The following is a 576,716-nucleotide window of genomic DNA, read 5'->3' on the forward strand; positions in this document are numbered from 1 at the left end:
ACAGGCTTGCTAGCTACAGTCAAATCACTGGTTAATTTTAGTAAATCCTTCCCCCTCCCTTATTTTCCTCTTTTCCACATTATCCTGAGTTTGCTATTTAAATTACATATTTCTAAAGATTCAAAATACCTGGCATCCAAAATCATGACCCATGAAATAACAATAAATTTAACTTAACCAAAATTTTTAAGAACTGCTCTTTGAAAGTCACTGTTAGGCAATAACAACAACAACAAAAAAAATTGGGAAAATATATTTGCAAATTAGATATCTGATAAAGGACTTGTACTTAAAATACATAAAGAATTCTCAAAACAATTTTAAAAGTACTAAAAAGGAGCAAAATATTTACACAGATACTTTACCAAAAAAAATACACAGCTGGCACTTCAGCCCATGAAAAGATGTTCAACATCATTAGTCACTAGGAAAGTGCACATAAAAACAAATGAAATGCCACTATACACATTTTATAATGTCTAAAAGACTCAGAAAAAAGCCCGACCATACCACATATTGGCAAAGATGTGGAGAAAATGGAACTCTTACATACTGCTGGTGGGAATGTAGAATGATACAATCACCTTGTAAAACAATAGAGCAGCTTCTGAAAAAGTTAAACATTTACGTGCTGTATGATCCTGCTATTTTGCTCCTAGGTATTTGCCCCAGAAATAAAAACATATGTCCACACTACCACTAGTTCACTGTTCATGTCTGATTAACTTACAGTATCCCCAAACTGGAAACAATCCTAATATCCGTCAACAGGTAAAGGGATATATAGCATGTCTGTACAATGGAATGCCATTTAACAATAAACATATAGTGACAGAAGCAGATTCATATTTTCTTGGGGATAAAGATGCGGAGAAGGACATTAGGGAGGGATTGCAAAGAGGCAAGAGGAATCTTGGGAGTGAAGTTTATGTTCCCTATCTTGATGATAGTGATGGCTTGATGTAGGGATAAGGTTTAAAATGTTAAAACATCAAAATGTGCATTGTAAAGGCATATAATTAACAGTATGCTAATTATACCTCAATAAAACTGTTCAAACTGCCTGGGAGTGGTATCCCGTGGTATGCTCTGTCTATGCATTGTTAGAAATGTTGATGGGCAGCATATTATCACCATCCATGGGCTTATGGGGTTCTGGATTCAGGAGCTTCACGCAGGGATAGCTCCTGTATTCTGAACCTGGAGCTTGGAATAGTTTTTTTGAGGTGAAGGAGGTATCTGTGGGATTTTCTGTTGATGGCCCAGGTCATCTTGGCACACATTCAATCTAGTTCTGTGCTCAGTGTTCATGGGAACAAAGTTTAAAGCCAAGGAGATTCTTGTCCTTAGAGGAATTGGAGTCTACTGGTAAAAGCAAGTCAGCTTCAGCATATAATGATGCAGCTTAAAAATTACATAGTAGGCTTATATCTGAGTTCAGTTATGGGACCTGATTTGGAATTATTGTATCACTATCAAATGGGATGGTAATATTTATTCTGCCCCTTGTGGAGGTGCTATAAGCAACCAATTGCATAATTGTGAGAACTATAACTATTCTGATGCTGGATTTTATTATTAGATGCACATACAAGGTAGAGACCTTGTATGATTAAGGATTGGTGGACTTACCAAGTAGAGTCTCCCTGAGTAAGTAAGGAACATAGGAAGAGAAAGAGGTTCCAGAAGGCGCATTAGCTGAAGAATTGCACAAGCTAACAGCAGAAAATCTGGGCCAAACTTAGCAATGTGGAACACAATAATTTGAGATCAAGTAAGTGGTAGATATTTGTCATTTGACTGTCCAGAAGCCATCCCCTCTCCCTGAGGTACTTACATTTTCTTTAGAGTCTCCCCTATAGTACATAGATATTCTTGGTGAAAAGGAACCCAGTTGCCTGTATCTTGAACTCAATCCCAAGGGCCTGAACTTGTTGACCATTGTGTCTTCCCAACAGCCTTCATTTCTCACAAGACCCACATCTCCCCTTCTCTTTGGAACTTTTCCTTCCTCAGGAACTCATGTGGTTATAGGAAATAATCATTTCCACAGTCTTGGTGATAGCTTTAGACATGTGTGTTGCCTCATGCCAAGCCTATTGTGGTCCTTCCCTGCCCTTCTTTGAACTGGTATTGAAATAAATGAGGTAGAATTTCCCTGGAGGTAAAAACTATGAGGATTAGGCATGTTCCGTGGTGTCGGTGCTCTCATGTGGAGGAAGCTGAATTGCACTAAGAGAACAGAGAGAGGAGAGAGGGAGAGAGAGCCTGACGGCATTCCTGGCCCTGCTCTGGTTATTCAACTCTTCCTTTGCTTTTGGTTTTATTTTTATATTCTTAAAACAAAACAAAAAAACCACTATTCTAGCCAGTTTGAACTGGGTTTATGTCACTTGCAACCAAACTTCCTACCTAATTTAAAAGGAGGAAGAGAATATGAATTTTGAAGATATAATTTAGTTAACTATTTATTGGGCATCCTCTATTTGCCTACTACTTTCACAAATATCTAATGAACTCTTAGAATGGTGGAATTGTTCCTCTCATCTTGCAGATGAGGAAACAAACTGAGAAGGGTTAATAGAGCCAATAACAGGTAATAGAGCTAATAGCAATGTGGTTCAAGACTCAAGTCTGTCAATTCCAAAGGCATCCATCCCCTTCCCACTATTATCCTCCTATAAACCAAACTCTTCCAGGACCAAATCTACTTTACCCTGGTATTTTTCAGCACCTTGAAAATTTCTTGTCGCGTAATGGCTATCTGTCTGTCTATATAAAGATAGATAAAATAATTTTTATATATATATATAAAATCTCTTGAATGAGTAAAATGTTGAGTTTAATTAGAATAGTTCTGAAATCCAAGAACAACGATAGGACCAAGCAAGACTTGGTAGTCTCTGCAAATAAGATATTTTACATTATTGATGTATTACTCAAAATGAGTCTAAAATTAAGTCTCCCTGAGCCTTGTAATATTTTAAATACAGAGAAGAACTTGTTCCCTAAAGAAACCTATGACAGATCCTTTTAAACAATAATCATGTCCCCTTTTTAACGTCTGCATAAATCTAGACTTTCCCATAATGGGTTTATTTTAAAAAAGAGTTGTGGACCAGTGGCTTCTGGGCTGAATTTGGACTTCAGATTTGTTTTGTTTAGTTGGAACTTTGGTCAAAAATTGAAATAATTGCCAACATTTACAAGCAGGAATTTTTACATAAAAATTAGTTTAGGTTTCTTTTTAAAATGGGTAGTATGGTGACAATGGGCTTATGTTAACATGTGGTGACAATCAGTTTAATGAAGAAATGACTGTCCCATTTGTTCAGAACAAAGCCAAGTCCCCACCTGTTCGTTCACGCTAGTTACCTTCCTGTGTGAGTTTGCATTAACAACCTCTGGTTTAAGATGTATTATCTCTCTCTCATGTCAGATAAAGAATGGGAAAAACATATGAAGAGTGGAAGGATTTTACTCTATCATCTTCCCAAAGAACCCCAAAATTCAGGGGTTAGCAAAACTATTTAAAAAGGCATATGTGTCTTTCCTGACCTCTAGGAATCTCTATTCAGCAAGGTCCAGTGAGTTAATTCTCACATGTTTCACTTGATAAGTAGTAAACTTGACTTTCTCACTGGCATATGTATCAACAATGGACTCATCCTCTAAACTCCTTTCCAGTAATATTTCCTAATGTTGTTGAAGTGCAAATCAGAATGAGTGCAAAACTGAGAGTTTGGAACTCTGGCAATTAGCAAGCTCATTTGTTGACTTGGCAAAGGAAAAAATGCTGATATAGAAGAGAAAAGTCCTTTGTCACTTTTACAGTGTCTGGACTGTCCTTTTGCTTCATTGTCTTGTTTTGGTTTCTTGTGATGTAACCCTGATGGAGTTATCAAAAGGGATGAGAATATTTTCACTGAAATCTCTTTTATCCCACTTATGAATTACCTCCTTTAGACTGTGCAACATCTACACATGATATATGGCAAAACATAGATGTTAAGCACACAGGTTCAGAGCCAGAATAATCAAGTTCTTACGCTTACTTGAGCAGGATCTCATTAGGGAATTTATTTAACTCTTCTAATGTCTCAGCCTTCTTAAAAGAAAATTCTGAAGTTAAATGTATAAAGTATAATATCGTACTGCCTAGGTTTGCATCCTGGCTCAATTGCTGTGTGTCCTTGCGTAAGTAATTAACTTCTCTATGTTTCATTCTCTACAACTTTTATACAGGGATAATGACTACAGCAACTACTTCATAGGAACACTGGGAATATTGTTAAAGTAATTTTCAAAAAGTTAATACAATTCTCATGCATATATATGGCAAGGATTGCATAAAAGATTTATTTAAATTATTAATGATGGAACCAGGAGAATCACAAAACTAGTTTAAAGGAAGATAAACAGATACATACTCACTGGAAAAGAGAAAGATGCTACATTGATTGCAACATTTGATAGAAAACTGGTTAATGTCCTACAAGCAAAAGAACAATGATTTGAGGGGTCATCTTTCCTATATGGCAAAAAATATTTGTAACATCAATTTTCTAACAGCTAAAATCCACCTATACAGAGACTGGGACCTGAATAATAGTAAATGGTAAGTCAAAGTTAGGTCTCCTTGAGAATCCTATGACCTTTTGACACTTAGATATTACTATGTAGACTTTAAAAAGTCCTGGTGTGATCTTTTTGCCTTATTTTCAAGTTTTAGATTATTTTGCCTAGAGGGTTTGATTGCACTAAGGCTCATAAAGCCCTTAGAATGGTGCCTACTAAGTGTTCAGTAAATGTTAGGTGTTTTCATCATTACTTGTAAAATGGGAAAAAAAGTAATTTTTTATCCTATTGGTTGTTACGATAATTAAATAAGATTATATAAATTCCTAGCATCATGCCATGTACATAGTAATCTCTCAACAAATATGAGCTGTTACTGATAGCTAGAATGGGAGAAACTATGGCATCATGTTTTATAATATCGAGAATCCATGACAGCAACTTTGCACATGATAGCAAATTCTGTGAATTTTGCCATTAACATTAAAAGAATGTACAACATTCAAGTAGTTTCAAGGCCAATGCTAAATATTCTAATCAAGTGGCTTTAATTTGTTCTAAATGGTATGAGGAATACCTGAAACCCTTCAGGAAAAAACTCTTTTCAAAACAATCTGCCAATCAACCATTCAGGGGTCTACAGAATGAGATGACCAGTCTGGCTTTTGAAGTCATACATCATGGAATACATTTTCACAGGGAGCAAATGTATTATCCACTTTCTTGTAAAGAGTGTTGAGTAAGAGTGTTCATCTCCAAGTCTACAGTGCATTAGATGTGACCATTCATCTCAAAATAGCCCTGTGAATGAGATCCACGAGTTACAACAACAGAAAGGATCACAAAGAATCCTTTCTTCTCTAGAGAATAACTAAGACCTGTAAAGTGTTTGGGGTAAAATGGGAGCACCTGGACTAAAGAATGGGAATATTCACAAATGACAGTACAGACAAAAGTTTGATATCCAGGATCTATAAAGAACTTCTTAAACTCAACACACACAAAACATAATCATGTCAAAAAATGGGCAGAAGATATGAACAGACACTTCTCCAATGAAGACATACAAATGGCTATCAGACACATGAAAAAATGTTCATCATCACTAGCCATCAGGGAAATTCAAATTAAAACCACATTGAGATACCACTTTACACCAGTTAGAATGGCCAAAATTAGCAAGACAGGAAACAATGTGTGTTGGAGAGGATGTGGAGAAAGGGGAACCCTCTTACACTGTTGGTGGGAATGCAAGTTGGTGCAGCCACTTTGGAGAACAGTGTGGAGATTCCTCAAGAAATTAAAAATAGGGGCACCTGGGTGGCTCAGTGGGTTAAAGCCTCTGCCTTCAGATCGAGTCATGATCCCAGGACCCTGGGATCAAGCCCCGCATCGGGCTCTCTGCTCAGCAGGGAGCCTGCTTCCTACTCTCTCTCTGCCTGCTTCTCTGACTACTTGTGATCTCTGTCAAGTGAATAAATAAAATATTTTAAAAAAAATTCAAAATAGAGCTTCCCTATTACCCTGTAATTGCACTACTGGGTATTTACCCCAAAGATACAGATGTAGTAAAAAGAAGGGCCATCTGTACCCCAATGTTTATAGCAGCAATGGCCACGGTCACCAAACTGTGGAAAGAACCAAGATGCCCTTCAACGGACAAATGGAAAAGGAAGATGTGGTCCATATACACTATGGAGTATTATGCCTCCATCAGAAAGGACGAATACCCAACTTTTGTAGCAACATGGACGGGACTAGAAGAGATTATGCTGAGTGAAATAAGTCAAGCAGAGAGAGTCAAGTATCGTATGGTTTCACTTATTTGTGGAGCATAACAAATAACATGGAGGACATGGGTAGATGGAGAGGAGAAGGGAGTTGAGGGAAATTGGAGAGGTGAACCATGAGAGACTATGGACTCTGAAAAACAACCTGAGGGTTTTGAAGGGGCGGGGGGTGGGAGGTTGGGGGAGCCAGGTGGTGGGTATTAAGGAGGGAACGTATTGCATGGAGCACTGGGTGTGTTGCATAAACAATGAATTCTGTTACACTGCTAAGAAATTAAAAAAAAGAATGGGAATAGATACTTTTTTCACTATCTATATTGGTTTCATTAACAATGCCTATCCTTATAGAAAACTAAACTATATTTAGAGCCATTTCCCAGTAATGTAGCCTAGAGGCAAGACAGTTTTGTTTTTGTTTTTTTAAAATTCACACTTAACTATTATGCAACATTTAACTCAATGCAATATTCTACTTCCATCTGGTATCTCATTTAATTTACCCTAAGGACCAAGATCATGCATTGAGTGGACTCTTTCACACACAGCACAATAGGATTGAACATTCTGTCATGGAGGAAAAATTTTCCTCTTCCCTCTTAGGGTTAACCGTGAATTTGGAGGGTCTAATTTGTGACTTAAACTAATAAAAGATAGGTTAACAGGAGGAAAGACACACAGTTTTCATTAATACTTATGTGCACAGGAATTCATAGAAAAGAAGTGAAGCTCAAAGAAGTGGTTAGACTCGGGGGTGTGCATACCATTTTAACAAAGAAAAGAGGGGCGCCTGGGTGGCTCAGTGGGTTAAGCCTCTGCCTTCGGCTCAGGTCATGATCTCGGGGTCCTGGGATCGAGTCCCGCATCGGGCTCTCTGCTTGGCGGGGAGCCTGCTTCCTCCTCTCTCTCTGCCTGCTTCTCTGCCTACCTGTGATCTCTATCAAATAAATAAATAAAATCTTTAAAAAAAAAAAAAAAAAAACAAAGAAAAGAGAATTTGGTTTCTAAACAATGATAAATCATGAGGAGGTGACGAGGAAATAAGTGGGAGAACAGATGGAAGAGAAGGTATTTTCGTAAGGTCTGTTTATGCAAATTCATCTGGATGTCAACTCTCTATCTGGTAATAAGCGCTCTTATTTTCCTGGGAGGTGGGGGAACAGTGTCCTCAGAAGGAAATTTATGTCCTGTGTTCAAGCAGATAAGGGGAGAGTGGAAAACTCTTTTTGCATCTGTTGGTTTTCAGTTGCCTCCAGCTCAAAATACTCCTTATGCCAAAGTGGCATATTTTGGGGTGGCATGTTCTGGATCCCTTCGATACCCATTGTATATGCAAACATTGAATCTTAGAGGCACTCAGAAAACTTCAAAAAGAAAGAAGAAATAGGCCATAGGAGCCTCTTCAAGCATCTTTACATAAGCCGGTTTACAGCTATCAAGGATCATAAAACTGAGAGTCTCACGCTCATGTAGAGAGTTTGGAAGGTAATTAAGTACGCTTGTACCCAATCTACTCTCCCAAAGGGAAATAGAGAAGACAAAATGCTCAAGGTGGAAAAATCCTTCTTGCTGTTCCACCGTAGGATTCTAATTGAGAAAAATTGAAAAACAGTAACTAATTATATCCAAACGATGTGACATTAACAGGAATAAGAAAATCACTCAGACTTTGTTTAAAAAAGAAGCCTCAGTCACATGCTAAAGTCCTTGATCGATCAGCAAATGTATTTGAGGTCTGCTGCTTTCTATTACTCTCTTAGGTATTCTGTAGTTTAGGTTAAGACACCAAAGTACCCAACTGTAGAAACTCAGAATTAGGAACTCTGTTTGAAGGTAGTGTTCGTGTCTATGCTGAGCCTATAATAGCTCCTTAGTTCACATGTGTAGGGGTAGAAAGACTTTTCCTCTACCTTCTTACGTACTGTCCCTAGGGCCTATGAATTAAACTAACAAAAGGTAGATTAAAAGGAGAAGGAGTATACACACATATATATATAAATATTAACAATATATATAAATTGTATATATTGTTAATATTTTTATGTGGGCCAGGGCCTTCCTGGAAAGAAATGAAAGCAGTTAGGACTGGAATAGTTAGACCTGGGGGCTTCTGTACCGTTTTAAAAAAGAGTGATAAATTATGAAGAATGACAAGACAAAGGAAAAGGGTGTTTGGGCTAGAGGTGGTCAACTGTGAAAATGTGATTAGGAAATAAATGGGAGAAACTAACAGAAGATAAGGGTTATTTTAATAAGTTTTGTTTGTAGACTCATTTGGTGTTGACTTCCCATCTCTGGTGGTAAGAATGTTCTTTTCTTCCTGGAACAGAAAGGGTGCCTTTCTTAGGGGAAATTATGGCCTGCTTTGGGGAGAAAGGAGGAGGTCAGAGAGCAACTTCTGCATCTACTGTCTCCCAGCTGCCTCCAGCTCAAAACAAGCTGTATACCAGAGTGGCATATCGTGGGGAAGTATGTTCTGATTCCTTCATAGGTTTGAGGTGCCATCTTTCTCGTCACTTCAGGTGGCTGTCTCCAGCTTATCTCTATTACACTCAAAGCCCAGGGTCAAAGTGGCCATAATGCAGAAGGTGTGCTACAACCAGCGCAGCTCTGGCTACTGACTCACTCTTAGCCTCCTGTCATGTGATTCCCAAGCTCCATCCATGGGCTATTCTGAGCTCCTCCTCCTCCACCCCTGTGTAGATGTGTTGTTTGTTTTGGAACTAAGAGCCAACTCCGGCATTTAGATGGGTCTTCTTAGGTGTAGACTCTTTGTTAACTTGTTCATTCATTCAAATGATTTTTATGAGTTGCTGCTCTCTTGCAGTTACTTTTCTGTGAATATAAATTGTGAATATGGTGGCTAAATATCCCTGGCCTAACAAATATTTTATTCCTATAGAATAAAAAAAAAACAGAAATAATGCAATGGATACAACTGGGTGAGAAAGTATAAAAAGTACAGGATACTTTGGAAAGTCTGACCTAGGTTTGGGGAATCAAGAATGATTTCATGAATAAATCCTATGCTAGCTGAATAGTGGCAGGTACATAGGTGTTGGTCAAATAAAAAGAGAGGAAGAACAAGCTTCCTAAGAAAAGAGCTGGAGCAAAGAAGAGAGGAGCTACATGGAGATTTTGAAGCACGGATCAGGTTAAGGATCAGGAAGAGCAGCTGAGAACGGTAAGTCAGCAGAGAAAAGCTGCGTTGGAGCTCTTAAATGATATAGGGAACTCGTAAATGATTTAAGTGGCATGAGACGCTCCAGAAAGATCACCCTGGTAGCAAATTGAGGAATCAGCTGAAGAGATACATTATGTTGGAGGCAGGGAGAACGGTTAGGCTGTTGCAGTATTCAGGTGAGGGATGGTAGTGGTCTGAACCAGGGTAGCAGCAGTGTATATAGAGAAGTGGTTAGATTCAGGAGTTATTTAGAGGTAGAAATGACAGGACTATTGAAAGATTAGCCCTAAGTGGTATACAAAGGAGGTGCTTTGGCTTTGGGATGTTGGCTTGATACCTGGATGAAAACATGTCATGTTCATGGAGAGAGAGAATGTAGGTAGAAGAGCAGGTGGGGTTTTTTTTGTTTGTTTTTATTGTTTGTTTACTTGAGAACATGGTATATAATTTCTGTTACACATGATGAAATTGAGTTGATAAAGTAGGTGTCAAATACACAGTTGAATATGTGAATGCCAGTCGGAATGGCAGATCCAAGCTGGAGTCAGAGATTTGGGAATCATCAGTGAAGTGGTGGGAAGTGACTACAAGGCAGAGGATAGGGCAGTGAGAGGTTCAGGAGTAAGAAAAGAGGATGTAAGAAACCCAGTGATTTATATTTTGCAAAAGGAAGAAAATTCCACAAAGGAAGAAGAAAGGGAATGCCCAGAGTTACAGATGGAAAACCAGAAAGAAAGTCTCAAGAAGGAAGGAAATATTGGAACACTCATATACTGTTTGTAGGACAGTTTGGTCCCATACACTGTTTGTGGGACAAATTGGTACAGCCGCTGTGGGAAACAGTATGAAGTTTCCTTAAAAAATTAAAAAGGGAAATGCTATATGATCCAGTGATTCCAGTATTGGGTATTTACTCAAAGAAAATGAAAATGAAACTAATCCCAAATGATCTATGCATTGCTATATTTATTGCAGTATTACAGTAACTAGGGTATGGAAGCAACCCAAGTCCATGTGTCCATCAATTGATGAATGGATTAAAAAAATGTACATACGTGTGTACACATACACACACACACATATATAATGTATATACAATATGTAATATATATATAAGAAACTGTAGTATATAAATAGAATATATAGAACACAAAAATATGCATAAAATATATATACAGTGCTACATATAATGTAATATACTACATTATGTATACATTATATTATATTGTTATATAATGTAATATTACACAGCTATAAAGGAAAGATAAGACTGTGCAATTTGAGACCACATGGATAGACTTAGAGAGTATTATGCTAAGTGAAAGAAATCAAGCTGAGAAAGTCAAATATCCTATGATTCCACTTATAAGTGAAATCCAAAAATAAAAATAAACAAAAAGCAGAATCAGACCCATTTTAAAATCAGACCCATTTAAAATTATCAAATGTATAAAATGTCACTGAAGTTATCCAATGAATTTCTTTCATTATAATTGTTACCCAAACTTTAGCAAGTATGTCACTACATTCATTCATTCAATCAAATGAATATCTATTGAGCCCCTATATATGCAAGATATGCTTATAGGGGGGAGACAAGATGGCGGGGAAGTAGGAGGAGGCGCCTTTTCAACCTGCACCCTAAAGTGAGCTGATTACCTACCAAAGAACTCCGATCACCCATGAAATCAGCCTGAGATCAGAATTATACACGTCTGGATCTCTACGGGGCCAGAAGACGCCAGTGGGCAGGTAAAGTGGAGTGGGAACGTCGGACTGATATCGGAAGATAAACAAAAGGGGGAGGGAGCCACCAGAGGCGACCGACTGAAAAATAATACCCCGATACGAGAGTGCCCGGCATCTGGGGACCAGCATTAACTTGGAGTCTTGTTGAAAGCACTCAAAAGAGCAAAGACTCGAGCGGGGAAATTGTGGGAATCGGGGCGGATAGGGATAGGGGCTTAAGTCCCCAGACCCAGGGCAGCATCCCCTGGCGCTGAGCCGGAGAGTGCGGCGGAGAAACCTGGTCTTTGTCCCGGAGCCGCCAGTGCGCCCGAGAACGGGTGGAGTCCGGCTCCCGTGAGGGGCTGGGAGCCACACCAGACGGCAGAACGCGCACCTTACTGGAGATGCGCGCGTGCCTCAACCTCCCCTGAGAGAGGTGCACGCCCAGCCTGGTGTTCTGGGACCCACGCGGCGATAGACCCACGCGGCGATAGAGCCGATAGAGCTGGAGGCGCCGCGCCCCAAACCATCCCCTGGGAGAGGTGCGCGCAAGACCTGAGCTCTTAGCCCCAGCCAGCGGGAAAATCTCAGTGTGCGATTGCTGCTTGGAACCTCTCTGGCGGTCTGGAGCTGCCCAGACAGCCACAGCTGCCTTGGTTTTGCGTACAAGCAGGAGATCCTGCGTCCCCAGGGACCGTGACTCAGAACCTGCTCTGCCAGCGGCCCAGCCGCTGCAGCACCTGCAGGGGAGCAGACTGAGGCTTCTCTCTGAGAGGGAGGTTGGGGTGCAGTTTTCTTTCCTCTAAACCTCCAAAAACCATCAAAAGCTGTCAAGGCGAGAGAAAAGAAGTGAACAAACATAAAAACCTCCAGAGAACAAAAACCTGAAAAAAAACGTTTTTCTCAGAGCCCACCCCCTTGAGGGGGTCGGGAGGACTTAACTCAGGGAACATCATTGACTGAAAACCCACGTGGCAGCCCCCTCCCCCAGAAAACAAATCAGGAAAAAAAAAAAAAAAAGACTACAAGAGAACAACCACCACTACTTCATAGATACAACTTTTATTTTTAATTCTTTCCCACTATTCTGGTTCATTTTTTTTCTTTTTTTATATAGATAATTTTTTAACCTATTTACCATCACAGTGAGATGTCCAGTACATCAAATTCCATGATAAACTTCTAACCTGAATTTTTTGATACATACACATGTGTTTTTCTTTTGCTTTTCTATTTTCTTAATTTTTAAAAAAAATTTTAATTTAGTTTAGTCCAGTTTATTCCTTTTTTATTTTTATTTTCTAATATTCATATAGGGTTAAACTTCAAGGTAACCCCCTTTCTCCAAGCAATGCTACCCCTATAGGTGAACCAATTTTTAATCCCCCTTTTTCTTAGGAAAGTTGAGTCCTTTAACAAAGATATCAAGATACATCCAGGAAGAATCAAAATAACCTTCCTCGCCCACACCAAGAATCTATAACCATGCTCCCATCTTTTTCTTCTGCCAGTGTCTCTGTGTATTTATGTTTGTCCGGATAGTATATAAATCTTATACTTGGGGTTCTTCTTGACGAGGCTCCTCCTTTTTTTTGCTTATATATATATATATATATTTTCTCTCGTCATATACTTTTATCAGTCTTTTTGTTTGTCTGTTTTTGTTTGTATACGTCATAAACCTTACCCTGGGGCCCATTTGGGCTGAACCTTCACTTTTATCTTCCCTTTTTTTCCTGTCTCTCTCTCTCTCCCTCTTTTTTCTTTTTCTTTTCTTTTTTTCTCTCATTTGGGTGGGGAATCCTGAGTGCTCAGAAGCGTTCCAGGGTGCACCTTGACTGCACCACGGTCAATACATCCAGCTACATCTGTCCAGTCATCTCTCACCAAAATGACTAGGAGGAGGAATCCCCAACAGAAGAAAAATACAGAGGATGGGCCTTCTGCAACAGAGCTAATGGCTATCAACATAGACAATATGTCAGAAAGAGAATTCAGGCTAACAATTATCCAGGCAATAGCTAGGTTGGAGAAAGCCATGGATGACCAAACAGAATTGATTAGGGCAGAATTGAAAGCGACCAGAGAGGAGGTTCATAATGTTAGGGCAGAGCTGAAGGCCACCAGGGATGAGGTTCACAACGCTCTCAATGAGTTCCAATCTAATCTAAATTCTCTAAAAGCTAGGGTAACTGAGACAGAAGATAGAATTAGTGATCTGGAGGACAAACAAATAGAGAGAAAGGATCAGGAGGAAGCCTGGAACAAACAGCTTAGAAGCCACGAAAACAGAATCAGGGAAATAAATGATGCCATGAAACGTTCCAACGTCAGAATTATTGGAATCCCTGAAGGGGAGGAGAAAGAAAGAAGTCTAGAAGATATAGTGGAACAAGTTTTTCATGAAAACTTTCCCAATCTTGCGAATGGAACAAGTGTTCATGTACTAGAAGTAGAAAGGTCCCCCCCCAAGATTATAAATTAAAAAAAAACATCCAGGCACCTCATAGTAAAATTGAGGAATCATAATTGTAGATACAATCTCTTGAAAGCCGCTAGGACAAAGAAGCTCCTTACATACAGAGGAAAGCCCATCAGAATAACGTCAGACCTGTCCACAGAGAACTGGCAAGCCAGAAAGGGCTGGCAAGATATATTCAGGGCACTAAATGAGAAGAACATGCAGCCAAGAATACTTTATCCAGCAAGACTGACATTCAAAATGGATGGAGAGATAAAGAGTTTCCAAGACCGGCAAGGCTTGAAAGACTATGCAACCACCAAGCCGACACTGCAGGAAATATTAAGGGGGGTTCTATAAAAGAGGAAAAATCCTAAGAATAGCATTGAACAGAAATATAGAGACAATCGACAGAAAGAAAGACTTCAAAGATAACACAATGTCAATAAAAACGTATCTCTCAATAATCACTCTCAATGTGAATGGCCTAAATGCACCCATAAAACGACACAGGGTTGCAGATTGGATAAAACGACAGGACCCATCCATATGTTGTCTACAAGAGACCCATTTTGAACCTAAAGATACACCCAGACTGAAAGTGAAGGGATGGAGAAGCATCTTTCACGCCAATGGGCCTCAAAAGAAGGCCGGGGTAGCGATTCTCATATCAGATAAATTAGATTTTAAACTAAAGACGGTAGTCAGGGATACAGAAGGACACTACATCATTCTTAAAGGGACTATCCACCAAGATGATCTAACAATTGTAAATATCTATGCCCCCAATATGGGAGCAGCCAATTACATAAGAAAACTATTAATCAAGATAAAGAGTCATATTGATATGAATACATTAATAGTAGGAGATCTTAACACGCCTCTCTCAGAAACAGACAGATCATCGAAGCAGAAAATCAATAAAGAAATAAGAGCATTGAATGATACATTGGACCAGATGGACCTCATAGATATATACAGAACATTCCACCCTAAAACAACAGAATACTCATTCTTCTCAAGTGCACATGGAACCTTCTCCAGAATAGACCACATACTGGGTCACAAATCAGGGCTCAACCGATACCAAAAGACTGAGATTATTCCCTGCATATTCTCAGATCACAATGCTTTGAAACTGGAGCTCAATCACAAGGAAAAGTTCAGAAGGAACTCAAATACCTGGAAGCTAAAGACCACCTTGCTTAAGAATGCTTGGATCAACCAGGAGATCAAAGAAGAACTTAAACAATTTATGGAAACCAATGAGAACGAAGACACTTCACTCCAAAACCTATGGGATACAGCAAAGGCGGTCCTAAGGGGGAAATTCATAGCCATCCAAGCCTCCCTCAAAAAAATTGAAAAATCCAGAATACACCAGCTGTCTCTACACCTTAAAGAACTGGAGAATCAACAACAAATCAAACCAACTCCACACGTAAGAAGGGAAATAATCAAGATTAGAGCAGAGATCAACGAGGTAGAAACCAGAGATACAGTAGAACGTATCAACGAAACTAGAAGCTGGTTTTTTGAAAGAATCAATAAGATCGATAAACCATTGGCCACACTAATCCAAAAGAAAAGAGAGAAAGCCCAAATTAATAAAATTAAGAATGAAAAGGGAGAGATCACAACTAACACCAAGGAAGTAGAAACAATCATCAGAAGCTATTATCAACAGTTATATGCCAATAAGCTAAGCAACCTAGATGAAATGGATGCATTCCTGGAAAACTATAAACTCCCAAAATTGAACCAGGAAGAAATTGACAACCTGAATAGACCGATATCTAGTAACGAGATTGAAGCAGTGATCAAAAACCTCCCAAAAAACAAGAGCCCAGGACCTGACGGATTCCCTGGGGAATTCTATCAAACTTTCAAAGAAGAAATAATACCTATTCTCCTGAAGCTGTTTCAAAAAATTGAAGCAGAAGGAAAACTTCCAGACTCTTTTTATGAAGCCAGCATTACCCTGATCCCCAAACCAGGCAAAGACCCTACCAAAAAGGAGAATTTCAGACCGATATCACTGATGAATATGGATGCTAAGATTCTCAACAAGATCCTAGCAAACAGGATCCAACAGCACATTAAAAAGATTATCCACCATGACCAGGTAGGATTCATCCCTGGGTTACAAGGATGGTTCAACATTCGCAAATCAATCAATGTGATAGAACAAATCAATAAGAGAAGAGAGAAGAACCACATGATCCTCTCCATTGATGCAGAAAAAGCTTTTGACAAAATCCAGCATCCGTTCCTGATTAAAACGCTTCAAAGTATAGGGATAGAGGGAACATTCCTGAACTTCATCAAATCTATCTATGAAAAACCCACAGCAAATATCATCCTCAATGGGAAAAAGCTTGCAGCCTTCCCATTGAGATCAGGAACACGACAAGGATGCCCACTCTCACCACTCTTGTTCAACATAGTATTAGAAGTCCTAGCAACAGCAATCAGACAACAAAGAGAAATAAAAGGTATCCAGATTGGCAAGGAAGAAGTCAAACTCTCTCTCTTCGCAGATGACATGATTCTTTATATGGAAAACCCGAAAGACTCCACCTCCAAACTACTAGAACTCATACAGCAATTCAGTAATGTAGCAGGATACAAAGTCAATGTCCAGAAATCAGTGGCTTTCTTATACACTAACAATGAAAATACAGAAAGGCAAATTAGAGAACCGATTCCATTTACTATAGCACCAAAAACCATAAGATACCTCGGAATAAACCTAACCAAAGAGGTTAAAGATCTGTACTCGAGGAACTACAGAACACTCCTAAAAGAAATTGAAGAAGACACAAAAAGATGGAAGACCATTCCATGCTCTTGGATGGGAAGAATAAACATCGTTAAAATGTCTATACTGCCCAGAGCAATCTATACTTTTAATGCCATTCCAATCAAAATTCCACCAGTATTTTTCAAAGAGCTGGAGCAAATAATACTAAAATTTGTATGGAATCAGAAGAGACCCCGAATTGCTAAGGAAATGTTGAAAAACAAAAATAAAACTGGTGGCATCACGTTACCTGATTTCAAGCTTTACTACAAAGCTGTGATCACCAAGACAGCATGGTACTGGCATAAAAACAGACACATGGACCAGTGGAACAGAGTAGAGAGCCCAGATATGGACCCTCAACTCTATGGTCAAATAATCTTTGACAAAACAGGAAAAAATATCCAGTGGAAAAAAGACAGTCTCTTCAATAAATGGTGCTGGGAAAACTGGACAGCTATATGTAGAAGAATGAAACTTGACCATTCTCTTACACCGTACACAAAGATAAACTCGAAATGGATAAAAGACCTCAACGTGAGACAGGAATCCATCAGAATCCTCGAGGAGAACATAGGGAGTAACCTCTTTGATATCAGCCACAGCAACTTCTTTCAAGATATGTCTCCAAAGGCAAAGGAAACAAAGGCAAAGATGAACTTCTGGGACTTCATCAAGATAAAAAGCTTCTGCACAGCAAAAGAAACAGTCATCAAAACAAAGAGGCAACCCACGGAATGGGAGAAGATATTTGCAAATGACAGTACAGATAAAAGGTTGATATCCATGATCTATAAAGAACTCCTCAAACTCAACACACACAAAACAGATAATCATATTAAAAAATGGGCAGAAGATATGAACAGACACTTCTCCAAGGAAGACATACAAATGGCTACCAGACACATGAAAAAATGTTCATCATCACTAGCCATCAGGGAGATTCAAATCAAAACCACATTGAGATACCACCTTACACCAGTTAGAATGGCCAAAATTAGCAAGACAGGAAACAACGTGTGTTGGAGAGGATGTGGAGAAAGGGGAACCCTCTTACACTGTTGGTGGGAATGCAAACTGGTGCAGCCACTTTGGAGAACAGTGTGGAGATTCCTCAGGAAATTAAAAATAGATCTTCCCTATGACCCTGCAATTGCACTGCTGGGTATTTACCCCAAAGATACAGATGTAGTGAAAAGAAGGGCCATCTGTACCCCAATGTTTATAGCAGCAATGGCCACGGTCGCCAAACTGTGGAAAGAACCAAGATGCCCTTCAACGGATGAATGGATAAGGAAGATGTGGTCCATATACACTATGGAGTATTATGCCTCCATCAGAAAGGACGAATACCCAACTTTTGTAGCAACATGGACAGGACTGGAAGAGATTATGCTGAGTGAAATAAGTCAAACAGAGAAAGTCAAGTATCATATGGTTTCACTTATTGGTGGAGCATAACAAATAATATAGAGGACAAGGGTAGATGGAGAGGAGAAGGGAGTTGAGGGAAATTGGAAGGGGAGGTGAACCATGAGAGACTATGGACTCTGAAAAACAACCTGAGGGTTTTGAAGGGGCAGGGTGGGAGGGTGGGGGAACCAGGTGGTGGGTATTAGGGAGGGCACAGATTGCATGGAGCACTGGGTGTGGTGAAAAAACAATGAATACTGTTACGCTGAAAATAAATAAAAAATTAAAAAAGAAAAAAAAATATGCTTATAGGTCCTGAAGCTATAGCAAATATTAAAACAAAGACTGTAAATAAGACAACAAAATGTTCAAGAGGACTGAGATGAAAAAAGTTCTATCTTTTTATAATTTGGAAATAAAATTGAGTGTTCCCACTCATAAACATGGTAAATCTCCATTTATTTAGGTCTCTAACTTGTGTCAGCAATGTTTTGTATTTTTTAATCTTGCACATCTTTTGTAAAAGTCTCTAAGCATATTTTTCTAATATTTATATTTTTTGTTTCAATTTTCAATAATTGGGGGATCGTATATAGAAATGAGGTTGATTTTTACATACTGATTTCTGTCCTGCAACATTGCTAAATTTACTTATTAATTCCAATAATATTTTGATAAATTTCATAGGTCTTTTTACATTGATGATCATGTTGTCTCTGAATAAGAAAGAGCTTTACTCTTCTTTTCCAATCTGAATATCCTCCATTTGTTTTTCTTACCTTCCTACACTACTTGGAACCTCCAGTACAATATCGAATAGTTGATGATAGCAGACATCATTGTCTTGGGGAATAACATTCATTCTTTCATCATTAGGTGTAGATTTTTGTATGTGCCTTTTATTGATTTGAGAAAGCATTCTCTTCCTTGTTTGCTGCTTGTTTTTATTAAAAAGTGGGTAGTGGATTTTTTCAGTGCTTTTTTCTGCATTTATTGAAAAAATCATACAGGTTTTCTTTTAGTCCATTAATATGATGAACAGTCCTTTAATATGATGAACAGGAAAACAACTTTGTATTCCTTGGAAACCCCAACTGATTATGAGGCATTATCCTTTTTGCTTTTGTAGGATTTGATTTGCTGAAATTTCATTTAGAAATTTTGCATTTATGTTTGCAAAGGATATTGATCTTTAGTTTTCTCATATCGTCTTTTTCAGGCTTTAATCAATATATTGATGGTCCTGTAGAATGAATTGGGAAATATTCCCTCTTCATTTTTCTGAAAGAGCTTGTGTGTCATTAGTATTATTTCTTCCTTATATGTTTAATACAACTCATATGTGAAACCATTTGTACCTAGAGCTTTCCTCCCAACAGCTTTATCGAGGTATAATTGACAAATAAAAATTATATATATTTAAGGTGTATAACTTGATGATCTGATATACATATTGAAATAATCAATTATTTGTGATTGTCCCCGATCAAACTGATTTCATATCCATCACCTCACATAGTTGTTTTTTTTCCCTTGTGGTAAGAACACTTGAGATTTTCTAGGATTGTAAATCTTAAGTGTTCAATACAGTATTGTTAACTATAGTTACATTGTATACATTAGATCTCCAGAATTTACTCAACTTGTATAAATGAAACTTTGTACCCTTTGATCAACCTCTTCCCATTTCTACCTCCTCTCAGCTCTTGGAAACCACCATTCTACACTCTGCTTCTATGAGTTCAATTATTTTAGATTCCATATATAAGAAATATAATGCATTATTTATTCTGTTTCTGGCTTATTTCACTTAGCATAATGTCCTCTAGGTTTATCATGTTGTCACAAATGGCATGAATTTTTTTTGAAAAATTTTAAATTTATATTCAATTAATTAATATATACTATGTTTTTGTTATGAAGGTAGAGATCAGTAATACATCAGTCTTACATAATACCCAGTGCTCATTATATCACATGCCCACCTTAATGTCCATCACAAGCAACCCCATCCCCCCAACCCTCTCTGTCCCTTCCAGCAATTGTCAGTTTGTTTCCTGTGATTCAGAATCTCTTGTAGTGGGGCGACTGGGTGGCTCAGTGGGTTAAGCCTCTGCCTTCGGCTGCCTTCGGGGTCCTGGGATCGAGCCCTGCATTGGGCTCTCTGCTCAGCAGGGAGCCTGCTTCCCCCTCTGTCTCTCTGCCTACTTGTGATCTCTCTCTCTGTCAAATTAAAAAAAAAAAAAAGAATCTCTTGTGGTTTGTCTCCCTCTCTGATTTCATCTTATTTTATTTTTTCCTTTCTCCCCTATGATCCTCTGTCTTGTTTCTTAAATTCCATATATCAGAGAGATCATATGATAATTGCCCTTCTCTGATTGACTTATTTCCCTTAGCATAATACCCTCTAGTTCCATCCATGTTGTTGCAAAGGGCGACATTTAATTTTTTTGATGGCTGAGTAGTATTCCATTGTATATATACCACATCTTCTTTACCCACTGGCATGTCAATGGATATCTTGGCTCTATCCATAGTTAGGCTGTTGTGGACACTGCTGCTATAAACATTAGGGTGCAATGTTTTTATTCCCTTTGGATCACTACATTTGTATCGTTGGGGTAAATCCCTAGTAGAACAATTGCTGGATCATAGGGTAGCTCCATTTTCAACTTTTTGAGGAAACTCCATACTATGTTTCAGAGTGTCTGTACCAGCTTGCATTTCCACCAGCAGTGTAGGAGTGTTCCTCTTTCTCCACATCTCCAACATCTGTCATTTCCTGACTTTTTAATTTTCATCATTCTGACTGGTGTGAGGTGGTATTTCATTGTGGTTTTGATTTGTATTGTCCTGATGCTGAGTAAGGTTGAGCATTTCTTCGTTTGTCTGTTGGCCATTTATACGTCTTCTCTGAAGAAATGTCTGTTCATGCCTTCTGCCCATTTCTTGATTGGGTTATTTGTTCTTTGGGTTTTGAGTTTGGTAAGTTCTTTGTAGATTTTAGATACTAGCCTTTTATCTGATAAGACATTTGCAAATATCTTCTCCCATTCTCTCCATTGTCTTTTGGTTTTATGACTGTTTCCTTTGCTGTGGAAAAGCTTTTTATCTTGATGAAGTCATTTGCCTTTGTTTCCCTTACCTGTGGAGATATGTGTAGCAAGAAGTTGCTGTGGTCGAGGTCACAGAGGTTCCTGCCTCTGTTCTCTTCTGGGATTTTGATGGATTCCTGTCTCACATTTAGGTCTTTCACCCATTTTGAGTCTGTTTTTGTGTATGTATAAGGAAATGGTCCAGTTTCATAATCATCTGCATGTGGCTGTCCAATTTTCCCAGCACCATTTTTTGAAGAGACTGTCTTTTTTCCATTGGATATTCTTTCCTGCTTTGTCAAAGATTAGTTGACCATAGAGTTGAGGGTCCATTTCTGGGTTCTCTATTCTGTTCCATTGATCTGTGGGTCTGTTTGGCACAACAGTATCATACTGTCTTGATGATTACAGCTTTGCAATGGAGCTTGAAGTCCAAAATTGTGATGTCCCCAGCTTTGGTTTTCTTTTTCAACATTCCTTTTGCTATATGGGGTCTTTTCTTGTTCCCTACAGATTGTAGGATTATTTGTCTCAGTTCTATGAAAAAAGCTGATGGTATTTTGAATACATAGATTGCTCTAGGTAGCTTGGACATTTTAACAATATTTGTTCTTCCAATCCATGAGCATGGAATTTTCCATTTCTTTGTGTCTTCCTCAGTTTCTTTCATGAGTGTTATAATTTTCTGAGTATAAATCCTTTGCCTCTTTGGCTGGGTTCTTCCTACATATCTTATGGTTTTGGGTGGCAGTTGTAAATGGGATTGGCTCCTTAAGTTCTCTTTCTTCTGTCTTGTTGTTAGTTTATAGAAATGCAACTGACTTCTGTGTACTGATTTTATACCCTGCCATGTTGCCGAATTCCTTTGTGAGTTCTAGCAATTTGGGGGTGGTGTCTTTTGGGTTTTCCACGTAGAGTATCATGTAATCTGGGAAAAATGAAACTTTGAATTCCTCTTTGCCAGTTTGGAACAAATGGCATGATTTTTTTTTAGTGGCTAAATATTGCATGTGGTGTGTGTGCATATTAGATGGTAGGAAGGTAGATAGGTAGATAATAGATAGATAGATAGATGACTACTTTTTCTTTATCCATTTATCCACTGATTGTAATTTAGGTTGTTTCCGTATCTTGGTTATTATGAATAATGCTGAAGTCAACATGGGAGTGCAGATATCACTTCAAGATTCTGATTTCTTTTCCTTTGAACACATACTCAGAAGTGGTGAGGTTAATGGATCATAAGATAGTTCTATTTTTAATTTTTTGAGAAATTTCTATCATGATAGTGGCTATACCAATTTATAATCCTACAAATAGTGTATAAGTGTTACCTCTTCTTTATATCTACACCTGTAGGTGTTATGTAATAGACATTCTACCAGGCATGAAGTGATACCTTGTCGTGGTTCTGGTTTGCATTTCCCTGATGACTGGTGAAGTTTAAAACCTTTTTATATTACTGTTGGCCATTTGTATGTCTACTTTTGAGAGGTTTACTCATGTACTTTGCCCATTTTTAATTGGATCATTTGGTTTCAGCTATTCAGTTTTATGAGTTCCTTACATACTTTGGATATTAACCCCTTATCAGCTGCATAGTTTATGAATATTTTCTACCATTTTTTGGGGTGTCTTTTCACTCTGTTATGTTTACTTTGCTGTACAGAAACTTCTTAGTTTAATGAAGCCCCAGTCCCATTTACTTATGCTTGCTTTTGTTGCTTGTTCTTTTGGTGTTATATATTTAAAAAAAAACAAAAAACACAATAATTTCTTATCCCAATATCAAGAAGTTTTCCCCTTATGTTTTCTCCTAGTAGTTTTATGCTTTAAGGTCTTACATAAATCTTTGCATCAGTTTAAGTTATTTTTGCACATGGTGTACAATGAGTGTCCAGTTTCATTCTGTGTGTGGATATTCAATTTTCTTAGTACCATTAAATGAAGAAACTATCCCTTCGCCATTATGTGTTTTGGCACTCTTGTCAAAGATCAGTTGACTATAGTTGCATGAATTTATTTCTGGGCTCTTTACTTTGTTCCATTGGTCTACATTTCAATTTTTATGCTAGTACCATACTACTCTGATTACTTTAACTTCACGCTATATTATAAAATCAGAAGTGTTATGCCTCCAGTTCTGTTCTTCTTGCTCACTATAGCTTTGTCTATCTGTGAAGAAAACTGTGGGTGTTTTTATAGGGATTGCATTGAATCTATAGATCACTTTGGGTAGTACAGACATCTATACAATATTATTCCATCATCCATAAACACAGGGTGCCTTTCTATTTATCATTTACCACTGTCATTTTTAATTTGCCTCATTAATGTTTTATAATTTTTAAGTTACATGTCTTTAATTTTTTGGTTAAGTTTATCCCAATGGATTTTGTTCTTTTTGTTCCTATTGTGAATGGATTTATTTTCTTAATTTCTTTTTGGGAGAATTCATTGTTTGTGTATAGAAATTTGATTGATTTTTGTCTGTGGATTTTTTATCTTGCAACTTTACTGAATTCATTGTTCAGTTCTAACAGTTCTTATTGTTAATTGTTGTTGAGTACAGTTTTCTATGCATACAAACATTTCACTTCCACTTTTCAAATCTGGGTAAGTTTCATTTCTTTTTCTTTTATAATTGCTCTGGTTAGGACTTTTAGTACTACACTGAAAAGAAGTAGGAAATTAGAGGAGGAGATGAACCATGACAGACTGTGGACTCTGAAAACAAACTGAAGGTTTTGGAGGAGAGGAGAGTGGGGAGATGGGTGAGCCTGGTGGTGGGTATTAAGGAGGGCATGTATTGCATGGAGCACTGGGTGTGGTGCATGAAATTAAAAACAAACAAAAAAAGAAGTAGTGAGAGTGAGTGTCCTTGCTTTGTACTCAGTCTTCAAAGGAAAGCATTCAGTCATTATGATGTTAGATGTGGGCTTATCAGGTATGGCTTTATTGTGCTGAGATGAATTCCTTCTATACATTCAGTCATTATGATGTCAGATGTGGGCTTATCAGGTATGACTTTGTTGTGTTGAGATAAATTCCTTCTATACATATTTTATTTGTTGAGAGTTTTAATCATGAAGGGATGTTAACTGTGTCAATGGTACAGAGATGGTCACGTGGCATTTTTTTCCCTTTCATTTTGTTAAAGTGGTTTATCACATTGATTTGCAGGTGTTCTGACCATTCTGACATCCTAGTGATGAATCCCTCTTAGTCATGGTGTATGATCCTTTCAGTGTATTGTTAAATTCCATTTTCTGCTATTTTATTGAGGACTTTTACATCTGTGTTCTTTGGGGATATTGGTCTGTTTCTTTTTTTGTAATGTCTTTGTCTGGTTTTAATATTAGGGTGTTGCTGGCCTCATAACATGAATTTAGAGGTGCTTTCTCTTTTTCTAGTTTTTGGAAAATTTTTTAAAAATCGGTATTAGTCCTTCTTTGAATGTTTGGTAGAATTCACCTGTGAAGCCATGTGGTCCTGGGCTTTTCCTTATGACGTTTTTGATTACTGATTCAATCTTTTTGTTTTATATTGATCTGCTAAGTCTTTCTATTTTTTCTTGATTTAGTTTTGGTAGGTTCTGAGTTTCTAAGAATTTATCTGTTTCTTCTAGGTTATCCAATTTGTTGGTGTATAATTGTTCATAATAGTCCTTTATGATTCTTTTTACTTTTGAGACATCCATTGTAATGTCTCCTCTCTCATTTCTGATATACTTATTTGAATCTTCTTTTTTTTTTGTCAAAGAGTTTGTCAATTTAATTTTTTTCAAAAATTTAACTCTTCTGTTTTTCCTCAATTTAACCAATTTCTACTCTATTCTTTATTTTTTTTCTTTTTAATTTTTGGGCTTACTTTTTCTTGTTTCTTAAAGCATATGAGTAGGTTGAGACCCTCTTTTTAATTTATGCACTTTTCACTATAAATTTCCTCCTTAGTACTGCTTTTGCTGCATCCTATAAGTTTTATTGTGTTATGTTTTCATTTTCTTTTGAGATAATTTAAAATTCCCTTTTGATTTCCTCTCTGACCCAATGTTGTTGAAGAATGTGTTGTTTAATTTTCTTTTTTAAATTTTTATTTATTTTTTAAATTTCCATTTATTTAGGAATTTTCCAATTTTCTTATTGTTTTTGATTTCTGTTCTCTTTTCATTGTGGTTGGGAAAGATACTTGGAATGACTTTAATCTTTTTAAAAGTGTACTGAGACTTGTTTTATGACCAGCATGTGATCTATCCTGGAAAATATTCCATGTATGCCTGGGAAGAGTGTGTATTCTTCTGTTGTCAGATGGAAATTCTGTATGTCTGTTAGATCCATTTAGTCTATAGTGTTGTTCAGGTCAGTTGTTTCTTTATAGGATTTTTTCTCTGGCTATTTTATCCATTATTGTAAGTGGGATATTGAAGTCCTCTATTATTGTATTGCTATCTGTGTCTCCCTAAAGATCTGTCAATATCTGCTTTATATATTTGGTTGCTTTATATAGTTATGTTGCTTTCTCTGATGTTATGTGCTTATATATTTAAAATTGTTATATCTTCCTGTTGAATTGATTCTCTTACCATAGACAAAGACCTTCTTTGTCTCTGGAGACAGTTTTAGATTTAAAGTCTATTTTGCCTAATATAATAGCCATTCCTGCTTTCTTTTGGTTACCACTTGCTTGAAATGTCTTTTTTTAATCCCTTTATTTTCAGTCTGTGTGTGTCTCTAATCTAAATTGTGTGTCATGTAGGGGACATGTTGCTGGATCTTGTTTTTTGTTATCCATTTGGCCACTCTGTGCCTTTCAGTTGGTAAGTTTAATGCATTTATATTTAGAGTAATCACTGATAAGTGAGGACTTACTATTGTCATTTTATGATTTTTTGTTTTGCATGTGTTTTATCCCTCTCTTCCTCTCTTGCTGTCTTTTGCTGTTATCTGATTAAGTTTTACATTGATTTGATTCCTTTTGTAATTTTTCATATTTAGTTTATCTTTTTTTCCTTTGTGGTTAATCCAGGTCTTACATAAAATATATTGTAGTTATAAAATATTTTAAATTAATAACAACTTCAATCACAATAAAAATTCTATAATTTTTATTCCCTCTATGTTTTGTGTCCTTATAGTCAGAGTTTTTATTGTTGTTGTTGTAAAGGTACACAACATATTTATTTGTTATGTTTATATATTATATCATTGTAACAATAATTATCACTTCTATCATATGACATAATTATCATTTCCTTTTAGTGATTAGGATAATTAATATCTAGTCTCTTAGGAAGTTTGATTATAATAGAATTTTGTTTATATTCATCATATTGTACATTAGATCTCTAGGACTTGTTTACTACTCACTGTAAGTTTGTACCTTTTATTTACTTTTTTATTTTGTTATGTTATGCTAGTCACCATAAAGCATATCATTAATTTTTGATGTAGTGTTCCGTGATTCATTGTTTGCGTATAACATCCAGTCCTCCATGCAATCCATGTCCTCCTTAATACCCATCAGCAGGACAACCCATCTCCTTACCCCTTCCTCCCTCCTTTTTTATAGTGATTATCCATTAACAAAGTTTTATCTCTTAATCTTCATATTAGAGTTAAAAATAATTTTCTTATTATTGAAGTATAACTGAAAAACAACCTTATCTTACCTTTAGGTATACAACATATTGATTCAACAATTCTATACATTAGTGCATACCATGATAAGTGTAGTTACCATCTATCTCTGTACAATGTCATTATAATATTATTGAATACATTTCTTATGCTGTACTTTTCATCTCTATGACTCATTTATTTTGTAATTAGAAGTTTGTGCCCCTTAGTCTTCTATTTCACTCACACCCACCCACCCACTTCCCCTCTAGCAAGATTTTTGTTTTGTTTTTACAGATTCCATATCTTTGAGGAATTTGAGAGGCAGGGAGGAGGGTCACGGGGGGGGGGCGGTGGCGGTGTAGCGAGAGGAAAAAATGAAACAAATTGGGATCCAGAGGGAGAAAAACCATAAGAAACTCTTAATCTCAGGAAACAAACTGAGGGTTGCTGGAGGGTGGGGAGGAGGAAAAGGGTGGCTGGGTTATGGACATTGGGGAGGGTATGTGCTATGGTGAGTGCTGTGAAATGTGTAAGCCTGATGATTGACAAAATTTAAAAAAGAAAAAATGTGTAAGCCTGAGGCAAATATTACATTAGATGTTAATAAAAAAATAAAAAATAGATTCCATATCTAAGTGAAATCCTAAGATATTTGTCTTTGACTTATTTCACTTGGCATAATACCCTCTAGGTCCATCCATGTTGCTGTAAAAGGCAAAATTTCATTTTTTATTTTTATGGCTGAGCAATGTTACATTATATGTGTACACACACACACACACACACACACACACACTATATCTTCTTAATCCATTCATTTATAGATGGACACTTGGGTTGCTTCCATATCTTGGCTACTGTGAATGGTGCTGCCTTAAACAGCTGTGAAAATCTTTTTTTTTTTTTAAGATTTTGTTTATTTATTTGACAGAGAGGGAGAGCACAAGTAGGCAGAGCAGCAGGCAGAGGAGAGGGAGAAGCAGGCTCTACACTTAGCAGGGAGCCTAACGCGGGGCTTGATCCCGGGACCCTGGGACCATGACCTGAACCAAAGGCAACCGCTTAACTGACTGAGCCACTCAGGTGCCCCGAAAATAGCTTTTTGAATTCACATTTTCATTTTCTTTGGGTAAATATCCAATATTGGAATTACTGGATAATATTATATTTCTTTTTTTTTATTTTAACTTTTTAAATTTCTTTTCAGTGTGATAATATTAATTTCTATTTGTAATTGTTTGAGGCAACCTTCCATACTGTTTTCCACAGTGTTGCACCAATTCGAATTCTTACCCACAGTGCACAAGGGTATTTTTCCTCCACATCCTTACCAACACTTGATATTCATTGTCTTTTTGATACTAGCCATTCTGACAGGTGTGAGGAGATAACTCCTTGTTTTCATTTGCATTTCCCTGATGATTAGTGATGTTGGGCATCTTTTTATGTGTCCATCTGCCATGTGTATGTCTTCTTTGTAAAAATGAAGTTCCGTTGTCCATTTTTCCTGTATTGAGTTCCTCTGTCCATTTTTTAATTGGATTGTTTGTGGTTCTTTGGTGTTGTAAAAATTCTTTATATATTTTGTATTTTAAACCCTTACCAGATATATAATTTACAAATATCTTCTCCCATTCACTATGTAGCCTTTTTAAAAATTATTTTTATTAACATACAATGTATTATTTGCCCCAGGGGTACAAGCCTGTGAATCGTCAGGCTTACACACTTTACAGCACTCACCGTATCACATACCCTCCCCAATGTCCATAACCCAACCACCCTCTCCATACCCTCCCTCTCCTCAGCAACCCTCAGTTTGTTTTGTGAGATTAAGAGTCTCTTATGGTTTGTCTCCCTCCCTATCCCATCTTGTTTCATTTGATGATGGTTTTCATCGCTGTGAAAAAAGCTTTTTATTTTGATGTAGTCCTAATAGTTTGTTTTTGCTTCTCTTTCCCTTTCCTGTGGAGACATATCCATATATATATTTCTAAGGCTTTTATCCAAGAGACTACTGCTTATGTTTTCTTTTAGGAGTTTTATGGTTTCAGGCTGCACTTTCAGGTCTTTAATATATCTCATAGTTAGTTTTTGTGTCTGATATAAGAAAATGGTCCAGTTTCATTCATTTGCATTTAGCTGTCCACTTTTTCCAGCACCATTTATTGAAGATACTGTCTTTTCCTCATTGTATATTCTTCTTCCTTTGTCATAGGTTGATTGATCATTTAGTTGTGGCTTTATTAATTGATCACATAGGTGTGGGTTTATTTCTGGTCTTTCTATCCTATTCTGTTGATCTATATGTCTTCTTTTGAGCCAGTACAATAATACTGTCTTGATTACTATAGCTTTGTGATACATTTTGAAATTTAGGATTGTGATACCTCCAGTTTTGTTCCTCTTTCTCAATGGTGCTTTGGCTATTTGTGGTTCCATACAAATTTGAGGATTATTCTAGTTTTGTGGAGAATACTTTTGTTATTTTGATAGGTATTGCATTGAATCTGTGGATTGCTTTGCATAGTATGGACATGTTAACAATATTAATTCTTCCAAACCATGAGCAGGGTATATCTTTTCATTTGTTTTTGTAGTGTTTATTTCATATTTTAGTTTTCAGAATATAGATCTTTCAATTCCTTGGCTTACTTTATTCCTAGGTGTTTTTGCTGCAGTTGTAAATAGAATTGTTTTTTAATTTATCTTACTTCATTATAAGTGTATAGGAGTGCAACAGACTTCTTTTTATTTTGTATCCTGTAACGATACTAAATTCACTTATTATTTCTAATAGTCTTTATTTTTTTTTTTGGAAGAGTATTTAGGGCTTTCTATATAGAGTACCCTATCATCTGCAAATAGGACAATTTTAATTCTTCCTTACCAATTTAGATGACTTTTGTTTCTTGTCTGGTAACTATTGCTAGAACTTCCAGTACTATGCTGAGTAAAAGTGGTGAGAGTGGACATTCTTGTCTTGTTCCTGATCTTAGTGGAAAACCTTTCAGCTTTTCTCCATTGAGTATGATGTTAGTTGTGGGTTTTTCATATATGGCCTTTATTATGTTAAGTAATATTCCCTCTAAACCCCCTCTGCTGAAAGTTTTTGTTATGAGTAGTTGTTGAATTATGTCAAATGGTTTTTCTCTATTGAGATGATCATGAGGTTTTTATCCTTCCTCTTTTTAATGTAATGTATCACACTGATTGATTTGTGAATATTGAAACATCCTTTATTATGTTAGTCTCCATACAGTACTTCATAAGTTTTTGATTTAGCACTCCATGATTCATTATTTGCATGTAACACCCAGTGCTCATTGCAATACAACAGATTCTTGAAGATTAAATTAAAAGAAAGAAAGAAACATCCTTATATCCCTGGGATGAATCTCATTTGATCATGGTGAATGATTGTTATAATGTGTCATTGAATTCAGTTTGCTAATATTTTGTTGAGCATTTTTGCATTTATGTTTATCAGATATTGGCTATAGTTTTATAGATAAATATTTCTGATTTGGGTATCATGGTGATGTTGGCCTTATAGAACAAATTTGGAAGTTTTTTGTTTATTTATTTGAAATAGTTTGAGAGGAGTAGGTTCTAAGTCTTTAAATGTGTGGTAAAATTCACCTGTGAAGCCATTTGATCTTAAACTTTTGTTTCTTGGAGGTTTTTTGATTACTGATTCAATTTCATTACTAATTGGTCTGTTTAAATTTTCTATTTCTTCCTGATTCAGTTTTGGAAGACTGTATATTTCTGGAATTTTATCTATTTCTTCTAGGTTGTCCAATTTATTGGCATATAATTTTCATAATATTCTCTTATATTATACTCTCTATATTTCTGTGGTGTCAGTTGTTATTTCTCCTCCATTTCTGATTTCATGGAATCTTTTTTTTCTTACTGAGTCTAGCTAAAGGTTTATCAATTTTGTTTATTTTTTTTAAAGAACAGCTATTGGGTTTTGTTGACTCTTTTTGTCTCTATTTCATTTATTTTCACTCTAGTCTTTATTATTTCCTTTCTTCAAAATTTGGACTTTTTTTTTTCTAGTTCTTTTAGAAGTAAGGTTAGGTTGTTTGTATGAGATTCTCATTACTTCTTGAGGTAGGACTGTATCATACTAACTTTCCTCTTAGAACTGCTTTTGCTGGATCCCAAAGATTTTGACTCTCTGCATTTTTTTATTTCCTCTTTATTTGTTGACATAGCTTGTTTAATAACATGTATTGTAATCTTCATGTCTTTGTGAGTTGTTTTGTTGTTGTTGCTTTTACTAGGTTTCTTTTTTATTTGTAATTGATTTCCAGTTTCGAACTGTTGTGGTAGGAAAAGATGCTTAATATAATTTCAATTTTCTTAAATTTATTGAGACTTGCTTTGTGGCCTAACATGTGATCTGTCCTGGAGAATGTTCCATATGCTCTTAAAAAGAAGATGTATTCTGTTTTTGGATGGGATATTCTGTCTGTATGTTAAGTCTGTTGGATCTAATGAGTCATTCAAAGCCACTGTTTCCTTGTTGAAGTATATCTGATATATGTTCTATCCATTGATGTAAACATGGTATTAAAGTCTCCTACTATTATTGTATTACCTTCAACTTCTCTCTTTATGCATGCTAATATTTACTTTATCTTTTAGGTACTCCTAGTTGGGTGCTTAGATATTTACAGTTGTTGTAACCGTTTGTTGTATTGATCCTTTGATTATTATGTAGGACCCTTCTTTGTCTTGTACAGTCTTACCGTCTTTAAAATCTATGTTGTCTGATATAACTATTACTCTTTCAGGTTTTTTTTTTTTGCTTGCATTTTTATGGTATATTTTCCTTTTCCTTCCCCTCACTTTTACACTGTGTATGTTTTTAGGTCTAAAGTGAATCTGTTGTACACAACATATAGATGGGTCTTTTTTTAAGTCCATTCAGTCACCTTATGTCTTTTGATTGGAGCATGTAGACCATTTACATTTAAAGTAAAAATTGGTAAGTATGTACTTACTACCATTTCATTAATTGTTTTCTGGTTGTTTTTATAGTTCTCTGTTCCTTTCTCCTTCATTTGGTCTCTTCCCTTGTGCTTTGATGGCTTTCTTAAGTGTTATGTTTGGATTCCTTTCTCTTTATTTTATTTTTGGGTATTTATCATAGATTTTTGATACATGGTTCATATATAGTATCTTCTTTGTGTAGCAATCTACATAATATTGATTATCATTTAAGTTTGAACATATTCTGAAAGCACTAAATTTCTACTTCCCTTTTCATGTTTTATGTATATGATGTTGCATTTTACATCTTTTAATTTTGTATACCTTGACCAATTTTTCTAGATATAATTTATTTTTTGTAGATATAATTTATTACATCTAATTTTTTTTTACTAAGTATCAAACACTGTGAATCCTACCTATTGAATTTTTGAGGGCTGGATATTTTTGCACTCTTTTAAATACTCTTGAGCTTACTTCTGGAACAGAGTTCAGTTATTTGGAAACACTAGTTCTTTTCTGTTTCCTTTTAAGATTTTTCAGGCAGGTGTGAAGCAGTTATCAGTTTACAGCTACTTATTCCCCACCACTGAAGCAAAAACCCAGTTTAATCTATACATTGCCCCTTGAGTCTTGGGGTTTTCCATTTGAGGTGTTGAGAATAGATGCTGTTCTTGACCCTGTGTGAGTGCTGGACATTGTTATCTTCAGTCCATTTAGATTGCTTTCCCCCCCAGTCTTAGTTTTCTTATACTCATACTTTGATCAATACTCAGATGAACACTGAGAATCTGCAGGTATCTAAAGTGCACCCTCCCTCTCTCTCTCTCTCTCTCTCTCTCTCTCTCTGTGTAGCTTTTTTCTCTCTAGTACTCTATCCTGAGAATTTTACCATTTTAATTTTGCCACACTCTCACCTTCCTCCTCCCATCTCTAATAGTCCACTGAGCTCTGCCCTATACAAACCTAGCAACTTTCACACAGCTGTAAGCTGGGGTAACCCCAAGACTTACCTTGTTTCTTTCCTGTGACTCAGAGATCACTTTCCTTTGTTTTCTTATATCCAGTGTCTTACAAACCATTGTTTTATATATTTTGCCCATTTTTTGGCTGTTTTCAATGGGAGAATATAGACAGTCTCTATTATTCCATATTAGCCAGAAGTAGATGTCCCAGTGATTCTCTCAGGAAGTATTGGATTGGGCTTGATAAATGACTCTGAGAAGCAATCAGGCTTGAGAGCCACTGCTCTAGGCTAAAGAATAACCTCAGGAAAAATGACATCTTTACTCTCTGTAGTCAAACAAGCAATACAATGTAGAGAAGTCTTGTTTCCTTTCTCTGTAATCCAAAATTAAGGGATATTTCCTTCCTGATACTATGGTCCTTTATCTAGGCTATGGAATAGCCAATCTTATTTTCTCCTTCAAGGTTAGGATTCCAGGAAGTACTTTCTGTAACTGTCTGCTCTGTATCTAATTCTATATTTCCCCCTCTCCCTTTCACACACAGTTACTGGTGTAAACCTCACCAATAACCTTTGAGGAGGACAGGTTGATTCTATTATATGTTCTATTTTGCAGACTGAAAAGTTGAAGCCCAAGGGCCAGTGAAAGGCATAGAGCCTCCCCCACCACAGGTAGATCTAACAAGGAAATCTTTGGGTTCTCTGGGGAAATCCATAGATTTTAACAGAGAAGGAAAGACAACCCTTGGGGGAGGACCCAAAACTGCCAACCTGCAGCCTGAGACCTGGAGACTGAAGTCTTTTGTAATTTTGCCCAGGCAAGTGCTACTGCACTTGCACTTGTCCTCAGGACTTTAATTTGGGATGAAAGCACAACAGCTTGTCTAACTATCTTGACACTTTAGTTATCACTTTCCCACCTAGAATTCCAGCTAAAGACTTTTTTTTTTTTAAGCTTCACTGAACTTGTGAGGAAAAGGGCTAAATAAAAATAACTTTGAAATCCCCTCATTGCCTCATGGCTCCAGATTCAGGAGAATCCACTAGAGAAAACTTCACTCACTCAGGTTCAAAGGCAAGTAGAAAGGGTACATTATCACACTTTATAAACAAGGAAATGAAGACTCTGGTGAATTTCATGAGTGTGGACCTGTGCAGAGATAGCTTAGTGTTAAGGAGAACTGAGTGCATGCTCAGGACCTTGAAGACACAAAAGTTTCATCTCTGGTTTCAAAATAGATGACAAAACGAGGTAAAACAAATACATCCTTACTGGGAACTTCAGGACCATAGTGTAACTGCTAAAGTGGTTGTCAAACTTTTCCCCCTAAAGAAAGGTACTCACTGACTGAACAAAGTACTTGCAGTTCAGTCACACTTAGGCGGACAGAACTCAGCAATACTTAGAATAATAGCCAACCACAGAATCACTGGATGACTGTTGTTTTCAAACCATCAGAAGTTTGATAGCTAAAATGAATCTGATTGTTTTGTATGTAACTATGTAAATAAGTAATATATATGTAATTATGTGAATGTGTGTATATATGTGTGTGTGTGTGTGTGTGTGTGTGTAATAAAAAATGTCTACAAGTAGAAAAAAAGTACCAAGGGCAGAAAATTTGAATCAAGCTATACAAAAACACTCCTCACAGGAATGTTTTTATTTTTTTATTTTTTTTTAAAGATTTTATTTATTTATTTGACAGAGATCACAAGTAGGTGGAGAGGCAGGCAGAAAGAGAGGAAGGGAAGCAGGCTCCCCACTGAGCAGAAAGCCTAATGCAGGGCTCAATCCCAGGACCCTGGGATCATGACCTGAGTCGAAGGCAGAGGCTCTAACCCGCTGAGCCACCCAGGCGTCCCTCACAGGAATGTTTTTAGAAGATGGTTTTGCCTCCTGTATGACTATACAACTACTGCCTGGGCCTAACTGCCACCTCACGTTGCCTCTAATCATGTAATTTAAAAAATGCAGAACCAGAATTATCAAGGTTCTTAGTACTAAATTGGCTGACAAATAATACATTAAATAAATAGAAGAAGTGAAACTCCTTCCAACATACTCTTCTCTCCATGATCTGGCCTCCACCTGTCTCCTTGTCTTCTAACCTATCAACCTCCTTGTTGTTCACCATCCTCTAGTTTCCCTGACCCTCCTGTTCTTTCTGCAGCATGACCACACAACCTTGGCTTAAGGTTGATTTTTAAAGGATTTTATTTACTTATTTTAGAGGGGTAGGGCAGAGGGAAAGAATCTCAAGCAGACTCCCTGCTGAGCACAAAGGCCCTGACTCTGGGCTCTACCTCATGACCTTGGAATGATGACCTGAGCTGAAATCAAGAGTTGGATGCTCAGCCCACTGAGCCATCCAGGCATCCCTCTTGCCTTAGGTCTTCACACAAGCTATTCCCTTTGTCTAACCAACCCTTCTCCAGATCTCAGCATAGTGGACTCTCTTATTGACCTTTCCTGACTTTCTGATCTAAAATGACTAATTAGTCCTCCTATCATATCATCCTCCTTATTGTCACCTTAGTATTATCATTACCTGGTATTTGTGTATTTCTCTCTATCTTCTCCACTAAAATGCAACTTCTTTTAATGACCAGCATGTACATAGACCATGCACACTCCCACCATTGTAGGCACCCTACATATAATGTGTTTAGTTCTAACAATGACCCTGAAAGTTTGGTTTACTGTTATTACCTTCATTTTACAGGTGATGGAACTGAATCAAAGTCTGCAATGAAATTGAGGCAGTGGGAGAGGTAAAATAAGTTGTTAGTAAGTGGAAGAGCAGAGCTTCAAACCCAGGCAGTCTGTTTCCAGAGTCCTGTGGTCCCTCCTACAGGGTGTTGAGGACTATGTTAGCCAGGGTCTTCCAAAGAGCAAGGCACCAAGACGGGATTACACATGCAAGAGGTTTATTGAGGGGAAACACCAGTAAAGGAGTATGGGAGAGGAACCAGATAAAGCTGGAAGGGAATTTAGACTATGATGCAGTTCTGACTCTTGTGAAGGAGAGATGGAAAGAAGGAAGACCATAGCTTGCAGTGCAATTTTAAGAAGGTTTCACAAAGTCCAGTAAGAGTCATCCATCAGAGGAGACTCATGTCTTCCAGGACCTGGTTTTCTTTAGTGCCTCTGCCAATTGCAGTCATTAACTGGGAACAGCTCATGGGAAGTATAGCCTCGGCAGGAATATAGTGATGGATTTCAGAGCACAGCAGCTGGTGCTGGAAGTTAATGACATTCTCTCAGTAGGAACTCCGAGATGTGCATTTTCATGGTGGCCACAGGGATATTGTTTTGTTCACTACCATATCTCTGACACCTAGACCAATGTCTAGCATATGGCAGCTACTCAATAAATATTTGTTAAATAAACAAATTGTTCCTTAGAACATATAAGTTACTTAATGGTTGTTTGTTGAATATGAACAAATAAAAGAATTAAGTGAACACAAAACAAATAGAAGAAAGTTTCCTAACTGTTGTACAATTAATTTGCCCACCACCATTATTGCTCTCAGAAAAAGCAAGCATGGGAGAAATTGAAGTGGGATCCCAAGAGACAAAGTTTATCTACTTCACCCTTTCTTCTTGGTAATTCTGTGTTTAAGCAATGATTTACAAAGACAAGTGTATTCCTCCAGGGAAAAGAATGATCCTTGGCTGTTGTTTGGGCAGATGTACTTATAGACATTTCAGACCTGCACTTTTCAGGCACTTAATCCACATGAAATAATGATAGTTCCCTCTCTTGAACCCATTCCAAGTTCACTAGATACATAGCACTGTGTTATGTATCACAGAACTTCACATGGGTTCTCAGGCTCATTATGTCCTTCCCCCCCCCCCCCGCCTTTTTCTTTTCTTTCCCTCTTTCTCTCATTCTTTTCCTCCCTTCTTTCTTTCCTTCACTTAAAACAGCTAAAATTAATTTTCTCACAGTTCTGAAGTCTAGACATCTGGAAACAAGGTGCATCTGCGGGGTCACGTTCCTTCTGAAGACTGTAGAGGTGATTCCTTCCTTGCTGTTTCCCAGCTTTTAGGGTCTCTGAGAAATCCTTGGTGTTCCTTGGCTTGTGTACTACATCACTCCCACCTCTTCCTCTATCATCATATTTTGCTCCCTGTGGGTCTTCCCCCTATCTATCCAAATTTCCCTCTTCTTTATTTTTATTTTTAATTGTGGTAAAATATACAAAATATAAAATTTATTATTTTAACCATTTTTCATCATAATCATACAATTCAGTGGCATTAAGTGCATTCACATTGTTGCCCAGCCATCACCACACTGATCTCTAGAACTCTTTCCATCTTGCATCGCTGAAACTCTGTACCCATTAAACACTAACTCCCCATCCCCTCCTTCCTCAGTCCCTAGCAGCCTTCATTCTACTTTCTATCTGTATGAATTTGACCACCATAGGTATCTCATATAAGTGGAATCATACAGACCTTTTGTGGCTGGCTTATTTCACTTGTTATGATGTCTCTAAAGCATATCCATATTACAGCATGTGTCAGAATCTCCTTCCTTTTTAAGGCCAAATAATACTCTGTTGTATGTTGTATTAATTTTCTAGGACTGCCATAACCCAGTAGTAGTGACTGGGGGGCTTAAACACAGAAATTTATTTTTTCACTGTTCTGGAAGCTAGAAACTCAAGATCAGGGTGTCAGCAAGTTTGGATACTTCTTGAGGCCCATCTCCTTGACTAGAAGATGGTCGCCTTCTCATCGTGTCCTCACATAGTCATCCCTCAGTCTGTGTTGTCATTGTGCTAATCTGTTTTCATAAGAACATCAGTTATATGGGATTGTGTCTACCCATATGACCTCATTTTGCCTTAATCACCTCTTTAAAGGGCCTATTTCCATATAGTCACATTCCGAGGTCTGGGGTTTTAGGATATCAACACATGAATTTTGTGGGGTGGGGGGGACACAATTTAGCCCGTAATACCCATAGTAGTTATCAAAATCAGGAAATTAATATTGATACAATTCTATTAGGTATTCTACAGAGTTTGTTCACATTTAGTTGTCTTGTCTCTTCAGTCTTTTTTAGTCTGGAAGAGTTCCTCAAGTTTTCTTTCATGATCTTAACATTTTGAAGAGGACTTCAGTTATTTTAGACAATGTCCCTTAATTTGTAGGATGTTTCCCTGTGATTAAATTCAGGTTATGAATATTTTTTAAGAATGTCACAGAAGTGATGTTGTGTCCTTCTCAGTGCATCATATCAAGAGGCATGCCGTGTTAATTTGTCCCATTGCTGGTGTTGTTATCTTTGACTATTTGGTAAAAGTGCTATCTGCCGGGCTCCTCCACTGTATTTTTTCCTTTGTAGTAAATAAGTATCTTATGGGGAGATATTTTGATATTTGAAAAGATATTTTGTATCCTTTTTTTCTCATCATATTTTTGTCTACTAATTTAAGCTTCCACTGATGATTCTCGCCTAATAACTATTACCTTGGTGTTTGTTAAATGGCAATTTTCTATTTACAGTATTCTTTCTACATTTAGTAATTATACCCTAATTCAAGGAAGAAATTTGTTCAATTATTTATTTATATCTGTGGGGACTCATGGATTTTATTTTCTTCTATGAATATAAGCCAACATTATAATTATTTATTTTTATGCTCAAATTGTTCTGGATTTTGTCATTGAAAGCTCATTTCATTGGCTCCAGTGTCTTTTTGTTAGGAACAATTTTCTTCTTTCATTCTTTGAGCATTACCTAATCCCTGACCTCACAAGAGGTTTCAAACTCATCTTGTACTTCTACCCAAGCTTTGAAATGTTCCCTTTCTTTGAGGAGCCCTGGTTCCTTTTTTTGAGGGTGGTATTTTATTTTATTTTTTAAATTTAACTGTATTTAAATTCAATTAACATATAGTGTATTATTAATTTCAGAGGTAGAGTTCAGTGATTCTTCAGTTGTATGTAACACCCAGTGCTCATTATATCATGTGCTCTCCTTAATGCCCATCACCCAGTGATCATCCCCCATCGCTTATTTTTCCCTGCCTTCTCCTATGATCCTCTGTTTTGTTTCTTAAATTCCACATATAAGTAAAATCATATGATAATTGTTTTTATCTGATTGGCTTATTTTGCTTGGCATAATATCCTCTAGTTCCATCTACATCATTGCAAATGGTAAGATCTTATTTTAAGATTTCTTTTTTGATAGCTGAGTTATTTTATATACATATATAGATAGATAGATTGATTGATATATTTATATATATTGAGATATTGAGATATATATATCACATCTTTATCCACTTGTATAAGGTTTTTCTTTTTTTCCTTTTTTTTTTTTTCCCATTCGTCTTAGAGTATGTGGTCAAAATTTTCCAAAGTTAATTTGAATAGTTATTCACCACCACTACCTCTTCACTGTGGTTATGTTACTGATGATACAGTTTGATTAATCCTTTTCTGTTTACATCATATTTGGGGTTATCTTCCCCACCATTCATTTTAATCATATTTCTGTTCTTTGAGTATGTGAGGTATTAACCTCATTGTAGTCAAAACCATATATAGACAACTAATGAATCCTTGAACACTACATCAAAAACTAATGATGTAGTGTATGTTGGCAAATTGAATTTAAGTAAAAAAATAAAAATTAAAAACCACATTATATATACTACGTACTGATGTATATGATATATACACATATGTATATGAGTGTGTGTGTGTGTGTGTATACATATATATATATTTTTTTTAAATTCAGGAAGTGTCACTTTCCTAATCCCTTCTACCACATTTCCATTTTTACCCTGTTTCCACCAATATCTGTGGATAACAAATCTTAGTAGTTTCTGGTTTATCCTTTGTTTTCTTTTTTCAAAGATGAACACATTTGTGTATATCTTCTTATTTTCCCTCCTTATACTCAAAGTAGCATAATAGACACTTTTATGAAAATTGCTTCTATTCTCCTAATATTATACCCTAAAATTACTCTTTATTTGTTCATAGATAACTTCTTCATTCTTTTTACAGCTACACAGTATTGCATTCTGTGGATGTACCATAGTCTACTCAACCACTTTGCTATATTTAAATTGTTCCCAATACTGTGCAATTATAAACAATTCTGCGATGAATGATCGATATATGTACTTTTACATTACTGAGTGTGTATTTTGGGGACTGACTCCTCAGACAACTTCTAAGAATTGTTTTGACTCTTTTTCTGGGTCAATAAGTAAGTGCCTATATATTTTAATTACATAATCTTAAATTCTCCTCTTAAAGAATTGTACTAGTTTCTATTCCCACCAGCAAAGGATGAGAGTACCTGTTTCTACATAACATCACTAACAAAAATATGAGGGTGTTTTGATGTTGCTGTTTATGTTTGTTTGTTTTTTAGTTTTCACCTTTCTAATAGATAAGAGGTATCTCAGTGTAATTTAATTTGCATTAACTTAATTTTTATAAACTCTAATTGAGTGAGATTGAATGTCTTTTCACATGTTTGAGGACCCTCTCAAATGTATTTTTGTGAATTATCTGATTTTACCTTGCCTATATTATTTTCAGATTTTAGCATCTCTTCTTAGTTTTTATGAATTTTATGAATATTAGGGATACTGACTTTTGTCTGTGATATGTCTTGCAGAAATTTTCTCCTGGTTTACCAGTTTCTATAACTTAGGTTATGGTGGTTCTTGCCATACAGTTTTTGGGTTTTGTACTCAAAAAGATAGATATCAGATTATCAGAAAGATTATCAGAAAGATAGATGATTTCAAAACTATGTCCTATGAGATGGTTGAGTTTCCAGTAAAGAGCCTGAGGTAGAGTATAATCACTAATTTTCACATATTTGAATGGCTGTTGTGTGTAGACTTATTCTATGTTTCTCTAAGGTAAAGAATTAGGTTAAATGACTTGAATTTAAAGGAAACAGCTTTTGCCACAATTCAACAAAGGGCTTCCTAGTGATGCATGGGCCTTGGTTTCATAAGTGGCTTATTCTCTATCACTAGAAAGTTAAACTAAATGTTCTTGTCATAGTTTATGTTATTCCAAAGTCAAATATTAGCATTTGGTACAAAGTTAGATACCAAGTTAAGCTGGAATAGTGAATCCAAAATGGATTTTCAAAGCCGAGGGTGCATTAAAGGAAATTTAACATGGGGTGATTGAGCCAAACTAAGATTGGAAAACCAAGGAAGTCAAGATTTACACAAAGCTAATGAGAATGGGTAAACAAGAGAGGAACTGGGCCAGATTTGAAAATGTGGATTAGTATCCTTGATTATTTTTATAAGTTCTTGCTGCATATTCAAGTTAAATTGAGTCAACATAAACCATACCAATAGATTCTTTGATTAATTTGTATGTTCTATAAATATTTATTGAGTTTTGGCCCTGACACTGTATATTTGCTCCAAACATAGCAGAACAAAAAAGACATTTTCCTAATTTTACAAGGCACACAGTCTTGGCAATTGTTACTTGCCAGCTGTGATTCTGCTTACTGGAACTTTGTTCCAAGCCAAATTACTTTACCTAGTACATAAGAATATCAAGAAATGTCATCTCTCTGAAATTCAGGCAACTTATTTGGCCAAGCTGAACTGAACAAATTATATTGCCCATACCTTTCATTCCAGATACTTAGAACATTTTATGCAGTGTAATCATCATGACTGTCCTAGGAGAAGTGTTTTTAGTACCCCCATGATAATTTCAGAGGGACAAAGATAAGTGATAAGGTAGACATGGTGAGTCAGCAAAGGTCCAAAGTAGGACTAAGGACCTAACACTCTCAGAATCTCCACTCAATGACTAGACTACATAGCATGAAAATTTGGCATCGTCATGCTTGTTTGCCCTAACATACAGAGACATCCATAAAATTCACGGAAGAGTGAAAAATTTCTTGAGATGTCAGGCTAACGTTTACCATAAATATCTGCCTTTCTCTCAAACCTTAAATTTAAGCTAATAGACTTCTGGAATGTGGAATGATTTAATATCATAGACCCTTTCAACCTCAGAGCGAGAAGTTTCCTCACCGTCCATGTACCTAACCTCCCACACCACAATGATCTAGAGAGGTTAGAAGGTCTTCCCAAGACTGCAGCTGGTTAATGTTCTTTTGGGGCCTTCTACACTGTGGTACCTGTGCACCTTATCTTCATCTCAACTATTTCCACTGATCTCTATACCCTAGCTGGTCTGAACTTGCTTTAATTTCTCATAGGTATAAGGCTCTTTTGCCTCCTAAGCCTTTGCACCTGCTTTTCCCATTGTTTGGATTAATTCTCCATTATCTTTCGCTGAAGAACTCACTGAATTTTCTTTATGAGCTTATCCCTCAGACAGAGTAAAAGCCTTTTATGTTCCCATAGCACCCTTTATATCATCCTTGGAGATGTTTATCACACTTGCAGTTACATGTTTAATGCTTATCTCCCCCATCTTCCCCAATAAATTAGTAAATTATTTTTGTCTTATTTCACACTATTATCTCCAGACACTAGTTCAACATTTTTGGATGTGGTGGTTGCTCAATACATATATATTAGATTAAATGGAAACCAGGACTCAAATTTAGTTTTTCTGTTTCTAGTGTGACACTATTTCACTCTCTAGTTTTGCCTCATGACTGAACATTATTTTCCTGTGAAGGTGTTAGGGGACATTGACAAAGATCAAGTATTTTCTCTGAGAATCATCTGATTACTTGTGGTATTTTAAAAGTACCTGATGAAAGAAGGATCTCTGAAAGATTAGAGTGACTCAAAGTTAGATGGATGGAGCCTTATATGTGATAACAATGTCAGCAGGACAATTTTTCAATTTATAAGATAAAAATACACATTTGGTTTGGTCAAAATCTATATCATGACAAATGTCATCCTGGATTATCTAGCCAGCAGGATCAGCTCATCAACTTTGGCATTTAATGGTGTGATAGTTTGCCCTTACAGCCAGGGGTTCTAGTGAATTCAAGAATACTTAGGGAAATTCAAACAAAGCTTAATTTATTTATGGGCATAACAAGTCAAATATTCTTGCCTATCACTAATAAATGGCTAAGTTGGACAATGAAATTTTAAGTAGCATATTTATTAATATATTTTTCTGTTGGGTTCTCAATTATATAGAAGTCATAAATGATGTAAATTAATAAAAATATATCTTAGAGATTATTTTGTTCATGCAGGCATTTTAAAGTACAGTGGAGCAATGTCCTGAATAATTAAGTAACTTTGCATATGGTCACATAGATAATTGTCGAATCATGCTGTCTTTCACCTCAAAATACTACCAGTGCGATGTGTTTGTGTGTGTAGGAATGTGAAGAAGGGCAAAATCTTAAAAAGGGAGTGTAACATTTAGATACATATAGACACATACTCATACATGAAAAATAGACAACATCTGTGGCTCCAGAATAACATGGGCCATTTGACCTTGTCAGAATCATCAGAGAAAAAGCTAATGTCATAAATGATGCTTTGTTACCCATTAGATTCTTTTGGAGAAGTGTTCAAATAAAAAAATTGGGAAAGATAACATGTTCAGGTTGGAAATTATGGTGGATTGTCTTTTCCTCAGGAAAAGAAAATCCACTTCACTTCCTTCTGAAAGTTTTCACAAAATGCTCTGATCAACTTGATTCTGCTAGGTTGGAGGTGTGGAGAATTTTTATGACTCCCACAGGGAATCTTTCAGTCATACTGGCAGTCATTGGCCCTAATCATAATTTAGATAATATTCAATATTTCCAAAAGCATTTTTATAGGCATCCCAGGACTACATTGATTAAGACTTTGTTTCAACAAGCCCTGAGGTTTACTGTTGATTTACAAACTCTCCCTTCATAGAGAGCATAATTCAAGAGTGCTAATAAGATTTCTGAGGGGAGGGGCGCCTGGGTGGCTCAGTCTTTAAGCGTCTGCCTTCTGCCCAGGTCATGATCCCAGGGTCCTGGGATTGAGCCCTCACAGGGCTCCGTGTTCAGTGGGAAGCCTGTTTCTCCTTCTCCCACTCCCTCTGCTTGTGTAGCCCAATGGGAAAGCTGCTTCTCTAACACTCCCTCTGCTTGTATTTCCTCTCTTGCTGTGTCTCTCTCTGTCAAATTAATAAATAAAATCTTTTAAAAAAAAAGATTTCTGAGGGGATATCAGTCTAGGAGTCAGGATAATCTGTTGATTATCCACAAACAGATAAATGATACAAACATTTTTCAGTGTTGAGGAAGATGGCAGTTACTAAAGCAGCAGAGTTTCCTCTTGTCCCCAAATTTCTGCTATAGACACAAGCAGAACTGTTTTACCCATTGGCCACTTAATTGTTTAACTCCAGGCATTTTTTTCCTAATTGGCACTTAAACCTACAAAATTTGCCCTAATCCTTAGAAGCACCATGCACCTGTTGAAGAGCATCTTGGCTCTTTCCACAGTTTGGCTATTGGATAAAGATGTGGTCCATATATACAATGGAATATTACTCAGCCATTAGAAATGATGAATACCCAACTTTTACATCAACATGGATGGAACTGGAAGAGATCATGCTGAGTGAAATAAGTCAAGCAGAGAAAGTCAATTATCATATTGTTTCACTTACTTGTGGAACATAAGGAATAGCATGGAGAACATTAGGAGAAGGAAGGGGAAAATGAAGGCTGGGAATCAAAGGGGGAGTTGAACTATGAGACAGGGTGGACTCCGAGAAACAGACTGAGGGTTTTAGAGGGGAGGGGTATGCAGGTGGTTTGGCCCAGTAATGTGTATTAAGAAGGGCATGTAATGCATGGAGCACTGGGTGTTACACATAAACAATGAATTTTGGAACACTACATCAAAAACTAATGATGTACTCTATGGTGACTAACATAATTTTTTTTTCTTTTACAAAAACACCATTTGCCCCACTATTTGGGCCTCTTGAGCTTTCAACCCACTTAGGGAATGGACTTCTAAGTTCACTACAGAAGGGCTATACTAACACTGTTGGATAGAATCTTCTTTGAGGAAGGAAATGTTTTTTATCTGTACCATTCATGATGATAGCCACTAGATCCATATCTATTGAACACTTGAAATACAGTGTGACTGAGAAACTGAATTTTTTAAAATTTAAATTTGGTGACCATATTATCAGACATCATAGGGACTATGCATGACCTCCTCTATCCACATCTGACTGGCCAGAGTCAATTCTTACTGTTCCAACCTAATTGCAAACTATATTGGGAAATATAGTCTTCCAAGGGCTCAAGAAGAGGAAAACAGAATTGGTAAACATCTAGCAAGCCTGTGCCATAGACCATCCAAAAAGTTCTTTTTCACTCTTGTTTCACATATAACACATACTCATCACTCAAGTCTCCACTCAGTCCCTGCATCTTAAAGTTCAGGAACCCCGATGTTATGCAGTATTTTCCATCAAGTCCAAATATAGCTTTTCTTAGCTTGGCAATTGATGAAATAAAAAGAAATTTATGTGCTGCTCCTTGTCTGCCTCCCCTCACCCCCACCAATATACACTGATGGAATAGGGCTGGGATAACCATGATGGATACCCCTTCAGAAATGAGAAGAGTGGAGACACTGTACAGACACCTGTCTGAAGCAATTTTGGAATCCTGTTTAGACAAGTGTTTTAAATGCACCCATCCTTGAGGCGGAGTGGTTCCTTGATTTTACCCTGCTGCTGGAAACTGTTCTCTTGTTCATTGTTCTCTGTAGCTCCTGGTTCCTCTTGGAGCTCCCCTCCCCCAGCCATGTGTAATTTTTCTAAACACATATGAGGTGCTCTTTGGGGGAATTGTGAAGTTTTTGAAGCCTTCCTTGCTCATGGAAATTTTAAGGATTGTTTTAAGTTTTGAACAGTCAAAGCCTTTTTTTAGTCCAGATTCATGGTTTCTTAGGCAATATAATCCCCTCAAAAATGTAGTGGGTTTCTAATCTATTTTCAGTCTATTTCATATGCCAGTAACCACACCCACTTTCTTCTAACACTTTAGAGTCAGAAGCATTCCGATTTTACAATCCTGCAAAGCCCTGAATTTCTGGATTCTCTATTCATTTCTGCTTACAAGCAAGCTGATTCTTTCCTGAATTCATCTGTTTCTTGTAATACCTTATCAAATGCAACCAATACTTAGCAACACATGCTAGTAGCATCCCACTTTCTGCATTCTTCCCCTAAAGCTCTGAAGTCCTTAGACAAGTGATCTGACATCCAGGTAACAGCATTGTATTTCCAACTCTTGGGTGTCATCAAATGTATGGAACTGTTTAATATGTATCTTGATCTTTTTTTAGCCTCCAACATTGGTTTGCTTGCCACTCAGTCCTGCTTTTCAGGCACTGGCACAAATTCTAGACTTTTGCTTTCAGCAGCATCCCAATTCAAGATACCAATTTCTGTGCTAGAGGAATTTATGCTAGCTGTTCTAATAACCATTCTCAAGGCTCAGGAATTTAGCACCACATAGATTTATTTCTTGCTAAAAACCTATCCAATGTAGGTTAGAGGCTCTGTTCTGTTTGGCAGTGACCTCAAGGTTCACTTTTTTGGTAACCTGTGAAACTCATTTAACATGTGGCTTCCAAGAGCACCGTTAAAAGGGAAGAGAGAGAAGGGGTAATTGTGCAGAGAATTTTATGGCCAAGGCTGGAAGTGATGTGTGTCACTACTACCCCACATCCCATCAGCCAGAATGTGGTGACCTCAATAGGATTTCAAAGGAGGCTGGGAAATGTAGCATTTCTCTGTGCACAAGAAATTGGATTGATGAGCATCTAACCTACCTCTGCCACACTAAGGATATTCCAGGTTCCTTATCATCGTTAGCTCATTCACTCTTCACAGCAGTCCTATGTGAAAGGTATCATTATCCCCTTTTTATAGGTAGAGACTGGAAAGATCTTATATTCTTTATCACACCACATTGTGTTTCCTCAAATTGAGTCCTCATCATGAAGTATCATCAGGCAAGGTGAGCTGACTGGCTGCAATTTCACCTCAGTCCAGGTTTTGGTCATCAATTTTGAGCACCAGAAAGTGATTTTGGTTTACTGAGAGTGAGTTTGTTGCTCAAGGTAACTTTACATTAACTAAATTCACAGGAATCGCTGCATCCGTTACTTTGATGATTTACTAACTTATGATAAATAAATATAACTGTCACATATGCTAGAATTTCATGTGAGTGTAATATACTGTTTTTTGGGGTTTTTTAATTAAATTTTTTATTTATTTTCAGCGTAACAGTATTCATTGTTTTTTCACCACACCCAGTGCTCCATGCAATCTGTGCCCTCCCCAATACCCACCACCTGGTTCCCCCACCCTCCCACCCCCCGCCCCTTTAAAACCCTCAGGTTGTTTTTCAGAGTCCATAGTCTCTCATGGTTCACCTCCCCTTCCAATTTCCCTCAACTCCCTTCTCTCCATCTACCCTTGTCCTCTATATTGTTTGTTATGCTCCACAAATAAGTGAAACCATATGATACTTGTCTCTCTCTGTTTGACTTATTTCACTCAGCATAATCTCTTCCAGTCCTGTCCATGTTGCTACAAAAGTTGGGTATTCATCCTTTCTGATGGAGGCATAATACTCCATAGTGTATATGGACCACATCTTCCTTATCCATTCATCCATCGAAGGGCATCTTGGTTCTTTCCACAGTTTGGCGACCGTGGCCATTGCTGCTATAAACATTGGGGTACAGATGGCCCTCCTTTTCACTACATCTGTATCTTTGGGGTAAATACCCAGCAGTGCAATTGCAGGGTCATAGGGAAGCTCTATTTTTTTTTTTTTTTTAAATTTATTTATTTGTCAGAGAGAGAGACCGAGAGAGAGAGAGTGAGCACTGGCAGACAGAGGCAGAGGGAGAAGCAGGCTCCCCGCCGAGCAAGGAGCCCGATGTGGGACTCGATCCCAGGACGCTGGGATCATGACCTGAGCCGAAGGCAGCTGCTTAACCAACTGAGCCACCCAGGCGTCCCGGGAAGCTCTATTTTTAATTTCTTGAGGAATCTCCACACTGTTCTCCAAAGTGGCTGCACCAGTTTGCATTCCCACCAACAGTGTAAGAGGGTTCCCCTTTCTCCACATCCTCTCCAACACACGTTGTTTCCTGTCTTGCTAATTTTGGCCGTTCTAACTGGTATAAGGTGGTATCTCAATGTGGTTTTGATTTGAATCTCCCTGATGGCTAGTGATGATGAACATTTTTTCATGTGTCTGGTAGCCATTTGTATGTCTTCATTGGAGAAGTGTCTGTTCATATCTTCTGCCCATTTTTTAATATGATCATCTGTTTTGTGTGTGTTGAGTTTGAGGAGTTCTTTATAGATCCTGGATATCAACCTTTTGTCTGTACTGTCATTTGCAAATATCTTCTCCCATTCTGTGGGTTGCCTCTTTGTTTTGTTGACTGTTTCTTTTGTTGTGCAGAAGCTTTTGATCTTGATGAAGTCCCAAAAGTTCATCTTTGCCTTTGTTTCCTTTGCCTTTGGAGACATATCTTGAAAGAAGTTGCTGTGGCTGATATCAAAGAGGTTACTGCCTATGTTCTCCTCGAGGATTCTGATGGATTCCACGTTACCTGATTTCAAGCTTTACTACAAAGCTGTGATCACCAAGACAGCATGGTACTGGCATAAAAACAGACACATGGACCAATGGAACAGAGTAGAGAGCCCAGATATGGACCCTCAATTCTATGGTCAAATAATCTTCGACAAAACAGGAAAAAATATCCAGTGGAAAAAAGACAGTCTCTTCAATAAATGGTGCTGGGAAAACTGGACAGTTATATGTAGAAGAATGAAACTTGACCATTCTCTTACACCGTACACAAAGATAAACTCGAAATGGATAATATACTGTTTTTTAAAAGTGTGGTGATTCTCAGGGATGGGTGATGGGATATCAGGGATCATCTGAAGAGCATTTCAGCTGTAAATGACTATTGCCTTCTCCATCATGGTATTCCCACATGTTGTGGAAAGTACACGAGGTGATTCTCAGACAATCTCTCTATCCCCCACGTTCTTTATCCTCTTGGTCCACAACTACCACAAAGCAGACTCTCTGGAAAGCTAAATGCTCTGGGAACAGGAAAATATATTTATTTAGATGAGGTTCTGCTCCCCAGAAGATAGGGCTTGAAATCCTTAAGTGCACTATAGAAAGGACCTTACCGATAAGGGCTCAGAAGTTCTGCCAACATTGGCTTCTTGCTGTGTACTTTCTGCTGTATACTTTTACGGAGTTTAAATCATCCCTCTGAATTATCTTTTTATAAGTTTCCTTTGCTGATCAACCCCATCCTGACTGTTGTATACTTTCTTGAGTTGTACTCATATATCCATTTGGTTTACAGTCAAACATTGCTGTCTTTTAAGAGATTTTGCATCTCTCCTGTAACATATTATATGTCCTGAGTCAGAATTCTATAAGGCAAATTTACCACCTTCCCAAATTCTGGATGGTGTCTTATTTTTGCCTTTAAGTATCCTCTGTAAATTATAAAAGATAAAGTATGGCATGAAAGAAGTAAACAACTTCACTCTGTTTTGAGGTTTCCCTTATTTCTTCTCCCTTAATGCTGTTTTAATCAATTATCAGACCTAGGAAAACCCAAGAGAAGTGGATTCTTTTAAGGGAAGAATGACAGGTTTGTGGCATTAGCACAGTTATTTGCCTCTCGTGTGTCCATGGCAGGTGTCAATCATGGATCATGGCTGAGCTAGACATCTGAACTTTACAACTGGAATGAAACATTCCTATCCCTTTTTAAGTTTGTTGTAGTTGGTAAAGACATACATTCTCAATATATTTAGGAATATCAGAGTCGTAATTTTCCTTGATTGGAATTACTTGATTAGAGCATAAAGAAACTGAGTTAAAGAGTAAGGAAGAAATCTCTGAATTCCAGGGGATGTTGAGATTGCTCTGTGGGGGAGACCACTGTCCTAGGTGGACGGTAAGATTACATGATCCTGAAGCTCTCTTCCAGCCCTGACATTCGTTCAGCTTCATGGCTGTTCTTAGGCTCTTCAGCCACTTTTTCTTGGAATAACTGTCTGTCTGCAGTTATAGCTGCCCCGGGTTTTCTTTTTGCCATGGATTCTCCCCACCTTCCGCTGAAATTCCCTTCCCAAGGAGAACTGGCTTTCACTTGAAATCTGTGTGTATCATCTTAATAAATGTCCCAGGTGGAGCAGCACCCTGGATTTTAGGACCTTTTTGTTGTTGGGTTTTGGTGGGTTTGTTGTTGTTGTTGTTATTCCCTTCGTGCTTTTGTAGGACTTGCTATGTTTCTGAGTTGCGTGTCTAAAAAGAATAATGGGCCATGGGACAAGGAGGGGATCACTTGAGGCCATCTACTGGTCTGGCCAGGAATGGCTAGTGGTAAGGCCTCAAGGGAACCCGAATGAGCTTTGTTAAAGAATTCCCTCTCATTGCCCTCAGCTTAGTCAATCCTAGGAACTCAGGGGTATATGGAAGCTGGTTGGCATTGGCTCATGCAAGCTGGTTGTTTGCTTCTTTATTCGTTTTTGAATGTAGTTGACACACAATGTTATGTTAGTTGCAGGTGTGCAAGGTAGTGATTCACCCTCTCTAGATGTTATGCTATGTTCACAAGTGTAGCTACCATCTGTCACCATACATATACCACCACTGACTATAATCCTTATGCTGTACCTCTTATTCCCATGACTTATTCCATTCCATAACTGGAAACCTGTATCTCCCACTGCCCTTCACCAATTTTGCCCCTTCCCCACCCCCTTTCCTTCTAGTAACCATGAGCCTGTTCTCTTTATTTATAGGTCCAATTCTACCTTTTGTTTATCCATTTGTTTTTTTTTTTTCTTTAGATTTCAAGTATGAGTAAAATCATATGATATTTGTCTTTCTCAGTCTGACTTATTTCATTTACCCTCTAGGTCCATCCATGTTGTTACAAATGGAAAACCAATTGTTCATATCTCTTCCCACATTCAGTAACTTCATATTAGTAGTTTGAAATTGGATGTAGTGGGAGTATCTATAACATGGAAATTTGCAAATACTATAAATTAGGAGTTTTTTTTTTCTTGAAGAGCTAGTCACCAAACATTTAGCAGCAAATCATCGTCATGACATTGTGTTAGCTCAATGAGGTCAAAGGATACTGAGGATAAAGATCTAGTCACCTGTATATTTCTGTACACAGAAAACTGAAAAGAGCTTTTCAATTAAAGTCTATTGTTGTATGAAACTAATGAATCATTGAATACTGCATCAAAAACTACTTGGCTACTTGAACATAATAATAAAAAAATAAATAACAAAAATTCAAATTGAAAATTTTAAAAAATAAAGTCTATTGCATTATACATGTATAATAATAATTATGGATTAAGCAAAGTCTAGATATAATATATATCATCTTTCTATATTCTTGTGACATGTTTTTAAAAAATTTTTAATGATTAAGATTTTATGAATTTTAACATCAATTATGAAACTTACTTATTTTTCACAGACATTCAAATAAAATGTCACTAAGTTTAGTGGATGTGTAGGCTTCTTAAGTTTCTGAAATGATGTTAATCTTTTCTTTAAATAAAATTTAGCATAAGGGAGACTCCACACCAAAGTTCATCATAGTTGATTGTTAGCAGAAATTGGCACTCCAGTTTTCATTAGAGAATCGGAAACTATATCTGTAAATATTAAATAAGGGAAAATTGCAAAAATTATTTTTTAAGACCTCAGACAAATGTGGAAACAATAGGACTAGACAAACTTGTAAGAAATTCTGAAAGCAATAGGACTAGACAAACAAGATAAAAGAAGACCTCTTCCTGTGTGAGCTGATAATGCATCATTTTATTTCCAGAGGGTATTTTACAAATCAGGAAAAGGGGTATTTTACAAATCAGCTTGGGCCCAGGCAGAGGCTGGACACTGGGGAAAACTGAAATTAGTCTTTGGTTTTCAGCAGGTTAACTCTGTATGCTTTGATTGGCTTTGTATTTATCCTGTTTAGAGTTGGATTCTCAAATCTTCTCTCTCTAGTTATTATTTCTTCCCCAATCTCTCCCTCCCCTCCTTCTGAGACTTATAAACAAGCTATACCTTTATTTTTATTTTCTTTAAAGACTTATTTATTTGAGGGGGGCAGGGGCAGAGGGAGAGAGAGAACATCCCAAGCGCAGAGCTGACATGGGGCTTGATCTCAGGACCCTGAGATCATGACCTGAGCCGAAACCAAGAGCCGGACACTCAACCAACTGAACCACCCAGGCAGCCTGACATACGTTTATTTTTAGACTGTATTCCACACATACATTACTCTTTTCTCTGTTTTTTAACTTTTTTTTCAACTTCAATTTTTTGAGTATTTTCTTCTGAAACATCTTTACTTCACCAATTCTGTCTTCTCTTCTGTCCAGTCTGCTATTGATATTGTCCTATGAGTTTTCAATTTCAATGAAGCTGAGGAGAAAAGTAGAAGAAAATCTTTCATGGTTTGGTGGTAAAATACGTATAAAATTTACTATGTTAACCAGTTTTTCAGTGTACACCCAGTGGGATTAAGTACATTCTCACTGCTGTACAAACATCAACACTACCAACCCAGAACTCTTTTTACCCTGCAAAACTGAAACTTTATAATAACACCCAATTACCTCTTCCTCCAGCCTCTGCAACCAGCATATATTCTACTGTCTCCTATTATGATGACTCTAAGTACCTTATGTAAATGGAATCATGCAGTATTTATTTTTTTTTGTGACTGGCTTATTTCACTTACGATAATGTACTCAAGATTCATTCATGTGATAGCATATGTCAAAATTTCTTTCCTTTTTAAGTCTGGATAGCATTCTGTTGTATATACATATATGCCACATTTTGCTTATCCATTCATCCATCAGCGGACATTTGGGTTGCTTCCACTTTTTAACTGTTGTGATTCCTGCTGTGAAGATACTGTGCAAATATCTCCTCCTTTTAATTCCTTTGAGTATATACCTAAAATTAGAATTGCTGGATTATATGATAATTCTATTTTTCCTTTTTTGAGGATCCACTACAATATTTTACACAGGGACTGTACCACTTTCCGTTCCAATGAACAGTACACTTAGGGTTCCAAATTTTCAGCATCTTTGCCATCTTTTACTTATTTTCTGATTTTTTCTCCCACTTTTTAAAATTTCAAGTTTTTCTTTAAATTCCAGTTAGTTAACATATAGTGTAATATTAGTTTCAGGAGTAGAATTTGCTGATTCATCACTTACATATAACACCCAGTGCTCCTCAAAGCAACTGCCCTCCTTCATACCCATCACCCATTTAACCAATCCCCCGACCCCACCCACATCCCCTCCAGCAACTGTGTTTGTTCTCTATAGTTAAGAGTCTGTTTTAGGGTTTGCCTCTCTTTTTTACCCCTGCCATGTTCATCTGCTTCATTTCTTAAATCCTACATATGAGTGAAATCATAGGATATTTGCCTTTCTCTGACTTATTTTGCTTAATATAATATACTCTAGCTCCATCCATGTCATTGCAAATAGCAAGATTTCATTCTTTTTATGACTGATATTCCATTGTGTGTATATGTATGTGTGTGTGTGTATATATATACACACCTAAATATATATGCATACATATATATACACACACACACACTTAGATATATATACAATCCTAAATAAATATATATACAATCCTATATATATAGATATATAGATATATCTATATATATATATACACCACAACTTCTTTATCCATTCATCAGTCAGTGGACACTTGGGCTGTTCCATAATTTGACTATTGTTGATAACGCTGCTATAAACATAGGGATGTGTATGTCCTTTCAAATGGGTAAATACCTAATAGTACAATTGCTGGATCATAAGGTATTTCTATTTTTAACTTTTTGAGGAATATCCATACTGTTTTTCAGAGTGGCCTCCCCACTTTCCATTGCCACCAACAGTGCAAGAGAGTTCCCCTTCCTCCACATCTTCGCTAATATCTGTTATTTCCTGCATTGTTAATTTTAGTCATTCTGATGGGTGTGTCATTGTAGTTTTGATTTGTATTTCCCTGATAAGGGATGTTGAGCATCTTTTCATTCATCTGTTAGCCATCTGGATGATCTCTTTGGAAAAATGTCTGTTCATGTCTTCTGCCCATTTTTAATTGGATTGTTTCATTTTTGGGTGTTGTTTGATAAGTTCTTCATGATTTTGGATACTAACCCTTTACCAGATATATCATTTGCAAATATCTTCTCCCATTCTAAAGGTTGTTGCTTAGTTTTGTTGCTTGTTCTCTTTGCTGTGCAGAAGACTTTAATCTTGATGAAATCCTGATAGTTCATTTTTGCTTTTGTTTCCCTTGTCTCCAGAGACCTGTCTAGTAAGAAGTTACAGTCATCAATTTCACCGTTTTTTTTCCTTTTTAAGATTTTATTTATATAGTTGAGACAGTGAGCGAGAGAGAAAATGAATAGGGGCAGAGGGAGAGGGAGAACCATACTCCTTTGCTGAACAGGGAGCCCATTATGGGGCTTGATCCCAGGACCCTGGCAGACACTTAACTGACCGAGCCACCGAGGCACCCCTCACCTTTATTTATTTATTTTTTATTTTTTAGGATTTTTTATTTATTTGACAGAGATCACAAGTAGGCAGAGAGGCAGGTAGCAGGGGGGTGGGCGGGGAAGCAGGCTCCCCGCTAAGCAGAGATCCTGATGCGGGGCTCGATCCCAGGACCCTGGGACCACGACCCAAGCCAAAGGCAGAGGCTTTAAGCCACTGAGCCACCCAGGCATCCCCCTCACCTTTATTTTTAAGAGATACTTTCCCTGAGTACAGTGTTTTAGGTTGAAAAAAAATTTTTTTAATTTGGTACTTCACAAATATTATTCAGGTATCTTTTTCCTTGCATTGCTTCTAATAAAAAACCAGCTTTTATCCTTTTGTCATTGTTGTTCTTCTGTGTATTGCTTTTTTATTTGCTGCTGTAACAAATTATAAACTTAGTGACTTAGAACAGTGCAAATTTAGGGACGCCTGGGTGGCTCAGTGGGTTAAGCCTCTGCCTTCGGCTCAGGTCATGATCTCAGGGTCCTGGGATCGAGCCCCACATCGGGCTCTCTGCTGAGCAGGGAGCCTGCTTCCCCCCGCCCCTCTCTGCCTGCCTCTCTGCCCACTTGTGGTCCCTCTCTCTGTCAAATAAATAAATAAAAATCTTAAAAAAAAAAAAAGAAGAACAGTACAAATTTATTATCTCATAGTTGTGGAATTATAGTTCTGGAAAAATATTCAAGTCTGAAATGGGTCTCACTGGGCTAAAATCAAGAATTGACAAGGCTGCATTTCTTTCTGAAGGGAGATAATACATTTTCTTGCCTTTTCCAGCTTCTAGAGACCTTTAGCATTCCTTGGTTTATGACCTCCCTCCCTCACTTTTAAAATCAACAACCAAGTCCTTTTCACACTGTCATATCTCTAGTTCTCTCTTCTTTCTCCCTCTTCCTCTTTTGAGGACCTTTTTGATTACATTGTGATTACATTTAGTTAATCCAGTATAATTCTCCTATTTTAAGGTTGCCTGATCAGTAAACTGTATTCCATCTTTTACATTAATTCATTTTGCCATGTGACCTAATGTTTCTATTGGTTCTGAGGATTGCAACATGGACATCATTGGGAGGCCACTGTTCAACATTGCACATGTCTTTCTTCTCTGGATGCTTTAAGATTTTCTTATAGCACTGATTTGGAACAATTTGATTTTGATACACATTTTTTTAAAAATTTGTATTTCTTTTTTAAATTTCTTTTCAGTGTTCCAGAATTCATTGTTTATGCACCACACCCAGTGCTCCATGCAATACGTTTCCTCCATAATACCCACCACCAGGCTCACCCAACCTCCCACCCCCCGTCCCTCCAAAACCCTCAGATTGTTTCTCAGAATCCACAGTCTCTCATGGTTTGTCTCCCCCTCCAATTTCCCCCAACTCCCTTCTCCTCTCCAGCTCCCCATGTCCTCCGTGTTATTCCTTATGCTCCACAAATAAGCAAAACCATATGATGATTGACTCTCTCTGCTTGACTTATTTCACTCAGCATAATCTCTTCCAGTCCTGTCCATGTTGATACAAAAGTTTGGGTATTCATCCTTTCTGATGGAGGCATAATACTCCATGGTATATATGGACCACATCTTCCTTATCCATTTGTCCGTTGAAGGGCATCTTGGTTCTTTCCAAGAACCGTTTGGCGACTGTGGCCATTGCTGCTGTGAACATTGGGGTACAGATGGCCCTTCTTTTCACTACATCTGTACCTTTGGGGTAAACACCCAGTAGTGCAATTGCAGGGTCATAGAGAAACTCTGTTTTTAATTTCTTGAGGGATCTCCACACTGTTTTCCAAAGTGGCAGCACCAACTTGCATTCCCACAAACAGTGTAAGAGGGTTCCCCTTTCTCCACATCCTCTTCAACAGATGTTGTTTACTGTCTTATTAATTTTGGCCATTCTAACTGGTGTAAGGTGGTATCTCAATGTGGTTTGGATTTGAATCTCCCTGATGGCTGGTGATGATGAACATTTTTTCATGTGTCTCTTAGCCATTTGTATATCTTCTTTGGACAAGTGTCTGTTCATGTCTTCTGCCCATTTTTTGACATAATTATCTGTTTTGTGTGTGTTGACTTTGAGGAGTTCTTTATAGATCCTGGATATCAGCCCCTTGTCTGTATTGTCATTTGCGAATATCTTTTCCCATTCTGTGGGTTGCCTCTTTGTTTTGTTGACTGTTTCCTTTGCTGTGCAGAAGATTCCTATTTTGATGAAGTCCCAAAAGTTCATTTTTGCTTTTGTTTCCTTTGCCTTTGGAGATGTGTCTTGAAAGAATTTGTTGTGGCCGATTTTGATGTTTCTTTTGTGATTCATCTAGTTTTTTAGATCTATGAGTTTATAGTTTTTAATCAATTTTGGAAAGTTTCAACCATTATTTTTCAAATTCTTTTCTGTAAGATTTTCAAAGATTCAAAGTACATGATTATTGGACTGCCTGAGGTTGTCCCACAGATCATTGATGTTCTATTTACGTTTTTAAATTCTCTTTTCTGTGTGTGTTTTCTATTATGTCTTGAAACTTACCTTTTCTTCTCTTTAATCTGCTATTAATCTTTTCAGTTTATTTTTCATCTCACACTTTGTGATTTTCTCCTCTAGAAGTGCAATTTTAGTCATTTTTATATCTAGTCTCTTCTTAAGGTTTGGAACATATGGAACGCAGTTATAATAATTGCTTTAATGTTCTTGTCTGCTAATTTTAATATCTGTGACAGTTCTAAGTCAGTCTCAATTAATTAATTTCCTCACAATGGGTTGTATTTTTCTGCCTCTTTGAATGCTGGTAATTTTTGGTTGGATGTCAAACTTGAATTTTACTCTATGGGGTTCTGGATATTTTTGTATTCAGACATACTTGAGCTTTGTTCTGGATGGTGGTTCCATTATCTGAGAACAGTTGGATCCTTTCAGTTTTGTTGTTAAGATATATAAGACAGGACTGAAATACTTATCAATCTTTGGCTAATTATTCTCCAATACTGAGATAAAAGCCTGTGTGTACTCTACTCAATGCCTCCCTAAGCTCCTGGGTATTCAGTCTGTTGGAGCGAAAACATAGTATCCCAAGTCCTGTCTAATCACCAGGAATCGTTACCTCTGCAAATTGTTAATTCTGATTATTTCAAATAGTTCTTCCCCAGACTTGGACAGTTTCCTCATATGCATGTGTTGATTAGTATTCAGCTTAATACTCAAGGGTAGTCTTTGCATATCTCCAGAGTTCTCTTTCTGTGTAGCTCTTTGCCTTCTGGTATTCTATTCTACCAACTTGAGCCCTGTAGTCTTCTACAAATTCTCCACACTTCTCCTCAGCTCTGAAAGCTCACTGGGCTCCACATAATCCTCCTCATATCAATCCTGCACTATGGCCTGGAAACTTTCTCAAAGCAGTAAACTGAGGCAGTTATAGTGCTTCATCTCTCATAGGTATTACTGTGTTTCCTACCTCTCCAGGATCACTGTTAGCTGGTAGAGGGGTCAATAATGTATCCTCCAGAATGAGAAGCAACTTTAATACAAAAATAAACAAAACACAAGCCACTGCATATTATTTATACAGATTTTCATTTAGAGTAACTTATTGACAGGGTAGATGGGCGGACAGGGACCACCCAGGGCACTATGTAGGTATTCTCTGTCCCTATTTAGACCTTAGTCCCCAGCTCTCATGGGGTGAGGGGCCCCATGGTAGTTTTATGGTAGTAAGGCCACAAAGTAGTTATCTAAAATGGTGCCATCCGTGTGCCAGAGGATTGCTACTTATCTAAAGTGGCACCATCTGTGCACCAGAGGGGAGAACAAGATGGAGGGCCAAAGGTGGGGTTAGTGTTGTCAGCGCTCCTACAGTCACTCTCCTCTATTGCCTGATATTCAGTGTCTTCAAACCATTGATTTATATATTTGGAATTTTTTTATTGTTTCAGATGGAGGTTAAATATGGTCTTTAATATTCCATTTTTGAGAGTAAAATTGTTTTACATTGGAGGGAGGGGGAGAGAAATGTATTCATCATCAATTCATCCACTAAATAAATATTTACTGAGAATCTACTATGTGCCAGACAGTAGTTGGCTCTTTCACTCTCTTGGGTTTGTATAAGTGTGTCTCTCTTGAGCATTTTACACCTTGTTACTCTTTGGTGTGTCTTAGAATCATATATTTAATGTCAATCTTTCATCTGATCTGTGAGCTTATTTCATAAGTCCTTGCCTAATTTAAAATCTATGTATCCCTCATAGCAGTTAACACAGTTTCTAGAGTCTAGAAAAGTCTGAATAAAAGCTGTCCATTTGGAACAAACTTTTAAATGCACACATGCATTTGTGTTTTTGAATATGTAGACATGTACCCTGTGTGTTCCTTACCACCTTGCAGCTTTCACAAAGAAAACAATTTTGCAGAGACAATATAGTTCTTTTTTATTAACATATAATGTATTATTTGCTTCAGGGGTACAGGCCTGTGAATCATCAGTCTTACAACAGTATAGTTCTTTCTAAAACTCATCTTTTCACAGCAGTAACAGTTGCTCCTCTGCAAGTTTGATCAAAGCAAGGGAAGAGCTTCCCAGGAAGCCCTGATTACTGAATTTAGAAGGAAAAGTGTTTTTGTTTCTTTCAAGTATGAATACTTATAAGGGGAATATGTAGGGAGTGATGATGCTAGTAATTTACATCTACTGGACATAATTCTTCCTGTGAATGCACTACAGCTTCAGGCTGAGAAACAGAAATGTTGGTCCAAAAATATACCAATAGTATCTGTTTCTTCCACTAGCTTTCAGATTAAATGATAACAAATGAGAGCTTTTAAAGGAGAGTTTTTAGCTTTATTTAGGCATTAGTGGTATATTTATCTTGTTATTTTATAAATTTTACCAGGGCAGGGAATTAATTTTTGGGTTCAGTCTTATAAACTCTTATGTGAACATTCAGGGCTGTATCCATGGATCTTTGTTCTCCTAATCTTTCAGGCTTACAGGGAAGGCTGATTAGTCTTCAGGATGAAAGGACTTTGGATAACACCAAAATAGGTTTATCACTTGTAACTAACCCTACATCTATGGAGTTACAGGCTTGCTCCAAAACTTCCCTCAAGGCTTGAAACCCCTTTTGCTTACTAGTTCAACCTAATTAATTTTAGAATCTGCACTATTTATCTAGAAGCCAATAAAAAGAAAAGCAAATAAAAGCCAATGAAATGCCTCCATCAGAAAGGACGAATACCCAACTTTTGTAGCAACATGGACAGGACTGGAAGAGATTATGCTGAATGAAATAAGTCAAGCAGAGAGAGTCAATTATCATATGGTTTCACTTATTTGTGGAGCATAACAAATAACATGGAGGACAAGGGGAGATGGAAAGGAGAAGGGAATTGAGGGAAATTGGAAGGGAAGGTGAACCATGAGAGACTATGGACTCTGAAAAACAACCTGAGGGTTTTGAAGGGGCCGGGGGGGGGGGGGCGGTGGGAGGTCGGAGGAACCAGGTGGTGGGTATTAAGGAGGGCACGGATTGCATGGAGCACTGGGTGTGGTGAAAAAACAATACTGTTACGCTGAAAAGAAATAAAATTTTTTTTTTAAAAAGCCAATGAAATGTCAACATTTTCACTTTATACTTTCAAAACAATACTAAAGATGATCAAAGTCAGATTTGAGTTAAAAGAAGAGGGACCTAAACTCACACTGAGCAAACTCACTCTTTCACCTCCTCTTTGCCTATCCTTTCTCTATTTACATTGTATATGAACTTTTCCTTTACATGAATGAGTCAAGATGAAATCTTTAGCTTATATATAATTAACTGATTAAATAAAAGTTCTCTGACTGGACTTCTGCTTAAAGTCATGATGAAATAAACACTAGGGAAGACCTCCCATCATAAACTAGAAAATTAGACAAAATATATATGTCTTAGCACATTTGGGTTGTTGTAACAAATTGCCATAGACTGGGTGGATAATAAGCAATAGGAATTTATTTCTCACTGTTCTGGAGACCAGAAAGTCCAAGACCAAGGCATCTGAAGATTTGGTCTCTGTTTGAGAGTCCACTTCCTAGTTCATTGATGGCCAGGTTCTCACTGTGTTCTAAATAGGAGAAGGAGCCGAGGAGCTTTTTTATGAGAGCATTAATTCTATTAATGAGGGTCAACTCTTATATCTAATCACCTCCCAAAGGCTCCACCTCCAAATACTATCACACTATGCATTTGATTTCAACATATGAATTGAGGGGTGGGACACACTCTATAGCAATTGAAACAATTATTTTCAGACATTGTACAACAGGCAACACAGGTTTGTGACCCTTATTTGTTAATGGAGAGAAACAAGGTGAACCCTCTAATGACCTTGTGTTTCTGCCGGGAGGCAGTTTCTGAACAGTGGTTATAGTGGAGGTGGAGTTAACCCAAGCAGAGCCCAGTGACCTTAATGAATTCAGGAGATAGAAATTTCTATCTAGAAATAATCTAATTTCAGATAGAGATTTCTAACCTAGAAAATTAAAACTCAAGGAAGTTAAGGCTGTTGGGTGCTGCAGTTTATAATTTCAGAAAAATGTGATGTGAGCTGGAAAAAACCTCCAGAAACCTGAAAAATTATCCTCGTGAGTCTTTGCTTAGTATTAGGCTGCACATTCATAGAGAAAAATTTACAATGCCATGCAAAGAATACCCAGAGAATTGTAATTAGAATAATCTCTAGAAGGTCGCATAGGTTAGTGTGGTGTTTAAGCTGTGAAGAGGTATTCAAACTATGACCACCAGTCAGAGTGGAGAGCCATTGGTGATCACACCAGGACACTCAGTGGAGATGCCATAGCTCAGCACTAGAGCTGTATTATTATAAGGTGAAGACTACTCTAGACCTGCTCTACAAAGTTCAAACACATCTCAAAAGGACCAAACATCTGCAATTATTTAACAACACTCTTTAAAGAAAGATAATGCAAACCAGACACTCAACAACCTAATATTCATAAAGTCCAATAGTCAATAAAAATTACGAGGCTTTCCAAGAAACAAAAAAATGTGACTCATAATTAGTGTAAAAATCAGTCAATAAGAACAGATGCAGAAATGACAGAAATGATAGAATTAGAAACAAGGATGTTAAAATAGTTACTGTAGCTATGTTCAAATATTTAAATGATAAACATAATGAGAAAATCAATGGTGATATAAAAATAACCAAATGGAATTTCAGATATGAAAAATTAAAATACTTAAAATCTCACCGGATAGGATTAACAACAGGTTAGACACAGCAGAAGAAAAGATCAATAAACCCAAAGATATAGCAAGATAATCTATTCATCAAATGAAGCACAGAGAAGGAAAAATACTAAAAAGTATAAGAACAGAGCCTCAATGACTTAGAGATATTAATAACTAGTCTAACATATGTATAAATGGAAGAGGAGTAAGAATGGAAGAAGGGTAGAAAAATGCCTAAATAGTAAATTTGATGAAAAGTAAGAACTCACAGATTAAAAAAAAATCAATGAACTCCACACACTCACTCATACACACAGGTATGTACACAGACCACACCAAGGCATATCATAAGCAAAGTTTATGAAAACTGATATCAAGTGAGGCTTAACAAGAGCCAAAGGGGGAAAAAAGACACATTATGTAGGGAGATAGAGAAGGATTTCTAGTCTTCTTGCTGAAAACTATGCAATCCAAAAGAAAATAAGATAACAGTTTCAAGGTTATGGAAGAAAAATAAAAACAATTAACCTGTAATTCTATACCAGTGAAAGCATCTTTTAAAAATGAAGGTAAAATTCAAAAATTTTTTGGATAAACCAAACCTGGGAGAACTTATCAGTAGCAGGCATGCACTACGGGAATTGCTGTAGGAAGCAGAAGGAAAATAATGGAAGCACAGATTGATGTAAAAGAACAAAGAGCCCATAAAGAAACATGGGATAAATATGAAATACTTTCTTCTCACTTTCAAAATTCTTAAAAACATAGTTGACTTCTTTAAAATTACATTTTGTGGAGCTTATAACATGTGTGGAAGTGAAATATGTGATAAAAAACAGCATGGGAATGGGAGAGGAAAATAGGTTCATACTACTGAATAGATTTTACACTACATATGACATATCAGAATAAAATTAGAAGATGGATTGTGAAAGGTTGAAGATGTATTTTGTCAGTGTTAGAACAACCACTAAAAGCTTTTTAAAAACTGTAGCTAATATACCAAGAAATGGAAATTAAATAAAGTACTTAATCCCAAAAGCCAGAGAATCGGTAAAAAGGGACAAAGAATAGATGAGACAAATAGGAAGATAGATTTCCAACCCTATAAGTAGCTACACTGAGTATGAATGGTCCTAATACCTCAACTAAAATGTGGAGACTGTCAAATTTGATTTTAAATTTAAGAGAAAACAAAAACAAGACTCAACTATAGGCTTTTTGTAAGATACTTTAAGTTTTTTCTTTACTTCCAGTTAATTAACACAGTGCTCTATTAGTTTTAGGTGTACAACACAGTGATTAACAATTCCATACATCACCTAGTGTTTATCATGAGTGCACTCTTGAATCCCCATCACCTATTTCACCCATCCTCACCCCATCCTTCCACCCACCTACCCTCTGATAAACAACAGTTTGTCTATTATTAAGAGCCTGTTTCTTGATTTGTGTCTCCCTTTTTCCCCCTTTACTTATTTGCTTTGTTTCTTAAATTCCACATAAGTGAAATCATATGGGTTTTGTCTTACTCTGACTTATTTTGCTTAGAATTGTGCTATCTAGCACCATCCAGGTCATTGCAAACAGCATGATTTCTTTCTTTTTTATGGCTAAGTAATATTCGTGTGTGTGTGTGTGTGTGTGTGTACACACACATATGTACCACTTCTTTACCATTCATCAAGCAATGGACACTTGAGCTGTTTCCATATCTTGACTACTATTATAATGCTGCTATAAATACAGGGGTGCATGTATCCCTTTGAATTAGTGTTTTTGTATTCTTTGGGTAAATACCAATAGTGTGATTGCTAGATCATAGGGTAGTTCTATTTTTAATTTTTTGAGGAAACTCCATACTCTTTCCTACAGTGGCTGGACTGTTTTGGATTCCCACCAATAGTGCAAGAGGATTCCTTTTTCTTCACATCCTTGCCAACACCTGTTGTTTCTTGTGTTGTTGATTCTACCCATTTCCTGACAAGTGTGAAGAGCTATCTCACTGTAGTTTTGATGTGTATTTCCTTGATGATGAGATGTTAAGCATCCTCTCATGTGTCTTTTGGTCAACTGTATGTCTTCTTTTTTTTTTTTTTATCTTTTAAAATAATTTTTATTATGTTAGTCACCATACAGTACATCATTAGTTTTTGCTGTAGTGTGTTACATGAATTCATTGTTTGTGTTCTGTATGTCTTCTTTAGAAAAATGTCTGTCCGTGTCTTCTGTCCATTTTTTATTAGATTATTTGGGGATTTTTTTTTTTTTTTTGGTATTGGGTTGTGTAAATTCTTTGTATATTTTATCAGATATGTCATTTGAAAATATCTTCTCCCATTCTGTAGGTTACTTTTTAGTTTTGTTAACTGTTTCCTTCGCTGTGCAGAACTTTTTATTTTGATGTAGTTCCAGTAGTTTATTTTTTCTTTTATTTCCTTTGCCTCAGGAAACGTCCAGAAAAACATTGCTATGGTCAATGTCAGAGAAGTTACTGCCTGTGCTTTCTCTTAGGATTTTTATGGTTTCATATCTCACATATAGATCTTTAATCCATTTGGAATTTATTTTGTGTATGGTTTAAGAAAGTGGCCCAGCTTCATTCTTTTGCATGTTGCTGTCCAGTTTTCCCAGGACCATTTGTTGAAGACATTTTCCCACTGCATATTTTGCCTTCTTTGTTGAAGATTAGTTAGCCATATAATTGTGATTTTATTTCTGGGTTTTCTATTTGTTCCATTGATCTATGTGTCTGTTTTTATGCCAGCACCATACTGTTTTGATTACTACAGCTTTGTAATATGCCTTGAAGTCTGAAATTGTGATGCTTCCAGCTTTGCTTTTCTTTTTCAAAATTGCTTTAGTTAGGTGGGGTCTTTTGTGTTTCCATATGAAATTGGGGATTTTTCATTCTAGTTCTATGAAAAATGCTGTTAGTATTTTGGTAGGGATTGTACTGAATGTGTAGACTGCTTTGAGTAGATAGACATTTTAATAATACTCTTCCAGTCCATAAGCATGGAATGTATTTTCATTTCTTTGTGTCATCTTCAATTTCTTTCATCAACATTTTATAGTTTTCAGAGTACAGGTCTTTCACCTCTTTGATTAGGTTTATTCCTAGGTAGGCTTGTATTGCTATAAATTTCCCTCTTAGAACTTCTTCTACTACATTGCAAAAGTTTTGGACCACTGTGTTTTCGTTTATTTGTTTCCATGTACTTTTTTCTTTTTTTCCCCTGGTTGACCCATTCATTGTTTAGTAGGGTATTACTTAATCTCCATGTATGTGTCTTTCCAGATTTTTTCCTGCTGTTGACTTCTAGCTTCATAGCATTGTGGTCAGAAAAAAATAGATGATTAGACTTTGATCTTCTTGGTTTTTTGAGGCTTGTTTTGTGGTCTAATATGTGACCTATTCTGGAGAATGTTTCATGTGTACCTGGAAAGAATGTGCATTCTGATGTTTTAGGATGGAATGTTCTGAATATATCTGTTAAATCCATCAGTGTTAATCAAAGCCACTGTTTTCTTATTTATTTTCTGTTGAGATGAAATATCTAATGATGTAAGTGGGGTATTAAAAGTCCCCTCTATCATTACTATCTATTAGTTCCTTTATATTCATTACTAACTATTTTACATATTTGGGTGTTTCTATGTTAGGTATATAAATATTTACAGTTGTTATAGGTTCTTGTTGGATTGTTCCTTTATTATTATATAGTGTACTTTTTTGTCTCTTGTTATGGTCTTTGCTTTAATGTTTATTTTGTCCAATATATGTATTGTTACTTTGGTTTTTTCTTTCTTTCTTTCTTTCTTTCTTTTTTTTTTTTTTTTTTTGACATCTGTTTGCATGATAGATGTTTCTTCATCCCCTTACTTTCAATCTACAAGTGCCTTAGGTCAAAAATGAGTCTCATAGGCAGCATATAGATGGGTCTTATTTTTTTAATCCATTCTGTCACCCTATATCTTTTGAGTGGAGCATTTAGTCCATTTATGTTTGAAGGAATTATTGATAGATATGTATTTATTGACATTTTGTTCCTTGTTTTGTGGTTATTTCTGAAGATTTTTCTCTGATCCTTTCTTGCCTTTCACTCTTTCATGTTTTATTGATTTTCTTTAGTGATATTCAGATTTCTTTCTCTTTACTCTTTGCATATTTATTAGTGGTTTATGACTTGTGGTTACCATTAGATTTGTATACAACCTCTTCTACCTATGGCAATCTATATTAAATTGATGGTTGTTTAAGTTTGAACACATTCTTTACTCCTTTCTTCTCCACATTTTAGGTATATGATGTCCTATTTTACATTCTTTTATTTTGTGAGTTCTTTGATTTTTTTTACAGAAATATTCATTTTTATTGCATTTGTATTTCCTATCCACATGATGTCCCTTTTGGCTTTTTCTTTCCATTCAAAGAGTCCCCTTTAATATTTCTTACAGGGCTGATTTAGTGGTTATTAACTCCTTTAGTTTTTGTTTGTCTGAGAAACTCTTTATCTATACTTTTGTTCTGAATGATAACCTTGCTGGGAAAAGTATTCTTGGCTACAGATTTTTCCCATTCAGCACTTTGAACATATCATGTGCCTCCCTTCTGGCTTGGAAAGTTTCTGTTGAAAAATCTGATAGCCTTATGGGGTTTCTCTTGTATATTACTGTCCTCTCTTGTCTTGCTGCTTTTAAGGTTTTTTCTTTATCATTATATTTGGCCAATTTAATTACAATATGTTTTGGTGTGGATCTGCTTTTGTTGATTTTGTTGGAGGTTCTCTGTGCCTCCTGGATCTTGATATCTGTTTCCTTTCCCAATTAGGGAAGTTTTCAGCTATTCTTCAAATAAATCTTCTGCCTCTCACCTGCACCCCCTGCCGCTGCCTTCTCCTCCTCCTCTTCCTCTTAGGACTTCTAGAATGTGAATGTTACTATATTATCACTGAATTCCTTAAGTCTATTCTTATTTTGCATAATTTCTTTGTCTCTCTTTTGTTCGACTCCATTGTTTTCCATTACTCTGTCTTCTAGGTCATTAATTCATTCCTCAAGTGTTTTCCTAATGTCATTTATTGCATTATTCATCTCTGATTGGTTCTTTTGTATTGCTGTGTTAAAGATCTCATAGATGTCTTCCACACTTTCCTCAAGTCCAGTGAGTATTTTTATGATTGTTACCTTAAATACTCCATGAGGCATATTACTTATACCTGTTTTGCTTCAATCTCCAGCTGTGGCCTTGTCCTGTTCTTTCATTTGGGACAAATTTCTTTGTCTTCTCATTTTGTCTAAGTCTCTGTGACTGTTTCCTGTGTTAGGAAAGTCAGCTCCTTTTTTGAAGTTAATGGCCTTATGGAGAGAAGGTTGTAGCACCCTGCCGTGCAGTGTATGCTGTTCCCCAAGGCCTGGCACTTCTGGGCGTATCCCCACTGTGTGCTGTATGTGCTCTGCTGTTTGTCCTGGCCCTTTATCCTTTGGGCCAGTTATCTGAACAGGCTCTCCTTACCCATTGTGGCCATTGTTTGGTACCTGGCCTGAATGTGATATGTTTTAACTAGATGTGTTCTGGTGTGCTTGTGAAATGAGACTTGTCACCACTGCTGCTGGAGCCTGCAAAATTCCCAGGTCAGAAGATGTGGTGTGGGTAGGGTGTGGGCTGGCCTTCTGGGAAGTGAGACCTGCTGGGGTGGGACTGAGGCAAGTATGACTGGAAAGGGTAGTTCCACTGGAGCATGGGGTGGGGGGTGGGTCTTTGTGTGAGCAAATTAGGTAGCAAGTGTTGGTGCTATGTTTATTCCCGTGGATGGCCCTTAGCTTATGCCAAGGGACAAAGGATGTAAATGGCACCTGCCAGTTCCTTTTTTTCCTGGAGGTATCTCTGCTGCCTCTCTGGATCATGCTCCAAGATGAGCAATAACCTGCCCATTGTGTGCCCCAGAGACCCTTTAGCTTGCTGTTTCCATGCTGTATGTCCATGGGCTGTTTGCCCTGCCTTCTTTCCAAGAGCAGTCCCAATGCTTACGGACTCTTCCTGAGCCAGGCCTGCTGACCTTTAAAACCTCAGACTTTAAGCACTGCTGGTTGTAATGGTTCACAAAATTCAGGCCCTCTCACTTTCCAAACCCATTGCTGTGATGATTCATTTTCCCTGTGTACTTCCCTCTGTTTTAGTGTGTCTCTCACCCTTCCTCATGACCAAGGCTCCCTTCCCCACCACAGTGGCCATGATCCTTTTCTTTCTCTAACCACATCTCTGCACTTCCTACCATCTTGGATGTGTCCTCTTCTCCACCTTGAGTTGTGGAGCTTGTTCTAGTCTTCAGGTCAATTTATGGGGTATTTGGGATGATTTGATAGTTATCTAGTTGTATTTCTGGGATGACATGGGCCTAGGGTTCTCCTATTCCACCACCATCTTCCCCTCTCCACTACAAGATACTTTAAAGTATAAAGACATGCATGTTTTAAAGAAGAGATAATATGAATCCTGTACAAACTTCAGGAAATAGTGGAGGAGGGAATAAGTCCCAATTCATTTTATAAAGCTAGTGTTAATCTTATTCCACAAATATTACCAAAAAAAGGAAGACTATGGAATATTCCTTATGAAAATAAATGTAAAATTTCCTGATAAAATATTAGCAAATTGAACTCACTAGATTATAAAATCAACCCAGCAATGTATAAAAGGATTCAATACAATCCCAATCATAATCTTAGCAGGCCACTGTTGAGGAAATTGACAGGCTAATTCCAAATATTATATGGAAATACAAAGGACTTAGAATAGCCATAATGATTTTGAAAAAGTTGGAAAACTAAAACTACCTGATTTCAAGATTTATTAAAAAGCTACCATAATCAAGACAAGCTGACAGTTGTGTAAATATAGACATACAAAATAATGGAATATTATGAAGATTTCAGAAATAGACCCACATGTATATGGTCAATTGATTTTTGTTACAAAGATCCAATATAATTTAATGGGGAAAGAATAATTTTTCTTTTTAATGGTTGCCAGAACAACTGGATAACCACATGGAGGAAAAATGAACCTCAAATGTTAACTCAGTACCATAAACAACATCAAAAATATAAAATGTCCTACAAAAAAGCATAAGAGATAATCCTGAAAAGCTAGCAAGTTTTTTGCCCATAGCCACCTTATGGTAGACAGATTAATGGTCCTCCCAAAATGTCTACATCCTAATCCTTGGAATCTGTTTAAGAAATCATACAGTGTTATATAATGATTTATAGTAAGAAATATGTGTTTAGTCCTCACACCTCTTTCTGGCACAGAATTTTTAAAACATTTGGAGTTTCATAAGTGATGAGAATGATCAAGGTGTCTTTTATGTTGATGAGGTGAGAGTTTAGAACTCTCCTGAGTAACCTAAGGATGAGGCCTAGTTGCTAGGGGAACCAACCATGAATATAGTGTTTTAACTTTTAATCCTACTCCTTGATTTCTGGGGAGAAGTTGGGGAGAGGAACTGGAGGTTGAGTCAATCACCTATGACCAATGATTTAATCATTTTTGCCTATCTAATGAAGCCTCCATAAAAACCCCAGAATAGGGTTTGGAGAGCTTTTGGGCTGGTGAACACATGGAGAGTCAGAGAGAGTGACAATGTTAGAAGAGAGCATGGAGGCTCTGCATCCTTCCCCATACTTTGTTGTATGCATCTCTCCCATCTGACTCTTCCTGAATTAAATCATTTTATAATAAACTGGCAATCTAGTATGTAAAATGTTTCTCTGACTTCTATGAGCCACTCTAGCAAATTAATCAAATTCAAGGAGGGGGTCATTGGAGCCTCCCATCTATAGCCTGTTAGAAATACAGGTAATAAACTGGGACTTGTGGTTGGTGTCTGAGGTGGGTGGGGGGCTGTCTTGGCGGACTGAGCCCTGAAGCTGTAGAATTTGATGCTATCACTGTGTGGGTAATGTCAGGATTGAGTTGAATTATAGGACATCCAGCTAGTATCCATGAATTGCCCATCAGTATATGGGAAAAACTCTCCCTCACACAATGTAATTGGTGACCAGAGTTAGATATGGCAAAGGGAAATGAAGGGAGAAAGTTGAATTAAGTTTTGTAATTGGTTAACCTTAAGATAGATTACCCAGATTATCTGAGTCAAAGTAATCACAAGCGTTCTTAACAGTAGAAGAAGGCAGAAGAGAGAATCCATACTGCTATGGCAGTATGAAAAGGAGTAGGTTGCTGTTGTTGGTTTTAGCATAATACCATCTGGGTCTACCCATGTTGTCTGAAATGGCAAGATTGTATTCTTTTTTAAATGACTGAGTAATATTCCATTGTGCCTGTATGCATGTGTGTGTGTATACACACCACATTTTCTTTATCCATTTATCTATCGATGGACATTTAGATTGCTTCAATATCTTGGCTATTGTAAATAATGTTATAGTAAACATAGGGGTGCCTGTATCTTTTCAAATTAGTGTTTTCATTTTCATTTTCTTTGGGTAAATACCCAGACTAGATTTACTGGGTTGTATGGTATTTCCATTTTTAATTTTTCAAGAAACTGCCATACTTTTTTCATAGTGGTGGCACCAATTTATATTTGCACCAACAATACATGAGGGTTCACTTTTCTTCACATTCTCACCAGTGCCTGCTATTTCTTGTCTTTTTGATACTAGTCATTCTGACTGGTGTGAGGTGATAGCTCATTGTGGTTTTGATTTGCATTTCTCTGATAATTAATGATGTTGAGCATCTATTCACGTATCTCTTGGGCATCTGAATTTCTTCTTCAAAAAGATGCCTATTCATTTACTCTGCTCATTTTAAAATAAAATTATTTGAATTTTATTTCATTTTGTTTGAGTTATATATATTCCTTATATGTATTTGGTTATTTTTTAAAATTTAATTTAAAATTGTTCCAGTGTTCCAAAATTCATTGTTTATTAACCCCTTATTGGATATATAATTTGCAAATATCTTACCTGATTTAGTACATAGTCATTTCATTTTGTTGATGGTTTCCTTCCCTGCCCAAAGCTTTGTAGCTTGATGTACTCCTAATAGTTTATTTTTACTTTTGTTTCTCTTGCCTAAAGAGACACATCCAGAAAATAGCACTAAGGCTTATATCAAAGAGATTACTGCCTATGTTTTATTTTAGAAGTTTTATGGTTTTAGGTCTTCCTTTAAGGTCTTTAATCTATTTTCAGTTCATTTTTGTATATGGTATAAGGAAGCAGTCCAGTTTCATTCTTTTGCAGGTAGCTGTCCAGTTTTCCTAACAACATTTGTTGAAGAGACTATCTTTTTCCCATTGTATATTCTTGCCTCTTTTGTTGTAGATTGATCACATAAGTATGGGTTTATTTCTGGCCTCTATTCTGTTCCATTTATTTATGTGTCATATTTTGTGCCAGTACCATACTCTTTTGATTACTGTAGTGTGTGGTTTATCTTACAATCCGGAATTATGATACCTCTAGCTTTGTTCTTCTTTTCTCAAGATTGCTTTGAATTTTTGAGGTTTTATGGTTTGAATATTTGAGGTTTTATGGTTCCATACTAATTTTAGGATTATTTATTTTACTAATGTAAAAAAAATACTATTGGTATATTGATGGGTATCCCATTGAATCTGTGTATTGCTTTGTGTAATGTGGACATTTTAACAATGTTAATTCTTCCAAACCGTGAACATGGTATAATCCTATTGTAAATAGGATTGTTTTCTTAATTTCTCTTTCTGATAGTTCATTATTAGTGTATAGAAATGCAACAGATCGTTATATTGATTTTGTATCCTGCAATTTTACTTGAATTCTTTTATTTTAATGTGGTTTTGTTGTTGTTGTTGGAGTATTTAGGTTTTTCTACATAGAGGATTATGTCACCTGTGAAGAGTGACAGTTTTACTTCTTGGTTGCCATTTTTTTAAATTTAATTTTATTTTTTCATTGTTCCAAGATTCATTGTTTATGCACCACAGCCAGATATTTTTATCTCTCTCTCTCTCCCCCCCTTGTCTGATTGCTGTAGCTAGGACTTCCAGTATTATGTTGAATAAAAATGATGAGAGTGAATATCCTGTTCTTATTCCTGATTTTAGAGGAAAAACTTTCCATTTTCCACCATTGAGTATGATCTTTTCCATAGGTTTGTGCCATATATGGCCTTTATTATCTTGAGTTATATCCTGTCCAAATCCACAGAGTTTATCATAAATGAAAGTTCAATTTTGTAAAATGCTCTTTCTGCATCTATTGAGATGATCACATGGTTTTTGTTCTTCATTTTGTTAATGTGGCACATTCCCTTGATTGATTTGCTGATATTGAACCATCCCTGGAATAAATCTTCTTGCTTATGGTGAATGATTATTTATAGTATTGTTGAATTTGGTTTGCTAATATTTTGTTGAGAACTTTTGCATCTACTTCAGAGGTTTTGGTTGTAGTTTCTTTTTGTTTTGTTTTATTTTTGTAGTGTCTTTTTTTGGTTTTGGTTTCAGCGCTGTGTATAATGAATTAGAAAGTTTTCCCTTCTCTATTTTTTTGGAATAATTTGAGAATAGGTATTAACTTTTCTTTAAATGTTTGGTAGAATTCATCTGTGAAGCCATCTGGTCCTGGACTTTTGTTTGTTGGGAGGTTGTGTTTTTGTTTTGTTTTGCTTTGTTTTTTTGTTTTTACTGATTCAACTGAATTATTAATAATTGATCTGATTGAGTTTTCTATTTCCTCTAAATTCAGTTTTAGAAGATTGTATGTTTCTAGGAATTTATCCATTTCTTTTAGTTGTTTTAGGTGTTCAATTTGTCGGCATATAATTTATTGCAATAGTCTTCTATAATTCTTTGTATTTCTGTGGTGGTGGTGTAACTTCTCCCACTTCATTTCTAACTTTATTTATTTAAGTTTCCTCTTTTTTTTACGCCATGAGTCTGGCTAAAAGTTTATCAATTTTCTTTATTTTTTCAAAGAACCAGCTCTTTTCTACTTTTAAAATCTCTATTTCATTTATTTCTGCTCTCATTTTTATTTCCTTTTACTAATTTTGGGCTTTGTTTTGTCTTCCTTCTCTAGTAAATTTAGATATAAGTAAAGATTGTTTATTTGAGATTTTTCTTATTTCTTGAGGGAGTCCTGTATCATTATAAACTTCCCTTTTTGTCTTCTCTGTATCGTTCCAATTTTAGTATATGTGCTGCCGAAGCGAGCACTAAACTTCCCTTTTTGAACGGTTTTGCTGCATCCCAAAGATTTTGAACGTTTTTTTTTTTTTTTCCCATTTTCATTTGCCTTTGGGTATTTTTAATTTTCTCTTTCATAGCATGTAGTTCAGCCTCCATGTGTTTGTGTATTCTTGTTTTGTTTGTTTGTTTGTTTGTTTTCCCTTATAATTGACTTCCAGTGTCATACAATTGGGGTCAGAAAAGATGATTGATATGATTTCAATCTTCTTAAATTTGTTGAGACTTGTTTTGTGTCCCAACATGTGATCTTATCCTAGAGAGTATTCCATGTGCACTTGAAAAGGATATGTATCTTGGTGTGTATGGATGGAATGTTTTGTATATATTTGTTAAGTCCATCGGTTCTAATGTGTCATTCAAAGCCTTTGGTTCCTTATTTATTTTCTGTCTGGATAATCTATCCATTGATATAAGTGTGGTGTTAATGTCCCCTATTATTATTGTATTACTATCAGTTTGTCCCTTTATGCCCATTAATATTTGCTTTACCTATTTAGGTGTTCCTATAGTGGGTGCATATATATTTACAGTTTTATATCTTCTGTTGAACTGATTCCTTTATCATGCTCTTCTTTGTCTTTATTACAGTCTTTGTTTTAAAGTCTATTTTGTCTGATATAACTATTAGTACCCCAGTTTTTTTTTCACTTCCATCTGCATTTTTTCCATTCTTTACTTTCAGTCTGTGTCTTTAGGTCTGAAGTGAGTCTCCTGTAGGTGGCTATAAATGGGCTTTGTTTCACCCTATGTCACCCTATGTCTTTTAATTAGAGCATATAGACCATTTACCTGTAATTATTGATATGTGTGTGCTTATTGCTAGTTTGTTAGTTGGCTGGGTTTTTTTTATAGTTTTTTTTTATAGTTCTTCTGTTTCTCCTCCTCTTACTCTCTTATCTTGTAATTACTCTCTTATCTTGTAATTAATGACTTTAGTCTTATTCTTGGATTCCTTTCTCTTTATTTTTTTGTGTGCATCTATTATAGGTTTTCAGTTACCATAGGTTAATTTATAATATCCTAACTATATAGCATTCTATGTTGTTAATAGTTGTTTAAATTCAAACACATTCTGAAAGCACTACATTTTTACTCCTTCCTCTCCACATTTTCTATATGTAATGTCATGTTTTACATATTGCATATAGCATGTTTTTTTTTACCAGTGAAGTTTATTCCTTTCATAATTTTCTTCTATTTTTAAAGAAGTATTTATTCATTTATTTATTTGTCAGAGAGCATGCACAAGCAAGGGGAGTGGCAGGCAGAGAGTAAAGCAGGCTCCACCCTGAGCAAGGATCCCTGGGGTTGTGACTTGGGCCAAAGGCAGATACTTAACTCACTGAGCCATCACATTTGCTTCTAGTAAATATCTTTTCTTTCCCATGTAAAGAAGTTCCTTCAACATTTCTTGTAAGGTCAGATTAATGGTTAAGAACTTTTTTAGATTTTTTTTTTCCAGGAAACTTTAATCTCTCCAATTCTAAATGAGAAACTTGCTGAGTAGAGTTTTCTTGGTTATAGGTTCTTCCCTTCAGCACTTTGAATATATCATGCCCCTTTCTTCTAACCTGCAAAGTTTCTTCTGAAAAATCAGCTCATGATCTCATGGGATTTCCCCTATATATAACTAGTTGCTTTTCCCTTGCTGCTTTTAAGATTTTATCTTCAATTTTTGATGTTTTAATTATTATGTGTCTTGGTACAGACCACCATTGGTTCACCTGGCTTGCAACTCTCTATGCTCCCTGATACCTGCATATCTGTTTCCTTTCCCAGGGTAAGGAAGTTTTCAGCTATTATTTCTTCACATAAATTTTCTGCCCCATTCTCTCCTCTCCTCTTCTTGTGGGACCTCTGTAATGTGAGTGTTAGTATGCTTGATGTTGTTCCAGAGGTTTCTTAATCTGTCCTCATATTTTTACTATCCTTTTTTTCTTTTTGCTGTTCACCTTGGGTGCTTTCTCATACCAAGTTTTCCAGATTACTTATTCATTCTTCTGCATCCTTTAGTCTATTGCTGATTCTCTTTAGTGTATTTTTAATTTCACTTACTCTATCCTTTAACTCTGATTTGTTCTTTTTTATATTTTCTATCTCTCTGTTGAAGTTTCACTAAGTTCATCTACTCTTCTCTCATGTTTGCTTAGCATCGTAAAGACCATTTAAACTCTTTGTCCAGTAGATTGCTTAGCTCCATTTCACTTGGTTCTTTTTCTGAATTTCTGTCTTGTTCTTTGTTTTGGAGCATATTCCTTTATCTCTCCATTCTTTATAACCTCTGTTCTTGTTTCTATGAATTAGGCAAAACGACTACCTCTCCCAGTCTTGATGGAGTGTCCTTGTGTAGGACTGTCTTCTATATAGACTGAATGTTTCTGGTACCTTTGGCTGGCTTGGTGGAGCTGGAGCACTGTGGGTTAGGGGTTTCTTGGTGTGTGCCGTGCAGGAAAGTCTTGGTGGGATGGCTGGAACTGTGGCAAGTGTAAGAAGGTAGATGAACTGTTATGGGTGGATAGCTGTAGTGGTGTGGTCTAGGAACTTATGGCTTTCTTGGCAGCAGGACTATGAGAACACCAAGACTCTGCTATCATCTGATCTATCCATGTTGGGGGGTGGGGAGTAATTAAACAGTGGTGCTTGCCAGCATCTCCCAACCCTAGTGAGAGTTCTAGCAGTTCTCCCACTATTTGGCAGATGCTTTAGGGTTAGTAAATGGATTTCCTTTACGTACAGTCTAGTTGCCCTTTAAACCACTGAGTTTTGTGTTTGTTTTTCTTTGCTGTACCCAGGATCAGGCAAATCTGAGCATGGGCTCTTTAGTGGTATCCTCCATACTGCATTTCATAGCATCAGGAGTGGAGTCCCCATTGTTACTGTGTCTCCTTCTCTCCCACCATTGTCTGTATGGTCTCTCAATCTTCTGTTGTGCAGAAGCTGTTCAATCAGTGCTCAATTCATATTTAGGAGGAATTGCTGTATATGTTGGCATAAATGCAGTGTGTCCATGGGAGTAGATTAGGTCAGGGTCTTCCTATGCTACCATCTTTGACCCTTTCTTTTTCCCCTATGTGTTCATTAGATATGACTAGACCATCTAATTCTTCTTCCAAATAAAAAACCCAATAACCAATAATATCACAGAGACTTTAATTCTAACCATAGAATCTCAATACATACTGAACTGCTAGCAGATTAGTTGTCCAAATACAGATTCTCACAATCCATAAAACCATAAAAAGTTTACCCTCATAGAAGGTTGGTATATATAAGATTGACTTATATATATAATAACTAGGTTAGCAAGCACTCATGTAGAACCAGTTTCTGTTCTAAACACTGTGTACATTAATCTATTATAAGAACCATAGGAAGTAGGAACAATTATTGTCTTCATTTTGCAGATGAAATTGACTTTCCCAAAATCAGTTAATTGTGTATCCAGATTTTGAACTCAACTAGTTTGGCCCCAAAGTCCTTCTTCTTAGCCTCTATGCAGAACTATGAAATATGTGGTATATTAATGTCACACAACAGGGTCATTTATTCTCTAAGAAGTGCATTGTTCTGTTTTTGTCTTGTTTTCATCATTCCTTTATATTGAGCTCATATAATATCCAGTACTTCACTGGAATGCCAAGTGTCACTGTGTATAGTAGATGTCTTATAAATGAGAGACAATAATTAGGAAGTAAATTGATTAGAATAATGTTTAAAATTTTATTATGCTTTTGGGGTAATGAAAATGTCCTCAAACTGATTGTAGTGATAGTTGTACAACTCTGTTAATATAATAAAAACCATTTAATTGTAGCTATTAGTGGATACATTGTATGAAATGTAAGTTATATTTCACTAAAGCTTTTAAATACAAGACAAAACATGGAACGCTGTAATTCATGAGTAAATAACAATGTTTGTTGAAAAAATTATGCTATGCTTTTGCTTGAATTATATGTAATCCAGCCTGGAGGAAATAAGGTTCAGGAAATTGATCATACCAAAGTTTTGAATAGAATATCTCTACATCTTCACATGAATTCAATTTATTATCACCAATGCTAAAACAATTCCCAGTCCATACCTGGCAGGTGGGAGGCATGAATGCTTTCTCCCTCTGTTCCTTGATGGGTCTATTTTCACAAACTCTTTTAAGTCTTGCAAGTCTTCACATCTCCAAGTGAGCTGTGTCCCCTCCCTTCACCTTTTTCATGTAGTTCTAATGATGGATGTTGGTGTGACAGAAAATTGTGGGACTGAGGAACTGGGTTCTGCATGACATGCTTTAAGAAGACAGTAGTGTTCTAGTTCAAACCTGGAGGAGAACAAAGAGTTTGGAAAAGGGACACCCAAATATTAGAGATGTTTAGTCTAAATAAGTCTTGATTGTTAGCTTCATATATTTAAAGAACTGCATTTTGGAAGATAAACTAGATATAGGTAGCTCCAGAGGATAGTTGTATTGTAATAGATGAAAGTTATGCACAGAGGGAATGAAACTGTACAAAACAGGACCCATCCAAATTGCCACCTTTTTAGTCAGAACCACCTTAAAATATTACTTTCAAAAGCTTACACTTTCATATTTGAAGACTGGTTCTACATGGTATGGGAAACCAGAGATGAGGCACACTCACACAAATATCCTGGGTCCAGTTTCACAAGGTACAAATTTGGGAGCCTGAATTAAGATATTTTTGGGTGTGTGTCTAATCCCAGGTATCTTTATAATTAACATCCTTTATATTGGCTGACACAGTGTGAGGTCTCAGATCTTCGTGTGTAAGAGCAGACTAGTTCAAAGCAGCTAATGCTTCTAAGAAACTCCTCAAGAAGGAAAATAAAACATTACACCTTTTTTCTTTGAAGCTGACATCAGCTACTCACAGAGAAGAAATGCTAAACCCTGTAAATAATAGCTATATCTAGTGAGTCTTGGTTTTCCTTGTTGTCAAATATTTTCCCAGATGATGTATTCTAGAAGGACAGTGTAAACAGACTTTTGCAAGAAAAAAAGAACTACGTAGCCCCCAGATGCCGTAAATGAAAATAACTTTGGACTAGGAAGAGAGTGTGTTTTTGAGGTTTTTATTTTAGATCAGGCTGTAAATGGCATATTAAATATGTAGCTTCACACAGCACAGATTCATCAATAAAATGAGGCACTGGAATTAAATCCCTATTTCTCAAACATGGCTTCTTAGACCACTTGTAATCTGAATCATCCAGAGTGCATATAAAATTGTAAAACACGGAACTCCACCTCATACCTACTGATTTAGTATTTCTGGAGGTAAAACTCAGGCATCTGTATTTTCAATGAATAGCCCAGTGTGTTCTGATGCACTTGAATCAGATGGTTACTAATATCCCTTTAATCTTGAGCATTTTCTCATGCAATAATTTTTATTCACTGTGAAGAACTTGGAGTATCTGTCAAGTAAAGATTTGGTCTTGGATCTTAATCTTTATAAAGATGTCTATGGTGACCCATGGTTGGTTTGCTTGGGACCCAGGTGATTTCCAGGATGTAGGCCATTTGGGCAAATTGAAACAAGTTGGTCACTCCATGAGGACTCAGCTATAGTGTTTATTTACTACACTTTATTTATTTATTTATTTATTTATAGTGTTTATTTATAAACACTATAAATAAATAAATTTATTTATTTATAGTGTTTATAAATACCAGGAACCCCTCTGTGCCAGCCACAACTACACAGCTCGCTGATATTATAATTTCCTGGCACTCTGTTAGCAAGGGGTCGAGGAACTTTTGTGCCCTGCTGGTGGGAAAAATCAGTTTGGAAACCACTTTGCCTACTCTGCAGTGCATATGCAGGGCTTCCAGTGAAGATGGGGGTGGGGTGGGGAGGGTTCTTCATTCTCCGAGGAGTTGGCAGGAAGAATTCTATCAGCCATCTGTACAGCTTATAAGATGAGCAAACGTGAGTCATCTCTGCTTCATCAGTGCAAACCACCCATGGGGAGTTCGACCTCCGCCTATTTCTAGAGAGGCATTTAACGAAGACTGACCTAATTCAAGCAAAAATAGGGCTCGATTAGTGTGTGACTAACCTGCTGATTTTTCTAATTACAAAAGAACCTTTCTGCCATGTTTGGTGATTAAATTGCGATGCTTGGTAATGATAAAGTTACACTTTGGTTGTGTTAATACTTCTTCTTCTTCTTCTCTCTCTTTCTCCCTCTCCTATCCATCTCTCCTTTCTAAGAAATTTCTGGGGCTGGTGACCAGTCATGGTGCCTGAAAACCTTCTCTTCATCCCTCTATCTGGCATACCCCCTGCCATTTGGAACTCTGATTACCGCCCAAGGTTAAAGCCACCACTCTCAGTTCAGATCTGAGCAGCAGCTGCTTGTGTCTCATGGAGTCCAGCTCAGGATGCAGAGGTTCTACCACTTTCTGCCTCAGTGGGGGAGTCAAGTGGCCCACCCAGTGCCTGGGACCCTTGTTAGTTCATTCACCTCTCTTTAGTACATATCTGGGAAGGGTTTACTAATTCCACCCAAGAAGCACTTTGGCTGCTACAAGGTGACTTATTTTGAATTGAATCTAAGAAATAAGGAATTATTTAAAACTACACCAAGACTGTTCCCAGTACAATCTATTTATGAAGACCCTCTCTTCCATTTTTATTAAAAATCTGACAGTTACAACAAAGGAAAAGGGCTACACTTATAAAATAAAAGTGAGAAAGAAAAGACAGATTCTCAATACCTGGAAAATAAGAAAGAAAGGCAAGCTGATTGGTCTAGAGCAGAAATATAACAGGGAAATAGAGTCCCTGACAATGGGACTTAGTACTCTTAAGTGAGGACTTCAAATGAAAACAAAGTGGGGACCTCAGCAATGAGTTCACTTCTCCAGAGGCAGACATTTGAGATGTATTTCAGTTTTTGCTTAAGATGTACTCCTGAAAGTTGTTTATGAATCAGTTTCTTATAAACTCAGTCATATTTTTAAACACATAAAGGGACCAATGCTGGGCTTTAATGAGGCAAAGAATAGTTTGATGACCTAAAATAAGTTTAATTTATCTCAACCGCTTGTTCTGATTCTGACAGAAGATTTTCTTATTAGAAAATGAGATGCTTGTATGATTTCTTTTGGTCCTTATCTTGCCCTATGAAAAATACTCTAAAAAAGCCGAATACACGGAGTGACACAGCTGTATGTGCTACTAAGAGAAACACGGACATTATCCTACTGAGAGTCCACTGTGTCTCTTTGAGCAGCAGACAACTGGACAGGGATGACCAGAAGGCTCCACAGTGCTGGTAAAGACCTCTGCCTTCCATGAGGAGGTACAGATATGTGGAGCTGCTGTTGCTCAAATGAATGAAGGATAACGCTCTGGGGCTGAAAAATGTGCCCACCCCCAACAATGTCATCCTAACCCCTGGAACTTGTGAATGTCATCTTACAAGGTAAAAGAGACTTTGGAGATGTGATTAAGTGCTCTTGAGATGGAGAAATTATCCTGGATTATCTGAGTGAACTGATGTAATCACAGTATTTCTTGTGTGAGGAACCCCTCAGAGAAGAAGGCCATGTGAGTCTGGAAGCAGAGGTTGGAGTGAGATATTTTGAAGATGGAAGAAGGGGCCGTAAGCCAAGGGATACAAATGACCACTAGAAGCTGAAAAAGGCAGAGGAAGGAAATCCCCCTCAGAGACTCCAGAAGAAACCGCCCTGATAACACCTTGACCTTAGCTCACTGAAATTGACCCTAGACTTCTGACCTCCAGAACTGTAAGAGGACAAATTTGTATTAAGCCACTAGTTTTTTCTTGTTGTTTTGTTTTGTTTTATAATTTGTTGCAGTAACAAAAAGAAACTCGATGTACCATCTCAATTAACTGGTTCCCTCATTCACTGGAAACCATCAATTTATACATCAGGGTGACATACCAATCATCAAATTCTATCCATTCCTCCCCTAAATGGACTTCATGGTTGTGTCCACTTCTTTCTATCTCTGCTATCACTATCCTATCCTGGGCCCCTCTTGCCAGCTCTACTGTGATGGTTTTTGGGGTTTTTTTCCTCCTTTAAATCCCATTCTCCTCATTTCAGCTGAAGTGTTTTTGTTTTATTTTTACAAATCAGACCATGTCATTCCCACAGTTCCTTTACGCTGGTGGCTGCTCACTGCCCTCAGAATAAAGCCTGGGGGACAAGCAGAGTCACAGGTCAGAGGGCTCCAACCTGCTGCGCTGCACAGAGACAGCTGGGGGTGTGGGCCCTCCTGGGTCCTGCAGCACTGAACTCAGGGATTTCTTCAGGCTGGGGAGGGGCTGAGGTTGAACATGATAAATGAGACTTGTTCTCCAGCCCAAGGGTTCTGCTCTGCACAAGTCCCATCACCATGGTGTGACTTCAAGATTGATGAGGCAAGCCAGCAGAGATGTACCCTGGCACTTCTCCAGATTAACCTACACTAAGAACAGCTTTGGTGTCATGTTTGTGAGTGGAACCTGGAGGAGACAGTGAAGCCTCCAGAGGGTCTGATGTAACCCTCCCTCACTCACATTATCATTTTCAACTGTGTACCCACATTGCTGTGGGGGTGGGGTGGGGAGGAAGCTTGTATTGCAGGATGTCTCAGAGAATATTATTTCTCTGTGGTGTATTACTGACTATGCTGACTTTCCTCTTTATCCTTTAAGCAAACCCAGTTTGGCTTACAGAGGTGATATCTATATTTAGTTTTCTCATGATTTGATACTTGTCATTGCCATTTGCCAACACAGTAGATGCACGAAGGTTAAACTCTGGACATGGTTTTTGAGCTCCCTCATTATGCTCCAGGCTTATCCCTTAACATGTCCTCTCAAAGTTCCACCCTAGAAGTGTAGCAAGCTTTTTTCTCTCATACATCTGCCTGATACTCTCTTCTTCCTTGTGGCCTAGTTGACCCCAGTCATTCTTTAGGCCTCAGCTTAAATACCAGTTCTCTCAGGAAGCCATTTGTGATTCTCTAAGTCACTCCTAGGGGCTGCCATAGTACTCTGAAATTTCCTCACCCCTAACAAGACTATCACTATGGTGCAATGGTTTCTTTGTTAATGGAATTGCCATTAGGTTGTGGACAACTCAAGGCTACTGCTTCACCTAGCTTGTTCATTATTAAAACCCTAGTGCTTGGCACCATAGTACATGATTAACAAATACATTTGCTGAATGAGTGAATGGATATCATAATAATAGCAATAGGTTCACTGAATGTCTGCTACATGATAGGTACCATACCAGGTAGTCAGTGTGTGTGTGTGTGTGTGTGTGTGTGTGTGTGTGTATGAGAGAGAGAGAGAGAGAGAGAGAGAGCGCGATCTCTAATCCTAAATACAACTACACACAGTTGGTCTTGTTATCCTAATTCTACATTTAAAAAAACCAAGGGTTAGAAGCTAAGTACCATGATCAAGTCTGAGGTCACATTATTCAGTGCACAGCTAGAATTTGGACCCAGGTCTGCCTAATAATTCTATGTCAGCATATTCACCCGGCTGTATTTGAGACAACCTTTTCCCCCTCTCACCCCCTCTCCCAGCCATCCACACTATATTTCCATCCAAGTCAAGCCCTCTGATCTGGAGGCAGAGGAAAGCAGTGTTTCTAACATGCCTGTGGACTGGGCATTGATTCCACTCTGCATTTTCAGGCCTGATAGTTTGATCTGTTGAAGCTCTTCCTTTTAATTTCTTTGGTACAGGTAGCTTTGCTTGTCCATGGTCTTTCCCTAGTATCTCCTGAGACTGTTACGCAAGGGAGAGGATGCACAGTGTCCATTAATTCTAGACACAAGAGCAAAGAGCCTCCTTGGGTATTTCTCTTCTTATTTTCTTCTCTTGTTTTTTAGAACGTGGTGGTTTAAGGGTTTCTGGGGCCACCTCAAGAGCCTTCTGTGGCTGGCCAGACTCACAGGAGACCTCTTTGAACTCTGGGAAGCACACATTAGAGTTTTTCCCGAATCCTAAATCCCTCACATATGAAATGGACTAGGACAGAATTGATCCTGAGGCCCTTTCCTGCTCTAACATTCTGGGTTCTATGGTTCCTGTCATTTGAGTGTCAGCAGATGGAGACTATAGTTATTATTTTTATGAGCACATGTGGTCTTGCATGCAGAAAAACCGGGCTCCCTGCTCAGTAGAGAGCCTGCTTCTCCCTTCCTCTCCACTGCTCCTCCTGCTTGTGCTCTCTCTGTCAAATAAATAAAATTAAAAAAAAAATTTAAGTAACCTCTATGCCTAACGTGAGGTTTGAACTCAGATCCCGAGATCAAGAGTTCTGTGCTCCACCAACTGACCCAGCTAGGAGCCTTTACTTTTTCCTTTTTTAAAAAAAATTTTTTTAAGATTTTATTTATTTATTTGACAGAGAGAGATCACAAGTAGGCAGAGAGACAGGCAGAGAGAGATGGAGGAAGCAGGCTCCCCGCCAAGCAGAGAGCCCGATGCAGGGCTCGATCCCAGGACCCTTAGATCATGACCTGAGCTGAACACAGAGGCTTAACTCACTGAGCCACTCGGGTGCCCCTACTTTTTCCTTTTAATAGAGTCATAATCAGCCATTGACACTGAATATACAATTCCCTTACATGTGCTGTTAATTTGTGAGTTGCTTGATAGTTCAAATTATCTTGAATATTGGTGTGTTTATATGTGTACAGTATTTTAATGTCATTAACTTTATTGCTACTTTTGCAATTAGTACCTCCCACTAATGTTTCCCCCATTTTGCTTTTAAATGAATATGGAAATTAGAAGTGAAGAATAAGCAAATTAGGGCTTAATTCTGAGACGAGTGGAGGCATTATTTAAAAATAGGTATATAATAATGATTTGCTTGCTTTTTAAAGTTTAATTTATTCCCTTTCTTAGAAATCTATCTGAGGATCAAATTGTCCCATGTTTCACTGGCAGAAGGGGAAGACACTCACCTGCCACACTCTTCTTGTTGGATTGTATCTCTGTAGGGTTCAGTTCCTCCAGTTTGAGGAATTTACTTTCAAGTGACAACAACGGTACCCAACTTTTATCAAATACCTCTCATGTGGCAGACACTGGCTGTTCTCTTTATGTGCAAAAACTCATTCACTCTGTACAGTAACCCCACGATGTCATTGCTCCAATTCTCCCATTGCAAAGATAAAGAAAGTGATTTTTAAGGCCAAGTGGTTTGCTCAAGGATATACAGTTCAAGAGTGGTGGTTCACAGATTTGAATTTAGTTGGATCTGACTCCAGAACTTGCATTTATAGCCTCAATTCTCTTCCTGTTCCTTGTTGCGTCTTACATTTATGTTGTTCTAGAGCTGACTGCACCTGTGACTAGTCCCAATGTTTTGTGTTCAAGTGCCTAAGGAACTGAAATCTTACTCTCTGGTTTGACAGTTTTCCAGCTTATTAGCAAAAGAACGTGGTCTACTAGGAAAGAAAAGTTTCGTAATATCCCAGAGGCCAAATTTAGGTCAAGGGACATGTTGTGTTAGGGTAACCAGTAGATCCTCAGAAGTATAACACAGAAACTCTGGAGAGAAGTTCAGAGTAGTGTCTATTTTTTTTTTTTTTTGTATGTGTTTCCTAGTACCATTAGCCTGGGAAATACTATGGAACTAAGGTCCCGATTAGAAAGAAACCAAAAAACTCCTCAACCAATGTAATAAACCTCTTACAAACCTATCTTTCCCCAAACCAACTAATCATCCTATAGAAGTATGCAATTGGGTACAAATTATTCTTCAAATTCTGTCTTTCCAACTTCAGTGGTGATGGAAACCATGGAGTTTAAATTATGAGTGGAAAATAAACTCTGAGAGTTGGACAAGATATTAGAGATTTCCAATCCATCTCTGAAGGGCTCTACTGGCCACCCACCATATTTTTGGATGGTTTTAATCCTAAAGAACCCTTACTTTAAAAATCATGTAGGGCTTGAGAAGCCTTTTGATAGAACTGCAGAAATAGAGGATCCATTCTAGAAGCTGGTTTCCATTAAACTAACAGAAGACTAATTCAGATTAAAACAATAGACCCAGCCCTAGGATTATAAGATGGTGTTTCCCCAGGGAGACTCATAAGGAACCACTGGATCTGAAGGCTGCTGCTTCCCTTTTATTAAGGAAGCTATTATGATTAAATGAGGAGAAATACAGGCGGGGGAAGGAATAGATGGTATCTCCTCAAAGTCTTAGGTTGCCTTCTCTTCCCTGCTCTTTCAGAGAAGAGGCTGGTTATAGTCCTAGTCATGAAGCCCTGTGTTCCACATAGATTCCCAGTCTACTTTTAAACTTCTTACCTAAAGATATAATTTCTCTGGTCAGAAAATAACTTGCTCTGGGGTGCCTGAGTGGTTCAATCATTAAGCATCTACCTTCATCTTAGGTCATGATCTCAGGGTCTGGGGATCAAGCCCCATGTTGGGCTCCCTACTCAGTGAGGAGTCTGCTTCTCCCTCTCCCTCTGCCCCTCCCTCCACTCATTCTGTCTCTCTCACTCTCAGATAAATAAAACCTTTAAAAAATAAATAAAAAAGAAAAGGAAATAACTTGTTCAGGGAAGCTGCTTGTCTGGAGCCTATTTTTGTTGCTGTTGTTGTCTCCTCCAAGATAATACTTTTTAAGAAAAGAAAATCTTTTGGGGACAGGGTGTCCTTGAAACTTTGAAAAACTTGGTAGTTCCTCCTGACTAGCTGGGCTGAGCAGATGTCATCCAACTGCAGGACCCGCTGCCCTCCTACCCAGAGAGTTCTGGCGAGGCTTCCCTCCCGAGACCTCCCTTTTTAGGGACCAAAGAAACAGAGTGAGTGAGGGGAATCAGGCCAATTAATTCTTTACAACAAGGTTTTATTTATTCTTTTCTTTGACCACCCCCCCAAAAAAACATTAAAGTTGTTCATCTTTCTTTTATTTTTAATAATTTTCCTTTTGGATCCAAACGAGCATTTATATTACAGGATATCCACCTGGTCAACATGCAGTGCTGAGCTCTGGCTTTAGGAAAGATGCACCGATACTCTGGGCAGGCCAGCACTGGCTGCCATTTAAACACCATTCCTGAAGGGGTGTCAGGTCGGCACCCCACAGTGGACGCTGCCTATGAGGAAGTGTCTCAAGCGTCTTGACTCACTTGTGTTTTGTAATGCAGGTGGCATTTTTAACAGACTAAGGCAGAGCACCCAATTTCCCTCTTGATCCCATCTTACACGCTCCTCCTCTAAGAGTAAAATCAAGGTGGGAATGGCCTGACCTTAGGTCCCAAAGGACAGAGGGCATGGCCTGGACACCCGTTGGTCTACACTTTTGCAATGATATCCTTTGAGACTAGTACCGGTGCACCCTTCATAGTTTGAAATCTCTTCCTGATAAAGCTCATCGTCTGTCCCACTCACCACCCCTCTCCCCTCCCGTGGCACTTGTACTACCAGGAAGACCAGTGAAATCTCTCCGCTATTGGCACTACTATATTGAAGATTTGCTAGAGTCACAGAGATTGTCTTCAGGCTGCTTTAAAGCATGAACCTCCTTTCTCTCCATCTCCCAGGTCTGGAAAATTTGTTCAGGGCTCTATTAATCCTCTGAAGCCTTCAAATCCACTGCCTTTGGTGAGCTTAGCAAGAAGAACTGTTCTGAATCCAGTATCGTGCTAACAAGTATATCCATGATCTAGTGTAAGAGACTATCTCAAGTCATAGAGCTTTGTTTCCTAGGACTAGCTGATGTTTTCCACCTCAACCTTGTCTTTGTTCTATAGCTTGTCTTCTTAGTCTCTGCCCACATTGTCCCAGCTACAAAAATGGCAAGTTGATTTGGTGCATCAGATTTTTCTCCTCCATTTGTTTTTCTGGACGAGTTCCAAATTTTAGACTCAATTTGAGTGGAATTGGACTGTTCTCTGATATCACCAAGAGGGGGGTTCCTCTGTAATTGCAGCACTTAGGGTGGCTTTGTATAAATTTTGGCTTGTTCACAAAACACCAGGATAGAAAAACACTGATTGAAGTTTGGCCTGCAGGCTAAGTATATATCCCCATTGGTAGCCGTTAAAATTGAATGCCTATGTTTTTACTAAATCTGCTGGGATCTGCTTAATGTGATATAATTCCATATCAAATGTAGCTAAGACCAGAACTACTGTATACTTTAATTGGCAGTTAGATTACATTGTTTAGCCCTCATTTCATATTACCCTTATTTTTTTAAAATTGGTTTAATGGCACTTTGAAATTTTGGAGTGTGTTTTTCCTGCACATCCCTTATATGGATTTCTAAAAGACTTCCTTTGGGCAGTAGGTTCCTGTGTGGTACAGGCCATCGCTATAGGAAATCAGACTACTGTAAAGAAAATTGAGTCACCAGATAAGGTCAAATTTGGATTTGGCAGCTGTGATTTAGAACCCTTTCAATTTCGGGGCCCCCCTCTGAGTGAACTGAGGAGGAAGTGGTAGTACCTGGTACAGATTCTACAGATCTGGTTCCAGAATGGAGAGAGCAATCCCTTCTTTCTGACAAACTGGTAGAGCAAAGAGAGACAGAAAAGACTCCTGTTTCAGTGCTGGGGTGGGAAAGAGGTCTTCGTGAGGATCCCAAGCATTAGAGAATGGTTATTTGATCTAAGACTGGCTTAAGTGTCCACAAAAAGAAGATGCCAGAAGCTTTGATCATGAAAACTCAACTTCTTTCCTGCATTTAAGGAAAAAAAAAAAAAGTCTTGATCTTTTTTTAATTAGCAAAAAAGAAGCGGAAGGGAAAATGGGAACAATAGCAGGTGAAATTAAAGCATATCTGGGATTCAGGTTCCATTAGACATGAAGTTTCTCCCCAAAAATGGAAGGTGTATAGCAATGCCAAGAATTTCATAGGTCCTTAGTGGGATTATAAGGAGAGGAGATCTTTCTAAGTTGATTTGTGGAGTCTAAGTACGTTAAATGATGTGATACTAATTGATTTACAAACACTTGACACACCCATGAATTAGCCAAGCATTAGTATTTCAGTTTTCCTAATAAGGGAAATAAAGCACGCAGATGTAATACCTTGCCGAAGGCACAAGTACAGCAGGCTAGGACAGAATTATTTTTGACTCCCAATGATTTTCAATTACCAGATCACCACGCTCTTAAAAATTATATCTTCTTGAGACATAAGCTTTGTATTTATTGGTTAAAGATACCCAGAAAAAGATCTATACCCATTCTATTATTTCCTTGGCTTTTGCTGAGGTTTTCAGGCTGTTTTATGTTAATCTAAGTTATATTTTAAGTCCTTAGAAACAAGAGACAGAGGCTGACTTAGAAGAAGAAAGACAAAACCAAAAAACAAAACAAAACAAAAAAATCAAACCAAAAACTACCAGAGAGAGAAGATGGAACTGTTACCATATCACATCAGATTTTTGGCTCAAATAGATTAGTTTTGATGAAAATTAATTAGAAGGTGATTCAGTAACACTGCAGAGCACACATTTATCCTTCATTGCTATTTTAGAGTGGGTCTATTACAAAAACATCCAAACAAAAAGATCACAAATAAAAATAAACATTGATTCTCCTTACCATTTTTTAAAAATCAGAACTTCTCAACTCTTTCATACCCCCAGAAATAAGAATTTGAACCCCAATCCTGTATTTACATAGTGGCATGGCTTATTATAAAATATTTTTGCATTTAGAAGGTTGAGTTGCTAGGGCCACTCCCACACCCATTTAAAAAATTTTTAATTATTTAACTATTTATTTATTTATTTATTTATTTTAGCACGATGGAAGAGATTGGAAGGAAAATTATGACCAAAATAGAAGGACAATTTGGAAATAGCCCAGCCGTCCACTTGCTTCTGCTGTGAGTCTCATTCAAATTTCTCAACCAACTGACGAGTTTTGTTAAGGGAAGCTTTCCAGGCCCTTTGCACCGGTAGGGACAATCTATGAATCTGTTATCTTTGGCTTGGCGTGATTTCTCTGGGATGCCTAACCTCAGAGGGTCAAAGCAGAAAGGATTTAAGGGAAGAAAAATACAGCTATCAGAATCCAAAGACAGCGTTTTTTATTCCTAGTCTTTTGTCACCTTCCTATCCCAATCCCATCCCAGTGATACGTCTGTGTTCTTCTGACTGACCGAATGACAGCCTGTGATGATTGACAGATCACCCCAGCATGTCTGCAGCTGAGCCCGGGGCTGCAACCAGCAAAGCCAGCAGCTGGACCTCTGTTAGAGTAAAAGGCTACAGTCCACAGGGTGGTTCACCAAAGAAAAAACAAAAGTCAGAAAGAGCTGCGGATACAGGCAGTGCTCATTAAAGTGGCCTCTCTTCTGATCACATCATGCCAAGGCTAGGTGTCCTATGTCCTGAGTTAATTCTGTGTGGCTTTTGTTAAAATAAGAGTCTCCATGTGGAGAGCTCTTTATCCAAACCTAGACCTGGTTCCTCAGGGTGTCCCTGTCTGGAGTTAAACCATCATGCTCTGACTGGCCACGTGCAAGGGGCCCACTTCTCTCTTTTTTTCTTGCCTCACCTGCACCTCTTGGACAGGGGTCAGTGTCTGGGAATCCAGGAAGGAAGAATGGACAGGAAGGGAGAACCTGGTGAGGAAGAGGCTAACCAAGGGCATGGAAAGGCCTCTCCTCACCAGGACTCTTTATGCACACTGACTGGCACCAGGCCTTTGAGGGGCACAAAACATAGCAAACACGCAAATGATAAAAATAGGGTGAAAATTCCTTAACCTGCAAGTCTCATAAAATCCCAGCAAAGTAGATGACCATTGGCTTCCTGCCTATTACACATACGCCTTTTCGTATTACAACCTCATCATGTTTATTATAGCTAGGCTGAGAAATTAAAGAACCTCGGCTTACTCCTGGCTCAACCCACTGAACAATACTCTGTCCAAAAACGAGACGCCCAGATCAGGCTTCGGAAATAGGATGTAATGGAAAACTGAGAACTTTCTTTTAAAAAACCACAATTATTAAATTCTGTTCCATTATGCCAGGAGAGACCTAATTCCCCTGAAGTGGGCTTTCACTGAGTATGCAGACATTTCCTACGCCCCCCTCACTGAGATAGTACTTCACCTGATGCTGTTTCAGATCACTTTGTGGATATTACCTGGTGAGTTCCCAGCTATTTTTAAGAGAATGATGTGTTCCCCACCAGCAGAGACAGGCAGATCAGCAAATAAGCTTAGACTGGGTGGATTTAAAACATTTCAGGAGGTAAGTCAATGATACCATGCAGCAAAACAAAGGCTGGGATGAGAGAACAGAAGGCAGGAGACACTGAGGCTCATCACAAAGGCCAGAGGAGAGATGGGTGTGTGTATGGAAAGAAGACATTGGCTGAATGGTGGAATATGGGGCTTTTTGTGGTCCCAGAGTCAAGAGAGTGTCTAATCCAGAACATCTGGATTTCAGCTTCAGAGAAGTGTTATCAGTGATCTCAGTACCCCACAGGGATGTCAAGTGGGGAGAAGGGAAGCCCAGAGTAGAAATATTCTTCAGCTAGAAGAGTGGACAGACCCATTTTGGGCAGTCATGTTCATGGCTTATGTCAACCGTGGTGGGGCAGGGGGAGGATGCTCAAAGGTACCATCTCTTCATGGTGTAGATAATTCTATCCTGACCCTGGCTCACAGAGTATCTTGGCCTAGAGCTCGACCCCTGTGTCTGAAAGCCTGCTGGCACTCTGCCCTCATGGGGACTGAGAGAGGGAGATACCAAAAGTCTGGAAGTGAAGAGAGGAATATCTAAACAGTATCTGCTCTGCCAGGCGAAATGCCCCCTCCTAGTTAGAACATCTCTCTACCTTGGTTTCTCTTCCTCCTCCTCTTTTTCCCCCATCCCTCCCTCTTTGGAGGGGATGCCAAAGACTTAACTTTAGCAAAGGAAGCCGGCTGTAGAGCTAACCATTCTTCTGAGTGGACCTGTGGTATTCAAGTTTGATCATACTGTATATCTCTAACAGTTTCCATTTTGCTTGGCATTTCTCGAGATGCTGCCAGACTTTCTAATCCAAAGAGAAGCACGGGTTTTCAGATCTCAGGGGGCCTCTTTTCAAGGGAGAGGGAAGAGGCAGAATCTGACACATAGGAAAAGATGTCCTGGTCAGCTATTAGAGGGAAAGGGAAAGATCAGCTTTATTAAGAGGTGGAAGGAAACAGAAGATTATGATACTGAGTTCCGTGATGTAACAGAAAACTGTCTTTTATTTTTTGGTCTTACTAGAATGGTAAATGCAGGCTAAGGGAAAAGAAACCCAGTTTCTTGGTCAGGGGAAATTCAGTGAGAGTTCCTAAGTTCACTGGTTCTAGAAACACCCCAGCAGTTTGTCGGGGGGACTGTCTCTGCAGGGCTGCACACCATGGCATCTGAGACCCCCGGGCTCTTGTGTACAGGAGTTTAAGGAGCTCAGGGGTCCAGGAAGGGTTCCTGGCACAGTGAATTTAGTGTTCATAATGTGGTTTATGGGCAAATCCCATTTCTGGCCCTTGCTCTGCCAGGCTAAATGCCCCCTCCTGTTGAGACAGCGTGAAGAGATCCCTTCCGTTCCTGTTCTCATACCACAGGGCAATAGGCTAGCTGACTCAGAGCGGCTGTCCTGGGGTAGGCCTGTCCCTAGGGAAAGCTGCATTTCTGAGTGGGGAGGAAAACAATTTTGTGCACAGAAAACAGCCCGCTGCCGCACTTTGGCATGAAATGACACTGGTCAGAGGAAACCTTTAAAACAATATGAGGCCCAGCGTCTAAGTCTTATGTAAAGGGCACGCCGGTCCCGCCCATAGTCGCGGGCACATGGTGAGCGGGAGAGGGCAGTGAATGGACAGGTCTGAGGGGAGGAGGCTGCTGTTCTGCCTGTCACCTCCTGCCCTGAGACCAGTTTGCTGTGGGGGCTGCCTGTGGGGCCCGAACCTCCATCCATATCTAGAAGAGAAGGCCGGGCCATGAGCAATGATTCTGCAGCCCCACAGTTAGATTTGGCTTTTCAGGGTTGATGCAACTCTGCCTTAGTTCTATTTTTGACCAAAACAAACCCAAAACTTCAGAAGTAAAAAGAGGCTCCTTCTAAGAAAAATAACAGCCACTCCCTTCTCGTTGCCCAGAGAAGTCTGTCGTGGTGGGAGGAGGACAGAGAGAGGGTTTCGTCATGGTGATCTCAGGCCCGGGGTGGGGCCTGCTCGGGGCCGTGAAGGGAAAGGCGCGCCGGGAACCTTCCTCCAGAGGCTCCTTCCCGCCCCTGGGAGGAGACCCAGGGACGAAGGTGAGGGGTTGGTACCTTTCCACCAGATAGAGGGAGTGGTGTGCCTCCCCGAATGGACAGTCTATACAAGACGAGGACTGATGAGCCAAGAAAGGCTCTTTCTCCCTGCTTCAGAGTTTGGGGGGTGAAGAATGACACAGTGGCCTGAGGCTGTCTTCTGCCCAGCTCTTACTCTGGGAAGAGGAAAAGCCTAGTCACGGGCCTCCGGAAATATTCAGCGCCACGGGGACCCCGGGCTCAGGACATTGGGTGATGAGGCCCCATCAGAGTCTATGTTGCTGGGAGGAGCAGCCCAGGTCTCAGCTGAGGTATATTTACTAATCACCTTCAAAGGCTCAGGACGAACTGACCTTCGCTTAAACTAGCTGCGGAGGGGTCCCGCCTGCCAGGAGGTCCTCGGTACTCAGACGGACTTTCCTGTGGAAGTTTCACATTTCGACCTGCCTGTCTTTCCTCTTTCTAGAAGTCTCTACTAGGTGACGTACGGCCCACCTTGGGTGCATGTGTGCTGCCTTTCCGGGGGTGCAAGGAAGGCTGGACCTCTGGCTCAGGGCCTTGCCGCCCGGCAGAAAGGCCCGCTGCCTCCTGGACCAGCGTCTAGGTTGACATTCGGCCCTAGGTGCTGATACAGCTGGAGGACTGTTCCGCATCCTTCTATACTGGTTGGAAAACAGGCTCTGCCTTGCTTAAGTGCCGCCACTGCACTTCCCCCACCCTCGGGGATCCCTCGTGAGCAGCACCGGCAGGGCTGAGGCCTGGCAGAGCGCGGGGCTCCAGCGGAAAGCCTGGACTTCCACTCACACTGGTAGGTGCTCTGGCCCCAGGCGTTGTTAAATGCTTTTAAAATATCCCCTTCCTGGAGCCCCGGGCGCCTCAGTGAAGCCCGAGGGACCTCCCTGGCCTGTCCTAACACCGTACCTACCGAGTAGCCTGCAGACCTCAGAGACAGCGCCGTCCCTCCCAGCAGCCCTCATCCCTCCATCTCTGTGAGTCTCTCCCCCGGGGTCCGGGCTGCTGGACTATGGCTTTGCTCACCCAGACCAGCCCTTGCTGCTGCTGCCACGGCACCCTGACCCCTTCTTCCACTTCAGCTTTTCCCTCCCAGCCTCCGACCCTTGGCGTCCACTGCTCCGGAGCTTAGCCTGCGCGGCTCTGGTGGAAGCGAGCCCAAGCGGGGAGTGCGTGAGATGCTAGTGTGGTTGCCCCCCACGGCAGTGGTGCTGGCCAAGCAGGAGGAGCTGCTGAGGGAGGGGATCCCGCTCCTGGGGTCTCCGTGACTCCCCAGCGAAGAGCCAGAAGTTTTCCAGGCTTTTCAGGGCAATGGGTGTAGGCACGGGCCGGCTCCATCCCTCCAAGGCTGACAGCAAAGTGGGAAGGGGCAAGGGGGAGCAAAGCCATCCTCTTGTCCCTCCTGCCACGGGAAGACCCCCCCCCCCCCCACCCCCAGCACATTCTCGAATTTCCTTTCCCCAGCAGTGAGGCAGAACTTCGGGCAGGGCCCATCTTGCACAGGGAAGTAAAGCAATTTGGCGGGTCCCATGGGTTTTCCTTCTGTCCCTTCCGTTCTTCTTGGCGGATGATGCGTGGTGTCCTTCTGTCTTCCTCCTCCCTCTTCCTCCCCCCCGGGCAGCACTGGCTTCCCAACTCGGTCTTGGTTTTCTCCGGGTGAGAGAAGAGCATGCATCGGAGGGGGGAGCAGCCTCTAGCACTTGTCGTCTTCTTCCGTGTCACTCAGGAGGTCGCTGACAGCCCCACACATGACGCCCGGCCCGGGCCCCCCACGCCGCCGCCGCCGATAGTGCCCGTTGGGCATCTGCCAGCTGTGCCGCAGCGGCGGTGCGGAGCCGATGGTGTTGGAGCGGCCCAGGCTGGTGGCCACAGCGGCTTCGAAGGTGAGCGTCTCCTCCTCGCCGCAGTCCGAGGCGTGGGAGTCTTCGTGCAGGGCCAGGTAGGGCTCGGAGATGTAGCGCTGTGGGGAGGGGTGCTGGCCCTGCGGGGTGTGCCGGCAGCTGGAAGACTCCACCAGGCTGGCCTCCGTGCTCTCCAGCGCCTGCGAGGCCAGCGGGGAGCCGCCCTCGCTCCCGTCCGCGGGCGGAGAGATGCTCCCGGTGTGGCGCAGAAGGGAGCTGTAGGAGAGGAGGGGCCGAGGCTTGGGGGGGACCGGTGGGAGCTGCCGGCGACTTCGTCTTGGGGTGCTGGTGTCAGAGATGGAGGGGATGGAACTTTCACTCAGGGAACCTGTGCCCTGCAGGGCAGAACAGATATGGCAGGTTAGACGGTGCCCGGCCTGATCCCTACCTGGGGTCCTCTTAAGGGCCCTAAGCCTCCTGCCTGAGCACCCTTGGAGCCTGGGAGAGGGAGGACTGAGCTGCGAGGTCCCCTCCACTTAGGAAGGAGAGATGGAAGGAGGCGGAGAAGCCTCCACTGTGGAGACCCAGGGCATGTGAATGGCAGCAGCAGGCTTGCCAGGTCTGGGCTGGGGCCAGAAACCCTGCATATCTAACATGCTCCCAGGCGCAGCGGGACCACGGAGCAAACACTTAGGGGAGCAAGGATCGGGAAGCTGTATGTACGTAACAAGTGGCACAGTGAAAGAAAGCCTTGCCACTTCGGAGAAAGACAGCTACATGAAAGGTGAATGGATGCGAAGGGGCTGCTGTCTGGGAAATCTTTCCTGGGAGGTGGATCTGAGGGAATGGCAGCTACCTTCCCTCGTCTCCACTTTGCCTTCATGTCTTAAGTGGCTGGTAGAGGTTAACACAGCTTCTCCAACCATGTGCTCAGTCGCTGCTTCAGGCCTTACTTGACCTGCTTACCTGGACCCAAGGGTCCCTGAGCCCAGCGCCGGTCACCGAACTTTTTGGAAGGTGTTTCTCAAGGTATGTGTGACCTAGGAACCACCCACTCAGAAGCTCCTGGGGAAGGAGGGGTTCTTTCAACGGCAGATTTCTGCTTTTCCCCTTCTAGCTGGCCTCCCTACTGAAGAAGAGCCCTCTAGGTCGGGAATATGCAGTTAAAACAAGCTTTTGTGACTGTTCACTAAAATTTGCAAGCCACTGCTCTAGAAGAAACTTCTCAACTGCTTCTAAAGTCTACTGTGGTAGACCCTCCTCCTCCCTTCTGCTCACTGCTTGGAGAGGGGGTCTCCCAGCTGGACGCCCAAGCCTTGATGAGAGTTCGGGCTGGGGAGGGAGGAGGAAAGCAGGTCGAGACAATGTTTTCACATAGCTCTGGTAGTGATTTCTTAGGCAGGGGCTGGAAAGAGAAGGGGGGGCTTCTTCTTGGGATGGCCAGAAGCTGGGTAAATGATGTTGAACTGATCCAAATGATAAATCCTGCGCTGAGAAATGAATCACCACTGAAACTGGGGCCAAGGGTCACGCAACTGGTCAAAGAAACTTTTCTGGCTAAAAGTGATCCTTCCCTCCTAAATCTGGCTGAGACGTTGGTGAACTGGTGACTTTGTACCTCTGGTTTCTGAGGACTGAGATGGAATGACCTCTAGATACTATTGTCTTTCTTGGGGGAACTACCTGGTTTCCTGTGAATTTATTTCCTTTGTGAGTACACAAGTAGGAAGCAGCTACTTTCCACGAACAATGGGTACAGTTTCCTGTGAAACCAAGGTCTGTGTGGGTGCCGGATGCCCACATTTTGTACTTAATGTTAACAGACCACCCCTCCCTGTCCTTCTACAGGGCCTCCACTTCCTGTCCATACTCACCGGTCTGTTGGGGGTCTGTGACCTGCCCTCACTGGGAGACCTGGACTGCTGGCGCTCCGGGGATTCCCAGTCGGCCTGGGTCCCTCGTTCCTCTGAGTTGCAGCGGGAGACATCGGGAGAGAGAAGATGCTTTCGCTCTTTCGACCGTCCCCGCTCTCTGCCCCCTGAGCGGTGGGTGTCAGACTTGTGGCCTGGGAGAGATGACAAAAACACCTGATCACAACTCTACCCATACTGGCCTCTGAACATGAAGAGATGTCACGTGGCCTGGGTCAGACTGGGCCCCTGAGGAATCCTAGCTTCTCCAGGCATGTCAACAGGTGATTCCCTTTTGTGAAGAGGAAAGTGCGCAAGTTGCCATTGGAAATGTATATATGCCAAAGGATGCGCTTGGTTCTCTTCTGCTTCTGTTTACGCTAGACACAATCAAGATAGAATCTTTGCCAACAAGATGGCCCATTCTCTATGTCCTAAACATGTGTGCGTAACTTTTGGGGAGGGGTAAGGAAGATGGCATCAGTAAAGGGATGGAGGTCAAAGGGTTCAGTCCCATTGAGGATGTCTGGTCCCATGTCTGCCATTTATTGCATATATATGTATCCCTGTGATATAGGCATGTCACTGCTTTTTGATCTGTTTCCTCACCTAGTAAAATAGAAACCATTAGAAAATCATAAGAATGCTTCAAATCCTATCAGGATGACCCTTTTCCTTAAAAAAAAAACAAAACTCATAAACCTAAAAAAAATTCCAGGTAGCACTATTGGGGTTGAAGCAGAGTTGGCAGTAAGAGCCCAGCCCTTGCCAGGAATGTGTTAGAGACCCCCTAAGGCGGGGCACCTGGGGGGCTAAGTTGGTTAAGCAGCTGCCTTCGGCTCACGTCATGATCCTGGGAGGGCTGCCTTCTCCCTCAGCCCGCCACTCTGCCTACTTGTGCTCTCTCTCTGTCAAATAAGATCTTAAAAAAAAAAGAAAAAAGAAACAAGAAACTCCCTAAGGAACCCCAGTACTTTTGCAGGTCCTTCGAAAAATCTGTTTTTTAAATCATTGAAGTATAATTAAAATACAAGGTTATATTAGTTTCAGATGTACCACAGAATTGATTCAACAGTTCTATACATTTTAATGATGTCTATAGTCCTACTCTGAAAGAAAGAAATTTCAGCCTTTATGAGGAATATAGAAGACTCTGTTCCAGGATAAGTCAGATAGGGAATGCTTTCCGGTGACAAGGGTTCTTTTCTTTTCTTTTCTTTTTTTTTTTTTTTTTTTTTAAGATTTTATTTATTTATTTGACAGACAGAGATCACAAGTAGGCAGAGAGGCAGGCAGAGTGGGAGGAGGAAGCAGGCTCCCTGCTGAGCAGAGAGCCCAATATGGGGCTTGATCCCAGGACCCTGAGATCATGACCTGAGCCGAAAGCAGAGGCCTTAATCCCCTGAGCCACCCAGGCGCCCCGAGTGTTCCTTCTTCCCTTGCTCTCCTCAACCTGTGTTCTTACCTGAATGCTGCCCAGTGATTTTCAGTTCGTGTTAGAATTGCTCATCAGTGCAAGAACCAGAAAAGAGGTGAACAGAGAAGACCCCCTCACCTGAGTCAGAATTCAGGCGATGAGCTGACAGCCTCAGCGAGGAGTGGTAACTCCGACGACGTGACTTGTAGGTGTTTTCACTGCTTCTCTCCATGGAGAATTCCTCCAGCCATGAGGAATTTGAACGCTTATCCCGAATCGTAGAAAATGAACGTCTCATGGAGCTGGAATCTGTCACCACCTGGAAACAGGAGCCCCGGGAGGAACATAAAATCTGGGTTAATTACGGAAAATGTCTAAAAGTAAGGAATAAGTGAGATAGAGATTGTTGAAGATTGCAAACTGTAACCTTCCTTGAATCCCTCTTGCTCAGACCTTAGCCGGTGGCAAGTGTCCTATGCTATGTTAACTGGACTTATCCAGGGCCTTTTTTTCATGCTCTGGAAAGCAAGCAGCTAAGTGTACAGTGAAAGCTTCCCCCTAGAGTCCTCTACCATAGTGACCCAGCCAGGACCTGCAGTGAAACTTGAGCCACTTTGAAATATGTGAGGGAATTGATCACGAAGTCTGCACCATGAAAGAAGCATAACTTTGCCTTTAATCTGTTGCTCTCAACAGGGAAGACTGTGCCATGTAGCCCAGGAGCTCAAGAGAGCATGCAGCTGGGAGGCATCTAAGAATGCATTGCTGTCTATCATCCATCCCCTCTGCCCCCCAGCCCCACCTTAAACGTTGGCATCTTGATTTGCCACAGATGTTAAAACAGATCCACAAAAACTTCTTGTCTCTGTCGAAACTTGATGTAAGACAGACAGACAGAAAAAAGAAGCCAGGAAAACAGACAAAGAAATGAGGCGTGGCCTGCACTGGTTAGGACAGACGGTCCTGACACAGAGCTGTGTGTAAGTAATTGCATATGTGCTGGGGAAGCCAAGAAAGGTGGAAAGGGGAGGCGGAAACCACAGGGAAAATCCTGGAAAATATTTCTTGCATGGCTGGTTGAGTCTTGAGAATGTTGAGCCCATCCGGAAGGGATCACACCGTTTTGCTGGCTAGACTTTTAGGGTTTGGACTTCACTGAAAACACATCGCAGCGAGACGGGCTCTAAACAGAAGGCCCATGAGCCAGATTTTGCTTATACGGAAAGGATGGGGACTAGCTGAGGGCTCACCTGAAAATATCAGATGATTTTTCATAACCCACCAATTCAATACAGTCCAGGATGCCACTACACATGGTAGGTGGTGATAGCTTTTTACCTGGGGATCCACAGTCAGGCGTGGCATAGAGGATGCCCTCCCAGATCCCGTATGCTCCTGGGTGTCCGAAGGAAGGTAGATGCCATGGTTAGAGGACTGCACGCTTTTTAATTCACTAACCTCTGGCTCCTGGAAATAAACACACAGCCAAGCTTGTGGGACTTGGTTCCATCTCATTGCTTCTCACCTCCAGCGGATGATTCTGCCTCCTCCATAACAAGAATGGCTTTTGGAAGAGAGACTTGCCCCTTTAAGGTCTCAGTTGGATGGGTATATATGTGTGCATTTTTGTGTGCACATATGGTATACCAGATATCCCAAACAGAAAGCTCTACTGGGGACCGAGAGGTAAAGATCACCTTTTCTAGACAAGTATCCTCGTATCTTACCACTAAGCAGTGCTTCAGATTTTATAGCTTTTAAAACATTATCAGCCATAATACTTCTTAGATATGTGACGTTTACTCTCTGAAAGTTGGCAGTGTTTCTTAGGCTTATTCTTTTAGTTGGAAGAAGCAAAGAAATCACTATTCTAAGAAAAAGTCACCAATTTCTGGTGTCAAATATGTCATCTCAAACCTTTAAGACACATGATTTAATTAGCTGAGAACTTTCTTTCTGATTGAAACCATTCCAAAAATGTGATAGATGGCCATTTGTCAGGGATGCTCTTGACTAGCACAGTCTAGTAAAAATAGTATGCAAAGTGCCTCTGTGATTTTAGATTTTCTAGTGTCTACATTTTAAAAAGTTGAAAAAATCATCAAATTTAATATATTTTATTTAGCCCAATATATCCAGATATTCTCACATCAACATGTAATCAATCTAAAACTTGGGATATTTCATGTTCTTTTTGGCACCACCACGTCTTTGACAGGGCCTGTATTTTCCAAGTGCTCAATGGTCACATGTGGGTAGTGGCTGTTATTCTGGGCTATGCCACTCTAGAAGGTTGGATTGGAACTTTCTAAGGGGTCAGCTCTTTTAGGTGGTATTCCTGGTTAAAGAACGTTAGTTTGGCAAACATATGTGATCCGTACAGATAGCTACTGTCCCTGCCTAAAGGGTAGAGTTGCCTTAGAAATGTTTACATGGGCCACCAAAGAGACCTAGAAATATCCTGGACATCTGGAGATTTTACCAGAAAAAAAAATCTATTTTATATTTAGAGAATGACACCCTCAAAACCTAGTTGTTTAAATAGGGCACTGCTGAAGGAAAGGGTACCTGAGACCCTGTTCAGCCTCCAAGACCATTTGGCCAGGTGGTTTCTGGTGTGAAGGGGAGGATGCCCTCCTTGGACATGATACGTGCACTTGAGGAAATTATAGTGTCTGCTGTACACGCTTTATAAAGCACACAGGTCCGACTTCAAACAGACGTGGCAACAACACTGCAGTGTGTGGGGTGTGAGAGGTGGGATAAGACACACGCACGGATCACGGCCACGCCTCGGGATGTGAAGCAGAGGGGCCCCAAGGGATGGGCAGGAGTACACAGTGGTGAGCGTGTGGCACGGGCTGACACCTGAATTACAGACACCAGTACTGACAATGAGATGAACACAGATCCAAAAAGTCCTGGCACTACGGCTCAGCCCTGGGGAACCCCCAGAAATAATGATGTAATAAAGCCTCCCTGCGAAAGAAAGGACACATTATTGAGATTTTTCCCAGCCAGACGCATCATCAGGCAGACAAGCTGTAAAATGCTGAGAGGCACTTTTAAGAATCAAACGATCTGTACCAATTAGTCCATGGTGCTAAGTCCCTCCTAAAGGAAGGTAGGAAATTAGTCCAAGGATTCCTGCCCACCTTACCAAGAATGCCCAAGGTACTCACACACTGGGAGGGTTTGGTCTAGCCATCTCCCAAACATCTCCACAGAATTCCCTGTCTCAGTAGTGACAGGAGACTGAATCACCCATTTGATCTACCCGAGGGTTTTGCCCCCCTCTAAGGGTACCTATACCATCAGATATGCACTGCATAAACAGGACAGTCCCACACTCCACCCACATCATCCATCCAGGATGGATCTGGGGTGCACGGTAGCAGTGGAGGGGGTCAGGAGAGAAGTAGAGAGAGAAAAAAAAAAACAGATGAATTATAATCCAATGACACGGAGCTCGGGATAAGCTGTCTATATGAACTTTCACAAATGTTGAGTTTTTTCTTTTTCTTTCCAGGCTTTAACTGTAAGCTCAGGAGTGACCTTGATCTCAGGACTCCTGAACTAAGGATAACGGTAAAGTCTATTATCATTGGGAATCAAAACACAAAGCTATTTTAGCTTCATATTAGCAAAAGCTAAAGGTCAATGTGCCCCACCCCCCCAAGCTTAAACTTGATTCAGTAGGTTTCTCAGGAATCTTACCATTTATGCTAATGAAAAACTCTAGGCTCAGGGGAGGGATTTTAAGAACCTCTTAATATGTACTTGATTTACAGAAGTGTGACCGAAAGGGACACATAGAAAAGAGATAAGAGGTTCTTCCGTAACTCTTGGCTGGCAGCCCATCACAGTCACATACGCTCCCCTGAGTTACCCAGGAGGTGGGCATCCCCAGAGGGCCACCATAGGGCACTCCTGTCTTCCCAGAAGTACACATGGGTACACTAACCTGCCCATTGGATACCACTCATTCTGATGGCTCATCCTAAGGCTCCATACCAAAGGCAAGATTTTGTGACTCTTGCTTCTACATTTGCTGCTTATAGGCATAAATTAAGAAGTTTTGGCCTGAAGTGATCTAAGTTCCTGCAGCAGGTAAGGGGGCTTCTGGGACTGTTAAAAGCTGCAGAGAACATGAGAAACTTAGCCACGAAAGGACAGACAGCAGGTAACTGACTGGCAGGATGATCGGAAAGGGTTTTCTTTATAAACCATAGCTATGAAATAAGATTTGGAAATGAGAGTGGGAGGGATCAGGAAACTAAGGAACTAATTTTGAGGTCATGTAACTCATTCATTCACCAGAGACTGCTGTTCCTGGAACTGTCCATCATCGGCCGGGTCCATACAAGCCAACTGGAATATTTCCTGGGGGGAGAGCGGACTCATCGAAGGGTATCCACTACGGCCACTCCTGAAAAGCAACGGCAAAGTAAGAGGCAACGTGTACACGAGAGAAAGGAAAAGTCTGTCATAGCAACCACTACTCACTCCCACCCCAGACAGGACTTCCTTTCCGGCAAGGGCAGCACCCGTCAGTATTGGCTGGGTGTGAGGCTGGTGACTGACGGGGGCTGGACCTTAGAATAAAAACGTTTAAAAAAAAAGAAAAAGGCATTGGAAAGGAGAAGCACTGTTTTCAACCTGCATTTGGAACCATTCATCATTCTGCTGGTGACTAGCCTATCTGTGACAAACGACATTATTTGTCACACTCAGCCATATGGAAGACCAATGCTTGATGACAAACCTGTTTCTGCTCAGTTTCTCGCTTCGGCAGAAAAAAAATATACTGTAGTTTAAACAGTGAACAGTTTGTTTAAATATTAAGCAGTCATGGTCTTTTAAAAAATTTCCTTGTCTCAGTAGAAATATGGTTTTGTTGTGCCAACATCTTTGGCCAAACTAAACAATTCAATGCCATGAACATCTATTGAAGGACAACTCTGTGCCAGACACTATGTCTGTGGGTTTATGAACTGGGTGGGATGATCTCAGAGGTGGTGGGGGGAAGCTGGTCACTTCTGGTTTGATTGTTATGGAGGAAGATCCTTAAATGGTGATGAGGTAAGAGGCCTCTGAATGAAAGCTATGGTGAGCTATCCCAGTTTAAACCACTGTTGGGTACCTGCAGATGTTCTTAGCCAATGGGATCCATGGGGCTGGTTAGGAGAAAAAGAGGTAGCCACCCTCTCTTGAGACGATGCCTGTCGCTGCCCTTCATGGCTATTAGCACAGTAAGAGGTGCCCTCGGACCTACTCAGGAATGCAGAGTAAGCTTCCTGAGGGTGGGAAAAGGGACAGTGGCAGTGGACAGGGCCAGAGCTCTCAATGATGGTGGAGTTGGAAGGGAGGGTTGGGGCACCATCTCGTGCTCCAAGGACAGATAGTTCGTAGCCAAGCGTCCTGTACTCATGAGTGCATCTGCTAGAAAATCTGAGGCATGAACAGATTTACTTACAAATCATCCATAGGCACAATCTTACCTTGATTGGGATCACAGGGAGAGATCTGAAGAGCAGAGAGTCACCCCACCTGTCCCCTTGCTGCCAGGAGGATGTTTGCTGAATTTTCGCAACTGCTACAGAGCGACCTGATATTTAAATGACCTGCTTTCATGTCAGTTCTCTTCCTCAGTGTGCCTTCTCCTGAGGACCACTGGGAGCAAGGTGGACACTGCTCTCTCAGTAACCAAAGAATCCCCAGTAGGGACTGAGGACCCTTGGGATGGCCAAACAACCTCCGAGAGTTGAATAACTTGAGTGACTTCCTCCTTGAAAAACCGTGTCTGGATTCTCAATGTCAGGATCAAGTCTGGAACTCGGCCTCTCCTGATCTAGTCCTTGCTCTGCCTGCTTTCTCATGCCCTTTACCTCCTGCACCTGAATTTCAGACACACTGGACTCTCTTAGTTCAGTGAATGGGCCCGCCTGGCTTCTCTCTGCCTCAAGATGTCAATACAAGCTGTTCCCAGAAGGCAGAATGCTTCTCTCCAACTCCCCTGCCCTCTGCAAACTTTTTTCACGTTATTTTGAATTCATCCTTCAAAATTCACTTTGTTCAAGAAATGCTGGTATCTCCCCCACCCTCCCCCCGAGACACCCCACCCCCCACCAGAACAGAGGTGGACTCAGATTAGGCCACACGCTTTTCTTCCTAGGACAAATCACCGAAAATCACTTTTCTTCTTTCCAATAACTCCATTTCGGGACTGGCTTTCCACCAGGCGTAAGCTCAGCGAAGGCAGAAGGTCCTGAGGACCCGGCCGGCTGCTCCACCGCTGCCTCCTCTTGGGAAATGTGCCAACATCCACCCAAAGACAGACTTATGCTGGGGGGCGCCTGGGTGGCTCAGTGGGTTAAGCCTCTGCCTTCGGCTCAGGTCATGATCTCAGGGTCCTGGGATCGAGCCCCGCATCGGGCTCTCTGCTCAGCGGGGAGCCTGCTTCCCCTCTCTCTGCCTGCCTCTCTGCCTACTTATGATCTCTCTCTCTCTCTCTCTCTCTCTCTGTTTAATAAATAAATAAATAAATAAAATCTTAAAAAAAAAAGAAAGAAAGACTTATGCTGGAAACTTGTGGGTCATCTTTTCTCCCTTCACTCCCTGAGGCAAATCAATTACCACATCCCATCCAGTCTCCCTACTGATAATATTTCAAGTCTGAGCATCTCTCCCCATCTCCATCCTGTTAGTCCAAGCCACAGTCATTAATAATTCATATAATTGCAGTCTCATACTAAAAGCAATTCTGTCATTCAAACTGCCCCCTTCTGATCCACATCCACATTGGTTTCAAGAACCACTGAAAAGCCCAAGTCTGATCATGTCACACTGATGAGTAAAACTCCATGATCCTCAGATAAACCCTCACTCCTGTATCCTGTTATGCTTCCCATGCTGGCCCCGATGGAGCTTATGGCCCCAGCTCTCTGTGCTCCAACCCTCCTGATGGCTTTCAGTTTCCTGAGGCTTCTTCCCCCTTTCCCTCTCCTGAAGACTACGCCTTTGAGTGTCACTTAAATGTTATTTGCACAGGGAGGCCTCCCTACACCCCAGAACTGCTGTGTTGCTTTGCTTTCGTGGTATCACATGAGGCTACCCTTTCTGCATCATAACCTTCCCCCTTTGTGTAATTTCTTTCTCAAGATTTGTCTCCATAGGGGCCTTGATCATGTTGACAGCTAACTCCACAGGGCCTGAGACAGCTCTTCTGTCATAAGGGAATGTAATAAATATTGGTCAAATCAAGGAGTAAATGAATCAGCACGGGGAGGAGTTGGACTAATGCTTTGATGGGAGTTAAATATGTCAAATTGTTGGGGTGGGAGAGATCCAGGTGGAGAGGTGTCCTCTCTTTCTAAACCAAGGCCCTTGGAAAACACTGTACTTCCCCTGAGAAGTTTCCACTGCTCCAGTGATAGCCCCTTCCTGCACAGACCCCAGATACACATCTCCTGGTTTTCTACAGACAGGAGAATCCATACCTTTGCTACTTTATCACATCAGATAATCTGTAAAAGTGAACAATAGCCTTGGTCATTATGTTGGTCCTTTGCTTCTCTTGCAAATGTGCTGGATTGTGACCTCTGAAATGAATGCTTTTCAAAAACAGGTGTCCAGCATCACAGGCTGAAAGGAATTCATGGTGTGAGAAACTCCAAATGGCATTCTGACAGAGGTCTCGTCCCCAAGCCCTGATTTCGTTCCCCTGATAACTACTGAGGTTGAGAATTTAGTGATTATTGGTTCCATGGGGACGAGGATTGGGTTAAACCCAACCACAAAAACTCACTCACCTGGGGTAGAGAGATTTCTGCCCTTTGGGTACTTGGGCAAGCTTGCCGATGTACAGAAGGTTTAGGTTACAATGAGGTACGGCTATTATAGGAATCATGTATGACCAATGACCAAGGAGGGGACTAAGGTTTGCAACTCAGAAGAGTTGGAAAATTCCTTAACTGAGGTTTTTTTGTTTTGTTTTGTTTTGTTTTGCCTGCTCTAAGGTTCCTTTTCTTCATTACAGATAAGAGCGCAGTGGGAATATTCTGGAGTTAGGAAGAACAAACTTAACTTCCAGTTCAGCTTCCCACTAGCCGCATAGATGTGGGGAACTTACTTACTCCCCGATTTCTTATCTGTAGAGTGAATGCACTAACGCATGCCTTTCTTCTTTTGTCCATTCACATTGCTCTCCCTCGAGCTGGCCCCGGGACGGAACATGCTATTACCCCTGCTCAATAGCCATTTTAAAATAAAAAATATGGTTTTCTCATGCTCAGAAAAAGGATCACCCAGCTCAGATTATTATTTCCTGGGCATTTCTGGGCCTGCACAATGGTGCTGGTGACCAGAAGCAGGAAGGACATCTGGGGAGCCCTTGGTTATACTCACAGGCCTGAAACAGGGTCTTGCTGGAGATAGGGCAGGGCTTTGGCATTAGCAATGATCTCCTGAGGCAGAGATGAGGGCTCCATGCGCTGGAACATGGGTGCATTTTTCTGTGTTAAAAGCAGGAAGGAGGAAAAAGGACTCATGTGATGATGGGGTCTACCAGAAGGGGCCTGGGGATCCCATTTACTTGGGTAAGACAGGATCATGCCTGATCCTCTGATCCCCTGGGTTTCTAATCCCCAGCACTAGAAAGTTCCTGGACCCCACACCCCAGCCTCTGCCTCCGAGCACTTGCAGGGCACTGTGCCCCAGGGAAGCGCAGGCTTGGCCCTAGAGGGCCCCTCTAGTAACTCCTCCTGGTCCCCCCACCGCGCCCGCTGTCAGTGCCCCTCACCTGCTCCTCCAGCTGCTGCCTCTGCTTCTTCACCTTACTCTGCTTGTAGTAGTCCATGATCATCATCGCTGCATAGATTTTGCCCACAGTCAGGTCCGAGGCTAGAACCACCAAGGTGGCATGGAAGGGAATGGGGAGGAGACAGGTGGCAGAGAGTGAGGACCACTCGCAAGCTTCCCCGCTCTCTGCAGCAGGTTTGCTCCCTCTGCCACCCATCTATACTCAACATTCATGGAGAGCGCCACGTGTGCCCGACCCTGGGGATACAGAGTGACAAGGTCCCAGATCTGCCCTCGGGGAACTTCCACTGCCGCCGAGGATAAGGATATTGATGAGAAAGAGTAAGATAAGAGTAAGTGTCACCTCCACTGGTCTAGGTTCCCATCTCTAAGTCACAGCACCCTCATTGCCAACTATGTGAAGGTTTGCTGAACCCTATCATGTACCAGGAGAGAGCTCTGTGCCCAAGAAGTTTCAGCCACAACTACAGTGACCTGTCCTGAAAAAATATTTTCAGTGCATGCAAAGGGATTAAGAAGTGGGGGATCTGGGATTCCTAAGGATAAAAGAGCACCCTTTCCTTATCTCTTTGGTCACTTCCTGTTCCCCCAAAAGACATGACTCTGGCACTCTGAGCCCACAGAGACAATGCAACCCAGGAGGAGACCCCGCACCTTTGGGCATGGGCACAAGCAGATCTAGCATCTTCTGGGACAGGTGGGGCCAGATGGCCAGGGTCTCCTTTTGCAGCTCCGAGTCTAGCTGCTGTCTGTCTGCACCGCCTAGAAGATAAATTTTAATAAATAGGACAGACACGCAAATACCAAGGACTGAGGGAGTAGGTCGGGGTTGGAGCTGAATCAGCATGGCCCCTCACGTTGTCACTGGAAGTCCTGGCACTGAGTGACTATGGATCTTGTAATACCAGGTCTTTCTGCTGAAGAAGCAGAACACAATTTGGCTCTCCTTTTTAGTGACTCAGGGATATCCTGCCACGGAGATCGGAGGCCCCGAGACCAAGAGCAGCTTCCTCATTCATTTGAAACACCTCCCAAGTACTTAATATATCAAAGGAAAAAATGAAAAGAGCCGTAAAGAGACTCCCCTGCCTCATGAGATGTACATCAATTCCTCCAGCAACTCTGACTCCCTGATCTGAGTGACCTGAGTTTTGGATCAGGCGAGAGCGGGAAGGCTGGAGGGCCGTCTGGAAGTAGTGAGCCTGTTCTCGCTCCTCAGTCACTGCATCAGACATGGAGAGGAGCAAAATGCTGCCCCCTACAACCCAGCCTCGAACCTTCCGGGGCATTAGAGATACCAATAAGGAAGAAAGGACAGAATCAAAACTCTTATGTTCAATAAGCAAAGACTTCTAAAATGCCTACCATGTGCCAGACCTGGAAGACTGCAGGCTGGTAAAGCAGAAAGGAGCCTTAGAGATGATCAAACCATTCATTTTTCCAGGAAGAGATGACAAACATTATAGTCACCGAGTCAGAGGTGAAACCAGGACCCTATAGAGCTGATTTCCACATCACGGCGTTGTCAGGTGGATCCGAGTTCGAACATCTCCATCTTGTGCACCCCCTCAGGTGAGTCGTTCCAGAATCCCGTTTTCCCTCCCCAGCTCACCTTTGGCGATCTTGATGTCCAGAGCTGTCCGGATCAGAGCCATCAGTGTGGAGGTGAAGTGGACCGTCATGTCCTCAGCCACTGGCATATTCATCAGGACCAATCTCTGTGCGAAAGAGAGGACACAAAACAGCAGGAAGAAAAAAAAAATACCAAAAGAAACCTTGGTGAGAAGTGAAGAAAAGTCAGGGGTCAAATGCAGAGACAAAAAAGAAGGGCAAGGATTCCCCTATCCCTGATCCCACCTCCTCTCCCTGCTTCTCACTTCAGGCTCATCCGCTACTATGTAGTAAGTTAGTTTTTTCCCTACGAGTATCACCCAATTCCCAAAAGCCATTCTTCAGGACTCCTGTACGGTCCTAAGAATGTCTTTAATAGGGACGGAAAGTGACTTCTAAGAGAAGTGGCTCGGAGAAAAGAGTCAGCTCTAGGAGGTGACTCCATTCCCTGATTCGAGGCTGCCGTTTCCCTTTGTCCCACAGACACCCCCAAAACTCACACGGAAAGATAGCGATGGGGGAGATTTCGCTCTGCTTATCTGACTTGAAAGATGCATCCTGATGCCCCCTTTTTGAGTCTTTAAAAGGTGAAATTTGCCAGCACATGATTAAACATGCATAAGTCCAACTTATCCAAAGGATGAGGTGGACCAGGATAGAGGAGGAGGAGAGTGCAAACAGGGTCTAGGGGAAGAAGGCTGGGGAGCGCAGAGGAGAGAGAATGAGAGAAGGGTGACCAAGGCAGGAGCGGAGTGGGCAGGCCTTGTTCCCCTCACCCGAAGGAAGGGATCAAATTGAAATGGCCAAATCCACTTTCCAGAGAGTATCTTGCTTTTGGAATCCTTTGACTTTTCCTCCAGGCCCCACACCCGCTCTCCCACCAAGCTTCATCCCAGAAATTCAAAGAACTCAATACCACATCCCACCACCTGGTCCTTTTGGATGTGGCCATCATGAGCAAAAAGGATGCCAGCCTGTGAGCTGTGCATGAAGAGCCATGTCCTGGACCCTAAAGGGCCCTGTTCCAAGGAGATGCTCTCTGGAGCCGTACAACTTGGAGGTAGAAGCAGCAGAAGGTCCTCTGGCAGAACCACCAGCCTAGCAGGGAGGGACGTGTCTCTTCCCAAGGCAGGATCTTTAATGCTCCATTGGAACATCTCGCCTAATGTGATTCCACAGACACGGTGTCTTAGAGTGTAGTCAGTTTCTTGTTTGTATCTGAGTGCCATCTCTCTCCCACTTCCTTAAGCTTCTAGACAAGTGGCAACACTGCTGGGGTACATTCCTAGATGAAGGAGCTCCAGAGTGCTGGGTCAGTCTAAAGTCCATACAGTAACTATTACTAACAGGTGGAGAAGAAAATCAGGCCCCAAAGCTCTGAGTACCCTGACAGCAGGTGACTTCCCATATACAATGCTGCTCTGAGCAAGCTATGGGGAATCCTCCCGTGAACCCAGGGCCAGGCCCCATCATCAGTCATGCCAAGAATGCAAGTCTAATGTTGAGGGCACCTTGTGCCCATTGTCACCTTTTCCCTTGTACTGACAAGAGAGCCCAGCAGCTGGGCTGATAGGGGAAGGGGGCTGGATCCTTCCGCGTGAATCACGGAGGTATGTTCTCCCCTTTTTCTGATACCTAGAAGGAACCATGCCACGGTTCCTTCCTACGTCAAAGAAGTAGAAATTTGTTAAGAGGGTTCCCCTCTCCTAAAAAACTCTTGAACCACGTTTAGACAAATGTCTGTATTTATTTTCTTAGCTTATCTAATTGAAGATTTTGTTTTATAGGCTCTGATAGGAGTTTTGCTAGAGGCTTCCTTCTTGCCCATATATGCTATCTTGCCGGCCACCACTCAGCCTCCTCTGAGGGAACACGCTACTTAACACTTCCTTTCCGGTAATCTGCTCACGAGAAGCCACACGCTTGGAGAAACGCAGACTCACCCATAACACGCCCCAAGGTGCAGAGTCTTGCCAACCGTGCTTTGCAGTGCTCTAGGACTCTGTGCCTCCAGGAACCTTCCTTGCCCTTCCATCTCATTGTTTCTTTTCCCCTCGGTTCCCTCCTCCACCTCCCCAGCCCGGCTTCCTCCCCATGTTTTGGCCTCCCCACAGCTGGGCCCCATTTCCTGTTGGTCTCTAGCCCAGAACAAAGGAAGGGGTGGTCTACCTTATATGCCACTTTGGAGGGACATCTCTTGCCGAGGCCTAGCGGTGGTGACATGAGAGTCAGCATTTCATACATCTCAGTGTAATGGATGCGGCCACTGCTCATGGAGGGGTGGGAAGTGGGGGGTGGGGGTCGGCAGGGAGGGTGACAGGGAAAGGAACAGGAAGTGGGGAGAAGGATGCAGACGGGGAGGAGAGGAGAACAGGCATTCCCAGAGAGCCAAAACAAAACAAACAAAATAATACAGAAAACAGGAGAAGAGAAACAAAACAAAATGGACAAACAGAAAAAGAACAGGAAACCTGTTAATCAAGGCAAATCATACGTGTGACTCTGTCCTGGTGCGGATTTATATCACGCCCCACACAGACCCGGGAACGTTGGTGGCAACCTTTTGCTCCCTCTGGCTCCGTTTTTCTCCTCCTGGATGACCAGGACCCTACTTGGCTGTTCACGCTACCCATCCCCCATTCAACACAAGCCTGTGTGCAATTCCCAGGGCTGTGTGCAAGCGGTATAAAACGGATAGACGGTGCTCCAGCCACGGGTTCGGACTCCTGGTCCCAGTGGCGATGGGGCCCCCAACCTGGAAGCCAGGCCCTTCTCCTCCCCTCGACCCACAGGTGGAACATCGTGTATCCCTCTCTGCGGTGTGTGTGCAGCGGGAGGTGGCAACTTGCACTGGAAGTGGTGGGCTGCCTTTTCGCATCGGCCCCGTTGCTTCCACCTGGCTTTGCGGGGGAGAGCGCTCCCTACTCCCAGCATGCCCCAGGCCGATGGCATGCTGGGGACAGGAGAAACCAAACCAGGAGGAGAAAGAGCATCTTGCATGCCATGCCGCCCTCCCGGCTCTCCCCACATGCGGCTGCAGGTTTCACTGGGGTGCAGTTTAAAGAGTCTCAGCGGAGGCAGCTGTTTGGCCTGCCGGGGACAGGAGTCAGTGTGTCACCACCCCCAAGCCAGCTCCTTCCTGTTGCCCTCGCTGGCCTCGTCCTGGACCTACGTCTTCTGCCAGCTGTGGGACCGGGCTATGCCCAGAGAGCACCCACTTCCTGCCGGCAGCACCGGGAGAGGCTTCCTTCTCTAGTGGCCTTGGCCTTGGACGGCGGCCTGGCAGAGCCACTCCTGTTCGAGTTCCCGGGGGCAGGCAGACTTGCAGAGGGGGTCCCATGTGCCCCTGAACAACGTCCTTGGTCTCACAAGCAAGCAGTGATGTGGCAGTTAGGACAGGCCCCTTGGTCCCCTCAGCAATCCGTGGAGGACGCTAAGGCAAGGCATCTGCTCGGGAGCCCTCCAACGCCTACAGACACCTTCCCAGATCCCCTGAGCTGCCGCGTTCTTCCACGCGCCACCGAGGCTCCCCTCTCTTACCACTCCTCTTCAGCTCTCATTCCTTATGGTTTCTCACTCCTCCTTTCTACCCTCGAGCTCGAGCTCTTACAACCCTTTCTGGCCAAACTATCCAGGAGCTGGAGGGCACGCGGAGGGAGGGATGCCTAGGACCACGCCCGGCTACTTTCCACAGGGGAGGAGGACGCTACTTTTACCAAGAGGAGGCTCTCTGTTCTCCAGCGAAGGGAAACCAGTGAAGATGTCCGCATTCTCTGGAGGACAGAGAGGTCCCTCTGCTGACATCTCCAGATTAAGGTGGAGTGGGGAGAGAGACAGAGTGTGAGAGTCTGTGTGTGTGGTCGTGTGTGCATACACACGTGACTGAGTGTGTGCGTGCGCTGAACAGTGAGAGAGGTCAAATCAGCCTTCTGTATGAAGTCCCTCTACCTCCCCCCCACCCCCACAATGTGCCCTTCTTCCTTGTGTAACAGCTGCTGGTTCTGGGAGGGTTTGGACCTCTTTAAACTCAAAGGAAAGCAACATGAAGGTTCCCTCATGTGGCGCAGTGGGGGTGGAGCAGACGGAGAGAAGGGTTCGAGGTGCACCCCACCGCCGGTCACGGCTGGGGACTGGGAGGCAAACCTTGCAAGCCACCCTGTAGGGGCAGTTCTCTCCCAGGCCCAGAGGCGGCGAGATCACCCGCACTAATTTGTACATATCCTTATACGGGATCCTGCCGCTGCAAAGGAAGCACAGGCGGGTTAATAGAGGACATTCAGCACCGGGCGGGAAAGACATGACAGTTTAGCCATGACATTGATGGCTGGAAGAGGAAGAACAGCTGTTTTTTTCTTTCCTGGGACCCGGCATAAGCCAGACCAGGACAGACTGAGAACAGTAAGCATCAGAGAACCATCTTCTTGCTGAACTGCACTGCCCCTGATTTTCTAAGGAAATCAGAGCCCATCCAGTGCCCAAAGGGTCTGCCGAATGGCCAAGAGCCCCTCCGAGACACCTATCTGGCCCATGCTTAGCCAGATGCAGGAAACGGACGGTGGCTCGAGCCAGGCCTTGAAGAACACAGCTTGATGGTTCACAAAGGCCTCTGACAGCTGTCAAGAGCAGATGCCAGGCTGCCGGGAAGTGGACTCCCCAACTGTGTGCTTTTCACAGACATTGATTACAGTCGGTTACTCAGACCTGCTTGTCAGGGGCAGTGGGAAGTCGGCATCTCTCTGCAGACGGAGAGAGACAAATTCTCCATTAGGCTAATTAGCAGGGAGCACAGTTAGCACAAGGGAATTTGCAAAGGGCTTCGCTTCGCGTGGTGGCAGATTATCCCCTAGTTCAGCCGGGGCAAGCTCTGCTCTCCTCAGTGGGCGCCTGCCTGGATCTGTGCTCAGAGAGCAGCCTGGGAGGGGGCCGTGGACATCCTCCCTCCAGCTCTGCTCCTGCTAGCCAGCCCACAAGCAGGCAGCCTGGCTGGATCCAGCCAGAATTCCAGGAACAGTACGACCTGTCTTACCACCCTTCCATCAGGGGTCTGCTAGGGAGTCCTGGCTTTGTGTGGGAAGGACAGAATCAAGAGTGGATTCATTTTCAGTGGCTAAATCATCCGCTCTGTCAGAGATAAGACAAGGAAGCTACCTCCTGGGATGGAACATGGTTTCTACCTGAAACTACAAACCCCCATGTCTACTTCTGAGCATCCCGTCCTTGCCAGCAGCCATGGGAGGCTCTGTCCCAGCTTTACTCTTTCTAGTCTTTTCTTGATGTTGCTGTACATTCCTCCTCTTGTTCTTAATAGCAGCTCATCGGTACTTCAAGTCTCTTGATCCCTGGGACGAAGTTCAGTTAACCATTTGCTTTGTTTCTTGAGACCAGGACGTAGGTGGGTTCATCCTGCCTATAAGCTGGTTTTCTCTGTGTCCTGTCTCAGTTGGCCAAGACACTGGCTCACGTTAGCTCTGTTAGTTCTCCCCCCGCCCACCCACAAACTCAAGGAGATGGCCAGTGAACCAACCAGCCTGTTATGCTGTGAATTTCAAAGCAGAAGGGGTTCTCCCTTCTAGTTTTGCTCTCTCGTAGCTCTTAGATCTAAGTCTCATGATTTTTTTTTTTAGTTCTCTTGGAATTCTTTCTTCCCAGCAGCTGGAATGAGTGGGGAGGAGCATGTTTAATTCACAAGGCTTTTGGGTCCCAAGATAACACGAAATCACAGGAAACAGGGATTTTTGAGAGCCAAGGACACCTGAGTGAGGCTAGGTGAGAAATGAACTCTTCGACTAGCTGTTCTCCTCTCTCAGGAAAGAAGATGTTCCTTCTCAGGCTCCCCATATCATGGCCATCCACGCTTTTCAAACCAATGTTCCGTAATTTCTGGTTGCTTTCCCATATGGTTATCATCAGTTGTTACAAACATGATCTAACATAATCCACACGGCCACTCTTCGAGGTAGGCAGGGCATCATCATCACCATTTTACAGATGAGGAGGCTTAGTGTAGTTACGTGACTTGTCCAAGGCCACCGGGCCGGTTCCATGCAGGCCCTGCCTACATTGCCTCTAACATACCACCCGTGGCTTTCCGAGCAGCCTATCTACCAGAAAGTAGACCCAGCAAGTAAACGCCATTGCTCAGCCATTGTAATAAGAATGGATTTGGAGAACTCTGTGCCCTAAGTCACTAATAGTTACTGAGGGGAAGAGAAATTCTGATTCACTCTTCCAACACTTGACCCCAGTTCAAGAGCCTCACAAGAGGGTAGATTTTAGGAAGAGTCTCAGATTATGAAGGGGCTCCAGGTGGAAGCAACGTGGGCCATTCCTGTGAAGGATGGCCTTTCCTGTAGTATTTTTAGAAGTGGACCAGAATGCGTAGATTGGTGAGATAAGATCCTAAAGCTAAAATGACACAGGACGGAAAAGTTCCTGTGGAGCAAGTGCTACCAGAGCAGTCACCTGTCCTCAACTTGAGGGGTCACAATGCTGCCTTTGTGCAATAAAGTAGGGATCAACAATTTTTTTTTCTATAAAGGGTCAAGTAATATTTTTGATTTTGAGGGTCACACTGTCTTTTTCACAACTACGCAACTCAGCCTCATAGTGTGAAAGCTGCCACAGACAATACATGAATGCATGGGTGTGGCTATGTTCTAACAAAGTTTTATCTAAAAAATATAGGCAGTGGACCATGTTTATCCCTGAGGCTGTAGCTTGCCAAACTCTACTCAAAAGCTCAGACGGCACATCGCATGAGAAATACTAGACAGTGAAAGAAATCTGGGGAGGTTATTCACGCAAATTCCTGCCATGTAATTCAATTCTATGCAACAAAAATCCTCAAGTGTTTAAGGGATCCGTTGGAAGAATGACTTGCTCGGTTCTTAACATAATTTCAGCGTCATCTCAAACAGTATCTTTTTAGAGGGATGAGAGAGACGAAATGCTATTGTCACTGACCGCAATGGCCAGATGTTCAAGTGGCCCAGAAAACCATCATCAACAACCACCACCCTCTTTGCTCCGGGGACTCGAAAGAGTCCACTAACCATTGGCAGGGGAAAAAAAAGAATAAGGTTACGGGAAGCCCCTCTGGTGGCTGAAACCAACGATTCTGAGGTACAGATTGTGGGATGAGACTGGCAAAGAAAAGAAAAGCCTGTCACAGAAGGAATGGGAGGGGGAAGGAAGATAAAGAAGCTATGTCTTGATGACTGGCCTAATATCAGAGCCAATCTGAGGGCCTGGGCTGTCCTACAGGCCATGACCGAGAGGATTCTCCTCTCCTTCTGTAACAGGCAGGCATCCGACTCCAACCCCTTCCTTGGGAATTCCAGAGGCCCTGGATACGGGCCCCACCGGGATGGCCGAGAGGCCTACGCACCATGCAGCTCTGTCATATTCTGCCCAGACGCGGACAAACTCGTCCAAGTGGTGAGGCCCTAAGATGGAGGAGTCCCGAGTCAGGTACTCAAAGTTGTCCATGATGACGGCCACGAACAGGTTGAGCATCTGGAAGGCAAGAGGGAGAAGAGGAGTTAGGGGAAACCTAACGCATGAAAACAGGCTTCAAGGCAAATCAAGAATTCAGAAGTCTGCGAGGCCGGAGCTCCTAACGAAAGCACTGCTGACCTCGCTGTTTCCATTCTAATTTCCACACACTTCCTTGTGTGAGCCTCAGCACGTCACTCTTCAGGACCACTTTCTATTTGCAAAGAACTCCACAAAAAGTCACTTTATTATCAGTTCGGTTAATCGAACTGATTTGCAGCAGAGGGGGCCACAACAGCGACAACATTCTCAAAGTCAAGGCCTGACACCAACCCTCCCTTCTAGCCTCCCCCGGCCCTGTCCCTTGCTCCACAAAAGGAGCCGTCAAGAGAACCAGTGAGGTGTCCCAGAGCTCACTGCAGGGCTTCCTGTGTGATGGCCTGTGGCTGTTCATGCCCTCAGTCCCTGTCCTCTCGCTTATTTGTTCAACCACATTTCTTGTGCACCCACCGCGTTGTAGAGATCCAGATGCTAAGGATGGGAAATAAGAAAGCTGTTGTCCAGAGATACATTCCTGTGCCTCGCACATTGCTTAAAACACAGCAAGCCTTCCCTAGGTATTGGTACTTGAATATTCTTAAAGACTTACGTAGTATTTAGCAGAGACTGTGATGTATCAGGAATATACAAATGCTATAAATCTTTTTAGGAGCCATGAAAGAAGCGTATGCAGGTTACACTGGGATCAGAAAGGAGTATGGATGTGAATTTCATATAATCTCCAGTTCCTGAAATATCATCCATCTTTTGACTTTTTCCATAACCATGTAAGAATGTAAAACCCAGGGTGCCTGGGTGGCTCAGTGCGTTAAAGCCTCTGCCTTCGACTCAGGTCATGATCTCAGGGTCCTGGGATCGAGCCCTGAGTCAGCCTCTCTGCTCTCTCTCTGCCTGCCTCTCTGCCTACTTGTGATCTCTCTGTCAAGTAAATTAATAAAATATTTTTAAAAAAAAGAAAGAAAGAATGTAAAACCCACTGGTATAGCTCAGTGGCCATACAAAAAGTGGTGGCAAACTGGATTTGGTCCTTGAGCTATAGTTTGCCCATTTCTGGTCTAAATTATGAGGAAGCCACAGAATTCACCAAAAGCGTTTATAGTAGGGGAGAGACCAAGGTCTGTTTCATCCAGAAAGAACCCTTGGCAGCAGTGCAGAGGGTGCCCAGGAGATCTGTGGGGAGAGTTCTGCGGTGCTCCTGGACCAACCCAGTGGGGACAGTTGAAAATCAAAGGACATGGAGGACATGGAATTGACAGAACTTGAGCACAGTGAACACACTCTGCCGTTGCTTCTTGGCTGCCTAGCGCTTGTTTACTGTATGTCTGGTCTCTTGCGGACCACACCCTCTGCCTATTCCCAGTCAACATGCTTCAGTGGGGCACCACCTGTGACCCGTGCCTCAGCCATTGAATCCCATTCCCCTGGGCCACAGTGATTGGTGATCCAATCCCGGCCAACAAAATGGTATTGGACCTTCCGGGCAACAGACTTGTTTTTCCCTGTCAGTCTTGAATGTGTGAGGACTGGGGTCTAGAACTGCTGCTACCACCATCTTGGAGCCACAGGTTGGGGTGTTTGAGGAAAGAGCTCTCGCGGAGGAGCCTGGAGGAAGAGAGCCATACGCAGAGAAAGAAACCTGCTTATGCCTCTCCTGCCCCCAGTGTCTTTCATTTATATGTGCCTGTAAAATCCCTTTCTGCTTAGGCCAGGGGAAGCTGGGCCTTCCGTCACTCACGAGTGAGAGAGTCCTGCCTGAGACACAACTGGCTGATGAGGTGAGAGAGGAGGCGCCGTTGTTTCCCAGGTGGATGGAGGTGCCAGAGAAGCGGGCGGCCTGTGAGGTAAGGAGAAAGTCAGGTGCCTGGGTGGCTCAGTCGGTTGAGCATCTGCCTTCGGCTCAGGTCACGATCCCAGAGGCCCAGGATCAAGTCCTGCATCAGGCTCCCTGCTCAGCAGGGAGTCTGCTTCTCCCTCTGCCCCTCACCCCACTCTCATGCTTTCTCTCGTTCTCTCTCTCACTCTCAAATAAATAAAAATCTCTTAAAAAAAAAAAAAAGATAAGGACAAAGTCTGTAGACAGGATGTGGCTGGAGTCCTCTCCATGAGTCTTTATGGAGAGATGGCCACCTGTACCCTAACAACCCCTCTCATTCCTGCCCACCTGCCTCCGTCCCGCTGCCTGGGATATACGTGGGTGCCTGGAGGTCTGGCTCCTGGAGGTGGGGTACAGGGCCCTCAACAGCCCGTGGAGCCACCCTAACACGCCTGCACTGCCTTCCCGCAGACCTCACCGGTGTGTGAGGGAAATAAACGTCTCCTGATTAAGCTGCTGTCTGGGGAGTTCTGTTCCGGGCCGCTGAACCTAAGCCCAGCATGGGTCGGGCCTTTCTCTCTGTCACTGACATGGGAGCCACAGTGAACATGTTCCATCACTGCCTGGGTTATGAAGGGGTTTCTACATAGCCACACATGTGTTTTACACTCCTTTCATAGTACTTATTACTAACGCGAACAAAATCATTGTTTTATATTCATATAGTCTTTCAGAGTGGGGTGTGCACACTCAAACCTATTATTTGTTTTAACGCTGCTCTAACCTCGTGAGGCAGACTTAATTACCATCAGCCCTTCGAGGACCCAAGTGCTTCCTAGACACGTCGTGTACTCTCAGCTCCAGGCACACAGCCTGGCACATCACGGTGAACCAGTAAATCTTTCTGGAGCGGCTGGTTTGAGCGAAGAAGCTGCATGACTTGCCCAAGGTCACAAAGTCAATCTCCCGTCCGGCTGAGATTCGAAAGCAGATCAGCTCAGGCTGAATATAGCCTCTTTAAAAATAACACGAATGTGAATTATGCAGCACCCTCCATCTCCAAATTCTCAAAGTACCTTTATAGTCTCTAATGAATTTTCCAGTTATATCTTCAGTTTCTTTTTAAATATTTATCATTAAACACTTACATCATGGAGGACAAAACCGAAGTGTCCACATGCCCTTCTCGATGGTCCTCTGTGTCACCCGACAACAGCCCCATCAACAAACACCGACACGCTTGTGGGTCTTCCTCCCTTTGCCTCAGGTTGACAGAGAGACTGAAACCCACTCACAGCTTCACCCCCATACCTCTAAGATGCTGTTCTGTGTTCTTTTCTTCTTTTCATTGAAAAACCTTTCACACCCACAAGAAGGGAGTGTATTAAAAACACATGTACCCACTCACCATGCAAATAATACCCTTATTATCAAGCTGTTTTCCCTCCCATTTACAGAAGCTACAGCAGGGAAAGTGTCTGACCATGCTAGGACAGCAGCAAAGCCAAGACCACACAGCGCAGGCTACCTGAGCCTCCAGCAGGCTCACTGCCTTGCTAGGTGAACCTGCCCACCACTCTTAGAAGCCACACCAGAGAGCTTCTCCACCACACCAGCCAGCAGGATACACGGCAAATCCCTCGCAGTCACTTCAGAGAGGCAGAAATGCCTGGACGTGACCTAATTCATCTGCTGACACATGGCTGTGAGGTTAACCACTTCTCAGGGGCACCGCTTTAGTTTCAGATTTTTTTTTTTAGATTTTTATTTATTTATTTGACACAGAGAGAGAGCACAAGTAGGCAGAGGGGCAGTCAGAGGCAGAAGCAGGCCGCCCGCCGAGCAGGGAGCCCGACTCCCTGAATCCCAGGACCTGGGACCATGACCTGAGCTGAAGGCAGACGCTCAACTAACTGAGCCACCCAGGCGCCCCTAGTTTTGGATTCTGTTCAGCCAGTGACATGACCAGTGAAGCCAAGCTGAGAGATGTCAGGGAGGCTAGAAACACCAGACTGACCCTTTAATGGATCTGGCAGGACCTCATCTAGGGTTACGCAGCATAGAGACTTTGGGAGTCCGGGTGCTGATTCACGGTTTCTCCCAAAGAACAGATTAAGAAGGCACCTAGGGCTTCTCACCATTTTATAAGTGGGCGTGTCCCACATATGTCACTCAATATTTACTAGTGCCCAAAGCGATCCTTTCACGTCTGTCAAGCTGGCCAACTGTCATCAAACATAATGACATAAGTCAAGAGACCGCATCTGTGACACTGTATTTAGTCACCACTCTACTCCTATTAATCCTATCACTTCCTATTTCCAAGGTACCTTTTCGCGACAGTTTGAAAGGCTCCAAAAGAGAGCTAAGATATTCTTAGCTCTACTTGTAAGATAAAATACCTGAGGTACAGAGAAGAGAGATGTACTCTGGGTCACAACAGAGCCAACATGAAACTCAATACTCGATTCCCTAAACTCCACCCCACTCATCATTCTTTCTCACAGCAATCCTTCCCTAGAAGCAACAAAATCTGCTTGGTGGCAGCCATGGGAAGTCACTCACTGGGGAGTCCACTAGGCGTCCTGGCCTTCAAGAGTTCCTTGGGGGATGGGATGAGGTGGGAGAGGGGAGGCGAAGGGACGGCCCGCCACATCTCGAGCCAAGAGTGCAGGGTTTACTCACCAAGAAGGAGCAGAAGAAGATGAAGGAGACAAAGTAAACATAGGCCAGATCTGTGCCACAGCGCTCATTCTCATTCTGCCCCGAAGGAGCAGTGGTGTCTGGCTCGCAGCCTTTCTCCCCAAGGCACGACAGCATTATCTCCTGCCAGGCCTCGCCTGTGGCACTCCTGAGCCCCAAAGACATTTTGGTTAGTAGTAGCTGGTCTGCGTGTCTCATCTTCTCTTTGGTCCTCCTTCCCGCCTCACCCCTCCCTTCCTCTTCCCTGTAGGGTTCCTCCGTCTAGTACTCTCCATCTGGAGATGGAACATGCCAAGGAGGTCTCTCTTGGGCTCTGGCACCCCACCCACTGCTTCTCTGTTTTTTTCAGAAGTGTCTGATGACAGTGGTTGAGACACTGGTGGGACTAAGACCCCACACAAACCTGGTCATCCAGGGTTTCAACCCTTAAATGGAATTCGATCTGGAGGAAACTGTCCTCACCTTCCCCACTCAGAGTCCTGGCACACATGTTCTAAGCCTGCAGTCTACAAATTATCTACTGAGTCAGAGACGCTGCGGAGACTTCCTGCTGTCATCGGAGCCGGTTTTCAGAGCCAGTGCCCCTCCCACCTCCGCCTCTACTGTATGTCTTCATAGGAGCAGAACAAGCAGAATAAAGAGACAAATAGGAGGAAAAGGCAGACTAACTGTCTCCCTCGACAAGAGAGTTCCTGCTACAATAGTTCCGCATCCAGATACCTGAAGAGTAACATGAGGGACCCGAAGAAACTCCGGAAGTTGTTGTGTCGGTTGATGTGACTCTCCTCATCTAATTTTATGTTTCCGAACACCTTGAAAAGAAAAAACCACAACAAACAAAGAGCATTACCGGCTGTGTCATGTGTCATGCACATCAATATTAGCCGCACCTGCCTCTACTAGGGTTGGCAAACCCATATGTGTGGCCCTTCTCAATGGCCTAATCCTGACACAGGCAGGATTAGACCCAGACAGGCTGGTGGACCCCATGTTCCCGGCCTGCTGTAAAGAAGTAATTATGTTCTCCACTGTAGCAAAGGGGATCCAGGGCCATAGAAGGCAAGATCTTTTTGAAGTCACTCTGCCTGTAGGTAGTTCCTCCCACACCTAAAGGTCTCTTAATTTCCATGGTACCTGTCACCAGGGTACTCAAGCAGTCTGTCAAAGACGTACCCCATCACAGAAGTGCACGGAAGGAACCACCCCTCCCTTCCTGTCTCTGGTAGTAATGATGGGAGCGTGCGTCTTTGCAGAAGATGTGATTTACGTCTTGGACAGATATTGCGCTAGAATTTGTAAGCTGTGTGGGTCAGAGAGAGGCATCTCAATCTTCCTTGGATATGTTCCTATCCAGAATGTCAAACTGAGAAGGTCAGTACATCTATAATCTAGTCCACAAGAACGAAGGCACACGAGGTCAAGTCCTGACCAAGAGGATGAAGGAAGTCAGGACAACCGGATACTAAGAAAAGGAGAAATAAGATGCATTTGGGTAGATCTGGCTACGGAATGAGTTTATAAATCTGCTGTCGGTTGTTGAGCTCGGAATGTGGTCACTATGCAAATTCATGGGAAAAAAAAAAAAGAGGGAAAACTCAGAGATATTTGTCCATAGACAGTGAATGGTGTTGAACTCTTAGAGCCTAAATATCTTCGGATGAGAAGGGCACCCCTCCACCTGCACTACCCAGCCCTAACCACGTTTCAGGTGTCAGGATCTAGTCTCACAAGTCAATGTTGGCATAACCGAAGGCTTACAGGTCACTTTCCCAGCCTTTTGAGACTGTTTCCAGCCTATACATAACATGCTTCAGTTTATCCAATAGATGCTAAATGGAACACATTCTCCCCCCATTCCCTGAACAGTTTTGAGAATGTGCAATTGAGGAACAATCTCTGCCCCCAGCTATTTTGCTCAAATAACTCCCACTGACACCTGCTTTGGGAATTTGTTCTCAACACTGTTTTTCAAAACCCAAATACTACTTGTCTCTCAGGGAGAATGGAAGTGGCAAGCGAGGCAGCACCGGGGAAAAAGGGAAAGGAGGAAGATAAGAAGGTGGAGGCCCCACAAACAGAAATAGTAGGACTGAAAAAGTCCCCCTTAAATTTAGTTCCAGGCACTCCAGGAGAAAACTGTCCTACATCCTTGCCTATGTTCACATCCTGTCTCTCCTTTTCACCCTCTTGGGCTAACATCCACGATTTACCCCTCATTGATCACATCCACACAACTTACTGTGTGTGTGTGTGTGTGTGTGTGTGTGTGTGTGTGTGTGTGTGTGTTTCCTACCTATGACAATCCTGAAGCCATCATTAACTGTTCTCATTATGATTTTCTCAAACACTTGATCCAGTCATCAACTAGTTGGAGGCCATGCTGGGATTTTGCATGAGGCATGTGTCTCACAGTCAAAGAAACTGAAGCTATTTTAAATCTACTCTAGTTTTCAAGCCAAAAATATATAAATGTATATTTATTGTGAAGGAAGTTTTTATTTTATTTTTTTTTAGCTTTCACTTAGCTCTTGTCCCAAACCAAATTTCTTACACCAAAAGGCTTGAAAGAGAAAGAAGGGACACCGAGTCCCACCGGAAAACTTAATGGAAGTATAAGCTTAAATCTACTTTCACTTGGAATCACAGAACTTAGGCACATAAAAGGACCTGTGAAGATGTCCATCCAACTCCTGACCAAGTCTGCACAGCTGGTCAGTGCAGGAGCTGAGGCTGAAAGCCTCACCTTCTAATGATCTGTGGCCCCAGGACTCATTTCCATACCCAGCAAGTTACTCCTTCCTTCTATCTTCAGATCCCTCTGCAAAGCTCTCTCTTCTTCTAAGATGCATGTGAAAGTTCAGAATAATGGTTCTTCTTCTCATAGATTCATCCTGTTCCTATTTATCTTTCCAATATGGGTCTCCTGCCTTTGTGTTTCTGTTTGGATGGATCCCTCTGCTTTGTTATGACTATACCAGATACAACTTCTCTAGTCACAAGCTAGGTGTCAGCAGTGTGCTTGGTGTGGGGTCTCTATCATGGACCAGGAGGAAGAAGGCCATCTAAAGGCAAATCACAGTGGGAAAGCCATTTGTGTCCCTGTGTAATGGAAACAGGGCTCTTATTTTTTTGAAAAGAAGTCTAGGGACAGTAAAATATTAGACACTGCAGTTATTGTGAAGACCACAATTTCATGAGTGAACAACTCCCACATCCCACTAAAGGGTCAAAGAAATACTTGTATTTGCTTGTTGGTGGGAGGAGAGAACATGTAGTACAGTAAGAATATGGGCTGTGTGGCAGACAGAGCTAAATTTAAATCTCAGCTCTCCCACTTACTGAGGCCTCGAACATGTTATAAGTTACTTAACGATGCTAAGCATCAATGGAGTCAATGAAACCCACCCATAAGCATTTTCACATCGCTCCTGAATACATTAGTCATATACTGTGTGTGTGCCTGCAGACAGGGCAGAAGGATGGGGATAAGAGCACACATTTAGGACGGTGTCTGGCATAGTCAGGCATCCAAATGATGGTAAACAGTCTTATCATCATTATCCGCAATATCAAGAACAGTTTAGTACTGAAGATGGTGTTATTCTAGTTTATTATGATTGATGATGAAAAGGAGGTAAGAGCTATTTTAAGTACGGGCAAAAATTGATTAAGTTTCTGTTTGGCTGTTCAAGAACATTTAAATTCTAGAATCAATTGTTTGACAGTTAGAAGGGCCTTAACAGACATCATCAAGCCGATGAGCAATTTCAGCAGGGGACTCCCTTGCCCTGATGCTGTCATAACATCTTTTCTGAATTATCCTCATTGCAGGAGAACTCACTACTTCTCAACCAAGACTCATACTTTTTGACATTTGACATTCTGCTTCTTTTAGAGGACAAAAATCTCTCCAGGAATGGGGTTAGAAGATGGATAACATTAAGAAGTGCCCACAAGAAAGAGGAGCAAAAAGAAGAGACATTTCAGAGATGTTCTAGAAAAAGGCTGCGGACACGGCGAGCCTGGGAGATGTGTGCAGTGGCCCCAGATGGCAGGTACTGTTGAGAAGACAGCTGGCAGTCCAAAGGCGGCCAGACTGGCTGACTGCAGGAGACTGCCACTTGGCTGAATTTCCATGCCGGGGTTTAGTCTCCACATCTCCAAGTCAGAAAATTCTCCTCCCCTAAACAGGCAGGAAATCCAGTGTGTCTAACTGGATTGATTCCTGGGATGAGCTGCTGGCTGTTTATAGGAGTCCATTGGCCACAAATGACAGTCACTTTAGAAAGAAATTATGGCCTCTTCTGCTCGGTGGGCCTCTAGCGACCTGAATAAATGTCTAGGGTGGGAACTTGATCCACTTCTCAACTCTGAAACTGGAAAGGATGTGGTAACCCAAGAGAACTGTCCAGGAAGCTGCCTGGCCCTTTGATAGGAATCTGCAGGCACATGGCCCTTGGGCATCCCTAGGATTAGGCCGGCTACTAGGAGCTCTGGGAGTGTTCCCAGTCATAAGTCTTAGGGCATAAGTTTCAGCCATTTAAGACTTAAGACACATTTTGTATTGCTGTATACAAGAGAACAACCATCTGACTTTCTTTTAGGTCTAGCTCAAAAATGGGAGATCCTGAGACAAGGAACATGGTGAGCCTCGCCTTCAAACTATTATGCTCAGGCTGATAAGCCAGTGACAATCTGGGCAATACCTGTCCCCCGCCAGGCCCCTGATACATGAGCTCACCTGCATCCCAATGATGGCATAGATGAAGAAAAGCATGGCAATCAAAAGGCAGACGTAGGGGAGGGCCTGGAAGGAAAGCAGAGACAGGACCATAAATTCAGAGGCAGACAGCTCCCAGGCTCCACAATCTATAGTCACCAGCACTACTAGAATTCTTGCCCTGAGGCTGATTTAAATGAGGTTGTGGGGGCTGGGACTCTCTATTCCCCCGGGGGCTGTGCTCTTGCAGAATGCCCTACTTTTGCAGAGGGTCCTGTCCTCTGACAGGTAAGCTGTTGTCTAAAGAGACGTCTGTCATTTACCTTCCGTCAAGGATACTCACTCAACCAGAAGTGCGGCCCAGATCTCCCAGGAGAGCTGGGGAAACCTCCTGGGCTTAGGATGCACCCCACTTTGCATTGCAGAATATTAATAATGTGGGTAATTGTGATGTAAACTACACAGTAAGTACCTAGCTTTGGCTCCCAAATCCCTGTATTACCCTTTCCCATCCTTCACTCAATGCCAAGCCCATGATGGAGAATCTGGGAGCAAAGTGAATAGGCTGAGAATCTCAGTTGTTCATCGTGTCCTAGAAAGCACCTTCGTCTTCTGATGAGACCTCTCTTTCCAGTGTTTAAGCCTCCTGACACTTCATTATGTGTCATGCGAAACTCCAAAAAGCCTTTCAAAGGTCAGCCACTGCAACACCCTGCCGTGAAGCCACGTAGCACAAAATCCCATAGGGTGCAAGCTGACTGCCACTCTGGGATGATAACATTTCAGTAAGGTGGACAATGGGGCAAGCGAAGGAGATGTAAGGTAGGGAACTGCCCTCTGGCTGGGGGAGGATGTAAGGCAATTTGGTTTTAGGGTTAGGGTGCGTTCTATAATTCTGGAGTGAGCTCAGTGCGGACATGGAATTCCGCCTCTTTCCTTGACCACCCACTCAGCTCCCTGGAAGACGGTGCAACTATGAGCCTCCACTTTATCTACTGTGTGCAGCACGAATCCCACGAGATCAATTGAAGGCTTTCAGACTGCAAGGGCAGGGCTTATCAACAGAGCCAGCTAAATGAAGAGCCTTGGGAGACTTTTATAACTTGAAAAAAGGATAAAATTAAAATGCAGCTGAGAGTTGCTAGGAGAATCCCCTCCCCAGTAAAGTGCTGACTCCCAAGGTCTATGAAGAGAAAAGTCTGCATTTCAAGGGGCCATGTGAAGACTCCGTCTGCTGGTAGAAGAGAGAAGTGAGATAGGTTTCTTACAGCTCGAGGTGCTGCTACCTTCTCCACCTTCTGCTTACTTTCTGCCCTTATTCCATGTCTCCATTCCCTAGCTCATCTCTCTCTAAGCCCAGTTTTTGGAAAAAGATCAAAGGTACATTCTGATCATCTCTCTTATCATGCTATAAATTCTAACTCAGGAAAGGAAAAATGGGGAAGAATGAAGTAGGGGTCCGTGGTGGAGAACTGGGGGCTATGCTCATGGCTGGTGGGGGGGCGGGGGTGCCCTTTATACTCTGTGGCACCCTGCTATGTATTTACAGAGGCAGCCTTTGTAAAGCCGACTGTAAGAAAACAATTTCTCTACTGAGTCCTGGGACTGTTCCAAAAGGGAAACACCTCTCCATCACAGTGTCACCTGGAGGCAGATGCACCCTGTCTCCACTGTTCTATATTCACTGCAATAAGCCAACCACTTTGCCATCAACTTTTGACGTGCTTTTCTTTGCCCTCAACAGTATGCAGTTTTACAGAGAACTGGTGAGCATGATAATGTGACAGGCTGACATGTATTTCTTGAGAGACTAACTGTAACTTGTTTGGAAGGTCTCAAGCAAAAAGGTTTTAGAAGTACCTTGTGTATCAGACTCTAAATCCAAATTCACCCAAGACTCGGTAAATTCTTACTAAGCTTTTAGATTTCTCCTCTGTCATGTAACTGTGGCAAACTTCTTTTCATCGAGGTGAGGCCTCTGTAGGAGTTAGGACACCAAACAATGACTATGGATACAACCTTGACAATAAAAACGTTGTTGGCAGGAGCCTGAACATCCTTACAACACCTAGTCTCACCTATTAAACCCGCAGGACCTCAATGGAGAATAAGTCAGTAATGACGTGTGCGTTGAACACTTTTCCAAATGATGAGAAACCACTGAATTCACTGGCTGACCCTCTCAGGTTCAATTAAAATACATAAATAATTAAAATAGAGGTGGCAATGGGTAAATTCATGATTTCTCAGCTTTGAATCAATGTCATCAAATTTATTTTTAAAACACATTCACTGAAAAGCTTTTTTTTTAATAAGAGGAAAAATAGTGGGCATTTGAATAGCACTTAGACCCCAAAACTCCAAAAACAAACCATGATATCTGCTAAAGCCTGAAGACACTGAAATGTGTTTGGAAAACTTCTTTTGCAGGAAGTCTCTGCCATTAAAGTCGATTTCAGGTAGTTTTAAACTTCTATTTCTTACCAATACACCTCTGTATGGCCCCATGAGACCATTCAAAGAAGCATATCACATTAGCCTGGCCCAAATATCCTATTAGACTGTAGGACACAGAGGTGACCATGAACACGCTGCACATTTGGTGGGTGAGGAAACACACTGACAAAGACAGGGATGGGACTGTATGACTCAGCCTGCAATCAAACACAGCCCAAGGAGTCCTTTCAAAAACTGTTCATGTGAAATCAAGCCACTGGCAAGTACGTGAAAATTCAGAAGCTGGCTCCTGACAAGATGGGACTGCTTGGGGCTTTTTGGACTATCTGGAGAGGTAGCCCACCTCCTCGGACAAGCCCCAGCCTCCGTGAAGAGAAGACAAGGGAGTTACAAAGTGGAGGTGTTTTTCTAGAATGAGATTCTATCCAGTTGGGCAGGAGCTGCCCGGCTGAGCTGCACTGGGAGAACCGCTGCCTTCATTGAATGTGTCTGACAAACACTCATTCCTGGAGGTCAAGGGACCTGGGTGATGACAGTGTGGGGCCAGGCGGTTCCATCCAAAAGACAGAGAGGAAGAGCTGCTGCGCTTACCTTAAAGGACTGCACAAAGGTCCAGAGTAAAATGCGGATGGTGTAGCCCTGCCGGAGAAGCTTGATGAGGCGGGCGGCTCGGAAGAGCTTCAGAAAGCTCATGTTGAAGCCACTGGTGTTCACCAGCTGGTGGACCAAAAGGAACCTCATAAGTAGTGACATTATGATCATTTAGAAAACACTAAGCACTAGTATTTACATATTTATCCCTCATTCTGATATAAAATATGACATGGATTCTGTCTTTTGTTTTCAATCCCATTTCCAAATGATGAGCCAGCGAGAACCCTCTCCCGAGCCTTCCCAGGCCTGGCTAGGGTGTGGCTCGTACCCCCCAGAAGAGTATCCTGTGTGTATCAGACGAAAGCAGCCTTTCTAGTCGCCCAAGGGTCTCTAGTGCTCCCGACTGCACTTGGATGCCAGCGAGGCAAATGAGTAATCCCTCTAGCACGTATGATGCCCATGCACACATCTGATGAGAGTTACAAGGAGCTCTCCAAGTGGTCTTTAGAATAAACAATTTTAGGGAAACAATTCAGATAAAACAACTTTGAGCGCAATGATACTATGCCTCTTTTGTCATTCAAGGTTGTGCACACTAGCCCTCTTCTGGTACTATTGCACTGACCCCACTGGGTAGCTGATGTTGAGTCAAGCAGATGAAACAAAACCTCCCATGAGACCCAGTGCCACTCCAGGGTTTGCAGCTCGGGAATGAGGAAATGAACTCCCAGCTCTTAGAGGGCTACGCATTTGGTTTGATGAGTTACAAATGGACTGTATGCAAGTATGGGCACACACCCACTGTAACTGGGTGCCTTAGTCGGTTGAACGTCTGCCTTTGGCTCAGGTCACGATCTCAGGGTCCTGGGATCAAGCCCTGTGTCAGGCTCCCTGCTCTGAGGGGAGTCTGCTTCTCCCTCTGCCTCTGCCCTTCTCCCTGCTTGTGCTCACTCTTTCAAACAAACAAATCTTTTTAAAACAATGGACGGCATACACAGAGGATTCTTTTATGCTACTTCAGGGCCAAGCTTAAAGACAAGGATGTACGAGCCACTCACCTTGCTGTCTGTCAGAATGATTTCTGTGATACTGCCAATCACAGTGATGAAGTCAAAGATATTCCAGGTGTCTCGGAAATAGTTCTGGCGTGTGAATTCAGTCATGGGAGCACCAGAAAAAAGAGGAAAAGAAGAAAAAAATGGAGAAAAGACATCTTTCATTACATCAGTTGTCACTTGGAATTAAAACTTACCAATTCACATACAAGGTCATTCTAATTTTGGTTTTAGTTTCTTATTTCTAACTGGAAATGCTATTTCTTTACTGATTTGGGAATTTCTCATTTGGGAAGCAGACTTCTCACTACTTGAAGACCTTGTTTTTGAAGCTATCACTAAAAAAGCTACATAAAAAACTATGTAAGAAAGAGATTTAGGGCCAAGCACATTATAAAGTCCCAAAAAGGAAAGATCGTCATCCCCACTTATAAGGCAATAAAGTTATTCACAATATTACTCTAAGGTTTTCTACAACTTTTAAATTGTCTATATTATATCATGTGACCCTATAAACATACACTTCTGACTTTCAACTATCAATAAGATTCACAGAGACGTCTTAAGTCATTAAAGGCCAAAAGATGTGCCAAAAATCTTCTCCTAACTCCACAGGGCGACAGGACGAATAGACTTCATCCTTCCCTTCTTTCTCGGCTCTGTTACACCTTTTGAGTAATAAAATGAGTGGGTCGAAGGAGTTGGAGGAGAAATAAAGGACCTGGAAAATCCACCAACCATGTAACACTCTGCTTAACAGAGAGAGTAAGTAGGCTCTGCGCCCATCTCCAGCGCTCAGGTGAACACAGACCTTGGACTATATTCCTTAAAAGAAACAGTATACTTGGGTTTCCAAAGTCATCGGCTTGTCCTTGGGCAGTACCTCCCATAAAAGACCCTCAGAGCACTGCTGAAGCCAATCCCCAGCAACCGCCACAATGAGCATTAGTGACTTTTACGTATGTACCAGATGAGGGCTAGGCCCTTGGAGTTCTTCCAGTTTGTTTCTCCCAGGGACCCTATGGGTAGGTCATGATCAATATCCTCAACACGCTACGTCCATAAAATACCCGGTGGCAGGGCTGGCAAGAAGAGTGGGCAGAGACATGCAAACAGTGAGAGCAAAAGGGTGTGGTGAGAGCAAAGCTTTCTTTCTTTCTTTCCTTCTTTCTTTTTGAGAGCGTGGGTGTGGAGGGCTGGTGCGGGCAGAGGAAGAGGGAGGGAGAGAATCTCAAGCAGACTGCCTGCTGGGCATGGAGCCCCACAGAGGGCTCAATCCCACGACCCCAAGATCATGACCTGAGCCAAAATCAAGAGTCAGACGCTTCACCAACTGAGCCACCCAGGCGCCCCACAAAGTTATCTTTAATGAGCACCTACTCAGGACTACAGGCTTAGATGCCTTGGGTACAACAAAGTACCTAAGGCCATAAGACAGCTATTGTGATCCTCATTTTGAATGACAAAACTAAGGCTTAGAGAGGCTTGTATGATTCCAAAACCAGGGACACCTGCTAGGCGTATAGAGAAACAGGGCACACAGCCTCACAAACTCACTTTTCCAAGAAGAATACCTACTTCCTCAGGAGTAGAACCAAGTTGAGTCTCTGAGTTCCTCAGTTCTCAGGGCTCTCCTAGTCCCAACCTGGGCCAAGCTTCTTAATTCTCGGATGGGCCCCCATACAGTAGAGAGAACACGAATCTAGGTCTCAGAGGAGAGGGGCTCTGGATTCCAGTGGAAGGGGGGTTATGCCAAAATATGGCTTAGAACAGCACCGTGTATGTAGACCAGTAGATCGGTGTGGACAGACGGTGGGTTTCAAGTCAGATTAGACCAGGATCTAAACGCTGGCTCTGCCTTTTAGTAAGCTTGGGTCAACTATTGAATCTTCTTGAGTCCTAGCCCATCTGGAAAAGAAACTGATAACGCCTATCTAAGTAGAGCTGTTATGAAGCTAAAATGAGTAATATATAAAGACTTCTGTACTTAATATGGCAACCCATGTTCATTCTCTCCCTCTTTATCCTTCTTCCTTTTTTATCCCCATCCCACTTTCCATTTCCACTGCCTTTTACTGTGTCGTCTTTAAAAAGCCGCACAATTTTTCTGAACGTCAAGTTCCTCATTCAAATTAACAACGTCAACAATGTTAATGATGGCATCTGCCATGTGCATTTCAGAATATTTGACAAGATCTAACAAAATAGTATATGTTGGGATATTCTGAAAACCTGGAGTACTATAGCAACGTAAAGACTAACTTGGGAGTAGTGGTGTCTTTTATCATGTGAAAATGCCTCTAGATCTTGAATGAAAATATGAAGGTAGGGTGGGAAGGAGGCAGGCTTTGGGGCCAAGTCTGGTTAAGCTTGTAAGTATGTATTCAACGTTCACCATAATTAGTGCACAGTTGGGGACTTAAGTCAAAAGACAATGTCAACAGCATATGTAAGTAATCAAGATGCATAGAAAACCTTTCCCTGTTGCGGCACCAGCCTGTCCCTCACTCTGCTCAGAGCGAGGCTGGGTTGTAAATGCATCTTTGTTGGTGGTAGTTTCTTTTTACTCTTTTATTTCCCCAAGTCTCAAAATACTCAAAGGGGAGTCAAGCGAGCAACAATACAGCCACCTGCAATGGGTTCCCTTCAACTCCCCTCCCCAAACCATCAAGTTAATGACTTTTCAAAGAACCATTAGGAGACCAAAAGCAACCACCACAGTCAACACTCAGCAATTATCAAGCCCAGCCCAGAGGCCCCGCTAAAGCTGCTATCAGACAAACCCTTATTTGGATAATAAACAAAGTTTCTCTTCTTGCAGGGAAAGCCAGCCACATACACACACACACACACACACATATTTGAAATGGTAGCTCACACACTGAATAAGTGTGAAACAGCTGTCAAGTGGATTTGTCCGCATCCCACTGATCTCACTGTAAACGCTTAAACGAGGAGGGGGGTGGCAGAGAGAACTCTTGTGTTTATAGGACACCGAAGTGAAGGGCTAGGTTTGCTTAACGCTGCTGAGAGGAGAGGCATGAATGTGCAAGCAATTGTAATTAATAGTTGAAGAGAAGGAAAATACTCATACAAGAAAAACTCGGTCCAACCCTCTGCAAACCTAATTCCAGCATACCTACCTACCTGCCCATTTACCTTTCTCTCCCTCTCCCTCTCTCTTTCTCTCTTTGTCTCCCTCCCTCTCACACACACACACACTTTAATGGTCATGAACCTTTGTAAGCTTAAGTAAAAAACATTTATTTTTGTTAGCAGAAACTGTGCTTCATATAACTAATGGGAGAAAGATGATTAGGTAAAATCTAGTATCTGCTCTGTTTGAGGGTGACAGGGACAGACATGTTCCCATCTGAATCCTAAAATCTTATACCTTTTACCAGTCAATACACATTCAAGGCTTATTAGTCCAATCTTTGTTTTGCTCTTTATCTACAAATAAATTGCAGTTCTCATAAGAATTCTGTCACTCCTCGACCACTGACAGAACCTGCCAAGACCAGAGCCAACGGCTGCATGAGTACGGAGCTGGGGATCTGGTCTCCTTTCCCCTTTCTCCTAATACCCTCACGCATCCTCTTGTCTCTCGGGCAGTTTACTGAGCAGTTGAAACAGGCCCACCATTAGGTCAGGTGTGTGAACTGTTTCTGGAAGAGTCGGAACCACCCCCCTTCCCACAAAGGCCGGGAGTGCCTCCAGAAGGAAGGGAAGACAAGTGCGATGCTGGGGCACAGGCCACGCCATACCAAGAAGCCAAATGCGATGACTTTTAGGACACACTCCAGGGAGAACACCATGGTGAAGGCAATATTCAGGTACTTCAGGGCCAGCTCGTAGGTACAGGGAGCAGAGTAGTACTGCCAAGAAGAGAAAAAAGGAGAAAAAGAATCAAACCCTTAAGGTGTGGGGGGGTATGTCATGTCACCGAGGCTGGCCATCTCTCAACCCTGCCCTTGCGGGCCACTCTGGCGTGCGGTGCAGGAGGCGTGGCGCACGTGCTGGAGAGGAGGGCCATGTAGCCCATAGAGCAGAACAAGTCAACATGGAGAAAACCACAGACCATACCCTACAATGGCTACTTATTAGCAAACATAGCCAGTCGTCCTAGAGATGAAGGTGGGTGGGACAGAAACATTTTCAGGAACCAATCACCATTGATTATTAAATAAGATCACACCTCTTCCAACACTTGGAATGCTCCCTTAGAACCCCCGATCATGTGGCTCTCCAGACATTCCCACTCTGGACTGAATCTGACGGCCATCAGCACCTGGGGCCCTGGGTGCTACTGGGCCACTACTCTAGGGATCGCTCCTTCATGGGGGGTGCTGAACGGGACAAGATCAGAAAGAGATTCCAAAGTGGAGAAGAATGGAAGGAGGCAAGCGTCTTCCCCGTGTCTCAAGCCCTGGGAGGGACTGTGCCCCAAGGCCCCGTCTGCTGAGTACCTCCCCGCCACCACCCACTCACCTTCATCATCAGCACGACGGTGTTCAAGGCGATCATGGCCATGATAGTGTACTCGAAGGATGGGGACACCACGAAGTGCCAGACGCGGTACTGGAATGTATGCCTGTTCTGCGGCATGTAGCGGGTGAGAGGTTTGGCGCTGATGGCGAAGTCGATGCATGCCCTCTGAAGGAAAGTCACAGCTATTAGCCCAAGCTCAAGTTCCCTCAACCTCGCCCAGCCGTGGGCTCTCTGTTAGGTGCTAGAAGAACGGGACAGTGCAGGGAAACCAGGTTCGGGCTGGACAAACGAAGGGGGAGAAGGGCAGCAGGGGTTAGGGGGATGAAAGTGCAGGTGTGTGGTCCCTTTAAATGAGCACACAGACCTGGGCTCTCACGTGGGATGTGGATTTCATGGTGATCAGTCATGTCCTTCACACAGCCTGTGGCCTACACGAGCAGGCAGGAAGCCTTACCCAACGCCCTCAGTTGGAAGTAAAACTATCTCCCCATGCATTCCTATAGCGCTTTATTTGCTCTTGTCTCATAGTCTCAGTTTCTGTTCCATTCCATTACAAAAATAATGAACCCTGCAATGTGCCAGCGCTATGTTTGTTCCTAGAAAAGCTGTACTAAGGAAGCCATATCCCTTATCCTTATAGCAAATAGAAGCCACAGAGGGACATAGACTCATAAGCAAATGTCTTAATGTTGGAATTCTGGCACACATATTTTACTGCCACTTCTAGACTATTCACTGCACAAAGGCAGGGACTATACCTTAATCCTACCAGCTCTCTGTGCTTCATGCTTAGGTCTTAAAAGAGCAGATGTTCAAAAAATATTTATTTAGTGACTGAATAATTAATTTTTACCTTTCCATTTTTTAATAAAGTTTTATTAAATGAAGTTTTAATAAAGTTACGAAAGTCTTCCTTCCTACCACTGTGATTCCAAGCATCCTTTCTGGAAGCCCGGTAGTGCCATGCTCTAGGTCACATGTTTTTACCTCGTTCTTCTCCAGGCTGCACTCCTCCATCATCTTGTCCCCTTGCTCCTGGAAGGTGATGATGATGAGAGCCACAAAGATGTTGACAAAGAAGAAAGGGAAGACCACGAAGTAGACCACGTAAAAGATGGACATCTCCATGCGGTTGCTGCGGCTTGGTCCTCGGTCTTCCTCGGTCACGTCAACAGAATGCTGTAGGACTCTGTAGGGACAGAGTGATGGGATATGGATGGTGGATGGCAATCTTGGCAGTGGTTTGTTAGGAGATGTGCCCTCTATTATAGTCTCTTATGTAGCTTCCCTGGCTTTGAGGATCTACCATAATTTTTAGGGTCCATAACCAAGCTGGTAAAGATCATTGAGCCCCAATCCATTGTTAAGAAACCAAGTTACATTATATCTTAGGTCGTCATATTCAATATCAAGAGACTCCTGGATGTCTATTTGGCATTTTACTAACTACAGCATGCTGCCACCAGAAACTAAGGTCTTAATAATTGACAGGTCTAAATCAGCCATCAGTAGCCTTCTGGGGCACCTGGGTGGCCAGTCCATTAAGCATGAGACTCCTCATTTCAATTCAGGTCATAATCTCAGGGTTGTGAGTCACTAGGCTCTGTGCTGGGCATGGAGCCTGGTTGAGAGTCTCTATCTCCCTCTCCCTTTGCCCTTCCCCTACCCCACTCACACCCTCTTTCTCTAAAAAAAAAAAAAAAAAAAAAGAAAGAAAGAAAGAAAGGAAGGAAGGAAGGAAGGAGAAGAAAAAAGAAACTACATTGTTATCTTCTTCATAAGAGGTATGATCACAGAAAGTGTCTCTGAGTTCTTCCAGCTCATTCTTTTTTTTTAGTAGGCTCCATACCTATCATGGAACCCAATGTGGGACTTGAACTCATGACCCTGAAATCAAGAACTGAGTTGAAATTAAGAGTCAGATGCTTAACAAACTGAACCACCCAGGCACCCCTCTTCCAGCTCATTCTTAACCGTTAGTCCTCAGGTGGAGGGCCAATATGGAGGACAAACGTGTCTGAAAGTGTCTCCAGAGACTGAAACAATAAAAGTTTCAAATATTTCTTTGTATTCTCCTTCTTGATTTTTGCCTTAAGGCTTTTCATTCCTCTTCTCTTCCACTGTCTCACCCACTCATAACCACTTACTTTCTGGTAGAATAACAAAGGGTTAGCCTTGTTCATCTTGAATAAGCTTCTCCAGGTAACCACGTATCCCATCCCAGCTCACACACAAGTATGCCAACTCAAACCCATCACTCACTGAGGCCATCCTTCTCCTGTGGAGACGGTGAAGAGGGTCAGCAGGGCCCAGATAATGTTGTCATAGTGGAATTCATGGCGTTTCCATTCCCGGCCTTTCACCTCCATCTTGTTTTTTTCATGATCTACATAGTTGCCTCTAAAACCAGAGCACAGATGAAATGGGGCCTCTTCACTCTAGCTCGTGGGAGAGTAAGGAAATTCTACAAACTTCAATAATGTAGCTGAGTAATAATCAGGGTACAAATGCAAGAGAGCAGAGTCTTATCAAAGGCAGTCTATGATTGCGGAATCAAAGTTGTATTTGGTGCCTAGTAGAAATGGAAGATTAAATCCTAATCTTTTTACTAGGCACAGTGTGTAACCTCGAGCAATTTAAACTTTCTGAGCCTCAACTTCCACAGCTAGAATATGAAAATGACACCTATCTCAAAAGGTCATTGTAAAGATTTAAAATGAAAAACTGGGTATAAAATGCCAAGTGCCATGATTGACACAAAAGAGGTGCTCAGTAAAAGTATAACAATTTCCTGTCTTGCCTTTTTCCTAAAAGAAGGAAAGAGAGACAGGTAAGAAAGAAAGAGAAGACCTACTGGGTGCCCGAGAGGGCATTGCCCGCTCCGCAGAAGGTGAGAAGAACATTCTGTTTCCACTTACATGCACTCCTTCTCTGTGTCTTTGGAACTGTCTGTGCAATAAAAGAATTTTCCCTTGAAGAGCTGAACTGCAATGACAGCAAAGATGAACATGAAGAGCTTGTAGACAATGAGGATGTTGAAGACGTTCTTTAAAGAGGTCACCACACAGTCGAAGACAGCCTGCAAAGAGAAGTCCAGAGGCCTGTGAGTCCCCAGAACGGCTTGCGCATTTGCCTAGAGCTGAGTCAGAGCCACATCACCACCAGTCAGCCCCTCTGAGAAAGTGCCCCCAGAGACATCCCCTTACTAAGAAGTGACACTCATGGGATTCAGAGCTGGCTTCCAAGCTGGTCATGACTGCAAGGACCTACCACCTGGAAGGGCACACGGGCTCCGAATCTGAAAGCGAACCCAAAGTGGCAGAAACCAAATGGCAGCAGGCAAAGAGGGAGTCCTTTGTGGGCTCCCAACAGGTGTACTCCAGTTAGCAGGAGGCACAGAAATGTATTGCAGAAAGGGATCAAATGGCTCGTCCCTAACCTGACATCTATTCGGTGATATTCTTAGACTCGGTTTATATACTGAATATGTGTTGTTTTCTCTTTACCTTTCTAAATGGATCAGAGAGTGCAGTAAATTACCACTTATTATTTAATGATATATTGAATAAATTCCTACATTTGCTCCAAATATGTTCAACACTTCACGTAAATGTTCTTAGCATAAAGCTGGCTGTATTGGGGATGAAGATTCAACAGGTGATGTGGATGGGGATGGAGAGCTGTCTTTTCATAAGGCAGGGGGGACCGTTACAGGCCATGGGCGTCCCTGTGCAGAATCCCAAAAGGTTACACAGGAATTCAACACATTTCAAGCCATTTTTAGGTTACTTTCTAGGTTTTTAGGTTTAGCTCACTGGAGTCTCGCCCCATAGCGGCACTGCATTTGTGCCCTTGCCACATCCGTGCACTTGCTTCTTCACAGCACTGGGTGGATGTCGCTGGTTTAATTAGTTCAACACTGCAGGGAATGTGAGCGGCACGCAGCCTTATGGAATCATCAGAGCCACCTACACTTCCCTCAGGTTATGGAGCTGCAGAGAGACTGAGAAGCCAGCACTTCCTAATTAAAGGGAATTAACCAAGGGCGGGGTTGCACACTCCATCCTGTGAGCTAATCGCACCATGCTGTCTGCAGTTTCCTTATGACCCCAACAAAGCTCAAAAGACAGGAGACCCCAGGAGCATGGGCTGCAGCTAACAATAGTGCTTAGGGCCTCAGACCCCAGCAGAAAGGAGTATTTATGGGCATGGACAAGACCTGGCACTATGATGGGTCTATTACCAGGAAGAGAGTTGTAAGGAACTGTGTGTGTGTGAGTGTGTGTGTGTGTATCCTAGAGACCAGGCTCAGCCCAGTGCTGTGGCTCACTCGGCTGGCCATCTGTGAACCAGGAGTCCTGGTCCCTCCCTCATGGTGGCGAGCTCTCACTCAGGGATGCAGGAGGAAGAACTTTCCCCGCATGAACCCAGCAATTATGTGTGTGTGTTGGGGGCAGGGGAAGAAGTGTTCAGCATGTTAGCAAACTGGACTTGAACGGTAAAGCACACCTTGAGGGCAGGAAGGAGCCCCAAGAGGATGGAACAGGGAGGGCATGGGCTGGAAAAGAGAACCAAGGTAATGCAGCTAGGAAAGTGCAGGTCCTGGCGACAGGAAGAGCTCAGTTCATGTTAACTCGAGTCCCCATTCTCTGCCTCTGCCAAAAATGACTATTCTTGAGCAAGTTAACTGACCATCTGTGCCTTAAAAATATGAAGGGTCGGGCAAAGAAAATCCTTTCCTTCTCTAGAATTATGAGGGAAGAAAGCATCCCAGTTTACTCGGCATGATCGGATGTGCCCCCCCCAAAACATACGGGACCCCCTCACCACTTCTATTTTGGTGTTCTGAGTGCACCTTAATGACACGGGGTTCTTTCTGGATGACATGCCACAGGCAGAGAATATATAAAATACCGCCTGGGGCTGGACTCAAGAGCCCCAAACCCCCTTCTGGATTTCTTGGCCCGCTGGTTATTTTTCTTTGAAACGAAGACCTTCAACTCAGGCATTTGAAAGAACCCCAGTCTCTGTGTGAGCGAAAGGAATATTCCCAGAAATGATCCTCCAAGAGCAGGCTGACCATGGCTAAGGACAAGACGGGAGAAGGGGCCTCGGGAAACATTACCTTGAGCTTGGGCAAGCGCTTGATGGTCTTCAATGGCCTCAGAACTCGGAGGACCCTCAGAGATTTGATGGTCTTGATGTCTCGCCCCTTATTTGTTCTGCAGTGGGGAGGCCCCCAGGGTCAGAGGACAGGGGGAGAAATGAAAGTGGCATTTGCATGACTGCATTAACAACAGGGTGAAAGGGGAGACACTTGGGCAAGAGAGCAGAAATTGGGTCAGAATGGACTCCCTTCAGGACGACCCCACAAAACATGCTCCGGGAAAATTTTTAATTCACTCCCCAGTGTGCACACACCCCTACGCATGCACACCCATGCGTCCTCACACAGAGGAATGCACCCAGACTCCACGCACCCAGAGGCATCCACGCACGGATGGTAATGCGCACCTCTTCTCCCCAACGGCCAGAGTCACGGCAGCTCATTACCACACGAGCAGAATGCAAATGGGAGTTCAGCCAACTAGAGAACGTGACTGGCAGTCCCACCCTGGATCCCCAGGTGCCTGCTCTGGTGTTCTTCAGTAACAGGCTCACAAGTGATCTTTGTTGAAGGGACTAGGAACCCCTGGTCGAAAGCATGTCTCATCAGAGGACTTGACCTAGCCCTTTCCTTGGTGCAGGTTTGTCACCCCTGCAGAGTTCATTAGTTCGGGGGAGAGCAGGGTGAGGAAGGGCACTGGGGACATGACACTCCTGCTGTGTTAGTTGCCGCTTCCAGAGAAAGCATGTCACCTGGGCTTCTGGCCAGGACCTTGGCTCCCACCCCAATTATCTGTGGACGGCTTGCTCTTTCTGCAGTCCCTCCCCATCGGAGGCCCTCTCCACCCAGCACAGGCTGCAGAGAGCCAGAGAGTTGGAGAAGGCCCAGACTGCAGGCCCTGCCCACCTTGATCCTTGCCCTTTAGCTCATGAGCGTCCCTAGTCAGCTGCTTGGAAATGTTTGCTTCTAATAGACAAAATACGTTTCTCTTTTTCTCGTCAGGAATGAGATACATCCATCAACCTGCATTGCTCTCCCCACCCAGCTCATCCCCTAAGATTGTTGCATTCGATTCAAACAATTGCAATTTGTAAAAGACACACACAGATGGTAGGAAATGAGACTCAGACGAGGGACCCCAGGCTCTGGTTCCTTACTCATCTCAGTTCAGAGTACCGTTACACCAGCAGCCTGAGCAAAGGGGATCCAGAACATCATATGGGAAGTCCAAGGGCTTCTGCCTGCTTTTTACCTCATTCTTCCTGCCAGACCCACCACCCAGCCTCTGACAGAGAGATAAAAGATCATCTATGCTTCTACAGAAGGCAAGGTAGGGAGACATTTAATAGCATTCAAGGAATGCTGGCTTGGTCCAGAATGGGAATTTAAAGACCCTCTTAATGGCTGCAGGCCATGGCCTATAAGCCAATTTCCTTCAGTTGGAGCTCTGAATACAGATAATCCCAGAGTACTGCATTGGAAGGTTTTTTCATCCAAGGATTTTGTATATTCTATAAACTCTTTTACTACATTACATTCACGTATCTACCTATCTAAAAAAAAGACAACTTCCAAGCCAAATACATACCCAAACCAGTGCCAATGATCCTTTCCCAAGAAGGCTTGGCGACTCCTAATTTTTGTTCTCTAGGATATCAGTGAGAACTTACCACTCACATAAACTCAGTCCTTTCTCAAGGAGCAGCCTCCTTCCCTCCTACCTGCACTTGCACCCTCTTCCAACCCACTTCCCGTACTCTTTACTTCAAAGAAAAGTGAGAATGATATTTACCCCAGGGCGTTCCTATGGAGGATCCAGGCGGAAAGCAGTTAAAAAAAGGGTGAGGGGTGGAGAGAAGGAAACAGTCAGAAAACTTCAGGGAGGCCAGGAAATCTTACAGCAACAGGGAATTGGACAAGCACAGGCCCAGGAGATCCCGCTTACAGCCTTGGCACTTGGTAGAGTCCACACGCTCTGTGAAAGGAGGGCCCAGCGCACCATTTGCTCCATGCCCACCTCTCCAACCTGCAAAGGCAAAGGCCCTTTGCAGGCACCAGTGAAACTGCCTCTCACCGGATGGCATTCCCCATATTGTGCTTGATTTCATGGAGCCCAGTCTAGTGACATTTCCTAAATAGAGCCTTTGACTTCCATTTCCATTTGTCTTCCAACAAACTCTATTTCCAGTGAATTTATAAGAAACCAGGATAGAGGAACTAGGTCTGCTCTGGGCCAGAAATTCTGTTGCAAAAGGCATCTCACCTCACAGTGGTGTATCTATGCTTCTGAAGGATTTCGTTTACAGTGGGGCGCAGGACCACTCTGATAGGGAGAATAGGATCTCTCTTAAAAGCACAAATGGGAGAAACACCCTAAAACCACCTCAGGATCTGGGGCAAGGGATTGTGTATCGAGGTCCTGATGTCACACAAAGGGATGCCCTTTGATAAGTGAAACGACCAACCGTCTATTGTGAACTATTTACTGTGCAGCTTGGAGAAAAATCATCCCAGCTCTATTTGGAGGCCTGCCAATAATAAAAAGGGTGAGAACATAAATGTGAAATATTTGAGATTAAAAATAATGAGAGCTAACTTTCTGTAGATTTACTCTAGGCTAAGCACTTTTAGTGCAACTCTTTCTGTGGCCCTTCTAATAATCTTAGGACCCAGAGCTCTGACTATCCCCAATTCACAGATGTGATTCAGAGAGGTTAAGGAGTACCCAGCACTAGCACGGTGAGCTGGGCCTTGAAGCCAGATTGTAAGGCGGTCGGAGCTCTTGCTCTGAACCACTAAGCCTCTGCCCCAGAAGGTTTTGGTTCCAGGCTCCATCAAACCATATTGTAGAGCTGGAAAAGATCCCTGAAACCCCCTTTACTACATCCCCACGAAAATGTGCCTTGTATGAGGTCACTCAGGGAGCGAGCCACAGTGCCACTGGTAACTTCCTGCAGCCATGTAGAAATGTCTAGAATTCAGGCTGGGCTTCTCCGTTGCCGGTTGCTGGAAAGGGTACTTTTTCTCCTTAATCTTTGTAATGTATCACAAACCTACGGTACACCACTATATGTCACAAGCAAAAACTTCTCATGATTATTTTACTCAGTATATGATCTCATATTCAAAAATACATTCATTTTCACAGTACTTGCCAAATTAATGGTGATATGGGATTAAATCCAAGGCTTTATAAATCTTAAATCCCTCATGTGACACCCTCTGAGAGTTTAGAAGGCAAAGATAGTGTCCTTCCCTGAGTTATAACAGTGTCTTCTCATACATGAGACTGGGCACACGGTGGGTCAGCCAAACACTTCTTTATCCACTCATATCACAGCACTGATAGAGTCCTTAATGTAGGCCAGGCACTTTCTAGGTATGGGTATACCACTGAATAAAACAAATGAGGTCCCTAACTTCTTGAAACTTACCAAGTCTAGTAGGGAGAACAGACCTCAAGTAAACAAGCCAACAAACAAAAGTATAATTGCAAGTTATGTGCCATGGGAAAATCAATCAACTGACTGAAAATTTCACCAAAACAACTACACAGGTCACCTTCCTTTCCCCAGGCTACATTCATCTTGAGGAAAAGCTTAGAGAGAATCTTCCATACCCCTAAAATGAGAGAACAGAGTAGGATCAAAGGAAGGGCAGGTGATTTAGGGTGACACACTCCTGGCTTTAACCCATTGCTTAGCCCAGGACCTCAACTCTGAGACATTTATGTCCAGTAGCCTCTGAATGGGTTCTCAGAGGTTCATACTCACAGATGCCCATTTTATGAAAGAAAGCCCCAAATTTCTTGCTCTTCCCACATACCTGGATAAAGGACAAAATTTGTTCTCTGTAATTAATTTTTGCCCCAGGATCCTACTAAAATATTCTGCTATGGAACAAAGAGCATTTCTGACCCATTGTTTGTCTGATTTGTGTGTCCCATGTTTTGGAAAATGGGGATCCTTAATAGTACACTCTGATCTCAACAGCTGATTGTAGCTGCCAATGTAAGCAGAGGTGGGGGGACATGTGTCCCATGCTGACTCCCACAAAGTTGAGCCAGGGATAGTAATAAGACTGAGGCCCAAAGCAAAATACCGATTAGTCATTGCTCTGCACATTTTTCAAACAGGCCCCTCATAGCAGAGAAGCCGCTGAAAAGCTATGATTTTGAGTGGTTGCAGAAAAGCACGCTTGCTTTTTGGTTTTTTTAACATATGTTCAGCACGGATTTGAAAACTGTCTTTTGAAATGAAAGGAACAATAGATAACAAAACCATGGAGCCCAGAAAAGTCTTAACAACTTAGTCCCAATATTAATTTTAATATTAATTAAAATACATCCTAATTTACACATATGCTAGGCCAAATTACCTTTCCCAAATCCTGGCACAGGAGAGTTATTTAAGTCATTATCGTAGTCAACAAGATGGCAAGGGAAATGTTTTATCAAACCAAGAGGACAAGCTCGTCAAGCATTTTAACGGAGGCCTATTATTTTTGAAATAATTCATATGCTTTTTACAAATCATTTAAATATAATCATTTGATAACGTTTTGTTAGTCTTTGCTACTGTATGTATAATCAGAATTTTTTTTACACTGCCTAGCTAGTTCATGAAATTTCTCAGGTTTAAAAACGGACTCTAATGTTAAAACTTGAGGATAATTTCACAGGCTAGGACATACTGGTCCCCCTTTAATTGGGACTCAACTGGGCCACCCATTTTCCCATTTATTTCCTACTCATTTCTTATTTGATAAGGTCCTGGCTGCTCTCCAGGAAGAAAAGAAAAAAAAAAAAAAAAGGCCACGTTTCTCTTACATCTCATCAGTAAAAGATGAGAATTTTCCAGCTCAGTTGTCAAGTTGCCCTCCAGATCTTAGGTATAATCACTCATCATGCACTGTAATCTCACTCCTCAGTTTCTAGGCCTCCCCTTTCTTAGAAGATGTGCTTGCACATTGATTTCTGCAAGGAACCAGCTCTCTCCATGGTGGGCAGAGCAGGGACATCAGGTTCTGAAGAGCTCCTCCTCCTCTAAGTGGAATGGCCTTCTGTCCTCCCCCATGAGCCCCGGAGAGAACAGCGCAGGGACCTGAAGGAATCTCTTGCATCAGAAGCACGGACAGGCTTGCTGGAGTGTAAGGTAGGGACAGGAGGTCACACTGTGAGGAGCCCTGAGCCTTGCCAAAATGTCTGGACTATTACTTGGGAGGCCGTAATAACTTCAATACACACTTGCTAAAGGGTTGGCACTATACAAGACACTGAATATATTTTACCTTACTTAATTCTCATAAGACCAAAACATAGCTATTTTTAATTTCCACTTATAGACGAGGAAATAGAAGTTCAGAGAGTTAAGACAGCTAATAATTCATTATGCTGGGATGCAGACCTAAGTTAGGCTCTGAAATCCACCTCCTTATTTATGTTACAGTGCCTTTTCAGATGAGAATCGCAGGAGGGTTTTTAACCAAAGGAGGAACAGCAAAAGAAACCAGTTCCTGAACTCAAATAATGAGCTATCTTTCCTCTTAGCCTTAATCAGCCTGGGGCCTGTGAGTGTACGTGGAAAGGAAAAGGTACAGATGGAACAGACAGGCAAGGTCGGGGATGCCCTTCCCGACCTGGTCCATAGGTCTTGTCTATCTCCAAGCAGAGACAGATGGCTCGGAAGGCTGAGGAGAGATCTGTACCAAGCCACCAAGTTGAGTTTACAGGGGTTAATGGCTTGGAACTGACTACAACACAAGAGGGAGAAGGGAGTTAGATATAATAAAGAAAGCCCCTAAACTTGAAGTAAAAAATACCAGTTATTTTAGAACAAAAACTGGTTTTGCTACTAGTCAAATGAGTCAAAATAGTTAAAGTCTCAAGCAATCCACCTCTCCACTACAAAACAGGATGGCTGAGAGATGAATGAAATAAACAGTGCTAAAACACTTTACAAGTTCTAAAGACAAGTGGAAATGAGAAGTTGCATGGGGAGTGGTTATCCCCAGAGGAAATCTAGGACCTGTTGGTAAGGCTAGTTCATCTATTTGTGTATTTTTCTTCCTCATCCCCTACCTCAGCATCATTTGGGGTCTTCCATGAGCCCTAAATCCTTTGCAACTCTACCAACTTCCTTTGCTCCGTGACCAGGCCACTAACTCTATAATAAGTGGCCAGTGCATAATCCTTTCCTTCCTGCAAATGCACCTTAGTGAGCTCCTGATACACAGTCATCATTACCTTTGAAAACTTTCTCCTTTACAAAACACAGCACCACACTCTAACCGGAAGGTCCAAGCACTGAGAAGCATCAGGGGACAGCAAGTCACCTTACTGTCTCCTAGCAGTTTTGTTATTCAGGCTGGGGAAGAGTGACCTGATCTGTCTTGCTTCCTACACTTCACCTTCCAAACATACCCAAGACCACTCATCTGCTGAACCTTCCCAGAGGGCCCCGGCACTGGCTAAAGTCCAGCCAATACGCTCCCCCAGCAGGCGACTAATTCATAATGCTAGGTTGTGGCTCTGTGAGTGTGGATTAGGCAGATGGCTTGCAGGTCACGTGATCTGAGCGGATCCTTCCCTAGTCCCACCACGAAATCTGCTCTGAGTTACTCCAAAACTTACTGTTAAATCTGGAGGACACCATGAAGGATTTCTACAAATCCTGCAGCTCTGAGCTGTTCCTGTGTCTGGGAAGGCTCTGGTGCGGGGTGCACCTTGCATCTGAGGCTGGTGAGCTAAATTGCGGGCTGCCGTGTGAACGGACCGTGTTCCCTGACTGGATCATTTCATTTGTTAATGTGGCCGGAGGCTGACATCCCATTTATAATCAACCATCTCCCAAATTCGTGCTCGTTAATAAAGAGAAATGCTTGGCCATCCACACCCATTGCCTCCCTAGGATAAAGATCTCCAAATGCACATTCCCTAGCATCAGTGATGTAAATCACGGACAATGTATTTTCTAGCGTTCGTCAAAAAAATCATGCGTGCTGGGGCTTAATGCCAAGAGTGGGTAGACTGAGAACTTACCTCTTTCTTTCAGGCACCCCCTCTACATGGCTCCCACTCTGTCCCTCCTAATTCATCCCAAAACCCATTCTCAAGGCACCGTGGGTACAATACAGCAGTAGACATCCCAAGAGCCTCTTGGCCATTAATCACCTTTAGGGTCCCTGCCTGGGCACAAAGTCAGGGAAAGTCACTCTTGAGGTGACCCTTAAAGCAGGAGTCTCGAGGAACAACATCCTTCTATCTGCTCACTGCTGGAAATTTCCAATTCCAGCTCAGCCAGCAACCTAAATCCACAGTTAATTGGCTACCTGACGGCGAAATTTAATTTTAATCCTTCATTCTCTTCCACAGAACAGTGGCACTGGACGACCTGTCTTGCTCAGTGGCAAGTGGGTCTTCTTTGCGTGAAGCAGGACTTTGTCCACATTTTTTGCCCCCCTCCAAGATTAATGGGTAGTCACAGCTTCCTTTGGGAGACGCCCCTTTCAGTCCTAGAAGAATAGGGGCTGTCAAGAAAGAAATCCCACAGCAAAGTGTGAGATGTGAGGGGGGCGGCTTCAGACACAGGCAGGCGGTGAAGAACAGGGAGGGGTCAGGTATAGGGAGAAATGTCTGTTCTATTGTTCTGTGCTCTGCTGAGGCTAAGCACCTACGAGCATTTCAGCTCTGGATAGCCACTCCTTTCTCAGAGCACACACTCACACCTTTACAAATACAAAACACACCAGGGACCATATTCTGCGGCTCCTTAGGGCTCTTCCAAATCTAAAATTATCTCTGTGTATTTCGCTGAATGAATTCAGAACCAGCTTGGCCACTGCAGCTGGTTCTGAATGCATTCACATGACCTTATCCATCTTAAAGACCGGGGCAGAGTGTCAAGTGTCAGAAAAGCAACATACTTCAATGAAAAGAATGTAATAAAAGCTAATGTGGGAATTCTGGTTCCTTCTGGCATCAAGAGGCAGATTGACTCATGTTTTTCCTTTCTAGCTAAGCACTGAATAATTAAAGGCCAAGTGCGGCTGTGATCCAGATCCCCCGCGTGCCAGGGAGCCCTGACCTTACCTCATGCCCCGCTAAGATGGCAGGCAGTGAGGGAGAGCTTGGGTCTCAGCTGCCAGAGAGCCTGCGTGACTCTCACTGATGCACCAGCCCCAGTGGGGGGAGGAGGTAGGAGCAGAACTGCTCATTATTTTTCTTTGAGATTGTTTGTGTGGTCAAGTCATTATAAGCTGTGAGTTTACTAGTTAGAACCCAATCCAGGATAGCTGGATACCTGGTGACTTGACTTGAGCTAGTCAAGTTATAACATGCTGTGGAACAATGAGAACGAGGAGGATGAGGGGCTTGGTTGGGTTGGAGCGAAGGATCTCACACACACATACGTCCCTGTGCTCTCCTGCCTTTCCTCCTGAGATGCTGGCCCTGCCCAGCTGCCTGTCCAAATCCCTTCACAAGCCATTTCAGATGCGAAACCCGAGGGCCAGATAGCATCACCCCCTCACTGCGCATGATCCCATAAGGTTCAGGAACTCAACTTGACGTAGGGGCTGCCTAATTTCCCCATGAGGCAGCTGCCTCCAGGAGGATGCCCCAAAGTGAGGGAACGTGCCTGAGGTGCAGATACCCAGAAATGCCAAGGCTGGATCCATCTTTGTTGTCCCCCCCAGGAGGCTGGGAGGCAGACATGATGGCAACAGGGTGTGAGGAAACTAGGACAAGCAGTTGCTGGCCTTTCGGTGTAAAATAATGATCAAACAGAAGAATCCCTCTTTTTCAGATAGAAAAAGATAAAAGAGAAAGGTTTCACAGATCCAGTCACTCATCAGACTTTTCTTGAAACCTCAAGGAGGAAAAGGCATGGTCAGGACATTTATAGTTGGCGAACACTCTGTGTCTCCATATGGCCCAGAAAGTGGGGTGTTGTGAGGGCAGCGGAATGAGGGAGAAACAAAGCCAACCTCTGCCAAAACTCTGCCCGTCTCCCTACACAGGTATCTGGCTGAGGCAAGGAGACCCGAGTGTTCTTATAAATGCTTTATAATGTAAAAATGGGCCGGGAGGAACAGGAAAGGTGTGATTGGAGTATCTTTCAGTTTTTTCTCATCTCCCGGTACGCCCACACTTAGAAAAGAAATCCCCGTCCCCTCCTCCTCAAAAGTCAATAATAAAAATTCCCAGAATTTGTCAGGTTTACATTATAAAGAATCCCTTCCCTTGAGGTACACAGCTATAGAGAAGAGAGAGCTCTCTTCAGCCACTACGTCAACGACATATATGCTTATAGAAAACATACATGACGATAGGTGCAGCCCTCTGCCAGAAGGGCTCAGGGGACCACACAGTTTTCTTTGAGAATTCAGCTACAGGACCTTGCCTCCCCTTGGTTAGGGGCATTGCTCTTGGGACTTGGGTTGGGTTCTGGGAAGATCCTGGCTGGTCGCAGTGACAGGGATGCCAAGTCACCTCTGACTTCTGAGGCATCGCATGAAGGTGTTACCACAGCCATCATGGTCAGATCTGCTCAGACTGAGTAAAAGCCCGAGCAGAAGCCTCCACAGTAGCCTCTCCTCAGGAAGAGGAGAGTGAGACGGGGAGGGGTAAGGCCATCTGAATGGTGGACATCCCCAGGGGCAAATACATGGGTTCTGATGATGAAATCTGTAACTGCAGGGAGGGAGGTCCTTAAGAAGCCTACAGAAAACCCCATATTTGGCTTCCTATTGGCTTGAGCCTCCTACCATGGCCCGGCTGTGCAACACAGGCTTCCTTCTGCTGTGCGCCCCAGGCCAGGCCCTAACTCTGCTGGCAGTGGGGACCCGGGCCAACCCTACCAAAGCGATGGGAGAGCTGAATTCTCTGGTGCCCTTAACGAGGAAGGGGAGAGAGAAGAGTTAGGAAGCGTGGTGCGTGAGCAAGAGAAAGCGTTGCCTGGACCTCCGCAACGTGACAAAGGCCAGAGGAGATGGGTGTGAGCCTGTTCCATGAGCAGGAGAAAGGGGAGAGGGGATGTGCATGGCCAGCTTGGAAGGATGGTAGCACAAGAGAGTGGATGGAGAAGGGGGAGCAAGTACCATTTACACTTCCAGGGACATTAAGGAAAAGTTCAGGAAGTGACATCACTAAAAGCAAGTGATGGATCATAACTCTCAATCCATCACGTAAGTGTGGACCCCAGAGCCAGGGGATTCTTGGGGTTCCCTGCACTGTACCTGGTCTGAGGACCCACAGAGAGGCTTCGGTTCCGGGGCTGTTAAGGCCTCCCCTGCCACCAGCACCAAAGCCACCATCGCCATGTTTTCAAAGGGCACAAAAAAAAGAAGATAGATGACAACCCTCCAGCCCGTTGTTGTCACTCTGGACCTGAGGAGAGACAACTGGACTGTGGACGTGGGGCAGGCATGCAGAGGCTTCCGCTAAAACACAGCTCCTCCCCACGGGCACCTGGTTACCGGGGTGTGTGTCTGGGTGTGTGTGCCTGTGGGTCTGTGCACGCCCACACGTCTGCATGCGTGTGTATGCGCACGTGGGTGTGTAAAACAACGCAGACGTGGAAACCAGCCTGGGTTCATCTTCAGCCATCTGCACACATTATACATCAACACACACTTGGCTCCAGCATCTGGACTTCAGGATGCGATGAAAGAATGGAAGGATGAGGAAGGGAATTAATATCTAACAAATCATCGAACATTGTATCGAGACGGATGATGTACTATATGTTGGCAATTGAATTTAAGTTTAAAAAAGACATTTGTTGATTGTTCACATTGTGCCACGCCCTATGTGCTAGGCACTCCACAGGCATTGTTTTGACCCCATTGCAGAGGTGAAAAACTGAGATTAGGAAGCCTACTATCCTGCTATGTTGCTCTAGGACATCATGCAGGTACATAGGGGGGCTGGGATTCAAAAGCAGGGCCTGCCTGAGTCCAGAGCCCACCCCTTCCTCCCATCCTTCCCTGTAACCCCAATGAGCTCTGTTCTTCCTAAAGATGGGGAGGATCCTTTCCCATTACTTCTCTCTCCTCATCTTTTGTTTCTTCAAAGAGAGACAAACTACTTTACTGAGATCAAAATAAGAAAGAACAATATGGCGAATAATATATGTAAATGGGTTGATAAAATGAGAAGGAAACTGACCTTTTGAAAACTCAAGGGTGATATTTATCCTAACAAAGTAAGTAGGCCTCCTGAGGAAAAAGCCAGACTTTAATGATTTTTTTCTAAGAAGGAGGAAGAGGAGCTGGGAGTCCCCTTGGTAGAGCAAAGTTGCCTTGGTTTGTATCTTGAGATAAGAATTTATACAAGGTCCAGATGTTGGGGAAAATATCATGCTTTTGTGAAATTTCTTTGGAACTAGCTCAGTCATGTCTAATAAGAGGCTTTCTTTTTGTGAGAGGCACAGGTGATTCCATATGACTCTAAAGGTAGGTGGGGTTAATACACTGGTCTACAAGGGGGACAAGGTACGCTGAAATTGTCCTGCTAGCCCAGCTCAGCGCCACGAGCCACATTCAACCTGACTCCCCTTTGGAGGGTCCTCCATGGCTGGGACAGCAATGCAAATAGCCCACTTCTAGGTTCTGGAAGATCTTAAGTCCTTAGGACAGCTGGGGACATTTCATCTCTCCTACAGAGAGCTCCCCACCCTCAGACACTTAGAGAATGTTCCTTCTTCACTGTCACCCCACCTCCTCCTCTGCCAGGATGGGCAGAAGCAGATATGGTGTTTGTGGGGAGGGGAGGGATGGATGAGCCCTTTCTAACCACCTGGACCTGGGAAGGTCCAACCTCTGCAGGCGCTCTGCCCCTTCCCTTTTGCAGTTGCTATCACTGCCAGCAACTCCCAGATGCTTTCCTTCTGCCTCATCACAGTTTAGCCAGACTTGCTTAAAGACTCGGCTCTCTCTTATAGTTGGAGAGGCTGGAGGGAAGTCTACTGTGCCACCTGGAAAAGGGGGAGGCTCTCTGGCAGTGCGGCAAGGTGCAGACAGGGCCCGAAAGCTGTCACTCATCTCCTGGGCATCCTATACACCAGCTTAAGGAAAAGGCCCTGATCATGTGTATTTCTTAGCTAAACCCTGAAGGGTCCACAGAGCCCCTTCCTTGGCTGGATGCCACAGGAAATGTCAGCATGTGGTTGAAAACCTGCTACAGCTGATCAGTGTCTGGGGGAAAAAAAAATTCCCCAAATGTAATGAGCACGGCTTAGTCACCTGGATGTTTTCCTCAGTGCGTTACCAAGGAAGTTGTGAAAGTCTTAGGTTCTGGAGCTAAACACGTGATCACGGTTCTTATATCTATAAAATATCTCTGGGGCACCCCTGCTCATGAGCAGACTGTAATCCCTGACTCTGTTCTACCCTCTGCATTCTTCTCCCAAGTGGATTCTTTGTTTGACATACCCAAGAAAGGAAAGGGTACGTGAGCTGTCCTGGGTCCCTCCGTGAGCCCATGGAGGAACTGCCCACGCGGGTGAGCTCCCGCCCATGCTTACTCATCTCCGAGAAAGGAACTCCAGGGCCTCTGGCTTCTTCCTTGGGACTCCCCCGGCTCCTCCTTCACCAGTGCTGCCATTTGGGGCAGTGAGCTGAAGCTATGAGGCTCGCTGGGGTACCACAGAGGGCAAGAGGGAAGCAGACTTCCAGGGTCGCTTTCTTTGGCACCACTCTGGGGGAACTGCCTCTCACGCTGGCCTCGGAGAAGGCCTCAAATCAGTCCAAGTCTCAGGAAGAAGGGACGGAAGGACATTGAACAAGAAGAAAGAGTTACACTTACGCCAAAGCAAAGGCCACCAACGCGCCAACCACCACCACGAAGTCCAGGATGTTCCACAGGTCGCGGAAGTAGGACCCGTCCTGCAGGATCAAGCCTTGGTCTATCATCTGCAGGAGGATATGAACAGCCGCGGATGAGCCCACAGGAGCCGGCAACGCACCTGGAGCTCAGGGCTCCCCAGGACAATGCCTCTACTGCCACTGTCTCCACAACCAACCCTACACAAGGACCTGGAGAGCCAAAGGACAGGTCTCACAGGCTCTCTCCACCTCACTGTGAGGCCCAAGGCCCCGTGTCATAGCCACCAGGGTTCAACTAGACTCCTCAGCCTCACGTTTCTCCTTCCTGTAGTGTCTCAGAGCACCAGGGGTCCCCCCATATGCACAGATGGGGAAAACCCCAGACAGCAGAGACCATGAACAAGACAGTGGGGTGTCAGGCTGATGGGGCACAGACTGGTAAGCAGCAAGTGCAGCAAGGACTACATGGAGTCCAGGAGGACTCATCCCTACTTGACCCTCTGCCTTGGCTTGAACCAGGGGGCACGCTCGGGAGGCAAGGACAGTCCCCATACCTGCCTGCATTCCTGACTGCCTGAAAGCGGACAGGCTCCTCCCTGGGGCATACCCACAGGTCTGCCCCAGTCTAAACAGATCCTCCACAGTCATGCTGTGCCATGAAATCTGGCCGTGATAGACTTCCTCAGACTTCTGAAGCCAGAAGAGGGGTCACCAGAGGCCCTACTGAGGTCTGTCATTGGCTGGTAGGTGGCAGCACTGGGGAGCAGCACTATACTAAAGGAGCAGACCCATGACCCATCCAAACCCTGGAGCCCAGCTTTTCTCTGGAGGCTTTTACCTTTATGACCATTTCAAAGGTGAACACGCCAGTGAAAACATAGTCAAAATACCTCAGGACCTGTAAGACACATACAAGGAAAGGGAAGAGGCCCAGGTGTGGCCACCAGGCCACACGCACGCCTGTTTGCCCACATACATGCAGTCCTTCACCCCCACCGCAGCTCACTTCTCCCTCAGAACAGAAACTTGGGCTTGTCACTGTTAGCTGGACACAGGGAGGAGAGGAGCCACGCATTCTCCTAGAGCTGCAGGCCCCGGTGGTCAGTCCGTGGCTCTTCCTTCCCCTTGGCCAGAACTTAACTTCTTGGGTCCCAAATGCCCCACAGATCTCTCCCTCAGGCCCTGGAATCCTTGTCAGTTGCAATCCTCCCCACCCACCTCCTTCATACCTCCTGACATACACACTTGGGACCTCCAGGAGATGTCTCAGCTCCCCAGGGTAGAGTTTCAGCTTCCCAAATTCATGGGTAGCCCTCACGACCCGGCATCAGAGAGCCTCCCTGACCCACCTCCAACACAAGCCCCTGGGTGGCTGCAAAGACTGGCTGGCTCTGGAGGTAAGGCCTGGCGAAGAAGCCTTAGGGCACGCGGGGGGCTGGGAAGAAGGAGCTGATCTAGAAAGGGTCCGTCCTTTGCCCTGAGCAACAGGAATGGGCCATTTCTTAAGCCTTCCTCATCGCCCCAGGAACCCTCCCTAGTTCACCTTCAACACTGGGCTGGGGAGGGGCTGGGACGGGGTGGGTCCCAGGGCCGATGGCTCGGCTCCCATGCACCCACTTTGTTGCGCTCGGAGTTGGTCAGGACGGGGTCCTCGGCTGCCAGGGCGATGCTGCTGGCCGCGATCACCAGGAGAATGCACATCTCAAAGTAGCGCAGACTCACGATGTAGTGGCAGGCCCTGCGGATCCTGGGGGGTGGCAGAGCCAAAGGAGCTGCCTCAGCTTCCCGCCCCCGTCCCCTTACTCCCCACCCGCGGGCACATCGGCCTCTGCCAGACAGCCAGGCCCTGGCCAGAGGAAGCCATAGGGAGAGCAATTTAATTTCGCAGGCACCACCCGTGATTTAAAGCTCCAGTGGGAGAAGGTAATCAGATTGGTTAGAGGCTGCAGTAGCGCAAGCCAAGATACATTATCCGTAGGCACGTCTGAGCCACCGGAGCAGCCTGCATCAGACAATACGCACTGCGCATGCCCACATGGTACCCTCCACCACTTCTCAGTGTCTACTCCCCCTGCCCCCATATAAAAACTGGGACATAGCAAGGAAATTGGAAGAACCAAGAAACGTAATGACACACCTGGAGTCTAAGGTACCTAATGAGAGTAGCAACAGGTTTTATGAGCCCCGGTATGCTGATTAAAGTGATTATGTTCTGCAGACTGTATTCTGGACTTGTGACTTGACATACATTAGCTCCAGTTCCTTCCTTGCCAGAGCCTTGCCAGAATACTGCCCATGTGGTCACTGAAAACCTTTCTGTCTTCCTAGCCTCAGAAGCTGGTCTCTGTGTACATCTTGCTCATTTCTGGGGCCAAAGACAGCTCAGTCTAACTTTCCAGAATCTTCTCTGCCACCTCCATCTTATGCCCCTTACCTCTGCTTTGAGGAACCACGCCCATTTCAAAATCCACATCTGGGGTTCTGGGACCAATACTCTTAAACCCCAGCGGGCCATCTATTTATTCTAGGCTCCGTATTCTCAGCTCTGTCTACCCCTGGAATATTTGGTGAAACATCTGAAGTAGACTGCCTTCCTCCCACCCCACCCCCACACAACCTACCGACCAAATAAAAGGACTAAGAGGCATAGGGTCGTTTTCTCCTGACATCTCTCATGCTTCCCTGTCTTATTTTGTGGACTTAGCACAGAGCTCAGAGGCTTTTCAATCCCATGACCCAGCTCCACCAGGGAGCGTCCTATATGTTCCGGATGTCCAGCCACAGTCCACTAAGAAGGATCAGAAGGAGAAGTGGACCCTTATCTCTCCTTCTCCTCGTCACCCCGCCCTGGCTCTAACCCTGGCACCAAAGGGGGAGTGACAGGAGGGGGCCTTACGGGTTGGTGGTGCTAAAGATGAACATGGAGCTGTGAGGCACCATGGCTTTGCCTGTCTCACGCTTCTCCTTCTTCTGCTGCTTCTTCTCCACCTCCTCTTCCTCCTCTTTGATCTCTGCCTCCTTCAAGGGACTGGCTTCTCCATCAGTCTTGTTGCTAACTGCAAAAAGGACATGGTGAAATCATCAGAAACCTTGCCACCCGTGAGAATGGTGTCCCCTGGGGACAGGATAGAAAGGAGGGGAAGGGGTTAGAGGAATGTGTCTAGCCAGGTACGTTGCAAACACCAGAGGTGTTCACTATTACACAGAGTTAAGCCCTTACTCTCATTCTTGTCTGGCCCTCGCCCTAATTTTACATGGTATGCCCTTTTTTGGCTGTATAAATAATAATCACGTTTTCCAGGGTCACAAAAGGCTTGTTTCTGTTGTAAAGTTTACAAAGTTGACATATCTAAGATCTAGATTCTTTGCCTATGTTCATTTACTGTATTTTCACATCACTACACCCTGAGCGGCGTGTAGTCTGCCCATTATACAGACAGGAAAATTGAAGTTCAGGGAACTCAAGTACCTATCCTAGGTTCATACAGCTAGCTCCCGATTCAAAATCCTGTAGCCTTTCAGTGCTCTCACACTGCAATGGAAGATTTTAAGAAACCGTTACTCTGTTTGCGGCTGACTTTCTGTCTGTGCTGGTTTCAGCCACGATTAATGTTGAAATGGCAATGTAATATTCATGCCTCTATGGGACCATGGCTGCACTCCAGGATGGGGAGGATAAAGGAGCTGGAGGCTGAGGGGAGCTCTTAGACCACCACCCTCACTTTCCACATGCAAATCACAGTGCAGGGTGAGTGGCACAGAGGAGGAAACTCTCTGAGCTGGGCAAGGGATGCCGTCAGCCTCTCCCACTGTTCGCTCTCAGAGAATGCCTCTACCCTGGAGCTCTGTGCAAGCAGCAAACCTTTGAGGTTCCGGTCCCTTCTGGGTCCTTCCAAGAAGTAACTCATCCAAAAGGTCTCTGATAATATGCTCTTACCTATGACCAAGGCCATTGACCAGCCCCAGAAAAAGAACTTCTTAACGTTTCTCATCAGAGAGGGTCCAAAGCACTAATACTAGAGCATAAAATGAAACAGACAGCAAAAGTGGTTGTCTGAAATCCCAAGACAGGACCAAGCCAACCCCAGGGAGCACTGTACATGGGAGATTTCCTTTTCTAAAGTACTACTGGCATTCTGAGTGTGCGAAGGTGACAGAATGGAGATAGAGCAGTGGGAGGAAGAAAAACGGGGAGAGCAGAAGACTGTTCTTTGAACAGAAAAAGAAGGAAACGGCAGAAACACAGCCAGGGTGGTTGCAATTCAGTGGCCCTGGAGCAACAGGTGGGATTAAGGCAGGAATGGGTGTGTGGAGAGGGTCAGGGAGGGGATGGGGTGGGGTGGGGAAGGAGGGAAGGGGGTGGGGTTAGTACAGGATAGGGGTGGGCTCAGGGCAGGGATGGGGTTAGGGCCGACTTGGAGTAGGGATTAAGTTTAGGGCTGAGAGAAGGATGGGGTTAAGGGAGGAAAAGGGATGGGGTTGAAACAAGGACAGGAGTGAGGTTGGGGTGGGGTTAGGGAGGGGATGGGGGTGAGGGTAGGTCCAGTGATTTTTGTCTCCCCTTTCGAGGTCTGGAGATTAACGTCCATTTCCTGAGGTATCTGGGATAAAAACTGAGTAAAATCTCCGTGGAGAAAAGAGTAGATAAGAGTAACAGATTCCTCAAATGTTAGCGCTGAGAAAGACCTCAGAGATCACCCAATTCAATGCTTTCACTTTAGGGCTGACAACCTGAATCCTTGGGAGAAGCAGAGGTTTGTGGAAGCCACACTGAGCAGCTCTGGGCCATCTCCTGCTCCTTCAGACGCTCCCTAAGCTGTCCAAGTGACAGGGCACCTTGGAGGTCCTAGAGACCACCACCAAATATTCACACTATAAGTCAAACAGCTGAACATAGATCTGGGTACAAAACCACATGTGATCTCACTGAAGGCTCTATGGTGGCCACCGGGGCCAAGGCTGAAGGAAATTTTATGGGCAGAGCTTAAGATGGAGAAAATTCCAACTTGTTTTTCCTGCAAACCAAGCTAAAACCACTGCTATCATTTACTTGCTGAAGAATGACTTCATCCTGCTGGTGCGATTTTTCCCATGACCTCACTGGGTGACTCCAGAGACACAGTGGTCCCCAGCCCCGGGGTGGGATGGGCAGTGAGGTTCAAAGGGGACAGGGACTGCGTTCTCACTGTGAATCACAGTTGAGTCCACCAAGGGGCCCACGTCTGGGATGGCGACGGTGACGCTGGTGCTGTCGGTGTTGGCCTTGTCTGTGTTGGCTGTGGTGCAGGAGAGGTCAGGCTCACTCTGGCTGATGGCCCGGCCTATGTCCAGCTGCACGTTGCCCAGCAGGGCTTGCTCGCTGCTGCCCTCCGCCTCCTGTTCCGTCAGCACCATGTCCTTCCCCATTTCCAGCTCCGGCTGGGGCCGGACCAGAGGCGTGTTGGCCTCATCAAGGGCTCCTGCCAGGCCGATGCCTCTGGGCACCATGAGACTGTTGGTCCTGGAGGGACAGAGGAGGAGACTGCTGGTGCTCAGATAGGAAGAAGCTGTTCTCAGGTGATGGGTGAGCCAGGCAAGAAGGGAAGGTGAGGGAAGCCCGAGGAGCCTTGCTGGAGAGCATGGCATCTGCTGCCTCCCACCCCGACCCACCCAGGCAGGGGGCAGCTAAGACCCCCAGGCAGTGTTCAGGCCTTCTTCTGGTCCACCCACCTGTGACCCGCTCCCAACAGGAGATGCCCTAGAAGAACAGACGCTGGTTTTCAAGGGGACAGGGTCCATCACCTATCATAGCCATGCACACCTTAGGAAGGGGGTGTTAGCATCCTCTCCATTTTGTAAAAGGGAAAACCGAGGGTCAGATAGGATTGTCCTGGAGGATCCTCTGCACCAGCAGGGCTAGATGCCTCCGGGGCACTCCTGTGACCACCCTACCTCCTTAAGTCTTGGCTTCTCTCCTCTTCCTGGATGGTGGGCTCCTTGCCCGAGTGGCTGCCCCTGGACTCGCGGTCCTTCTCCCCGTCGGTGGGCACCCCTTCATCCAGACTCCGCTCCTGGCTGGCCGACCGGCTCCGAGAGGAGGAGGAGAGCTCCTTGCCTTCTGTCCTGACACGACGGTGCCGGCTGCGCCGCTGGCTCTGCCTGTGCCTGGCGCGGTCCTCGAAGGTCACCACGGTCTCCCCTCCCCCAGCCTCCTGCTGGGTCGGGTCACAGTGGCCATGACAGGGCCGGGCCAGCCACGGTGGCTCCCGTTTGCCCAGGGACAGGGGGCTCCTCTGGTTGTCCAGGGCACTCGACAGGTCCCCTCCTTCCCCCTTGAGGGACCCCCCGCGGCTGATGCGCTCCTCCTCACACTTCTCCAGGCCCAGGCCCAGACCCTCAATAGGTCTGGGTCTCCGGTAGAGGCTGGGGTGGGCGTTGAGTGGGTTGAGGGGGCTCAGCGGGTTAAGGGGGTTGAGGGGGTTCATTGGTGGGGCCTCCTCTTTATTGAGGGCCTCCTGGCTGGACATCTGCATGTGCCTTCGCAGCTGGCTGGTGCGCTGCTCCCACACCGACATGTGGTGCCGGCGCCTCCGCTCCCTCCTGCCAAAGGTAAAAGGGCGAGGACCCGGGTCAGAGCCGGACAGCCGGAGGCCAGGCAGGGAGCCACTGGGGTGCAGACCCGCCCTCAGCGGCCACGGCAAAGGGGCGGGACACATGGGGGGGCAGCAAACGGGAGAGCCCCGCACCTGCAGACAGGAAGCACAGAGAGAGGCAAGGAGCAGAGTGGGCCACGCCCGAGGAGGCGGTTGGAGCAGCACCTCCTAGCGTGCGGGGCTTCCCACTGTCCTCCCTGCTCCGCAGCCGCGGGGGTGGGTGGGCGCGAGCCCTGGATGGAGCCCCCGCGGCTCCTTAGTGGTACTAAGGCTCACCCGGTCTGCACTCCCCTGCTCTCCTTTGCCCTCAGGACATCCAACTACACCCACCCTGTGCTCCGCACTGGCCCTTAATGCCGGGTCAGAGACCTTTGTTCCCCCTGCTGTCCCTGTCCTCTGCCCCTCAGATGACAGCCGGGAGTGGGGGGGACACAGGCTGAGAAGCACAGCGGTGGGATCCTCTGAGAGGACAGCTGACGGCGGTGACTAGCGGACCCGGGCTGGCATCCCCCTCAGAGAACAGGCGTGCCGTGGCTCTCTTCCACGGCGGCTAATGGAAACCACGGGACCGCGTGTGCCGAGAGCGCCGGCGGCTGCCTCTCAAGCCCCCTGCCGCACGCCTCCGCTCAGGGCCTGGGCGAGCCCGCACGCGGCCGCGGGCCCGCGCACGGTGGCGCGCACGGGGCTGAGCTCCTGCGGGGGGAGGCTCGTCACTACTTCCGCTCACACGTGCCCACGCGCGCGCCCACACGGAGGAAGCACGCCGCCGCGTGCCCGCTCGCAGGCCGCACGGAGAAGGGCACGACACACGGGGTCACGTACCGTAGACACACACTGAACTGAGCACAAGTGGAGAGGTGCGGAGGACAGTGTCCACGGAACACACGCACACACCACGGCACACGCTGACATGCACACCCGGCGCCACTGTGTCCGCGGTGGGGGCGGAGACACGGCGTCCCCACACACACACAGAACCGCTCACAGACACGCAGACCGGTACACACATACAGGTGGCTGCTGCGTGGCTCCCACATCGACATGTGGTGTCTTCGCCTTCTGTCTCTTCTGGGAAAGAAAAACGAACAGGTTCAGTTCACCCCCACCTCTCAGAACCACAAGCCCCACAGCCACCAGCCAGTTTTCAGGGAGAGGCACGGGGTCCTCTAGGTGCCCACACGTTCTCCACATGCCTGCTGCCCTCGGGGGGCTCCCAACTTCAACTTGCCCTGGGAGTGACCTTTGCTGCCTCACTGTGTGCAGACACGCGGATCTGGTGTGGGAAGCGCACATGCAGACACACAGGGTGTCTCATCTCATGGGGGACATGGCTTTTAGGTGCTCTGTCTTCATGCCCCACAGGCCCCCACACTTGCCCCGAACTGCCCTTACGAGTTCTATTCTGGAAATCCTACAAACTTGCATGAGAGTGGTATTTCCCTCAGTCACGTCTAGGATTCACACATGGGTGTGACTCCCCAGCTCATCAGTCCAGTCATTCATGCAGGAACAGGTGCCTCGCCATGCAGGCCATCAGAGCCATGGAGCAGCCCATAGCCACAGGCAGGGTCCCCGCACTGTGGGCTGCTGGCCGTGTACTTTAGGATACGTGCGACACCCCTGCAACTGTGCAACACGGTGACCCTGGGCAGAGGTCTTCCAGACTCCGTCTGGTCAGCCAGGGAAAGCAGTGTCAGCCTTCTCAGCCATGCGCAGGGGGGAAAAATCTTTCTTTAGACACACACATGCTGTGTCCTTCCCTTTCCAAGGTCCAGAGAAGGTCAGACCAGCAGGGTGTGGGCATCACCCACAAAGGCAAACGCGACTCCTAGAAATGAAGCTTTCAGGGTCATGTCCATGCTCCGGTTGAGGACGACACACTTGGGACACCTGTGTAGCGAGCCTGCCCCCAATGTGGGCTGACAGACCCAGTCTGGCCCATTGGGCCCTGCCTCAACCTGGGAGATGCTTGGCAACTGCTGCTTCCTCCCTGACCAACAGAGAACGTGCCAGGCCGAGCAGCACTGCTCAACTGCCATGTCCTACAGCCGCACAGAAGCCTGAGACACGGGTGGACTGAGGGAGGAGAGGCAGCTCGTGGGAGCCTCACTTGGCATCTGGAAGAGGCACAGTGTGTACGAGCATCCACGGGGTGGGTGCAGACATCCCTATGGAGAGGCCTGCAAGCGCCCCAACTGTGTGCAGCCCTCAGCAGAGGCAGCTGCCGTGTGAGGAGGCCCACGTGGGGTGCTGGTGCCAAGCCTGGGTAGCACATAGAACCAGAAGGACCCACTCTAGCCAGGCAGCATGCACACCCACTAGGGAAAGCAGATGCTACCATCTATTTGCAAATTCTCCAATACTCAAGTATCAGCTCTCCAGAAGCACATGTGTCAAGAATTTAAGTACATGGAAGAATTCTCTTTCTCATGAATACACACATGTGCATGTGCACGCGCACGCACGCACACACACACACACAGGCCAGGCAAAGAGAGACCCAACTTTTAATTCCCATACAGACCAGATACACACTTCAAACTCCACTTCTCCACTCACACATACACATATCCCAATCCACAGCCCATCATTAATACACCTTCACTCCTAAAATCACACAGAGAAGCACCGACATCGCTCCAACTCATGCATATGTGACCTCACATACACCTGACATTAACCTCGTGGATCAGGAAGGGCAGCGGCATCCTTCCCATTTCAAAGATGGGGCGACAGAGTTTCTAGGATCGTAAGTGGCTCTCTGTCCAAGGACACTGAGCATGGGAGTGACAGAACAAGCCCTCAGACCTCCTGACTTGTCACAATGCTCTTATCAGGTTTCTCTATGGACACCCACCTCCTCAGTTGTCCGGTAGTCCAGAAATCAGGGGTCCTGCCTGCCCTCCGGAGCAGCACCCACCCACCCTGACATCGCTCCCGCCAGGAGCACCCACCCTGCGACCAAAGCTAGATCTCTGCTCATCTTGGATGGTTGTAGCACCTTCTTCCACCTCACCGTGCCCAGACACGCACACAGCTCACTGCCTACAGCCCTATGTCTACCAGCATTTCATTCATTCTTTCATTCCACAAATAGTGAGTTTCTACTCTGGGCCAAGCATCTTCCCAACTCACGTCTCCAAACCCACTCTTCCCCTGCTTCTTCATCTCAGTAAATAGAACCACCCACTCCTAAGTGACAGCCAGCCCTCCCCATCGGCATGTTTGCATACCTGTGTGTGTATATTTTTAACCCAAACTCATGAGTGCAGGGAAGGTGGGGAAGGAACGACTCAAGGCCCAGAGATTATTCCAGAGGGGAAGGAGTGGCTCTGCCTTTCTCCATTAATCATTAACAAAGTTTGAGGGCCGATTTTTTTTTTTTCTCGGTCACAGAGAAGGGGCTTGGAGGCCAGGCCTTCAGTTTTGAAAGGTGAGGGCAAGATGACGACCATCCAGGGAAAGGAGGGCCCCACATATAACTCTGGGATGGTTCTAAAGGGCGAGGCAGAGGACATTCAGAGCCCTTCCCATGAGCACTTGACGAAGAAAGGCTTCTCCCCAACCAGATGCAAGTAGTAGATGACAGGGTCTAGTATCCGGGTAGAGTTGCACCTCCCGGGGGCCTCAAAGCCTCCCCATCCATTCCCAGGGCCACCCACCCAGACCTCACAGAGGCTCAGAAGCCACAAACGGGATTCTCAGCTCCTCCTCCAACACCTTCCTCCGGCTCTGCACCAGGCCCACGCCTTGCTAGTTCTGCCAACAACTTCAGGTCCAGGCTAAATCCTTTAAGTCTACGCTCGTTGCTCCACTATCATTGGCCATTCTCTCCCTAATCCACTCCAGCTGGATTCTGTTCCCACTGGGCCACTGAAACTGAAGGTTGCTAACAACATTCATTTTACCAAACCCACTGGCCCCTTTTCTGTCCTCAGCGTATGTGATCTTTCGATGGTATTTAGCTGCGCTGTCCACTTGTGCCTTCCTGAAGAGTTCTCTTCTCTAGGTCCCCAGGATAGGGCACGTTCCTGTCCTTTCTTTCTACTCCTAATTGCTCCTGGTCTCCTCTGCCGGTTTCTCCTCTGCCAGACCTCAAGGCACAGGAGAGCTCTGGGCCTCTGTCCTGAACAACTCTGCCTCCAGGACAACTCCCAGCCTGCTCGCCCGTGCTGAGAGCTTAACACTGTCCAAATACAAATGGCCTTCCCAACTCCTCATTTCCAACGCGGACTTCTCTTTCGAGCTTCACACTCATGTAACCAATGGCCTATTCAGCATCTTCACTTAGATGTTCTCTAAGCATCTCAGATTGATTGTGGCCAAAATGAACCTTGGATTTCCACTGTTCTCCAGATTCTGAGTAAGTACCAGCACCATCTACCTAGTTGCTTAGGCATCAAACCTTAAAACATTAGAGAAATATTTCTTTTTTCTTCTTATCCCCACCCCCATCACATTGAGCCCATCACCTCTTCCTATCAGTCCTCCCTCCAAAGCACAGACTGAATGGGATTACGTCTCCTCTCCTCCACTGCTATGGTTTCAACTACCACTACTGTCACCTGCTTTACTCTTATAGCCAACCCTCTGTCTCCCTGCCTCCACCCTGGGCCCTTCTTCATAGAGCGGAGCAACCTTTTAAAGCATATATCATGCTATATGATGCACCTGGGTGGTTCAGTCGATTAAGTGTCTGCCTTGGGCTCAAGTCACAATCTCAGGGTCCTAGAATCAGGCCCCACATCCAGTTCCCTGCTGAGCAGGAAGTCTGCTTCTCCCTCTCCTTCTGCCCCTCCCCCTGCTCATGCTCTCTCTCAAATAAATAAATAAAATACGTTTTGAAAAAAGCGTAGGTCAGGGGCGCCTGGGTGGCTCAGTGGGTTAAAGCCTCTGCCTTCAGCCCGGGTCATGATCCTGGAGTCCTGGGATCGAGCCCCGAGTCGGGCTCTCTGCTCCGCAGGGAGCCTGCTTCCTCCTCTCTCTCTCTGCCTGCCTCTCTGCCTACTTGTGATCTGTGTCTGTCAAATAAATAAATAAAATCTTTAAAAAATAATAAATTAAAAATAAAAAAGCATAGGTCATATAGTATCCATCCTTCTGCCTTAGACCCTCCGTGGCTGCAAACAGGCCCTTTACCTGGGCCTGCAGGATCTTCCGGGCCCGGTCTACTATTCCTCCTTGCTTCCTGCCCACCAGCCACCCTGCACCCTCACTGGAGAAAGCTCTTCCTTTCTGATTTCACATGACCGCCTTCTTCACATACAGATCTCTGCTTGAATTTCACCTCTTCAAAGAATCCCTCCCAGGCTGCCTGCACGTACTCCACCCAATTCTTTTTCCTCTGAATTACCCTGTTCTATGTGCCTTAGAACAGTGATCACCACCTAAAATCATTTACACGTGTCTATTATCTCTCTCTCTCACTAAAGTAAAACTCCATGAGAAGACGTTATCTTGTTCACTGCTGTATCCTAAGGACATTTCCCAGCACGGAGGAAGCATCCTCTGATAATATACCATTTTGAGTTGATGAATTAGCTATTAGCACAGGAGCCCAGGGGTCAGTGAAGTGGGGACAGCCAACTCACTCGATAGAAGGCATGTTGGGTGCAGACATCGGGCTGACCTCCTTGGCCTTCTGCAATGCATGTTTCTGGTTGAAAGCCTCCTCTTCTTCTTGCTCATCCTAGACACAAAGCAGAGATGGTTTTGCCTGGGATCCCCATGAAGGAGATAGCTCCCCTGGTCTGCCCACAAGTTCGGGAGACCAGGTGAGATGAGGAAGGCAGGAAAGGGCCTTAAACAAGGCAGGAGGAAGGTGGGTTGGCTCAGAGACCTCAGGTGGACAGGTGCCAGGCACCTTGGGAGACAGAAGCCTCCACAGCCTGGCATGGCCCGTAGTTCTGGTCTCCAGCCTGCCCCATAGACTTCCCCACAGTTTCTCAGGAAAGCCGTGGGATTCTACCCTCGGCTCTAGCCCCTAGTGGAGCGCATGGCGGTAGAGGTCAGAAAATGGAGCTGACACATCTCAGGTGTTCCGCAGTGATGCAAGGGATGGAACAGGGCCCTTTCAGCCAGACCCGTCCAGAGGACATTGTTAAGGCTGTGCCTCTACTCGTGCCCTTTCTCCTGTCCAGCTAAGTGGCCTCACCCCAGGTGATCAGGCAAGGACCTCATCTCCTCACCTCCATTCCTGGTGTAAGTGTCCCCTCTTTGTAATGACACTGGGGAAAGCCAGTTCAGGTGAAATGACTAGAGCGACTAAGAACACACATCTTCTCAGCCTGCTCTAGTCTCCCACATAGAGTATTCTACTGGATCCTAACAATGATCCTGTGAGGTATGCAAAGCAGCTATGGCGTTTCCGTGCTCTAGATGAAATGCTCAATGGCACAAGAAAACCATGAGATCTGCAGAGAACGCTTACCTTGGTCAGCTCTTGGGCATTGGCCAGATTGTCCACAGCAATGGCCAAGAACACGTTCAGCAGTGTGTCTGGGGTGATGGGTTAAGGATGGGCACGTAAGAAAACCAAAAGGCTTCAGCAAGACTGAGAGGGTTTTCTCAAGGTCTTTGCTGTCTGAGATCCAGCAGGAAAAGAAGCTACCCCATGGCATCAGTTAGGCAGAGGTTATGTGGCCTGTCTGAAGGAGAGTATCTCTTCTTCCTTCCACAGATCTTCTCTTTGCCTAGGACGCAGAGATAGCTGAATCCAACCACTCAGGGGCCAAGTTGGAGTAAGGGGGCCTTTAGACACGTATGGCCTCCACTCATAGCAATATTGAATCATGGCACAATGTGACGGTAGGGAGCTCAATGCTGGAGCTTACCTCTCCTTTCTGGGAGGCTAGAATTGAAGCCCACCCAGACCAAGATCCTACTCTGTTCTTAAAGGTGAAAAGAAGTAAGATTCCACAGACCCATCACTGACCGGCTCTCAATAATGGAATGCTAACTTCTCTCATTCTTCTTATCTTAGAAGGCTTCCATATTTCATTCAACAAAAATGTCATGGAGCACACAGGATCATTATGGAACCCATTTCCATTCCAAGCTCTAGCCACTTAAGTCCCAATTTTGCAACTGTCTATGAGGTCCCGGTATTGTGGAATATAGAGCTGGTTTTAGCATCAAAGTCCAGGTCTGACTACCCTCAGAGGAACAGGGAAATCAAGGTGCCATTGTCACAAACTGGGCTTCCTTTTCTGTGACCCACTGCATAACCTTCCTCCTATGGGTGCCTCATGTTTGGTTCACAGTCTGCTCTGGCCCCTAGAAATTTTCGGGACAGAAAAGTTGGAGTAGCTTGTCTCCATGAGAATATGGGAAAAGTAGAAGTACAGCTACATCACACGGCTCTCCCTTCTTACTCCACTAATGCCATTTCAAGGGAAGTCCCATCTCCCGCAAACATCTAGTGATTGTGTACAAGTCTGCAGTACATAAGGTGCATTCAAATAAATGATCTCACTTACTATTCACAATTAATAAAGGAATCGATGCTGTTATCCTCCTTACAGAGTTGAAAACTAAAAGCTCAGGCAGATTAAGGGACTTTCCCAAGGCCACAAAGCTGGTAAACAGAAATGCTGAGATTAAAACCTAAATCTTCCTAGTCTAGATCCTATGACCAGGTATGGGTTTGGGAATTAAATGAACTTGATTTCCAATCTCCCCTTACAATTTGATAATTGTTTGACTTTGGAACTTACTTCTCTAAGTCATGGGTCAGATGAACTAGCTCCTAGAAAACATTTAGTACAGGCTCTCGTGAATATCACAAATATAATAAATGTTAGCTATGCTAAATAGCATCAGCATTAATCATAATACTGATATTTCTGAGATTTTACTATGTGCAGGTCCTGTTCTATATTAACATGTAATTAATTTATTAGTATTACAATGTGGCCACTATTTCAGCCTAATAGTTATCTCTGTCACCTCTTATTTTCCCCAGCTGATAGTATCTGCAACTACTCAGTATAAGAGCCTCACATGTTATTATTAGTATATGCTGAAGATTTGGATAATACTTTATCTCCTTTGTCTACATTTGTCTTCTTTACCCAACTAGTATATAATCTCCTTAAGATCAGAATCCTTGGGGTGGCTGGGTGGCTCAGTGGGTTAAGCCTCTGCCTTCAGCTCAGATCATGATCTCAGGGTCCTGGGATTGAGCCCCCACATCGGGTTCTCTGCTCAGTAGGGAGCCTGCTTCCCCCCTCTCTGCCTGCTGCTCTGCCTACTTGTGATCTCTCTCTGTCAAATAAATAAATAAAATCTAAAAAAAAAAAAAAGAGAGATCAGAATCCTTGTTTCTCTTAGTATACCAAGTAATATCCTTAATCCCTCCCCACACAAAAAAAATCCCTGAAACCCACCCCCCCCCCAAAAAATCCCCACCCACCTCTACCACCACCACCACAACCAACCTCCTCAATGCTGGTCCAGGCAGGCAAGCAGCATGAAGAGGACTATCTTAAAAAGGATACAGTTTCCAAATAAGGTGAGCACAATGAAATAGATAGCTGACCACATGCCTGAGCTGACCCCACCCTGGGAGCGGATCCCATTGTACATCACCTCATTCCAGTCCTCCCCTGTTAGGATCTATGTAAAGCAAACAACAGGCAAGTCAGAGATTTGGGTTGATTGAGAAAATGGGGCCAATGTAAAAAGGAAAATTCTGGCCCCTTGCTTGGCCATTCTGCCAGGGAGAAAAATAAAGTCACTTCCATGAATAATTGCAAACTTTCTTCTGATAAGGAAGATAATTTTAGATGTTGAAAATGGAAAGAGAGGATCACAAGGAAAGATTCTATTCTGAGTCTGACTACAGAGTCCCTCCACTTCCAGCTTTGCCAGACCTATGGGAACTACACAGATCAGGTTGTCTGGTCACTACCAGTCCATCCAAGGGGAGCTAAGATTAAGTTCTTGGGACAGAAGCATTATTAGAAAGAGCCTCATGGGCTCCAGTTCCAGAAACCTGGGTTCTGGTTTAGCCTCAGAGTCTAGGTAAACAGTGTTTTCTTTAGCTTTCCTCATTGCTGATTTTTTAGTTTTTCTCCATGATTTAAAAACATATTTTTTTGTGGGGTGGGGGGTGAGGTGGGTTGAAAGAATAATTCGTTAAATGGACATATGGATCAGAAGATGCTTCCAATTTCAGAAAACCATAAATATGATATGAGAGTTTTACTTCTTCCTTACCAATCTGGATGATTTTTATTTCTTTTTCTTGTCTGATTGCTGTGGCTAGGACTTCCAGCACTAAGCAGAATAACAGTGGTGCAAGTATACATCCTTGTCTTGTTCCTAGTCTTAGAGAAAAAGCCTTCAGCTTTTCACCACTGAGTATGATTTGGCTGTGGGTTTGTCACCTATGGCCTTTATTATGTTGAGGTAGGTTCCTTCCATACCCACTTCACTGAGAATTTTATCATGAATGAATGTTAAATTTTATTAATTTTTTTCTGCATCTATTCAAATAATCTATGATTTTTATCCTTTATTTTGGTAATGTGGTAGATCACACTGATTAATTTGTGCATGCTGAACCATCCTTGCATTCCTGGAATAAAGTCCACTTGATGGTGGTCATAAATATTGTAAGTTACTGAATGTCTTTGCCTTAATATCTCTTGTAAACCCACAAGTATAGGAAAAAGGCCAATAACATAACCATGATAGAGCTTTTCCATTATTGGTAAGAATGTAGCTACACAAATTCTAGGAATTATTGTGATGATAATTACTCAACAAGAGTCCCAGTTGCCTGGGACGAGCCTGGGGTGTTAAAGTAGGAGTCTCCTAACGTACCATTTTGTGGTGTGAGCTCCAAAAGATCCTACATAATATTTTTAACTGCCAGTTGGCCTCATACCTGGAATACGGTCATGATGGCGGCAGGGAAGGTGTCAAAGTTTGCCGAAGGAGTCCCGTCATTAAAGTTAAACCTGAAAAGGAAGTTCAGAGAGAAGAATAAAATGAAAATCTCACATACCAAGTTTTCTCTTCCCTCTTCATCACTTCTTTTACCCTTTCTCCATATTCTCTTCTTTCCTAATTTCTCCCCATTCCATGTAATTTATGAAGATGGTATTATTAGTGACTACTACTGGTGGACTGTGCACTTTGAAGGGTACAGATTATGAGACGAGGTTTGGACTGATCTTGAGTTATAAGGCCCCACGCTGTACATTTCATTTTAGGGACAGCTCCAAAGAGAGGGTTCTCCAGATCCAGAACCCTGTACAGTGTGAAAAGATTAGAAGCAGAGACATAGGTTTTACACACACACACACACACACACACACACACACACACACAGTGGTTGATATGGGCCAAAGCAAACAGAATGGTGGCATGGTAACAAAATTAGAAGCCCTGGTGCTCAGAGGCTGAAGACTGGGTTTTGAGGCTCCTTTGAATGGAAAGTTCGTTGGTGCTTACCTGCCTCCGAACAGCTGCATTCCTAGGAGAGCAAAGACAACGATGAAGAGGAAGAGGAGGAAGAGCAAACTGATGATAGACTTCATAGAACTCATCAAGGAGACCACCAGATTTCGCAGAGATGCCCAATACCTACAAAACCCAAACATTACAGCAGTGAACACTGAATTTAAAATTATCCCCAAGTCCAGCTGCCTGGTAGTCTATGAAACAGGCTGTATTTGTAAACTTGTGTGCAGGAGAGATGTCAGCAACAATGAGGCTCCCCTTGGGAGTGTGGCATGGGATCTGGCATCATAGGTATTTTTCTGGTCTGATTTTTGGAGGAAGCGGTGCTGAAGAACGGAGTAGGGGACGTGGTAGGTAAGGGGAACACGTGACAAAGGAGAAAAGGGGATGGAAGGAACTATACTAAGGAAGAGAGAAGCGTCCACTCTCACAGGTGGTTGGGAGGAGTCCAGATTCTGATCACTTACTTGGTTATTTTAAATATTCTTAGAAGCCGGAGAGCTCGCAAGACACTGATTCCAAAAGATGTACCAGGTCTGAAGATTGCCCAGACCACTTCAAAGATACTCCCCACTGTGACCTAAAGAGCCAAACCCAGCCACAGTGAGGAGGAGGAGAAGAAGAGAGGAGCCTTCTGGCATTCAGCAGTCAACACCTGTCACTGGGCTATGGTGAAATTAAAACTCTCCCCTCCCCACCCAGCACAACTCCAACAAAACCACCTATTTGTGAAGGCTGCCAAGGGAAAATGAGACTCTACTGCCTCCCTCCGCACTGCTCTCCATTCCCCTTCCTGACGTCACTCCTTCATGCTGGAGACTGGTTCACTGACTGCTGCTCTGTCCTTGGTGGAAACTACCAGAGCCAGTCACTGCTTCTGCACAAACCTGAGAGCCACAACTCTTCTTACATAATAACACCTTGAACAAACACACAAAAGAGTGGTACTCGAAGCAACAAAACAAATTTAAGTTAATACAGGTCGCATTTCAATGTAAAAACCTCAGAGGAGGTCCACATTCTCTCACTGTCCTAGAATTTATTGCTACCAAGAATGGTTCAGTCACCCATATGTGAAGTATCTTTCAGTCACTCAGGTCCCACACACCTCAATGTGACAGTACTAGTTGGTGGCATATAGATTCTGATTGCTGTAGGAAGGAGCAATGTCAGATTAACAATTGGGTCTTTATATGGTCACTGAATGTCTACTATGTTCTACACAATGCACTAGGAGAAGTGACAAAAATTAATCCTTGCTGCAATGCTGAAAAGTACGTATATAGGGAAAGGTCTTTCACTAGCTGTTGTGCCTGAAAATTGCCCATACCCAGAAGCATATGTTTCAAGTGAAAAATGCAGATTGGCAAGTGCTCAGAATCGTTAGCACCTAACTAAAGAACTGGCAGGAATAGAAATGGGTTTGGCAGAAAGAGAAGTGGTTCAGGAACCCAAAGTTTTGCAACCTTGTTCTGCTGCTAACTGGCTATGTGAACTTGCACACAATGTTCTCTCTTCACTCATCCGCAAATGGGATCTGTAACAAAGGCTAGGAGTCCTGAGCGGAGTGGGAGGACGGGTATGTCAGAGCATCTTGAAGATGGTTAGATGGGCACACATTTACGTATCAACATCATTTAGGAAGTGAACACTGGATGAAATGGTCTGTGTGGGAACCTGTTAAGGGAAGAGTGAGTGAGTGTGTATGAATGTGTGTGTGTGTGTGTGTGTGTGTGTGTGAATGCGCATGTTTGCATGAGGGTATATCTAGATAATTTTCCCAATTTTAAACTGAACTAAAAAACAAAACAAATACATAAGCTTCTCTTTTTTACTGAGCCACCTTCTGGAATCAGTTCCTTTGTTCTCTCTCAGGCTTCCCCCAAGTCAGTAAGTGGTTAAAAGCTTGCTATGGGCAGCTCTGTCGAATTCATTCAGCTCTACACTTAAGTGTACACAATAGTGTGCATGTTACACTTCAACAAAAACATCAGAAATATAAGAGCTTTAAACCAGCAAACAAACAAATCCTGGTATGGGAAGGATTCCCTCATTCCTGCCCTCCCTTTAGCTAACTTACTTAGTTCCCTTTTTAAATTCTGATTTCAGTGCTTCATGCTGAGCAGTGGAGTGAGCTGCTTATCTCAAACTGTGGCATACCAATGTGAAGCAGAAGGACAGGCGGGCTCGGGACCACTTACCCCAAAATCAAAGCAGTTGAATGAAGAGTGAAAATAAAGTCGAGGCCCCATGCCATACATCTTCAGGGACATCTCTAAGAGGAACAGTCCCAGAAACAAAAACTCTGCATAGTCTGAAAGCATCAAGAGCAGAAGCATTTGTTTTGTAGATGCCATGGGCTCCCGCGCCCTCCAGCCCAACCTCCTGAACCTTACACAAGAGCCCTCAACACCAGCAGGACCCAAAGGCAAAGACATTCAGTGACCATGTCAGGTCAACAGCAGGAAAAACCTGATGATATCTGGATACACTCTGACCTGGGGGGCCCAGGCACACTCCACATATCAGCTTTGCTCTCTCTCAATGGATGGACTTGTCACTGGCCTTTAAATGGTATATGGCTCTCAGGAGAGAAAGAAAGGGCTTTACCACGGCACTGAGGAAAGAGCCGGATTCGCCCTACACAGACCCACCTGTGACAGCATCCTGGATCCCCACTTACACCAGCGGTATCCCTACCCAGAACCAACCTAGAAGCTCCCATCTTGGCCTACTAGAAGTAACCACTGGCCTAAGAACTTTCTCCCCAGGACTTAGGTGACCAAAACTCTCTACACCATTTAGCCTCCTTACGACATTAAGTGAAGGCCTTAGAGTACCCAAGGCTAACCCCACTTTGTGGTCTTATCAGGAAAGTTTCATCCAATTTGATCATGAACGGCAAGGGGACCAGTGCTGTGATATCCCCACCCCTTGAGGCCACCAACTCTGCCCTCCCCGCCAAGAGTACTGCCGGGCCCAGCAGGACGCCCGTCCGCTCATGTTCACACCCGAATCCAGCTGCATCACGCTGGCCAACACTCACTGGCCACTTACAGAGAAGATGCGTGAGCCACTGGGGCTGGTTGTGATGGACGATGGCCACACAGGCGGTGTTGAGAGCCACAAGGCTCAGCACGATCCAGTAGAACACCTGGGATTTAACCATGTGGCGGATAGAGATGCGCAGAAGCCTTTCTTTGTGCCGGAAATAGGAGGCCCCATCCACCTTTGTACTTTTGATGCTGGCTCGGGCAAGAGGTGTGCCTAAGGGGAGAGAAGGAAGGGAGAATGAGGCTGCAGGACAGATCACTCTCCATGGCAAGGAGGCAGTTAAAGGGGGAGGTGGACAGCTTCAGTCCTGGGGGGCTAGGTGACCCCTCCATCACAGGCCCAGGGAATCCCCATGGGGTGAGCTACGTAGCTTCTGTAGCAGAGATCCCTGCTTTTCCTCACTGGCCACTCTCAGTTCTAGGAAGCTGAAAGTTTCCCCGGGCACAACACCAGACATGGACCCAGTGTCCTGAATCCTAATAGGGTGCCATTTATGTTTTTAACAGATTCGGTTCCTCTCTGGCCTTTCCTTTTAAATATGCTTCAGGCACTGGAATCATTTTGCTGCATTTGTGATGATTTCTCCCCCTGGCAGTCGAGAGCAGCAATGGGTTCTGCACACCTCGTCTGCTTTTAAGGATGAAGTGAAGGAGGAGGGAGAAATCTGCCACCCCTTTTCCTGGGGAGGTTAAATCTGCCATTAACCAGCCTATCTAAGAGAACCTGGGACTGAAAAGGAACCATTTAAGAGCTTCCAGTAGGAATTTGTTGAACTATCACATGGGAGTGGGTGGGTGCCACTGTGGTCAGGCAAATGATCGCAGGTGCTCAAATGGGGGTCACTAGAAGCAACAGGTCCTTGGGATCCTCTGAACAATAACCCAAAGTGGGTTCTCATGATCACCTCCAGGACGGATAGTTATAGATGCAAATGGGAGACATCTGCCGCGCTTGAAGGATCTGGGTGGGACTCTTAGCCTTAACCCTCATGGTCCATTTTTCTCTACATTAGATTTCCAAGTCCTTCCTTAATTACATCCCTGAATTCTGGCTTCTTTTGATTCTATTCCTCTTTGTGGTGCTTCTCAAAAGACAGGATCTTTCTTCTTACGGGAGCTCAGACAAGTCAAAGAAGACCTAAGTGGTTCCACTCACCCACAGAGGAGATATCAACGCAGTGCTCATCGCTGGAGTCTCGAGTCATAGCCTCCGTCCGGCTCCTTTTGATGGTTGCCCTTCGAAGCACTACACCAGGGAAGGGGGAGGCCGGTGAAAGACCATGAGCACAACCAGATCATTCAGGTCAAAGCTCAGGGCTGTGTGTCAGGGGCTCTTGTGACACAGGCAGCTGCCTTGCAGCCCCTGGGCCGTGGTTACAGAAGTTGCCAGTGTCTGTAGAAACACGGCTCCCGTGCTCAGCAGCACCTCGAAACACACGGGCTCCAGAACCCCCGCTAGACCTTATCTACATGCGGTAGGTAAACAGGCGCTCCCTATCTATTTGTTCTGGCTCTTCAAAAACACCACCACTTCCCGCTCGTGAAAGTGGTCCCAAGAGGATGCCCAAAAATTTTCACAGAAGATCCCTTTACATGCCACTGGGTGTGTGATGGTCTTTTCATTGTACGGTATCAATCACATGCCCTAGAACAAAGCAACTCTAAGATTTCATTTCCATCACTTTAAAAAGCATTTAAATCCATGACTCAACTCCCTTCATTTTAAAGCATGAGAGATTTTATGACAGGGAGACTTTCATTTCAAATCCCAGGGCACTCCTCTTTTAGTTTTTTTTTTTTTTTCCTCCTCTTTTATCAAGAGATGGCCATGGTCTAAGAGGGTACAAATGTGGGCATGTGCCAGAACACGTCCTTACCTTCTAAGGCTGACGTCCCGGCATTTTTATTTTCTTCGGCAAGCATGACTTCCTCTATATGGAAATAAACGGCTTAGTGAATTATCTGTAAATGTCAAATTATTTTGCAAAATGAAAAATCCCCCGGGGTGGCTGTGGCTCCAGGGTAGCAGAGAGAGAGAGAGCAAAGAGTTCACAGCTCTGTGTAGGCACCAGCATCAGAAAGACAGCCAGGGTCACAGAGGGAGCTCCTGAGTGCACATCAGAACAGAAAGGAAGTTCTGTAATGAGGGGGCGCTTGGAGGCTGATTGGTAAAACTCAGCTCTGTGTCTGATAACACTTGTTGTGAGCAAGACCTCTTTTTTTTTTTTTTTTAACTAAATTGGTAGGAGTGAAATCTCCTAAATTGGCAGGAATGAAAAATTTCCATTTCTGTTTTTCCTTCTACCCAGGTTCTGTAACCTTCTTCCAGCAATAAGAGCTTCCTTGGTGTTTCGTGTCTGGAGCACATACAAGGCTTACCAAGGCATAGCATCTACCACCCCGTTCAGGAGGGAGACCATGTTTTGAGCCTGTCTGCTTCTTGGAGGAGGAGCAGAGGAAGATGCCAATGGCCCAGAGAAGCAGGACTTGTGGGCTTGCTTCCTCTTACCCCAATCCCACAGTCTGCCTTGCTTGAATGGAAGAGGCTTAGGCCCATCATACATTTGTCCCTCTGATAGAATGAACAAATATTTTTTGTCCACCTTCTTGGCACAGAGTTCCAAAACCCTTGGAATTTACTGTCGTCTGTATGCAAACAAGATGACTCATTGTTGGGGAGGACTGTGTTACCTGGGGATCTGGATGGGTCACCAGAAAAACCAACCACATATTTGGCTATAACCTTCAGCCCCATTCCCCTTCCTAACTCCTAGAACGGGTGACAGGTTTGTGAATGTTTAATTGCCAATGGCCAATGATTTAATCAAGCAGGTCTATGTAATGGAGCCTTCCAAAAAACAAAAAACCTACATAATGGGGCTCAGGAAGCTTCCGAGTTAGTGAACACGTTGAGGTGCTGGGAGAATGATATGCCTGAAGGGGGCATGGAGGCTCCTTGCCCCCCTCCACCTCTGGTATCTCTTCCATTGGGTTGTTCCTGAGTTGAATCCTTTGTAATAAATTGGTGATAGTAAGAATAATTTTCCCGAGTTCTGGAAGTCATTCGAGGAATGACCAAACCTGGAGCCCTCTAAATTTGTAGTCAGGAAGGCAAAAATGCAGGCCACCTGGGCACTCCGTGTATGGGTGCTGTATGAGGCGAAGGAAGGCTCGTGGGATTAAGTCCCTAACCTGCGGGATCTGTGCTAATTTCTGGTGGCATTTGGTATCAGAACTGAATTGAATTGTTGGGGACACCCATTTGGAGAACCGAAATGCTGGCCAGTGTTGGAATGAGGAGTCTGGTTGTTGGTATTTGGAAAAGAACCGAACAGTCCCTTTCATTCTCCTCATGACCTCCCCAGGAACAGTCCTGCGTTCCGGGACGTGCCCTCACTAGCGGGATATTCTTTTCCAGGAAGACTTGTTTAGAATAAACCTCACTAGCATCCCTCCAAACTTACAAACTAGCCCTTCTGTCCCATGTCTGGCAGGATTCTGAGTCCCCTTTGGGAGTGATGCAGATGAATTTTGATCCCCGCCCCCACCTCAGCCACAGGAGGGGCTGTCGGAGGCCTTGAGCAATCACTCCTTGAGATCCCAGCTGCCGGGCAGAAGCTTGCAGCAGGCCCTATTAAACAATGGTTTAATTGAAGCAATTGTTAACAAGTAAGAGGACAAGCAGAAGAGGGTAAAGTCATTACCATCATTCCACCTGCATATAAAACAGAGAGGATGTAATGTACTTCCCAGGGAGGGGAACATTTGGGGGCTGGGAGGGGACCACACATTATACCAGGTCATAAATGTTTAGCTTTCTTTTTTAAGTACAGCCTCTAGCAAAACTCTAAGTGAACAGGTTAAGTGTTATTGGTGGGATGCTCCTTTATGCAGACATAGAGGGTTTTAAAGTCATGCACAACCCACGCTTTTCATTCGGGAGGGCATCATTTAAAAATCAGGCACTCGTTAAAATCACCCTTGTGGCAACGTGAATGACCTCATCCAGGGGGTCACGTCTGCTGTGTACAGTGCTTGGGTGCTGGGGTGGGCAGATCTGAGGACCCCCAAGGCAGACAGAGGATGTGTGGGGCTGCTGAGTATCTGAGAAGCGCTTTGAGGGCTTTGGGTGTGGAGCTGCCCCCCCTCCCCCACTGCCTTTTGCCAAGTTCTCTTTCGAACTTGAGAGTGTCTTTCCAGGGAAATGTAACCCATATGTCTCTGATTCACTCACACCCCATTTGCAAAGGGAAGGGCCAGGAAGCACCATTTGACGTCGCAGTGCGTCTTTTTTCTTAGAAGGAGAGAGCTGGCTTTGCCAACTGGAAGAAAGCGGAGCCTCGGAATTCTGCAAGTATGGAAAGAGCAGAGCCACAGAGAACAGCGTCCCGTGCTGCCTGACCACGAGTGGGGTCACGGACGGGACGGGGAAAGGTCCATGCCAGATTCCGCTGCGAGCCTGCTCACTGGGGCCGTCTGTCAGATGGTTCTACCATCCAGGAAGCCAAGGACAGTGGGGAACTTCAAGCTGCCTGCCAGACCTGGAGGCAGATCTGCTCTGTAAGGCTGAATTACCATTCTGGAAGGAAGGCGGAGAGGTTCACCCCTCCTCCCCTCCACGAGAGCGTCGGAGAAGAAAGGGCAAATTTGGAAGTGCCGTCAGTGGGCACGGAGCAGGCCTCCAGAGGCAGCCAAGAAATGCAGATGGTCCTAACTGGGAGGAGGTTTTTAATCTGGCTTTGAAATGGCACTTTTCACCACATACACACACTTTCACCCCGGAGAGGTGATCAAAGGTTGACTCCAAAACTGAGAGAGAGCTTTTGTGTGTCGGTGGTTAAAACAGGAGGGCCACGGTGTCATTCGAGAGCTGCTGTATGTAGCAGAGTAAGGCTCAGGCAGCTAAGCATCAAATCATATTCCAAATTTCTCCTGCGAGACCTCACATTTGTGCTACGCTTTCTACGGGGAATAGAGAAAAAAAATGCTGTCAAGTGTACTTTTTTATTAAAATAAATTACTCTTTGCTCAGGATGAAAATAAAGATATAACAGCAATGTGATGCAGTCTTTAATAAGGAAAGAAAATGCATCCATTCTGCTGACAGATACAGGGTGATCGATACCTCTCATAAGCGGCGGAGCCGCAATCAAACTTGAATCTGGTGGCTCTGTGGGTTAATAAAATGGTGATCGGTTTGGACCTATCCTCAAGGCTGGGCAAGAACGGTTCCTGATGCTGAGTGAGGAACTGGGGATAGCTTGGGGGATAGGAACAAGCAGCTGTCGCCATCCGCTATTTACTCGCTTACTGCAGGGGCCTCTCGGTCAACACCCCTGCTTCTGACCTTGCCCTCCCACTGTCTACTCTCAATGCAGCAACCCTCCAGATCATCAGTCGAACCATGTCCCCCTTCTCTGCCCAAAACTACCCAGTGGTTCTTGCCTCACTTACAGGAAAACCCCAAACCCTTACAGTGGCCCATAAAGTCTGCCTCCTCTTCCCATCACTGCCCCGCCCTGTCTTCCTGCTAGTCTTCCCTTACTCATTCCTTCTTCTGCTCCTATAATATTCCTAGGCCACCTCCACACTACAGCCTTCACACTGAAATACCCCCTCAGACATTCCCATGACTTATGCCCCAGCTCCTTCAAGTCCTTCCCCAAAATGGGTCTCCCTGACCTCCCTATTTAAAATCACAACCTACCGCACACCCCATAACCCTACCGTGATCTGTTTTCCAGTGTACCTGTCACCTTCTTACAAGTTACTTATTTATCATTTTATCTCTGCCTTCCCCAGCTAGAGGGGAATGAGTTCTGCAAGAAAAGGCTTCCTGCCGTATCCCAAGTTCCTAAGACAGGCGCTGGCACAAAGTACGCGCCCACTAAATATTCGTGGAATGAATGGATTGTTGTTGTTGCTGGTGTTATTATTATTGCTGTTGTTGTTGTTAGCAGTAGTGTAAAATGTTAGCTACCCAACCTCACCTCTAGGACTGGGCTCTGTTCCCTCTCACTCACCTCACCTTGCTAAAATTCGGGCCGCACAAAGGTGTCTGGTAGAACTGGGACGGTTAGACCCCAGAGGAAGCAAGAGGGACCAGCAGGGAACCCACACAGCTGGTGAGGCAGCCAGCGCCTCTCGGTGCTCTAGCCAGGGTGGCCCGTGTGAACAGAAGCAGGGGGGGCAGGGGCAGGGGGCTGTTTGCAGGGAGGTCTGCGCAGCCCGCCACGCCTCACCTGCTTTGTCTATCCAGGCGCGGTACCCATTCAGCTCGCGCTCAATCTGCTGCTGCCGCCGCAGTTTCATGAACGCTCTCCGGTTCTCCACTCTCTCTCTCTCTTTGGCAAATTCCCTGTGGACGAGAAGGGGGAGAGGCAGGAGTAGTGAAGGTGGGCAGCGCCGGGACAAAGAGGAAGGGTGAAGCATGGAGAAGCACGAGGGAGCCAGAGCAGGTGCTCCTCTACCCCTCGTGTCTCCCCTCCTTTGTTCCAGACTGCAACTGTGATCTTAAAATGCTGCACAGAAACCTCGCTCCTTTGGCCTCATGCAGGAAGCTTTTCCAGATCGCTTTCATCCCAGTCAGCCCTAACACCCTCGGCGTGCTCTATCTGGAAAGGTACTTTCTTAGTCATGGGACACACCAGGGTTCAAAATGCTATGTTCTGTTTCCCCAGCTACAACTCAAACCCTCAGCACCCCCCCGGGGGGGGCCCAACTTGCCTTTGTGCTTTTCATAACAACCGTGATTAATCTTTATTGACCAATTATGTGCCAGCCCTGTATGACGTTTTTCAGACCCATGGACTCATTTAATCCATTACAAGCACCCTAGGAAGTAATAAGCACTATTAAAATTCCTATTTAACAGATGGGGAAACACCAAGGATCAGAGGAGGGAAGTAACTTTCTGGGATCTGGAGTCAAACCACAGCGCTGTGCTTCCTCTGGCAGCCCGTGGCCCTGAGACCAAGAGCACCCGTGCCTCGAAGGGCTGACGGTGTGTGAAGATGGCTGGTGGAGGTTTAACAGGAAAGGGAATGACACAGAAAGGGCCCCTGGCTAGAAAAGAAAGTGGGAAGGTGGGAGCTATGGGAAGGGACATAAGGGGACAGAGGGCAAGCCAAGGGCAAAGATCAGGGAGAAGACACAGTCCACTGACAGGTGCAGGGGACCAGAGTCTGTGGCACAAGACGGCCACAATCCTAAAGTCCCATGGGGAGAAAGAAGGGAGAAGAGACGCGAGGGCTCCGTGGCAGAGAGGAAGAGGAACACATTCAATACGGGCATCAATAAAGGCACACGGGCTGAGACACCTGTCCAGCAACCCGCTCTACCAAGGCCCTTCTCATCACCACACAGCCCTCCAGGCCACAGCGCCGCTCACCCGAGTAACGCCGGGGCCAGTAGTGCTCCGGCTGCCCAGGGAGCTGCTGAACTTCCTCGGGGTGTCCCCATAATTAAAGAGGCGAAGCCTGAAGAGGAAGAAGCCCAGCACCCACTGTGGGTCCCGTCAGCGACTCCCTTGTCATGTATTTCTTTGATAGGATTTCAAATCCACTTGCTTATGACTTAAGTGAAGTTGTCTTAATCCACTTGTATATGACAAAGTGGAAGGAAAAAGATGTATTTAGAAGTTGTTATTTATTTTTTTTTAAGATTTTATTTATTTATTTGACAGACAGAGATCACAAGTAGGCAGAGGAGGCAGGCTGAGAGAGGGGGGAGCAGGCTCCCTGCCGAGCAGAGAACCCGATGCAGGGCTCGATCCCAGAACCCTGGAATCATGACCTGAGCCAAAGGCAGAGGCTTTAACCCACTGAGCCACCCAGGCACCCCTAGAAGTTGTTTTTTAAAAAATATTTTATTTATTTATTTGAGAGAGAAAGAGTGAGCAAGAGAGAGAGCGAGCGAGTGAGCAGGAGCACACAAGGGGTAGGGGCAGAGGGAGAGAGAGAAGACGACTCCCCTGCTGAGCTGGGAGGTGGACTCAGGGCTCGACCTCGGGACCCTGGGATCATGACCAGAGCCAAAGGCAGATGCTCAACCAACAGAGCCACCCAGGCGCCCCCAGAAGTAAACTGGTTTTGATAGAAGAATGAGGTCAGGATGTCACCGTCTCATCTGTTCTGGCCCCTCAGAACTCAGCTGCTGAGGGGCCCCACTGGGGGCTTAACAATGAGCGTATGGAGGGACAGCAATGGCAAGGGAATATTCAACTGTGACCAGAGTCTGTGAGGACAATCTAAGAGCATCTGGTCTGAGCAAGCCTACACTATACCGATCTAAGATAGTTCCTTAAAGACCTTGGGGCAATCGGCTCCAGCCTTAGTAAAGCAGACTTTGTTTTTTTTTCCAGTTTATTTTTTTTAATTCCAGTAAGTTAACATACAGCATTATATTAGTTTTAGGTGCACAATATAGTGATTCAACAATTCCATGCCTTACTCAGTGCTCATGAAGATAACTGTGCCCTTAATCTCCATCACCTATTTCACCCATCCCCCCACCTCCTTCCCCTCTGGTAATCATCTGTTCTCCATAATTAAGAGTCTATTTTGTAGTTTTTGGGGTCTCTTTTTTCCTTTGTTTATTTATTTTGTTTCTTAAATTCCCAAAGGAGTATTTGTCTTTCTCTAGTTCACTTAGCATTATACTCTCTAGATCATGTTGTTGCAAATGGCAAGATTTTATTCTTTTTATGACTGAATAATATTTCATTGTGTGTATATACCACATCTTCCTTATCTACTCATCTACCGATGGACGTTTGTACTGTTTCTGTAATTTGACTATTGCAAATAATGCTGAAATAGGGGTGAACATATCTTTTCAAATTAGTGTTTTTGTATTCTTTGGGTAAATACCCCGTAGTGGAATTACTGGTCATTCTATTTTTTAATTTTTTGAGGAACCTCCCAACTGTTTTCCACAGTGACTATACCAGTTGGCATTTCCACCAATAGTATGTGAGGGTTCCTTTTTTTCCACATCCTCCCCAACACTTGTTTCTTGTGTTTTTGATTTCCGCCATTTTGACAGGTGTGAGGTGGTATCTCACTGTGGTTTCCCTGATGGTGAGTGACACTGAGTATCCTTTCATGTGTCTAGATGTGTCGGCCATCTGGATGTCTTCTTCAGAAAAATATCTCTTCATGTCTTCTGCCCACTTTAAATTGGATTATTTACTTTTTGGATATAGAGTTGTAGAAGTTCTTTATATATTTTGGATACTAACCCTTTATCAGATACGTTGTTTGCAAATATTTTCTATTCTGTAGGCTTTTAGTTTTATTGTTTCTTTTGCTATGCAGACACTTTTTATTTTGATGTGATCCCAATATTTTTGCTGTTGTTTCCCTTGCCTCAGAAAATAGATCTAGAAATATGTTATGGCTGATGTCAGAGAAATTACTGCCCGTGCTTTTTTCTAGGATTTTTATAGTTCCAGGTCTGAGCATTTAGGTCTTTCATCCATCTTGAGTTTATTTTTGTGTACAGTGTAAGAAAGTGGTCCAGTTTCATTCCTTTGCAGGTAGCTGTCCAGTTTTCCCAATGTCATTTTTGAAGAGACTGTTTTTCCCATTGCTTATTCTTGGCCTCCTTTGTTGAAGATGGACAATATAATCATGGGTTATTTCTGGGCTTTCTATTGATTTTACTGATCTTTTGTAACAATACCACACTGTTTTGATTACAGCTTTATAGTATATCTTGAAATCTAGGATTGTGATACCTCCAGTTTTGTTCTTCCTTCTCAAGACTGCTTTGGCTATTTGGGGTCTTTTGTATTTCCATTCAAATTTTAGAATTGTTTGTCCTAGTTCTGTGAAAAACTGTTGGTATTTTATAAGGATCTCATTAAATCTGTAGATTATTTTATATATTTTAACAGTATTTATTCCCAATCCACAAGACAATGGAATGTCTTTCCATTTCTTTCTGTTGTCTTCAATTTCTTTCATCCATGTTCTATAGTTTTCAGAGGCCAGGTTAAGTTGGTTAAGTGTATTCCTAGGTATATTGTTATTTTTGGTGCAATTGTAAATGGAATTGTTTTCTTATTTTCTCTTTCTGATACTTCATTATTCATGTACAGAAATGCAATGGATTTATGTATATTGATTTTATATCCTGTAACTTTACTGAATTAATTTGTCAGTTCTAGTAGTTTTTTGATGGAGTCTTTAGGGTTTTCTAGATACAGTATCCTGTCATCTGCAAATAGTGGATGTTTTACTTCTTCCTTACTAATTTGGATGACTTTTATTTCTTTTTCTTGTCTGATTGCTGTGGCTGGGACTTCCAGTATATGCTGAATAAAAATGGTGATCGTGGACATCCATAAAGGTGACATTTACAGGCAGTGGGGAAAGTCAAACAGCATCCCCATAAAAAAACATCTTTCCCAACAACACTAGCTCCCCTGTTACCTAACAATATGTTCTAGCGACACGGGATTTTTACTTTTGCACTGGTAGCTGGATATCAGCTCTCAGTTGGCTAAGCTGCCTCTTCCCAGTACCAACTTATATAAAGGTATACCTCAACTAAATTTGTCTTTTATTCCTTTCATCTTCCCTTACCTGGAACATTAGTATGATTAATCTGTCATTGATTTGGAGTATGTTATTTCTTTACTGGTTTATTAAGAGAAATTATCCTGTGTACTACTGGCTTGTAAAATTCCTGCAGTAAACCCATGTTAATGTTAAATATGTTATTTAATATTATTTAACTAATGTTATTTAATTAATGTTATTTAACATTAACTTATGTTAATGTTAAATAAATTGCTGGCAAAAAAGAACTCAGCTGCTGAGCATAATTTGCCTCCCAAAATAAGAAAGCCCTCATATCCAGGGAAGAAGAAACAACCAGGGGTTGAGGGACATGCCACATCCACTGGGCAGGGGAAGAGGAGGAACCTCATTCAGCCTCTCCTGCCAAGATATATGGATTCCTTGGCACGGCATGGACACCTTATCATGGTCAGGCAGAGGGCTTGAGAATAAAGCACATTAAGGGAGAAATTCTGGGCTCAGATTCAGGTTCAGTAGGTTCTACCAACAGTGTTGTGGGGGAATAGAGAGGGGAAACAGTCAAAATGAAGAGTACAGGGCCAGTGAGAGTCAGAATAACAGAAGTCCTGAGGCACCCCCTTTCCTTTCCTTCTCTGGATTGTAACAATTAAAAAGAAACAAGGGGCTGGCTTGGTTCATGGCATTACCATCTATCAAAGTTTTCCCCTTTAGTTCTTTGTCCTCTTTCTATCCCTCTCGCCCAATTATTGCCAAGTTCTGTTGGTTCTATCCCCAAAACAGCATTGGACCTACCTTCCATCTTTGTCCTCACTGCCTTGTCCAGGGCCTCATCCTTTTCTGCCTGGATTACTGCAAAAGCACTCTCATGGTCTCTCAACCACTGTCTCTCTTCCTTTCACTTTATCCATCTCACACACATTTTCTAAAACACACACTAGATCTGATCACTTCCAAACCTAAAATAATAACCACAGTGAGTAACATTTGTTGAACACCTTCTAGTTTCCAAGCACCTTCACACATTTTGCTCATATTTTTTATAATCACTCTAAGAAAAAGGTAGAACAGGTATTTTCATCCTCAATTTAGAACTTAAACAACTTGTTCAAATTTCAGTAAGAAACAGAGCCAGGATTGAACCCAGGCCTGTCTGCTCTAAGAGCCCAGGCTCTTCGTGCCCTCATGTCTGTCTAGCCCAATGGCATATTTATATGCTACTTACTTTATTGTTTCATATATATATGTGTGTGTGTGTGTATATATATATATGCATTGACTTTTCAACTACACTCTGGGGATCCAGAACGTTTTAAAAAGAAGGTAATATTTTAAGGAAGACCTTGAAGAAAGGAGAATTTAAGTAGGTTGTGAGCAGAAGAACACAATAATCCTTAGCATCTAGGGTGGGCATCATTACCAACAGCACCATTTTCTAGCTCAGAACACTGAACCTAAGGGGAGTTAAGTGGCCCTTTGAGAGAGCAAGTGTCCAAGGACACAGAGCCACTAAGAGCAACCAAGACCTTCCTATCTTCTACATTCCATTTTCTTTCTATGCTTCCTCTGCTCCCCCACAGCCTCCTCCATCTTCTGCTAAATGAAATACAAACACCTAACATGACCTTCACAGTCTTTCACAGCCTGATACTAACCTTTCCTCTAAGCCTCGCCTCCCATCATTCGCACCCACCCACCTGCCTGCCAGCCAGCGCGGCGGACTCCCGCGGCAGCACCCTTCTCCCTGTTCCGGAGAATGCAGCACAGCTCTCAAGGGGTGGTGCACCGTTCCTCTGCCGAGAATCCCTTCTTAGCTGCCAGAGTCTGTCCGAATCCTTCTCCAAGGCCAGGTTGAAATGTCACTTCATCTGTTCAGCTTTCCCTTCCTCTCCGTCCTCCTTCCACAATCTCCAGCCTCCATCCTTTCTTTTCTCTGTGCCTTTATAGCTCATCTCCCAGCCAGGCTTTACTGTGGTGAGCTGTACATGTGACTATGTGAGCCTCTTGTGAAAATATTCCATGTCTTACTCAACTCCGCATCCTCCCAGACTAGATAGACTAGGCCTGGCACATGGTAATGTGCCCAATATAGATTTCTTTTTAATTAAAAATATCCAGGCTGACTTGGAGAGTATTCTGATAGCTCTACCCTGGTTCCCAAAGGCTTAAATGAAGGAACGCTCCAACTCCGTACTGGCCCAAAGGGAGGCAGGTGAACTAGCCGGAGAGCAGCAGCGGTCGGGTAATTCCTGGACAGCGCCACCACTGTTTCCCTTGGTTTGGCTCCACTAAAATCTCTGCAGAATCAGTCCATGACGTATGAAGTGTGTCACTTTCTACCTGGCCCCCAGAATTACCATGTTGCTTGATTTCCAGTGGCAGAGAGAGGCCAACAAACCCCAGTCTAGCCTCCCTGCGTATTTGCAAGTTTTCTGGCTCTGGGTCTCCCCAGCTGGCTTCCCTACTCTCCTCTACTGCCACTACAGGCCCCCGTGAACTCTCATGCTTCCACCGGGCCTCTTAGCAGGCAGAGCTCATGGACCCAGAGCCTAACAAAACCCCCCTGGCCTTTTAAAGAAGCCTCTTAGCTAAAAGAAGTAAAGCAAAGAATATGCACCAGTGGGGATAATTCCTGAGCGGCCCCTGTGTCAGTGGAGGAAGAAGCGCTGGGAAGGGGGAAGGTTCTGTATTACGTCTATCAAGGAGACTTTTCTGTTTTGTTTTTCCATTGGGGGCCTAGGGCACAAAGTCTGGTACCAGTGTCTTTCATACCTGTCACCCCTCCCTGGTCGACATAATTGTGCCCATGGCTTATCTCCCTGACTAGTCAGTCTATGGGCTCCATGAGACCCAGCAGAGCCTACATTGTACCACATTCCTACAAGGCCCTGTGAAGTTGGATCCAAGGCCTGTTATTACGGTAGATTTCACAGGCTATGGAAATAACATATGAAGAACACCTAATATTCAAATAATATATTTGTGACTTGTTAAATTTTTAAATATTTTTTTAACATTTATTTGTTTGAGACAGACAGAGACAAAACACAAGCAGGAGAGGCAGAGGAAGAAGCAGACTCCCCATTGAGCAGGGAGCCCGATGAAGGACTTGACCCCAGGACCTTGGGATCATGACCTGAGCCAAAGGCAGACGTGCCTAACCATCTGAGACACCCAGGCACCTTGGTGACATTTCTAATCTATGAATCGCTTTCATAACGTCATAAATGATTTCATTTATATTTGTAAAAACCCTGGGAGAGTCAGGAAGGCTCTTGCCCAAGATCAACTCATCGGCAGAAGACAGAGCCAGAATTCAAGGTAATATATTCCAAAGTAAGGTTAAGTGCCATTTCCACAGCTGCCTTACATGCTATCTAGATGTCAACATTTAAAATCAGAAGATACTTAGTTTCAGCTCAAGGTCAAGGAAAATAAGGACCTAAAAACAGAGTTTTGTGCTTTTTCTAAAAGGACAATCTTTTTAATTGAGAGAAGAGCACAAAAATCCATTGTTCTGTGCTGGGTTAATAAAGACCCAATATAAAATTCATGGCATTGGTCAAGCTAGTAATATATTGCTTGATTTTGTATCTGTAGTATAGCCACCAATGATTTATATGCATATTACATTCTAGAGAGAACAGGGACAGACAGGATTCAATTCCAATACCTACCAAAAGTAAGTGTCTATTCTAAACTTAGATCTAATATGTCCACCATTCTTGGGAGTATATACATGCCTGGTCCCGAGGAAAGGGAAACTATGTGCTGCCACTGATCCCCTCTTCCCTGAAGACCTGAGTACTCTCTCCTTTTCACAGAGGATCTGGAATTATTCAGATGATGATGTTTGGCAAAGATAAAGCATATGACTGCTACATTACTTGGTCATTCAGATGACCACTGCCAAACTTTCTACTGAAAGGTATCTCAAAGAGAGGCCCTCCAAATATCTCAATTTATCCAATTCCCTTGAATCAAGCAAGGAAGCTTAAAAGAAGGAACTCTGGCTTATAGTGGAAAGCATTCATAACCCCTCAGCTGTTTTTGCATCGGCCTGTGGCTTAAGGTATGAGAATGGCTAAACAAACCCTTTTCATTTGCTCCGTTCAGTGGAAAAATACCCACAGACAGAACAGAACTCAAGATGGGATGCATCTAGACTCCAGAATCCCAAACAGAGGGAACAAAAATAAATCCCAGGTGAGGTAGCAAAAATACTACCAGGTCTGTTCTCAGAGCTAGGTATCCTGATAACCTCTGTGCTAACAAAGTGGCAGGGACTTCTCTGTCTCAACTTCCCTGTCAATCATTCCCTCTGCTCATAGCTGACCACAGGAATATATCGGGTTATTCTAGGAGTCCAGACTGGGTTCCTGTAAAAGACTGTAGGATGATAAAAATCCAAATTGTGTTTCACTGCAGATACTTCTTACCCAGTTCTGTGATCCACAGTTTTTAGCTGTACCTACCCTCCCAGGTTTTTTGTTTGTTTGTTTGTTTGTTTGTTTTGGTCCAGGAGGATAATTTGCAGTTCCCTCCCATGACAGAGCCCTCACATAGATGGAAGGAAAGTGACTTGAAGCTAAGCATGGATGACCCTCTATTCTAGTTGTCACTTAGGCGTGCAAGGTTTGGGTTTCTAAATTTCAGTTATGGGAACTAAGAAGAAAGCTGATGTCCATGTTCTGCTTGGTTAAGAACCATTTTCTTCTTTCAGCCTAGGTGGTGAATTTACATTTGTGATTGTTTTTGTTTTGCAGCAGTTCACATGAGAGGCATAATTTGTTAAAAAAAAAAATCAACTATTCCTACACAGCCAATTACAAATTATCCACTATTAGATGAAGTGGAAGAATTATATAGATAATCTCACACAAGGTGGTGTAACACCCAAAACAGTGTCATGTGTGACAATGGGAGGTGGGAGGTGTTCGGGGAGAAGGCAAAGTTCTCTTTCAAGGCATACTTAGGTAAATATTAAAATGGGTTTATAGTTCATGAATTTATAGACCTATAAAGGGGTCACTGCCGGATAATCCACAAAGGGCTAATCTGTGTATCACTACATTAAGGTGACCAGTTTTGGTCCATGGGTTGATGTGAGGGTGCTTGGTCATTCACATTGCTGGAACTTACCATGAGGTGACTAAGTCACCAGGACTAACCTGGGAGAGTCAATGAAGCCTTGCTCCCGCCAGAAATTCCTGCCCATGTTACATCACCTCAGAGTCACCAGGCACCTAGCCAGGTAGCTCTACATTAATCTAGACAGTGAGGACGGCATTCTGGTAGGTCTGCTGTGATACTCTGTGGAGGACTCTGGCTCCTGTGTGACCCTCTGGCTCCAGACCTCTCCTCCTGCTTCAGTACACACCCGGAGCTTTGTTTACCGATGCAGAGGCCTCTGCAGCTGTCATGGCAACCAAAGAGAAGACAAAGCCAGCCAGGATGGGCTGGCCTGTGTGACTCAAAGATCTGTTTACCCACACTCTTGTGCACGCTTGTACGCTTCGTCACACACACACTGGCACACATACACACATGCTCACACGGGCACGTAGAAGCATATGCAGCCAGACTTTGCCAAGCACACAAATGGCCACATGGTCATGTTCCTATTCCTCTCTGGAGCCCATGTTTCCAAAATGCTTCACTGCTCCCAGAGGATCTTGGCCAGTCTTCCGATAAGATGTTTGCTCCGGGAAAGGGGAATTTGGGTTAGACATCCAGAAAAAAACCTCTTCAACCCTAAATATTCTGAAATCAAGAGAAATTGGGGGAAGTCAGATAGGCAGTTTTGTGTTGGCTGCGATGTCCTCTCGGTCTCATTGGAACATGGGCTGGGGGATGGAGGGTAAAACAGCTTTTTGGTTGTTCTTATGAGTCCGGGGAAGCTTTTCTCCCGTTTTTCAGAGGAGCAAACACAGCCCAGAGAAGGTAAACACCTTCCTGAAGGTCACACAGTTCAGCTGTGTTATAGTTATTTATGTCTTATCCCTTGACTTGTTCCAGAAAGGATTTAAGGAGCCTTAGGTTGCTAATAAATAAAGGCCAGAACAGCACCCAATTCTCTAAATGCCATCCAGTGTTGACTCTAATAAGCACGATGGATGGGAGACCCGGAGGGTGAGGAATGTTTAACTTGGGCACTGTATCTCAACGTGTCACTCACACTTCCCCCGAGATCAGGGGCTTTGGGAGGGCTCCTCCAATGAGAAGTCGTCCTTTCCTAAGGCAGTTAAGGTAAATAATGACCTTACACGGAGCGCCGTATCCTACCCTTTTTCCTCCACCCCATACCCACAGCAATGCAAGGAAGGCCATGGGTCTCACATATCAGAGTATCAGGTAGGGGGCACTAACAAATCAGCTCCCCCAGCCTCCTCTTCGACATGCAGGGAAACCAAGGCACAGACAGCTCAGATGGCTTGCTGGTCCAAGGCCGGTAGCATGTGATGGCTGCCCAGAGTAGAACCTGGATCTCCGGATTCCAGAGCCAGCGCATTTTAAATCTGCATGACATTTTAGTCATGAGAAGTCAAAGAAGCACGTTCTTATAGGATCTTGGGGGAATGCATGGTTCTTTTTATTTTTTTCTTGTTCTTCTTGACATTGAGATTTCATTAATTTGAGTAGATGCAGGGGAAGGCCTGGCAATTAACACAAAGGGGATAATGAAGGAGCTGGAATATGTTTCTGTTGAGTTTTTGGCCTTTTAACCTTGAAGTTGGTGTAATCCAGACTGTTAGAGCATAATAATGAAAAGCTCTGAAACAAAAATTGAAACCAAAACCAAACTGGATTTGAATCCTGTCTACATCCGGGTATGACCCGGGGCAAGTGAACATCTGAGTCTATTTCCTCCTTTGTGAAAAACTAATAAACACCATACCTGTCTCAAAGCGTTGTGAGGATTAAAGTAAATATCAGATGGAAAATGCCAAGTATAGTATTTAGGAGAGTAGGTGTTCTAAGTGCCCATTTTAAGTATCACTGACACCCCTGAGAATGTATCATAATACAATTAATCTATTACCAAGGCCTTTATCCATCCATCTATCCATCTCTACATATTCTGCCTCCAAAATATAGTTAATTGAGTGCCTGCTGTGTGGTTGGCATTATTTTAGAATATGGGAATACAACAGCAACCATAAAAGAGAAATCCTGGTTTTCATGTAACTTACATTCTAGTGGAGGAGACAGACAAGAAAACAAGATGGAAAAGAGCAACATAAATATGTTACATACGTGTAAGGGCTAAGGCAAAACTAAGGCATAGAAGAAGAGCAGTAAGTATGGGGAGGAGGTCTGGGATTTGGGGTACAGTGGCCAGGGAAGGCCAGGCATAAGAAATGACTTGAGAGGTGTGAGGGAGGGAGCCATCCAGGTATCTGAGGGAGAGCATTCCAGGAAAGGCAACAGCCAGGGAAAGCTCTGGGGCAGGAACTTTCCAGAGGAGCCTTCCAAGAATAGAAAGGGGTCAATATGGCTTTGGAGTGGACTGAATAAGCAGAAAACAAATGAGATGAGGTCACAGTGGGTCACAGGGTGTGTGGAAGTGGAGAGCTAGACCATGTAGGGTTTCAGGGGCCCCTAACAATTTGACTTTTACTTGGTGTGATCTGGAAGCCATCGGAGGGATTGGAGCAGAGGAGTCAATGACCTAAGTTTTCACAGAAGGTCTCCGGTCACCCTGTTGACAACAGGCAGGTGAGGGCTAAGGGCTGGAACAGGGAGACCCTACAGTTTATACACAGATTATGGCTGTCTTGGCCAGAGTGGTAGGTGTGCAGATCCTGAGAAATACCAGGGCTCTGGATACGATGTGAAGGTGGGGCTAAGAAGACAAGATAACATTTGTGGAGTATAAGAGAGATCTGGGTTAACGATGACGCCCCCACCAGAAGTTTCTTAGCTTGAGCAACAAGAAGGATGGAGTTAAATGAGCGGAGATGGAAAAGACATTGTGAGGAGTAGCGGTTTGGGGGGAGGGTGGAGTGGGGATCTCAAGTTTAGCTACGTACATAAGTCAGCTGGATATCCAGACACATTCGCATTAAAAATCATTCGGCCCAACAGCACTAATTCTGTTCTCCATGTGGTATATGCCAGCTGCTTCAAGGAGTATCCTAGACAGTCTCTCTGCCACTCCTCCTTCTTCTCCCCTGCTGTCATATGCTAGGAAGATGGTGACTGATTTTTCAGCAAAACATAATCCAGAAATTATTGTTGCTATCGTTGCAAATAAGATCCAAAATAAAACCAAAGCCCACAAATATTCCTGAATGATGCATTATTCTATTCCAACTGCTTCACAGCTCCTCCCATCAGCAGGGATGATCCAGGGATAGCGTGTACTATGGACAGAGAAAAGTGACACGTTCTCACGTGCTTGTCCTTAACAAGCTTTTAAGATGGGAACTAGGAAACCGTAGTTCTCTTCCTCTTCGACAGATCGGAAAATCAAAGGTCTAAAGGATCAATGTGACATATGGACAGACTCAGAGTTACAAAGTGGAATTCAGATCTCCCAACTCTGTACAACTAACTGCCTCCCGGTCTGCACCAGCCCATTGTTGCACAGACACTACCAACGCATGAACTCTGGGGCCCACACGAAGCCTTCGGTGTCTCCCTGCCCATCATGGGCTGTGTTTCAGTCACAATAATTCAGTGGGTTCAAAGCCCTGTGGTGAGGAAGAATGAGCCACGGGAAGGAAGGGATTTCATATTCCTTCTTGCTCATTTCCATTTCCCCCTCCGCTGGCCCCCCACAGCACTCCACAGCAGGAAAGAGGTTTCTTGACAGAACAAGGGGCTGTGTTCTTTTAAGAGACACTTTTTGTGATCCTCTGAGAAGCTGGAGCAATCGATGCTGCCCTCCCCACCCCAAAAGGGTCTGGAGGTTCTGAGGAACAGATGAGGCTGCGTTCAAGGGAGTGACTGAGAGTTTATTACCAAGTTGAGTCATTATACACTTAATACTGTGTGGGCTTTTTTTTTTCTTTGTAAAAGAAAAAAAAATTGCTTTGAATTTCCCAAAATCCATTGTTCAACAGCCCCAGATAATTTAAACACTAAAGATTCCTCTCAGGGAGGTAAAATCTTTCTCGTTCAGCATCAGAAGATTCTTCCCATTAAAACAAGCCCTTTCTTCTGCTTTGGAATGGACAAGTGGAACCAAAGAGAAGGCCCAGGGTTGACAGAACAGGAGTGGTGGATAGTGAGAAGCAGAGCAGAAATCTGAAGGAAAAAAATGGGCTGGAGACGTCAGAAAGGATGAATACCCAACCTTGCATCAACATGGATGGGACTGGATGAGATGATGCTGAGTGAAATAAGTCAAACAGAGAAAGACAATTATATGGTTTCACATATTTGTGGATTATAAGGAATAGCATGGAGGCCATTAGGAGAAGGAAGGGAAAAATGGAGGAGGGAGGAATCAGAGGGGGAGACAAACCGTAAGAGATTATGGACTCCGGGAATCAAACTGAGGGTTTTAGAGGGGAGGAGGTGGGGGATGGGTGAGCCTGGTGATGGGTATTAAGGAGGGCATGGATTGCATGGAGCACTGGGTGTCATATGCAAACAATGAATCAGGGAACACTACATCAAAAACTAATGATGTACTTAGTGATGACTAACATAACATAAAAAAAATTTTTTTAATAAACCGTATTATAAAATGGAAAAAAAAAAAAAGCCTGGAGAGAACAAGACGGGGAGTCCTGAGGGAGGTGAACAGGGTTTGCAGACTTAATGTTGGCTAACACACCAAGTGTGAGCTTACCATGCAGAAAGGCTGACCAGGTTTTCTACTCACTATCCTGGTAAACGTCTCCATGATGGGCTAGGCAGGAGTTTTCTCTCACATGTATTCATTCATATCTTCAGGGTACATTAAAGAGCCCCTCAAACTCAGCTCCATTTTTCAGACAGAAAAACTGAGGCTCAGTGCAGGTAAACTTGCTCAGACTGCTCATAAATCTGTATTAGAAACAGCCATACCTCCAACATTTCTGTTCCTTATAAATTGCCCACTTACTTGTTGGTGGCCCGATTACGTGGTCAACACTGTGAGGGCAGGGGCTGTGTCAGTTCACTCTCATTCAGTATCACACTCATAGTCCCAGCACCGACTGGCTGCTCAGGAAACATTTGCTAAGAGAATGAACAGCATCCCACCCCCACAGGCAACCACTGGGCAAAGGGCAGTTTGGGATTTGGGAATAAGAGGAGAGAGTGGGTCTAGTGGCACAGGCCCTGGGCCTCAGTCCATAAGATGCATTGCCCCACAATGTGCAGAGTCAATGGTGGGGGGCAGGGGAAGAGGGTGGCGGCACAGGGCGGTGCACGAGGATCTGTGATTCCGTGATTCCCACTTATTCTTCCAGGAGAGGCTTCTCAATCTCCTTTGCTTCTCCTCCAAACATGAGCATGTCCCAGGACCCAGACCTGGGTCTCCTTGAGCGTTCTCCCTCTAGGTGATCTCAGAGCCCCATGGAGTCAACACCGTTCTATGCTGAAGACCGCTTTTGTATCTCTAGCCCCCACTCACCAGTGAACTCCAAAGCCATCGGTGCAACCATCTACTTGGTATCAACAATGTGGACGTGAGTGAATCTGGCCTCTCAAACTTCAGATGGCCAAAGCAGAACTTTTAATTTCTCCCCCAAACCGCTCCTCCTCTAGTCTCTCCCATCTCAGTAAACAAATAATACCACTCAGTCATTTTCTGTTCTTTTTATCTGTTCTCTTTTCCTCACCGCAAGCCCAATCCAATCTATAAGCAATTCCTAGCCATTCTGTCTACGAACTCCTCTCAAACTCATTGCTACCACCGGAGCCCAGGCTACTCCGGTCTCTTGCCTGGATGCTTCCTACCCTCAGTAGCCCACAGTAATCTCACTAAGTGACTTATTTCCACCCTTCTCCTGATTGCCCCCATTTCCCTCATGGAAGGAAAACTTGTGGGGGGTGGCTTTTGAAATACAAAAAATCCTGTTAACCCCTGCTTATGACTCTCCCCCTGGCATCTCAGGACTAAAATCCAAACTCTTTCCTATAGTCTACAAGACCCTACATGGGTCGGATCTTTGTCTCTCTCAGGGGTCTTTCCAGATCACAGAACCAAAATTAACAAGCCCACTAGTTGTCATGTTCTACTGAATCAGGCTGTTTTACTTCTTTAATAACCTTTGTCAGGAAAAGATGATTTTTTTTCCACCTGTTTATTTTTTTTGTCTTTCCAAAAGAATATAATAATCTTCTTCTACAATGTTCAACAATGTGTCCTTAGTACCCAGATACTTAGAAGGAACTCAACAAATACTTGTTGAATGAAAGAATAAAGGTAACAGAGCATTCAAAATTATGTATTTTTTTCTCTGGAGGTAAGTTACCTTCATGACTCATGACCACCACAGATCCCATCTACTCGCTGTAGGATCAATCCCTCTACCTCCAAGAATCCGTTCTCAACCAAGCCACTCTGGAAACAAGCTATCCACCCTTTCTTGACGCTTTACAGGTGAACTTTCAAAACTGTGCCAAAGCTGCAAAGTGTCCTCACTTCAAGGAATTCTTTAGTACATTCGGTTTAAATTTTTTCTGCCACTGACAGCTCATCCCGCTGCAGATTCCCTTCCGTTAATGGCTATTATCTTTTACTTAGAGGTCTTTTTTAAATTGAAGATACTTAATAAATCACCAACTTCTTTAGCTTATCTTGCAGTTAACCTAAGTTCTTTGACAAAATGCAATTCATTATTACCCCATTGAAAATTTCAAAGCCTATTAGGGACAAAAGCAGGTGATGTACAAGCAAAGACGTTCTCCTTTGGAAAGGCTAGCATGCGGTAGACATTACTGCTTAAGACTACTAGAGGCTATGCACTTTCCAATGAGGACTCTGTAATTACAAATACACAATTAAAGTAACAAGATGTCCTAAAAGATAATTAAACACGTAATATAGTAAAAACAAAACAAAAAAAAAACAAAAAACAAAACAACAACAACAAACAAAACCAGTGTATTGGACTTGGTATACCTAGCTTTGAATCACAGACCACAGCCAAGTCATTTAAACTCTCGGAGGCAGGATTTCCTCATACACGGCATTGATAAAAATACAGTGGGCTCACAAGAGTACCTAGCATGGTCTATCTTAAATATATGTGGGTTGAATCTGAAGCCAAAGTAGCTGGTACTCTGAAAATCCAAAACTCTGTCGTGGATAACTGTTGTCATTTTATCACCTTGGGAGAGTAACTCAAAACAGACATTTGGGTCAAGGATAATATAAATAAGTCAGCATCAGAAAGGAAGGAATACCAAGAGGAAAGTGCATCTTCTTCCCTATCCTGTCTTAGGTATGCCCCTGAACTCTGCTAGGGATATTTCTGCCCTACCCTGCTCTGTGCAGTTGAGGGGATGAAATCATACAAAGGCATTAAATTCACGTTCTCATCAGGGAAGGAAGTAGGAAATGTATATTGCCCTTTTATTATCAGACAGTAATTAAGAGAAATGGATTCTCATGAAAAGTGCCAATTTTCAATAGCATAAATAGCCAGCCATATCCTTTTGAAAGGAAACATGCTCTGCTAATAAATACTGATCATTTTTTAGCTATATCTAAATATTACAATTCTAAGTGAAATACGAATTCTAAGCAAAAATATGACTTCTTCCCAAATCTTCAATTCTTACCTGAAAATACATCTTATTTGAAAACATTATCCTCGCATACATATGGCTTCACAGTCATGAAAAATTACATGCATACATGTGGATACACACATATATACACATTTATTGCCAGAGCCCACTTACAGGAAGGTTAAGACCTGAAAAGATCTACCATGCCAACGTTTTTTCCAGAGGTTTACTTACTCCTTTGTAGATATGCCCCCTACCTGGAAAGCTAGTAAGTATAGGCTTTACTTCTAAGGGGGAAGAGGGGTAACTCAGTAGGATTAGCTCAATAATTCTTTTTTTTTTTTAAGATTTTATTTATTTATTTGACAGACAGAGATCACAAGTAGGCAGAGAGGCAGGCAGAGAGAGAGGAGGAAGCAGGCTCCCTGCTGAGCAGAGACCCCCCGATGCGGGGCTCGATCCCAGGACCCTGGGATCTTGACCTGAGCCGAAGGCAGAGGCTTTAACCCACTGAGCCACCCAGGCGCCCCTAGTTCAATAATTCTTACACGTGAAATACTGTAGTCACTAGGTTCCTATCACTGTATTTCTCCCTAATGCTATTCAGAAAAATGACTGCACTTTATAAAGAATCTGAAAAGTCAAAAAACTAGCTTTTGCTTCTGGCAGAATGATCCACTAGTGTTCTGAAATACCTTTTATATAAAATTCCCAGACGCTGGGTAAATTGCAATAAGTATGGCAATTAACACATTGCTAAGCTTAAGTAACAGAAATCTCCATGGTCAAAAAAACAAAAAAGACACATGCTATATAAATATTTCCCCCCAGGCTGTGGCTTGTCTACATTCATTTTCTTAATGCTGCCTTTTGGATGAACAGTTTTCTTTTGTTTTGTTTATTTTGACAAAGCCCAACTTAGGAATTTCTTTGTTTTATTGTGTTTTTTTGTATTCTGTGCAAGAAATATTCGTCTGCCTTAAATTCTCTGACATTCTCAAATTAATATTTATCTACAGAGAGAAATAAGGGTCTAGATTCATTTTTTCTTCCCCATACCAACATCCAGTAGATCCAACATGATTTATTAAAATAAACTGTCCTTTCCTCATTAAATTGACTTTGCACTTTTGTCAAAAATCAACCAGCCACATATATGAGGGGGTCTCAATTCTGTTCCACTGATTAATTTCTCTATCCTTGCACCAATATCATATTGTCTAGACAGAGTAGCAATATAGTATATCTTAAAATCAAGTGGTACAAGTCCTATAACTTTGTTATCCTTCTACAAAATTGTCTGACTTCTCTAAACTTTTGCATTTACATGTTAGTTTTTTAATCATCTTTCCTATGTCTTCAAATCAGCCTGTGGGAATTTTGGTAGGGAATATACTGAATCTGTATATTGATTTAGGGGTAATGGATAGCTTAATGATATTAAATCTTTTTTTAAAATGATTTATTTTGAGAGAAAGAGAGATCATGAGCAAGAGGAGGGATAGAGAGTGAAATGGACTCCCCCCGCCCCTTGAGCAGGGATCCCAACCTGGGGCTTTATCCCAGTTCCCCGGGATCATGACTTGATCCAAAGGCAGACACTTAACCAGCTGAGCCATCCAGGCACCCCTGAGTCTTTCAGTCTATAAGGATGGTATGTCTCTTGATTCTTAAAGGACTTTTTTTTCAGCAATGTTCTGTACTTTTCAATATAAAGGTTTTACACATCTTTTGTTAGATTTATGCCTAGATATTGGATTTTATGCTACTTTAAAAATTTTTAAGTTTAAACTCATTTCTCATTCAAGTTGAAATTGATCATTGTAAGTATATATGACCTGATTTTTTGTATATTAACCTTATATCTTGTAATCTTGCTAAATTTGCTCATTAGCTCCCATAGTTTATAAGTTCTATTGTTAGTTTCAAAAATATGATATTGTTTGTGAAAAAATTAGTTTTACTTCTCCCTTTCCAATATTCTTGCCCTTTATTTCTTTTTCTTGCCTTATTAAAATGGCTCAGAGCTACAAAACAGTTTTAAGAAGTGCCGAAACAGGGCTCCTGGGTGGCTTCGTGGGTTAAGCCTCTGCCTTTGGCTCAGGTCATGAACTCAAGGTCCTGGGATTGAGCCCCACATCAGGCTCGCAGGGAGCCTGCTTCCCCCGCTCTCTCTGTCTGCCTCTCTGCTTATTTGTAACCTCTCTCTGTCAAATAAGTAAATATAATCTTTATAAGAAGGGCTGAAACTATAAATTCTTTGTCTTTTTCCAGATCAGAGGGGAAGGGATAAATATTTTATCCACAGGTATGGTGCTAACTTGTAGATTTTTTAGACATTCTTTTATCAGATTGAGAAAGTTCTCTCCTGTGTTAGTTTACTGTAAATTGTTATTACAAAAAGGAGTTGGATTTTGTTAAATTCTTTTTGTGCACCTGTCACGATGTAATGTGCTTTTTCCCACTGTTGCTATGGCATATTACATTGATTGATTTTGAAATGCTAAACTAACCTTGTATTCACAGATTAAATATTACTTGGTGATAGCGTAGTACCCTTCTGTTCTGCCAGATTTGACTGATAATATTTTATTCAGGAATTTTGCATCTATGCTCATCATGGATATTATTCTGTAATCATCTTATAACATATTTGTCAGATTTATGTACTGGGGTTATGCCTGCTACATCAAATTTGTTGGGAAGTGTTCTATACTCCTCTATATTCTAAAGGAGCTCATGAGGATTGGTATTATGTTTGGTAAAAATGACATATGGCCTGGAGTTTTGTTTTGCTTTTTTGGTGGGAAGGTTTTAGGTCAATTTAATTTCTTTAATAGATATGGGTTTACTTACCTTTTTAACTTCTTGTGTAAGTTTTGGCAATTCTTGTTTTCAAGGAACTTGCTATTTTATCTAAGTAGTTGAATTTACTGGCAGAAAATTGTTCACATTTTCCAATGTCTGTAGGACCTATGGTGATAACCCATTTTTATTCCTCATGTCGATAATTTTTGTTTTCTTTCTTTGAAATTTAAATTTTAAAGGTAAATTACATAGCAGAGCAAATAGCATTAAATAAAATGTCAGTGAACTGTGAGATTTTATTTTTGTTTTGGGGGGCTGTTTCTAGCCACAGCACAATAAAATAAAGAGATGAGAAAAATGAAAGGGAGATTAATAGAAATGTTAGATACGATTAACGTCTTTAAGTCAAGTCCGAATTCCATAATAAGAGAAAAAAAAGAGTGAAGAGAGGAAATATTTGTAAAGATAATACCTGAATTTCTCAGAACTGTGGAAATACTCAAATATATAAGTACAATATATATAAAAGTAGGATAAATTTAGAAATCCATAACTAAAACCATTAAAGTAAAACCACACAACACCAAAAACAAGGTCTTTAAAGGAGCCTAAGAAATAAGAAAAAAAATTGATCACTTACTAAGGCATGATAATTAGATCTCATCAGCAATGATGGAAGCCAGATACAGGGATTATTTCTTTAGAATACTGAGACAAAATAATTGTCACCTTTCAATTATGAATCCTGACAAACACTAAGGATGTGGTCAAAATAAAGATATTTTTAGACCACTAAAAACTGAAGGAATTTGCACTGTCAAAGAAGAAGGTACTTCAGAAATAAGGAAAACTGTCTAAAAAGAAAAGTAAGATGGAAGAAAGAACAGTAAAAAATATGTAGGAAACTGTGAGTAAATCTAACAAAGTATGTTTAAAATACTAAAGATTATGCCTAAATTGTTATGTTAAAAAAATATAAATTATAACTGCATGTTGGTCTAATAATCCCAAGATAGGGTAATATGACTTACTGAGAATTTATATTTTGTGGTAGAAGGTATTAAGTCTATAAAAATTTCATTAATTGAAGAATACCTAGAAAAATTAAAATTCAGCCATTGAAAGGACAGATATAGAATGCTAATAACTTAAAATTTGATAGAGTATAAGTAGAATAAGTGAAAACATATATAAAAGCCATGCTTCTCTAATGATAATTTAATGTGTTGAAAACCTCAAAATATGTACATATAATTTAATAGAATTAACAGAGTATAACAATATCAATGAATAAAAAGATCAATATTCAGAAAACAGTTGAAACTCTAGACATGAGAACAATTAATAAAATAATAAACTAGCAACAAATGCCGTGAAGTACCCAGGAATAAATATAAGAAAAGATGTGCAACACCTTTCTGGAGTTAAAAAATTATGTTGAAAGACATTAAAGAAGGCACAAATAAATGAAGGCATCTATATATTAATGGAGAGATTTATTAGAAATATTACTACATCATACTATAGGATAAAAAGCATTTTAATGAAAATCCTAACAGAGGTTTCCTTGGAAACTGATAAGGATTTTAAAATTCGCATGGAAAAGAAAAACCAAGAATAGTCAGATATCCCTATAAGTGGTGTTGGGCATTCATATAGCTCTCACTATCTACATGGAAAGTAAAGAGAAACGGGTCACTATCCCAAATCATTCACATGAAAAAGTCTAAGCAAGTTAAGGACTCACAAAAGGAAAAAGCAAATACAAATGGACAATAAACATTTGAAAATGTGCCCAACCTCACTAGCAAATGAGAAAATGCAAGTTAAGACCACAAGATGCTGTTTACACACATCAACCTGACACAAATTTAGAAGTCAGAAAGTTCAAGTGTCAGCAAGAATGAAGAATAAGCTGTCTGATATGCTGATGATGAAAATGTAAACTGGTATAACCACTTTAAAAAGTGATTTCGAAAATGCAATTGGGCATTATCTTGCAGAGTGGAACATGCAGATGCCCTTTAACCCCAAAAATTCAGTTCCAGAATCTTCTGGCAGCAAATTCGCATTAACAAAAAAACTAGAATTGCCCAAGTGGAGAAAGGACACATAACTTGCAGTACACGGATAGAGTGCGATTCTATACTACAATAAAACTGAGAGAACCAACAGGTATAAAAACATGCACAGTATGCTACAGTTCATATAGCATTCAATGATTTACTGTGTAAGGCAATATATACAGGTAGTAAAGTGAATGAAAAGCAAAGGAATAATAAGCACAAACCTTGAGGGGGAGATGAAGAGATACAGTTGGGAAAAGGCCACTGAATCTCTGCTGCTGGTAATATTCCCTCTCTTAAGCTTCATTGTGAGAATCAAGATACTTTATTTATGTTTATATCACATATATGGTACAAACTATATATAAAGTTTTATATACACACACAAACATATACACACACATATCGGGGGCGGGAGGAGGTATATATGAAATATTTCAGACAGAAGGTTCTTTTTTAAGTCAATGAACCATGAGTCATGAAACATACTGCTTCATGGTTATATGAGGGCATTGAGTTACCTTGAATAATAACGAAAAAAGGACCAGACTGGAAGAAGAACTGTTTTTTGGTCCCAACTTAGACATATTCTAGTTATGAAATTCTGGGTAAGTCACCAAATGGCCTCCGTTTCTTACAACATGGATGATATTTTCTCTTGAAGTTATGGTAAAAGAAAAAAATATATACAAAGGTGCTCTGGAAATTTTAATAAACCATATGCTATCATGGATGAGTATAGAAACCCTAAAAACAGGAAGAGGAAATAAGTTTTTCTCCCAATTCAAGAAATTGTCCATCAGCTATATGTTTATAGTTGCCTCAGTGCCTCTTCTTCCAAAAATATATAAAAGCAGTCAAAACTTCTCTTAATGTTTACCCTCACCAAGTACAGGGGTGAGCCTCTGGTGCTCTCAAAGCCTGATACCTTGTATTCCCCTAAACAGAACCTCAGCCCACTGATCTCCCATGCACACCACCACCCTCTCAAAGGGCCGAGCTCCAGCCAGCTGAGGGGTGAGCTTGACAAACCAGAAGTGCAGTAAGGAATCCGCTACCCCACCTCCACCCCAGGCCATTTAAATCAGTAAGTAACAAAGCTGACATCCCAATGTATTTTGCCCTAGTGACATTCCAGACCATAAAGAGTCACAAGTCACAAATTCCAGAGATTATTAAGAGAAAAACGAAAGGGCAAGGCAGAAAACAGAAAAATACCAGCAGAAGACTGGGAAGATTGGTGGCCCTGCCCTAACACCTATTGCCTTAATAACTCCAGCAACCCAGCTCCCCGCTGGCAGCTGGAGGTTAGGTGGTGCTCTTCTCCCTCCAGTGGCAGCCCTTCTACACCCCCACCAACGACCTCTCTTGAAATCGGTGAAGTAGGGGGAACCTGTTGAAACTCCTCCTCGATCTCATGTTCTCAAACAAGCCAATCACGTCACTCTTGCCAGAGAGACAACAAAAGACACACCTATCATACCAGGATGCATAATGCCAAAAATTAACTTCCCAAGTCACCCAGGATCTCCCCTTGTCTTTGAGGGAGCTAAAGAAAATATGCTGTAGAGTCTTTTTAGAATTTTCTTTGCCCCTCACCCACAAGTCTGCTTCCCAAACAACTCCATACACGAGAACCCTTCGCATGAAAGTCCTGCTGGCATCCCCACCTTGGCCTGTCCTCTGAACATGACCTCACTGGATTAGAAGGGCCTTACCATGATTACTAGTGGCAATCCAAGCTGCATTATCTAGATAGTAATAAGGACTGAGAAAAGGCTCATCATCTTGCTACCAACCACTGCACGTCATCCTCAAAGGCATGAAGCCATCACTCTGAAACCTGGGTTCTTATTGGTCCCTAAGGCTCTGTAATCAATCTGAGGGATGGAAACCATGGTCTTGGCACCAAATCAAGAGGAAAGGATTACAAGGATGAAAGTCAAATATCAAAAGGTTCATCTGATAGGGACAAAGAGCACTGAACAGAGGTAGATAAAGAACACTATCTGAATAAGAGCCAAGGGGCCAGGATTCTAGCCCTACTCCACCACTCACTGCCTCTGGGTCTTTGTTAAGACAAATTGGTTTGGGGGTGGGGTAGGATGGGAGACTTTACTTCAGCCCTGAAATGCTCTCTAAGGGCCTTGTTAGCTTGAGCATTCTATGGTTATAACTCAAATGAAGTCCAATGTAAGTCACATCTGATTGGTCCCAGGGAATAAAATTGAGAGAACAAAGAGGCAGGGCATGAAGGATGCAGGGGATGAAGAGTATGAAGGAAAAGACCATGTTATATGAAGTGCAAACAGTCAGTGTATAACAATAAGGAAGACTTGGGAAGCCAGGGGGTCATAAAACAGTGGGATATAGGTGAATTATTCCTAAAAATCTTCTGGACAAATTTTGAGAGGGTATCCCAAAAGTAAGTCTATTCATGCTTTTCCTTTAGAACATAGCTCTGAGTAAGAACTACATATGTTTATTGAATGAAAGAGACCAGGACTGAGAACATCTCCTAAAGATGGGTTTGCTGATATGGTTTTTACAACTGGAAACACCTGCCCAAAACATGACAATTTGGAATACTACGAGAAAGAACTAGAACCCTTCCGGAAGTAAAAAAAGAGGAACCCCAAAAGAGTGAGTCAGTGGGGGTAAGGAGACTGCCCTCCAAGAAGGAAGGTAGTGCAATGAACCTACTGTTGGTAGAAAATAGATGGCACTGGGTTAGTTACCTACAGTGTCCAGCTCAATTACCCTGGAGACCTGTACAAGGCCTTCAGGACACAGCACTGACTGACTCGAGGGGTACAGCCCATGGCTACAAACAACTTCTCATGAGGACAACATGAAATAATCTGGGGTTGGGGGGGTCTTCATTTGTTCATCAAATTCTCATTAAGCATCTACCGGCACCAGACATGATGACGGATACTAAGTATAATCTAATATTATAATGTTAAATATAATGCCTGTAACTCTATGCCACCTTACAGTTTGTAAACAACAACAAAACAAAAAAACTTTCATACAGTGTATCTTAAGAGTAACTCAGTATTTGCAATACAGGAAGCTCCCAAAGCCATATAGAACCCTTTTCAAAGTCTATGAGATTGTAAATTAGAATTAACTTGTTTATTTCTTACAGCATGATACTTGAAAGGCAAAACAAAAATAAAAACAAAACACCTTTTATTTATGGAGAATAACCATCTTGAACAGGAATGTGGTATTACCACCAAACAAGAAACACCCCTCCCCAAAAATGCAAATTAGAAAATCCAATGAAGAATAGAGGGAAAAAATGTGGTAAGAAATAGTCTTTTAAACCCAAGCAGAAGAGCATAGGACACAATTCTGTAAGAGACTGAAAAATTATAAGCTGAATAAAATTCAGTAGAAAATTAATGGGAACAAAAGTCAAGAGTGTTCGGGTTTTGTTTTTTTTTTAATGTTATGTTGGTCACCATACAGACATCATTAATTTTTGATGTAGTGTTCCAAGATTCATTGTTTGTGTATAACACCCAGCGCTCCATGAAATACATGCCCTCCTTAATACCCATCACCAGGCTAACCAATCCCCCCACTGCCTCCCCCCTTAAAACCTTCAGTTTGTTTCTCAGAGTCCATAGTCTCTCATGGTTTGTCTCCCCCTCTGGTTCCCTGCCTTCATTTTTCCCTTCTCCTCCTAATGTCCTCCATGCTATTCCTTATGTTCCACAAATAAGGGAAATCATATGATAATTGACTTTCTCTGCTTGACTTATTTCACTTAGCATAATCTCCTCCAGTCCCATCCATGATACGGAAGTTGGGTATTCATCCTTTCTAAAGGCTGAGTAATATTCCATTGTGTGTATGGAATACATCTTCTTTATCCATTCATCTGTTGAAAGGCACCTTGGCTCTTTCCATAATCTGGCTGGTGTGGATATTGCTGCAATGTACACTGGGGGTACACATGGCCCTTCTTTTCACTACATCTGTATCTTTAGGGTAAATACAACAGTACGGCAATTGCTGGGTCATAGGGTAGCTTTATTTTTAATTTTTTGAGGAACCTCCACACTGTTTTCCAAAATGGCTAACCCAACTTGCGTTCCCACCAAGAGTGTAAGAGGAACATTCCCCTCTCTCTACAACCTCTCCAACATTTATTGTTTCCTGCCTTGTCAATTTTTGCCATTCTAACTGGGGTAAGGTGGCATCTCAATGTGGTTTTAGAGGGTTAGGTTTTGGTACTAAATCTGCTACTGCTTGTGTGGCTATGGGAATTTTTTTGTCCAATTATTCAGACACAGAGTCTATATCCAGTGCCACTGGATAAAGTACCACTTGTTAGATTGGAAAATATAGAGATGTATAAATACCATTTCTTATTCAAGTAAATCCAATATTCCCAGGAGACAAACAAAGAAATCAATACAAAATGGCATATGCTATAAATGGGACATGGATGGCATAAGGAGGAAAGGTTCTGATTCTATGGGAGGAACTAAGGAAGGTGTCTAGGAAAGAGGACATTGCGTTCCAAAGGATATATAGACAATAGAGGATGACCCCAGCCGCAGAGAAACTATAGGCTGGATGGTGGGGCTTGCTGGAAGGGATAATGAGGATTCAGAGACAGACATGCAGAGTCTAAAGCGTCAGAGAGCACTAGGCAGGACGTCTTCCTCTTCTTGGTCCTTGAGCTTCCTCATCTGTGTTGAGTAGAACTAACTAAAAGATAGTTTCCATCCCCTTTAGTTAGAGCATCTTTGAGGGTCAGTTTTTAATTCCCAAGTCCTTGACATGCTTAAAGTGTCCCATCCTCTTTTGAAGGAGGCTACGAAAAACCTGACAAGTTTGACTAGCTAATGCTCACACGGAGTCTCTATGTCAGAGCCTGATCAGGCCAAGAGGCAACTCAAAGGGCAAGGATCTGAGGTAACCTCTATGGGATTATAGGGGAGTCATTAATGCTGTTGACATAATATTTTTAGGTCTTTGCCTTCTTATCCCCTAAGGTTGGATATGGATATATGACCAATTCTGGCAACTAAGATTGAGGGCAAATACTTCCTGCTAGAGTAAGAGCCTTCAGAGCTCTCTTTTCCTTACCCCAGTGTGAGAAAGTATGGCTGAAGTGCAGTGGGCCAGGACAGAGCAGGAGGGGATGAGGTCAGAGAATGGATATTCCATCAGCCCAGGTTCTAGAGAAAATACAATAACCACCGGCATGAATCCCCCAGTCAAATGGATGAAGGACATGTAACATGAGCAAGAAATAAAACAACCCTGAGAGGCAGGCATTATTGTCTTCTTTTTATAGATTTTAAAACCGAGAGTCAATGAGATTAAATAACTTACTCACAGTTAGTAGGTGGTAGACCAGGATTCAAATCCTTGTCTGGCTCTGCTCAAATACAACCCTGTTCCCCCAACGGCTTGATATAATTTAATTTATTCTGTGGGTCGCAAGAAATTCTCAAAGGTTTTTTCACAAGGAGCAACATGATTAAATCTATTTTTAGGATATTAGCTATATTTGTGCCAAAGACACAAATATTTGACAGGCTATGATAGGACCCTGGGCCTTACATGATCAAGGGCACTGAAAATGGAAAGGAGGATGGACAGGTCAACAGACATATCGCAGAATAAAAAAAAAACTAATTTGTAGACCAGATTAGAAGAGCCAGACATTCCAAAGGCCCCCACAATGGCTAAGTGGGTGTGTTAGTAGAAAGAGGAGGTGGGGATTTTGGTATAGAAAGTTAATTTGGTTTGCAGCATGATGAGTTTGAAGTAATTCATTCAGATCTATCATACAGTTGAAAATATGGCTTTGTAACACAGGAGAGAGGCAAAAGTTGGGGATATGGATCCAAGGGTCATAAGGACATGGATGGCCTATAGCTATGGGAGTAAATGAGACCTCCAAGGAAGAGAAGGATGGTGCAGCTGAGAATGGCACCTTGTGGGAAACCAATGTTTTACCGGAACTTATAGAAAAAGAAATCAGCAAAGAGAGTGAGGTAGACATTACTGGTACTTGCTCATACCCAGTTCTCCTCAACTTCCAGGCACATGGAAGACTGCTCTTCTCCCAGACCTGATGTTAGCAAGGCCAAGTGACTAGTTCTGACCAACGACATGTGAGCAAGACTGCTGGGAGGCACTTCTGTGCCAAAGCATTTAACTTGTCAGCCTGAGTCTCTAAGAGGCATCTATGACATGCAACGCTGACCTAGAAGCTTGAGCAAAATATAAACCTCTGTTGTTGTAAGCTACTGAGACTCAGGAGCTGTTAGTTTCAACAACAAAGCCTAATCCATACTGACTAATACTGAGCACGAGTGGTCAGAAATGTAGGAAGTGAAAAAGAGAAACTTGGGAGAAAGGTTTCGGTGAAATCCTCAGCTTATTCAAATACCTCAAGGCAGTGACAGGGCTTCGTGGAAGAAAGAGACGTGATTTGGTGAGCCAGGTTCACTGGGGCTAACTGAGGGCAGGTACAAGAGTGAGGGCAACTTTGCTGTTGAGTGGACCTATGTCTGGAAGTGCAGAAATCATCTTCTTGAGGTTTTCTTTTTTGGCTCTTCATTTCTGGAGGCAGAGAGCCTGAAAAGCAGGGTTGACTGGGCTGGCGTCGGTCTGCACGTGAATTAGAGAACACACGCTGGAGGAACACGCAGTTCCTTGACTCTCCTTGGCCCTGTTGGTCGGCAAACCCACACATTTCTCACTGTGGCAGTTTTCACTCACTCAAGCACATTTGCTTGTCACATCCTTGGCTTGTGTTCTCACCCCGAATCACATCCCTCACCCCAAGGGTTGGAGGTTCATACATCACAACACATCAGAACTGGCTTCTTGAAAAATATCCAGCCCACCTTCCCAAGGAGGACATAGGAACCATATTAAAAGCCCACTCCCTGCCCACAAGATACCTCCAGGGCCATCTCCCAATGCCTGTGTTCATTCTCTTCATATTGCCTCCCTTCCTATCCACTGGCTCTTCCAGCCTGTATCCTGATTCCTGTTTTCTACCTAGCTCTCTAGGTTGGGGACCCAGATTTAGAGCATCAGCCTTTACTATGACTTTGGTCCCCTTCTAGACAAGGATTTGCCAATTCTACACATTGCCATGGCAGATAACAAGTAGCCTGCTTATCCTACGTTCGCCAGACCTCCGCCAAGTCAGGCCTGCTCATGCCCTGTCACTGATGGGAAGGATGTTGAGCAGCCCCTCTCAGAACCCTGGTCCCTGTATCATTGTTCTGATGGATAGTGAGCCTTGGGAGTGTGATCAGGGGCTCGGTACCTCTGTCTCCCACAGACCAAATGAGCCCTAAGGGGTACTAGAAGTAGAAATTGTGAAAGTGTACCTGTCCTCCACCCCTCCCCCATTTCCCTCTTATCAGGAAATGTCTACCTCTTTCACATGCTTACACTGGGGCTCTCTGGCACCATATCCTTAGCCTGCCCCTGGCTTCCCCAGGATGCTTGGCTTCTTCCAATAGGCAATGTCATTCTGTGCAATCCCTGAGGGCCAGGAGAATACAGGACAAAGTACACAGGCTTGGGATGAAGAGAAATCAGAGTTCAAATCCCAGTCCCCCCATTTACTATCTGGGTATCCTTGGGCAAGTTACTTAATTTCTGATGGTCCATGTTTCCCCATCTGCATGTGAGGAGAACATAGCCTACTTTACTGAGTTGTTGTGAGGATTAAATAAACAATACATGAAATTTTTTCTACCATATTGTGGTTATTCAATACATTTTGTTAGCTTGCTTTTTTTTTTTCTTTCAGATTTCCTCACCTTTCATAATTCCATCCCCCTAGCTATCAAAATGATTCTGTCTTGCCTGGACCTCTCTCCCAAGGCTCCATCATTTTAAAGTGCTAATAAATGCACATGCACAAAGATATTCAGGAAACATGAGGGAGAAAATGCGTAACTTTGATGATGTATCTTAGTTTTAGTTCTTTGGAGGCTCTTCCAAAGCCTCAAGTCAAAGATACAATGGATGGGGATGGCGGAAAAGTTATGATTCATGGGACGCTAGTTAAGGAGGCCCTTAATAATAATAGCTACACATTACTGAAAATCTATTACCTGCCAGGCATGGTGCTTTTAGGTTTATTACATTAATTATTACCTCACTTTCAACAATAGTAACAAACAACAACAACCACAATTTGAAGTATTATGACCCCCATTTTACAGATGGGGTAACTGAAACTGTATTACAGAGGTTGGGAAATCGGCCCATAGCCATACAACTGGTAAAATGAAGAGTTAGGAGTCAAGCTGGAGCCCTCTAATTCCAAAACCACCATGCCAGACTGCCTCCCACTTTTGGTAAGGGGCCCATCCACCATCTTGCTCTCACAGGTTGTCCGTATTTATTCCCAGCATGTTAAAATCCCAACACCTGTTAGGTATGCCCTTATCAGAGACCTACATGTTAGAGATGCAGTAAATACAATAAGATAAGTAGTAGCATGCAGCAAACACTTTATAGACAGTAGCTATACTGTCACATCCTTGGCTTGTGTTCTCACCCCAAATCATTAGTATTATTAATACTATTGTTATTACATACAGCTCTTCGCTATGGTTCCTTGGATGGGAAGAAAATCACATTGTGAATGCTATGTGTTTACAGGTGAATGGGGACTATTACTTCTTCTTTTTCATTTATCAAAACAAACAAACACTTTTCTGATAAAAAATACGCATCCTAATATCCAATCTCAACTCTAAAAGCCATGCTCTGAGTGGAATAAATGCTCTCAGTCTTTTTAGAAGCAGCCTACCCAACTTCCGTTCCAGGCACGTCTAACCACAGTTCAGAGCAACTGACAGAGAGACCCAGCCACGGTCCTCACACCAGGTGCAGCTCAGAGGAATATTAAAGAGTTGGGGAGGTAGCAAAGGAATTAGATAAGCAGATGTCCTTGCACAGGACAGGTCTGTAAGTTAATCTCACTAAAATACTACATCCCAGGGGCACCTGGGTGGCTCGGTGGTTTAAGGCCTCTGTCTTCAGCTCGGGTCATGATCTCAGGGTCCTGGGATCGAGCCCTGCATCAGGCTCCCTGCTTGGCGGGGAGCCTGCTTCCTCCTCTCTCCCTCTCTGCCTGCCTCTCTGCCTACTTGTGATCTCTGTCAAATAAATAAAATCTTTAAAAAAAATAAAATAAAATACTACATCCCACATGGTCATCCCTTATTCTCCATCTGGTACCCACAATAACTCACCTGCCCGGAGGCTCAAGCCTGATCCCCTCTTTTGTTGAGACTCTCCAAAGTCTGGCTAGACCCAACTGATCCGACCTTGCCTGCCCAACTTCCAAATCCAATGTTCTCTCTATCCGGCCAATAGATTAGGGCCTGCCTCAAAGCTGGTGCCCACCTCCCTGAACTCTACACCATCCCTGGCTCATGTAAATTTCAGGCACCGCCTCAAAGATCTGCTCAAATTCCACCTTTTTGGCAAAGCTGCTGTTGTATGAGAAGCCACAGAATAACCAGCTACAGCCCCATATGAAAAGATGGCAGGTTTAAGCTTCCAGGGGGAGGACTGAGCCCCCAGAAGGACAAACGAATTCTTATACTTCTTTTGCATTCTCCTATTTTTGGTGATCAGAAGGTCATACACTAATCAAACGTGCTATAAAGATAATCTCTGTTTTTTGCCTACTCTTTCCCAACTGACTTTCAAAATAAATATCTAAGGTATGTGCACTGGAATTTCTAGATTCCTTGGATGGGAAGAAAATCACATTAGAGACTGTATTCTATCACTGAAAATTGCACACGTAAAGGAAAAAAAAGACTTTGTAATCAGGTATAACAGTACTAAGGGGATCAATATATTTGTTCTCCTTCAGATTATGGAACCAACTGAGAGAAACAGGATACAGAGCAGTCAGATAAATGAAGACAAAAATATCAGCATTGTTTCTGATAAAGCCCATTGGAGAATGTGGCTTTGGTTCTATCACTAATATTTACCCCAGTATTTTGAGCAACCTCATCTTAGGCACAACCGCACGCTCCCAGGTCTGCTGTATTCCAGGGTGCTGTCCCTGTGGGCTCAGAATAAAGCCTAGGAGAGGGTACAGACACCTGGAGAGAGGGCAGCTCTAAAAAGAGAGGCAGAGAGAAGCACACCCAGGTCTTCTAAGCTCCTCAATTACAAGTCAGGAGGAGTGAATGAAGGGTGCAGAGAGAAGCCTCGAGTTTTCTAGAGGAAGTGCCTCCATATGAAAACACGATGAAGCCAGGCAAAAGGAGATTCCCCCTCAGACGTAAACGGCTCTAAAGCAGCAAGTCTTAAGCTTTAGTAGTAAGTGTTAATACTTTAACAGGATAATACCTGAAAGGGGCTAGAAAATGAGTTAATTTATCTTTGCTGATCTCAGTGATTTGCTTCTTTCCATGGAGGGGCTGCCCTCCTCAGGAGTAAGAGTTCACGCACACATACACCTGTAAGTCATCTCTTGACCTTGATGTGGGTTATTGCCAAACAGCCATTGGTCGGAGTCAAGCCAGAGCACATATAATAAAGACAGCTGGTATTTTAAGTGGCATAAATTCTATTTTTGCAACAGACATAATATTAGGTAAGGATCGTGTGCCAGCTACTGTGCTCAGTGGGAGAGACAGAGCGATGCACAGGCCTAGCGCGCAGCTGAGTCAAGCAAGCGCAAGGTGGCAGCAGGATCCCCACGTTCCCCCAGTCCTAAGAATAAGCGTGTTAACTCCCGGATCCCTTCACAACGCTGGGAAATACATGCTGATTATAGGAGAAAAAATGTGTATTGCAAGGTCCATAGTTATCCTAACCAAAAAAAAAAAAAAAAAAAAGAACAACACTTGAATGAGATTAAGGAAGTATTGAGGGATTTCTTTATTAAAATACCCCCTACCCCATTTTTTAAAGAGTAAACATTTCTAAGATGCGTTGGGTGCATTTCCAGTTTGAGTGTAGTTGACAAACCATTACCTACAACTCCTTCTCAGCCTTCCTATTTTATGCTTCTAAATGCTGCCTGCTGTTTTCTAAACCCCGTACAACTCTGGGGCCCTCAGCTGGGGGAGGAGAGCCTTCCAGTTACAACCAGTGCCCAGCAACGGGGACTCTGTTCCCAGCTGCTGCAGTAAAAGCGAGACAGCACGCATTGTCGCTTGGGCTGCAGTGAAAGCCATTGGAAGGACGAAGCCAGGCTATAAGGAAACGCAGGTGGGAGGACAGAAAGGGAGGAGAACACAGGGCAGGAAGAGAGACTGGCTTTGAGAGGGCGCTTAGCACGCTCTGCTTCACACACAATGCACAGAGTTTCTTTTGTCAGAATCTCTTCACTGTGCATCACCCAGAGCCCAGGAGGTTGTGAAAAGCATTCTAGCCCCCAACAGTAATCCCACTGTCCCTGCTGTGGTCCGCCCAGGAGCAGGCAGCTTCCGCAGTCCCCGTCCCCAGGGAGTGGCAAGAAGTGGCTCTTCCATGGTGTCTTTTGTTTCATGATCCCTGTTTTATTATTTGTATTATTTTAATTCTCTCCTTCTGGGCTCCCCTGCCTCTCCATGCAAAACTAGTTCAGAGATACCACTTTTGGAGCTCATTACGTTGTCATGGCAACTAGAATTTTCGAAGTTTATTTCTTCTCTTTTCCCCTCCATGATCTCCCTTTCCCTATTCCCATCTCTTGCCACATATATGTTTTGCACGGCAAACAAAACATGGAAGAAACGAAGACCAGATCACCGCCAGGTAAATTTCGCTCACACTCTCTTCCAGCACAGCATCTCCCTCCCGGGTGCTTGAAATTGCCACTGTTCTCGCTATATCCAATTAATATTCTTAGACTCCCAAATCCCCATGATATTTGGGAACAAGGCCTTGGGTAACAGCCATCAGCTTGCCTCCTTCTCTTCTCCTGCAGAGAGAAGCAAATCTATTCCTTCCTGCTTACGTAAACCACAAACGTGCTGCATCTTATTTATCATTCGGTAGTCCGAGAAAACAGCATTTAAAAAAAACAACAACTGTAGATAAAGGAAAGTGAAAACACCTCGGACAGACTTCACGGGGGCTTTCTGGAGATAAAAGAAGCTACAGTTGCCAAAAGGAAAGGTAAGGAAATCCCCAAAGAAAATTTGCTAAATTGATTGTTTGATTATAATGTTCACCTTTGCTATCAAAAACCAGATGGAGACAGAGAGGCAAAGGGAATCAAAACAGGGCAGAGGGAGCCCTGTGTGTGCCCCTCTGCACACAAGCCACTGAGAAAGGCCCGCACCTGCTCCCATCTGTTTCATTCATCCACAGCGAGGGGGCCCTTGTGCCCGAGGAGGCTCAGTGGGTATCTACAGCTTAAATGGTTGGTTTGGTTGTACAGCTGCCAAAGGGTTGGTGCCCTGAGGACCTCTGCTGTGGCTCCTTGGACTGGGGTCCAGGTGACCCAAGACAGGTGGTTCGGACCAGCACCGTCATGGCGACTGCGGCAGAGTCCCTCCTTCCTCCTGACAACCTACCATTGCCCTCTCATCCCCAAGGAAAGGGAATGGACTGGAGCTACAACACACAGGCTGGGGAAGGACCGGGGGAGGTGGGGGATGAAACTGACACATGGGGCCAGACCCAGATTAGGGGACAGTGTCCAGAGGCTCTAAGACAGAATGACCTTCTGGCGACTGGGACCGACTATTTTTAATTTACAGATCTATTAAGTTTGAGATTAGACTTCTGTGACATCAAACATGATGGATGAGTATTTTAATTGAGACTCTGCTTATTTATTATGTCATTCATCACTGGTAACATAAGGAGATCCTCAATTGCTGAAGTCATAAAAGCTCCAGACTCTAGCGTTGCTTAAATTGGTCCTTAACAGGATTAGCTGTGTAGATGGGGAACTAGGCAATGATAATGAGAATACTGTACTTCATGATGAGGTGGAGGGTGAAAAGGGCAGGGAGGCTGAGCAGGGCAAGTGCACACTGGGGTAAAATGGGATGCTGGGTGTGCTGGGGAGAGAAGGCAGAAGAAGAAAGGGGAAGGACTTCGAGCTGGCATGGCACATGTCAGGGTAGGGATGACCACATGGGATTGGGAGGGGGAACCAGGCTGTGGGGGAGGGGAAGAGAGTTTTGACGTGAACTTCCAGGTATCTGGTTGGCCTTGCAGGATGTGACAGGTGTGTTCTAGCCAGCCCATGGCTTCTAAGCAGCATACCTATTCCCAGAGCACCTATCTCCCCAGCCCTTTGAGGGAGGTCATCGTTCTGAACAGTGCAACACCTGCTCTCCCAGGCTGCTCCTTACCTTGGATCTATTCTCATCCTGCTTCTTTTTATTATTTTTATTTTTATGTTTTAAAAAGGCTCCATGCCCAGTGTGGAGCCCAACATGGGGCCTGAACTCGTGACCCTGAGACTGAGACTTGAGCTGAGATCAACTGTAGGACTCTTAACCAACTGAACCACCCAGGTGCCCCTCACCCTGCTTCTTTTAATTTATGTGGATACTCATCTTGGGAAAATTACTCCTGGCATACAGTAGGTGCTCAATAAATGTTGAACAAATGACATGCTCCTTGAATGGACAGCAAGGAGGGTTTGCTCTGGATGCCCCACTTCTTACCCTCTCAGATCACTTCTGAGTTGTCCCAAAGCGGCTGGAGACAGATCCCGTACACGGGGACATATATGACAGTTCCCAACTCAAGTGCCCACATCGTTCTGCTTCTCTGCCTAAGGGATTCTTCCAGTGCCCTGGGAGCTTGCCTAGCTCTCAAGCAGGGCAACCCCAAAGTGTTATCCCTCCAGGAGGGACAGGAATTAACCGAGGTGATATATATCTCCATTTCTCAAGTCTTGGAGAATAATTCTGAGGTACATGTTTCCTTAGAAGGTTCCCAGTAGACTAAGCCTCAACAGTCCATACTTGTAACCCTCTCAACTGACATGTATCCTTTGGCTTTTTCTCCTTCTCTGCTTAAATTTCCCCACTTCCTCCCTTTTGCAGTTAGGGATCACCTCCCAAATAAACCGCCTATACCTAATTCTTTTCTCAGGGTCTTCTTTCAGGGAAACCCTGACGAAAACACTACCTGTGAACTAGTGAGTCCACCAAATCATTTTCCTTCCTGACAAAAGGATGGGGAAAAGGAGGGGGTGACATTAAACTGGGGGAGAGAAAAGGTGCATGATCTCAAATACAAATGCCACCCACTTCTCAAATTTAGCCAGGAGCAAATCTTGACCAGGGTTGAAAGACTAGATGGACAAGAAATTCCTAGAGAGAAGAGATAATCTGTGCTTAATTTATCTGTGAAAATGACCAGCACAGCCCAACCTAGAGATCATTATTTGCTACTGCTTCTGAGGATAGTGCGGAGGAAAGGGGCCAGAAATGAGTGACTGAAAGAATAACACTCCTCCTCTCTGGGGGGCGCCTAATCTGTGACACAACTTGGCCTTGAGGCTCCCTCAGACCATTTTAGAATTTTTTTTTTTCTATTCATGAGTGTATGCACAGGGAACATAGACAGTGGGGATGTGAGTAACAGCACAGTCCTGGATTCCGGCTCCTTATCTCTGGAAAGAATATTAAGTTGTTTTATCCGCTGGGGCATCTTTTAACACAGAGGTGTTCTTTTGAACACCGCTGAGCAAAGGACGGGAGGTGCCCTGCACAGGTTAATTAATGCATTCAAGATACTGCTACTTGGGTTATTTTTTTGTAGCCCAGTTGGTTGGGAAAGGACATTTTCAGAATAACGGACACTGTCCCCTTGAGAAAAGCATGCAGCCTTTCTCCTGTGGGGAACAGCGAGGAAGCGGTTGCGTCAGTTGAAAAAACCGTGTCCACGCATTCGACATAGAGGTCAGACCCACACAGATTGTTAGGGAATGGGAGCTCTTCTCTCAGGTCTGATTTTTTTTTTTTTTTTTCCATTCTAGGAAGGCGTCAGAACTGCTCTTCAGAGCCTGTTCATTTTCTTCATGACATTTACCATTAATATCACGTTATTCATATGTTTACTTGTTTTCTCTCTTCCCTGTTAGAATATGAAGCTCATGGGGGTGACGGACCTCACCTTGTTCACTATCAAACCCACAGTGCCCAACACACAGCTGCTTCATAAATGGTTGCTGGAAAAGTATTTTTAATAAATGAGCAAGTGCATGTTCTGTGTCCTTATCTACCTCTACTTCAATTATCTTGCATCTTCTTCCCTCAGGGTTTGGTCTCAGGTAGCTGCTGGCTGAGACGCTAGTGTCTGCACATAAGGTCATCCTTCCCTCGGGTTCTACTGGATCACCGGGCACCCCGATCTAAGGGAAGAGTCTAATATGAGAATGTAGTGGGGAGGTGAGAGAGGAGACACTGCCCCATGGACAGCACAGAAGGCTGTGGGAGGAGGGGAGGAAGACCACATCCCGCTTTATTGCCGTTTCAGTCCACTCTGGTGAGAGCTGGGGAGGCCTCCTCTGGTCTGGTGAGCTTTTTAGCTTATGGATGTGTCCTCTGGTTAAACGCATCAGTTATCAAGTTTAATATGTGTAACAGCAACGTGGACCCTTTAAGTGGTTTTGGGGTCCCTCTTGTTCTTCCAAATGCCCTAAGTTGCTGTTCGTTTCCTGGGTTCTCTAGGGGAACACAGCACCTCAGTGTTTTCCCCGCATATCAGAGTTTGCTTCTTCAATGGGAAAAAAGTAATTTCAATATTTTTGCTAAATGAGGAATATTTTAGGACACAATGATAATTAAGTGTTGAGAATGTACGGATGCACTTGACACCAAGGGGAAAATAAAGAACTTCTAATTCAACTGCGACTCTAACAGAATCCAAACTTAACAGCTAGAAATGCCAAGCACCCAGTATATAACCAAGTTGTAAAGACTGTGATTATCAACCGGGGAAATTGGGAGGTATTATTTCAACCACCTCAGTGTGCACGTGTCTGCAAGTGCACAAAAAACATGTCTAATTATAGGGGCTTGACTATGGGCTATAAGCTCCGAATGAAGTGAGGTTCTAACACTATTACAAATTTCCGTGTGGTGAAAGCAATTACTAGGAGATTCCACAGACCAGAAAAAGAGACATAGGTTCAAGCATAAAATTCTTTTCTAGTCTTGAAAAGCATAAGATTTTGGCACAAAAGCTACAGTGAAATGAGCATGTGGGATAAATTATGACAGCAAAGAAAGCCATTTAAAAGCCTCTCAAATAGCAACGATTTGATAACACGGGGTCATGTCCACCATACTGATACTGACAAATGTTCCCTCTTTCTCCCTGTAATGGAGAAGGTCTACACAGTTCTCAGAGTTGTCCCTTGATACCAGCAAAATAAAGGAGTTCTATTACACTAATCTGTGCTCAGCCCTTCAACTAATATTAAACCTGGGTTTCAGGGGAATTATTCCCACTGACAACGATGCCCAAGATCTCAGGAAAACTTCTGACTAATACAAACATCACACAAACAGGAAGATGGCCTTTGATTTGTTTGCTGGAGGGCATCTACTGGGAGCCTACTGTGTGCCTACTAATTATGCTTGCTCAGTGCCAGGGAAAGGAAGATGAGCTCACCATGCTACCTGCCTTCATAATTTAAGGAAATGGACAAAGACATCCACAAATAACTGTAAGACAAGTGCTCTCACAGAGGATCATAGACAGTGCACTGGAAACACAGATGAGCAAATGCAAGGGAAATGTGACCTTACAAGATGAGTCCCCAGTCAAATAAAGCAGGAGAGCGGAGGAGGACTGTAGGGGTTGGTTATTTCTAGGCAAAGCGAACAAAGAAATAGAGGGATGTGTACCTGGGAAACCCAGGAGCAGCATGTGTATGGCAGGGCTAACAGAGAGGAAGGTAGGATCGAGGATGGAAAAGTAGGTTGCACTAAGCTTTGAGACGTCGTGCAAGATAAGGAACATTAATCTGGACTCTTTAATAAACTGATGATGAGGAAGCGAGCAGTTGAAGTGGTGTTTGTGATTACTCCGTTCGCTTTAAAGCCTTTAAATGTTAAAATTAAAAGTTATTCATCTGTTCTACACACTCCACGTTGGCTTTCTGTTTTCGTTTATTCTCTTTTTCTAAGGATTTACTGGTCCATAATATTAAAAAAAAAAAAGTCACCTATTTTGGGGCACCTGGGTAGCTCAGTTGGTTAAGTGATTGCCTTTGGCTCAGGTCATGATCTTGGGGTCCTGGGATCAAGCCCCACATCCCTGCTGAGCAGGGAGCCTCCCTCTCCTTCTCAGTCTGCCCTTTCCCCTTGCTCATGCTCGTTCTCTTTCTCTCCCTGTCTCAAGTAAATAAAAAATAAAATCTTTTTTTTAAGTCACCTATTTAGGGACACCTAAATTTAGGGACGCCACATCAGGCTCCCTGCTCAGCAGGAAGGCTGCTTCTCCCTCTCTCTGTCCCTGCACCTCTGCCCCTCCCCACTCATGCTCTCTCTCTCTCACTCTCTCTCAAATAAATCAATAAAATAAAAACAAAATTAAAAAGTCATCTATTTAATAATCATTGACCAACATTACTTACATAGTGTTAAAATTTCAACACAAAGTTGTGAAACTGATTAAAGTTCACTGTATATTATTTAATTATTTTTAAGCCTGCCAGTGAGACACAGAAAAAATAGAACTCTCATATATATTGCCAGCAGGAATGTAAAATGGTATACAGCCACTCCAGAAGACAGATTGGCAGTTTCTTATAAGACTAACCAGGCACTTCCCATGTGACCCAGCAATTGTACTCTGGAGCCTTTATCCCAGAGAAAAGAAAACTTGTTCACACAAAAATCTATGCAGAAATCTTTGTGGTAACTTTATCTGCAATAGCTCAAAACTGAAAACAACCCAAATGTTCTCCAAGGGGTGCACGGTTAGACAAACTGTGGTACATCCGTGACATGGAACACTATTCAGAATTAAAAAGGCATGAACTACTGTTACTTGGAACAATCTGGGTAGATTTCAAGGAAATTATGCTCGATGAAAAAACCGACCATTTCAAGAAGTTACATACTGTATAATTCTATTTATATAACATTCTTAAAATGACAAAATTAGAGAGATGGAGAACAGATTAGTGGTTCCAGGGGTTGTGAGGACTGGGTAAGGGACCGTAGTGTGGTTATAAGGGGAGAGTTTTGGGGGTTTTCTCATTCCTTTCTGAAGCCCTACACTTCTTTGTCTTCTATGACCTGGTGCTTTCATGATCTCCCCTTGACCCATCTTGATATTCTAACTCTTTAATGGTTAATGTTTTGATAAATCTCTATCTCTGGCTCTGTCTTTTTTTCTTTTCTAGATGCTTTCCATAGATAACCTTACCTATTTTTACCATTTTCTCTATCATGCCCTGATAGCACATCACATCTTTTCTCTCTCTGTTCTTAAAACACAGATATTGGCTAATCCTGTCTACTTGCTTGGCCCTCATGGACCTCAAATGCTGTTTGATATCGAATGCATCTCCCTCCCAGAACAAGAGCTTTTCCTTCTCTTTCCTCTGGTATTCATCTCAATACCTGGGATTAAATTTCTCCAAGACATTTACAACTGAATCTGGGGATACCCTCTGCCATCCTCCTTCATGCATTCCAGCCACTCACTCACCATCACCATCACTACCACCTGAAATCTTCACCTGTTTTCTCTTTACTTTTCAGTCAACAGGGCTTGATATCCTCATTTTCTGTTCACAACCAGATCTTTTTTATGGTCTTATTACTAGTCAATCACCTTAAAAAAAAAAAAAAACCATCTTCCCTAATCCTCTACAGACTCCATCTAAAATTCAAAACTAACTCAAGTTTTGTCTTTTAATTTTTATTAATGAATTATGGCAGTGTATTTTTTATTTTTACAAATTCTAGTGTATCCATTGTTTCCTTAATGACTTATAAATTTGCATCACACTTAAAAAAAAAAACTTTCCCCCTTGAAGAATTTTAAATTGTGCATAATCTCTCTGAATACTTTTACAATTTAATTTAACAGTACACACATTTTTTTAATAATAGCTCCACCTTCAATTTTTATGGTGTGAGATATGGGAACTGAGGATCTAACTTAATATTTCTCTTTTCAGGTGCTGGACAGGTGTTAGTGCCATTTGTCAAATAATTCATTTTTACTAATTTGAAATGACACATGTACACTATTGTAAACTCATATATACATTTGAGTCTCCCTTTGGTCCTCCTATTCTTACATCATACCACACTGTTTCAATTACTATTGCTTCAGAATATAATTTACTACTTGTGGGAAAAGCCCCCGTTCTTCATTGTTCTAAGAAATGCCCTGGTTATTCTTATATACATAAGTGTTCCAATAAATTTCAATTTAGTAAAGTGAAAATCTTATCTGTGTTTATTAAAATTACATTAAAGTTAAAGACGAAAGTTGGGGAAAGAGGGATCTCTGTAATTTGAAATATTCCTTTTCAAGAACAGGGTTGGCCTTTCAATTACCTAAATGAAAACAGACAGCAATTGGGAGATGCTCATATTGGAACCAAGCTTCACAAGTGCCCAACTTCTTGTTTGCTCTGTTCTCTGCTACACAGGCATTTAGAACACTGGCTGGCATATAACAGAAGCTCAATACCTATTTGCTGAAAAACTGAACAAGTGAAAACATGAATGATTCCATTATTTAGGCAATAGGAAACCATTATAAATAGCTAAGATATACAAATAACGTAATTAAATGTCTAGTTTAGAAGGACTGCTTTGGGGATGGACAGCAGCTGGAGTAGAGTAAGGAGAGCATTTAAAGAGACAGTTGCTATCATCCTGGATATAGTTCATGAAATCTTTCAAGGGTGGAGCCAGTAGGTCTTGAGGAGTGATTAGATGCAGAGAATAAGCAAAAAAAAAAAAAAAAAAATTATTAACTAAGGTTACAGTCTTGGATAATGAATGTGATAAAAGGTAACAGGTGGAGAGTGTGGGGAGATAATGAGTGGAGGTGGGAGAATGAGAGAATGAATTCAGTTTAGAAATCCTGAACCTGAGTTGTGTAAGGGATACTTCAGCAAAGAGGTCCCCCTTTGGAGCCCAGTGGCAGGCAGGTAAATTAAATCCAGTTCTGTCTGTTAACGAAGATATGTCTCGGACATGATTTCACATTATGTTATTCTATGTTATTCTATATTATTCTCTGAAAAACAGAGAAGTAAAGTGGGATTTTTAGATGGAAACCCTCTTGAAATAGGTTTAAACACAGTGTGCAAGGATGCAATACAGTGTATGCTGTGCAGGCTGAATTCAGAATGGCACGGTCATCTGCTGGGTCCTGAAGTACTTCATGGAAGGACCAAAACTGAACAGGGGTACATGCAGGCATGGAACATGGATACACAGGATCATGTACATGTGTGAAAATACGTATATGTAAAACTATGTATAGAAATGTATACACAGCGTGTGTCTGTATGGCGTGTAGAGATGTGCATATGTATGTGCACACACATACATAAAGATATCAGAGTATTAGAAGGTGAATCTACACTAAATTAGTTAAGGTATGGCAGAGGAGGTAACAGGATTCTTCAGAGACCTAGGAATTGACCGAGCAAAAGTAACCATCAAAACCCTAGAGGGAGAACACAGGCAGAAACCTCTTTGACCTCAGCTGCAGCAACTTCATACTAGACACGCTGCCGGAGGCAAGGGAAACAAAAGCAAAAATGAGCTATTGGGACTTCATCAAGTTAAAAGCTTCTGGGGTGCCTGGGTGGCTCAGTCGGTTAAGCGTCTGCCTTCCACTCAGATCATCATCCTAGGGTCCTGGGATGGAGCCTCCTATCGGGCTCCCTGCTCAGGGGGGAACCTGCTTCTCCCTCTCCCTCTGCCTGCTGCTTTCCCTGCTTGTGCTCTCTCTCTCTCTTTCTATCAAATAAATAAAATCTTTTTTTAAAAAAGATAAAAAGCTTCTGCACAGTGAAGGAAACAACAAAAATAAAAGGCAGCCTCCAGAATGGGAAAATATATTTGCAAATGACATATCTGATAAAGGGCTCTTATCTAAAATCTATAAAGAACTTATCAAACCCAACACCTCCAAAAACAAATAATCCAGTTAAGAAATAGACAGAAGAGGGGCATCTGGGTGGCTCAGTCGGTTGGGCGTCTGTCTTTGGCTTGGGTCATGATCCCAGGGTCCTGGGATTGAGCACCACATCAGGCTCCCTGCTCAGCATAGAGCCTGCTTCTCCCTCTCCCTGCCGCTCTGCTACTTGTGCTCTCCCCACCCCATCAAATAAATAAATAAATAAATAAATAAATATTTTTAACAAAAAATGGATAGAAGACATGAACACTTTTCCGAAGACCTCCAAATGGCCTAAAGACACATGAAAAGATGCTCGACATCACTCAGCATCCGGGAAATGCAAATCAAAACTATGATGAGATACCACCTCACATGGTCAGAATGGCTAAAATTAACAACGGGTGTTGGGGAAAACTCAGAGAAAGGGGAACCTTCTTGTACTGTTGGTAGGAATGCAAACTGGTACAGCCACTCTGGAAACAGTTTGACGTTTCCTCAAAAAGTTAAAAATCATCTGAGAGTTTTGAAGGGCTGGGGGGTGGGAGGTTGGGGGAGCCAGGTGGTGGGTATTATAGAGAGCACGTATTGCATGGAGCACTGGTTGGTGCATAAACAGTGAATTCTGTTATGCTGAAAAGAAATTAAAAATAAATAAATAAATATAATTGTATTAAAAAAAAAAGTTAAAAATAGAACCACCCTAGACCCAGCAATTCCGCTACTAGGTATTTACCTGAAGGATACAAAAATACAGATTTGAAGGGGTACTTGCACCCCAATGGTTGCATGTGCATTATGATAGTCAAACTATGGAGAGAGCCCAACTGTCCACCGACTGATTAGAACGTATTATGCTAAGTGAAATAAGTCAGCCAAAGACAAAACCATATGATCTCCCTCATATGTGGAATTTTTAAAAAATTTTATTTAAATTCAATTAACATAGTGTATTATTAGTTTCAGAAGTAGAGTTTAGTGATTCATTGGTTGCATACAACACTCAGTGCCCATTACATCAAATGCCCTCCTTCATGCCCATCACTCAACTATCCCACCTCCCTACCCACCTTCCCTCCAGCAACCCTTAGTTTGTTTCCTATAGTTAAGAGTCTCTTATGGTTTGTCTCTCTCTCTGATTTTGTCTTAGCATATGTGGAATTTAAGACAGAAAACAGATGAACATAAGGGAAGGGGGAAAAGAAAAAAAGGAGAGAGGGGAACAAGCCATAAGAGATTCTGAACTTGGGACACCTGGGTGGCTCTGTCGGCTAAGCATCTGCCTTCAGCTCAGGTCAGGATCCCAGGGTCCTGGGATTGAGTCCCATACCGGGCTCCCTACTCAGCAGGGACCCTGCTTCTCCTTCTGTCTGACATTCCTCCTGCTTGTGTTCTCTCTTTCCCTCTTACTCTGACAAATAAATAAATAAATAAAATCTTTGGGGGAAAAAAGAAGAGACTCTTAACAATAGCAAACAAACGGAGAGTTGATGGAGGGAGGTGGGTGGGGGATGGGCTAGATGGGGGCACTAGAGGACACTTCTTGTGATGAGCACTGGGTGTTGTACATTAAGTGATAAATCACTGAATTCCACTCCAGAAACAAATATTGCACTGTTTGTTAACTAAGTAAAATTTAAATTTAAAAAATTTCACGTGCAAAAAATTCAAGAGATAATGGGGCATTTTTATATTTGGCCCTTGCCTCAACATCATTAAAAAGGCATGTAATGAAATCCCAATATATTTGTTCAAATATCTCTATACAAATGGTGAGTGCATGTAGAACAGTACCTTTTTCTGATTATGTATCTTGATAGTCCTACTTACTGATTTCTCTATTTTGTTTCTGTTAACACTTCAACACTGTCCCCCACCCCAGATGTTGATCTTTCTGGATGTGATTGCTAGCTTTTATCACAGCAGAACCCCACACTTTCAGATTTACGACTTAGGGCATAATACTTACTCACTTTGAGCTTTACTCTCCTTATTTGTAAAATAATGATAATACGCTTCCTAGCACCATTGTGAGAATCAAACAAATGAAAACATATGGAATGCTTTCTAAGTGAAGTGCCCTACATTTAAAAAGAATAACCACTTTAGTCTTTTTCTGCTTCCAACAGACTGAGTTGCCCACAATTCCCAATATGATGACAACTTTATCCTTTAAAAGCAATTATTTTGTAAATAATGCTACATATGATTTTTAAAAAGGTTAATATGGTTAATATATTTGCTATACAAATAGACCTTTTATGTTCATAAGAAAAAAGATAAACATACCAATAGAAATGTGGGAAAAGGCCATAATCAGTAACTTAAAAAAAAGTGAGTAGCAATAACCATGTGAAAAAAAAAAACGTTCAGTGTGAGCTGATGACTTGTGCAGAAGACGCTGGCAAGGGCCATCACTTTGCAGAGAAAACAGCCTCTCCGGGCTTCTACCTGGATCTCTAGTCTCAGTGATTATGCTCCTTACTTTTAAGATAACAGAGAGTTCCTTAGTCTCTGCAATACTTTTCTCAAAGAGGTCACAGGGAGTACGACATCCTCTAAGAAGGGCCTGGTGTTACTGGATCTCCCTTCAACTCAGCAATTACTTACTGAACCCAAGAACAAGGCGCTGAGATGTTAGGAGAGGTCCAATTACGTGGAAAGCCATCTCTAGCATAGGAAACAAAACCTAACAGGGGACAGGGATGTTCGTAGCTCCAATACACTCCCCTCACTGACCATGAAGACTGAGGCAAGACTCTAGGTCTCTCAGCCTCCATTTCCTCATTTATAAACTGGGGTTAACAACAGTACCTTACTCACAGGGCTGTTATAAGAAGTAATTGAAATAATGTATCTAAAGTACTTGGCAGAGTACCAGGCAGATGATGAGCTTTCAATAAATGTTAGCTCTTGTCTTCAGTATTATTAAGTTCTATAACAAAATTGCATGTTATTATGAGTAATAGGTTCTATAATAGATAGGTACATAGTGTTATGAGAATATATGAGAGAAAGATTTCGATCCTAACTGAAGAGTGGGAGGAGGGGTATGGACCTGGAAAGATCTCATGAAACAGGTCAAAGTTGAAAAAGGTTGTGAGGGCAAGAATTCAACAAGGAAAACAAAGGGGATAGGGGCCTACTCTAGACCACAGGAGCAGAGGGCAGAAAGTCCAGGGCATTTTGAAGAAACTGTAAGAGGAGGAGAGTCTAAGGAAATGGCCACACATGGGGCACACATGGTCCACTGGTCTGACTACTCCCAGCAGCGTGCCATAGTCCGTCAGCCCTACCAGTGGTATCCAAAACTGTCTTAGTTGATGCTAATTGATTCAGTGGGGTTACTCAGTAGGTAAGAAGAATGACTCTTTCCCAGTCCCACCTACTGAGGTGTAGACCAGGTTCTGGAGAGAAGAATCTGCCACTAATAGCTAACACAGATTAAGTATTTTTTTTAAGACTTTATGTATTTATTTGACAGAGAGAGACAGGGGGAGTGGGAGAGGGAGAAACAGACTTCCTGCTGAGCAGGGAGCCTGATGAGGGGCTCGATCCCAGGACTCTGGGATCATGACCTGAGCCAAAGGCAGACACTTAACGACTGAGCCACCCAGGTGCCCCAACACCGATTAAGTATTAACTCTCTCCAGCTACTACACACTTAACATGCAAGACCTGATTTAGTTTTCCCAACAATCCTACATGGTGGAGACTTTTTTGGCATTGGGTAATTAAGGGTATGAAAAAGGGTATGGAGTGATTTGCCTAAGGTCATAAAGATGACAAGTGATAGAGATGGGATTCAAACCCATATATCCTGTGTAGGAGTCTACATATTTTACTACCAAGCTATACCTATTGTGCAGAGGGAAAAAAGCACTCCGGACAGGGAGCCAGAGAACCTAGGTTCCAGTCAAGATCGGCCACCAACTAGCTATCAATAACTTGAGCAAGTTGCTTCACTTTCTGTTCTCATCTCTTCATCTGTAACACAGAGGCCAAATATCAGCTTCACTTACAGCCCCTTCTACCTCAAATAATTTGTATCAGACTCTAAGATACAGCTCTGACAACTGATACAGAACAGTGTCTTGGGGAAATGCAGATGCTTCCAGGAAGTTCTCATGGCTTTGTATGTGACTTTCACGGTCACACAACTCATCCAGGAGAGTGTTGTCCTAGTCACGGAGGGACTACAAATACTACTCTGGTTATTACCCATGTTGAACATGAAGGACTCTGTCTGAAGGACTGGAAAGTTTTACATGTCTTGCCAGCCACCAAGCATCCCTCCATTTCCGCCAAGATTTGTTGTGCTGAACGCCGGATAATTTCCTTCCAAAAAGGACATTTACTATACGCAGGATGTGTTTAACAGAATTGGTGTTAGGGCCTAACAGACCTCATCCCAAATTTTGAACCTGTTGCTTAAAAGCTTTGTGAGCTTAGGCAAATTACCAAGCCTCACTGTCAGTTGCCCTATTCATAAAAGAAGATAGTAATACCTCATGGGGTCATTGTGAGGATTAAATGAAACGTGTCTCATGACATTGGCACAATCTTCAATGCATAGCACAGTCTCAATAAATTATAGACCCTCCCAGGTAAAAAGAAAAAAATCCACTTGAAACAAAGGCTATGCTACTGCTACAAACTAGCCAACAGGTGTAAGGCCTGTTATGTTTTCTCAAATTCAACAGATCCAAAACATACAACATTTCCCTCAAAATCTTTGTCCTATGTTCTCTACTAGCCATGTGGTAGCTCAATTCAGAAATCCAGAAGCAGTCCAAGAGACTTCCCTCTTATTTCTGCCCCCAGCCCACGTTCAGACCCACCCACACAGTCATCAAGTCCGCACATCCTGCATAACCAACACCTCCTGGCCCATCCTGTCCACTGCCATGCCACTGTACCCCTTCGGGCCTCGCTGCTTCTCTGCTTTACTCCTGAAGTATCTCCCTGCCTCCAGGCTTGTTTCTGTATATATTTCCTGCAGGATGATCATCTTCAATTGGAAACTGGTCATCTTCCTTGCTTAAAACTTGAGAACCTCCCACAAGCTTCTGGAATCAGGTTTACACTCATCAGCTTCGCCCATCTGACGAGCCCTTCGTGACAAGCCTCTGCCTTTGCCTCTAGTTTCCTCTCCTCTGCCGTCCCTGACGTAATTCACTCAAGTCACTCAGAAAGGCCTTCTGTATCTTCTTAACTACCAACCTGCTGGGATGTCCTCCCTTTTTCCTCTAGCCAACCATTACTTATTCTTTCAAAATATATATCAATGGCAACTTCTTCATTTGGCCTTGACTGATCCTTTTCCTTCTAATTTAAATGCTCAACCTTTGCTGTCTCTCCACCTAGACGACAAGCTCCTTGAGGGTAATAGCTCTCTGCCCTTGTCTGATATCCTTGGTTCCTAGTAGCAGATGACCTACACCAAGAATTCAGTAACACTGGATGCATAATAAATGAATTTCTACGGTTGATTCCAGGGTCAAAATCTGGCAGGAAAATTACTGTGCAGTTCACCTACACACAAGTCAGGTCTGGGAAATACTCAGGTGCCAACTTCTAATGTCCAAAGAGAAGCGAGGGCAGGTGATTCAAGAGATGCAAAGTTTAATACTGAAGGTACACTTGTTGGTGTCTTCCTTGTGGACAGGACCTAGGTCCTATTCACTTATATGTTTTTAACAATGCCCTGCAAGATAGTAGGCACTCAAATATGCGATATATATAAATCTTCAAAAAATATATATGATATATATGAATATTATATAAATAGCTTTTGATAGGGCTAAAATTCTGGATCTCCTTGAACTGAGATTCCATGACATGTATTTTGAATTATTTCCTTAATATATCTATAATCTCCTTATTTGATTTATCTTTGTAATCTCAGTCTGGCAAAGTGTCTACTGCATAGCAAATAGTCAATAAACATTCATGAAATTGCACTAAATCATCAAACCTACTCAGCAAATGAGTGTGGTGTCAAGACAGACAGTCAACTGTCACTTTGCTTGTTATGAGAACCACTCCATTCACATAAGAGATGCAACCAGAAGAATTCCTCCTCTAATACAGAAAGCTCAGCCCCTCCCATTCGTCCTTAGGGCAAGAGGACTGGGAGAGTGGGTCCTGGCATTTTCTACCTTGTATGTACCAGGTCATGTTATTTACATGAAGACCAGTGTGTGTGAGTACTTACTCATGTGTGTCCATGCATGTACAGATTAAAACTTGCACCAAGTCTGTATGGACAGGGTGATATTCTAGGCTAACCCTTGGCCAGCCTTTCTCTAGTTGTGCCACATTGAGTGCTATTGAAAATGGAAGAAAAGAAGCTTTGAAAATGATGGCTTGCTTTGTGTACATGAGGTTTCCAATTGCTCCCCGTGTGCATCTGTAAGCAGTCTCTGGCCTGGCTGTCCCCGTCCTAGTTTGGAGACAATACAACTACTCCCCCAAGCTCACCTTCCCCTCTCTCCAGAAGCCCTGGGAGCAATAGACAGAGGCAACAGGCTAGCTCAGGGTCATTGTCTGTTTGTGTGAGCCTTCTGCCCTGCAGCCCCGTGCTTCTGCAGCCCTGGTTTGTTTCCATGGAGACGGGAAGCTCTGCTTCTCTTCAAGCTTAAGCTAATGGTTTTTATCAAATCCCATTTCCTCTGAGACTAGTAAAAATGCTGCAATGCTTCTATCCATACTTCCTCTTTAAATACACCGAAGCTGACTGCCCTCCTTTCCCCAAATCCCCTGCCCCTGAGATGGGTGCCTCAGCCATTTCCACACTGAGTATCCAGTGGGCCATGAGGACTGGCATAGGCTACCTGCCCCCTCTAGCCCAGACCCCTCTTCTCACTTGCCGACACAGGGATTCCTCCTTCCACTGCCTTCGTTCTCTGCTTTAGGAAAGCCTTGGGTACATAATATTCAAACTGCCCATAGGGCACAGGGAACACGTCCCCTGGAAATAAAACCTCCCAAGCTTTTCTCTGGCTCTCAAGCACAAATCCCAACCAAACACTTACTCCAAAGAGAAAGCCAACATCCCCTCCAGAGGAATGTGAGAACCAGACCAAGCAGAAGGGAGCATCCTTGGCCCCTTTATACATAGAACTAGCCACTGCTGAACCCTCCGCAGACACCAGTAAAGGTGCTGATGTGTTGGGCATCAGAATGTGAAAAAGAAACCAGGACAGAAATATTTCAGTCCTAGCCTGTAAGGCCCCTATTGTTAACACTCCTTGAAATGTCAGAATTTATTCACACCAGCTGTTCCCAGCTGCTGTTGTCACTTCCTAGGCTTCTCCAGAAGTGCTAAGGAGACATACGCCATTCCAGGTCTGTTTCATCCCCCGGCCTGAGGAGGCTGTCTCCCCATCAGAGAGGAGCTGACGGCCTCACAGCCAATTCAAGCCAAACATCACAGGCTGCTACTCACATGACGGCCACCTAGATGTAACAGGTAGAGAAAATGAACGTCAATACTATCAAAGGTATAAGAGCTGGTGGCTGCTCTGTGCCAGACTCCAGGCTAGGCCTCTGCCTAGGAGAGAAAATACTATCCCAATTTGCAGAGGAGGAAGCGGGCTCAGAGTAACTGGCCCAGATGTACAATGCTGGAAAGTGGCAAGATAAGGGTCTCACTGGTGACTGTCACGTGCCAAAGACCCTGCTTCCCCCAATGTGCCACTCTTTCTCATCAGAAGAAGGATGCAGGAGAACTAAAAGATATAACCCCAAACCAGACCTGGTCCATTAGAGTGGATATGGTTAGACGTAAGAACTGTCCCAGAGGGCAGCACTCTGTCCTATGTCCAGCTCTGTTAAAATATATCTTGAGCCCATATCGAAGCCTTATCCAGAACACTAATGATGGTTAGCACAGCATCTGCTTTTCTCCCTTTTCCAATAGTAAGAAGAGGACTTGAATTTTCTAAATTAACGCAGAGACACACTTTGGAAACAAGTAAGGATAAAGAAGATCAAGTCAGATTACATAAATAAGAGCTAACCCCTCTGTAGAAATACATGAAGAATGAAGTCGGTGGACAGGCCCCTTGAGTACGTCGTCCTTGAGAGAAAGCATCCGAGTTGCAGGTACAGGGTACGGAGAGCAAATTACCTGCAGCAGTGCCTGCACATCAAGGATGCCAATAAATGCTCACTGAATGAGTACATATTCATGAAGTCCCATTACGTCTTAGAACTTTCCGCTCATGATACACAGTATTAAGAATGCCTGAACAATGTCCCCTGCCCTTACTTCATAACCATTTCACAAGTCACCACAGGCTCTCAGGACACCATACTTGGACTAGTATGGTTGTTTCCTCCTTAATCCTATGAATCTGGTCTCTCTCCACGCCAATCCTTCCCCCACTGATGCTAGATGAATGGTCTTATACATCCCTTTCATCCTACACTTTAATGTAAGTGCAGCATTTTTACGTTAAGTGCAGCATTTTTACTTTAAAATTGTATTTCTATTTTTCTTAAAGTGATGCACACTGAGTTTTAAAGTCAAATATTTTAAAGAGACTTATCATGAAGAGATAGCCGTCCACTGCCTCACCCCTCCCCACTCCTAAATCTCGTTCCCCAGAAACCACCACTTATAACTTCTACCTGTACTTTTTTTCTGGTAGTTGCTTCCAATTTTCTGAATATCATACTTACACAACGGCTACTTTTTAATCTTTCAATTTTAGATACTGCTTAAAGACTCTTACTGTGGAACCTAAGATTTTAGTCTTTGACAGTCCCTTCTCTCCCCATATTTACCTCCCTCCTTTCTCTCAAGACAATTACAGCACCATAAGGGGTCATCTCACAGTCCAGTGTTAACAATGAAAATCCAGTTGACAGCTGCAGAGAAAACTCCCTATGCTTATATTCCTTTAATGGTAACACTTTTGTATTTTGTGGAATTGCTTAGATGGAGGTATGTGCATACAAATACAAACGTGAATATATATATTTATATACAATGCAAACATATATTTGTATATGTTGTAAATATAAATATATATATATAATCTTCACAAAACCATTAAACTTTTCTGAATATAATATATATCAGGGAATATACTTATTTAATTCTTAGAGTTGTCACCCTATTCAAATCTGAACTTGCTGTTCTCTAGGCATTCTGACAGCTGTCATGGTAGACTTCCTCTCATCATCATCCTGGAATTCCCTTTGTCTCTCTCCTCTACTGAATCCCTTGTTTGCATGAATATCATGTCCTTCTCATTCTTCAATTAATTCCTTATTCTTAGGAATTAATTAGTGACTCACATTTTCCAGTAACTTCTTCAGAAAGTGTCCCAAAATACTGCGATTCCAAGCTCATAAATTATTGCTATTTGGGCTGGGTATAGAATTCCACCTTGGAAATTTTTTTCCTTCAAAAAGTTTTAGGAACTTCTCTGTTCATTTCTAACTTTCAGTTATCAATGAGAAGCCAAAGCCGCCCTAATTCCTGATTTTTCATTGGCAAAATATATTGTCTTCCCAATAACCAAAAGCTTTTGGAATATTATCTTTATTCGGATGCTCTGAAATTTTGTGATGTCTTTATCTTGGTGTGGTCTCTTTTCATCAGTTGTGTCAAGTGCTCAGTGGGCATTTTCATTATTAATTAAATTCACTTGTTCTCTTTTATCTCTATACCTGCCTCCCATCTCTCTGCTATACAAATTACTATTACAATATGCAGGTTCCCCTAGTATCTGAAATTTCGCTTTATACCACTTTGCTTTCATGAAAAACCCACATTAGTACCTATTTTTGATAACCGAAAAAAATCCAAAGAGTATTTTTGCCTTTATGAAATGGTAACTGCTTCTTTACTTTCTGTCATATGGGTTTATGAAAGATTTCAAAACAATGCTCTACTTTCAATTCAACACCAAAAAAAGAAAAAAAAAATACCCCACAAAGTCATACTAAAAAATGGACAGGGGACCTGAATAGACATTTGTCCAAAAACAATGCACAGATGGCCAACAGACCCATGAAAAGATGCTCAACATCACTAATCAAAGAAATGAAAATCAAAACACAATAAGATATCATATCATACATATCATATCAGAATAGATATGATAGCAAAAGGATAAGAAATGTGTTAGCAAGGACGTGGAGAAAAGGGAACCCTCCAACACTGTCTGTAGGAATGTAAGTTGGTGCAACTACTGTGGAAAACAGTATGGAGATTCCTCAAAAATTTAAAAATAGAAATACCATGTGCTCCATTAATTGCACTACTAGGTATTTATCCAAAGAAAGCAAAAACACTAATTTGAAAAGATTAAAGCACCCCTAAGCTTACTGCAGCACTCTCCGCAATAGCTAAGATATGGAAGCAACTCAAGTGTGCATCCATAGAAGATAAAGAAGATGTGGTATACATAGGCAATGGAATATTACTAGGTCATAAAAAAGAATGAGGTCTTGTCATTTGTGACAACACAGATGGACCTAGAGGGTATTATGTGAAGTGAAATAAGTCAGACAAAGAAAGACAAATACCATATGATATACAAAGGAACAAACGAACAAAATCCTGATGCTTAAATACAGAGAACTGGTGGTTGCCTGAGAGGGGAGGGGAGGGGAGGAATGGGCAAAATAGATAAAAGGACTGAGTTACAAACTTCTAATTATAAAATAAGCCACAAAGCCAAATAGTAGAGTTTAGGGAATATAACCAATAATATTGTAATAATGTTATATGGTGACAGATGGTGACTACACTTATCATGGTAAGCACCAGGTAATGTATAGAATTGTCAAATCAACAGGCTGAACATCTGAAACTAATTTAATATTGTATGTTAATTATATTTCAATAAAAACAAAAAATGTTTTATTTTCAGAAAGTAAGAGAAACTTGTATTCAATGTATACTTTTTATTTGAAAGCATTCTCACAAACTATGTATTGCATATGCATGTATTTTTTATTTATGTGGATGGTATTATACCATGCTATTTCTTCTTGTTTTCACTAAACTCTGTCCTTTTAAAATATTCTATGTTGCCATGTGTATACAGTATTTGTTGCTCCTAATTGCTGCCTAGTATGGCATGATATGCATACAATAGCTTACCTATCTACCATCCCAATTATGGATGCCCAGGTTCTCCAACTCCCCCTCAAAGACTATCCTTGCACACGTTTCAACAGACCTTTTGCTCTGGCAATGTGTGTTTACTGATTCTGGAAATATTTTCAATATTTTTCTTTGTAAATTTCTTCCTCTCCACTTCCCTGTTCTCTTTATGGAACTCTTAATAGTTGAATGTTGGACGAACTCTTTGATTTTCTTATTTTTGTTCTACTTTCTAGGTGATTTCATTAATTTCATATTCCAAGCATTTACTACCTCATTATTTTCATCACATGTTTACATTTTTATATTAATTCATGTTACATTAATGTAAATTTTACATTATTTATTTTACATTAATTCCCAGGGCTCTTCCTAATGGCTAAATCTTTTTTTAAATAGCAATGTTAGTTTGTGGATAAAATTATTTCTCTTCTATCTCTGCTGATATCAATTATGCTTTTTAAGTCTTTTGCTCCCTGCATCACTGATATTCCATCTAATTCCTTTTTTTAATGTACTATTTTTTTGTCTTTTGTTTTGAACATTTTCTTCAAATGCTGGTAATCTCTAGCTGTGCATTAATATTTAAGAGCAAGTCTCAAAAGGCTTATTGGAAACTTGTGTGTATGGCTAGAGCTTCTAAAATGATGAGTGTGGTGGGTTGAATGCCCTTACCAAAAAATACATAAAATATATATATATATTTTATCAACATCCTCATTCCTGGATCCTATAAATGTTACCTTATTTGGAAAAAGAGTCCTTACTGGATGCAATTAAATTAAGGGTCTGGAGATGAAGAGGTCATCCTGGAATATACAAGTGACCCTAAATCCAACGACAAGTGTCCTCATAAGAAAGAGGCCCAGGGAGATTTTAGACAAAAGAGAAGGAGGCAATGTGACCACAGAGTAAGAGACCAGGGTAATGCAGCCACAAGCCAAGGAATACTTGGGAGTCATCAGTGACTGGAAGAGGAAGGAAATAAATTCTCCCTTTGAGCCCTCTCAGGGAGTAATGGCCTGCCAGATTTTGGACCTCTAGGCTCCAGAACTGTGAAAGAGTTAATATATGATATGATATAATATAATATAATATAACATAACATAATAATAAAGCCACCTAGTTGTGTTAATTTCTTGCAGCAGCCATTGTAAACTAATAGGAACCTCACTGAGGGTGATGGGTGGGAGCTATTTCTCTGGCCATCCTCAGATATCAACGTACTTAGATTCTTAAGACGGACAGTTTCCCCACAGAGGAATCCTACTAACCCTTACCAGCTCAATCCACTTCCGTGAGTCAACAGTAGATGTGGTCTGGAAGCATGATGTTCAGTTTGCGGACTTCACTACAAACCTATCACCCCTACCCTCAGAAGCACCTGATGTTGCCATTGCAAATTTCTGATTCAGCCTCCAAAGAGACAGGAAGTCTTCTGTCTTTGGCTGGGGTGGGCGGTTCGGCAGGGCAGATACCAGTCAGAAGTGTTTGGGGGTAGAGATTTAGGGTGTTGGTCAGAAGGCATCAAAGTATTCCTTACGAGGACTTTTGACTAATCTTCTTATTTTTAGTGCCACCCATTCTTCATCTCTCAGACATACCTGGAGCCTCTCCAGGACTTTGGAAGGTTCTAAAGGACAATCATTTTGGCTATTTATTGGCGTTCCTCAACAAAGGGCATTAAACCTCAACTTTCCCACCACTAGATCGGTTACCATTTACTCTCTGCCTTCAAAACTTCTGTTGACATCTCTCATTTTTGTCATTTCCTCTCCTGTCTTATCGCTATACCCTTCTAAAAATTTTTTTTCCTGTGTTTGTAGAGTTACAATGCATGACAAACTTGGTTCAGTCCACTATGTTGAAACAGAAGTACCACCATCTAACTTCCGCTTGGAGAACTTATGCCACTCAGAGAAGAAATTAAGTCCAGTTTTGCTTAGAGAAATGTAAACCCTCTAAAATCAACCCCTGTTATTGCCCTATTTTATATTTTTCATTTCCCAAAGTAAAATTTCAGCCTAGGTAAGCTAAGTTGCATTACAATCTTTTCCCACTGTAAGATAAGTCCCATTTCTTCATTTTTGCTTATGGTTTGGTGCTCTCCTTCCTGGAATGTTCACTCAGATATATTCTGTTTTATCCTATTACATCTTGTACATCCAAGCAAAAGGCCAGTCCTTTATGAAGCCATTCCTGATAACTTCAGAATAAATAGATTTGTTCCTTCCACCAAATGATTTACAGCTTACATTAGTAAGTAAAAGAATTTGCATTCCCTCATTCTTTTAAGTGTGTTGTCCTGTCTACAAAATACCATTTTCTTTTTTTTTTTTTAAGATTTTATTTATTTATTTGAGAGAGAGAGAGAGAGAGAGAGAGAGAGAGGTGGGGGAGGGGACAGAGGGAGAGAGAGAGAGAATCCCAAGCCACTCCATGCTGAGCACAGAGCCTGATGGAAAGCTCAATCCTGTGACCCTAAGATCGTGACCCCAGCTGAAATCAAGAGTCAGACACTTAACCAACTAAGCCACTCTGGTGCCCCATAAAGTACAGTTTTCTTAAGGAAGGAATCATGCCGAAGACTTTGTGTGCTCTTGGCAACGCTCACCATGCACTGGACATTGCATACTTGCTGACTGAGGTACGCTAATCCAAGCTACAAATATGGGATTCGACATTCAATAAATGACAGAACAATACTCTTTGAGGGTAAAGATTGCATCTTACTCCACTTTATATCCCTCACAACCAGCACGGTGACTGACAAAGAAGGTCCATGACTGCCGAGTGAAAGGACGGATGGACACGTGAACTCTCACTAGATATCATGTTCAATATTGTACGTGGTTTAAATATTTTTTTCACGCCTAAGAAAAATAAACACGATGAGAACAATGTTCACTACCGCATCTACCGCGTCCGAAATAGCAACTGGTACACTGGGGCTGCTCAGTAAATGTCTTCCAAATGAATGTTCAATGAATGAGTCGGTCGGTGGTCAGGAGCATTAGTTCACAGTTGGAAAGAAGTGAAGAGGAGAGAGTCTGGCTTACCCGGAGAGCACTCCCAGAACTAGGTTGAGAACAAAGAAGGATCCAATGATGATGAGGGGGATGAAGTACAGCCAGTTCCAGGTGGCTCCTAAGGCATCATTGGTCTGAAAGAAAGAAAAATGGTTTCTTAATATTTTACCAAAACCATCTGCCAGGAGAAGACCTCCCTTCCTGAAGCTTCACATATATGGCGATATAACAAGCACAGGTCAATACGATGAACACGGCCGGCTTCATTCCCAACTTGGTGTTACTGTGGGTTAACTCCTGTTCCACCATGTACAGAGTCAATGACCCTGCATGAGCCTTGCGTGATATCCTGAGTAGGAATCCTCCCACACCCTCACTTAACAGCTGAGATAGCTAAATCCAGTGAGGTCAAGTACTTCTCCAAGGTCATGGAAACAATTACAGGTTTTATAGTGTTTAGTGATGTCGGTTCCAAGCTTTTGCAGTCTACATTGGACGAACTGTCAAAAAGTCAGAGGCAAGCTATGGCCATCAGTCTAGTCCCTGGATGCTGGTGAAAGCCTTGACAGGGCTGCTTGGGGGACATTCGTGTCAGCCAATTCCTGCTCAGCCCTTTACCCTCGGCTCTGGCGTGCTTTCTTCTATCAGAGTCCAATAGTACAGAGCTGGCTCAGGCTTGGCCCCAGCAAGGCTCTGGACAGAACAAGGAATAAATCTAAAGAGCAATCCCTCCCTTTCTCTCTAACACTAATACACAGTGAAGTCAAAGTGCTTGGAAATTCATATTCTGGATTTTTATATTATAAGTGAGATACGAGACCCTTGGATGGTGGGGGGTTGAGCGAGGATTATACCACATGGCTTAGCCAAGGCAGCAACTCTTGGAACGGTGTCTTATTAGGAACTAGAAACAGTTTGGGAACATTTTGAAAACTCTTCTCTAACACCCGAGCCTCTCAACTAAACCTCACCTTGACTCTCTCTCCCCATAATATCAACTCCAAGTCTTTCTAAATAGTCTCCTTGAATTGCATTTTACATACACAGGACTTTGAAATCCCTCCCACCCCCACAGGCCCCTCACATGCAAACCTTAATACCCATTTGAAACAGTTAAAAGCTTTTCATTCTCAGTTCACTGGAGAAATAAAGCCATCGAAGTCAAATGCCATGCCAAAGATTCACAGGCTAAATTAGTAAAATTAAGATCTGAACTCAGAATTTCTATGGCAAAAGTGTTGCTTCGTCCCTGTGATTTACCTTTTTCTCCCTCTTGCTACTCAACTTTGCAAACGTATTTTGACTCATTGTTCTCACGCTTTCTGTGGACTTCTAGGGCATTCTATCTTTTCTCTCAAAATTATCTAATTTTCGGGGCACCTGGGTGGCTCAGTTGGTTGAGCAACTGCCTTTGGCTCGGGTCATGATCCTGGAATCCCAGAATCGAGTACTGCATCAGGCTCCTGGCTCCACCGGGAGTCTACTTCTCCCTCCGACCTTTTTCCCTCTCATGCTCGCTCTCTCTCTCTCTCTCAAAAAAATAAATAAAATCTTTTTAAAAAATTATCTAATTTTCTTTCTGCCTCCCATTCAAATATCTGCAGATTACAGCTTCCCACGGATCCTGGAAGCTATCACCATATAGTAGATTTTTCCATTAAAAATGACTTTTAAGGGGTGCCTGGGAGGCTCGGTGGGTTAAAGTCTCTGCCTACGGTTCAGGCCATGATCTCAAGGTCCTGGGATCGAGCCCTGCATCAGGCTCTCTGCTCAGCAGGGAGCCTGCTTCCTCCTCTCTCTCTGCCTGCCTCTCTGCCTACTTGAGATCTGTCTGTCAAATAAACAAATAAAAATCTTTAAAAAAAAAAAAAAAAGAAGGCAATAGGATGATATGTTCAAACTGCTAAAAGAAAATATTTGCCTATCAAGATTCTATTCCAGCATAACAATCCCTCACAAATAGCAAAATACATTGTCAGATAAGTAAAAACAAATGTTTTAAAAAAATGACTTTTAAGGCAACCTCTTTCACCAAACTTGTGTCTTTCGTCTTGCCCTCACACTGTTCAGAGACAGATGACTGCAAATGAAGCAGAATATAACTTAAAAACAAACACCTGCTGAACGGTGGGGCAAAGGTGGGATCTGCCGATTTCAGTGTGTGTAAGATCTAACTCTTCAGTTCAACCGGGTCTGGTCAGTTAAATGCAAGCAGGGAAGATGTGGACCGGACCTCAGAGAAAACTGCTCCTGATTATCAGAAAGATGTAGAAGAGCTAGACACTGAGGGCCAGCCACAAGAGATTTTAATGAACAGAGGAAGCTGTTTTTTTCTGAGACAGTTTAGACATGGTCCTTCTATAAGCTGAAGGATGGATTACATGACCCTTGTATAAATAGCTCTATCTTTATTCATGATTACAAATCCAACACTTTGTAAAGACTGGTTAGCTTGGATGGCTCACCAGCAGTGCACCAGACCAACAAGTTTCATCCACTAGATGGCTTAGCCAGTGTCCCCCGCCCCCCAGCGTTCTTTGGCAGCAAGGACGGAGTCCACTCCTGGTACCCAGATCAGAGCTCAGCTGCCAGTACGTCTGAGTTGGCACCGGCCATGGCAATCATGAAACGTGCTGTTAAGGCGCCTTTGGTCCCAGGAGTGACTGAACTACATACAGTTTGAGGATGGCGAGAAGCAATTTCAGTAGGGGGATGATTTGCCCAAGATGCTGTGGAGTGAAGAACATTTCCCAAATCGCATTCTCCTCATTGCTAGTCATCCGTGTGAATGTGTTCTGTGGGAAATGAGCTTCTGTAACCAAAGAAACTTAGGAAACAAAACAGATTCTATTTTCCCCTTAGCCTGAAACATTATTAACTTTAATATCATTTCATATACTTCCTGGATTACGAAACCCCCTTTTGTGAAGGGGGTTTTAACATATGAGGAAATACAGCCTGTGAAATGCAGGGATAAAAGGACTCTCCTCATGGGCCTAACGTCTGGAAAACACTTCTCAATTCTGCCAGAAAAAAACAATGACAGACAGTGTCTCTTTATCCATCTGTTGAGAACGCTCTGGCTTTGGTTTAACCCACCTTAAGGTAAGAACCTTAACTGTCCGTGTTTCTATACATGGTACCTAGTGAAGGGTTCGGCACATGAAGTATTTGTCAACTAACCAATACACGACCACAATTTGAATAAGAATATTCTCCTGCTTAAAATGTATCCCCCAGAATTATTCATTCTGAAATTCCCCTCAAGCTTTGTCTGAATTGTTTTTTAGGCAAAGGAAACAAAAGCAAAAATGAACTTTGGGGACTTCATCAAGATCAAAAGCTTCTGCACAGCAAAGGAAACAGTCAACAAAACAAAGAGGCAACCCACGGAATGGGAGAAGATATTTGCAAATGACAGTACAGACAAAAGATTGATATCCAGGATCTATAAAGAACTCAAACTCAACACACACAAAACAGATAATCATATCAAAAAATGGACAGAAGATATGAACAGACACTTCTCCAATGAAGACATACAAATGGCTATCAGACACATGAAAAAATGTTCATCATCACCAGCCATCAGGGAGATTCAAATTAAAACCACATTGAGATACCACCTTACACCAGTTAGAATGGCCAAAATTAGCAAGACAGGAAACAACGTGTGTTGGAGAGGATGTGGAGAAAGGGGAACCCTCTTACACTGTTGGTGGAAATGCAAGTTGGTGCAGCCACTTTGGAGAACAGTGTGGAGATTCCTCAAGAAATTAAAAATAGAGCTTCCCTATGACCCTGCAATTGCACTACTGGGTATTTACCCCAAAGATACAGATGTAGTGAGAAGAAGGGCCATCTGTACCCCAATGTTTATAGCAGCAATGGCCACGGTCGCCAAACTGTGGAAAGAACCAAGATGCCCTTCAACGGACGAATGGATAAGGAAGATGTGGTCCATATATACTATGGAGTATGATGCCTATATCAGAGAGGATGAATACCCAACTTTTATAGCAACATGGACGGGACTGGAAGAGATTATGCTGAGTGAAATAAGTCAAGCAGAGTGAGTCAATGATCATGTGGTTTCACTTATTTGTGGAGCATAACAAATAACATGGAGGACATGGGGAGATGGAGAGGAGAAGGGAGTTGAGGGAAATTGGAAGGGGAGATGAACATGAGCGAGTATGGACTCTGAAAAACAACCTGAGGGTTTTGAAGGGGCGGGGGGTGGGAGGTTGGGGGAGCCAGGTGGAGGGTATTAAGGAGGGCATGTATTGCATGGAGCACTGGGTGTGGTGCAAAAACAATGAATTCTGTTATGCTGAAATTTAAAAAAAAAAAAGAAAGAAAGAAAAATTGTCACCCACAATGGCACCAGGCTCTGTTTGATGAGAAAAAGGAGAGAAGGGAAGAGAAAGAGAAAAAGAAAGGCTCGGAGGACACCAGGCCCAGCAGCACTGTACCCTGGGGAGTTGTTACGGATGACTGATGGTATAAAGATTCTTCTGGAAAAGCCAGCTTGACAGCTCCCCAAGATTATTCACAAACCTTTTAATAGACTTGCCGCACCCTCTCTACACCTTTCTCCCCTCCCTCAGGCTTCCTCCTGGTTACTCCCCTCCCACCTTTCCCCACCAGGAGGCCTCCCCCTCACCTCACATGCCTGTATGTGGATCAAGGACAAATCCAGCCGGACACGGGCACATAACTCAGCAGGAAGGGGGCAAAGGACTTCAAGTTTCCCTCCTACAAAATGGCAAGATTCTTTCTGATGCTAATTAGAACTTCAATCTCCTTTCTGATTCATCATTATGAAAACCTTAAAATTGTCCGGTGTAGGAGAGACAACAACTCAAATGTCTTTTGAGTTTAAAAAAGAAGAAAGTAACCGACGACGCTGGAGTGAGCAAGCGTCCTTAAGTCCCGTGAGGTGGGAGTCAGGAAGGCCAAGGAGAAAGTGGCCAGTGCGACCTCCGAGTTGGGACTGTTCTGTTTTCTCTCAAGAGGCCATGTGTCCCCGTCACAGCGGGAGGGGGAAGGGAGGAAGGCTGCCGAGGTGAGAAGGCCTTGTCCTCTGCTCCATTCTCCAAACCCGTCTGCTTCTGGGACTCCGACGAGCTCCCCGCCGGTGGCATCATCGCGCTCTACCTTCCCTGGCGACTCCTCCCTCAGGAGAGCGGGCTGCGGTGCCTTCGTCTGGAGGCAGCCATGCTAAGCGCGCTGAGCAAGACGCTGGGGAGGGAGACCTGCAGCTTCCGGAACACGTTCCACTGGCTTCCGGCCCAAGAGTCTCACAGTGGAAGCTCCCCTGCCTAGCCTGATGCCTCGGAGCAGCGGAGGCTAAACGAGGCTCCTCCCTCCAGAGGAGGATCTTCATTCCCCACCATTCATGCAACACCTACTCTTTGGCAGCCATTACAGAAGAGCGTTTTTCTTCGGGGCAATGTCCTCTCAGCGAGGGCGCGGATTCTCCACCCAGCCCAGGCCCTCGACCCACCGGCAGGCTGGCTGATGTCTGACTTTCTCACCTGCTGACTCCCTGAGCGACACACACACACACACACACACGTGCCCACGGTGGGGTGATGACAGACAGAGAAAGCAGTCGGGGGTGGCCGCCCACCCGCCCAAGGAGAGCTCAGCGGGTTCCAGTCCTGACACGGTGAGATGTGTTCCTTTGGGAACCCGCCTGACTGGGGCTGGGGAGCACACCCACTCGCTGCGTAAACAGGCACACATGGCAATTATCACATTAATCTCTGGAGGACTGGGGGAAATGGTAGAAGGTGGGGTGGGAGGAACAGGATTGAAAAGAAACAGGAGCCTGGAGGCAGCGAGGTGAAGTGGGGGTTCCCGTGGTTCTCCCGGACTGAAGCTGTAGATGCAGAGCTCGGCCCTCCCTCTTGGAAGCAGGGCTCTATCAAGGTTCCACGGGGCTCTGGAAGAAACGCTGAGGGGCCTCTTCTATGTACCCGCCTTTCACAGAGCAAATCTGACCAAGGAGTCTGAATGAGCCGGAACTGGGGATAAGGGGATGTGGATTCTAGGGCCCTTTCAGGAAAAAAGAGGATCTGTGGGACACAGCTGCTTCCCAGGCTGGAGACAGCATCCGCTGGCAAGCCTGGGCTGGCCTACGGCTGGGTTTCTCAGCCCGGACACTGCTAGCATCTTGGGCTGGATGATTCTTGGTCATGGGGTAACTCCGGATAATTCTGACCTGTGGGGTTCATTTGCAGGATCCCTGGCTTCTACCCACTAGATGCCAGAAGCACTCCGCCAGCTGTAACAACGAAAGGTGTTTCTGGAATTGCCAAGTGTCCTGAGGGGTAAAACAAGTTTCTAGTTGAGAACCCCAGGCTGAGAGGCTCTGTCCCAAGGAGAGTTCTTTGAAATCACCCACTGATCTCAAGTCAAGACATGGGTAGAACCAGCACCCGAGGCTGCCGAAAGGACCGGGCTGCTCATCTCAGCAAAAGCATCCATCCGTGGCCCCGGTGATCACCCCAGGAAGAGGAAGCTCAGGGAGGGCGAGCATGGGGAAGGAAAAGGGACAGAAGCCAAAGGCTGATTCCACCAAGTACCACCTTCCCCGAGGGCAGCGCACCAGACATCCCCCGGCTGATGGCCTCCCTTTGCCTCTGCTTCATCCCAGCCCTGAGCGTGACAGCTCCTCTACTGCCCTGAGGGCCTTGGAGTTCACACTGCAGAGCTGAAGGGCCACATTTTGTTCCACAAACTTGTGGATCACATACTTTGTGACAGTCTCCTAAGTGCTAGGGATAAACACTGAGCAAAACAGCCACAGGCCCTGGCCCTGGTGAATCCCAGGATAACAGGGACCTGCATTAAATAGGTCAGTACACACACGTGCCCTTGAGCTGCGGGCACGAAGGCACCACACCGGGCAGGGATGCACAGGGGCATCTGATCGGGTCCAGGGGGTCAGGAAAGGATGCGCTGAACCCCTCGGAGAAAAGAGTCACCTGACCATCTAGGACACTACCTTGGCTGAGACAGCAGAGGCCAGAAAAGCAGAGAACAGGTTCATTATGAAGGGGAAACGAAAGGGAGAAAAAAGTGAAGATGACGGAATGCCGTACGGCGGGGGACACAGGAGAAGAGAAAGGAGACTGGGGATGCCCTCTCAGAACGAACTCCCACCACCCTGTGTAGGCGTGGCACCGAAACATCTATGAACTGTGAGGGGAACTCTCGATGGCTTCTCTTCCCAGCGTATGTAACTGTGCCAGCAGCCTCCAGGTAAGCCCCTTGCTTCCCTCTCCTCAAATGTACCATTAACCTGACTTCTTCTGCAATCATCAGTTATGTCAGCCTAGTTGGAAAGTCACATCTGAGCTTCTCCCTGCAGATGCCAAGCCATCCACAGTCCCTCTTTGCCCAGGACCGAGAAGTGCTCCAGATTTACATTCAGAATAGCCCTCTCCCACCCGGCCTCTTCCCCTGCTCCCTAGCTGGCTCTCCCCAGCCCGGATGGGGAAAATCCTGTATTGTCCCCCCTACCCCGCCTTCCTCCATCAGGTGGCCTCTACCTGCCGGTGCGCCCATGCCTCATTAACCATGTGTGTTGGCTGCTACGGGCCCACACGTGGGCCCTTCTCAGAAGCCTGGCCCTGGCAGAGAGACCTGCCTCACCCAGGAGTTTATGTCTGCCCTTGGAGGGCGGGTGTCCAATAGGCAATAATTATCTGATGGAAGGGGATTTGTGATCCAGCTCATTTTCCCCTGGCGGGTGGGGGGAGGGGCAGGGGACCACCTCTGAGTTGCAATTCACATTCTGGAGCTGCCTGTGGGATCAGACTGAGGTTAAAACTTTTAGAACCACATCTCTAGTATTTTTTCCCCTAGTCTATCCTGCTTCCCTCATATCTTTAGTTTTCTCTGGAAAGCAGTCCCTCAATAAATCACTGCCACAGGAATCTGTCACAACGTCTGTTCACAGGGAATCCGACTTAAGGCATTATATCCCTTTCTCATCAGGGTTTTGACCAGCCTTACAAAGTGGCAACCCCCCCACCCCTGAGTCACAGAGTTGGCGGTTTCTAGGGGCAGAGCCATGTATACCCCTCTGACCATGCTCACATTTTAGGAAAAGGACACAAGGTACAGCCTTGTGGGCAATTAAAAGTGCATACGGACTACCAGCCTGGTTCCCTGCATACCAGGAATTCCACCCCTGGACTTGGAAGAATTTGAGAACGTGCAATCTAACCCATCTTTTGGTGGAAAAGGAGGCTGAGGCCCAAATCAGCAAAGTGACCCGGAGTCACAGAGTAGAACAATAAATGGTCACATGCTTCAGGACACTTAACTCTCCATATCTCCTTTATTCCCAGGTCTTTTAAAAACAATCCTGTCCATACCATTACCACCTTCTGGGGGAGAACAAAGCTAGCACTGGAACCTGGCAGCCAGAAAGTGAGAGTTGTCTTCCCACCCCCCAGGCCAGAAAGAAGGGCCGAGGAGCAGGTGGGAAGAGTGAGGCCAGAGAGCTCCCAGCACCCTGCCCACCCCACCCCACCGCCCTGCCCCTGCCAGAAGGTTAAGCCTGTCAGTCCTGAAGGCAAAGTATTTTATTACGTCTCAGCTCGCTGAGCATATTTAACCAACGCTGCAAGTCTCCCCACACAAACAAGCTCCACAGGCAGCATCTGGCAGTCAGGGCCCCGGGACTGATACCCAAGGCTCGGCACACATGCTGGCTGTTCCAAGCCCCCAGACTGGATGGCCAGCAGCCCTTTCTCCCACCATTGAGAGGATGCAGCAGCGCCCGAGTCTGGATGCAAAAGCACCCCAAGGAGTCACTTCCTACTGGACTTTTCAGCCCCGATCCCTCCCCTTCTCTTGCCGGTGGGAAGATGGCAGAACCAGTTCGACAAAGCCAGCCAGGAAAAAGCAGCTCCACCCTCCCCCCCAACCCCACCTAGCTCCCACTCAGCAATAAGATGCTGATGAGACCAAGGTCAGGACCCGCGTGCCCAGGAGTCCGGCTCAGCATCACGGGCCAAGTACTGCTCCGTCCTGGCCATAGGGGCCCAACCACAGCGGCACGGTGCAGACAGACGTTGATGGGCCAATAGAAGTCCATCTGCACACCTGGGGAGAGGACTACCGTAAACACCACCAAACAGAGAGGGTCAGTGGTGCCACGTCGGAGCAGGAAGGCAGCCATGACTCTGTGTGTCCATATACGCAGGGCCTTGAAGCCCACATGGCTCAGGACCCTGCCATCCTTAAAACCTCTTTGGTTAAGTCCTAATAATTCCAACATCACTGTTATGTGATGTTTATCCTGTCCACTCTCTCTCTGAGCTCTGGCCCCAGAGCCTACCACGGAGAGAACAGGTCATTTAAAGAAGGTCTTCTTCGTCTCCCGAAGCTGGGGTTGGATTACTTGGGGGCTCAATGTTCTCTCCTCTCTAGTCGTGCACAGGTTTGAAAACTTCCATAAGAGGTTTTAAATTTTCCCAAAATTGAACCATTTATTTAAATAGGTCAGGGTCATGAACACATTTTAACAGAAAATCCTATTTTAGTCTAAATACTTGTATTTTTTTATTTTATGTATTTTTATTTTAGTCAAAGTAGTGAAAAATGTTAATACTGATGGTCATGGGAGGAGTAGAAATTAGAGATTTTTAAATAATCTTTTTATTCTTTCCTATACTTTGAAACTCGTCCTGCAGTAACTTTTGTTTTTAATAATGAGAGAAAACAAAGGCTAATGGGGAAAAAAGAGAGAGACAGGGAGAGAAGTCCTCCTTCCCTGCAACCCAAGATGCTAGGCAGGCAGACATTCTCAGAGCCTCTGAAAAGCCAGGACAGAGGCAGCTGACCCTCTGCTGAAGCCATCCAGGCTGGGACGCTGCTTTGTTCTGGCAAAAGGTGAGTGTGGTGTTCTCACATCTCCACGTGCAGGCTGGCCAAAGTCCGTGACTGAAAGAGGAAATTAAAGAGGATGCATCCTATGATGGTTAGCTAAAACACATCACCCCTTCACCCCTTCTACAGAGCTTGCTGATGAGAGACTCGATGTGCTTTTTCAAGAAATTCAGGAACCAGAGAACAAAAGAGGAGAGAGTCTCGGGGCTCCTGGGCGGCTCTGTCAGTTAAGCGTCTGCCTTTGGCTTGGGTCGAGATCCCAGGGACCTGGAATCGAGCCATATACTGGGCTCCTTGCTCAGAGGGGAGCCTGTTTCTCCCTCTCCCTCTGCTCCTCTCCCCACTCTTGGTCTCTGTCTCTTGGTCTCTCTGAAATACATAAAATATGTATTAAAAAAAATAAAGGAGAGAGTCTCAGAAGACTATTCCTTTGAGGATCAGGGACAACAGGTACATGAGGCTTGACAGACCCTGTACACAGGGGGGGCTTTGTGGAGGGTCCATTGTATTCCAGAAAGACTGTGCTGGTAATACCAGGAAAACAGGTCTTCCACCAGTCCCTACTTGTTCTCCTCTCTATCCTATAGTCCTCAGGGATCAGTCCTTCTAGTTATCATCAGTTACTGCTCTCCCATTGGTCCCCGTCCCCTCCAGCTAACCAGTCACTACTTTCTATTTGGTGTAAGCACTCAAACATTTGTCATCTTGCAGATTACAGAGAGAGAAGGAATCCTAGCATCTTGCACAAACCCCTCATTTCACAGGGGAAGAACTGAGGATCACAAACCAGGTGACTGCTGAAAGACACCCCACTAGCTGGCTAGAGGAGTTGAACTGGGATGCAGGACTCAGGGCCCCCAGTTTACTCTGCACAGCACTTCTATACCACTCAGTTCAGTGCTAAAACTCCGTCTCCATGGGCCAGTTCCCTCAAATTCTTTTGTACATAATTAGTCCAGCCTCAGGATCTCATGTGGAAGCTACATCAGGTTGAAGACTCTTTGATGCTGTATCTCACTTCCTCTGAACGTGAAGAGCCCGGGGCTCAGACCTGTGAATACTCTTGCTGGATTTCGTGAAGAAAGGAGTGAGCTCAGAAGGGTCACAGAAGGCTTCCTGTACCTTCACCTGGACCCAAAGTAGGAGGAGGATTCAGACTGGCCAGTCCGTGGAGGAAGACAGTCCAAAGAGAAAGAAATGGGCAGAAATGAGGAGGCCACAAAGAGCTGTTCTTGGCAGTGGTTAGGAAGGCAACACCAGGAAGAGAAGGTCATGAAGGACCCTGAGTGGCGGCCTCAGTGTGTCTGGATTTGCTCGCTGCCTCTGAGCTCTTCCTTCCTCCCTCTCCGGTCCCCTCCCCCTGCCAAACTGTGAGTTTCTCACAGTTGAAAACACTGCTCAGCCTCTATAAGGCTTCCCCTGAGCACATCACTCTACTGCACTCCAGAATTCCCCCATAGTAGCAGATTCATTCAACACCTTTGAGTGTGGGCTCCGCACAAGATGAATAAGAATGGAAAACAGTCCTCAAGAGCCTTTGGTGTCTTAACGAAGCCCAAGTCATGAGTAGAAATACCCACTATAGAAAAGAGAACATTCAGTGCCGCACTTGAGTTCTGATTTGTACTTATTTACAGGCCTGTTTTATATATTTTCTGCCTCTTTCACATTTTGGTCCTACCTTCCCATTAGGATTAAATGTTTCTCAAAAACAGAATACATCTTTTGTTTCTCCATTCACTCTGCTAACGCCTAGATTCTTTTTCTTCTTCCTTACACAACAGATTCTCAATAAAGTTGTTGACTGATGGGAGACTATACCACCATTAGCATTCTTCTGTTTCACAGGCCTCTAGGAGTTTCCTTCTCTGGAAATAAATCCATCGCCCGTAAAATGGCACCTTTGTTGACATACAGCAAGTACACCTAGCTAACAAATATTTAGCACACCACGTTAGAGGAGACACTCAAGAAAAAAATGTTTCCAATAAACATTTTTCTTTGCTTTCATTCTTCCCGCCACAATGCCTTCGGAGCAGGTGAATTAATTTATCACTGAATATCCTTATTTTAATTAATGATTCATGTGTCACACCCTATGCAAGGCTGATAAGCCCAGTTGGCTCCCCGAAGAAGCTGCGGGCCGATGTCATTTATTTTGTGGCCACAGGAAGCACTCTGACGTCCCAGTAAGAACAGCGTGAAAGCAAAAAACTATGGCTGTCAAGTCTTTGCATCTTCAGAATCCAAGACATATCTCTGGAAAAAATGCTCAATAAATTTTCACTGGTGGTGATAATGAAAAACCCAGTCCTATGTGCCTGTGTATCCCCTGGGGTCCTGTCCCGAGAACACGTGGGTGAGGCTTCCTACTCTGGTGCTGCTGATTAGAGTCTCAAAGCACACTGGGTTCCGGGAGTACTCAAGGTGTTGCTCTGCTCACCTGTCAGAGGCCCCAGGTTGGTCACCTCCACTCGTAAGCAGCCTCATCCACTTACCCCAGTGTTATACAAATATTATTTTCTATGTGTGCCATGATGTGAAAAAAAAAATGGGAATAACTGTGCAAGATTACCATCTGTTAGGGACATTGAGGAGGGAATTCCTCACTTGAGTAGGTGCCTACATCAGACAACAGATGTGAGAGCCCTTCCCACTCAGACCATATTCCTCACTTTGTCTCTCCTCTCTCTCATGGACTCTCATTTTCGGGCTCCGAGTCTACCACTCCCCCAAACCCTTCTCTTTTCTCATCTCTTGATTTTCCACTGTCTGGTTCACTCCGCTGATGGAAATTCTTCTTGTTCTTCCCTTTTCCCTTAAGACGCACAAAATTCATTGCAATGGACCATTCCTGTTGGTTTAGGGGTATAACAAGGTTGAAACAGAACACAGACGATGAACAATAATGTTCATTGTTTCCCCAGTCAAGGAGTCACTGGAAAGAATCACTTTTTGCTTTTACCGTTCTCTGCAGAACTTTCTTTGTACTATGAGCGTGCTAGGATTAATGGTGATAGGTGACTAATGTAAGAACATATATAAGCTACTGAATGGAGCTCCAGCATGGACCCAGTGAGACCTATTTCTGGAATTATGAAGAGGACCTGATTAAAACATCTTTACTTGAATATTTTCCTATGACTTCTATCCTGAGACTCCAGTGTAACTGAGAAGGAAAAAGAATCATGGCTTCTACTTGTTAAGCACTTCCTCTCTGCTGGATACTGAGCCAGTACATAATGCACATTAACTCTCATCTTCACAAACATGTGCAAGACAGGTCCCATTTTAAGTTCATGGAAGTACAAAAGCAACAAAATCCAAACTTAGAAAGGCTAAGAGGACTTGCTGAAGCTCCCACAGTCAATCGCAGAACCGACATGCAAACCCTCATTTGGCCTCTTCTCAAAATATTGCATTGTGTTGCTTCTTGTATTGGGGGTGGGGGATAAAAATAACCATATTGTTGTAACCTGGAACATACCTGAGAACAGAGTTACGAAGGCAGGCATTTACAAGAGCAGTGCCAGCAGAGGAAATCGTTTCTAACCAACCGCACATCTTAATCCCATCCAAATGTTACATCGTTTCAGTGCCTTTGATGTGTTCGTCTTAACTCAGGGGTTTCTTTCTGGCCATGGACATTTGATAAGGTGGGAAGACTGTCCCAGCTAGTTCCCTGGCTAGGAGGGTAGCCTTGTAAAGTGGGACAAGGGACTCTCAACCATACAGCTGGCCTCAGTCTTCAGAGCAGGAGAAAGCTGTTCTTGCCTACCAATCTATCTCACCATCTCTCCTCTGCTTAAAAACCTCTGATGGCCGCCCTTGCCAAATCCCCTCCAAGGCCTGATTCCAGCCTGACCTCTCCAGCTCACCTCACAGCTGCTGCCTCTCCCTTGATCAGGTCAATGACCAGATCCTGCTTCTTGCAATTCCCTCATATTTCATGTTCTTTCCTATCTCTAGGCTTTTGTTCATGCTCTCTTCAGTACTTAGAAATCCCTCTCCACTCTTTCATCTGGAAAGCCTCTGCACATACCCTGGTTAAGTGTTACCCATGCCAGGGAAACCTTCCCAGAGTCATTCGCTCTCATCAGCAATGACAGGTCTTAATGCGGTCATACAACCGAACTTGGTGCGGTAATCAGTGCTTCCTTACCTGTCATTCTCCCCTGCAAGGCTTGACATCCCTTAAGATTTTTTTAAAAGATTTTATTTATTTATTTGACAGAGATCACAAGTAGGCAGAAAGGCAGGCAGAGAAAGAGGAAGGGAAGCAGGCTCCCTGCTGAGCAGAGAGCCTGATTCGGGGCTCGATCCTAGGACCCTGGAATCATGACCTGAGCCAAAGGCAGAAGCTTTAACCCACTGAGCCACCCAGGCGCCCCTTGACATCCCTTAAGAACAAGGAACAAGTCTTATCTGTCTAGGCATCTGTCCCAGAACCCAAATTAGCTCTCAGCAGGTGCTCAGCAAGTGTTCATTGAATGAATAAATAAAGGAATAAGTTAATAAGCTGAACGCATGGCTCTGATTAAATCCAAGGCAAGCAGAAGGGAGACAAGAAAAGATGAGGAGAAAAAAAATTTCTCAAAGAGTTCACGAAATGCCTAGAAGTCTCTTTCATTAATAAGAGGGCAGGGTTAGTAGATAATTCGAGGGGGTTTATCAGGGATTATCACTTAATAAGCCCTTCCCAGGTGTATCTTCCAGGGAAGACTTCATCCTCTAATCGTCTCTGCAAGAAGAGAGGCTGTATCACTCTTATTTCTGATGAGCTCAGGAAAGGATTAAAACAAAACGGCCAAGATTCTGCCTTCCCATCTAGCTACAGTTTCAGCTATAAACTTGGCTCTGAGAAAGGTAGAAAATTCAGAATGGACACTCAGCATGAATGTGGACCACAGTCCCTCCCTGGAGGGCCCCAAAGATTAGGGGAACACTCCCTGATCTCAGAGTAACTACAGAGAACCTCATCCCTCAGGGCTGGAGAGGGTATCTAAGAGGGGAGAAGACTGCGCCTCGGGGGAAGCAAGAGAAAACACAGCCTCTTTGGAGGGCATCGCTAGGAAACACCCACTTAGCGCTGACAGCACCAAACGCAGGACATTCGGGCCTGGAGGTGATGGGGGAATGAAGCAGCTTTCGGGGAAGGTAACCCGGCCCTCTCACTGGCAAAGCTAAGTCGGAAACTCTAGATCTCGGTCTGAGGGCTCTTTCCTCGTAAACTTTGTGGGGTAGAGATGTTCTCTCTGCTGGGAATGCTTTTCAGGCTCAATCCTGACAATTCATCATCTCAGGAAGGGAGGAAGGCACTTTGGTCAAAATTCTGGCCATCCTTCAAGGCCCTTCTTATGCCCCATCTGGATGAAATGATCCCTGACTGCCCCGCCGGGGCTGCTTCCCCTGGGTGGTGCCCCAGGAGCCTTCCAGGCTTGCTGGGAAACCTTGCAATCCCCACATTCAGACCAACCCACAAATCAGCCCCTTGGCTAAATCCTGGTGATTTATTTAATCTGGGGGGTACACATTTCTCTGGGCAGACTGTCTGATGTTCAGCATGAAGCAAAAAAAAAATATGGATAATAAGAGGCAACTTTTTTTTTTGAGAAATTGCTCATTTTACCCACACTGGCACCTTAAATTTTCTCAAGAATGTTTTGACGCAGATACTAGTATGATAGCTTTTTTCTCTGGTGAGGAAACTGAGGCACGGTGCAGTTGAATAACCTGTCTGCGGCTGCACAGAGAGGAAGTGACCCGGCTACAGCGATCAGTCTGACCCCAGAAGTTTCCACAATATATTCTGCACTTGATACAGTAACTAAAACAGAGTAAATGCTCCACAAACATTAGATGCTATTTAAATGCTTTTTAAATAGGTTAATCTCAGCTCCCCTTAACCCTCGGAAAAGAGCGAAAGAGAGAAAGAATGAATCACTTTATGTGAATGAATCAATTTGTATTCATCTCATCTAAATATTTTACTTCCCCGTGCAAGGAGATTAGCGCCTACTTCTAAACCTTTTTCATTATTTGCAGGTTATTATAATATTTATCACACCATATAATAATTATTTACTTGTCTGTCCCCTGTACAAATCTGTGAACTGGAGGACAAGGTCTTGTGTTTCTTTGTGTAGAGAACAACGGCCGTGGTTCCCTGAGTAGGTACGTGCTCAATAAACATGGTGTATGAATGGATGAATGAGCTAATCCAATCATCTAGAATCAAAACACGAGTCATAACTAGCTCAGCATGGGCAAACATAGTCTAGAACAGTGGTTCTCAAAGGGCTCCACAGTGCCAGCATTTTGGGGGGCTTTATTGGAAATGTACATTCTCGCGTCCCAATGAGTACCTTCCGATCAGAACTCTGGCGACAAAAGTTAACATTCAGCAACTGTGTTCTAACACGCTCTTTAGGGGATGCCCGCTAAAGTTCAAGAAACACTGATCGGGGTGCGGGGGGGGATGTCTGCTGTGTGTAGCCTCAGTTGCTATGAGGATGAGCAAAAAGAAGAGAAATCGGAGGAAGGAGAAGCCTGAGGTTGAGTGGGGGAGGAGGAAAGATGACAGAAGAATGTGGGGAGAGATGGAGAGGGAGGAGAAAGGGAGTGGGTGAGGAGGAGACACTGATTCACCTTGAAATCTCCTGGGAATGATATGGGTTCATGATCTCAGCTGGGTGCTACCATAGCAACAGGCCCAGCATCTCTTCCCCCGCTCCCCTGCCAACAGCCCGGCATTGGACAACCCTAGGCTGAGCCCTGAGTCCTGCAGAAGGTTCCAAGTTTGAGTTGGAAGGACCTAGTGAGGGGAAAGCTTAAGGAAAAGGCACCCCACATTGGCTCTGGTCCCCTGCTGGGCTCCTGCAAAGGCTATTTGGCAAGGACAGAAGACACAGCAAGGTAGAGGCACTTGGGTTTGCTGTAGGCTCACAGCCTAACACAGCCTGTCTTGGGTGGATGGCTCAGCTGCCGTGCGGGATGCTATGAGAAAAGAAGAGGGACTTCAGAGGAGAGGGAGGGAGCCCACCTAGCTTCAGGGTTGGAAGGAGAGGAGGGCAATGAAGCAGGGCTAAGAGAGTAGGGAAGGAGGAGTCCAGAGGCCAGGAGAGGAGATCCGATGGGGAAGGGGCACACCAGCAGAACTCACAAGAAGATTGAAGGCCAGAGACTCTGGTGGGAGAACCAAGGAATAACAAGGACCAGAAGGCTAAGGCTGTTACCAGTCCTTTGCTGGGAATGGCTGGAGCTTCCAGGGCACCCACAAGGCAAACACACATCAAACTGTCTTCTCTAATAAGGCAAGAGAGGGGCTGCGTGAAGCGGACATTGAGATAAGCCAAACACGTAACGCTCCATACATTAGATGGAAATAACTTAGTAAAAGGGAGTTTACAGCCAATTAGACACTAAAAGTAAGAAATAATTGCTGTTGCTAGGTTTGTTTCCAAGAAGAACGCTGTTATGATGAGACTAACAAGCTAGAGTTAGAATGCTGAGCAAACTGCACGTAAGACTTAGTGTCACTTTCTGTGTGAGAACGTAGATGCGGAAAAAGAGAAATCAGTAAGCCACTGCTATGTCCACAGAATGTGCCCTCAGAAAGTCCTGGTGCAGCCTTGAACCCTTTTTGGGGGGCAAGGGGGGGTAGGGAAGAATGTGTGGAGAGAGTTCTCCTATCTGATTTCTTTTAATCCTCATCATGACCCAACGAAGTGGTCATTATTACCCCCCTTTTATGGATGACAAAACTGAACTCAGACAAGTCGTAAAACAGAGCCAGGAGTCAAACCCATGTCTGCCTGACTTCAAAAGCCACGCACACTCGTCCACAACCAAGGACATGATTCTTCTACAGGAGAGGAGAAGGGAGAGTACGGGGGGCCCATACATCATCCAAGGGCTGTGATGTCTATTCCAGCCAGAACCGGATGTCTTCACTGGGCAGGTTACGTCTGTGAGACACTACAGGTCAATGAGAAAACACTGGCCTCACCTCTTACTAGCTGTGTGACAATATGCAAATCATTTAAACTCTCAGTGCCTCAATTTCTCAGTCTGTATAGTGGGGATGATAATCACTATCGTGGAACTGTGTAGTCCATCACAATATGTCTGTATATATCTGGCCATATCTGTAAAGACAGGTGTTCCTGACCAGCATCCCTGTAGGGAGAACACATACTCCTTGGAGGACAGCTGATCCCGGCAGAATTCTCACTCCACCAAAACTCCCACCGAGGGGACACAGAAAGCCGCCAGCAGTGCTTGGAATAGAAGGGAGCTCCCTTCTTCCCAAATCTGCATTCTTGGGTTACACTATCCCCTCTATACCTAGCTCCCCTAGAATGTAGGTATAAAAGGGAAAATGCACACACCCCGTTCCTTCGGTGCCACGAAAGAGGTTAGCTCACCCCCGTTGCCATCCCTCAGTGCCATCCCTCCTTGGCTACGAGGTGGGAGAGGCTGAGGAAAGACGTCCCGTGGAGAATGGGTCGCTGCTGATACCGCATCAGCGGTCCGAGGGGACTCTGGTTCAGTCTAAAGTCCTTGGGGCCATACTAGGATGAACTCTCCCTCAGGACTCCCAGGCAGACTTGCGGTTACTTGGATGTGTCTCCTGCTTCGTGCACAGACTCTGAGGTCCCCCGAGATACTGAGTTTTAGTGGGGCCTTGAGATCCACTCTACAGTATGCCTATCAACACATGAAACCTGAGCTGAACACACACACACACACACACACACACACACACACACAAAATCTCCCTGGGCTTGTGGAGTCAGACAGGGGGTCCTGGGAAAGGCTATATGGGTCAGGTGTCTCCCCTGGGGGTCCAGCCAGGGCTACCATGAATCAGAAAAAGTGGGCAAATGGAGGGTTCCTCAACTGTCTCGGCTTGCTGTGAGTGGGAGTAAAGTGGGCGTTTTAATAGGTGAGTTTTGGATGTGGTCCCTCGAAGCCGAGGACCCAGCCTCTCCCTCTTCTCACCTGCCCCAGGGTTCCCTTCCCTCTGAGGGGTATCATGCAGCTGACGGCCTGGCAGAAGTTCCTGGGTGGAAAGGACCATCGTCCACCATCCTCATCTAGCCTCCTCCAGCAGGCCCCTGCCTCTGGGAATACAGGCCCATGCACGCCCCAGAAGCCACAGCACTTCGGGCAGCTGTCCACTTACTGAGCACCAACTATGCCCAAACCACTGTACTGGAGGGAGCAAATATCTAGAGAAAATTCTTGACCTCAGGCAGCCTAAATTCCAACCAGGGAAAATGGAACGTGCAATGATTGAAGGCATGAGAAAGGATATATTGCAAAAAAGACATTCAGAGATGGTTAGATAGGTGCTGAGGGCCTGAGGGGTCCTATAAAAGTTTCCCAAAAGAAAAGTCATCCCGAAACCTGAAATATTCAAACTCCTTGCAGAGAAGTCCCTTCATGGCCCGAGGCCTCCCAGGTCAGCCCAGATTCATGAGCGCACAGCAGGGCTGCGGGGACCACCATCATCTCCTAATTAACCAAAGGCCGCGCACCTGACAGGCACCCGCCCCCTGTGGGCACCGAGCCTGGGAAAACGCCTCTATTATGCAGTGCCAGGCTCAGTGTGTTTGTTCTTGGAGAGGAGGCCTCCGAGGAGCAACACCCAGTGAGGGTGACAAAAACCAGGCTCCTTCCAGTCAGGCCTTCCAGCTCCCCGAGGGCAATTCCAGCAGGTGCTGGCCTCTGGCCTGGGAAGAATTAGGTCAGAGTTAGAAACACTCAACACTACCACCGGCGAGGTGTGCGGGGCTCAAAGCCAGTACATGTGGGAAGCCGAGCACATAGGCAACAATGTTCCTGCCTACCTACCTATCAATATAGAGAGAGAAACCTAGATACACATACATATTCATTTGTTTATCTGTCAAATAAATTCATTTATTAAACACATTCTATTTTTTTACATGTTTATTAAAATTATAACTAACCTGGCTCTGCACTCAGCAGGGAGTCTGCTTTAAGACTCTCTCTCCCTGCCCCTCTGCCCCTCTCCCCCACACTCTCTCTCAAATAAATAAATCTTTAAAAAAATAAAATAATAAAGTAAAAATTAAAAACAGGGGCATCTGGGTGGTGCAGGGCTTAAGCGTCCAATTCTTGGTTTCGGCTCAGTTTGTGATCTCAGGGTCATGAGATCAAGTCCTGCATCATGCTCCGAGCTCAGTGGGGGGTCTACTTAAGACTCTTTCTCCCCCTCCCTCTGCTCCTGCACCCCCTCTCAAATAAATCAATAAATATTTTTTAAATATATTTAAAAAATAAAATAAATTATAGCTAAAGTAAGAAACTGATGAATGGATGAATGAATAAATATTAGGAAGAGCAGGTAGTGTTGATTACACCGCTTTGTTCTATGTTTTTTGTTCTATGGGATGGTGAGGCAGAGAGCTCACCTTCCTTGGCATCGTGTAATTGTTTTCTCCATGGCTTGGACAAGAGTAGCAACAAAGGTGTCCTAATCAGTTCTCAATTTTCACGTACTTATTTCAGTTCTACCTGTGACATTTTAAATTGCAAAAGCAATGTGAATGAGGAGTAACTGAGAGTCAAACACTACAAAAATGTATAAAGGAAAGGTTTAGTTTCCCTTCACCTCCACCCTCATCCTGCTGTGTTTACACAAGTGTTTCCGGTCTGATGTGGGTACTTCCCCCACCTACCTGCATCCATGCACATTCAAACGTACATAAAGTGTTTCACTATTTTTTTTTTAAATGGGACCATATACTATACACATTACTCTGTAGCTTGCTTTTCTTATTTAAAACACAGTAGGAATTTCCCTCCAGGACAAACACGTAGATCAATTTCACTGAAATACACACACACACACAGGCATGTGCATACACAGAATCATAGCAGTGCAATGTTCTACTGATCTCACTACTGGTGTTTGTTTTTGGTTTGTACTTTTAAAGAAGGCTGAAATACTCTCCCTTACATATTTTGTCCTTATCAAGCAGCCTTTTTATTTTGCCAGGTGGATGTCTCAACAATGGGCTTACAGAGTCAAAAGGAATACTTATTTTCAGTATTACTTCTCCCAAAGGTTGTAGTAATACCAGAAGCTACCACCAAATCCACCAGACATTCATGAATGCCTTTTCCTCCACATGCTCACAAGTACTAGATGTTATGACCCTTAAATGTTGGCCATCGGACACACACCAAAAAAAAAAAAAAAAAAAAAAGAGTCCTATTTAATTTTCATTTTTCTGAAATTAACATCTTTTCAGGTGTTTATTATCATACACGTTTGCTTTTCTTTGAAGTGCTTATTCATATGCTTTGTCCTTTATCTTTTTCTTATGAATTTGTAGAGGCTCTTTGTATCTCAGTTATATTAAAAGCAGGTTTGGGACACCTGAGTGGCTTAATCAGTTGAGCATCCAACTCTTGGTTTCGGCTGAGGTCATGATCTCATGGGTGCGTGGGACTGAGCCCCAGGTCAGGCTCTGTGCTCAACGGGGAATCTGCTTGAGGATTCTCTCCCTCTGCCCCTTCCCCCACTCCTGCACTCACACACATGCTCTCTCTCTAAAATAAACAGATCTGGGGCACCTGGGTGGTTCAGTGGGTTAAAGCCTCTGCCTTCAGCTCAGGTCATGGTCTCAGGGTTCTGGGATCAAGCCCTACCTCGGGCTCTCTGCTTAGCGGGAAGCCTGCTTCCTCCTCTCTTTGTCTGTCAAATAAATAAAATCCTTAAAAATAAATAAATAAATAAATAAATAAATAAATAAATAAAGTGAACAGATCTTTAAAAAAAAAAAAAGCTTGTTTTATGTCTCATTTTTCTTAGTCCATCAAATATCTTGACATTACTTATGGTGGATGTCCTCTGCCATTGAAAAAATTGTGATTTCTATATAATCATTTCTTCAAGTTGCAAGTTCAAAATTTGCCTTCCTACTGGAAATTAAAAGATTCCTATTCTTTTCCCTCTCATTTTTATTTGGGGCTGCTCTACTTCACAAATACTAAGATTTTGGTATTATAGGTTGAATTTCCAGATTGAAGTTAAGACAATGCACACTGCAGAAACTCCACAAGTGTATTGGACAGAAAAGTTAGGAGAAAATAACAGTACACTATCTCCTTCCAACCATTAGAGAAACGAAGGTTGGAAACAAATTTTCACTGATATTTACTCCATCTAGAAGGCTAAGCAAAAACCACCCACTGCTGAATGCTTGTCCCAGGGCTGAACCTATTCAACATCAAAGGCCTTCTAGCCGGTTGATCCCAACCAGGCCTTTGATCCCAGTCATCTTTGGATGTGCAACACCCAAGCAAGCTCGTCCTCCTATCTTCATCTCCTTTAGCACTCAGCTCAAACACCTACGGGTGCCTCACCTCCCTAGATAGAGGGACTCTGTGCTATCATGGGCCTCTCTGCATTTCCCAGCATTGCATTACCTATCATTTGGTAATTATTTACCTGCCTTGCATCTTTATATTCCCAACACCTAGGACTGCACATGGCACACTAATTGCGCCTTACGTAGCTGTTGAAAGAAAGAAAGCAAAGGAAAAGAGCCAGAAATCAAGAAAGAAGCACTGAATTCCAAAGCCAAATGTTCACAGTTAGGTGTCAACTCAAGATCAATCAGGGAAGAATGTTAAACATTGCTGAAATTACAGGGTAAGTTAATGAAGGAAAAAAAAAAAAAAGATTCCATGTACGAAAAGCTGATTGACACAGTAAATGTCAAGAACATGCCTTGTTCATAAAAAAGGGCCGCCTACACTTAAGTGTTGCTGAACTGTCGTTCTCCAGCTACCATGTTTCACTCTGGCACAAATCGTTTTTGGTCAAGGATGAAGTCTAACTATCCATTTTTCAGACTCTTAATGAGTTTTGCAGTGATCACTATCATTTAGCCCTAACTTCAGCCAATTTTCTCTGAGTTAATCTTGACATCAACATCCCACCTAAAAGACTTTTCTATGATTTAAAAAAAAAAAATGATTCATGTGATAGCATTCACTTCAAGCTCCCATCTTCCAAAAGCGACATATTTTTAAATTGACTATGAGACTACAAAGACGTCTGGCAATGAGCTCCTAGGAGAAAGGGTTTCCAATTTTTAATAGAAGAAAATTATTTGGCTGCACAGAGTCCTTCAGAAATAGAGGCCCTGCTTCCTCTCTGTAACTACTGTGGATATTTACTTCCTTAGTCTCATGTTTTCCCTGAAAGTGTTCCCATTCCTGAGGGTTGCTGAAGAATCTAAGAAAAGGAAAGCTTCCTGGGGCACCCCCAATGATCAGAGCTTTACAGTGGGACAGCTAAGCTTTTCACCTAGAGTGCAAAGTTCAAAGGTTATTGACATTGGCCACTTGTCTGAGGGACGCAGACCCGCCCACTTCAGCACTTCTTTACCTCTTCTAGCTTCTTGGTGATTTTTTTTTTTTCCTTTTTTAAAGAATAGGATTTAATCGGTCTTATGATTCTGGCTTCCAGCATTACAGAATATGTCTAAATGATCTCAAATGTGAATTTCATAATACAGAAATAATTTAGTTCACCTTAGTACTAAAATGAATACGAACTAAATGTCAATAATGGGGTAGAAGGCTAGACAGAGAAAGCAGAGGTGGGCTGACAAGACACGACACTAAAACAATGAAATTATTGTATCACGATTCCAAAAAGTTTAGCAACCTTTAGCCTTGCCTACTGGATGAGCATGTTAGTGAGAGACCTTAAACCTTATTCTCCTTAATTTGTAATCATTAGCAACACTATGGAGAAACCTGGTGCTCCCAGAAGTATCTACCACCTTGAAAGGTCTTTTTCTAGACCCTGGAATGCCTAGACAGCATTCCCATATACTTGATCTACTTTGCCGGACTTATAGGTCCCCTCCGACACACCCTGTGACCACAGTACATTCTGTCAATCCATGGCTCTGTTATGACCTTCCTCTGCTCAGAGATCTGCAGTGGCTACACTCTGCTCACCAACCGGTGGCTGTGAGGCAACCATCTGGGCCCAGTGTGCATGTTCAGCTTTCTCTCTCCCCACTCCCTGATAGGATCCCTGCCATACATCTAAACTTGACCTCTTGCAGTCCTTTGATAATATACCACATTTTCCAGATACAGGTGCTATTTCCTCCAACTGAGATGTCCACCTTACATATTCTATCCATTGCTAACTCTTCCCACGAGACCTAGTTTAAGAGCTTTCTCTTCTGTAAAACATCCTGTGAATGGCTATCCATCTTGAGTCGTAAGTATTTGTAACCCTCACAGTACTTGTAACACTGTAAATGCTAAATAAATGTTTACTGAATGAGATGGGTAATGTGTTTGTTGCAAAGAACTGAATTTCAAAAGTTTTCATTGTTCTTTCACCCTGCTAGAATGTTAATTATTTTTATAAGATTTTGTTCTTCTGATCATAAAAGCAATGTGTGAACATTTGAAAAGAAAAGCGTAAACAGAAAAATAAAAATTAACCACAATCATCACCTAGAGATAACCACTCTCATTACCCTCTCAATGGCACATTTTACATCAATGCAATTAAATAAATTTACATATGGAAGTCCTACGCCCTGTGCATGTTTTCCTGAATTTAGATCAAGTCACATACTCTGTACTCACCCAGCATTTGGTTGACCAGAAATCTCTGCCAATGAGCACTCCTACATATCATCAGTACAATGCAAGCAGATGTTCTTGGTGATGACTTTGGGCCCAGCAAGTTTCTGAAGTGCCTTCTCTGAATCATAAATTTATAGAACTTTATTTCTCGGGGTGACCTCAGGGAGCATCTCCATTTATGTCACTTTTCCCCCTCTCCCGTGCATTTGATAGACATGGCTAATCATGCAAGCTACTCTGCAAAGAGGAGTTTGAACATGATCTCAGAAACCTCCTCCACGCAACTATGTCCATCGACTAAACACTGCATGCTAGGTGAAGCTTACATGTCAGCTGAGAGTCTATCCCCTCATTTTTGTTTGGTAAGAGGTCCTGAGAAGAAACTAAACATTGGATCCCGAGATCCAAAAGCCCATGAGGAGCAGAGCAGGAAGCAGAACGCTCTAGCTTTGCTTTAATGTCATTTGCTTTGTATCATACACCAAAGATGAGATTAGTTTTATATTATTTGAATTTAAAATGCTTTCTACTGCAGCTTGATTTTTGTAAAATTTATACCCTACAAAATCTATACAACAGTCTTAAGTACTCATATTTGATTAAGCAGAAATTTCTGATTTTTAAAACCAAAAAAATATCCCTGCTTCAGATGACTCCCCTAATCATTTAATCATTCAGCAAACATCTGAAAACCTACTCTGTGTCCACACTTTGCTAAACTCTGGCAGAAAAAGTCATCTAAGCTATAGTCCTTGTCCTTAAGGAACTTGTTGTCTGGTTTGTAAGTAACCACTTTCGATCCCACCTTTTATCCTCTGGATCCAGGCCAAATGGACTCCCAGGAAAGGTCCTGGGGAAAGTGGAGGCAAGAGAAGGATGAAGGGTGGAATAGGGAAGAGCTTCTCCATTGTTACGGGCTACACTGTGTCCCTCCAGAATTCATTTGTTACAGTCCTAACTCCCAGTATGACCACATGTGTCTGTATTTGAACACAGGGTGTACTAGAGAGGTGATTACATTAAATGGAGGCCATTAGGGTAGGCCCCAATTCAGTCTTGCTTAAAGACACAGGAAGGGATACCAGGACAGAACACACACAGAGGAAAGACCATATGAGGACACAGCAAGAAGACGGGCATCTGCAAGCCAAGGAGAGACGCCTCAGGAGAAACCAAATCTGCCCACACCTTCATGTTGGACTTCTAGCCTCCAGAGCAGTGAGAAAATAAATTTGTTACTTAAGCCACACAGCCTGTGGTTAATTTTTGGGTTTCTCTAGCAAACCTGTACACCTATCAGCTCCTCTAACACTGCCCTCATAACCAAGGGCAGTTCAAAAACGAAAGAGCCTCGACTCCTTGAAAGAGAACAGCCCTCTACTGAGCCAAGAGCTGGCTTTCCAAGACACTGTGGAAGACTCTTGGGGGGAGGAAATGGAGGATCTTACTTTGGATTTGCCAAGCACAACTTGAGAATGGAAACAGGCATGAGGCAGCTCTGGTGGACCAGTGCCAAGGAGAGTTGGTGGAGTCCTTGTCAACCAATACATCCCAAAGAAGGGAGTAGGGACTCTGTGACTCAAGGACACTATAATTAGGCCAGGGGCATTCTGGGCCTGTACTGAATGTCTGAGATCATCAGGGTCTTGTATGACCCTTGAGGAGGGCACACGCTCATGGTGGGCTACGGCATGACCCTCACCACCGCAGACAAAGCTGGCTCTGGGAGTAGATGTTCCCTTACCTACACATTGTAGAAAGACGGCTTGATACAGGCAAGGACTCTGAAAGGGCCAGGGCTCACAGCACGAAGAAGACCTACGAGTGGGAAACATCCCCTTCCCTTCCTCCCCGTTCTACCAATACTTTCTGCAGCGTCTCCCATGGCTTCAGAAGATGGACACAACCTGCAGCACAGGACAACATGGGCGCAGAACAGCATCATTTCTGGAGAAATTGGTGAGGAGCCTGAGCCGTGGCCTGCACTTACAAGCTGGGTGACAACATTGGTGCTTCACCCTCTCAGCATTTTGGTTTCTTACTGTAAGACGGAGATGACGATGCCAATCTCACAGGGCTATAGTGAGACTCAAGGGTGGTAATTCATGGTCATGTTTGAAGCCACTGGGGAGCTCCATAAATGCTAGTTATCCTGGTCGTTATTAAATTTACTTACTACATTTCTTTCTGCTTATCCAAGTGCAGTCCTCTATTATTGGTAGATTGACTTCCAATGTGCACGTGCATTTTATATTCAGCTAGACTTTGGGCAATCGAGGGAGAGAGGCGTATATTCAATTTTTTTCCCATCTCCCCTTTCTAGGTGTTAAGACAACGGTGGGCTCAGGCAGTGCAAGCACTTAACAGGCACCTCCTTGCCCCCTCAGTGCCATGTCTTTCCATTAACTCTTGCAACTCTTCCCCTAGCCAATGGCCTTGTCACTTCCTCACCACTGGTCACCTCATAACCGAAGCCAGATTGCCCCATGCTACCAAGATAGCTTCCAGAACATTATTTTTATTTTTTTCTTTTCAGTGTACCAGAATTCATTGTTTATGCACCACACCCAATGCTCCATGCAATACGTGCCCTCCATAATACCCACCACCAGAACATTATTTTTTAAAACATTCAATCTCTTACTCAAAAACAAAAATTGTCAGCTCCTAACTGCCCAAAGGACGAAGTTCTAGCTCCTTAGCTGGACATTCAAGGCCTCACGTCACATAGCACATTGGAGGCCCATTCTCTGCCACCACCTTCCAGCACGAACCTTCCACTATGGTCAATGTGGCCTGCTTGTTGATGCCTGGCAATAAGTATTTCCTGAACAAGCGGATGGATGTTAGATAAGCATTAAACAAAGGACTATATCATACCCAATTCTGCCTTTTTGCTTTTGTTCATACTTCTTGCCTCCTGGAGGGTCTCTCTGTGGTGGGGTCACTGACTGTGGACAAGACCAGTGTATTATAGGGTGCCGTGTAAAGTTATGTACTTCCTGAACAACCACACAGGGGAGACTTTCTCCTCCTCCTTGTGCTCATTCAAGTGCCTCCACTCCTCAAAGCCCAGCTCAAGCTTCATCTCCTGTGGGAACAGGCTTTTCTGACTCCATGGCACTCAGGAATCTCTCTCTTCGTGTTCTTCATGACACCCGTTGGCTTTGCCTTCTAGCACCCTCCATCTTGTGTTTATTATTTGAACTTCCATAGAAATTCCACCAGATGATAAATCTCTTAAGAGAAGCGTGAGTCTTCTACCTCTGTGCACCCCCAGGACCCACCACATTGCTATGAATGCAACACACCCACTTGGGACTCCTCCTAAGGACCTTCTGAAAACAAGCTGGGAGAAGATATCCTCCCAGTGTCCTGGGCAGTGCTGACCAGTGCTAGTATGCTTTGATCTGCGTTCACTCTGGCCCATCTGTCAACTCGATCTCCAAGTCTCACCTTGAGATGAATGAACCCTAAGAAAAACAAGAAATGAGTTCAATTGCACATGTCAGCCACGTCTCAACATGTGGATGAGGGGGTGTCAGCACGCTGAACTGACATTATCCAGGTGAGTTGTATCTGCATATCTGTCACAGCAATCAGGATATGCTCCCCTCACAGCAAGGACGGTGATGACGGCTGACTCACTGCATGAGGCTGCTTTTCCAGTAGCGACGCTGGCTTATGTCGATCTATCCCCCCTGCTCTCACGAGGCTCACCTGTAGGGTGAACATGTACTTGTACTATACTCCACAGCTAGCTTGGCTGGAGGCCCTGACACAATTCAGTGTCCCCCCCCACTACCCCCCTCAAACAGGAAAACCTATCTGGGCCATATCCAAATGGAACTCATGACAGCTTTGTTCCCACCTAATTTTCATGGCTATCTATCTGCTATAACAATAATATATGCAGTAGTAAAACAAAACAAAAAATAAAACCATTTATATGCTATAAAAACCCTGAAATATTGATGCTCACCACAAACCGCTTCTCTGAACTTCAGAATCAGAGGTGCCGCCCATTCAAGGCCCCCCGGGGATGGCCGACAGTCATCTCAAACTCAACATGTCCCAATCTGAGTTCATGATAGAGCCCTCGAAATGCAATTCTACTCGTTTTTCAGGCCAAAACCTTCAGATCACTCTTGACTCCCCTCTGTCTCTCACATCCATTTCTGGTTCATCAATAAATCGATCAGCCTCTCCTTCAGAACCTTCAGGATTCCACTCCTCCCCACCGGTACTGCGGCCACCCGGATCCAAGGCACCATCCCTCTTGCTTGGACTACTGCAATGGCTTCCTAGCTGGTCTTCCTGCTTTTGCCTTTGCCCTCTTCCAGTCTACTCGCAACAGAGCAGCCAGACTAATTCTGTCAAAGTGCAAGCTGAATCACATCCCTGCCGTCTTCCCAGCTCTCCCAAAGCTTCCTACCTCACCCCTCAAAGCCATATCATGGTCTACAGGACCCCCCAGGATCTGACTCCCCATTTATGAACTCATCTCCTACTCCTGCCCTCCTATTGGTAAGCTCCACGCACACTGTCCTCTCTAGATCAATTCTAACCTCGGGGCTTTCCCTTGTGCTGTTCCTTCTCAGAATGCTTGTTCCCTAGGTATGCATAGGTCTCAATTCCTAGCTTTCTTCAGGTCTTACCCAATAGTCAACTTCTCTTTGAGTCTTCCCTAACTATCCTATAGAAAAACCACATTACCAGACCCACTACCAAACCTGCCCATCCCCACAAGGATTACAGCCCCTTCTATCATACCATGTATATCATTTTTTTTATTTTGCTTTTTACATTATTTAGAATGTAATCCATGAAAGCAGGTATTTCGATCATTTTGCTCTCTGCTGTATCCCCCTTACCTAGATCTTTATTAAGCACTTGGTATAGAATAGATTCTTAATAAGAATTTGTTATAATTATAAACCCTAATTTAATAAACTGAAAGCCACTTATTTTATGTTACTGTTGTTTATCTATTAAATCAAAGAACTTGGTAATCTTGAAATAAGAACTTCAGGACCAGATTAAGCCAATACTCTGAAGAACATGTTAAAAAATAACCTCGAGGGAACTTTTACTGGCAGTAGTTATGCATTTGGGGTCCATTAAACAACCACTTACCAAGCACCTACTGTGTGCTACTTACTGAGCTAGGTGCTGGGGATACAATATCAACCACAGCGAATAGAGCCTTTGACCCCTGAAATTTACAATCTAGCAGAATCCGATTCTCACTTCTTTACCAAGTAATGGAATGTCTCTCGAGATGAGTTGTTCATGAGATACGAGTGAGAATACTTTACCTACCCAAAGACAGAGGACCCAACCAGATGATCATCTGATGTCCCTTCAGCCACTGTGAAGCTCATCTGCTACACCCACTTATTATCCCCTCTCCAACATCTTCCTACTTTTCCCAAGAGCCTTTCTCTCTGGTTCACCAAATCCCCCCCGTCTCACATACCCACAGAAACACAGACATGGAGCCAATTCACACTTGGTTGATCTTTAACATTCAAAACACCACTGTAGGCAAATTAAATGTCATGCAGGGACTCACTGTCTGCAACTTTGGGCCTCAGGGGCAAGGCAGGGAGGGAAAGTCATATCAAGTTTAGAGTCTTAAAAAAAGAAAAAAGAAGAAGAAGAAGCTGCCATGCAGATCCAAGAAGCTTTTCTTCCCACACTGAAAATAAATTCCCTCAGCTCTGGGGCTCACCCGGCTAAATACGGACAAAGCAGCAGTCACCCAGATGACATGAAAAGTCCTAATGGCACTTCCAGCGGAGTCACTGTGCTAATACCACATCACTCTGTCACTGTCACAACGTTGTGCCCCTTAAAATACCCAGAGTCATTTGGGCTCTTTTGTAATGGAGAGAGGTGTGGGTGGCAATCTTTCTTTGGGAGAACACTGACAAGGAGGGGCCGATGAGAATGTTGGCAAAGAATATGTCATATACTTAAGCCGCAGCACCTCTCACTGTTATCGTTTTAGCAGTGGGGAGGAGGGAAGCAGGAGTCCTTGATAGAGGGATTGGTATAAAAAAGATAAGCATGAAAGCTGGCTAAATCACCGTCAGAGAGGGAGAGACGCAATTAAACCCAGAACGAAGGTGCCCAAAGGAATTGCACCTTCCACTTGTGGCTGGACAGACTCAGATCCCTGACTATTTCTGTCCCAATCTCCTGCTCGTCACGAACACATCAGTGCCCATTCACTCATTCATTCAGTATTTTCTGATGAAAACTTAGAATATACCAGCTACTATTCCAGGTGCAACTTAGCATAATAAAAAAAAAATCGACACTAAAAGTGCCAATTAAAACACAAAAATTTTTAAGAATAAACACATCTTAGATATAAAGATACATAGAAAGGCTGGAACAGAATAGCATATTAAAACCTTCCAAAATGAGAACATAATAACAATAGAAACTAAAATAAAAATCAAGAACATTTTACTATTATGTTCAGTTAGCCACAGTATAGTACATCATTAGTTTTTGATGTAGTGTTCAACAATTCATCAGTTACATATAACATCCAGTGCACATCGCAACACGTGTGCTCCTTAATACCCATTACCCCCTCCCCCCAGAAACCCTCAGTTTGTTTCCCGGGGTCCACAGTTTCTCATGGTTCATCTCCCGCTCTGATTTCCTCCCCTTCAGATTTCCCTCCCTTCCCCTACGGTCCTCCGTGCTATTGCTTATGTTCCACGTATGAGTGAAACCATAGGATAGGATAATTGTCTTTCTCTGCTTGACTGACTTAGTATAACCCCCTCCAGTTCCGTCCATGTCAATGCAAATGGTGGGTATTCAACCTTTCTGATGGCTGAATCATATTCCATTGTATATACAGATAAAGAATTGGTTCTTTGAGAAGGCTAATAAATTTGATAAGCTGGGACACCTGGGTAGTGCAGTGGTTTAAGGATCAGACTCTTGATTTTGGCTCAGGTCATGATCTCAGGGTCATGGGATTGAGCCCCATATTGGGCTCCACCCTCAGTGGAAATCTGCTTGAGATTCTCTATTCCTCTCTATCTCTCCCTTCACTTGTACATGCTTTCTCTCTAAAATAAATAATTCTTTAAAGAAGTTTGATGAAACTATTAAGACTGATCAAAAAATAAAAGAAAAGACACAGATTACTAATATTGGGAATGAAAAAAAAGAGGACTAGAGATCCTATAAACATCAAATAAGATAACAATTTTATGCAACTAAATTTTAAAATTAAGAGGCAATTCATCAGTAATTTTTAAAATACAACTTGAAATAACAGGAAAGCTGAAAAGTTTAATGTCTAGCAAAGAAATTAAATCTGTACTTTTAAAAAAAAATCACAAAAACAAAACTTGAACCTTACTAAATTCTTTTTCTATATTGATCATGTGTGCATTGATCACAATTTTTCTCCTTCATCCTTTCAATTCAGTGAATTACATTAATTTTATACTGTTAAACAATTTGCAAGTTGGATAAAGCCAATATAAAGCTTAAAAACAAGACACCAACCCTAGATTACTTTTTGCATGAACACTAGTAGAAGAAGTAACCCTAATCCTTAAATCTTACAAATTATTCCAAAGAATAAAGAGGGAATATATCTTGTTTCACGTGGGAAGCCCAACATTGATACCAAAACCTAACTAGGACATTTCAGGAAAATTACAGGCCAATCTCTACTATAAACATAGAGAATAAAATTCTAAACCAGAATAAATCAAATCCAGTGACATAGAAAAAGCACAGTACAACAAAGTTTGTGTTAGTCCAGCACTGAAAGTTTAACACTAGAAAAATAAGTGTAGGAGTGCCTCGGTGGTTCAGTCAGTCAAGCATCTGCCTTTGACTCAAGTAATGATCTCAGGGTCCTGGGATGGAACCCCTCATTGGGCTCCTTACTCAGTGGGGAGCCTGCTTTTCCCTCTGTCCCTCCCTCTGCTCATCTTTTAAAAAAAGAAAGTGTAATTCACTATATTAAAATATAGGCAAAAATTATGTGATTGATGCAATAAGTAGAGAAAATGAATTTAAGGGCGTTCAACCTCCGTTCTTGATTTTAAAAAAAACAACTTTATCAATTTAGGACTAGAAGAAAATTTTCTTAGCCAAACAAGGATATATATGAAAAAGCTGTAAAAAACATATTTAATGAGGAAATATTGAAAGCTTTTTCATGGAGACTGTAAATAAGAACACCCATTTTTACCACTTACATTTAATTTGTACTAGGGGTCCTAGCCAGTGCAATAAGACAAGAGAAATAGTGGTGTAAGGATTGGAAAGGAAGAAATGAAACTATCATTATTTGCCGTTGGCATGATTATGTATGTAGATGGATTTTCAGATACACTATTAAAATGCAGAAGTGAATTTAGCAAGATTGCCAGATAGAAATTCAATAAACAAAACTCATTTGTATGTTAATATACTATTGGCAAAGTATTAGAAAACAAACTTTAAAAACACCAATTACGATAATATCAAAAACATTGTTTAAGATACATCAGACTTCTACACAACATACTATAAAACATTACTGAGAAAAATTAAAGTAGATATACTAAATGGAGGGATATGCTACATGCATAAATGGTATGGCTCTTTCTTGTAAAGATAGTAATTCTCCCCCCAAATCTACAGATCAAAGCAGTTCTAGCGGGAATTTTTGTGATGGAAATTGACAATTCTAAAATAGATATATACATATAAATAAAATTTTTCTAAGATAATTCTAAATTATAATTCTAATATATATACAAACATACACACACACACACACACACACACACACACACACGAAAATGCTAGGAGAAAAAAGTAATAGCCAAGACAAGCCTGAAAAGGAAGAAAAAATTTGGAGAAATCACATTACCACATATCAAAATTTACTATAAATCTATAATTATTAAGAAATGGTGGTACTGGGACCAAGCAAAGAGACAACAGAACAGAGTGCCCTGAAACAGACTCATACATATAGGGTCAATGATAAATAACCTTTTCAATAAATAGTGCTAGTCTAAAAGTGCTAGCCCATGTAGACTACATGTCCATATGGAAAAAAATTAGTCTTAACTCCCATGCACAACATACATGAAAATCAATTCAGTGTGTGCTGAAAACCAAATGTGAAACGTAAACCAGTAAAACTTCTAGGAAATAAGGCAGAATATCTTCATGACCTTAAGGTGGGAAAATTTGCTCAGTCAACCTGATAGTTTTGTGTATACTCCAAGAAATAAATGGCGGAGTTATCTTGCCTGGCATTGCAGCTCATAGTAGCTCTTCAGAAAAGAGCATTTTAAATGCAACCTGTGTGTATGTGTGTGCATGCGTGTGCACACGCATGCACGTCTACTCTCCAAGGGACTGTCCCAACTGACTGATACTGAAAAAGGCCCAGAGGCCGGTGCTGTCAAACCACAAAAAGGACAGTGCCAAGGGCCACTGCTTGGGGCTCAGACGGACTTCTAAGAGGCCCCCAGTGATAAACTTCCCTGAGTAAACTCCATACACTCCCAGTCTGGCCCTGAGCATAGGCTGTTCACAAACATGATTCATTCACCCCAAGAATGGATTTCTCACATCAGATTCACCATCAGCAACTTTTCCAATGACAGAACTATGTAATATCCATGGCCCACATGCTCAGGTCAACCAATCACCAACCCATCAGCCACCTGTGAAGCCAATCTGTAACTGAAATATTTCTCAGAGCAAATGGAGTCGCACGATTGGAAAGATCTGTGGCATTAGCCACTCCCCTCCAGGAGAGTAGATGCCCCAGATAGACCTGGAAGTCTACTCCTTAGGCAGAGAAACTTCTGCCTTACAGAAGCTGGGATGGTTAGGTAGGACCTACATTTTTCTCCAAGCTTCTTTCCCTTGCTTCCACAGATGGTCAGCACCTACTCTGAGGGCCACATTTTGTTCAGGTATGTTAATCTATGAATAGTATTAGTATTATCTACTAATAGTATTAGACTGGTTCTAGTAGACTGGAACATGGTTTAGCAATCCCTACTCTTAGCTTTGTACACTGACATTCAGAAGGAAATCTTATTTCTCTTCCTTTTGTGTTTTTAAGGATACCTTATTTTAAGGATACGTTATTTTCCCACCTGTAGGCAATAAGGAAATAGTTTGTCCACAGCTAAAATTTTTACCAAGGGTAAACAGGAAGAGTTGGTTGCATTCTAAAATGACCAGATACAAGTGATCCTCACTTAAGACTTGTAACATAAGCCAACTACTCAATGAAAAATCTCCTAACCACACAGCTGCACAACCACAATGTTGTGACTTTTCATACACTAGAATAATTATGGCAGTAAACATGACCCCATGGGTTCTTCCCAGTTACCGATACTGGGGTAGGGCTAGGGGATGAAGGCTGATTGAATCTACAGATTACCAAGTGACATAAGAGCTTCCGGAGGTAGATCCAAATCATGCTTGAACTCACCTCTGTGTACCTCAAATCTATCTTATCCCTGAGGAAAGCAGGCTGCTGTCTGGCTTGACAGCAGTGATACACCTGCCCAAAACACCTCACCAATGTGCTTGCTGGTGACGGACAGGGTCTTCCATTCTCTGGTTAGAAGTAAGTGTTTAGTATGAAATGTTTTCCAAGAGAAAATACAGACTTAAAATCAAGCAAAAGTGTAAGCAACTAAAATTAGTACCTTTCCTTGGAGCAGTACCCATGATGGTACCCAGTACAGTGAGCATGATACTACTTATTAGTATGAGCTGATGGAATGGATGGATGGATGAATAAATGAATGAATGAATGGGGAAGAGAATTTGATTTGGGGAGGCATGGAGGACCAAACTTTGTTGACTGTAGTGATAGGAGAGGAGAGTTTTACAAAAGGTGTATATGGGAAAGGAAAGGAAGGCTGGCAGCTAGAAGACACACTTGACCATTTTTCCAAGATCTGACTCTGACACAATGATATTGTACTGCAGGTGTGGAAAAAGTTGAAAATAATGGATTTAAAGACCTCAATATAATGCCCATTGTATAGTAAAGACCTATATAATGTTCATTGTATAGTAAAAAGTTCAATGAAGAAGAACCATTCTCCATAGTTTTATTTACACCAGAGCCAAGTTGCATGCTGGTATGTGTGGAGCTGAGCTGGCCTCAGAGGGGCCTCATGAATCAAGATGCCCCACTGAGTCTGGGGAGCTCAGCACTAAATGGCTTTCTTGAGCCTTAACACCAGTATTGACAGAGCTACCTAAGTATGTGTCTTTGCAAATAAGACTTTAGATGATCAAGTTCACAAGGCCTGCTTTCAACTCTCTCAGTGATTTCCGTGTGAGAAACAATGTTCGCACCAGAACATTTTGCTCTCATCCAAAGATGATTAAGAATAGTTGGCATGTCAAATGAAAAAACCAAAGTACACAGTATTGTACTCGGAGACTGGCTGTCTTTTGTAGACTAGGCAAGGTAGAAAGTAGTAAAAAAAAGAAATGTTCTTGGTACCTCCCAACAAATCCTCACAAACATTCTGTAGCCTCCCCCCCCCCACCCCAATTACTCAAAGACATGTAGAAGGAGTCTTCTCAACCTTACTTGTTTAGGTTTCTGGTCTACGACTGGGGATAAGGGGGAGAAGAATGGCTGGAAAAATGATGTGCAGGGACTGGAAAGGACTGGTCTTCAGGAAGTAGGCCCAAGCCACAGACCCTCTGGGTGGTCCTGGAGCACCAGGACCTGGTTGTCCTTATACAACATGGGGAACAACCTGTCAGGAGCTTTAGACTACGAAGATCTGTTCCAGGCAAGGAAGATGATTTCTACACACCAAACTTACAGGGCTTTTTCCAGCCTTTCTTGACCATCCGTCTAATTAACACCTGTGCTGGTTTCTCTGGGCCAGCTCCGAGCACGAGGAAGGTGGATGTGTGTGCTCTCCTACTAACTCCTCTTTAACCTGGTTGTAGTTCTTTAGAACTAGCTCGTCTTGGGTGGAAAACCAAGACCAGCAAGCTCTAAGGAACTACAACCAAGTGCAACAATCCCTTGACAATAGTGAGTCTGAGATGCACCAGGGCCCCTGACCAGCTGTGTGACCTAAGGCAAGATACTCCCTTTCAGCCTCAGTTTTGTGATTTACAAACCAAAGCTAATAGTTCTATCTCGCAGAACCGTTAGGAGAATTAAACAAGATAATGCATGAAGGAACGCAACCACACTGCTTAATCACATAGTGAACGCGCGTTAGAATTTACTTGGGCTCATTAGCAATTTTCTTACCATCTGCGTACACGTTCTCAGGCCAAGCCTTCACCAACTCCTCACCTGTCCCAGAGCCCCTTCTACCTCCACACTCACTGCACCTGGTGTTCGTCTGCCCACTCGGTTCCTCTCCTTGTCTGCCACATTTGGACTATTATTCCATCATACCTGCCGAACTGTTTTCTGTTTAACAACCCTTCTCAAAACCATCCTTTCCAAATATTCGCCTCCATTCGGTCCTCATTGACAAAAACAAAACAAACAAAACACAAACATCTCTCAAATAAGAGGTCTTAAGGAAAGGAGAGCGGAAGAGGGCAGAGAGCCTGAGAGCGAGCGAGCGAGCCAGCCAGCCAGCCAGCCAGCCCTGCCGCCATTCTTTCTCCCGGGCCCTCAACTCCTGGGGTTATAGTTTACCTTCTTGTTTGTCCTACTTCAGGCCTAAACCCAAGGAGCCCTTCCACAGTTTCGCTTTGTTCCCATGTGGCCCTGATGTAGCTTTTGTGCTTGGCGGACGTGAACTAGGAACCGGCATTACAATAAAGGAATGGCGCTGGACAGACGGGCAAGAGGTGGCCCTGCTGGGTAGCGCATCCTTTCAGGTGCTCAAGAGAAAGCCGGGGAACACAAATATTCCCCCTCCATTTCCTCCTCCTGGGCGTCCCGCACCCTGGGGGCCCGAGTGTGGGTGCTGCTGTCTCCACAGCGTCTCCAATGGCAGCCCCGGTCCAGGCAGCTGCACGAGAGTTGCAAGAGTCAGGAGACACCTCCCACCAGCCCCACAGGCGCAAAAGCTTCAGCCCATCATTACCGAGTCTTATAATAATAACGTGGGATCAAGAGTGTGGAAGGAGCCCCCAGAAATAAGGAGCTAGGAAGCCGCAGTAGTGATGCCCCGAGGAAAAGAAGAGAAAAGCAACTAGTCACAAAGACCCCCGGCATCGGACTGGAAGAGAGGGGAAGGAGGGGGAGGGGCAAGCGAAGGGATCCTGCCCACAAATGCCAGGACTGGGGGGCTCTCTGTGCCCCTGGGTGTCCTGTGGACACACTTCCTGACTGACAGCCTCCATGTCCAAGTCTCCCCCATTTCCAGTGGTTCCTCGTGTTCGTCGGGCGCTTTCCATCTTCACTCAGCCACCACTCGGTCTGGGCCCCCGGTCCCCTCACAACAGCTCCCGTGACAACAGCCTTCCAGCCACTCCTTGCTTCTCTCGGCCCGACCCACATACCTCTGCCAAAACCATTTCTTCAAACACAGTGTTAATAACGGGTCCTCTCCTTTGAAACATCTTCTGTAACTTCTGTTGTCAGCAGGATAAAAAACCCAACCTTCCAAGCCTAACAACAGCCCTCACGGTTTGGTGGAAGCTACCTACTTCTTAAACCCTATTTCCCATTGGTTTCTTTAGCTGCCCCTAAATACCTTCCAGCCTTTCTGCTCTCCTCACTCTATTGTCTTCATCTGGGCATCCTGGGTTCCTTGCTCCTGCCTTCCCCAACCACACCCATCTGTGCTGCTCCTCCCCCATCTACTCTGCCTGTTTCTGTGCTCGGAGAGGGTGGCCCCCTTCAAGCTTCCTCACCTGCCTCCTTAACCCTTTCGCTTCTCACCACAGGCACCTGCAGCAGGAAAGGGCCGGATGGTTGTCTTTCCCACTCCCTCTGACTTCAGGGCACATTGCTTCCCGCTCTCACCGGGCTCTGATAACCCCCTTTCCTCCCCTTGCTTCTTCAGACCTAGGACCGGAAGTGACGTCTCACTATAGCTAGTCCCTGAGATCTAAACCCCCCTCGTAGGCCCCGTCCACATCTCTTAAATACTCCCTTCGTTAAATACTCCTCTTCACGCACCACCTGAAGCTGTTTTTCTCTTCCGCATCAGGATCTGCCGGAATCACCATCTTTCCAGCCTCATTCCAAATCCCGCCTCCTCCAAGAAACTTTCTTTTCCGCTGTAGTTAAGAGTGATTGCTCATCTCTCGTCACTCCCCAACGTTCTTACTTAATTCCAGCACTCTGATGGAGCTTTAGGGTTTTCAAAGTATTTGACATAAATGAACTCATCTTTTCCTCACAACAGCCCTGAAAGATAGACAAGGTATTATTACCATTAATAATCTCATTCGCATTTTGCAGAGAGCTGAAGCTTCTGGAGAACAAGAGCCACGGCAGAGAACACGCAGCGATGAGGTTGTCATAATGCAGGAGTCCTGGGCTGCAGAAGAGCTGAAATCCCACGGAGACAGGCCAGTGTGGGAGGGGAGGGAGGTGTGTCTGGCTGGATGGGGGCTGGGGGGCATCTATGGACAGTCAAGATCCAAGAAGATAAAACCCACTGCCCGTGTGACCACAGAGTGGAAGACACAGTCCTCAAGAAATACATAAGCTCTATTTGGGGAAAAAAAAAATGCCTATGCACACAAGCCGATAATATAACACAGAACAGAACAGGGCCAAATGGAAAGGGGCCTTAGGGCCCAGGACTCTTGGTCATGCTTTTCTGAATGTCCTGCCCCACCCCCGCCCCCCTTGAATCAAAGCACCTTGAGCATAGGTGTTGGAGACAATGCCCTCACTTGTTCAGTCTCTACAGTGGGCTGCCTGCCATGTTCCAGAGCCACCACCGTGACTACCCAGACACAGTCGTGCTCGCATGGAGCCTTGTGATTAGTCGGAGGAATGCTAGTGCCCGAAACATTACACAAGTCACCGGAACAGTACAACGATGGTAAGCGATCCCCGGGAAAACAGAAAGAGTCGTGAGTATGATCCCCGGGCACAGCTGTCTCTGTTTAGGGCCGGTGCCCAGAAAACATTTTCCTCAGGGTACGTCCTTTAAACTGGGACCTAAAAGCTGAGTAGGAGTTTAACCAGAAAGGTGGGAGAGAGACTACTGAGGCTGGAAATTCTCACACCTGCAGAACCGCATACCCGACTTTCCGAGGGAGCTGAAGCCGAGAGGTGTGTGACTCCTGCAGATCACGTGCCATTACTGAGTTCTGTCTGTCGTTCAAGTGCGACGGGAACCCAGTAAAGCATTCGGAAAGGGAAGTGACACAGAAACTTTGCCTGGTCTAAAAACCCTTTGGGCTACAGGGTAGACAGAGGCTCCAGAGAGGAAACCGGGATGGCAGTCAAGAGGTGGCTGTCATAATCTGGGAAAGAAGATGGTCCCTGGACCAGAGTCTCCGTAGCGGAGACAGAGACCGAGGGACTGGGACTGTGCTGCAGGCAGCATCCGTAAGCCTTGCTGTCTGATGGGGACACAAGGTGAAGGAGCCGGAGGAAACAAGGATGACAAGGGGGCTTTTGGCTCACACAACTGAACGGAGCGGTGGGGCTCCTGTACTGGGCTGGGGAAGACTGGAAACCAGGATGGCAGGTTCAAGACTTCTGTTTAAGGCTGAGGTATTTAGCAACGGTGCCAGCTGTAGGTAATTAGCCGTCTCCGCCTGGAGCTCGGAGGAGAGTTCTGGACTAGAAATATAAAATCGAGTCATCAGCGTATAGTCAAGGGACTTTCAACAGTATCCCAAGGGAAAGGGCGTGTGAGAAGAAATGAGGGCTCCAAGGAGAAGAAGCAACCAGAAAAAGGGAAGGAAGCAGGACAGTGAGATGGCCCTGAAGCCAGGAGCTTCAAGAGGGAGGGACAGAGCTGCGGGTTGAATGCTGCTGAGAGGTCAAGTAGGGTAGACTGACCCATACCCATATACCGAAGGGACTATGGCTGAGGTTTAACTGCTCAGATTACAAGTTTATGTCCAGCCCGTCACGGTAACAGTCTCTGTGCTAAAATCCTCACCTACATCAGTCCCTACCAGGTAAAGCCTGAAACTGCCCTGTGCCGGAAGCCTCCCCAGGTCACCCGGTCTTCCCCTCCCCGCTGCCTGGCCAGCCCAGTGGATCCCAGACGCTGTCTCCCGGAGCCCAGGCAAGGGCCAGCGCGTCTGAGGGCCCCCTCCAGGTGACAGAAATAGCTGCATAGATAATAAGATCCAGCGTGTTCCCGAACTGCTAGGAACGCTGGGTGTTGATTAAATTTTCATACCTCCATGACAGACTTTTTTCTCTTTTTTTTACCCCTGTGTTTCTTATTCCCAAAACATAAAGATAACAAAATGAAAGGAATTCTTTCCTTGCCTGTGTTTCGTCTGGAGGTTTAAGGGGTGGAGGGTGGGGGAGGTGCGGGGGCACTGGGTCACCGCTGAGGGCTTGAGCGGTGTCCCAGCATCTGGGAAATAGCTCGTGCTGATCCCACTCCCCAGCCCCCATTCCTCCCTCCCTCCCAGGCCTCTCTCTCTCTCTCTCCCACCCCCAACTCCCCATGGAGTTTTCACTGCCTCATCAGGCAGGCTTTTGTCCACGTTCTGCCTCCCTCACCCCCACTCGGTCATCTTTCCTGCTTGCTCTCATTTCTCTCTTTCTGTTTCCTCCTCAACAGCATCCTAAGTTAAACACACGAGTGTACGGGCACGCACACACACACTCACACCTGACTCTCTTCTGCCTTTCCTCCCTCGCTCACTCAGTCTCTGGACAGCTCTCCTGATTTCCATTCTCAGGGAAGAGCTAGCAACCAGGATCAGGGCTTTCTGAGAGGAGACAAATAACTGCCCATTCCTTCCTCCACACTCAGAATGACAAATGGGGCCTTTCTCATGTCTCCCACACTCAGAGGGTTTTGGGGTCATGTCTCCCTCTCATTCTACAAATTGGACTCACAAAGGGATAAAAGATTCCCTCTGACCTCCATTAAGCAACTCCATGTTAGGTTAAGAGAGGCATTCCTGGGCCGGTCCCCACCCCGAGGAGATCAGAGTGGCCCAGAGAGGCCGTCTCTCCTCCCTCCAGCTGGGATGTGGGATCGGATCCAGCTGGAGGGGAAAGTAGGGCAAGGTGTATAGTAAGCACCGTTCTACCTCAGTCCCACAGGAATTGTGACAGGCGACCTAATTTCATCTCAAGTGACTTGGCAGCAGCCTCACCCTTATCAGCAGAAAGTGGCATGAGGAGTCTAATTACGTGAGCGTGAGGCGTGGCACTGTGCAGGGACGACGTACCCCCCAACCCCCGTGTAAGCACTGCCTCCCAGGGCCAAGCCCAACAATTCTCTTCCCACTTCTCAGTTTTACCCGAGGGAATTGTAGCCAACCTGTGCTCTGTTCCCAAACAATTTGGTGGCAGCCCCTCTCCCTGAAAAGGATTATCTCAAGCCTGCCTGGAAGACAGTTGGGAAAGGCGGAAAGTTCTATTTGTGAAGATGGCAGTAGGGTCTGAGGGTTCTGATTATTCCCCTACAAAGGAAGGCCAACCAAGGTGAGGCGAGCTCCCCGATGACCACACTCTGGAAATCGATGGGACCTCAGTCTGAGAAGAGTCAGTGTGGAACCATTCACCCACTACTCACCTCGAAGGGCAATGGCACTGGAAGTTTGGGCATGTGGGCACCATTCATGGGAGTCAACAAGACCCTGCCTCTCAAATCGCCATAAGTGCAGCAAATATAAGTCTGCCTCTTCTCTTAAAATCAGTGCTTCCAGGATGAGACTAGCTTCCCAGCTGTGTGCCCTCGAGGCAAGGGCAAAGTGTGAAGGGGCATGGGTCAGAGGGCCATCTTCAAGCTCTGGTCAGCTAAGTGCTGCACATCTTTGACCAGCACTCATTACCTGAGCTGCCTTCGGAGCTCCGTGAGGCAGGCTGCTGCACACCTGATTGCGTCCTTGCCCCGGACACCTGACGGGACGGTGAGCCAGCTCACATCAGTGGACATGGAAAGGCAGGCAGGCAGAGGCAAAAAACAGGAGAGGATAAGAAACAGGCTTCTCTAATTACTATAGAATCCTTCCTGGTAATCAAGGATTCCTTAGTAAAGACGATCAAAGGTGAAAAGTGCTTACTAGCATCTGACCAGTCTTCAAGGGTCCCAAACCCTCCAGTACTTTCATCAAAAGGACAGCCCTACTTTAACATTCTCTCTTATGAAGATATTTAAAAAAAAAAAAAAAAAAAGGAAAGGAAAAAAAAGAAAAGATGTGTCATGAGCAAGGTCTCCAGCTAGGCGCAGTAGGGAAAAACCTGTTCTCTCTTGGAAATACTAATTACAGTGTTCACACATGCATGCCTCATTAAAAAGTCAGTTTTCACACACAGCGACTCCCTACAACAATATAAAAATAAAAATATAACATGTAAGCAAATTAAACAAGTTGTCTACTCTCCTAAGTGGCCCTTTGGCAACATTTATTTTGAAATAGTTGTAGCATAATGGTTAAGAGCACAGATTCTGGACATAGATGGCCTTGGTTTTCTCAGCTGTAAAATGGGGATAGGACAGTCCTACTGGAAAAGGTTGTTAAGAAAAATTAAGTGAATTTGTATTTATAGTATGCTTAGAACATTGCCTGGCATACAATATGTGTTGTCTGGGGTGTGCCATGATTCCTCACCCTGGATGTTTCCCAACATTAAATATCCCCAAGGATGTAAGCAAGAGGTCTCCCAATCCTTAGGGCCGGTAGCTTTCCCTTCCTGGTTTTAAGGTTCAAACATCTCCAGTTCATTCACAGATTCAAACTCTAGCCAGTGGTGTTGGAAGCTCACTGTGGCACCAGCTGTGAGTCTGGGTGAAGGTTTCCTGAGGATTCCCTTGGGAATTCTGACCTCTTCCCCACCCCCCCAGTCAGAGACCCCACAGTTATCTTCATGCCCAGAAATGGATCTTGGGACCCTCAAATAAATCACTGTTTCTTTGGTAAATACGACCTCAATAAGCCGCTTTGTAGATGCACCTAATCTCGAACGTGGGATGGGCAGTTTGTTAATAAGACTAAGCACATCTAGGTGAATGGCTCCACGCTGTGGAGGCCGGCTGACTTCTCCAATGCCAGTGTTGTTCTCCGGTCCCTTACGGCAGCCAGCCATCTCACAAAGGCACTCCAGAGGTCACCGGAGGGCCAGGGAGTAACAGACAGTGCACGGACCAGCTCACCTGCCATGAACTCACATTCTGTCATCCATTCATTCAGCAAAGATCTACTAAGAACTTATTCTACACCAATGTGCTGTGAACAGTGAGTGAGACACAATTCCTACCCTCGTGAGGCTTATACTCTAGTGTGATGAGGGAGCCTATAGACAGAATAAATGGGTAAAATATACACTGTGGTAAATTCCCTGAAAAGAAAGAAAATGGGAAAGGGGATGTTGAATTTTAGATGGGATGGTTATGAAAGGGCTCACCGAGGAGGGCAAAGAGTGAGCCCACTACAGGAAGTGGGCAAGAGAGGATACCAGGAAGGTTTCAAGGCAAGAGCATGCCTGACATGCGCGCGCAGGAGAACCGCTGTGGCCGGAGCAGAGACCTGAGGGGGAGAGAAGGCGAGGAGCAGGGGGTGGGGGGAGCACGTCGCATAGAGTCCTGCGGACCCTTGGGAGAGCTCTGGCTATTACCTGGCAAGGGAGGAGGAGCCACTAGAGGGTTCCCTGCCTGAATGACAAGCTCTAACTTAAACTCACCAGGTCATAGGGACAGAGAGATGTGGGGCAATGATGTCATCAGGGGCGCAGCAGTAACTCGGGCTTGGAGCGGGGCGGGGGAGGAAGTGGTGGTGGGGGGTAGAACTGGCGGTCAGGTTCTGGATAATACGGAATGGGGACTCAACAGGAATCATCGACGAATTAAATGTGGGGTGGGAAAAGAAAAGAGAAGTCAAGTGCGGTTTCAAGGTTGGGTAGCTCTAGTGTCCGCGGCTAAACCATATGACAAGTAAGTGAATGACGTCACAAATGTAAGCGCGTCAAGAGGAGCGGGAAGGCAGCAGAGGACACCGAGGGGCAATACGGAACGGAGAGAAGAACCGTTTAGAAGAGGGAGAACGGTGTCCAGCACGCAGCAGGCCCTCACTGAAAGTTTGTTGAACGCAAAGAGGTACGGTTACAGACATAAAAACCAAGCTTTACAAACGACATCATCTTGAAGGAAAATATAATTTTATTTCACAGGAGAAGAGCTAGAGACAAAAGGAAAATGAACCCAACCACAGTAGACTCAGATGGAAGAACTCCGAAATTCTCTCGGCCCTAAACCTGCAGCTAGCTCCTTGGCTGGTAACGAAACTCCTATTTTCATTCCCTAGGGCAAAGCAATTCCTGTCCTAATCAAGAAACTGGCCCTAGAGCATGTTATTATCCTGATAACTTCCTAAGAGGACTAATAATGCTAAATGTGGGCTAAATTCCAGAAGAAATAGCTCCAAGAGAAAAACCCCAAGTTCTCAGGGGCTTAGTAACAGGCCAACTGCTGTCCTAATACACAGCGAGTTGTAGATCCTGAGCTCAGGCCTTGGCCCTCTTCTTTAGGGACACCGTCCCCCTATGGGACATCAGCCCATGACTCTAATATGATTAATAAATTGATGCTTCTTAAATGCGTATGTCCTGAGACACCTGGGTGGCTCAGTTGTTAAGCATCTGCCTTTGGCTCAGGTCATGATCCCCAGGTCCTGGGATCGAGCCCCACATGGAGCTCCTTGCTCAGCAGTGAGCCTGCTTCTCCCTCTGTCTGCCATTCCTCCTGCTTGTGCTCTCTTTCTATCTCTGACAAATAAAATCTTAAAAGAAATTAAATGTGTGTATCCTGCCTTGACCTCTCCTCTGAGCTCCAGATTCATCAATTTCCCCACCCTTTCACCACGACACCTCCGGCTTGGATCACCAATAGGCATCAGATAGGCGTCCCCAATTTAACACGCCCCTGAATGAACTCTTGACCTTGTGCAACCATCCTCTTTCTTCTCTAGGTGTCCCTGTCTTGGTAAATGGCACCACTGCTGATTCATCACTGTTGCCGAGGACCCATCACTGGCCCCTGCCTTCCAGAACACATCCCAATCAGACCACCGCTCACCGCCACCAGCACGACCACTCCAGACTTCACTACCAATGCCCTCTTACCACCTCCACTCTTGCCCCACTATGGCTGGTTCTCCACACAGCAGTCAGGGTGATCTTTCAACATACATCAGATCAGACCATTCATATGCTCAAAATACTTCCACTTCCCATTAAATGAGAAACAGAATCCAATTAGGCCACATTGGATGTGGCCCCAACTATCTCTTGGCTCACCCTGGAGCACTCTGGCTTTCTTGCTGTTCTCTGAACCTACCAAGCAACCACTTTGCCATGCAAGACACTGGGAGGCTTCTCTACGATGCTATTCTTGACCACTTCAGATAGAATATGGCCATCATCTTCATGACCCCACAGCACTTGGTCCCCAGTGCTAAACAGGACAAGACACTTCACTATGGCGCTGATTGAACATAGTCTGTTTTCCTTCCCCCGAGGGCAGGAACACAATCTCTTTTACCCTCCAACACCTAGCACAGCTCCTGGCAATGAGTAGGTCCTCTAAGGTTTGTTGTGTGAATTAAGTTGAACTGAATTCCCCCATCAGCCACCATCTTCTCTCCTATTCTGCTCTAACAAATGGCAGCAAGGAGAAGTGGAAAGAATCTGGGCTTCTCTAGTTAGGCAAAACTAGGTTCCAACCCAGGCTGTCCACTTCATAGCCGTGCGACCTTGGACAGATCACTCACCCTCTCTGTGCCTCAGCTGCCTCATTTATAAAACTAAGAATGACAAGAGTCAATTTCAAGGCCACTGTAAGAATCAGAGGTCGTACATGGGAAGTGCCCGGCACAGCGCCCATCACAGCGCCTGGCACACAGGAGGTGTAGCATAAATGGTGGCTAGTACGATTATTCACGTTTCCCGTCTTTCATCTCTCTTTTCAGATTCACCTCATGCTCAAAGAGATCCCAGCAAAGTGTGTTTTGTCCTGAGACAAGCGAGGTAACACAAGGAGAAAGACGCAAAGGTGTACGGATGGGAGGAGAGGGTTGACTCCCAGTGATGGAGGGGGAAGGGGCAGACTGAAGCCATGGGAAGCAAGACGACTGACCAGAGCAATGGCCCCCTCTCTCCCCTCGCGCCAGCCTCTGCTTACTGAATCGACCATGACCGCAAAAGCCACTGAGGATCCAAGTCCCCGTGGAGGTCACAGCTCTTCTGAGCGCCAGGGTGGGTTTCATAAAAGAGATTGGTTACCACAGCAGAAAGGGATCTGCGGGCTCTTCCAAATTAGAACAGGAAGTTAATTAAACCAGGAGAGAAGCGAGAGATGGGGAGACGATGAAGGCCCCGGGATCTTTCCTTCCTTCAAGTGGAGGGGGAGGAGGGGAGGGGGCAGGGCAGAGCAAGAGGTCACCCCCCTCACGATCTGCCCCTCTCCTCCCTCTGCCCCTCAACCCGTCTCCTCCCACCCCCTACTTCTGACTCCTCCTTGGAATCCTTCGGCCTCCTTTTTCGGATACGTAGGCCCCCACCCCAAAACCAGCTTTGTGCAAAGCTCTCCCTCAAAGACATACGTGCTGCTGACTCATCCTCCCGGCTTGTAACAAAGCTTAAAACTTTTCCTTCCCCAGTTATTATCTTCTCTTGCTCTTTCTGCTTCATCTTGCTTCGTGTTATGAATTATGTTCAGTACTTCTGGTACTCCAGAAAGACCCTTTATCAAATCTGTACAAAAGAGAATTCATGAGTGGTTTTGATGGGCCAGGAGTCTCTTGAGATGACAAAGAGCTGCCCCAGCCTGCAGGCAGTTGGAGCTTGAACAAGCGCACACAGGCACGTGTGGGGAATGGGCGGGCGGCGGGGGGGGGCAGTGGGGGTCATGCCCCTGGGTGAGACCAGACCCCAAATCCTTTGGATCCAGCAACTATAATACACTCTAAGGACATTCTTTTTCTCTCACTCGTCTGCCCTGTGCCAGGCTGCACAAAGCCGGGGCACGCAGGGGGCCCAGGACTATGACATCAGGTGGAAACCCACCTTTCCAGGAGGGGAAGCTCACGGCAGACTCGCACCATCTGCAGCACTAGGCAGTGCCTTAGTTTTATTTACAAACCATAAATCAGTTTAAGCCCACTGGAAGTGGCCTCCCAAGCGCCTGGGACAGAAAGCTCTCTAAGACCCTCTGGCAAAGGGGCTGTGCGCGTGTCAGGAGCCGCAGTGCAGCTGCCTTACCCTCCCGGAGGGAGGGAAACAGCCCCATTCTGTTTCTTTGGCCCCTCTGATCTCTTCTGCCCAACCTCCTGCCTCTCTCCCTCCTCACCGCCCACCTCCCCACTTGCTAAAGGCACTGGAGATCCAGTTTAAATAACCTACTTCACAGTGTATTTAGCTTTAAATGGAAGACAAACGCAATAAATAACTTGGGCACAAAAGAGAGGCGCGCGCCCTCCCCGTCACTCCATCACACGCGCGCACACACGAACTAAACGCGCGCAATTACAGTCGCTTCCAGCAGCTCGGGGCGGCAGGCGAAGCTTGTGTTCCCGGGTGGACGAAGGTCCTAGAGGGTAGACCAAAACCGCCGGCTCAACGAGGCAATGGAGTTTCTGACCGCAGGAGGGCTGGAGCCATGGGTGCCCGCCTCTTTGGGGAGCAGGATCCCGATGACTCGGCCAGCCCTGGGAGCCTCTGCTACTCCTTCCCTGCGTGCTCGGGCGGCATGCTCCCCGAGGGCCCTTATCAGGCTTGTCCCGTGCAGCCTGCTAAGGAAGAGGAACCCGTCACAGAGCGAGAAGGGTGGCAGACCTGAGGATGATGAGGAAGGTGAAGAGAGAGAGTCCTGAGTGAAAACCCCGGGAGAAAGGTGTGCCAGCTTCAGTGACTACCCTAGCCCCACCTGTATTTAGGGGGGCGGTCCTACCAAGAACTGGAAAGTACCCACGACTGGTAGCGAGGGAGGTGTGATCGCCTGGCTAGGCATGTGCCTGCTGCCCTTGGGTCCTGCCTCTCAGGCCAGATCATTTGGGGCAGGCTCTCTGGTTCAAGAGGACAGTCCTAACTAGCAGCACCCCTAAAGGCAGGTAGGGGTGCACTGCAATCATTCGGCTAAAGATAGAGCCACCTGGGGAAGGACTCGTGTTTCCACGCTCCCTTTCTTTTTTGCTTCATCTAGAAATCTGCTGTTTCTATACAAATTACTTGGGGAGTGGCGGCTTTGTTTCACATCATCAAGGAAACAGCTGAAAAAGGTCATGGTATTACGATGTATTGTGCACAAAGGAAAGAGAAAGATGCTAACAATATTTTGAATATATAGTCTACCTTTATTCCAAGGAATCCCGGTGACCGTATCTGTCAAAACACATTTTAAGGAGATACGTGAAAAATCTGCATTGTGGAGCTCAATAGGAGGAATCCTCCTAACATAACTCTTCGTAGCCGTAAAGTGTTTGAATAATACCTTAAACTTAGAAAGCCTATCTCGGTACACAAAGTACTTTCGCACACACATTCTTACTTAATTCTTACATCCGTAATAGAACTAAGGACTGAACTGGTATTACGATTTAACAGAAGAGTAAAATGAGTCTCATTGAGGTCATGTGACTTTCCTAAATCATGATTGTGGGGAGCAGGGAGTGGATAAGAAACAAAACCTGGAATGGGCCTCGGGCCTCCCGAGCACAATCCTACGTCTAATATTACCTTATGCCTTACGGCATTTGCCATACCAGCCTAACTGTTTTCCTAACATCTTCATTCTTCAGTGATGTCAGATAAGCAACTACTAAGTTCTGTTAAAATTAAAGTAAAAAGCTCAGTGTCCCCAGAATAGAAAAGAAAACTTAAGTACCAAGCTGCTAATAGCAATACTGTGCATTCACAGTAAATTATTTATATCAATATAGTTATAGTAATAGATTAATCTATGATATAGATAAAATCTATATTACCATTGTTTTTCTACCTTTCACAGTTCAGAGAATTTTCACAAAACAAACAAACAAGCAAAAGAATATGGGTTTGCAATAGGGTCAATGTTTTATTTTGCCAAGAAAAGCCATTAACGTTTTGAATTTTAAAATTCAAATGCAAGTTGAACAAGTTTAGTTTCATGAAAACCTATACTGCCATTATCATCCTGTTCTGCCAGACTGGTAACAACTTTCCCAAGGCCTCAGCCCTGGACCATTCAGAAACACTACTGTGGGTCAAGTTCAGGCCTGCCCTACACTTACAAAGTGTCAAAAATCCTGAAGCACATTAGAATTTTGTGGCCGTGCCACGTCACCATTTCCCCATGATTCAGAGGTAATAAAGTTAGCAAGAACTGATGTGAACGCTTCGAAAGTATTCAGAAACCATTTTTCACCAAACGCAGGTACGGTTTTCAATACACATGTAATTAAACCACACCATATTTCTAAGCCGAAAGGCAGGGCATGAGAGCACCCAGGGCACAGATCAGAGACTTAACCAGCGAACAGATGCAAAGGAAGAGAAAACATGATGGGAGAATTCACCTTACATGCCCTTGAAACAACCAGATACTCCCCTTAAATAAGCAAACAAATAAAATAAAATAATTAAATAAAATAAAATTGTCTCACTTAGTAAAACCGAGTTTATACGTACACAGCTCATACAAGCACAAAGTCATGAGAAGAGCAACCCTATGGTAACGTATTTTTCAAAGTACTTTCGTATCTCACGTAGGACTCCTCTGAGGTAGGAACATGAGGTGGTGTTATCCCCGTATTACTTTTTTTAATGGATTTTATTTATTTATTTGAGTGAGATAGTGAGAGAGAGAAAGACAGAGAGACACAGAGAGAGAGAAAGAACAGGAATGGGCAAGGGGCAGAGGAAGAAGCAGACTCCCCGCTGAGCAGGAAACCCAATATGGGGCTCATTCCTGGGACTCCTGGATCAAGACTGGAGTTAAAGGCAGACATTTAACTGACTAACTGAGCCACCCACCCAGGTGCCCAAACCCCCATATTACCAATGAGAAAACTACTAAGACATTTATTTATTCATCTACCCAACACTTGAAAAGAGAGGTAAGTGTTTTGCCGGCAATCACGGGGCTCTGCGCAGCAGGGGATCCAGGGGCAGCGTCCCTACCCTCGGTTACATATCAATCCCAAGCTGATTTCTAGGAAAGGAAAAAATGGAGCTTGTAAAAGGTTCAAGTCAAAGGTGGATTCAGTCATGGAAATGGATTCAAGAAAGAAAAGTGTGTTGAGGTGCCTGGGTGGCTGAGTGGGTTAAGCCTCTGCCCTCGGCTCAGGTCATGATCTCAGGGTCCTGGGATCAAGCCCCCCATCAGGCTCTCTGCTCAGCAGGGAGCCTACTTCCCCGTCTCTCTCTCTCTCTCTCTCTCTCTCTCTGCCTGCCTCTCTGCCTATTTGTGATCTCTCTCTGTCAAATAAATAAATAAAATCTTAAAAATATAATAAAATATTTAAAAAAAAAAAAGAAAAGAAAAGAAACAAAAGTGTGTGTGCTTGTGGGTGTGTTTAAGGAGTCTTCAAAGTGGGAGCTGTTCTTGGTCAGGGTTCATCACAAAAGGCAGAGCATCCTTTTTCTTTGTTATACTCCAAAACCCGAGCATCTCTCAGACTGCCTAGGTGTGGGTCTCTTTAAGAGCATTTCAGAGCCAGCTTCCAAGCCTGGATGCCAACTGTGTCATGGAAATAAACTGCTAATTACATGCAAACCCTCTGTAAACACTCAAATTACCGTCCCCCTACTTTTCACTCTTTTTTTCCCCTCTACCTGCTTCTGGGGGAGGGAGCGGGGAGCTGAGCTGGACTGTACCAGCATACCAGCCTCCAGGAGCACTGCCCCTCAGGACCACGGTGCTCACTCCCCTCACCCAGCGTGGAACCCAGCCCACCTGCACGAAGAGCCAGGGCAGTCCGGAAGCCGTGGCACCTTCCGTGGGTGAAGTCAGTCCCTCAGTGGATACTTACTGAACAGTTAACCATGTGTGGGGACCTGTGATTGATGCCAGAAGACAGAAGGATATTCCTGTAGGGAAAAGGGACAGAGACACCTGAAAGATAAGTCAAAATAGGGGAATCTGGAAAAAGTGCCCAGCAAATGCTACTCACGTTTAGGTCTGGGGAAGACAACTCAGAGGAAAGATCCCCTCTCCCCTGACCTTCTCAGGGATAGTCAGAGAAGGCTCTCTCAAGGAGACGGCACCAAGGTCTCGGAGGAAAAACATGGGTGCAAGATGGGCAAAGAGGCCAGTGGAAGTTGCTAGGTGGAGGGACAGGAAGCAGTGGATCAGCACAGCAGGCAGGAAGAGAAGCTGCTCTGCCTGTCCACTCGGGGTGAGTGGTTTTCACAGGATGTTCTAAGCAACAGTGTATCACCGTAGGGCTTCCTGTGTCCAAGGCCAGTGCCAAGGGCTTTCTCCACCTGTTCTCACTCAATTCTCCCAACCCCACGAAGTGGGTCCCAAAATTACCCTCACTTCACAGGTAAGGAAATTAAGACACAGAGGATAAGTAAGTTGCCCAAATCCCACAAGCAGCATAAAGGTGGGACCAGGCTTCCTAACCACTGTTACACCACCTCCAGCATCAGAAATCATTTTTCTTATTCAAACAAGATCTTCATCAGAACATCAGTGCAGAAAACTTACCCAAAAAAGGACACCTTTTCATATAAAAGCATTTTATCTATTTAATCTATGTATGATTACAAAACATGCATTCAATAAGGAATCAATCGCTCAAAGAAATGAGATGGTTTTTAGCAAGATACAAATTCAAAGTCAAGGCCACAGATGACAGGTGCAGTCTTGAATCAGCACTGGCATCCAGCTTATTTCTGTATTTTGTTTTCGTTTCACAGTATGGAGAAAATCCTGAATCACATAGAAAAGTAATAGTGTGCTCACTCGTATCACTTCATATGAGCCAACAAGCTCAAGCCTGAATTTTTTAAAAAGGCTAACACAGAATACAAGCTTTCTAATCAACAGCACATTTACCCAAAGTTCAAACAAACACTGAAGATGGCACAGAGAGCTTTAATTCAAGGTCTGCCCAACACGGAATTATAGCAGGATGACCATGGGTGGTCTCCAAGTGTGAATATTTGGTCTGTAATGCATTGATGATGTGTGACTTTTTAAATTAGTTATTTTTTTCCTTTTCATCATTTCCTACCTCATCAACTCTAATATACCTTTCTTCATAGTTGAAGGTTTTGGAACTCAAAATATATGAAGATATAATGTACAGAATGTAGTAGGTTCCTCCTCCCCCTCCAGCATGAAATGCTGTTACTAAGTTTTTAGTAGATCTTATAATCAATGGTATGTATCTTAGATTCAAGGAAATGTTATAGTTAAAAATGTATTTTAAAACAAAATTTGAGGGGCGCCTGGGTGGCTCAGTGGGTTAAAGCCTCTGCCTTCAGCTCAGGTCATGATCCCAGGGTCCTGGGATCAAGCCCTGCATTGGGCTTCCTGCTCACCAGGGAGCCTGCTTCCTCCTCTCTCTCTGCCTGCCTCTCTGCCTACTTGTGATCTCTGTCTGTCAAATAAATAAATAAAATCTTTAAAAAAAATTTTTTTGAGGGGCACCTGGGTGGCTCAGTCAATTAAGCATCAGCCTCTGGCTCAGGGTCCTAGGATCGAGTCCTGCGTCGGGCTCCCTGCTCAGCAGGAAGTCTGCTTATCCTTCTGCCTCTCCCCCAACTGCTCATGCTCTCTCTTTTTCTGTGTCAAATAAATAAAATCTTTTTTTTTTTAAATTGGAAATCATTTTGTAGAAGCCACCAAAGTCTGTCTACAGATCTCAGCAGACAAGTCCCTGGCCCAGAGGGCAAAGGGCAGGACAGTGAGGCCCAGAGGGCAGGGGAAAGAGGTACCTGGCAGAGCGCCCTCAGGAGGTTGGAAATGCCACAGTCCTCATCTTCTCTGACCCTCACTGGCCGCTGTGACTGGCCTGCTCCTAAGGGTGAAGGCCTCAGCCTTAGGCTGCTGCTTCTCAAGAGGCAGGAAACTGAGAGAAGCTGGTAGGGATAAAATCAAAAGAACATACCAGGTCCGCAAAGGCTGCTCTCATCACTGTGGCTTCTGCATTTTATTGTGAGTGTTGTAATTTCCCAGAAGATCAGATATATTCACATGCAGATGATAAACCAAAACTAACCAGTCAAATATAAAATGTATTCCTTGTGACTAATTCTGCTACTTTTCCTTCTTCACGAGCACAGGAAAGCCTTTGCTCTCTCTGGTAGACAGATAACGGGAGCCCATGGCAGGGGGAGGAAGGTGTTAGAAAGTGGGGTTCTCAGGAGTCCCTTTAAAGAGCGTTGCCCAAGGGCACCTGGATGGCTCAGCTGGTTAAACGCCTGACTCTTGATCTCAGCTCAGGTCTTGGTCTCAAGGTGGTGAGTTCAAAGCCCATGCTGGGCTTCACACCTGGCATGGAGCCTACTTTAAAAAAAAAAAAAAAAAAGTCCTTAAAAGATCCTTAAAGGGTAAAATGGGGCCTCATGATGTTTAGCACCTTGGAGGAAAGAGGCTTTTGTTCAGGACTTCCTTCTCTTTGGGAAGGAACCCAGGTGTAACTGAGGGCAGGAGTACAGGTCAACAGGACAAGAAGTGGCTGCAACCCTGAGAAAAAGCTGAGATCTGCAAAACATGACTCGCAGAAGCAAAGGTCTGTGCACCTCGGGGAATCGCTTTTAACAGACATGAAGAGACGAAGCGCCAAGGAGGGGGTCCTTAAGAGAGAGTTAGTTCTCCCCCCACACCCCACAATTTAAAAGTCAATTTCTGAGTGTTATCCCTGAAAGGAAGCGAAAACATAAAAGAGTTTCTAAGTGCCCAGGAGACAAGAAATGCCCCGATCTACTTTGAGTAGCTCTGATTTCTCCATCCAGCAGCCTGTCCAATGGCTGCGGTTCGTGGCCACTGGCTCCCCTTGGGTCCACTGGCCTTCACTGAACACAGGCTCAGTCCACACTGGCTCCCGGAGGCCCCGTGTATGTGAACCATGCTCTCCTCAGTCCTCCCACACACCCTGGCTGGCTTAGGTAGGTCCCAACCATTCGCTAATTTCCATGGGCCTCGTTGTTACAAGAACGTGTATGTTTCCGTGCCCATCACGGATCGATCACCTCTTTTAGACTTAGAGCAATAAACTAATTCTTTCCCTGAGAGCCCGCTGTGTGTCAATCATGTTATGTGGGATAAATCCTGAATAAAGCATGACCTCCTAGAAAACCATCTAGTGAGGGAGACAGGCTGGAAGGCTTTTCGTTCAGTATTTCCTACTTTGCTCCCCATTCTACCCTCCCAAAATACTTTTCCAGCAAATGATAAGGAAAAAAATTATAGAGGCCTCTTGGCTTATCCAGTGTACCAGAGACTGGCCCTGTGCCATTCTTGTTTGGCTGAGATTTCACAAGGATTTTGGGCTCCAGAAGGATCCAGTGGAAAGTCCCTAAATCGGCCACTGAGCCACCAACACGCCACCGTGAGTTAATTTCTGCCCCTTAGTCCTGAGGCTTAGTGTTGCCTTGGAACTAAGAGATCATAGCCTAAGGCCGCAGGACACATCAGGAGCCCGAGGCCTCCGGCAATGCATCAGAAATTTAGCTGTATATTAGAGCGGGCTAAAAGAAAGGAGAGAAACCAGGAGCCAGCCTAATGACTCTATGCAAACCGAAGATCTGGAAGCTGGCCTGGTGCACGGTGTGAAATTCAGACGCCTGATCAGGAGGCAAACTTGGCACATTTGGAATAAACCCCCAATACTGGCACCTCTGGTTTGACAGATTATTAAGAAAGCAAAACAGATAGGAAAGAACAGGGATAATTTCAGAATGGAGGCAACTATGGATGGGACTATGTGACCCTGAGGGAGAAAGGAAACCACAGCTTCTTCCCATGGAGGGAGCCAGAGAGAGGAGCCCTGCAGACCCGAGCCTCCAGCCCAGCGGGCAGGGTGCAGGAGGAAGGCATTGCAGGGCTTAGAGGGAGGACGAACAATTAGCACGGAGAACAGGCTGCCAACGGCATCAGCAGGAGCAGCAAACATAATGTTTTAAAAAAGAGTTAGACACACACTCTGAGGAAGAAAACAAGATTTCAGAATACAACGCTAGGGAGGAAGTTGGGAGTCCCCGTGGTTTGGGCCCCTCAAAAGTCCCCCCAAGTCAGTGTTCTGAATCAGGCAGAAGCAGGACCCAGGAGTCAAGTCAGAGGACACAGGAGGTGTGCCGAAACTTCTAGTCACAGCTTCCCCTGCACACGGACACACACATACCTCACTCGCACAGGCACGCACACACTCATTCTCTCTACTGGGGGCAGAGGACCAAATTAGAAATCAGAACATTTGGTTTCAAAACTCACTTCCTACTTCCTCTATGCAATGAGACAGGTTTCGCAACTGACTGAATATGTCCAGCAGATTGAAGAGTAACATTTCAAATCACGTCTGAATATAAATTTTATATATATTCCATTATTCTACATTCCATTATTCCGGCCCCCTTCCGTCTCTCCCCCAACTCTTTCCTCCCTACGCAGCTCAAATTCCACTGCCATGCTAAGATCACTGTCTTGGCTTTCTCATGTTATTTTACTCACCTGGCAAAACTACCCGGGTAAAAGCCAGCTCTTGGTCTGGAAGTCCTGCCTGAACCTCAGTGACTGACTGTGGCCAGAGGAAAACACACAGGTTCATTGGTCTCACTTTAATCTCATCTCCACTAACCCCAAGTGGGTCCTGGATGCTGCCGGTCATCCGATCCCCACTCTTCTCACTCTTCTGGAAGACTATGTCTCACCTTCTCCTCCAACCCTTTCCTCCTCCCACCCTCTGCTGATGACCTGACTGCTTATTTCATTAAGAAAACAGAAACAAGAGGAGAATGTCCACAAGCTTCTGTCACCTCGTCTACCTGCAGGGCAGCCTTGAGTCTTCCCTTCTAGGACTGTGGATGAACCATCAGAGCCTGGGCCAAGCGGAACCCTCCCCACCTGGCCCTGAGCCCACTCTCTCCGCTGTGGTAGAACATTCCACCAATGGTCCTCCCTCTCCTGCAACAGCAATGATTTTTATCTCGACCCGATCGCTCTCACCAGTAAATAAACTGGATTTCTTCCGCCTGCCACATTGTCTCTGCTTCCCCTTCAAACAAAACTCAACACAATGGTCTGTATTCCCTGTTTCCAATCTTCTCTTCAGCCTTCTCCAATCATGCTTTCACACTTCCCACTCCACTCCCAACTGCCCCAGCCCTCTTGCTGATCTATGAGCAGTATTTGACTCAGTTGGTCTCCTTCCCTTCTTCTCGCCCCAAGCATTCTCTCAGTTTGGTCTCTAGGACACCACAACCCCCGACCGCCATCTTTCCTCTCTGTTGCTGCTTCTTAGTCTTTCTGCTGTTACCCTCTCAGCTCATCAGCTTCTTAACATGGGAACTCAGTTCAGGAGCCTCTTCTCTATAACGTATAGGTAGAGAGATTTTTCCAGTCTCGTGATTTAAATGCTGTCTATACACTGAAAACTTCTAGCTTTCACCTCCAGCCCTGCACTCATTTACCCAGCTCCCTTTTATACTCCCGTATACTCAAATAAGCATCACAAAGTCTCCGATCACGTGCAAACTCAATTCTGAATGTTCCTCCCAACCTACCTCACCTACAGCCCTCCCCAAGTTAGCGAATGTCAACTCCACTCTTCTGAGTATCTTTCCTCAGACATTCAGTCCCCTAGAGAACACCATGGCCTTAATCTAACCACTTTCGCCTCCTCCACTGCTACCTCCCTGGTCCAAGCCTCTATCATCCCTGTCTTAGATCACTGCAATACCTCTTAACGTGTCTCCCTATTTCTGGCCTTGCTCCTTTATGATCTGTTCTCTCAGCAAAGCAACTGGAATGATCCTTTTAAAACATGACTCAGGTCGGGGCGCCTGGGTGGCTCAGTGGGTTAAAGCCGCTGCCTTCGGCTCAGGTCATGATCCCAAGGTCCTGGGATCGAGCCCCGTATCGGGCTCTCTGCTCAGCAGGGAGCCTGCTTCCTCCCTTCTCTCTCTGCCTGCCTCTCTGCCTACTTGTGATCTGTCTGCTAAATAAATAAAAAATCTTTAAAAAAATAAAAAAATAAAAAAAAAAAATAAAACATGACTCAGGTCATGTCCCTCTTCTCCCCCAAATCCTCCTATCGCTTCCTTCTCAGAGTACCTACCAGATTATTTGCAATGGCCTACAAGGCTGTACACCATCTGGCTGGCTATTGTGTCTCCTCCTGACTTGATGGTCTCCTACTTAACCCCTCGCTCACTACACTCCAACATACTGGCGTCTTGGCTGTTCAAATATACTCAGAACCTGTCCATCTCGGCATCACTGGAGCCGCTATCCTATCTCCCTGGGACACTTTTTCCCCAGCTCACTCCCTTTGCTCAAATGCCATCTTCTCAACGTGGTCCTCCCTGACATCTCCATTTAAAATTGCAACCAACTTCTTCTTTCCCCACTTTATTTTTCTCCAGCCCCTGTCACTATCAGAGACACCACGTTTCACTTATTTATCCCACACGTATTTCCTAGTAGAATGTAAGCTCCACGACCACACGGACTTTTCCACCTTTTATTCTCTGTTGTATCCCCAACATTCAGAACAGCTCCTAGCACATAACAGACACTTAATCAATATTTATTGAATAATGAGTTAATGATCAATCTGTGAATGCAAATGAGATATGCAAATGAGATAAGATGGAGATTTAGAAGACTTTGCTTTGAGTCCAGGAAATCGTCTTCTACTCCCTCTGCTCTCTCTCCTCCTTGAAGAGCCTGGCAAGCAATGTGCCCAGCCAAAGTGCCTGGGCAGGATTGGGGGAATAAGGAACTACAGTTTCTTTTAAGCACACACACCTTGCTTCCAGCCTTAGCAGAAAAGCAGACAGACTAACTTCTAGCATCCATTTATCAACCTCTCTGTAGGTAAGATAAGTCACAGGTGAACAGACACGAGTATCAGATTCCAAGTGTCATCTGTATTATAAGGTCCCAGACTCCTAAAAGAACACAGGAACAGGACAGTGCAGACAGGGACATGGAGGGGAAAAACACACAACCTATTCCAGAGCATGACTGATCCTGGCTATAGGCATCTGTAACTTCTGTCCACTATACATGTGATCCCAGGTCAGCTGGTGAACCCACTCACTCTAGCACCGCCAGGCAATGGCAGGCTCCTGCCCACTCCTTGTCAAATGAGGTTTGAGTACATTCTGTTCCCAGGGCACACAAGGGAGGTGGTGGGGGAAGAACCAAGCAAAGATGAGTCGATGCATTTCCTAGTCTCATGGACCCTCGAACCAAAACATTCTCTGTAGATCCCATAAAAACAGAGAAACTTTAGGAAGCTGGAGAATGGCTTTTCATCAACCCTTGGAAATGGTGATATTCTTTCATTGTGCTTGGTGTTTAAAAAAAAGAAGGAAAGAAAGAAAGAAGCGACAGGCCCCGCGTGGAGTCACCTGTGCTGAGACTCACAGCGGCAAACAAAGCTTAACTCTGTTCTGGTTGTGGTTTCCTGTAACCTTTCACCAGTGCATTTGGAATGACCTGATCCGCATTCGTGAGGCAACAGGCCTGACAGGGCCCTGCCCTTCCCAAAAGGAAGGTGACCTTGCCTGCAACAATCCACTCTTTGTTAGAAACTTCTGTTTTTCTGCTCCCTTCTGCCTGTAAAAGCCTTCTATTTTGTACAGCAACTTGGGGCTTCTATTTACTAGATAGGATACTGCTTGATTCATGATTCACTGAATAAAGCCAATTTGATCTTCAAATTTACTCAGCTGAATTTTGTTAACAGATTTGGTGGCAGTGATAAGATCCAAAATGAACTTGTGAGGGTTTCAGGGACATGGTGCCTGCAAACCCTTTTGAGTGCTCTTTCTCACCATTTCTGAGGGCTGTGGGGAGGCGCGCCCCTTGGTTCGGAGCGCTGATGGCTTTCATCCAGCTCCAGATCTAATTAGCTTTTGAGTCATTTCCACATTGGGGACTACTGACAGCTCCGACTACAATTCTCACTGAACTGGTGGCAACTCCCAGTCCTTGATTTTCTACCACGATCTGCATGAGAATGGACCGTGGCAGTTCAGGGCTCTCCATTTACGGGGAGCTCCCAGTTTGCAGTACCCACTTGTTGGGGTCTTCTAGTTCAGTCCCTTCCCCAATCCTCTCATGGTGGGAATTGGTGGTAGTGTGCACAGACCTTCTCTTGGTCATGATGAAGTAACACCTCTTAGTCACTACCTGTATATTAGAACACACGTTTGTTTGTCTTATTTTGTGTAGACAAAGTCTATTGCTAAGGGGAATCTTAGAAGCAGCTGCAGAACTGGCAGTGATAGGTCAAGCGTCTAAGAGCTGTTGGGGTTCTTAGCACATCACCCAACAACTCCTATTAGGACCAGCTCGTCATGGGACAGGTTAGATAGACACATGGTAATCTGCCAATCTCTAGAAAACGTCTGTGCAACAAGGCACACTGGGAAACACAACACAATCCCCAAACCAGTAATACATCCTTTTAGGAATTAGTTTGGCTCCAAGAGGCCCAAAGGCTTAGCTTAAAAACAAACAAGTAAATAATAAAAGTGATATCCTTAAATTCCAAAGACTTGAGTATGCCACTTTCCAGCACACTTGTTTATTTTATATCTAAGAACTATGGTTCCAGGATATAAATAGCTACAAAAATGGCAAGATCTTACTAAAGACCATCTAGAATTACAATGGCCAAGATGGGGAACATTCTAATTAGACAAGATCATACATTTAAGAAGTGCACTTGGAAGTAAGGGTTCCTGAATTAAACGGACTGTAGACCTATTTTAATTGCCATGCAAAAGATTCTAAAAGGCTTCAAGATTCTAAAATTGCTTCATTAAAAAATCTGTTCCAAAGGTTAATGAAAAATTAAAGACACGGGAGGTACCTAAAATAAGACCTGCCCCCCTCTATCCTCCTTTTACCTGAGTATTCACAGTCTAATAATCTTCCATCTGAATTGCTTTTCCACTCTGAAGAGGCTACAAGACCATAAACACAAGTCTGCCAAGTGAGTGGTCTTATAGATATCCTCATGTACTCTTGAAGGAGGGCCCCCGTGTGGGTCCCTCCCAAGGCTGATGGAACTCTGAACAGTTTTCTGGTAAACTTCTATGTTATTCTCTTAAATGACTCAGAGAACCTAAATTATAATGATGGGAAAATCTTGCCAAATTCTGCTAGGTATCGGAGCCAACAAAGGGGATCGTAGGAAAACTGGCAAAAGCCAGGCTCAGTGTGAAAATTCTTACCAGAGTCAGCTCTCTTAGACCACTGTCTGTAGGGCCCAGCTGAAAAAGGAGGATACAGTTTCACTGTCTCTTCCTTTCCAGTTCCAGACTTATTGGTTATTGATCCCTTCTCTTCTAAGGATGACTGCTTTCTTGTCTTGTACTACGTCCTAAGAACTTGGCTTTGCTTTCTGCCTGCCTGGGACAGTTCCTTCCTTTGGCTATCTTTGGGAGTAGCTCTAAATCTTGTGAAGATAATATCTTTTGCACCCTCTTTGAGGACACCTCTTGGGTCCATGAGGTTGTTTAATACTGCCAGACATATTGACTGTTTGCTAAAACCTGATAAGATATTTGAAAGGAATTAATAACCCTATGACCAGAAATTTGGCCAAACTGGAAGTTGATACTCAGAGCCCAATAGCAATATTTTTTAGGCCCTCTCCCCTAAACAAATGTATGCAGAGGGAAAGAAAAACATTCTAACATAGGTGGGTAGGTGTGTCAGTCCTTTCATAAGCAACTAATCTCATCTATTTATCTCAAAAGTCTTATAAGTGTTATAAAAATTCTGGCCTCAGGAAACAAAAGTCCTTTGTGTATTCTTTCCCTATACCTTTGAGGTACAATTATCCTTCCTACCTGGTCTTCTTCAAGAACTCTTGTCTAAGCCATTTCTTTGAAATGCAAACTTCAGGGAGCTAATTCTTTTTTTTTTTTTAAGATTTTATTTATTTATTTGATAGACAGAGATCACAAGTAGGCAGAGAGACAAGGCAGAGAGAGAGGAGGAAGCAGGCTCCCCGTGGAGCAGAGAGCCCAATGTGGGGCTCGATCCCAGGACCCTGGGATCATGACCCGGGCCGAAGGCAGAGGATTTAACCCACTGGGCCACCCAGGCACCCCTTCAGGGAGCTAATTCTTAGCAAAAAAAAAAAAAAACAGAAAGGTGAAAAGTTTTTTTTTAAACTTAGGCAAATAATCAAAAGAAATGAAATCTTGCCATTTGCGACAACGTGGTTGGAACTAGAGGGTATCATGCTTAGCGAAATAAGTTAATCAGAGAAAGACAACTATCATATGATCTCCCTGATATAAGAAAGTGGAGATGCAACGTGGGGGGTTTGGGGGGCAGGAAAAGAATAAATGAAACAAGATGGGATCAGGAGGGAAACAAACCATAAGAGACTCTTAATCTCACAAAACAAACTGAGGGTTGCTGGGGGGAGGGAGGTAGGGAGAGGGTGGTGGGGTTATGGACATTGGGGAGGGTATGTGCTATGGTGAGTGCTGTGAAGTGTGTAAACCTGGCGATTCACAGACCTGTACCCCTGGGGCTAATAATACATTATATGTTTATTTAAAAAATTTAAAAATTATAAAAAAAAAACTTAGGCAAATAAAAATCTTAAGTGTCTTCTCCACACATATGAATAAAAAACATTAGCCACCTGAGCAAGTAATCTTAAATTATTCCACCTGCCAGAAAGATATTATGGATCCAACCTCTTTTATAACTACTTGATTTGTGGCTAAAATTTGTAAGTGGGAGGCATAAGGTTTTTTGTGTGTCTGTCTATTTATGTGTATCTCCATATATGTGTTATACATGCATGATAATTTTCTATCTCTGGATATGGGTATTTGATTTGATATTACCAAAATCAATTTGTAGAAGAGTTATATCTAATTGACCCAAGGATAATTAAGTGCTAATATGAATCACATATTCATAAAATTCTTAGAATTACACAAAAACTAACCCAAATGCCTTTCAGGTTCCCATGATCTCAGATAATCTTTAGTAATTAAATACTAGTTTAAGTTTATTCGTCTAATTAAAATAGACATTATCTTTAAAGTTATCAAAATTAAAAATAATGCTGACATATAACTTTTATTCTACCTGGGTTTACTAGTCAAACAAACTCATATTATCTCTGTTACAAAACTTGTCAACAAGGGATGCCTGGGTGGCTCAGTTGGTTAGGCGGCTGCCTTCGGCTCAGGTCATGATCCCAGCGTCCTGGGATTGAGTCCCACATCGAGCTCCTTGCTCGGCGGGGAACCTGCTTCTCCCTCTGCCTCTGCCTACCACTCTGTCTGCCTGTGCTCGCTCGCTCTCTCTCTCTAACAAAAAAAAAAAAAAAAAAAAACACTTGTCAACAAGAAAAAAATAACCTCGTACAATGAAATTTTCTAAGTGTTCTAAATATAATTGTTGAGAACAAGTGAATTAAATGGATGTCAGTGGGATAAAAAGTCTTAAGATGTTTTTAATAGTTTCCCAATTCTTTTGGGTAACCTGAAACCTTAAGGTTTTGCCAAGTTAAATTATGTGATGGGTAGTCATTATATATCTGGATTATTTCCAAATAAGATGAAATACTGAAACATTAATTACTGAATATAACTTATCTACTCTGGCTTCCTTTTACAGGAAAACTAAAGATATTTGAATCTGTTAGTTTTAGGTTATGCTGAAAAAATCACTATGAGAAAGCATGTGTTTCTAGAAATTATAAAATGTCTGCCAATCCACAGAATGCTAGTGTAAGAGACAGCTCATAAATGTTTGTTCTTACTAAAAGGTAAGATTTTTGAGGGTTAAAAATTCTAACATATGTAATTAAAGTCACTAAGGTTTGTAGAATAAGAATCTTTGGAAAGGAATTTTATGCACGGTCAGGACTTGCTAAGATTGGAATGAATTTAATTAAGTGAATGTGTTTTAATATCAAAAGTAAGCTGGTGCAAAATTAGGATTTGGTTTTCTCTCCGTTAAAAGAACAAAGTTTTATTGGACTGTTAGTCTGCTTTTGATAATACAGTGTGAAAAGTTTTCTTTACTTTTTAAATAATCTACCTGAACAGCAAAGATTTCGTGTCTTACCAAAATAATTTGCCATGCTTCATGTTATCTCTATAACATGTCAGGTCATTGATTACTTGAAGAAAACTGAGTCTTCTCTATTTAAAAACCCAAGTTCTTTTTTTTTTCCAGCTATTTAACTTTCTGTATTTGCCTATAAAATCTCTAATTGTCACTATTTGTTAAATATATAACTAAGTATTATTTCACAATGACTTATAATCCAACTTGACTAAGTGTTTTAAAACCTTTGACATTTTTTACAAACTTCCCAAAATTAAATCCTAAATAAGGTCTTTTTGCCTTACAACTATCTTTGGGATTTTTCAGAGGGTCCCTGGAACATCTCAAAAGATTGATTTCTTTCCATATAAAAAGTGAGATGTTAAGCTAACTAGGCTTATTTGATATGTTAAATTACATAGCAGCAATGTCAAATAAGAAGTAATACTAAGGGGCACCTACGTGGCTCAATCAGTTAAGCATCTGCCTTCAGCTCAGGTCCTGATCCCAGGTCCTGGGATCGAGCCTCACATCAGGCTTCCTGCTTGTCAGGGAGCCTGCTTCTCCCTCTCCCACTCCCCCTGCTTGTGCTCCCTCTGTCTGTCAAATAAATAAAACCTTAAAAAAAAAGTAATACTAAGTCTTTATGTCATATTTGTATAGGAAAATCCTATTAGTGTTCTAGAAACTATACAAAATTCCTAGATATCTGATATGTCCTGATATATAATGCTATCAGTCATAATTTTGAAATGCTGTGTGTCACAGAAATAATCAAATTTCTTTGTCAATTCCATTATGACAAACTCTTATCAGATTTTTCACAATGAGCACTCTCAAGTCTTTTGTCATTAACAGGCCAGTTATTATTTTATTCAGATGCTTTTGTAAAGACGTTCCACAAAGTGTTTCATCTTCAAGGAGATCCTTAGGAAGGAATTTGGCAAGAACAGGTTCTGATAACTTTAAGAAAATAAAACTGAACTGGGTAAGATATTCCAGGACCAGTGAAAAATCTAGATTCAAGCAGAACAAGTATTAACTACATGGGACTGACCAAACTTAGGGGAATAACTATAATTCTTTATGACTTTTTGTTTGATTGCTGCCAGTTCTTGAATGTTTTGTTTTTCTAGATACAAACAACAACAACAACAACAACAACAACAAAACACCTTTTCTTAAGCTATCCATGACTTACAGCAGTTTGGTAAAGTACATCTTTGTAAACAAAAATGAAACATTTTCTTTTTCTCCCTACCCAATTCCTCCAGAAATCAGAAATGCTTTAGTATTCTTTCCACGGCAATATAATTAGTTATGTGCATAAGTTCAACAAGAATCCATTGTCCCTATAACAGAACACAATGGAAACATTGTGTGTATTACCAAAGCTTTGACTAGAATATCATATTTGAGAAAGAGGTGTATAGACTCAGATATGACCAGACAGCTTAAGTAACTACTTGGAAAGATCATCCTGATACCTTGCTTATAAGGTTCCTGGCAGCCTTACCAAGTAAGGAAGGAAGGTCACTGCCTGGTAGACCTAGAAACATCAAGATATTTTGAGGGATCCTAAGAGAGGAATTCAGCCAAACTGTAGGTATTATAAGCAAAATCTATGGCAAGCCCTTGTTTTATTTTCCTGGCTTCAAAGAATTTTTTAGAGTTCAGTCTGAGATTCCCTAAGAAAATTTCCACCAAATCAATCTTTAGAAAGAACTTACAGTCAATCACCATTTTTGCTGCATTTATGTAATAATAAGGTCATGTTTAATGCAAATAAATGAGTATTACTATGATTATCTTTGGTTAAAAGAATGGGGGTGATTATAGGAAGAGAAATTATGTTTGTACCTTTGTAGGTAATGATTCTAGTCCTGTTAATTGTCTTTGAGGTTTTGTTCTATACCTAAAAACTGGACTAGATCCTGAATTGTTGTAGTTTCCTCAAATATCTAACTACAATTTTCCAAACTAATGTTTCCAATTAGTTCCTTTCTGATTCAGAATCACTAAGAACAGAAACTGCCCTTGAATGTCCTTGGATGGCATTATACCAGATCCTCCTCACCATCCAGCCAAACTTCAGAGATCTGAACTTTGGATCTATATCTCACAACTAAAGAAGGTTCCACCCAACATATGGTCCTGTTCACCAGCTGGAGACTTCAAAATCAAATTGATGAGGAAGAAAAGTAGCTGATATCGAAGTACACTGTTTCCACCCAAGATGCTGGATCAAGACTTTAAGCATAAAACTCTTCTTTTCTTTCTTTCCTTAAAGGCTCTGGTATTGGTCTGGAAAGATAATGCCATCATCTGTATCTCCTAGACCACTGTATCTCCTAAGACCTTTCAGACTGCTAGATTTGTCATCAAAAACTCTGATCTGTCCATTAACAGTGCCTACTTAGTGGGGGTGGTTTGTGTCCCAACCGAATGTATCTTTGTCTGCAGGGTTCTAATTCTTGGGCCTATGAATCCCTAAATGGTTGGCCCATAACTGAGGAATGTCTCTTAGGCTAACTGTACCCCTACCTTTTCACAAATACAATGTGCTACTCCATTGGTCAGGTCCCCTGAATACACAACATTGGGTTAGAAAAGACCTACCAAAAGTGCTTCATGATTCAGGATTTGCTTCCTTTGTCAGGTTCCTACTTCCCTGGTTATGAGTGAATACCAATGAGGGTCTGGTCAAGAAACTCTCCTTAACTCTTGAAAGTACTGCAGAATCTGCTGGTAAAACAACAGCTGCCCAACAAAGGTCCTGAGACTCTCTGGCCAAACTTCTTCTTGATAAAAGGACAGCCCTCCACTGTCTTAGCTGAGCAAGAAGGTGTCTGTGCTGTGGCCAGCACCACGGGCTGTACGTGAATTAACACTTCTAGCAAAGTGGAAACTCAGCGACATAAGGTCACTGAATTGGCTTAAGAAAGGGACTCCTTCAACAGGGTCTTTGACATGTTGGATTTTGATTTGTTTGGGTCTTAGGGACCAAGGCTCTTAAACACACTCAGATACTGGGAATTATCCTACTTACAGTAATAATAGTCGTAGTCTCCCTGGTACACTGTATTCTCTCACAAGTTTTAAATGCATGCTCACAGCCACTAATCACCAAGCAAATAACCTCCCTAAGTCTGGAATGCCAGAAAAGGAATGAAGAAAATGACTGACTAAAAAATTGTGGGCTTGAAGTTTTGACCTGGGAATACCACAGAGATTCAGAAACAAATTAATGAACAAACAAACAAACAAAAAAAAAAAAACCCTATCATGACCTGTATCACGTAGAGGATCAGTAAAAGCTCTAAGAACTTCAGAGCCATAGCTACAAGAGGCACTAATGCCTTAAATTTTGATCACATCCTTCAGTTAAGCTGAGATTTGGTTCCAAAAGTGGGAATTGTTTAAAAAAAAAGAAGAAGAAGAAGAAGACAATGACGAAGAAAAGAAAGAAAGAAACAGGAGGCCTCAGAGTCACTTGCACTGACCCCACAGCAGGAGACAAGACTCAACATCTCCTTGTAGTTTCAGGCTCTCCCAGCACGATAACCTTGAACCAGTATATCTGGAGTTACTGATCAGCACTAGTGAGGTAGAAAGAGCCCTGCCTTTCCCCCAGAGGAAGGTGACCTTGCCTGAAACAATCCACTCTGTTAGAAACTTCCTTTTTCCTCTCCTGTCTGCCTAGAAAAGCCTTCCATTTCATACAGCTCCTGGGAGCGCCTCTCTTTTGCTAGATGGGATACTGCCCAATTCATGAATCACTGAAAAAGCTAACTCGATCTTCAAATTTACTCAGTTGAATTTTATTTTTGACCATGGGGCATAACACGCTGGAGCAAAATCTTAAAGCAAAAAGTGAATGACTGTCAACTATTTCGCAAATATTGACGGTATGCTTCTGAGAGAAGGCAACTGAAAAGCAGAGCCACGAGCACTGCCGCAGACCAAAGGACTGAGAAGCGAGGAAGACTCAGAGAGCTTCCAGACTACAAGTCACCTCACTCAAAAAGCCGGTGAGGACTGTGAGCATCTCTTTCTCCACAGCAGCACCGAGCCTCCCTGCCAGTCAGAACAGGCCCAGCTGCGTCCCAGGAGAAAGGGCACCCCCAGAGAAATGTGCACACCCGCCTGACTTCATCAAGCCCGAGCGAGAAGAGAGACACCTCAAGCCTCAGAAATACAGATGAAAAGCAACAGACTTTAAGAGCAGAGGCTGGAGTGACTAAGGACAGAGCCTGGGAACCTCTGGAATCCGCGTGTGAGTCTTCGTAACGCAAACAGCAGATCACACCAGACCAGAGTGACAACACAGCAAACAAGACCGACCAGAAGCAGGAGCAAGCCCGGTCCCCAGAGCCAGACGCAGTCCAGGCGACTGGGGCTGGAAGGTAACAGGAGAGCCACGGTGACCTCTGTGGAGTGAACCGCCTTGACCGCAAGCAAAATGCATTGCACCGAAGAAGGAACACCTAGTCAGGGCAGGAGAAATAACATGAATTAAACGAGCAAGAATAGGGGAGGGTTTGCAAGTTGAGGAGACCTTCAGAGAGACAGTCACAACAGGAAGAAGCCGCCAGCAGAACTGCAGACTGCTTTGCATTCTTTCCACCACAAGAGGGAGGAAAGCCAAGAATACAGTTGGAGTTTGACCAAGCTGAATTGAAATTTGGGTAGAGGCTAAATTGAGCAAGCCTGACTGCAGGTCGCCCCCGCGAGGAGAGCCCTCCCTGCCCCTTACAATAACGCATTCTAATGAGAAAAGCCACATGCAGATGAAGTTAAAAGTAACCCAGAGCCTGTTACGCACAGCTGATGAATTGTTGAACTCTATACCTGAAACTAATGATGTACTATACGGTGGGTCATTGAATTCAAATTTAAAAAAAAAAAAAAAGGTAACCCATAGCAGAGCAAACAAAGTCACAGGAGGCATGCAGGGAGAGTCTGTGTAGCAGAAAAAGGATGCCAACAGGAGGGAAGCATTTAAATTGTATGGAGAAAGGCTAAAACCAAGTCCAAGTGCTTGAGAGAGCCTCTGTGCTCTGTGTAAACCTGAAGGTTCTCTTCGTGCTTCCAGCACAATCGGCGCCAGTGTTGTGCATACTGGTTGCCACCATTGACTAGAAGAGGCTCTGGACTGGGAAATGAGAGCCCTCCCTACCCCCATCCCTTGTGCCCTGGGGGAGGAAATACAGCCCCTGGGTGGACTGAGCCTTCCCAGGATATGGGGGAGAAAGGGAAACTAACAGTTACATTTGCATCTCATTGGGATGGTGGTAATAATGGCAGAGTGAGAGATTTTCTCTAGTAGAATCTGTAATACTGAATTTACTAGTTGTTCATGGTTAATTGCATGGTGTGCGACCAATTCTAATATATATACATAAAATTATGTCATTACCAAGTCCTGAGTTAAATGAAAAATAGTCAGGAATTGTTGAATTGGCTATGAGAAGCGTCAATTTTTCAACCATCGCCTTCCTTAGGCATCTCTCATCTCACACTTTCAGTGGGTATAGGAACAGTGAAAGGAATGATAAATGAATGAATGTGTACTATGTAAATAGTACACAATTTACTATGTAAATTATTTCCCTGACCCCCCCTCTTCCTTTCCAAGCTGAACGGCTGAATTTGGGCAAATTGAAAGCATCTATGATGGAAGCCCACCATATACGGCCAGCCCAATGCCCAACAGTAGGAAGACTCCGCTTCTCCGAACCTGCCCTTCCAGAAGCAGACAACCCTAACTCCAGGCTGTGCATCCAGCCTCTAGAACAGAGACCGCCTGGGTCAGGCTTCATGCCCCAGTTCCCCGCTCAACTGGATGGAGCCCCGCCTTTGCTGGCTCTTTCTTCTGAGGGAGACACATGTTGTCCTGCTTCCACTGGTGTTAAAAATGAGTGTCTTTTTCCTCCACCTTCTCCTGAATCAAGGTTAGTTTTCCACCTCCAACGATACCTCTACCTGCGGATTCCTGGCTCCCCGCTCCTAGATCCAATGTTGCAGAAAGTGAAATCATTTCAGCATGGACAGAGGTTCACTCTTCCCCAAGAGCAGCCAGCCACGTTTTAGAAACCAGCCCTACAGCCCAACTCATTCTCTCAACCCTGGATTCAACCACAAGGGTAACAGGAGGCCTTCAGTCAAGTGAAGTTCAACAGCTGGAACTGGAAGTCGGAGAGAATATGAGTCTGTGGTCTTGGGAGTACATGCAGTGAAAGGTTTCAGGGGATCGGCAGCAGGATCTCTTCTCCTCCCTGCTTCCTCACTGGAGCAAAAGTAGAGACAAGAGCAAGATCATTGTCTCTGTGTGACCTCTATACCTATGTCAGGTAGACAACTGCAGAGAAATGGGAATTTAAAAAGAGCACCGTGAGAACAAGCACCTTTCTGCCTCCCTATTTCCCTAGTATCTAGAAAAGTGCCTGGCATACAGTAAAGGCTCACTTAGTATCTGTTGAAGGAATGAATGAACAAAGGAACTCATGCACATGCTGGGTGATTTTTCAGCTACATTCCCATTTGTCTCGGCATCACCAGAGCCCTGGCTCAAGAGGACCGACAGATCACGCCTGCAGGTTCAAATGCGACACTTCTCCTTTCAGGCTTTCAATGCATTTATCACATCACTTAGGTGAGTCTACACATATAATTGAAATACATCACTCCCGAAGCCCCACGAGTGACACCAGCCACAGTGGGGCCAGTGCTGTAATTTCCAGAGACGCCGGGCTAATCTGAGTGACACGGCCTCCCGACATTTCAAATAAGGAGCAGCTACACTCACCCATCTGGCCTCCCTCCCCTCCCTCCTGCTACCCCCACAACTGGTAAGAATCAGAATGTCCTCAAGGTGTTTCTAGGTCACAAGTAACCCCTGGGCTTGCGGCACATGAACTGTCCTTGGGATTTCTTCACTGCCCTGTAGAGATTTAGCATAACAGCCTGTGGCTCTTTTCCACAAAGCTCAGACCTGACTTGCTCACCCGTATGGAGATAGGTCCAGGTTAGTAACGGACATGTACGAAACACCTACTTGTGCAGGCCTTGTACAAATGCCGACTCTCTGGGCATTACAGTCTGGTCGGGTCTCTCCTGAGACACAGCATCTCCTTTCCCTCCAGTGTAGATGATGTCCAGAGCTCCCTCTGACGAGTGCTTTGTGTAAGTTATCCTGTGCCCACCCCTGCCCCCATTAAGGCTTCTACAGATAGAACCAGGTTTAAAGGAGATAGAAGGCACCTTAGGGTAAAGGCAGCCTGTGAAAGTAAAGATACGAGGTACAATCATTCCAAAGTGTCTGCTTCAGGGTGGGCTGGCTAAGTACACAGGCAAATACAGACCTTTCCAAGCACCTCTACAAAGGCAACCTACCCAGACTGCTTTGCCCGCTTGGGTTCCCTCTACATCCAAGCACACGTCTCCCCGACCCCTGTCATTTTAGAACTCGGACTCTGCCCATGCCTTCCACAGCTTGTTAAAATCGGACTCCGGGAGGCAGAAGATCCTTCAGTGGTCACCCGGTCTGTTGTGTCACCACGCCAGAGTCCCCTAACATCCCGGACGGGCAGTCAGACAGCCTCGTCTTGTGCACCAGCTCAGAACCTTCCGAACGGGCCCAATCATATGAGCCACCAGAAGCACTGGTAAGAAGTATAGAGCCCACGAACTCTTCAAAGCTACACAAAAACCAAAACCTGCCCAGAAGAGGCCTATGAACTCAAGTTTTAACCAGTGCCCCTACTGAGTCCGGCAATTAATCATGTTTCTTATGCACATGTGATGCAGGGGTTCTTGACAGGAGCTGCATCTCAGCATCAGCTAGGGAGCTTTAAAAAAAAGAAAAAAAAATCAATGACAGGCCTTTACCCCAAGCTATTTCTACTTAATCTGTCTGGAGCGGAGCCCAGGAGGTGTCACTGTTTAAAGCTACTAGCTGATTCCAATCTGCAGCCAGGGTTGAGAACGACTGTAATATCTTCCCCACCTGATGGCAAGCTCTTTGAGGCCCGCAACCAAGGAGTCTATACCTCTTGGTACTCCTTACCGAACCCCGCCACCGGGCTGAACCTGCCAGAAAACATACTCTATCACTACTAAGGTGATTTCATTTAACTAGCTCCGTTCACCCATCCAATGGGATGTGATTTCCTAACTCTGCTAAGAAGCTATGTGCTTCTACTCAGCAAAAGGCCAGACGATAGAAGGATATGAAGTGCTACAACTTCTCACGGTTGAGTCTGCCCACCCACGCGCGCGCGCGCACACACACACACACACACACACACATACAGCCCTCCCGTGCCCTAGAACAACCGGCCCAGACAACGTCAGAAGGCTCATCCCAGGGCTCTTCCCTCTTGCTGCAGCCCCCTGCCAGCTCTACTCACATTGTACAGCACGGTGGTCCACCCTTCCATGGTGATGCACTGGAAGACGGTCAGCACAGCAAAAAGGATGTTATCAAACTGGGTGATCCCATCGTTGGGGCCAATCCAGTCCCGGCATTCATAACCAGCTGGGCAGCCCTGCACACCACATGGGTGAGGGGGGTCGAATCCTTCCAGAATACCTGCAGACACGTTTGGAGGGCAGGGGATATACCACATGGTGGTTAGCACGAGCTGGAAAGGACTCCGGGGAGCCACAAACACTCAACGCCATTTCTCACAGAAGGGTGTGTCCTTCCTTCTCTCAGGCTCCCTCCTGCCTCTGGCCTCTCTCCGCCTCACAGCTCCCATACCATGTGCTCATCCCAGCACTTCCCAACCTCCTCTGGACATGGAGCTCTTGTCCACGCAGCCCTACTTCCTGCAGGCCATGTGCTCTGCGCTTGCCTGAGCCCCACAGGACACGACAGACTGGATCACACAGGACAGTGTGAGGTGGAGGCAGGATCTTACTGAGTGTCTAACTTCAGACTGTGGTGTAGACCCTGAGTTCGTCCTGCGTTTCTTGGGGACAATGATAAACTATAGTCCCTCCACAGTAGGGCTCATTGCCTTGTTCTTCTGGCCTAAATTCCTGGTCTTGAGTAAGACAATCAATCAATCAATCAGTAAAATGAAACTCCAAGGTAGAAGGTGTTCTTTGAAGATTTCTTTAATAAAACACAAACATTATACAAAATTGAAATTCTTCAACCTCCCCCTGATGCCCTTTCCTGCTAGGCTATGCTATTCAACTTGAAAAGAACAAATAAGATACAAAGAGATAATGATTTGGGTCTGTGAACACCACGAATCCCCCAGCCCCCCCGGCAAGCCAAGCTCAGGGCTCCCGCAGCTCTTCTACACCCTCTGTGGGACACAGCAGAGGAGGAGGAAGGTCACAACATGGATCACGAGGGAAAATGTCTCCACAGATCTAGAGAGATCCAAATCTGACTCTGGACTCCTGGATCCCCCTGGCTTAGGAGCCAAAGAGGACACTGTACAAAGCATATTCAGACACATGAGGTCTGACATGCGTTCTGACAACCTTCTACCACGGGATGGGGGAGCTGAGACCTCCTGCTGGCAATCCTCTGACTGCCAACTTAAGAGGTCATTGGTTTTGCAATATCAGTGTCCAATGGGGACCCTTAGTCTAGGCTGCTTGTGCCTCAAAAAGCTACCAACTTGGGAGTTTCTAATTCTTGGGCTGGGTCAGAATATTGTCTTCCAACCAGTCTCCCGAAGACCTGAAATTACTCCAATGACCAGGGGGGCGAGGAAGGGAAGAAGTCGAAGGCAGGAAACAATGACCCTACCTGAATTGTTTGTGAAACACGCGCGGTGCAACTTCCCACTGTAGAACTCCAAGCCGATGATAGCAAACATCAGGATAGCAAAAAAGAGCAGAAGACCAATTTGCAGAAGAGGCACCATGGCCTTCATGATGGACTTCAGCACAATCTGCAGGCCTGGAAGGCAAGGAAGAGAATGACAAATGGAGCCTCCCTGAGCACCACTGGATACGGCAGGCTCCCTTGACCTTCTCCTACAAGTCTTTGAGGGAAAAGAACCTCTGGCCCTGAGATGATGAAGACAATTTGCAAAGGGACAACCAGAGCAAGTCAAGCCAAAGACAGCCATCACAACTACTCCTGGGACCCATCTAGTGCTTTTTCTCACCGTTCTCTAATCATTTACGTGCTTATTACTCCTCACTTCTTTGTTTCACCCCCTGTTGTCTTCTGCTTATCTTTCACAAACTTATTAGAACATGCTTCTTTCCTAAAAGAAATTAAGCCTGGCCCTGCTAGGCTGTAAGTCCTATGAGAGCAAGTACAAGGTCTGCCTTCCCTCCTACTCCATCTGAGAGCTGGCTTCTTCTCCACTGTTGTGGGATCACCGTTAGTACAAGCACTATTCATAAAGCACCATACACTTTGACCCAGAAATTGCACTTCTAGGATTCTACCCTAAGAAAATAATCAGAGATCTGAATAAGATTTAAGTAAAAAGATGCATGTCGCCACACTATGTCTAGTAGCAAAAAAATGAAAACAATCTAATGTCCAGCCATGTAGAAATGACTAAATAAGCCAGCCTGTATGAGATGGGCTGTAATATCAAACTTTTTAAGTCATATTATTGAGGAATAATTAATGTCAGGAAAATCAAATGCTTCTACGACAGGATCCAGACGTATACACACAGTATGATCAAATTGTATTAAAATGCTTAGGAAAAAATGCATACAAATATAGGATAATAAGCGCCTTTCCTTTTTACTTTATAACATCTTTTTTACCTTGCAAATAATTCTACAAAGATCTTTCACTATCTTTAAAATCCAGGGGGAAAAAAGAGTTGCTAGGTTTTAAAGTAAAATGTTATGCTAGATCCCTGCATCCGCACTCTTTATTACCACTGGAGAAATCATTTCTTGTTTATCCCAGATTCCTCTGGTCCCAGATCCCTCGGGAACACATCCGTAAAGCTACAGCAGAGGAGAAGAAGAAGAAAGACAGGTGCTCACTAGGTATCCCCGACACGAGCTTCAGGGGCCTCAGGACACGCACAGCCCGGAGGGTCCTCAGGTCCACGTGTGTGTTGAAGTGGGTTCCTGCCGTGGCCAGGATGCTGCAGATGGAGACACAGAAGGTCAAGGTTACCACAGTCTGGCTTTCTTCCCCTGACCCAGGGGAAAGCCGGGTTGAGGAGGGATCAGCCTGGAAAGCACACGGCGCTGAGGGCAGCTGCACGTGGGCGCACCTGAGCTTGGGTGAATCATCGCTGGTTCTGACTGGAATTAAATTTAGCCACATCTGGGTTTTACATTGCACAGAAGGAAAACTTATCATCACACCAGAATCCTAGTTCCAGATCATGAGTAGAACACCGGCTCCCTAGCATCTGTCCCATTCCTGCCTCCAAACCTTGTCCCCTCCTCTCCTATCTATTCCTCGCCAACCTCCTTGCCCTCTTTCCAACCTGCCAAGGCCCCAGCCTTTCCTTAGATTCCCCTGTCTCCTAACTCCTTCCGGGACTTTCTCCGGATCAGCTGCAGTCAAGGCGTAACTCGTTCTTCTCCACCCTGGCACTCAGGAGTTTTTACCAAGCGAATCGATCACACTGAAGCTTATAAATCACGGAGTAACTTCACTGGTCCTCACACAGCACTTTTATAATAGCTCCACATCGCTGCATAACTTGGATTTGGTTTCTCTGCTTCCATTTTCCACCTCCACAGCCAGATACACACACACATGTACACACACACACACACACACACACACACAAATCCATAACAACCCTATTAGACTGTGTACACCAAGTGCCTTGTCTCGAGGAGACAATTTATTTCATATAACCCCATGACACTGCAGGTGCTGTGGATAGTCGATGACACCTGAGATTTAAGGAAAGACACAGCAGGTGACCAAGAGCCAGCAGAGCGGGGCTCCCGTTGTGACTCAAGCACTTGAGAACCGAGTGACGTGAGGCAAGTTACACATTCCAGCAGCCTCACTACCCATCTACAAAATGGTGGGAGTACCAGGACCTCGCTACAAAAATAAAATGAGATGGTATTGAATAGTAGTATTTTACAAGTTATAATGTGCAGACTAGATATGACATCCAAAATATTAATAGTACTGGTTTTGCAACTGGTTTTGTCTAATTTTAGTCTTCTTTCTGTGGAATAGTCCTTGTCCTCCCTCATGACCTCTCCATGACAATTTCAGTGATCTGGAGCCACCAGCAAATAAGTCATTTAGAAAACCGAGTTTTCTACATAGTCAAAGGGTGGAGAGAATAGTTTATGTCATTTCATTATTTCAGAGGAAACATTTCCTCCAATACTTGAAATCGAGCTTGAATGAAAGGTCCGTGCTGTATACCTCTAGAAAGCAGAGATAGGATCAATAGGTACAAATTACACAGATCCGGGGACATAAGAATCATGAGCAGTGCTGGCCGAGGACAAGGTTGAATGTTTCATGGGGTAGGTCCACTTCCCAACATTACACACACTCAGCCACAGACCGTACAACTATCTGTTAGGCAGTTAAAAGTGTTCCAACAGGGGTTGAAGCTTATCTAAACAACCAGCAGGGATTTTTCTCAATTTTAAGACTATAATTCTATGTTGACCCACCCTCAAAATAAGAACCAGAAAGAAACCCTACTCTCATAATGGGTCTCAGGAACTGGGCAAGCTGGTTCTCAGGTCTCCCTCTACCTCTCCTGACCCAAACGTCCATGCTGTCTCTGAAAATGTGCATCAGGGTCTCTGAGGCTGCTTTTGAGCTTATCTGCCAAAACCAAAGGGAGAAATCCGGGAGGAGAGGGGTATCATTTCCAATACGTAGGGGAAACCTGCCGAGAAAAGAGAGCAAGGAGAAACGTCGAACATAGGACTGAAAAACAAAAGAGATAGAGAAACAAATAAAGGAAGGAGGAGAACGAGAAAGCGCAAGGAGAGTGTGGTGATAACGAACCAGAACCCCCAGGAAAACGGGGTCACTGTTCTGCTGAATCTGCTAACAGGGGAGGAATCAGCTAACGGTCTCCTCAGGCACGGAGCCCACGGGAGACGCCTCGCCCTCGGGCTCGCGTGGCCTCGCGCGCGCGCGCACACACACGCTGGGGAGAATCTACCCTGTTCGGAAACCAGAGTTCTGTTTCCTAGGATACCCGGCTGTACACGAGATGCTCTTTCAAGTCCTAAGAAAGAGCTATTGAAAAGGAAAATTTCCTTCCCAACCCCGAGTGGAAGGAGGGCTATTTCAGAACATGGAGGCAGGACCGAAAGACAAAACTGAAAGGCAAGAAGGAGAGAGGACAGGAGGGAGTGGAGAGCGAGAGAAAAATGCTTGAGGGAAAAGAGAATGAGAGGACAGGCAAGCGAGTGGTGAGAAGAAACACGGAGATGAAAACAGGAAAGGAATAAGAAGAAATAAGTGCTGGTGGGGAGAGGCAAATGCAAGAGAAAGAAGAATTCTCGTGTGGGAAAGAGAATAAAAAGTAGAGTCAGTTTGAAGGAGAGAAGCAAAAATATGGCACCTGTGGTCGGGACCTTGCAGGGCGGACCACAAGACATGCCCGTGCTCTTTTCATCAAACTGTCCCCCAAGTTATCCAAGCAGCCCCAAACCAGCCGGGACCACACCACCTGGGGCTCCATTCTCCCCTTACCCTCAGAAATTTCTTCTCCTTCATCCCACACAGAAGAGCTCATACATTGGCCACTGGCTGTTCCCTAGTGTGCACATCATGTCTGAGGGCAGGAGGTCCCATCCACTTGGTAGAAGCAGGGGCAGGGGAATTCTTCGGGGGCAAAGGATAATTGAGGGCAAGGGCCCTGCTGTGTGCCCCCCCTAAAATTCTGTACCCACTACCATCTCTGCCCTGCCCACATCTTACAGGAATTCTGTTTTCTCCGGTTTCTCCTCTGTCTCTCCCACAAGATCTGGAACCCCTCAAGTAGAGACGCTGTCTTCCTCATGTCTACACCCCACGCCTAACCCAGGCTCTGGCAAGCAGAAGGTGCTCAATGAGTGCCTGATGGACCCAACTGCACTGAGGAAAGCAGTCAGTGTGTTGAAGCAGAAACCAAACGGGCAGGAATACCACAGACACCCTAGAATTTACCCATGGGAAGGGCAGGTGGCACAGGTGGGCAGCTACCCAAGCACACGCCTGCTGGAGCGCGCGGGAACACACTAGAAATCTGTCCTCAAACATTTTAGAGTCTAATGAGGAGCTTCCAGTAGCATTTAGGATGCTGCTCTCCAGCAGATCCCACAGGACAGGATCTGCCCTGTCTTCAGCAGGAAAGTTAGAGAGAGGGAGGGTAGGGAGGAGACTCCACATGTTAAAGACCTGCCCTTTCGCACGGCCTCAGCACTGAAGTCTATAGGGTTGCGCAAAACTCTGGGCCTCACACGGAGTGGGACCGATGCAGGAGGCTCAGGACAAGCGCACGTAGAAGGCCCAGGCCCTCGGTCTAGCGGAAGCGGACAGACAAAGGAAATAATTGTAATTCACGATGAAGCGTGTCATAACGGGGATGCTTCCCAAGCACTCCAAGAATGGGACGTGCTGTGGGACAAGGCTGGCATTTTCATCTCAGTTATTTTGTGAAATCCCCAAACATATCCTGATATTACGACTGTTTCCATCTCACAGGAGAAGAAATTGGGACCTAGAAATAATTGAACTGCTAGTACATGGCCAGAGCAGGTATCAAATATCAAAGTCCTTCCCCTTCTGGTGTTGAAGTCTAGACTTTCCCCACTCGGCCAGCTCACTGTGCGCGGTCTTTGTCAGCACCACACAGCTCCACTGGTCCTTAGTCCTTTGTGCTTCTAAAACTACCAAGGTCACGGTGTTTAGTCTCCCTACGAGCCAGTGAGCTGGGCTCCCCTGATCCTCAAGCCACAGATCACTGAGTCCCACAGACTCATCACTGACCGCTGTCCGGACCAGCAGGTCAGAGGCTCCTTGCACCTGAAGGGACGGCTGCTGTAATATCTACACACACACACGCACACACACACACACATGCATGCCACAGGATCGGAGTGAGGCCACTGTGCAAAATTCCAATTCTGAGTTCATAAAAGCCTGAGCTCTGTGTCATTGCATGCCGCACACGCGTGTGCTCTTCAAAAACAGAGGCTTTGTTTTCCAGTTCTTTTGTCCCCAGGAGCACAGGGCCTGGGTGGGGAGCTCTGTACACAGAGGGGTGCTCAATTACCACTTTACCCCCAAAGCGGAGGACAGACATGAACCTCTGAGCACCACCGGCAGAGACAGAGGGTTCGGTGCCTGTAAATATTCAAACCCTGTTCCCTCCTGCATGTCATGGCTCAGCTGTACTCTAATGCCTCTGCTCTGGGCCATCAGCAGGTAGAAGAGCCTACAGGCTGATGTGATCCTGAGGGTGTGGCGTGACCTGCACTACAGCGGCAGGAGATGGAAGGGACGCTCTGAGCCATCAACGGCCATATGGTCTCTCCCCAGCTCAATCACCCAAAGAATTCCTTTTGACCTTGGGGTTCTGTCTTAGCCTCCTTGTCAACCCAAGTCTAACAGTCTCTTTTCACACTTCCCTGAAGCATGATGCAAATATTATACCAAAAAACTATCTGTTGCTTATCTGCCATTCAAATTTAACTGGACATTCTGTATTTTGTTTGTTTGTTAAATCTGGCAACTCTATTCAAGGGATGACCAGGTAAATAGCTTCCCTCCCAGTTGTTTTCGTAGCCCTAAACGAATGTGTGAGTTCTCTTTTGAAGAAGAGACACAAACCAGGGGTCTCCTGCCTTAAGGCCCAGGAGTCCCTCCTGAGCTCTAAAAAGTACCTCTTTGCAGGTACTTTTTGACTCCTGCATATTACAGGAGACCCCGAGGAGACGGGGGAGGCCTAATTCAAGTTGGATTCCCTACACAGATTTAAGCCAGGATGTCATTTCCATGGGTAATCCACCAAAATGAGTTGCTGTGTCCACTTAGAAGTGTTTCAGAGGTGGTTGGTTCCTTCTTCTCTTCTACTATTTTACCTCCAATGAAGCACCAAAGCCTTACATATCCTTCCGTCAACACATCTCTTGGATTCACCCCTTATTCTCCAGCTTCCTTCTTGCCTGGAATGCCCACCCCCTTGCCTTCTCTCCCTGCCTAAATAATAGGATCCAGACTTCAGAGCCAGATGGCATCCTACTCCTCCGTGGAAAAGATCTACAGTCAAAAGAGACTTGAACCAGGATTATGAGGAAGTGGTAAAGCATGTACCGTCCCATCATACCGGCTGGTTTCAAATGCCAGTTCCCGCACTCACACTATCTGCCTGGCCTTATGCAATCGCCTCCCTGAGCTGTAGTATTCTTATCTGTAAAATGGGGACAATACCTTCCTAAGGGGTCGATGTGAGCATTTAAAAAGATAAGATGCTTGTAAGAGTGCTGACCCGAAAAGTTATCAAGAACTCACCGAATTAAAGGGGTATTGGAAGACCAGGCTGGAAAAACAGGAAAGTGGAAATCTCGGTGTGGTAGGCGGGATAACAGATTCAAAGAGATCCAGATCCTAATCCTGGGAACCTGCGAGGGTTACCTGATTATGGCAAAATTGACTTTGCAGATGTGATGAAGGATTTTGAGATGGGGAGATTTTTCTGGATCATCTGCGTGGGCCCTGGATGCAATCACAAGTGCCTTACGAGAGGGAGGCACCGGAAGATTTGGCCAGAAAGAAGGCGATGTGATGAGGTGCTGTGCTGTTAGCTTTGAGGACGGAGGAAAGATACAAGGAACACAGCTCTAGAAGCGGGGAAAGCCTAAGACATAGCTTCCCCATCCTAAAGCCTTTGGTGAGAGCACAGACCTGCTGATAACCAGTACAGCCCAGGGAAACCAATCTTGGAGTGTTGACCTCTAGAACCGTAAGAGAAGAAATTCGTCTTACGCTACCAAGTTTGTACAAGTTTGCTACCGCAGAAATAGGAAACTGATACATTGGTAAAGGTCAGAGACTCCAGGAGATCTGATTCCTAGGCCACTGTGGCTACTGCTAGATGTATCATCACCGACTGTACTGCTATCGTAGCATTGACAGCTTAAAACTCATGGCAGAAAAAAGCATGCGGTGGAACTTAAGTCACATGCCCCCTTACACTTCATCTGGCTATACTGGGACGGTCCTCTAGCACTTCCAAAGTGGGCAAGACCCCCATCAAGTGCACACACGATAAGAGATTCTCCCAGAAAGGAGATTGGGGGCCACTGGGGAAGTTGAACCTGGAATAGCTAGAAACACAACAATGCCCACTAAGCCTGACTCACAGAAAGTACTTAGGAAATAGGGTCATGGAGGAAGTTGAGAAAGAACCTATCTGAGTTTGTATCTGTTTTAGTCTCTAAAATAAAGGGATCAGGTAAAGGGACTTCTCAGATCTGTCCTGGCTCTAAGACTCTGGGCCAAGACCCGTCCAAACGGTGCTGCACTTCTCCAGCTCATGCCATCTCCCCTTTCTCTGGAATCTTGAAAGCTGCACAACATTGAACACCTGATTTCAAGTTCAAGTGTCTTAGAACTAAAGTCTGACTGTTAATGATAATTAGCTGCATCCTCATAACTCAGTTCAAAGCGGGCTCCTCAACAGCAGAAAGTGCCTTTCACATTTCCGTCTAGGGTCCCTTCCCTAACAACATGCAACAGTAATGCCCAAGAGATACCCTTGACTCTGGGATAAAGGGGTGTTAACAGATCCCCACTAGGGCAGATCAGATCGACTTGTCCACGGAGCTGTGAATGAGCCCATCGGCACCCATATAATTAGATATCCACACCGAAGGAGATTTAACCACATGTGCAAATAATGATGATCTATCAAAAATCTACTAAATTACACCTAATGTTGGGCTTTCCATTTCTTTTAAATAAATTGCTGAAAGTATAATTTGATTTCGGAATCAATTTCTAAAGATTTTACTTCATTTTATCAAAAACAAACAAAAATAGTCTCTGTGTATTAAATTGTTCCGTGGAGACAAGCTCCCCTCAAAATTCAATTTGACTAAAATCCATCTGAGGGATAACAATGAGGCTGAGAGAGAGAAAACAGCTGTTAGCTCTGGCCCAGTACCAGTCTCTGCAAGCTGCCCCCTCTTCCTCCCCAGACCCTGTGTTAGGGCCCTTTGATCCCATTCAGGCTTAGCTCAATCCCAGAACCCAGAACCCAGAACCCATCTACAACGAGCGGATCATCACTGAATGTATGCAGTGCGGTAGGCACTGGCATCACAGTGGAGAACAGGATGAGATGGAGGCTGTCCTCAAGAAACTTAATGAAAAAGACGTTACATAGATCACAATTACAGTTAAGTAAAAGGTCAGGGAAGGAAGGCTTTCCTAGGAAATGGCATGAGCCCAAAGGTGAAGCATGAGTCGGCCAGAGGAAACAGTGTGGGAAGAGCGTCCCAGAGGCAGGAAAAGGCATGCATAGAAGGGACAGAGCAGAAGGGAGATTGGTGCACTTGAACAATTCAAACAAGAGCTGGTGAGTCTGGAACTTAGTGAAATCCAGGGAAGTATGGAAAGCAGAGAGGCTAGAAAGTGTGGAAAATATCAAATAAAGAAAACTTCGCAGGCTACGTTAGAGATTGGACCAAGCCTGGCAGCGCTCAAAATCCAGGCTTGCACTTGGTAATGGAACATCAGCTTACCCATACTGTTACTGGGAGCTCCAAAAAACTTCCCTGATTGAACCACTGGTCTCTTATCTTCTCCCCAAGTCCCAGCCCCGGCTGCTAGAAATGTGTGTCTACCTTGGTCACTATAGCTGAAATAGTGCTGACTTCTATTCCCCTAGGCCCTTCCTGGGACAGCTGTTGCCACCTGCCTCTGCCACAGTAACCTTTCCTGATAACACAGATATCCTATGGTCATGCCAACCAGGAAGGCTGGGTCCCTCTCCCGCCCAGAGACTGAATCTAGATTATCCTAAGCAAATCTTCCATTGTCCTATTCTGAATAGTGACTGGTTTAGGAATGAACAGCCCACAGCAATCAGGCCTTTGAGTTTAAGGGAAAATATGCTGTGTTGCTTCAACTCACCCATGTTCTTAGAACAAAAGTAAAAGCATACAAAGCAACAATTTTCAAATCTTTTTTGAACATAGCCTGCAGTACAAAACATATTTTATATCACAAGCCAGGATGAATATATGTATGTATGTGTATGAGTGCATGTGTATGTGTATAAAATTCCACAGTGCCTCATCAAATAATACTCTTTCTATGTGTGATATATTTTTTCTTCAAATTTTCCTTGCTATCTTTTGTTTTTGGTTGCTAGTTGCAACCAATTAAGTTGACGCCATGCCTCTCTAATGGGGTCGACCTACAGTTTGAAAAACCCAGATGCAGAGACTAGCTAATACACATGCTCATTCTAAGGAGACTGTTCTAAAGAGGACAAGACAGACCAACATGAACTGCTGCTCTAATAGCACCATGTGGTTTCTCAGTGTTTTCCCCAAATGATGAAATGGTTTGCCTTGAAAAGTTCTGCTGTGCTCTTCCAAGAACAGCAGACACAGTAATCCAGGAGAGACCCTGTTCCCTCCTCTGTTACCAGAGATAGAAACTACATCTTGCTGCCTTTCTGAATGGGTTAGTCTCCCAGAGAGACCACACCTTTAAATCCATCACAAGGCAGCTATTTCTGGGCTTTGGTTGGTTGGTTAGTTGGTTGGCTGTTATTTATTTAGGCTTGGGTCCAATTTGGTCTCTGACCAAAGCCTAAGATTCTGCTTAGGAAGAAGTCATCATATTTCTTGGGAGAATGAGGACAGGAGGGTCAAACTGTCCTTTTCCAAAAGAGAAGTTTTGTGCCATTTCCAGAAGGGACAAGTGGTTCTGTATTTAACAAAGGTAAGGCCTACCCTTTCTGGAATTTAAAATGGGGCTCCTAATTAAATTTCCTAAGAATCTCTGGGGCTATAAAGTGGTTCCAAAATATACTTTTTGATGAGCAGAAAAATCATGGCCTAAAAATCCTCTCTTTTTCTTTCCCACCAAAAGAAAATTCAACAATCAACCCATGTCACGCCAAGGAGAGGAGTTTGTATTAACATTTGAGACGAGATAATTCTTTGTCGTAGGGAGCTGTTCTGTGCCTTGCAAGATGTTTAACAGCATCCCCCACCTCTACTCACTAGGGGCCAGTAGCAACCCCTCCTTCTATCCCCCCTGCCCCAGGTTATAACAACCAAAAATGTCTCTAGACATCATCACATGTCCTCTGGGGGTGGGGAGGACATACTCCTGGTTGGGAACCATTACGGATGGAGAACCTCCTTCAAACTGAGCAGTAGCCTGATTAAAGGCAATGTGTGTTTTTCCCTACTGGTCCTCGTCCACTCTGGGAGAAGCACACTCAGCCCTTCTCAGGCAGACACAAAGATGTTGTCACAGTGACCCCCAGCCACAAGTCATAATTTTGATGCAAATGCATAGATGCCGGCATTGATAAAAATGTCCTCTGCCGCCTTCTTTAAACATCTAGTGGCCACATGAAGCTTAACCCCAGTGCGTCTACAAAGGAATCTTTAATCCAAAAGTTTCCCCAAATCATGCAAGGTAAAGAACACAGTAACATGCCAAGGAGGGTTTTGTGTACTTAACCTCAGTGTAATGTAGTGTAATGTAATGTAGTGTAATGGAGACAAAGGTCAGGTTCCTACCAGTGGTCCTGGGTTTCTTCCTTGTTTTACAAGAAAGCTCCTGATGATTCACTCAGACACTGGAAGGAGAAATGCCAAGCGATGGGTACAAACACTATGAGTGTCATTCAGGCCCAGGTGGTGGTGATGATGATGGTGGTGGTGGTGGTGATGGTGATGATGGTGGTGGTGGGGATGGTGATGATGATGATGATGGTGGTGATGGTGATGATGATGAAAAAAATGCCTTTTTGTTTCACTGTTTACATAACCCTGTCCCATAAAGATACCATTATTCTCCATTTCGTCTGTTCGAGAACTAAGGCTCAGAGAGAGCAAGTGGCTAGCCCAAGATCCCAGAGACAGTAAATGATCAAACTGAGACCCAAACCCAGAAATTTGATTCCAAATTTGGAGTGCTTTCAGTAGCTACAAAAGATAATGGCTAATAGCTAGAAATCTATCCCAGAGGCACCTACATTCAACCAATGTCTTCTCTAGGACAACCACAGGGCTGCCTCTCGGCAAAGCCCACGGTGTCCTGTGACTGCAGGATCATATGAATGTTACCAAAACTGTACTTCAGAGAGCTGGCAAAGACAGAGAATTGCAGGAGAGGGAAATCCCACATTATAAGAACTCGCTAACATAAATACATGTTCTTTCAGTTGTTTTTCTCGTAGTGGCGAGGGATTTGTATTGATCTACCACCCACACACTTTCTCTCACCAGGTCTCCCTCAGGTCCAGGGACAAGCACTTGTGAGATGGCTGGCCTGGGATAGAGCAGAAACCAGCTGAGCAGTAGAATGCGGCTGGTTATCCGTGTAAGAGCCAAGCCCCTAATGCCAGCCGCATGAGAAGGCTGCACTGGTGACCTCCAGTATCACATTACAGAGACCAGCTGTGTAATCCCCCACCGCCCCCACACAGTGGCCTCTTACTGTTTATTTGGCAAGGACTCCTCTTCCTCCAACAACATGACTTTACCCCTACAGTTCTTTTCAAAAACTGTGATGCTCTTACATGCCATTGCTGCCCAGTTAAGTTTCTCCCCCAGGGATGTTTGGATGTAGGACCAGAGTTTGGCTGATCTCTCCTGAAGCAACAAAAGCCCTAAAATGAAAGGCTTCAGGAGCTGTCATTGTTCTTACAGAACAAAGCTGGCTGTAGGAAGAGAGAAGAATAAAGCTATGGGATGGAGGTAAGAGGAATGAAAAAAAGGAAGGAATTCCTCTGTAGCTAGCACCCTGATCTGGCAGTTCCTGAGGCCCAACTACTTTCTGACATTTCGGCAACTTGGTGGTTCCATGAGACACATCTTCCTTGAAAAGCCCCCCGCTTGCTTAAATGACTCCAAGTTTGGTTTCTGTCACTCACGATGACCAACTCACCTATTCTGTCCAGATAATACCATCTGGATAAGAAACCAAAGTGAAAGTTGATATAACTGGCTGGCCAGACAAGAATTAAGTAAGATACATAAAAAAAAACAAAGAAAAACTCAGAACCGTGCCCCTGGCATGGAGCCAATACACCAATTAGAGAATATGCAAGCTTTTTTCTTGATGTCACTTTAAAAAGTGGCTTAATTCGAAGATACTGAAACACTGCTCCCTCGTCAGCTTTGGAAAGACTGAGAAATTACACATATTCAAGATCCTGGGGAGAGCCAGAGTCCTCTTGTCAAGACTTCAAATGTGAATGAATGCAGGTTAACACTAGATGGTGGGTTGACTGAAGGGATACTCGAAGTAGGAGGAAAAGAAAAACCTAAGTAATAAAACTCTACCTTCTCCTAGTGTATTGGGGTAGGAGACTTTTTCTTCTTCTTCTTCTCCTTCTTCTTCTTTTTTTTTTTTTTTTTGGATGTCTGAGGAATAGCTAGCTAAAAGAATCTGAGTTTATAAAACCTCTCAAATCAATGACTCTTTCAGAAAAATCATGGATCCATAAATTTTAGAGAAAACGTATTTGTCCATTGTTCCACTTTCCTAGTTCAGCCTACAATGCCTAAAAGATTGATTAGTGTGACAGGCATATGCCATCTGTCTTCTAGGATGACAAGTATTAAAAAAAAATACCCAGATAATTTCCCATACTTGCATAGCAGACAAACCTACAATTACAGTGCATGATGAAGAGGCAGCCACAAAATTGTTATAAAATATCAACTGTCTGTAGGGCCCCCAAATGAACTAGAGTTATTTGTCAGAGAAAACAAAGTGCTTTTTACTTTTTAGAGTCATTAAACCAAAATTCCTTCTAGTACTTCTGAGTCATAATACATCCCATACCACCTATTTGGAATACAATAAAGTACAAGCAATTTTAATAATTAAAATGAATTGGGCCTATATGCAGGAACTCTTTAATTGTTACCCAAATCTATTTGATAGAGATATGTAAGCACAAAGTAAATGGTTTTAATTGGACTTTCATTGTGAATAGATAAAATGCTGAATTACTGGAAGAATCCAGAGGTTACTCTCCCAGAAGAACTAAGAGACACGGTCATTTTCTCAGACAGGAATTTTAAAGAGCATCTTTTTTCTATTTATAAGGAACAATGGCATGTGTTTATTAATAATGGAGTCTAGACCAAGGACTGCTACCCCCCGTAGAAGTGCTGGCATCCAGGGTCCAAGTTTAACTCAATGGCAATGATCTTTCTTTTCAGCTCTGAAGTTATTTTTACCTTGCCAGCTATGCAAATTAGTTCATGGCCTCGGAGCATGAAAGAAACCAGGCTGAGACCAGGTTAATATTTTATGAAAAACTGAAAATACTTTAAGCCACTGATCCTGGCACTGATCTTCACGTACTCTATCTATAACTACCCTGTATAGATATTGCCATGGCAAATTTCTGTGTCCATCTAGCGTCAAAAAAGGCAAGCTATAAACAATTCACAGAAGAAGAAACAGAGACTATTTAGAGGTTATATGAAAAAGTTCCACAGCATTATAGCCAAAGAAATTCAAATTAAAACAACACACAATAGCCTGTTCTTCTGTCAAGTTACTACCACTAGAAAGAAAGCATATTGGTCCTCTGCAAAACTACTGGACATTTTGTATATAAATAAGGTCATTGAAGATGTTCACTCTCTTTGATCCATTAGGTTTAGGAAATTATTTTAAGTCCATATTCCAAAATTAGGGCAAAGTTTCACATACAATGTTGTTCAATGAAGGATTTTTTATGATAGTAAAACATTTTTAAATCACCCACAATTGAATAATAAGAAAACAAACAACCCAATTAAAAACATGAGCAAAAGAAGTAAACAGACACTTCATCAGAGAGATGGGGATAACAAATAAGCACCATTATTTAATCACTAAGAAAATGCAAATTAAAATCACAATAGTTCTCCCTACATACCTACTGGAAAGCTAAAACAGAGATGAAACTAAACAATAAAAAGCCCGATAATACCTTATGCTGGCAAGAACGGAGAGCAAGGGCAACACTCACGTATTGCTAGTGGGAATACAAAACAGTTCGACCATTTTGGAGAACAGTTTTGCAGCAGCTGCTTAGAGCTAAACCAACATTGCTATATGACCCCACCATGAACAGTTACTTATCAAAAGTAGATTCATAATGGCCCCAAACTGGGAACAATCTGAGCGGTGTCCCTCAAACGGTGAATAAACAAATTGTGATACACCGATCCCACCGCCAGACAGCAACAAAAAGAAATGAACTACCGATCCGTGCAACGACATAGGTGGCTCTCAGAGGTATCATGTTTCATGTAAGATGCCAGAATCAAAAGGCTACAATCCTATCTGATTCCCAGTATATGCTATTCTGCAAAAGGCAAAACTATAGGGACAAAACAGATCAGCAACTTATGAAATCCTGGGGATTGGGAGAGGAGACTGGAAGGGGTCTAAGGGAACTTTGAGAGTGAAAGAAATATTCTTGTCTTGATTATGGTGATGGTTAGCCAGCTGAATACATTTGTCAGGATCCTCAGTGTTTTCTTTCCATGGTGGTAAAATATACATAAAATTTATCACCATAACCATTTTTAAGTGTACAGTTCAGTGGCATTAAGCACATTCCCACTGTTCTGGAACTATCACCATCATCTGTCCCTGTAACTCTTTTTATCTTGTAAAAGAAAAACTCTGTACCCATTAAATACTAACCCCCCTTCCCCCCTTCCCCCAGCCCCTGGTAAGCGCCAATCTACTTTCTGTCTCTGTGAATTTAACTACTCTAGGTAACTCATGTAAGTGGAATCACAGTATTTGCCCTTTTATGACTGGTTTATTTCATTCAGTATAAAGTTTTCAAGGTTCACCCATGTTGTAGCATGTGTTAGGATTGCCTCTCTCTTTGGAGATGAATATTCCCTTGTACATATATACCATATTTGTTTATTCATTCATCCATCAATGGACACGTGGAGTGCTTCTACCTTTTGGCTACTGTTAATAATGCTGCCATAAACACTGGTGTACCAATATCTGTCCAAGTTCCTGCTTTCCATCCTTTCATATATATATGCAGAAGCAGAATTGCTGAATAATATGTTTATTCTAGGTCTAATTTTTTGAGGAACTGCCATACCATTTGCCACAGAGAGTCTTAGTGTTTTCACAAGAGGGGAATGGGTTGAGTATAGTGCACTCAATGAAATATTATGTAGCCTCTAAAATGCTATTCCTACATTACTTTTAGTAACATGGAAAAAGTCATCATATAGTTTTGCACAATTAAATTCAATAATATGAAATGTGTAAAAGAAGAAAAAAGACTGGAAGGAGAACTATCCAAAGGGTAACAGTGATCATCTTCAAGTGGTGGAATTATAGATTATCTGTATTTTCTTTAGATTCCTCTGTATTTTTCAGATTTTCTTTAATGAGAATGAAATCCTTCTATAAACAGAAAAACACAACTATAAAAAGAGAGAGAAAGAAAGGTTGATTGGACCTTCTCCCTAACCTGAAGTCAGCACCACAGAGAACAACTCCCATGCTTTTCAGAAAACCACTCTTCATGGCCCTGTCCAGGAGGGCCACTGAACTGGATGGTGATTTTTACATTCATATTAAGGACCAAAGACATGTTTTGATTTATGAAAGTCAAATTAAGACTAAAATTCAAAACATGTAGAAAAAAATTGCAATAATTGTTAAATCCTTACTTAAAACAAGCAAAACCTTCTAATACCAATGTGGACCTGCAGAGCTAAGGCTCCTCATGCTATAGACCAGCCTTCATCTGATGCCCTCCCTGCATCCCACGCCCTCAGGGGCTCTGTGCTGAGCCCCTCTGTCTTGTTTCCTCAACTCCTTCCTCTCTAGCTGTTGACACAGCATTTCCTGGATGTGCGAGGTGTCCCTCTGCAGCACCTTCATGTCGCTGTCCAGCTGCTGAAGCTGGTACACTCCTGCAACTAGCCACCTCCTCAACCCACTTCTGCCCTCGCCACTCTCCGGAAATGACTTCCACTAAAGGTCATCACTGACTTCCAGGTCCCCAAATCCAGCATGTACTTGTTGGTATTCATGTTGTCATATTTTATAATTCTGCAGTATTTGGTGCCCTTGTTTTGAAATTCCCCCCTTTCATTCTGAGTTACTATTCTTCCTCTGGCCACTCCTCTTCCTCCACCCTCCTTTAAAAACAAGGTTTCCTACAGTTTCATACTTGCAACCTTCCCCCACCTCCCCCCCCTTTTTTTCCCAATCCGCACATTCTCCCTAGGTGGCATCCCTGAAACCAAGCTTCCAACTCCCACTTGAATGCAAATGACCCCCCAGCCTTTATCTCCAGAGCAGACCTCTCTCCTCGCATATCCAGTGCCCTGTTGAACATTACCACTCTGTGGTCCATGTGCCTCCCACAGGGCTTCTCACCTGCGTGTACCCTCTACTGTGCATTCTTCACACAGCAGAATGAACTCTCAAAAGTATAAATCAGATCAACTTGTTTAAAATGCCCCAGCTTCTCATCACACAACAACCTTCCAAACCTTTCCCACAAATAAGGTCCTGCATGATCTGGACCTTGCCATTCCCTCAACTCCCTCACTATCTTCACTGCTCTCTATCATCCAGCCATACCAGTCTCCTCTCTGTTTCTTGAACATTATAGATGTATTTCTGTATCCAGGGCTTTGATGGTCCTTTCTTCTCATCACTCAAGTTTCAACTCAAACACCAACTCTTCTTTCTCCAGAGATTCTTATAGCAACTCCTGTCGCTTCATCTCTGTTAATATCTCTGTCCCTCTATCTCCACTGACAATGTCCTCATCATGCTTCATGACACTATTGGTTTCTCTCTGACTTCCTGTTCCCTTCTTCCACAATCTTATTTCCAGACCATTACTAGAATGATCTTCCTAAAATTCAGGGCTGGTATGTAGGATCCTGGGTCAAATCCTCTAGTACCTCCATGTGAACTTTAGAATCATGCCATGATCTAGCCTAGCCTCTCACCACAACCCCTCCAGGTGGCCCTCCACAAAACACTCCCCGTAAAGCTCTCATCAGTGTGAATTCCTTAGGAAGTCTTTCCAAATCAGCCTTCCCCCGATGTTGTAGCTTATAATTCCTTTATCTTATCTGTCTCCTCTACTAGGCTGAATTCTCTGAGGGCAAGGCCTGTACCATATTCTAGTACAATAGAGAAGAAGGCATGTCCTAGTCCATGCTATAACAAAACGCCATATACTAGCTGTCTAACACAAAAGAAAATTTATTTTCCACAGTTCTGGAGGCTGGGAAGTCCATGATCAAGGTGCCTACAGATGGGTGTCTGGTGAGAACCTGATTTCTGGTTCACAGACAGCCATCTTCCCACTGTGTCTACACATGACAAGAGGGTGAGGAAGCTCCCTGGTACCTCTTCTTTAAAGGGCATTAATCCCATGAACTAATCACCTCCCAAAGGCTCACCTCTAAACTTCACCACACCGGGGATTAGGCTTCAACATATGAGATCTGAGATGGGACGGGGGGACAAGAACAAGTTGTCTATGACAAAGTACTTGGCACATAGTAAGTACTCAATAAATGGATGTTGCAGGACAGAGTGACTAGGTCAACCTCAAACTGGAAATGATCTTAGAAGACACTGAGCCCAAGGTCTACACCTCTATTACATAGAGCTCCTGGGTCATTCCATCCTCTGTTTTGTCCCTTACAGGGATGGGCAGCTCATCCAAGGCATCCCATCCCTGACCTCAGAGTTATACAAAGCATCCCCCTCTTAACGTAGCTGTTAAGACCGCCCTTCACACATTCAAAGATAAGCATCATACAGTCCTGGAATTGTTCTCTTTCCCAGGTTCACATCCTTATTTCTTCTCCCATTTCTCTGTTATGTTTCTTTAAACCAAACCCTAGTTATTCTGGACAGTTTTATTTGGAACCACTCCTGTTTGCCTCTTCAAAGGGAGCGTCCATTTCAAAAACCAGGACTGAGTTTGAAAGCGGAACAAGTGTGAATCCTGTTTGGGGACCCTAAGCTCTGCTGACAGCAGCTCCAAACAGCATCGTCCTTTTCAGCAGCCACTCTGTCTTCTTAACCTACTGTGAACCCTTTCCTCAAAAATGCTGCTAAGCCAGCTCTGCTTCCTCCTCTCTTGAGTGTGGGGAGCCATGGATGGCTCTGGACCAGGAGGACAACGTGAAGAGGTCAATACTTTAGAAGGTTGTACAGTGGTGGCCAACAGAGAGGCCGGAGAGAGGAGAGCAGCCAGGGGAGAGGCTCTGCCCCAGCCCTGATGTGAGGCTCTGAACTTGGGGCGGTGACCGGGAAGAAAAGGAAGTCCATTATCCCTGTCCTCTCAGAATCCTCAACACCGACAGGAAGTGCCTGCTCCCTGGGGTTGTCAGCAGCAGGGCTATTAAAATGTTCTGAAGCTGTCAAAAAAATGGAGGCAGCCACTATATGGCAAAGGGTGACCGCAGTCAGGTTAGAGTTGCTGGTGTAATTTCTAGGAGGGGAAAACGAAGGCTAGACCAAATATTTAGGCGGCGCTCCGGAGCCTCCCAGGCAGCGTCCTCCACGGATCCCACCACATCTGCTATTCGATGCTCTCGGAGCCTCGTAACTGGGGTGCCCTGGATGGCACTGACAGAGCTGCGGACCCACAGGCTGGGCCTTCCATGAGGCGGCAGCCAGGGCCGCAGCGAGGAGAGCTGAGGGAACAGCCACCCCACCCTGAGCAGATTCCCGAACACTCCACCAGCCTGCACCAATGCCCCTTCCCCAGAGCCAAGGAGGGGCGCACCAGCTCCCGGCTCTAGCACGGCGGAAGGCTGTGTGCCTGCTCATCTCACCGGTTCTGACATATTTGAAAGAAAGTGGCGGGGGACTAAAAATTCTGTGAGAACCATGAGAAAAGTCGTGAACAAGCAGAGTCTCCGCTTCTCCCTCCAAACTCCGGTTTCCCACCTCTCTGTGGCAGTGGCCGTGGGGCCACACACAGTCTGGTCTCTGCACAGGGAATCAGGAACCTGAGGCCCCCAGAACAGGTAGCATTAGCACTTCATTATTTCTAGAGGACCACAGTGCCTCCTCGCGCCCCCTCAAATTCTTCCCACCCAGCTCAAAAATCTGAGGCCACGCACCTGCTACTACGGTGGGAAGGCGTGCCCTCAAAGGGCCAGTGCCCACAAGGCTTCTCTGGGGCTGAGCCGTCCAGCGGTGGGTAAGCCAGCCTGCTCTACCCACGTGCGCCCCCTTTCTGCCCCACCCTGCAGTTCACACCTACTGTGTGAAGGGAGCCCGAACTTCTTCTTCTTCGGATTTATCTCCTTGCTTTAGAGGTGGCTACTGTGGGGACAGGAAGAGACAAGAGCATCTCTCAAGGGTACTGTGGAATGAACATGTACGAGAATTCACTCTCCTGGGATCAGCAGTGTTCAGCACAAATCTGCAGGAAGGTACATGGCAGCCCTTCTGTCCCCAAGGAGGGCCCCACTGCAAGACGCCTGGGCAGCTCTAGCACAGACCTGGACTTGAAGCAGAAAGCCCCTCCTCCGCCCTTACTTCTGTACCATCCTTCGCGGCTGACGGCAACTGGACAGTCACGCCTACCTGCATCACTCCAAAGTCATGTGCTAGACTAGGCCCATGTTTCCAATAATCTCGGAACATTTCCATTCTTTTTGACAGGTCTCGGGACTAGAGATCAGTGGAGACTTTCCGGTGAACTTCTTTCTGGGCTTCCGTCCACAAAGCTTAAGGGCTGCACGCTGCTCAGACTGGCAGGAGCCACGGTTCCCACAGAAAAGGACTCTCCCCTCATGGATTCATCCCTTCGTTCCCACAAGCCCATGTGCTGACATTTCACATGCATGCGGTACCAGACCATGTGAGGAGCCAGCATGTAATGGCAAGGGGGTCAAGGTCCTGCCCTCTTAGACTTTACAATCCGGAGGACCAAGACCAAGGGCGGAAGAGAGCACCTGCTTGTTCTGCTGGTCTCACGGTACCATGGAGGTCTCTAACCATTCTTTTGTGCCTTAGTTTTCCCAAAGAGAAAATGAGGCTTCTGGTGCCACCAGGGTGAAAAGCTGGTTGCTTCTACATGACACTGTCCCCACCACAGTGACACCATAAGACTTGCAGGGGGCACCAGATTATCCTGTGGACACTGGGGGAGACAACAAACATCCATGCATATGGCGCCCTTCTTCTAGGATCAACGTGGCTTGCTTCTCTGAGGACTTCTGCTATTTAATGGCAGACAGGGATGCTTTTTTCCGGACAAAAGAATTCTAAAAAGATACTCTCTTCCTCCTTGGGTCTACAACCCCATTTCTTCCACTTCAAACACAAATCAATGCGGAGAGGGCTGGTGGGTATCTTTCTGTGCCTGGTGATTAATATTCAGCCATATATCTCTGTGTGTCCTATAAATATATAAAATAACTTTAAGAAGATAAGACAAAGTCTGTTAAGAGAAAAGTGAAAAAGAAATAGGAGATAACATAAGAGGGGCTACTTAACCACTTTAAATAATAACAAAGGTACATCTGAAACTTCAAAACTTGAAAGGACTTTTACATAAACATTCTTCCCCAAGAACATCTCATCATCCCTAAAAATAAGCTTTGCAGGAATTAGTACCCATTTGAAAAATGAGAAGACCAAAACTCAAGAAGGTTGAGTGATTTGCTATTAGTCCCATAGATAAAAAAGGCATAATAGAACTAGATTTGAACCCAGTCTCCAGCCCCTAAGTTCAATGCTCCTTTAGACGCAGCACTGAAAATAAATCTGAGGATAAAATTTATCTGAGGATAAAATCAAGGGCCTTAGAAACCCAAAGTAACCTAAACCCAAACAAATACCTGATTTGAAAAAAATCTGGAATAATAACCAGTGAGCTCACTGTCAATCCCAGAATTCTGCAATATATAGCTAGTTTGGGAGGAATTTCGAGAAAGCAAGTTGGTCAAACACTGACTGGGAAAGCTTAGCTCAGGGCCTGGCACAGGTAAGCGCTCCATAAATATGAGGACTATTACTATTATCACTGTTTCTTATTATCTTTAATTAGCAAGAGATTGCTTGGAACAAACCCACCCAAGCTAACCTTGTTTCTTTTTTTAATAAGGTTATTGGAAAACCAGATCAGGCCAATGCTGGAGATTTGATGTGGCTGTGTTTCAGCAGCGCTTGACAAAATCTCTTATGTTTTCAGAATGGTGGAAAGTACCACTGGATCAGAGTTGCTGACATTTGAAAAGTCTTGCTCAAATTATACTTATCACTGAATAAAAGATGAAATTCAAATACCGAGTCTGCTATCTAGAGCCTGTGAGAGCTTGAGCAGTTAACTTACCTAACCTCTCTGTGGTCCCACTTCCTCGTCATAAATAATAATAATAATAGTAGTGGTAGTACCAGTAGTACTAGTAGTAGTAGTAATAACCATCTCAAAAGGCCAGTGATTAGACAGATTAGACAGATACACCAAAATGTCAGCTGTTAATATAATTATGTCCTTCAGGGAGGTTCCCAGAGGTATGCCACTGAGTTTTATCATCATTTCTGTCCATTTCAACATATTTATCAACAGCTTAGATGAAAACAGCAAAAATGTAGAGAAGCAGAGGGCAGTGGCAATTATATACAAAAGATGTGAGGCTGACAATCCCAAGTTTCCTATCAGCCAGTGGTGTTTGATGAAGGAGATAAAACAATTAGCTCAGACTGTATTCGCAGATCTGTGCTATCATCCAAAAGTTCTCTACATAACTCTGACCATCAGAGTACTATGTTCAGTTCTAAGTGTCATATTTTAAGAATAATAGTGAGAAATTGGGGGGATGGGGTTAGCACAGTGGGTCCTGAGGTGATGTCAGGTGAGAAACAGTTCAGAAAGATACTACTGTTTTGTTTGGCAGCAAGTGGTTGTCATTTGGAGGAAGACTTACACTGTTTTTCTTCTTGGCATAACTTAAGCCAGTAGATCAAATTAGAAGGAGCCGGATTTTGCAAAGAAAGACAAAAAGACAGACAGGGAGGGAGGGAGGGAAGGAAGAAAACCTAGGAGCTATCCAACAACAGAATGGTGTGCCTTGCCCAGTAGTGAGCTCTCCAACACAGGAAGAGTCCAAGCTGGAGCACGGTGACCAGCTGTCAGGAATATTGCTGAGGAGATTGACGAACTAGATGATCATAAAGGCTATTTTCAGTTCTCAGAGGCTATGATCCCCACCCTCTGCCCTGCTCAGAACTTTCTTCCACCTATCCCCTTCCCCCATCAAGGTCACTGTGGAGCTCCCAATCCCATGAACACCTGCCAAAATTTGGCCTGTGTGATGCATATTCAACAGTGAAGGATTCAGCTGGACAAACTGGCTGGCCTGTCTGAAGATTTCAACACTGCAGCAAGTGACCCTCTGGAATCCCAAATGAATTGCCGAGAGAGCATCAGCAGCCTTGGCTCCAAGCAGCCTGCGTTGGGGACCTCAGCCACACAGGCCAAATGCTGCATCACCAGCTCCCCCCAACCGCCCACCATCACCATAGCAACCACTGGGGCTGACTACCTCACAAGGCATTTCAATTCAGGGAGAGAGAGGCCCAGTTTTTCCTGCAATTTCCCAAAGTAGTGAGCCCTAAGGGGATGCAGGTAGGAGGACTGGAGAGGGAGAGTTCCTCCTCTCCTTCCCCATCAGGCTGCCCTGAGGCCACCTCGAGACATAGCCTGTCATCCCTAAATCCATAGCTTGACCTTCACATTCTCTTACTCTAACCAGAAAAAAAAAAAAAAAAAAAACAGGGGAGCCGCTGGGGAATTTCATTATTTTTAGAAGCAAAATCACTTAGCAACCTAAACGTCCCATTCTTCCCCACCCCTCCAGAAGCCCAGAGAAATAAATACAGTATTAAGGACTCCAGTGTTTGGCTCTGATACAGTGTGAGGATATAATAATAATAATGCTTTCTATTTACGTAGAAATAAAGCTTGCCTTCCAAGGAGCTCAGACGGTCTTGCTAAAACTGAGGAGCTCATCCTTCACACCCAGCCCCCCTGCTTCTCACTGCAAACTGCAAGAGTTCTCTGCTCTTTGACAAAAGCCTAGAACCAGAACAGACTTTATATATGGAACTGAAGGCCTCAGGCAATAATAATTCCACCCCCTAGGGGCAGGGCCCCCATACATCACTGCCCCCCGTAAAGAAATAGTACTCATTTCTAGCGAGGGAGGAGAAAAAAGTCAGAGTTTCTCTAACAAATGCCCACAGTGGGTTCTTTCCTCACATTTGACTCTGTTAACCACTCCCTTCTTCTGGAAACTCTTCCTTCATTTCCCTGCTAATGGTCTCCATCAATGAGCCTCCCTGTCCCTTTCTGCTACATCTCAGGCTCCCTCTCAGGTCCCCCATGTTTCCCCTTGGAGTCTACCTTTGGCCTCCCCTGGGACAATCTGGTCCATGCCTTTGGTCTCAACTGCCAACCACACACTGATGAATGGCAGATGTGCACACAGACCCCGGTCCTGAGCTCCACACCCAGTGGTCCAGAGAGCAGATCCAACCCAACAAACACAGAAATATCCTCACCCCTCCAGACTCCTCCTCATCCCGTGTGTTATCTCTCAGGGAAGGAATTCCATCCACCAAACCTGGGTTCAACGTTGATTTTTCCCTCTCCTTTATAATTCAAATTTAAACATTCTCAATATTATATCTGTCTTCTTCAGTCTGGTCTCACTGACACAATCCAGGTTTCTGCCTTCGTTTTCCCCCTAGACAGTAAAGTACGTAAAGGATAGCCTCCTAATGGGTCTGACCCCTCCCTAATCATCACCACTTCACCCCCGCACCATGAGAATCCCAGCCTCCGAAGGCTGGAAGGTCCACCCTCCAGGGATTCCACCACTCTCCTGCTTTAAACCCTTAATGAACCTGTATTGCCTTCATAATAAAATCCCAACATGTTATCACGGGACACAAGACCCCACTGTTCCTGTCTGGCTGCTTGGCTGCATCTAGAACCATCCTCCCTCATGTTCCCGACATTCCAAGCCCTGCACACCGCACACATGCCATTCTCCAGGGCTGTACATCTGCTCTCGCCTTGGCACCTCTGCTTGGGTTCCCTCCCTGTGGCTTTCTTCCCCATCCCTGCTGCTGAGAAGCCCCTTCTGAATAAATCTCCTCTCCAGCAACAGCTCCTCTGCATGGTTCCTTCTCCTGACTCCCCCCGGCAGACCGACATGCTTCCTCCTTCATGCTCCCTGAACATGCTGGACTTCCCTCTCATACAGCCCTACCACCCTTATTGAAATGGTTGGATTCTGGAGTGCCTGGGTGGCTCAGTGGGTTAAGCCGTGATCTCGGGGTCCTAGGATCGAGTCCCACATCGGGCTCTCTGCTCAGCGGGGAGCCTGCTTCCCTCTCTCTCTCTCTCTGCCTGCCTCTCTGCCTACTTGTGATCTCTCTGTCAAATAAATAAATAAAATCTTTAAAAAAAAAAGAAAGAAAAAAGAAATGGTTGGATTCTAGTCTCTCTCTCTCTCTCTCTCTGCCTGCCTCTCTGCCTACTTGTGATCTCTCTGTCAAATAAATAAATAAAATCTTAAAAAAAAAAAGAAAGAAAAAATAAATGGTTGGATTCTAGTCCAATTTCCCAAGATACTCTGAATCCTGTAGGAAGGGTTTATTGCTTACTGAGTACTTACAATCATCAGAAAGGTGCGTGCTCCAGTTCCCAGAGCCCACACTGTCCCAACACCCTCCTCGGAGGGCATCCCAGATGGGCAGCATCCCTCACAGAGCGTGACCCTTGAATGAGCACATCATTTCCATGGGCGTGAAGTCAAGAGAACATACGTATTACCACTATCTTTTATCTGGACCCTATATTTCTGCCAAAAGAAATTAAGATAATAGTAGTTAAACCATAAAAACACAAATTTTATGTGAACTGCTGGAGACTCTGCTACCTGGTTCTTAAGTTATTCACTTATAAAATCTAACTCAGGAATTTATAATTCCCCCCCTTTAGTTTTGTTCCCTATTTATGGGACTATGGATCTACCTAATTAAGGGCTTGGTGACATCGAATCATTATCACCCATTCCCTCCCCCACATTTCCAGCCCTAGGGGGCTCCACTTGTCTACAGCTCCTCGGCAAGCATTCGGGACCCCAAGGACAACGGTCCTCCTCCATCCTTCTCCTTTGGACAGATTCACTGCCCAGAAGTTTTCAAAAATTCTAAAATTGAGGCACGATCATTCTAAGGGAAAGAAATCAATGAATCTGGAAGCAGCCTAGAGGCAAACTGTGCTATCCCACCTTGGGGCACGACCGTGGCCTTCCCTTATTCTCTTACTCATTCTTCCTCCTCGAGAAGGAGATCATGCTGAATGAATAACAAATATTCCTGCCCCCTCTCTCTTCAGCCCTTCTCCCCCACTTCTCTCTCTAGCCCTTCAGTCATCCCCTGCACTCCTATCCTAATCCATTCACTCCTATCCCTTTCTTAACGCCCTCAATGCATGGCCTGACCATCTGGTCATGTGACATTCCTCCTAACTACTTTATGGAGCTACGGGGTTAAGGAAACCAACACCAGACAACCAGGCCAGTGGCTCGGAAGTCCCCGTTCCTCCTGCTAGTCCTGACCCACACCTTCACCACCAGTGACTTTAGGCTGGCTTTACCTTCTTTGTACCTCCATTTCTTTATTCACAAAATGAGGTCACAGGTTCTCTCTCTCCGAGTTGGAACCAATGAAGAATGACTCCTCTTTCTGTCTAGCTTTTCCTTTCTGTGTCCCCCAGATGTATCCTTCCTTCCCAGACCATATCATTTGAGGTGCTTGGAAAATGCTGCCTGTGTCGGGTTACCTGGGAACTTGCTTTATTCTCCGTGCCATGGAGTAAACAGTAAAAATGTCATCTCTTCATTATCTGGGCTGATAAAGGGAGGGAGAGACATAGCCAACTAACCATAATGGATAAAACCAAAGTAATTTATCGTATATTTGACTTTGAGAGGCGGTTAGAGACACACTCAGAGATATACAACTATCTCTGCCCATCTGGAAAGCATCCCAAGCCCTCCCAGCCTGGCCTTCATCCCAGCCTGGGGTTTGGCCACAGTGTGGAAAGAGGCCCTGGGCTGTGCAAACAGACCACATGTGGATAAGATGGTGTTGACTATGTCATTACTCATAATACTCAATTTAACAACCGTGTATGGAGCGTAACGACATGCAAGAAACTGTGGCCAAAGAAATCTATAGGCCACGCAGAGAAAGACTTCTTACTATCCCCGGAAACTCAGAATCCAGAAAGAGGCATGGGTTTGTTCCTAATTATCACATGATCTGAGCAACAAGCGAGGTGCTGATAAAGTGCTATGAGAAGAGAGGGGAGGGGAGGTGTCTAATTCTAGCCAGGAGGTCCTGAGACGTCTCTGAGCCAATACCAGTGTGGGGAGGCAGGTCCCCATTACGACTAGTAGTTTAAATGCGAGCCTTGCCTGGAATTGTCCTTGAAACGCAGTGAATCAACAAATAGATGGTACGTTCTATTCCCTGCCTGCAACTGTGGGAGATCCTTGGGGCTACAAAAGATATTTAAGACAGTTTTGTCTTCTGTGCATCAAGTAATTAGTGAACAAGGCCGTGTTATATTCCGATATAAAAGGGCTCAATGCGTGGAGCTGACAATGAGAATGAGATCAGGCTATAATAAGGCGCTAATTGCATGGCAAAGGCAATGAATAAGAAATCCTCCACAAATATTGTTATTTATTTCCACTGCATCTCCGTGGCTGCGGATGGCAATGTCCCAGCTAGCTGTGGGCGAGAACACTTCCTGTACAGCTTCAAGGGGCCCACAGTGAAACTGCCCTGGACTGGGGCCGAGGGGCCTGGTCCAGGAATCACCTGGTATGGACTCACAGGCAGGTCACTCTCTCTGTTGGGGCCCCTAGAGAGAAGGAGACCCAAGGATCCCTGAGATCCCTTCCATTTCAAGGGTGGTTTGGAATGCAAAAGCAGTAGCTGACCTCATGGTGCAAGGCTTTCCAGAGGGACAAAGGATGGACAAGAGGAGGAAGGAGGCCCGACAGAAGGGATTCCAGAAACGGGCAGATTCTGAGCAGGGACGTGAAGTCAGAATGGAGGCATGTTTAAGGGAACAGAGCCAAGCTGGTAGCTGGCGCAGCAGGGGCAGGGTGGAGACAGCATCACCAGCTGAGAAGGGCAGGAGAGGCCAGGCAGGAGAGGCCAGACCTCAGGCAACAGGACCTAGGCGACCATGCTTGGTTCCCACTCAGGGTCATGTCTTGCTGTAGAAGGGGCATTAAGGAGATACGGCAGTCAACAGACTGAAACTGGGGAGGAAACGAAGGCCAGAAGCCAACCAACAAGCCATTAAATCATCTGTGGTTCTGAGGTGATGAGGATGCAGGCCAGTGGCTGGGAGGAGGATGCTGAAGGGGAACACAAAAGGCTTATTCTAAAAGGACAGACACCAACTTGAAAAACACAGGTGTGCAGAACCCACAAAAGTGATGAGACCAGCACCTATCTCATCACTTCCGAGCCCAGACCAATGCCCGACTCCAACTCCACATGGTCTGAACGAGCCCAGCGCCAACATCCCGCGCTCCGGGTGATGGGCAGCGGACATAAAGAGGCAGAAGAGCCGCTGAGGAGTGTGGACTGACCCCACAGACTCTTGTCCATGGAGGGGGGGACAGTTAACCCTGCGTCTCTGACAGCACCGTGCTCGGCACACAAGGGATGGCCAGCAGCCAGAGCCAACGAGAGCTCTCCCACTCTTAAATTATTCCTTGTGGAACTCTGGAAACTTCAGAGACTTCACACGTGGAAGAGCCCGGGTCAGAGCAGGGAAAGGGGACGATCTGAGGGCACGGCTGCGGGGGGGGCTCCTGTGGAGAGACCACGGGCTGCAGGAAGTGGGAGGGGGGAGACAAGGCCGCGCAGCAACTACAGGGTTATAAACCAGCAGGCTAACCAAGGCCCTACCGTAGTGTCATCACCTCCGCAAGGCAGACGGAGGGCAGAGGTTCGGGGAAAGAAGCAGCTGGCAAGAGCCCGAGTCTTGGTACTCGGGCCAGAGCACTCTCGGCCAGACACCCCTCCTCCTCGGGGATGGCACCCGCTGGCCGGCTTCCCAACTGGCCGGAGACTGCTCCAGAACTTGATGACTCGCTGTACCTCTGCCTTCCTGCCAAGCTTTGTGTCTGTTGGCTGTGAACTCCCCAGTCCCCAAACCATCCAAGCCAGCCTGCTGCCTCCCCGCCGTCCACATGGGCTTCCTGGCCGGCCCAGCGTTCCAGAGCCTCGGCCAGCCTCCCCCCACCCCGTGCCCCAAGGTGGCTATGTGGGGCTTGGAGCCACAGTCCTGACAAGGCGGCCACCCTGGAGCAGCATTTGGGCACCTGACTGCACCTCAGGGCATGGCCAAGCCAAAGGGAACCGAGGAAAGAATATACAGAAAATTGTAAGGGAAAAGACTGGACTGGGGGTGGGGGGTGGTGCTCCCCGTGATAGCCTTTGACCAAGAAATAAGTACTCCTCTCTCCCAGAGGTAGGGGGGAAAGGCGGGGGTCTTGAAACCCATGAGGGAAAAGGAAGGACAGTGAGACAACCGTGATGATCTGCACATGGAATCTTCCCGAACCCCAGCAACACAGCAGGCAGGCTGTGGTCTCCCAGTTCCTCCTCTCCTTCCTGTTCTGTCAGGAGACATTCTATTCTCGGGCTTCTAGAGTTCCTGCGTCCTGCCCGGACGGACCCCATGTAGAGAAAGGAGTAGTCACAACGGGGCCCTCCATGCCAAAGGCAGAGGTGGGAGGACAGGGGCTGGGCCAGGCCCAGCTGAGGCTTTCCAGCTGACACCTACCATCACCTACAGCCCTACCAGAAATACAAAGCCCCTAGTCAGAGTCCCTAAAAGGGCCCTAAACCCTAAAATCCCCAAAATGATAAAATGCCATGTTTCTTATGAGATCGTTCAGAAATTCAGAAAATAAAATGTAAAACACAATGTACACAGTTTTACACAGTCCCCTATTTATCAAGGATTTAACATTTTCTGATATTGGCTTCAAATCATTTTTTAAAAGCTATGGACGTGCTAGATACAGCTAAAACCACACCCCGACCCGTTTCCTCCCCCACCTTCCCAGAATAATCCCTGTCTTGGAATTGGCTGTATGCGTTGTACACATTATCTATGTACTTTCCCAGTATAGCTGGGTGTTTTCCAGCTCGACTGTTTTCAACAGTCATGAACCACGTGCCTCGGAGTTTTCTGGGAGCTCGCTTCACAGGCAGATTCCTGACCCTCTTGGAGTGAGGCCAAAATTCTGCTTTTTAGATAAGAATGCCAATTTTTTGTGTGTTTTTTTAAGATTTTATTAATTTATTTGACAGAGAGACAGAGAGCACAAGTAGGCAGAGCAGCAGGCAGAGGGAGAGGGAGAAGCAGACTTCCCGCCAAGCAGGGATCCCAGTGTGGGACTCGATCCCAGGACCCTGGGATCATGACCTGAGCCGAAGGCAGATGCTTAACTGACTGAGCCACCCAGGCGCCCCAGAACTCCACATGTTTTTAATGCACACTAAAATTTCAAGAGCCACTGTTCTAGCTTAGAACTTTAAGCCCCCCACCTTTTTTTTTGAGAGAGAGCAAGAATTCGCAAGCAAGCGGGGGCAGAGGTGAAGGAGGGCAGAGGGAGAGGAAGAGAGAGAATCATAAGCAGGCTTCACAGTGGGCACGGGGTTCCATCTCACCATCCTGAGATCATGACCTGAGCTGAAATCAACAGCCCATGCTTAACTGACTGAGCCCTTCAGGCGCCCCAGGACTTTAAGTTCTCTTAGAATGCAAGACAAACAACCACAAAGACCAAAACACAGCAACTAACCCTGGGCAGGGTTACCCTTTACACTGCTGTCAATTACTGCTCCATGTAAATGACAGATCAGAGGCACGTGTTGTACTCTGTCCAATGACCAAACGGCCCAGGGTCAGCCTGCTGCTTTCCCATCACTTCCACAGCTCACTTAGAGCTACCATAAAATAATAGTAAACCTTTATCATCTTTAGAGAGGAACACAGGGAGAGAACAGAGCTAAAAGGCCCCTCATAGCTACGTGTCCCATTCGCCTCAGCCCACTACTGCTACCTGCACGTCTCTGGCACCTGATGGACTGTAACAGAGGGACGGTGGAGGTTGTAACTGGATATTTGTACTTTTGTTGCTCTCTTAATTTAGAAGCTATACACTCTCTTTTTTATAGCAGTTTTATTAAGTCTGTTTACAACCACAAAATTCTCTCATTTGAAGTGGTTTTCTCCCATGGGGCGCCTGGGTGGCTCAGTTGGTTGAACATCTGACTTGATTTCAGCTCACATCATGATCTCAGGGTCATGGAACTGAGCCCCACATCAGGCTCCATGCTGAGTGTGGCACCTGCTAAAGATTCTCTCTGTCCCTCTCCCTCTGCCCCTTCTCACTGCTTGTACTCAATCTCTCTCTCTAAAATAATAATAATAACAACAACAACAAAGTGGTTTTCTCCCACCCAGTGGGTTTTTAATATATTCAAACACTTATCCAATCATCATTGCTATATAATTTCAGGATATTTTCACCACTCCAAAAGAAACCCACCCAAGGGGTGCCTGGGTGGCTCAGGGGGGTAATCTTCTGTCTTCGGCTCAAGGGTCCTGGGATCAAGCTCCACATCAGGCTCTCTGCTCAGCAGGGAGCCTGCTTCCCTCTCTCTCTCTGTCAAATAAATAAATAAAATCTTAAAAAAAAAAAAAAAGAAAGAAACCCATACCCATTATCAGTCACTCTGCACCCAGCCTCCACCCAGCCTTTGATAACCACTATTCTACTTTCTGTTTCTACAGATTTGCCTATCCTGAACTTTTCGTATAAATGGAATCGAGAAGTATGTAGCCTTTTGCAAAGGACCTTCTTCCATTCAGCACAGTTTTCAAGGTTCATTCATTTTGTAGCATGAGTCAGTACTTCCTTCCTTTTCATCATCAAATAGTATTCCATGATAATTTAATAAATCATATTTTGTTAGTCCATTCATCAGTGAATGCACACCTGGGTGCTTAGCAACTTTTCGCTATTATGAATAATGCTGTGAAGGGCATTCAGGTGCAAGTTTTTGCATGGGTACATGTTTTCATTTCTCTTAAGAATGTATCTAAAAGTGAACTAGCTGGGGCATATGGTAACTCCATGGTTCACAGTTTGAAAAACTGATAAACTGTGCTGCAAAATGGCTACACAATTTTACACTTCCCCCAGCAATGGTGAAGGTGAGAATTTCTCCACATTCCTGCCCAACACTTGCTATTGCCTTAAAAAAAAAAAAAAAAATTGTTGTAATCATTCTAGTGCGCGTGAAGAGGTATCCCCTTGTGGCTTTGATCTGCATTTCCTTAATGGCTAATAATGTTGAACTCTTTCCTGTGCTTACTGGCCATTTGCATACACATTCTTTAAAGCTTTTACCAAAGAACCTGGAACCTTATTAAACCTTATTCTCAAAATGGGGTCCACTCGCCTTACACAGGTACATGCCCCAGCAGCATCACCAGAATCCTTATTAGAAATGCAAATTCCCCAGCCCTACCCCAAATCTCCTGAATCAGAAATCCTGGGAGTGGACCCAACAATGTGTGTTTAAAAGCTCTCCAAATAAGTCTGACGTCAACTTCAGTCTGAAAATCAGTGCTATAGAATAATGTTTTTTTACAGGGTTCTTCATAGTATTTTACCAGGTGATATTTGATAAGGAAATTTCTTAGTGATAGAAGTTTGAGAAACCCTAAGCGAATCAAAAAAATCCTTTTCTTGGGACTTCTCAGATTCTTTCATATGTTTATGAGCATGTGGATCTCCAAGAAGATGTAATGTACAGCATTTCCCAGTGTTGTAGAAGCATGAAACCCTTTTACATGGAGCATCTTGAAGGGACTAGTGTTGCATACAAGTTACTTTCAGAAACATGAACAATATTCTGTAAAAAGAAATTAAAAGGGTAGGCTGCTATTTATCAAATCAAGTCTATTGTTAGCAAACATCTTTAAACTGGTTCTTGACAAAGTCTTTTGTTTCAGTTGTCTATTGCAATGGAGCAAAATGGAGTGTGCAGCGGCTTAAAAGAGCAATACGCATTTATGACCTCACATAGTGCGGCTTAGCTACATGGCTCGGGATGTCTCATGATCTGGCAGTCAAAATCCCACCGGGCGCTGCTGTTATCTGAAGGTATGACCTTGATTCTGGATTTCCAAGATGGCTCACTCACATGGCATTGGCAGGAGTGACTAGTTCCTCACTATGTGACTTTCTGTAGAGCTCATTGTGGGTTCTCATGCCGCGGCAGCTGGCTTCCCCCACAGTAAGCGATCCAAGAGAGCAAGGCATAAATGGCAAGGTCTTTTATGACTGAACCTCAAAAGTCACACTCTCAGTTCTGCAATGTTCTCTTGGTCACACAGGCGAGCCCTGACACGATGTGGGGGAGAACGACGCAAGGTCATGAGGACCAGGGGGTAAACATCACTCTGCTAATAAACCATGGGGCTGTGATTTGACCCCAAGCAATCTGGCTCAAGTCCAGGCTACTGTGTCCTGTGTCTATTATCCTTACGAGCCCCGTTTTCTAATATTCCTTTAAGAATGGGTAACGCAAAAAGACCAGCCTTTGCAGGTCGGAACTCAGCATATGTTTCTCTGCTTGGTGTTAGCATGTCCACACATTTTGCAGCTGCTGCTAAGCACTGCAGCTTGCCCAAAAACCAAGCTTTTCAGAACATAGGACTGGAACTGTTCATTAGCTAATTAGGCTGTTCTTAACTAATCTGGGAGATGAGTATCAATTCACTTCTGTTTGTGCTCTCAGCCATCCGGCTACTGCTAAACTATAAATCACACCCTTGTCTTTTTTTTTTCTTGCATTGTCCACCTATCTATAATCGGGAAATTCATAACTCCCAGCATTACTAGCTCCTAAAATCCTATTCCTTAGGAATCAACTCCTTCCTTTTTTGGGTGAATATTTAACTTCTATCATCATGGCAGCAGACTGTTGAACATAAAACCCCAGTTTCTTTCTAAATGTAAAGTACAACATTTTCTGCCTAAAACCACCATATTAAATCCTAGGACTGCTAGGACTTTATGACTTTTAAAAATTTATTGACTTGGGGGGGAGGGGCAGAAGGACAGAGACTCTCAAACAGACTTCCCACTGAACGCAGAGCTTGATGCAGGGCTCAATGAGGGGCTGGATCTCAGGACACTGAGATCATGACCTGAGCTGAAATCAAGAGTTGGGTCCTCATCCAACTGAGCCACGCAGATGCCCAAGGACTCCTAGGACTTGAAAAACACTCTTAAAAACACTTGCCTGTCTTTGTAAAATGAATGTGCCATTCATTCATTAGCTTGTTCACCATTCATCAAATATTGCTGAATGACTACTAAGTGCGAGGCACACAGGGAATAAAAACTACCGTATATAAATTCATATAATACCCCATTTACCTTAGAGCATGGAAACTATGGTAGTGAGCCCAAGAGAAATCAGATGAAGAGATAGGAAATCTCTGATGATGAGACACCTAACCAAAGACCTCTGATGTTTGTTATTTATGAATGCATATAATTAAGGTTGGCTTCACAAAGTATGCTGGAAACACGGTTACTTTAATGTGGGTTTTTTGAATATCTTCTATCTGCCTCGTTAAAAGCGGGCTCTACCCATCCATCACATCACCGGCCCCAAAAGCACGTCATACACAAATGGTAGGTGTTTGTTGAGTATCTATTAATGCTGGAAACAAGGAGGACAGAAACCAAAGACGGACAAATAGGAAACATCTCTTGTAGGAAACATTTGTTATCCACCTAGGGACCTGAAATCAGACGTCCTGATGTCTGATTTCACCAACGTCCTGTTTTAAGACCTCCTGGTCAAATAACACAACTTCGCTATACACCATTTCATATATGTTGAGAGTAAAACCTCAACTCTGTCGTCTATGGAGAAAAGGTAATTTTAACAGGAGTTTTATCCATTAAATAATGTAAGGGCTTTATACCTAATATTCAGAAGTTATTGCTCTGAGGAAGGTTTTCTATTAACTAAGAAAAAAGCTTATCAGTTTTTTCAAGTTGCTTTTACTCAGCTCAAGGAAGGCTTTACTGGGACTCAGACAGTGTAGAACATGTGGGATTGAAGGGCTCATATGCAGCATTTATAATGTTAAAAAGGACGATTCAGGGGGAGGAGTAGAAGACTAGGAATGAGGAGTAGAAGACAAGGAATGATATGTTCTTCCTTCCATGACAGTAATCCTTGGACACAGATTGGATCAACCTGGCATTTCTTTGGCCTTAAGAATGCCCTTGAAACATTTTGCCTGCCTCCTTGAGTTCTTCTCCCTTTCATATCTGCCATTTCTTAATTTATTCATTAGCTTGTTCATTCATCTATTTTTCAGTAGTATGCGCTGAAATATTACTAAATGCCAAGCCTACAAGGAACTCAAATAAGAGTAAGCTCTAGCCCTGCCCTCCAGCCCCCAGCAAGCAACCCATCCCGTGGAGGAGACACCAGTGTCCACTATGGAAGAAAGGTCAGAGAGAACCTGGCCAGGAAGGAAGGGAAGGTGGAGGGAAATGAGGAATTAGCTAAAGGGATGGCAAGGATGGTGTAACAGCAGGCAAAAGAGCATATACAAAAGGAAAGAGCCATAAAATCGCCTAAAATTCAAGGAACTACAAGTAATCCAATGTAGCTAAAGGGCAGGCTGCATGTGGTCAGGTCAGGAAGGGACTTGAATGGCTCTTGTCCTTGGCCACTGGCAACAGTGAACCACAGAAGGCCTTTAGGCAAAGAGCTGCATAATCATATTTCATTTCATTTAAAAAATCTATGGTGATCTCCTGCATGATCTTTTTTTTCAAAATTCAACAGAAGCCGTTTTAGCTCAACATGATATCATTGAACAGATTTCACTGTGTAGATTCTCAGCATTTGGCAATTCACTTTGCTTTATACTGGGTGACATCCTCCCCTTACCCTGACCGAATGCCCTTCACCACTTTCTCCATAGCAGCCCCTTCCCCATCCTCAAAACGGAGCTCAAACAAACATCAACTCCTCTGTGATTTTTTCTTTCCTCATACGTAGTCACCTCCTTCTTCCTCCAAGTTCCCAGGACACATTCTACAGAACATTATTATGGTGATGCATTCTAATTACTTTCTACAAGTCTCTTCTGCTATGCTATGGATCCCATGAAGGCAGAGACTTGCACTCTAATTTACATATACATGCTCATTTACTCAGCAATACTTTATTGAACACCTGCTCTCTTCCAGACATCGTGCTAGACACTGATTTTCAATATGATACTACTAAAAGAAAGAAACTATTCTCGTGCGGTATATGTAAATGTGTATATAATATATATGTATATGGAAATTGTAGTGTAAGTTCCCTTAAAGCAAAAGTTAACATTTTTTTTCAGTACTCTGAATAAGAGAAATGAAAAGTAATTGACTTTTTAGAGCTACCCTATGACGCAGCAACTGCACCGCTAGGTATCTACCCCAAAGATACAAATGTGGTAATCCGAAGGGGCACCTGCACCCCAATGTCTATAGCACCAACACCCACAATAGCCAAACAACGGAAAGAGCCCAGATGTCCACGGACAGATGAATGGATAAAGAAGATGTGGGGTGTGTACATACATACAAACATACATATATATACACACACACGTGGTATACACACACACATACACACACACACAATGGAATATTAGTCATCAAAATGAAATCTTACCATTTGCAACGATGTGGTGGATCTAGAGGGTATTATGCTAAGCAAAATAAGTCAATCAGAAAAAGACCATCATCATATGATTTCACTCATATGTGGAATTTAACAAACAAAACAGGATCATAAGGGAAGGGAGAGAAAAAAAAAAACAAGACAAAAACAAAGAGGGAGACAAACTTAAGAGACTCAACTATAATCGTTGAGTCTCTTAAACCCTCAACAAACGGAGGGTTGCTGGAGGGAAGAGGAGTGGTGGGATCGGGTAACCGGGTGATGGGCATTAAGGAGGGCACGTGATGTGATGAGCTCTGGGTGTTATATACGACCGTTAATCACTGAACTCTGCCTCTGAAACTAATAATATACTGTATGTTAATTAATCGAATTCAAATCAAAAAATACTTTGTTGCTAAAAATAAAACAAAATAAAATAAAAAATACAAAGAAAGGAAGGAACGAAGAAAGGAAAGAAGGAAGGAAATGAGGAAAGCTCTTGATTTTTTAAAACTTATTAACTAAATGTTAAGTTAGACCATACCACATGACAAACACAGAAAAAGCTAAAATGGTCCCAGGAAACAAAATTCAATACCTAAAAATCTAAACTCCTGAGCTGGTAGAGTGGGAACCAAGTGGCCAATGTCCAGAACCCAGTTTACTTGTATGACAAGAAAACACTTGGACAGGGTTTGCTGTCCAACTTCCACATGACCTTCTGCAGACCAGGGAGACTAAGACTTTCTGGTATCTTTTCATTCAGTGATCATGTGTTTTATCAGTGCCTGTTTTCAGCCAACTCTGTCCTCAACCGGCTCAGGCTGGCGCTGAGAAAAATAACAGCCATCTTTGTAGTTGTAATATGCCTTGAGCACCATGGTAAGTGCTTCAGATGTATAAATTCAATAGTCCTCAAAGGGAACTTATGAAGTAGACAGCCATTTCTTTGGGTAAATTATTTAACCTCCCCATGCCTCAGTTTTCTTATCTATAAAGTGGCAATAATATATATAACACAGGGTCATTGACAAATTAAATGAGTTTGCACATGTAAAGTGGGAACCTAGAAAAATGCCTGACACACATTATACTTTTCAATGTTAGCTAAATACCACCACCACCAACAACAACAACAACACTTCTTTTTTTAATATTTTATTTATTTGACAGACAGAAATCACAACTAGGCAGAGAGGCAGGCAGAGAGAGAGGAGGAAGCAGGCTCCCCACAGAGCAGAGAGCCCGATGCGGGGCTCGATCCCAGGACCCCGGGGTCACGACCGGAGCCGAAGGCAGAGGCTTTTACCCACTGAGCCACCCAGGCGCCCCACAACACTTCATTTTGAACACATAAAACTGAGGTTCAATGAGGCTAGAGGTTGCCCCAACTTCTCTCCGACAGGCAGCATGAACACATACTGTGACCTCGTCATCTCCCAAATTCCTAGAAATCGTTTTTCAAATACAAACAATAACCACACTGAAAAGCAAGAAGGGAAAGAAAGCCTTGAAAGACTAACAATTGTATGAATGCCCTTAGGACGGAAAGCAGATCCAATCTGAGTCTGGAAGGAAACCACAGTCCCCAGCCCCCAGACAGGATGCAACTGCCATCAATACAGGCTGGCCTCATGAGCGCTCCCGCCTGCAGGCGGTAAACACTGGGGTCTGGAGGGGTCCAGGGATGCCCAACACGGTGACAGTGTAGGTACTGTAGCAGAAAGATCAAGCGAGCACTCTACTCTCTCTTCCTTGCCCTCTTTGGGGTATCTGCCCATAAGCCAAGGAAATGGGCATGGAAGCTGGATGAGAAGTAGGGCAGCACCCTTTTATCCCTTATGCCTAAGAGGAACAGGTGACTAGCTGCCACAGGGAGGTCCCACCCTGCCCACACTCTCGCTAGACTACTAAGCTCAGAGACTAAAGTCCCTTTAAGCAGTTTCCACAGATATGACAGATGACATTATAATCAAGAATCACCCGATGCTCAAGGAAAATCAATACCACAAAGAGAGGAAACAAACTGAACCATCAAAGAACTTATAATCATCGAGAATGAATACATACAATTACTAGCTTAGGAGAAAGTGTGAGGATATAGCAAGCATTTTTTAAATTAGCTATAGATAGTGGCAAATGAAAATTTGGATAACTGAAAATTTTTAAAACAACTACATATATTGAATGGCCAAAGAGACAGCTTTGAAAATGAAACTGAGCGATGTTGCCAGAAATCAACACAGAGCAATAAAAAGCTGAAAAAGGCAGTTAAAAGAAAGAGGAAGTATAGAAGGGACCCAGCATCACATATAATGAATACTTAGAAGTAAAGAATAGATAAATGGGAGAGAAAGCAATATTTTAAAAAAGAAAGGAGGGAGCCACTTGAAGGAGGGAAAAACAATTCAAAAAGCACTTCCCAGAATTGAACTGAATAAAGATATGAATCTTCAGATTGAAAGGGCCTTCCAAAATGGCATGAAAATTTAAAAAAAAATAATAATAATATAAAACATATAAATTTTAGAACTTCAAAAATAAGGGGGGAATGTAAATTTTCTGTGAAAAAAAAATAATCAGGTACATATTAAAATTGTCATCAACCGCAAAAGATAAAAGTCAGTAAGTACAGTAAGTAGTAAAGATAATTGTGTGTATGTGTGTATGTGTGTGTATTGAAATGGTATTAAACTTCCTATAAAGAAGAAATTTTGGTTGCATTTTGTTCAAAACCAGTTGGAAGCCTCTTTAATATTTACCTTTCTATATTTAACAGACATTTATGCTGACAATACACACAGAACTTTTATCTCCTTGAATCATTTTCTGTTCTTAAAGAATTATTTTTTTTATCAGAATAAAATGTCATCGTTGTCCCCTTTAATGCTTTCACATTAATGCTTTTAGCACCTGTCCTATCTACTTTCTTCTGGTTGGCATGGGTCTAGCACATCTTTTACCATCTCTTCTATTTTCAGTTTTCTAGTACCATTTTTAGTTAGCCAATATAAAGTTAAAATTAAATAAAATCACAAGGTCTCTGTTTTTTAAAAAGTTTAATCTACATTTGTTTCAATTGCTATTACATTAGGACTTATTTCTACATTCATATTTTCTAGTTGTCTTACCTATTGATTCTCTTCTGTTGCTTTTTATTTTTTGATGGACTTTCTGAATTTTGTTGCCTTTTTTTCTATACGGTTCCACTTGTCTACAGCTTCTAACTCAACGTGTAGAATACCAGACCCTGTTAGCTATAAGTTGTGTCCCCATCACTACCCCATCAATTTCCATTCCGCAGATTAGTAAAAACTTTGTTTATACAATAATACCATATTGTATCAAAATTATATGCATATTATCACTAAAGATACATTAGTTTATTGTTTTTTAATGAAAATTAAGTTTATTTTTTTAATTTAATTTTTTTTGTGTATGTTCCAAAATTCATTGTTAATGCACCACACCCAGTGCTCCATGCAATACATGACCTCCATAATACCCACCACCAGGCTCACCCAACCCCCTACCCCCATCCCCTCCAAAACCCTCAGTTTGTTAATGTTAAACTTCTAACTGAATTTTCTATAGCGTTCACAATAATTTCAATGTTTCACCTTCTACAGAATGAACTGCCAAAAATTTTGAATTTATAAGCCAAATGAAAGTATTAAGCTACGGGGGCACCTGGGTGGCTCAGTGGGTTAAAGCCTCTGCCTTTGGCTCAGGTCATGATATCAGGGTACTGGGATTGACCGCATCAGGCTCTCTGCTCAGCGGGGAGCCTGCTTCCCCGCCCCCCCACCCCCCGCCTGCCTCTCTGCCTACTTGTGATCTCTGTCTGTCAAATAAATAAATAAAATATTTAAAAAGGAAAAAAAATATTGAGCTACTAATAAAACTAACTTAACTGTCACACTTTAGTTACTTTAGAAAAATATCCACCATATCATTATAACAAACAGCTATCTTAATGCAGAAGATTTAAAAATATTTTAATATCAAAAACAAGAGATGAAAGCCTTCTACTACTACTGACATCACTCAACACTGTCATAAAAATTCTAATTAGTGCAATGAGAAAAGAATGTGTAGTGGATGAATTGGAAAGAAAGAAATCCAATAACAGTTATTTTCAGGTGATGTCATTTTCTATATAGGCAACATAAATAAAATCTACAAATAAATGATTTCAATTAATGAAAAGTTTTGACATGATTATTGGATATAGAATTAACAAACAAAAATAGTAACATTCTTACAGATTAGCAATGTTTAATTAGAAGTACTGAAAAATACTAATTCCTTTGCAAGAGCAATAAAATAATACAAGTACACAGAAATAACCCTAATGAAAATGCGCAAGTCCTAAATGGAGAAATCTCCCAAATTCTTGTTAACACCTAAAATATATCCCAAATAAATAAAGAGATATTGGTAAGACTTAGCATTATGAAAATGTCAATTCTCCCCAAATCAGTCAGTAAACACACTGCATTTCCACTCGGGGTTTATTTCTGGGTACGGTGGAGGAAGGTGGTTACTTTCATCCTTTTGCATGTTAGCTGTCCAGTTTCCCAACACCATTTCCTGAAGACGTGGTTCTTTTTCCCATTATATATTCTTGCCTCCTTTGTTGCAGACTAACTGACCATAAAAGAGTGGGTTTATTTCTGGATTCTTTATTCTGTTCCACTGATCTACGTGTCTGTTTTTGAGCCGGTGCCATACTGTTCTGATTACTAGAGCTTCATAGTGTACCTTGCAATCTGGGGTTGCGATGCCTCCAGCATTATTCTTTCTCAAGACTGCTTTAGCTGTGGAGGTCTTGTATGGCTCCACACAAATTTTGAGATTATCTTCTCTAGTTCTGTGAAAAATGTTGTTGGTATTTGGACAGGGGTTGCATTAAATCTGTAGATTGCTTTGGGTAGTATGAGCATTTTAACGATATCGGCTCTTCCCGCCCATGAGCATGGGATAGCTTTCTATTGATTTGTGCCATCTTCAATTTATTTCATCAGTGTTTGATGGTTTTAGAGTCCAGGTTTTTCATTTTGTTGATTAAGTTTATTCCTGAGTTTTTATTATTTTTGGTGCAACTGGGGTTGTTTTCTTAATTCCTCTTACTGTGACTTCATCATTAGTGTAGTTCCTAAGAAAATCTTTAGATTTTGAAAAGTTAATTCTAAAGTCATGTGACACTATAATGTGTAAGGTTAGCCAATTTTAAAGACAAATGGAGAGGGAATGATTAGCACTATCAGTTATCAAAACCCGTTATAAAAATATAGTCATTAATAGGACAGATAAATAGAGGCCCCTGGGTGGCTCAGTGGGTTAAGCCTCTGCCTTCAGCTCAGGTCATGATCTTGGGATCCTGGGATCAAGCCCCACATTGGGCTCTCTGCTCGGCGGGGAGCCTGCTTCCCCCTCTCTCTCTCTGCCTGCCTCTCTGCCTGCTTGTGATTGCTCTCTTTCTCTGTCAAATGAATAAATAAAATCTTAAATAAATAAATCAAATTAAAAATAGGATAGATAAATAATAATGGGATAGAACAGAGAGCCTAAAAACAAATCATTCACCTATGGAAACTTTGTAAATGAACAGAAGTAGCATTACAAGTCAGTGGACAAAAGATGTACTATTCATTAAATGGAGTTGGGAACTTCAAAGGAAATATGCAGGCTTATTCATTTATACCTCACATAACACACAAAAATAAATTCGAAAAGGATTAAGTCCTAATTAGGAAAAGCATAATTTTAAAATTGTGCTAGGAAATATAGTCTTTAGAGACTTTCTGGAAAAAAAAAGAAAAGAACTGAATGACCAATAAACACATTACCATATCTTGGTCATAGTCTCGCACTTTACTCCTATACTGCATCTGTCTCAACTTCCTATAAGAAACTGTGCAGTCTGACTGCCTAAGAGACCACGAACTCCGTGCAGGTTAACAACATTACATTCTCTCAGCTGGCTTCCAAAGACCAGGGCATATTCAGGAGTCCCAATTTTTCCCTACAAATTGACTAAAATGGAAAAGGTTTCTAGATAGAGAATGTCAGTCTTCTATAATATAAGCTAGGCATCAGTCCCATTTTTGCCATGCACACAGTATTTCATACCAGTTTTTAAGGATGAGAAAAGCTATAAAATGAATGATAACCAGATGTTCTCCATGTCTAATGAAGGAGGTATTCAAGCAAACTAAATTAATGGAGTAGCAGGGAGTGTCTAGGGTAAGGCCCTAGGTTAAGGGAAAAAATGTCCCCTAACTAGGAAGGTTTGAAATATGTTAATGTCAAGGAAAAAAAGGCAATATATCTCCTTTCCTCAATTGCTTTGAAAATCAAATTAGCCATTCATCTTGGGGAGGGTGAAGAGCTAGTTTAAAGGGGATCAACTCGAATTCATTCATTGATTAATCGAACCAAAAACAGAACCACTGATGAAGAAGAACTGAAATGCATACACTCAGGGAGAATCTTGCTTTCCTAGAAGCAGCTCGAATCCTCTTACCTTTGATAGAGTACAGACGAGAAAGACCATGTGCGACCTTCTCCGGCCCTGGGGAGTGGTCTGCACCAGCCTTCCCCTGAGCAAGGGAGTGGCCTCTGACCTTTTGTATGAGATGCTGGCCACACACACACACACACACACACCCTGTTGTCCTACCATATGGGCCATGAATCATTCACAAAGCTTCTGAATCAATTATTCATCCAAACCAAAGACCAAACATTTTGCTAATTGTCCAGGAAGGAGGGGTCAAGGGGAGAAAGAGGCTGACGGGAGGAAAAGGCATCATGCCAGTTTGACAACTGGCGGTATTAATACTCCATTTATTTTAAACAAACAACAAGAAAGCACAAAGAAAAGAAAATAGCCTCTTGTAAATTAATTGCATAACTGATACGGGATACGGGCTGCGTCTGAAGCAGGACAGGAGAAGCACCCTGCCTTCCCCCAGAGTCCTAATCAAAGCATTCCTCCCCATGACACCCCATTCTCTACCTGTAGTCTTACCACCTTCAGCTGGACCGGGAGGTCGATACCCACACACCTGCTGCTACTAGGCCTAAGGTTGGGTCACGGCACACATTTTTATTCCAGCTTCATGGGCTCAGAGCTGGGAAACACACCTGCACAGGCTCTAAGTGCAGCTGGGGTATAAGGCTTACGCTGGGTCCGTGATCCCCACTCCCGCCTCAGCTCCGCGGGCAGCGATGCAATGACCCTTGCGGCCCACCTCCTCGCTCATCCCACATTTGTGGGGCATCTATTACAGGTCTGAGAAAAACCCAAGTCACCCTAGGGAAGACGGAAAGGAGAACATGATGTTCCATCTTAGTGTAGAGACAAGAAGGTCCAAGATTACCCAGAGAACAGGTGCGGTGCTTGCTAATAAAGGGCCAACACGGGTAAGCGTTGAGGACGTCAGAGAAGGAAGGCTAAGTTTCTGAGGGGCTGGGTCTTGAGCTGGTTCCCACAGGTAGATTATCACTACAGAGACCGGTAAAATGGAGACAGGCGATAAACAAGTGACAGAGAGTGAGAGAACATGGGGAAAAGCTTCGAGATGAGAAAGGCACCAAGTGTGGCCCTGCTGAGGTGAAGAAACCATCCAGGCACAATGACGCAAGTCAGGCAACGGACATGAGGACGGGAGCAGGAGATCCAGGGACACGCATCTGGGGTGCCGCACAACAGTTTCTTTTCCACATCAAAGAGGAAAGAAACGTTGTCCACAGGTCCTGATCATGACAGAGATACCAAGAAAGAAATGATTCCGTTGTGGACATGATGATGGACCAGAGCAGGGGCGAACCTGAGGCTGGAAGCGCAGCTGTGACGCTCTTGCAGGGAACAGGTCCGCTGAGGACAAGCCCGACAAGGGGAGAGGAGGAAGGAGCCAGAGAGAAAAATCAGGGCTTGGATTGATGAAGACGTCAAATGTAACAGAAAAGTCTACACGACCAGAAGGGTAATAAAACCCACATAAATTCTCAAGCTTGTGGGTTCCCTAGAGATCATTTAATAGAAGAGTCCTGAAATGTGGGTCACAGGCTTCTTTGGTAAAATCTATGGGCCCTTTTCCCTGGGGGGAAATGCTCATATATGCTAACTTTTAATAGCACTTCCAATGACTCAAGACTCCCTAAAGTCCATCCATCCGAAGCTTCCAGGCTGTAGGTGAGTAAACGGCAGCCCAGGCCTTCCCTCAGAAGGGCCCAGAAGGGCCTGGAACAGATCCCAGTATTTCCGACACACCTACAGGTCTCCTCCTCATAACCACACAGACCAGTGACACCACCGATGGGAGCAGTGATGTCGGAAAGCGTGTCATTTTGTAGGAAAGGATCTTCTGTTCCAAGAAAAATCAAGGAGTAGAAAAAAATGAAATAAAAAAATGTAGTGAGAGAAGTTACACTTCCTGGAATGTCTCTATGTGCTTACTCAAAAAAAAAAAAAAAAAGTCACCCTTTTAGTCACCCTTTTGTAGTCTCTTGACTTTTCGTTTCTGCTCTTACTTTTAATGTACAATTAACTTTGGAAGGGGTTTAGCCATCAAGCAAGTTTTCTATCCTCCCTTCCTTCACAGAAGTACAGGGAAGACAATCTCAGTGTGTCCTCTTGAGAAATGGGTCTGCCTTCAAACAGCAGACCAGGATCATCAGTAAAATTAGGGCTGAATGGCTGTCTTTGCTGTGGCGATTTCATTTCCAAATGTCCATCCAGGCCGAGGATTCGCATTCCAGAACTGGCGACCTGGAAGAGTTCATCCCTGGTGAATTCTTAGGGTTGGATCCTGGCAAAGACAAGACCAAACCGTGGTCAGGGTCAGGGGCCGGGGACACTAAGGAGGGGAGAAGAAAAGAGATTCCCTTGGAGCAGTTCACAGAAAGGCAGGGGAATCCAACGCTAGATTAGTTCATAGAAACAAGCTATGATCTCTCCAAAGGGAAGAAAATGTTTTGAAATCCTTTTAACAAAATCACTGATAAAGAAAGCGAACCACTAAGGGTACACACTGCCATGTGGTTTGCATTTAAGAATTCTGCTTACCATAACATATGGGGTGGGGGATCCAGACGAAAATGTAGATGCGGATGGGCGTGGCAAACTCAGGCAAGAATATATATATATGACCCAATAGCAAACATGCATCCAGACAGATCATAAACTACAAGCCTGTGCCTATCTTCTTCAAGAGCCTCAGAATTTCTTATTCTCACCCGTATTTTTTATTCTTTCTCTTCTCTTCTATCTCACCTCCATCTCGGCTGCTGCCTGGGGCACCATCAAACTTTCATGGTCTCCCTGCTCTGCAGCACCATAGCCTGAATACAGATATCTGCATCAGATGCCTCTGTGTCTCCTTCTACTGATGTGGGAAAGGCATGAGAGAAGGCAGGCAGAGAAAGGGACCAGAAGCAGAGCAGGCAGCCGATGCTCTCGGATATGCCATGCCGTGGAATGTCAACTCTTCCAGAAGACTAGTGTTTCTGCCTCTTCTTGTCGAGCAGAAAATTAAGTCTCAGGAAAGTGAAGCAACTAGACTACAGTCATATCACCAACAAGGACCAGTACGAGTACTTGGTCAGTTCTGACCCCGAAGGGCATTCTTGTATAACATACAACATCTCCCTGGAATTGACAGCCTGACCGCCAAACAGTCCATTATGCAAGAAGTATTAAAACTCTACTACAAAGTCAGGATTAAGCTCACTGCTGTAGGTGTATACATGCTTACTGCATGCAAAGGAGTGGGAAAGAGGATGGGAGCTAAAACAAAAAAGATAAAAAATAGATTCTCCATCATAAGTACTTAATAATTTAATAATTTTGATATTTATAAGCAACGGATCTATAACATGCTGAGCAATGCAGGAATAATAAGAAAAAGAAAAATGGAAAAAATTCTAATGAACAGCCAGCATATAAATGAAAAAATGAAAACAAATAAATCCTCCATTATAATAAATATTAATGTGCATAATCTCCCAAAAGAGGAAGACACAGATGTATCACTGGAAAGCAACACAAAGAAACAAGTATCATGGGATTTTGATTATTTAACTATGAAGGGAGAGGAAGCAAACAAGGAACTAGAGAAGAAATAAAATGGACTGGTTTCTTGGAGTAAATAAACGCAAAATCAGAACTGGAAAGAGAATTTTTTTGACAAGGGTCAGGGGGCGCCTGGGTAGCTCAATCAATTAAGCATGGAGCTCAGCATCAGGCTCCCTGCTCTGCGGGGAGTCTGCTTCTCCCTCTGCCTCTCCCCCTGCTCGTGCTCTCTCTCTCTCTCATGCTCTCTCTCTCAAATAAATAAATAAAATCTTAAAAAAAAAAAAAAAGAGGGACGCCTGGGTGGTTCATTCAGTTAAGCATCTGCCTTTGACTCAGGTCATGATCCCAGGGTCCTGGGATCGAGCCCCACATTGGGCTCCCTGCTCAGTGGGGAGCCTGCTTCTCCCTCTCCATTTGCCTGCTGCTCTGCCTACATGTGCTCTCTCTCTTTCTCTCTCTCAAACAAATAAAATCTTTAAAAAAGAAAGGAAGAGAAAAGGGTAAGGAGAAAAAAAGTCACACACATCAGCTTAGCAAGGCTTTTTTTCGTAGCCAACTGATAGTGGGCCTTGTTTGATACAGACCTGCTTTATTTATCATTAGGTAAAAACAGTTTTTTTATAACTTGAAACCTCACCCTAGGTAAACTAAGATTTGTAAATACGGATCAAATACGAAGTGACTCTAGGACCAGAAAGCCCACCCAAGATTCAGTACATTGTAGAAGCTAGTGTGACCCAGCACCAAGTAACCACAGGTTAGAAATACAGGGCCATCAGCTTCAACCCAGCTCTACCAAGAATTTCTGTGGGGCTTAGAGTAACTCAAGGAATATATTTGTTCCATTTGAGCCTCTCTTTCTTCAACATTAAACCAGGGAATAGTAACAGATACTATTTATTAAAAACCTACTATGTGCAAAGCACTGTGCCAATTTTTTTTACACACATCATATCATGATGCTCATAAAATCCTCAGAAATATCCTGAACCCTTAATTTCCCAATAAGGAAACTGAGGCTAACAATAACCCGCTCCATCACAGAGCCAGACTCAGACTTCAAATGCAGAACTATGTACCTCCACAGTCTTTGTTCTTCCCATCCTGCCAGGCTGTCCTGCATTGTAACACTAACCTATTTTAAAGAATTAAATGGAAACCCTGTCTAAAATGATTTCAAGATCAATGTGATATCTAAAATCCAATAATCTGCTGCTCTTTTAATCCCCTTTTAACAAAAGACGTTTTCCCAGTAGCCAAAACCAAGGAGTGAGTTTTGTATTCCCCTGGATGGGTTTTGACATTCCGGTAGCTACAACCCTTTACTTTTGTTAGTTACGATGTCTGAAGAGTAACAAATTCAGAGCAGGCAGCCCCCATAATATATACATTAGGAAGACAGTACAGTATCATGGATAAAGATGTGGGCTCTGGAATCAGACTACTTCATTTAAATCCTGATTCCACCAACCAGGAGCAACGTGATAAGGGGAAAATTATAGAACCCATTGAAGCCCTGGTTTCCTGACTCCAATAGCAATAATAATAGCATCTACCCCATAGGGTGGTTGAAAGAATTAAATGAGAAAATGCTCTAAAATGCTTAATGCAGTGCTTAGCACAGGCCATCAGCTGTTAACTAAGTCAGCAGTCTTGGGTGACCGGGTAATCCCAGGTTTCTGTCCATTCTTCTCCTCCCTGCCTCCTGACCTGGCATCACTACGGCAAGGGCCAGCTGGTGAATGGAAAAGCCGTCTTCCAGAGTTAGTAAGAGGAAATGTCAAGGAGACTGAATCATCTGGGTAATTCCTTTCTGAAGCTCCTTTCCTTAAGGTCATGAACTTGGAACCAAACCGGCCTCTTCTCTTCAAAGGAGATTCAGTTACAGAAGCCTCTTGTGGAAGGCATGTTATATGCTACAGTAAGGAGCAACATAATTAACATCCCTGGGGACTGTTCCAATACTCGCACAATAATAAATCCTTCTCCAAAGACCGGCCACAACCATTTCCTTGTACCGACTCCCCAGTTTATTTGTTATAGATGTACATGAACGAAACCTCTGACTTCTCAACCTTGTTTGTGCAAACTAAAGATAGAAAAGATATCAGTGAACTGAAAAGCTGGTTTTCCCTCTGAAACTGGCTTCTGATCCTCTGTCCTATTGGCTACACTGTTGGGAGTTGGACAGATGTTAACGAGCAGCGTTACGCCAGCCAACGTGGATATTTTATAAACAGCTCCTCTAGCTGCCTACCTCGGGGCTTTGTCATCTTAAAGAGGAAAGCAACAATACAAAAACTGCATGAAATAAAATAAACTGCTTGCTTCTCAATCTTATCTTCAAAGCCAGATCAAAAGAGGGGGCAAAAGGCATTCAGGGGCTGCTTCTAGTGCAAGTGTCAAGAGAGCAAAATGAAACCCCATTCCCACTGAGCTCCCATCTCCTTCTCGGTGAACTCCACTGCTATGCCTCTTATGACTCAACTACGTCTTGCACATGTTAAACACTTAATAAAGGTGGATAGAGGGATCAAAGCCAAATGGACAGAAAAAAATTATTTTCACAGTCTTTCCTCCTGATCAAGTGCTGTTGAGTTCCAATTTAAATTATCTATTCACCCAGTGCATCTCTATATCCAATCAAAAGCTCTTTGAGGGCAGATATCTTATTATTTATCTTTTTAGCCCCAATACGTAGCAAAATGTTCTGTACATGCATGGTAAATATTCCTTGAATCAATGAGTATTACTAGGAATTCCAAGAAGACATTTACTGAGTATCTGCTATACATCAGACAGGTTACATGCGTCTTCTCATTTAACCCTCATACAGACAATGAAGGGGTCAGTATTTGTCTCTAAAATTGATGGTCTCCTTTCAACAGTGTGGGGCTGTTGCTGGGAAGCAGCCACACAATTAGAGATGAGCTCTCCCAGTCTCCTTTGCATCTGTTGAGTCATGAGGCTGGTCCTTGCCAATGGGATGTTGGTAGAAACTATTATGTCACTTCTATGCCAAAAAATGTAAAAAATGAATATGCCTTCTTTATACTCTCATTCTATTCCTATCAAGATGTAAACCCTAGGAACCTAGAAGACAGCAGAGGCACCACCTAGAAGGGGACATAAAGTGAAGGAAACCCAAGAACACACTGGCCTGTTCAAGGGGAAAGACATAAACCTAACCCACTGCAATCAGGGGGGTCATTTCTGAGAGCACTGAGAGTTACTCAATCTAACATATAAAATGTTACAAATGGGGCAGTTAGATTTAAAAAACAAGGTTCAGATAGGTTACATAACTTACCTAAAGCAACATCTCTGCAGCAAAGCTAAAGTTCGAGCTCAGGTTTGCCTGACACTGAAGTCTTTAGTCTTTCCACGATGCACGGTTGGGGTGACTCGATGTTGGGAATGCACAGATGCACACCTATGAAACCACAACGTCCCCCCACTGCCAAGCGCTGTCCAGACAACATCAGGCTGAGCTTTCTTACTCCTCCCTAAGCCTGAATCGATGGGCAGGGACTGTAACAGTTACATTACTGATATATCCAGCATCCAGTATAGTGCCTAGAATCCCATACGCACTTATATAACACATGATGGTTTTTTAGATGGATGGGTAGTTGGATAGATGACTAGATGGACAGGTGGCAGGGTGGGGGTGGGGAAGAGTTGCCACTAGGATAAATATGATGAGAAAGGACCAACCACATTGTTCCCTATCCCACATCCTCCTGTAGCAAGGGCCAAGGATGCTGAGGGTCTTTGTAGACTCCAACTATAGCTTCTTGCCCTGAATTTCAGGAAAAAGTGATGTATCTTTAAAGATCTAATCTTGCTCTCCTCTACCAAGCAGTAATCAAATCAAGATCTATATTCAAGCTGCAAAATCTTGAGAAAGATAATTTTTTTTTCTTTTAGGACAGTAAGATGAGATATATATACACACAGGGTGAAGGAAAGACGGACATACAGCGGCTAAAAGAGAGTTAACCATCCAAGAAGGCATTTGTGGTCAATGGTTTAAAAAAAAAACAAAAAACTACACACACAAAGGATCTGAAGACTGACCCTGGAATACCTACCCCTAGGTAGAGATCTGGGTGTCTCCGACCCAACTTACATCCTTCCTGTCTAGCCACTCACTCCTAGAGACTGGACCACCCAACCCAGAACTAGACTGTCTTGATCACACTATACCTAGCTGCCCTATGTCCCCCTCTCTCTCTCTTCCCCACCCCTCTCTCTATATATATTCTACTCCAGCCAGACAGATTCCTTCATGAGTGTGAACACTGTGTCTAATTTCTACTCCCCCCACCACACCTACATCAGAGCGAACACCCAAACTCTGTCTGCTTGATGAAAACCAGTCTTTACCTTCAGGCAAGGAATTTCCAATCAGACACAAGAATACCAGGCACACACTGGCCCCTCTCCGGGTCTCAACCCCTTCTTCTGTAACAAGGGGTCACACTGGATCTGTTCTTAACCTTTCAAACATGAGGCCCCCTTATAATGTCAAAATCTAAAACCCACTTTGCCCCCTGGAGGCATTATTTCATGAGTATAACCCCGTAACAACTGTGTTAAATAGATGTCCATATCCGCCGCTACTAACACCCCTTTTTTATAGAGATCCTCTATAAATGTCCTCTAGGCACTGAGGCTTTCAGAAGCTGGGTCACTTGCCTACAACCACTGAGCTACTAACAAGCAGAACAGAAATAGGAATTCAGCTTTGCTTGTCCACAGAGTACTATCAGCTAAAAGGAAAAAAAAAACCACTATTTATTCAACAATGCTTTTAAATACATTTATATTTTCTAAATCACAATGGCACCCACACGCTTCAGAAGAACGATGCTGTGGTACATATTGTGGGAGACATCATTCAGCAAAAAGCCAATACTGGATGTGGCCATGGATCTGCTGCCCACAGCAGTAACTCCAGGGTTCTCCAGAGTCCCAGGGCCCACAGACTGAAAACCACTGGAGTAGACAGGAGACACTTTAGGTGTATTTCTGCCTTCACCATCTCTCTGTGCTCCTAAAATTTGAACTTCTGGGTGATTTCTTGGTGTGTAGCTTCGGTCTGGTTTCTGGTCAGGCACCACTCAGGGGAGTTGAAGTCAGGGAAGTCCCTTCTCCCTCATTTGCAGTAGTAGCTGGTCAGACCTTTGAGTTATCATATTCCCAACAGAGAGGACACACCCCAAACTTGGATGTGTTTGTTGGAGAAGAGAGGCTGATGTCAAAGTCACTCTAATAAAACTTAAAGGAGTCAGTGAGAATTGTCATCTTCTCTCTCTCTCTATCACACACACACGCACACACATCCCACCCTCCATGGCACCTGCCTCCACCTTACCCAACCTTTTATTTTGAAAGAGTGTGAGAAATGAAAACAGAGAAGGGCTAGGGAGAGTCAGGACAGGATAAGGCAAGAACAGAGAGGAGGAAGCTGGAACTTGAAGGAGTGGGCTGCACTCCTCAGGAAAGAGGATGTGGGACTGAAGTAGTAATTAGGAAAGACTGGGGACAGCAGTGAGCACCTCCCCGTCTCCAGTACTGGAGACTAACTGTGAAGCATCCATCTGGGCGACCTGTCTCTAGAACAGAGACTACAACACTTACCCAGAAAGGGAACCAGGAGGAGGCCTCTATTTCCCTCTTCCAAATGAGGAATGAGTAGATGGTGAACTACAGAGCACTGTGAGCTCTCGCCGGATGGAGTCCCTAAATCACAAAATGTTGTGTTTATGGTGGTTATTAACCAGAGTTCAACTGGGATCCAGATCCAGCATCATGATGTGTCACAGGCTTAGAAGGCAGGAAAAAAGAGAAACATCCCATAAACAAGCATGTGGGTTGGCTTGATCTTTTGACTATTGTTCTATCAGAAAAATAAAAATCATAGTAATCATATAGCAATGTTCTCGCAAAAGCATTTTTAAAATAATGTCTCCACTGAATATCAAAAATAAAAGCCCACACACTCATCAATTCTTACCCATTATTTGAATCAGTAGGAGATGCTCAGACTGTGAACCCAGAAGGCAGGACTATGTCTCTGCTCTGGGCAAGATGAACAGATCTTTAGCATATAATGGGCTAGATTATAAGGTCTACTGATGGGGTTTTGGTACAACTCCAAAAGGTTAAACAAAATTATAGTTGAGGGCAGTGCTGGAAGGAGGAGGCAAGACAGAAGAGAGGGACTCTTGGAGGACACTAATTGTGTGTCCCTAATTTTGAGCAGACACAGAGTCATTCAGGGAAGTGGTTCTATCTTCTTGGCAAGCTTTGTCCCATCCCCGTTCACTTGCTGCAAACGGGTCCACTTTCCTACTTCAGACCATGCAGTGGCATTCCATGGAACGCCCCTGGTGATGCAATGTGGCCCTGAATGACGTGGTCCCCTCCCCCTTCTCCAGCCTCCCTCAACTTACCCTCATCCCCGTCACAACGTGATAGGCCTGTTGGTCTTCTGTTTCCCAGACCTGCCAGGCTCTCCCACCTCTTGCCCTTCACACCTGCCCTACCCTCTGCCTCTACCCCCTTCATCCCACCCCCTTCCCTCTTGTCTTCTTTTTCCAGCCAAATGCTACCCAGTCTCCAACCTTTCACATCAACAGCAACTCCTTGTACGCCCTCCCTCAGATTAGGTTAGGTTCCCAGTTTAAAACCCTCTCAGCCTCCTAACAGGTCTCCTTGGCAGCACTCTAAAAACTATTAAATTTAAGCATATTTAACATCTGTCTTCTCTGCTGGGCGGCAAGCTCTAAGACAACAGGAGGGACATCTCTCTCCATGGCTGGATCCCTCGGAGTCAGCACGACGTGCGGAACACGGAAGGTGCTTGATGCGTGCGGGCTGCCTCCACCCTCCCTTCGTCCCTGTCTTCGACTGGCCTCTCCAGGTCTTCCCCACCCCTTCATTCAGCGTTTCAGATGGGGGTGCAAGGCATGTTCAGCCCTGAGAGGGCCAAGCTGGGACAGACCTAACCCCGGTCATCCCTTTTCACCCAGACTTTTGACTCAGAGGCAACAGCAAAGACACAGCAGACCCATCCATTTCATTGTGGCTCCCCGTGGCCAGTTCTGTGGCCCTGGGCTAAGGACCAACTCCATAAACCCAGCTGGGCTCCACAGGGGTGGGAGGAGGAGGCGAGATGCACGGGACCCCCACAGTGACGTAAACCATGAGACTTCAACGCAAATGTCACCTCAAATTGTGAACCAGCCACACCTGTCACTCAGCCTCCCCGTCACTGTCCCAGAGTTAGAATCCAGGGAGAAAAGCCATGACCTTGAGCTCCTCTCCTAACCACTGTGTCACCACGGCCCAGGCTTCTGACAGAAGAGTGGCAGCCGAGACAGAAGGAAATGAAAGACAGGGTTGGAGGACGTTGGAGCTCGGTCTTCCCAGTCAGCTCTCCTCAGAGCCATAACTAGAGCTCTCTGATGGGGCATTCCACCTGAGGGAAGAGGGGCATTCTCTTCAGCCCTCCTTTGTAACACCCAGACCCCTCTAACCTGTGTATATCTGTATGAAGTAGGGAGGAGAAATGGCGGGCCAGAAGGCAAAGCCAAAATATGAATTAATTAATTAATTAATTAATTAAAGGCAGGGGGGCAGGGGAATCTGGGTAATGCAGAGTTTTCATCATCGGTAAAGATTAAAAATGAAGGCCTCTGTTCCAGCTGTTACTCTTGGACATTCTTTGTTGTTGTTGATAATCACTGTCCAAGGATTTGATCAGTTCTGATGAGATTAGATATGCTACCAAAAGGAAGTGACATTCAACATTCAAGTTGCAGTAAATGTCCATCATGAAACAAAATGACAAGTAATGGAAATCGTTTAATTAGCCACAGTTTTGGAATTTGCAGTAGACTGTAGTGAAACTTGTCTCTGTGGCTGCAAGTTTTATGGAGATAAATGACTGTTCTGAATGAGCGCTACCGAACCAGAGTATTTTAGATACTTTCATTGTTTATATACCTTTTTTTCAAAGGTGCTTTATGTGTATTTTAGCATTTATCTTCATATTATCACTGTCCTGGGGAAAGGTATCACTGCTCACTGATTTGCTATTTTGTTTCATTGTCTTTCGGGGCACTTTTGCTGAGGCCGCTGGGCCTCATAGGATAGAGCATGGGCTCTGGAATTGTTGGTAACGGAATTAAAATGGCATTCCCTGCCCTTCGTAGCTTTTTGGCTACAAAGCACCTGACGTAGCCCCTTTGAGCATTGGTTTCCTCAACTGTGAAATGGAGACAGTTGTCAGCCTTGCTGAGTTTCTACATTTAAAATGACCCGTACCAGGGCTGAGACACAGCATGAAGGCTTTCCCATTTAAAATAAGACGTGTGAGCCATGGCTAACAGACACATGAGAAAATGTTCATCATCACTAGCCATCAGGGAGATTCAAATCAAAACCACATTGAGATACCATCTCACACCAGTCAGAATGGCCAAAATTAACAAGACAGGAAACAACATGTGTTGGAGAGGATGTGGAGAAAGGGGAACCCTCTTACACTGTTGGTGGGAATGCAAGTTGGTGCAGCCACTTTGGAAAACAGTGTGGAGATTCCTTAAGAAATTAAAAATAGAGCTTCCCTATGACACTGCAATTGCACTACTGGGTGTTTACCCCAAAGATACTGATGTAGTAAAATGAAGGGCCATCTGTACCCCAATGTTCATAGCAGCAATGGCCACAGTCACCAAACTGGAAAGAGCCAAGATGCTCTTCAGCGGATGAATGGATAAAGAAGATACGGTCCAGATATATAATGGAGTAAGACGCCTCCACCAGAAAGGATGAATATCCAACTTTTGTATCAACATGGACGGGACTGGAAGAGATTATGCTGAGTGAAATAAGTCAAGCAGAGAGAGTCAAGTATCATATGGTTTCACTTACCTGTGGAGCATAAGAGATAACACGGAGGACATGAGGAGATGGAGAGGAGAAGGGAGTTGGGGGAAATTGGAGGGGGAGATGAACCATGAGAGACTGTGGACTCTGAGGAACAATCTGAGGGTCTTGAAGGGGCGGGGGTTGGGAGGTTGGGTGAGTCTGGTGGCGGGTATTAAGGAGGGTATGCATTGCATGGAGCACTGGGTGCGATGCATAAACAACAAATTCTGGAACACTGAAAAGAAATTTTAAAAATTAAAAAAAATTTTTTAATAAACAAATAAAATTAGATGTGTGAGTGCCTGGTGGAACGGGAGCCATCACCATCAACACCGGCATCGTCATTATTTCACTCGCTTGTCACAAGACACAGTGAAAAAGTTAGAGCAAGTGTTGTCCTCACTTCACAATGGAAACTGAGATGGAGATCACTGATGTGTCACCCAGCATCACAGAGACAATGCGTTGTAGTGTCAGGACCAGAGCCCACGAGCCCCGAAACATTCAGTCCACTAGATTAAATTGTTTCCATAGAAGATCCACATATATACTCCAGCTAATAAAAAATCGTATTTGTTTCCTCCCACCCCAGCTGGACGGCCTAAGCACAATCAAGTAGTAGCAGCTTCCCACTGTCAGGGACAGCGGAGCACAACCACACACCAGGCAGCGGGTCCCTGTTCGCCGCGATCCGGCTAGGACACCCTCCACAAGTCGCTTGGCCGCTGGGGCCTCCGTTTGCTCTTCTGTGACAGATAATAAATAAGGGAAAGCCAAGGGGCACCTGGGTGGCTCAGCCTGTTACGTGTCTGCCTCCGGCTCAGGTCATGCATGATCCCTGGGTCCTGGCATTGAGCCCCGCGTCTGCCTCCTTGCTCTGCGGGGAGTCTGCTTCTCTCTCTCTCTCCCTCCCTCTGCCCCTCCCCACTGCTCCTTCTCACTCTTAAATAAATAAAACCTTAAAAAAAAATAAATAAGGGAAAGCCAGAGCAATTTAGCATCCTCCTAAATCTGAAATTCAGTAATCAAGTTTTTAGGAACTGTAAACTTCACTTTCCTTTGTGTGTTCTCTTTAAAGATCTGTACACCTTCTTTTTCCTTTCAACACCTGTCCTGCTTCCCCCTCAACCCCTCCTGTGGGCAACCACTCTGCACTCATCACCTCTGCTAGCTCCTGACTTCAGCGATACATGCATGAAATAGTGCTGCTGAATTGCACGTTTCACACGGGTGAACTTGAGCGTCACGGTGGACTCCATCTACAACAGAGACTCCAGGGGACACCTCTCTGCCCAGGTGAGGGGACGTGCGTCAGCCACAGAAGGCAAATGTAAACACTCCCCTCAATCGGGAAGCCTACCTGGTAAACCCACAGAATGAATATTTATGCTACATCCATCTCTGCTTTGCAGACATGCCGTGGAACGCCCCTGCTGCCACGCTCTCCCACACGCTCTCCCACACGTACTCCCACACGTACTCCCACACGTACTCCCACACGTGGAAGAGGGCACATGCTGGAAGACCCGAGGAGGGACACGGTCTGACTTAGAAAGCAACTTGCCATCATATTTTCTCTAAGCTGCTCTGAATGGACATAAAGCCAGAAAAATAGCCCCAAACCGACCTCCCCATGGATTCTGAAGCCTCCCCCACTCCCTCTCCCTCTTCCTCCTTATTAACACCACGGCCGACTCAGGCCTTACTTGGTTCTCTCCAGTTCCAGCTTCCGTCAGTCAGTGGGGGAGGCAAGCAGCAGCCTTTCAGGAAAGAGAAACGATAGCAAAACCAGAACATAGTAGCTGCTCAATAAATATCTTTTGAGGGACTCAAAGATAATTCTCAATATAGAAAAAATGTCCTTTCATAAATGAAAGGACAATTACCCAGCACCCAAGGAGTAATCCCAACTCACCCACCTGTCCACTACCGCCTGGGACCCTCATTCAGAGTCTCCCTAAAGGAAGGTTTCTCAATGGCACAGAGCTGAGAGTTCTCTAAGCTCCACGAGAAACAAAATTCCTTATTCTAACTCCAGCCTTCCCATCATTCATCTATCTGGAGGAAAACGCACTTTAAAAAATAATAATAATAATGTTCTGATGAAAGGAGCTGTCGTAAGCAGCAGCCATGTGCCCCCAGTGTGGAGCTAGAAATGACAGTCCCTGAGGACGTGGAGGTGTCCAGGCAAGCAGTCACCAACTGTGCCGGGAGCAAGAACCCGAGAAGCAGTCCAGCATGAGGGCCGGCAGAGCACCCCGCCATCAGCATTAGGGCACCAGAGTCCTCGTTCCCTTCTCCTGACTCAGCTCCTCCAGAGTCAAGCCCTCACATCTCCTCAATCAGCCTCAGTTTCCCCATTTCCCAAATGACAAGCTCCAATGCCCCCTCCCCTTACCCAGCCCTCCCGGGCCCCTCACCTCCCTGCTTCACCCACAGATAGCAGACTGGATGAGCACAGGGCGGGTCTGTAAAATCCTGCCAGGCTCACGGTATATAAATACAAGTGTTGTGGTACTATTACCACAGAGGTTTAAATCGGGCAGGGGGCCCCGGGACTGCGTTCGCAACACCTCCCCCACATTTCTCGGCACTGGAGACAGGGCTCCCACCGGGAAACTGCTTTCCTCGATCTGTAGCTGCTCAGGAAACTCGTGTATTAGGGCGGCCTCCTTACAGAAGCCCTCTAAAAATACCTATCAATGTATATTTAGCTCCAGATACCATCCTCCTACCAACAGGCTTCAGGCTGAAGCACTCGGCGTGTGCTGCTTCGGAGAAGCTGGGGACCTGAGCTGGCAGCCCCCAGCACGTCCTCTGGCTTTTCTCTTTCCTGTTCCCTCTTCCTTTATCTATCTTCTCTCAGCTTAGTTATGCACATCCTCCCAAACCGCGGCCAAAGACATGGCCACGGCTCCCTTCTCCTCCCCCTGCCAAGACCTCAGAGTGGATTGCTTCCAGGATAAAGGAGTCCTGTGCAGAGTTAGAACGCATCTTTCCAGTCTGGCTCAAAGCCTGCAGGGGTTCCCCACTGCCCACCCTGGCTAAAGCTCAGGCTCCTGGGCCAGGCCGGCTTGGACTCCTGCGGAGCTCCAGGCTCAGCTCTCAGACGCCACCGGCCAACACCCCAGAACTGTCCTGCTTACTCTCCCCCTCCCAGCTGCAAGGATTTGGACAAAGCATTCCTTCCCCTAAAAACCTCTTCTTCCTTGTCTAAGTCCTACCTGGCCATCTTGCAGCCCAATTTAAATGTTACTTCTTGGGGCACCTGGGTGGCTCAGTGGGTTAAAGCCTCTGCCTTCGGCTCAGGTCATGATCCCAGGGTCCTGGGATCGAGCCCCATATCAGGCTCTCTGCTCAGCAGGGAGCCTGCTTCTCCCTCTCTCTGCCTGCTACTCTGCCTACTTGTGATTTCTGTCTGTCAAATAAATAAATAAAAATCTTTAAAAATAAATAAATAAATAAATGTTACTTCTTTCGGAAAGTTTGCCCTAACCCGCCCCCCCCCACAGGTAGGTTGGTGCCCTGCCTCTTGGTTTTCATGACACGTGGTTCCCGGCGCGGGACACTCAGCCCCAGCCCACCCACACCCATGCACACCGAGCACAGTGCCTGGCACATAGTGGGTACGTGACCATGTCTCGTGAAGGAAGACAGGAGGGTGGAGTGAGGGCCTCAGTAGAAAAAAAAAAAAAAAAAAGAGGAAAAGCCCCAAGCTCAGATACACCTACCCACTCTCCAGGGCTTGCACCCAGGCACTCACGGTTAAGGGAAGAGTCAAAACAGGTCATCTCCCACAGTAAAGATGCCAGAACTGTTGGCACAGCATGCTCTGAGCAGTAACATACATACATACATACATACATACATACATACGTGTGCGTGTGTGTCTTTGGCACATGGATTAACAAATGGCAGCTTTCATTGTACAGCAAATGGCAGGTGACCCACTCCTGTTGCTTTCTCTTACCACCCGCTATAGCTACGTCTAGAAGACTGGGTCTTCAATATTCCGCCCTGACCCTAACCCCAACCCCACCACCCAGGAAGCAACCCCCAAAAGGTAACACTGAGAACCCTGCTAATAGGCCCAAGTGACTGGAACCCTGTACCTCTTACTAACCTAGAGACTGAATTCCCTGCTCTACTTTCTCTAACAGAGTGATCAGAATGGGAGCCAGCCGGGACGAGTCATAGCTACGTGAGAGAGACGTTATAGATCAAGGTGAAGGACTGGTAAGAGACACTTCCCTAGACCCAGGCCCAGGCTTCTCTCGGCACTCTCTTTTGTATCCTATAGGTGAGAGAGACTCTGGGATGAAACAAAGGATTCGATTCAATTAACATTTACCTACTACAATCCAGGCCCTGAGGCTACAGAGAGGAATAGTGTTAAAAGATAGTTCTCCAACACTTGTTGTTTCTGGCCTTGTTGATTTTGGCCATTCTAACTGCCCTAAGGTGGTATCTCAATGTGGTTTTGATTTGAATCTCCCTGATGGCAAATGATGATGAACATTTTTTCATGTGTCTGTTAGCCATTTGTGTGTTGGAAAGGATGTGGAGAAAGGGGAACCCTCTTACACTGTTGGTGGGAATGCAAGTTGGTGCAGCCACTTTGGAAAACAGTGTGGAGATTCCTTAAGAAATTAAAAATAGAGCTTCCCTATGACACTGCAATTGCACTACTGGGTGTTTACCCCAAAGATACTGATGTAGTAAAATGAAGGGCCATCTGTATCCCAATGTTCATAGCAGCAATGGCCACAGTCGCCAAACTGGAAAGAGCCAAGATGCTCTTCAGCGGATGAATGGATAAAGAAGATACGGTCCAGATATACAATGGAGTAAGACGCCTCCACCAGAAAGGATGAATATCCAACTTTTGTATCAACATGGATGGGACTGGAGGAGATTATGCTGAGTGAAATAAGTCAAGCAGAGAGAGTCAAGTATCATATGGTTTCACTTACTTGTGGAGCATAAGGAATAACACAGAAGACATTGGAAAAAGGAGAGGAGAAGGGAGTTGGGGGAAATCAGAGGGGGGAGACAAACCATGAGAGACTGTGGACTCTGAGAAACAAACTGAGGGTTTTGGAGGGGAGGGGTGGTGGTGGGTATTAAGGAGGGCATGTATTGCATGGAGCACTGGGTGTGGTGCATAAACAATGCATTTTGGAGCACCAAAAAAATAATAATAATAAATTAAATTAAATTTTTTAAAAAAAGGAAGAAAGAAAGAGAAAAAGAAAAAAAGAAAGAAAGAAAGGCAGTCCTCGCCCTTACTTCCCTAGTCTTAGCCACAGCGTAGGAGCATCTTTGAGTTCCCATCCTCCTCTATTACTCTCCCATCTCCTCCAGGTACTATGATTTATTATATAAAAGACTAATAGGGGATAATGACTTCAAACAATTTAGAATTTTCCAGGTGGCCTAACAAATGTTTAGACACCACATGTCCTGAATTGTTACCAATACAAGAGATCCCAAGTTATGTAAGGTACTAGTTTGTTAAAGGAAAGGCAAATTCCACTGTCTTTTAGGAGAAATGAGAATATATTAACTTTGGTGTGTCACTTGCTTGAGTGTTCCATGATACAAGTTTGTTCAAAAAATGGGTAAACGAGTGAATGAAGGAACAAGCCTATTAATGAACTTGTGATTCAGCTTTTATACATTAACCCCACAGAAGCTAAGTCACAGGCCTTCTTAAACACAAAGAGAAGTCTTAGGATGGACATATGGGACTCTGGTCCTCCTCAAGTCACATGGGAAGCTGTAGCTCTGGGATGGGGATATTTGCCAAATCATGCCCCGCCCCCCCCATCCCACATCGCATCAAGGGAACTGAAGGAACATGCACTCACAGAGATTACACACGACACACAGAGCCCGTGAGCTTGGCAGGTGGCTGACAGTGTGCGGGAATGAGTGTGAAGGAGGAGCCTGGTGCCAGCAGATGTCAGCGCAAGCCCTGGATCAAGTAGCTTCTAGTAAGTCACATACCCTCTCCGAACCTGCTTTCTTCGTCTACGAAATGAGGATAACAAGACCTCATTTGGGGGATTATGAGCATTAGATGAATAAAGCACATATATTAACTTCCTAAACCATGAACTCTCTCAACTTACAGACCTAAGAATACCAGAGGTGGGAAGGTCAGAGGGGCCCAGTCCCCAGCTACTCCTCCCTTAGCAAAGGTCACTGATAGAAGGTCTTTCACCGAATCAGCCGTCTGACACCTCAACACCCCCTCCCTCGGTCCCTCTCCTCAAGTCACACACTGAGAGCTGAGAAGTTGTGCAGTCTCAGCCCGAGGCGCTGTGTCACGCTCCAGCACCTGTCATCCCCTCTGTACACAGGAGGAAAATGCACGGTGACACCTGGAGCTCTGGTGGGAAGTAGGCGCTGCCAACAGGGACCGCTGCAGTGGCGGATGTCAGGAAGCCCGGGGAGGGGGCTGTCCCAGGCAAAGCACCAGCCCTGGGTCAAAGGGCACAGTGCCGACCCTGGAGCTGCGGTCAGGAAGCGGTGACCTTGGTCTGAGCACTTGACCAACCTGAGGACTCGATGATTCACATCAAGAGGATGATCTGCCTGCCTGCCTGGTTGGTATTATAACATATCTCACTGCTTCTAAGACCCCAAGAGTTGTAAGGTGCCCCATGAGTTCCTTCTTAGCAAAGACAGAAAGAAAAATGCTGTCAATTACACAACATCGTGTCCTTATTGTAAGACACGGGCTGACGTCGACGATGCTCCAGCTTGAGAAATGGTGCTGGGGAGCGGTGCGATGTGGTGTGTGAACACACCATGTGAACCACAGGCTAAATCCGAGTAGCTGTTCCTGGGGAACCCTCAGCACGAACCCTCAGCACCAAGCCCTTTCCCTGGGGCACATTCACGTGGGAATTAAGGAGATGGAAAGAAATTGGGAGGTGCAGGAAGGAAGAACAGGGACAAAGTCCTGTTGGTTCCGACGGACAGCAGGGACCTCTCGGCAAAGTCTGAAGAGCCACTATTAAGAGGTTGAAGGGCTGGGTAGGCAGAGAATGAAGAGGACGAGTGACATGGCCTCGGTGTCACCACCTGGGCCCAGTCATCTGCACCCCAACACATGCGGACGAGGACACAGAGGGTCTTCCTGGCCATGCTAATGGAAAGATCCCGGTGATGCCTACAAACCTGCTCCTCAAGCCACGTGGCAACCCTTCTGGGAAGCCAGTGCCTCAGTTTCCAACAGTCTTCTCCCATCCTGTCAAAGGGTCCAGTTCCTCCACCTCCCCTCTCACATACTAGCGGCCGGACCCCACACCAGAACGGCAGAGTCACCTTTAGAAGCACTTCAACCTGTCAGGATGCCTCTCAAAATGTGATATCCTAAAGACGTATGCTGGAACACTTTAAATCATTAACTAAAATAGCCCAAACCAGAAGGCAATCTCGCTGTCAAATCACGGTAAAAATGAAGAAGTCGGGGAGCCTGGGTGGCTCAGTGGGTTGAAGCCTCTGCCTTCGGCTCGGGTCGTGATCCCAGGGTCCTGGGATCAAGCCCCGCATTGGGCTCTCTGCTCAGCAGGGAGCCTGCTTCCTCCTCTCTCTCTGCCTGCTTCTCTGAGTACTTGTGATCTCTGTCTGTCAAATAAATTAAAAAAATCTTTAAAAATGGAGAAGTCCACATCTTCCGTGGACATCCATTTAATAAACTGCTGGTCAAGCATTACAGATTTTTACCAAGATATGGAGTAATATGTACTACATCCATACGGCTTTGACAAAAGGCCGCAAAATTATATGCATCGAAAAGAAAACTTCCTTAGCACTGAAAGGGCTGGAAGGAAACACCACCAAATAGTTATGAATTCTTCTTCATCAATAAACTGTTTTTCTCTTTTGACTTTCCTATATTTTATTTAATGGACACATAACAGTTTAAAATAAAAATAAATGGATGGGGGCGCCCGGGTGGCTCAGTGGGTTAAGCCTCTGCCTTCGGCTCAGGTCATGATCCCAGGGTCCTGGGATCGAGCCCCGCATCGGGCTCTCTGCTCAGCAGGGAGCCTGCTTCCTCCTCTCTCTCTGCCTGCCGCTCTGCCTATTTGTGATATCTCTATCAAATAAATAAAATCTTTTAAAAAATAAAATAAATGGATGAGGAGCACCAGGTGGCTCAGTCAGTTAAGCGTCCAACTCTTGACTTCGGCTCAGGTCATGATCTCAGGGTTGTGAGATCGAGCCCCACATCAGGCTCCATGCTGGGTGTGGAACCTCCTTAAGTGTCTCTCTCCCTCCCCCTCTTCTTTGCCCCCACCAACTCTCTAAATAAGTAAATGGTGAGATGACAAATTTCAAATGGTCTCTGACACATACAGAACTCAACAGGACCAAGAGCACACACAATGTTGACATATAAACCACATGCATTACAGTATGTGGTACTTTGCTCCCAGACAGAATCACAATATTTCTAAAGAACTCGGATTCTCATTTAGACCTTTCACAATATACTAGTATTACTTATGTTAGGGACATTTAAAACATCACCAAGCCATTGTCAAAAAGTCAAAAGATAACAAGCCTTGGCGGGGACGTGGAGAAAAGGGAACCCTCCGCACTATTGGTGTGAATGTTAAATTGGCACAGTCACTATGGAAAATAGTATAGAGGCTCCTCAAAAAATTAAAAATAGAAATACCATAAATCCAGCAATCCCACTTCTGAGTATATAACCAAAAGAAATAAAACCACTAACTTGAAGAGATACTTACACCCCCATGTTCGCTGTAGCATTATTCACAATAGCCAAGATAGGAAAACAACCTCAAAGTCCATCGGTGGGTGACAGAGGAATGCTATTTAGCCTTAAAAAAAAGAACGATGCCATTTGCGATGATACGGATGAACTCAGAGGGCATTACGCTAACTGAAATAACCCAAGCACTGAAAAGAAAACTACTTCATGATCTCATTTCTATGCAGAGCCTTAAAAAAAAAAAAAATCGAACTCACAGTAACAGAGAAATGAATGGTACTTGCTAGGAGCTGGGAGTGGGGGAAAACCTGTCAAGAGTACAAACTATCAGCTACAGAAGAGTAAGTCCCAGAGACCAGCATGGTGACCACACAGTGACTACAGTTAATAATAATGTACCGTACACTTCAAATTTGCAGAGTAGAGCTCAAGTGATCTCACCACACACATGAAACAGGTAACCGTGTGAGATGACGGGTATGTTAATTAGCTTGATTGTGGTAATCATTCTGCAGTGTGTATCTAAACACCACAACATGCACCTTAAATATATACAATTTCTCTCCGTCAATCATACCTCAATAAAGCTGAAAAAATAAACCATGAGAAACATGGCCCAGGTGTGCTGCATTGTCTATGACCATGCACTTCTGAAACACTATGTACAAGTTATCTTCATAGACTAAGCCGTGTTTAAGATTCAGTAGAATTTTTTTTTACAAGAGTAACCTTCAGAAAATCCTTCCGTAAGACAACAGATGTTTTTAAGCATCATCGTCTCCATTTATCTGTTCCCTATACTAAGGGTTTGCCTGCTTATGAGCACCATTCGAACATTCCAGTCCTATACACCTTCAACTTCTTCTCTTTCACTTAATCGCAATTGGTGGGAAGGTTAAAAGTGTGAGTACTGCGTGTGTTCTACAAGACATGAGTAGACACGAACATCCCCAAGCTCTTGTTTTCCTCAGACTTTATCTACCTCCGTTCCTCTACTCCCTGGAACAAATTTCCTCTTTGTTCCCCTCTCCTTTTGGTCATAATGGTGGCTCCTAGATTCCCCTCCTCACTTTTCTACTGCATTCTCTTCTTTTCCACACAGGTCTGGCAAGCAGCTGGGTGTGGGACTTCTCAAGTCACACCCCTTACTGCCGTAGCCATGCCCACACAGGCCAGGGGCTCCCCCATGAGGCCTGGGCCACTACCTTCCCATGCAGGCACCAAAAGCCGCCAGACACAAACAACAGCGAGCAACCACAAAAGCCCAGAGAGTCATGCCCATTACCACCAGTCCCAAGGCCCATCACATATGCTGCTAATGGCATTGGATAGGCCCCAATAGAGGCCGTACTATATTCATTCTCAAAAAAATGATTTATCAAATATTTAAATAATGCAAATATGACACTGCATCAGCAATAATTCAGGATTACTTATCAAATATTTTAATGTGATTCAATTTTATAGTCCTATAAATAAATCTGCAAATCATAAACAGTTCTGTGGTCAGGACACAAGTCTCAATCATCAGTTAAGAAAATATCATTGCGGGGGTGGTTCTTCTTCAACATTCAAGGAAACACTGCACCTCATGGCATTTGGGGCCCATTTTGGCGGGGGCCCCTCAGGCTAGGGCAAGCTGGGTGCTTTAGTGCAAAGACTCACTGGGATATGTGTGTCCAGCTCTAGTCAAACACCAAATGAAAACTAGAAGCAGAAGCAGCCACACCCTGGTTCTGTAACCTCTACAGAATGCCACAAGCATCCCCACAGAGTACCCGCCCCCCTGCACGTGGGTCACCCGTGGTTTAGCCCCGTGGAGAATCTCGTCCTTGAACTTTTTTTTTCTGACTCTACTTCGTGTGCTGCTGCCTTCCCACCCCTGGGTTCCTTGCACCAGCCACTTCAGGACCACATAACCACACGGGCACATCCCCTCACACCAGAAGGACAGACAGGAAGAGGACTCACCCACTGAGGACCACGATGAAGTCCATGACATTCCAGCCATTGCGGAGGTACGAGCCCTTATGGAAGATGAACCCCAGGGCCACAATTTTGATACCAGCTTCAAAGCAAAAGATCCCAATGAAATACGGTTCCGTCTTCTCCTGCGGGATGAGAAGCATAGATGCCGGTAAGGGAGGGAGGGGAATGCAGACAAAGTCACACCCCGGCCGCCCTCTCTACGCTGAGCACTCCTCGCTCCTACAGGACACCTGAGTACTAGTGGGAAGTGAGTGCACTCGCTGAAGGACTCGGGGAGTGCACAAGAGCACGGGATGCCTGGGGGAGCCAGCTGCTGGAAGGGAGGGGTGTGGGGGGTCACAGTCAAGCCAGACTTCCCCCAGGAGAATGGCTGATGTTTCTGGCTTCACCCTGGCAGAGTTGGCTTTTCCACAGCTGGCCTTCACTTACCCTGCAAGTTCAAGGGTTCTCTTCTGCAGGTTATTAGGCTGAAGCCGCTTATGCATACATTTAGACTTTAAGCAATGAGTTTGCCCTCTGTTGGGAGAATACGCTAGACACGTGACTCCTTGCTTTAAGGAGAAAACAGACACGACACCTACAAAGTTCAGCACAGTGAACGCACGTAGGCTTTGAGCACCCTTCTCCCTCTCGCTTCCAAATCCATTAGGCAGGGGAGTGAAGTTAATGGCCCTTGCTCCCGCCCTTTCTTCTTGTCTGGCTACCACACAGTGTATCCACAAGTGTTTGTGATGCCCTCAGGACTCCCGGGAGCGGGAGTTAGAAAGGTCAGTACTCTCGTCCTTCTGCCTCCCAGTGGGGTTTGTCACCAGCGTTCCCTCAGCAAAGAACAAACTCCTCGCCGATCTATAGGGAAGGGAATGGGGGAGGGGGCCGGGTGAGGGAGCAAAGGAGAAGGGAACCACCGGGGAAGAGAAGGGACCAGGGGAAAGATGAGAAGGAAGGAGGCACATACCAGTCTGCGGGACATCGGGGTCTTGTCATCCTCGGGAAGATGCTGTTCCAGGGCCAAGACAATGCAGTTGGCAATGATGGTGGCCAAAATCATGTACTCAAACGGCGTAGGAAAGATGAAGTTAAGGAACAGATTCACCCAGGAGAGAGGGATGCAGCCTCCATGATGGCTGTGCACAGAAATACACAAACTCCATCAAACCCCGTGGGACGTGTGCACGGTCTGTGCCATCTCCATTAGCAAGCAGGCGGCCGGGCAGCGGAGGGCCCTTTGCGTGGGAAACTACAACCATTTCTGATTGGGCTCTAAACCCCGAGCACCTTCTCCAACAGAAGGAGAAATGCAGCCAACAAATAATATAGTTAGACATCTGGCCGACACTCCAGCTACTGACGGGATTCAAAGGCACAGCAGGGATTAAGCAGGGCTGAAAACGGAAACGGGAAGAAGGAAGAGACAGGGATGCTGGGCAGGCTCCCGCTCGTCCCCGCTCCCGCCGCGGCGCTGGACGACGATGCTTCAGCAAGGACCCAGCCGCAGCTGTTGGGGGCTGCCTCTGGGAATCACCTCTGGGGCTTCCTCCTCTAGAACCTCTGTTCAACGGAGTCGAAGAGCCTTTGGAGAAAAGAACCGTTCTCTCCATTGGAGCTCTCTTCTGTCTCAATACCCAATTCAGAAAAAAATTTAATGCAGTCAGGAGAAGCTTGCCTTGACCCACCCTATTTCTCCCAAGCTTCTACACAGATAGCAAACAGGGACGCATCGCGAGTCTGGGTCCAGGACAGCAAAGTTAGGGCATCTAAGAACCAAACTACAAGCGAATGGATAGTGAATTCAGGCTTTTTTCTGTTGCATTTCTCTGCAGACCGATGAGGGGGCTCCCTGAGCCTTTCTGAACAGCAGGACTATGATTCAAGTGCCTGCATCCGGGCTCCTGGGTGCACCACGAGCCCAGGAGGAGTTGGACGGGGCACTGTTCCCAGAGAGAGAGGGAATCACCAGTTTCCAGAGGCAAGTCACTCTGCGTGCTGGATTTCATTCCGTGACTATTGTTGTGACAAACACAAGTGAGCTGTCAGCACAGGTCTTGCCAAGCAACCTATGCTCTGGCAAATTCTGGCATCCGGGATGGAGAAAAGAGTCGATCTGGCCAAGTGGAGGGAAGGCAAGGGACCATCCCCCTTGTCCCCCCACCACCTTCCAGGCCTGCTATGTAGCATGTAGGGCCTAGAGCTTTCCCTAGGGAGGGCAGATCATAATCAGGCCCCTGATGCTTCCCCATCCCAGTGCCCATCAGTGGCCAGTGGGCATTCAGGGCATCTGTGGGGAAGGGCCAGGCACAGAGCTCCTCCCTGCAGAGGTGACATGGGAAGGAGATGCAAGGTGCCCGCCGCTGCTCAGGCCCCCGTGCTGGAACGGAGGCTGCCGTGGGTGAAGCAGAAGGCTGTATCTGAGCTTCGAGACCTCTCCACTGGCTCTCAGCAGTGCCCAGGGCTGTCTCCTCCCCGCCACCAGGCACCCGAGTCACCACCCACTCTCCCTCCCGAACAGCCCCAGCGTTCACCCAGGACCCACAATCTAGGGACGGCTCTGCTGGCTTCAGCTGCTCTGGGGCCCGGCCACCAGACCCGAAGACTGGGTGGGCTCCACGGTCTTCAGAGCCAGCCCCCTGCCTCCACACCCCACGGTGCCTATTTCCACCCCCCCCCCCGCCCCGCCCAGTCAGAGGAGAATCTACCCACACACCCAGCCATTCCTCTTCCCGCGGTCTCTCTCGTACCGAACTCGGTCCCTGAGAGCTAAACCTGCCGGCGGACATGCTCCACAGATGCCATGTTTCTTGGGACAAGCCCCGCCCCCCTCCACAACACACCCAGGGCGACCAGCACCCACTGATCACAGGGGGCCTTCTCTTCCCTCCCATCACGGGCTCTGACCCAGAGCTCTGATCAAGCATAGAGGGACCAGGGACCACAGCAGGACCCGGCGCCCCATAAACCTTCTGAAAAGGCTAGCTGGTCCTGGGCCAGGTTCAGAGACCCAGAATCCCCCAGACCCCAATGGTAACACGAAGATGGGAGCAAGGCAGAAGTGGTGGCCCAGGCATGCAGGCCTTTTCCTGACCACATGCCGACTAGCCGCTGACAAAGGTCAAGAGAAGAGGAGGGCATCTAGGCCAGTGTTCCTACAATGCTGGCCACGGGATACACGGGAGGCTAGTGCTATAGGAATCTGCAATCAAATCAATGAGGGAAAGCCAGAACTCAGGAGAGTGAGCAGGCTTCCCCCCAGCAGGACTTCTTGGAAGCTTTGGGACTGTTGTCAACAGTGTCCACCGCCTCCCCCAAAGGCAGTGGGAATGGTATAGAGTATTCCTTTTTTTTTTTTAAAGAATTTTTACTTATTTGTGGGAGAGAGAGAGAGCGATCATGAGAGTGGGGTGAGGGGAAGAGGGAGAAGCAGACTCCCCACTGAGCAGGGAGCCGGAGGTGGGACTCGATCCTATGACCCTGGGATCATGACCTGAGCTGAAGGCAGTCACTTAACCGATTGAGCCCCCCAGGCGCCCCGGTATGCAGCATTCCTTAACTTGCTTCACCACATCATCCTTTTATCAGAACACCTCTCCTGGGAATGGCATCAGAGAAAGTATTTGGGAAGCTCTGGTCCAAAGGGCAGATGTCACCCCTGGTCGCCAGGTGGGGGGAGGAGGAGGGCTGCTCTGGCAGGAGGGAAGCTGGTGTCCCTCCCACCTCCTGCCTCATCCTTAGTCGAAGCGGAACCATTTACAAGGTGTGGGCTCAGCTGCCCTTGGCCCTGGCTGGCAGGGCCCCGAGCAAGTTCAGAGAAGCTGCTCAGCAGGTCCAAGGAGCCCAGCAGGTGACCTGGGAAGCAGGACTGGGGAGTGGCAGACCTCATGGGTCTGCTTGGGTTCTAGGATGGCTTTCTGAGGTTCAGGCTTCTACCCCTGAGAACTGCCAAGTGACAGCCACAGACGCCAGTTAATCTGCTTTTAGGTGCTCACTTGAAGGCATGACGGGTCATGGTGGCCATATGCCGCCCCGGGCTCTCTACCCCACAACACCTCCTGGGACTGTGGCAGCCCCTCGGCGGACCCCACTCCCTGCTCCCACGTCCGCACCTGCATTTCCCCAGCCAGATCACCGAAGCATACAGCTCCCTGCGAGGACCTGTCAGCTCACCTACTCGAGAACACGCAAGTGCAGATACCTGAGGCTTCTCTGTGACCACCAGGCTAGCTTTGGGAGGGTGTAGCCATCACCACCACCGGCTGCTCAGAGCAGGAGCAAGGCTCTTGGCCCCAGGTGCTAATGACCCAAACTTCCTGTGACTAACGGGTATCTGGATGGCTGAGAATTCATGAGGTCTCAGGGAACGGCAGTGCCTAAAGTCCTAGAAGATTCCATCGAAAAGTGAGGGTTTGGTAATTCACAGGTTCTGAGAAGACCCCATTACCACGCCCTCCCCCACCCAGACCCTCTGCCTACATTCTGACGTCTAAGGACCCAAGCAGAGCAACAATCCTCTGGCTTGAAGTGTGGAAAGCGGTTAAATGCACATATCCTGGGGACGGTTGTCCCTTTAGACCTTACGGCTCATCTCAACCTCAGGATGAACTCAGGTTTGGGGCAATTAAGAACCTGAGGTGAGGTTCTGCTGCAGAAGCAGAGGTGAGACCATGGGCATCCCATGCCTCTGTGCACGAGGTGACAGAAAGGACGGTGACCGGGTAATCTCGGCAGAGAGCAACCGGTTCCGTCTGGGGCCCAGCCACTCTCCCTTCCAGCCCTTTCCGCCCCCTCTCACCCCCTTCCCTTTCTGAAGAAAGCAGGAAGAACGGGCACATATGTGCCGGTGCTCCAGCCTCCACCTGCAATGGGCTTTCTCCTCTTTTCTAGTCCTGTGTTCAGAACATGCTAGAATTAACCACCTCGTCCGGGAAGGTCTCTCCCTGTGCCCCATAGCTCTTTCTATTGTACAATTTTATCACCTCTCCTCACATTTGTCTCCCCAAGAAATTACAGCTTGAAAGCAAGGACACGTTCTTGTTCATCTCTCCAATGGCAGTGCTTACAGAGCCCCTGGTACACAGCAGGAGCCGACTCAATGCTCAACGCAGGCATGAATGAATGGGAAGCACCCCTGGGAGCAGCAGCACGACATTCACTCACGCTGGCTCAGGCCCGGGCTCCTGCTCACCCCCACCCTTGGGAGCTGACTCAGAGGCGCCACTCCCGTTTCTTCTCATCTACCCTCATAACTTCAAGCCAAATAAGCTTGGCTCTAAGGCTTATGGCTCTGCTCTATCTCCCAAGGCAAGAGCCTGGACTGCAAATAATGGCCCACAGGCCAAGGGAACGCACCTCAGGCTTGACAAAGATGTGACCTGGAAAGGTCAAGGAAGCGCCATGTTGCCAAGACCTCAAAGAACAAGGCCCTTCATGAGACAGTCATGGAAAACTGTCCAGGGCTCTGAGGCCTTCAGCCCAGGAATTCAGTGGCTCCCATCACACTCCATGGACCCCAGATGCATTCTGGAGAACCGTATCTCTCCCAGGTATCCAGACTGTAGTCAGAGATCTTAAATAAATGGAGACAGCAGGGCAGTGAGATGTGGGAGCCTGAGGGCACGAGTGTTGCCTGTCTTACCTCCAGACCCCTTGTGTCCATCGCATGGTAGGCACCCAACGATTGTCTTCTAATTAATTAATGAATCGATCAATTGGTAAATGAATTGCATGGAAAAGCCAGAGTCAGAGGCATCCTTGCAAAGGTATCTTCCACCTTCTCCACACTGTGTACCCACTTGAACTTTTCATACTCTAGTCTGTGTATACACATTAGCTATTCAAAAATAGAAACCAGCATGCAGAGAGGATCCCTTCAATGTAAAAAGGATTTTTTAAAAAGGAGCAAAGGAAAAAAAAAATCTGTCACACTAGAAGGATAATGAGTTTTCTTGGGGTAGTAGGGTTATTTTCACTTTCTTCTCTACCCCTTTACGCATTGTCTTGAGTGTTATAATGAGTATGCATTAGTTTATAATTATAAAATCAATTAAAGCTATATGTATTTTGAAAAAACACAAGCCAACACAATAAAACCATCCCAACCTGAGGGTCATGGAAATCAGTACAAGGTTTCTGAGAGGATCTAAGGCGGGATAATAAAAGGGACAGGACCCAAGGAGGAAATGGCAGTGAAAGTGCTTTGAAACCCCCCAAGATGCCTCCGCTCCCGTATGTGTCTCACTATCTGTTCACCAGGGGCCTCATTTCATCCACTTTCCTGGCAATCTCCCCAAACACCCCTTCACTCCACTCTCCCTCTGAGCCCGTTAATGAGGACCTCTGTCGTTCCATCTCTCCCCCTCCTGTCTGGCAGCTTCAAGACAATCATTAGGGAAATGACAAAAATAGGTTCGCTTATTGATTTATCTCCTTTACCCGATGCTCCTTCCTTCCAACGGTTGACTTGTTTCCTTAGCAACACAGCTAATTTGAGCAGCACTACTTGGCCTGCACACCTGCCATTTGTTCATTTCCTTCCTGAGGCGCAGAAAGCCAGGGCGAGGAACAGGGCTGCCCTATAGGCCACAGTTGTGGTGCTGGCTCTGCTTGTCACCGGGGCCCTGGAGACCCGGCCTGGGACAAGGGCCCTCCCTTGGCCCAGACCACCAGAGCCTCACCTGCCAACACCTCTCAGGGCAGGTCTATAGGCACAGGACCGGGAGAGACTTAGGACTCTAGCAGCACACCTGGGAGCTCCAGGGGAAACCTGCATCTACCACCCCCGGGATGCTGATCATAGATCCCCTCGGCTCTCGGCTGTGTGCTCTCAGAGCTGCGACATCAGAGCTCACTAAGGAGACTAAATGTACTCAGAGAGGCTGAGAGGCCACAAGGGACAGAATGCTGTGCTCTCTCCCTGACTCCAGGCCCTAATGGTGAATGCGCTTTTGTGGGGAGCAGCCTGTGGCCACTTATGCACTTCCTCAAAACTCCTGGGGGAGTCAAGAGTAGCCCCGGAGTCTCAGGGAAAGCTTGTCCCAGTCTCCTTTACCCATTTCCACCCCTCACCCCCACAGTCCAGAACGCTCTCCCTGCAAGATCTGTCTCCCTTCCCTCCTTTCCATCCCAACTGCCTATTTTCGGAGGTCTAATTCTAAGAGACGAAAGAGGCCTCAGAAGACGGCCTGGGCCATTCTAACAAGTGGGATGTTAACTCAAAGACAGTCAGAGGGAAGGGGCCCTGACTAATCTGTGATTCCCTCGAGCACTACACCAGAGAGACATTTTAAATATGAATGATAATGAAATACAGCTATACAGCCCTCCAAGTCTTTCAGACTACTTTTTTTTTTCTATGAAAAGAACCAGAATCTTCCTGGAAACCTGCAATGCAATGGAGAAATACAGATTGGTAACGGGAAACCAGAGCCAGGGTTCCCACTGCAAAATCAGCCCCAATGTGGCGCTCAAGGCAGGGGAAAGCACCGCCATCCATTCCCGCAGAACCAAACACCAAATACAGAAGAATCGAAGTCTAAAACGACCCATGAATATAAAGTCCTTTGAAAACCAGTAAGGTGCTACACAAATGCACAGTCATTTTTATTACCCTACTAAATCACTCTTTAAGTATCTACTGTGACTCTAAGCTTTGGGATAAGCAACAGTTCGAGCTCATAGCCTCCAGGAGCGGGCTGGCGGGCTGCAGCCGGGAGCTGACACTGAAAAGACCCACCACAATAAAGGATATGAAAAAAAAATTATGGTAATGGGCCTCCGGGAAGAGAGCAAAGACATTTGGCCCCAAACCTCCTGGGAATACAGAAAGCACATCCAAACACCAGTCCCCAGAGGAGGATTTATGAAGCTGATGGCTCTGATGCAGTCTCTCCCAGCGATTAGAGGGGGCATTAATCACAGCCAAGGCCAGGGCTAAGAACAGGAGGGATTGAACCATCACAGAAGTCCGGCTCCGGCTCCCACAGACCCTGATGGAAATGCAGTGAGATCATGCTGGTGACATCACATCCCCCTCGCCTGGGCTGCTGAGAACCATACATCTGTCCTGGAGGGACCAGGAACACCGACGAGACAGACCTTGTGCCTCAAACCCAGACAGAAGAGCTGCCTCCTGGCGTGTCCACACAGGCCAAGTGTGCAGGCCTTCAACCCTTCAGACTGGAAAGAAAATTAATCCCCACCCTGGTAAAACATGGCCTGGGGCCAGCTCTCCTTCCTGGAAAGGTGCCTCGATTTTTGCCCAGATCATGGTATGAAGTGAGAGCAAGTATGCGGTAAAAATGGAAATCCAAGGGAGTCCCCTAACGCCTCCTGGCCTGCCTTCTCTGCCTCACCTCAACCAGCCCGGGGGGAAGGCCAGGTTAAGAGCCAAACTGAGGCCCAAGGACCCTGGCTCAGAGGCTAACGGGCTCCTGCATGGGATCCTCCTGCATTCATCGCACTGGCTCCTGTGGCTGACGCAGAAGGACAGTGCAGCCCAAAGACCGATCCAGAAAGGGGAGCAGACGGAAGGACTGCATTCCTCGGGGTTCTGAGGGACTACAGATGAATCTTTCCATTTCCTGAAAAAAAACCTCTAAGCTTATCAACGCACGAACCACCCTCCACTCTGGAGCAAGTCACACCCTCAATTCCATTCCCTTCTCTGGTCTCAGCTCCTCAATGTTAGATTTCCGGCCTCCGGCCTGGGCTGATCAACAGAGGGGCGGCCCGCACATGGGCACCGCAGGGCGGGAGGGCTCCTCGCCTGTGCTTCTCCATGCGACAGTGAGCAGTGCCATGGGGGCAAATCTGGAAATTCGCACAGCATCTCCTCCTCCCTTCCTGCTCCCCTGATGGGAGAAATGCAGTTAACGAGCAGAAGAATGCCAAGAAGGCTCTCCAGACCTCATGATGTCCCACTTCACTAGCTCATCACTCTCCTCATCGCATTTTTTCTCGCCACCCAACTTCGTTTAAAAAAAAAAAAAAATCAGATTGAAAAGCCAAACCCCTTTTCTTTTTTTAAAACAAAACAAAACAAAAATGGATCACGTGACTTCCAGCCTTAACATCAGTTTTTTAACTTTGGTTTCCATGGTGGTGGGATGCAACCTACCATCACCATGACAACAGCTGCTTCGGTTCAAATTCACCATCTGACAGGCAGTCCTGAACACACACGCACACCTCTCCCGTTCTCTCTCTCTTGCTCTCTGTCAAGGAGACGGAAATGCCATTACACCTACTCCTAAACACTTAAATCCTAATGAATGAAAGACAAAGAAAGCAATATTGAGAACACAGCAAAGAGGCAGAGAGACCCCCCCCCCCACAACCGGTCCCTAAAAGGCTCTCTCTTGCAGCCACAGTCCCACTGCTCTCCTAGGGAGGTCAATGGACTCAGTTCCTCAACAAAAAAAGGTCCCAAGCATCACCCTTTTAATATTGGCTGTGAAGGAAGCCATATTCAACCCTCCATTGCTTTTTGACCAAAAACTCTCATCTGACTCCCATATCCCTGGCCCTATATAAAATGACTAAAAGGAAGTTCACGGTACTGCTAATTTGGTTAACTCACCCTGAGCTGAGCCCCAGTTCCAAGAGAATGGGGAGTGACAGTTCTGAGGAATGAAGACAGCTTTCCTCCTTCTTTTGCCTCAGTGTCAGTCAGGTGGATATGTCTTAACAGATTCACTTGCTATGTGTTTGACTAAATCCTGGACTCAAAATGCTGTCATTCAACACCCAGTTTTGGTGATCAGGGGACAGACGATTGAACACTACAGAAAAGGGAAGAAAGGAACAGGGAATATTAAAAGGCTCTGGAAGAAAACAAAACAGCAGCAGGAAAATTACCTGTTTCAGAAACCAGGATTGGTGTTTTGATGATACTCTGACAAATTTGAGCCCGTCAAGAGTGCTGGCAACGATGTACATCCCAGGGGGAGAAGAATGGGGGCTGCAACCAGCAACCACACCCCAAACTATCCCCTAACTTCACATCCACCCCTGATTCGTGGGGTGACAGACAGTAGCTGAATGTACAAGGAAAATGAAAAGCCTTTAGTGAAAGAATCCACAGATCATCTGTGAGAGAATTTTGGTTTTCCTCTGAAAACCCAGAATCTATACCCTAGTGTTCAAAGACACCCACTGAGCCTGCAAACCACTAGAGAAAATGTTAAAGGCACTGAGGATACACAGCTAGGGGAAGGGAAGGTTGGAGAGAGACATCATTATTGTTTTCAAATATCAGAAGGACTAGCTTATGATGGGGGCTTAGACATTGTCTACGTTATTCTGGAGGCTAAGACCAAGACCAAAGACCAAAGACCACCCAAAGGTAGATCAGAGAAAATACAGAGAAGCAGCTTCAGTCTTCCCTAAGTGAATGGATGACTTCGTTAAGCAGTAAAGTGAATGTTGTACCAACAAATGTTTAACGACCAGTCTCTCTAAAGGATGAAAAGCCCTGGTGTATAGCATTTGCCAATTTCTGGAGTATAAATACTCTTTCCATAACTAATTTCTAGATCCCAGTTTGACATCAATGCACGTGAAGTTACAAAGATACACACAAGGAGTACTCAAGAGCTGGGACTGGCCAGTTCCCATCCATCACTTACTGTAAGTCAAGAATATCGAGGCAGAGATTCCTGTATTTGATGGTAGTTGAGCTGGATCAACCCTTGGTGCTAACAAGGGGTTAAGAAATGGATAGGAAGCAAGGTCAATGAGTCTCCAGTCACTTGCTCAAGGGCCTCCTGGGTCAGCATGACTCACTGTGGTCCTCGGCCTCAAGTTGCCCACTTAGCCAGACCTGTGTTCATGAAGTCTGGAGCATCACCCTTATCGCAGAAGGCAGTACCTGTGCAGCTGGATGTGGGCCAGAAGCAGCACGGCTGAATGGTGCGCCACTGCCATGAATCACAACAATTAATTAATCACCCATTATCTCAGGCTGAAGTCTGGGGTACCCACGGGTTCCCGCTATCTCACCATGGCCTGCAAAATAACTGAAAGGAACCAGCCAACACACACAATGAAAGCACAATCCCGAAAGACAGAAAGACATCCGGTAAGAGGCTCATGTCTCATTCTAGAAGATCAGAGGATCTCAGCCTTGGCTGCACCCAGAATGACCTGGGAACCTTTCCAAAATTAAGGATATGGGTGTCCTATCTCTAGAAATTCTGATTTGTCTCAGGTGCCATCTGGGGATGAGCATGTCTAGAAGCTCCCACACTGATTCCAGTGAGCAGTAAAGAACACTGCTGTAAACACAGCACAGCAGTAAAGAACACTGCTGCTGGTGCTGGAGGCCATGAAACCTAGTGGTATCCTCAACTCAGGGAGATAACAACAGGAGAAACTAGACTCTGAGGAGCACCAAGGTAAGAACCAGAAGATGCCTTATAGTTCTGTTAACTGTTCCAATACATCCCTTGAGGTGCAAGGAGACTGTTCCAGAGCCAGGACTAGAAACCTCTGTGGATTTAGAGCCCCACCCCTGAAAAGCTTAGGAATCTGTTATCAGAACAATCAAGTAAAACTCCCTGGTTTCTTGACTTGAAATGAGGGTTCTAAAAGAAAGACATCTTTTTATTTGAGTTTACTTCCTCCATGGGCAGACTACTCAATTGTTCTCAAGAGCCCATTTCTTAAGGTAGAATCTGGATGGTTTACCTTTCCCTAAGGCCACTTACGAGTCCAGAAAACATTCTGAGATGAGTGCTTGCCAGAGCTCCCGTATGCTGAGACATGGTCTTGGTTTTATACTGGGCAGAAGCCCACTGCCTACTGAGAAGAGCACTATCAATTCATTTAGTTCTCTAACAACTCATAAAGGATTCTCTTTGGCAACATTTTTGGGAAAGCAAAACATTAACCATTGTTCGGAATCACTATTTCTCATTCTCGTTGGATCAGTGCTAGCTGGCTTCTCTTGAATTAACCTTCTCTTATCCATTCTTACTCCTTACTTAATTAAGTCCTTTCTTATTCATCATAATCCCTATTTCCAGTCTCCTATGCCCCAACCCAAGACAACACTAAAACACATACTTACTAATAAAAGGGTAAGAAGTCCTCAGAAAAGGACAAAGGAGCTAGAAAGAAGATGACTGAGCAGAGAAAGGGTACTGAGGAAACAAAGGAGGAAATGTGATCAAAGGATCCCTGGGTTTAAGGGTCAGGAACCCTGAGTTCTAGCCCCCTGCCAAGAGTTTCTCTTAGGTCACTGTTACTCCGATAAACTATGACTCTGTGGTGGTAATAGGCAATATGATAGGAAAAGAGTGAAGGATAAAGGAGAAGCATCCATTACTACAATTGGGGGAAGCCATTTTGATGATGTCACTAATGAGGACATCCAACAATGACATCCAAAATGGAAATCCTGGCACGCCTAGGAATACCTTGAAAGTGTCCAAAGTCAATGGAAACGTTTCTTAATTTTCAAGAACAGGAGCTCCATGACAAGCTGCGTTGGCCTAAGACTTCGCTAAAAGATAGTTAATAAAACGTTAGAATCCTCATAATGGTGGCCCGGGGGTGAACCTAAAGCTGCTTTTCTATAAACCTACACTCTGTATAAGAGTCTGAGAGTCTTTCCCACGGCCTCCCTGTCCCCACCAACTCCCATTTCCTTTAAAATCTGCAAAGGCAGAAGCATTCAGTAAGATGAAAGTTCAAGAAAGAGTTGTGAAAGTTGACTGCTTCACACAGTAACTTACAACTGTGGGCATCCCGGAAAAGAGGAGATTTCTTTGAGGGCTAGGAGAAAGAAAACGGACTTTACATGCTAATATTGAAAGGAGAGGAAGAACTGGGATTTCCCAAAGGTCCTATACAGAGCGATGAAGAAGTATGGCAGTGGAGTTTCTGGTGAAGGGAAAACAAAACAGCACAACGCCCTAATTCCAACAGAAGCTTGCATTCCAATGACACAGGGCAAGATGTCTCAGATCCATTTAATGATGACCATGATGATAGGTAAGAGATCTTTCTTCGGTCTTCTCCCATCTACTGATGCTTTACTCTTCCGTGGGTTTAGCTTCACACCCAGTGGGTGCAACAGATACAGGCAAGCCGTTCACACTCATCCAAAAAAGATGCTCTGTTAGGGAAGAGTGCCTGCCAGTCTCTGGTCTGACCTGAAGCAGTGTGCTACAATGGAAAGAGAGCAGTCCATGGAACCAGTGAGATCACATCTACCTGCGACCTTGGGCTGATCATCTGTAACATGAGAACAACATTCTCTTCACAGGGAACTAAATGACAGATGTCCCTACAACACGCACAGAGTGTCACACAACAGGCATTTATTAAAGGCATAGTGAGGAATGGATGACACTCTAGGCCTGGATCATGGTCCCATGGAATGTCAGTAAAATTATTTGACAAAAATACATGACAGTAAGAGAAAACGAAAGGGTAAGTGTTAGGACTGTGCAGGATTGTTCTGAACCCAGCCTGTTTCACAGTAGAAGTGTGGATCGCTGTTGGGACAGCTCTCATTTTCCGCAATCTATTCCTTTGCTTTGCTGTCTTGAGCCTGTCTACTGATATTTGTAACAGAAATGAGCTCAGGCTTTTTGAGCCTTTGCCTTCAGGGGTGGGCATCTGTTACTCCCTAATCATCACCAGGGTAAGAGGTTACCCAGAAAATATGTAACAGCCTCATCTTGGGTGGGGGGGAGGGGGTAATTGTGATCCCCAAAATAAATAAATATAGACATACATAACTCTCTCTGAGAAGGGAGTGTTATTTTGCCAAAAGGCTCCGATCCTCTGAATTCACATGGGCCCATATTCCCGGGACCTGCCCCTGCCTTGTGTTACCACATCCGCCCACCCAGCCCACCTCCAGACAAGCCCACGCCCTTCAACTGCTCCTCATATCAACAGATCAGGAGAACACATGCATCCTTGAACATCCATATGGCTCAGTAATTTCATCAACACAAATTCCCATGCAAATACAATCCAAAGTTAGCAGAAAGAAGAGGCAAATCCTTTAACATTTTTAAAATTTCTTTTAAACCCTCCACCTGGTTTGCGGAAGCCAAGTGGTACATCCGAGTTCTCCATCCACATCCACACCAGAATCCAGTGCCCTCAGGGAAAATGTCCTCCAGGATCCTGGTCAGGGGACCTTTGTCAAGCTCATTTAGGCAAACGTGCAAGGGAAGCCATAGAGGTTCCCCCTCTCCCTACATCCCTCTAACCCTTTCAGAAGCTTCTTCCACAGTCAATGGAGTCCAATCCCGACTCCCTTCTCTGACAGAACAGAGATGCAGACCCAGAATACTTAGAAACCTAAACAGGTAAGGAGTAATTCACCAGTAATTCACTAGAAGGCCAACAACCCCTGAGAAGATCTGCTCGGAGGCCATGCTTGGACTCTAGGACAGATCCTTCCCCGTGTCATCAGTCAAGCCATCTGAAACCTGTGGCTACCGTTTTTGTACAAACAAAACCAAAATCTTCTGTGTTTGTGTAAGCCGGAGGGTTCTGAATATCTAATCCGCTTTTATGAAAAGCTTGCTGGGAAAATTCCGCCTCTTACTGCTCCTGAAGATATCTTTTCTGGGTTATAAATCCAGATGTGTCCTTAGGGATAGTATCAGTGTAAAATCGGTATTAGAAACACACAAAGAAAGATAGGTTTTGATGTAGATATTTTAAAAACTTATCTTAAAAAAAAGTAAACTCAGTAACTTTGAGACGGGGAAAAAAAGGCTCCTGGGAAGACCAGACAAGAGCCCCTGCTCTGAGCCAGGCTTCCAGCTCTCTCTTGTTGTGTAAGTGGGCAAGTGAGTTAACCTCTCCACACCTTAATCCCCCAACTGTGGGGTGTGGGATAGAGAATGCGTGTCTCTGTAGAACTGCTACAATAAATCAATGCAATGATCTGTGGGATAAATTTAGCACAGTAATCTGGTACCTCATAAATACTCAATTAATATTAGCTCTACCCACATTAATGCTAGTACTAACTTCTATCGTGTTTACAAAGGGCTCTCATACCCATGAGTCTTGCAAGCTGGGCAAGTAGAGAACGTGATTTCCCCCTCACACCTGAAATCCCTGAGGCTCACAGAGGTTGCAAAAGTGACTCGAGGTCACCTGAATGTTACACGCAGCTGTGCTCAGCCTAAAACCCGACAAGAGTCAGAAGAAAGGAGATGGTATTATTGGAAGGAAACTTAACTGCAGGGGTTCATTATCGATTCACCCAGTGCTAACCAGATACTAACAGCTAAGCTGCAGTCACGGCTTACTACGTGCCAAACACTGTCCTAACATTTTACATGCGCTATCCCACCTGATTTTCTCAAAAATCTTATTCCTGTTTTCATTTGATGCTTGAGGACTCTGAAACACAGCAAGGTTAAGCCGCTTCCCTGAGGCACACAGCTAGAAAATTGTGGAAATGGTACCCAGGTCTGAATCCAGAGGTCAGTTCTTAACCTTGACACTCTAATGCTTCTAAGCCAGAGACTGGTACATCCTAACAGTAAGGCGAAGCTTTCACCAGCTGGGCACCGGATTAGATGATGTCTAATATCCCTTCAATTTTGAGATTCTAGGCTTCGACACTTCTATTTTCTAGTAAAGAAATAAAATATGTCTAAGTGAGTCTCTGAAAACGATATTTAGTGTGGACTTTGGTGAAAGTAGAACACTATATCCTAGCCTAAAATAGACATGAAATAGTCATAAAAGCATGTATTGATTCAGCAAAGCATGCGACAAGAGTATCTTGTACAAAATTCTTACTGAATAAAGAAATAGAAGCTGGCTAAAGAATAGTGCAGAAAATTCAAGAAAAGCTGAATAGTCGAGCGCTGACCAATGCACCAACGACAAGCAGAAGGGAGGTCCCCAATTCTAACCATATTTGTACCAGTTACTTGAAGGAAAGTATAAAAAGCCCATGCTTATCCCGTCTGCAGAGGATGTAGAGCTCCGAGCAGAGATCTCACTTACTAAAGAGCAGAGGCTGAAGATGATGTGTAGTAGAAATCACTTAAATTCTGGAGTCAGACCACTGCGGTTCAAGTCCACTAGTGGTGACCTCGGGCAAGTGATTTAATCTTCTATAGTCTGTTTTTCTATATTTATAATCTGGATAATAGTTATCTCACTGGATGGTTGTTTTGGTTAAATTCAGAGAGTCTTGGGGGCACCTGGGTGGCTCAGTCGATTGGGCGTCCAACTCTTGATTTTGGTTCAGGTTGTGATCTCAGGGTCGGGAGACTGAGCTCAGTGTTGGTCTCTTCCCTGAGCGTGCAGCCTGCTTGGTATTCTCTCTCTCCCTCTCCCATGTCTCCCTCCTTGCTCTTGCACACGTGTGGACACTCCCTCTCTCAGATAGCTAGATAAACGCAGAATCTGAAATTTGATGAATGCTCACTGAACGTTAGTTCCCTGTCCCCACTTGTGAAGGATCTCTATAAGAAGGACCGTTGCACCAAAAGATAAAATGTACTTGAAATAAATATGAAGTCCTGAATTTAGACTCAAAAATTAAATTGAGAACGGAGTGAGAGAAAGCTAATTCTGTCACCAATTCATATAAAAGATCCGGGGTTTGTTGCTGACGGCAAGCGACCTCAAGTCAAGTCTGAAGTACAATGCCATTTCTTTAAAAAGGAAAAAACAATTTAAAAAATTGTTATAAGTTAAACAAATGTGCCAGTGTTAATAAGCACTGATCTATGTTTCTAGTAATTTAAAAACTAATAGATACTGTCCACTCCCTTCTAGGGATTTAAACCAATACTAAATCTATGCGGTAAGTGTTACATTGAAGTAATAAACCAGGTGTCCTACAGAAGTACAGAGGAGGGAGTTGGTCTTAATCTGCTCAGAGAAATCAAGGAAGTCTTCACTGAGGAAGTGACTACTAACTACAGTCTTAAAGCCGGGGGCAGGGGAGGTTGGGGGTTGGGGAGAAGACATTCCAGGCACTGGGAGCAGTGAGTGCACAGGCAGGGAGACCTAGGAGAAGCTGATGCCTTCAAACATTAGCAGCCCAGTAGAATAGCTGAAAAGAAGGTGATTACGGTTGCCCCCAGACGTAGAGTAAAGCACAGCAAGCCCTGAACACCAGGGCAGGGAAACCTTGCCCAGTTATAAAGCAAACAAATCACAGAACCCAGACAGGTACTTAGGTTTCCTGAGTCATTATCTATTCTCTCTACCCCTACTGTCCTTTATCTTAGCCACGAGCCATATGTCGCTATTTAATTTAAATTAATTAAAATGAAATGCAGCTTAAAATTTAGTACTCAGTCACGACAGCCACCTATCAAGTGCTCAAGAGCCACATGAGGCTACAGGCGACTACATCAGACGGCCCAGATAAAAACGTGTATCCATCAGCACAGAAAGTTCTGGTCTGCCGCAATAATCAGTGCCATAGGACCTTAAGTGAATGAGAAGTAAATGAAAGACTGGGTTTAAATTGCTTTATAGAACAGAAACAGGAAAAATAAAAACAATCAGGTAAAAGCTCTAAGGAAGAATATTTCAATGTCCTACACCTTAGTGACAAGAGCACCCCATCATTGGAAGCTTGATGGCCACCCATCAGGGGGATGGAGAAACAGCTCCTCTATTGACATAATGCTCTTTGGTTAGAATGTTTGTATTTTACCAGGGCAGTCTGGCTGATGCACTAGTGCAAACACATCTCCGTAGCTCTTTCACATGGAGTTTCTGTCGTACTTGCAGCTAAGGGAGATGATGCTGGATTGGGAGTCCCTATGCCTGATAGTTCAACATCCCAACATCGCAGAATGTGGGAACTTTCTAGCATAGTCAGCATTGCAATCCATGGATCCCCTGAAATTGAATGCAAATTGTATATGTATTTTTTTCAGGAAAGAAGGGTGCATAGCACCAATCCAATTTCGGTAAAATTGGTGATCCCAGTATAGAAAGCAAATAAACACTGTACTAGAGGACAAGACTGTCCCAGTCCTCCAAAAAGAATCACCTACATGTCATCAAGATGACCGCTAGGGTCATTCCCGACTATAAAGTTCCATAGTGGGACCATTTAAGACAATCACCCTGCAATTGAACAGTTCCAAGTGAAGCATCCCCTGACCTTGATCAAGGAGAAAAGAGATGGGGCAAGTATGAAAGGACATGGAAACAACCCAAGGCACTAAAGTTGGATAATTCAGTCAGGCTGGGGAAGGAAGAAGAGAATCTGTCAACCTCTTCCTGAGATGCCCATTGGAAACTCTCTTATAAATCTTGATGGCTCATTTTCAGTGACAACCTACAGACACACACGGACCCAGTCAGACGTAATACCAGCTTACAAGCTGGAGAACTTGCCCAGTGAAGCCAAAGTTTGCTGAGCTATCAACCCATTAAAAAAAAAAAAATATATATATATATATATATATATATATATATGACTTTGTTCTAATCACCACCTGACAGTATGATAATTGTCTAGAATTCATCTTCAGGCCCTAGAGTATTTCTAGAGCTGAAAAGGATTGATTTCTAGAACAATGCAGGGATTCTTTTGTTAACTGGTGTAGCTAGAGAAGAACACTTCGGTTAATTTAATAACAACAAAAAAAAAGTGATAAAGAGCTACTTTAAATAATCAATATGGATTATAATTTGCAAAAGCTCTGAACACAATAACGTGCCCACACCATTCAAACCATGTTGAACATGATGTAATGAATGCTTCGTTGGCGATACTCAGAAAGTGCTATGGCATTTCGTGGTGCCTGGGGGCCGTCAGAACAAATCTCAATTGTTATTACACTATAGGTCTCTGGGTGCCAATTAATAAAGCGTTCTGTATAATAAAATGCCAGATAACAATTACCATGTGCTTTTTTCACAGTTCGTATCGGGTCATACAGAAACTGGAGTGATCCCCAGCTAGATCCTGAAGGTTGTCTTTTCCAACTCTCAAATTTGCATGGTGACCCCACCAGCTATCCAGCGCCCTCACTGCCTCCTAGCAACCTCCTCTCCCTATGCTCGGGCCACCCCTGATCCTACAGGTCCAGGTCAGTGCAACACAAGGCACATAAGAGATGCTTCCGTGAGGCTTTCTGTTGACTAGTAGTAACCGCCTAATGAAATCATCTAATGAAATTGTCCCGGCTACTCACTGCGAGCCAGGGTTGCACTAGGTGCAGAAATTAATTAGGGGCGTGTCCTGTGCCAGTTCTCAGAAGAGCCTGTTTTCAGTTACACGGTGTTAATGCCATGTAGCAACTACCATATCCCGGCTCCCAAGAGCATGTGCATTTGGATGGCAAAGTCTTGAACCCTCACTACCTGAACCCAAAGATCACGGCAAGGCTTCAGGCTGAGAGATGAGCGCAGCTGGGGATGGGGGTTCTCTCCCCTGCGATTGCAAAACTGGCCTTCTCTGAAGGCACTGCTGGGCAAACAACAAAACCATGGCAAACAGTGGTTCTCAGAGGATGGCTCCGAGGCCAGCAGCATTCGCATCACCAGGGAACTTGTGACAAATGCACATTCCCAGGCCCTACTTCAGACCTACTGAATCGACCAATCTGGCAGGAAGGTCCAGAGATCTGTATTTTAATAAGCCCGTCAGTAGATTCTGAGCCCCACGAAGCTTCAGAACCCAGTGATGCAGATGAAGTGTGCAGTGCATAGGTATGACTTCAGCACAGAGAGACTAACTGAGGAATTAGCTTTGATGCTGATAGACGTCACCTTCTGGAAGGCACAGTCATTGACAAAAGAGTAGCAAAACAGTTGCCAACAGCACACAGCTGGAAATTGCCAGGACGCTGGTGAGTGACTGCTGAAAATCCATTTCATGCTTTTTGACTCTGACCAGTCCCATGAGACGATGGTGTGGAAATTGAGAAAGAGGCACCGAAAGTTTGAAACACTTCAAACAAACAGCCACGTCACAGGTGGAGAAAAGCTTGTGAGGGCTAGTTTTCCTCCCCGTCCTGGTTTGCAGAGCCTCTCCTCTGGGTCGATAAGGCACACACCATGCCTTGCCTCTCAGCCACAGAAATTGTGCTAGTGTCTGAGCCTCCGTTCTTGACATTAGTCAGAGCTTTTCTTCCTCTCCCCACAGATCTGTGACCCACCCACAACCTCTTCATACCTTCTTTAAAGGGGAGAGGATCATATAGATGCCCCACTCCTGGCTTTAGTGACAGAAGCCTTCAGAAAGCGAAGGCCTACATCTGACACAGGCTTTTCCCCTCTAGGGATGAGGGGAACAGATGAAGTACCAATGCAGCACGACCAAATCCAGCAAAAAATACAGCCCCAACAGGATGCAGAGTTGCAAGAGCAATCCAAATCAACCACCCACAGGCAGAAAGACCCCACCTGCCGTAGGCGCCACACCCGGCCTCTCCCGGAAGCCCCTCCCTGGCTGGACCACAGGAGCCTCGAGCTGAAGCCTAGCCTGGAGGCAGTCACATTCCCAGGCTCTGCCCACCCGCCTTGGGGATGAGCTCTACCGCTTTAAAAACGGGTCCTTTTTTTTTTTTTTTTTAAATATTCAAGAGGACTAAGAGTAGAACTGCTTAGTCCTACAAATTTGGAACCCAAAATACAATAAAAAAAGACACTCCTAAGAAGGACCCACTGCTCTGCCAGTGTCTTGGATAACTGACACTTTTTAGTCATTCAGCACCGTTCTCCTTAGTCTGGCCCATTTCTCCCTCTTAAGGACACACCTTCTGGCTGCCCCTTGGCTTCCAGAAATGGTGACATGGGGGCGGCTCCTCAGACTTTATATCCAAGGACCGGCCAAGGATACAGGGAATGGAAAGTGAAGTGAACGTACCTGGGCTAGGCAGTGAGCAAAAATACACCACAGACATCTTCCTAAGGTAGGACTGACACGTAAGAGACCAACCACTACAACTGGAGAAGCCAAAAAACTCAGTGCAGTACTTTCTGTCCTTAAATATGAGTGACAGTAGGAACGTGTCAGTGAGCCTCCACACAAGCCCTTTCCGGGCAGGTCCAGAACTCTTGGGAAGGGAGGTACTAGCACTGGTCACTGGTGTTTTTATCCCTCCTTGAAAGGGGCTGCTTTAAAAGCCACATCATGTTGATGACGGCAGAAGTGATGGGGAGCGGTACACGTTAATTTCAGCCGCTGCTCACCCCTTCAGTTTCCTATGTGAACGCCCACTGAAGTCTGAAAGAAACATTTACAGAAGCTTCCTTGGCTCTGCGGCTCAGCCCTTATTAGCATGAAGACCTGGGATGGCAAGAGCATTCAGAGTGACAAGGACTTGGGGACACAAATATCTTCTAGTTAAACATGTTCTCTGAATAGAGGGGAGTAGCTGCATATTTATGGGGCACCCAAATGTACCAGGACTGGGGAGGAGGCAGTCATTTAAAAAGCAGCAGGAAAAAGCATGTAACAAGAGAGCTCTCTCCCTCCCCTGCTACCTTTCTCTCGTGTCCCAGTCCCACGGCAACAAACAGCAGACATGGAGGGAAAAGGCGATCTGCGAAGCTGGTCCTCAGCAAGAGACCCTCCTTGTATCCAAGAGGAAGACAAGTCACCTTCCTTTTTCTAAAAATCCTAGGGAAAACCCACACATATAATGAATTATTCACAAAGGCTGAACCTAAAAATGAGAGAGGGAGAAATACAGAGAGATGAAAAAGGGACACAGGACTGCACAAAGAGAAATCTCTCTCCTTGAATAAAAGGGTATTCATTACGGTCATGTCCAAGTTCCCTCTTTGACGTGTGTGTGGTCACTGATAAACAAACTAAGATCAGCAGAGTGGTCTCTGGTGGCTGGCTTCCACGGCTGGGCTTTGGAGACCCGCAGCTCCCAAGGCAGATCTGCAAACAACAAAAGGGAGGCGACTGGGCTGCTGTTGGGACCCAAGGAGTCAAGGGTTTGCAGGAGTTCTGACAGCTTAGCAAATCTTGGCTCTGTTCTATTTTAACTAAGAACATGAAGATGGAAGGAAACCAGATGTTCCTATAAAGTAGGGGGAAAGCGGCAGAGTTGGAGGGGGAAGAAACCCTATGTTTTATACAGCAGCAGCTAAAAAGAGATCAGCAATTCTGGATGGAGCTAATAATTCCAAAGTCTGGATCTCTCAGAAGATCAAAAGACCTGTTCTCATTATTTCCCTCCTCCTCCTCTAATTCGTAGTGTGCTTTCCACCTATTACCGGGCAAGCAAGCGGAGGGAAGCGGAGAAATGGTGACATGCAAACCAACAGACAACACTATCACGTCCAAGATATTTTCGTCTCCATCCTTCAGTTATTTCATTTCTGTCAAACTCCTTCACTCCAGCTTGCTTTCCAGGCTGCATCCCAATTACAACTGGTCCCCACAACAAGTCAAAGCCTGGTTTCCGGAGGAAACGTTACCCACACCTCATTTCAAAGACAAAGCCAATGGACAATTTGGAGACTGTCCTGGGAGCCTCAGAAAATGAAGACCTTTCTCCAGCAGCCACAGGGCAAGTTACAGTCACTACCGGCTTCGCTGTCTGCATCTGTGCCCAGGTACACAGAAGATGCGGAGTCTTTCTGCATTATGTGATCACAGGATATAATTACAGACTTTGTCCTTGTTAGCTGCCACCCTCTGCCCTAATCAAGGCCCTCTGACTCATGATCCATTAGCTTACATCAAACCTGAAATTCTTGCCAAGATTACAGTCTACTATCCTGCAAGGTGCTGTATACTTACAAGCAACCAGAGCAGGAGAAAAGTTCATGTCAAAATGGGAGATGTGAGAACTAAAGCTTTCAGTAATCCTCACCAAAACCCTCCAAAATAAATAGGCAATTCACAATGGGAAATTCACCATAATAAAGCACATAACCTCTGACCCAGAGCCAAAGTCCTTTGAGGCTACAGTGAAATGCTCTGCAGCAAGAAATCATGGATGAATACCTACAAGTTCATTATAATGAGCTTTCAACATCTCAGTGGCTGCAAACACATTTGATCTTCCTACTTCAGACCTTGCACATTTCTGCATGAAACATGTGATCCCCTCCTGAGAAGACCCACATCATGGCGGGGGGCAGGGGGGAATCTTATGCTCCCCATCAAGGGCACGAGTCCCCAAATCAGATATCCCATTTCCTCCCCTCATTTGCTGACCTAAAAAAATGCCAACAAGTGTGGGGCATCTCACAAACCATGAGGGAGACTTTGCACGTGTCCACAGAGTAACTCAGCCTGGGCATGGAAGGGGGAGAGCTGGTAAGCTTACGGCACAGTGAACCTGTGAGGACAATCAGAGGAGCCAACTCCCTGAGGAAAAGAGAATCCTCTTGTCATTACATCTATTAGATGAGCAAGAAAGAAATAGTGGCATCATATAAAATGTAATATCACATTTTAAATCCGATTAGCATTTGCAAAAAGGTTATGGTATCCACTGCAGAAAAGAGTGCCATAAGAAAATAAAATTATCTCCCTATGCAGATGTAGCTTCCAAGAAAAATGAAACACATTCAGAGTGGGCTGTAACTTACCACCATCTTTCATGCCAAATCTGGGTTATCTTGGGCATTTCTTTCCATAGGAACTAGACTTTCCCTATTAAATAATTGGAAAAGATTGACCCTCCCGCCCACCCAAGCCAGAGGGTCCTACAAGTATAAATTAAATAATTCCCTTCCCTGAACTGATCTTTTCAGGCCAATTTGTTAAAGACCAGTATTATGCAGTATGAAGAGAAGCTAACATAGCACACACAGAAGTGCTCATTTCCCCCTAGCTCCACAGTGACTTTCTACAGCCCATAAAAGATGTATAAGCCTCAAAGACGTAGCACACAGATAATCAAAGTTCTCAAGCATGTTACATGTGCATATGTCAGTTCAAAGCAGGCGGTCTTAACCCATGTCCTGAACAATCTTCCTTTTTTTCCCAAATATCCAGCCTTAACAAACAGTAGAGAAGTACTCCCCAGACTTTAATGTCCATACTAACCACCTGGGATCTTATTAAAATGCAGATTCTGATTCAGTAAAATCTGGAGTGGGGCTCTGAATTTTTAACAGGCCCCCAGGTGATGGGGATGTTGCTCTTTGCTCTCTTTGAGAGGCAAAAACCTAGAAGACTTAGTTGACCTAGAACCAAGACCCCTACCTTCAGGCATACTGAAATTTCTGAAGGAGCCCGTTAAAATAATAGCTAGTGTTTACTGGGGAATGAGGCAATGTTTTAGGAACCCAACATACTTTAGGTCATTTAATTCTCCCACTAACTCATGATTATCACGTTCATTTTACCAGTAAGGTAACTGAGTCGCGAAGGAAGGAAGTAAGTTTTCAAGGTCACAGAGCTGGGGAAGAAACTGGGATGTGAACTCAGCCAGGTTCCCAAGTTTCCTGGTAACCACTGCTCACACCGACTCCCAAGAAGAAAAAGGGAGAGATTTCCGGAAACTGGATGTCTAGGTAGGACGGAAAGTGAATCTAGGATCTCAGATGCAGTATTGGGGAGAAGACGCGGAACCCACAGAGGCGCAATTTTTCCACATGGTCACCACCAGAGGCAACATATATTTGTCAGTCAGTCACGTTGCACAGGGAAGAGGTGGAAAAAACGCAAACACGGTGTATTTTAAATTTTCCAACCGGGCTACTCTACACACCTTAGCAGATGTTCTCTAAACATTGTTACGACAGCCTACGTGCTGTAGAACCGCTGCGAAACTTCCAGCTACGGGGACAGAAGAGACCCCCGGGACCCGGTTCTCAGCCCAGGCACCGAGCATGATGCTGAAGTCAACTCCCCTATTCTCTCCTTCGGCTCTCTTTGGTCCATGCGGACCAAAGACAAGGAAAGGGCGGGGTAAAAACCACTGTCGCACCTTGCGCTCGCAAAGCCTGGTAGAAAGGCGGCGTCTTTGCAGCAGCGGAAGCGAAAACGTGAAAAGCGCCCAACCGCATGGTCTCCCAGTCTCTGAACCGCACTTGATTTCCCAGCCCCCAAGCCTGGGCCCGGCCGGAAGTGCCCGAAGTGCCGAACCCGCGGATCGCCGAGCCGCGGACGCGTGGGGAGTTTCGCTGGCGCTGTCCTAGGTGCCAACGATGGCTGCTGGCACACTTTGCCACCCGCGGCGTGGCTGGGCGGCTTTGTCTACCGCAATGAAACCGAAGGGCGGCTGAGTAAGCATGCCCCTAAGAGAGGGGCACAGTAAGGCAGCACCTGGAAGGTGGGAATTTTAGAGAATTGTACAAGGCGGCTGGGGGAGCGGGGCCCCGCTGGAGAAATCGGCAGAGCTCTGACCAGAGGACTGTTCGCAGCCCAGCCGCAGCGTGCAACATAATGAGATCTGTCCGCTTTGTGCAGCACACCGGCAGGCGGGACTGCGGGGACCGGACCCTTCCTCCTCCCCAGTACCCCCACCCTAGATGCGTTTAACTCCGGCGGGCACGGAGTGACCCCGAATCACTCTGTGGGGGCGGGAGGAGGAGGGGAGTGCAGAGAGGAGGAGAGAGGAAGCCCAGCCAGGGGTGGTTGTGGGAGGATTTGAGCAGCAGCAGGAAGAATATCTGCTTAGAGATGCTCCTTCGTTTCTAATGAGGGGTGCTGCCTAGAAGCACCACGCGCCAGCCAATGGCAGTGCTGCTGAGGCAGGGAACTAGGGAAGAAGGAGGGGAAGGCCAGAGACTGGGGTGGGGGTAGTAGGGAGATGCCCAGGCCCTGGGGGAAGAGAGCCACGTGCCTCACTGATACTAGAGACCCAATGCAGCTCCAGCTGCCTCACTGCTGCACACCTGGAGGGTGGGGGTGGGGAAAGAGGAGGATGGAGAAGAAGAGGAGGGGCCTCCTTTGCAGGTGCATCCTTCCCAAGAAATGTCTTTCCATAAGCATCAAAGTCCCATGTCTCCAAACCTACCCCCATATTTAACACCACCCCCCGGCTTGCTTCCTACCAAGCACCCTCCCCACACCCACCAACCCGCAATTCTTTAAGACCTTGCCAGATGCCCAAATTCTTAGTGAAGAACAAGGCAGCGAGATGCCTAATCAGCAGCCTGCATTTGGTGCACTTGATTGAGCCTGCAAAGGCTCCTTGGATGCCTGTTCACCCTGACACTGCCACCATCAGAGCCGCCCCCACCAGCTCTTTGTGGAGAGCAGTTCCTTTGGAGGTAGGGAGAGACAGATTGCTTGCACACCCCTGGGCTCAGCTGATGCAGCCCTCAGCTGAAGAATTCAGGCCCAGCCCATCAACCTGAATCTTGGGTGCTCAGCTGGGTCAAGCATTCAGAGGCGGGGGCACCCAACCCCAGACTAAGAAAACGATGAGCTCTGATGAGCTGTTCTTCTTTGGCTGAGAAGAGAACTCCAACTCTGAGCCGTCTGGGCTGTATCATTAGAGATTGCCTCTGCTGACACATTCATTCACTCCACTCTCAGTGGAACTTAAACTCAGTCCCCAGAGTTAGCTGGATCCCCAGCCAAATGGCTGCTTTATTTATCCATTTGTCTATTTGTCTACAGGGTTTTGGCCCAGACTCTTGAAGCTTCTGAACTGATAAATCCCCCAGGGAGCCTTGACTTCCCCATGGGCAGAGTGCGGATGTCTCCCCAGCTGGTGAGGATGGGGACAGAAGGGGTGGCTTCAGGGAGGAAAAGGGGGAGTGAGTATGAAAGAAAACCATAAGATTAGGGGCAGCCCATTCTATGTGAAGGGCCTTGGGGGCCTGGGAATCAGACAAAGCCCAGCCCAGAAAGGGGCAGACACAGCAACACCATGCACTCAGGGACGCTACGGAGCTCCACATAGGAAAAATCAAAAACCAAAAGTCTTACCTTGAAAAGCACTAGTGCACACACTGGCCTCTACAGCACCAAGCTTGCCCCTTAGGCACACCGGAGTAAGGAGTGCATTTCAGCAAAGGGGCAAACTGGCACCAAGAAGGGGGATGGGGGATAAATCCCATGCTAGATTTCCCCCCTTACCCAAAGAAATGCAAAGGGGGAGAGGGGAGTTACGGTGGGCAAGAAAGGATATGGCCAATCGATGAGCTTCTTGGCGTATTTCCTGACAATGTTATCTTCTCCGAAGATGAACAGGGATCTGTTGACGGTGAAACAGTTCTGCCGGACGGGAATGGGGTTGTACAAAGCCATAGTCCGCGCCCTCTGCGCTTTCGACTGCTTGTAGGCGGCCGCCGGCCCCGAGGCCGGCACCGGGGTTCCTTGCCGGTTCCTGCTCTGGTCCGAGTCTCCATCGCCCGACCCCGGCCTGCCGACCACCGCCTCCCCGAAGCGAGCCATCCTGAAGTTTAAACAGACAGAAGACACACAAAGGTGATCGCGGCCGAACGCCCGCACACAGCAACAAGCAGAAAGACACACGGAGACTCAGAGCCGCATCCAGACGAGCGCGGGGACCACCGCCTCCGGGGAGCCTCGCGAGCTCTTGGAAGAGGCGGCAGCAGCAGCCCCGCCGCTCCGAACTGTTGAATCTAAATACAACCTCTGCGAAGCTCCATTCCTCAAGGAGGAGAAAAACGGGGGGAGGGCTTGGGGGTGCTCAGTTTCTGAAGGCAATTTTTTTTCTCTCAAAATGCCAGTGTGTGGTGGCATTCGGGGACTGAAGAGGAGAGGGGTGGAGTAGGCTGCTCCTCAAACATAGCTCATCTTCTGGGAGACGCACCACCTAGTTCTGGACGAGAGGCAGGCACCGGCCCGCTAGGTAACAGTTTGGTGATTTATTGGGGGTGGGGGGTGGGGAGGAAGGGAAAAATGAAAACAAAAGAACTTTAAATTTCAAAAAAAAAAAAAAAAAAAGGACGGGGTTACGGTGACATGCTTTGTAACGCCAGCCCCAGCAAGTCCATCTAAGAAATTCCACAGCCAAGACTTGGGTCTTTAAATCTGCCAGCACAGACGCATCCGAAGGTTGACAGGGAGGGAGGGGGGAGAGCGGTATTGAGGTTCCTGCGCAAACCGCAACGCCCAAAATATCAAAATAAGAAGTCAATCCAGCCGGAGAGGGACAAACGACTTCAAAGCTCCTGCGCTTGGGATAGAAGTTGAGCAGGATCCAGAGAGCAGCGAAGCCCGAGTGCCAGCATCCTGCCGGAGCGCTCGCCGCCGCCACCGCCACCGCCTCCCCGGATCAGCATGCAACAGCGATCCGCGGCTGCGCCGGGGCGAGGGCGGGAGCGAGAGCGGGAGCGGGCGGGCGGGCGAGCGCCGGGGCGAGCGCCGGGGCGAGGGAGGAACAGGTTGCAGGCGAGCCCAGCGGTGGCCTGGCACGGGAGTTGACCAAGGACCGAACTTCCTCCGGAACGGCTCGGTTTCTTCTGCCACCCGGACAGCCCCAGTCCGGGGGAAGCAGAGGAGAACGTGGGGAAGGAAAGGGGAAGGCGAGGAGGGGAGAGCGAGCGGAGCGCAGAGGCGCTGCGAGGCGCGCGCCGGAGCGCCAGGAGAAGCGGGGGCGGGGCCGGCGGGGACAGGAGGGGCGGGGATGGAGCCGGAAGAACCCCGGCCGACCGCGGCTGCAGGGGCCTGGAGAGCGAGGCTGGTTTGGCTTATAGACTTATTTAGCCAGAGGGCAGGGGGCCGCCGCTGCAGAGTGTCCCCAAGTAACGCCGAGAGAAGAGAGGCGGGCGCAGCTGGCGGCGCGGCACGGTCCCCACAAGAGAGCCGAGCCCAGGCCCGGCGGGGGCGCACGCGCGCGCGCGCACGCACTCGCGCCTGCCGTCCCCGCCGAGGCGACCGCCGGTGCTGTGCCCCGCACAGTGCCTGCCCCGGAGGGTAGTCGAAGCCTTTGCGCCCTGCGCGCCGCGCACCGGGGCCGCGTCGCTGCTCCTCCTCACCTCCCAGTCTCCCAAGGAACGCTGCCCAGGGATTTCCGCGGAGAAGGCAGCACCCTCTCCCCACCTCCCCACTTAGCAACCCGCAGGCCCCGCGAGGCACGCTAGGACCTCTGGGGGCTCCGCACTCTGGTGTGGGTGCCAGCTCCGCGTGGGAGCTTCTGCCCTCCCCCTGCAAATGCGATCTGGGGCGGCCTCTTGGGCTCGGCTCTCGTGGGGCCCTGCGCATCCATTTCTGGAAGAGTGATCCAGATACTGGGGCCGTAGATGGTGAGTTTGGGGCTATAACGACCTTTCCCAACGTGTTAGCAATCAGGGGGAATCCTCCCACCCCTATCTTTTACCCACAAATCCACTCCACTGACTTCCTGAAACCCATTCCATTAATGAAGGAAAAAAACCAATTAGTATCTGAGCTGCGTAAATGGGAAAGGTGGACTCCGAGACCCGGCGAAAGAGTCCCTAGGTTTGGTGACCAAGCCCTTCTCCACAGGTGACTAGTGGTTTGAACTGAGCACAGGACCAGCCACCCGCTCCATGTCTACACTTTCCTCCTTTTTCCAGTCCTAGGCTCAATACACAGCTCTATCCAGCTCCTCCCCACCTGAGCAGTGTTAGAGAAGGGGAAGGGGGCGGCGGAGAAAGGAAACAAAGAGTCTGACCAAAACCCGGAGGCTGGAAACCATGGGTGAGTGTGGATTCACGTGTGTGAAAGGTAGTGTCTGTGTGTGTGAGAGATTAACTGATGGGAAGGGTGATGACATCTGAGTGAGAGGCACGTGTGTTCCTATGTATATGTGCCTATGTGTATGTGTGGGCAAGGCCACGTGAGCACTGACACAGGTCTCTGTGAGTGTACATGTGAAGGGAAATCCTCTGGGTACTGGAAATCCAAAGGAATGGTGGTGTCGGTGCTGCCCTTGGGGCGGCATGTTGACCTCTAGATTCAGGGCAGCCCATTTCAGGCCAGCTGACTATGCAAGGTGTGTCCACTCTAATTAGGATTTTGATTACACATTACTGCCTCCCTTAAGTGGCGGGACCTTTTCTGTCTGGATACCTCATCAGAAGTGAAAGGGGATCTAAAAAAAAAAAAAAAAAAAAAAAAAAAATAAGTGAAAGGGGAGGCAGTACTGTGATCCACGGGGCCCCATCAGCCTGTGTAGTCATTCGCAAGGGTCATAAGTGGCTATCTCACTAAGCCTGTGAACTGCAGATTAGAAAGGGCTTGCAGAAGTGATCAACCCATGCTTTCGGCAGGATCGTAATCCGGAGCACAAAATTCACTCACATCCATCATCCGATAAATATTTTTGAGCACCAGGTACTGTTGGCACTGAGGATGCCAAATGAACAAAATAGATGACCAAAAAAATGTGTCTTCTTCTTGGATTAAATTAGATTCTATGACCTTACGGGCCAGAATGCTTGATAGACTTCATTCTCACACGACAACTTCACCTCTTTTTCTGGGTCCCGGCCTTAGCAGGCGTCAGAGTGGTATGCCTGTTTGTTCCTGCTCAGAGGAAGCGGGGCTCTCTAAGCTTTAGCTCCTGGGAGAGGTTCTTGGAAGATCTGGAACCTCCAGATCTGGGTCTTCAATGCCACCCACTCAGCAGAGAGGCGGTACTAAGTCCCTTCCCTCTCTCTACAGTGTCCTGTGTTCTGTGCAGCTGTTGTAATTCTTTAGAGACCTAGGTTTTTCCAAGACAGACTGTTACACTTGGAAATGTGAAGACCCCGTGAAGTTGAGGCTTGCCCCCTGAGGAGACAGGAATCGCTAATGCACGGGTTGGGAATAATGGAGACCATGCTGGAGAGTGTAAGTACCTCTGTAGGTAAATTATAAATGGGTAATTGGGGGGGGGGGGCGAAGAGGAAAGAGGCTAACATGATGGCATGAAAGTCTTTGGGAATTGACTTGATCTAAGGACAGTAATGGTGGGAGGGAGGCATCCTGTCATATTCTCCCACCATCATCATCACGAACACCATCCCCCACCCCACACGCACAGCTCTTCAGAACTTGGAGATCTAAGAACGTCTCTTGTGCTCTCTAATGCTCCCATTCTCCCAGCCCCCAGAGGGCTAGAATTTTAATGACTGAAAAGTATTTCATTTGTGTTCAGTAGTTTTCGGTTTACAAAAACCTCACAACAAATCTCTGAGATCAGCCTGGCAACCCAGGTGTGATGACTCTGATTTGATGGGCAAATTAGCGGAGCTTCAGAAACCTTAAGTAATTTTCCCTGGGCTTCTAAGAGATCGTCGGACTGCCACTATATGTCTCTTTCTAATAACCAGTCCAATCTCTGGTGGATGGTAACAGCATAATTCCAAATTGTTCATTGTCAAGAGAAGAAACTGTACCATCACGCAAAACCTATGGGAATCCTATGCTTACTGTCCTCAAATTGAATTTGAGCAGTAGCCACATGCCCCTGGGGCCATGCTGGGACGAAGCTGAGCTAGGAACACAATGTACTGCCCTCAAGATCCAGGAGGATCCTTAGGAAAAAACCGGAGGTCAGGTCATTGCCATCATGCTCTTCATGAGGGAACTTGGTGGGCATTCTCCTAACAGGTGTCCCTCCTTCCAATGTCTTCTTAAAGAACCACATATAGAAATGCAGAAAATCAGCATTATGGTCATAACTCTGATTGGAAACCGGTTTCCTAAAATCCCTTTCCTGCCCATGAGGGACAGTAGCCATATTTCCCTGTTGTGAGAGCACCATCTACTGGTCACTTGTGAGCACGTCACCGTGAGCCCAGCACCTGGCAGCTCAGCACCCCTAGCACACTTCACAACGGAGACATGCTAAAGAGGTGACTTCTTGTCACCAGCTCTCTACTCCCCTGTGGGACCTTGTGGAGGTCCAGGCCCAAAATTTCACCACATTGCAACTGTCCCATCTCACAGTACTTGGAAGGCACATCACCACACACTGGGCACAAGGTCAACACGCTGCACGTGCACACACACACACATATTCATGCACAGTTAACATGGTGCAACCAGATGGTTTCCTGCATGCATGCTTTTCTGCAAGCAGTGGCCTGCAAACTAGAAACCCAAAAGGATCTGAGGAAGCAAGTGAAGAACTTTCCTAGATTAATCCCATCCAGATGGTTTAATTTCAAAGCGTTCACCCTGTAGCCCCTCACCTCCAGGGTCCCATCCGAAATGCAGGCAGGAGGAAGGGCGACTGGTATGCTCCAGTCTCCTCTGGAAAGGGAATGAAACCAGTTGGCTGAACCACCCCTGCCCCAGACCAGGGGCTATAGTTTATACTAAGCTGGACAGACATGAGCAGCGTGAGTGGAGAAGTACTTATCCTATTACCCTCATTCATAAAGCTCTTCCCAGATCTGTCAGGCCTTGGGCCATCTCTGCATGAGATTTCAGCCCGTCACTGCAGTCTGCAAATCTGGCCTCATCCAAAAAGCATGCGCCCCTCCCACCAGCCTGGCTTCCTCATCCTCCTTCCCCCACTGCCAGTTACACTCCTATAGCTTATGGTTAAGCTATCAGAGCCCCTTTTGTTCTATTTTCCCCCTGTTGAGCTTTTCCAAGAAATAGACTCTTATGCAAAGCAACTCTAAGGAACAGAATGCAGAGAGGATTTGGGAGTGGGTTCTTAAGAAAAAAGTTGGCAGGAGACCATGTGCAAATTCACTGCAGAGCAGAGGAACGTTATGGCGATGCAGACATCTTGGGAATCTGGTGGCTTCCACAATACCTTACAGCCCTTACTTGGGTGAAAACATAACTCTACATCCTTATGTAATGTCCATCCCTAGAAGCAGCATTTCTCAAACCTATGCCTGAGAAACCCCACAGCTCTAACACTCGACCGGCTAACTATAGATGTGCAAATTTTGCTTAAAAAATGTTTTAAAACCATTCATTTATGACAACTCAATATTTCCTGGGTGCCAACTGTGATAATGTTATCTCACTGCATCTTTGCTGCAGGACTGTGAGGCACATTCTGTTATCTGAGGTGCAAAGGGTCGGGGACTTGTCCAAGTGCACAAGGGTAGGGAATGGCAGGGCTGGGTCTCCTGGTAATAAGGTCAGGACTCTAGACAATCCGTGGCCACTATTAGCCCAGTGCATGTCAAAATCATGTTTTCCTTGCTTAAGAGTCCAGGCAAAGGCATGATCTTGGACCTTGGAGAGGTGAGGCATGACCCTGAGCCAGAAAGCCTCCCAAAGTGTTAAATTTCAAAAAAAAAAGCACACCACCTGTCTCTGGGCTCTTATGAAGATTAAGTTAGTCAATATGTGTAAGGATCTTAGAACAGTACCTGGCATACAACAGGCTCTACGTATGTGTTTGTTAAATACATTTCAGCACTGGTAGCTATGACCACAGTACCACTAACAAACCACATATCAGGCAGCTTTCTATTTTGGAAAGCGGACGGCGGACGTGCAGCCCAGGGATGACTTTGGTGTTTACGGGGTGGACAGAAGAGCAGAGAAACACAAGTGTCTGAGACTTGGTCAGAAAGACAAATGGGGGAAAAGAGAAAAGAAAGAAAAACATTAGAGACCACAGTCGTAAGAGTCCAAAGACCTTGGTACCTGGGACAGAGTTATATTTGTTTATTTATTCATTCATTCATAAGCCCACTTCATGCTCGTTTAACCCTTTTAATGTGCCAGGCATTTTCCTCAAGATTCTGAGGCTCCAGGATAAATTAGACACGGCCACAGTTAAGCCTTTGAGAGCTTACATCTGAAGAGAGACGAGGAGGAAAGCATACCCATGAAGGGCTCTGATACGAGGCAGAACGTAATGTGCACCCCAATACACTTGATCTTAGCCAAAAGGCCGAGAAGTGATAATGTGCACCCCAATAGTGTACACAGTAAAGGGGAGAACAGAGATGGGAGAGATCCCCTCTGATTGGAAGCAGCCAGAAAAAGGAAAGAATCAGGGAGATCCTTTGAAAGGGAGGGCTCCAGAGGTGGTGAGAAGCAGCAGGTAACAGCAGCATGGAACACGAAAGCCTGGGCTGTGGAGGAAACGCCAGGTGCAGGGGACTGATTAACCAGACCGCATGTTTATTGCATTTCTGTGTACCTGGGATCTTAAAAATCCTAGTATTACCCCTTCAATCCTTATTTTTCCCATAAGGTCACTTTTCAACATGGACAAGAGTCCAATCATTAAGCCTTATTGGGAGAGTCCTTTCGGAGCTTCAGTGTTTAGCCCCAGACATCAAAGGATCCCCTGCCCCACTCCGGCACCTCAACACCCATCCTCTGGGTCTAGCCTTGCTTCCTGGTCGAGGCCAAGTGCAGCAGCGGGACGGCTCTGCAGAGCTCCAGCTCTGACTGGCGGGGGGTGAGCGGAGGATGCACGGGCATCTAAGGGTGAGAACAACCGACGGAAGCACGCCCATCCAACCGCCCCCTTGGCCTCTTGACTCAGAAAACAAAATACAGCCCACACAGTATAAAGCTTGCTCAGCCTGGGTGGGTTCAGTCTGATTCATTCATTCAGCAAACATCAAATGAGCACCTTCTGTGTGTCAGGCGTGATGTCAGGTGTTGGAGCAAAGGAGGCAGTCCCCGGGATGAGCAGGTGCCTGAGCTTTAACCTGAACTTGCTGGTCTTAATCCTTCCCCCACACTTCACTCTTGAAGACAGCGTCCCGATAGCAGGAAGAGCAGCTCACGGCTGAAACAAAGCCTAGAGGAACCCTGATGGCCCAGAGAAGGGAACTCAGTCCCACCACACCCACCAGTCTTGTCTCTTACAGGACGCTTTGGGTTGGAATCATCAGCAGAGTAAGCCACCACCTGTCCATCACCACACCCTTTCTCTCCCACTCTCTCCTACACTGAGCAGCTGGTTACACCCACCTGGTATAAAATAATCAGAGTGAATAAGGCATTCCCATATGATATGGACTTAAGGCCAGTTTTGAAATGTGCACCTGGGCAGGCCATGTGCTGGTTCTGCCCCTTCCCCTCCCCTAAAACTATACGAAGACCTCCACTGACCTCCAATGGTCCTTGTTTCCCCCTCTCTTTTTTTCTCCTTGACTATTCTGTAGCTTCTGCTACCAATGACCTCCCTCCTTCTCAGAGTTCCCTTCTTCTAGCATCCCACCTCCCTCTTTCTCACAGTCCATTGCCTTCTGCTCCTTTTATCCCCCTCTTCATTGTGGGAGACCCCAGGGGGCTCTTCTTAACCCCTCCTCTTCTCTGACATCTTTTCTTCTCAGGGTCACTTTCAACCATCCCCCCTGCCTTCACATCTAGTCTCAGTCTTACTTTTCCACCTCGTTTCCAGATCCAAATGTCCAACTAAGGACTGTCCACCATCTCAAGCGCAATTTGCCTAAAAGTGAATTCACTGTAATTCCTTTGAAACAATCTCCCCTTCAAAAATTCCAGTTTCTACTGAGGTGACATCATTCTCCCTTGCCAGTCACTTAATTTCAGTGGTTCCTTGATGCCTAAAAATGGCCAAGCTCCTTAGCCTGACAATCTGAATTCAACCTACCCTTCTAACACCATCTTCGAATGTGCCATAGTATCAACAAAGTTACAACATGTCACACCCACGCCTGCTCAGAGCACCTGATTCAGACTGACCCAAGAACATCCTTCCTCTTTTTTTTTTTTTTAAGATTGTATTTATTTATTTGACAGAGAGAGATCACGGGTAGGCTGAGAGGCAGGCAGAGAGAGAGGAGGAAGCAGGCTCCCCGCTGAGCAGAGAGCCCGATGTGGGACTCGATCCCAGGACCCTGGGATCATGACCTGAGCCGAAAGCAGAGGCTTTAACCCACTGAGCTAACCAGGCGCCCCCAACATCCTTCCTCTTTTCTGCTTCTCTGACTCCTAGGTATCCTTCAAGGTGTGGTTCAGTTCGATTCTACCTCCTCCACGAAGCCTTCCATAACCTCTCCAATTCTATCTGTAACCTCTACCTCCTATAAACTCATAGAACTTCGTGTCATTCATATAGCACCTTGTTTACTTTCTGTCATTGTTGTGTCATGGGTATCACTGCACCACTGAATTCCTACTTAATCTCTCAATCATGTCTGCCTTATCTTCTTCACTATGGTGTAAGTTTCTGAAGTGTAAAGGACATACCTTCCCCTTCGTTGTATTACCTGGAGTGTCTACATTATAACGGCCCTTTATTAAAAACATCATCAGTGAATGAAACATGGAGTCTTCTGCAACTTTTTTTGGTGAAAAGAGTTTTAGCATCAACTGGTTAAGGGGTTCCTATCACAGAGGCTGCCCTGCTCCTAACACATCTAACTCTGAGTCTCTGCTCTGTTTTCAGCTGTTTCCTGCTGTTCTCTCTGGGTTGAACGTTCATCCTCCCCTGCCTCCCTCTCCTTCAAGGGATCAGATGACTCTCCTCAGGAACTTTACCAGCACAATAACCTCACCCTCGTTTTATCAATCATCAAATTATAGGGTTCATTCTCTTATGAGGAATATCTTTGCTCTTTAAAAACATAAGTGAAATAGGATTTGGGGAATCACCTATTTTTTTTTAATTTTTTTAATTTTTTTAAAATTTTAATTAATTAATTTTTTAATTTAATTTTAATTTTTTTTAATTTTTTAAAATCACCTATCTTTTTTTAAGAAGACATTCAGACCCCCCACATAAAGAGTATTTTCAGATCTCTTTTCACAGAATATAAAACAGAAGAATAAACTTCTGCTTCAAAAAAAAAAAAAATCTTGGGGCACCTGAGTGGTTTGGTGGGTTAAGCCTCTGCCTTCAGCTCAGGTCATGGTCTCAGGGTCCTGGGATCGAGTCCTGCATCGGGCTCTCTGCTCAGCAGGGAGCCTGCTTCTCCCTCTCCCTCTGCCTGCCGCTCTGCCTACTTGTGCTCTCTCTGTCAAATGAATAAATAAAATCTTAAAGAAAAAAAATCAACTATAGTCCTAAACTGGTTCTATCTCTTCTCTCTACAAAAAGGCAAATGTCATCTTTGGACTTCTTTCCCTTAGAAAGAATGACATGTGGAAGACACACACACACACACACACACACACACACGTTTGTCTTTGTGCAGAGACACACACTCAATTCTGATCTGATCACAAGTTCTGCCAACCAAATGTATAAACATATAAAGTAATCTCGCTATGCTGTTGGGAGCTTTCAGACAGGCCTAATACATTATATTTAAATGGGAAGAATTACAAGCTCTCTTGAAGATTTATAAATATTCCTAATGTGCCATTTAAAAATGAGAAAGGTGGAAACGTACTGCTCAGTCAAAAGAGAGGATTTCTGAAATACTCCTAAGACGCTCAACGAGCCAGCTCCTCGGACACACACACACACAGATGCACTCATCATACAGTACTTTCCCTTACAGATTGGGGCCTGGGTTGTTGTTGTTGTTGTTTTTTACATAATCCTCCTTTACTCAGTCACATTCTTCAAAAGATTTCTGCCAGATGTGAAGTAGTCAAGTATTATTAATATAATAACCCAAAGCTTCCTATTATGCTATTTTTCCTTCATTAAAATAATGTTTATTCTCCAGCAGGTCATGGTTTGATATTGTAAATTCCAGGACTATTAAAAAAAAAAAAAAAAAACAAGAAAAATGGACATGACTCAAACAGATAAAGAATAATTATCAAAAAGAGTCTAGGCAATCTGGCCAATAATATTAATTGTAACAGGTATTCAATACTTATTATTTAATAAGGCACTGCTCTAAGCCCTTTACTTTCCTCATTTCTGAGAATAATCCTGTGTCGTAAGTACTATTTTAATCAACATTTTACAGATAAAAAAGCAAAATTGGGAGAAACTAAATAATTTCCCTAAGGTCAGAAAGGTGGTGAAGGACACAGCAGAAAGTCAACCCTAGGTCTGTTTGACTCCAAAATCCATTATCTTAACCACGCCAGTGTGGAGCTTCTCACTGATACAATTCAGAGAGATTTGGGCTAGTCACCTTATTTTTTCTGACCCCCCGCCCCCCGCCAAGATGCAAGAAAATATCCAGACACTATAGCAGGTCCCGGGGCGGGGGCGTGGGGGTGCTCAGAATAAGCGAGTCACAAGCATACGAGACAAGACGTGCCCCTCAGCCCTGGCTGGGTTTATGCCTGCTTGTGCAAAAACTGACAACAGTAATATTTGTCCTCCAAATCCCAGGAGACTACAGATACACCAGCTGGAACAACAGACTCGCAAGTGCCTTGTGTTCCAATACGTGCTGGTGGTGTTAGTCTGACCTGCTGCTCCAGTCCCCCGCTGCAATGTCCCCGAGCAGCATGGGCCACACCAAGGAGAACTGAGTCTTACTTCACAAACTGTTTGAACTCTTCAAAACTTTTTAAAAATGCAGAGGGTATGCTGTTGTGCACAATCTACTCCTGATTGATGAACGTGGTTTTACACACCGTTTGCTTGTTTCTCAATGAATGGCCAAATCTACCCCAAATGCACCAGCCCCTGAGCCCCCTGGGCAGGGGCGGGGGCTGGGGGGTGGGGCGGGGAGGCGTCTCAGGCAGCTATCCGGAAAAGCCATCAGCCAAACTCTGGAGGGGTCAGCAAGGGAGGAAAGAAAGGGAGGGAGAGATGGTATCCAGTAGCAGAAAAGGAGGGTCTGCTCTCTTGCCGACCCAAATATTAGCCAGGGTCCTGTGTTCAGGGAATCCGAGGGTGGCACTATGCCTTACCATTTGGGAATATCGATCCTGATTATTAGGTCTGGTTTTCATTTTTTTATGAAAACTTGTGCTGCCAACGCATGCCACTGAAGGATTCAGCACATTGAAATCCTCCTGCCTCTCAAACTTGTTTTCCTGCCTGCACTCCAGCAGGTAAGACACCCACAGACTCACGGTGCTCCGGGCTGTAGAATTCACAGGAGTCTATAATGTTCGGGTTATTTTTAAACTTTCAGGCCACTTTCCCTCCCCACGAACAGCAGGCCTGCCATTTAGAACAGTGTTTAACCCACACCCCACCTGCTTTGAAAACTTTAGCTCTTTGTGTTCAAAGAAAAGAAGCGAGCCTTCCAGCCCGCACGTCTGCACACGCGTGCGCTCACACACGCGTGCACTGAAACCTGGTGAGAGTCAGCGGCTTGCTGGGCTGCAAGACCCAGCTTCCCAAATGACGCTGAGATGGTGAAGGCTGCGTGCGTGAAAATGCTTTGTGAGCTTAGATTGTCACACCCTGGTGGGGGGGTGGTTTCGTGGTTATATTTACAGAGACAGACACCAGGCATTAGAGGGGATGTCAAAAGACAGCTTCCTACTTCCAAAAGGGAATGATACCGGGACAATCAAAGCATTCAAGGCCCTTCACAGGCATCCAGACAGAAGCCAGTGGACGGGCGCTAGGTATCGATTCTGTTCAAGTTCAGTACTTTTTTTTAAAAAGTGGGAAACAGAGGGAGAAAGGGAAAGGAATTCTGAAAACAGCTAAACAGAAAAAGAAAAGAAAGTTTCAAAGCAGCAACAGTAACTAACCATTGTGGGAGGCCTAACACAGCCCCGTGTACACGCTGCCCCACTCGACCTGTGCGAGAACCTACAAGGTAGGCATTTGAGCTGCAACCACCGTTCAGAAGAGACACCTGAGATCAGAGACACGGAGTCCCTAAACCAAGTTCGCACAGCGGGTAGGTGCAGAGCTAGCCCCGGGACCTCTGTGCCTCGTGCCAGAGGCTACATCCTACCCCACACCTCACTGGAACAGACAGGCTGAAGGAGCTGGTATGGCCGGGCCCCTGAGGCTGGACGGGGATGGCAGCAACGGCCCACAGTGGAAGGGTACGGAGTCACTCCGGAGTCAGGAAGGATCAAACCCTGGGCACAGAGTCTCCTCCACAGCCAAACGTGAAAGGACGAAAAGCCTGGAAGCCACAGGCTTTGCATGAGCGACAGACCCCAAAGCAGCCACTCGCCCCTCCAGGATGGCACAGATCACCTCAATCCCGGACGGTTCCCCAAATGCCTTCCCTTGGGTGGCATACCTCTCTGGGGCAAAGGCTACAGCTTCTATAATCCTACTGTTGCCGCGGTGCTCCCGGAACCTATTACAAAATAAGTCAAGCAGCTTTCTCTTGCAGCAAACCTTTTAACCAAAATTCCCAACACACGGGAGGGATGAGTCACCGGAGAGCCTCCTCCTCTCCCTCTCCCTCCTCACCCTCTGGCTGAGGCACCGAGAAGTGATAAAATGATCAGGTGGCTCAACACTTTTACAGCTAAATGTATCCAAGGGATTTTTAAAACCAGAGTCTGTTTCCCTGGAGGCTATTAGGGTGTGTACACGTTCGGCTGCATCCGGGACTCAGCAGGAATTGCTTCTCCCCCCCCCCCCCCAAGCCCCAGGAGCATTTCCAATCTATTCTCTCTTGCCGCTTCCCTCCCTGCCCCTTCCTCTTCTTCCTCACCTTTTCTCCTTCCACCTCCTGAACGAATGCATTTCCTACCTTTTCTGTCAGTCTATACACTCTCTCTTGCTGATCTCATCCATCTGGACTGCTGCAGCTCAAGCTACTATCCACAAGATGCCCAAATCTTTATCTTTGGCCCTATCCTTTTTAAAAAGCCAGGTACCACATTCACAACTTCTCAAGGGGCTCCCCCGACCAGGACAATCTGATGACACCAAGAATCCATCAGCTGGTTTAGAAACACATGCTCTTTCCCTCCACACCAACGCCTTCCCCAGTCTCTCGTTCTGTCTGCAGCATCGCGGACTCCCCATAACTCGGGAACAAAACTTTGGATGCATCTTTGATTCTTCCTCCTGCCCACTTCCCACAGCAACCATCCCCCACACCCTGTCACTTTTTTTTCTTTATTCCACTTTCATAATCTTCCTCTCTTTTCTGTTTGCACCGCCACGTCTCAAGTTCAAGACTTCATACCTCCTCCTCCTCAGACAAAGAAGAGCTTCCTAATCCTTGTTTCTCTTCCAGGTTCTACCAGGTTCAACAGCTCATTGCACAGCCCACTTCTGACCCTGGTCCTACCCGTCAGTGGAATAAAATTCAAGAGTGTGTTCACTGTTGCATTGCCTGCGTCTAGTACAGTGTCTGGTAAAAGGTCATTAAACAAATGTTCGGACTGAGTAAATAAATGAGTTTCCTAATGCCTACCAAATATCACCAGGGAATCATGAGATCTTATAATCTCAGGGTTAAAAGCGAATCTAAATGTCATCCAATCAAAGTCCTTATTTTAAGAACCAGGACTGAACAAACTGTTCGGCCGCCCAGCCCGTCTACACTCGCAGCAATGTCTCAGCAGCAGTACTCACTGTCTGCTCCAAGGATCCAAGGGATGCTCACCATCCCACAAAGGTACCTTGAAGTAATCCTTCTGCATTTCATTTCTCATTCTTTCTTCCTTCCTTCCCTTACTTCCATAGCCACCTGTCAAAAACCTAGATAGATTTGGGAAACCTGGGTGGCTCAGTCAGTTAAGTGTCCAACTCTTGATTTTGTCTCGGGTCATGATCGCAGGGTCATGAGACTGAGCCCCACATCAGGCTCCAGACTGAGCCTTGAGCCCACTTAAGATCCTCTCTCTCTCTCTTCCTCTAACTGCCTCCCTGCACTAGTTCATGCGCATGCTTAGTCTCTCAAAAAAAAAAGAAAAAGAAAAAGCAATTAGGTAGAATTAAAAGCCCAGTTCATACAATATCTCCTCTAGGAAGCATTCTGTGATCCTATAACAAACATGATCTTTCTCTCAAAGAACCTGTGGCACTTCATGTCCCCCTGCCTCAGATACTGGGGTGTATGGACCTCATCTGCCCCACTACAGTGTGAGGGGCTTATATGTATGGATCCTTGTGTTTCCCACAGCAACCAATGTTTGTGCATGGTGGGTAACGAATTTATGGAATGAATGAATGAATGAATGGATGAGTGTTAACTCTATGCAAAGCCAAGTGGATACAAACAGGACATGGGTGTCTTGGGACCCATGTTGAGAAGTTTGCACAGGAAAAGCCAGAAGTGTTAAGCCTGTCCTAGAGACAACAATTTCGGCTTGAGGAAAAAGGTCCTCACCCTTCCCTCACAAATGCAAGGGCAACTTGCAAACATAACATGATAAGATGAGTGGCCCAGGGCACAGAGGCGAGCACAGTGGTCACTGTGAACCTGCAAAGCTCAAAGCGTTTTGAGTACAAGATTTTGTTCTTTGGTAGAAAAGGGAGGGATTGTTTTTAACTCATTTCATTTGATTCATGTTTCTATGGATGTGATGTGGGCAGAAGTGTTCTGTGTTAGATAGACGGGTAATTTGAATAGAGAGCTTCTCTGATCTAGCTATACACATACCAACCTCCTCCTCGAACCCCTTCAACTTCTAGATAGAAAAGACATGTGAGCAGGGCTTCTCAACCTCATCACTATTGATATTTTTGAGTCAGATAATTCTTTGCAAGCATGGGCTGTCCTCTGCATTGCAGGGTGTATAGCAGCCTTCCTGGCCTCTCACTAGAGGCCAGATGCACCCCCTACTTGTGACAATCAAAAATGTTTACAGATGGCCAACTGTCCTGTGGGGGGAACAAAAATGCCCCCAGTGGAGCCCACCGGTGCAGAATGAATGATCAAGTTGCTCAACATCATACAACACACCAGTAATCTAATCAAGAAGAGAGTAACCCCCAGTGGAATGTTCTGGTCAAACCATGCACTACCTTCTCTTCAGTGCCTCATGGCTGGTAAGACACGGTCTCTGCGAGCTGGAATGAACTCGGCGTAGCACCTCTGGTTTCCTAATGCCTCATCATCCTACATGGGGTTCCACAGCTCAGTGGAAAAGAGACATATTCCTATGAGAGGCTGAAGGAAAAACTCAGGCTAAAAATACAGGAGTGATCCCAACCCAACATCACCTGCTTAAGGTTTAGCAACTGGATCTCAGACAGGTAGGATTTTCCCCAATACTTCAGATTCTAAGAAATGTGGTCACAAGGCCCCATTGAGAATAGGTTTTCTCCCCTCCAATCAGCTTTGTCTTCAGGGGAAACTCCCACACTCATGTTTTTGACTCAATCCTTTACACCCTCACCCCTGCTTCTCCTTCTGTTTGCTTCCCCTTCCGTATTGTAAAGCATCTCCTTGCACCCACACCCCCTCTGTGGCCCCCACTTTGCTTCTAGAATTTGTCTTCACTAGAACTTAAGAACCATCTCCCTGCTTCCATATTCTGATCGTTCATTTCCTAAAAAGACTCAATCATTTCAGGCAAGCTATTTTCAGGAGCCGTCGGTGAGGACTAAGCAATCATCGTTCTTCGGAGTGAACTGCTTAGTTGAGCACTCGTGTACCAGCTGAGGGTCCAGCTGGTACTCGTGTACCAGCTCTCAGTCCAGCACTCTGACTAACCTTTCCGTTAGGAACATCCCAGTGTAAGGGCCTATTTAGCCAGAGCGATTCCATCCGGATAAACAGTGATTTTGTTGTTTATGCAGTAAAACTTAAACTGACCCCCTCCCCACCGCACCGGGAACTTACTTAAAAGCAAGTCCAGGAAACCAGTAGAATGTGGTCGACCAGTCCCTGATAACAGAGCCCAAATACAAGGGCAGGTCAGGTCAGGTGGAGGTAACAGAGCCCGAATGCAGGGATGAGTAGGGCCAGGTGGAGATATCCAGTCAGTGGGGCGCACATACTGTCTCCCTAGCTACCAAGGAGTGTGGGCCCTGCCTTTTGGGCGCCAATTCTGACCAAGGTGATAGGCTAGTTCAAATAGCTACTATGGGGTGAACTGTAATTCAATCGGCCACCCGTGTGGGACCTAGCATGACTGTGCAGCTTTCTCTGTGTGTTACAATCTCATTGGCCACCTGCGTGTGGCCAGGCTCAACCACATGGCCTTTGCCCTATAAAAGTTAGTCTGTGAGGCTGGGAGGGGTCGCCCTCTCTGTAAGAGGCGGCCCCAACCGATCCGTTTGATTCTCGATGCTTGGCGAGAAATAAAGCTTTGCTTGACCTTCGCTTTGTATCAGTCTCACTCCTTTGATTACGGACCCATCAACAGTTACTAGTCCTGGAGGACCCTGTGTTTCCCCCAGGAAATAGCTTACATTTTCCTATTTCAGAGTATTCACTTGGTAAAAGACATTCAAGGATCTAGTACAAGCAAGATGGCAGAACAAGAGGAACCTCTTGCTACAAATTTCTAGAAAACTAGATTAAGTACAGGAGTGCATTTTCAAATAGATTTTAAAATATATATTATTAAATTTGTAAAATATGAAAGGAATCTTCCAGGAAGAAATGAAAAATATAAAACCAAGCATGTGAACCAAAACTGCAGCTATCCCTCGGACCGTGATCAGTCCGGGCAACCTAGAAGATTTAATGGATGGGTTTTAAGGCCCATTGAAGAGCACGAGATAAGGTCTTAGAAGCGGATGTAAGCAGAAGTTGACACTAAAACTCTGCATTAAGCGGGAACACTTGAAAGACTATACCCTGAGTTAACAACAAGCTGCAGAAAAATCAGCCCTGCAGCAAAAGGAGATAATGAGGAAGCTTCTGTCTGGGTGAATGAAAAGCAAAACCCTGAGAAATCAAAACCCAAGACTGTGTGTTACATGGTTTGCAAGCTGAATTGACACTACATGTGCAGGAGGGTTTAGAAACCTTAAGCCAAAAAAAAAAAAAATATATATATATATATATATATATATATATAAAAACCACACCCAGTAACTTCCCAGGGTCAAGTGAGAGAACAGACAGAAATGCTCTTGGAGGCTCCACTCACAACCCTGACTATATCGCATTCCCACAGGAAAAACAAGCATCACTAGACACGAGCTTGCAATCAGAACTTTTTTAATAATGTAAGGAAACAGTTCAATATAAGCAAAAGTCAGTTGATACAATAAACAAGAGAATTGGAACACTGCAGCTTGAAAATAATAGAAAATGTATATAAGGAAGGAAATAGGATACAAGGAAAAAAAATTAAGTGGCAAATACAATTTTTTGTAACAAAAAAATGTCATCGTTGAAATTAAAGGCAACAGGTAAATTAACTATTAGGTTAGACACAACTAAGGGGAGTATTAGTGCACAAGTAGACATATACGAGGAAGCTCTCCAGCATACAGCCAGAGAGATAAAGAGATGGAAGATATAAAGTTAAGAGACAGGGAGAACAGATTGAAAAATCCAAAATATAACTCATGGGAGTTCTATAAAGAGAGAAATGAGAGAAAGGAGAGAGACAGTATTTTAAGAGCTAACGGATAAATTTTCCAGAATTAATGAAAACTATAAATCCTTCAATGAGTTCTAAGAAGGATGAACAAAAATAAACCCAAACTATACGCATTCCAGTAAGACACCAAAAGATCTAAAATTATGAAGAGAAATTCCTAAAAGCATCCTGAGAAAAAAGATTATCTACAAGAAACAACAATTTGATTATCAGCTATAATCACAGAGACCAGAAGATCACGGAATAATATCTTACAGTATTAAAAATACTCAGCTAGGGGCGCCTGGGTCGCTCAGTGGGTTAAGTCTCTGCCTTCGGCTCGGGTCATGATCTCTGGGTCCTGGGATCAAGCCTGGGATCAAGCCCCACATGGGGCTCTCTGCTCTCCCCCTCCCTCTCTCTGCCTGCCTCTCTGCCTACTTGTGATCTCTCTGTCAAATAAATAAATAAAATCTTTAAAAAAAAATACTCAGCTACATTACTTCTCAAAATTGAGGTTAAAATAAAGGCTTTCTCCGAAAAATAAAGAAAAGTTTACTAATCCAGCTCAAGTGAAATAAACACTATACAGTATTCCACAAGCAGGAAATTCAGATGGAAGAATTGCTTACAAGAAAATGGAACAACGAGCAAAAGGTAATAGTAAAGATGAGGACAAATCTACTATAAAGGCACATGATTAGATGATTATATAAGTAGATAGGCGTGTAGATGGATAGGTAGATTGTTTAATTTTGAATACACACACACAAGATGGAACTATAGCGTTAGACAACAGGGTGATCAGAGGTGCAGGAGGACAGACCTGCAGATAAGCAACTGAAGGTATGTGACCAGGATACCTGCTAAAACTATTTCTATTCAATACTGTATGTGAAGTACTAGTCAATGTTATCAACAAAGTAAAAAAGAAAGAAAAGACATATAGACTGAAAAAGGAAAAAACAAAGTTGTCAATATTCACTGTCGATGCTGTCTACACACCGAATAGAAGAGAGCCAAGAGAAAAAAATGCAAAGTAATAAAAGAGTTCTACAAGGATGCTGGATATGAAATCAATACTCGAACACACAGGTTCTCATACAACTACAGCAAAGAATAAGAAAATACAATGATAAAAAGATACCATGGTATAGCATCAAATCTATACGGTGTGTAAAAACGAAATCCAATAAAAGATACATGATAAAATATGTAGGGAAAAAATTTAAACTCTCTTGAGGGATTTTAAGGAAGATCTAAGCATAGAAAGAAATAGGTCATGTTGGCGGATGGAAAAATGAACGAGCTTAATTAAAGATAGCAATCCTCTCCCAAAGAAATCCGTAAGTTCAGTTACAATCAAAATCCTATTTTTAAAATGAAATGTGACAAGCTGATCCTAAAAGTTATATGGATGAATAAAGGGCCAATATACAAGATAATATGGCAGAGGTGTGGGGAGAATTTTCCGTAATGCATCAAAACTACACGTCTCTAAAATCTAAATTATTGAGACACGTCAAGGGAATATGCAATGAGACCACTGGCCAGAAACAGTGGAAACCTGTTGACTATCTATTAAACGGTGTTGTGGCAAAGGACTAATCACAGGGAGGATGAAAGATGAAATTAGACCTACCTCACACGGTATACAAAAATTAATTATGGATGGATTCAAAGAGCCAAATATGATAAGCAAAACTGAAAAAAAGGTTTAATACAAAGAACTTATTTTTTATCTCACTATGTAGAATTTTTAAACAAGACAAAATCGGCTAAAGTCATAAAAAAACAGATAAATTTTACCACACTAAAATTAATAACTCTGTGTGACAAACAGCACCATAAACAAAGTGGAAAAGACAAGCCATTTGAGGGAAAAGATATTTACAACCCATAAATCATATCTAGGATACTTACAAGAACCCTAACAAATGAAATGAAAAAAAAAACCACAAACTACCTAATAGAAATACAGGGAAAAGATATGAAACTACAATTCACATAAGAAGAAATGCACTGGGTGTGGTGCATAAACAATGAATCTTGGAATACTGAAAAAATAAAATTAAATTTAAAAAAAGAAGAAATCGAAATGGCCAATAAACATGTTACATGCTCAATTTCATTAGTAATCAGGGAAAACGCAATTGATGCAATGATTGGGTTTCATTTCACATGCATCAGATTGTCCAATTTAATTCTGATTGCCTGAAGTGTTGTGGAAGATACGAAATGGAGACTGCAAACGGCAGGCATGTAGATGGGGGTCACTTTGGAAAGCAATGTGGTAACACATTCCGATAAAGTTGGAAACGTGCATTCCAAAACTCAACAATTCCACTTTTAGGCATCTACCCCAGAGAAAATCTCACATCCTTCCCCAAGGAGACACAGGCAAGGATGATCATTTTAACATCACTTACAGTAGACAAAAGCCTGGCTCCCTTCAGAAGGACAGTAAGTGAACAACCTTCAATTTATTCATACAACGTAGTTCTATGCAGAAAGTGAAATAATGAAGTAAGTGTGCATATAATAAGACTGGTTAATCTTCAAAATTAATGTTCACTTTGCTGCAAAAGGACACACTCCATGTATCATTTTTATAAAAGTCTAAAACTCACAAAAATTCACATACATACTTTATTAATACATACATATGTAGTAAAATTACAAAATGCACATGGTAATGAAATTTTAATTCCTGAGGAGTGGTGACTTGTGGAGAGAGGGATAAAGGACGAGGGTGCATAAATGTAATATTGATTCCTTCAAAAATGGAGCTAGTGAAGCAAGTAAGACAAATATTATGATCTATTTAATCTTCATGGTGGTACACGGGTGTTTCTTAATTGTTTTTTATACTAAATGTTTGATATATCACAATTCAAATAAATGTTTTAGAGAGACTCAGGAGATATTCTTACTAATTAAAGCACCCAGAGTTGGCAAAGATGTGGGTAATCTCACCCACAATGGTAAGGGGCATATTTAGTACAAACTCTCCTGAGGGAGAGCGGGCAATGTTTCTAAAGAGTCATAAATATATGCATAGCCTTTGCCCCAATAATTCCAATTCTAAAAATTCGTCCTTATGAGATCACTGAATTGATATACAAAGATGCATTTGTAAAATCGCCCACTGGACTGTTAATTCGAGTATTAAAGACGCCACCAAATAAACAATGATAAGGCACTAGCTAACATAATGTAGTCATATAATGGAGTATTTTACAATTACTCAAAATCATATGCTAAGATAAATTGTGTGGTAATATAATATTTATTTTATGACAGGAAATTGTCCACAGCATACTGTTAATTAGTAAAGCAGGTCATAAAGGCAATATGTGCTGACTATAATCCCCATTTAATGTAATAAAACTATTGGTAGGTATATAGATGAAACTGTACAGAGGCACGTGGGGGAGAGGGTGGGAAACCCAGAAGAAATAGTTATCCAATGTTAGTGATTAATTTGACATGATGGAATTATAGATTAGATTTCCTTCTGTGTGCTTTTTCATATTTTATAAAATAAATATAAAATATTTTGAAATTTCAAAAAAACACACTATATCTATGGTGGGTGCAAGGTTCATGAGGGTTGTTCACATCAGCCACTGTTCACAACTGATCATTTATTCTGCAAGAGCTGACATATTTTTAGTTGAGCAAGTAGAGAAGACAGCGAGGGAAAAATGCCTTAGCATTTGATTGCAAAGGCACAACTGCCTGAGGTATTAGAATCTTCCATCCATAAAATGGATTGAACAACACTTGTCTCAAACTATTTCATGGGGCCACCATCATCGTAACTCGTAGATAGATGCTGCTTTGAGCCTCTCAAAAGAGAGGGCTAGGTTCCAGACTCCTGAATGTCTCCAGAAGAATAGTTGGTAAGGGTCTATTACCCCCTACCTTTTATGGCACAAACTCCAGAATCTCCAGGGTCAACCACGGAAGGAGGTCTGCCAGATGACGGCCAACGCTGAACCAACCGAATTCAACCCCACTGAATTTCACCTTCCACACGGTTTATTTATCCTGGGTGGCGGGTGTAGTCAGAGGATAGAGAGAGCATGTAGCAAGCACTTTACACATCTAAATCATTTAATTCTCGTAACTCTGAGCAGTTGGTGTTATTAATCTTCACACTGTAGATAAGAAACAAAGCCATATAACTAGGAACTGCTCAGTCTGAAATTGAAACCCAGAGCTATCTGAATCCAAGATTCAGTCGGTCTTATTACACTAAATTACCTTTCATTAATGGAAGCTGCCTTTCTTTAAATTTTTAGCCACGGAGCTTTCTCTGCAAGAGAAATACTACTGTAAGTGTAAATCACTTAAACAGATAAAGGCAGAAGGCTACTCTGAGTCAGCTGAGGGTGGGAAACCCAAACTCCTCTCCCCCGAGCAAGGAACAGCTTAAATAATGCTGATCCGAAGTTTTGCACAAGGTCCTCAGTTCACCCCGACAGTGTTCAAGGGGAAGCCTCTCTATTTCAATGTAGATGAAAGTCCATGGCATGTTGTAACCTGTCATCTTGCTGAACCAGGTATTTGAGTCCCAAGCATAAAGGCAGCTGTGCAGATGTGAGTTCATTACTGAGAGCAACTGGCCCACTACCCAGCACCCGTGCCAGGGCTGCCTCGCCTTAGAATCGTCCTTGTCACAGACACACATGTTCATGACCTCCACTGCTCCCTCTCATTTGGGCTATCATTCATCTCTCACCTGAACCATGGCAATAGCCTCCCCACCGCTCATCCCACTTCTACTCCTGCCTTCCTTTAAATTATTCTCCTAGAGTCATCTTTTTGAAAAGTAAGTCAGATCAACAATCCCCTGTTTAATACTCTAACCATCTCCCCTAATTCTTAGAATGAAATGAAAATGCGTTACCATGTCCTACGAAACCTACTTCACCTAATGCCTGCCTATTTGTCTTAGCTTGGCTTCCCAGGAAGCAGAGCCTGAGGCAGGGGTTTATATGTCTTTATTACTGCACACAATCACACAAAAGCAGGAGTGGGGGGAAAAGGAAGTAAGGCAAGGGAAAAGGGAGAGCTAATACAAGGGTGTATTACCAACCTGGCCATGGGAAAAGCTCAAGTAACTGCATCTTGGGACAATCCGTCAGAGGAAACCAAAGAAATTTATCTGCTGAATTTCCTATTGGTCAAAAGTTCATCACTCAGGGAGTCAACTTCCTTCTCCAACTTGCAGCTGCCCAAGAGAGTCCTAAGTATCTCATGGGTCGGTGTCAACAGGGAAGGAAGTTCCAGGGTAAAAGGTGGGGGATGCAAAGCATGAGGTGAGGGGCTGTCAGCTTTTACATGCATGGAATTGGTCAGTCACTGGAGTGCAGGCTGGCCTGGAACAAATGGCCAAAAGTCCCAGAGGTGGGTGAGGCCAAGAGGCTCTGATGTGGCCCATGTATGACCCAATGACTTCTGATCCAGCCATATCTCCTACCTCCTCTGAACTCACTCATTCCGCTCATACTGACATTCGTATCTCTCAATCACACAAGCAAGCTTCTGCCTGAGGGCATCTAAGCTAGTTACTGCCTCTGTTGGAAATGTTCTTCCCACATCTCCACCTTGTGGCTAATTCCCAGTGCTCTGATCTCAAGTTAACACGCTACCTTGTTGGAGGTCTTCCGGGACCACGCACCCAGACACCCTCTATGACATCATCCTTTGCTGATCATCCACTTTTTGCTCTCTGGCATTTTCTCGTTTATTCATTGTTGATCTGTCTCAAATGAATACAAACTGCATGACAGCAGAGACTGTCAAGATCGTTCAGTGCTGTATCCCCACCGTTGAATCAGTACAAAGTAGTAGTAGGTGCTCAGTTATTTCTTGAGTATTTGTTGAACAAATGGATGGATGGATGGATGGACGGATGGCTATAGATGGGTAAATGGATGGATGGATGTGTAAATAAATTAATTAAAATAAATCTTGTCTGGTGAAAAAGTGCCATGAAGTCGACAGAAAGTCAGCGTGAAAGCTAAAAAGGCTAACATGTGGTCATGCAAGACACTGAACTCACGGGGGATCCTCAGCAGTGAAGTTTGGACTCTTGAGTCCACATGAAAATGTCTGAGCTCACGGGCTGGAGTATCCCACCTGGGCTGCTTAGCTCACACGTCACAGGCCCACTACACCTCAGATGCTGCATGTTTCTTAGAAGTGGCTTTTCACATCGAAACCCTGGCTCTCGCTCTCTCTCTGCTGTGTCCTTTTCCTCGCCATGGATGGGCCAAGTCAGTTCTTGCTATTTCTGAGGTGGTCAGAACAACAAAAACAAATGTTTCTATTGTTTCTTCCCCTGCTTTTGCTTTTTGGCAAAGTTTTGGGAACTTTAGGGAGCTGGGAGCAAGAGCGGGGGGAAAAGGAGGGGCCTCACGGCACCAGGAGCTCCAGGATCACCAGCCCAGGATCACCTACGTCTCCTGCCTCCATGCTTTGCCAGCAGGACGCCCCCAGCTAGCTGGAGACCCCCAGCCAGCTACCATGGCAACGAGAGGACACACTGAGGCAAGAGAGAATTATGACACAGCTTAAAAGAGCAGTCTAAAGAACAGAAACAGGCTTTCTGGGAAACGGCTGGAAAGACAGGGAAAGGCAGCTCGAAGAGTGAGCGGAGGAGGGCATCTGGCCCCTGGCAGGGAGCCAGCTCGCAGACACAGATGGACCCACACCACGTCCAGAACCAACGTGGGGTGTCATCCCTACTACCCACTCCCAACTTTGAGATTCCTTTATTCCTCCCTGCCCCACCTCCCCTGCACGTCCTTTCCCCCAGCATCCCTGGGAAATCTCTTTTTCCATTGCAGGAACGTATCAAGGATCACCGGTTATTCATCTCTCTGTCATTCACAAACCAGGTTGAGCTGAGGCACCGCTCCTATTCCTGGCCTCAGACATTTGTTTCACTTACCGCATATGTTCGATTCCTGATAGGTGGGCCACTGAACACTCACCCTGAGTCAGCCCCAGCCTGGGGGCTTGGAGGGAGCTTGGAGGGAGCTTGCCCTTTGTGCACATTCCCGGGGGTAGGAGGAGCTATAAGCCTAGCCCTGCGAAGCCTGCTAGGCCCCCTGGTAGAGGCCGCCTGTGCTGCTAGTGAGACCAGGCACAGTAACAGCTATGATTCTGTCCTCTAGGCCTGCCAGTCCCCGGTTCTGGAGTCCTTCAGCTGGTAAGGAACAGTGTCCCTTGGTTGGCAGCTAAAGTCCATCCTGGGCTGCCTATAGCTCTCCCAATCTCCAGGGCATCTCCCAAAAGCTCTTTGCCCACCAAATTCATCTTCCTTTCTTGCCTTTTAGTAGAAAGGCTAACTCAAGCCTCCCCCCGGCTCTTCCCCACCATCTCTGAATTCTCAACCAGGCGGTCTTGCAGATTACAATTACAATTTTTCCCCTTTTCAAACCTCTGGGGAAAGACAGGTGGAGGAGGAAGAGAGAGAAAAGTCTCCACCTCCAGCCGTCACATCCCACGGCCCCACAGCTAATACTGCAGGTAAATATTAGCTCCCGTTGGAGTTGAAGAATCCCAGAGAACGTGTGAGAGAGAGGGAGAGGGGTGCTGGTGAACATGAATTTCTGCTGCTTAGCACCTTCCTGGCAGCGTGGGAAGCTGGTTGAATAAGCAAAACATGGGCTCTCCACTCCAGGCACATAAATAAACTCAAACCGATCCGCTGCTCTTAGCAGCCCGTGAGGGAGGCCTGAAAAAGGATGGCCCCATCGGCTCCTACCCTCTCTGTGCTCTACAGCCACTCAGTTCCTAGAAACAAGGACTTCTCCACCTTGAGAAGGAGTTGGAGGCAGGGAAAGGCGTGAAGACGCCAAGCAAAGAAGGGAGAGGTTTGCGCCAAGGGAATACCTCACATCACACCCAGGCTCACAAAGCAAGCCTGCCTCTCCCTCACCCCCTAGCTGCTCGTCTAGAGTGAGACGTACCTTCCAGGCCAGAAAGTATGAGTCCTTGCGGAGGTCCGAGTTCATGGTCTCTAAGTTAGTGGTTTCCCTCATCTGGTCTCCCATGGGCTCCCCAGCCTCCTGCTCATCTGCCCAGTCCCCCCTGCATGAGTTTCTGGCCTTCCTGTGAGGCTACAACTCCTTTCAGTTTCTTTCTCCCCTGTGTTCACTTGGACCAGCAGCGGCACTCCATTCCGTCTCTAAAAGTTCTTGATCGTGAATACTTCCTGGCTCCAAATGGACCTGGCCTTTCTTCTCCAGCTTCCGTTTATCTCCCTTCCCATCCCTCAACTCAACAACTCTGAAACCAAATACTTTCCCTCCCCTGAACAGGCTCTCTTCCCACTGCAGTCAATGGTGACCATTCCAGCCCCAGACCCCAGGTTTAGGCCACCGGTTCCTCCCTTCCCCCCCAGACATACGTCTTGCCAAGCCTTCTTCCATTCTCTCCAGTTTCCCCGGCCATGCATCCTGCCTGCCGCTGCTCCCTGGGCCCTCGTTGGGAGCGGGGACTAACTCATTCTGGGTGCTTTCCTCAGGGCATGACCTAGGCTGTACACCTCAGGACAAGACCAGAATGAGCAAGGTTGATCTAACCCAAGAACGAGTCCACGCCGTACTCTAGGACGGAAGCAAGAGGTTGGAACTGAAAATGAGATATTGTTCACCACATGTGAATGTTCAAGCCACGTCAGAAATTGTCATGTGAGCGAGCAGGCCCGAACTGGAACACAAGGTGGACTGGGTCACTGACTCATTGACCGGGGGCAGTGGTTCAAGACACTGACTTTGGTTATTTCAAGGAAATCAGAGATCTGTCTTTATTGTGATAACAGCAGGGGGATTTTTTTTTTATAAGCACAGCAGAGAAATGGATCAGGCTTCCAAACTTTTCTCCCTATGGCCCTAAAGAAGCCCTCCAATCTTATCCCCAAAACTCTCCTCACATTATTCCGTAAGAGGAAGGTCCCCCATACCTCTTGACTGTCGCAAAGCCTTCCATCCTTCCAACTTGTTATCAGTGCTTCTCCCTGTACTGGGAGTTCTCCCTGAACACTCCACTGCCCCATATCTGCTCCTCCTCTGACGCCAGACATTTGAGCACACCAGTGCTTTTGGCTTTCAAGGATGAGCAAAACTTAAAAGGGAACCAATACAATGTGGCCAACTTTTTATTTTCTAAGTATGGGCTTTCAAAAACAGCCACCACTATTTATACCCCATTATTTAAAGACGAAGAAGGTGGGGGGTGAGGAGGAGGAGGGGGAGGAGGAGAAGGAGGAAGAAGAAGGAGGAGGAGGACGAGGAGGAGGAGAAAAGGCATTTTAGCACTGTTAACTTTGGAAGGATATAATCTCAGAAAATCCTATAAAACAAATAAATTTAGCCCTATGAGATAATCACTACTTGCCCTATTTTCCTCATTTCACAGCAAACTGATGAAAATGGTGTCATCAACAGGCACCAACCCATAAATTAGCATTTGGGAACCATACGTCTAGATGCCTCATTTGACACTGAATCACAGAGTGCCTTGCGTGCTTTGTTCATTTTTTTTTCTCCCTCTCACATTGTTTGCCCAACTTTTCAACTGCACATGCCTTCCCTACGTGCTCGATAGTAAGACCCTTCAGGTCAAGGTCTGTCTTATATTTCTTTGTACCCCTCATGGTACACACTGTACATGGAATAAATACCAAGTAAGTGAATGCCAGGTCAGAGCAGGGAAATACTTAAGGAACCAAAAGTTAAGGAGGGAGATAAGGAGGACAGCGCATTTCCACTAACCCCTTATACTACATTCATGCCTTGAATCCTCAAGTGATGCTGATGAAAACAGATTGATACATCTGACAAATTCGGGTGGTCCAGCCCAAGGGATCAATAATCCAGGAAACATGAACTCATCTTCCCAAACCCCTGAGCTGTTACCAGTCTAAGGGGCAACTATTTAGAGGAAGAACATTAGGCTAAAAGTCAAGACAGGGTTACATTCTTGCTTTACCTTCAAGGTGTCATTTTATCTCTTCCAGCCGTAGCTGCCTCCCCTATGAAATGCCCTTATTTTACATTTATCCTGGAAGATCCTTTCCAAATCAGAATGCTGTGATTTTTTTTCTCAGTCCCATTTTATCAGTATATGAACAGGAATAACATACAGAGAAGGTTAACAGGCTTATCTAAGTTCCCCCCTGAGGCTCGGGAGAGGAACCCGATCTCTAGACCCTGAATCCACCATGCCGTGTGGCTCTCCTGACCACTTGCAAGACTAAAGTCTAACATCAGAGCTAGGCCACCTCGTGCGCCCTGTTCCCACTATGAAGCCGCTGGGTTCATAGTAAAGGTAATGAGGCGCTATTTATGGATTGCCTCCTGTAAGCCAAGTACTTTCCCTGCACCATCTCCCAGCCTCTCAACAGCCCAGCAAGGGAGGTATTAGTTCCCTTCTGCACAAGAAGAAAACTGAGGCAGGAGAAGTTAAGCAACAAACAGAGTGGAAAAGGACAGCAGGGATTCAAGTGCTGAATCCGCCAGACAACACGCCAGAGCCTGTGCTCTCCCAGCTTCAGCCTGTTAGGGACTAAGAAGTCAAGAACTACTAGTGGTCACTTGGGTCTTCCAAAACATACAACTGAAATACCTTGAATTTGCCCCAGGGTGAGAATTCCACTTGAGTCCTGATCCCCCACCACCACCATCAACCCTACTGGTATTTGAAACTGACAGGGTCAGCCCTCCTTGGCAGGACCTTTCCTGCTCTCTGTCTCCAGGGGAACTCTGCCATCAACCCCCACATTTCTGGAGTAGGATATAAAAAGCTCACCTGTCATATCACCCACATTCAAATTGGGAACCTAAAGGTAGTTTCCTCCCATTTTCAGGCCATCTTCAGCCCTTATCTATCTACACCTCCCTGCCTCTCCTTGTACTATTTAAGTGCATGCTAGGATCATAAACTCCTTGGAGGACAGAAATCACTCCTTACAATTGCTTGTATCCTCTACAGAGACCAGAACTCAGTTTTGTACCTACACTGAAGGCACTCCATTAAGTATTTGAGAAAAAGAGAAAGGCTGATGCCTGTATTTCACAAATCGTGAGTTCAAAAGTTGCTACTAAATTCGGGGCAGTTCTCAAAAAGGGAAACCAGAGAAATACGAACTCTTAATTTTGCTGTATAATTAGGAAGCAAAATGACTGTCTTTGCCTTTGGGCCCCTTCTCTTTACCCTCTAACTCATAACTACTGGTGCATCAGGGCAAACCACAGCCTTCTAAAGAACATTTAATGGAAAGGGGCTTGGTTGAATGAAGATACAGTTTCTGAGAACAAAGGAACTGGTACATTGAGATGCTTGAGATGTAATGGTTTCAGGAAAATGCTGGCACGATGGGTCCAAATGCAAGTCCATCAAGAGTTGAAGATACTGAAACTGGCCGGCTGGCAGTCCCAGGGTCAGCAGCAATGCACGCCAAGGAACGAATCCAAATGGCAAACTTTTTTTTTCACTCTTACAGTGTCTGCAGTGCCAGGAATCCACGGGAGGGTGTGGAAGGCTGCCGTCCTGCTGAGAAGAAACAGCACCAGAGAGCACGGTCCAGACAGAAGATGCTGGAGCAGGAGCCAAAGGGTTTGGTTTAAAACAAAAGACGGGGCTTGCTAGGTCTTATGTGTGATCAGTAAAGGAACCAGTACCAGCCCTGGAGGACGGTTTCGTCAGGTCTAACCAGAAAAGTCTTGAAGACAGGATAGGCTTCCCCCATCAGGAAATGCTCTCCTGGAAGAAAATGTCCTAAAAAGGCTGATGGGGAAAACAGTCGTTTTGTCTGTGGTAGACTAGGAGATGAGGCCTGCTTTCTGGATGCTTCCCAACACCTACAACCCAACGCAGTCCCTTAAGTGTGCCAAGGACTATGGTTTGCAGACCACTGGAGAAGCATTAATGTACCAACATTTGTATCTAAAGACCCAGATTTAAAGGCTGGTTCCATTACCCAAGTTAACTCCAAACTCCTCTGGGTCTCAGCTCCTTAGCTCTGCAACATCCTCTGTCACTTCCGGGCTGAAGGGATAAAATGAGGTAACATACATCGCAGGGTCTCGTAAACCCCAAAGTGCCACACAAAAGCGTTTCTTTTTAGGAAGAGCCTTTCCCGCTTATTCAAGTAGCTAGGCTTCGACAGGGAACTCAGAAGTCACCTAGTCCCAAGGACCAGCCTTACTATGACTGAGGATTCCAACAAAGCCAGATTGGTCAACTACGTCCTCAGCTGACCTTAGCCATCATCAGACTGAGGAAGATCCTTCCCCACTGGGGGCTCTGGGCTGTGCTGTGGGACAGAACACTTAGCTTGGGACAGAGCTGCTCACCTGCTCCTCAGTTCTCCTACGTGGTGAGCAGGGTCGCTTCCAAGGGGCAGGATGTCTGTCGCCTACCCCCGTGGAAGTAGCCCTTCTCTAAGGCACAACCTTGTTGGACGTCTTCAGCGTCCTTCTCAGTTCTAAGGGGTCCACCAGCTGCTTCATGGTCCTGCTTTAAATACTTTCTTGGCTCCTCCCTTCTGGTAGGGTCAAGTCCAAATTCCTTAGCCCTAGGCCCGCTCTTCTCATTCTGTACACTCTTCTGGAAGACTCTCGGCCACGCCAAGGCTTCAGCTTTGAGCCAGATGACTTGAAACGGAGTATTCATAGCCATGACCTCTCTTTCTCCTGAGCTCTTGACTTTTTAAAACCAGCCGCCTGCCGGACACTCGGCGTCTCCAAGGGGAGATGTTACAAATACTGAACCGGGACGGCAAGGGCACCAACCAGTCAGAATAGCACACGTCCTGCTGTGCCGCCCACTATCCAGCTCTGCAGACCTCGGGAAGGCCTGAGCGCCCGGGAAAGTCAGGGTGAGCAGGACAGTGCAAAGGGCACACGGACGAGGGCTTCTCAGGGCAGTGGTTCTTCATCACCAGTTACGAGCTGTTCTGATATTTCAACAATCAGCCCAGCCACATGAATCGGGACCGGCTGAAACCCAATCCTGGGTATCCCACAGCCCCTCACTTTGGACATGTCCCTGCTACATTCATTTTTTCAGCCTCCCACACCTGCTCTGCCTTTTATGTCGCTGGAGCAGTAAATGGCTCTACTATCAGTCCAGTTGCCTAAGGAAGAAATCTGGGTATTCTTGCACCACCTCCTCTCCCTGAACCCCACTGAATCCCTCAGCGAGTCCTATTCTTTGCCATTCCTAAATAGTTCTCACATACGCCCACTTTCTCCAGGCCCATCTTTAAATCTGGCCCCTGCTTTTTTCACTTCAGACGGTTTCCGTGAGTCTCCCTGACTGGAGCTGCCTCCTCCAAGCCGCTCTCCGCAGCCCAGCTCAAGTCATCTTCTTTAAGGCCAAATTTGCTCATGGAACTACTCTTCTATAATTATTCCATTTCTCTGAGGTTAAAGCACAAATATCTTCATGTGGCCTACGTGTCATTACATAGTGGTTCAGTTCCTACTAATCCAATCTCTCTGCACCTCCCGACCATTGTCCTGCTGTTTGCTGGGGTCCCACCCCTGACCTGGGCCTCTAATACTCTCAATCACCTACCTCTCTCTGGCCTCTGGGCTTTTGCTCATGGCATTTTTAAAAAATTTTTTTAAAAGATTTTATTTACTTATTTGATGAATAGAGACACAGCAAGAGAGGGAACACAAGCAGGGGGAGTGGGAGAAGGAGAAGCAGGCCTCCTGCTGAGCAGGGAGCCCGATGTGGGACTCGATCCCAGGACCCTGGGATCATGACCTGAGCCGAAGGCAGATGCGCAATGACTGAGCCACCCAGACACCCTTGCTCATGGAATTTATTCTGTTTAGAGCTCTCCCTCACTTCTTCTTGAACCCCCTACACACACACTCTCTCTCTCTCTTTCCCCTCCCTCAGTTTGTCTTCAGGTCTAGTTTGTACATCAGTTCCTTAAGAAAGCCTTTCCTGATTGGACAGCTATATGTAGAAGAATGAAACTCAACCATTCTCTTACACTGTACACAAATATAAACTTGAAATGGATAAAAGACCTCAATGTGAGACAGGAATCCATCAGAATCTTAGAGGAGAACATAGGCAGTAACGTCTTCGGTATCAGCCACAGCAACTTCTTTCAAGATATGTCTCCAAAGGCAAAGGAAACAAAAGTGAAAATGAACTTTTGGGACTTCATCAAGATCAAAAGCTTCTGCACAGCAAAGGAAACAGTCAACAAAACGAAGAGGCAACCCACGGAATGGGAGAAGATATTTGCAAATGACAGTACAGACAAAAGATTGATATCCAGGATCTATAAAGAACTTCTCAAACTCAACACACACAAAACAGATAATCATATCAAAAAATGGGCAGAAGATATGAACAGACACTTCTCCGATGAAGACATACAAATGGCTACCAGACACATGAAAAAATGTTCATCATCACTAGCCATCAGGGAGATTCAAATTAAAACCACATTGAGATACCATCTCACACCAGTCAGAATGGCCAAAATTAGCAAGACAGGAAACAACGTGTGTTGGAGAGGATGTGGAGAAAGGGGAACCCTCTTACACTGTTGGTGGGAATGCAAGTTGGTGCAGCCACTTTGGAGAACAGTGTGGAGATTCCTCAAGAAATTCAAAATAGAGCTTCCCTATGACACTGCAATTGCACTACTGGGTGTTTACCCTGAAGATACTGATGTAGTAAAATGAAAGGCCATCTGTACCCCAATGTTCATAGCAGCAATGGCCACAGTCGCCAAACTGTGGAAAGCGTCAAAATGCCCTTCAATGGATGAATGGATAAGGAAGATGTGGTCCATATATACTATGGAGTATTATGCCTCCATCAGAAAGGATGAATACCCAACTTTTTTATCAACATGGGCAGGACTGGAAGAGATTATGCTGAGTGAAATAAGTCAAGCAAAGAGAGCCAATTATCATATGGTTTCACTTATTTGTGGAGCATAACAAATAACATGGAGGACATGGGGAGATGGAGAGGAGAAGGGAGTTGAGAGAAATTGGAAGGGGAGGTGAACCATGAGCGACTATGGACTCTGAAAAACAACCTGAGGGTTTTGAAGGGGCGGGGGGGGGGAGGCGCAGGTTGGGGGAGCCAGGTGGTGGGTATTAAGGAAGGCATGTATTGCATGGAGCACTGGGTGTGGTGCAAAAACAATGAATACTGTTACACTGAAAATAAATTAAAAAAAAAAAAAGGAAAGAAAGCCTTTCCTGCCCATCCACTGCCAAGACTGAGTTGGGCACCTTCCTAGGTGCCCCCATAATACCCTATACGTCCCTGCCTCCCTTCACATTTATTACACTCTATCACATTTGCCTTTTTAATGGAGGGAGAGGTTTGTCATTTTTTATATTTTTTTAAGACTTTTATTTATTTGAGAGAGATCACAAGTAGGCAGAGAGGCAGGCAGAGAGAGAGGGGGAAGCAGGCTCCCTGCTGAGCAGAGAGCCTGACGCGGGGCTCGATCCCAGGACCCTGAGATCATGACCTGAGCCAAAGGCAGAGGCTTAACCCACTGAGCCACCCAGGCACCCCCATTTTTTATCTTTGAACATCCAAAGTAGAGGCTTAATCAGGATTTGCTGAAATGAAACAAAGGAGCCCGCAGCCCGGCACCCAAGGGATCTGCAGGTAGGAGCTGGTCATCAACAGAAAGCGGCCCCCAGTGTCTGCTCTCACACAGGCTCCCGGCCTCCTGCATGCCGACAGAGAGACGCTGACACCAGCTCCTGGGGCACTCCTGACTCTCTGCGCAGAAGCTGAGACGGAGAAGAGATTAGGGGAGACATTATAAATTCCTCGGCAGCCAGGGCCCAAAAGCAAGTTAGCAACTTGTAATCCTCATCTGTCAGAGTCGCTTGCATCAACATGCAAAGACAGAATCATGGTGCCCTGCCAGCCTGTCAGAGCCGTACCAAAATTGGAAGAGAAAAACAAGAATACTGAGGCAGGACATAAGCTGATCACATTATTTAAAATGTGTACGTGAGTGGACATATGTGTGGACCGCAGACGGAAATAGCTCTGGCCCCCTGAGTCGTTACTGTAGCAGGCGTCTCCGGGGTGGGAGCGCCAGCCGCTGGGGAGCTTTTCTAATGGAAGCGGAAACCAAATAACTCTGACTTGAACCGTGAGCTTCCAAAATGCCCCAGCACCAAATGTCTACCCATATCCGAACCAAGGGCAGCTGCAGGACATCAACGTCACATCATGGTCGTGGCGGGGGCGGGGGAGGGGGGTTGCACGGAGGGGGATTGTTACAGAACTGCAGGCCTCCAGATGTGACCCCACCAATAGCCACCCCAGATCTGCCACACTGTTCTGTCCCACCCTGTCTCCTCTGTGCCTGCGGTTCCTGGAAGGTTCTCCTCTGCAGAGCTCCAGCAGGCAGCTCTGATGCCGGTGGCAAGGCCACTCCAGGCCTCTCGGTTCCAGCCCACTGAGAAAGCAGGTGCCACTTGCCCAAGGCCAGCCCCCTGCAGGGTCCCAGGTGGGCTGAGATGAGCCGAACAGAGGAGGAGCTTCAAGCAGCTTCCCAACACCTAAGGTCAGGCACTACAGGGACAAGATGCCACTCGGGTACTCTGAGCGTGGCCCAGCCAAAGGTCCTGATGCAGGTTCCTCACTTCCTCCACGGCCTTTTTCTTCTTCTTTTTATTTATTTATTTATTTAATTTTTTAAAAAGACTTTATTTATTTATGACAGAGAGATAGCAAGACAGGGAACACAAGCACAGGAGAGCTGGAGAGGGAGAAGCAGGCTCCCCGCTGAGCAGGGAGCCCATATGGGGCTCGATCCCAGGACCCCAGGACCATGACCCGAGCCGAAGGCAGACGCTTAACTGACTGAGCCACCCCCGCACCCCAGCTCCACGGCCTTTCTTAAAATTGGTCCGGCTGCGTATGAGAGACTGACGTGGGGGCAGGGGGGGGCGTGTGGAATTGGCGTTCTGCTCTCCACAGCAGTTCGGGCTTCAAACATACCAAAGTTAGCCCAGAGAAAACATTTATGTTTAAACAAGCCATCAATTCTGAGGCTCTTGGTTAAAGTCCCAAGAAAGAGAAGGATTCAGACCTTGGCATCTTACCCTCTTGGGCTCAAATCCTGGCTCTGTCATTTGCTAACTTTGGGATCTTAGGCAAGTTCCTTAATTTCTACAAATCTCGGTTAACTCCTCAGCAAGACGAGGACAGTACTTACCTAAGCCACGTAACGCATGTGCAGGTCTAGCATGATGCTTGGCATACAGTAGGTGCTCAACAAACACCAGTTTCCCTCCTCCCTATCATAACCTCTAGAATTTAAATTAAATGCATTGTGGACTTTGTCAAGAAACTATATGCAGTAGGCAGACTAATCCCTCCCCCCCCCCCAGGGATGTCCACAGCCTGACCCCCAGGACCTGGAAATTAAGAGAATTAAAGCTGTAAGTGGAATGAACACTTGTTACTCAGCTGACCTGAAAATGGAGACATTATCCCAGATTACCATGGTCCCATCTACCTATTTACATGATCTCTAATCTAATCACACAAGCTTTTAAAAGTAGAAGAGGAAGGCAAAAAAGCGGGCCAGCGATATACCTTGAGAAAAGGTCCCCTTGCTCTTGCCTGGAGGAAGGAGGTCACAAGTCAGAGAATTCAGCAGCCTCTAGAACGAGAGGCCTCTCTGGTTACAACCAGCAAGAGAAGGGAGACCACAAGCCTCCAGCTGCAAAGACATGAATTCTGCCAACAACCAGAAAGACCAGGAAACAAACTCTCCCCTGGAGCCTCCAGAAGGGAATATTCTGCTGACACCTTGATTCTGGTGCAGGGAGACCCATACTAGATTCTCGTACAGAGAACTAGAAGATAAGAAATCTGAGGGTTTTTTAAGATACTAAACTTGCAGGAATTTGTTATGGCAGCAATAGAAAAATTGAAACACTCTACGACATACAGCTAGATTTAACATTTTAACAGAGCTCTATTTTGATTTTTTAAAAATCCCAAAATAACAATCAGTTTGGTTTGGTTTGATTTTTAACTCCGTTAACCACTCCTAGAGAAGCCAGGATATTCTGGATATTTGAGCCCTGAGCCTCTAATACAGGCCACTTCCTCCTGGTGTCCACTAAGGAAATAAAACACATCTGGCAAGAACTTGACAGCCTTGGGAGAAGAGCCTTCCCGAATCACACTTCAATGCAAGATAACATCACAAGCTTAAAATGCAATGGACCAGATTATTCCGGGATTAAGAAAGGCTCCCACAGGGGCAGTTCCAAAGAACAACACTTTAAGAATGGTGTGACTGGGAGAGAGGAAACAAACTAGATGCCACATGGGTACCTGGACATAAGAATGATCCCAAAGGTGCCACAGCCCCACCAGCCACCAGGAGAGATTTCCTGGTAACACGGATGACACACGTTATGAAATCTCCCAACATGTCAGAATGTGCTCTGCGACTGAATGACAGAAAGCAAGGTCTTCATGGGACACGCTACCAAAGAATAATGGGGGTGACCAGAGAGAGCGCAGGGACCCAGACAAATTCTTCATTTTCAGTCCTGAGCACCTCTAGACTTAGAGAGCGGAAGCCAAGAAGCTGTAAACATTAATTCAGCGTGGCATTTGACCATCTTATTAAATGCCTCTGCATCTCCGTAGAGCGCATTAGCCACCCGAACACCAGGAACGAGAAGCAGCTGATGGCAGTGACTCCGAGCGACAAGCGCGGACGGGAGCCTGCAGCCCCCGTAATAAAACAGTGGTCTGCTGTATTAATTAGATCATTTATAATAGCTTCATCCATTAGGCCCACTGAACTCTGACGTGCTCAGAATGCAGTACGTGGCATCAAGCAATACTGGGTCCTTTGGCTAAGATTCGCTGCCTCCTGATTACAGGCAGACCCAGGATCTAGGCGGTGCTCCCAAGCCAGAGGCACCTGTGGGGTCACCTCCCAGAGGCTGGAAGACCCTGGACTGGCCTTTGCCACATGTCTCTCCCAGTCCTAAAAGTACCCCCTCCCCTGGCCCCGCAAAGAACACCGCAGCTGAGCAAGGTAATGAATGAAGACTGTCCCACGGCCCAGACTCTGAGGTCAGCCCCGCTGGTGAGCATAGAAACAGTCTAGAAACAGGATATTATTTAATCTTGAAACAAACTGCCGGGGGGGCTCTAAGATGACTCAGTGACAGTCATTTGCAGGAAGAAGGTACAAGCACCCTTACATTCTTCTCCCTCCATAAATGCCAGGGGGTGCTCGCTGGGCTGGGCTGGGACAGCAGTCACCTCACAAATGTGGGGTGGCTGGGGATTCTTCAAGAGCCAGTGGGAAATCAGGAGCCAGATATAAAAATGTCTTCCCTACTCCGATGTTTCCCTTTTTGAACCTGACTGATCCTTGCTGCATAAACAAGTAATTGACCAAGTACAGTGAGGCTGAGACCAGATGTGCCAAATGCTATCATTTTTAACTCTCGAATGTGGAATGTTTGGAATGTTTTCCAGGGCTACCTGTCAGGCCTCTCTCCCTTTGGCTCCAGGAAGGCAGGGCCCCTGTGGGGCATGTCACCTGTTGTGCCACCCAGCTCTGCGGTCTGTCACGCACAGGGCAGGTGTACAACAGACACGTGAGTGGGCTGAAACACTCGCCCACCAGCCAGTCCCACAAAGAACTTCCTGCAGCCAGAGATCTACTGCCACTCTTACCCTCACTGTCAACCTTCATCCTCACCACCCATCCTTTCTCCTCTCCAGCCCTGAAGTCCAGGGGCAGGAGCAGGTGAAATGGCTTCAAGGCTTTAAGTCTTCTGAAGTATTCGTATTCTCTGCACGTTGGATAAAGCTCGTGCTAAACACAGAAGAGGCACTCAGAAATAGTGTTGAATTGAAAATACAGGGGAAAAAACAAATCTTCAGTTGGAGATGATGTGTTTTATTTTTACCTTTTTTTTAAAGTTTATAGGAAGTAAACATATAATCCCCTAAAGATTAAGCATTCCATGGCATGTAAAAAAACAAAAGAATGAGTCCGTGCTTGGGAACAAAAGGATGAATAAGCCAGTTTTCCTGCCCTCGAGTAATTGAAAGTCAGGAAGGGACCGAGCCAGGAAAACAAGTGTAGGAGGAGTTGATCAGAAGGATGGTCCAAGTGCATGTCTCCTTTTCTTTCCTTCCAGTCTGTTTGTCTTATCCTGTTTTGTTTAAGAATATATCTGCAGGAGCACTGGGTGTGGTGAAAAAACAATGAATACTGTTACACTAAAAATAAATAAAAAATTTAATTTAAAAAAAAAAAAAGAATATATCTGCAGGGGTGCCTGGGTGGCTCAGTGGGTTAAGCCTCTGCCTTCGGCTCAGGTCATGATCTCAGGGTCCTGAATCGAGCCCCGCATCAGGCTCTCTGCTCAGCGGGGAGCCTGCTTCCCCCTCTCTCTCTGCCTGCCTCTCTGCCTACTTGTGATCTCTGTCTGTCAAACAAATAAAAAATAAATAAAAATAAAAATAAAAATCTTTTAAAAAAAAAGAATATAAAAAAAAATACATCTGCAACTAACCATCGAAAACAAAAATGCCACCAGCAAGAGATTTCTAAAAGACCAAAAGCCAAAGGGTACAAAATGACAGAGAAGAATGAGGAACCATGGGGGTGGGGATGGTAAGCCCAGCGATGGGAGCATTTCCAGGAGCTCCAACCAGAGTTGACGGTCCCCATAGCGCTCGTGGCGAGGAACTGTAGAATTACTTCTGAGTTCGAGCCAGCCATTCCCATCTCCCACACTGGGGCTGAGCCCCATAGCAGATGATCCAAGACCAAAGCAAGGAGCGCCAGATAGGTGAGACAGTGCCCCAAGCTGATAGCAAGGACACCCTGGTTTCCAAAACTAGAGCATTTTCCCTAAACTATTTTCCTCCCACCCCATCTCAAATCTGTTTCTCTTCTGGAATTCTCTATCTCATGCTACTCTTTTGCTCTAGACAAAATTCTTCCCTTTCTCTCTCTTTCTAGATAATCACCAAGTCTTAGAATTCTACCAGTAGCCTCCTCCTCTCTTTCCCCACTGGCCTTCCCGGAGCGTCAGCCCTCTCTTCGAACCACCTCTCTTCCTTCATGCTCTCCCACATGAAACAACGTGGAGAAAAATCCAACACGGTTAACAGCATGGCCACCCCTACCACCGGAGGACGGCAGCTCTGCTGGATGAGCACTCTGATATGCCACTCGGGGACATAGGCAGGAATAAATGCATTCGCTCACTGATGCCATCAAAGGAAGCCAGCTCGACTAACCGCCCAGATCCGTTCCCCTTGGCAGGCCTGTGCACGCAGACCAGGGCGCGCAATGAACGGCGTGGAACAATGGAGGGGGGATCCGAGGGGTCAAAGGAGAAGAGGGAGAGAAAACAGACGACACAACCCTAAAAGTGGAGCTGGGGGCAGGAAGCATGAGGGAGAAGAGAGATGTTAAGTAAGAATTCAAGAAATTCAGGAAAGTGTTTCTAGATGATGTACAACGCAAAATGTCTTCCTCATCTGGCCAAGAAAATCTTCCGTAAAAGCTCCAGTCCTCATCAGCGCGCTTGGAAGCCGAAAAGATTGTGCAGACTCATCAGAGTTCTAAGGCCTGCTCCGAGCTATTTCGGAGGAGCAGGAGGAGGGCTGGCACATCTAGACCATAAGCAGTCAGCATTATGCTGCAGGCAGAGAGGGCGGGTTCTGGGGCTTGACGGGCTTAGGCTCAAATCCTGTCTCCACCACTTAAACCGGGGTGAGCGCTGGCTACTCACAAAGTCTCGGTTTTTTCTTATCTATAAAAGAGGGACAGGAACCCCGGCCATACACGGTTGTTTTGGGACACCCCAGCTCAGCACCTCTTGTCCTCATGAATGTGTAGTAACATGAAAAGATGAGGGGGGCCTGCCTGCCAAGGCTACCTGCCTCTTTTTCACCTGAAGCAAACAACACTTGCACAGACTTTGTTTTGAAAGTGCCACGACTCCAAATATGTTGAAGTCATTTTCTTAATCAACTTCAATATCTAAGAGACAAGAAGAGCACATTTTCTGATCTCGCACCTGTCAATGAGGAAAATTCAGGAAAGAGCCGTGAAGTGTGAAGTCAAGAATGGGCAATGGGAAAGAGGGGAAAGGACTATACCCTGAAAACAATACAACCCTGATGAACGAATCTGAAGATGACACAAAGAAATGGAAAGATAGTTCATGCTCATGGATTAAGAAAACAAACATCACTACAATGTCTATACTAACCAGAGCACTCTATACATTTAAGGCAATCCCTATCAAAATACCAACAGCATTTGCCACAGAGCCAGAACAAACAATCCTAAAATTTGTATGGAACCACCAAAGACACCAAACAGCCAAAGCAATCTTGAAAAAGGAGAAGCAAAGCTGGAGGCATCACAATTCCAGACTTCGGGTTATATTACAAAGTTGTAGTGATCAAAACAGTACGGTACCGGCACAAAACACACAAAATACAGACACAAAGATCAACGCACCAGAATGGAAAACCCAGACGTGAACCCACAATTACACGGTCAGTTAATCTTTGACAAAGCGGGAAAGAATATCCGATGGGAGAAAGAATGTTTCTTCAACAAATGGTGTTGGGAAAACGGGAGAGGAACCGGCAGAGGAATGAAACTGGACCGCCTTCTTACACCCCCCACAAAAATAAACTCAGAGTGGATGGAAGTCCTACATGTGAGACCTGAAACCAGAAAAATCCTGGAAGAGGGCACAGGCAGTAATTGCTCTGATGTCGGCTACAGCATCATTTTTCTAGATCTGTCTCCTGAGGAAAGGGACGTGAAAGCCTCTGTCCCCATGTGCCCCAGGGAAACAGGAAGAACCACCGCTATTCTCATCGTTAGAGCACGTGCCAGAGTTCAAGGTCCAATGTGCAGCGACTGAGCTGACGGCCCACCTGCAGATGAGAAAACCCTGCAACTTGTGCTTCTGGGCTAACGGATGAAATGAATCAAGGCTTCCCTAACTCGTCCCCCCTTACTTCCCTCCTCCTCTCCCAGGCGGCTTCATGTTCCCAAAACAGAGGATCCCCAACCACTAGCCTCCTCCTCTGTCCCCTTTCCTACTGGGCTGTGCAGAACCAGGCTAAGGACACACAGTCCGAATACTTGTGGCTACCCACAAATCCCACTTCCCCTGAGAACCCAGCAAGGGAGACAGAGAAAAGCAGGGGGCAGCCCTCGATACGTTCCTTTGAGACCCAGTTGTCCGTGAGTTCCTCCCCAGCCGGGAGGATGCCTTTTAAGTTCTGAGCACCAGCACACACAGTGATCCACGTGTCTGTAGCAATCAGGTGCCACAACAGAACAAACTCAGCATTTTCTAGCTTGGGTAGGGAAGGAAGGGAATGACAAACACCATTGTGTTCTTAAGCCAAGCAGCCTCCCTACAGCACTTTCATGGTATGGACAAGTAAGTGTTAAGAGCACCAAATCATTAAATTAGCCAATTCAAAATAATAATGGCAAAACGAGGCCCTGCCACCCATTGTAGAATGTGGATTTAACACATTCCCTGGGGCCAGGAAGCCTGCTTTTCCAGACTCTGGAAAGAGCAGGTCATCTTCTGTTGAGAGTTCAAAGTCACTGCAATCATCCAAGTTATGTCAACTTTTTCAGCAACCAACACCACCCCTTTTGCCTCTGCCTACCCTGCAGGGGTGAACACAGACCAATCACTCCCCCAAATTTGGGGGAGTTTCAGCTCCCTATTGTTCTCTGGCTGACTGACAGTTTCTTTGGCATACATACAACTTCAAGTCCACCTCCCTTGGCCCGCCCCTGCCCAGAACCTTTGTGCTATGTGGTCTATATGTGTATTTTAAAAATTGAAGTGAATTGCAATTAATTTCTTTTGAAAAATTTCAAGACACCCCTGGGGAACCAATAAGCAGGGTTGGGAATCACTGATGTAAGGTTTCACTCCTAGGGATGGGAAACTTTTCAGTCTTGGCTCCCTCATCTCCATCTATGGAAACAATGACAATTGACTCTTTCCCCCGCACACTCACGCAACCCAAAAAAGTAGGATGCCCAATGCTGGAGACCATTTTCCACAGAAAATATCTACCTGATCGCAGGTACTGCCTGAGACTGTGGTCACCAAACCATGCTGAGATAATTGACATGCAAGTACTTTTGAAAAGTATAAAGCATTCTATAAATGTAAGGCGTTATTATTTCCTATTATTCCTACTATTGCATAAAGGATTGTACTCGATGTACCACAATCTATTTACTGCTCACTCTAGAGCATTCTGGTCATCTCACTGGAACGCCCACCCCCAACCCTGGGTTCTGTTCCCATGCACTTAGTAGGCATTCAACATATATTTGTGAGATTGAAGGAACTCGAACAGAATTCCATCAGGGTATTTCTTACATGGAAAAGATGTTGTCTCTTTGTGGGGATAGACCTGGCCATCATTCAGGAAAGCCCATTTCCATGCTTTTAACCTGTGACCGGATGACATGTAATGCCCTTGGTAGATAGTATCAAACTGTCTCTTTACGTGATGCCTGCCTTGTGGGGTGGAGGATGGGAAGCATACTTCGATAGGCCACTTGCAAGGCAAGCATCTAGACTAGGAAAGTTACCAATGAAGTGACGCAATTAAAAGTGGTAAGCAGTGCTGATAACATATTCACTGCCCAACGGTAGCCAGCTGCTAGGGACACCGAAGTGAATGGGTGTCGTCTGTCTCCTTAAGAGCTCAATCTCGAGGGTGACTCACTATGCAGAGTGGTTTTACGCCTTCTGCAGCCTGGAGCCGTCTGGGGGCAGAAAGGAGACAAAGGCACCCCTCACTGCCATTAGCAAAGGTATGGCCTACCCACACTAGTCCTGACCTGGGGTTTTAAGGATGGTCCTTCGAGAAAAGATTCCACATTTGGGAACTATAAATCTATCTTTCTGAAATTCATGAGGAAAATATACCTCAAATCTGAACTTCCTGTCTCTGAGTTTAGCCGGGTTGTTATTCCCGGTTCCTAAAATGGCGCCGGAGGCCACGGGGTTTTGGACTCCTCATCCCTAAGAACCCCTTTCAAGCACCTCCCCCAGCACGGGCACCCTCTCTGACACATTTAACACACAATCTTAAATATTCATTTATCTTTATAAAACATCAGATGTTGGGATATTTTTCACTTCCCTAACTCATATAACGTTATGAATTTCATTTGGTTCTTTGTTCACTCAACAGTGTCTTTAAAACCTACCCATGGTGCTGCATGGAGGCTCTCAGTTCTCCACAGTATGTCCCATCACTGCTCCCACCACACTTTACTCACCTGCTCCCTTTGGAATGGGCGCTTCGGTTGTCATTAACTCCCTGTCATTAGAAGCGGTACAGTAAGGAAATCTCTGTGCGTGGCCTTTCAGACCTTGCAAAGAATTTCTCTAGGATACATACACCTGAGTGGGATTTCGAGATTGTAGGTCATCCACATTTCATTTCGCTAGCTTCTGCAAAATTACTTTCCAGAATCTTTGCACCAGTTGGGTCCTCACCAGGAGTCTATGGAAGTTCCCATCTCCCCCCGTCAGTGCCAACATGGGTATTATCCAAATTTCTGGATTTTACCATTCTGAGGAGTCCAAAGAAGTTTCTCATAAGTAGTTGTGTTTGCATTTCTCTGGGGATTTCTAGCTTAAAATACCATGTGACTGACAATCTTTGATTTAGACTCCCCCATTCTCCACCAAAATACACATGACGATAAAGGGGGAAGAAAAGACAAAAACAAATAACATTAAAAAAAAAAAAAGCTGAGAATGGAATTGGAACAGAACAAACATACTGGCTTGAAAGAATTTCCATAAATGCCCCATCCATCACCCACAATTCCTGCTGCACATCACGGGAACCCAGGGGTTGCGCTAGCCAGAAACCCAGGAGACCAACCTTCTCTTGCATGGCTATAACTTTTGAGTAGACCAAATGCCAGCCTTCCTCTGCTTCCAGAGCCATTATGAGTGCAAAACTCCTAAGAAGGGAAAAGCAGTGGGAGCGGTGGGTGGGTAGAGCTGGTGGTACACACTGCATTCTGAAACAGCTACTAGAGAATGAGAGTCGGATCGGAGAAAGGACACATCCTGTAACAGCACCCCTGGGGAACGTAGCTGTTACTCCCACAACACGCCTTCCTTAACTCTTTAACACAAGCTGGGATTGGAGCCATACTATAGATACAGATACTATAGATGGTGGTGTCATTTGTGGAACAGGAAAGACACAGGGGAGGAACAGATTGGAAGACAGGATAACTTGAAAGTTCTGGTGTGGACATGTTAAGGAGAAGATGTCTACTAGACACCTGAGTTAAGATGTCAAGGAGGCAGTCAGTTTTGGAGCTCAGAGAAGAGATGAAACGTGGAGCTATAAATGGGGAAGTCATCTGTGGATAGATTTACATAAGCCCACAAGAATGGATGAGCTCCTAGGGCTGAGTATGGGCAGAGAAGAGAAGGCCAGAACCCAGCCCTGGGGCACACCCATGTTAGGGGTCATAGCAGAGAGGAAGGGCCAGCAACAGAGACTACTAAGCACCAGCCACAAAGGAGGGAAACTGCAGAAGAGCATGCTGTCTCACAAGCCCAGAGAAGTAAGTGTTTCAAGAACGAGAGAGTAGTCAGCTGTACCAAAAACAAGTCAAGTAAAATAAAGTTGGAGAAGGAACTCGAGAATTCGGTAGCACGGATGCCACTCGGGACCTGACTGAGAGCAGTTCTGGCAAACCCAAGCCTACCAGAGTAGCTCGAGGAGGGAACCACAGATGAGAAAATGGGGACAGCCAGGGACGACTCTTGATAAGTTCTGCCATAGAGAAGAGTGGAGAAACAGGCCAGAGGACAAAGAAGGGTATGAGGTCAAGGGAGGGTTGCTTTGTTTAGTGTGAGATCCTATAGCATGTCCTTACGCAAGTGTGAGGGATCTGATGGACAGAGAGACACAGACAGCCCAAAGATGAAGGGCTGAGACTGAGAACAGATGCAGAAATGTAACTGGCAGGAGTGGGACTACACCCAGCAGCCACACTGTGAGAAGCAAAGGCCCTGGTGAGCCGTGGCCACATGTGGCACACAGGGACAGGGTGGTCCGCTGGTCGGAGATGCCACTGGTGAGCACACAGGGAAGGCTCACTTGATAGTGCAGTCAGCACAAGCTCTTAGCTGTTTTTGTGTTCTGGTAAAAGATGTTCAGCTGCGTTTTATTGCATAATATTTTGTTATCAATCATGGCACCCTTTTAACTGCATATATGCCAACTCCAGAAATATCCTGAACCTGAATAAGCCAATCCTGGACATTCTGAGTTAAAAAACTCCTTTGACTCTATGAGAATTCTCTAGAGAATTCATTAATTTGAGAGTTCAGGAAGGTGGCCTTTCTTTATTTACTCAAGAACATAGGTTGAGAGCCTACCAGGTGACAGACACTGTCCTGGGCAGTGGGAATAAATAAATAAATGGCCGTGGTTCTTGCAGAGGTAATGACAGACTGACAGGGTGGTCAGTAAAGTCCTCTGGGAGGAGAGGACATGGGAGCCCAGACCTGAAGGATAAAAAAGGAATTATGTGCATTGAGAAGAGACTGGGAAGTTTGAGATAAGAGGAACAGAGCACTTAGGTATTGGAGAAGTCAGAGAAAGCCCAGAGGACAGAGAACAGAGAAGCAGCAGGAGCTGGAGGACACGTGGTGCCAGATCAGACAGTGGTTTACAGGTCTGGATTTCACTGGGACACTAATATAAGTGTTCAACATTCATAAACAAACACACAGTATTACAACTTGCCTACATGCCAGCAATAACATGTCATTAAAAAGTATCCTGCTCAGAATAGCAATAAAAACTTTATCTAGAGGGGAAAAAAAAATCCCTTAACCAGATACATAGAAACAGAATTTGGCTAAAGGGAGGAAACTAGAAATTGTTAACATTTGACTCCAAAAGGTAAGAGACGTCCTCAATAAATGCCAGGTTCCATGCCAAGGTGTCCTTTCTACAAATGTCCTTTCTAACTAAACCAGTAAGTTTGTTGCAATTCTCAGCCCAATTCTAATTTTTTATATTGTTGCAAAATGATTCTGAAGTGTCCTAAAGGGGATGTTGCCTTATCAAATATTCTAATATAAAGCTAAAAATTAAAACAGCATGATAATGAGGAAGTAATAAATAGATCAAGGGAACTAAACATAGACAAAGGGCGCCTGGGTGGCTCAGTCATTAAATGGATGCCTTCGGCTCAGATCATGATCCCAGGGTCCTCGGATTGAGACCCGTGTTGGGCTTCCTGGTCTGTGGGAAGCCTGTTTCTCCCTCTCCTACTCCCCCTGCTTGTGCTCCCTCTCTGGCTCTCTCTCTGTCAAATAAATAAAATCTTTTAAAATTAATTAATTAATTAATTAATTAACATAAGTAAAACATAAATGAATATTCCTCTGACCTCAAGACAGAGAAAAGTTTTTTAAACATGAAAGAACTGGGAGAAACAATATAAATCTATTTCCATACAAATGTAAAACTTCAATATACTAAAAAATTTAAAAGAGTAAACTAAGGAAAATATTTGCAACATAATGGCAAAAATTGTTACTTTTTTTTCTTTTTCTTTAATTTTTTTATTTTAATGAACATATAATGTATTTTTATCCCCAGGGGTACAGGTCTGTGAATCGTCAGGTTTACACATTTCACAGCACTCATCATAGCCCATAAATTGTTACTTTTAATGCATAAAGAATGATGAGCATTAAGGAGGGCATGTGACGTGATGAGCACTGGGTGTTATACCCAACTAATCAATCATTAAACATTATATCAAAAACTAATGACATACTATATGTTGGCTAATTGAATTTTTAATTAAATAATTAACTAATTAAAAAGAGTTCTGACAAATGAATAAGTAAAATACAAACACCCAAATTTTTTATAATGATGCTTAGGATATGGATAAATAATTCCATTAAGAAGACATGCAAATGATCAATAAACATCTAATCATTAATAGTCAAACATGATACCATTTTTCTTTTTTTTTTTAAGATTTTATTTATTTATTTGATGGAGAGAGACACAGCGTGAGAGAGGGAACACAAGCAGAGGGAGTTAGAGAGGGAGAAGCAGGCTCCCCACTGAGCAGGGAGCCTGATGCAGGGCTCGATCTCAGGACCCCAGGATCATGACCTGAACCAAAGGCAGCTACTTAACAACTGAGCCACCCAGACACCCAGGACACCATTTTTCATCTAACACATTCAGGTTTTGGGTTTTTTTTTCCTTTTTTTTTTCTTGCTAGCGATCAGTATCATCAGTAAGGGTACAGAAAAATTATCTTTCATGGCTGGTAGACATATAAATTGGTGAAAACTTCCAGCAGGGAGCAATTAGATAATTTTATGCCATCATTTCACTTCTAATAATTTCTTCTAAGGAAATACTCAAAACTGCAGCCAAAACAGTATGTTCCAGAATGTTCACGGCCGTATCACTTCCATGTAATCCATTTTCCATAGAGCAGCGCAAGCGTCTTTAAACCCTAGATCAGCTTGTTCTAGTGGTGTGCTGGTAAGTGCTTAACAATGGCTCTCTGTAGGATCAAATTCCTGACTTGCAGCATCTGCTACAAATTTCTGTGCTGTAAATACTCTCACCGTGGCCATTGTGAATTATCAATGTGTGATGTCACGACACAATTAATTGGGGAGAGACAGGCGCAACTGGTTCTCAGGAGCCCACGTGAGCCGGGTCCGGCACACACCACTCCGTGTGCATCACTCCCCAGCATGAAACACTCCAGGGCGTGTCCTTCACACTTTGCCATATGCCCACCCTGCTTACCCTGTCCTCCAAAGCTCTCCATGATAAGATGGCCCCTTGTGTCCACCCAAGGAGGTAGTCCCCCTCCTCCCATCCCCTCCTTGCTCATTTACTACTCCTCAACTTTGAACTCCCCATGCTCACTCCCACTTCAGATTCTTTCAACTTGACCTTTCCCAGAATCTCTCCCTGTCATTCAGGTCACCTATTCAGAAAGGTCTGAGGTTGCCACCCCTTAGTTCACTCCATTACCTTATACAGCCCCTATCACTGTCTGAACTTACCTCCTTTATTGATCATGCTTCTACACTAAAATTTTAAACTCTACAAGGTCAAGCCCATGTCATGGTTATCCTATGTAATTCCCAGCATTCAGGAAAACACTTAGCACATACTAAGTACTTGATACCTATTTTTGAGTACTGACACATTTTTTAGTCTATCATAGTGAAGAATGTTTAAACCACATAAATGCTCCATGATAGGGACATGGTAGAACTAACATTTGTTGATCATTAGTTGAACATTTGATTTGTTGATCTACCCGATACTGTGAGAAGCACATGATCTGTTCACCTCATCTTGTCCGTACAAAACTCTATGGCGTGAGCCCTCTTGTCATCCTCATTTTACAGATGAGGAAATACCCAGGGAGATTAGGTCATCTGCCCAAAGCCACATGGAGCCACATAAGTCAAATCCAAGTCAGTTTCCCAGGCCCGCCTGGATAGATCATCTAAGATTTCAGGGATGGGGACAAAGCTTCCCTTAGACCAATAACCACAGGACCGTGGAAGTGTGGGTTTCAGGCACTCACTGAACTATTAATAAAGTCGTTCCTTATTTCACAGTTGGTTGCTGCTCTTCATATCCCCTTGGTGGAGAGCTCCTCTGGGAGGATAGACAAGAAAGCAGGGCCGGGGGACACCTGGGTGGTTCAGTGGATTAAGCCTCTGCCTTCGGCTCAGGTCATGATCTCGGGGTCTTGGGATCGAGTCCTGAATGGGGCTCTCTGCTTGATGGGGAGCCTACTTCCTCCTCTCTGTCTCTCTGCCTGCCTCTCTGCCTGCTTGTGATCTCTGTCTGTCAAATAAATAAATAAAATCTAAAAAATTTTTAAAAAAATTAAAAAAAAAAAAAAGAATGCAGGGCCGGAACTAAGTTTATCCGAGTCCCGAGCCTAACAGCAACATAATAGCACCCAAATCTCTCCCTGAACTTCAACAGTTAGCCATTACAGATCAGGTTTTCAAATAATACTTCATGATATCATTATAATTCTGCAAAGATAATTTTAAAAAGAAGCAGAATAGAAAACTATGTGTTCTGTAAGAGCTCAATTTGGGGGAAAACACAGAAATTAAAAACACACTTGTACATTTATATATCATGCTTACAAAAAGACCAGGGGGAAAACACACCAAATGTTAGCAGGGTTTGGACTGAGGTGATTGGATTCTGAGCGAATTTTATATTCTTCTGTATGCCTTTCCCTACTTTCCAATTGTTTCCCAATAAGCCTGTCTTTTGTAATGAGAAAGAAAAAAAATCTATATCGTTGCATTTGTTTTTAATGGGTGAAGATTTTATTTTATTTTTTTAAGATTTTATTTATTTATTTGACAGACAGAGATCACAAGTAGACAGAGAAGCAGGCAGAGAGAGGGGGGGAAGCAGGCTCCCTGCCGAGCAGAGAGCTGGATGCAGGGCTGGATCCTAGGACCCCGGGGCCATGACCTGAGCCGAAGGCAGAGGCTTTAACCCGGTGAGCCACCCAGGCGCCCCAAGGGTGAAGATTTTAAAGGAAATGGAAAACAAAATTCAAAAAATGTTAAACAGACCAGATGAAACAGAATTGGGAAGCTGCAAATAGGGTTTCTCCAGGGCTGGGCTAAGACCAGACGTGTGGGTAAAGTCCTCACACACTCAACCCGAGAAAAAGCAGCAAGGGAAGTAGTTACAAAATGAAACAAGCACAGGACAGGGAGGTGAAGGTGAAGAAAGATGACAAGAAGGTTATACTTAAGGGTTGGTCCCCCCCCCCCCCGCCCCGCCAAAATACAGGAAGGGAAGTGAGTTCCATGTCAGGATAGTCTTCTAGGTTCCTGGACACAATTCCAACAATACTAAGCTGGTATCTTATTGTCAACTCAATTCTGACATTATGAAGCCAGAGACTATGTCAGATTCCATGGGGTAAGGGCTCAATCATACAAGACTGCCACCCTGGGACACACTTCAGCTGCCAACTGCAAACCCAGGTTGTTACCTGTATTTCCGACTTACTGCTTATAAATCACACGTTCCCAGGACCTCCTCCTTGGATTCAATTAATTTTCTAGAGCAACTCACAAGACTCAGAGAATAAATTCCTTACTAGATTACTGGCTGATTATATAAGGATATAATTCAGGAACAGATGGAAAAGATGCATGGGGCAAGGTATGGGGAAAGGGAGGAAGTTTCTATGCCCTCTCCAGGAACACTAACTCTCCCCAATCTCCAAGTGTTCAGCAAACCAGAAGCTTTCCCAACACTGTCCTTTTGGGTCTATTACATAGATGACTGATTAACTCATTGGGCACTGATGACTGATTTAATCTCCAACCCCCTCTTCTAAGAGGAGTTTGGGGTTGAGACTGTTTAAGTTCCAACCCTGTGATCACATGGTTGGTTCTCCTGGCAAACAGACCCCATCCTTAGGTGCTTTCCAAAAGTCACTTCATTAACATAACAAAGGACACCTTTATCACTCTCATCATTGAGGAAATTCAAGGGTTTTGGGAGCTATGAGTTGGGAACCAGACGAAGACCAAAGACCTCTAAGAGTGACAGATTTTAGTCATCCGAATGACCAAATGAATCTTTTTCTTACAAATCGCAGTATCATAGGTAGAATGGCCATCTGGGAGAAGGAGCTGTGACACTCAGAGACTGAGTCAGAAAGGACAATAAGGATATTCCAGGATAGAAAGATACTCTAAACTTGAGTACCCAAGTGTGGAATCCACAACAGTCAGTCTGAAAGAAATTGGAGCTCATTCAGAGCAGTTCAGAGCCAAAACAGTAACCAGTAACCATGTGTCCTACGAGCATTTGAAATGTGGCTAGCCCATCAACTGGAGGCTATATACCAATTTCAAAGACTTAGCAGGAAAAAAAATGTAAAATACCCTAATTTTTTTATTGGCTTCATATTGAAATGGCAATATTTCTGACATGTTAGATTATTAAAATATAATTTCACCTGTTTGTTTTTACTTTTTCAGTATAGCTACTAAAAATCTTAAAATTACACTGATGGCCTGCATTTGTGGCTCAGATAATATTTCAACTGAACATGATCTAGACCAGCCCTTTCATTTAAAGATGACCAACCTCAGGGCGCCTGGGTGGCTCAGTGGGTTAAAGCCTCTGCCTTCGGCTCAGGTCATGATCCCAGGGTCCTGGGATCAAGCCCCGCATCGGGCTCTCCGCTCCGTGGAGAGCCTGCTTTCTCCTCTCTCTCTGCCTTCCTCTCTGCCTACTTATGATCTCTGTCTGTCAAATAAATAAATAAAAAATCTTTAAAAAAAAAAAAAAAAGATGACCAACCTGAAGTTACAGAGGGTGAGTGGCTAGAGCTATTTAATGAACTTCACACAGCTAGTTAGTAAAAGAGGTGAGACCACATCTCACAGTTCTTACCACCCAATCCAGTCCTCTTGCCTCTTGACCCAATCTACGTATCACATGTTTGATTCCAGAGACGTATCAATGGTCTACTTCGTTTCTGTAGACAACTGAGGTTATTGTCATCTGATATTTGGGAAACTTGGAACAACTAAGGATTTTTTCCCCCAATGTTCTTTTTGTTACTTAGAAAACTGTCTTTCCTGGGACCCCTGGGTGGCTCAGTGGGTTAAGCCTCTGCCTTCGGCTCAGGTCACGATCTTAGGGTCCTGGGATCGAGCCCCGCATTGGGCTCTCTGCACAGCAGGGAGCCTGCTTCTCCCTCTTTCTCTCTGCCTGCCTCTCTGCTTGCCTCTCTGCCTACTTGTGATCTTTCTCTCTGTCCAATAAATTAAATATATTTTTAAAAAAAGAAAACTGTCTTTGTGATACATTTTCAAAATGCTTTCTTTCCTGTATTGCTGTAACCCAAGCAAATATAGGGTGGTTGGTGGTTCTGTAGACCACTGGGTAGAGTTCAGTCCAAACCATCACCATGGAATGAGGTCTGGAAGAGTTTTCCACTTGATAAAAATTAAACTAGATCTTGCCGTTTTATATGCGGACATATTCTTTGTTTACATTGGATCTCGCTTACCTTGGAAAATCACAATAAGGCAAGGCTTACATATGTTTTGATTTTACTTTCGGCACCGTTTCTTGCTTTGCAAGGTTCTTATAGCTGAGAACTGCCTACCCAATAGCCTTTTACTCCTTTCTTCCTGAAAGAAACCTGGCTTTATAAGGAAGAGCCAGGTCTTCCACTAATAGAACTACACTTCCCATCCCCCTTTCCACGTAAAGGAAGTCATGTGATACAGATCAGGCCAAGGAGATCGAATCAGAAGTTACTAGGCAGAAACTGCAGGGAAAGTTCTTCGGGAAGGGCCTGGCTCCAATAGCATGTTTCCTTCTGCCTTTCTTTTTCTTTCTTCCTATATTGCTCACAGCACTGGACACAGATCTGCCGTGTGGGACCCGGAGTTAACAAGCCCACACTAGAGACGGCTCGGTGGAAAGACCCTGATGACATCACAGAACTGCCTCCCCAGCCCCAGCCTGCCTCCTGCAGATGTACTGGAATAAGAAAAATAAGACCCCAATGTGTTCTTCAGGTCACTGTACTCAAAAGTCAAACTCCATTTCTAAAACAGCAGGCCACAAATACATCCTACATGTGTCCGTCACACGGTTATGAAACGATCTTATGAGAACACTCTATTTTAAAAAAGCAGAACATTGCCAAATCTCAGGGGCCCTAAGGCAAAGACCTCATCCTGAAAAATCCTACAGATTGCCAAACAAGGGAGGACAAATTCAGCCACAGAGACCCCCCCTGAAGACACGTGCCCTGGAAACGAATGAGTCGCTTTGTGGCTCAGTGCAGAGGGGAAAAAAATGGAAGCGATACTTCTGTCAAGTAACATCAAACACCCAGGGTCATTGGTATTTCTGTCAGATTCCTGAAGCAAGTCACAAAAGATTACCTCTGCCAATTTTCCTCAACTTACAACTATCTGAAACTCCCAGCTCTAAGCACTCAGTGTGTCCCTGGGTCTCTCTGGTTTAGAACGTGTCAGTGCCCTCTTAGAAGAATGCTTATTTGGGGAGCCCCTTCTGGAAATTTGGACAGTCATGATGTCTTCAAAATGATGTGATTACATACCTCTGAGCTTCAGGGTCGTATCTGTCTGCCATCAAAACCAAGTCAAAAGCAGCTCGAGAGCAAAGATGACATACACCCTGTCCCATCCAAAATCACTCCACAATTTTGGCTCCTTATTCAAAGCGAACGACAACCATCTTCTGTTGAAAGTTACTTTTAGGCAGAGCTTAAATATACCTTTTGTTTTACTCACACAATTTAATTTTTTTAGCAAGTGGGCATGTGTTTCTACATAAAATAATTGAGAAGCATCCTTCTTTGACATATCATTTTTCTATTTCATGTATGTAAAATATATCAATAAAATGAATTAAGGGCAAAGTTGTTTGTGATGTTGTATATGTACGAGTTGTGTTTCCAGGGTGGGGAGAGTTCCACTGGCCTCCTGGGAATTTGGAGAAGCCCATAACCCTGATGAGGTCACCCCAATTCCAGGGCTAATTGCTGAGCCTACAGAAAGAAGAGTGTTAAGTATACTTTGGAACAGCCTCTTAGTCCCTGAAGGATCTGGATTTTACTTCTTTAGAGTCCTATGGAATTGCAAGCTCCATCCTCAGCACAGCTGTAAGGGAAATGAAAATGTGGGCTCAATCCCAGCTCTAGCTGTGTGATCTTGGCTAAAATATTTAATCTCCCTGAGCCTTTTCTTTTATCCATAACAACTCACCAGGTTATTACGCTCTCAGATTACATGAGGTGGTGAATGTCCTTTGTCAACTGTACATACAGGGTTCTAGAAATGTAACGTTACCACTGTAAGGCACATATTTTCCTACAGATGAGGAAAATGAGGTTCAAGAAGGTTCAGTAGTTTACCCAAGGCCAGACAACTAACTCAGAATGGCTGGATCCAAACAGGACTCAAATCCAGGTAAGAGCCCTCCACCGCTATGAAGCCCAAGACTCGGTCTAAGGGATATGTCGTCATCTAGTGAGCCCTGCCCCTGTAGCGTACAGGTACAGAGATCCAGAACCCCTCAGAGAAGTCCTGATTACCTTCTAGAAAACCCAGATGGACAGCCTAGTCCCAGAAAAAAATCTGTGCAAGTCACCAGGAGATCGTCTCAGACAATCTGCTATACCCCGAGAAACAACAGCGGGACTCACTCCTGACAGAACCCGGGCAAAGGTGCCTGCCCTCCCTGTAGCCACAGACGAAGATCAATAATTCTTAACCCTGACTGCACCTTAAAATCACCTGAGGCGGGGCGCCTGGGCGGCTCAGTCGTTAAGCGTCTGCCTTCGGCTCAGGTCATGATCCTAGGGTCCTGGGATCGAGGCCTGCATCGGGCTCCCTGCTCGGCGGGAAGCCTGCTTCTCCCTCCCCTACTTCCCCTGCTTGTGTTCCCTCTCTCGCTGTAGCTCTCTGTTAAATAAATAAATAAAATCTTTAAAAAAAAAAGAGAGAATCACTTGAGGAACTGTAAAAGTCTATTTATCAGTACATGTCTCTATCAATGCCGGGACTCCAACCAGGAGGACGGGAACGTGAGTCTGTCAGAGTTGGAATCTAGAGTCCCGTAATTCTTAAAGCCAAGTGGGAAGGTAGGCAGGTGGGGTCCCTGGGTAGATCTCACACCGTATAAATGGTTGTTCTGTTTCCCAGCCACAGTGAGGGGGAAGCAGGACAAAGAGAAGTCAGTGGACTGAAATGTCTGTGTTTCTCTGAAATTCCTATGTTGAAATCCTAATCCTAATGGGATGGTATTTGGCGAGGCCTTTGGGAGGTAATTAGGTCTTGACAGTGGAGTTTCCATGAATGGCTTTGATGCTCTTATAAGAGGCCAGAGAGCTCACTCCCTAGCCGCCTTCTGAGGGAGGACACAGCAAGAGGCCAGCCGTCCGCAGCCGAAGAGGGTTGCACCAGAACCCGGCCGCGCCGGCACCCTGATCTCAGACTTCCAGCCTCCAGAACTGGGAGGAATAAATGTCTGTTGTTTATAAGCTACTCAGTCTGTGGTACTTTGTCCTAGCAGCCCAACTGAACGAAGACTCATAGTAAACACTAGTGAAAATGATATTAAATACATCACAAGAGCCTAAGAACGTATGAGACTCATTGATTAAGGTAAATACACAGACAAAAACAACTCTGAGACTTTGTTGTCCTCAATCCCAGCAAGACTAAGAGACATGTGAGGCTACTGAGTGACAGACCAGATCTACCTAGTTCTAAAGACTTTCAGCTTCTACGAAGCTCTGCCGCCAGAAACATCTGAGAGGGGCCTGAGACGCAGAACCAAGCAAGCATGGATGCTGGGGCAGATGAGCTTCACTGGCCAAGTAAGAAGAGACTCAGGCGGTCCACTGCGAGATTCCAACCATCCCCACAGGGGTGAGGAGAGGTCAGAGCAAAGAGGCATGTGCTCACAACAGACGAGCGCCGTCAGGACAGCAGGGCCTGGCTGGCGTTCCGGAAGGTTCCAGCCAACCCCTGCGCCGCTGCTCATGGTGGACCACAAAGTCATCCCTCTATGTGGTACAGGAGCTGCCGGGCCAGTAGCCTTAAAACACCTCAGTGGATGTTGTGATGTGTCCCCGTCTCCCTGTAGGACTGCCTTAGCTAAAGCTGGCTACCAGGACCGAGGTCAGGATACCTTCCGGGGGCAGTCTGCATCCAATGACTGGTCGGTGAGCGAACAGAAAATCCCGGCCTCTCTGCCCAACTCAGGACAACTCTGGAAGTCCCTCCCACCCACCCACCCCATGAGGTCACCTCCGTTGAGACACATCACAGCCTGACTTCTCTCTCCACCTAGGCCGGCATCCTTCCCTTCCTTTCCCAGGTGTGGCTCCCAAGCACTCCCATAAGCCCCCTGTACACTGATCCATATCTCGGGGCCTGCCTCCTGGAACCCAGGCCACAACAAGCGGGGTCACCCTCCCTGCGGCAGCGTGGGAGCAGAAGCCCCAGAGTGCAGTGGGAGGGCAGGCGTCCTCGGGGGTAAAGCTAGAGGACGGGCTTGACGGAGCCTGGCCCAGAGAGCAGGGCCACGTGGAGGAGGAGACCAGGCCTGCGTCCCAGTCAGAGGCGGACGTTCTGTCATAGGTTCCATGGCCCCAAAGTGGCTCCACAGCCTGCTTGGGAAGATGAGGGGGTGGTCACTGGGAAGGAAGAGGACTGAGTCCCTACCAGGTGGCCTATAACATTTCATTGGGAGTCCATCTGCCAAACAGCTTACAAACAAAATCGTATTTTCATCAGATTGGAGTTCACCTCAATACCAAACTGAAATTAGCTACACATTAAAGGGATGAAGGGACGGAAGCCCTGAGAGGCAAAGTGACCTACCCAAGGCCACCCAGCTTCTAGGTGCTGGAGTCAGGACTGGGAAGAGGCAGTCTGTCCTGTAACTTGTGCCCTGAACCATGGGGCCACACTGCCTCACGCAGCAAATGGGGGCTAGCCCTGAGCCACAATACAAACAGCCAGAGAGGTGAACGGCCCTGGCCAGGGTCACATAGCTCCTTGGTGGCAGTTTCCTTTACAGAAACATTCCCTAAGCAACCCTATAAGAGCCCAGCATGGTGCCAGGGCCAGATTTAAGGTTAGATCACCTGGGGGTATACGTGTTATGAAATTGTATTCATGCCAAAGCCATCTTTCTGGGCCTCCTCCCCCCCCAAAGGAGCCTACAGTTTGGAGGCAGAGTTCCTCCATAAGACAACTAAACCCAACACCGCTCAGCAAGTGTCCCTCATCATTAGCAGAACCAGAGTCACAAACCTGCCACAGGGGCCCCGTGAACAGCCCACACCAGCCAGCACCACCTGGACACTACCCCACTCCCCCAGGCCTGTCTCCTTCCCCACTAGGAGGCACACAGGATTCCCTGAAGGAACTTCCGAATTCAGCAAGCCTCTTGCAAGGTCACCCCACCCAACCCAGGAAGGTTCCAGGGTCCCCCCTCTGTGCCAGATGCCAAGAGCTGAGCCACGAGCCTCCCCGAAGTATTGCTCTGGCTCTGGATAAAACCAAAGCTGTAGGCGTGCTAATTAGCAACCGCGAGATGTTGGGCACACTGACTATTAATGACTTCATCTCTCTGTTTCCTGCTGGCCTATGATTAATTCATGGGGCCTCTCCAGCGGGGCCAGAGAGAGAACACAGACTGCAAAAGTTCACATTTCAATTTGAGGCTGAGACGGGAGGAGGGCCGTGGGGGAGAAGCATCCGTCCTCAAGGGGCACGGGCGCAGCGTGGGAAAGCCTCCTCCACCGACCTGCTCCTAATTCCCGAGTGATCAGAGACTCCCATGATAGGGAATGCTGTGCAGCATTGCAGAGACAGCATGGACGTCTTTCTAGAAACTGCCGAGGAAGATGGCTATGATATAGCATTAGTTTTTGAAACACCATAAATGCCACATGCAGACCCATGTGTGTACGCCGACTCCACTCCCATGCCAGAAAGAAAGAGAGGACAGATTTTACCCAGCTGAAGCACAGAAATGAGGAGAATAACCACAACGGATGGCAGCTGGGGAAGGGTTAAGATGCCAGGGGAGGGGGATGAAGACCAACTAGAAGCTGGTGTCCCCAAACCAGGGCTGTCAGGCCAGCACTGCCCTGCCCGGAAGAGCGTGGTCCCCAAGGAAGCCTTTCTGTATATTACTTTTCCACTCTAAGAACACAAGGAGAATTTACCTGACTCCTCCCTGTTTTCTTCATAGATTTGGGAAGGGATGTGGATTTCCCATCCCTGATATAAGTAGGTAACGGGGCTCCGCTCGGACAGCGGCACAGTGAGGTAGTGGGATATGCGCACTGCTCAAGTCTGCACGGAGGTTCCCAGGTAAGAGGTGGAGGGATGGAAGAGAGGCACCAAAGGACTCTGACCCTGCGTTTACCATTCCTCCTCCACTCTGGGTTTTGGAGAGCAAAAGAGGAAGCTGAGAGAGGGGCCAAGAGCAGAGCGGAGGAGGAAGAGGGGGCCGAGGGGCAGGAGCAGGCTATGCTCTCCTACAGAGAGCAGGTGCCACCACTGAAAACAGCAGCATCTAAAGGTCACACAGACCCGCAGCTCGGCCGAGGGCGACGCACTTCGTTCTGTGGGCCTCTGCTTTCTCACCTGAACATTAAATAAATGTGAAATTAGGTGAGATGACGTTTCTAAAGGTCTTGTTTATCTCGGGGCCTGGATCACTGTAGTATCGTGTGCGTGCGTGTGCCCGTGCGCGTGCTCGCGCTTAGACTCACACTTCGACTCTTCAGCACCCAGTATTTCCTTCTCTACAAGCGTCTTCATCCCACCCCGTCACATCCAGGAGAAAAACACCCTTGACTCATCTGCAGCTATGCATTCAGATGAGCTCTGCTTGGAGGGAAAGGCTGTGCAGGCTGGTGAGGGAGACGGTAGCTCTGGACGGAAACTGGAATCCACAGGGCTCTCACCGTGCTCTTCGAGGCCCTTCTGCTTTCAAGTTTCAGTGTCCTTCCCTCCGACGGGATGGGTGACCCCTAGGCAGCCCCAGCCCCAGCCCCTGCCAGCTGCACAGCATTCTGGGACTCTTCCAAGTAAGAGACTGTGGCTGCAGTACACAGAAGTGACCACTCGAGGGCATCATAAAACAGGGAAAAGTATCTCAAGAAAGAGCGAGTGTGACAAATCGTGCAGCTGGCACTAGAGGGCGTTGTGCTTCCCATTTTCTTCAAAAGGGAGACTCAGGCCTGGGGCAGAATCATCTGCTCAGATCTAGGTAGTGCAGTAGGTTGAAGAGTCTCCTTTTGAAGACATTCAGGCAGAGCCCAGGCCGGCAGAGAGGCGGTGGCCGAGTTTGGGGTAGCAGGGGGAGACTGGCTCGCCGGTACCCCCACCCCCCAAAATAGGAACAAGACTATGATGGGGCTGGACAGGGAAGCACAGGCATCAGATGGACCCTGGGGGGCCCATCAGGACCTGGAGCTACAGAGTCACACTCTTCTCCCTCGCCGCCTCCTTCCTGGCTTGGCCTAGAAGGGAAGAGCCAGGACAGCAGAGGAACCTTCGCCCCAATAAGCCTGAGCCCCTGGCCCCACACTGTGGAGGAGGTAAAAGGATTCTGCTTTCTCTTAGGGCGTCCAGTGCTTTGGCAAAGGAGCAGAGAAGCTACACCTTCGTTCCCCTCGAGAGGTGAGCATCACCAGGCACGGAGGGAGGGGCTGGGCACCCGCACAGGAGCCCCACTGCTCGGGCTCACCACTGCATATCCCCACAGCCTGTTCTCTAGAGGAAGCGCTGAGAGAACTGCAGGAGGAAAAATGTAGGGAAAAGAGAGTGACTAGAGACGGGACCTAGAAAGAGACACTTATTTTCAAATCTCTGGAGGACAGACCAAAAAAAAAAAAAAATTCAAGGCTGTATGTTGACGTTTCCCCAAAGGGCCCATCTTATATCTCTACGGAGACACCCAAATCGTGTCAATTCCCAGGAGAAGCCCAGCTCTCTGGATTCTCCGGGGCTCCCTGTCCTGCTCAGAATTCCAGACAGGCAGGGCACACACTTAGGTCCCTCCTTGGCTTGTGGTTTTCAAACGTGTTGCTGGCTAGGGAGAGCTCAGTGTGTTGAAATCTCGCAATTTCTGTATTCCGTTGGCATATGTTCTGGTGTCGACGAGTCTGTCATACTACAACCCGACCAGTCTAGAATGCCTCATCTCTGAGCGCTGGGGTGAGATTGAGCAAGGCTGCAAAGTCAGGCGCCCTCGGGGCCTGGATGACCACGGCTGATAGGTGAACTAGCCCGGTCTAAGGCAGTGGGGAATGGTGGGGACAGCGGTGACCTCAAGAATTCCTGCCCCTCCTAAGCGCATACAAATCTAAATTGTCTTAAAACACCAGATCAGTCAACAGGGCATTTCTGTTAAACTGAGCAAACTCTGCCCGCATGCCTTTCTGGCAATGACATTTCTATAGACACTAGCATTCCAGTAAACCAAATGCTGCCTGCTTTTACCAGCAAGTGGCAACATGCGGGATGATGGCCCCACTCAGTCCCCTGAGATCTGCATGGGGTTAGCTGCCTTTCGGGAGCTCGGAGAAAAACTGGCCACTTGCTTTTCAAACCCAAGGGGAAAGCTTCAAGGTTGGGACATTTGTTTCCCAGGGGAACTGGTTTGTGCTGTGGGTGTGGCACGGAAGCTGATGAAACTGTGAGTTACTGCCCTCCTGGTTCCTTGGGGGGACACAGGGGAGGAGAGGGTGGGGCTTGTAGGGTCGGCTCCTCGGAACCTGTCACTCATGGCAGCCCCTGACCCTGCTGTCAGAATGGCTCGTGTGCAGCTCTAGCCGTCACTGGGGCCTGGGGGTCCTCGTTCCCTCAGCTGTCAATGAGGCGGCTGGACTAGACAATGATGACAGTATTGGGAATAATAATAATAATACCAATAATACCAATAGCGACTGCTATGCCCTGACTGGGCCACGTGTCAGGCACCGTGCATATCCTCATCTCATCGCCCGAGGGGTCCACTGGTGTCCACAGCTGTCCGCAGCCCTGGCTGCAGCCTCGGCACCAGCAGGCGTGAGCGACCCTCGGACGCCCGGCCGTAGATAGCAAGCAGTGTGTTCCTGCAGGTGAGGAACCGGACGCAAGGGAGGAAAACAAGCAAACCCTGGGCTAAGTACCCCAGGTGCTCATCACAAGTCAGAAAGGTGACCGTCCTCGTCCACAAGCCAGCAGAGGAGGAAAATGAGGTTGAATACTGAGGTTCAGAAAGGCGGAATGTTTTGCCAGGCTGGGTAACACACGGGTCGGGGGTGATCGGAGGCGTGAAGGAAGACAGTGCCCCAACAACCCGCAACCTTACCAGCCTGGGTTTTCTCAGCCCAGGAGGCTCCACACAGCAGGGACTGACCTGGTTTAGATGCAGAGTTCCCGGTGTCCCCAGCTCCCCAGACGAGACCCGGCAAGGTCTGAGTGTTGTCAGAGGCTAAGTGAGCAAGTCAGAATCATGACCACACCAGCTACCCCTCGGCATTCATTCATTCATTCACTGACAGCCAGTCACTGAGAGCCTAGATGTCAGGCACGGCTCCCAGCACTGAGGCTACAGACTGGACCAGGCAGCGTGTCCCTTCCCCTCTTGTTGGGGGGAGGCAGTCAGCAGCCCAGAGCGATGGGAGCCAGACTTACCAGATGTCTGTTTTAGACTCTGTGGCGACGACTAACGGACCGATCTTACAGAAAGAACGTTTCAGGCAGACGGACAAGGAAGAAACAGAGCAGGCATCGACCTGGCCTGAAAGCGGGCAGGACCGTAGGGAGGAAGGGAGCGAGTTATAGGGATGAGGTCACAAGCCACCGACAACCAGGTGCTACAAGGCTTTACAAACAGAGATAGGGGCTCAGATTTTACTCTGAGTACAAAGGGAAGCTACATCACAGAAGCATGATTTGGTTTACATCTTTTTTAAGTGCCCCTGTCTGTTCTATGAACAGCCACATTCCTGAATACAGAAAAACAAAGACATAAGGGGAGAGGCCAATTAGGAGGGCATGGAAATTAGGAGGCCAAGTGACAACGGCTTGGAAGAGGTTGGTAGCACCAGGAAAGTGTTCAGACTTGGAACATGTTTGGGAGACGTGTTGACAAAGCTTGCCAACTGATCGGAAGCAAAAGAAAAGGGAAAGAGAGTAATAAAGGACAACAGAAGCCTCTGGCTTGAGGAAAGGGGCCGATGTCGTGCTGCCTACTGAGATGGGGGGCTGGGTTGGGTCAGGAGAGGATCAAGAGTTTCGCTTTGGCCATGTTAAATTTTAGATGCTGGTTAGACCACGATGTGGAGATGCCAGCCTCCCATTTGGCTACAAGAGTCAAGGGTTCTTAGGAAATCTATATTTGGGGATCATCTGCAGATCTGTGGGTCTGGCCGAGGTTACCCAGGGAGACCGTGTAGGTGAGTAGACTCCAGGAGTAGCCCTGAGGCTCGCCAACATTTTCAGGACCCACACCAGCACGTGTGATCTAGCAAACACACTCCAAGTTCACAACAGACGTGCGCAGTGAGTATTACTACTCGTCTTCACTCTAAAAATGCAGAGAAGTTACAGCCTGCCCCACGCTCCATAGTGTACAAGCGGCAAGGCAAGCATCAACCCTCAGTAGCATGACTGGGGTCCTGTCTCTTGTCTACCCTGGTGCAATGACCGCAGGTGATGCTCATACGGGCAGGAGGCCTCAGTGGAACAAGGCAGGCACTGAAGCCAGAGAGCCCAGGGTGAATCCTCGCCAGCTGTGTGACATTGGGCAAGACTGAGCTTTCTGGGGTATAAAATCATGAGTTACTGTTTTTTGTTTTTTGATTTTTTTTTTTTTTTGCAAATATCTATTAAGTGTCTCTTGTCTGCTGGACACTGCGCCAAGGCATGGAGACCCATGGTAAGCAGACAGACTTCTGTGCTATCCAGTCGAGTGCGGGACATGGACATGTAAACAGGCAATTAGAATGTAGTGTGATAAGTACTATGATTATGGAAATACTCCTTCCTTCTTTTGAGAGTATGTTGTACCAACCTACGCAGACTTTAAAGTTATACATAATTTCCTTTCTTCCAAATCCATATGCAATAATAGTCCCATATGAAATATTTCTACTCTTTATACTGGTACCTGTGATTTTCATTAGAACAAATAATACATGCAAAGCACCTAGCACATAGCCAGTGCTCAATAAATGGTAACAGCCATTATAAAAACAAGGGGTTTTTGACCTAGGACCACCTCTGACTTTTGGGCTCATTTTTCTCCTCTGTAAATTAGGAATAATAATAGCTAGTCCACGGGTGCGTGGGGGGCTCCGCTGGTGAAGCGTCTGACTCTGGATTTTGGCTCAGGTCATGAGATCAAGCCCCTTGTGGGACGCCACACTGAGCGTGGAGTCTGCTTAAGATTCTCTCTCTCCCTCTGCCCCACCCCCAACTCTCTCTCTCTCTCTCTCTCTCTCTCAAGAAAAAATAATACTAATAATAACTAGTCCACAGGGTCCTTATGAGGGTCAGACGAGACAGTATACATGAAAACATTGGGTAAGCTGGAGGCAATTCTGTGAAAGTATGAGTCAAACATGGTGTCATGCCTTTGTAATGTGGCAAAACTCAGTCCACGAGGAATAGTTTGTGTTCCCCAAGAGGGAGGTCCTCATAGCCCTTCCACAATGGCCTGCGGAAACCTTTGAGTAGCTTCTTTGGAAAACAGAATTCTGCACAAGACATTCTGTTTCATCTAAATCACCTATACTCTGTCCATAGGAAAACAAAGCCCCTTTACTCAAGGCCTCCTCCTACCCTCTCAAGTCCTTCCCCTACCACACTTGGTTCACCCAGCCAAAGGCAAAAAATTCTGGAAACCTCCCAGGCTGGCTGCCAGCCTGCTTCGTGCATCACTAGAATCCTGAGTCAGTGCCAAGAAGGCAGGTTCATAAAGCTGGTGTGTGTGCCGTAGGCTGTCAGCTGTGTGGGTGGAGGACGGGGTCTTGCGAGGGGCTGCAGCTGAGGGAGGAGCCGGAAGCCAGGGCCGCTGGCAGAGAACCTTCCTGACTTCCTACAGCAGCAAACCCATTCTTGAGGAAGGACCAGGTTTGCCCTTGTCTCCGTGTCAGGAGGATCCTGTGTATGGAACGTCAGTCAGGAGAAGCCAGAAGGCTGGGGATAGAAAGGAGCAGGCGCCGTCTCTCCAAGGTGCACTGAGCAGACACAGGGTCCTGAGCAGGAGGAGGACAGAGAACAGACTCCCCACCGCTTTGCTGATTGCACAACTGGAGGGCCTTGGGCAGTCAGCAACCTGCCGAACCACACAGCTAACCCAGGAGCTCAGCCACCTCTTTCCCTGGAAAGTGCATTTACTTCCTCATTCATTCAACTAATACTTGCTGTGAGCTGACTACATCCAAGGCATTGTGGTACACTCTCAAGATGAGACAAATTCCCTCCTTTCAAGAAGCTTACACTTCAGTGGAAGGAGACAGATTTCTATATATCTGTGTATCTATATGCGTACCTGGACATAGATAGAAACATCTAGTAGATATCTATGTAGATCTGTACATCTGTACAGATATATAGATATCTGTATATCTCTATAGTGTGGGTGTGTGTGTGTGTGTGTGTGTGTGTCTTTATATGCCTGAGTGTGTGTAAAACAACAGGAAGGGCTATGGTTTAAAAAAAAAAAAAAGGCAAAACAAAAAGAGAAAGAGAGTGACAACGGGGAATGCTACACCACAAAGGGTGATCAGAAAGGTCTCTCTGAGCAGAGACCTAAATGAAGTGAATGGGAGCACGTCTGTGGGGAAAGAGCATTCCAGGTGGAGGGAACAGCAAAAGCCAGGTGTCCTGAGGTGGGAATGATCTGAGCACATTCAAGGAATGGTGTGGGACCAGCGCAAGTGGAGAAGAACGAGTGCAGAAGAGATTAAGGGATCTTGCCAACAATGCCTGTGCTTGTCTGGGGGGCTGGGGAAGAGGTCCAAATGGTGGAGGAGGGAGATCACGTAGGGCCTTAAAGACCATGCAAGTAAGGACTTTGTTCCGGGGGACATGAGGAACCCCTAGAAGGGTTGGAGCAGAGGACTGATGTGATACATTTCTGAAGATTCCTTGATGGAAACTCCATGTCCAAACTCTCCAAGTCCCTTGTAAATCAAGAAGAAAATGGTAAAGAAGAATCCTTAGCTTTGGTGGGGGAAAGACTCTAGCAGGGAGGCCGTTAGTTGAGAGTGGCTGCCGCGACCCTCTCGGACAAGTTACTCAAACTCTCTGTGCCTCAACTGCAAATACAGGGGTAACAGTACTGGTCTCATTCAGTTGTTATAAGGATTAAAGGAATTAAAGTATTAAGAATAGAGCTGGGGAGGAGTGCCTGCATGGGCGGTAGGTTGAGCATCTGACTCTTGGTTTTGGCTCAAGGTCGTGAGATGGAGCCCCATGTCAGGCTCCACGGTCCGTGCAGAGTCAGCTTAAGAGTCTCCCTCCCTCGCCTTCTGCCCCTGCCCCCCACCTCCGGCGCATGTGCTCGCTCACTCTCTCTCTCTTTCTCGGAAATAAATAAATAAATCTTTAGGGAGGAGAAAGAATAGTGCTGGGTATCTAGTACGTGCCATATAAGTGTCTATCACTTAAGTGTTTATTAAAAATAAAAATCATAGGTGACTCGGACCAGGGAGATAGTGGCAGAAGTGATCCAATGTGATGTGACACATTTCAAGGGAAAACTGAAGGGGATTGGCAAGCGTTGGGTGTCAGGGGGAGAGGAATCAGCTGACTCCAATGCTTCTGGCCCCAGCAACAGAAAGGACGCATGTAGACTCCACTTATGGAGCAAGAGAAGCCCACAGAAGCAGACTTGGAGGAAAACTGGCACTTTGCTCTTGGACAGATCTTGCCTGGGGCACTTACGAATGTGTACAGGAAGGTGCTGGTGAAGCAGGTGGCATCTAAAACCCAGGGAAGAGGTCTTGGCTAGAGGAGCAAATTTGGGCATCACCAGTCCCTGATGGTCACTAAAGGTTCAGGACTGGGTGAGGTCATCAGGAAGTAAGTGTTGGTACAAGATGGTGGAGGATAGAGCCCTGGGCCTCCCAGGATTGGGGCACTGGAAAAAGGAAGAGGAAACAAGCAAAAGAGGTGAAGAGAAGTCTGGCAAGGCAGGAAGAAAACTGAGAGTCATAAAGGCCAGGTGCGAAAAGAGTTCTAAGCAAAACTGAAGGACAGTGGACAAGTGGTACGGCTGCGTCCAGCAGGTCAAGGGAGATGGCCACAGAGGACCACCCAGTAGACACAGCAGCACGGAGGCTGGCGGGAGCTTGACTGGCACACAGGCCTGATTCCACTGGTTTCCAGAAGGAACCGGAGACAGAGAATGTAGACAAAAGGGCTCATATGTTCTACATCTAGACCTCCACATGGACCATGATGAGTAGTTGGTCACAGAAACCAGAAGAAAGGCCTAGAACAGGGGTCCAGGAACAGCGGGTGGTTAATGGAGTGCTTGGAGCTCCTGCAACCTTCTGTGACTTCTGCTCTTTTCCCAGTGAAGTAGGAAGGAGGTTGCAGCGATGAGCTAGGAACAGGGTGGCAGGAGACGTCGGGGTTTGAGAACTAAGGGGAAATATGTGAAGTAATCTCTAAAAGAGCATGACGGTGAATAGAAAGGTGGAAACTAGTGGGATTCCTGGGCAAGACCAAGGGCCAACTTGAAGGAGCGGGTCACGAATTTACAGTGAGACAAGTACGCATTGTAGCTGTATGGTGTTCTGCTGTGCAAGTGCGAGGGGAAAACCGGTGGCAAGTGAGGTTTAAGCAGGGCTGGGATCCCGCCGGACCAGTGTAATGGGGCAACAGAGGGGAAAGGAAGTTGAGGGTGGAAACAAGGATGACAGAGCACGAAGCAGCCGGGAGCCAGCTTGGGAGGCATCCAGCATTCTCGCCCCTGGCTGACGACGGGCTCTATCTGAGAAGCTGGCAGGAGGAAGGGTTGAGAGGGTAGTAGGAGATCTCAAGAGTGACATCACCATTTTGCTCTGTAAAGTATTTTTGATGCTCACAGTGGAATCTAATTGGATAAAATGAGAAGTAAGGACATGAGGGAGGAGAGGAGCAGAAAAGCAGTAACACGGGACGCCTGGGTGGCTCAGTTGGTTGGGCGGCTGCCTTCGGCTCAGGTCATGATCCCAGCGTCCTGGGATCGAGTCCCACATCGGGCTCCTTGCTCGGCGGGGAGCCTGCTTCTCCCTCTGCCTCTGCCTACCACTCTGACTGCCTGTGCTCGCTCGCTCTCTCTCTCTAACAAATAAATAAATTAAAAAAAAATTTATAAAAAATAAAAAAAATAGAAAAGCAGTAACACGATTGACGTCTTGTGGAAGTCAGCGAGGTTACGGAATCTTGGGAACGGAGCGCTAGAGGGAGTGGACTGCACCGAGAAGGGGCAGTGGTCAGAGACTAAGATGCTAAGTGAGGTTAGAGCAGTGCAGTTACGAGGTCTGGGAAAGCCACAGAAGTGAGGTTAGAGCAGTGCAGTTACGAGGTCTGGGAAAGCCACAGAAGTGAGGTTAGAGCAGTGCAGTTACGAGGTCTGGGAAAGCCACGGAAGTGAGGTCTCAGCAGCCAACATGGAGGCAAGGCCGTCAGGGAGAAGAGGTTATGGATCCAAGAGGCCTGGGTCCAGGAAAGGTCATTAAGTGGATATGGAAATCACCAAAGACTGACGGCAAGAGGGAGATGGGAAACAGGCAATAAACCAACAACTAAAATCTTTCTGGAAAGAAGAGGAGTGGCCTGGGAGTCTGTAGATGGCTACAAGAAGGAGTAAGGGTGCTACCGCACGAGGACATGAGCTCCAAAGATGGCATTTTAGGACAGGATGAGGAATCATGGTCTGAAAGCAATCACGAGGGGCAAGGAGACACGTATTCCCAGCTCCCAGGCTCAAGAGTGTGAGGGCGTGTGGGAGGGACAGCAGCCCCCACGTGAGGCAGCTGCCGATCGAGCCATGTTCCTGGGGGAGAGGCAGGTACCAGTCAGAACAAGGAGGTGATGGGCATATCCAGAGAAGGTGACAGAAGGTAGAGAGTTTTTCTCATGATGGAACGTGAGTTCCAGACGGTACAATACTAGGGTTCGGGGAGCTGGCAAAGAGTAGGAAGTGGGTCAGATTAAGGCACGTAGAGCCGTATGAGGATGGATTTCGGATTGTAAAGGAAAAAGGCATGATGGTAGTAACCAGGGACACCTCCAGACGGGCTGCAGAGATGAGGCTGTGAGTGCCAAGAGGCAGAAAGTGGGGCAACATCACTGTCTCTATCATCTCCCATTTTTCTTTTCAACCCATTCCAACGGGCCCCAGCCCCCTCACCCTACTGAAACTGCTCCCATGAAGGTACCTCCATATTGCTGAAACCAGGGATCCCTTCTCCTCCCTCCTTTTATTTGACCTCTCAGCAACCTCCTACACAGACGATGACTCCTTCTTTCTGAACAAACATCTCTCTTCTTTGTCCCTTTACTCTCTGGCTTTCCTTTTTATAAAAAAAAAAGGGGGGGGGCACCTGGGTGGCTCAGTGGGTTAAGCCTCTGCCTTTGGCTCAGGTCATGATCTCAGGGTCCTGGGATCGAGTCCCACATCGGGCTCTCAGCTCTGCGGGGAGCCTGCTTCCTCCTCTCTCTCTGCCTGCCTCTCTGCCTACTTGTGATCTCTGTCTGTCAAATAAATAAATAAAATCTTAAAAAAAAAAAGATTTTATTTATTTATTTGAGAGACAGACAGAGAGTACGGGTGGAGGCAGGGGCAGAGGGAAAAAGCAGGCTTCCCGCTGAGCAGGGAGCCAGACGTGGGGCTCGATCCCAGGACGCCAGGATCATGACGTGAGCAGAAGGCAGACGCTTAACTGACTGAGCCACCCAGGCGCCCCACTCTCTGGCTTTCCTCATTACCTCCCTGGCCCCTCCTTCTCAGTTCCCCCCCTCAGGAAGGCTGACACACCCCCAAGCCACTGGTGTGTCTGCTCTGTTTCACCTCCTCATGGCTCTTCCCAGGTGAAAGCGCGGTCTCCCATGACTCGAAATAGGTAGCTGCTACAAGACCTTTATATCCCCCAGCTGGCAAAAGTTTAACTTAGAGAAATATAGAAGAATTACTCATCCTTCACAAGCCATGGTGAAGCTAGTATGACAGGAATCCTTGAGTTAAGCCATAGGACAGGCACTGGGTGACATGGAAAATGTGTGAGATAGTCTCCGCCCTCGAGTTGTTCAGAAATTTTTCGGGGAAACAAGACAGAGGTGCAGAGAAATACACTACTCCTGAATACAAAGAAAAAAACCAACTATGAGAGCTGCATGATATTCACATGGTCACCTACTTTCTCCTGTTCAAGTCTAGAGGCCATGGGGTGACTTACCCAACATCATACCACTTAAGTTAAGTGGTTAAGTCACCCCGGGAATTAGACCCAAATCTCTCAACCTCCAAGCCAGTGCTCTTGTCGTGGTGTCTCAATTGGTGGTTGAGATAGAAGGTGAGTCCTGTGGGAGTTGGAAAGAAAGGCACTGCACTGTTATGGTTCAAAGCATGGATTCTAGAACCAGACTGCCAGGGTTCAAATCATCAAATCACAGTAACAACACAGTTATTATTGGGGTGACTTCTCTGTGTCTCTGTGCCATATTAAACCCTGGTTATCTGAGTGTTATTTAAAGTTATTTAGCACTGGTTAAATATGGATAATAACTGTACCTACCATACAGTAATGGTGAGGGTTAACGTAAGTTAATAAGGGGCCTTGGCTTAGGACGTCGCCTGGCTCTTAAAGCCATGTAGGGTTTTAAAGACTAACACACTTGAAGGTGACCATCAGGAGAGGAGGTCAAGTGCTGGACGCCTGACTTCGCTCTGAATCCCAGGAGCCCGGCACACATCAGGACCCACCAAATGAATGAATGATGAACCAGGAAACGTTTTGACATCCATAAGAGAAAACCTCCAGAGATCAGCTAATTTACCCCTCTTTGTACCACCCAAAATGTCCACTGAAACCAGATAAGTAAGTTCTACCACGACCACCACCATCAAAACACATCTATTGCTCGTCTTTTTGTACCTGAGAACATTTAACAACTCAACACCCTAAGGAAGACATAGAGACCACAAGACGTGCAAACGTGCAGGATGTTCACTGGTATCCACAAGACAGAACAAAGCCTCTAGGTGGGGAGTAAGCCTGGAGCGGCGAAGGAGAATCCGATGAAACACACTCTGCCTTGAACGTCAGGCTCCTTGGAAGAAAGCCCAGGTTCTCGAGAGGCACGAACTAGGTTAAAGGCAATCTAAGACAGATCATAAATGCTTTTGCTCTACCCAAAAAGATCAGAGTTAAAGTCACGGGGGCAACAATCTCTTCGACCACTTGCCCCAAAATGTAATCATTCACCCAAGGATGACATTAGAAAGACTGGTTTAGCCACAATTCCAGAAGAAAAATGAGATTGATGATTCATGTTTTGGTGACTTCTCCATCGTTTATAGAGCTCCTCTTTTCAGGGAAGCTCAGAGTGTGAAACAGACCCCTGTTCTTTCTCCAGATCTTAGCAAACTAGGCACGTTTTGGAGCGCAAGCCCGATGGCCCCAGGTGACAGCTGTTGCCCTCGCTAAGGTTGCACGCAGCCTACAGCTGGTTAGATCCTGGCTGAGCGCTGGGACCTCACTTGATGGGTCAGATCCCTCTTTAGCACCAGCGGCAGCGACAAAGGCACCTGACTTCCGGGGCGACCCTTTCCCACACCCACCCCATCCTCCCGGGGGCTGCACTGGGCTGCTCCCCGCTCCCCCACCGTGTGTCCCCGGCCCGACTTCCCCGTACTCACTCCCACTCCTTGCGCCGGGCCTGCGGGGTGCTCTGCATCTTGTGGGCCTCGTGGGCCTTGATGATGTCGCGCTGCTCGATGAGGCCCCCGCGCCGCCGTTTCATCACCTCCGGGCTCACCGGGAGGAAGGGGCTGGAGCCGGCCTCCAGGGCCGCCCCGCCATCCCAGCCCGGGCCCTCGCCCTCCTGCACCGGGAAGAAGTTGTCGAAGCCCGCGGCGACGGCGCGCGGGGAGGCCGGCAGCATGCCCACCTCGTCCGAGGCGTCGGCCTCCAGCAGGGCGCACTGCTGGGGCCGCCATGCCTCCTCCTCGGGCAGGGCCAGGACGTGGCGGCGGCGGCCCGCGGCCCAGGGCTCAGGGCTCCCGCCTGCAGCGGGGCAGGGGGCGGGCTCCGGCAGCCTGCGGCCTGGGCTCGGTCCACGCATCTCCGGCACCATCCCAGAACATTGCTCTGCGCGGGAAGAAGCGGGCGAGAGATAAGGGGGAGAGGGGCGGGAGGGCGGGGAGGGGTGGGCACGAGGGAAATAGAGAAAAGAAAGAGGTTAATGACGTCAAAGCTTCCGGCTGACCCAGGGCTACGTCCCAGGCCTGGCCCAGAAATTGGCACACAGTAGGGACTCCGCAAAGGGTGGCTGACCTCAGGAGCATCCCCTGTGGACCAGGCTGGGTGTCAAGTGCCAGGATCCAGAGTTAAACAAAGCAGACTTAATTTCTGTCCCATGAACTTCACAGTCTAGTGCAGAAGACAGAGGTTAAAGAAATAATTAGCTGCGGTGTGATGAATGTCTTAGGATACGGGTGCGTCGGGGGAAGAACTCCAAAGGCTGTCCTTCTGGGCCCCGGCCCCAGACAGCTAGCAGCCTGTTCTCTCCCATTCAAGAGGAAAAATCCTTCTCACGCATTCCCCAGTGCCTGGGACTCCTCTGGGGAAATCCCACCCACTACCTGCTGCCCAGACTCTCACACTCTCTCCCCAGCAGTAGCCACAGGCAACCCGTCTCTGAGAACGGGGTCCTGTATAGAGGTCCCTTCCTCCTTTCCTAATGTGGGCATCCGCACAGGCTCTGGGGAGCACGTGTGGCCTCAGGGGCCTCTGTTGGCATCCTTGAGCCTCAGTCTCCTTTTCCATGCCAAGGAGGATGGGGCCAGATTTGCATATGAAGGACACTCATCCAGTCAACCCTGACTGAGGGCTTCCCGTGTGCCAGGCGCTGTGCCAGGCCCTGGGCACACTGAGATGAACTGGATTTGGTCCACATCCTCCTCATGGGAGACACAGGAAAAACATCCATTTTGACCACACACCATGAGGGCTACAACTGAGGCAGCCAGTTGCTGTCCGAGCTCACAGTACGGAAACCCATCACGGATGACTGCAAGGGCTTTGTGAGAGGACCATTATGTTGGGTTTGAACAGTGCTTGCCATGTGAGGAGTGGGAGAGGATTACGGACAAAGGGAAGAGCATGTGCAGAGAGGATTTAGGGGACGGAAGGAAGTCGTGGCCAGACCTCCCACCGCAAGTCTGAGGTCCAGCGGACAGACCTTCTGACATGAGAGGGCCCAAAGCGACTACCTTTTTGAGATATTTGCTTACTGCCTCCCTTCCAGCCTCGAGCCCAACCCCTGAAGCCCTACCTCCTCCCCACCCATGTTCCAAACCACACACCCTAGTGATGACCACAAATGGTACGCACACAGCCCCTCAGCACGAAGCAGTGCCACGTGCTCTACACGCTCAGAGAAGGCCCAGGATCCAGATCACTCAACCAGGGCTTAGTGAGGGCCCGCTCTGCACTGGCGACCGTGCTAGGCTCCCAGGGAGGCGTCTTCCCAGAATGCTACTCTCCAGATCCCGCCACCACCTGCCCCGGTCTGAACTGAAAGTCACAAGAACAAAGACTCATAAAATGGGCAGGAATGTTCATGGTATAGCCATAGTGTTTTACAGGTGAGGAAGCAGAAGTGCAGAGGCCTAGAGAGTGGCCCAGGGTCACACTACTACTCAAAGTCACAGGCCAGGCTTCAAATCCCAGCTCGCAGTTTGTCCATGAAGCAGAATAAAGAGATGTCCTCCGAGCCCCCTCCGCATCACACTAAGATAGCAGGTGGACAAGAAAAAGCCAGGATGATTCCTGCATATCTGATAAAGCCTGATGGGAACAATGAAGAGAGCCTGACTTCCCTAGAGAGTAAGTCATTCAATCGTCCTCATTCGTCCCCTCCTCCATTTCTAGCATCTGGCCTGGTCTTCCCAGCCCTGTCAGCATCACACCCCAAGGCCTCAGCGATGCCGGGCTGGAGGCTCTGGGGATGCGCTGGTCACTGCTAGACCCCTGGCCACCAAGCCTGAGTCCAAGGAGCAGGGGAAGGAAGGTAAGGGGTCCAGCACAAGCTTGGCAGGGAGGAGAAATGAAGGGAAAAATACATTTCAAAATCTGCAAACAGTTGGGTGGGTCCCTAGAAAGAGTGATTCATGTTCTTCACGTTGTCATTCTGTCTCAACTCTGCTTGATGGATTTTAAATTTATCCTTCATTCCTACAATGTTTAAATGTCTCTCCCTCACCGCACACATGCACACGCCCGTCCTCGGGGTGCTCCCACTCCCTCCACAGGCTTCAGCACTACCGGAAGCTCAGGCACTCTCAGGTTCTGCCCCCGGCAGCCTCCTCTCCCTCCTCCACAGTCAAGGCTCCTGGGCCACTGTCCCCGCTCTTACTGGGCCACTGGGACGGGGCTCCTGGCATCTGCTTCCTGGCCCAGCTCGCTCTCGCTCTCCTTCCTGGATTTCCCCTTCCCAGACACTTTGCCAATCTGAATCACATCTTTGCCAAAATGACAGCACAATAATATGCCCTGCAGAGCTCTGCTTCAACAGAATCAATTTTACGAATATCAAAACATGAAATTATCTCATCTTTCCTTTAAGAATTCCTGTTAAACAACCCTTCTATTATTGATATAAATGTTCATCAGGGGAATCTGTCTGCCAAGCCGGCCAGTCCCTGGGTCTGGCTATCATCAAACTGAGAAAACATCGTCTACCTCAGGTAATATCGATGAGATGAAGTCTACAAATTCCAAGGAGGGACAATGGAATCTACTCTGTAGTTAGCCTCTCTCCTGCCCAGCTCCCAAATTCTGGCATTCCTTGAGTCCCTTGAGATCAGGGATTTTGTGTTATCTTTCTATTATCCAGCACCCAGTGTTGAGGTCAACACATAGTAGCTTATTGGGGTGGTCATGATACTGTTTCCCAAATATTCCGGTTATCCCCCATCCTGGGCACATAGTAGGATGCACTTCTTGGTCTCCTGTGGTTGAGTGGGGTCATGTGACCATTCTGGCCAATGAGTTGTGAGTAGAGTGATGTGTTTCCCTTGGACACCAAGCATTTAAATGCAGTGTGAGATCTCTAGATCTGGAGTGGGCTGGCAAATCCTTCTATAAAGAAGCAGATAATAAATATTTTGGATGTTGTAGGCCATGTAATTTTTGCTGCAAGTACTCCAATTCTGTTGTTATAGCATGAAAACCATCAGACAATATGCAAACAAATGTGCGTGACTGTATTCTGACAAACTTTATAAACTTGTGTGAACTTTGCTCTTTCAAATGCATCTCTTGCACTCCATCATCGTTACTCGGGTTCTACAGCAGCAGGCAGAAAGAGGAAATGGAGAGCCATAAAACAGAATTGAGGGTGGACATGCCAAATGAGAAACCTCCTTAAAAAAAAATTAAAAATAAGTAAATCAATAAATAATAAAATTAAAAAGAAGCTTCCTGAGGGCAAAGTTGCTTTCCTGTGGCCCCCACCTGTCGTCCCTAATTAAAGGAAAACAGGCCTTGCAGCTCTGAGATCCTGGCCCAAGAATAAGCTTGTGAAATCTCCAAGGGCACCTGTCTTATGCCTCTAACCCTTGCTTTCCACCCAACTCTCTTATTCTTTATTGCTCTGTTTGGCTAATGGGCAAGGGTAAGACTTTTTAATCACAGGGGTCCTGAGGAGGGAAAATGACTTCTTAGAAACCCAACAGCCCCATTAAGAACTCTTCCCTTGCTTCCCATTCCACACGGAGTAGCAGGGTAAGGAAATCTTCACTCCTCTCACCCTTCCAGAGTTGGAGCTGAGATCTTCCTCCACAGAGGAGTATTATGTCATTTGCAGCTTTCTTCCCTTTATATTCTATCAAGAGTTTTAATTTTTATTCTTCTATTTTTGAATTGCTTCAGAAATAACGGCCCATGCATCCCATTGGCTTGTCTGTGCCTTCCAGGCCTAGCAGGGGAGTCCACTCTGCCAAAGACATGTATCGTTCTCTCATTGGATTCATATGCCCATTCCACTCCCACCCCTTCACTGCTCACTTTCTCATTCCTCCAGATTATGTGCATCCTCCAATCACCTTCTGAACAATGGATATACCCAGAAGTCGACAAAGCTTATGTTCTTGGGAATGTACTGTCTTCATATCTTGCGAGTCTTGAGTTCAGCAAGGAAGAGGAAGTCTCCATTACATACACCAAGGAGCATGGGCTGGGAGATGGCGGGCAGAAATGAGACTAAAGGGCGAGTGGTGGCCCAGAAACTCTCCTGGCTCTGCTCCCTCTGTCTGCCCTGCACAAGAAGAGAGCAGAAAGGCCCCAACCCCTACTGCTGGAAATGAAACATCACAAGAGGGAAACAGTTTTTAAAATATGATACCACACAACAGAGATGCCATACTGGGTTCCTCTCTAAAAATGATAGTCTAGAGAAGAGAAGTCATAGAGTTCATGGGTTTTCTGTCCAGTAAAAGAGAAGGCAGAGAATGACCCTACTCAGAGTCCTCACCCTTCTGTTTGGAAAGGAGACGTTCCTGATGCAGAACTATTCATCCAGGGATTTTTCTTTTCTGAGTCAGTTTGCTACCTGACCACAAGGAACGAACAAAAGCTGGACGTTTTTTTCATTTCCTGTGACTGCCTAAGGCTGTGGTTCTCAGGCTTTATGAGTATACATCAGAATCATCTACACTGCTGGTTTTCTAAAATGCAGATTCCTGGGACCTCCCTCCTCCAGAGTCTCATACAATAGATCCTGGGTACTCTCAGGAATCTGTGGTTTTAATAAGCATCTTCTCCCCTAATCATGTCTTAAGAACACGTCCTAAAAGCACCATAGAGTTAGGAGAGGTTGTGCTAAGTTGGTAAGAGGTGTTGTCCTGGGTGAGTTAGGATCTTAAAGAGAGACACAGGATAGTGTCTCTCTTACCCATTTTCAGTCTGTATCTACATACCCAGAGGAGTTCCTCGACCCACCCCCACTCCTTGCAAAACTCTATCCTCCCCTAGACTGGCATCGATTTTTGCCCATCCCACATTCTCCTCCATATGTCTATGTTGTTATGGTGACTGTTCATGGATGGGCTAATGTCCAACTGCAATTTGACAGGCTGGCGCATTTTGAAAGTAAACCAAGACCCAAAGAAAACACTGCTTCAAACATGGAGTGATCACTAAGTCCACCAGAGTCCTTGAGGCAGAGTCAAAAGAGCCCATGATCCGGTGTCAGGATCTCTGGGTTCAGGGTAGAGTTCTTCCACTTGGTAGTCAAGTAAACTTTGGCAATACGCCTCTCTTCTCTAGGTCAGTTTCCTCACCTGAGCAATCGGGATAATAATACAATCTGTCCTATAGAAATCTGTTGTGGGAATCAAATAAGACAGCACTGGAAACTGTTAAGCCCTATAAATATGGGGAAAAGAGCAAGAGATTAAAGCCTGCATGCTAGAGCCAGGCTGCCTAGTATGAATCCGAGCTTCCCTCTCACCAACTGAATCCATGGGCATATTATAGAGCCTTCCACTCCTCACCTGTAAAATGGTCATTAAAAGTAGATAATTCATAAGGCTGTTGTGAGAAGTGAATACAGAAGCATATAAAACAGTATCTGATAAAAATGCCCAATAAATGTTAGCTGTCATATTTATTACATAAAATGTCTTATATTTTTTTAATTAAATGATGTTAGTAAACAACCTATGGCTTAAGATAGTCAAGGTTTATTTCTTTGTCATGTCACCATTTAATAACACAAACTGGCCTGGAAAATGGCAAAGATGGGCTCTGCTCCACACAGTCACTCAGGGACCCAGGTGTGTCTCATTCAGTCATCCCCCAAGGGGATGGCAAATTTCTTCCCTCGAGGGCCAGATAGTAAATATTTTAGGCTTTGCAGGCCACGAGAGCTCAGTGGCAACTATTCAACCCTGTCTTTGTGGTGTAAAAGCACCGTAGATAATATATAAGCAAATGGGTGTGGCTATGTTTCAATAAAACTTTATTTATAAAACAGGCAGCTAACACCTGAGCTTAGAGCCTCAGAGTCCACCATTAGACTTTTTGTCTCCAGTTTGGAGACAAAGAAAAAGAGCTGGGAGGATCTTGCAGAGGTCTAGAGGCCAGACTTAGAAGTGGTGTGCACTACTTAGGCCATATTTCCTTAGCCAGATCTCTGAGACCTGGCCCTGCTTAACTGAAGGAAAGCAGAAATACAGTCTACCTGTGTGCCAAGTAAGAAGAGGAGGAAAGCAATATTAATAAGCACTAGCAATCTCCATGACACTATTACTATTTGTATTGTAATATAACCACAAAAGTAAATACAAAGGCAAATATTTACAAATATATCAAATACACTGAATATTGGCCAATCCAATGGGGGTATTGATGAACTACTGAAAATTGGCCACATCATAATGTGGACAGAGATAGAGGAACAGATTTATGTAAAAGAAAAAGGAGAACCCGAAAACAAGACAATCAATTCACCAAAGGATCTCGATGGTTTGGAAGGCAAGTGCTCAAAAATGTAAAATGGGGGGGGGGGGTCCTAATCGATTACGGAGCAGCCTCACATCACAGACATAACTCTCCCGACAGTCCCTGGATCAATGACACCTCCTCACACACTAGCCTTCTGGCTACACAAAGGCAGAAACCACACTTGCTTTATTCACCACTGGATCCCTACCACCCAGGCCTGACAGGCATTCAGTAAATATTTATAAAAGAAAGGAATGCATAGGAGGAGGGCAAGGGCAGAGGCAAGAGGCAGAGAGGAAAGAAGACGCTGAGAGTTTTCCAAACTATAATTTTGCTACTGTGGTAAATTAGTTCTCTTTAAGAGTTACCTTCTGCAGAAATCATTACAACTGCACTGGAGTGGACAGAAGTGCTTATAAGGGGCCTTAACTTGCAAGTTTCCAATTTGCTTAAATATTCATCTTTATTCTTCCACTTTAGAAGCCGCTTCAAACCTCACAGGATCTGCCTGACTTAAGGGAAGAAAAACTCTTTAGTAAGGGAAGAGGACTTAATACATGACTGTGCAGAAATCATCAGAGAAAAAGACAACAGATTCACTCAACAAACATTTATTGAGCACCTACTATGTGTTGGGGACTGAGAAAGGCACTGGAAACTCTTTATGATATCACAACAAGCACCCAGGAAGAAACCCAAGGGGTTGGGCCCAGTACAGTCGGTTTTTGTTGTTGTTGTTGTTTAATAGCACGGTAAATTTTTTTTTTAAGATTTTATTTATTTGACAGACAGAGATCACAAGTAGGCAGAGAGAGGAGGAAGCAGGCTTCCCGCTGAGCAGAGAGCCCGATGCAGAGCTCGATCCCAAGACCCTGAGATCATGACGTGAGCTGAAGGCAGAGGCTTTAACCCCCTGAGCCACCCAGGCGCCCCTAGCACAGTAACTTTTTAATGTAACACAATAACTACTTCTGCAAGAGTATCTTGAGATTTTTTTTTTTTGGACCATTTGTGACTTTTCTGGAATTTGTTATTTCTGTTACTCCTTCTACTTCCCTAAAACACCCAGATATAAACAGACAGACAGACAGACAGACAGACAAAGATAAAAAGAGAGGTGTGCTTTCTCTGAGGACCCGGAGGGGAGTAGAAAACAAAGAACAGAATACCACTCCTCAGAGAGTTTCTGGAAGCAAAACCTGCCAGGAGTCAGTAACTACAGCTGTAGAGAAAACAAATGCCTCCAGCCTTTGGACTTGCAGAAACACAGTCAAGGTGCCACAGCTGCCTGACCGGCCAGGACCAAAGAAGGCCTGGTGGGCAAACACCTAGGAGACCACGGGTACACCCTGAAAGGTCCAAGCCACAGCAGCAGCAGGCTCAGACCACAGAATCCACAGTGCTGCAGAAACTTCTCCAGAGCCACTTTTCCATCAAAACACTGACACTCAAGTGTCATTGCCAGGAGCACCAGAAATCTCCAGCTAGAGCCTGATAATATCCTTCCCACCCACACAGACCCAGATTACCTGAACTGATTTCCTTGGAAGCCCTGTTTTAAGAAAAGTAACTGCTGCAGTAAAGGTAGGGGTGGGAGACAGCAGTATTGGCACCATCAGATAGAATCTCCCCCTGATCGGGGTCCTAATACCAATCTCAGGCTTTCAAAGGACCAGCTCAGCAGCCCCTCTCTCTGCATCTCTAAGCAGGGAACGCTGTTCTCACTGGGAGCGCTGGTCTGAAGAGGCACATAGAGAAGCAAGTGCCAAGCCTTAAGCCTGGCATTCAAGGGCTCCCCATTGTGGCCCCAGGAAGGACAAGTCTATCATATAACCCTTAAGGGCTTTGCATTTTAACCAGCCATGAGCCTCTGTGGTGGTGGCCGTCCGTCTGTCTGCCACAGCTGGCTCCTCCAAGGGGTCACGTCCAGATGTCAGATCTGTCTCAGAGCCCAGCCTCTGTCCAGCCACCTTCCCAGCTGTGATCAAAGACATGGAAGTTACAAAGAAGCCTGCCACCAAGTAGAAAAATGACAGGTTATGAGCTGGACACTCAGGCGCCAGTGGAAATGGAGGAAGGACATGCTGGTGCCTCCAGAGCGTATCTGGTCTCCAAAAGTTTTAGACTCCTCCCTTCAGCCCACCCTCATCTCTGTACTTTCTGTTCATTTTTACGTATTTTCTTTCTGGTCATTTATTGTGTATTTCACCACATAATTACTAATGGTATTATAATTAACCTGTTTATTTAAGCCAAAGAATTCACTGAGAACAAAATTTGCATTTCCAGGGGTAATATGACAGGAAGGATTTTTTGTTCAACAAATACAGAGGACAATGCTGGCGATCTCTGATGTGCATCTCAGATGATGTCCCCTGGCACTGTGCAAAATGACACAGAGCACTTACAAGATGAGACCAGTAATGACAGCCAAACTGAAGGGCCTGCATACCTTCAACAAGCTAAAAAGAAAACTCACAGTAAGCATTACCGTTACCTCTTCAAGACCCTTCCATCTGCCTCCTCTGTGCAGTGTCTACACAGTTTGGGCGGTGGGCTCCAGCTCCTGGGTGGGTTCTAGTTGGGTTAAGCTAGTCGGGAGAATCCCATCCTTTCGCCAGTGCTTAATTAAGAAGAGGGCACGTGACCCATGTAAGGCCAGTAAAGAATGAGGTGGAGCTTACTGGGGCTTTTAAGAAAATTCTCCCAGCTTTTAAAGCAAGGTCCTAAGGGAATTGTCTCTGGCACTGTCGTGCACAGATGTAAATGGGGGAACTTCTGCCACCAACTCACCACCAACCTAAGGATGAAGCCACCACCTGGAGGAAAGCAGGGCCAAGAGAATCACGGGCAGGGGAGAGAAAGCCACCAGATTTAGCCAACCTGGAAGCCTCCCCACCTCTACACCACTAGCAATATGAGGCAATACAGACCCTGATGGCTGGAGCCCATTGATTTGAGCTCCATTTTCTATTATTTCCACCCCAAAGCATACTAACCGCAGGAGCCCCACATCCTCGACACAGTACAACTCACAAGCCCGCAAAACCGTTTCAGTGTTTTGGCCACAGGAAGGGGAAAGTCCCCTCACGTTCCTCTATATGTTTTTTGGCTGTAATTCATCTTTTATACATAGGCACTGGGACTTCAGTCTTGCATAAAATCCTTGAGACTAGGATTCTGAGAATCCTTCATATAAAAGGAAAATGACTCAACCCCAATGGAATAAAGCTAAATTCAATTGAGTGAGCGGTAAGTTTTGGGAAAAGAGAAGGAAACACTGCAGTTGGATTATATGGAAAAGGACTTGTTGCAATTAAATGGAGGATAAAAAGTTGTAGTGGTCACAGTAGGCACTATCATCACCATCACCATCATCATGAAATATAATGGCTAATATTTATTGAAATTTTTAATGCTACATATTGCAGTGAGGGCCTTGCATAGAATAAATCTTAAGAATTCATATAATTCTTGAAAAAAATCTAATGAAACAACTATTATTAACTCAGTTTTATAAATGAGGAAACAGAGACTTAAAAGGATTAAGTAACCTCCCCAATGTCAGAGTCACACTGTTATTAAGTAGCAGAACATCTACTTAATGTCTGCCTGACTTTGAATGCCATGCTGTCTGTCACCTGCCACACCACATTGGGCTCTAAGAATGTCAGGACTATGACAATTAATAATGGTAAGGGCAACTTTCACTTATTGAACTCATATTCAGGACCTGAAATTCATGTTTATTTACCACCCTATAAGATAAATATTATCACTTGTTAATGATGGAAAGTCACCCAAGGTCACCCAGCTTGTTAACAGTGACTCTGGACTTCAGTATCTGACTCCTCATCAATGTCCCTCTGGGAACCTGCATTTTTAAAGTGGACATGGTCTCAAATGGTCCTGTTCCTTGGGTACAAGATCACCTGCGTGTTTCTTCCTTCCCCTGGTCCTTTCCTCTCTCTCTCACCACCTTACACCTCCGCCCTTCAGCTGCCCCAGTCCTAACCCTGTCTTGTGGCTGTGACCAAATTCCTGCCTGTCTTCACCATGACCGTCTACAAAAAAATTCCCCAAGATTATGGCAAATTTTATCCAAAAATTAAAACTGCTCAGAAAAGAAGATTTTTTTTTTCTGATTTACAAAGTTTGATATTTACGGAATGTCCCAATGACCTATGTTGGAAAAAACAGAATTAGATGAAATTGGGAAACACCAGAAGGGCTGGACCACATAGTCACCACACACAAGCTCCAAGGTGGTTCATCCTGTCTTTCTTCTACTTCTTCTTCCCCCCACCCAACACCTAAGTTCCCCCAGCAGCAGGCGCTCAGAAATCAACTCAAAATCATTTCAATACATTCGCACCTTCTAAGGTGCCACTGCTCCAGGGAGCTGGGGAGGCTGTTGGACAGCAAGGCAGTGACAACAGGAGGCGAGGCAAGTAGAGGGACCTCTGCTACTCATGCGTGAGAAAGTCCTGACACCGTGAAAACACAGGACCGTCCCTTCCATCCAACTACCTTTTCCATGCATTTTAGTCTGATTTCTCCTATATAAAATCAGTGCTATTTTCACTGGGACCAGTTGAACTCTAGACAATATGGAAGCTCTGTGGCAGGAAAACCTTATCACATAAATTATCCATTAGCTCTTTTTGGACCAAGCACCACACTGAAGGCTTTACACAAGCCTTTTAGCTAATCCTCTCAGCAGTCTTTGATTTTTTTTTTTTTTAGTGAACTGAATCATTCACTCATTCATCCAATCACTTATTTATTCAACACACTTATGCTGAGTACCTATTACATGCCACTAGCATCAGGGCCAAAAACAGATCAGTAAACAGAGACTGACAGGCCAGTGTGATAAGGGCCCCGATGGGAACAAAGAATAAGGGGCTTTGGGAGCCCACAGAGGGCCCTGGGGAGTTGGGGAGGCTGCTTGAAGGATAGGATACTTGAGCTGAGAATGTACATTATGTAAGAATGGGCCTGGCAGAGAGGGTAGGAGTTGGGGTAGGTTACAATTTAAAAAGCACAGTCAGGGGAGGCCTCACTGAGAAAGTGACATCTGAGCCTGAGGTCCTGCCCCAATATCAGGCCATATGAGCTCCAACAAAAAGGGGTGGGATGCAACATATTAATTAACTGTGCCTGGCCGGCTCAGTCAGTAGGGCATGTGACTTAATCTTGGGGTTGTGAGTTGGAGCCCCACATTAGGTGTATGTTACTTAATTTTCAATTTTCTAAAAAAGAATGATAAATCGTGAGCTAACAAGAAAACCTCCGGCTAGAACTAAGGAAAAACATAAATTTGTAAAAATCAAGTTGTTTTCCATTAATGTAGCTAAGGACTCAGAAACCAAACAAGCTTCTAGAACGAAGGATAGCTACATTTTTATAACCTGAGTTTTGCGGCTGTGCAAATTCAAATCTGCTTCATAAGGTACCGCCCAAAAGAGCACTGAGATACAGCACAGAAATACGCCCGGTATGATTCCATATTATTTATCTGATCATCTGAACTCTTCATCCTTTGGGACAATTGGTGCTGAAATTCAGCAATGGAGGTTTTAACTACTCAAGGCCATGTCTGAAGACTCCACCTGTAATCCGTGCAGTCTCAATGTGGGTTACCATGGCATTGATGGTCTCAGCTTCGTCCTAGGCAATGATATATATAAAATCATGATCTGATATGCTAATTATATTTTTACTATTTTTTTTCCAGTTTTTTTAAAAGACTTTATTTTTCAGAGCAGTTTTAGGTTCAAGGAAAAATTGAGAGAAAGGCAGAGAGAGGGACGCCTGGGTGGCTCAGTCTGTTTAGCATCTGCCTTGGCTCAGGGCAGGATCCCAGGGTCCTGGGATGGAGCCCCTCGTTGGGCTCCCTGCTCAGCAGGGAGCCTGCTTCTCCCTCTGTCTGTCACTCCTCCTGCTTGTGCTCTCTCTCTCACAAATAAATAAAATCTTAAAAAAAAAAAAAAGGCACAGAGAGTTCCCATATACTTCCTGTCCTCACATATACACAGTCTTTCCCCATTGTCATCATCCCCCCCACCTCAGAGTGGTCCACTTGCTACAACTGATGAACCTGCATTGGTATGTGGTCATCACCTACAGTCTTGAGTTTACACAAGCGTTCACTCTAGGTGTCCCACATTCTTTAGGTTTGGACAAATGTATAATGACATCTATCAACCACCCTAGTATTACACAGAGTATTTTCACTGCCTTAAAAATCCTCTGTGTTCTGCCTACACATCCCTTCCTAACCCCCACAATCCCAGGCAACCACTTATCTTTTTACTGTCCCTAGAGTTTCGTCTTTTCCAGAATGTCATATAGCTGGAACTAGACAGTATTTGGCCTTTTCGGATGGACTGCTTTCACTTAGTAAAATGCAATTAAGATCCTTCAAGTCTTCTCATGGCTTTGTAGCTCATTGCTTTTTGGCACTAAATCATGTCCCATTGTCTGATTACCACAGTTTATCCACTCACCTGCCAAAAAACACCTTGCTTCCAAGCTTTGGCACTTTTGAATAAAAATGCTAGAAACTTCTTGTGTAAGGTTTTGTGTGGACATAAGCTTTCAGCTCCTTTGGGTCAATACCAACAAGCTTGACTGTGGGATCACATGGTAATAGTATATTTAGTTTTGTAAGAAATTGCCAAACTATCTTCCAAAGTGGTTACGTCATTCTGCTTCCCACCAGCAGTGAAAGAGAGTTCCTGTTGGTCTGATTCTTGCTGGCATTGGGCATGGTCAATGTTTTGGATTTTTACCATCATAACGGGTGTACCTTATTGTTGTTTTACATTTTTCCTGTTTATATTCTTATTTTTTTAAAGATTATTTATTTATTTATTTATTTATTTATTTATTTATTTATTTGAAAGACAGAGATCACAAGTAGGCAGAGAGACAGGCAGAGAGAGAGGAAGGGAAGCAGGCTCCCCACTGAGCAGAGAGCCTGATCATGGGATCTGGGATCATGACCTGAGCCGAAGGCAGAGGCTTTAACCCACTGAGCCACCCAGGCACAACATTTGTCCTGTTTTTAATAGTAAATCCTCAGCAATGAAAATCATCTACCATATCACCATGGGGGAAACATTGCCCTGGGTGACATGGAGACTCTATCCACAGTGAGTAAGTCACCCAAGGTTTTAATGTTGAACGTGAAATAGAGGACACTGAGATTACCTAAACTATCCTCCCAGTCATTGCCTGAGTCAGCTCTAAATATTCCCTGCCCAGGCATTCAGCTCATGTTTGAACACCTCCATTGACAGGGATCCCACAGCCCCCAAGGCAACTATTCCCACTTTAGATAACTCTATTAGGATGTGCTTTCTTATTCGGAGCTGAAATCAATGTATGTCAACACAAAAATCAATGGATTGTGAGGAAAAGTAATTCATTTGCCTCGGCCCACTGCTGACACTTAGAAAAAGAGGATGTAATCAACAATAAAAAACAATGAAGAGGAGACAAAAATCAATGTGTCTCCCGCCGAGACAGCTCTGTGCTGAAATAATTCAGTGTTTTCTCAGTTGACTCAGAAGACCACAGACTTTTTCCAGTGGCTTCTTTTCCTTCCTCCACCTCTTCCTTTAAAAAAAAAAAAAAAAATCTCTTTGAGTTTTTTTTCCCCATGAAAAGCTAATTGTAACTTTGCCACAAGCCATCACTCTTTGACTCGGGTTATTTTGGGAAGAGTCAACTCCCACAACTTCAGAAGAAGGGCAGAGAGGGCACCACATGAAGATGAACGTTTAAGGGGTTCGGGAGGCGGCCTGAGGGGCCTCGCTGAAAGATCAAGCTTCACCCAGAATCTGCAGAGGAGACGCTCGCTCACATCCATGCCCTCACGGTATAGGCAGACTTTCTGAGGTGACGTTCCGCACGGCAGGGCCACCTGGAGGGAACAGAGTTCTGTTTCTACTGGTCTCTCCCTTGCTTTTTGTCGATCAAAGCTGAAAGTCTGATCTCTGGGGACGGGGCTACAGATGTCAAAGAGATGCTTGGTTTTGCCTGATGAAGGGAAAAGTCCTTGGAAAGCAAACAAGAGGAGGCCCAGCCGTGCTGCTCAGACATCCTTCCTGAAAATGAGACACAGTGGAAACTTGTCACTGTGACCGGTGACCCCGGTTGGGTGTGAAGAGGCAGAGAAGGGTTAGTGCTCCCTGGAGCACCAGACTCCTTCGGGGAGGCCAGACAAAGGACAGCACGCTCCACACTGCCCGGCTTCCCTCCAGACTTCGCCTTCCCTTCAGATGGCCCCCTCTGGCCCCTCTGCCCCGTCCGCCATCCCCAGCTTTGTTGTCTCGCAGCCAAGGTCGGTGAGCAAGTCAGGCCCCTCTCTGGGTCTCTGTTCCCTCATCCGCAAAGCGGAGACAACTGTCCTCGCCTCCAATAGATGTATCATGAAGATCAAACAAGACAAAGGTGAGAAAGCACATATTAAGGAGGGAAGTGTTGTTATCACCTGAAATAAAGTTTCATCATGTCTTTTTCCTGTTTCTCAGGACTTAGGCGGGAGAGAATAGCTGGGACCGGGAATCACGCTGTCCCTCCCTCCGCTGAAGCCTCCGGGCACAGCCTGTGATCTGCACCGGCGGCGTCGAGAGGGCAGCATTTTACAACCGACTTCAGAATAAGGAGAGGTGAAGAGTCAGGCCTCTGCCGGGACCCTGTGGCCTGTGCCGTCCCACATAAGCCTGTGGTTGAGGCAACAATGAGAAACTGAGCGCCAGCGCAGGGCGAGGAGGCATCGGGGGAAGAGGTAGCTCCCCTGAGCCAGCTACCATTTATAAGGCAACATCCTCACACCAGCACCAAGCTGGCCAATTGCTTTGCTCCTGTTACCGGAGCACCTGTCTCTGCAAAAGTGAGGTGGCCACCAGCTCTGTCATGGCTGCTCGCAGAGTATGCAGGATCTCCAGGGCGACTTCGTCTTGGCCAGTGGGGTCAGGGCTTCTTGAGAACCATGACGGTGCCCACGGGAACGGCGTGCAGGACAAGAGGGGCAAGAGTTGACCCCAGGGTCAGGCCTGCACCTGGAGGTCCCCAGGCTGAGGAGCTGGCCAGGACGTAGGAAGGACAAGATGACAGAGGAAGGGATGCCAGGTCCTGAAATGGATTCTGTGCATCACTGATAGGGCCCATTCAAAAGCTTCCCTCACTCTCCTTCTCTGGAGCCTGCCCAGTGGGCTCAAGAGGACACTAAGTCACTGGCCTAGGCAGGAGGTTGAGCAGCTTAGCGGGCCAGGGCTGAGCCCTAACTGCTCTTCACTCCAGTGACATCCAATGAGCAGAAAGGAAGCACGGGAGGCGCTGAGGTGGGGCTGAGGCTCCTGCCTCTTCCAGAAACTTCTGAGACTTCCACAGACCCCCGCCCTTTTCCCTGTGCAGTGTGTTTGGTCAGCTCCTCGATTCCCTCATCCAGAGACAGAAAGCCTGTCTTCAGAGCTCTGAACTACCTTGAAAGTTCCAGCCCTTCCATTTGCAAGGCTGACTACAGAGGCTTTCAAATCAGGCTGAACAGGTATGTTCTACTCCTGAAACAAACCGCACAGTCTTCTCCCAATTCCCGGAAGAAAAATTAGTTAATGCAAAGAATGTTCTCAATATTAATATTTATCTCCTGTAATTTTTTTCTTAAATTCTTGAGATGTGGGGCGCCTGGGTGGCTCAGTGGGTTAAAGCCTCTGCCTTCGGCTCAGGTCATGATCTCAGGGTCCTGGGATCAAGCCCTGCATCGGGCTCTCTGCTCAGCAGGGAGCCTGCTTCCCCCTCTCTCTCTCTCTGCCTGCCTCTCTGCCTACTTGTGATCTCTGTCTGTCAAATAAATAAATAAAAATCTTAAAAAAAAAAAAAAGATTCTTGAGATGTTACCTCTTGTCTATATAAGAATATGGTAGGTGATTTTATTTGTTTTAGCACAAATTTTTTAAAAATTGTTTTTTATTGATGAATAGTTGAAATACAATATTATATTAGTTTCAGGTAAACAACATATTTGATATTTATATGCATTAGGAAATGGTCAACACAGTAAGTCCAGTTATCATATGTCACCATACAAAATTTTTACAATATTATTAATTATATTCCCTTTGCTGCATATCACATCCCCGTGTCTTATTTATTTTATAACTGGAACATGGTACCTCTTGATCCCCGTTCACCTATCTCATCCGCACCCCCACTCCCCTCCCCTCTGGCAACCATCAGTTTGCTCTCTACATCTATGCGTCTATTTCTTTCTGTTTTGTTTATCCATTTTTTTTTTTAGAATTTAATTGTAAGTGAAATCATCTGGTATTTGCCTTTCTTTGATCTATTTTACTTAGTACACCACCCTCTATGTCCATCCACCCATGGTGCCACACATGGCAAGCATTCTTGCTTTTTCTGGCTAAGTAATATTCCTGTGTGTGTGTGTGTGTGTGTGTATGAGAGAGAGAGAGAGAGAGATCTTCTTTAGCTGTTCATCTACCAATGAACACCTAAATTTCATCCATACCTTGGGTACTGTAAATATAATGCTGCAAAGAATATAGGGGTACATAAGTCTTTTCAAATTAGTGTTTCTGTTTTCTTCATATAAAAACCTCAAAGAGGACTTACTGGACTGTATGGTCATGCTGTTTTTAATTTTTCAAGGAATCTCCATATTGTTTTCCACAATGGCTATGCCAATTTACATTCCTACCAAGAGAGCACAAGTGTTTCCTTTCCTCTGCATCCTTTCCAATGCCTGTTATTTCTTGTCTTTTTGGTAACAGCCATTGTAACAGGATTGAGCTGATATGAGCTGCATCTCCCTCATGAATAGTTATGTTGAACATCTTTTCATGTACCTGTTGGCCATCTCTGTATCTTCTTTGGAAAAATGTCTCTTCAGGTCCTCTGCCCATTTTTTAATAAATTTTATAAAAATTTATTTCTTTATTTGAAAGAGAGAGTATGAGCAGGCAGAAAGGGAGAGAGACAAAATCCTCAAGCAGACGCCCAGCTGAGCATGAAGCCAGATTCAGGGCTCGATCCCATGACCCTGAGATCATGACCTTAGCCAAAATCAGGAGTCGGCCACTTAACCAACTGAGCCACCCGGGGACCTCAGCTCTGTCCATTTTTTTTTTTATCAGATTTTTTTTATATTGAGTTGTATGAGTTCTTTACATATTTTGGATGTTAACCTCTTCTCAGATATATCATTTGCAAGTATCTTCTGTCATTCAGTAGGCTGCATTCTCATTTTGTTGATGGTTTCCATCACTGTGCAAATGGGTTTTTATTTTTGTGGGGTTTGTTTGCTGGTTTGATATAGTGGTTCCACTTAATTATTTTTGCTTTTGTCCTTGTTTGAGGTGACAGATCCAAAAAAAAAAAAGGGGGCATTAAGACCAATGTTAAAGAGCTTACTATGTTTTCTTCTAGGAATTTTATGGTTTGGGGTCTTACATTAAGTATTTATTTTGAATTCATTTTTGTATATGGTGCAAGAAACTAGTCCAGTTTCATTCTTTGGCAAGGAGCTCTTCAGTTTCCCAGGCATTTATTGAAGACACTTTTCTCATTGCATATTTTTGCTTCCTTTGGTGTTGACTAATTGACCATATAAGTATGGGTTTATTTCTGGGATCTCTATTATGTCCCATTCATCTATGTCTGTTTTAGTGCTAGTACCATACTGCTTTGGTTACTATAGTTTCATAGTAGAGTTTTAAGTATGACAGCATGATAGCTCTAGCTCTGTTCTTCTTTCTCAAGATTTCTTGGGCTATTCAGGGTCTTTTGTAGTTCCAGGCCCATCTTTGGATTCTTTGTTCTAGTTCTATGAAAAATGTCATTGATACTTTCATAGGGATGCATTGAATCTATGGATTTGGGGAGGGATATTATGGAAATTTTAACAATACTGATTCTTGCCATCTCTGAGCAGAGTATATCTTTCCATTTATTTGTTTTGCCTTCAGTTTCTTTCGTCAGTTTCTTAAGAGCTTGCAGAGTGCAGGTTTTTCACCTTCTTGGTTAAATTTATTCCTAGGTATTTTCTTTTTGATGCAGTTGTAAATGGGATTATGTTCTCAATTCATCGTTCTGATAGTTCATTATTAGGGTATAGAAATGCAACAGATATCTGTATATTGGTTTTGTATCCTGCGACGTTACTGAGTTCATTTATTAGTTCTAATGGGTTTTGGGTGCATGCTTTAGGGGCTTTTATGTATAGTATCATGCCATCTGCAAATATTGGGTTTTACTTCTACCTTTCCAATTTAAATGACTTTTATTTCTTTTTCTTGCCTAATTGCTATGGCTAGGACTTCCAATACTACGTTACATAAAAGTGTCAAGAGGGGATACCCTTGTCTTGTTTCTAATCTTAGAAGAAAAGTATTCAGCTTTTCACCACTAAGTATAATGCTAACTGTGGGTTTGTCATATATGGTCTTCATCATGTTGAGGAATACTCCCTCTAAGCCCACCTTGTTGAGAGTTTTTATCATAAATGGTTGGTGAATTTTTGTCAAATGTTTTTTGTACATCTATTGATATGATCATATAATTTTGTGTCCTTTGTTAATGTGGTATATCACATTGATTTATGGATATCCTTGCAGCCCTGGAATAAATCCCACTTGATCATGGTATAGGATCCTTTTAATGTATTGTTGAATATGGCTTGCTAATATTTTGTAGAAAATTTTTCATCTATGTTCATCAGGGATATTGACCTGTAGTGGTTTTTTTGGGGGGGGGGGTGGATAGTGTCTTGGAATAAACTATTTATTTTGGGTTAAATCAGTCTTTGTTTCCATGTTATATTACAAAGAGTACATTGAACAGCAGATGCCCCACCATCTGGACAAATTATGAGAATAAAATTTCTACCTTTTGACTTAAAGCAAAAGAAATCTTGGGGGAGGTGCCTTTACTGTAACCATAGTTACTCACCTTCATTGAAATTACTAAAGGTATCAAAAAAAAAAAAAGTTACCAAAGGTATGAAAGACATGATTTTTAAAAATATATACCATCTAACAAGCCCAGCTGATGACACTGATTTCTACTTCACTGAGAAAAATGGAGCAATCAGAACGTAATTCCGCAGACTTCCATAACTGTATTTGCCCACATACCACATAGTTTATCTTCCCAAATAATACTGTAGATGAACCCAGCATGCCTCTATCTAAAGTCAACCCACTCTTCTCAACACAGGTTCTCTCTCCTACTCAAGGACAGTGCTTCACTAATTCTCTTACTCTTATACATCATCAATTTTTCATTCTCTATTGGACTATTTCCATCAATATATAAACAGAGTGCTATTTCCCTCATCTCTGAAAAAACACTTCATTCACCGTTATTACCCTATTTCTTTGCTCCACTCTGCAGAAAACTCTTCAAAAGAGTTGTGTATATTCATTGTCTCAGAACTCCTCAGCCCAATATTTCTTACACCAACTTTCATCAAATAGTTCTCTTCACAACATTTCTTAAGGTCAACGATAACCTCCATATTGCTAAATCTAATGATGAATTCTTCTTGTTATACTTGACATGATAATCAACTTCCAAATGACCCCCATCTGCTGGTATTCATGCACTCCTGTAGTCTCTTTCTAAGAATATCCAGAGTTGATGGTGTAACACCTCCAAAATTAGGTTATGGAAGACTGTGACTACCCTTTCAGGTGCTCTCTTGAACTCTCTTTCTCTCAGATCACATGAAAAGAAGCTGCTACAGTGTCATGAGGCTACACAGAGAGCCTGTGAAGAGCCCACATTGTGAGCAACGGAGGTATCTGACCAAAGCCAGTGAGGAACTGAGGACTTCTAAAAACTGCAAGAATTTGGAGTAGGATTCTCCAGTCCGAGTCAAGGCTTGAGATGACTGCAGCCCCAGCTGGCATTTTGACCACAACCCTGCAAGGGATCTTAAGTCAGAGGCACTCACCTTAGCCACTCCCAGATTCCTGGCCCTCAGCAATTTTGTGAGATAGTGTTTGTTACTTTAAACTACTAGGTTTTGTAATGATTTGTTAAACAATAGGTTACTAATATACTTGACCTGTCACGTTATTTGACACAGTTGATCACTCCTTCCTCCTCGAAATACTTTCTTAGTTTGGGTTCCATTAAACCACTCTTTCTCGGTTTTCCTTCTACCTCATGGATCATTTCCTATCAACTTGCTTTGTTGATTCTTATACTTCGGCCCAACTTTTTTCAGTTGAGGCCCAGGGCTGGCCCTTGCTACTCTTCTCTTCTATGTCTACTCGCTCCCTTGGTGACTTCCTTCAGCTTCATGATTTTAATTATTACCAACTATACGTTGTCAATTCCCAAATTTATATCTCAGCCCAGATCTTCTCTCCCAAGCTCTGACTCATGTAACCAACTGTCTACACGATTTTCCACTTGGATATTTAATATTCAGCTCCAATGCAACATGATCAAAAGTAAACTCCTAATTTTTTCCACCCAAACCTGTTCCATATTCTTCCGAACTGATGGAATCCTCCTAGTTGCTCAGATTATCCTTGATTCCTATCTTTTTCTTTATACCCCATATCCAATCATCAAGGAATCCTATTGACTCTACCATCAAGAATATGAGATCCAGTCGCTTCTCATCTGCCACTGCTATCATTCTACCACTCTGGTTCAAGCCACCATCATCTCTCGGGGACACAGCAAGAGCCTTCTAACTGGTCTCTCTGTTTCCACCCTTGTCTTTCTGCAGTCAGTTCTGGACACAGTAGCCAGTGTGCAATGTGATTCCCTTAAGTAGGCAGATCTCATTATTCTTCTCTACTTGGCATTTTGTGATATACCCTCATTTCATTTAAAGTAAAATCCAAAGCTCTCCCAATGGCCAGCAAAGCCCTACAAGATCTGGCTCCCCTCCTACTTCCCTGACCTCATCTTCTTCTACCCCCTCTTAACTCTTCTTTAGCCACACTGACCTCCATGCTCTTCTTGGAACATGCCAGGCACACTCCCACAGCATTTGTACTGCTCTTTCTTCTGCATGGAATGCTCTTCCCCTAAATATCACTGTGACTCAGTTCCTCATCTTCTTCAAGTCTTTGCTCAAATACCATCTTCTCAATGAAGCCTGTCCTGGCCTTCCTATTTAATACTGCACACTGCCACCACCCCCAGCACGCCCAAGCCTCCTTATCCTACTTTCATTTTTCTCTTTTTTCCATATACTTAGCATCTTTAAACACACTAGAAGTCTTATTCATTTGTTAGTGTATTGTCTATCTTCCCTTGTTAAAATTCAAACTACAAAAGGAAAGAATCTTTGTCTATTTTATTCACAGATAAGCCCTAAGCTCTTAAGACAGTGCCTGACATACAGTTGACATTAAAAAAAAGGTTGAATAAATGAATTTATAACTAGTATCTATAATTATTATGGAAGTTCCACGATTTTTTTTACTATCCACATTTTACAGATGAGGAAACTGAGGGAAAAGGTATTAATATGCCTCAGTCGTACTATGTGCCAGACACTTCATATACATTATCTTATGTATTCCTCCTGTGTTCCAAGGCTCAAAGAATTAAGTAGCTTCCTAACGTCACCTAAGTGGTGAGGAGTCAAGCCCTGATGTGAATCCAGGCCTGTCTGGCACTAAAGCCTCTGGGGATACACCTACCACCCTTCTCACACTTTCATCAAATACCTACCATACCCTGGACTAGTCAGAGATAAAGTCACTTGAAACAACTATCTTTGGCCCAGAGAAACCAACACTTCACACCTTCATGGCATCCCTTAAGGGTCTCATCGGAAGACCAGCAGCTAATCTCTGCCTTTCTTCCCATCCTCAGGTGCAGGCTCCAGTCCCACCTGTGACACATGGAGACCGGGAGTCACACCAACACCTCCATTGCCTCAAGCCCACAAACTTGGGAAGAGGTTCTTGGTATTCACTTTCCAAGACTTGCAAACATCTTTCCAAATATGTGAAATATCAGGGCTTTCAAAGCCTTTGAGGCCAGATGAGTATATACTGGCCCCCAATTTCTTACTGCCCCCACCAGAAAAGAGCACTAGCCCTTCATCAGTACCATCCTCAAAGACTTGAAGACAGCATAAAATCTGTGATGACACTGACCACCGATGGCAATAATAACTAACGCCGTATTGGCTCTTACAACATGCGAGACGTTCCTGAATGCTTCCGTGCATTACATCTCATTTAACCTTCACAACAACACTCTAAGGAAGGTACTATTATTAACCCCATTTTACAGATGAGAAAAACTGAGGCATGGAGAGGCTCAGGAACATTCCCAGTGTGCCGTGTAACTAGTAAGCAGCAGAGCCAGAATTTGAACCCAAACAGCCTACTTCCACAGCCTGTATTCAACAGATACACCACACTTCAGCAGGAAAGCGAGCGGAACATGTAAACACCACCTGCGGCCGTGGAAGGCTCCAGCACTCCACAGAGCAAATCCATTCACACTCACAAACAACATCTAGATGGGAAGCAGACTGATGTATCTTCTAATAGAGCAATCCACACTTATCTCCCTTATCATTTCACAGACCCCATCCTCACTACTCTAAAGAACCAGCCCCACATTTTCCACATCAGTCATCTATTATTCATTGCTAAACGTGACATTTCACAATTGCCACCATCACACGCTATCTTCACACTTTCTCAGTCAGCTCTCCATCTCAGCCTCTCTTGCCACTGTCTTTTTTTTTTTTTTTGCCAGCTACCCATTAATTAAGGGCAGCCTCCTTTTGCTCCAAGAGCCACAATTTCACGTTTCTTTCCAGTGACTATATTGCTCTTATTCCTAAAGCACTCCCTTTGGCAGGGATCACCAATCATTGATGACACACATTTCTACTTGCTTAGCCTTTTCTCCCTTTTGGAACTCTGACTGCTTGATTTTTAGGACTGCATAAATTTCCATTCACTGGATGTTGGTCACTCATCCACTCTGTGTCTGCATATGGTGGTGATATCTCTGAAATATCTCTCTTTGAAAAAGTTATGATTCAACCAAGAAGTGAAAGCAATTTTAAACCTTTTAAGATTTCTAAAGAGAGACAGATCCCTGTGGGCTGGAGGAACAAGGAGGGGTTTGGGGAGGAGGTGAGGACTGAGCTGTTGTTGTGTTATTGTTGTTGTTATTGTTGTGGTGGTGGTTGTTTTGAGAGAGAGAGAGAAGAGAGTGGGGAGGGGAGAGGCAGAGGGAGAGGGAGAGAGATCCCAAGCAGGTTCCATGGCCAACACACACAAGCCTCAGTCTCACAACCTCAAGGCCATGACCTGAGTCAGATGCCCAACCAAGTGAGCTACCCAGGCACCTTGTATTGAGCTGTTCTTGAAGAATGGAAAGAATGAGAAAATAGGATTTGGTCAAAAGGAATCTTACACTCAGAGGTAAGGAGATTGAAGTCAGTAAGGCTCAGTCAAGTAGCAGAAGAAAGATTTCCAGTGGAGAAACATGGGAGATAAGGTCAGAGGAAATTCTAAAAGGCTTTAATGTCAAATGAAAAGACACTGAGATTGTACTATGGAAGCAGCAAACTGCCTGTGCCTTAATGCTCTCCATGCTGACCTTCATGGAGTTCTTTTAAAAATAATATTCTTGGGGCACCTGGGTGGCTCAGTGGGTTAAAGCCTCTGCCTTCTGCTCAGTCATGATCCCGGGGTCCTGGGATCGAGCCCCACATTGGGCTCTCTGCTCAGCGGGGAGCCTGCTTCCCCCTCTCCCTCTGCCTGCCTCTCCGCCTACTTGTGATCTCTGTCAAATGAATAAATAAATTCTTTAAAAATAATATTCTATGCATATCATCCCAGGGTCAAGAAGAGGCCAACATGGGACTCTCCTTCATTTACCCAGCCCTTGGCCCAGATCTGTCCCTCCACCACACACATACACACACACACGTGGAATCACTGACCAGATTCCTGGGCTATGGCACTTTTTGACACACAATTCCAGCAGCTTTCTCTTCCACCCAGGAGTCAAACCCAGTTTGCATATATTATTCAGTCAGAGCCTGAAGACAGTCTATAAGCCAAGAGTTATGTGCGCTCTATTTTCCAGATACAGCTCAGGCCCCTAACCAACTGTCTTGGCCCCTGGCCCCACATGTGTCCCAACCCCTACAAAGTATTTCAGAATACCAGGGAGAAATTGGTTCACCTGTGGCTCAACCCCTGAGAAGCAGGGTCTCCAGGTTCCGTTTTCATCAGCATAATGATTCCTAAGCTTAGCTAGTTCTCACAAAGGACACCTCAGGACACAACTCACAATCCATAGAGCGAGTTTCTGAAACCAGGCCGCTGGGTCTCAGCTCTAGACCTCTGAATCCTGCCAGAGAGCAGTCCTGGGGCTGTGTGGTTGTGAGTCCTGCCACAGGCTGTATGTGCCACCGTCCAGTTCATAAGATGAAGCCCTATTCCCCCAATGTGACTACATTTGAAGACAGGGCCATTAGGAGGTAATGAAGGTGGTCTTAGAGGGTGAGGTCATAAAGTGCAGTGCTGATCTGATAGGACTAGCGCCCTCTTAAAAAAAAAAGACACCAGAGAGCTCTCTCCTCCTCTCCCCCTCTCTCTGCCATATGAGGCCATGGCAAGAAGATGGCTGTTTGCAAGCCAGGAAGAGCACTCTCACCAGACACCAAGTCTGCCAGCACCTTCACCTCGGACTTCAGTCTCCAGAACTGTGAGAAATACATGTATGTTGTTTAAGGCACCCAGCCTAAGGCATTTGATCATGGCAGCCAAAGCAGACTAAGACAACTCCTATTTCCGGAGTCACACCCACATGATAGACTTGGGGCTGCAAACACCCGGAGTCCTAATGTAATAATGCTGGAAATAAGTGGCCCAGTGCCAGATGAAGAGCCAGCAAATTCCCTTTCGCTTACTTTCACTGAGGACTCCACATGTCCTGGACTTTTCTGGATTTCCATCTTCCTCCTCCATCCCTATCTCTAGAAATACAACCACCCTCCCCATCCTAACTCCTTGGTGCCCCCCTGTGACTGTCCATGCTAGTGCGATAGCTAATAGGCTCCCCCCTCTCAAGTTAACACATCTGCTCAGGAGTCTGCCACAGGCAACACTACGCCCCAAAGTAAAAAACATCTTACATCTTACTTGGTAATTTCAAGCTAATGGGTCCCCAAATCACAGCCCACAGAACCTTGCCCTGAAAATCAAAGGGTGGTCACCCCAGTAGGGGGATGGATAATCAGATTGCTGAGAAAGTCTCGGTTTTTCCAGCCTCTCTCAATGGATTTTCTGAGCTAATCCCTACTGGGCTCCTTCCCCAGATTGGGGAAAAGTCAGAGTTTACAACCAGCAACCCAAGTGCCCCAGAGTTTCCCAGATGCCTCTGGCAGCAAGGACTCAGCATGAAGAGTGTCAGTAGCTACCCTAGTGCACCTAGTGGTGGTCTGCACATGAGTTGCCATTACAGCTTGCCAAGCCTCCCCGTGGCCACCCCTAATCCCACCCCCATACGCATCCTAAATCTTAGGTTGGATGGGAGTAAATTGACCCTGCTTTGTAATCCTATCCCTGTCTTCCTCCACTTCTCCCCACAAACAGCTTGCCCTTCCAAGCAGGTCAGTACCAGGCCCCAGCCACGAGCATCCAACCTCTCCCATCCCTAGTGCCTCACCCCTAGCCTCCATCCCTGCCCCAAGCAGAGGGAGCCAGTGGAAGTGAGGAAGCTGCCACAAAGAGAAGAGAATGAGAAGGTTTGTGGAAACCGTCATCCCTAATGATATATTTTTGGTATTTTTTTTCATTGTGGTAAAATAGACATACATAAAATTCACCATTTTAAAGTACACAATTCAAAAGCATTAAGCACATTCACAGTGCTGGGCAACCATCACCACTCTCCAGTTCCAGAACCTTTTCATCACTTCAAAAGAAACCCTACTCATTAAGCAGTCTCTTGCCAATCCCCCTCACCCAGCTCCTGGCAACCACTAATCTGCTTTCTGTCTCTATGGATTTGCCTATTTTGGATATTTCATAAAAAAAGAATCATATAATATGAGTCCTTTTACCTTTGGTTTGCATGATGATGTTTCAGTATGTGTTGCTGATCTTGAAGGTCTAGGCTTTAATGACAAGTACAGGGTCCTGTCTGATATTTCCAAACATCAGCCACAGAGAACCTTGGGAAACACAGCCCACCTGCCTATAGACATAGAAGACGAGCACCTCTCACTCTAGACACCCCAGTCAAGGCCCTATGAAGCCTCAAGAGATCTAAATCACAGGCAAAGCCACAGCTTTCCCAAACGAAAGTCTTCAGTTTAAAAGAAATAACAGAAAGACAAAGGAAAGGCCTGGGACAGTCCAGGAAAGCTTCATGGAAGGAGCAGCACTGATTCTGGTCCTGGAAGGATGGTCAGGACCACAGAGACAGCATGTAACTGCTCCCTATATGCGGACACTCCCAAATGTCTACCTCCACCTTTGACTTTGTCCCTGAACTCCTGACTTGTGCATCTAATGGCACACACAGCATCTCCACTTGGGTGTGCAGTAGGCTTTTCAAATTAAAACTTTTGACTTCCCTGCCTTCTATGTTCTTACAAATCTGTTTTTCCATCAGTGTCTCTTATCTCAGTAAATGGCACCACTGTTCATTTGTCCAGGTACTCAAGTCAAAAACCCTGGGAATCATCCTTGATTTCTATCTTTCCCCAGCACCCCACATTCAATCCATCAGCAAACTTACTGGCTCCATCCTCAAAATATATTTAGAATCTAACCATTTTTTGCCAACAGCATCACCACTAGGCTGTACCAAGTCACCACCATCTCTCACTTACACTACTGTAACAGCCTCCTAACTCATCCCTTGGCTTCCACCCCTGCCCCACTAGAAGCCATTTCTCACAAACAATTTGCATCATTCTTTTACAACAAATTGCTCAAAACCTTCCAATGAATTCTCATCACATTTAGAACAAAATCTATAACCTTGTATGTCACCTGCAAGCCCACCATGATTTGTCCCTCCTTGCTTCCCCCACTCCTATCCCTCTTCCTTTATTAACTTCACTCCACCTGCACTGTCCTCCTTGCTCTTCCTGGAACATCTCTCACCTCAGGGCCTTTGCATTTGCTGTTTTCTTTGCCTGAAACACGCTTCCCCATGATAGTCACATGGCTTGCTCCTCACTTCAGATCTTTTTCTCCCATATCACCTCCACAAAACAGAAAGACCTGCCGCAATCTAAACATTCCCTCTCATCATATTGTATGTCCTTAGACAAGTTTTATTTTTCCTAGAAACTAATCATCAATTTGGCAAAAAAAAAAAAAAGAAATGTATACACATATACACACACAAATGTTTTCATAAAATTTGTCATGACTTGGAAACACATAAATACACACAGTATGTCCATACACACATGTATGTATGCATCTTACTTGTTAGCTTTTAAACTACGCAAGGGCAGCTTGTTTACTTTATTCACCACCGTACCTTCAATGCGCAGAACAGTGTGGGACAGATAGTAGAAACTTACTAAATATTTTTAGAAAAAAATGAACGTGAACGGTGTAAATTGAGTATGTCAGGGCCACAAGGAGAGCGTTTCTGTTACAAGCAGAAGTCAAGGAGTAGGAGGAAACATAGCTCGTCTTCAAACTCCCTGTCTTACGGTGGTGAAATAACGTCTTCGTTACCGGCCCCTCCTAGCTTTCTGACCCCCCACATTTCATCATCTCCAATCCACAGTGCTCTGCCCACTGTCCCAACACCAGTTCACTCTGCCCAGAGAGCTGCTGCTCCCCGTTCTCCAGACAGCCATGCTCTTGAACCCCTCTGCATTGTACACGGCCCCTCTGTTCTGTTTTGTTTTGTTTCATGAGTAAAGATTTTAATCTCAGCATTGTTCATAATTGAAAAATTGGAATCCCAGCAGTGGGACATAGTTTCAATGATAAATTTATATGATTGAAGATTTTGAATTCATTAAAAATTTGTTTCCAAAAACATTCAGTCATGTGGGAAAATTCAAATCTTTGGTGTAATGTAACCCAGAATTTGTTTTTCCTGGGAAGACCCTGGACTTTTCCTTTTTTCACTGTCAAATATCCCTTGACTGAAGGAATGTCCCTCCACCAGGCCATGAGAGATTAAAGAGAAGCCAACAGATCTCCTCTTGCCCCTCTGCTTTCATTCCCTTCACCCCTGTGTTCACCTGCCATTGCCTGCTCGCCTTGCGAGCATGGCCTGGGGTGTGAGCAGCCTTCCTGACCGTCCCAGGAAGAACCCGCTGCTCCGCCCCAGCCCCTGGGACACAGAGTTCGTGAGCACATATCACACTGCCTTGTAATGACCTGTGTACAGGTTTACTTTCCTTATCAGAGGGTGAGCCCAAGAGACAGGATCCTGTTTTCACATTTACATCAATATCCTGTTTTACATTTAAATGTCTGTTTCCTCGCACAGCAGAACCTGGCTATTACCAGGTACTCTGATCCTTGATGAATAAATGATCCAACCAATTAACCAGACTAGAATGCCTCTTAGGTTCACTAGTCTTTGCTAATGGCATCCCTCTGTCTGAACCAATAGCCACAAAATTGTCACCGGTGTTAAAGTCAAGTAAAGCTTTAGACACTTACAATGCATCTTTCAAGCACAGTCTGAATATTTCACAACCCTGCTCAAAAACTTTCCAGGGCTCCATATTACCTAACTTAATAAACTCATTAACATAGCCTTTAAGGTCTTCCGTGATCTGGTCTCAACCTGCCTCTCCTGACTTAACTCCTACTTGACACCCCCACCATGGTCTTCACATTTCAACAAACCAAAGTTCTCGTCTTCCCCACAGCGTACACTTCCCAATATCTCTGCTTTTATTTCTGTGTTCCCATCGTTGGAGAATCTTCTCTCTTCTCTTCCATCACAGTTTTTTGAGATGCTACTCAACTTCAACACTATTTATGCATTCATGCCACAGGTGCTCACTAAGTGTGCACGATATCTGGCATCGTTCTAAGTGCGGGGGATGTTCACAACAGCTCAACCAGCTGAATGGGACACATAAAGCCTCTGCCTTCATAGAGCTTTCTTTTCAAATGAACAAGGTCAACAAGCTTTCCAAGAATCTGGAATCTAGTGGGGACGAAAGATGTGTATGTGGGGGGGCGGGTAGTATGTTTGCCAAGTAATGACTACCTATATAATAATAATAATAATAATAACAAAGTTGTGTGATGAAATAGAACATGATGGGAAAGGGGCACTCCTTAGCTTGGGTGGCCTTAAGGGCATTCCTGGGGAGATGATACTTGAGCAGAGACCTGAATAAAGTGAGAAAGACAAATAATAAACAACAAACAAGTAAATCAGTCTCGGTTATGGTAAGTGCCACAATGAAATGCCAAGGAGACATCACAGAAGAGTCATCAGTAAGGCAAGGGGAGGTACCATAGATGGGGGGGGGGCGGGCAGGGAAGTCCCCCTGGGAAGGTGCCATTTGAGCTAAGACTGAAGGATGCAAAGAAGGAGCCAGTCATGAAAGTAGCCAAGGGATGCCTATTCAGGAAAGAGAGACCACTGTTCAAAGAAGTGGGGAAGGAAGAGCCTGGAATACTCCTGGAAAAGGAAGGGAAATGACAGAGCAGACCTGCTAGGAGGAAGGAAGGTCGGTACAAGGCAAGAGTGGACAGGCGGTCAGGAGCTGATCACATGAGGCCCTGTAGGCAATGGCAGAGAGCTGGGAGGAAGCCAGTCTTTACCTACTGGTTGTCAATCTGTTTCTACCCTTCAGCATTTTCCAGGATCCCTTGACAATGGAAGACTAGGAGACAGGAAGGAGAGGCCAGAGTATTTCTCCCTTCTTGGCTCTAGTTGCCATTTTATGGCAATGGTGGCATCTCCTTTGTCCTTGCAGCTTCCCGCCAGACAGCCCCTTCCTCGGAGGTCACAGCTCCCACCAGGTGAACCCGTCATGATTGAGCAGCTTCTGGGTTCGGGGGATTGGGTGTCTCTAACCTTAAGGTGGAGGTGTTTTCCTGCTCTGGTTGCCTCCCACCCTCTGTATGTATGCAACACAATCTTGTATTAATATTCCTTGCTTGAAATACCTAAAGATGTTCCTCTTTGTCAAGGAGCAGGTGGCAGAAGCTTCTGCAGGCGTGGCCGAGATTAGAGCGCAAGACCTTCACAGCAAGAAGCATGTGGGGGGGTGGGGGTGGGGGGGGGGTGGGCACTGCTTAAACAGCTCGGAGACCTGAAGATGGAGGTGTCCCAGCTGGGACAACCCAGGCAGCTTCCAAGCTCCCCAAGTTGTTTGCAAATTCATTGCCCATAATCTCACCGCCATTAACCAGACTCAGAAAGGGAACCTCAGGAAATCATACAAGGGTAAGAAGTAACAAGCCCTTGGATCTGCAGCCCGAGAAGACCCACGCCAGGTGCCGCCAGCTGAACGAGCACAAAGAGAACCTGACCAAGAAGCAGCAGTGGAAGAAGAGGCTGTCCCCACTGCAGGAGCCGACAGTAAAGGCTGAGCACTGATGTCAACAAAACAAAAACGGGGTGGGGTGGGGGAAGGTCAGGGAAATGCCTAAGGTTGTTTCACTGACTAATATAAGAAGCCACAGGGGTTTTGTGAGCAGAGGAGTGGCAGGATTTTGAATTGCCTTTTGGAGAGTTCATTCTGGCTGCTGCAAAAACTGTTCACAGGATAGGAAGATGTGTAGAAAATGCTTTCAACAGTCCCAGCAACAGGCGGTTGTGTCCGTGGCGTCAATGGTGACAGTGAAGAAGGAGGGAAACGGATGGAATCAAGCTCTTTGCTGGAGACAGATGCTCCAGAACCGAGTGACAGACTGGATGTCAGGGAGAGGAAAAAGAGAAGTACCAGTAATGACGCTTCCAGATTTTTGGCTTGACTGACTGGGTGGCAAGTATAGAAACGGGAAAGTAAGGGCAGGGGCAGTTTGAGGCTCAAAGAGCATGTCAAATTGTCTCCTCTTCATAGAGCCTCCAGCTTCTCTTCCAGTAGGAAACAATACATCCCTCCTCGGTAATCACAGCATAGTTGAATAATATTATTCAACATATTCAGCATGTCCGTCTGACTCACTTCCCCTGCTAGATTGTAACTGCATGTGGCCGACCATTTCTTGTCCAGCTCTGTGACCTCCACAAGCACTTGGGCTCTCAGACAAGGAGCCAGAGGGCCCAAGCCCTGAGTTGGCAGCCTAACAGAATCCCCTGGAGGCCACAGACACTAAGTTCAAGTCTCTTATTATACAAAAGGGTATATATACAAAAGGCTTTCAATACCTGCTTTGAGCCCTTGCTAATAGTCCTTGGTGTCCCTCCCCGCCTCATAAATTCAACCCACTTTCCTATCGATGGGCAGCTGTCCTGACTTACATGCCCATATTCCTTCTCTGCCCAGCCCGTGACTCTATTTTTCCCAGCAGGAAGGACATGTACAGACTCAACGAATATCTACTGAACCGAATCAAAGTGATGTCAACAAACACCATGAACAGCACATCTTCTTTTAAAAGCTCTCTCAAATTCCACCAGTTTCCTAACCTCTCATTTCTGGCCATCACTGAATTCACTGCAGCCATTCCCCAGGGTAAGGTCAATGACAGCAGGTGCCCTGGACCCATTCCAGATCCTGTTCCCTTGGGAAGTGGAGGTAAATCCCCTGGGCCCTTTGCTCATCTGAACAATGAACATTAACAATGAACATAACAGCCATGCCCTGTCTCCAGGAGCCATTGTGAGGAGCGGCTGTCCTTTATGTGGAGGGGGAGGCCTCAACAAAGAAAGTCTCCTGGGACAATGGAAAACACAAGCCTTCTGCTTCACACCATTCCCACCCCAACACAGAGGCTTGCCTTGTCTCGCATCATCTTCTTGTGGCTGCGGCCACTTCAGTCTCTTCCTTCAGGTCCTTCTACTGCCTCTTCATTTATTTTTTGAATTAGTCATGAGCTCTGTGTCCTCACTGAAGTGCCTCTTGGGTCCTACATGCGTCCTGTCTCATTCCATTCTCTCCCTGGGCGCCCTCGGCTCTGAAGCAGCACCCATATCGGCCCCCACAGCCCGACAGCAAATACTCGCCGAGCGCCCACTCTGGGTGAGACGCCGCGCCAGGCAGCACTGATGCGAACGAGAGCCACGTCCGCCCGCAGCGGAGTCTATCCGAGGACACGGGACAAAGAGTAAGACCCCCTCACTATACAGGCAGGACCACTACTGTGGACCTCCCTGGGATACACACTTGCTCAAGACTTCATGCCCTTTCTGCCCAGGTCACGTATTCTCCACATCTCTGCGTAAAGCTGACCTCCTTTTGTCCGGGTGCTCCCCTCTGAGGAGAAAGTGAAGACTGTCCTTCGAGATGACCGTGGGGCCTGACATCTCATCCTCCAAGAAATCAATAAAGGAACTCTGGGAATCTACTGGACAAGGGAAGACTGGCCCATCATCAAATACCCAGGGGTGTTCAGGTGAAGGAGGGATGTGAGACTGGGCCTGTCAGGTGCCCTGAGAAAAGCCAAAATCCAGGAGTGAAATCCACCCTGGGCAGATTCTAGCTCAGCCCAGTGAAGTATGTTCCGATAGTCAGAAGGGTCTTGAGGACAGGAGGAAAGCTTCATTTGGTAATGAAGCCCCATCTCCACAGGTGACAACAAAGGCTCACTGAGAAAACAGAAACACTCCTTAAACGATATTTGAGACATCATTATTTTATGAAAATAAATTTCCCTAGTGAGAACCAAGACTCTGCCAGGGCAAAAATCCCCATTCTATCACTAAAATTACCATGTCCCGTCTTCTGTATACTCTGAAAATGGGGCAACGCTATCTGTACTTCCAGAGAGAGGAGAGGCAGCCCTAGGCTAGTCACATGAGAGAACTCAAATGAGCGCTTCACACATTTTGGTTCTGATGACTGAGGGAATTGAGAAAAGTGGCGGATCATTGATAATCCCCAAATTGATTGAGAACATAAGAATATTTCCTTTCATGCTTCAAGCTGAGCTGAAAACATAAGCATGGAAATAAGACCCTTTGAAGGGGTGGGGGGTGGGAGGTTAGGGGATCCTGGTGGTGGGTGTGATGGAGGGCACGTATTGCATGGAACACTGGGTGTGGTGCATAAACAATGAATTCTGTTACACTGAAAAGAAATTAAATAAAAAAAGAGAGAGAGAACCTGAAAACACCACCATTTTTTTTAAAAGTAGCATAAATATGAATAAATATCCACTATATAAAAAAATTGTCATAGGATTTTAAATATATATAAAGATAAAATCCATAACAAAAATACAAAAGTCGAAGGGGAATAAATGAAGTTTAAGTTTTTAAATACTTTCATTATCTGAGAAGTGTTGAAAGTCCTACTTCATGATAAACTCTAATAAACCAAGCGTATGTGTTGAAATGTTTAGAGCAACCACTAAAAGATTAATATATAAATGTACACCTAACAAGTTCATAGGTAAAGATGGAACAAATTTAAAATACTTGATTGAGTGCTCGCTTCAGCAGCACATATACTAAAATTGGAACAATACAGAGAAGATTTACGTGTCATCCTTGCATCCCCTGCGCAAGGATGACACGTAAAATACTTGACTGATCTAAACGAAGGTAAGGTAGGTATATATTTCCCCTTTTAAATAGAAGTAGAACTGTGAGATCTGCTAGATATAGGTCTTCAGTTTATTTTGATTAAAAAAAAGAGGAAAAACATTTTTAACTAAGTCATGAGTACTACCAAAAAACCTGTCAATTTACGACGTGGATGGAACTAGAGGGTATTATGCTGAGCGAAATAAGTCAATCGGAGAAAGACAATTATCATATGATTTCCCTGATATGAGGAAGTGGAAAGGCAACGTGGGGGGTTTGGGGGGTAGGAAAAGAGTAAATGAAACAAGATGGGATTGGGAGGGAGACAAACCATAAGAGACTCTTAATCTCACAAAACAAACTGAGGGTTGCTGGGGGAAGGGGGGAGGGAGAGGGTGGTGGGGTTATGGACACTGGGGAGGATACGTGCTATGGTGAGTGCTGTGAAGTGTGTAAACCTGGCGATTCACAGACCTGTACCCCTGGGGCTAATAATACATTATATGTTAATAAAAAATGTTTTTCTTAAATTAAAAAAAAAGACCCTTTGCCAATCAGTTTTAAACTGTAAACCTCAGTGGGAAAACGACTTGACTGTCGAGAAGAAATATAGGGATGGAAAGCAAGCTTCTGTCCCCACAAGACTTTCAGAAGTGCAACCCAACCGTTCTTCCATGTGACAACAAGGTGTCATGAGGTGACATCTCGCCTTTCCATGGAGAACCCGAGAAGCCCTCTACGTCACTTGATTCACAGCTCGGAAGGGCCCCAGGGGTGGACAAGTGAGAGATTCTGGCAGGGCTCCTAGAGGCCAGGCAGGCTGGCTTCCTGGGCAGATGCCCCCCGTTCGCCCTCTAGAGGCTGAACACACAGACCCAGTGGGGTAGCAGGCAGGCCAAGGTGGCGTCTGCATCCTTGAGCTCTCCACCCATCATGAGCCCACAGAGGAAAACAGGAGTCAACCCTGAAATAAAAATTACTCCATGAACAGAGGCTGCGTGGCCTGCCAGAGGATAAAAACAAAGATAGTCCTCACTCTGAGAGTATGAAGGGCCAGTGAGGAGGAAGGGGGACTCACATAAAAACTTGTAGAAAGTTGCTGCCCAGGTAGCTGGGAGATTGGATTGGTACCGCAGGCCTCCGTCGTTGGGAAAAGCTTCAAAGGAGCAGAAGTCCACACTGGGATGCGATGCAGAAAACATGTGATTATAATTCTGGAGATGATGTGAACACACAGTTCAGATATGCACTGTCCAGTAAAGTAGCTTCTAGCCACATGAAGCCATTTAAACTTACATAAACTAAAATAATAACATTTAAAACTCAGTTCCTCAGTCACGATAGTCCACAGTTTCAAGCGTGCTTAGTTACTGTGACTAGTGGCTACCATATCGGCCAGAGCAGAATTTCCACCATCCCAGAAAGTTCTATTGGACAGTTCTGATCCAAACTGTCCTTACTCCCCTTTAAATCTGATCTTTAAATGCCGTGAATGAACTCTGAAATCACTGCTGTAGCTCAGATGTCCCTTAGGGATTGGTTCCTGCCTGGCGCTCAGGACTCATTTTTGCCGTTCTGGACCCACACACCATATGCACCAGCTTCAGTGAGTAAATTTCGTTCCTTCCTCCTCACCAGCTGCTCCCTCCAGCAGCCAGCTGACCACTTTCTCTGACCCTCTTTGGCTGACCTAATTTCTTCTCATCCTACCGGGCCAACCAAAGCATCCCTGTTCATCCCACTGGACCCTTTAGGTAAATCACAGTCACCTGCTTTACCATCTCAGAGAAGTCTGGGCTTTGTTGTTCACTGAAGTATCCCAAGTCTGTAGAACAGTACCTGGCTCAGAGTAGGCTCTCTTTCATTACTTGTTGAGTGAACAAATAAATAACTCTTTGTTAAAAGTCCTTGTATCGGGGAGCCTGGGTGGCTCAGTGGGTTAAAGCCCCTGCCTTCGGCTCAGGTCATGATCCCAGGGTCCTGGGATCGAGCCCCGCATTGGGCTCTCTGCTCAGTGGGGAGCCTGCCTCTCCTTCTCTCTCTGCCTGCCTCTCTGCCTACTTGTGATCTCTGTCTGTCAAATAAATAAATAAAATCTTTAAAAAAAAAATAAAATAAAATTCCTTGTATCATTGTTTGTCAACCATAATAGTTTGCAATTATACAAGGGCAGGGAACATATTTATCTCACTCACCAGCTATGTTCAGTCTCGCCAATAAAATGGACAACCACAATTACTAAGGAATGATGGCAAAAGAAAGGAAGGAAAGAAAAGAAGGGAGGGGATGAGAAAAGGAGAGAAGGATGGAGAGAAAGAGAAAGGAAGGGAGGGAGATGGAGATAGAAGGAGAATAAAAGGAAGAAGTAGGTGAGTAAATGATGAATGCAAAATATACGCCTTAGGAGACAGGAAAAGCAATGGTGTTATGGAGAAACAGAAGAGCTGGGAAACTAGTGGCACCAAGCAGTCAAGCTTTGACCGTGCAATGCTGGAACAATCGTTTTCCATCACCAACTCAAGGACAAGCTTATAAAGACTCCCTGAATAGCCCCATCCTTGCCACCCCCTCTCCTCAACCCACTGGAATGAGAAATAGACGTGCGAATTAAGCTTTTTATTACAATTAGCAGCCCAACACAGGCGTCACCTGTCGTACTGAAATGTGATATTTCATCTGAGACACTCAGAATCATAGCCCAATGGGGGAGCCTGTGAATCAATTCACTGTCTATTTTTCAACAGCTTTCCATAAAATGACTTTTATTCTTTACACTTGCTCGTTATCCCCAAGGAATTCAAGGCAATTTACAAACTTTTAATTCCCCTGACATTCTAGGAGTGAAGGAGATAAAAGTCTAGAATATATAAATGGGGAGAGAAATGCCATATGACAGGATTAAGCACCCAGACAGGGAGACTGATCTGTCCCCAGAGCCTATCCTTCTGAAACTGAACAGAAGGGTTTTATAGGGATATTCCTAAAAGCCATCTCACCAGAGAGGTTGGGGTGGGAATGAACCTGGAGAGGCTGAGGTGAGTGAGGTATGGGGCAGCAGTATTAACAGGTGTGGGCATAATCGATGATAAAGAGGAAAGACATGAAGGCATGAAGTCAGAGGCACAGAACTTGGAAGGGCCTGGAGGGGCTTGGACAAAGAGCACCGGTAGTGGCAGTCACCACTTCAAAGAAAAAAACAGAGGGTGCATAAGAGAGCATGTATATGAAAGAAGCATTTAAAAAAAACAAATCCAGAAATCACAATCTTATAGGTGATTAAGGCAATAATAAGGGAAACGATGTGACCTCCCCCAAGCCTACACAGTGACCTAGGATAGAGAAGAAACCAGAATGCTAAGCAGTTTCTTCTACCCCAGTAGGAAAAGGGGGTGACACCTGCGTCTTGGCCTCCTGTTCACTACGGCTCTCCAAGAAAATAGGGTGGGGGGCAAAACCGGGAGCTTAAGGGAGGTAAATTAGACTGCCTATTTAGGAATCACACTAGATGATTGGGTTTGATATTAGATATTGGGTTTGTCCAGCCATATTGTCGCCCAGCTGAAAATGCATGTCATATGAATTTTCAGTGTAGATGAATCAGCAGGTGTCCCTCCTTTTCTGGAACAGGTATTATATTACAGTGTTTTAACACAGTAAGTATATATTTCTCATGCACTTCACCATGCAGTGCAGGCAGGCCAAGAACTCTGCTCCATCAGCCACTCAGGGACCAGACTCCTTCTATCGAAGGCTCTTCTATCCAGTATGGTAGCTGCTGACCATTTGTGGTTATTTGTATTAATTAAAATTAAATGAAATTAAAAATTCAGTTCCCCAGTTCTGCTAGCTATATATGAAGGGCTCAGTGAGTACATGGCTGCCATATTGGACAGGAGAGGTTTAGAACATATTCTATTGGATAGTGCTGCTCTAGACTAGATCTCAGGCATCCAGCAACAGGCAAAGAAGAGGAAAAGCTTGGATGATGATATACAAAGTTTAATGGACCAGCCCTAGAAGTGCCAGACATCACTTCTGCCAATATGCCACTGGCCACGGCTCTATTGTACAGCCAAACCTAACTGCAAAGGAGAAGGGAGACAGAGAAAGGTAGTCAAGCTATATGTCCAAGAAGAAAAGGAAATGAGCCTGTTGAGTACTTACCAGTTTCCGCCACAGATATGTTCTAGCAAGTTCCTAAAATGAAAAATTAATTTCCCAACAGAGCTCTGTAATAAAATCAGAATGATGATCCTACAAAGAGAATATGTCCCCATAGACTGTTTTAAATTTTAAACAAGGAAGCGTTAAGATGGTGGTCAAGCTCATACCCAGAGTTGTAGTTCTCTAAGGGCACTTTGCCACAGACATACTTCCATAATTCTAAGCACTCCCAGGTGCTCCATTTATTGCCTTTATTTCCTTTCTGTCCCCACCTCCACCCCTACTCTATCATTTATACCTGGTGTAGAGATACTAGAATCAACATTCACAGGGGAGGCAGCAAGGCAAAAATAAACAAGTGAGACCACATCACATTAAAAAACTTCTGCAGAACAAAGAAAACCACCCACAAAATGAAAAGGCAACCTACTGAATAGGAGAAAATACTTGTAAATCATATATCTGATGAAGGGTTAATACCAAAATTATACCAAAAATTCCTACAACTCAAAAGGGAAAAAAAAACTAACTAAAAAATGAGCAGAGGATCCAAATAGAAATTTTTCCAAAGAACATACCCAAAATGGCCAGAAGGTACATGAAAAGGTGTTCAACCTCACTAATCATTAAGGAAATGCAAATCAAAATCATGATAACCTATCATCTCACACCTGTTAGAATGGCTATCCTAGAAAGATGACAAGAAATGGCAAGCATGTGGAGAAAGGGGAACCCTTGTATGATGTTGGTGGGAGTATAAATTGCTGCACCCACCATGGCAAACAGTATGGAGCTTCCTCAAAATAGTAAAAATAGAACTACCATATGATCCAGCAATACCACTACTGGGTATTTATCTCAAAGAAATGAAATCACTGTCTTGAAAAGGTATCCACACCTCCATGTTCACTGAAGCATTATTTACAATAGCCAAGACATGGAAATAACCTAAGTGTCCATCAACAGATGAATGAATGAATAAAGAAAATATGGGCTTCTGAGCCAAGATGGTGAATGCAGGTAAACGCTGAAGTCACCTATTCCATTGACACACCAAATCTACACCAATTTATAGAATAGTTTCTCTTGAAAAAGAATGGAGGGATGACTGAATAGCTTCTGCACAACAAAAGATAGACTACACAGAGAATGGCAAAAGAGACAGAGACCCCATATTGGAGGAAACCTTCATCCTAGACACTGCAAACTGCAACACTAAGAGACTCTGAGCAGATTCACTTGCCTCAGGGCACAGAAAAAAATGGTGTGGTTTGAGTTTAAGAAACAAAACAGATAAACATAGAGGGGAGAAAAGAGAGAGGCAAATCCAGAAGCAGACTCTTAACTACAGAAAACAAACAGAATTACTGAAGGAGGGGTGGGTGGGGAGATGGGTTAAATAGGTGATGGGTATTAAGGAGGGTCCTTGTCATGAGTCCTGGGTTTTGTATGTAAGCGAAGAATCACTAAATCTACACCTAAAACTAATACTACACTGTATATTAACGACCTGAAATTTAAATAAAAATTTGGGGAAAATAAAAGTAAAATGAAAGGGCAACTGGAATATAAAGGAATGAGCCCTAGAACTCTGACAAATGTTGGGGTAGCTACTGGAACTCTCTCCAGGTTGGAGGAGATGGTAAGAGCCATGGCTTACTTTCCCCCTCTACCATGACAGCATGGATGGGTGTAGGATCCAGGTGCCCTAGCTAGCCTACCACCTCAGTGAGCCCCAGACCCCTACCCCATACCCAACCAAGCTACCTTACCACAGCAGCCCCTGGTCAGTGTTCCCTATAGCTCCAACCAGCTCAACAAAGTGACAGAGGCACAAAGCATTCCAGAACACTCCAGGCCCACACCACTTAAGCTCCAGACAACTAACTAGGACAGCCCCAGTGCAGAGTGGCAGGACCCCTAAAACCACATCCCATCTCAGCTCCAGCTGCCCTTAGTAGGGTACCCCCTGTGTGGAATGAAACAAAATACCCTATCTCATACCCACTTCAGCTTTAACTATCCTGCCAGGACATCCTCTGCATGGATAGCCCCAGCACACCACTAGCTTGTACCCACTTCAGCTTCAGCTACCCTGCCAGGGCACCCTTTAGTAGGAGAGTCTCAGGACCACCGTAGCCCATGCACACCTCAGCTCCAGCCAGCCTACCAGAACAACCACAGCATGGAATGCCCCAGGACCCACCATCCGTGCCAGTCACAACTCCATCCAGTCAGCCAATGTCACCAGGCACACACACAGTCTACAAAGGGGTGGCATACATAAGACCATTCATTAAGTTTGGGAGAAGTAGCAGTCCTGCCTAATAAATAGAAACAAACACAGAAAGTCAAGAAAAACAAGACAGAAGAATATGTTCTAAATGAAAGAAGGCAAAACCTCAGAAAATAAGCTAAATGAAATGGAGATAACCAACCTATCTGATAAAGAGTACAAAGTATGATCATAAAGATGCTCAAAGGACTGGAGAGAAGATGAAGGTAGTGAGAACTTCAAAAAAGAGATTTAAAAATATATAAAAAATAATCATAGTTGAAGGATACAAAAAGTGAATGAAAAATAAACTAAAGATAGTCAAAGTCAATGCAGAAACAGATCAGTGATCTGGAAGACAGGGCAATAAGAAGCACCCAAGCTGAACAGCAAAAAGAAATAAGAATAAAACAAAATGAGGATAGATCTCTTGAACAACACCAAGCAAACAAACGTTTGCATTATAGGTTCTCCAGAGGAAAAAGAGAAAATAACAACAACAACAAAAAGATAGAAAGAAAGTTAATTTCAGAAAATTAACTGAAAAAACAACAGTTGAAAACCTCCCTAACCAAGGGGAAGAAAAACAAAAATCCAGGTTCAGGAAGTACAGAGAGTTCCAAACAATATGAACCCAAGAAGGTCCACACCACAACACATAATAATTAAAATGTCAAAGATTAAATAAAGATAAAGAGAATTTTTAAAGCATCAAGAGAGAAGCAAGTAGTAAACTATAATTTAAAAAAATAAGACTAGCAGCTGATTTTTTTTTTTAGCAGAAACTTTGCAGGCCAGAAGAAAGTAGCATGATATATTCAAAGTGCTAAAAAGAAAACCTACAACCAAGAATACACTACCTGATAGGACTGTCATTGTCAATTGAAGAAGAGATGAAGATTTTCCCAAACAAAAGTTAAAGGAGTTCATCATCACTAAACTGACCTTATAGGAAATGTAAAGGAGACTTCTTTTGGTAGTAGTAAAGAAAAGGTTATAATTAGAAGAAAATTATGACAGGTAAAAATTTCATGAGTAAAGGCAAATATACACTTTAGATAATAGAGAAATTTCTTATAAAGCTAGTATGAAAATCAATTAATTCAAAAAATTAGTTAAGGGGACCCACAAAATAAAAAAGATTTAAAATACAATTATATATATATATACTTTTATATATATATATAATGTATATATATATATAAAATGGGGGTATAAAACAGAAGTTCTTTTTTTATTTAAATTCAATTAGCCAACTTATAGTACATCTTTAGTTTCAGATGTAGTATTCAATAGTTTTCAATAATTTATCAGCTGCATATAACACCCAGTGCTCATCACATCCCATGCCCTTCTTAACGCCATCACCTAATTACCCTATCCCCCACCCACCTCCCCTCCAGCAACACTGTTTATTTCCTTGAGTTAAGAGTCTCTCATGGTTTTTCTCCCTCTCTGATGATTTCCCATTCTGTCTTCCCTCCCCTTCCCTACAGTGCTCTGTCCTGATTCTTATATTCCACATATGTGTGAAACCATATGATAACGGTCTTTCTCTAACTGGCTTATTTTGCTCAGCATAATACCCTCCAGTTCAGCCAGATAAAGAGCTTCTGCACAGCAAAGCAAACAGTCAACAAAACTAAAAGGCAACCTATGGAATGGGAGAAGATATTTGCAAATGACATGTCAGATAAAAGGCTAGTAGCCAAGATCTGTAAAGAACTTATCAAACTCAACACCCAAAAAACAAATAATCCAGTCAAGAAATGGGCAGAAGAGGGGCACCTGGGTGGCTCAGTGGGTTAAGCCTCTGCCTTCGGCTCAGGTCATGATCCCAGGGTCCTGGGATCGAGCCCCACATCGGGCTCTCTGCTTAGCAGGGAGCCTGCTTCTCCCTTCCTATCTGCCTGCCTCTCTGCCTACTTGTGATTTCTCTCTCTGTCAAATAAAAAAATAAAAAAAATAAAAAAAAAGAAATGGGCAGAAGACATGAATGTAAGTTCTTTTATAATGTGTTCAAACTTTAAATCATCAATACAGACCGCTACATACTTAGGATGTTATATACAAACCTTATGGTAACCACAAACAAAACACCTATAGTAGATACACAAAAAAATAAAGAGAAATAAATCAAGCATAACATTAATGAAAATCATCAATTATGAGGAAAGAAAGCAAGAGAAAAAGAAAGGAAAAGAACTACAAAAACAACTAGGAAACAACAAAATGGCAATCACTGCATATCTACCAGTAATTACTCTAAATATAAATGGTCTCAATGCTCCAATCAAAAGACATAGGATGGCTGAACGGACAAAAAACAAAAAAACAGGACCCATCTATTTTCTGCCTACAAGAGACTCAGTTCACACCTGAGGACACATACAGACTGAAAGTGACGGGATGGAATAAGATAGCTCATGCAAACAGAAATGGGAGAAATGCTGGTATGGCAATACTTACACAAAACAGACTTTAAAACAAAGACTGTAACAAGAGATGAAGGGCACTACATAATGATAAAGGGATCAACCCAACAAGAGGATATAACAATTATAAATATCTATACACCCAACACTGGAGCATGTGAACACATAAAGCAAATATTAACAGATATAAAGAGAAAAACTGACAGTATTACAGTAATAGTAGGAAACTTTAACTCAATTATATCAAAGCATATATTATTCAGCCAGAAAATTCATAAGGAAACAGTGTCTGTGAACATCATGTTAGACAAGGTGGACTTCACAGACATGTATAGAATAATCCATCCCAAAACAACATAATACACATTCTTTTCAAGTACACATGAAACATCACCAGGATAGATCATATGTTAGGCCACAAAACAAGTCTCAAAAATTAAAGAAGACTGAAGTCATATCATACATTTTTCCAACTACAACAATATGAAACTAGAAATTAATTACAAGTGGGGCACCTGGGTTACTCATTCAGTTGTGTCTGCCTTAGGCTTAGGTCATGATCCCAGTGTCCTGGGATCAAGCCCCGCATCAAGCTCCCTACTCAGCAGAGAGCCTGCTTCTCCCTCTCCTACTCCACCTGCTTGTGTGCTCTCTCACTCTCTCTGTCAAATAAATAAATAAAATATTTTTAAAAAGAAATTAATTACAAGAAAAAAAACTGGAAAAAACACAAACACATGAAACTAAACCAATGCTATTAGCAACCAATGGGTCAATGAAATCAAACAATACATGGAGATAAGTGAAAGATAAGTGAAAGATGGACATCAGTGAAAGATAAGAAAACAACATGGTCCAAAATCTTTGGGACACAGTGAAAGTAGTTCTAAGACAGAAATGTGCAATGATACAGGACTGCCTCAAAAAACAAGAAAAATCTCAAATAAACAATCTAACCTGACCCCTAAAGGAACTAGAAAAAGAACATACAAAGTCCAAAGTTAATTGAAGGAAGGAAATAATAAATATCAGAGCAGAAATAAGTGAAATGGAGATTTTAAAAAATAGAAAAGATCAATGAAACAAAGGGCTGATTCCTCAAAAAGATAAAATTAGTAAATCCTCAGCCAGACTCATCAAGAAAAAAAAAAAGACAGGACCCAAATAAAATAAATCATAAACAAAAGAGGAGAAATAACAAACACTACAGAAATAAAAAGGATTATAGGAGACTATTATGAAAAATTATATGCCAACAAATTGGACAAGCTAGAAGAAATGGATAAAACCCTACAAATGTACAAGCTTCCAAAACTGAATCAAAAGAAACAGAAAATATGAGCAGACCAATTACTAGTATTAAAAATTGAACTGGTAATCAAAAAACTCCCAACAAACAACAACAGCCCAGGACCAGAGGGATTCACATTTGAAGAGTTAATATCTATACTCTTCAAACTACTCCAAGAAATAGAAAAGGATGGAAATCTTCCAAAATATTCTACAAGGCCAGCATTACCCTGATACCAAAATCAGACAAAAACACTATAAAAAAAGGAAAGAAAAAGAAAATTATAGGCCAATATCCCTGACGACCACAGATTCAAAAATCTTCCACAAAATATTAGCAAACCACATTAAAAGGACCATTCACCACAATCAAGTGGGATTTATATCAGGGATGCAATAATGATTCAATATCCACAAATCAATCAATGTGATACACATTAACAAAATGAAACATAAAATCTTGTGATCATATAAATCGATGCAAAAATAGCATCTGACAAAATTCAACATCTGTTCATGGTAAGAACTCTCAACAACATGGATTTAGAGGGAACATACTTCAACATAATAAAGGCCATGTATTTCAAACTCACACCTAACATCACACTCGGTGGTGAGAAACTGAGAGCTTCCCCTCTAAGAGCAGGAACAAAATAAGAATCTCCATTCTCACCACTTTTGTTCAACATAGTACTGGTTATTCAACATAGTACTATATAGTAGTGGAAGTCCTATATATATAGTACTGGAAGCCATCTGACAAGAAAAAGAAATAAAAGGAATCCAAATTGGAAAAGAGGAAGTTAAAATGTCACTCTCTGTCACTATTTTGTAGATGGCATGATTCTACACATAGGAAACCCTACAGACTCTACCAAAGGCAAAGACTATTAGAAGTAATAAATTAAATTAGCCACATTGCGGATACAGAGTTTTCCATATATTAATAACAAAGCAGCAGAAAGACAAATTAAAGAAAGCAATTCCACTTAAAATTTCACCAAAAAGAATAAAATACGCAGGGATAAGATTAATGAAGGAGGTGAAAGACCTGTACTCTCAAAATTATAAAATACTGATGAAAGACATTAAAGATGATACAACAAAAGGAAATACATACAGTATCCATGGATCAGAATAATTAATATTTTTTAAATGTCCATACTATCCAAAGTAATCTACAGATTCAATGCATTCCCTATCAAAACACCAACAGTTTTCACAGAAGAAATAATCTTAAAGTTTCTATGGAACCACAAAATACTCAAAACTATCTTGAGAAAGAAAAACAAAACTTAAGGCTACATAATCCCAGATTTCAGTATATGCTGCAGAGCTTTAGTAATCAAAAAGTATGGTACTAGCAAAAATAGACACATAGATGAGTGGGGCAGACTAGAGACCCTAGAAATAAACCCAATTAATCATGACAAAAGAGGCAAGAATATACAATGGGAGAAAGTAGTCTCTTCAACAAATGGTGCTGGGAAAACCGAAGAGCTACATGCAAAAGAATGAGACTGGACCACTTTTATATACCATACACAAAAATAAACTCAAAATGAATTAAAGCCCTAATTGTGAAGCATGAAACAATAAAACTCCTAGAAGAAAACACAGGCAGTAATCTCTTGGACATTAGCCTTTGAACATTCTTCTAGATATGTCTTCTCAGGCAAGGGAAATAAAAGCAAAAATAAACTATTGGGACTACACCAAAAGAAAAAGCTGTTGCACAGGGAGGGAAGCCTTCAACAAATTGAAAGAGCAACCTACTGAATAGAATATATTTGCTAATGATGTATCTGATATAGGATTAATATCCAAAACAAAGAAAGACCTTACACAACTCAACACCAAATATATATATTTGGTGTTGAGTTGTGTAAGTTCTTTCTCATATATATATATATATATATATATGTATGTATGTATATGTATATATACATAGATATATAGTGTGTGTGTATATACATATATACACACACACATACATATGTATTTTATATATGTATATGTATATATGTATATGTATATATATTATATATATATATACAGATATATATAGTTACCAATAGTGTATTGTTTATTTGTTTTATAATAATAGCGTATTGTTTATTTGGAAGTTGTTAAAAGAAAAGTGCCAAGATGCCCTTCAACAGACGAATGGATAAAGAAGATGTGGTCCATATATACTATGGAGTATGATGCCTCCATCAGAAAGGATGAATACCCAACTTTTGTATCAACATGGACGGGACTGGAAGAGATATATGTGTACATATATATATATTTTTTACATAGATATATATGCAAAATTAAAAGTGGACAGAGGATCTGAATAGACATTTTTCCAAAAAACACAGATGCCAACAGACACATGAAAAGACAATGAATATCACTAATCAGGGAAATGAAAATCAAAACCACAATGAGATATCACCTCACACCAGTTAGAATGGCTATCATCAAACAAGAAGAAACAAAAAGTGTTGGTGAGAATGTGGAGAAAAAGGAATCCTCCATGGGTTATTGGTGGGAATGTAAATTGGTGCAGTCATTGTGAAAAATAGTATGGAGGTTCCCCCAAAATTAAAAATAAAACTACCATATGATCCAGGAATCCCACTACTGTTTATTTACCCAAAGAAAACGAAAACACTAATTTGAAAAGATATATGTGTCCCTATGTTTACTGCAGCATTATTTACAATAGCTAAGATATGGAAGCAACCCCAATGTCCATCAGTAGATGAAGAGATCAAGAAGATGTGGTGTGTATACACAAATACACACACACACACACACACACACACACACACACACACACACACACACACCATATACATTGGACTATTAGTCAGCCAAAAGAAGAAAGAGATCTTGTCATTTGTGACAATGGATGGACCTAGAGAGTTATGGTAACTGAAACACGTCAAAGAAAGAAAAACGTCATATGATTTCATCTATATATAGAATCTAAAAAAGGAAACAAAGCAGAAATAGGCCCATCAATACAGAGAACAAACTGATGGCAACCAGAGGGGAGGGGAAAATGAATGAAGGGGAGTGGCGGGTACAGGCTTCCATTTAAGGAGTGAGTCCATAGGGATAAAAGGTGCAGCACAGAGAATATAGTCAGCAATATTACAATAGCATTGTGCACTTGCAGTAAGCATAGCATAACTTGTCAAATCACTATGCTGTACACCTGAAACCATTTAACATTTTCTGTCAACTACAATAAAAAAGAGAAGAAAATGCAGATACATATATAATGGGATAGTATTCATTAAAAAAGATATCCTGCCATTTGCAACAATACAGATGGAACTTGAGGGCATTAAGCTAAATGAAGTAAGTCAGAGAAAGACAAATACTCTATGATCTCACTTATATGTGAACTCTAAAACAAAACAAAAAAACAAACCCATAGATACAGAGAACAGATCAGTGGGCGGGGGCGGGGGAAGATTATGACACGGATGAAGATGGTGTAAAAGTACAAACTTCCAGTTATAAGTCTTGGGAATATAATGTATAGCATGGTGACTGCAGTTACCAATAGTGTATTGTTTATTTGGAAGTTGTTCAAAGAAAAGAGCCAAGATGTCCTTCAACAGACGAATGGATAAAGAAGATATGGTCCATATATACAATTGAGTATTATGCCTCCATCAGAAAGGATGAATATCCAACTTTTGTAGCAACATGGATGGGACTGGAAGAGATTATGCTGAGTGAAATAAAAGCCAATCAGAGAGAGTCAAGTATCATATGGTTTCACTTACTTGTGGAGCATAAGGAATAACACAGAGGACATTGGGAGGAGAGGAAAGTGAGTTGGGGGAAATCGGAGGGGGAGACGAACCATGAGAGACTGTGGACTCTGAGAAACAAACTGAGGGTTCTGGAGGGGAGGGTGGTGGGGGGTATTAAGGAGGGCACATATTGCATGGAACACTGGGTGTGGTGCATAAACAATGAGTCTTGGAACACCGAAAAAATAAAATAAGTTTTAAAAAATAATAATAACCATACTAATAAAAATTTTTTAAAAAAAGGACAGATCTTAAAAAGTCTCTTCTCCAGAAAAAAAAATGTAACTGTGTGTGTTGATAGATGATAACTAAACTTACTGTGGTAATCATTTTGCAATATATAGATATATCAAATCACTATGTTGTATGTCTAAAACTAATACAATATTATATGTCAATTATACCTCAATTAGAAAAACTTTGATTAAAAAAATAAGCATTCACATGAGAATCTTAGCTCCCTTCTAACTTTTCTGTGTACCTACCATGTCTGATGCCTGTCTTTGAATTTGAATGGGTTCAAATCAACAACCTTCACTAGGCCCGTGCTATATGCGTGAGCTATATGCAGTAGGGGGCATTGGGTATAGAAAAGTAAAAGATACACAATAACTCAGGGGAAGTTTGAAATAATTATAACATGTTGAACTGACATAAATGACCCAAAAGAGATACAAAAGTGAGGGTTCAAAAAAATGTGACATGACATCAGGAAAAGGAAGCAAAAAAAACCTCCCTGGAAGAGAAGACAATATAGTATGAATTGTAAATGCTGAGGCTGATTTCAGGAGGTTGGGATATGAGGAGGAGCTTCCAAGAAGAGAGGGAGGCTGTGCTGACCTTGCTCTGAGGACGACGAGATGGCTGGCCGTGTACTTGGGAGTCAGTCCCTGGAAAGGAGTTGCTTCCCCAGCTTCTGTCCCATCACCTGCATCCCTACCCTGCCCCAAGTCCCACTTGGTAACACAAGACCCACCATTTCCTGCACCTGAGTACCAAGATATGACCAAACGGGCAGGCACAGAGCTCTAGAGCAATAAGCTGAGATAAAGCAAGAGTGGGACCATGTCTCTGAAGGAAACGCTGTATACGAGCACACGCTGGAAGCTGTGAAGGACGACACAAATGCGAAAAGACAACTATTGCCATACGCTGTATTGCTATATGCTACACAGCAGAGCGGGAAATAGGGTCGTTGGTTAAGGAGTTCTCCTGGGCAATCAATCCTTAATACCACTTCCAACTCTAAAATTTCAAGGCCTAACGGTTTTGTCATTGGCAAGATTCCTGAGCACCCTCGTTTTTGACCAAGCCCTCATCTTTCTACCTGAAATGCATCCACTCCACGGTGATCCGGTCCAAGTCACCAGCATACCCCACCTCAACTACTGAAGGAAGCTCCTTCACTGATCTCTCTGCTTCTGCTCTTGCCTCCTGCACAAGTACTCAGCGACCTACAGCCGAATGGCCTTTCTAAAAATCCATCGTGTCTCCCAATTATGCTGAAGATAAAACCAATCTAAATTCATTGCAGCCTATGAGCCTAACGAAGTCTTAAACTACCTTCTTCCTCTCTTACCAACTCTAGCCACATTGGCCTCCTGAACAGTTCCTAAAACACATCAAGGTCTTTCCCATCTCAAGGTCTCTCCAGTTTGCCGTTCCTAGATCGGGAATATCTTCCTTTTGATCTCCACATGCTCTCCAATGTCACCATTTCAGATGACCTCTAACTTCCCTATCCCAAACTGGCTCCCACTCCCCAGTTACTGTTATGAAATTTGCTGGGAGTGTCCCCAGACTTCAACTCTTCCCTTACCCCATGCTGTCCCTCCAGACAGCTCCTCCACTCGCCTGCCGCCATCCTGTCCTCTGCCCATTTGCACAAGTTTGTGCCAGCACTCAGCTCTCTGCTGCTGTGTTCCACATTCCCAACTAGCTCCTGGGTGTTCCACCTATATATCACAGTTGGGAAAACAGAATCACTATATTTTGCAAATCAGTTCCTACCCCTTATTTCTGTTACTCCTACCACCATCCTTACAATTCCCTAATCTTACAATCACACTGTCATCTTTAATTTCTTATATAATTAACAACTAACTTTTCTGTAGCACTATAGCATATAAAGAGCTTTATATTAGTATATAAAGAGCTTTCACATGGCAACTTCTTAATCACTGAGGTTGTCATTATTATTTTTTAAAAGCTCTATTGAAATTGAATTGAAGAAAATATCAGATCATTACAAAATCAAGATAATGAACATATTCACTACTCCAAAAAGTTTCTTTATGCCCCCTGGTAATCTCTTCCTCACCAACCCCCCAAATTTCCCATTCTCTCCTGGAAAGCACTCATCTGTTTTCTGCCACTACACATTAGTGTGTATTTCCTAGAATTTTACATAAATGAAGTCACACATTTTATACTCTTTTTTGGGCTGGTTTTCTGCTCAGCATAATTATTTTGAGACCCATTGCATGTTGAACCTTATGTCAGTAATGTGTTCCTTTTCATCACTGAGTAGTATTCCCTTGTATTGACACAGCAATTTGTCCATTCCTTAGCTGATGGGTATTTGGGTTGTTCCCAGTTTTTGTCTATTACAAATAAAGCTTCTATGAACACTATGTATAAGTCATTATACAAACATATACTTTTTTTGCTCTTGGGTGAGTAACTAAGGACGAAATGCCTCTATCATATTGGAGATAAATGTTTAGCTTTTAAAAAAAAAAAACTGTTGGGCGCCTGGGTGGCTCAGTGGGTTAAGCCTCTGCCTTCAGCTCGGGTCATGATCTCAGGGTCCTGGGATCGAGTCCGGCATCGGGCTCTCTGCTCAGCAGAGAGCCTGCTTCCCCCCGTCTCTCCACCTTCCTCTCTGCCTACTTGTGATCTCTCTCTCTGTCCAATAAATAAATATTTTTTAAAAAAATTTAAAAATACTGTTAAACTGTTTTTTTTCATTCCCACAACCAGCACTGAGGAGTCCCGGTTCTTCCGCAGAGCTCCCAATACTTCATATCATCAGCCTTTGTAGTTTTAGCCATTCTAGGTGACAATAGTGATGTCCCTACTGAAGTTTTAATTTGTTTTTTTCAAATTATTAATGACGTTGAGCATAGTTTCAGGGACTTACCTGTGACCTGTTTGAATTCAGTTTGCTAAAATTTTGCTCAGGATTTTTGCAACTATGTCCATGAGGGATAATGGTCTGTAGTGTTCTTATCTTGTAATGTTTTTCTCTGGTTTAGGTGATCGTGCAATGCTGGACTTATAGAATGAGTTGGGAAATATTCCTTCGTCTTCAACTTTCTGGAAGAGTTTGGGTAGATTTCCTATTTATATGTTTGGTAGAATTCACCGGTGACATTATCTGGCCCTGGAATTGTCTTTGTAGAAATGTTTTCCACCAAAAATTACATATTTTAATATATATGCAGATATTCTGATTATCCTTTTCCTTTTAAGTTAGCTTTGGTAGCTTGTATCTTTCGAGGCATTCGTCAATTTGATTGAATTTATTGGCAGAATGTTGCTCATAATATTATCCTTATTATCTTTTTAATGTCTGTAAAATATATAGTAATGTCACCTCTCTCATTCCTGATACTGGCAATTTGTATCTTCTCTCATTTTTTTCCTGATCAGTCTGACTAGAGGTTTATCAGTTTTACTGCCCTTCTCTATGAACTAGGTTTTGGTTTTGTTAATTTTTCTCTGTTTTTCTGTTTTCTGATTGATTTCTGCTCTGCTATTTTTTTAATTTCTCAGATGAATTTTCTGATCATTTTTATTTTAGTTTAGTTTAGTTTTTATTTTTTAAATTTCTTTTCAGTATTCCAGAATTCATCATTTATGCACCACACCCAGTGCTCCATGCAATACGCACCCTCCATAATACCCACCACCAGGCTCACCCAACCTCCCACCCCCTGCCTCTCCAAAACCCTCAGTTTGTTTCTCAGAGTCCAGTCTCTCATGGTTCGTCTCCCCCTCCAACTTCTTTTTTCTATTTATGTTGGGTTTATTTTGCTCTTTCTAGTTTATTAGGATGGAATCTGAGTCACTGATTTGAGGCTTTTCTTTTTTTCTAATGTAGGTGTTTAGTACTATAAAGTTTGTGTCCTTATATTCAGTATGTTTCTTATAGACAGCATGTATAATCTTATCCAATCGGACAATATCCATCGCTTAATTAGGGTACTTATTGATACAGTTGTATTGAATCTGTTATCTTTTTATTTATTCTATTTCTCCATTCTAGTAGTTCTTTCCCTCTTCTTCCTTTTCTGCCTCATTTTGTATAAGTTAACTTGTATGATTCTATTTTATTTCTATTTTATCTATAGCTTATCCTATAACTATATCATTTGAGCAGTTGCTTGAGGATTTATAGTATACATAGTTACCTTATATAGTAAAGTGATAACATACCACTTCACAGAGTATTAAGAACCTTGTAATAGCGCATTTTCATTTTTTCCCTCCTGACCTTTGTTCTGTGCCTGTCATGCCTATGACCTTTACTTACACTACAAACCCCACACTATACTATTACTGCTTTTATTGAAACCGTTTATTTTCTCTTAGAGAGATTTAAAAAATATCTTTTCTATGTCTGAAAAAAATCTTTATTTTTCCTTCATTTTTAAAAGATATGTTCTCTGGGCCTATAATTCTAGGTTGACAGGCATATTTGTCTTGTAGTACTTTTTTCTTTCATTTGCATTGTTTCCAAAAGAAATCTGCTGTCATCTTCATCTTTGTCCCAACTCTGTACATGTGTCTTCCTCCTCTAGGTGCTTTTCAGACTTTGTCTTTACTGAAGCTTTTGAGCAATCTCCGACTGACTTATTTCACGTAGCACAATACCCTCTAGCTCCATTCATGTCATTACAGATGGCAAGATCTCTTTCTTTTTGGCGGCTGAGTAATAATCCTTCGTATATATAGATACCACACCTTCCTTATCCATTCATCAGTCGATGGATACTTGAGCTGTTTCCATAATTTGGCTATTGTTGATAATGCTGCTATAAACATCAGGGTTCATGTACCCCTTTGAATCTGCATACAGATTTTATCCTTTGGATAAATACCTAGCAGTGCAATTGCTGAATTATAGTGTAGTTCTATTTTTAACTTTTTGAGGAACCATTACGTGAACTGAAGTGGTGCCCTTGCTTTGAATTTCTCCTCCCCTTAAGTTATCCTCCAGAAAATAGTTCTTTTGGAAGATGCTTCCTAAAAACCAAATTTTATCTATTGCATCCCTGCTGTAAAGCCTTCTGTGACTCCCCATGTAACCCCAAAGTGCTCCCACTGTTTAGCCCCAGCCTTCATTTCTAAATTTGTCTTGCTACCACTGCTACCCCCACATGAAAACTTTGTTTCAATAATATTGATTCATTTGCCAGATCCCAAATACATCTTTCTTCCCACCTATGCTGACACAATCACCTACACCTGGAATTCCATATCGGAGCCCCCCTCCACCCAAGTCCACCCCAAATCAAAATCCTACCCACCATTAAGAGTCCAACTCAAACTCTACCTTCTTATAAAGCCCATACTGATCATTTTCAAAATATTCAATCTTCATATCCTCTCAACACCCTTAATAACTGTCCATGATGTTCATGGAACCCCCCCCATTTCCTCATTTATTAGTACTTGTTATCATAGACCTATGCGCCTAGTAGGTACTCAACAAACATCTGCTCAGTGAACAAACTGACTTGACTCAGAGGACTGATGGGGACATTCAGGGCAAAGAACCATCAGTAAATTCTTCCCTCAGCCAGCTCTTCCTGGGAGATGAACTCCTCATCATGCAAATGGCAGGAAGAACTGAGCCCAAAACAGCCACATTATCCCTGGCAGCCTCAGGGGTACAGAAGAAGCAAAGGCTACAGAACGCCAGTTTCCAGTTTCCAGGCTCTTGAACTTGTCTAATTAACACAGCCTCACTGAGTCAAATGTGCCAAAGAGAAGCAGAACATCCCACCAAATATAGACGCAGCCGCCATGCTCCCCTGGAAATAGAAACTGGGAGGCAGCAGAAGCTCGGGGTGCAAAGGAAGATTGACACGGTGTCACAGGATGGGAGGCGGCCTATTCCTGCCAGCCCTACAGCCAGCAAGAGAGAAACCAGGGTTGAGAGCCACTCTCCACCTTTGCCCACCCCAAGCTCTGAGAGGCCTTTCCAAAAAGTTGGGAAAGGAGGAAAAAATAGGGCACATCACAAGCCCCCTCCCACCAAGAGGTCTTCTCTACCTCTGTCTCCCAGAGACTGAGGGACAAAACGAGAATTAGGATATAATACCCCATCCTTGCAGGTTCTGTGCCCCTAACCTGGCTCAGGAAGCATCCGGTAGGCCAATGTTGCCAAAAAATGTAAATTGGCCCTGTCCACCCTCCTTCCCTGTTTCATGTCTCTGCCTCGGAAAAGTAAACAGCTTCCCTGCCTGCGTGGGCAGTCCTAGTAGAGGTTTATTTTAAAGCAAAAAACAACAACAACAACAAAGGCATCCACAAAGATGACCTGCTTTGTAGAAAGTTTGTCCCAAAGATCTCCAAACCCCACTCCCACCTCTCTGCCACTTAGGTCTCTACCACACACTCTTCATGTAGTTCAAGCTCTTTCCCACCTGCACTCAGAATATTTGCTGAGCGCCCTCCATGTGCCAATTCTTACACTGGTGATTGAATAGTAAGAAAATGCGTAGTTTCTGCCTCAGTGGAGACTGCGGTCTAGGGGAGGAAGTAGGCATTAAACAGATAATTGCACGGATACGCGTGTAATTACACAACATGGTAAGTTCTAAGAAAGAAAACACACAGTGCTGCTGGAGCACGCAAGCAGGAAAACCAGCCTCATCCGGGTCTCAGGAGAGGTCACTCAGATGAGGGGCTCCACTGCTTGACGTCACTACCAGCAAGGTGATCCAGGACATGGTGTTTAATTCCTTTGTGCCTCAGTTTCCTCATTAATTAAAATGGGGATCATAATAGCACCTACTGCACAGAGCTGTTGTGAGGATTAAAATGAGTTAATTCAACACATACTATGTGCAGAAAGTATTTACAACAGTCCCGGAGAAACTAAGCGTCAAGTGTTTGCTATTGTTCTTGTGGTTGTTCTCAGTCCTTCAGGAAGGAGCTCATGTTTCTACTCTCGGTAGATCCTCCTTGACTCTGGAAGATTCCGACATCTCTGGAAATCTCAGTTCACACATCTGTACTAGCACCCACCATGTTCCACTCTGCTTTACTTGCTTGTGCGTGTTACCCTCCCTGCCAGCTGAGGTTCTAGAAAGCCTTGACAACATCTGATCCTCATCTTTGTGCTCTCAGTGCCTCTCCTAGGAGCTGGCACAAATAAGAGCTAATAAATATTTAAAGGACAAGTGAATGAATTCCTTTTCAGTTTTATAGAGCTGCCGGCTAAGATTTAAACACCAGACGAGACTATTAATGAGCTACAAAGCCAACTGACATGAATATGATCCGTCATGAGACCTCTTCTGCCAGAATGGTCTTTCAGGTCTATACACCCAGTCTGCATGGACAGACCCACAGGAAACGACTACCTGAAACTCCACCACAGGGTAAGTTCTGTGAGGGCAGGGTCTGCACCGCCTTCGTTATTTCATGCCCCGCACCTGGCACGGCGAGCCTATTGTGCATCCTACAAACACTGGAGGAACGAAGTAACAAATGCCCATTGTACTGTCTTCCATCGCCTGTATCACTCAGCACCTCCAGTTTCTCCATCTTTGGTGTCTGGAAACCATCTCCGGAGCAATGATTTTTCTTTCACCTTATGAAAATGGGACACCTGGGACTAACTGTGCTTCGTTGTTGTTTTTTTTTTATATTTTATTTATTTATTTGACAGGCAGAGATTACAAGTAGGCAGAGAGGCAGGCAGAGAGAGAGAGAGAGGAGAAAGCAGGCTCCCTGGTGAGCAGAGAGCCCGATGCGGGACTCCACCCCAGGACCCTGAGATCATGACCTGAGCCGAAGGCAGAGGCTTAACCCCCCTGAGCCACCCAGGCGCCCCTAACTGTGCTTCTTATTCTGGCTACAAAGCACCTCGGAGCCAGCTCTGAAGTCCACTTTCCAACTGCGAAGGCATTTATAGTACACACTGTGCCGCGTTTTGTTCGGCGTTAACTATGGTGTATTACCTTCCCTTCACTCTGGTCATCTTTTCATGCCTTTTATCTTTATTATCTGATACACCTAGAGGTGCAAAAATTATATTTACAACTCAGATATGTAAAAACATACCTTTCTTTTTTAATACCGCATTCATTTTTATTTTTCAAGCCCAATTCCTGGGGTAGTAGGGGGAAATTAAAGCCTGCTGTTTAAAGTTATTTGGGACTCTATTGACCAAAAAGACTTTCTTTTAGGTTACCTCAGGTTTTTAGGGGCAAGAAGAGAATCAATTCAGGGGCGCCTGGGTGGCTCAGTCAGTGAAGCGTCTGCCTTCAGCTCGGGTCATGATCCCAGGATCCTGGGATCGAGCCCTGCATCAGGCTCTCTACTCAGCCAAGAGTCTGCTTCTCCCTCTCCCTCTGCCCTCCTCCCCGGCTGTACTCTCACTCTCTTGCTCTCTCTCTGTCTCAAATAAATAAAATTTTTTCAAAAGATGGAATCAATTCAGAGTTGAATTTCCTACCAAGGCTGTCTCTACTGATCAAGTGATGTTAGAGTTTCAGGAGACAGTTAGGCCTCTTGATGGTACTGGAGAAGGGACACGGTCTTCGCAGGGCTCCAGTGCACTGTGTCTGGTCTAGCCTGGTCCAGGGGACCTGAAACTCCTTGGCCCTTCTGGGAGTCAAGTTTCACGCCAGCACCAATTACTAAGAAAATGCCTCCAGGCGTGAGGTCCCCATCTTTGAGGCCTGCGTGTTGGAACTATAGGATGTCTGTCAGAAATCTGCTTGAGCGGAGGTTCTGTGACTGTGGCGTGTCCCAGAACACCTCGGTCAAGGTGTGGAGGATCACCCTCGCTCCGAGGAGGGACTTTGACTGATAGAGCAGGGTTTACGACACAACAGGCATTCACTTTCTCCCTTGGCCCAGACAGACTGGGAAACAGAGACTCAAGGAGTCTGCCATTAAATAGACTTGGTAGCAAGCCAGGTAATTTCTCTAGTTTTCAACCTCCACACTGCATTTTGTGCAAGGCTTGAATTAGTGGAAATTTCCAAGCTAGAAATACCTTAGAGTCAACTAGCTTTGAAATGTTGACATGCAACTATTCACACTGGAGCACTTGTCGTCCTGCATAATTAAGTGAGGAAATGTCCCAGGCTGAACCAGCCCGCGGAGTCACTTAGACAAAGGAACCCACTCCCTTCTGCAGTGTGTGCTTCGGCCCTCCTTGATTCTGCTTCTGCCAGCACAGAGTCCTCATCTTGATAAATCAGCATCAGTACAAATCCTGGTGATAATTTAATACGAACCCACCGTACACTGAGCGCTTACACCCATGATCTTGACTCCTTGAGGAATCCACGGGCAAGGCATCATGAGATCCCTTTTCCTCCAAAACCTGGGCCCATTCACACTGACTGCCTCTACCATATTTCATTTCTCCCCTTGGAAAGTTGGAAACGAATTCAGTGTAAATAGAAATTTTTTTTAAATCCTTTTTTTTTTTTTTTGGCTTTCTTTCTACAAATAAAATTGTTCAAAATTAGTTCCACAGCCATTTGTATTAACGCTGAGTATGGGCAAAATGCTGCCCTCCTCCTCTACCGGTCCTCTCCCCCACCATCATCTGCTTTTCTCTGTCCTCACAAGACAAAAGAGAGAAAATGTCAGATGTAAATTTTGAAAAGCAGCTTTACGGAAGCTCCATAAGGACGTCTGGGTTGTCTGTGCTACACAACAGACCACCTTTTCCTCATTCACACGGATCGTCTTATTTCAGACTAATTTTGATTTTCAGCTGCATTTATTATTTCTAATTTAGATGTCTTTAGCAACTTTTTAGAGCTCCTTTCAATAATAAAATTTGTACCGCAGGTTCTCTGTGGTGATAGTTTTCATTTGTCACCTAGTTATAAATATCTTCATTTCGGTTATTCTGGTAGATCTGTGATGCATTTTTCTCTTTGCCAAGTACTTCACATGGCTATCTATCACAAGGACTGGGAGGGTTATTCTGAACACTATATGAGAAATAAAGCATCATTTTCAAGGAAAGCAGAGTAAATTACAAATAAGTTGGCATATTTCTCATGGTTCTGGAACAAAATTTCGTATCTTATATTGGAAAAATAATCAAAATATAAAAGCTAAGTTATCATACCTTACTCATCCCTTATGAAATAATCTTTTAAGTAGTCTACTAGTTACTCTTGTTATTTTCACTTGTAACTAAAATATAAATGTAATTATTAAGCCAAATCAAGTTCCTCTGGAAAGCGTCAAGCTTTTTTTTTTAATTAATTTTTTCCACAACTAGATGGAATTCACAGAGGCAAGCTTCCTAAATGTTTCTTCCCCACCCCCCTCAAGACAGTGATGCACAACAAAAATGAATGTCCACGGGTGCCTGAGTGTCTCAGTGGGTTAAGCCTCTGCCTTCAGCCCAGGTCACAATCCCAGGGTCCTGGGATCGAGCCCTGCATCGGGCTCTCTGCTCAGCAGGGAGCCTGCTTCCTCCTCTCTCTCTGCCTGCCTCTCTGCCTATTTGTGATCTCTGTCTGTCAAATAAATAAATAAAATCTTAAAAAAAAAAAAATGAACGTCCAGGCGACCTTGGGACAAACTAAGAAAGTAATTCCTGTGGCCCGAGATGGGAAAAAGAAAATTGAAAAATGAGAGATGAGAAGGTGCCAATTCAATTCAAAAAAGAGCTTCTGAAGCAGCACTTTGGATCAGGCACGAGGCCAAAGATCTTTGACAAATCCCAAATTGTGCTAAAAAAAACTGCTTTGATCCTGAGGAGCAGTAGGGTCCCCAAATGTAAAAGGTGCTATGACAATAGTCTTTAGAATGGCAAGTCTCCCAGGATGGGGGAGCAGGAGATGCAGAGCTGTCCCAAAAAGCCGGGGTACCCAAGGCCCAACTGGGGCCCATCCCTGTGGTGCCCCCAAAAGGCGCTAATAGGAAATGTTAGGCAAGAGGATACCTCCTTCAGTACAGACACAGGATCACATAACGGAAAGAGGAGCAGGTTTTAAAGGATGGAAGCCTCCAAGACATGATCCTTTCATTTATAAAACTGAGCTAAAAGTATCAACACAGATGACTGCTGTGAGGATTCTAGGTCACACAGGTAACGGACGAGGCCCCCATCCCAGGTTCCTTTTGACAGCCCGTCTGCAGCTCTCGCCAGCTGATGGATATGAAGGCAGAGGGACAAGTTAGTAACCTCAAGTTCGAAGGCTCTGGCAGGCCTCCCCCAGTCACCAGAGAAGGTCTTCAAGGGGCAACTCCCTGCTCTGCTACCAGTTTCCACAGGGCATCTGCCCAGCCCTCCCCTCCCGCTCCGGCCCCCTCATCTACCTCCAGCAAGATGTCAGTGGCCACTCACGAACAGGCTGTCCTGTGCTTGGCGTGGCACTTCCTGCTAAATGTCAGGGCACCAGGGCAGGCTCAGGGACTTCCCAGCTCCCCCGACACAGAGGGAAAGCCCTTTTCCTGCCCACCAAGGCAAATACAATGGCTCGAGCTTCTGCCGGAGATGCCCTTCCCCGATGCTGCCCAGATCACACGTCCCTGCGTCGGGGGCAGGAAGGGAGCCATGCCTGTCCCCACCCTGCTGCCCCCTTGCCATCTCTTCCGCACAATGGATCAGGCCAGCAGGCGGCCGCTGCCCCACACCAGCTGCTCAGATTCCCCCGGGTGCTTCCGAACCCCAGTTTGCTCTCTGGGCTGGGATCCCCATCACAGCAGGGCTGTCTGTCCCCACCGTCCTCCACACTCACACAAGCACCATTAGATGGCTTTCCCTCGCCCAAGTGCAAGCTCCGTGCCGCTACCCTACCAGGCCAGGAGTAAATGAGACCCAGCTGGGGCCACTCAGTGGGAATGGCAAGCCTTGGCTGATGCACGAATGCCAAGGCCTTTGTGCAGAGAGAAGGCCTGGGGAACCACTCATTATCCTAGCAGCCCTGTCAGCGGGCAGGAGGCCCCAGGCGGGAGAGCAGGAAAAGCCTCCCGTCTGCTCCCACGGTGGCACCTGGCCTTCCCCACTCCAGGCATCAGACTCAGGTCCAAACGGATCTGAGAACAGATCCTTTCCCCTCCCACACCCCACTGCCCCTCACGGGAAGATCTGCTCCCTGCAGCCTCCCTGTGTTGTACTCCTCCAACATGCTGCTCCAGCCAGAATTCAGTCCCGGGGCACCACTCCTCAGCAAATGACACAGCATCCTCCTGCTTCCCTTTGTCCAAATCCCCATCATCATCCTTCCACTCAACCTCTGGGTCCAGCCCGCTCGTCCCGGTTGCTGCATCCCCCGAAGATCCATGAGGTCCACACCTTCCTATCTAGCACCTTCTCTGGCAACCTCCACCCGACCTCTGGCTCGAAGCATCCATTCTACAAAACGTGGGCTGCATGCCGGCCACGAGCCAGCAGCCGTTCACCCACTGGAGATGAATGGGGGAGCAAAACAGACAGCCCTGCCCACCCGGAGCTCGCAATTTTCTAAGGAACGACAACTCACAATAGTTGTAATAAATAGGGAGGTTATAAAGTATGTGAGAAACCGGTGTGTGCTAGGGCAGAAGGAAAATGCAGAGCAGGATACAGCAGATTAGGAGTGTGCGGTGCGGGATTCAGGGATTCAGGGAACTTGTTGTTACAGATGAGTGAGACTATAAAGGTCTCGCCTAGAGGTTGGACAAAGTCAGCAGCCGTGTCATCTACACCCCAGAATTGCCCGGGGAGGCAGGCGGAGGCTGGACCATCACCTGGAATGCCACCCCTGCTTGGTGTCTTCCCCGCCCTGTCTGTCCTGCTCCCCCTGCTCCCTTACTGGTTTCTCCTGGAAGCACGGCCTTAACAAATCACTTGCATACCAGTCTTTCTTTCAGGTCTGCTTCCAGGAAAGTGACCTAAGGCACTGTCCCAATTTAGTTCCCACCACGGCCAAACACAGATTCTCTCCTTCCTCCCTTAGCCATTCTGACAGCTCTCTCTGAATTACCATCGGAATAGACAGCTCACTGGCATTTTGGCAAGGATTCACAAAGGGGTTGGCTGGGGGTTTGGTTTTGATTTGTCAATGGTTTTCATGTTACTATTTCTTCTCATCTTCCCAATGAGATCCTGAGTACCTTGAGAGCAGCGACAGAATTTTTGGCTTCTTTATAACCTTCCACACCAGGTGAGGCACAAAATATGCCTTCAAGACCTACATATGAAACCTGAAGTGAATGTGCTTTTGTCTCCTGTATGTAGGCCAGCGACCTGGAATGAGGGGCCTTAAAGAAGACAACGACAGGCGACCACCTGCACCACATGCCTGGTCTGGGAAATGCAGCTGCATCCCCCAGGAGACGGTGCCCATGGGGTGTGTGGGGACCTGTACAAGGCACCCTATCAGAGCTAGAATGGGAAGTTTATACCCTCTGAGTATGCCCTGCAGCCTCTCCAGTGAACTCATACTGGGATTCCTGAAGATGCCCCAGGGGGAGGGGTCCAGCAGAGGGCCCCCGTCAACCAGAGACAAAGTGTAAGGTCAAAACATGTCTCCTCTTTCACCTTCATCCCCAACACTGCCTCCCCTCAAGTTTCCCTTCCTTGAGGTGCATGTCTGAATCTATTCCCATGCTTTGCTCTCATTTCTACTGATACAGGCCCTCTGGGTGAGCCACCTCTTGGAGATATTTGTGTTTCAAGAGGGCTGGCAAAACTTTAGGCAGTCAGGGAATCTGGAATCCTAATCCCTTACAACTGTGCAGCACTCTACAAAACACGTTTCACATTCATCATTCAATTAGGTGCCAGTAACAGCAATCCTAGAAGATGGGGGAGGCAAATAGGATAATTATCCCCATTCTACAGATGAGGAAACTGAGGTCTGGAGAGGTGGTATGCCTCGTCCAAGACCACACACGTGCTAAGCAACAAAGCCAAGGCAAGATAAGAAGTGTAGCCATGTCCTTGGGATGCCTGGGTGGCTCAGTGGGTTAAGCTTCTGCCTTCATCTCAGGTCATGATCTCAGGGTCCTGGGATCGAGATCGGAATGAGGCTCTCTACTCAGTGGGGAGCCTGCTTCACCCTCTGCCTCTGCCTGCCTCTCTGCCTGCTTGCGGTCTCTCTCTCTCTGTGTCAAATACATGGAGAAAATCTTAAAGAAGAAGAAGAAGAAGAAGAAGAAGAAGAAGAAGAAGAAGAAGAAGAAGAAGAAGAAGTGGTGTAGCCATGTCCAGAATAGCAACAAAGGCCAAGGCTCATTCCCATAATAAGGAAGCCTTGCTGTGAGCCACAACAGACAGGACCACATATGAACCCATTCTTCTATCTCTGCCCCCAAAGAGAAAATCCATGGGGCTCTGGGCTTCTGGAAAAAGGAGAGTCAGAGTAAAACAGGACCAGAGTTGTGAGGTCATGATGACGACAAAGCACTGTCCCTTGTCGTCTCTAATGAGGAAGGATCAGAGCTGCTGCAGAAAATATGGAAAGGGGGCAGATTAAGGTTTATCTAACACCTATGTACTGAACACCAAAGGCTGGCACATAACTAGACTTCAAAACAGCCCTATGAAGGAGGTCACAGTGGCCCCACCTGACAGAGAAGAAGACAAGCTCAGAGAGGGTAAGACTGTCCAGATCACATATTTAGTAATAATAGCCAGCATGGTCCCAGCCACACAGAGCTCTTGCCTACTGCCAGGCATGTGCTGAGGAATACATGCATGTACTGATTCTAGTAATCCTTCATTCACAGACTGAGGCTGAATGCATTAAGTAATCCTATCCCTGTTCACAGATGTGAAAAACCGAGTCTTATCAATTTTCTCAAGGCCACTCGGTTTGTGGGCAGCAAAGCCATCCTGAGGGTTTCAAGATCAAGTCGAGTCCCTTTCCCCATGACATCCTCAGGCATGAGACAGAGGCTGAACTATGGGCACCACAGCCTGCCCCTGCGGAGGGGAAGGCAACGGGGGAAGACATGTGTACAGAGGACAGAGGGTGCTCTCCAGGGTACTGAAAGGCCCTTTTCCATGCTGCTTCTGTCTGGGCCCAGCCCATCTTGTCTAATGAGAGCCCTCCAATGTTCCCAGGGGGTCCTGGGAAAAGAAGTCAGACAGGCAAACCTCCCTGCCCGGCCCGTGAAACCACTGGGACCTTCTCTGCTCCCTGGGGGATGGGCCCTGCACGAAGCAGAAGGTTGGGCATCCTGTGATAGGATAATACTCTGAAATTCCCAAACCCAAGTTTCCAGACCCACCTCCACCATCCTGCCCTTCCTGCTCTGGGTCTGCTGAGAGTCTGCGTGTACTGCTTCAGGGAGGAAGGCACAGAAGAACCACAGAGGAAGAAAAAGAGTTAGGTCCCAGCTGGTGGTTTTCAGAGTTCAGTACGGAGGAACGAACAGAGAGGATTCGGTGCCTGGACCACAGACCAAGGGGACTACTTGAAGAAGCAGCTTAGAGACTGTCCCACTGGGGAGTGGGGAGCGTCAGTGGTGAAGCAAGGAGTGGAGATGTGTAGTCCCTCTGAGAAAGGAGAATGCTGTAACCTGTCCCTCAGCCCTTGGATGGCACTAGGACTGCCCTCCTCACAGGTTTAGGGGAACTAACCCTGGGGGTGGGAGGCATGTCCTTGCCCCCTTTCTCAGGCAGAGCCCTAGAGAGTCAACAAGACCTCAAAGAAGAAATAGTTCTGTGGTGTGTCCAGAGAGACATTGGGATTTTCTTTTTTACAATCTTCCAAAGTTATAATTCACACCACACAATATTCATGGTTTAAAAATGTGCACATCTGCAGAATATCAGAACAAGAGGGCTCTTTGTGGGAAGGCAAGCCTGTGTTCCTTAGAATGGCCCAAAGGACCCATTTTAGTTGAGTTCCAGCTACCTCTCTGGCATCCCCTCCCCTTCAGCCACCCTGGGCTGCTTGCTATTCCCCACATCCCCGGGCATGTTTGAACCTATGAGTCTTTGCTCATGCTGTTCTTTCTGCCGTCCCCCTTCAAGACCAAGTGCAAATGTCCCTGTCTTCAATGAGTTGTTTCCAGACCCTCACAGGCAGAATAAATCCATCTCTCATCCATGCCCCTTAGCATGTTACACACTTGGCACTGTAATTTGTTACAATGTCTGTCTCTGTCTTCTGTCCAAAGCCCCTCCAAGCCCCTCCGGCTAAAGAGCTGTGTCTTATTTGACTATGTCTCCCATGCTTTTTAGTCCATACCCAGTGTTCCATAAATACCTATTGAGTAAATTAATGAGGCCAAGCCTCTATTATATAAATAGGAGACCAAGGCCAAGACAGGTCAGGGACTTATCAAGGACTCCAACAGCTACTATGTGGCTGAGCCACTGCTCGAACCCAGGCCATCAAAGGCTGCTTTCCAAGGCATGGGCAGAAGTTGACTCTAGTGTCATCCCAAATTCCTATTGGTCCCACAACTGCTTTCCTGAGTTTCTGGCAAAATGATAAAAGCAGGAATGTTACAAGTGGGGAACATTGCTGGCATATGCATTAGACTGGTATTTGAGGAAGAGACATATGGGGGAAAATGTTACAAGGACATTATGTAGTGTGCTGGGTGTACTTCTGAGGGAGGACAGTTTCTAGAAGTCTGCTTTACATTGATGTGAAATGACAGTCCATGATGAATAAATCAGCTGTAACACACAACTCGGCAATGGCCAGATTCCCCACTCACCAACACTCCTCCTGCAAAACAGAATATTCACATTCAACCCATTGTAAGAGAGCAGCTGTCCGGGTTTTTCTGAGACATCTCAGCGGAGGGACGAGCCTTCGTGTTCCTTAGTTCATTGGATCACCAGCCTACAATAACAAAGCTCTTTCTACTATCCAAAATAAATCCCCCTGCAACCCTGTAAACTCTCATGAGATTACACACAGAATAGGATTTCAACAAAAGCTCTTAAAATGTCCATTTACACACAGGAAGGGAAATCATTATAAACCCCATTGTTGTATCTTGTGGCAAAACAAACCAGAGATGTTTCTGCACGCTTCCAAGGTCTTAGCTAAGGCTCCAGAAATAGCTCCTGACCACAGAACAGGAGTGGTTGGTAAAACTCCCCCATTCCACCTGGTCCCCTCAAAACCTGAGGAACGTAAGCCTGTTCTGGACATGGCACTGGAGGTACGGTGCCCTCCACGCAGTCAGCAAGCTGCACGTAACTAGTCCCCCGACAGTCCAGTCTGCTTCTGTAGCCAGCACACGCCTGTTCTCTCCAAAGGCATGTCAGCCCTCTCTATCCTGCACCCCTACACTCATCAGAGGACCAGACCTCCTGCTTTGTGACAGAAAGAACCCTTCACCAGCAAATCTCTAGGCCCCTTCCATGGCCAGCATCAGTAGCCCACTGAGCAACAGAAAATACCCTCAGGGATTGGAAGTGAGCTCCCAGCTGCCCTCATTCAAAGTGCCAAGGGGCCAAGATTCCAGGGACAGTGTGCAACAGCAGTGGGCTCCCCAGGCTCCTTCAGGGGCTGGGTATCCACGGCATCAAGATGAGTGCTCATCCATATAGCTCTGAAATCTGGGGGAAAAACAGACACACTTCTATTTGCCTCACATTGGTTAGGCAGGGTTAGGCAGGGCTGAATTTCCCTGTAGAGCACAGGGAGATTTCCCTGGGGCCATGCCCAGGCAACCCTACCCACGAATTATCATCATTGGCCTACTCTAACGCGCTCACACAGAGTGCCTGGCAGCATCCTTCATTTCACAATGAGAAAGATAAAAATAGGGAAAGGAGAACAGGAGTCTGTCCCTACCACAGAGGCTAGTAGTAGCCCAGGACAGGGACTGAAGAAGAAGGTCTGTTCCCCAGGGGGCCCCACAAGAGGCAGAATTGGGCATCCAATCAAAAGACATGAAATCTTGCCATTTGCGACGACGGGGATGGAACTAGAGGGTATCATGCTTAGCGAAATAAGTCAATCGGAGAAATACAACTATCATATGATCTCTTTGATATGAGGAAGTGGAGATGCAAGGTGGGAGGGTTGGGGGGAGGTAGGAAAAGAAAAAATGAAAAGATGGGATTGGGAGGGAGACAAACCATAAAAGACTCAATCCCAAGAAACAGACTGAGGATTGCGGGGTGGGGGGGAGGGGGGACGGGAGAGGGTGGTGGGGAAATGGACATTGGGGAGGGTATGGGCTATGATGAGTGCTGTGAAATGTGTAAACCAGACGATTCACAGACCTGTACCCCTGGGGATAAAAATACATTATATGTTTATTAAAATAAAAAATTTATAAATGAAAAAAAAAAAAAAGAATTGGGCATCCACTTCAGTCTTCTCATAGGGAAATGGGAATAAATAGTGGTTTTGTTGTTTAAAAGTCCCCAGAGTGCCTGACTGAGGACTTCTGAGCGTGGCAACATCCATGTACCTGGGGGCTATGAGCCACGAAGGAGTGGGCTCCAGCTCCACCAGCCAGGGCTCCCGGAGACTTTCCCCAGCCCATCTTTCTGCTCAGTGAGCTGTTGGGGTTCATCCAAGAACAAGAACAAGAGTAAAGACTCCTTTCAAACAGTGGGTAGGCGAGGAGGCAGCAGGTGGAAGGGGAGGAGGGAGAACAGCTTCAATAGAAACAATTACATTTGCTGCTAAAACAGAGGCGAAGGGGACGCCTGGGAGAGGGCAGGTCCAATTACTGGTAAAATAATCAGAAATAAATAGTCGTTTGCCGAAGTACAACTTCTCCATACCCTCTAGCTGAGCTTCTTTGCTGTGCTGGTTAAATTTAGAACCTATTTGGGCAACCAGTTATTTTGTCCCTGGAGCCAAAGAATAAGGGTTCCTACCAGGGCTTGGGGATGGGGAGGAGGAAGGGACAAGGGTGTAGAGAAGCGAGCCTCCCCCTACTTCAAACCCCAGGAGGAGGAACCCTCCAGGGTTCAGCAGAAACACCATGGCAGGAAGAGAGCACAGCAATGGAATCAAGAACAGCCTGGAAGGTGGTTCTGGCCCTGAAGCTGGTGGCAGAGGGGTCCACACAAGGCTGAGGCCTGCAAGCCCCAGGTCTCCTCTAAGCAAGGCCTGGTGGCGACAGTGCAGACACCAGGGCATGCATGTCTTCTAGGGAGAGCAGGGTGCTGGGCTGGGTCCAGCTGCTAAACCACCAAGTCAGACCAAGGGTCTATTCATGCATGTGTCCTGAGCACTACGCAAAACCTGCCGAGTTAAACTAGGGGAAGAGGAGATGGGATGGGTCAGACAGAAAGCAAATGGGTGACATAGGAGCCACCTTCTATGATGCCACAATCAACCTGGACACCCGTGTGTATGTACACACACACACATGCACACACACACACACACACACACACACACACACACACACACACAACTGGAAAGCAACAGCCAGCGGGTAGGGTGGATAGTCTGCTACCCTTCTCCATACCTGTGCCCTCACGCTCCACTTCCCTACAGTTTAAGGAGAGTAACCCTGCCAGAGCGCCTCCAAGTCATCTAGGACATTCCCAATTGATCCGTCCGCAGGAGCACCCCCATGAGTCAAGGAAGTGACACGTTGGCCATGAACCAAGACAAACCAAGCATTTTTAACATGCCTGCTCCCACGGGAACCAGGCAGCGCGCTGGCCCGGCGATACAGAGGTGACAAGACTCACTGCCTTGGCATTTACAGGAAGGCAGCCCCACTCACAGCCAGAGTTCACGCATTTACATAAAGACCCAAGCTTAGGATTCCCGCTGCAAGTCCCCACTTTGTTTTTCCCAGGGCACCTTTTTAAATGACCACTTGGGGCGCCTGGGTGGCTCAGTGGGTTAAAGCCTCTGCCTTTGGCTCAGGTCATGATCCCAGGGTCCTGGGATCGAGCCCCGAGTCGGGCTCTCTGCTCAGCAGGGAGCCTGCTTCCCCTTCTCTCTCTCTGCCTGCCTCTCTGCCTACTTGTGATCTCTGTCCGTCAAACAAATAAATAAAATCTTTAAAAAATACATATATATAAAAAAATAAAATAAATAAAATAAAATGACCTCTTAGAGTTGAGAAGAGTTAGTGATTTCCACCCCAACCTCTTCATAAGTAACAGGGGCTTGCTACCCTGTTCTCTGTCACCCATGACCTGGGAAGGAGGGCTGGCCTGCTCCCCCAGCTCATTGCAGCCCCCCGCCTCCTGGTTTCTGGAATCTGTACATAACAAACCTTGTGACGTGACTTCTTATGTGCGGGTGTCCTGAAACTGCATTTTCAAGCAAAACAGCCCTGGGGAGTTGTCACTCCCCCCATCAAGTAGGACCTTGGATGCTGAGTTACCTACCTACCCTGGGGGGGGTGGCTTGTGCCATCTCACGTGGCAGGTCATAATCCGCATATTCTTCATTCAATACCGGCTCTGGCTTCTCAACATACCCACCGGTATGTGTTTTTGTGGGGTTCACAGGCTGGCAGACTGTCCTAAAAGCGTTACCTTAACCACAACACAGTAGGGTCACCTCGGTCCCAGTCCGCATCTCACCAGAAACCCCTGTGCACTCTCACCACAGTAGAGATTATGGAATAGGACCCCACCCCGGAAAGCTGAAGGCCACCTGCCAGCCCACGAGCCCCAGCTCATCAATAAACGTGGGAGGGATTAATAAACCAGAAAAGCGGTCTGCAGACAAGTGCGTCTATAGAGATCCCATGTTTATCAGACAGTGATAATAACCGTCCTGTACGTCACTACATTTTTAAGTGACAGCATGGCAGAGAGATGGGCACAAAATGATGTCCAGCCGGTTGTGAACTCGAGGAGGAGATGCCCCACCAGTACCAACGCCAGGTAAAGGAGGGGTGCTGCAGAAACAGGAAAGGGGGAGACAAGCCACTTGAAACGACTCGGCACACATTACTTGCAATTTGGGATCACGAAGTAGTGCACGAATTGTCATCAAGTGGGTGTCCATGCCTCACAGGCTCGCCCTAGAGTCTCAGAGCTGTTTCACCCCCCTCTCTGGTGTCTCCGTACTTGGCAAGGCCTCTGTCAATCTAGCTTTCACCTCCTCTGTCCTCCAGCAACTGTTGAGCAGCTACCGATCGGTAAACAAGCATCATGGTCAAGCGCTCTCTTTTAAAGGAGGCCTTTAAATTGCACTTTATCTCTAATCATCAGTAAAATGGGCCCTTCACCCATGGGATGCCTGGGGCTAATCACGCTCTACACTACGCCCCGTGAAACCCCCACCTCTACCCTGTGAGGTCGGTCTCGTTATTTGTCCACATTTTTCAGGCAAAGAAACTGCCATGGAAAGGCGGACAGCCTAAGGCAGCAGCTGGTGTGTGGCACGGTCAGGACGCGAACCCAGGAAGTCTGGGCCTGGTTCAGCTTAACCACCTCATTGGATTCTTTCCTCTAGGGACCGTCCGACTTTGTAAAGTGCATCCCTTCCCCTGTGGTTCTTCCCCAAGTGGGGCTCGTCCCTCCTCCTGGAGCAGGGAACTCTCAGAATCTGGTCCTCTTTGATTTCTTCACACAACTGAACACACTTCCCGGGAGTCTCGCACAGGAGGGCGGACCATCCAGAACCTCGTCTGTTAATCCCATTCTCCAGACTTGAGGTCGGCCACTTTAATTTTTCTGTCTTGAGTTCTTCATGGGGCAATCCTCCTTTTCCCCCTCTTCTCTCTTCCTTTTTCTACAGAGGAACGTGAGCTCCCCTGCCCTCCCACACCCTATCTAGCAGGGCTTCTCCTCCCTAGAACCCTGCCAGGCAGCCAATGCTTTCCAGCTCTTCCTTTCTCCCTCTATGAAAACCTGCTCTCGGGGCGGCTTCCGCTGCATCTTCCACAGTGAGTTCTAACAATACTTGCCGCTCGGTGGCCCTCTGAAAGAACAGGCTAGAGATGCCAGGGTCGCACAGTCAGTGAAGCCTCTGCCTTCAGCTCGGGTCATGATCTCGGGCCCCTGGGATCGAGTCCCACCTCGGGCTCCCTGCTCAGAAGGGAGCCTGCCTCCCCCTCTCCCTCTCCCTCTGCCTACCGCTCTGCTACTTGTGCTCTCTGCCTCTCTTTCTGTGTCAAATAAATACATAAAATCCTTAAAAGTAAAAATAAAAGAACAGGCTGAGGTACAGACAACCCAAACCTCAGGGAAAGATCTCTACTTGTAACCTTGCCGGCCCAGGAAGCTGGAGAGAAAGGTCTGAATTTTGCTGAGGTACATTCCCAGTGCCCCAAACCCACTGTGTAAGCTTGTTCACTCATTCCTTCAGATCTTCTTTCAAAACTTACCTTCACATTGAGAGCCCGATTTATTTATTTTTTATTTTTTTTAAAAGATTTTATTTATTTATTTGACAGGGAGAGATCACAAGTAGGCAGAAAGGCAGGCAGAGAGAGAGGAGGAAGCAGGCTCCCTGCTGAGCAGAGAGCCTGATGCGGGGCTTGATCCCAGGACCCCAAGATCACGACCTGAGCCAAAGGCAGAGGCTTAACCCACTGAGCCACCCAGGCACCCCTGAGAGCCCGATTTAAATAGCCACTCCTCCCTAGGCCTCCTTAAACTCCTGCCTGGGTTTTCTCCACACTCCCCAACATCTGACATACTGTAGACGTCCCCTATTCATTTCGTTTATGATCGGTTTCACTCTATGCCCAGAATGTGCCTGGTACATGGTAGGTACTCAGTACAGACTTGGTCCACTCAGTTATTCATTGAGTAAGCACTGATCGAGTGCCTACTGTGTGGCAAGCACTATTACAATAGACATTGGTTTAAAAACGAAGAAGTCCTAAAAAAGCAGGGGGCACCTGGGTGGCTCAGTGGGTTAAAGCCTCTGCCTTCGGCTCAGGTCATGATCTCAGGGTCCTGGGATCGAGCCCCACATCGCGCTGTCTGCTCAGCAGGGAGCCTGCTTCCTCCTCTCTCTCTGCCTGCCTCTCTGCCTACTTGTGATCTCTGTCAAATAAATGAAATTTAAAAATCTAAAAAAAAAAACAAACTAAAAAAAAAAAAAGTCCTCTGTCCTTATTCATCTTACAGTCTGATATGGAGATAAATATTAAATGTAAATAATTTAAAAAAGTAAAATTCCAACTTCTGTGTGCAGGGGAGGAACCAAGTCAGCCAGCTCAGTTAGAAAGCACTCAGGAGCTCAGGGAAGTGGCTACTTATCAAATATGTATAGTAATATTTCATTTTTGACAACCCAATATAGCAGTACTGGTGCATACCAATTGATTACCAACTAATAATAGTCAAGGAATCTCTTCTAATTTCTTGCCTATAAATAAGGATAGCCTTGCCTCCTAGAGCCTTCTAGTGCCTTCCTTCCTCAGTATGATGCCACAAATTTGACAAATATGACACTCTGCCTATCAAGACATAGTCTCCACCCCCAGTCCTTAAGTCTCAGTGGATGATTCTGTGACTGCTTTTGATCAACAGAATGCACTGGAAATAACACAGTGCTAGTCTCTGAGCCTATGCCTTGAGAAACTGACAGTTTCTAATTCCCCTCTCGTGGAATAGTCCATCTGGAAATCCTGAGCTCCCACAGAGGAAGTTCTGCCACCGTGACACAGCCTTGGTGGAGAGTCTCAGCGGGGTCTGGACTTCCAGCCATCTCCACACCAAGGTGGCAGGTGCGTGAGTGACGGCTTCTCGGGTTCCCCAGAGCAGCCCATCTGCCAGCCAAATACAACTAGTCATCTGAGTCAACCCCACACAGGACAGAAGAAGTGCCCAGCTGAGCTCTGGCCAAATCCATGACCCACAAAACAGCGAAATATAGTACAATATTTGTTGTTTTAAGCTACTAAGTTTGAAGGCCATTTGTGATGCCACAATCGATGACTGGAGAATGATAGCCCTCATCGCTCCTCTCAGTGCTCTTTCTGGAAGCTCTCGCCTCTCCCTTGGCTTTCTCGTGTGTTGACATGAGCATCATCTCCTCTGGGATATCCCACAAGCATCTCAGTGTCTTTCCTGAGAGTCTGCTGCACCTCTTGTGTCCTTTGTCTGAGTAAATGAAACCATTTTGTTGCCCAAAAATGAAGCCTGGGTGTCACCCTCTATTCCTCCTTTTCTCTCACTCTCCACAACCTCCAGGTCCTATCACTCCTACTCTTCTAATATTTCAAATATCTTCTCTTGTCTCCATCCCCACTGCTGAGACCCTGGTCTATCCCACTGATCTCTGTTGTCTGGTTGACTACAATAGCCCCTGAACTGGAGTCCCTACTAAAGAATCCTAATCCCACCCTGAATCATCCCCCACATTCCAGCCGGTGTGACTTTTCTAAAATAGTAGTAAGTGAGGGGCGCCTGGGTGGCTCAGTAGGTTAAAGCCTCTGCCTTCGGCTCAGGTCATGATCCCGGGGTCCTGGGATCAAGCCCCGAGTCAGGCTCTCTGCTCAGCAGGGAGCCTGCTTCCCCCCCACCCCCGCCTCTGCCTGCCTCTCTCCCTGCTTGTGATCTCTGTCTGTCAAATAAATAAATAAAATCTTTTTTAAAAAATAATAGTAAGTGAAATCGGATCATGTCACTCCCACATTTAAACCCATTCATGACCCACTGCCCTGATGTCCCATCCAAAGAAGCAGGCTTGTTTCACCTCCCCCTCTTCCCACGCCCATCGTTCACGCACAATTACATTCATGCCAAACTTCTTCCAGTTCCCCAAACACAGCCCTGCCTTCTCTCTCTCCAGAGCTTATTCGTATGTTGTTCGGTCTATCTGAAATGTTCTCTCCTCCCTTTCACTTGGCTAATGCCAAATTCTCTTTCAGACTTCAGAGTAGGCATGACTTCTTCCAGAAAGCCCCTGATTCTCAAGACCTGGTTTTGTGCTCTCAGACTGCCCTGCAATCAGGCCTGTAGCAGCCTGCATTCCACTCTACTGTGATTGCCCGTTCTTGTCTGTTTCTCCCACTAGACAAAAGCTACTTAGGGCCAAGCCTGTACCATGCCTCAGGGTATCCCCAAAGCCTGACAAACAGCAGACTCCCATTAAATGTCCATGGGATACATAAATGAGGGCCTTATGCAGGACCCCAGAGAGATGTTAGCGGAAGAAGCCATCAGTTCATCAGAAGCCAGACGGTAGCCACCTCACTAATTCCCAGTATGTACAGCTGACAACCACCTGCATTAGACAAGGCAGGCAGTGGCACAACTAGTAACCAGCAGTTGTCCAGAAGCCAAGACAGCATGACGGAAGTCCCCGGAGACCACTCTGAAAGGGGCACGGAGGGCCAATCCAAGACCCTGCCCCACCCTCCCTCAGATCAGAGCGGTGCCTACCAATCCCGCATGGCACCAACCCATCGGTTCATCTCCCATGGCCCATACTTAGCCCCGCTTCCCATCCTAATCCATAAGTCTTATTTCAAAGGTCTCACCAACCTGAGTCCTGCATTGAGACAGATCAATGAGCGCAGACATCAGCATGGTCCCCCAAGAGCTTACAGCCAAGGACCCCTCATCCTCCAATCATAACGACCACATCCACCCACAGCCAAGCAAGTGATTTAGCTGATGCCGACAAATTGCACTGCCACATCTTTGATTTCTTTCCTCTCAGCACCTTAAGATGATATAGATGCTAAGAAATGGCAGAGGAGGCGGTGAAGAGAGAGACCCATGCATTAATTATTCAAATTTATTCTTGTTTAACTTCAGAAATAATAAAAAGAAATTCAATATTTCTGGAAAGACTGTCTAGGTAGGAGACCTTCATGTTTCTTTGACAGATCTAGGAAATACAGTATTCTCTTATTTATTTAATCTTGTTTCATGTAATTATTTAAGTCCATAAATTCTTAAAATCTAACCATAAGTAACTCAGAACTGAAGTCAGCAAAGGACCCTGTAATGCCAACGGAAGTCCCTACACCCTCCACCACCCTCCTCCAACCCCACTCGCTGTGACACCATCATTTCCCACTGCTCTGTGCCCTTTTCCTCTGTGTCAGGAGGCTTTTTATTAAAAACACAAAGAGTTGTTGCAGCTGAAAGGCTCAGGGCTTCTGCCACCCCAAACTTCTCATCCCTCCTTCCTGCTGGTCAAATCCTCTCCTGGGAATAACAGGATTAAGGTTTAATGAAAAATTAAAATATCATAGATAGGGATATACTCGAGTGTTTTTACCAGTGTTTACTGGGGCTCCAACTAAGCCCTAAGCATCATCCACTCCAGACACTGGTGCTTGGATCCTGCCTCACTCCTCTCCCCTCTTCCCTTACCAGCACATCTACGGTAGGCTGAATAGCAACCACCAAACATGTCCAAACTCTAATATTCTCAGAACCTGTAGACGTTACTTTATATGGCGAAAGGGACTTTGCGGATGTGATTATGGATCTTGAGATGGGGAGATTATCCTCATTATCTGGATAGGCCCCAATGAAATGACAACGGTCCTTATAAGAAAGAGGCAAGGGGATATGGGACGCAGAAGAAGAATGCAATGTGACCACCAAAGTCGAAATGGGGCTGCTGCAACCATCAATCAAGGAATTTAGTAGCCACCAATGCTAGAAGAGGCAAGGAAGAGATTCTTCCCCAGAACTTCCAGAGGGAGCCCAGCCCTGACAACATCTTGATTTCAGCTCAGTGAAACTGACTTCTGACTTCTTCTAAAACCATAAGAGATTAAATTTGTTGCCTTAAGCCACCAAGTGTGTGGTAATTGACGACAGCTGCCACAGAAAACAGATACAACATCCAAATCACTTTTTCTCCGTAGGAGAACCCCAAAGTTCTGCAAATCCCAGGAACTTGCATCCATATTCCTTAGTCTTAAAGAGTCCAGGGTACCCACCATGTTCCATGACACACCCATGCACCCTGAGCCTTTCTTGTGGGCCTTGGGATTTCAGCACTGGGAGCTGTCCAAGTTGAAATGCAGTGCTTCACTCACCCCGATATAAACCACCAACCCACCCCACCACCCCGCCTGAATTTCATCACTGTTCACAAGTGAGGAATCCAGACACATCAGACCTCGTTCGGTTATTCCGACACTCCCTGCCGTTCTCTTTAGCTGGGATTCTGCTCCCCCTGCTCTTCAAGGGGCTGGTTCCTTCCTCACATCTAAACTTAAATGTCACCTCTTAGAGGATCCTTCCCTAACACAGCATCAAAAAGAGTTCTCCTATTTTTTCTCTGCCAGCTTCCTGTTTGTTTTCTTCACAGGATTTACCATCAATTACCATTATTTATTTGACTGATTACTTCTTGTTGTTTTTTTAATGTGGGGTTTGCCTTCCTCCCACAATGCAGGCATTGCCTTTGTCTTGTTCCTTCCTGTACCCTCAGCACCAACACAGTACCTAATAAATGGCAGGCACTTAATAAATTCTTGTCAAATTAATTAGTTAATCTCTCAACGGTAGAGGTTATAGATGGGAAAAAAAATGGGAATATATGAGACAAAGGAGGACATACCCAACCATTTCCAAGTTTGAATCATGGGACAGGACCCTGTTGAGACAGAAGCCCAGACTGAATGGCTCAAGGTGTATGTGCTCAGTGACTTGTTTGCAGGTTTGTTCTGACTGTGCCTTTCTCTACTTCCCCTCCCCCATCTCCACCATCCTTCAAGGCCCTCAGATTCCAACTCCTCCAGCCGCTTCAACTTGTCTCTTATAACTTCAGTCATGCCTGGACTGTGAGGGAACAGCAAAGACCTCGGCAGCTTCATGACCCAAAGAACGGGGCCATCATAAGACCAAGGATCTACATGCCCAAGGTTGGCCTCATAGGATCTCTGTACTGGCAGCCTACCCTGGTCCCTTGCTGGATTTGTATAATTCTGAAGGCTGCCCCCACTTCCTGATTTGCATGTTAGCCTCTGTCCTGCTCCAATCCGGACAACTGTCCAACCACAGAAGCCAGGGTACACACTCACCCCTACTTGATAAGCATGGCTACCACCTAGAAACTCTTGCCACAATGCCCCCCACTCATCAGATGGTCTTGGACCCAGGTCAGACCAAGGTCATCCTACCCCTTTGGACATTCATATGAAATGTTGATCCCTTCCACCCAGGAACCAGGAAGTGTTTTCAGCCTGATTGATGAAAGATCAAGAGAAGAAGCATATCACATACACGAGTTTTCCAAAATTAAAATGGAGAATAGGGCCTTTGGGAAGGCTGCCTGGATAATTAAAACATTAATTCAGGCTCTGGTTTGTCTGAGAGCAATGAGCTCCTGAGAGCTCCATTAAATTTCTCCCAATAAGTACTGGTGCCTCCGAGGCAATCTCCTAACCAGGATGCACAGTCATAAAAGACACCCTTCCTCCCAGTCCCCTACCTGTCACCTCAGGGAAATATCCAGAGATGATAAAGTCAGGGAGTTGAGGGTCTACACTCAAAATGTCTCTCTCACAAGCTAGAGCTGGACAAGGTCTGGAAAGAACTATACACCAGGAAACTGAGGTACAAAAAGGAAAGCGACTTGATTGAGGTCACACAGCTGTTGGTAAGTAAGAGTGGAGACAAGAATTCGAATGTCCTCCTATCAGGATAATACCTTTTCCAACTCTATTCTGCATATGCGTCTTGGAGCCTCGTCCATAACACCCCATACACATGCACATACATAAACATGCAAGCAAAAGCATGTACATGCACACACGTGAATCCTTTCTACACAAACCTTTCTACTCACTGTCCCTCAATAACTACTTGCTTTTGTTTGAAATGCTCCCCAGACTAACAAGCCTCACACCTTCAATGCCTCTCTGATTTCACACACCCTTAAGCCCTTAGTTCAAGACCACTCTTCTCCATCATCTTCCCTTTTAATACTCTCCATTCCCTTCTTTGAACAACTCCAACAGTTGGAGGTTAGCCCTCAATTTACCCTGTCTCCGTGGTGCAGGGTCCTTTCCCCTCATCTTCTGAACAAGGCTGCAAATTTCATGCACGTTCCTCTCAGCAGCTCCCCACCCCACCTCCCCAACCCAGGCCAGGACACAGTGAGAACACCACCACTGCCCGCTCCTTGGAAATCAGGGATTCAAGGCCAGTCCAGGTTTGGGTGACTTCTACTGCCCTGGACCAGCCCCACAGTAGACCTGTGCCTCCACCCCCACCCAAAGAAGGGACATGTACCCCACCAAGGACCAACTTTATTCCACATTGTGACGTCTCTCTCTACCTTCTAACAATACCCAGCCCAGACCTGCCACAGCCCTGCTCCCCCTGCATGTCCCCCAAAGCACCCCAAGTCTGAGGAACAGCACGTTCAATAACTGACCCACTCTCCCTGCCCATATTCTGAGTTCTCTAGACTTGCCCTGGAGATGAAGAGAAACAGTGTGATTACCAGAAGAGCACTGGATGGGAAGCTCTGGGCTGCGTCCTGGGTTTATAGCTGCTCCCTACACCTGCCTGCCTGGCTCTGGGGCCAGAGCCATATAGCATCGTTCACTCACTGCAGGCTCTTGTCTGGTAAATGAGGGTGTTATAGTTCACTCCAGCTCCCTAAGAGCTCACTGCCCTGTCCTTTGTAAAGGGCAGTGTAGACATCAGTGTCTCTGTGCACAAACGACAAGCAAAGCAGCTGAAAGCACCATGTAGTCTTAAAAGTCTAGGGCATGTAAGAGGAGAAGGAGGAAAATCAGCCCTCTTCCTGGAAATCTGACTTGCATTTCCCAGAAGAGAATTGTGGTAAACACTAGAAGGCACAGAAACCTCTGAGGCAACCCTACTCCCACCCGACACATACACACATTCCCTCCCCACCACACACAGCTGCCCAGGAGTGTGGCAATGGTTCATTAGATCTGCAGCCCCGTGACTTGTAACGAGACTCATCCGGAAGACAAAAGCAAGCAGAACTGCCATTAAGCAAACCACATTGGCCCTCTAAGTCTGTTCCCGGGATCACAGATGTTTCCTTTGACTGTGAGAGGAGGGGTAAGTAGGTGTGGGGACCCACATACAACAGGCAGACATCAGGTTTGGAAGCCCCGTGCTATGTATGACCCTTTCTTTCCTCTGGTAGACCAACTGTGCCCAAGTAAGACCCTTTGTCTCCATTGAAAGGCCATCTGGTCTGCCTAGACCCCTGAGGATACCTCAAAGGAAAGCTTACGGCTGGGGCACAACTCGCATTAACACCCCCCGCCCCAAGACAAAGGACTTCAAGGCACAGGACTCAGTCCATTGCTACAACGGTCAGTGACAGCTGGTCACCTTAAAACTACAAGTCACCGGGTAGAAGCCATCTGGAAAAGACGACCCTGCCCATCTCCTTCCCATACTCCAACCCCACAGGCTTCCACATCAATGACCAGATGGTGGCAATCCAAAGAAGTGAGCCAGCAGAAAGTCGGTCCATCTTGACAGTGCCCAAGTGTCCCCTGCCAGTCACTTGAGCAGGTGATGGCGCAGAGCCTTGCTGGCATCCTGGCGCAGCCTGTCCCTGAATGGGCTCTCCCAAGGATTGCCTTTGTGCTCCTGGCTGTTAAGGGGAGCAGCCACCCCTGGACTGGCACCCTGAGGTAAGCTGTTGCGCACTGTCAATAATTAACACTATGAAAAGTGCCTTTTATGTGTCCAGCTGGGATATTATTTCTTGATAAGAAGCAAAAATATTTACCATCTCAAAGCACTTCTGACTAGAATCCCCACAGAGCACAGGAAGGGGGAAAGCCCTTTGTGGTGAAGGGGCCACTCCCAGCCCCAGCCCGTGTGCTGTCACCAAATCTGTCACCAGGGAGAGCAGACACAGTCACTGAGCTCAGACTGCCACTGGCCCCACAAATGACTAAAACAAGCAAAATGAATGAAGGCCTGGGGCAGGGAGACCCAGAATCATGGATGGAGGAGAAACGGGTACAGAAGTAGGTTCAGATCCTCTTACCCACTGTCCCTGAACCTATGAATCTTTCATTTGGGGTCAGAGTTGGAAGGAGGGCTTTGAAGCTTTTTGGATGGGAGACTTCTTGAAGAGGAAGCCTGTCTGCCCTACCATCCAAAAACAAACCACACATGGATTCCTGGGCAAAAACACCAAACAGCCATCCAGGGAGGGGACGAATGAAGAAAAGACAAGGAGGGAAGAATTTCAAATATATTCTTTTTTTTAATTATTTGTTCTTTTTACATTTTATCAGCATCACTTCAGGTCAGCCCAAGATCCTAGAGTCCTGGGATCGAGTCCCACATTGGGCTCCTTGCTCAGCACGGAACCTGCTTCTCTCTCCCCCTGCTTGTGTTCTCTCTCTCTCTCTCAGAAATATAAATAAATAAAATCTTCAAAAAAAAAATAAAAATACATTTTATTGGCATCACATTCATCACTTGGCCCATACCCTAGAATGCAGACCTTTGGAAAAAAGGGAAGTGCTCCTTCAAGCAAGGTACAATGCAGGGGCGGAGCCCAGGGAGGGGACAGGGAACAGCCAGGGTTCCACACCAAAGAAATGGGTGAATGAATAGTGGGCCATACTGGGAGTTGGTGGAGAAAAGCAGAAAGAGGTTTGCTAACCTAAGTTTACCACAACCTTGAAAGAAGTGCCTTCTAGAACAAAGGTAAAATCACTAGGACAGATCTGTTAGGATTTTCCTTTTCCTCATATGAGTCAAATACATTCTTAGTCTTTTGTTTCACCCCCATTTTCTGTCTCTTCAGCTTGGGAAGATTCTTGGGGCTTTCTGGCTCTGTGAACAATTGTGTTTTATAGATAATTAGACCAGACCTAAGAGAAATCAGGTTAGAGCTGTAATAAGTAAGCCTTTGAGATAAGCCTGTGGGACATTTCTGTGGCCCTGCTGAATGTGCAGGAAGGCAGTGGCCATTCCTCAAAGAGAACGGATCTGAATAAAGGAATCTGGAAAAGGTAAGATTTCCTTATTCCTAATTAAGCAACAGGATTTTCCCATTAAGAGCTGGGGTCCTCCTGGATTAGCCCAGGACATTCAGTCAACCAGTATTTCTTGGGTGCCTGGCTCTGTTCTCAGCAAGTCTATAAGGAACTCTGTATGCCAAGTGCAGGGCAGGCTAACCTCCGAGTGCACTGCCCAGGGTTTGCTTCCATAAAATGTCTTCCACGAGGGTCCAAGCAATGGTCCTGTGGCAGATGAGGACAACAAGCCCTGCCTCCCAGTCTGAGGGGCAGCCCCTGGAGGCCTGGGGTCAAGTGGGCCTGTCTCTGGCCATGATGTTCGGAATTCCCTTGGCATAAAGGGAATGTGGTCCCTATTAAAAGCTAATAGAAGTTAAAGGCATCAACCCATACTTCAGACTGGCTGACAACTCCCCGTGGGGAAGCATCTTAAGGAAAATGGAACCCTGCCCCGAGAGCTGTAAGGAGAATTTAGGAGACGTTAGAGTAACCTGCACTGTTTAGAGAGAACAGGGTCCTACAGCAGCCACAGCTGGTGACCCCAAGGCGGCCTTCTCCCTCCCACTGGGGGCTGCCTGGCATCTTGGCTGATAGTAAGCAACAAATCAGACCAAGATCCCCATCTTCCGACCACCTGCTTCTAATGGGGGGCTTCTAATGGGAGATACAAACAATATCCAACATTTTTTTTAAATACAACAAATGGCATTTTAGATGGTGATGGGGTTAAGGAAGAAAAATAAAGTAAGGAGATATACTGGCATACATTTTTAGAAAAGATGACCAAGGAAGATCTTCTAGAAAGAGTTACTTCTGAGTAAAGATACGAAAGGCATGGAGAATGGAACTACGGAGATACCTGAGTACGTGCGTTCCAGACAAAGGGAAGAGCTGCACAGGTGCGCTGACACAGCAGATCTGGAAGACAGGCGAGGACAGGAGGCGGCTGCTGTCTGGAGCAGAGGAAGGCCAGGGAGGGCTCAGTGATAGGGACAGGGAGGGCGAGCTCATGGCCTCACTGCCCTTCAGAGCCCCTCCTCCCAGCTCTCTTGCTGTCCCACTGCCAACTTCAGTCACACAGGGGTCTCCCTTACACACCTGACCAGAGCTTGCCTAGTTTGGGCAAAGCCCCAGGCTTAGGCTTCTGCGTCCAGCTGCCCATGTGGAATGTCAGGGGCACCTGGTTCTGTGTGGGCGAGAGGTGTGATGAGGAGTCTAGCCTCGCACAGCTGTGGGGTAGGGACGCCCTCCGTGCCCGCAACCCCTCCTCCAGTAGCACTCAGTGGCCCAGGAGCCCACTCCTCCCTCTATCAGACCTGGAAGGTATCAAGAGGGCCCTTGGCTAGGAGAAAGATCTAAGCGTGCAAGTCATCAGTCCTTCCTGTCGTTTGTTGTAAAAGGTGGACATCGCAGAGCTCATCTCTAATACCTTTCCTAGCCCTTGGTGAGCCCTGCCCTCTGCCACTAAACCCCTCCTGGCCAGTGTTCATCTGTGTCTCCTCCCAGGCCAGGAGCCGACATGCTTACAGTGGCCCTGAGTCATGTGGCTACTTGCCCAAGGGAGGCTCTGAAGCCAGCAGGCTGTGGGACTTTTATTTTAGGCCCATGACCTTCTCAGTGGCCTCTCACAGCACCGGTGCTGCCACCCGACCCAGTGTGTGGCCATGCTTAACAATGAGGGGAAATGAAGCGATTTCATGTACGTCGGCCCTTCCTCAGCCTGCATTTTCATTGCCTAGGCTCACGCTGACTGCGAGACTCCAGTCCCAGGGTCTATGGAGCTCTCACGAAAAGGCTTCACAAGAAAATGAGCCACCAGCACTCCAAGGCAATCATCGTCAATCAGCACGGCAGGTGATCACTCGCACGACAAGGCAGCCTCGCGGCAGCCCGGCCCAGAGCACTGAGCAGCGGAGTCTGCAGTCCGGCTGCTGTCTGAGCGTCCAGGCTGAGGCAGGGGGCTCCCTGCCCAGGCACCTCTGCTGAGTGGGTAACAGGGAGCTGGCTGACACTATGACGGCCCCACTCTTGGGTCTGAGGTCGCTTACCTTTGTCTCATAGGGACAAAATGCAGCTTATCGTACCTGAGCCACCTACGGGATGGCAGGTAGCCGGGGAATGTAGCATAACTGCAAGAATGGTGCCCGTGGCGAGATCCCTAAGCTGACTCGGCCCGTGTAAACTACAGAGGCAACTAGGACTCTACCTGCAGGCTCTTTAAAAAAAAAAAAGACTTCGGGTTCCCAAACAAGCAAGCCCAGAAACCTGACCTCTATCAGGTTAGGCCCACAAAGGGCCACCCTCTACTACACACTCCTGCGTGGCTCTTGTTCCACTGAATGACTCCTGGAGAATTCAAGCGAAATGGAAGTCGAGGTGCTGAGCAGGGAAGATACACATCATGTGACCCGACTGGCCTTGCCAGATGTCTTCCGAGCACAAATAGCATTTTCAACCACTTAGACCCAGGTTTCCCCCTCCAAGTCAATTCTTCAGTCATTCGGTCTGGGAGGGCACCAGAAAATGAGAATTCTGTTCTCCCCTCTCTCTTTTGCAGCTGCTCTGATAACACTTTTGCCTCCTCCTTGGGGACCTTCCAAACTCTTTGGCAGAAAAGCATCTGCACTCGCAGAAGACTTTGTGGGCTGGGACCAAGCTCCCAGTGTTCTCTCTCTAAAGGTCTTCCTTGGCGGCCCGGTCCCTAGCCTCAGACGGGATGCTTGTGAGAGAAGCGATATAGAGCGTACCTTGGTGTGGAAACAGCCCCAAAGGAAGTTTTGCCGGTGGAAAAGAAAGACCACGTGCCTGGAATGCATGCAGGGCGAGGTTTGCATTAAATACTAATTTATCAAGAGGTGTTTGTTGGGTTTGCCTTAACAGGTATGGTACAGCTACTCGGAACACAATTGTGAACAGGATCCAGTCATTGTCCTCAAACAGCTTGTAGTGGAACAAAAAAGAAAAAGGAGGGGTACTTGCCGAGTATTAGGACTGCTAACAGAAGAGCTAGGTGAAGTCAGGGTTGGGAACACACAGCCCTGGGGGCTAACAGGTACTGAAAGCCTTCCTGGGGAACAGTTATTCCAGGTGAGACTTGAAGAATGAGTCCCAGGGGCACTTGGGTGGCTCAATCGCTTAAGCATCTGCCTTCAGCTCAGGTCATGATCTCAGGGTTCTGGGATCGAGTCCCGCATCAGGCTCCTTGCTTGGCAGGGAACCTGCTTCTCCCTCTCCCTCTGCTTCCTGCTCCCCCTGCTTGTGCACTCGCTCTCTCTCTCTCTCTCTCACTCACTCTCTCTGTCAAATAAATAAATCTTTTGAAAAAAGAAAGAAAGGTGCGCCTGGGTGGCTCAGTGGGTTAAAGCCTCTGCCTTCAGCTCAGGTCATGATCCCAGGGTTCTGGGATCGAGCCCACATCGGGCTCTCTGCTCAGCGGGGAGCCAGCTTCCCTCTTTCTCTGCCTGCCTCTCTGCCTACTTGTGATCTCTGTCTGTCAAATAAATAAATAAAATCAAAAGAAGAAAGAAAGAAAGGAAGGAAGAAAGAAAGAAAGAAAGGAAAAGAAAAGAAAAGAAAAGAAAAGAAAAGAAAAGAAAAGAAAAGAGTCCAGCCCCCTCATCATTCACTGAAAGTCTGCAGTCACCTAGGTGACAGGTGAAGGATGTGGGAAGAAGCTGGAGATAAAGAGGACAGCACATGGGAAAGCATGCCATCCTTTTATTTGGCCCAAGTGGTGTGACAGAGGAGCCACTGGGGGAGACAAAGCTGGAGAGGCAGGACCCAGCCAGCACAGGCTTGGGCAACAATGAGGAATTCAGCCTCCACCCACTCAGCAACAGTCACGGGGAGGGATTTTGAAACGAGAAGCATCATCCCAGATTTACTTTCTGGATATACCACCTGAACCATGGGGTCAAGAACACAATGAGGCCAGACACCTGGAGGCCGATTAGCCAGTTAGGAAGCACCTACTGCATTTCTCCACTTAATGCATATAAGCATCTCAAGCTTGATGGAACCAAAGCAGAATTCTTCATCTCCCCTTCCAGCCTGCCCATCCCAAGCCTTCTCTTTCTCAGTAAGTCCTACCAGATGCTCAAGCCGAACACCCACGGGGTATCCTGACTGCTGTTTCCCTCGTCACCACCACTAACCACACCCAATCCATTGCCAGGCCCCGTGGACCTCACCTCTAAAACATATCCCAAACCCAATGGATGACAACCGGCACAGTCCCAGCCCCCTCACCACTCACCTTGATGTCTGCAGTCACCTGACAGTCCTCCCTCCATTCTTCATTCCCCTCAATCCACTTGCCACATGGCACCCAAAGAAGGTTTTTACCCATTGTGATTATGAAACACACACACGCACAATGGTATAAAAAACAAATGTGTGACTCGATGGTTTATCACAATGTAAACATACATGTAATCATCCCCAAGGTCAGGGAATAAAACATCACGGGTTCTACCCCTGAAGCCCTCCTTGTCCTCTCTCCTTATTACCGTTCCCCTTCCCTGCCAAAGGCAACCACCATCCTGGCTTCTCAGGTGATCACTTCTTTGACTTTCCTCACGGTTTACTACCTCAGCATGAAGGCCTAAAAGCTATAGTTTGGATTCTGGTTACTGTTTGAACTGTATGTAAATGGAATCATACCGTATGTGTTATTTTGTATGGGACTCCTTTCCCTCGGCATTACATTCATGAGATTCACCCATGTTATACACGTAGCTCTAATTTGCTTATTTTTATCATTTTATGGAAGTCCACTATTTGTTCATCTTACTGCTGATGGATATTTGGATTTCTTCTGGGGGTTTTTTAGGGGGGGGCAGGTTCAGACTTATTTTTAAGATTTATTTAATTTTGACAGAGAGAGCAGGGGAGGAGGAGGGAGAGAAACTGAAGCAGACTCCCCACTGAGCCTGCCATGGGACTCGATTCCATGACTCTGACATCATGACCTGAGCCAAAACCAAGAGTCAGGTGCTCAACTGCCTGAGCCACCCGGGTTCCCCGCCTCTGTGTCTTTTTTAATTGAAGTATAGTGGACACACACTGCTACATTAGTTTCAAGTGTACAACATAGTGATCCAACAGCTCTATGTTATGCTGTGCTCCCCACAAGTGTAGCTCCCACCTGTCAGCATACAATGCTATGACAACACCACTGACTATATTCCCAGTGCTGTACCTTTTATTCCCGTAACTTACTCATGCCATAAGCCTGCACCTCCTACTCCCCTTCACCCATCGGATTGCTTCTAGTTTTTCAGCTAATATGAATAAGGTTGCCATGAACAGTTTGATATCTGTCTCTTGGTGCCAGGATAGTCTCAAAACATAGATCAGACCACATTATTTCTGTGATTAAAACTCTCCCAAATCTTCCTGCCATACTTAAAATCCAAATTCCTTATCATGCCTTATAAGGCCTTCCCTCTCTGATGTCCTCTCCTCTCTCTCCTCTCCTTGCTCCCCATGTTCCCACCTCATCAGTCTTTCTATTGCTGGAACATACTACACTTGCATCTACCTCAGGGCCTTTACACTTGCTCCTCCCTTTGCCTGAATGAAGACCTTGGAAGAGCCAGCTTCTTGTCATTCAAGTTTTGAGTCAAATATCAACTCTTCAGACAACTCTTCTAACCACCTAATTTGGAAGAGACCTCCAAAAGCTCTCTCCCTCTCTGTTGCATCCCATTGTTTTATTTTCCTAATGGTACTCCTTGCTAGGGAAAGCCATCTTATCTAAAAGTCTAGTTAGTGGCTTATTGTTTATCTCTTCCAATCTCATTGACCTCAGGGACACTGTCTCATAGGCTGCTGTATCTTCTGCATCCAGAACTGTGTCTGACATAGGGTAAGTGTTCAATAAAAGCTTGTTGGATGAATGAATGAACAATGAATGAATGAATGCTCCAGGAAAGATGTCAGCATAACCAAATCTAGTGGTAGTTAGAGGAAGGAAGCAGAGTAGGGAGCAATGAATACTTTTGAGAACAATGAAGGAAGAATAAAGAAAGGAAGGGAGGGAGGATGTTAACAATGACTAAAACTCTACTCTGTGCCCTTAGGTTGAGGATTATCCCCTTACCCCTGTAGCTCTGATCGCTGGTGTACTGGAGAGTCCCTTGTAGCCTAGCTGATCCTAGAGCCTGGGAGAAGGTTCTCTGTGAGGAAGGGAATGCTGAACCTCCTTCAGAGCCTAAGCCAAACCCTCATAAAGTAGGAGGAAAAGTGAGGTTGCTTTAATCCTCATCTAGACAAGAAGAGAGGAAGGTGGGAGTGTTTCATTATTCCGAGAAGTTGAGGCAGCAGAATGAGACAATTCAGGCTGCCAGCCTGCCAGTGAAACCTTTGAAAATGACAAACCTTCCCAACTACTGCCTCAGTAAACATCGAGAGAGCAGCAAAAGCCATCAGCAGACCCCCATATGTCTCAGCTAGGCTGTGGGCTATGCTCCAAGCAGCCTTCAGTCCATCCCTGCACACATGCAAAGCAGCAAGTTGTGGACTGCTGGGAGAAAGGACTGGAATGGAGAGTAATCCTGGAAGAAGAGACAGAAAGGCTCCCCTGGAGACGGGATAAGAGTGTGGGGATCTGGGGAAAGGAGAGTAATGATAAGAACCTGGACTGGAATACAAAGAGGCCTGAGTTCTGCCCTAGCCCATCTCCACTTCTGAGGTCTCGGGTGGGCGTCTTAATCTGTCCTAGCAGAAATTTAATTTCTCCTTAAAATGAACATGAATAGGGCTGCCTGGGTGGCTCAGTGGGTTAAAGCCTCTGCCTTCGGCTCAGGTCATGATCTCAGGGTCCTGGGATCGAGCCCCGCATCGGGCTCTCTGCTCAGCAGGGAGCCTGCTTCCCCCCTCCCTCTCTCTGCCTGCTTCTCTGCCTACTTGTGATCTCTTAAATAAATAAAATCTTTTTAAAAAAAAAAAAAGAACATGAATAAATATCCTTAAAAACCTTAACATCTCCAGGCTGTTTTAAGGATTACATGGAATAACATATATGAAATGGCTTTTGAGGAAAACAGAAGATGATCATAATGAGCTGAAACAGACCCATTACTCGGAAAATAAAACAAACAGTAAATAACTGACCAACTTTGGAATAAATGGAAATTTTTGGAGGATTTTTTTCTTTGGAGACACTGTAGCACCCCAGATCAGAAGGGTGGGAAACTTCTAGTGACTATGTTCCTAAGAGCACACTGAGACCTGGAGTAGGTAAGAGTATGGACCCTTACAATAACAAATGAAAACAAAACTAAAACCCTAGGAATTAATCTATGCAAGATGATAGAGAAATGTTTAACACTATTTAAGGTCACAAGAAATGGAACAATTGGACACATGGAAAGTCATACCATGTTCATGGATTAAAAAACATTTAACATCACAAAGATGTAATTCTCCCTAAAGTTGATTTATAAACTGAATGTATTCTCAACAAAATTACCAATAAATTTTGGGTAAATAAGAGCTAGATAAATTTAATCTAAAATTCATATGGGACAACAAATAAGTAATAACTTCCAGAAAAATTCTGAAAAAGAAATGTTATGAGAGAAAACAAGTCTTACCACATATTAAGGCATATTATTAAAATGCATTAATTAAAACATGCATCCTAGCATATAAGTGGACAAATGAATCAATAGAAAAGAATAAGGGGTGCCTGGGTGGCTCGGTCATTAAGTGTCTTCCTGCGGCTCAAGGCATGATCCCAGGGTCCTGGGATCAAGCCCTGCATTGGGCTCTCTGCTCAGCAGGAAGCCTGCTTCTCCCTCTCCTACTCTCCCTGCTTGTTTTCCCTCTCTCACTGTGCTTCTCTCTGTTAAATAAATAAAATCTTTAAAAAAAAATAGAAAAGAATAAGAAATGTGGAAAGAGACCCAAAAAGCCTATGAGAAATAATGCATTTTATATCATTGGGAAGAGTTGAATATTGAATAAATAGCATTGGGACAAATACATAAATATGGGAAAAAATTACATAGAATCCCTCCCTCAATTCTTATACTAAAATGAACTATTGATAAATCAAAGATCTAAATAAAACCATAAAAATTCTAAAACTAAAAAAGGTATAACTTTTGTAGTTGTGAAGGCCTTTGTTAGCATAATACAAAACCAAAAATGCAGTAATAAAAAGACTGATGCATTCAGTTACATAAAAATGTAAAAACTGGGGTGCCTGGGTGGCTCAGTGGGTTAAAACCTCTGCTTTCAGCTCAGGTCATGATCTCTGGGTCCTGGGATTGAGCCCCGCATGGGGCTCTCTGCTCAGCAGGGAGCCTGCTTCCCCCTCTCTCTCTGTCTGCCTCTCTGCCTACTTGTGATCTCTCTCTGTCAAATAAATAAATAAAATCTTATAAAAAAATGTAAAAAACTGTCATAAAAACATAACTTCAAAAGGCAAATTACAAATTAGGAAAATATTTTATGCATTTATAGTAGGGATAAAGGACTAATTTTCTTAATATATAAAGAAATTCTACAAATCAATGAGAAAATAAAGGACATGAACACTCAACTCACAGAAAAGGAAATATCAATGACTCTAATTTATTAAGAAGATGTTTAATCTCACAGTAAGAGAAATACACATTGAAACTAGGAGATACCATTTTAATCTCTTAGATAATCAGTGACCAAAAGGCTTAACGCATGCTATGTTGGCAAAAATGAAAGGAAACAGGCGTTGTACCACTAGATTGATAAATTGGTACAACTTTCATGGAAGGTAACTGGAACTATATTGCAAATTTTAAATCACTCTTTGGCTCCACAATTCTACTTTTAGGAAATTTTCTATTGCATATATTTTCATGTATGCAAATGGCATCTTTATATGTTTATTCATTGAAGCATAATATAATAGTGAAATAGTACCCCCCCCCCAAAAAATAGATGTCTATTAAGCAGGGATCAACTAAATAAACTATGGAATGTATATCTCCTTTAAAAAGATTGAACCAAATCTCAGTGCCCCGATTTGGAAGGATATCCAAGATCAGTTATTAAGTGGAAAAATACCTAAGTGCAGAATAGCTATGTATGTTACTATTTGATTTTGAAAACTCAATACATTATAATTTTATTTATATATCTAGAAATAGAAGTATACACAAGAAACAGTAATAGTGCTTATCTTTTAGGAGGGGAGCAAGGTAACTAGGGGAAAAAAATTTTTTTAAGATTTTATTTACTGGGGCGCCTGGGTGGCTCAGTGGGTTAAAGCCTCTGCCTTCGGCTCGGGTCATGATCCCGGGGTCCTGGGATCGAGCCCCACATCGGGCTCTCTGCTCAGCGGGGAGCCTGCTTCCTCCTCTGTCTCTGCCTGCCTCTCTGCCTACTTGTGATCTCTGTCCAGTAAATAAATAAAATCTTTAAACAACAAAAAAAAGATTTTATTTACTCCTCTGAGAGAAAGAGAGCACAAGCAGGCAGAAGTGGCAGAAGCAGGCTCCCCACTGAGCAGAGAGCACAAGAGGCTCTGGGTTACCAGAACCCTGGGATCATGACCTGAGATGTTTAAGGCAGAAGCTTAAACAATTGAGTCACCCAGGGACCCCAACTGGGGAAATTTTTAAAATAAAGAGAAATTTGAAAAATAAAGACACTGAAAACTACAAAACAATGCTTAAAGAAATTAAAGAAGGTAGTACTAAATGGAAAGACAGCCTGTATTCATGAACTGGAAGACTTAATATTATTGAGGTCATTATTGCCCAAAATAACCTACACTTCAATGCAATCCCTATCAAAATCCTTACTACAGTTTTTGCAGAAATAGAAAAATCAGACCTAAAATTAATACAGAAACTTGAGAGACCTGAAAAATAATCTTTAAAAGAACTAAGTTAAAGGTCTCACACTTCCTAACTTCAAAACTTACTGCTAATGTGGTACTTGAATAAAAACAGACATATAGATCAATGGAATAGATTAAACATCCTGGAAATAAACCCTTGCATGTAAGTCAAAATATTTTCACAAGGGTCCCAAGACCATTCAATGGAGAAAGGACAGTCTCTTCAAATGGTGTTAGGAAAACTGATAATTCACATGCAAAAGAATAAATTTGGACCCTTATCTTATACCATAAAAAATCAGCTCAAATCAAAGACCTAAACTTAAAAGCTGAAATCATAAAACTCTTAGAAGAAAACATAAGAGAAAAACTTCATGACACAGGATTTTACAATGATTTCTTGGATGTGATGCCAAAAGCACAGGCAACAAATGAAAAACAGAAAAGTGAACATCAAAATTTAAAACTATTATGTATCAAGGGACAGTATCAACAGAGTAAAAAGGCAATCTACAGAATGGGAGAAAATATTTGCAAATCATCCATCTGATAAGGGATTAATATCCAAAATATAAAAAGAACCCCTATAATTCAACAACAACAAAAAATCCAATTTAAAGATGGTCAAAGAACTTGGATAGACATCTCTCCCAAGAAGATATGCAAATGACCAATAAGCACCAAAGATCCTCTATATCACTAATCATGAGGGAAATGCAAATTAAAACCACAATGCGATACCATTTCATACAAACAAATAAATAAGTAAATAAATCGGTGAGGATGTGCAGAACTTGGAGCCCTGGAACATTGCCAGTGGGAATGGAAAATGGTGCAGCCACTGTGGAAAACAGCATGAGAGTCCCTCAAAACAATTAAACATAGAATTGCCATAGAATTCAGCAATTCTCCTCCTGGGTATATACCCAAAAGAATTGAACCTGGGACTCAAACAGATATTTATACACTCGTAGTCTTAGCAATATCATTCGTGATAGCCAAAAACAGGAAGCAATCCAAATTGTCCACCAATAGATAAGTACGTGAACAAATATTGTCTATACATACAATATTATTCAATCTTAAAAAGGAAGGAAATCCTGACTCATGCTACAATATGGGTAAACCTTGAAGACATTGTGCTAAGTAAGCCAGTCACAAAAGAACAAGTCTCATATGAATTCACTTGTATGAAGTACCTCATGTGGTCAGATTGACAGGGACAGAATTAGAATGGCAGTTGCCAGGGCTGGGGGAGGTAGAAGAATGGGGAGTTACTGTTTAATGGGAATGGAGTTCAAGAATGCGAAAGATGAAAAAGTTCTAGAGGACTTTATGATTGCACAATAGTGTCAATGTTCTGAACGCCCCTAAACTGTACGCTTCAATGTGGGAAACACAGTAAATCTTAGGGTATATGTATTTTACCACAATAAAAAAATAAAGAGAAAGAAATAAAACTTAAATTATATACAAAAAAGAGCATGGATTCTAGTGTCGGCTCTCCTGGGTTTGAATTCTCTCGTTCACAGGTCTGTCATCTTAGCTGACCATAGGGGGTTAAGGTATGTAGCCTTGCTATACCTCAGTTTCCTCAACCATTAAATGATAATAGTAGCACTACCTACTATGCTGGGTTGGTCCAGGAACATAATGAGATTAGCGTAGTACCTGCCACAGTGTAAGTGCTTCCTAAGTAGTGGTTCCTCACTATTATCTTGAACCAACATTGACTGAGTACCTATTACATTCAGGCACAATGCCCAGTACTGGGAATACAGAGATCAAATGGATGGGTTCCTGCATTTAAGAGCTTCACCACTGAGGAAATGGGATTTTTTTTTTTTTTTTTTTTTTTAGGAAAAGGGATCTTAACTGACTCTATCTTCACTCAAGTCCTTGCTTTAGGAGTAAGTGTTGAAAGAGTCATTATGAAAAAGAAAAAAAGAGTCATTCACGGTAGTATACTTCAAGAAGGTAAAGAGGAGACTCAATCAGGTTGAAGGTCTAAATTGTCTTCTAATGATTAGACCTATCTGAAAATAGAATGGGCTATTTTTAAAAGTAGTGAGTGGAACCATAAGAGACTCTTAATCTCACAAACAAACTGAGGGCTGCCGGGGAGAATGGGGGTATGGAAAGGGTGGTTGGGTTATGGACATTGGGGAGGGTATGGGCTCTGGTGAGTGCTGTGAAGTGTGTAAACCTGATGATTCACAGACCTGTACCCCTGGGGCTAATAATACATTCTATGTTAAAAAAAAAAGTAATTTAAATAAGTAAATAAATAAATAGTGAGTAGACTGGGTAGCTACTTATCAGACACGTTGCAGAAGAGATTCAGGGGGTTAAACTAGGTGACCACTATGGCCCATCTGGTTCAGAGTCTGTGATGCTATAAGGTGAGGGCCAAGGACTGGACTATGAGCAGCTTGGCTGGGGAAAGTATCCATGGTATCAGCCTTGCAGACATATCTGCTTCATGACATCATCCAAATTCCCCCCAGCAGGGACCAGAAGCCTCCATATGTCCAGTGTGGACTCCAATGCAAAATGACAGACACAATTTTCACATAGATGAACGGAGAAGAACCAAGGCACGATCATCCCCCGAAGACAGAAAGAAAGGCAGAAAGTCCCTAAGAGGGGGCTGCCACAGCCTTTTTCTGGGCCAGCATAAGCTCCAGGATCCAGACCTTGGAAAAAAACATTGAAACAGATTTCATGAGTGAAGATGTGAATCCAAAGAGAATACCTCTACACAAGCCCCAGGCTCTGGGATCCATAGCTAGTCCAGCAACCCAAAGGATTCTAAGACCTTAGTTTTTGAGGAAAGAGGAAAAGGTCACCTTAGTATCTGCAGAAGAGCACCCCAAGCAAAGGAAACAGCAAATGCAAAAGCCCGAGACAAAGGGTGTGCCTAGCCTATCAGGAGCTCATGTGATTGGAGCACAGAGATATATGAAGAGCTAAAAAACAGGAGGTTTAAGAGTTACAAAACAGGAGATGGTGGGGCGCCTGGGTGGCTCAGTGGGTTAAGCCTCTGCCTTCAGCTCGGGTCATGATCTCAGGGTCCTGGGATCGAGCCCCACATTGGGCTCTCTGCTCAGCAGGGGAGCCTGCTTACCCCCCACTCTCTGTCTACCTCTCTACTTGTGATCTCTCTCTCTGTCAAATAAATAAATAAAACCTTTAAAAAAAAAAAAACAGGAGGTTTGGAGAAGTAAGAGGTGGTGGAGGCTTTTAGACCCTATCAGGCTCTGTGGACCATATTAAGGATTCAGGCTTCTACTCTTAATGAGATGGGAAGCCACGGGAAGGTTTTGAACCGAAGAATGAGATATACTGACATAGTTTTCAAAGGGTCCCTAGAACTGCTAGGTTGAGAATGTACTCTAAGTAGGGAAGCATGAACACCTGACCACCATCAGTTAGTAGTAGTCTGTTGCAACAGTCCTGGAGAGGGGTGACAATAGCTTGAACCAGGTTGATAGCTTGGTGAGAAGCAGACACACTTGACAATTGAGGCAAGTGGATTTTCTGACAGACTGGATGTGGGGAGTAAAAGAGAGATATCAAGGATGATACTCAAATTTTTTTGGCCAAAGCTCCTAGATGGAGTAGAGTCATTAACTCTACTCCATGGAGTAGATGGAGTCATTACTGGGCTACATCCCTCCATCCATGGATGGGTGGAGTCATTAACTGAGGCAGAGAAGACTGAGGAAGGAGAGGGTTTTATGCTGAAGGTCAAGAACACATAATTGAACAAGTAAGGTCTGGCATACTTCCTTAGACATCCATGTGGAAGTGTCTCATGGGCAACTGAATGTAGCGTTCAGAGAGAAGGCCAGGCTAGAGCTATGTATTGAATATCCTAGTAAATATGATATTTAATATACGTTATGTATGTAGTTGTATGTTTATATATTTTGAAGCCATCTGCTGATGGGGTCTGGATAAGAGATTGTAGATAAAGAAGAGGTCTGAGGACTGAGCCAAGGGTACCCAACACTCCCAAGTTGGCTGGTGAGGAAAAATTAACAAAGCCCCTGAGAATCAATGGCCAACAACATGGAAAGAACATTGGGAAAGGACGTACACCCTGAACACCAAGTAAAGCATTTCAGTATAATGATATATAGCTGACATAATCAGCTATGCCAGACACTTATTGTTAGGTCAAGAATCTCCAGATAAGAACTGAAAATTAACCACTGAATGTAGCAAGAGGATGGTCACTGATGATGCTAGAGCAATTTTGGTGGAGGAGGGACAAAAGGGAGCCTCACTAAAGAAGGGTCAGAAAGAACAGAGAAAGACAAATGTGCAGAGAAAATCTCTCTTTAGAAGTTACTCCAACTGGGGCACCTGGGTGGCTCAGTGGGTTAAAGCCTCTGCCTTCAGCTCAGGTCATGATCCCAAGGTCCTGGGATCGAGCCCCACATCAGGCTCTCTACTCCGCGGGGAGCCTGCTTCCTCCTCTCTCCCTGCCTGCCTCTCTGACTACTTGTGGTCTCTGTCTATCAAATAAATAAGTAAAATCTTAAAAAAAAAAAAAAAAAGAAGAAGAAGAAGAAGAAGTTACTCCAACTAATAAATGAAGAAGGAAGGATAGGATCGGAATATCAACATTTTGCAGGCCCCTTGTGAAACAAACTATCCAGACAGGGGTTAGCGACCCATGGATCCGGCCTGCTTGTTTCTGTGTATAAAGTTTTATCGGAACTCATCCATGCCCATTCATGCACACGTTGGCCACGGCTGCTGCTGCATTATGGTGGCAGTTTTGAGAAGCTGTCATCGAGATTGACTGTCTGGCCTTCATAGAGAAAATCTACCAACCCTAACCTAGGTAACGATCCTCAGTGGCTGCTAATGTCATAAGAAGAGAAAGAACCAGACATGACACGCCTCTGATGAAAGTCCACACCACTCCCTAGGATGTCTACGTACAAAACAACAGAAAATCAAATCTGTATCAGATGGAACTAAGTGCCAGTTTATAGGAAATCCAGGGAACAAAAACACAATGGAAATGCAACCAGCCAAATCCAGAGTATGGGAAAATCTACGGAAAAAACAGCCTAGTTTCGTCAACCAACAAATTCTCAGGCCAAAAACAAAGCAGGGGAAGAAACTTACAGATTCTGACTCAAGAAACCTCTGAAGCAAATATAATGTGTGGCCTTTATTTGAATTCTGATTCAAACAAACTGCTAAAAAAATAAAACATAGTAAGATACAAAGGGGGAAATTCAAATACCAACCAGACACCCGGAGATACGAAGAAATTATTATTATTTTGAAGGAGTGTAATAATGCTATTACGGTTATTTTTCTAGTCCATTATCTTTTGGAGACTGGTACCTAAATATTTGCTTCAAAATAACCCAGTGGGAGGTAAAATAGGGAGATTTAGGTGAAAAAAATTGGTCAGGAGTCAATAATTATTGAACTTGGGTGGTGAGTATTTGAGGGTTCATTATACTATTCTCTCTACTTTAGTGTATGTTTGAAAATTTCCACAATAAAAAGCTAATTTCAAAAGAAGAGCATACACTTAAAGTAATGAACACTGATTATACAAAATTGTTGAATCACTATATTATATACCTGAAACTAATGTAACACTGTATGCTAATTATACTTCAATTTAAAAAAAAGAGAAAGGAGGAGAAGGAGGAAAAAGAGGAAAAGGAGAAAATAAAGTGAGAATTTGGACCCAACAAGTACAAGCAACTCTTTGGAGAAATCGTACTGTATTGAGAGGAGTAATGGAGCCATTTCTCGGGGAGGAAAGAGGAGTTTTAAAAATGCAGTCATCCAGGGCGCCTGGGTGGCTCAGTGGGTTAAGCCTCTGCCTTCAGCTCAGGTCATGATCCCAGGGTCCTGGGATCAAGTCCCACGTCAGGCTCTCTGCTCAGCGGGGGAGCCTGCTTCCCTCCCCCCACCCCCGTCTGCCTCTCTGCCTACTTGTGATCTCTCTTTCTGTCAAATAAATAAATAAAATCTTTAAAAAATAAAAAAATAATAAAATAAAATTTAAAAAATAATAAAATTAAATTAAAACGCAGTTATCGGGCGCCTGGGTGGCTCAGTCATTAAGCATCTACCTTTGGCTTAGGTCATGATCCCACGGTCCTGGGTTCGAGGCCCATGTCCGGCGCCATGCTCAGCGGGAAGCCTGCTTCTCCCTCTCCCACTCCCCCTGCTTGTGTTCCTCTCTCTCGGTGCCTCTCTCTGTCAAATAAATAAATAAAATCTTAAAAAAAAAAAAAATGCCATCATCTCCAGCAGACTTGCCTTTCACGGCCCCTGTGGCTGTCACAGGAGCCCTCTTGCTTCTCCCAGCTGCTGTCCTAAATCACATATTTGGTGTCTTAAACTTCCCACTCTCAGCCTCCAAGTAGCCGGCTGGAAGGTGTAGTCTCTGACCTTGAGAATCTGCCCTCTCGCTGCACGGCCACGTCCTACAGCTGAAAGGTTCACCAAAAAAGAGAAGGTGTAGGGGAGCACAGAGGAGGGGAGGGCCATAATGATACCGGGGTTCACAGCAATGATGGAAGGTGAGGCACGTGGGAGAGACGCCAAATATTTCCCAGCGGAGGTGAGACTCTGGAAGGTGGCCAGAGAGGAGAGACCAGGACATTTTAGGAAAAGAAGTAATGGGAGTAAAGGCTGGAGCGCAAGGGGAAGCCCTGTCCACAGACTTTTCACCTAGATCATGTTGGAGAGAAGGGGGCTGAGGAGTGACGTCATCCTCCCTCCAGGCCTCCCTCTGCTATGTGGCTATGGATCGCTTTCTGTGGGCCAAGCCGACCACAGCCAGCCTTCTGGATGGCGTCGGGCCCCCCATTGCAGAAGGGAGCCCCGGCCCTGCAAGGTGCAGGAGGCATCCTCAGGGAGGGCATGCTGGGGAAGGAAACATCTCTGCAGGGGTCCTGCACACCAGAAGCCCCAGATCTGCCTCTCTGCCTGGCATCTCTGTCCTCTGAGCTCTGCCCAGTCCCCTTGGGGCTGATTCATGATGCTAAAAATATTCTCAACCTGGGGTGATCCACCCAGGCTCCAAGTAAGAAGTGCTTCATGAGGCCCTGGGATAGCCCTGATATTATATGAATATTTGGGATGTACATTTCACCAGGTTGAGTTCATAGCCTTCATCAAATTTTCAAAAGATTCTAGGACCCCAAAACGTAAGAATCACTGTACTAGGGGTGCCTGGGTGGCTCAGTGGGTTAATCCTCTGTCTTCAGCTCAGATCATGATCTCAGGGTCCTGGGATTGAGCCCCGCATCACATCAGGGCTCTCTGCTCAGCGGGAAGCCTGCTTCCCCCTCTCTCTCTGCCTGCCTCTCTGCCTACTTGTGATCTCTGTCTGTCAAATAAATAAATAAAATCTTAAATAAAAAAAAAATCACTGTACTAGAGGTATAATCATTTTTTGATGTACAGGATTTGGGGTGACGTCTGGAATATAATTACATCTCCTAGAGCTCCCTCAAAGGTCCTCTGACCGCCCAAAATAGAAGATTGTTTCAGGATCAATGAAAACAAAAATTAAAAATCTTCCATTTTCAATTGCAGTTCTTCAATGGCAGGCAAACAGCAATGCAAACCTTAAGCATCCTCTGCCTTTAGAGGCTGAACACAATAGCAAAATTATCAGGAGCTATTTCCCACATAACTGCTGACATTATACATATTTTCCAAGCCCTACAGTTTACAAGGCAAATTATTTCATTGGCACTTCATATTTGGGCCTTGAAAATTTGGCTATGAAACTTTAAAAAGCAGAGGGAAGGAATAAAGTGGGGGTGCGATCTGTATTTTTTTTTAATTGAACGGTGCTTGTCTTAATGGTCTGCATGGCCTTTACAAATGAGCATCCCCCAAACCCCCCCAACTTTACATGCCTACAAAAGCCATGCCTAACAGGATGAGATCCAAGGCAACCCACACTGTCTGCCTCCCTCAAATATTTTATATGCTCATTTAGTTAGCATTTACTGGATACCTATCAAGCTCGAGGCTCTGAAATGTTGTAGGATGGAAGATTAAGAAGGTGGCCTGCTAAATGGCACTGTGGCAGTGCCCAGCCAGACCTCCCTGCCATTGTGCCTTCTCTGCCCTCCTCTGAGAGCTCAGCACCATCCCCTGACCCAAAACAAGTCCCGATAATCTCTAGCTAATATCTGTTAATTGCTTATACTGATTCAAACTTCACACAAATCCCACGGCGTAGGTACGACTCCTACACATATCCAAGGAAGCAGAAATTCAAGGAAAATAAGTCACTTGTGCAGAGCCACTTAGGAATGAATGGGAGAGTCAGGACCCTGACAGCCACCTGGCCCCAGGGTTGCTGCTCTAAGTCCTCTACCACTGAACCGAGGCCCCACCTGCTTGGTTGTTGCTTGTCTGACATCTCTCTGGACTCACCAGAGTCTTGGGAAGCTTTGTGTTCCAGCAATGGAGTTTCAGCCACAATTCTAGGATGCCAGCAAGCCTGGCCCCCACCGCATAGGGAAGAGAGCATGACAGCAGCTGGGGACAGTTTCTGCAGCCACATACCACACCCAGGCTGTGTCTGCCTAGATCTCCAGGCACCTGCCTACCTGCCTGTCAGTTCGCCTGACCTCCAAGTTCACCTGCTCTGCTCACTCCCTAGGTGGCCAGCCTCTCACCAGGATGACTAATGCCTGCTTTGACATTTTGGAGATGTTTCGGCCTTTAGTTTCAGCCATAATGAACTGGACACAGGCAGAGAAGAGGGGAAGATGGAGGGCTGGGAGGAGGTGGCCGTGGGAGAGAGAAATGGTAGGTAAACGCCAGGGGAAGTTGGAGGCCCAACGCAGACCTAAGCCTAGGAGACCCTCACAGGTCAGAGGGTGGGCTAAGAAGTGGGCCCCAGCCTCACGGGCCATCCCAGACAGCTGGTCAGGACTATCGCTTTGGGAGCCGGTTGTTCAGCTCAGAGGCACCCTCAGTCTGATCGTGAAAGAGGGGGAGGGAGAGTCGTAGCCCCACAGCAGCCTTAAGAATGTGCCCGGCAGACATGCCAACTACAGGGCATTAATATACCAAGAGCCCCAGCTCTGGGCTCTGAAATCCGCCACCGCGTTTGCGCAGAGGGAGCAGGGCAGGCCCACTAAGGCAGGCCCACTCCTGGGAAACATGAAACACATCTGAAGGCTGACTTTGGTCCAAGGGCTTCCCAGCAGCCTTGCTGAGCATCCTGACATAAAACAGCAGGCTGGGCCCTCGCACCCAACTCTTCCCTCTATCCATCATTCAGGGTCAGATTTGTAGGATGTCCTGATAGCTCTTCTAGCCTTTCCTGGCTCCCTCCTCACTATCTTCCATAGGTCCCCTAATAAAGTCCTTGCACATTTAATCCCATCTCAAGGTCTGCTTCCTGGAGGTCTGCACACTCCATCTGAACTTGACCCTGTGACTTGCTTTAGCTGATGAAACAATAACAAATGTGACATAAGCAGAAGACAGTATCTGGTGAATGATGATGGGTTCCATTTGGGACAACGTAAGTCTGAGATACTATGAAGTGATGAAGCAGAAATGTCCGGGGTGCCTGGGTGGCTCAGTGGGTTAAGCCTCTGCCTTCGGCTCGGGTCATGATCTCAGGGTCCTGGGATCGAGCCCCGCATCGGGCTGTCAGCTCAGCAGGGAGCCTGCTTCCCCCTCTCTCTCTCTGCCTGCCTCTCTGCCTACTTGTGATCTCTGTCTGTCAAATAAATAAATAAAATCTTAAAAAAAAAAAAAGAAAGAAATGTCCAGTAGTCAGTCAGAAGGAAATGCTGAAACTCAGCAGACAATCCTGGGCTGGAAAACAAACCTGGAGGGTGTCAGTATATGGGTGATGGCTAAAGAGAGCAAGGGGAGGAAATCTCTCTGAGAGTGTGTACCATAAGACGTGGAAAGGACCAGGATTGGGACAAGGAGGCACCTACACTAAAGAAGCAGTTGCTCAGTTCCCAGCTGGAAGAGGAACCAGCAAGAGCTAATCAGAGGACAACTGGCCAAGCAGTGAAGGCACCTGGGAAATACCACTGACACCTGGCTTGCTCCAGATCTCTTCTCAGAAGCCTACTGTAAAGGGATAATAAAGCAATGAGCACTAAGGTGCTAATGGTTAGTAACAGAAGTCTCCAGAAATATTTGCAGTTTAAGTAAGCATCTCAACCTCATAGTAATTCTGGCTTTGGAGCCTATCTGGGCTCCACCACCTCCTGTGATCTCGGATTCTGGAGACTTTTGTTTGCTCCTATAAAACAAGAGTAACAATTCCTAGGGCCTCTGGGGGGGCTCAGCTAGTTATGCCTCCAACACTTAATTTCGGCTCAGGTCATGATCTCAGAGTCCTGAGACAGAGCCTCGTGCCAGGCTCCCCACTCAGCACAGTCTTCTTGTCCCTCTCCCTCTGCTCCTTCCCCCTGTGCCCCACCCCGCTCACTCTCTCACTCTCTCACTAATAAATAAAGAAAATCTTTTAAAAAAAATAAAACAAGAATAATAATTCCTATATCCCCAACAGGTATAAGCTATACCATGCTTTTGGTACATCCCTTCATCAATGCCTCTAACAGTGGTTCTCGAACTCTAACATGCACCAGACTCACCTGGAAGGTTTGCCCCAACCCGAGTTTCTGCTTCAGGATGTCCAGGACGATACTGATGCTGCTGGTCCAGGAACCACACTTTGGGACCACAAGTTCTCCCCAAAGGACCCTACCATGTGAGTGAATACCCCCAAGTACTCCAACAACTGGTCTCATGGCCCTAGAGATGGGCTGTGGGATGAGAGCGCTAGGTTCCAAGTACAGGAAGTGTGATAAAGCAACAGCCAGGTAAGGGACAGGGACAGGCACAAAGTCTTCTCCCTTAGCTGTCACCCAAGACATCTCAAGGGCTACAAGTTGAGTGATTCATACCTGGATGTTTGAAAAGCCATGACTCACTGGGCGCGGCAGGTGGGCCACACTGACTCAGCCCGCAGGGTGGCAGGGAGAGGAGCTGGTAGAAAGAGACACAGTCAAGAGCAGAATGGACTGAGGTCTTCTGGGCGCCTGATGAGCCCGGCTCCAGGGCTGGTGGGAGGCAAAGGTTGCAGAAGTGTGGGAAAGGAAGCCTTCCCCCCAGATATGGGGGGCAGGAGCGAGCCTATGGCACCTCTTCCCAATTTCAGAGAAGTTAGCCTCCTCATTGGACCAACAAGACCCTGAACAGCAAGAAAAGCAACATGGAACCTCCTAGGGAAATCTATTTGCTCGGTATTCCCCGTCCTACTCCGTCCCTCTGCCCTGGTGATGCTCTCCTCTGAGCGCTTCTCCCCTCTCCCCAGGGCAATGAGTGTGGAAATCTGCCCAAGGCCGGCAAGAAGGAAAGGAATGTTCGTTTAACAAAAGCCTGCCACAGACACCATCTCAGTTTATTTGTTAAAAATCCCCTGTGAACTCTCAATTTTATAAACCTAATTTTTTTCCAACCCACATCTACTACTGGGCTAGGTACTGAGATTGCGAATATTAATTAATCACAATGCCTGCCCTCAAGGAATTTTGCCTAATGGGATATAAAATGTACTGCATTTATTTTATCGTCTGTAAAACACAATTCTTGTGCTATTGTACTTGCTCCTCGTAATGGCCAGAGAATTGGTGTCATAGATCTTATTTCATTTTTTGGCCATTCTGATCTCCCACTTAACTATTACGTCCTCAGAAGCCTTCCCTGACATCCCAGTCTCAAGAGCTACCCAGTCACCATCACGTCACCCTATACTAATTTCCTGAGTGACATTTATCAGTCATTTTTTTTCCACATTTTCTTGTCTATTTATCCTCTCTCTCTCTCTCTCTCCCCCCGCAATAGAATATAAATTTCAGGGCTCCTGGGTGGCTCAGTCGGTTAGGCATCTGCCTTCGGCTTGGGTCATGATCCCAGGGTCCTGGGATGAAGCCCCGCATCGGGCTCCCTACTCGTCGGGAAGCCTGCTTCTCCCTCTCCCACTCCCCCTGCTTCTGTTCCCTCTCGTACTGTGTCTGTCAAACAAATAAAAAATCTTTTTTAAAAAATTTCACCAAAGTAGGAGCTTGTGCAGTACTATATTCCCAACACCCAGATCACTGCCTGGCCCAGAATGGGCACAAAGAATACATCATTTGCAGAAGGCGGGTGGTGAGGGAGGGTAAGAAAGGAGAAGGGAAGGGGGGAGCAAGCAGGGAGAGGCTGTGATTTTCCCACTTAGTACCAGAGCTGAGGTTCACATCTGGCGCTTTACTCTGCAGCCCAGTCTCCTTCTGCACACACCTTGGGGATGGCTCTGGGCCAGTGCCCAGGTTCTGAGGTTGGCAGGCTGACTTTGCTTGCTTGGGTACAGAGGCAGATGTACCCAGGGCTCAGACTTCAGCGCGAACAGCTCATTAACCCAGAGTCTGAGATGACGCAACAAAGAGAGGAGGTTGTTGGATATGTGTTCACCTGTCATTGCAAATCCCTTCACTAAAGAAGCCATGGAACTCTGGTGAGGATCATTATACTCAAGAAAACATCAATCAAGAACCAAATAAGTCAAGAGAGATTCAATTTACTCTCTTTTAAGCAGAAATATAAAATGTTCTTCACCACTTTTTTAAATTAAGGAAAAAGAAGAAAATTCTTGTTCAGTAAATAGAGAAAACAAAAAATTTCTATTGTATGACACAGTAAGAGGGAGAGACAAAGAACAAAGTGAGGGGGAGAAAAGGGATGAGACAAAATCATGGAACAGTCATCATTCTTAAAATGGGAAGGAATCTCAAGCCACCGGAGGCTCCTGGCCCGTGTGTTGATCACACAGCTGAGGCCCAGGGGGTTAAGTGCTTTGTCTGTGGTCTGCAGCCAGTAAGGACCAGAGCAAGGCCAGATCAGGGACGACACAGTCAGATAACACATAATTTGGTAAAAGAAATCAAGGCTTCTTCAAAGTACTGTACTGAGAGCTAGAAACCAATTATTTGAGAGTGAGAACCACGTCATTTTCATCTTCATTTCTACCCCCCCCCAGAAAAAGGCCACGTACACACGCAGTTCATGAGAACGGGGGGAACCTCAAAAGATATATGAGAGAATCATAAACACACGCCACCTCTGCAATACACAAGGGACAAAGAACAAGGTTGCGTTTTTGCAACAACGGTGATGCTTCCACCATTAAAAGGTGTCCCCGTGAATGCAAGTTGGTGCAGCCACTTTGGAGAACAGTGTGGAAATTCCTCAAGAAATTAAAAATAGAGCTTCCCTATGACCCTGCAATTGCACTACTGGGTATTTACCCCAAAGATACAGATGTAGTGAACAGAAGGGCCATCTGTACCCCAATGTTTATAGCCGCCATGGCCACGGTCGCCAAACTGTGGAAAGAACCAAGATGCCCTTCGACGGACGAATGGATAAGGAAGATGTGGTCCATATACACTATGGAGTATGATGCCTCCATCAGAGAGGATGAATACTGAACTTTTGTAGCAACATGGACGGGACTGGAGGAGATTATGCTGAGTGAAATAAGGCAAGCAGAGAGAGTCAATGATCATATGGTTTCACTTGTGTGTGGAGCATAACAAATAACATGGAGGACATGGGGAGATGGAGAGGAGAAGGGAGTTGAGGGAAATTGGAAGGGGAGGTGAACCGTGAGAGACTATGGACTCTGAAAAACAACCTGAGGGTTTTGAAGGGGTGGGGGGTGGGAGGGTGGGGGAGCCTGGTGGTGGGTACTAAGGAGGGCAAGTATTGCATGGAGCACTGGGTGTGGTGCAAAAACAATGATTACTGTTACGCTGGAAAGAAATAAAAAATTTAAAAAAAAAAAAAAAAGGTGTCCCCGTCCGTGTAGCCCTGGATTCTGTTACCCCGGTTAGAAATTGCATGAAAACCCCTAGGGATGGATTCGCCGCCCTGCCACAGGCTGCAGTGCCTGGCCCACACCCAAGATGGCATCAGACCTTCCTCCTGCTGCTCGCCAGTTCTCTGCCCTTCCCCAAAGCCCACGCTGCTTTGGGTTAGCCCAACACTAACCCCGCATTGATAATCTAGGGCACTCTCTCTTTACCCCAATCCCAGTCTAGCATTTTTTCGGGGCAATTTTTTATTGAAGTGTGATCAATGTAGTTATGGAGCCTCTGTGATGCCACATGATGAACCTTTCCAAACAATACCACAGGAACCATAAAAATGGGAGGGACTTTTCCTTAGGAAAGCCCAATTCTCTCCTAGAATCTCATTCGCTGCAATTCCTCCACACCCATGCATGTAAGCAGACAGCAGAACCCTTCAGAATCCTCATGTCAGAGACGAAGATTAAACCCCTAGTAGTTTTCCAGG

At 44.6% G+C, this 576,716-nt stretch overlaps 1 protein-coding gene across 3 annotated transcripts; it reads right to left on the bottom strand.

Moving 5' to 3' along the window:
- Positions 1-93,818: 93,818 nt before the first annotated feature.
- On the bottom strand, positions 93,819-472,431 carry CACNA1E (calcium voltage-gated channel subunit alpha1 E; the record flags this gene model as incomplete). 3 transcript variants are annotated; one of them, XM_080824813.1, is made up of 49 exons in its annotated part: positions 93,819-94,361; positions 95,841-96,031; positions 97,432-97,612; positions 98,632-98,760; positions 101,611-101,722; positions 105,700-105,806; positions 106,094-106,194; positions 106,768-106,875; positions 107,726-107,831; positions 109,894-109,990; positions 115,112-115,239; positions 119,777-119,942; positions 120,515-120,606; positions 124,536-124,601; positions 127,563-127,688; positions 128,624-128,707; positions 132,388-132,498; positions 133,112-133,276; positions 134,099-134,300; positions 135,374-135,511; positions 136,030-136,190; positions 138,237-138,333; positions 140,011-140,022; positions 151,024-151,130; positions 151,882-151,941; positions 152,661-152,790; positions 153,940-154,099; positions 156,230-156,543; positions 156,975-157,622; positions 158,687-158,743; positions 163,267-163,364; positions 164,106-164,173; positions 166,174-166,291; positions 167,568-167,640; positions 168,137-168,268; positions 168,613-168,725; positions 170,347-170,459; positions 171,203-171,412; positions 172,355-172,444; positions 173,076-173,129; positions 177,441-177,556; positions 234,581-234,684; positions 306,897-307,078; positions 308,258-308,410; positions 309,472-309,575; positions 374,290-374,429; positions 375,263-375,358; positions 401,306-401,591; positions 471,995-472,431. In XM_080824813.1, the coding sequence occupies 49 exons, from the start codon at positions 472,429-472,431 to the stop codon at positions 93,819-93,821; spliced, it is 7,386 nt and encodes a 2,461-aa protein (XP_080680939.1). The 3 variants fall into 3 exon arrangements, with proteins under 3 accessions (XP_080680939.1, XP_080680940.1, XP_080680941.1); XM_080824814.1 differs by lacking the exons at positions 98,632-98,760; positions 471,995-472,431 and having other exon boundaries at positions 401,306-401,590; XM_080824815.1 differs by lacking the exons at positions 98,632-98,760; positions 158,687-158,743; positions 471,995-472,431 and having other exon boundaries at positions 401,306-401,590.
- Between the last annotated feature and the right edge of the window lie 104,285 nt (positions 472,432-576,716).

Source organism: Martes martes (assembly GCF_963455335.1).
Source record: "Martes martes genome assembly, chromosome: 15".
Lineage (NCBI taxonomy): Eukaryota > Metazoa > Chordata > Mammalia > Carnivora > Mustelidae > Martes > Martes martes.